At 38.0% G+C, this 490,532-nt stretch overlaps 2 protein-coding genes across 4 annotated transcripts; one reads left to right on the top strand and one right to left on the bottom strand.

The window, feature by feature from the left end:
• Positions 1–27,222: 27,222 nt before the first annotated feature.
• VPS41 (VPS41 subunit of HOPS complex) lies at positions 27,223–136,407 on the bottom strand. 3 transcript variants are annotated; one of them, XM_084208422.1, is made up of 29 exons: positions 136,376–136,407; positions 132,609–132,647; positions 115,222–115,329; positions 112,121–112,198; positions 92,339–92,413; positions 86,727–86,789; positions 85,538–85,603; positions 76,284–76,403; positions 72,682–72,828; positions 71,423–71,489; positions 64,829–64,926; positions 62,323–62,452; positions 60,476–60,591; positions 59,004–59,060; positions 56,737–56,798; positions 55,800–55,881; positions 50,617–50,709; positions 49,985–50,112; positions 48,930–49,074; positions 47,619–47,660; positions 47,460–47,510; positions 46,105–46,242; positions 43,193–43,247; positions 42,023–42,163; positions 40,400–40,536; positions 33,673–33,772; positions 32,836–32,880; positions 31,426–31,505; positions 27,223–29,852 (listed from the first exon to the last, which is right to left on the bottom strand). In XM_084208422.1, exons 1-29 carry the CDS (start codon positions 136,394–136,396, stop codon positions 29,772–29,774), a joined length of 2,565 nt encoding a protein of 854 aa, XP_084064548.1. In that variant the 5' UTR covers positions 136,397–136,407; the 3' UTR covers positions 27,223–29,771. The 3 variants fall into 3 exon arrangements, with proteins under 3 accessions (XP_084064548.1, XP_084064549.1, XP_084064550.1); XM_084208423.1 differs by lacking the exon at positions 115,222–115,329 and having other exon boundaries at positions 136,376–136,406; XM_084208424.1 differs by lacking the exon at positions 132,609–132,647 and having other exon boundaries at positions 136,376–136,386.
• Positions 136,408–180,536: 44,129 nt separating this feature from the next.
• On the top strand, positions 180,537–489,720 carry POU6F2 (POU class 6 homeobox 2; the record flags this gene model as incomplete). The annotated part of the gene is made up of 10 exons (XM_084212470.1): positions 180,537–180,641; positions 241,796–241,967; positions 314,029–314,120; positions 315,067–315,295; positions 394,455–394,759; positions 436,447–436,593; positions 464,897–465,103; positions 476,703–476,871; positions 485,202–485,370; positions 488,555–489,720. The coding sequence occupies 10 exons, from the start codon at positions 180,537–180,539 to the stop codon at positions 489,057–489,059; spliced, it is 2,100 nt and encodes a 699-aa protein (XP_084068596.1). The 3' UTR covers positions 489,060–489,720.
• Positions 489,721–490,532: the final 812 nt, after the last annotated feature.

Raw genomic sequence — 490,532 nt, 5'->3', positions numbered from 1 at the left:
ATCCCCGTGCTGCTGAATGTGGTACACTTGACTTGCCATTCTCCTACTCTCGACATCCTCCTCCCATCCATTCCTCTCTCCTGTCTCAGTGTAGCAACCAACAGCAGTAAACTGGTTCCAGACTGGTTTCGTGGTTTTGGTCTTATTTCTGAAATTACATCTTCAAGTCAAAACTTGCTGGCAGTCATAACAAAAATCTCTGTCCTCCCCTGACACTCAAGCACCCCAAAGTCTTGTAGGGATCATGCAGAACCAGTCACTCAAGGTTGACTAAGTCATCCTTCCTAGATACCAAGCCCCAAATTCACTCCTGGCATTTATTTCTGTTGTTTGCCCAAGTGTGGAGTTCCCTGAGAGGGAGAGTAGAAATCCAGCAGCAAACATAGCAAAGCAAGACAAAGCAAAGCACTGGAACTCAGCTTTCTTACCTTGAGCCTGTATCCTTCTATAGGGAACTGTCCTATTTTCATAATACTTTTCATTGATTTTTCAAAACACAGATCAGAAGATCTTCTACTGCCAAAAAAAAATGTCTCATACATTTAGTAAGTCCAGCTGTGTTTCCTGAGACTATGTATTTCTGACAAGTGCTCAGTCCCACATGTGCCTGGCACATTTTCCTGTACTATTAAGAAGTTGATTTAACATGCCAACTGCAGCAGTAGTAATGTTTAGTAAGAGCAGGTACTTACTTACTTCTCATGTAAATATTATTTAGAAAGAAAAAAGTAATCAAAGAAAACATAACACAGCAACCAAGGAAATTATTTTGTCTAAAAGATTACGATAGTGTCTTACAATGCTGTTGAACTGGTGAAAGATCAAAACAAAATCTCAGTGTGCGTAGGGCTCCCAAATTCTTTGAAGTATTTTTTCCACATCTCCAGAGCATCTCTTTTGGACAGTTTGGCTTCTGATTCCATCACTTTAAGAGTGATTAAAAAAAAAACCAATGAAAAGAGGCGTTCTTAACTGATTACTCATGCCTTTTCTTCACCAAAGAGTGACAAAGGTAGGAAGTATTGGCAGAACAGAGTGCATTTGGTTTCCTTTGGGTTAGGAGAAGGAGGGAGGAAACTCTCTTGTGCCTTTTAGATCCCTGTTGTCTGATAGAGTAGTACAAGCCTCATCACCAAGCCCAAAAATGCTTTTTCATGCCAATGGGTGAGGAAAATGTAGATGTGTACTTAGTCAGACAGCCAGTCTCTTCCTCCTCAGTCAGTTGACCTGCACTGGCTTTGCCCCATTTAATGGCCTCTGACAAGAGCCAGTGCTTTTCCATTGGCTGGTTTATCAATGTGTGTGTTGGTCTCCATCAACTAGATTTTGGAAAGTAATTATCAGCAAATGATCAGGCTGTTCTCTCTATGCTCTCTGTCTGTTGCATATAACATTTATTGTAATTAATACTTCAGAGAAAATTTCTCCATTAAGATGTGTTTCAAAGCAAATTTTTCTCGGTGTATTGCTCATGCTTTAATCTGAAATAGATGATATTTAAAAATGAATAGTCCTTTACTACAATTTACCCCATTTTCTCTCTATTTTCTTGTTATTGTTTATTTGGTGCTATTTTAAAATGAGATTTCACTTTAGTTTCCCTCCTGAATAGCAGTCATTCATAGAAAAATGCTCCTAAGGGAGTGGTGATTTTTCAAAATAAAATCTTTAAAAGAGAAGGGAGAAAGTAAATATAAGTAGAACTGCTATGTCAGCACTTTTTCCAGCTGTTGATTCCTGTTCAACCAAAATGCTAGTCAGAAAAAGAAGAAATCTGGATAATTTCTGACTCATCAACAACATGGTTTCTCATCACACGTTTTGTCACTATAGACCTCACACTGGAGATAGAAATGAGATGGGACACTTGTTTCTTCAAGTGTCGTGTCCCTTCTGCAACCACCTGACCCTTCCTCACAGCACAGCCAGCAGACTCTTACCAGCAGACACTGACTGTCCTCACAACAAACCCTCCTCTCACCTGGCTAACCCACTCTTGTATAACACCCATCCATACTGGATGTAGCTGTGACCCGTTAAGGGCAAGGCTGTTCCTCCTCTTTGGTAATTTGTACATCTGCAACTCCTCAGGGGCAAAGTTGCTTGCAATCCATTCTCCTGCAACATTTCTGCTATTCTGATCACTCTTCATTTGTGTAAAGCAGTAAAATTAAAAGATACTGCTCCATAGGAGTCCATTTTACAATAGTGATGATAGAAAAAATGGGCAGGTATCTTGCAGCTGTCTCCATTGCAATAATAATTAAAATACTTATCAACTGCTGCAAAGTAACAAGAGTCTTGCACCTTTACAAATAACAGCATATGGACACTCACAATTCACACTACAGACATGGCATATAGAAGACATCCCCATTATAAGCACACCACTTTAATATTCAGTGAAGTGGAAAATTGGAGTGGGAAATGAAACTGCAGGGCAGGCTGGGGGTTGAAGTCACGCTGTAGTATGGATTTGGGGAGGCAGAATGTTTGGACAAAAATACAAGGCGAGATGGGACTAATAGAATAACAAACATGGGAAAACAATATGAGAAAATGAAAGGTTTTGGTGTACAGGACTTGAATGTTAAATCTTCTTTTACATGTGACAACTTGGTACTATACTTGCAGTTTAGGTCAGCATGTAATGGGCAGCAAAAGACTGTCTAAATTATCTGGGCAGTTTCTGTAGGACTTGCTGACTTTTGGATGTGAGTCAGAGAGGGCAGAGCTGTCTGTCTCACTGAAAAGGAAAGTAAGGAACACATGCATCAAAAGAAAAATGTTTTCATAAAATAAATGTAGTTCTAAATCCTGTAAAAATCTATGAAAATTTTAATAACCATCCTAAATTAAAACCCATACATGTTCTATATTTTAATATTTAGACCCTTATTTTTAATTAAAACTCTTCTTATTGAAGACAATTTTTTAAAAAAATTATTGAAGACAGATTTTATTTTTTTTTTACATTTTCCTTCATTACCATACCTTCAGATCAATGCCTCTCATCCATTAAAGTGCTAACATATGTTGAACTGGTGCTTACATTCTGGCACAGAACACCAGTTCCATCATGGGAAAGCATTTTATCTGAAAGGTGCCCTTTGCTTTCAGCTTCATTATTTGAATCTGTATCTGGCTTCACAGAGCTACATACAGGTAGGTGGTGTTTGGCAATGGCCTCACTTTGTTACCCTGGAAAGTCTGTCCTGCTGACTTCAATCAGCAAATTTCTGGGTTGACACCCCAGGCTCCGAAATTACATAAAATGAGCTTTACATGGGAAAGTATGACTAAGGAAGGGCTGCAGAGCTCGCTCACAGAACAAGCACCAGTGATGTTTCCATAAGAAATTAATTCCATGATATGGGTGTCCATGCTGGACATCTGGGGGAAGAGGTTATGTTCCTTCCCTACTCCAAGTCCTCTTCCCTGAAATCACAGGAATGAGATAAATTTACTTCAAATAGAAAAAAAAAAAATCTGGAGAGAGAATTCCTGGAATTACTGCTGCCTTCAGGTGAATCTTTTCAGGTATGAGGCAGCGCAAGTAGATAAGACATGACAAGAAATCCAAAATCCTTTAGGATTGGCAGGTGGGGTTGGGAGGAGTGAATAACTAAATATACTTAGTTAATACCAGCCTATTTCACTTTTTACACAGTTGGTGTGACATCAATAAAATACAAACTTAAGGAAAAGACTAGGGTGATAAGAAGGACAAGATTCCTTGAGATCCAAGAGTGAGTTTCAGCATGGACAGAGCTGCAAGGACCCACAGTTCCCTCCCTCCCTCCCTCCCTCCCTCAGTGAGGTTAGCTGGCAATTTGGACCTGTTGCAAAGGGGCCTATGCCAAGAAATTGGCTTTCTGTTCGTCATTTAGATGGCAACAGTGCCTTGATAGGCTGTGTATGCAGTACTGATCCCAGCACTAGCAATGAATGATGATTGAGATACTTGCGCTCTGGTTGTCCTCCTCTTGATGCTCTTTGTGATTAAAAGTATAGTGAGCTGCACAGAAGATGAATTTTGGAGCATTATACTGATAACATGAGCTGTTCCACCTAAATAGGAAAGACACCCACCACACAATAAGTACCAATCACTTTTAGCCAAAATTCAAGCTCCCTTAGTCTGTCTGAGGTCAGCATCAAAAGATCATTGAAAATTGCTTCTGAAAAATTGGAACTTAAATGTGCTTGGCACATTTTATCTTCTCAGTCAGAAGAACACAGGCCAGAACCCAAAATATCTTCCTTTTTAACTGTCAGGTAAAAGGGACAGACTTTGTGTAGAGCATCCTTTGGATCTTTCCTGAAAGAAAAGTCAGTCTTAGTAAAAAGTTTATTTGTCACCGTGCAGTTTTCCATACCCCTCTTTTTATCTTTCCCATCAAGTACATTAACAAAATTCCTAGTATTTACAGTATTATCTAGAAACGCACACCTCTTGGTTTGCATAACAATAAAAATGAATATTGTGACAGTTAGTGTCTCTCTTTTTTCATTTTTCTTTAAAGCCATTCCAGCACAGTCTTGCTTTTTTGGGGGGGAATGCCTCACCAGTGGTGAGTTTCTCTCTCAGGTTAGGTGCTTGTGAAGGGTTTTGGCATGCATGGCATCAATATGATTCCCTAAGCTACTCTTTGCTCATGAATTGGCTGCTAATGGCATCATGCAAACACCATATAGCATAATCTAGCCTCTATGCTTTTATTCCTAGTGCTAATACACATTTACGAAGTGCTATTGCTTCTACCACTTCTATGGGCTAGAAGGAGGGATGTAGCAAAAATATGTGCAGTCCTAATCCTGAAATTTTTAAAATTTGGAGAAAAGTGACTAGCTGTATCTATTCTGTGTGTGTCCCTAATTTAGAAAGGCCATGAAAAGATAATATATACATGCAAAATAATGAATACATTTATGTCATCATGAAGGTCATGCAATTTTTTTTGTTCTTCAAGAAGATAGATGCATGCAAACCACTGTGAGTTGATTGTGCTGGTTTAGTATCTCACATGTCATTTTCTAAGTATCAGGAAATTTTTCTTCCTAGTCAGTTGAAGCTAGACTGTGGAAGTTGGAGGCCTCCCTTCCTGCAGCAGTTCTTCTTGCCTTGACACTCACTGCTTTCAAGGAAGCAATAGCTATTTAGAGCAACCAGGGACCTGCTTGCATGGATACAGAAGATGGCTTGCAAAAGCAGCACTGCCCAACTCTTGCTACTAGTCCTAGATGCATCAGGCATGTCCCAAAAAGCCATGATCTGTAGGGAATAATGTGGCTTCTGGCTACAGGAAAGGTACTTTCATCATGAGTACCACCTAACATAGCAAAGAGTAATCCAAACTTTAGAAAGGCATACCTGGATTGCCTGTCTGGATACTCTGTCAAGTTGTAGGTTCTCTGCTTTAAATCATGTAGTCAAAAGTCAGATTTTAAACCTATGCATTCTCCATAGATGATCCCAGGTGTTGATTATCAAGGATACTTAATCAGCTATCCCCACTCTTCTTTCTCAGTACATTATTTGCTCCTGATTGAGTTAGATTTGTCCTGACTTCTCTTACAATAATCCATAAATTTTTTTGAAGGAATCCCAAACCGAATTTGATGCCTGTCCTCCATCAGGACTTTGGGAATCCCAGCAATTCCCTTATCAAAATTAGGAAGAGCATAAAGAAACATAAAGAAAATCTTTCATTTACAATGGCTCCAGCCATATCATTATTATTCATTCCAGTGGTGTCCTAGACAGATGCTGGAATCCTCGACAGTCCCTGGAATCAGATAAAATAGTAAGTGGCCTGACTTGCTTAAGAGATTCTTATATAGCTTTAGCTAGTATATTCCTCAGCATATATGAAAAGTTGTGTTCCACATCTGTCTTGTTCTGGTGGGGTTTTTTGTGTGGGGGTTTTTTGTTGATTTTTTTTTTAATTCTTTGTTTTGTTTTGTTCTTTTTCCCTAGAAATGTTTCTGCAGCATTTAAAAGAACTACAAACAAACAGCAGGCATTGGAGGTAAAATAGTGTTTGCATCGAGATTACAGCAGAAATTTCTTTGGTCCTCCCCCAGTCTCCATTTCTGATCTGTTTCACCTTATTGTAAATGTATGCGTGACAATAAACACTCCACTCATCCAGCAACTGTCTCTAGAAAGAAAATGGAACTATTTCTGTCATTAGATGAAGAGACACTCTGGATGCTAACAGTTGCTATAACAGTCACTATAGGAACCAAACTCTTCCTAGTCCTTGGCATGCAAGACTGATTTTTCTCACACTGTGGGGAAAAGAAGTCTTTAGCTAATAATTTTATGCCAGTCTTTTTTTAGAGGCATCTTTTTTGCAGCTTCTTGCAGCTTTTATCAGACAGCCTTGGTAAAAATGAAAATTGAATTTCAACACCTTCTCTCTTCCTTTTCCCCTCTTCAAAGCAGTGTTGAGAAATGTTTTCACACATTGCTACTCTGCTCTCTGTTGTATCTCAGAAATGACATGCAGAAGATGACAGAGCTAACTACACAATAATATCTCCAAAGGAAATCCTTCGGTAAATCTTAACTACCAATGAATTAATAACTTTAACATATAAATTATTTTTTTAAACTGCAAATGCCTTTAGATGAATGCATCTTATATAATTATAATGAATTCATTGCTGGGTAGAGAGAGGTCATGGACTTTGTATACTACTCTGTAGTCCCTGAACACCTGTAAAACAGGGAAACTAAAATAAAATCTGTCATGCCAAGGAAAATGAGGATCGAGGTTAGAAAGCAGACTGAAGGTTTAGGCAGCTCTTCTTGGTGCTGTTCTAGAAGAAGGGTTTTCTGTAGATGGGGTAAGGATTTGCAGAAAATACATGAGCAGAACCTGCTGGAATAGTTTTCACTGTGCCCAGCTTTCTCTTCCCCTCAGTGTAGCTTTGTTCAAACCCCATATTTTCAAGTACCATCCTACTTTTCTTCTAAAGCCAAAGATCTAATCATGTCAAGGGAATGTCAAGGGAAGAATTTTTGATCAAGGTTAGTGGAATAGTAGATGAGCAATAAATAAATTTAAGAGTGTTAGTAGATTGTCAGTAGTTACTACATCAGAGCTGACATGCACCTGTTGACATGCACCTTAACAAGGAGAACAAAAGGACTGCTGAGAAATGGTGCAGAGGCATGAGTCAAAGCACTGATACACACAAAGCTAACAGTTGCAATATAGTTTATATTCTATCCATGAAAAAGTCTTTGAAGCCTTCATCTATTCTGTATATCAAGGGAGAAACAAGTTTCTTCTGATTTTTTTCCATGTCTGCGAAAAAAACCCCTTCCTCCTGTTAGCTAGCATCTGCTAAAATAAAATCCAAAAGCAAGCTTAAAAGTTAAGGGTATTTTTGCAAAGGAAAAAGTCTTCTTGGGAAATCTATTTTCTCATTACATCACCTCAGACTGGTGTAAAGTTGACTTTGTGTTACTCCACCTTGCTGGCAGCAGAGAGAACTGAACTGGACTGTCTGGAGTTCCATTTTACAGGTAGAAGTCAAGTGCCTGAACCTGCCATGAGACCCATGTTGAGGTGCTCATGGGAAGAAATCCATAGCATGACCAGGCACTTCTGTCCCTTCAGTTTAAACCCTGGGGCAGAAATAGGATTAAAAACTTGGAGGAAATATTTTAAGAATGTCTTAAGAATTCATGGGAAGGTTAGGGATACCAATTTTCTTCATGAGGACTTGAGCTGTTAACTGTTCATATTGAGTTTCCCCCAAAATGATCTGTCCAACCTTTGTCAAATAGACTTGGAAGGCCAACATACTCAGATTTCTGAGTATGTAAAACTTAAACTGTAAAACTCAAGAAATTCCAGCCTGATTGCATATTTTTGGTCTATTTGTAGGATTTCCCTGGGACCGTGGGGAAGTTAGATCTGCCGAATGCCAGGAGGCTCTGCCATAGTCTTCACCATAGCCCTGTAGAGAGCCATACTGGGACATGGGTTGTTTCAAAGCTGTTTATGAGCTCTGTCAGGGCAGCCTTATGTGCACAGGTACCTGCTGAAAATCCAGGAATGGCTGTTGCCACAGACTGCAGAATATCTGCCCTCCAGACTGCCGCTTACAGCACTCTCATGGGATTTGAGAGACAAGGCTTTAAGCAAGTCCCAGACCTCATACCACCCTTCGCAGGGTAGATGCTCCAAATGCTAGACTATTACTAGACAAGTGGGTGGTAGCAATCTCACCTCCTGCTCTTCCCATCCAGAGAAGAAAAATCATGATTTAAGGCATCAGGTGCTGAGTCCTGGTTTCACAAAGACGCCTACCTACGCCCATGTTCACATGAGAAAAACATCCCGGTCCTCAGAATTTCTTAGCAACTGGCAGAAGCATGTCCACATTCAGAGCTTCTCTGAGGAGCCTGCTTTCCATCCTCATTCCCAGGCTGGGGCCTTGCATGACCTGAAGGCTGAATATGGTGAAGTCCAGCTGCACAATCTGGGCTCAGGCTCTTGAGATGTGAAGAGACATTGTGAGAAAGCACACTGGCTAGAGATATGCAAGAGAAAACATCAAGCAAAGACAACTTCTTTGAGCCTAGGGTAAGCAGCAAATAAGGAAATTTCACTGGAAAAACTGTGACCTGGAAAGATATTAAATGGAAGGGGAAAACAAGGACTCAGAAAAGCAAAGTGAAGGTTCAGCCCCCCACAAGGTGGAATGGAGGCCTGTCCTTGCCTGCTGAGATTAATCCAGGGCTTTATTGGGGTGTGGCTCAGCAACTCCTCAGTGAATTAGACCATAGTGAACTGTTTTGCTATTTGTCCTCTGTGTGGGGGATATTCTGTGTAAACCCTGCTATTAGTTTCCATCTGCTTACGGTAAAAGCTGCCTGAACAAAGTGAGGAAGTCTGAGCTGCATAATTCTTGGGTCATTTCTCCCTTTTCCACACATCAGGGTTCAGGAAATTTCAGAAACTGTCTCAGTCTCTCTGGACCCAACTTTGCAATGCAGTGTTGGATTTGCTGGACTGAGCTGCTGAGGTTTTATTTGCATCTGGGCCTAATGAAAGGTGAGGGCAACATCTGGAGATGCAGGATTTTTCTGGGAGAAATGGAACATGATAAAGATGAGCAGATGTAGACTGAACCAGATTGGTGTAATGTAGATTTGAAAAGATATTTTAAGTCATGCTTTATATTATATCAATATATTGCTCAACATGTAGAATTTACATGACACGTTTCCACATGCTTTGAGATATAACTCAAACCTTGATCCAAAAATGTTACCAATTCCAAGGCTCTAAATTTAGCCTGTGGATGTCAGAAGGGCAGTAAGATGGTATCATTTATCATTTAGCACAAACCAACAAAACCTCTCTGCTGACATAATCTTTTGCAACGTCATTACTTTGGAAAATCTCCCCTACGTAAAGAGTTTGGAGAAGGTTAACAGCACTCAAGCAGAGAGGGGGAAAAGTTGTCTATGCTATTAGTGAAGCATATCACAATGCAATTGAACATGATCTGCTTTCTATATTGACTATAATTTTTCTAAACAGGATACACAGCTTCGGCACAGTATGAATATTGTTTTAGAAAACATTAAAATGAGAGGAAAATAACTTTCCCAGGGAATGAAAATTACGGGATCACATGAATGAGCATTAAGAGTGCACAACCTACTGCATGATTCCCAAAACCAAATCAATGCCCTGTTAATGTTGGTCTCTTTTGTAATCTGAAATGATCAAGAGGCAGCCCTTGGTAGAGGACCAGGTGGAATTGCTTACACTTTTCATGGTTTTTTAATTTCAGTCATAGGGAACTACAAAACTTCTTTGGAGTTCTGGGGCTTGAAGGCCTGTCCCAGTTGCTATCAAAGTAAATTAAAACTTCTGTTTATCTTGAATATGCTTTGGTTTAGGATCTCATTCTCTGAGGCAGAGGATGCATCTATCCATGTGTCACTGCAGGCCCCCAGCGGGGTAATGATTAGCATTGACTCCATGATTGCAGAAGGCTGATCCATTGCTTTATTATACTTTATTATACTATACTTATAATAAACTCATCGCCCTTACAGACAGTCCGATACAGCCGGATCCAACTGGTCAATCAACCAAAACACCACCGGCAGTGCCCAATTAAGAAATCACCTTTTAGCAAACAAACCTCCATAACACATTCCACATGCGGGCAACAACAGGTGCAGCAAGTGGAGATAAGAATTGTTTCTCATTCTTTTCTCTGATCTTCTTACAGCCTCCCCCAGGAAAATGCCTGGGAAAGTCTGTGCCTGCTCTCTGTGGCCAGAGAGCTGCTGCCACATCCATGTGTTTTGGCTCTGTGCAACACAACTCCACTTCATTTTAACATAGGCTTTGGTACTACCCAACAGTAATGCAGTGCCTTTGCAAATACGATGAACAGCTTTGCTTTGAAGTTTCTCTGCAGTTGGTACTTTTAATTTGTCTTTAATGTGAGTTTAAAGACACATCTTAGTGAAACAGTGTCACCTAGTAGAAGTGAAACATGCTCCTTTTGAAATGGAATACGTACAAACCTCATCCCTCTAATGGTATCACATCTAGAGGGAACAAAATTAAAGCACAAGGCCAGGGTTTAAGATTGTTGAGAAAATCAAATTTCTTTTGTAAGCCTTTACACAAATTGTTAAGGGTTGGTCTCATCTCCCCTCCCTGCAGCCCTCTGAATAAAATTCGACTCTATTTAGACAATGGATGGGTGGACACTCCTAAAGCAAATGACAGCAATTGCCTATGGCATATGTGCTGTGAACTTTAAAGCTAACATTATCAAATGGTGAGTGAAAGTCATCGCCAAGAAAAGTCACCAATTCAAAGTAAAAGGCAGGTAGATGCTGCTTAGTGCCCGAGAGACCAGAGGATGAAAGGGAAGAAAGAGGAGAGGTTGGGATGCATATCAGATGAGGCTATGGTATCTAGTTCAGTCAGCACAGTTCAGGTAGATGGCCACAATGAATATTTAAAGAGATGTAGCAGGTGAACTGTAATGGAAGCAGAAGAAACGCTGATGTCGACTTGAAACCATAGAGATTTTGTAGAAGACCAGCAGTTCAGAAGTTTTAAATTTTAATTTTTTAAAATATCTCCAACATAGTTTTGATGCCATGATTTTTACATTGGTGATCCATCACATGTGTTACACCATGCCTTTATAAATTCCAGATACTTTATGCATCCCTTTGTAAGGTAGTCATTGAAGCAGTCCCAATATATTACTGTAATATCTTAATAAATCAGGTCATAACTATATATTAATCAGATTATGACTGTACTGGAACATCAGAAATGAGAGGAACATACTAGGAACAGCTGTGATTAATCCTGAGAGATGCTGTGCATGACTTATCACAGGAAAAGGAAAGGCAGCTGACTGAGAGCTGGTACGACGTCAGAATAGACAAGACAACAAAAGGCAGCAAGCTGATCAGTATTAGTCTTCCTATCCCTACAGAGATCCTTCTAAAGAGCATAATTAACTTCATTAGGAAAATCTTCTTACCAGTCTTTGGTAATTCATCTGCCTATGGAAAAATTGAAAAGTTGAATGATCAGAAAGATTTTATTAGTTATCTAAAATTGAGCGAATTTGATCTGAGGTCTACTGACTGAGGTTTACTGGCAGTGAGACTCTTGGAACTACCTTGTCAATAATCCAGTGATTTTTTTGAGTATTGTGCAAATGAGAAACAAGGCATGTGCTGATAAGAGCTACTGATGTCAATAGTGCATTGTAGCACTGGTCAGCAGATAACAGAGGAGAGGATTCGAATGACGGGATAAACTAGAGAAAACAAGTTCACTTTGGAACATACCCTTTGCTCTGAAAAGAGCACATTATGCATTCATCAATGCTAGTAGCTGAAACTGCAGAAGTCAGAAGTATCATTTGAGGGAGGATCTCCAGATCTGAACATTTGGTTTCAACCTGAATTGTACTGAGCATTGAGAAATATAAGATAAAACTAAAACCCTAGAAACAATGACAGTGCCTGTACAATGCTATTTCCTTGCCCATTTCTGCTTTAATTGAGAAGCTAAAAGGAAACTAAATGAAAAATGGATTTATGTGCAAATAAAAACATATCATATGAAAGATGCATCCCGAGAATATTTTTACACATTTTTATTTTTATTTTCTCGAACGTGCTCTCTAAGATATTCAAGTGAAACTGATTTAATTTGCAAATCAGGGCTAATTTTGCACTCTGGCAGAATACTCACCGGCAGCTTGAGGTGTAAGTGTATTGCAGACACAAGGAGGCAATCTTATAAACAGATTAACATTAAGAGGAGGTGCTATAGCTGGTTATGCACCACCCTTTTGCTTCTTAAAATACATAACTGAGAAAAACAATCAAATATATTTTGAGTAAGACAGTATAGGTTTTTTTTCTGTTGATTTTCACAGCTAAATTAGGCTTAAATATGTATTGAAAATAAGGATGAAAGCTTGAATATGAAAATTACTGCAGTGAATTTAACTATTGCCTTATTGAGGTTCTGCTTTCAAAATTCTTGCTTTACACAGTCCATCCAAATGGAGTCCAGAAAAACAAAAAATTGCAGATGTAAAACTGAATACATCTGAGGGATCACATCTATAAAAACAAAATGAACCTTACCATATAAGGTATGAATCTGCCCTTACCATTTTTTCCTAAAAAAAAGTTACAAATCAGCCAAACCAAGTTTCCACACAGTTCTGGCTGAGTTTTGTTATCTTGTCCTCATAGGTGGAGAATTCAACCACAGATTGTCACTCATCTGTGTTAGTCTTGTGGCTTAGGTTATTCTTCAATCATGCCTATTCACAATGCTTCAGTTCATGCCTCTAGCAGTCACAACATGCAAACTGGATTCCTTTTGTATGTAACTAATCCAGAAAATGTGCTTCCAGAGTTGACTTTTTTTCTCCATTTTGCTCCATGCACAGCCCAAATGACCAAACTAGACTGATTCTAAAGCAAGACAGGTAAGACAGCATCTGTAGGGTAGACACTGAATCGTCAGTTCTACTTGCTTTGCTCCACTCACACTATGCTGCTCTCTGATTCCAGCCTACCTGTTCTCTGTTTTTCAGTAATAAGAAATCTCTCCAAAATATGGATTTCTGCCACCTCGCTCTGGTATGGTTGCTCCAAGGTCAGAGTGCAAGACAGATTTTGCTTTCACCCTAGTAAGGGTCTGTGTTACGTATTTTTCCTGCATTTTTCCAAAATTTAAAAAAATTATTTTTAATTGATTCCTGATTTTAGATTTACAGTTGAGTCGCATGATAGAAAGAAACTGAACATATAAACAAGGTTGCAAAGAGTTATATTAACTTTGAAAAAAAGCACATGAAGAGGACCAAAGGCCTATGTACTGGCTGGACCCTCTACACTTTTCATGCATTTATTTTAATCCAAAGAGCAAGCCATCATTTATGAGGTCATCTTGGCCTTATGTGTGTATCAAGCTGATGCCAAATTGTTTTTTGCCTTTTTTGCTTTTATATATTCTCTATATGCTTTACACATACATTTGTAGCTCTGTAGGCTATTATTGTAGTCATACCTAGCCCCAGTACTTTTCCCTATCCTGATAGGCAGAAAGACAAAATACGCTTTAGAGGGTCCAAGCTGGGAGTTCCAAGGCCCCTATCCTATCTTGGTTCTTACTGGGAGCCAAGGTTGAAAACAGCTCTTTGAGACACATTTTTATAAACTAAGTTTAGTTCCTATCCAATGGGGGAGGATTTAGAAAAGGGTTGAACCGTATGGGAATTGCCTCACCACTTATGTCTCTAATTGGGGATTTTTGCTAATTATGCAAATTTGATAAGCTTTTAAAACTATGTTCATCCCACACAGGTGTGGACATTTTCTGTATTTTCCCCTGGAAGCCTCCAATTATAAAAGTCTTTATATTACCTCCTACATTAATATTATCTCAAAAGTGTGTTGTTTCATTTCTAGGTCTCTAAGGCATCAAAACTGGTTTTGGTGTCCAGGGTTCTCAGAATTAGCATCAGCTAATTTTCCTTTCACCATCCTTCTGAAAACTAACCATCTATCATTTAATGAGTTTTATTGGCCATTTGAAATGAAGCAGAAGTTGAACAGCTGACTTCTCAGGATTGCAGCTATATTAGGTACGGGCTCCTGTTGTACCACCCAGTAGTCTGAGGAGGTGAAAGTGTTGCAGTGACATTCTCAATGAGAGATTTTGGCTGAATGAAATTATTAATTCTGTTTGCTCCCAATTCAATGACATTTCTCATGCCAATGAAAGATTAAAAACAGTGGAGCAATGATGGCTCTCAGAAGGACTGCAGTGCTCTCTTCTAGTGCATCATCCCCACCCTCCATGCCTAAAACCAAGTAGCAGCCAGCCAGATGCCTGCTACAGTGAGATGCAGTGGGAGGGTAGAAAAGAAACAAACACAGGGACAAATCTTGGCATGAGAGAAATAAGGATCCTAATTTTCTACACTGAGTAAATGAAACAAGGATTTTGCCACTTCTCCTTCATGCTTAGAGTAACAATGCTAAATTGCTTTTACTGGCTCCTTCATTGGTGAGAGTTTAGCATCCTGGCACAGCTGGTACCAAATGAAGCAGATCAAACAGCTCAAGGTAAGGGACCTTGTGCACAGGCAAGGCTGGCATGTGTCCCTTAAGCAAGCTGTCATTGCAGTAAATGGGGCAGAATCTGACATCATGGGGAGGGAAGGGGAGCCTGCTGCCATGAGCTCATGTAGAGCATATCAGAGACACACACAAATGCTGGTTTTCTGCTGACACACCAGCCTGCACCAGTCACTACCACAGAGTTCCTGTGAACTTTCATGCCTTAACACAGGACACTCACCCCCATGTAGAAATCACTGAGGTTCCACTGAGGAGTTATTTCAGATCACCTTGCTGCTTCTTCAAAGCATTTTAACTGGCATCAAATCAACATCAAAATAGATCTGCTACCTTAGAACAAATTTGAATGAAAAATGTTTCCTCTGATAAATTAACCCCAAACACTCTTTCATTACAGGGACTATGGAAAAAATGACTGTACCTGATGAGCACTTATCAAAAGAAAAGAGTCATAAATGCAACTTTGAATGGAGCCTATATAATCCCAGTCTAATTTCTCTTTTGGTTATGAAATTTGTCTTCAAGTTAGCTGCACATTATTTGTGTGAAGTAGTAGTGGAGATAAACACTAGCAAAAAAAAGGGCTTCCGTTTGAGGAACTAAATACTGTAGCTGTCTTGTGCCCACAGCAATTTCAGCTGCACAGCTCAGCCTTTTCTGGAACAAACCTGTATCATATATATGAGACAAAAGAGATGAAAGACATTCACATGCTCAGAGTAAGTTTTAAGGTGTGATCTATTGGACTTTATATGTAGAGCTTCAAGGAACCTGTAAAATGCAGCTTGGAAATATCTAAAAGAAGATTCTGGACTTCTAGTCAACATGGTAGCCCATATTATGCTATTTCAAGTGATTTTGGAGCTGAAAACCTCCGTCACCTATAACAGTCTCATCATTATTCAACTCGTGATAAGCACAGGGAAGAGAATAGAATAGAATAGAATAGAATAGAATAGAATAGAATAGAATAGAATAGAATAGAATAGAATAGTTCAGATATAATGACCATCAAGTCTGACTGCCTGTTATTTCAGGGCTGACCAAAGTTAAAGCGTGGCTTTAAAGGCTCTGTCCAAATGCCTCTTCAACACTGACAGGCATGGCTGGGGGAGACCTTGACCACCTCTCCAGGAAGCCTATTCCATGTTTTGCCCACCCTCTGGGTAAAAAAGTGTTTCCTCATGTTAAGGCCAAATCTCCCATGACAGACACAGTTTGAGTTACTCCTGCATGTTCTGGTGCTGTGTGCCAGGGAGAAGAGCTCAGTACCTCCCTCTCTACTTCTCCTCCCAAGGAAGCTGTAGGGAGCAGTGAGGTCACCCCTCAGCCTCCTCCTCTCCAAACCAGACAAGCCCAGTGTCCTCAGTGCTCCCCAGAGCACATTCCTGCTAGCCCTTTGCCCTGCTTTGGTGCCCTTCTCAGGACATGCTCAAGGACCTTTTTTAATCCTTTTTTAATAGAGGGGCCCAGACCTGCACGCAGTACTGGAGGTGAGGCTGCACCAGCGCTGAATTCAGCGGCATAATCAGCTCTCTTGGCTGGCTGGTGATGCTGTGTTTGATGCATCCCAGGATGAGGTTTGCCCCCTTGGCTGCCAGGGCACACACACTGCTGATCCCGTTGAGCTTCCTGCCAACCAGCACCCCCAAACCCCCTTCTGCAGGGCTGCTCTCCAGCCACTCCTCCCCCAGTTCAGACTTACTCCATGCAGGTGCAGAGTCCAGCATTTGGTTGGTCTTGCTCAGCCTCATATCACTGGTGACTGCTCAATACTCCAATCAATCCAGATCCCTCTGCAAGGCAAAGCCTCTTGTCCCATGGGAAAGTCAGCAGCACTTCCCAGTTTGGGACCATCACCCAACTTATTTACAATGCATCACGTCCTGCCTCCAGGTCCTTGATTTTTTAAAATCTTGTTGAAGAATTTTAGCATGAGCTTCTAGATTTTTTTCAAGTGTAGTGTAAAAAAAATATATCATCTGAACTAGTCACTGACAGATTCATCAATTCCGAGAAACTTCGATTAATGGGAGGCATAACTTCCTTCTCCATTATCCACGTTCACTTTTCTCCAATGTAAGATATAAAATAGATGTATCTTTGTGTTCTTTTGTAAAAGTAGAACTTCTATGTATTCATCTAGAAATGCTGGTGGGCACAAGAGGGATTCAGCTCCGGTATCCTGACCCTTTGAAGGCACCTGCATCTCCTGACTGCCCTGCAATTCTGGTTCCAGCTGCACTGCTGGAAGAGGAAGAAAAATTTTGGCACAGACAGATATGGAATACTATTATATTTTGGGTTAGCCAGGACAATTCTACAAGGACTTTGAATTTGATCACATAAAAGACTGTCTTACTAAATGCCCTTCAGTTGTAGCATTCAGGTTCTGCGCAGATCCCTGGGCAGAAGTCAAGGACTCCTCCTCCTCCTTTTGTGTTCCTTGATGAGGTGCTTTGAGGGAGTGTTTTGTAGCACTGCAAATGGGGTTTTCTTATGATGCTCCACTGTGATTTACACAACCATGGCTGAAGGCTGACAGTGTTACTGCATTTTCTGTCCCTGACTCCTTGCACTCTGTGCTACCATATGGGTCAAGTTTCTCAAATCAAAATCCCTACTATTATCATGCTTCATACTCAGGTATAATCTCCTTTGATTCTAATTTTCCCTAAACAGCACCTGCCTTTTGCTCACAAGGTTTTCTCTGATATTTCTACATAATTTTAATGTTGGTACCATGGTGTCCTAGTGATACCTCCTTCTCAGCAAAGCCTCAAGCCTGAACTAGATGACATTCAGAAATCCCTTCCATACAGCACTTCTATGAACACACTACATTTTACTCTGTATCTTATGTTGCCAAATTACAGATTTTACGTTTTGTTTGTTTGTTTTTTAATATTCCCTGTGTAAAATTTACCAAAAATTGTGTTTTTGCTTTACAGAGATTTTGCAGCTTCACCCTTTGAGTCTTCTGGGTAAAGATTAACAAAATTCCTTGCTAGTTTTTGGTTTAAAACACCTTTAACTTACTTCAGTGCTAGAAACTTAATTCCATTCCAGCTTAGGTGGGACCTAAGGTGGAACACTGCCTCATAATCACAGAATCCCTTTTTGCCACACTGTTTTCTCAAGAATCTTTTGAGACTTTGCCTTTCTAATTTTTATGCTGCATCTACTGGGAATATTCAGAAGTGTTAGACCTAAGTGTTCAATATTTCAAACTCCATTTAGGTTATTTATCACATGATCATGTTCTGGCAAGTTACTGAGACTACTCTTGAGACAACAATGCCACCATCACAATAGATAAATAGGGAAATAGAAATTGTTTTTAAGTTTGCTTTTCTTCCCACCCCCCCACCCCCCCAAAGATATAGAGAATTTTGCTGTACACCAGAATCAAATTATAAGAATATCACCCCAGAAATTAGTGACCAGTTTTGGATTTCATTTGCTGGGATTCATCCCTGTTGGGGGTTGACGCTGGCCAAACATCAGTGCTGTAGTTGAGCAGAGGAGGGGGAAAGAACAATTAAAAAGTTCATGGGGTGAGATAAGGATTAGGAGAAAAACATCTTAGGGGCAAAACAAGCTCAAAAATTTAAAAGGCATACAGAAAAATTTATAAACAGAATTAAAGAGGATGAGAACTAAAAATTTTTGTTTTCATTTCCTTCCCATGCCCCTAGGCCTTCTTTCTTTCCACCAACACCACAGGGAGACAGAAACATGGGGTTTTTAGTCAGTTTGTAATTTCTAAAAATTCTTCTTTAGTTCACTTTTGCTATGCCATGGGGTCCTTCCCATGGGAGACAGTTCTCTGTGAACTTTTCCTACGTGGTTCTAATTTTCACAAGTAGCAGTCCTGCCCAAATCTGCTGCAACGTGAAGTCCCTCCCATGGGCAAAGCAGTCTTCCCACAACTGCTTTTTTTTTTTGTGGGCCATTTAGTTAATGGTGTTGTAAATAACAAATATAGTTATTGGCTTTTGCATTAATGTATTAACTTTTATTTTGCAAGTGATTATTGATCACAAAAGTTCTGATGTAGTACAATTTGTAATTACTGCTTTTGATATAGTATAATCTGTCAGTTTATGTATGCACCATATAGCTTTTATAAATAGCAGTGTAATATATAGTATTTTAGACCATAGCATAATGGTCTTTGTGAAATGCTGAAATGCTTTTTTGTGTAACTAACTCAGAAAATAGTATAAAATAATTAGGTGATTTCCCACATTCGGGGACTATCATATCTGAAAGACAAGATAACAGAAACAGAAACCAGAGCACCAAAAACAAACAAACAAACAAAAAAAAACAAAAAAAGAGAGAGAAAAAAATTTATTAACCCTTGTTATAAGGGAGTGAAAATACAATGGGTTTTTTTAAATAAGGATGAGCTGTTCTAGTATAAAAGCAAGGGTCTTCCTCTATCTCTAGAAGCAAGGGTTCTCTCTCTGTTCAAGCCTCCCACCTGATCACAGCTTTTCCTTTTTCTCATGGGCTGTGGGTGAATGCTGCATCCCCTCATGCACTTCTTGAATTACAGGGAAACAGTTCGTTGTATTATATCCTTACTATGGCTTGCAGAATGTGAGAAATGGCTACTCACTTTTCATAATTTTAGAACAGTTTATTAAACCTTATCAAAAATACAACAGAAGACTGAACAGAGAAACTGTTATGGCACCAGGAGCAAAGGATTTTTCCCACCATGTGCTCACCCACACAATGGAGGTTTCACCTTTTAACCCTTTAACTCCTCCCAAAGTTCTGTCCATCGACCCCTTCTTCACTGTCCAGTGGGGGAGATCACTTCCTCAAATCCTGATTGGAGGTCAGATGTCGCCATAGTGACAAGCCAACACTCCCAGATGTCTGAACTCCAGCTGTCTCTTGGTAACAACATGAGGGAGTAAAACATAACTATAAACCTATAAAACTTAACCTACATACATGATATTTGTCCATTATGTGAGAGTCAATCATCACATTACTAATCTATCACAATCCCCCCTTTTCCTTTTCTACAGATAATTTGGCTCGAACAATTTAACTCAATGAGTCATACTAGCATCTGTTGATGTGGGCAAGGACAGAGAACCAAAAGAAAAAGAAACAGAAACTTCCTTAGACCCCCTTATCCAGAATGAACAAAAGGACATTACTGAAGTCTGGTGTGGCTTTCACCCCCATCTACCTTGTCTATGAGGTTGCTACCCATAGGAGGTGTACCTTAGTGGTGAGTACAGAGGCCAACTTGGTCTTGCCCTCCAGTCCCTTTTGTATTAAAAGACAATTGAGGAATTATAGAGGTCCAGTATGGCCTTTTTGTCCCTACCTTACCATGAATATGGGGTTGCTACCCGCAGCAGAGCTATGGGATCTTCTTCGTAGTGAACAAAGGGGCCAACCTGGTCTTGCCCCCCATTCCTTGTCTTACTTTACTTGTGGCTCTTAAGGATGCTGTCCCACTACCTCTTAGAGTCCCTTGTGTACTTCCCCTCAACAGATGCTGGTAATTCTCATACATTAAAACAGGGAAACAGTTCTTGGGCTGGCTGGTGGAAGCTTGACTCTACTTTTTGGGTGTCTTGTTATTTTTCTGGTTTTCTCTCATTCTCTGCTTGAGAGTCAATCTCGTTTCACCCAGCCTGGATGTTATAGTCCATTCTTTGGGCTCTTTCCCTGGGCCTTTAACTCTGTTGGCATGAGTCCATCCCTGCTCTGCAGTTCACACTGCTGATTCGGTAGTGAGCAGTCCCTGAAAGGGACCTTCCCACTGAGGAGTTAGAGGCTGATCTCTCCATGACTTAATCATCACCCAATCCCCAGGTTAATATTAGGGATTCTGAAATCCAGGGTGGTCGTTTGAGGAATTGTCCCTTTATGTCTTAGCCCTTCTAAGGTTCGTGCTATAGACATAATATATTTCTTGGCATTGGCTTCCCCCTACTCATAGGTGGCAACCTTCTGGGGTGAGGTCAAGAACCCAAACAACATCTCATAGGGTGCCACCCTCAAATCTGACCAGGGTTGGGTTCTAATTCTTAATAAGGCCAAAGGGAGACATTTTATCCAGGGCATTTGAGTTGTAATCATTAGCTTAACTAGAACTCTTTTAAGAGTTTGATTCATCCTCTCAACCCAACCAGAACTCTGTGGATGCTATGGAGTGTGTAATTCCCATTAAACTCCCAGGGCTTCAACAACTTTCTGCAATATCTTCGATGTGAAATTAGTTCCCTAGACTGAATCAATCCTGTTTACCATCCCATATTGGGGAATGATTGATTCTAGGAGTGTTTAACTCACAACATTGGCATAGGCTTTCCCAGTGGGTACTGCCTCTGTCCAGTGAGTCAAGTGATCTTCCATCACTAGCAAAAGCTCCCACTGTTGTATCTGGGGAAGCTCAGTAAAATCTACTTGGATGTTTTGAAAGGGCCTTAAGGCTAGTTCTTGCCCTCCCCTGGGTGTTTTCCTCATTATTTTCTTATTCACTTGTTGACATATCACACACTGTTCAGTCATCTGCTTAGCTATCCCAAAAGTTTCTATGCATCCCCACTCCCTTAGAAATGGATCACTTATCACTTGTGTACCCCAATGTGCTGTCCCATGTATGCCTTCCAGCATTTTCCTGGTAAGTGGCTTATTCAACATTTGCCTCCTATCTGCTAATCTCCATTTCCCTTCGTTATCTTTTTTGGTTCCTATTTTAAAGAAGCTCCTCTGCCCCACTAGACACTGGGAATTCTTGTATTTTTCCCACAGGGGTTAACACCATCAGTAGTTTTTCTGTTCCTGATTTTACTGCATTTTTAGCTTCCAAATCCACTAAATTGTTGCCTTGTGCCTCTTGAGTCACCCCTTTTTGATGCCCTTTAACATATACCACTGCTACTTCCTCTGGTAATTATAAGGTTTCTAACACTTCTAAAACAAGTTTTACATCAATCAGTCCCTTTCCCTTTGAATTTAATAGCCCCCTCTCTTCCCAAATTTTTCCAAAGGTATGCACTAAAAGCATATTTTGAGTCTGTATATATTGTTCCCCTTTCCTGTGCTAATATTTCCAGAACTCATTTTAGGCATATAACTCACATGCTTGGGCTGACCAGCTGGAAGGTAACTTTCCCTTTTCTATGGCTACCAACCCACCATCCACTATAGCGTACCCCGATACCTGGTGCCCCTGGATTACCTGTGAAGATCCATTGATATACAAGTGTTTTCCACCTTGGAGTGGTTGATCTGTTGGGTCCTCTCTTACTTTAGTTTGATAGGCAATTATGTACTAATTCCTCACCTCGTTCTCCATACAAAAACTGGGCAGGGTTGAGTTGGTTACTCACGATCAGCTCTAAATCAGTATTTATTAAGATGGCTTCATATTTTAGCACTTGGGAATCAGTGAGTCACTTCTCAGCATTAGGATACTTCTAACTGAGTGAGAAGTATATACTTTCAATTTTTTGGTTTCCTCTATGAGTACGGCAGTTGCTGCCATCTCCTGAATGCAGGTTGGCCACCCCCAGCTGACAGGCTCTAGTAGTTTCGATAAATAGGCCACTGGTTTCCTGGATCCTCCCCAGTCCTGGGCTAGTACTCCATGAGCTACTCCTCTTTGTACATCTACAAACGGGTAGAAGGGTTTATCTAAGGCAGGAAGACTCAGTGCTGGTGCACTGACTAATTTTTGCTTTAAAGCTTCAAACTTTTGTTCATCATCTTCTTCCCACCTAATCTCTTCTTCTAGAAGAACTTGACGGCCTGCATGTATCCTTCAATCCATAGCCTACAATATCCCAACAAGCCTAGAAACCTTCTAACTTCCCTCTAAGTTTCTGGCCGTGGGAGAGACGCTATCCCTGCGATTCTCTCAGGGTTCAGCCACCGGCTCCCTTAACATCACATGTCCTAGGTATTTTATGTCCCTCTCTACAAATTGGAGTTACCCTTTTGATACTCAAAGTCCTTGGTTCCCCAGAAAATGTAACAATGCTATGGTGCAATGCTATGGTACCCCTCTCAAAGTTCTGTCCATGGACCCCCTCTTCACTGTCCAGTAGTGGAGAACTCTTCCTCAAATCCTGATTGGAGGTCAGATGTCACCACAGTGACAAGCTGACACTCCCAGATGTCCCAGCCCTGGCTGTCTCTTGGTAACAATGTGAGGGGGTAAAACATAACTATAAATCTATAAAACTTTTCTTAACCTATATACATGATATTTGTCTGTTAATTGTGAGAGTCAATCATCACATTACTCATCTATCAGAATAAGAATCTCAGCTCCGACACTCAGAGCACTTCCTCCTCCCCCTCCCTCCTTTTGCACTGGCCTTAGTGTTGCCATATAGTTCTTCTCATGTGTCTTCACTTTTTCTCTGACTAGGGAGGCAAGTGGTGTACATGGGTTCATTTGTTCTCAAGTTCTATTAATTGAAAAGATGTTACAGAGTTCTGCAACACTGAAAGATCGATCCTGAAATAGCTGCAGCCATGTGTTGCTGCCCCAGCCTCCCCGATCTCGGCCGCGTGGTCTTGGCCATGTGGCCACTCTTGGACCAAGATGGCAGTGGTCGCTGCATTTTTACCACTGCTAAGGAACTCAGTGCTGCTTCTTTGAATAACACTTCTACCCAAGACAAGCATTTAGGAGTATCTCCTCTTTGGCTGGGGAACATGATTTAGCCCAACTGTAGTTTATACCAGCTTCATTTCCGGACTGACTGCAACACTATAACATACCCAGGCACAAAGCCTACAGCATGAAAAAGATGTTTTTGATTATCTTTGAAAGACCACGTCAATCAGAAGAGGTTTCTGAAGACTGGAAAAAAGTAAATCTTACTCTTCAAAGTTCTAGTTCTCATTTTAACCATATAATAAACTTTAGAGAGCAAGAAGTAGGATCAGGAAAACCGCGGGCTTATTAGATTCAATCAGTCCCTGGGATGGTGATGGAGCAACCAGTGCTGGAGCAGGGGAACTGGATGAGATGATCTGAAAGGTCCCTTCCTATCTCCACTGAAAATGTTGTCCCAGAAAGTCTGCCTCTGAAGGAAAATGTTTTCCTTAGCTTGACACCAGATAATGAACTCCCCTAGGAACAAAGGATGAACAAAGACCTGAGTAGCTTCCACAGAATATACAAAGTACGTACTTTAACACACAGCACAGCATGTTTGCAGATAATGACTGAAAATCACTACACAATTCAAAAATAGGCACCCACTCCAATGCATATATTCAGACAGGAGTCGTGAGTGGTGAAGGGGAGAAAGAGAAAAGAGAGAAAGAATGATTATGAAATAATGTAAATGGAACATACTTCTCTTAGCACATCACTGGAAAGTCTTTTGATACTGCAGAGAGAATGAAAGTCTGCAGAGCACAGAACTAAGTTCTGCCAGAAATATATTCTTGGCTGAAATGTTCAAGGAAACACAGGGAAAATGCTTCCCAGCTTTGGCTTTGCTTAACTAAAGATCTTCATGATTTTGAAAAAATTCCAGATGAAGTCTCAATAGAGACACTAGAGTTGGACACACTGAAAAGTGCTTCGGTGTTTCTTGTGCCAGCACATGCAAAAATAGCTGCTACTGAATGGGTCCTACACAATAAAAACACTGTTGTCATCTGCAGCTTTCCATGCTACTACTTTATTGCAAGCACAACATGATTAAATGTGAGACAATTACTCAAATTACTGATTTTAAAAAAATTCACAACTTATTTATTGTGGCTCACATCCATCATTCTCACCAGAAACAGATAAGTCTCTATCCTATGTGAACACTATTCGGAATATGTCATCCAGTGAACATCTTGCTAAATGTGATTTTATGGCTATCAGACACCAAGAGATCATTACCTTGTCAATCTAACTGGATTTAAATTCTACTGGGATCTGACTAAAAGCAAGGGCAGAAAAACTCTACCAACAATTCAAGTGCCCTCTGCAGCTCCTGCCACTTCCTAGCCCTTAATTATACTACTACACCTCCATCTCTGACAGCTCCTTCAGGCTGGAGGGGTATCAGCCTCCACTCAGCACATTTCTGACTCCTGCACCATGACTGGTCCTAAGCACAGTCCAGGAGCAGACGCCACTGGCAGCCTTGTCCATTCACATTACAGACTCCTGGGTGAATGTTGCAGTCAGAACTTATCAGACTCCTCTACTGCAAAAACATATTATGATCCCCATTTATGGAAGGCTTTAAAGGCTAAATTTAGGTCATTCCCACTATGAGTCATTAACTTCTCTTAGAAGTTCTCACACACTCTATTCTCTTCTACATTTTATGCCTCAGACACTTCAAATGCCCCGTTTTCTGCATAATTTAATATCTGATTACAGTAAAAGAAAGCACACATTGTCTTAAAGAACGGAAAAAACATAATCTATGGATATTTCTAATTCCAAAAGTAAATTAATCTTTCATGGCACAGGAGAATAAGTAGACAGTCCCAAAAGTAAATAATGAAAGAGTCATTCTCTACATGAGGTACTTATTTTCTTACTAGTCTTGTTTAAGTTATTTTGAAAGTACAGCAAGTATTTAGCAAAGATGCACTTGAGAGGGAAGCTTTCCAGAGAGGAAGAGACCCTGATATTATGTCTAGCATTTACAAACAGGGGTAAAAGTTATACTGCCTGAATAGGAGGCCAGAACTGTACAACAGGAGACAGCTTCTCAGGGAGATTTTTTCTTATTCAGATAATCACTCTTGCTCAGCATTAGGTAAGAATTTTTCTGCAAGTGGTTTTCCAAACTGCTGTTAAATAGCATAAGCAAGGACCAGCGCAACCAACCTGCGGAGATGGCACTGTATGTCCAAGGTGACTGGAGACATACAGTACTTGAATGTTAAATTCCATCATTTTAGAAGCAGGAAATCCATTGTGATGTTTTTATTCAAGAGATTATTTGCACTTCCAGCTTCCTTGAATTACAGTCAGGAACTCTACTCAGCAAGCAGAAAACCATGGTGGTAGTCCACTCAATAGCAAAAAAACCAGAACAGTGCTTGCTTAAAAGACTCCAGCTGAATAAACATTAAGCCTAAGATGGAAAGTGATTAAATTTCCTACTATGAAAATTTGCTAGACCAACCTGTGCATTCTACACAGAATACAACCTCCACCCAATTATCAGCCAAAACGTATGGAATATGATACCATATGGAATATGATATGCATCCAAAAATGAGAAAGCAACTCCATTTTGTCTTTGCTCTTTCTCTGTAACACAAGATCAGTGTCAGAAACTGAACTTACCTTCCAACACACAATACCCAATGTGTTCAAGGCTTCCTGTAGTGCAGCTTTAGAAAACATACCTTTGTCTATAGAACAACTTCTTGGAGTATTAACTGACCCACTGAATCATGTCATGGTGGACAGCAGGCTCTTGCCCAGCTGCCACACACAGCTGATTCAATACATTACTGATCCAGAAGAGCAATTAACTCCTTTTGCAGAAGTCAGCCTTTATCATGATGCTATCCACTTTAACTGAGCTCTCAGCAGGACTAAATAAATAGCCTCAGGTTTAGCAGGCACCTCCAGCTCCCCACTCTCTTGGGCTCCCCAAAATCTTCAGTGTAGCCCAACATTTTCACCAAGCCTATCCCACAGCATTGGGGATTTAAAATAATAAAACAAGGACAGATGAGAAAAATTATCTGAAGAATCACTTTAGCCTGTCACAGGACAAGTGGGAGCTTTAAACAAGCCCAGCCTTAGGCAAAGACTTTGACAACTGTTTATATTTAAGAAATCACTTTGGCATGTTCTAAGGATCGCAGATCAAGGTCTATTTATAAAAATTAATTATTTATTAAACAGAAAAGAGATAACACATAAAAATTTTAATCAGAATTACTTACTACAAAGTATAAAAGTAAAGAACTACTAGTAGATTAGAGCATAACATATAACGCTGCCCTATATCAAGCTACTAAAAGAAATAGTATCGATTAGGAATCAAATGTAACTTACAGCCAAAATGACAGTAATGTACACAGATTCCTTCACTTAACCCCTGGAAAATAACTGCAAAGCAGACATCCCTACTCATGGGGAAAGCTCCCTACATTTCCAGGAAAACGTATAGAAGATTTCTGTTCTGCGAAAGTTTAGCATGGCTTTTATAGCTAGTAAAGTGAGTGTCTGTCAGTCAGAAATCCAACCTGCCTTGGTTGGATTTCTTCAACAGCAAGATGGTTTTTGGTAGTTGGGACATCAGTATCAACCCCAAAGCATGAAAATAACTGTACAAGACAGCTTGTCCTTTTAAAGTCTGATAACTGGTTAATAACATAAGTTCTTGTGACGGGGGGGGGGGGGGGGGGGGGGGGGGTGAGATGCCTTGCTTACAAGTCAAAATAGTTTTCTCTCTTTTGATATGACAAACCAATTTATTACTTGATCCATCACAAATCCTTTCAGTTAATCCTTTATCGGTCAAGAACTCACACAGAACTGGATGTATCAGAGAAAAAATTAGCTTTTAAGTTTATTTTAGGTTTACCTTAGAAGAACAAGAACTTTGGCATCTGAAACAAGTGCAGTTGAAACTGATTAAGTGCTACTCTATACTTTTCTGATAGGCTCTGCAACTTTACAGTTAATTCTTACACAAAATTCTTCTTCAGAAGAAAAGCTCTTGGGTAGCTGAATATTTTAGACTCTAATAGAAGATGTTTTCTATGATGTAAAGGCTTCTTAGGAAGAAGAGCGTATCAAAGTCAAGTCTGCACATTTCCTGCTGAATCTTAATGAGCAAATTTAGACTTCAGTAACATGAAAAGGGTAGTCCCTGAAGCCCAGATGAAAGAAGCTTTGGATTTAGAGAAGATTTTGATTAGATTTTCATACAGTGATTTAAAATTACTTGCATAATGCAAAGAATATGCCAGGCTATAATGCAGTATGACTGCTGATGATGGCAGACTAGCAAACTGAGTCACAGAATGCTCAAATGCTCTAGGGAATTTAAGGCCAAGCTGAAGTAAAAAAAAATTCCTTCTTGAAATTATACAACTTTAATCTACAGGACACTTTTCCATATACAGCTATAGAAGTAGTTTGACTTTTTCCTCCTGTAAGGTGACAGCTTATTGCATTCTTAGGAATACAATTGTTATAGAATATAGAATGCATATAGAATAGAACAATTAGAATAGAACAACAGAACACATAGAATAGAGCAATTCTTATAGAACATAGAAAAGCTGTTTAAAGCTACTGAAGAAAAGGGGTTTAAAAAAGTTTTAAAACTTTTACATGGCATGCAATAACTCAAACATCATGGTGAAACAACCCTTGAGGTCACTGGAACATTTAATTGACTAGGAATCAGAGCAGCTTTCCTGATCAGCATAGTGAAGAATGGATAAAGGAACAATATACCTGAGAATATGTACTAGCCACTGAAAATGAACAGCTGCAAAGCCAGGCACAAATTCTTATGGGTGAAGCTTAATGTATGCAGACTATTCTCTGCACTACAAACTTCCTACCCTTCTGTTATTCCACCTTATTTACATTCATTAATAATTTGTACAATTTTTTATTTTTTTCCTCAACTGTCTATGTTAACACAAAAGATTAGTATGCTTTTGAAAAGATCTATTCTTTTAATGATTGTTTTGCCTATGTAATCATGCAGAGTAAATTCTAGCATTTCTAAACACATACATTTTTATTCCAGTATTATACAGATCTGCACAGTGGACAACACAAAATCATTCTTCAGATTGCTAGACTAATTGCCCAGAGGATTTTAAATGTATATTATGAATATACATAAACTAGAAATCCAAGTTTCCACAGTAGAAATTATTTAAAGGTGCACCTACAGGGGAATAAGGTATAGAAGAAGGTGTTATATTAGAGGTACTGTATTTTTCAGTTTTACAGATAGACTGCAGTATATACCATTGGTTTAGAACTTAGTATATTACTATGTTAGCTTGTTCAAACAGTACAATTTGATGGCAAAACAATATATTTTTACTTTCAAAGTCAAGTCATTAAAAAGCAGAAAAATAACTTGGGAGATCTGATAACTTTTCTTACGGAAAAGATGCTTATATTGAATTTAGTCAGCATATATTATAAACAGATTACATTACTGTGAAGATATTCTCAAAGATCATTTCCTTTTGATCAACAAAACAGCATGCAGTTCAAATGAAAAATATAGTTTTGTTAACATCAAATTGACTTATTTAACTTAGCTGTTAAATTGCTAAGGCCAGAAGAAACTTCTAGAGATCTTACCTTTGAAAAGTCAGATACATTTTTTCCCTTGCACTTAAATGAAAGCATGCACTTCAACCACAACATAAAATAAGCATAAAGACCTACTGCTGACTTTAAAAATAAAGTTTCTGGAAGAGTTGAACATGAGAAAAGCTCACTTTAAACTACTGCATTGTGAAGATTAATTGAGAAATTAACCGGTTTCTAATGAACTATGTGTAACCAAGGCAAATTGCCCATGTAAGGAATTCACAGTTAACAAATTTTTTAACTGAAGATACGAGTTGGCACACAACTTCAAGTTCTAAAGCAATTCCACTGAAAGGAGTCAAACTTATGTGGGTCTCAAGTTAAACAGGTTGCTAATGGACTAAATCAGGACTGAAGTAGTCTGGTGAGCTGAATTCATAGCATTACATTTTTCTTTACAATATCCAACCATAAACCTGATGTGGTTCCAGACTGTAAAGCACATTAACTGATAGCAAACACAAATCTCTAAATCACATGGGTTTTTTCTTCCTGTTTTATTTTTTTTTTCTGTTCCAGAATGAAGTAACAAGCTGAGCAAAGGAACCATGACATATGAATTGCATAACATAGACTTACCAGACAAAGATTTTCAGATTTTCTCATTACCCAAAATATTCAATAAACAGGATAAACTACAGGAACCACTTTAACATCACAATCAAAATTATATACAGAAATGGAAAATTACAGTGGCTCTGCATGGTCCTAACAGATTTGGTGTCACTGACTGACACGGAGAACTAGCCACTGCTATTTCTTCATCTCCAGGACTGCACTTCCCGGCCCCCTGTGTTTGGCACTGCATATATTGCAGAACTGGACAGAAGATACCTAAATCAAAAAAGAAAACAGGTATCTCTCAGAGAAATGTAGTCACATCAGAATGTGTGAAGATGAATGAAAAGTGCTAATGCCCTTTTCAACATTACTGCTCACAGTCAGACTGTTCCCAATCAACATAGTCATGGATAGGTGAGGGAAGACAATATAAAAAATATAGTAAGGCTGTTCTGGAGTCAGAGGGCAGCACAACTCACCTCTCACTCCAAGGGTATTACCAACACCTGCCAGAAGAGTAATGTCAAACTTCCTCCCCACCAAAAATGAAAAGTACACAGTGAAAAGCATCACTGATTATCTTCATATATAAAGATGAGAGTAAAGTCACTTGGTGAGCTCCAATAATCACTGGATGCCTTAGTCACAACTCTCTCTTTGGGTAGTGCTCCACAGATTTCCAACATTTGAGATCAGGGCCCAAATACTGTCATTTGACATCAAAGATGTGTTTATTGTTACTCAGTGTTTAGCTCTGTGTGCATTTTGTGCATGCACTATTTACATTTCAGTGTGTCACTGATAATAAAAATGTCAGTAGCATGATGGATCACTTAAGGCCACATAATACAGGGTAACAGGAGAAATTTGGCTCTGTTACATGCATACACGCCTGTATTTCTACATACTGACTATGAATATATATCATATAATACCTTTGTAATATTTAAAAATCCCACCTAATCAGTCACCTGCCCCAGAAAACTAAGAATGCTAGACAAATTTTAGATTATTTCTCACAGTAAAATTTGTTGTAAATATTGAAGAAATATTTACTAGTTGTTGGACTTTCTTGTACAAATGATCCAATACATTCAGCTTTTCCTAACATATTTAAGTATCCATGCTGTACCGTATGGCTGCAAGCACTTTGTTTACTTACAGATGAAGTGATTCACTCAAGCTATTTTTTCACTACATGTTAATGTTCAGAGATAGATACAGAATCTTAAAGACTTACATTTAACTTTCTATGTAATTTTGTTACCATTCGAATGCTTTCATTCCTAAATTTAAAACCTGTTATATCTAGAAGTTATTTTTTGCTTTGTGTTAATTGAACAAACAAACCAACCCCCCAAACAACTTACAAAGAAAAAAATGTTTTGACCATAAGGATGATTACAAAGATATTTAAATATTAATTCTGAAATGACTGATTTTTGTCTTCCAGGTCAGAATCATTTAATATGGTTCACTTGAGAAAATACCTTTATTCTTGTCTTTTGAGTATGTTTAGTTAAAGTAAAAGTTGGAATGGAAAATAACTTAAAAATTAGAGAGACTGTATTCTCTGTACGTCTCAGAGTTGCACTGCATATTCTGATAGCAGAAAGATAAAATACTGTTCAAACAGTAGTGATTTCTTTCTACATTGGATGAGCTTTAGTTGCGGTATCTTTAAACACCCTTTTCTTGGTCACATACTACTATGGGGTATCATCACAAGTTACTACTATAAACATATAATTCCTCATTAACCCATGCCCTCCTCCACAGCTGACAAAATAAAAGGTGCCACTTTATCTTTGGCAAAGGTGTCAGACATATTAAGCAAATTCCTTACTGTGTTAGATACAGGTAGGCACTCTCTGTGGAACATGTGTCTGCAGTGGAACACTACCACACTGAAGGACTTGGATGCATCTGGGAAACAGAAAAATAAATTCACTTCAACAGGGCAATGAAACAAATTATTTAGTGGCTACAGCAATATATGCCCACATTCTGTCATACACACTGTATACCTTCCTATCGGGAATTTTTCATCCCAATATATGCTACATGCTAAATTTTGGCAGGGAGAAGAGCAAACTACCACCAAATAATGCAGCTGCTTTGAAGAAAAATTAGCAGAAAAATTCTTGCACTAGTGTGAAGAGAACCAGAACACTGAGCAGTTCTAGAGCCTGCACTGCACACCATGATCCTGAATTTCAGCAACAAGCTGCCTAGGTGCATGATGTGAGTTCTCATTCCCACATGAATATTTAGCCAAATTAGAACCCTAAATACAACATCCACATATCTAAAGAATAACCATCTCACTCACAAGCATCATTCTATTTTGGCTCTTTTTTCCTCAACACACATACTTCAAAGCACTAGCACATTCAATTCTGCCAGATTCGCCTTGTCTGTATATTGCTGCACATGATCCCAGTATAGTTGTTTTTATTTATTTAAGTGAAAAATGGTAGAAACCAGATAAACTGTCAGTCAATGAGGCTTTTAACACCTAGAAAAGAAACAAATATTTGGACATATGCTTCATCTTATATATTCTTGCTTTAACAGGCCACGACAGATATTCTCTTAGTAATTCTACTTCTTTTTAAGACACCCAACAACTACATTGATATTTCTGGACTATAGTTGCCTTGAAGAATGTACATCTCTGAAATAACATCCTGAATTTCTATTTTCACAACTAACTTTAGAAGGTCTTCTAAAGCTAGTCGGTTTTAAGATGTTGCAAACATGGCACCCATGACAGAAGCCAAGAACTCACCACCATTCAAAAAATTGATAAGAAATACATTCAAATGACAATAAATGCATTCAAAAAAATGTTACAATCTACAAGTTTAGTGTGAATAATCCAACGGATGTGGACAAGATTTGTTGGCTTAGGTTCTAATAATCTTTGAGAATAAGTATGTTGATAGAATTAAAAGTTATTAAAAACTTATTATATAAAGTTAAGAATTCCATGTATTCAAAACAGAAAATAAGGAAGTCAAAGTTGAATAAGAAACACGATCTGGGTTTACTGCAACAAAAAATGTTTAATTAGACTCCACTCCCAAGTCAGAATTCAAAAGCAAGCTTTGCATAGGAGATCAAAATTTATACAGTGATCACCAAAGGAGATTACACATTTTTATTAGTAATTTCTCTTAAAATACTACTAAAAAAAGGTACAAAAAAAAAATTTACAACCTCTTTTTTTTTTCTTCCTAGAAAAGCATCCTACCTGAAGGAAGTATTGGAGACAGACATGATTCACAGATATTCTCCTCTGAAAAACAAAGCAAAAGAAAATCAAGTTTTGTTAATAAACTCCATGTTTACTTTTTTATAAAGCAGGCATGAACATACTGCTATTACAGAAATGGAGCTGGGTTCTAAAGCATTTACTTAAGATGCTTAACAGAATCTATTAAAAATTGAAGAGCAATACTTAAGAAGCATTTCTAATAACAGCACAATAAATATTTAGATCTGATGATGGTAAAACAGCAGGATTGAGGCTGTTTAGGATCAGCGCTGCAGAGACAAAAGGCAAACTGAAACAAGGAGCATGGGATGAATGGCTGTTAACTCTCCAACATTTTGGAGCAGAAGCTCTGGTACTCTGTCCGGTCAGCTTTTGTATCTTGCTAATAACACTCAGCTGGTGTGAATTACAGAGCTATTCACATGCATCATTAGCACCCTGCAAAATATTTTCAACCGTTTCTGACCATCTTCTTGTATCTTTTGCTTTGGTTGCAGATTATTACCATCTGACTGTCCATGTTGGTACTAAACATTTTCACCTTTCCAGAGAAACTGCAGGACACAATACATTACTGGCTATGCAGAGATTGATCAAGAGAAACAGCTGCATGCTGGGTCTTACAGTTTTTGAGATACAAGTAATTCCTTTGCAAAGGGGAAAAGCATCTAGTATCCTACTATACTCTACAGATAAAGTAAGAAATCCAGGCTTTTGGGCATCTTCCAAAGCACACAGTCAGGAGGTATATCAACAGTCTATATAAAATAGTCTCTAAAATACTGGAAGTCATCATGTTTCCTCTGTACCCACCATCCACTAGAACACCCTTCATCTGTGTTCGATGCATTTTCTTCAATAAAGAAAGAGAATCAGCAACAAGAATCTTTTTGCAGCCTTCCCGCAGCAAGATCTGTTGGTGCAAAGAACATAAAAGACAGCGGTTATTGGACAAATGGGCATATCAACTATCTTGACAAGCCACCACTCTGGTTTGCTGCCAAAGTGAGTGCAAGGAATGTTTAAAACTTCAAGGTATTATAAAGGAGGCAAAGGAGGAACCTTTTGTGGCTATCACCTGTACCTAAATGAAAAGCCCATAAAAAAACACCAAAACCCCACGAAACAAAAACAATCAAGAAATAGAACTCTTTACAAAGATACTGTTCCCATAATTATGAGCATCTTTCTATGAGATAGTGTTAACAAAATAACAACCGAGAGGAATTTTTACAGTTCCCCTCAGAATTAATTTCCAAACCATTTCAAAATTCTTCTTCCTCTATCTTTCCTGTCTTCTTCAGAAATATTTGATAATCATAAGACCTTCATAAACACTGCACTTCAAAATACATTTTGTCCAAACATATATCCTGCTGAGGAGTCATTCAATAAGCAGTATTAAATGTCCATACAACTAACCAGAGGTCCCTAGTTCATTCCTCTTCAGCAAAAGTCTCAGCTCCCTTTTGACTAATTTGGTATTTTTCATTAGACTGACATGTCATTGCCTGAAATGGTTTTGAAACACAAAAGAAGCAAGGCCATAACAATTATACAGAACCTAATTTCACAATACTTAATGGAGCAACTATGGAAAGACAACAAACCCGCGTAAGTATTTTGGAATTTTTTCTTCCTCCTCCCAAACTGATGTTTGGAAATTTGTTTTTCAAGACAACAATTCCTTTGGAAACTGCTTCCCAAGATATTGACAGTCAATTATAATTGACCAACCCTACTAAAAGAGAGGTATAAAGAAGCAATGTTCATTCCTTTCTTCTGATCATGTGCATTACAGAGGCACTGAGCATTCTAAGACAGTGCAAAATACAGCTAATGCAAATACCTAAGAAGAAATACAATAATAGATTTTACAGCCCGGTGGACACTGTCCAAAACTCTACCTTTTCACATACACATTCTGAAGTAATAAGGACACACTGCTAAGAATGATATGCAGATAAGACTGCAAATCCAAAGTACATTAAAAAAAATTAACACTGAGTAACATTGTGAGCATTTCAAATTGGGCATATCAATGGGTGAATGACAATTCTTCCAGTATTGGAGACATTGAGCTATAAAACACTTCAGAGCACCAGCAACTAAATGCAGATCTACAAGGCAAACACTTAGAAAATGAATAATTTTTATCTGTTAATAATCTCAGGAACGATCTGGCTATGTCTTTCCCTTGCCAACTTTATCCAAAGGCAACAAAGAATGTAAAATTTTATTCTAAATAAAGAAAAATGTTGCTAGGTTTGAAAAAAATACAAGACACTTTTAGCAAGGATGACTGAACGAGACTGTATCAAGTCCAACTCCTGGCCCTGCAGAGGACAGCAGTAAGAATCACACCAAGTGCCTCTGAACATTGTCCAAATGTTTCTTGAACTCTGACAACCTTGGTGCTGTGACCATGTTCAATGAAAGAAGCAGAACAAAGATACAATGGGAAGATGGAAGTGTGTCCTAGCATTTCTTAAATAAAATACAGTGTGCTAATAGAAAAAAATCATTGAAAAGAAAGAACAAGGAAGAGGGAAACAACAGACATCACCAGCTCACTGGAAAACCTCAATACTGTTTGATGCCTTAAAACCCAAGAGTAACAGAAATATCTGATAAAACATATATTTTAAGAAATACGTACTTTTTCCTGCTATTTAAACAGTGCTAAGATATTTCCATACCCCATTTATTGACTGACAGACCTTATTTTGCTAGAAATGGAATACAGTAGGGAGCCATTATTATATAAAAGGAAAAATTGCAGTGCAGAATGTAAAATATCTATTCTCAAGGTAACAAATTCTCAACACTTCTGTAGAAATTTATTTGAAGACCTCAAAAATGGGCAATTTAAGAGTTACAGAAAGCAAAGGAAAGGGAATTTGAGTCCAGAGAGAGAGAGCTTCATTAAAGGGGAGAGAAATAGGTAACCATAGGTGCACCCTATGGTTAAGTTGAACTAGTTAAAACTGATGTTGGGCACAAATCTGTGATGAAACCACTTTCCAAGAAGAAATAGACCTGAGGATGAAACTGAATTTTATTTATCCTTTAAAAGCATGTAATTGTGAGCACAAGCATGACAGTATCATGCACCTACAGAAAGAAGTTTTAGGCAGAAATAATGCTTTTCATTAAATTAATAAAAACTGTTATTGTGAAAAAAGTTTGTTTTCTGGCTATATTAGGGAAGATATTAGGCATAAACCATTCTATTTGATTAGAACAGTCTTGATCTACATTTGTAAATCAAACCTAACATTATCTTTAAAGAAAAACACTGCAATATGGAGTTATTTTGAAAGGGTATACTCAAAACTATGGGAATTAATTCAGGCCTTAACTCACAAACAAGTCCAAGTTTCTCAAGGCCAGTTAACCAAATTCTTTCAAATAGCATCACTGCCACAATTAAAACCACATTATTTTTAGTCTTTACAGCCAAAAGGCACATGTCCCCCTGTGCAAGCTGTCACCTATCCTCTAGAGCCTCCAAGGTGTCTGAACAGCATTTTTAGTTATGTTCAGGAACATAACCTAACAATTTTTCCAGGTGCTGTTTCAAGCAGCAGTCATTGTATTATCATTGTGTTCTGCTAGTTTATAAACTCTATTATGAATGGATAGATGGGAATTCTGTGAATGGATCAATGTCTGTTACCCATCGGAGTTCCTGCAGGTTCAATCAAAGTGCAAACTAGTAAGTCAATGTTTGAGTAAAATGGCTAATCCACAAATTTCAAAGAACTACATCTAAAGAAATTGCTTATGCATTTTAAAGCTAGGGGAAAAGGAGTCTTAGAAAACCAACATCTTTCAAATATTTGTTTTAACAAATGACATAGAAAGGGTGAAAAATGAAGCATGTCTTTCTAAAACAAGGGAGGTATTTAAGCCTCTTCCAATACCACAAGCAGTTCCTACATTCCATTCAGACACAAACCAAGGATGAAAAGACACCTATTTTATACATTTGGAAAGCATATCAGGATTATAATTAACTCAGCAGTCTACAAACAAGGAGATTTTACCATCAGCCTTCTTTGGGAGATGTGTGATAAGATGCTTTAGAAACCTGGAGAATGGTGATTCATTTGCACTTAAAAAGCGCACTAGGAATGTGTAATTTCTAATAAGTCAGGAGGTTTCTCTTTAAGACAACCTGTCTAATTTATCTATAAATTTATAATAGCAACAAAGTAGATTTCAGAAGCAGTAAAAAAGCTTCAGACTGCACTTTATTTTTATTTTTTTAATTTAAATTTTTATTTATTTATCATATTTGATAAATGCTCCTGTTAAAATTCAAAGAACTATAACTTTGCCCTTGTCTCCGTAACTCTGTTGTTTGTGAATGTTACTGTATATAAACACTAAAATCAGCATTATTTCAGCAGTAAATAAACTTTCATCATTACAATCAGCATCATTTGATTGTGTACTATGGTTTTAATACAATAACTCAAACAATGTCAAAGACAAAACACCAAAATAAATTATCTTCATGGATTAAAAAAACAACAACAAAAAAATCACTTCAAGGTTTAATCCCAATTCAAAAAAACACTTCAACATTTCTTTGCTTAGGGGAATAATTAGGAGTGTGATCAGTTTTAAGCTCATGGCAGAATTGCAGAAAAAAGTCATACATGATCTGTGTTTTATTTTTGCCCAAAACAATATCTAATTCTGCTTTAGTGGTATGCTTGGTGGGTTGGTTGTGATCAGATTTTAAAGGTTAACCACAAAGCTAGGTGAGCTTAGAGTAGCATATAGAGCAGTGGCAGCATTTCATCTAGTGGGTGGCAATTTTTTAAAGTGAAGCCACGAGTCTGCTATCTGCCAATATTATTAAAAATTATTCAAGGAAGAGTCCATATTAAAAAAAAATTGCAATAGAATTTGCATGAGTAGACTTCCTTGTTGGATTCTCTAATGCATACGATGAGTCACATATACTTTAGTAGCCACTCAGTTTGATTTACTTGGTTTTGCTGAGATAGAAAGGACTGTTCTCAAAAAGACAAAGTCTGTCAAAGGCACTGCTTTTAACTCCTACCCATATTTCACATCACACCTAAGTTTACTGGTATGGAAACTCAAGAGCATAATACGAAATTTGCATTTGCATGCTAACATAGGCATAAAACAATCTTATCAAGGCTTGCAAAAGGAGCCCACAATTAAACAACATAATGGCACAGTGGTAACATCTTCTGGGAAGCCTTTATTATGAAAAGACCAGCACAGTTTTGTGTTAGGCAGTGACTTGCAAGTCAAGCAGCAGGCTCTCTTTCCACCTGCGCTCCTCCTTTGCGGATCCTAGCACAAGATTCTTTCTGCCTTTGAAAATGAGAACAATAAAACACATGAGTATAGAGCTCAAGATCCAAAAAGATGAAGATGAGAAAATCCTAGCCAATCAAATTTGTATTTCTGAGTTCAAAATGTCTGGTATATGCTCCGTGCTACACATCAAGAGGTTTCTACCAAAACCCAGAGTTGTGCCAGGCCAGAATAAAGGCCAGGGACTTCTCAGCATGAACCTACACAACATGTGCAGAGGTATGACCTAGCATCACACAAACACACTGAAGACTAGCTGTAAAACAGCTAATGAGGCAACAATAACAAAAATAGTCCCTCTATAAAATTGGCTACTTTGGTGAGTGTGCAAGACCAGCAGTAAGATCTCTAAATTTCAATGTAGATATGCCATCTGCTCATGAACAGTGCCCTTCATGTTGCCAGTAACACTTAAGGAACTTAAACTATAACTTACATTTCTCTAATGAATTATTACCTTTTTTTGGGCTATACTATTTTCTATCATATAAGAAAGCCAAGCACAAATTACATTAAGCTTCCCTAATTTCTATTATCCCCATGAAATGTAAATTTTAGTCCTCGAGCTATTCAACTCTACTTCAAAATTTGAAATCCATGAATCATTTCAATGCTAACAGTAAATTATCATTCTCAAGATTAAATACATGCTTTTAATCCAAAAGGAATTCTGTTAAAAGGTATTGTATTTCCATCTCTAAAATATGACCATATTGATGTCATCAACTTTGTCTGAAGCCATGCAATGTACTCTGTATATGTGTAAAGTTGAAGCAATGCTTGCAGCACTTTCTCAGTCTGCCTGCAAACACAACAAATACTACTTTTTGATTTCATGAGAATCCAGGAACAGGAGGATCAATGGTGATACTGACAGCAGCAAGATTCACATGCAACTGTTGAAATGCAGCATGGTATTTAGCTATCCTCCATTTTGGAAGGATACTAGCTTTGGATTTCACCCGATGATGTCAAAACTAAAGTAATGTTAAAACATGCATTATATGCAAACATGTATCTATTTACAAGTGTTGGGAGATGAAGAAATGTAAAATGCTTCTTTGAAATAGCCAAAGTCATAAGCTGAAGTTCACATAAAAATAAAATAATGAAAAAGCCTTAGAAAGGCTTAAACCCTACCCTGAAGGGAGATACGGGTTTTTGTTGGCCTAGCAAGATACCAGCCATGACCTTAATGTAACCATTGAGTCCATCTATTTGCTCAAAATGTTGAAAGACTAATAGCAGATGGGGAACAAATGTTTGAGGCTCAGAAAATCGGAATTTCAGTTGCCTACTGAGCAATGTTTTCTTGGACTCTGCATAGTCACACCAGAGGCATCTGTATTTTTCAGTAGAACGATGCAGAACAGCATAGCAGAGAATTCAAGTTTGTGACTCCTTTTGTAGCAGGGAGATTTAAAATATGCAATGCAACACAATCTGCTGGCTACTTACAGGGAACACTGAAAGGTATGCTTCTTATAAGTTCCTACAAACATGTCTCAGAACCAACCACGCAGGGGACTGCACATATCTGTCTAATTATGCTGGGGTAAGAACTTCCATAATCCAGTGAACAGTCCATTTTTTAAAAAATGCATTAACAGCAACACAGGCACAGAATATTCTGAGTTGGAAGCAGCATTGAGTTCAACTCTAAAGTGAATGGTACATAATACAGGAATTGAACCTACAACCTTGGCATTATTAGAATCATGCATCATTGACATGAATTTGATTTTATAAGTTCATCCTGCTTCAGTTAGCATGACAACATATGACTCTAACACCTGATCAATGTTTCAGTGAGGGCATGTTGCATTCTGCCTCCATTCTGCTTCTGATTCGTGTGAAACAGAATGAGAAGTACTGGTCATGAAACTTTCCAATACTGGACAGTTAGGCTGCATAAAACAGGCTGAATCACTCAAGATGCTTCCAGTTCTACTTACCTACCAGACTTATGACAGTATGGAAGTCATTTAGAAGGGCTAGAAGCCATCAAGAAATCTTAGCACATTTCCACTATTTCTGTCATAGTTTTGTGTGGGCCCACAGTGTCCATGACCAACGACTGAACAAATCACGATAGCAATTTCTTGTGCTGTTCAGTGACAAAGATGGTTTGCTGTCTCTCTGAAAATTAGTATCCCATGAAGAATGCAACATCTACCTGCAAGTTGTAGTCCTGAAGAATTTTCACTAGTGAGTCTCTCAAATTAGGAATCTCCATGCCTTCCTTAATGCGGTGGATCAAAAGAATAGGATCAACATGGGTTCCAATATTGTTCAACAAACCAGTAATAAAAGCTGTGAAAACCAAGAGGCAAAGAAATTAAGAAAAACAATCCAGCAAAATACCTGATTAAAGGATACTTTGATGACAAGCTCCTTGACAGTTCTCTACTAAGTGAAAACACTAAGTCTCCTTTACAGTCTTTGTATGTTTCTTGCAGCTGTATTTACTTGAATACAAGCCTTCGGGAAAGTGAGGAAGATACAGTGTGGCAACTTACAGAACTTCCAGCATATTCAGCTAAGTGGTAAATGAGTCTCCAGCACAAACTCACAAGTAAATAATTCATTTTGATTAAATAAAAAGAGCACTCAAACAAATAGTGTTTAACTACTAACTAATAACTACTTTATGTGGTAATTCCATTCCCAGTTCCAGGGTTTAAAAACAAACTTTCAAGCACCTAACCTGATTTCAATGTGTTTCTAAACATTGGTGAGAGTGACATGATAGAAGTCTTTTGCTCTTTGAAGAAGCATCTGGCGAAAAAACCCATTAGAATGATGACTCAAGGCTGTGTTTTTCCTTCAACCCCCACAACTGAGGAATATCAGTAAAGCTGCTCTGCATATAGGCAGAAACTGTTACACAGAGTTACTGAGAGAATTCTATATGCTTTGAATCCCTTTTGCTCTAAAGGTGTTACTGACTGTAGCATCACTTTTAGTGATGCATTCAAGTATGGGTAATTTGAGAATGCCATTCTTTTTGAGGTTTAACAGATTCTGGTTACTTCTTCCTTTCAAAATTAGCAACCAAGGGATGAAAAGATGCATATTCTTACACTAATTCTACAAGACTCTCAATTCCCCAGAAAAGAGGTTCCAAGAGAGACTTTACAGTCTTGATTTAAAGCCCCAGAAGAGGTTGCAAAAAACAGTGAAGTAGATAATTAAGAAAATTCTCTGTTTTCTTAAGTCATTTCAACTTCTTTGAATCTGCGTCCTTGACAACACTGATGGTTATGTTTCTGAGTCCACCTAACCTTTTAACTTGGAGTAGCTATTCATATAATGAATGAAAGACAAAATGCACTCATTTTTACCAGTCTTACCTTTGTAACACAGAAAAAAAATAAATTAGTTGTTTTACTGAGGAAAGAAAGGTGTAGGCTTTTCATTTTCAGAATCTCGAAGGGAAGCAGTTGTAATAACATAGTATGCAAAATCCTCATCAAACCTGCAGAATGGGTTTTGAAGCTGTCTAAAAATGAAGTCTCATTCTGCTAAACTAACAGCACTACTGTCCCCTTGATTTGTCATTAAGGACATAACTATGCAGAGCTGATTCAATGTTAAGCCTCCAAGTATTCATTGTGTAGCATACCCTCCACACTGCCTTACTGCAAGTTTTTATGCACAGTTTGTGTTGTCCTTCACAAACTAGAACACCTCCCTGACCATACAAAAACATCTTCTCTAACATACATGTGAATAATTCAATCCTCTATTTGCAAAAGCATTCCACATATGCAAGCTTCCCAGAAACCATCCCACTTACGTGGTTTGTCAATAGAATATAAAATGAGATCTTCCCAAAGTTCTCCATCATCTTGTTCCTTGGCAAATTCAATAGCTTTATCTACATCTTGCAATTCTTCCATTATCATCTTCAAGGCACTGCGGCTGTTACCCATTCTGCCTGGAAGGAAAAATAAGAGATTATAATTACTAATTGCTCATCAGTGTTCAGTGCTCTTTCAGTAAGAATTTTCTAAGTGTGAAGCTGACTCAGACTAATTCAACTAAGACCCAATCTAGTCTATTAGGATGCAGGAATTCAAATCAGTATAATATGAATAAGTTCTTGGAGCAGTTTGCTGGACTGGGAACTGGAGGCTTTCTCAAGGATGTGTTGGGTCATATTTGGGGTTCTGAACTGCAGCAATATCTAAGAGAAAGGGGAGTGTGTGTATGTGTACAGATGTAAACTATAACATGAAATACCAGCTTCAAGGGCCCACATGAGCCCTCTTAATTTGCAGTAAGTATAGTGCAGCTAACACCGATGAAAAATAAGAGGAAACAGGAAGAAGTAGCAGAAATTAAGAACTATTTTTTAAATGAATTCATTAGTAAATCCTACTCTCCACTGGACTGAAATGGTCCACAACCATCTTCTTACTGAACCAGAGATTGTTTAAAAAAATATTTACTATTCTGTTCATGACTAATACATAAACATACATATAAGTCTTCCAATGACTCTCATTCAGAGGTAGATTTCTTGGCCAGCTGAAGGAGTTAATTTACAACTAATTTTATGGAAAAAAAAGATAGAAATCAATATAAACAAATCTTTCATCTCAGCAAAAAATAATACCAAGCTTCTAAGATGTATTCAGAATAAAACATTTGTTTAATTTATCCTCTCTTTTCAAAACCAACAGTATTACTCTTCTCTTGGAGATTGTATCAGAAATACCTCCCCACCCAACTTGCTCCCCATAGCCTCTGCAACACTTTCAGAACCCGAAAAGAAAACCAAGTAAAAAACATAACAACACAATATATATGAAGTTAAGACACCATGTCCATCCAATGCTTTGTTTTATTTTCTAAATCAAGTTATTTGATTTAGATATTAGATGATATATCTTCACACCATAAACTTTATTACAAGTTTAAAAGTGTTGTAATTGATCACAGTTATTTATTCTGAGTTACTTACTCAGAAGATAGACGGTCTCTTCTACAAAGTTCCTCTGCTGGCAGATCTCAAGAGCCTTGAATGTAAGGGAAGAGAAGAGAGAAGAGAATATGTGGAAACCATGCAACATGAAATTTTATTGATCACAAATGCTACAAGAAGCTTGATTTTTCCATGAAGTTACATTATTCATTTTGACAGGAATGCAGCTCCCTTAATAAGCACTGCAAGTACTCTGGCCTTAACTACGAAGAGAAATTCTGTGACTTCCATGACTGTCATTAAAATTCTTCTCTGAGACTGAATAAATCTGGGGACAGAACAGGTATTTCAGTCTTGAACTATGTCAATCTGTGCCTTTAATTCTACTGGCAACTTCTTTATTCTGCCTCCAAAAATTGGTTAATACAAAACATTAAGGTTACCCGCTATCAAGACTTGCTTCCTGTGGGTGGACTTACATAGTCTCACTAGTGATGGAAGTCTGCTTGACATTCATTAATAACACAAGGCTGAAAATCTCCGTAGGGTAACCAGAATGGTTTCAGGAGAGAGAGTGCCCTCCAAATTTTGTACCAAGACAACACAAAATAACAAATATGAAAGAATATGGAGGAAGCATTTCTTGTAAATTTGGTTTAAAGATCTGAGGGCTAAGTATCTTCAGCAGCTACAGAATCTTTGAGAAGTTGGAAACCAGCATAATTATAAAAACTACCAAACTGATTACCAACGAGTTTGTAGTAACAGGAAATCAGCAGGGCTGGTATGCCATAAACAAAGTCATGTCTGTTTCCAATTTGGAAACAGAAAGCAAACTCAAGATTCATAGCATTCCTGTAAAGACAACTGTTCACCAACCTTCACACCTGGAAATCAAAATTTTAAATACATAAAGTATAGGTATAATCAAAGATGAGGTAGGAATTTACTTTTCCTTCCAATTCTCATTATTTCAGAATGGTTATTATGAAGATTAGAGGTATGGACAACAAATTTTGGGCTAGGGGTAAGTGAATTACCAACTAGATACTTCAGGTGAATGAAGGTATGAATAATAGTAATAAGTTATATACACAGCTGACACCCCTCTTTTTCCTCTCCACTTAAAAGGTAAATTACAAAGCACCAGGTATTCAGTAGTTCTAGATACATCCATTTCCTGACTGTCATGCTCCCTCTAGAGGAAAACAGGGAACATTCCTACTTCTCTTCCAGCTCATTTTTAAAATGTTTGCTAAACTGCACTTGACTAGAAGTGACTTACTTCTAGAGACCACACATTTTTTCTTCTTGATGAGTTTATAATTTATTAGAGCAATAATAAGAGTGGATTTTTTTCAAACAGAAATTGCTTTTTGGAATTTATACACTATGTTGGAACTTGCTTAACAGGAACTGAAAACAGCGGTAATTGGGAAATTCTTAGTCCCCTTTTCAATTTCTTAGAACAAAGATCTGTATGTCACAAGAAGTGTTATTATACAGCATGCACGGTAAGAAGTATAATTACAGAATTAATAGTATCTTTTTGTCTCTTCCTTAGCTTCTTACTGAAATATGTTAACATTTTAAGATTAAGGTTAAAATTACACATTTTTTCTGACATTCTTCTCTCTTGACTTTGGTGATTACTGTACCACACCTTCCAGAAGCTGATGGGTCTCTGACCTATTCTTGCTCATAGCCTGTATCTTCAGCAAAGCAATGCCAGCAATGAGCATCAGTTTCATATAGCACTTTTCTGCACCACCTGCCACTACAGATAGGAAGCTGGATGTGCAATAATGAAAACTGATTTCCTCAAAATTAAAGAAAAATGCAGGTAAGGTTTTATACATAAAACCATGATCATATGAATAACACATAAGGCAGAATCTAAGAATCATGAAGTTAAAAACAAGTAAGCCAATATTGTAGACCAAAGTCTCTGGCTGGAAACCTTTCAGGCTCACTGCCTAAGCTAGTCAATCTAGTTTCAGGTAATGGTTTCAACAAATCCCAATTCTCCAATAAGAACGTATAATAATATAAGAATGTATTTTCCAGTAGACAAAAGCATGCAAAACAGGAGAGGTACCAGGAACAGTACTAGTTTTCTCTGGAATGTTAACCATGTAAAATATAACATTCAACATTATGCTTGAAAACTACTCCACTGTGTCATCATTATAGCTGCATGTGGATAGGCATCCTTTCACAAGGTCTGCTCTGCTCAGCCATTAACAGCAACAAATACAAATAATAAAATACTGACCCATCTAAACTGGAAAACGAAGAATTTCCATTTGTTTCACATTAATTCATGCAGGGGAAACAACTCAAGATTGGCCTTACCTTTATGCATTTTGGAATTTGACAAGAAAGAGCAAGGAATGAAAATGGGAAAAAAATATTAGAAGATGGAAACCTGGTACTCTATAAAACCCCAAGTGTATTAGCCAAATTACAAAGACAAAATACGTTTCGGCCTGTTAGTTCAGTGATGTATATTGTGTATATTATTCAACAGAAACTTATGGCCTTACAATAAAAAGATAGAATAACTACAGTTACAACTACTGGTTTTTCAAGATCTAACACAGACCGCTCCTAGATTTGGCAAAATGACTGTCAATTTCTTGAACCCATAACCTACTGTTCAGTCAGGCTAGGCACTGATGAGTAGATATGTTGTAGCTAGAACTGTAGTCAGAACTGGAGTCTGCATTAAAAATACCCATCAATTCCTGCCCTGTGAGCTGAGAGAGGAAAGTCTCAGGTGTCATCAGCTCTGCAAACCAAACTGAAGGTGATGGTCACAAACTTAAAGGATCCCTCATATTGGCAGTAGAGGGCAGTACTAGACACGGCTTGAAATTCACAAGACTACAAGCTACAGACCAGGACCTTAATAAAAATTAAGGACCTATGCTTAGATTTTTGGGGCTTACCTTCTCCAGTGGGCAGTGTGTGCTGTCTCTGAGAAATGGAAGTAAGTTTGGTCGATCATATTCAGCATAAAGACTGATCTGTTTCTCATGATATCGTTGGCCTTTATGATGGTCTCTCTTGAAAAGCTTGTGTAAATACTAGGAATCAAAAAAGAATCAGAATTCAAACTCACTTATTCAATATTATTAATGGAATAACAGAAACTCCTGAGTTGGAAGGGAACCACATAGATAATCAAATTCCAACTCCTGGTCCTGCACAGGACAGCCCCAGGAACCACACCACGTTCCTGAGAGCATTGTCCAAATGCGTCTTGAACTCAGATAGGCTTCATGCTGTGACCACTTCCCCAAAGTGGAAGCCTGTTCCAGTTCCCAGCCACTATAGCAGGCAAAGCTTTTCCTAATATCTAACCTAAACCTCCCCTGACACAGCTTCATGCTGCTCCCTTGGGTCCTGTCACAGGTCAACAGAGTGCCTACTGATGCTTTCCTGGTGAAGAAGGTGTAAATAGCTACAAGGATTCCCCTCAGTCTCCTCCAGGCTGAACAACTTCAGCTGCTCTTTGTGCGGCTTCTCCTCTAGACCATTCACCATCTTGGTTGCCTTCCTCTGGATGCATCCCTTCTGTAAAACTGACAGTCTGTCAGCTGCCTTTGCAAAGCTCTTGGGCTGTGGACTGCACTTTTCATAGATCTGCTTCCCATAATCAGATCTCTAACCCATGAATCACCTCTTCACCAGATGAACACCTGAGCCCTATCTGTAACCAGCAGCAAGTTAAACTTCCCTCTCCAATACAGCCCAAACCCACAGTCACATATTATGTACTTCACTGACACGAGGTTCAAACCAAAGAGGAGCTTTTGGAACAGCAGTGTGGAGCCACAGCCTTACAGTGATACTGTAATTCTGTACAAACAAGAACAATTTGACAGTGTATGGAAGCTACAGCTCCAGAAAGACAAGCAATTCACTTTCTTTATGGATCAGCAAAACATATTTTAGAGCTCCACCCACCAATCAATCCCATTTTTGGGTACGGAAAAAGGAGGAATAAAACCAAGAAGTAATTGACCAGAAAAGACAAGTGCCTACAAAGCTATAAGGAGATGTTAAAATAAGACTGCATTATGTTATCAAATTCTCACAGGTACACATTTTAAGATCATTTAACTACTGTGAAGATGCTATGGCCATGCTAAAGAGGAAATTGGCAGAAGTAGCCACTTTGATGATTTATGACATTTCAGTGTCAGGTGCACTTTGACAAGATAAACACACCTGTAAAAGGTATGTCCAGCCAAGAGTTTACTCGCTCAATTTCAAATCAACAGAATACAGGAATACTTACCACATGCTGTAACTCAGGCCTGTTTTCTAATTCTTCAACAACTCTGTCAATCTGAAACAAAACAAACCTGTGATAAACATCACATTTTACAAGACTGGAAAAAGGACAGGTAATAAAAGCTAGCATTGGACTGCCATGCCATGAACTTGTTATACTCACGGAAATTTTATCTTCATTATCCAAAAGCATGTCTACCGCTTTCTACAACAGAGAAACAGAACTCAAGTAGGCAAAAGGCACACATATTTTCTTACACTCTGTATTGTACTATGCTTATTCACTGATGGGTGTAAGATGGACAGACCTACTCTTTTCAGCAACAGAAATTCAGAGAGCAATTTACATAACACCAGCATATCCTGACAGCACAGCATTGCAGCATTCTTCCAGAATACTTCTCCTAAGTTCCCTCATTAATAGCAGTAAATGCTGTGCAGGTGAAGTATACCCACTGAATCCCCATCAGTTGCAAAAAGCTACTGCCAAACAATGTAGAAATACCATTTGTACCATCTAAAAAGGGAACTGCAGGGTGATGACTATGTAAGAAACACACAATTCAACCTGCCTCACAACGGGATTCCTCCAAACTACCTGGAGACCAATACCATTAATCAAGCAGACAAGACCATGGAAGCCAACTGGACACCAGGATTCAGGTTCTGCTTCCTCTTTCATGAGCAAACTTTTGCTTCACTTTCAAAAAATACCAAACCACAGATTCTCAATAAAACTTATTCTATTGAATTAAAAAAAATCTATACTTTTTTTTTCTCCATGAATGGAGAAAAATGGGCATCCTAAAGATGATCATCAACAGTAGAGATCCATATTTTAGCTACAGTGCTTGAACAACTATTACACTGAAAAAAGAGATCTACTTGGTTATCTTCCCAGTGATCACACCAAAATTCATTTGCTCAGGTTTTACAGCCAGCTGGAAAGAAAGAAGATAGAATTCAGCATGGAATAAACACTTTCTGATTTTTGGAATTTAGGTTAATAATCTTGTAAACTTTCAGAAGCAGATTAATTTTCTGTGGTGAAAGGAACATTTAATATGTGCTTAAACAAATTCACTATCTCCTTTCTTTGGCTTATTAATACCATTATTTAATTGAAAATACAGAAAGAATAACATGGTGAAATGATACTCTGTGTGAAATGATATTCAATGTTGTGACTTGAGAATCACAACAATGTTCTCAAATAACGTGGACACTCATTTTTCTCACTGAGAGTGACAAATGGAAATGGAAAGGAAACACCAACGGAAATATGAAAGAAAAAAATAATCAATCCTTGGGTCAATTATTTTGCAATCTAAGCAAACAATCTTTCTTATCTCAGAAAGTATCCAGATGTAGCAAATACACTCTCTGCCTCAATATCATGTATAGATAATTTATTTTTAATCTGTTAAATTGTATTTAGAGGAAAGTGAATATAAAATCATTAGGATCACTATACCTCTGAATCAAAATCCATGAGCAGAACAATTTTGTCTCTGATAGAACTGAAGAGATTGTGCTTGTGGATCAACTGGAAGACGTCTTTGTGCCTCAGAGTTAGGTAGATTTCTAGGGCTCTGCCATAGCGCTGATCGTAAGTGTACCTGATAAAAACAGGATTATAATACATGTAATGTTACATGCTTAAGTGCAGGAAAATCACTTATGAGAGAAAGTATAAACATACTCTAGTATGTAAAATGTTAGGATACTACTTGATTTTATAAATATCTAAAGAGACCTGTGATTCATTTTTGTAAGGGGAAATAAACCTCAGGCAACATTAATTTCACCTCTGTTTATATTGGTCTTCATTTGTGTTTGGACCTGCAGTTTTCCGCAGTTTCATTCTCCATTTTCATCTCACAGGGAAAGACACACAAAATGCTAGCCTTTCAGTTCTTGGAAAACAACTGGAACATTCTTCAGAGCTAAAAAAACATTGTTCTCTTAAAACTTTTGGACAGATTGTGCCATAGCAATAGACAGTAACTCTTCTTACTGTCTTACATAGCAGTGAGAAAATAACACAGTGATCAGGCTGAGAAAATCAAAGGGCTTTATCCTTGTAAGAAGTGACCAAGAACCAGATCAGTTTTGGCACATTTTCCAGTCACATATTTCCATCCATGCAGTAAACCTAAATACACTACTTCTTAAATAGTAGGCAAAATCTCCCACCATTTTATTCTTACATGGGTAATTCTGAAATGCACACTTCAGAAAAGAGGTTTCCTCTGACAGTATGAAGAGAAATGTTAGTTATTTACTTTGGAAAGAAGAGTTGGAAATCCAATCTCATGCTTAGCAATTTGCTTTCATACTTGATGTGAACATTACAAGGAAGGGTAAAGAATTGCTAAGCTGTGCAATCAGCAGAGTGGAGAGGAGAAAAAGCCAACGCTCTGTAGACGCAGCAAAGATTTCTGTTAAGAGAGCTAAACAAATACGAATAAACTGCAGTACACTATTTTAAGTGTACTTTTTGTAACAGAAATTTAAAACTGTACTCACAATTCTGCAAGTGTTCGTAGCAAAGTCCTGTTCTGTGGATCTTTCTTCAGGTGATCCACTACAGCTTGAACTATGATTGTGTTGTTGTAAAGATCTCCAGGCCACTCTTTTATTAGGGTTGCAAACCCCTAAAAGTATAAGAGATTGTAACAGAAATAGAAAGAATGGCCTAAGGAGCATTTCAAAACATCAAAGCTTCAGCTAAGCCTCTGAGATGATACCTGCTGTCCTTAACCTTTAAGGAACTTTCATGTGCCCACAGACATGTACAGTGCAGAACACATATTTTTCCTTCTTAGGACAATGTTATTATGATTCATGAGGCTGAGTCTCTTTCAGATGCTGTAGGCTTTGTTCACCACCTCAACTACTTATGCTACATTAAAAAAATCTAAAAATATCAGTCTAATAAATAATCAGTCCTACAGTATTTGCATGCTTTGAAGAACATTCTATTTATTCTCTTAAAATTAAAATCCAACTTTTAAATATTGTCATTATTGTGGAACTGTCCACTGATAATCTGTTTGAATACATCAGAGATTTTGATGTCAGAATTCTTCACTGCTAAGGGTATTTGGGTGGCAATAACTATGGGACACATTGATGTGGAATGTATCAGGCTGCAGTACCTCATAGTCACTTTCCAAAAATTCATGCAGGACCATTTCATAGATCAGAGGTTTCAAAATTGGATCTCGTCTTGGCAAGTAAGGACTAATTGCCTATGGGAACAAAGAGAACAAAGTGTTAGATGGTGTAACATCCTGGTACACTGATAGGAAAAAAAAATGTTGCAAAACAAAAGAACAAGGCTATATGCAAAACATGGCCCCTGGTAATCACTGGAAACCTTATAAACTCATACTTGTAAGCAGCACCCAGAAGTTATTTACTTTAGGATTATACACACTAGAATTTTATAACTCGCTTGAAAGAACTATCATTTGAGAGACAGGTGGCAAGATACTAATTAGAATAGGAGAATCAGCCATTGTCCTTAAGAGATCGGTAGTCATTTTGAAAACAAAACCCATAAAAGACCCCTAAAACAAAAATGTGAAAATCCATTTTGTTAAGTCTTGGCCTTGTAAAAAGGTATAAGGATTCATTAGCTGAAAAACGTGTTGTAGTGGATTGACCTGACTGGACACCAAGTACCCAACAAAGCCACTTTCTCACTTCCCTCCACAACTGGAAGAGGAGAAAAAATATAATGAAGGTTTCGTGGGTTAAGATAAGACCCAGGGATCACTCACCAAATACTATCATAGCAAAACAGACTCACATTTGGGATAGTAATTGAATTTTTTAATAACCAAACCAGAGCAGGAAAATGAGAAGTGAAATAATCTCATAAACACGTCCCCCATCCATTCCTCCTTCCTGGGCTCTACCTCCTTCACCCCAGAAACACAGGGAGATAGGGAATGGGGATTGATTGACAGGGAATGATTGTCAGCTCATCACACGTTTCTTCTCTTGCTGCTCAGGTAGAGGAGTCCTTCTCCTCCTCCAGTGTGGGGTTCCTTCCACAGGAGACAGCTCTCTACAAACTTCTTTAACATGAATCCATCCCATGGGCAACAGTTCCCCATGAATTGCTGCAATGTGGGTCACTCTTCCATTGGATGCAGTCCTTCAGGTGCAGTCCACTCCAGCATGGGCTCCTGCATGGGCTGCAGGTGGATCTCTGCATCCCCTTTGCCCTCCCTCCTGCAGGGACACAGCTGCTTCTGGTCTTCACCATGGCCTGCAGAGGAATCTCAGCTCTGGTGCCTGGATCTCCTCCTCCTCCTCCTTCTCCACTGACCTTGGTGTCTGCAGAGTTGTTTCCTCTCTCATATTATCACTCAGTTCTTCTCTGGTCACAGTTACAACTGTGCAATAACTTTTTTCCGTTGTTTTTAAATCTGCTATCGCAGAGGTGATTCCTATCATTCCTGACTGGCTTGATCTTGGCCAGCAGTAGGTCCATCCTGGAGCTGGCTGGCATTGACTTTGATGGACATGGGGAAAGCTTCTGCCAGCTTCTCACAGAAGCCACTACTGCAGCACTCCCCTGATCATGCAAGCACAATATACGTGTAATTTTGAATTATGACTTACTTTGGGGTCATCACATTCTATGAAGGGCTATTTTTACATACCAAATTGAAAATTAATTTGAAAATATACCTCTTCATGAAAAGGATGAAGGCATGTGATCTGTTACTGTATAGAAGGTGTTAAGGAATTGCATTCCAGCAAGAAAGAGATGAGAAGCAACTAGAGGCCAAGATTATTTCCACCTGCCAAAATAAATCCCACTGCTACCAGCTGTATGGGGATTGCAGGGTTTGTAGCTGAGGGACCAACACCAGTGAAATTCCTCCAAACACTCACTCCTCCAAAATGCACACAGTACAATAGCATTTTGTTACTGAAGTTGCTTGAACAACGCAGGAGAAAAAAAATCTTAATACATTTTAGACCTCTCCTCTCTCTTTGCTGTTTGGACTTGGCCAGTTTTTGAAATGTAGTGCTGCCGATATCAGCTCCCACCAGGTGTAACAGGATTTATCAGTTAACTCAGGGTAAAGTCTTGATGGCTGCTCTGGGGTATATTCCTGACCCCTTCATAAAAAGTCTCTTTTGACCACAGAGAAAGCAAGTTAGACATTAACTGGAGACTCAAAGGCAGAAGACAATCTCCAATGGCTGTTTTCACTCCCACTCTCTACCTTCCTGCTACCTCCTAAATAAACAACCTCCCCCAACAGATTGTTGCAACTCTTGGCTGCAGTTTGGCCATACAGCAAGCTCTGGAGAGGTGTAGTTTCCTTGTGTGTGAGCCAGGCTGCTTCATGAAGGAAATGTCTCCTGCCCCATGTCCCACTGCTTTGAAGAAAAAACACAGACACCTCCTGCAGTTTGACCACCATGCTCAGGAAAGCATACAAGAAGCACGTAAGAAGCATACAAGGTATTTTTAAGCCTTGGCCCAAAGGTGACCCATGGAGGTTACAAACTCTTCCTATTCTATTTTTAAGCTACAGTTAGGGAGCAAGGTCAGACAAAAAAGCTTCTGAATCAGACTGCCTTTGTACCAATTCTTGAACTATGTGGTAAAGTAACTTTAAACAAAAAAGGGATACTACACAGAGAAATATTTTCTTCCATTGTTTCTTTCAAGATCTGCTTTCAGACTTTTCATCAATAAATGTAAGGATGAGGTATATACAAGAAAACCCATATAAAAGTTGACATGAGATAGCCTAAACCATCTCACCAATAAGGCACAACAACAATTAATTATTCCTCAAAGACTAGCTAAGCGATGCAAGAGCCTGTTAGGATAGTGCTTCTCTCTGCTATGCCCACTACAGTCCAGTGAAGTCTTTCAAATGTCTTCCAACAAGTGTTTTGGTTAAAGCACTGCTGCTGCTAGCTGATCATCCTGCACCACTGCTCAAAGTCACTGCTGCCACAGCAAACAGAGTGGAGGGTATCCCTCAGGCCACAATAGCCACCAGTCACTCACCAAGACTGAAACCTTCCTTTGAATCCATCTGCCTCCCTCAGCTGCTTGAGCTGAGCCATTAGATTTTACACTGAAGTGACCTGAGCACAAGTGATGCCATTTGGGTTTTGCCGTTTCAAATTTTATATGTTGTCTGTATTCTTCACATGTATATTTGTAACTCTGTCACCTATTGTATTAGTGACTAGTTTTGGCGTACTTTTCCACGGCATTTCCTTAAGCAAAAAGACAAAACAAATTCCAGAGCTCCAAGCCCCAGGAGGTACAAGGCCCTCTTGGTTCTTCCTGGGAGCCAAGGCCGAGAACAACTCTCCAAGATACATTTCACAGACAGAGCACAGCGCAGTGCTGAAGGGGGGGCTACACAGAAGAGGCTTGACCTGGGGGGGGAATTGCATCACCACTTTTCCTCCTAATTGGTGCTCTTTATCAATTATGCTAATTTCCTAAAACCTATAAATGTGTACTCATCCCTGTAGGGGTGGATACCTTTCCATAACTGCTCCTGAAGGCCTTCAAATAAAAATTCTCTTTCATATTACCTCCTTACTAAAATTATGTTGAGCTTCATTTCCAGGTTGGGCATGAGGCAACACAAGCACATAAGTCACTCAAGCCACCACTGCTGGAGCAGGAGAGGAACAGATCACTTCAAGGCTCTAGAATCTTGAAACTGACACAACTAGGTTTCATAGAGGACATTAATTGAAGACAAGAGACATCAAGATATCAAAATGCAACCTTTGGTAGCCAAACAGGACCGCTTTTGAGAACACTCAAAAAGCCCCTAAAATCACACACAGTAGTCTCCTCATCAGGGCTGAAAGCCATTACAGGCCAGTTACAATATGGTGTTTAATATCTGCTAGTCACTGTTTACCTACTGTTTAGTAGGTAAAAATTCCACACAAGTAATCCCAAGCATTACAAGGACCCTTTCTTTCAGATCTGGCTTAATTTAGTTCATCCTTTATGATACTCAGACATCTTTAGGAATCTAGGAAAAGTTATATGCAACTGAAATAGTGAAATAAGGCAGGCATTTTATAGAACTGCAACTTGAAGTTGAATAACGTAATGGACTGCATCTCATGTATTTCTGAGAGTTCCTGGGCCTGGGCTCTAAGAAGAAAAGAGATATTCTAAAGGCTGCAAACAGCCAACTTAGAGAGGTGGTAATTGAGGCGAGATGTTTTTGCAACAAACCTGCAAATATTCTTGTATTTTACAGTCTGCTGGATGATGTAAGTGGAGACAAGACAAACATCCCTTCTAGACATTCGCAGCTAAAAAACAAGATGAACCCAAAAGAAGCAGCAGTGTATCAAAAATTCACCTGTACCTGCATTTGAGTTCTTTACTGGACTGAAATAAAAGAACAGAAACACAGGATTTCATCTTCCAAAGCAGTAAAGAGCGCACCAAACCACAAAGAAGTCATACTAAAGGCAAGGCTGTTTTTGCACTGGAGTGGCCCTGAAACTGAAGTCAGACATTTCTGAAATTTGTAATGCTGAAACACTTTTGGTCTTTGAACAGAATTAAATAGCTCAAAACCAGCAAGGGACTGCATGCTGTGAGATCTTAATAGTATGTCCTTTTTGGCTCATTGAGTTTGAATAGGAAGACATAAAATTCAGAAGTAAATGTACACATGTTACCAAAGGGAGTGTGCATAAAGTTTTCAATTGGTTTAGCAGTGACAGTACTAGGTTTTATGTCCTGTGCAATTTATTAACTGAGATTCTCACATTAAATGTGTACTGTTGTAGTAGCTGGCTTGTGACTAGGGAAAACACCAGGCAGCGCAGACTGCTCCTCTTTCTCACCACCATTTCTAGCACACAGCATAAGTCTTCACTGCTGCTTTGGCAATTCTTTAACACTTAAAGCTGTGTAACTGTTGCAATGGACCTGGATTTGCCAGAACAACTGGCATCCACATAGTCTATTTTCTTTAATATCTGGGGTAGTATTTTTAGGACATACTGGAAATGAATGAAAAGTAAATGGGAAAGATGTATTTAACTGTGAGCACCTTAGCAAGTAAAAGCTTTGGGAGTGGGTCTTTCACATTGGAGACTGCCAACAAGGAAAATATGTAGCGCTATGCCTCCAATCTTGTTTTAAGTAATTTACACATCAATTGGAAAGACAGCTGTCTAGAAACAGAGATCTGGGGCATCAATACCAGAACAGGGCCATTTAATGTGATGCTTTAGATACTTGGTCAATACAATCAGTAAGTACAACATCCAAATTACTTGAGTACAGACACAGAAATTGACTTACTTTAAGCTGACCTATTTCTTTAAACTTGTAAACTTCAAATTCCCAGAGTTCTGTGTTTTTGCCAAGGATTTTCTGGCACTTTCTGCAAGGAAAATGAAAGAGATGTGAACAAAAGTAGGTACAGAAAGTAATAAAAATGTGACAGCATTACTGCAAGGATTCCTTCCTTCTTCTCCCAATCATGATGCTTGTCAAAGTGACTTATTTTGGCAACCACCACTTTAAGTAGAGTATGCCAGGTTCTCCCCCTTTCAAACCTTAAAATTTTGTTGCATCCAAGAGGACTAACTGCTTATTATGCATTCACCCTTAGTGATTAGGGCCCTATTAGCTTTCATAGAATCATGGCATGGCTTGGATTGGAAGTGATCTTAAACATCATCTAGTTGAAATACACACACCACAGGCAGAGATGCCACCATCTTGGTCAGCTTTATGAGTGAAGTCTTTAAATCTCAGCTGAGAAAAACTGAACACCTAAAAAGATATGCTTACACTTACATGTACATGAAAACAAAAACCTTGGGTAACTTCTGATCCTTACTTTAGATTCTCATATTTGACATTTTCATTTATACCTATGCAAAATCAAATTATTTTCTGATGTTCTTATGTGCAACGACACACTAATAAACTGAATTTATCGAAGTCCAAAGAAAACCTTAGTTTTGACTATCTAGTGTGACTTTGAAAAATCAAGGCTTACTTTCAAAAAATACGTGCCCCAATTCCAGTTAAAATTTACAGCAACTTTTAGGTCACTACAGGCAAAAACATATATGGCACTGCAATACACCTCTATGTTTTGAAACTTCAGAAATTCCAGAACACACAGAAAATCAACATCCACAAATACTACAAATCAATAATTTGTTCTTGCTTTTTCCCTACACAGACACACTTCAGCCAGCAAAAAAGATCTTTAATACTAGGTTACCGAGCAGCCAGGTCATACTCTCCTTTCTCCATCAGGTGATTTATATAGGCTAAGCCAATGTCCTAGAGGGAATAAAACCAGAGAATTAGTTATAAAAGTTTGGAAGTGAACTACCTGACAACTGTACAGAACTACTGTAACAGTAGTGCACACAGCTGGAAATTCAAGGCTCTAAGTGCATCCCCTGATTCTCCTTTACAAGTAGGGCCCACAGAAGAGTCAATACAAAATACTTGCACAGACTGCTCACACGTTCAACTAAAGTTGCTCTTTTAAATAATTTTCATAACCTCACTGATGCTGAGAAGACTACCACCTCTAATTATTAAGGATTGTTTGAAACACATAGCTGATCTTGCTGTGCTTGAATTAGTTCAAAAAGAAAACCACCAGTCATTGTGTAAGACGTGCTCATTGTGAACACAGTTTGCAGAGGAGGGCAAAAAGTTGGTTGAGAATATAAATCCTAATACTGCTCAATAAAGTGCAGGAATTACTGAGATTTTAATAAGATTATTAGTTATTACATATCAAATTTTCTTTCTCAAAGTTCATCACACAGGTCAGTTGTAAAATGTTTCTGATATGCATTTAATATACATTAAAATTTTGGCATGAGCCTCCTAATGTAATCTCAACACTCATATCCATTTTGACATAAGCCAGTGTACTCATTGCATAACTTAAGAATCACATCACTAAAAAAAAATATTGTTTCTAGAAAGAAAAAAAAAAGGAGAAAAGAAAAAACCAAAGCTGTACAATGAAAAAGAAGTCCTTGTTTCTTAAAAAAAAATTAAACAACTGCATCTTCTGAGGCACAATATTTCTTTGATCAGCATCAAGGACAGTATCATTGACCATAGCAGAATATGAATAGGGGTATACAACAACTTCAACTGGTCAATCTAGTACGAAGTTAGAAAAAAAAATGCACATACACAAGATTTTAGGATTTCATTATGCTATAGGAACCACCTTCGTATTTTCAACTTCACCATTCTCAAGAAAGAGGCTAACAGAAAACTTCATTTTCCTGTGGACCAGCTTCCTAGTGAGCAGAGAAGATGTATAAGGAAAAGAGATGCAGATCTGGTTGTTTTAGGATCTCTGTGCTCTGCTCAAGAGGTACAGAGGAGCAGTGATAATTACTTCCATCTAAAAAATCCCCAAGGCTACCAGACTTGTCAGGTATCCTGAGTGTGATGTCACTAGGCAGTGAAAGCATGAATTGTTTCAAATCAGTGTAACACTAATCCTTCACTTAGGGCTTGATGTCAACATTTTGTTTCAATACATTCTGCTGGCTTTTGCTTTGGAGACCAAACTCAAAAACTGCTTGTATTTCACTGAATTTAATAATTTATTGCAGAGCAAATTTCTGCAAAGCAAAAGAAAAGCTGTGGGATTTCTTTATTTAGTTTGGTGTTTGTTTGGCATTCTTTTTTTCCTCCTAATGCATTGCCAGGACCTTCTTTAACAATTCTTTACATCTTTTGCAAGGGTCATAGAGTAGTTTTGTTAAATGCAAACTCTGTGATAGGTAATGGCATGCGATTTAAATCTTGATTCAACTTCTGGACTACACAAGAATAAAACTTTTTAAGACATACTGATATACAGCGTGCTTCTAACACCAGTAAACTGCCCAAAAAATTAAACACATCTTGAACACTTTGTACAGATCTCAACTTAAAGCAGCATCAGTATTAGTGAATTTAAACAAAAACAAACAAACAAAAGATAAAATTCATGACACTTTTGTGTCTATTACACCATTTCCCCTTTTGTTTTAAACATTGATACCCTTTGTTGCTCTGTGAAAGGGACTAAAAACATAGGAAATAACTATATGTGAGAAAAGAAGCATCCCTTAAACTTTTTACAAAATCCTGTCATATTTATGAGGTATAAGTTAAGGAGAAATTTGTCACTCCTGCCTGGAATCTCTAATACTGAAATAACGTGTGTTACTTCAAACAACAATAATTTTAATACAAAAGTAAAAGCAAATAAAAATCCCCATCAGCAGTCAGAGAAATGGAATTCTCTTCCTTTCAATGCCAATGGCACCTTCATAAAATGCAGATCCTTTCATGTTTCATGGACTAACACTCCTGCTCTGCAGCTGAAACCAAGAAATCAGTTGGAGTATGCCTAACAGTTATTTCCTGGTGTTATAAAAAACAGGGAATATATTTGTGGCATCTTATGGCATTCTAAAAGAAAGAAGATATTATATTTTGAATAGAAGTTTTGAAACTTACCAAAATCTTGTGTTTTTTTATGGTTTTCTGACTGATCTCAGCTGCCATCAAAGCTTCCTATATTCAAAAAGGAGAAAACAGAGATACCAGTCAAATACACAAACTTTCAATACAGAAAGCTCTAGAACTGTATAAATCAACTCTTTTTCAGAGTAGGGTGTTAGAAGCACTAGAATTTTTAATGCCATGGTTGGATGAACAGCTTTGAATTCATACTCAAACAAAAGCAGTCAAGCAAAGAGCAAACTACTTTTGTTTCCATCTGGGTTCACTCCATATTATTATATTAAGATCAAATCACAACAAAACACACAATGCAATCACATTTGATCATTTTCAAAAGAAGCCACTTCACTACCAAAGCCTGTGAAAAAATCAACAGGAAAGGGGTGAATATGGGGGAAAGCTACCTTCCAGTTTCCCAGCCCAAATTACTTCTTCAGTCAGAATGATTTACATTTAAGTGCCATTTGCTGTTCTCCTACTTCTTCTATTTTTTTCAAACGTATAGAAAAAAAGCTGGCACTTTTACAAATAAAAATGAAACCTTTAAGATACATCATAACAGGCCTGTCTACTAACTTGAATTGCTTTCATAAAGGCACACACACACTTGCAAATTACTGGAGTCTTCAGGGACCAAATGCTGTGATTTACATATACTGCAAAACTACACTCATCATACAAGTTTGTTATTCCAATGCAAAAGCATCCACAAGGATTTAAACAAATCTGCATGAGAAATATCATGATTATATTAGCAAAAGCAATACATGCTGAATGGTTTTTCCACATTTTTTTTCTTATAATGGGCACACAACAAACATAAATTAGAGTTTGCAAGTTAACTTTGTGCATCATAACAAATAGTCTAAGTCAATAAATGCAGGATATTAGAATTCAGACCACTGTGTGCGTGTTCATATGGTATGAAAGAACTCATTATTATTGTTTTAGGTGTTTAGATATACATACTCAAACATGAGTATTTATGCAACCAAATGGTGAGCTGTTTTTTTTCCAAGAGCGCTGTATACCCTTGTCTTTTAATATTGGATGAGCTTTATTGTGAGCAACACTACTTTCAGCAAGTGCAGGTACAGTTTAAGACCATAGTATTTTACTTTTAAAAGCACAGCTCATTAGTTAACTCTTCTGCTATTCTAAAGCCAAAACCCAGCTTTAATAATTTTCAGTGTCAGCTAATACATTTCATAACTGATGATGACAGCAGTATTTTCAGCATCTAATTCAGCTACCTCACTTAGGTGAAATTCCGATTAGTTGTTTCAGTAGTGAGACTAAGTCTTAAGAGATGGAGTAATGTATAGTTAACTCCCATCCTTTACAAGCATTTACTCAATGACTATAGGAACAGAAATGTTCCAATCCAAATGACCTAGCAAAGTCCATCATCCTACTCCAATTTTCAAACAAGGAAAGTCTAAAGGAAAGAATGATGTAAAAATTACTTCATATTTCTTCTTTTCAAGAAGCCAGTCAATGTGATCATCTTGATCCCGCTCTTTGGCCACAACCACATCTCTTGGGCTGATGATATAAAAAAGTGATTCACCTTCCGAATACTCTGCAAATGCATACACAGTTTCAATATTATTATTATTATATTTTATTATTTATATTATTATTATTATACAGAAATATTATTATATTTTCTTTCTGGTTTTTAGCATACCCTTGAGAGGAATTTACAAAGAGGAAGACAGCAAGGCTACTCCTGCAGGACACACTAGTTTGGATGCTGTATTCTCCAATAAATTAAAACTGGTTTAAATGGCTAAATATATTTTAAAAAAACACTACAACTTATTGCAAATTCTGATTCACCCACTATGTGTAAACTTTATGATGTTTAAGAACCCATTATTGTACTTTTAGAGGACTATTACACTACACAGCCTGCAATAAACCTATCCTTCCCATCAAGGTCAAGGCCATCAAAAGCATAAATGATAGATGCCATAACCCCTGGGGACACAGTACATCATTACAGCAATGCATTTACAATGCTGAAGTTAAGGCTATATGTATAATGCATTTTCTTACACCACAAGCCCTTATTTTTGAGTAAGCTGAAAAAAAAAATACTAAAAGGTCAAATCAAATGCAGAAGATGACTGCTCTGAATAGTTCTCATTTGACAGAACCATGAAGAAACATGAATACTTTGTAGGTACAGAATAGAAAACCACTCACTGTCCAGATCAGTTTCTATAAACACATACAAATACACTCCTGAAGCAGTAAGCAATTCACAAACTAATGCTTGTCTTAAAACCATACATAACTTTTAGATTTTTCAGGTAAACTAGAATATTCATAAAGCATAAAAGTACAGCTGTGGACATCAGTGTTCTGCTTTGGAAGATGTATAAAGAAACCCCAATTCTACTGATAGCAACATTGATGTTTTTGAGGTCACGAGGAGATATACTATATTTCTAGTGGCTTAAGGGCACAGATGTACACAAAGAGGTTTGCCAAGCCTATGATTTGAAGCATGCTGCCAGAGGAGATACTTAAAATTCAGATTAATGGATTTTAAAAGCCAGAAGAAATGCTTCTGTATAAGACAGGCTACATAATCTTCACCAAGGAATTCTGCATCAGCTTTGCCATGCATTTTTCTGAGCTACAACATAAAGATCAGAAAACTATCCCATCTTTAAAAGACAGCATATATTGTGCCAGGGCTTAATGTCCCTTCCTGTTACACAATTAAACCTATCTTCTAGGTGGAGCTTGCCAAAACCCAGCTCCTATTAATTCCATTTTACCATTTGAGGTCTGTAATACAACTGGCAGCTTTGTCAGTACAGAGAAGCTAAATATCAGTGGGCCCCTTTTAAGTTGACCCATGTACATCTTATGGTTGAAATTATAATTATTCAATCTTTCCCTCTAAAGCAGCTTTTCCAGACATTGTGACATTCACTTCATTATTCCTGAGGCCCTTTGTGTAAAAAGAGCCCCTATGGATCACATGTTGAATAAATCTCCTTCAAAGATATTGCCTTTGACAATACTGGACGTTACATGAGGTATATACTTCTGCCTTCTCCAGTATGTCTGACCTAATAGATGGCATTAAAAATCATGATGTTTAAATACATTTGTTTTCTTTCATACGACTGGTTCTTGTGGATTTCCCCTCTACACTTCAGTGTCATAAGCAGTTACAGCTATTCAAGGAGATGACAAAAAAATGACATAAAAATGAAAAAGGAGGCTAAGTACACCCAAATATTTTTTCAAGAAAGGTATGAAAACAAAACAAAACAATATTGAGAACACCTACCTAAATGATAATCACGACATTCATTTTCCTGAAATCCTCGTACTGTTAGTGCATCAGAAGAGATCTCTTCACAGGACTCGGGCAGGGGTTGTACAATATCAAGTCTAGGCCTTGCACAACACTCCACTTCCTAGAAAAACAACAGCTTAGTCACTTCCTACATGATTTACCTTAGCAATACCAACTGGTGGTCATCTACAAGCAAGGCTGAAATTCAACACCTGCAAACATTCCCAGAGGTGCAGTACTTGGCACTACCTACTCAGCTGCAAATCATACAAGTTGCAAAGCTGTGCTCCACAGAGTAATTGCATCTGGAACTCATAGGAAAGTTACTCCAAGTAACCCAAGTTATTCTTTGATTGCTTTCCTTGAAAGAGATCAGTCTGAGGAGGAGGTATAGATAAGACATAGGCCCAATCCTACCCCTGAATTTGCTCACTGCTTTTCTGCTCTTGGTTACAGAAGTTTTCTGGGCTATTAGAGATGACTATTAACTGCTTCATTCAACAAGCAACAGAACAATTTAGAACCCATACCCAGCTGGGCTCATGCCCTGAAGGACAGAGCTCTATGAGCCTGGTACGCTGGTATTAAAATATTTTTTTTTTTTAAGCTGGTGTTTGATTTTAGGCAGCCAGCAGCAGCCAGGAAAAATTAATCTGAGAATAATACAAAAACTTTGCTGTTCTGATGAACTTAGAGTAAAATGAACTTTCAAGTGCAATGTAGGTGGTTACGGTAAGATGACATAATGGATTTTCACCTTCTGTCCAAGTGAAACTGCTGTCTTCAACTAGCTGCATTTTTAATTAAGTCAAGGTCCAAGACAATGCTATATTTTCTACTTCAGGCTGTGAATTATAGCAAAATATAGAATAAAAGAGCAAGAACATATAGAAAGTGGATTTAAACAGCTCTAACCCAGTCATTTGGAAGTAGCACCAATTGGATCTTTTCTCAATTTAACTGTTCCAGGAAAAAAAATACCCAAACCAAAAAAACTTTCAAAGCAAGTTCAATTGTAATCTAATTTGTAGTAAGTAAGAAGCCGTAATTTGCAAGCTGTGAAATCAAGTGTAGGAAGACAAGTGCTCCTTGCAACTAAAGGACATTTTTGTAGTAAGCAGCAATTCTGCTGCAAGCTCGGGCAGTCTGGGCTCCACACTAACAAGACAAATGAACCAAGACACTAACAAAGAAGTTCCCATCACAACAGGACACAGATGCATCATCAGGGACAACTGTTCTTCTGTTCCTTCTACAGCTACCCAGAGAACTGAGAAGTTAGTGAAGTCCAGCATTTGAAGTTTGTTTAAAAGGCTAATTAAAAGCAAATACATGAGAAAAACTTTTTCCATGTTCAATTACCATTATATCACCTGAAATTCCCTTTTCATCTTTCTTTCCTGAAGCAATTAAAATGACTTTAACCTTTACCTTGTTTGCACTAGCTCCTTTCCAGTACTACTTTTTCATTAACAGTAGTGTCCCAATTTCCTTGCTCCCTAGCATTTCAACCACCTCTTCCTCCCCCTTCCTTATCCCATCTGTCTGCTTTCTTGTCTTTCACCAACTCTCCTACACTGTGCTGTCTCTTTTGGGAAACATTGCTGTGACATTATTTTTCTCCTTAATAAATATAAAGAAATAATAATCTGACATCCTGAAGTAGAACTAGAAGCTAACCCCACTGATTTCAGAAGGCTTGTGCATCTGTTTGAACCTACAGCATTTCATTGCCTAGCAACTTGTGCACCCAGTTTCTTAAGGTTACTATGGTGATGGCTGTCTAACGCAGACATGCTTATCAAAGAGATGATCAAGAGCATCTGCCATTCTCACACTGCAGCTTCAAGGAATTCCTCCACTGCCTTGCCTTTTATTTGGCAATATGAAATCAATGTCGAAGACAGACATGGCACTTGTCCATGCACAGTAAAAATGGCAGACAAGAATTCTAATTTCTACCTCTCCACACATGGATCTGGGTGTACGCAACTAAAGATATTAGAAGAACGGGAGACAATGATGCCCCTCACTCACAATCATTCATTCCACCTCACAGTCACTCTTTTGCTCGAGTTGATCAACTTCACTACTCTCATTTCTTTTGAGATGCAGTGTCAGCAAGCTCCTCTTATGGCCAAACAAGATTCTTTATCTCTTCTGATGCAGAAACATCAGGAAAAAAGAGAGAAAAGGAGAGAAAAGGGGCAGGAGGGAAGAAAGGAAGGAAAAAAGAGCAAGAAGGACTAGCTAGAGACCTTCTCTGCATTCTGCAAGAAAAAAATGAACCCAAACATGATTTCTGAAAAGTAAGCACATTAGTCTTCAACATCACCTCCACTAACCTTGTTTTATGGATCAGAGATGTTTCAAGCAGTGTTCACTACCAGAAGACTACAATTTTTTTCCCAGATAATCACATTTGTATGACTAATTTAAGGCCCAACTCACAGGCCAAATTAATGTTGTGAGGAAACTCAGAGATAAAAAATACTACCGTTTTTTCAGAGATCTCCTTTACATATGAAAGTATAACAAGCTGGTCACAGAGAGGTGCAAGTCCGCTGACGTAGAATTCGGTGTCAAATTGGAAAACTGAAATACAGGAAAGAAAAACTGGTTCAAAAACATGAATGTGTATGAACTACTACCTAAGAAAAACTCACTGATTTCAGAGACAATCAACAGCATACAGCACCACTTCAGAGAACTGAAGACTCAACACATATAACAAACCCAGAGATTTCCCAGTTGGATCAGACAAAGATCTACAATTAACAGATTAAATTACATTAAAGCTTGCAAAAGGAAATGTTTGTGCTCCAGGATATATTAGAGATGAAACACTTGAAATGAAGGTGCAGTCTGATTTTCAGTAATGACATTGAAAAAGGAAGCAAAACAAAAATCAAACTCAATAAAACAAGCAATAAGATTCATTGGTTTGCACATTCACAGGATGTTCATGCGGCCATAAGAAAAACACACCTGCTACATCTATTGGTATACAGGAGAACACGAAGATCATTATTTATCTATCATCACTTTAAACATCACAGAATAATTTACAGATACACTCATTACAAAGAAAACACAGTTCATAGTATGTTTTCTTGTTCATAAAACTGAAAACATAATTTTCTGAAATTGGTCTTAAAATTGAGATAGTTACATGAGATTATTTCAAGAAAGAGAAAGAAAAACAGAGTGCTGAACTGTATTTACAAAAAGACTTAATAAATGAGACCTCTGCCACAAACAGCTCTTTGTTTTTATTCTGCTGGATTTACAATGCACCACTTTTTGTGAACTCCTCTCTCATGGGGACAAAAACAAGAATCATCCAAGTGCTTAGATTAGCAAGCCTTGTAACTATAAGCTTTTAAAAAAGCATCAGATACTTCATTATTTTCTCCCAAAACATGGTTTTAGAAGAATCTAAGAATAAGTAAGAAACAAAAAGATTCCTTCCTTACTGTTTAACACATTACACAACTACTATATATATATTTACTCAAATTTTCTAGCAAGACAAACAGAAAATACAGCATAATGACATTAAAATAAAGCTAATTTTCTTTAGCTAAGATAATAAGAAGAAACAGGAGAAATAATTGTCCTCCCACAAAAGGAGAAAAAATACAATGAAACTGAGTATATATTTGATACCTGTCTCTCTATGAATAACCAAGCACTGTTTTTCTTTTAATGACTGCTGACACTTTGGCATCACTGAAGGACCACACTACAGCACAAGGGGAGAGCACTCAATCCATTCACAGAGAAGAGGTTCACACGTGTAACCATGTTCATAATTATCTTGTTCTAGCCTACAAGGCTGATGTGATTCCTTTGACTGTGTCACATGTTGCTCTCAGTGATGATTTTAAACTAATCAGTTCAAAACCAACTACATACCCTATTCTCAGTTTAAAATTTAGTATTTAGCATTTTAAAATAATATGGAAGGCAGGAGAAAAAACATGGAAAACAAAAAACAAAGTGAAATCCAAAATACTATCAAAGAAAGTTTAAATTCATCTTTATAGAAGGGCTAGGACAATGCTCTCAAAGGCAGGTAAAATACTGTGGTTTGTATTTGAAGAGGAAAAAGCAAGATGAATTATCATTTATAATTATTATAGAAACAGCTTTAAAATCCATGTGTGTTTCTTTGTCTTATACTAGAACTTAAGTCCCTTTTGCCAGTGAAAACGCTTGTAATACCCAATGTAATGGTATATTTAAAATCAAGTAGAAGCACTGATCTTTGAAACATAAACAAACAAACAAAAATCACCACTTCAAGTTTTGTTTTTGAACAGAATATCGTTTCCTTGGTTTCACTACCAGCTTTCTCTTAGCTCATCTTTCTCAAGAGGCATTGTTGAAACACAATGCTCTACCTCTGCAGCTACAGCCTTGAACAAAGAATAACTGGCATAGACAGTGCTTCTTGACCTGATAAAAACCTTTGATGCTGCTAATCAAAAAAGTCTTACTGAAAAAAGAAGATGGAAGTAACAGCTGCACAGAACAATAATAGGTTAAATTGACTTACTCTCTGGACACTGTGTTGTGATCAAGGAGGAAAAGAAATCCAACATAAAGACAGTGCAGAAATGCTGTTAATTTGAAAAGGATCCAAAATGATTAAAACAAATGTAGTATTGAAGTAAATGGAAATGACTGAGGTATGGCCATGTGTCATACATGTTTATGCCTGTCATAAGAGAAGATAGAAGATAGGCTGACAGTGGATCTACTCCATGTTCAGCATCTATGTACAGATGTCAAATGAATTACCTGGAAGCAAAATGAAGAAACCTGTAAATCTTTTTTGCTGCTCATTATATGAAATGTATGAAATACACCAAAATACAGAAATGAAACTATATATGCTACAATATTTACCTAAACTACATAAAGCTACTTTCTCTGGGATTTAAAGATCCACGTGTATGTAACACTGAAACAAACCTCTAAAAGCAGCCCCTGCTGTACCACAGCAGATTTTGAAGAGTAAGACTTTGGTTACAGTCAGAGTGTTTTACCTCTGATTCCACTTAAAAGCACTGGTGGTGGAAATACAATCTTGAGAACTCTTAAGGGTACGGTGCACTGCGACCTATAACTATGAATACGAATTTTGCAGATGTTTTTAGTGAGCTAGGTAATTTATGCAAACCAAAACAGAATAGAAAATGGAGTGATTTGATTAGCTATTATCTTGTGCATGGAGTTGCACTTGATGTAAAATACAACTTTTTTTTTTCCCCAACAGTATGTGAATTCAGTTCCAACTAGAGGACAAGAAAAGGCCCCACATAAGTATCACTTAAGCTACAAAGCCGATTTTCTGAAAAACTCTTTTTTTCCATTGAATCAAGAACATTTTGTTAACCAACAGGAAAAACATTATCTTGAAGAATTTTGGGGCTTAGAAATTCTGAGGTTTGATGAATAAGAAGTCAAAATCTTGAAGAATTTTTACTCATTTTATGAAGCAATTTATAAATTATAGGTTTGGCTTGTGGCAAAACAAATGAACAAAAGTCTAAGTAGAATCAACTATATGACTAGGTTTGGGTTTTTTCTTCTTTTTTTTGGCTTCTCAGAGTATAGGAGACTTGCTTCAATGAAATGCTTGTATAAATCACCTTATGAAGTAAACTTCCTGATCATCACATTCATCAATTAAGCCTTACATGCCGTCTACATAAAGAGAAATATGTTGGTACATTAGATCTGATTAATCTCACTTTACAAACAAGAAAATAAATATTCCCATGTATTCAGATTGAAATGTGCAATTTCAATGCATGATGCTAACTTGCCATGCAGGTGTGAAGCTACTCACTTGTAAAACATACAGATGTGTTGTTACAAGCATAGCCTTGAAACAGAAAACTGCTTTGTGGGAAATTTGGTAGAATGCAAAGGGACACAAGTATTCAAGAGACATTGCTGCCTGGCTGGTACGTGGAATTAATATCTGAGATTCCTCAGATAAAATCTGGACAAAAGTAAATTGAATAGAAATTCCCTAATCAACTTGAAGTCTTTTACATACTTCTGGTGTTAATCACTATTTTCTGCTATCATTAACAACCTGAGTAACTGAGGCAGAGATAAAAGTACTTCTCCATAAAAGTATATAAAATCCTGACAAGGCCAAGTAAGACTAGATTACCTATTTTCCTTTGAAAAGGCACTATATTAAGTGGAAAGTCTAATTAGCTATTTAGCAACGAGCCTTCTCATGGGTTCCAGTTGAGGAAGGGTTCCCTGTTCAGACCAGAAGCTGTGCAGCATTACAGCTTTTGTACATGCTTCAGGAGTGAGCACAGAGGTCAAGCACTCTTTAAGAAGGATCACAATGGCATTTAGTCTACATTAAGCCTGTAATTCAATACCAATACTTTCTAATCAATACACTACTTCACAGCAGTTGCTGACAGAGCTAAACTGATAGGATCTGCTCAGCTAACATATGTTTAAACCTATATAGAAACACCCACTTGGAGTTTATCTCTGACACCGAATGAAGACTCACAGAGGTAATGAACTGTAGCAAAAACAATAGCAAGGTTACTGAAGAAAAGCACCACTAATATACTGAAAGATGTAAATTGAATTAGCAATGCCACATGGATCTCAGCGCATGAGACCTGTATAATTCATCTATTTTCTCTTACAGATAATCACAGCATTATCTTCTTTAAGATAAAACAGCTAGAACAGTTCAGTAGTGCAACTTTCACACATTGTGGGGTTTAGCATCACAGCCGATATTGAAATTATTTCCCACCTCAGAGTAAGTATAGCTAATTCTTGAGACAGAAACAGAAGATGAGGAGGTACTTTGTTAAACAGGATCCTATGCACCTAAATTGCAATGCAGGAAATACTGTTTCCTGTTTCACTGGGCTGCAAGGTACTGAAAAAAACATTTATTATCTACTAATGCCATCACAGCTTTCTATGATACGCCCATGAAACTCAGAGGCCCTCAGAATGGCTTTAAAACAGCATAAACCTGAAACAGTTGACACGTAACAGGAAACTGTTTTATCATAGACTCCATATGTATTACCCTGATGACCAAAGAAGCAACTATGAAGTTTTCTGTTCCACTTCTGGTTTTCTTTCCAGGTGAAAAATTTTAAAAGAAGGGAGAAAAAAAATTTTAAAACCCCACACCACTAAACATGACAAAAGTAATACTGTGTTAAGGGTTTCGCTTCTCGTAAGTCTGTCGACAAGATCATATGAGTCAAAATATCTGAGGATACTCAATTGTCCTTGCATTGAAAGATTATATTCTTGCCTTGTAAAAATTCTTTACTTTATGCAGATATATCAATTTATACATTCACTTTGGATATTAGTTGTCTTGCAAAAAACCTTTACTATTTGCAGGTCTGATGTAAGATCAGATTTTCTGGCTATACCTTTGAAAAGTAATGATGAAATAAAATCAAAATAGATATTATGGCATGACATACTGCAGTCAAGAAGACTTTCAATGTGACTATATGAAAGACTATTAATTTATACTGAGACTTGAACAAACAATGTCTCTCTCTTTTCTGTCACAATCCTCCCAGGTCCTAGAGTGCCGTGGATGGCATTTAGCAAAGCAATTTCAGTGCTTTGACTTGAAACCAGAAAATAAAATCTCAAGCACATCATTAACAGGTTGAGTGAGATAAAATACCAGTCCTCTAGATTACAGAGAAAACCACAGGCCAGAAATTTTCAGATGAAAAAGTTACTACCACACAAATCTTTATTCTTCATGTCTGCACCTAAACAGCCAAATGACAACTTTTTATGTTTTTTAATCAAGTTCCAATAGACAGTCATCTAAAACTAGCACCATCCATATAAGCACATTACAGCTGAAATAGAAGTTACCTCTGTTCACTTGTCAGTATGTGACCAAACCCATTTAATTATTTTCTAAAATCTACTTACAGGTACAGAAAATATAATAAACAAGATCTGAGGCTAAAACTCATGACCAAACTTTTCCTTGATAAAATTATTGTGAATATCCTAGAATTATGCAGTTAAATAGTCTGTTTGCACTCTGTAATCCTGAACATCAAATAGCTTTCAGGTCTTAGTTACTCCTCAGGCACACCACGAATCTCTCAGTATTCAGACTCCCTGCAGAGCTCAACAAGTCTCCTAGCTGATTTTCAGAAGCCATTTTAGAGCAGTCCTTTCCTGAAATCAGAAAATAAAGCATACACACACATATGCCATACACCATTCCAAACTGACATGATTCAGGATCTTGCTTGAACACCCTATTTACAATCTCATGTTACTACAGTCAAGGGAGCATCAAAGCCTACAAACTGTTGCCCACTCTGGTCTGCAGAGTCAGAGGGCTTGCTTATCTTCCCAGCACTTTATGTTCCTAGATACGTCTTTTCCCCAGCAGACACTTCTGGGGCCAGTTGTGACTTTTTGTTTACATCCCCACTTCCCTTCCAAATTTTCTTTGAATTCCACTTTACTTTGTTAAGAAAGTTTCCCAATAATCAGTAATAATAAAAATTTATTATCAGATTAGCTAGAAAAATAAGAAAGCAAATGAAAATATGAAATTCAGAAGCCAAGAAAGGAAACAAAAATAAATGAAAATCAATTTCCTAGCACTACACCAGAGATTTTTAGGGGGGAAAGAAAAAAGAGAAAATGTTATGAGTAGTGTAGTCAAACAACATATAATCAAATAAAGTAGTATCTATTTTCTCTTTACTGCTACACTGACCATCAATCATTTAGCCAAGACGTAAACTCAACTTCTCAAAAGGAATCTGTATGAATGGAAAGTTAAGGTATCCACTGTTCACACAAGTATCTCTGATATTACATGATCACAGAACTTTAGGTTCTCTAGAAAAAAACCCTCACACCTAGGCAAGAGGGCATTATGACAACCTCAGGAACTAAAAATGAGGAGACATTTATGTTACAACTGCATGTTGCCTCCAAAGTGTAACAGTTTTGTTCTGGCTAGAATGTAGAAGACTTTTAAAGCTTTTTGAAAAGGAGTGAATTCATACAACCATACCTATTTCCACATAGCGGTTTGGTAGGTCACGCATTTCACTGGCATGCCGTTCTTTTACTGAGCAAATCTAGGAAACAAGAGATTTGAATTGTTACAATAAGGAAGCTGTAATTCCTAAAATGACACTAACTTTGCCTCAATAAGAAAAGCAATTTCTGGGAATTCTCTGACATGGATTTCTTTATTTTGAAAAACACAAGTTGTGAAACAGTAATGATGCATCAGTAAAGAAAACCACACAGAAAAGTGGTGGCTGTAGTTCACAGCCTTATAAATATGCTGGGAGAGAAGAGAACCACATAAAAGAAATGTGACAATACACGCCCACTGTGGTTTCTTCACAGAAGCATTTATTTATGAGTTTGGTTTTGGTGTCTTCTCACACTTTGTGTCTCATTACCTTTCAATGTACCTGATTCCTATTCAGTAACTTTGCTATTGCTCCTCCCAGTTACAAGAGGGGTGTATGTATATACAAAGAAATGCAAATAACCAAATGTTGTGAAGCACAGGCAAATAGAAAGGGGAAGACAGATGCTAAACTTAGGACAAACCTCCTCATTTGTAAAACTCTAAGCTAAACACTCCAAAAGCTTTTTACATGTCACCTACCTCACTCCACCCTCCATTTCCATCTATTCCTATCAGGCACCTTTAATTTCTCACTGTGCAGTGATGCAGCAATCTATTATTATAAAACAGCTAACAGGCTTGTAACAAACTCATGTCATATACTGGTCTGAGCAAATGATAATCAGTCTGCACCACACAAGTCTGAAATGCCAGTTTCCTGCTGAAAGACAACAAAACCCTAAGCAGCCTGTCTTTCCACCCACCCTTTTTTTTTCCCCATGGTTGACCAAAATCATGTGGCTGTTTTAGCAGCTGCAATCTCCTCAGCCCCCATACCAATCCCCTCCAAAAATACCTCATGGTAAGTTGTTCTTCCTTAATGCTAGTCCAAAGAAATGAATTCAACAGCATACTAAAAGCTTTTCCAAGGGGAAATCTCTCCAAGGAGTGAAATGTCCCTGAGGATTACATTCACTGCATGCTCTCACACAGAGATCTGTCTGACCGCTGGGTGCCTATCACTCCTCCCTCTCATGAGGGTCAGTCCAATGACATTTCTAAGGCAAGAGCTCTGAACACTGGTCAAACCAAATTCTATTTTTTTCGATTGTCTTTACTTTTCAGAAAAAATCCTCTGTTTGTCTGTTATAACAGCAAGCATTTATTACAAAGACAGGTAATTGTACCTTTACTGAATTTCCCCAGCCAATAATCAGCGTTAAATTATCCTTCCAGCAAAGGCTGCAGGGATACATATCTGGGCGAAGGCTTATGTCATCTCGAGGCACATTGGTAATTCTTTGCTTGGAGATCATATCAAGTATCTTCACGCCCTGAAAGTTTAAAACCAAGAGAACTTTATTCAGTATGACAAACTCCTACTCCCCATTTTGTACGCTAAGGCAGTCAGAGCAGTTTATGGCATAAATTTCAGAGCAGGGCTGAGAAAAAACTGTTGATACAAAAACCCATCTAACCCAGGAGGTGACAAAAGGAGTGATCAGAGTCATTTAGATGTTTTAAATTCACATGCCAAATAAAAAGACATAACGAGTGAATGAGTGACAGACTAGCAATTCCAGTCATGAACCAGTTTGGCTTATTAGGCTAGTGCTACTCCTGGAGAAATAAAAAGAATCTCAGCTTTTTCACAGCAGTCCCTGTAGAGAAACAGAAATTTCCACCCTGGAAAAAGAAAAGTAACAGCTCATTAAGATAAACTAATTCAGTCTCAAGATAGGCATTTCAACTCTTATATTAAAACAGAAAAGTGAGCATATTTTAAAAATGCTTGGTTTTTGTATGCTGTCATTTTTTTTACTCCCTCCTCAGGAAATCTCTTAAACTAATAGAACAAGAAGTTAAAAACCAGGAAGATTAAAGTAATTCAGGAGACAGAGGAAAAAAAGAACCGATAATTAGATTTTTCTGTATCATTTAGACAAGGTAAGCTATAGCCTTTCCAATAGCAAAATGGATGTTACTTTCATATTAAGTAATGACTTTTTCTTAGTAATTTAAAACATAAGTCTCTAAAATAAAATATTTTAATAGGGACTTCTTTTCTGCTCCTACATCTTAGAGAGTGAGTCTTCAAATCACAGAAAAGGGGGATGAAAAGACCTTAAAAGGTCAGCAACCAGGATGCCATGCCATGTTAAGATCTTCCTAGTGGCAAAACTGATTTAAAAGATTCCCCTGCCTATTGCTGTTCCCCATATTGTGAGTTTCTATGTCCTCAGCTGTACAAATACACAGATACAACTGTTTAAAAGTCATGGGGGGTCATGGCCTAAGCCAGGTTTTGCCTTTTATTTCAACCACAAGGTAAGAGACATGATGGTGTGTAGGGATTTTTTTTCAGTGATCTTTGTCACTAAAGATTGTGAGCATGGAACACACTTCCACTAGCATCTCATCAGCAAGCAGACATTAAGGTTTCAAAACCAACCAACCAAACAAATAAACAACAATTTACCAAAACATCTGCCATGTACAGAGCCCAGATCTCTAGGTAACATAAACAATCTTATCCTTTGTGTTTTCTAAGCTCATCTGGTAAAACTTTTAATCTTGCTTGAATTGCATTTTAATAAAGTTGCTTTTAATAAATCTTACTACTTTGTCTCTAAGAATGATTTTCAGCGACCTATACCATACCTTCTGTTTTTCTACATGGCAGCAAATCTTATATGGGATAGACCAGCTCCTGTTCAAGCAACTTTCAGACTAACAGTGTAGGATCTTCTTTGGTTTTAAGTGTTGAGAGACAGCTGTTTAATATCATAAGTTTTACATAAGAGTAAGTTATTTAGAGTTATAATATTGTGTGATATAATATGTTGCTTGCTTAGGTTTACTTGCTTAGCATAAGTAGCTGGATTCTTTTGAAGTCTTGGGTGGTAAGCTCTGAACTTACACCTAGATATGCTTTTGGCTGCTAATTAATTATTAATTAATTTTTTTTTTAGTAGCTGGTACAGTGCTGAGTTACGGATTTACTGTAAGAATAATGTTGATGACTCACTGATGTTTTAGTTGTTCCTATGTAATTTCCCATGCTCTGCCTATGAGCCCGTGTGCAAGAAGTGAGCAAGGAATCAAAAGGGCCCCTGTTGGCTCTTTGGAACTGCCCACTGAAAAAGGACTCCAGTCCTTGAAGTTAAAGTGTGGGGTAGTGTGTATGTGACTCCTTGAATAGTGTGAGAAAGCTTGAGCAGTGGCTTCTCCTCTAAAAGGTATGCCATTTGCATCATGAACTGAGAGGCCTTCCACAGTCAACTTCCCATCATGAATGAGCTAAAACCTGTCCAAACGGGAGTCCAGCAGACATATGTCTCTAAGGATTTGTCCCTCAGTGTCTCAGTTTGTAAAACGTGCACTATTAGCCATGGAGGAAAGAGAAGAGGGAAGGAGAAGCAGAAAACATGAGTTACCTATGCATTGGAAAAGCAGAATTAGACCTTGCCTAAATATGACAACGAGGTAGCCATACACACAGAGTAAGAAGCAAGGCTATAAACATTTTCTCTGAATTTGGAAAAAAGAAGTGTAACACAAAACCTTGCTAGAGAATGGAGTTAAAAAAATTAAAGGGGAAGGGAAAGGGCAATAACCAAATATATTAATCTTTTGGAGGGCAAGTGTCATTTCATTTTTCTTTGAAAGACAGGCCCTGATCATGGCTTTTTGTCTCTGACAGATGGCTCTCAATGTTTTATTAGTACTTTTGTGCTCTGTTGTGGCACATCATCTCTAGGGATAGCTCTTGTCCTATCCATTCCAGCAGATACCTAGAATATGTATTTTAATTGTATGGATCTGAAAAGAACAAAATCTTCAAATAACCTTATGTTATGTCAGTCAAGTCCTCAGTGAAGCTTCCATTCTAACAGAGTTATTAAAGGGAAGCAAATAAACAAAGGTCCACCTTTAATAATTTCATAGCAAACTGGCTTTGAAATATAAAAAAGAACAATGGCTTTAAAATATTTTAATAAATGCCTCCCTTTAGGATGGGAAAGCAAAGAAAAAAAAAGCTAATGTTTCAGAAGTACTTTTAACACATTTTTAAAAATACTTTGGAATTTAGACATGATGCACATTAAAAACATATCCCTCACTGCTGAGCTGCAAAACATAGAGCTTGACCCATCAATTAGATATACAGTGATAGGTGAAATGTAACACTCAGAATGAATGCAATAGTTTCCTTTAAAATTACACTTAAAACAAAAGGGGCCTATTTTCTTCTAAGTCTAACTTTCTTCTAGTGGCCTAACAAAATGAGAAATTATTACTGTATTTTTTTTATAATCTGCAACACTGAAAATGCATATGACAATGTCATTTCAGTACAAATTACAAAATCCAGACAGTTAATTTTTTTCAGGGGGTGGAAGGGAGTGGAGATGTTCTATTATTTATATAGAGAAGAATTACATAGGCATTCCTTCCCCAGTTTGCTTCAATAAATTGCACTAATCAAAATTCTAATTAATAATAGTGTACATTAATGACCACCACAGTGGTATGTAGGGCTACTCTCCTAATTTCTTCAGAAGTGGCAATCATATTGGAGAACCCTGACTAACCAGCAGAAAACAACACATGAAATTTCCAGAAAGAAATGACATATAAACCACTATCCTTCAATACCTTTTATACTCAATTCTACAAATTCACAGTTTTTCAAATGAATATTCTGGAAATTAGCATTGAAAAATGTCAATAATCAATGTAATGCAGAGATTTTTTTGTACATGTAATGGAGGTGAAAAATACTTACCATATTATTAGCCCAAGCAATTAAGTGCCCTCTCCATTTTATATTTCTTATATTTCCTTCCCCTTCATGTAAAACTGAAGGCTTCCATCTATTCATCCAACCTCTTTCATATAACAGCAACTATGAAGAAATGCAACAATAAATATTTCTTTGACACAGTACTGTATGCAGACATTGAAGTTACTTTTTTCTTCATTATCCCTTACTCTGTTTGGATTTAAGAGCAATGAAAAATACACACCTATCACAAAACAAAAACTATCAAACATTTTGCTATAATATATTTACATCAAACATCTTGTATATTACAGAATTCCTGTTAAATTTTAAAAATATTAATAAGAAGGCCTTTCATCAAATTTCTCCAAAGAACAGTAAGTATAAATACTTACCTTTTAAAGAGAAAGAAATTAGGGTATTTCCGAACCTAAGTCTACAGCACTAGTGACAACACTTCAGAAAATTGTTAAAGAAACCAGGTCACCTCACTGATCTCGATATTCACCGATCTCGTTATAGGCTCCTTCCCTCCAAAAAAACCAAGCAGTGAAAGAAAATGAAAAGATCCCCAAGCCTGTGACCTTTTGCTAGGCTCCATGTGGAACTACACAGCCTTCCACAGGGGTCTAGAGATGCCATGGTTTAGTCCCACATGCGCAAACTGCACTATACCACAAGTGCTGCTGACTGTAAAACTTGTGTGACTGGTAAACGTTCTGCAACGAAGGAAGGTATTTTAGAATATAAGAGATGTTATGGAATGCTTTACAGTGGCAAAGAAAAACCCAACTACATGAAGAAAGTCTGCACAGAAGGACAGCCTATATCTGTTAGCTGAAGCATTGTGCTAACAATGCCAAGGTTACAGGTTCAAGTAGGTATGGGACATTCACTCAAGAGCTGGATTCGATGATCCTTGGATGTCTCATTAAGTTATTTAATGGGATTACAGGGAATTGCTCTGAGAGAAGCAAACTGCAGCACTTGGATGGATACCTAGGTAAGAAGCTGAAGCATCGACTGAGATCACACTCTAAGGTATCACTCCTGCTAACTTTTGCATGAGTATACCCACATACGAACACATGCACAATCTGCTCCCGAGCTCACACCTCACACTGGAAGGTGTGAAATAGCTGTCTGCAAGGACTTCTACCATGCTAAAACCCAAATGGACTACTCTTCTTGCTAATATTTACTATCTAAGATCCAGCTGTATGCACTTTTTTACATATGGTTTCCTGCCACTTTTATTTGGATAAATACATCAAGTGTTAAGACACTAATTGTTTAAAATAAGATCTTTAAACAAAATACGAGGTTTTAACAGTAATTATCAGACTGTCTGTCTCCTAAAGCCACCAGATGGCACCAGAAGACAAGTATTTTCTCCAAGAGTTTAAAGCAAGCACTAGGTAGGGTAGTCTATTGAGAAATTTTTGCATGAATTGCATTGCAGACATCAAACTTTTAATCCAAGCAAAGATATTTTGTGTCCTTCACACAGGTCACAGGAAGGCCCAACTTTTAGACAGTATAGTTTTTTTCCCACATATGAATAGGCTACTGAGTAACTCTCACAGAACAAGTTATTTTACAGCTACCAGGGCAAGCCACTGAAAGCAGCGTAACATCTACACCCACAGCTCAGTGCAATATGAAGGGGTTTCCATTAGAAGACTGGTAGGTAGATGCTGAGCACAGGAGCAGCCCTCAGCCCAAATGAATGATCTCCACTCAGATGCTAAAGATGCCATAAAAACGAAGTGCTGTTCTGATCCAGACTTGAAAATTACTGTTTTCCTAAGGAGAAGTTGGACAGAAGAACTGCTGCTTGGATGCTTCTTTCAGTACCATCCAATAAAGACAACAGCAAAATACATGGTATTTGCATTGAGACTTACTGGACAAAGCTCCAAAATCTGATGTGGATGATGTGAAAAGTTAAACCTAGCTGATGTCAATTATATTAATTGTACTTGGAATTTTTTCTGCTTGTGACTGAAATGTGATTTAAATTCATTTATTATACTCAAAATCCAGAGCAAACTTGGTATGACACTTTGCATCTTTTTTGTTATTCATGGTTTGTGAACATCATGCTTTTTCATGACTCTGAGTAACAAACTGCAAGGAAAAGTAAGTGGTCTGAGAAAGAACTGGTGAAGAGAGAAGATAATTTGAAAAATCCTGCTTCTGTCTATGCTCAACCCTAAGAACACAACCTTTCAGAGCAAGGCAGTAGAAGACAACAGGATAGTATCAGCTATAATAAGGATGGAAATTGAATCACTGAAACACCCTATCATTCCCCTCTTCAGATCAGCAACTGAAATAGGTCAAAAACTGAGGCCAAAGGGCACTTCACAATGTGGCTTAAAAAAAGATCAAAATCAAAACATGCTTAACTAAATTATTTCCAGTGCAATTATCTGCATGCTGTTGATATACAAACTGTGATTTATTTATTATTTCTTAGAGCAATGACACCTGGAAATTGAATTTGTGAACCCAGAATTTTCCTATGTGTTTTGGAACTGCTGTCTACTGAAAGCATCTCTCTCAAAATAAACAGCCTAATTTCTTTCTTAGTCTTCCTTTCTGTCTCCACATTGAAATGCTGATTATACCAGAAGGTAATTTAAAACTTCAAAAGACTTGTAAGAAGAAATCCATGGTTTCTGGAGGGGCTCTTCCTACCACCTCCCTCTCTTTTTGGTAGGAGAGAAATATTTTAAGACTTTATTTGCCATAAATCCTAAATTATGGTAGTCAGCATCCACAGTACTTGTATTTCAACAGCAGCCAAAATCCCACTTTCTTGGCTTCTCTGCAATAGAGTTTGCTCTCCCTGTTTTTCATTTGCTCTCATAAAACTTTCTAATCCTTTGTTACATACAATACAGTTGTGCTTAGAACACTCTTCCAGTGTATCTTGCATGCACCACAATTTGATAATACAGCTAAAATAAAATAACCTTCAGCATCAAGGTCCCCACCCACACCATTTCACAGCACATTGCAATTTTCTGTTAGCTCACTAATTATTTTGCGAGTCAAGAACTGCTTATGATTGTCCACCAGATCATTAAGAAAAATGACAAAATGAAATGTATGAGACAAGAGGATGGAGCAGGACACTTTTTGGTTTAAAAAAAAAGTTGGATTAATGAATACATGAATACACATTTTGGATTAGTAAATACATCTCTCCATATCTTTTATTAACAGGAGATTAATCTACACCAAAAAGAGCTCAACACTCTATTTTAGAGTGCATTCAAGAAAGGGAATAGATGAGTGCTTGGACTTAATGGAGCCTGTCATGCAATTAGCATTAACACTAACTACATGTAATCCTGGTCTTAAACTATGTACAGGAATTCCCAATCCTCTGAACAAAGAGGTGAATGATTGCAACTTTGGAAGTATCAACTTGGTGAAATAATTCAATTTAATTTATTCTCACTACCAATTACTAGCTTCAATATACTGAAATAAAAGATGTCTGTTCTCACAGAAATTTCAAAGGAAACACGCTTTTAATGATGCCTAGCATCACTACTTTGTTTCAACACAATGACTTCTGTGTAAAGATTTGAAGAAGTTTAAGTGAAGAAAAAAAGGCTTAAGTCTTCAATTTGTAACTGAAGAGCCACTTTTTCATTCCCTACTGCAGAACTGTTGGATCAGTTTTTATCTCACAAAATGAAAATTAGGGAAAAAGTCTCTGTAATTTCCTTGCCCTGTTCTTTGTGTAAGTGTGAAGGTGAGCCTACCTTCGGAATTTGTCCTGTGTTTTGGTGCCTCTGTCACCACTTTCACCTCAGCCAGACAAGACCACAAAAATCTAAAATGCTATTTCCATGGTCGCAGGTGATCACTACAGCTATTTATTGTTTTCAGCATAAAACAAATATTTACAGGCACAGTCAAGATTAACAGATACCAGAGAGTAACACAGAACATCATGCCTCATGAAGACTTACTGTTTCATAGTTCATCCCTAGGAAAACATACAGCAACAATAAAAAATTATACTTTGTATTTGAAACAGATGGTGGGACTGGAATGAGCTCAAACAAGGCAGAGAATAATGTAAGCCTCAAGCTTTTGGCTGAAGATGAGCTTTCAAGATTTCATCATAAAATGTTGTGTAGGGAGCTGGGGTGTGAACAGAGAGGAGGGCAGCAAGTGCAGTCAAGGGAAATCAAGCAAGGAGGCAGAGGCACACAGCAGCATCGGGAGGTATGTGATGGCAACAGCGAGAGATGAAACAGGAGCTACTGCTGTACTTCATGGACAGAGGAGCTAGAAATTTTGAGATGTTTAATACAAACAAATGCCACAGGACTTTTATTAGGCTTTACTTTTAATAACTCAACTGCCACATTCCAGCTGTTGCCTATTCACAAAAAGCTACAGAATTAACACCTTGAAAAGCAAATCCTGCCGTCTTGCAGGCAGAGACACATTTCATACACTTAGATCCTCTTCGCTTGCCACCTCAGGCAATGAAAATAAGGGTTCTACACAGACATGTATAAAACACACAACTATAGATTACATGCACATAGGACTATGATCCATTTGCCGTACACAAACCAAATTTATTACAGCACAAGGAGAATTTTTGTTTTGGTGGTAAAGAAGAAACGCTTATCCAATTATCCATAAAGAAAAATGTATGCAAAAAAAATGCTTATTAAGCAAACAGGACATACTACATATCAAAGTCTCATCTGATTAATAATATGGGATACATCTGGGCATTATGCATTGCAGCAAGGAAATAACAGACCAGTAGTATTGTGGTTTGCTTGCTGCTACTGTTTGCTTCCTTTTTATGGTAAATTATCCAATGCATGGTCAGAAATCGCCACAGTATTTACTCCTTCACTTAAATAAGACATTTGAGTATTTACTGAGTGACATTTTATAGCTTACAAAGCAATCTGCCTTTCTTGTCTGGTACTCTTCTACCCAACATAATGCCAAACAGCTGACTATCTGCTTTCTAAAAATGGACTGTGCTGCAAACAGCATCCTGACAATTTAATAATTTGTCAAAGTACTTCAGTTATTATGAAGTACATATCATAGGGTTCAGAGGTAAGGTCATCTACTTACTCACCACACAAAGTGCATCTGCTGACACTAAAAAGCAAAAATTAAAAAAAAAAATCTGAAACACTCCTTGGCAGACTTGACTTTTAACACAGAAATTCCACTACCATTAACAGCAGTCACAGATCCCCAACAATGCTTTTCTCTTTCCATTTGTACTCTGTTTGCAATCACCATGCTTTCTCTGTCTATGTTGTTGCTCCACCTGGAATGGAAAGGAATTTAGATTGCCTTGTGTTGCATTTCAGGCAAGAGTTACCATGGGTCCAGAATTCTGACACTGAAATAGTTTTTTTGTTTGGTTGTTTTTTTGTTTGCTTTTTCTTTAATAAGAAATTTCCCCCAGGTAACACTAAGTTATCTCTGCTTTTATAAAAGAAAAAAGAACCTAATGTTTAAACACAAGCATTGATATGTTTAAATGTTAATTCTGGGAGGATAAATGGGACAAACATGATCAGATACATCTGTATTTGAAAACCAGTTCTTGTAGTATATCTTCTGCAATAAAAGAAACACAAATGTTATTAAAAAGGTTTTAATATATATTTCCAACAAATATATACATAAAACCCAATAATACATTGTGTAGATATATACACAGATAGATATAGAGAGATGATACTGTTGGCAGTCACAGGGTAAATCAGTTTTATTTTGGTTCTCTAACCCTTAAAATGTTTCAGACTGGATATGCAAATCAATACTTCTTATACAAAATGTATGTCCTAGGCAAATGAGGAGACCCAGTCCTTTATGATATAGAATATTCTACTCCTATACTTCAGAATACATTTGCTTAATTTATGCTGGGTCCCCACTACCAGGCTAAGTTGAGAAGACTCAAAAAACGCCTTCATTAGCACACATTCAGTGGAGTGCTTCAATCACTTCTGAGGACTCATTCTCCTAAGAGTTTCACTACAAAAAACCTTTGTATCTAGTTATTGATATTAATAGAGATGATGTCTCTGCCAAGAGAGGAATCTTAACTTGCCCTGCTCTCCTTACGTCATCTTTACATAAGTCACAGTAGCTGATACCTTGACTTCGCATCTGAAATAATCTTCAGGCTTCTTTCTTTGTTAGTTCTGTTTGTTTAACCCTCATGACGTAACAGATAATCACAAAAACATTTATTTAGTTGGTGTATTGGGAAAGACCAGCACTTTAGGAGTTAAATCAAGAAGACCTTTTTTTCAGCTTTACCACCCTCATTTAGTTGGCTTTTACCCTGTTATTTTTTGAGATTAGAGCCTTTTTTTAAAAGGTAGAAGGTTATGGCCTTCAATAGCACAGTATTTGTCTTTTCCCTTGCTTTGAAGCTCTGTTGTCTGCTCTGGACAGAAATGCTCTATTATTTACAATATACAGTATTATTATTTCAGGGTTACCATCATCTGCCAAATCAGCACAACAGTGCTGTGGTTAATTGCAGAGATGAGGAGGGGAATAGGGAAGCACCTCCTTTTAGTATGGCACCTATTGCTTCTCACTGCAGTAGTGTCAATTTCCACAGTACCTGTCTTATTTCTAGGCACAGATAATATTAATTCACTTAGGAAAATGGGTGAAATAAGCTTTACCAACCCAAATATTATCTCAAGTCTAACAGAAGCTCTTTTCTTTTAAAAACTAATGCTTTAATAAGCAAGTAATTTAATTAGTTCATAATATGTTTTAGAGAAAAGCTTCTCTATATGCCTACTTAAGCAAAGTTTATCAACCATATAAACATACACACAGTAGAGTTAAGCTTACAACAACTCACAATGATTACCCCAGTTACCCCAGGGAGCACTGCTCTTAAGTCAGCTTTAGGTCAGGCTGAGCTTCTAAGACACAGCAAATCCCAGCATTACACAGCAATTCGCCCAAGTTCCAGACATCCACCTGTGTAGGGAATTGAGGACCTGCACTGTGCATCCCTGAAGCTAGGGTCTTTTTCCCCCTTCCGTCTCTTGAACATTTTCAGGATGCCCTGAGTGGATCTTTGAATTGAAAAATGTATTTTTTACACATTTTATATTGTTATGAAGAATATTTTTCTAAAAAAAATAAAGGCAAAGTAAAGAAAAATTCCACCCCACTTTAAAAATGCTTATATACATTATGTCACCATTCCCAGAAAGCAAAAACAAAAATGGACAAATGGAGCCAGCAAGCCATTGGATTAAGAGTTCACATAATACATACTATGTTTTTTAATGCAGCTCAGGCAAGGAGCACAGCATTAGAGCTTTAAGCAAAGCTCTTCTCTTATGTTCACTCCAAAATGAAGATACTGTTACTCTTACCTTGGTGTGGATAAGGACAACAAGCAACATGATTCCCACCACTGCCAGCTATCAGGGATGAAGTCACATTATACATGCAAAGGCTAAAAGTGCACAGAGCCACAGGAGGACCTGTCCCCCTCCCTGAAGGAGCTCACCTTGATTGCTTAACTTTGCTTAAGCAGGCACAATCCCCCAGACACAAGGGAGAGAGTGGTGAGGTCCACAGCCTGAGGCTGTAAGCTTCAGCCTGCTTCTCCTCACTCCTGTGTTCAGCTCCTGTTGCCTGCTGCCTCCATACTACACTTTGGCTTTAGAGTTAAGGAGAGGTGTAAATGTTCAGAAAAAGCAAGAAAGTACCTCTCTTAGTAGGTGGAATTTAGCTTCCTGAATTTTCAAAAAGCATTTTGTGGTTGCTTTTATAGAAGTAGGTATGTACCTTCTGGAGGAAAGGAGAGAAGGGGAAAGGCTTCTACTGCAAGGGTAAAGGCTTTATTTGTTGGTTTTCTGTACCAATAAAATCAAATTACAGGTGTCAAGTGACATTTGCTTCAATGCTAAATATCTTATGTTAAGATGTCAATTAAAGTTTTTCTGAGGAGGAAAGTTCCTCAGCAAAGCATGAATGTATTAAGAATGAGTATACCATTCCCCAGAGGACAGAATATAAAACAACCTGTCAAGTAATCAAAGATAACCAAAGAGAATGTGTTAACTCCCTGATGTTTTTTTCTGTTCGGCATCAGGTGAATGCAAGATCTTTTACCACCTGACGGAGCCCTGTTCTATTAATTCTTTGCTTTTCTCCTTCCATGCCCCTTTTATCAGCGCTAAAAAGCTTCACAAACTGGTGGCTGACACAGACACACACTGACTGAGCATTATTTTAAGGACAACACCAACTTCTACCAGCTAGAAAAATCTGTCAAGCACACACATCACTTAAATAAATAAAGCACAGCTATGCTTTGAAACATATTACTGAACTGTTAATGAAAATTAAGATGTATTCAGCACTGGAAGCCTGTAGTTTTTACATGCTGGTAAGAGAGACCAATGGCATTTGGTTTGACACATCCGCGAGGATTTTTCATCCTTAATTCTTAACAGAAGGCAACAGAAAATTCCATGAATTCAAGAAACTGTTCCAAATAAAGCTTTTCATATTTTGACTGAAAATATGCAATGTGATATAAGATCACATTGTAGGACCTGGAAACACCTGCAATCTGGAAGTCAGAATTGTATCCTAAACTAATAAGACACTTAATGTACACCAACTGAATCCAAATAGACTACTACCTGGAGATGTAAGTGCTTGGAATGGGGTGAGCTCTACTATACCAAGAACTCTCCTTAGTTCATTCTAAAAAAAACAACAAAATCCCTCACCATGGACAAGAGCTGATGAAGATACTTGGGTTTATTTCCTTAAAATAAAACCCCAAACAAACAAACAAAAGCCCATCCCAAAAAATCACCCACAGGTAACCCATGATCAACATGCTTTGTAAAAGATCAGTTTTACGGTCTAACTTCTGCTCCCACTTCAACAAATTAAAATGGAGAAAATCTGGCCTAGGACACATAAATTACTTTTTTCCCAGGCTATCTAGACAGAACAGTATTTCTACTCTGAATCTCAACTTGTTGCAACACATTTTTAACATAAAAATTGCACTTTCTCTCCCCCTGAAATCACTTTTAATTAACAATGCTTTAGAATACAATGCATAAAGAGAAGGGAAAAGCAGAAGTCTTTGTTTTAGGTGTTAAAAGTCACATGCATAGCCTTCTGAGCTCTATTAAAGGGCTATTTAGAGGTAGTCAAAGTTCATTATGAATGCTTACCTTTTTTCCTCCTGTTACAAATTGCTTGAAGTGGGATCTTACAAATTGAGGATGAACAGCAACAATCTGAGGATGATGGAGGAAGAGGGAAAGAGGATTGTGGCTTAAATAAGACTTTACATGAAGCACCACATCACTTCTTAAATTAGATAACCCTTTGTCAATTATCAAGTATTACAGCTGCGTTCTTTCTCTGAAGTAAAGCCTAGTTGTTTCAGACACTTGGTTGTTTTTCTTAGAAGATAATTCTTCATATTATATGATGTATGACAAGCGTGACACTGAGCGCCATGTTGCACTGAACAGTTACTTTTCTTTATAGCAGGCTGCAGAATTAGGGCCAATCAGAACAGGACTGCTGTGAGCAAGAGTTACCCCAATTAAATCTGGTCTGGGGCCTGCCTGAAGGGCACGCATACCTCAGCCCTGTCAGAGGACAACACTGTGTAGCATCTTACACAGTCTCTTTGCCTTATGTGTTACAATGCCAAGTGTGGAGATCCAGCTGTATGAGCAGTAAAGGCCCTAGGAGGCGAGTGAGTCACATCTGGCATGAGTGAAAACTTAATGATCTCATTCCTTTCCCCTGTCACACCCTGAAGAGCAACAGCACCATGGAAGACCCCAAGCAGAAAAATGCAAACATTTGCCCACACCGCCTTTCCTCTTGCAAGAAATGTTTCTTGTTAAAAAGTACTGGATTTTCCCATATGCCTAGTAGATGTCCTTTTTTCAACAGCCAGGCAGACACACTTCTTTAAAGCAGAGTTATACTCAAGTCTTCCCTTCTGATTGGGCACATCAGTATCACTGCCCATTGCCTTATTTTGAGGCAGGTTTATTGAATATGAACTGGGTTGACCTCCCATTTAGTAGAATCCTCAGAATTTGTATCACAAATCTACAACGAAATATGTTGAGATGGGTAACACCTGAAACAGGACAATTTCTCTTCCACTTTCTTTTTGTATTTGAAAAACTCAGTAATACTTTTTACAAAACCAAGATTGGCTTTCTTCCTACCTAACCAGATCAAAAGCTTTTATATTGAGATAGAAAACTATTTCCTAGTTACTTCAATAACATTGTAAGGAAGTGCTATTCTTCTCTTTCATTTATATTGAATGTGACCTTTCTGTTATTAAAGACAACACCATCACAATTACTAAAGATTAAAACAAGCACTTACTTTAATAGGACAGTCAAATGTTTCATGAAATTCTTCTGCTGAATATAATCCAAACACTTGTACCTGAAAAGGTATATTGAAAATCCAAAATTATTTACCTGATTTACACTGAACAATTAACACTGAAAGTAAAAACCTAACAACTAGAAGATCAATTTGAATGCTAACAGTGACATCTTTTTTCGTAAAGGAAGACACAATTAACAATTCAGAGCTAATTGATACAGCTTGGTCTTCTACAGTGACATATCTCTAATATTTGCAGCAGTACGGAAGTACTTTTATGAATATTTTTCCTCTTTTTTTTTTTTTTTTTGTTACAGTCACAGTAAAAACAGTAAGTTCCTTTTGCTTTAGGCTGATCAAATCTGTTTAACAGATAGCAACCTAAATATGGTAAGAGCAACAGAATAACATTCAGGAGAAAATAAATTAAAAATTCTTCCTTTCTGAGAAAGAATGGTAGGATTTTTTCCCTCCAAGCAATACAGGGTTTACATAAGAAAAGAAACTTGTGACAATAAAGCAAAACCCGCCTGAAATCCAGGTTCCATATATTTCTAGGCATCCTTTCCTCCTCCCAAGTGCATACAGTGCAATTTTGTTTTATTCCATGATCACTGGAAACTTCTTTCTCTGAAGATTCCTCCCTTCTCATTTATGTTGAGGTATCAGTACATTTAAGAGTCAGCAAAGGAGTTGCAACCATAGACAATCATATCTATCAGAATCAATCCATCTGAAGAAGGGTCAATATTGAATTAAAAAAAAAGTTTTACTGTCAAGAGAATTAACAGATTTTTAAAATGTTTCCTCGCCTTTAATTCAGAACAAGTACAGAGATATCAAGTGTTAATGAAATATTATTAGATGATATGACTTCAGAATAAGGTACCTTCAGATTGTTTTAAGTACAGCCCTCTTTTGGACTCATGTCTCCTCATTCAATAAACAATATTCCCTCTCCTTACTGTCAGATGAGACAGTTGACTGCCTAGTTCCTGCAGAATTTAGGAATAAAATGGGGCAGAAGACTTATGGCCAGGAATTAGTAACTGATTTACTAACTATGCTTTCCAGAAAGAATAATAAATGGTTTGCTTTTTCATTGTTTTTAAGAGGCTTTCACCCACTGTCAGAAGGTGTTGAAACAAACTCATCCAAGGAGAGATGAACAGCACTGGGGGAAGGGAGAAAAAAAGAGCATCCCATGGAATGATCAGTGAGGAAATGTATCTGACAGCAAATCTACTTAAGAATGCTCTCAGATAGGCTCTCATTATTTTCTGGAAAATTTTCTGGAAAAGGTAATCCCTTCAGTAACTGTTCTGCATGTTCAGCATTGGACTCAAAAGTTCTAAAACATCTTTTAACCTTATTTCTTTCTTCCCATCGTGACTCCTTCAGACGGGAAAAAAAAATAATAGTAATGAGAAAACATAAATCCCTTTAGAGAAAGACCTGAAGAATAAAGTCAGTAAATATCAGTAATGGTCCACAAAATGTGAGGTTTAATTGCTCTAAAAAGATCAATTCAGAGCCCTAGAACAACCAAAATTCCTGCAGATGGTCAAGAAGACAAAGTAAAAACACTAAACTTCAGGGAAACTACAAGAGGAACTAAGCCATCTGCAAGGAACTAGGACATCCTTGGAGTGGCTCAAAGTTCAGCAGTCTCAGCGAAGTAAAAAACATCTCCAACCACCTCACTTTCCTTTCAAGCTTGTCTCCTGGATACATCTCCTAAGCATTATCAGCTCAGTCCTTTACTCATTAGCAAATATACTCCCTCTAACAACACACTTTAAAAATACTTCTGCATGCACTGTGTAGGGCTGAGCTACTGCTCCAATGGATTAGAAAAATCAATATTTGGAGACTGTGAGATGTATCACAAAGCTGTGATTATGTAAGCCAGCCAAAGGGTTGTATTTGAATTGGACCTGGCTGTAAGCCTAGAAAACCTTTGGGCTGATGTTTAGAGGATTTTGCTTTCTGGGTTTTTGTTTTTATCAGCTGGCACATCATATTCAGTACAACAGCCTACACAAAGTAAGAAACAGAGGAGAGAGAAAATTAGACAGAAAAAAAAAGGAGAAGAAAAAAGAACATACACTGTTAAAACATAACACTGCAAATTCTGTGAAAGCAGAATCCTCAAAAATTACAAAACAGCCCTCTCAAATTACAAATAATTAATCAAAATTGGCAACAGTGCCTTCAACATTTTCCTAATATATCACTGAATACGGCAATATGATATTTCTTTTGGAGTATTACAGCAACATGGAGTGAGGTAAGAGGAAAAAACAATTCTGCAAAAAATACATGCTATCATGTTTACTCTAGAGACATCATCTAACAGTTTATTACTTCTTAATGTCTCATATTCTTCAGAAAGAAAGTGATCCTTTTGCTATTACAAGCCTATATTGGATTTATCTATTTCTACTTTCCATGCTCACTCTGTTCACGATGCTCTTAGGCAGCTGGAAAAAGGATTTTATGATTCCCCTACGTTTTGCGAGTCCTGTCTGATTTTAAATATCTAGAACCCACCACCCCAGTGCATCCAGACTTAGCTGCCTCTTTGCTTCCACATGTGGAATATCTAAGCAACCTTGAGTGACCAAAAGGCAGGAAAACAAGTCACGTTTCTTGAAAAATTATCCATGTAATATCAATGTAAGTCACAGATATTCTTAACATCAATGTTGTTACAGGCATTAGAGATGACACTAAAACACACAAGCACATGGGTTTTCAATATAATTTATATTTCTTCATATAAAAAAAGTTACAAGCCAGAATAAGAGTGCCAATTACACTCTTATATAATGACATGGAAGCTTTAGCAAAATTGGGAGTCATATCCAGGTTTTTCAAGACAGTATACAATTAACTACATACAAAACTAACACAAAAAACCAATCTAAAAATCTCCACAATTCTGAGGATGCCAGCCTGCTTCCTGTTCTATGTATCTGAGCACCAAAATTCTCTTATACCCTAACATTTCAATACCCACCATCCAGAGTAGAGGGCTGGTGTTGGTTATGATTTCTGCTCCTTTCCATGACAGTGGTGATGTGCTGCAGCTGACTTCATTAGAAAGGAAGATTTTCAAAGAACCAAATGTGTAGTACAGGAAAGCTGCAAGTGGCTCCCAGAGCATTTACTGGACATGTATGACATACATGCAAAAGGTTTTGACATTGGGTCTGGATGCTGATTGTCAAGAAGAGGGTTAGAAAATTGTACTGTGCTTCTGTGCTCTCCCCCCAGTGTATACAGCTAGATCAAATCTAGTTTGAGAGTCAGAAAAAAAAGTAGTAAAATAAAATATATCAGCAGAACAGATATGAGGAGGAGGTTCTCATCATAAGGCCTTCCTGCAAGAAAATAAATTGTTTCCATCTCTATCATATTGGATCCACTTCGATATGTGAAAATACACTCTGCTTATAGCAAAAGAGAATGTATCTTCATTAACTGGTAGAATATACTTGGAGCTGACTCAAAATTCCCAGGCCTCATCTTTACACCTGCTTTTTTGTTTAAAACTGATTTAAGAAAATGAAACTGTTTTACTGTACTGCTTTACTGTTATTTTCCCCCTTGTTTTTTTTAAAGGATTTCAACATTTTTACATATTTAATCAAGTTCATAAAGACTTTGTAACTACTTGTACAAGTATTTTAACTGTTCACAATATCAATGCTCCCACTGTAGTAAGGTAAGAGCTATAAGGAACAAAAGTTACACTTTTGTTATGACCAGAATCTATAAATGCTATATTATCTGGCTGGGAATCTGCAATCTGCCATTTTCTTATACAGTAGCACAACATAAAACTATTTATTTTAATCAATTTCAGGGGTGGATCATTTCACAGACAGGAGCCTTTCTGGATCATGTGGAAAATCTAACTTCTCAAATACCTACATCTTTCAAATCTCCAGATGAGTTTTTCACAAGTGTTGAATATGGTGAAGCATCAATGTCCCTGGACTCTATGAATGCAAATATGCTGAATATTGTCCCTGTGATACTACATCCCTGTGGCTGTGGGACTGTATTTCAGACTGCCTTGTATAGTATGTAATGCCATACACTGGATCTACAACTGCTATTTCACTAAATGAAGACGGAGTCACCATTTAAAGTATTGAAGCCTTTTCAAATAGAACTACACCAGAGTAGAGATTATGGGTTTTTCAGTATTTCTGAAATGAAATAAGTATATTTAATATTAGCTTAGTATACAAAAAAATGTGTATGGCTTGCAGTCTCACCACAGCACAGTGGATTACTGACAGTCATCCACAGTCACATCTGAGGAGCCCTTACAGTAAATGCTTGCTCCCCAACACTATAGGAAAGCCCAAACCAACAATGCTAGCTCAACATTTTTATTAGCTTGCACAGTTACTGACCCTTGCCTTATCTTGCTTAGACAAATAGGATACTCTTGTGGTGTTTCACACAGGATGTAAAATTCTATAACCACTTTGATAGCCACTAGTATCCTAATTACTGGGCCAAGATACTGATATCAAGATATCTCTCAGAAATAAAAGGCTGGATACACAAACTGGCTGCCTACCTGTTGAGGGACTAAAACCTCTATTTGGAATGAAAAAATGCAAATGCACACAGCCTAAAGGGGTTGTTTCCCCATTTTTCCCATTGCAAATCCCAGCTATATTTTAATTTAAAGAAGTTCAACTGAATGCAACATTAGGATTACCAACACTCCTCCTCCCCCAAGTCTACTGTGTAAGTTGGATATTGAGAAATTATTTAAATTACTTTTAATGCACTGCATTTGTATATGGGCACTATATTAAAAAATAAGCTTAAATACACACTGTGCATTAGAATTTTATCATTGCAAACCAACTTTAGAAAATACTGTCATCCACTGAAAAAACAAAAATACATTCTTATAACTGGAAAATCAATCACCAAAACCACTAAATGTCACAGCTCAACATTCCAGAGAAGCACTGATAATTGCTACTTATACACTACACAAATGATATATGTCCTCAGTCAAGGAAGCAGGTTTTTTAGGAAACTGTACATACATTGATTTTACATTTATTTAATGTGGCTGTTGTAAGACACTTTGTTCTTCTGATAAACTATGATTGTTTATCAAAAGATTCTGTAATTCAAGACAAACATTCATAAAGTGTGTGAGAATGAAAACCACCAGCCCACAGAAATCATGTCCACAAAATCCAATTTTGTGGATTTATAGCAGAAAGGCATTAAACTACTGTCTTGCAGGAACAGCAGAGTAGTCACTGAAGTATAACTGGCACAGTAGTAATGATTAAGTTGACATGTCCTCCTGTCACAGCTGTTAATCAGCTTAATAGCAGTTACATTATTGACATTCTTGTAATTACTTTTCCTACAGCATATTTGTGCAAAATATATTTGACTTTAATTTTGAGTATTCAAAGATGAGTTCAGTTCTCAAAATGTATGGTCAAAGTAGTGGTGCTCAATGCAGGAATCAACTCCAGAGGTTATCACAATTATCCTAGTATAATACTAGGACTACCTGCTACCTCAACAAAGTATAAAAAGATTTGTTGTACCTTCCCATCTTCTGAGCAAACACCCATGTGTTCTCCACTTTCATCCAGGCTGATCTGATTTATCTTCACTGGGCTCTAGAGAAAGAAAACAAGGAAAAAATACTTTTAAACTTATATCACCAATGACATGCTTTAACATTCCTTGCACTTTGAAAGATTTACGACTGAGTAATGTTTAGTTGCATGAATCAAAAGATCCTCACAGAAAAGGTATTTCTAAGACAAAGCCAAAAGACAGTCTTCTTTCCAGCCTTCTGCCCAACTCCAAAATTTTGACTTTCCTTTTGCAGTTACCTGCCTCAGGGCCCTGGAACTCCCATGAAGTGCCAGGCTCCCAGACCTTAAGCATCAGTGCCTCAGCACCAGGGCTATTAGTTCCTGCTATCAAAACTTTGGATTAAATTTGATGACTGCACAGGCATCAGGACAACAGCAAACTTTTCTATTTTGGTCTGATGGCTAGGCTTGTAATTATTTGTTTTTCAAATTCCTTCTCTTACTTTCATTTTTGGCTCTAATACTGTTCTCAGAAGTGAGTATTATAAGGTACTGAAGTGCAACATAGGTTTACTTGTTCTTAGACAAATACAGAGAAAAGCCTGAAACCATTCCAATTTAATAAATCTTCCCTTCCCTACCCAAATATACTTTTGGTTCTAACCTACAGGGTTAGACAGCATATGCTACTGTTCACTTAGCTTAAACAGCTCTTCATACCTGAGGTATGGAGGGCTAGCTCATAACATCATTTGGATAAACTGATGCACATCCTCTTGCATACAAAAACCAATTCAATTATATTCAGGTACCAAGAAACGTCTTATGTACCATGATCCTGATTTCACCCTCTGTGACAAATAGCTCATCATTTCAAGAATCACTGAAGGATCTTCCCACAGGCAAGTCCCTCACACTTTTAAGAACCACTTTTCTTATTTTCATAAAACATTGAATGGATTGAACCACAACTTCGACCACTCCTGTGGTTCTGAGCATGATAAAAGAAATCCATCATACATTTGTGTAAAAACAAAGTGTCACTGGAAGAACACTGGAGTTGTGGGATCACATTAGATGCTACACAACTGTGTCTGAAGTATCACAGGTCCTTATATATGCTATGGCAGTTGGAATTGCATTAAAAGTTTATAATAAATATATAAAAACACACTCTCCACATGGGCTATTCTACAGCAGATAAATTGAGGTGTTTTCACACCCTCTGGAAAGTTTTTCCCCCCATAATCTTTCACACACACAACAAATTCCAACTCAGAGAAAGGGAAGCTTTCCTCTCATCCACTTTGAAAACAGTATATGCCCAAATCATATTTTCTAGAAGCTTTTTTATAATCAAGGTTGATTGAACAACTGAACACTGCACTGCCATTGTTGCCTGATGAGTTGAATATTACACTGGCCTTTTGCCTTCCCAATTCCTTGTGTGCAGAATATATAATTCTTGGTGTCACCACAAAATGGCACCTGGAAATATTGCAATTAATGCTTATCACAAAGTGGTCTTTCCACAGTGTGTTCTTTGCAAAGGAGTTCACTGGGAATTTAAACAAATTTTCCTTATACTTATGTGCTCCAGAAGTATTTTTGTTTGCCACAGACTGGTTATGCTGAGTTGCTACATTTCAAGGTCAGACACCAGTGCATGACTAGCAGTGCAGGCAGCTGGTGCACATTCCACAGCTGTGTTCCTCCGGTCCCATTTAGGGGGTATAAGCCGAAGAGCACAGCTCAAGCCCATCAACCTAATAGTGTGGCCAACATCCTTGGAAAAGCTCTATTGTCAGATATTACACACAGAATTGGCTAATTCCAAGACTGGAGGATGCTAAGTAAGGCAGGATGTATCAGTTGTCAGTCCGACTTTCTAGAATCTTCATAAACAGCATGTACTTTTATTCCTGCCTTGCCTTGAAAAATGCCTTTCTAAATTTCTGTTTTGCTCATCAAGGTGCAAGAGAAGACTTTGCCTCTGTCTAGGGGCGGGCATAGGGAAAAAGTCTGCATTTCTGTACCATTCCCTCTACTACCAGGAGCCCCTCTGGCCTTCTGAAAGGACATGCATAGAAAGTTTTACTGAGTTTATCACAGAAGTGTCAGGGGATTTTTGTTCTGGGCTGCATCTAAGTTGCCATTACAACTTTCCCACTAAGTTTCTTCTCTTCATTTTGCAATTGCTAAGACAAAACGTCTGTCTTCAGTAGTACTGTCTAGGCACAGGGTGATACACTAAGGTACGCTGTTCAACCGGTCATGTTCTTCTCATTACTCCTGCACCTACATCCACCATCAGGCTGACATCCCAGCAACAGCAGATCTGGCAGCGCTCCAGTGTGATGGGCCTCGTTGGAGGCACTACTGCAACAAAACCTAAGACAAAATTACACAAACCAGGACACACCAGAGGAGCTGACAGCTCCATCCTACAGTCCACACTACTCCTATTTTCCTGTCATATGGCTTTGATAAAGCTTGATTCTGAAAAAATGAAGTGTAGAAAATAGGCAAAGCGGACTACAGAAGATATCTTCACATAAACACTGAAGCCGAGGATCAGGATGATGGAATTTATCTGTTGTAATGTGAAAGCCATATGGCAATGCTTTGGAGATTAAATGTGTGATTGTACTCAGGTAATTAACAGTGCTCAGTAAGGCAAAACCTCTCCTGCAGGATACTAAGGATACCAGGAAGGGCTTCTACAGGTATGCGGCAAGCAAAAGACAGACTAGGGACAGAAAAGATGTGGGAAGAAAATAGAAGACTTGGCTACCCTGGATGAGGAGGAGGCTGGGGCTCTCAAGGACTTCTGTGCCTCTGTCTTCACTGGCAAGTGCTCCAGCCATGCCACCCAAGTCAAGAAAGGCAGATGCAGGGACTGTGAGGATAAAGATCCTGAGCCCCCTGTACGAGAGGATCAGGTTAAAGATCATCTAAGGAACCTGAATGTGCACAAGTCCATGGGACCCAATGAGGTTCATATGTGGGTCCTGAGGGAGCTGGAGAAGAAGTTGCTGAGCCACTATCCATCATTTTTGAAAAATTGTGTCAGGTGAAGTCCTTGATAACCGGAAAAAGGGAAATAAAATCCTCATTTTTAAAAAGGGAAAAGTGGAAGATATGGGGAACTACTGACCAGTCAGTTTCAGCTCTGTGCCAGGCAAGGTCACACAGCAGATTCTACGGGAAACTATGCTAAGGTACCAACAAAGAGATGACTAGTAACAGCTAAAACGGTTTTACAAGGAGAAAATCATGCCTAAAAAATCTGGTGACCTTCTATGACAGGGCTACAGTGTTAGTGAACAGGGGCAGAGCAACTGACATTGTCTACCTGGACTACATTGTCTACCTGGACTAAATGCAAAGTACTTCACACTCCTGCATGACATCCTTGTCTCCAGATTGGAGAGACAGGGATTTGATGGATGAACCACTCAGTGGATACAGAACTGGCTGGATGGCCACACACACAGAGTTTGGGTTAATGGCACATTGTCCACATGGACACCAGTGACTGGTGTCCCTCAGGGGTCCATACTGGGCCTGATACTGTTCAACATCTTTGTTGGTGACATGGATAGCGGGACCAAGCGCACCCTCAGCAAGTTCACTGATGACACCAGTCTGTGTGGTGTAGTTGACACGATGAAGGGAAGGGATAATGGCATCCAGAGGGGCCTTGACAGATGTGGGCTGAAGCAAATCTCATGAAGTTCAACAAAGCAAAGCACAAGTTCCTACACTATTGGGGCACACAAGACAGGTGATGGACTTTGGACCTGGTTAGCATAAGAGATTTGATAACAGGATGCCTTGGCAATAGCAAACAGAACTTTGAGGATTAAATCAAGATTGCAAGAAGATTAAATCAGACGGACTTACTGGAAAAAGAAAATTACATCAAACTCTTCAAGCACGAGATGCTAAATGCAAGAGATGTTGTAAAATGCATGTTTGTTTATGTGATAATTAACCCAATCCTGGTAGTAAAACATTAGTTACCTTCCTAGAATAAGTATATAAGCAGTTGTACTTCACAATAAATTTGGATTCTTTGACCATTTAATGGAGTCCCCATCTCTCTTCATTGCCGACACTACACCTGGGTCACTGCAATCCTGGATACACCAATGGTTTGGGCAGAGAAGTGACTGAGAGCAGCCCTGCTAAGAAAGACTTGCGGCAGATAGGCGATGAAAAACTCCACATGAGCCTGCTGTGTGTGCTCATAGCTCAGAAAGCCAATCAAGTCCTGGGCTGCATCACAAGGAATGTGGCCAGGAGGTCAAAGGAGGCGATAGTGCCCCTCTACTCTACTCATGTGAGATCCTAATTGGAGTGCTGCATTCAGTTCTGGCGTCTCCAATATCAGGAGGAAACAGTTGGAGGAAGTCCAGAGGAGTCATGACGTTTGTAAGAAGACTGAAGTACCTCCTTTATGGAGACAGGCTGAGAAAGCTGAGGGTGTTTAGCCTGGAGAAAAGAAGGTTGCATGGAGACCTCATGGCCAACTTCCAGTACCTGAAAGGGACCTACAAGAAAGTTAGGAGAGGGACTCTTCATCAGGAACTGTAATGATAAGACAAGGAGTAATGAGTACAAATGAGAAAGAGGAAATTTAAGTTCGATATTAGGAAGAAATTATATACTGTGAGTGTGGTGAGACACTGAAGAAGTTACCCAGAGAGGTTGTAGATATCCCAAACCTGATACTGTTCAAAGCTAGGCTGAATAAGGCCTTGAGCAACTTTGTCTAGGGGAAGGCGTCCCTGCCCATGGCAGGGGAGATTAGAACTATGTAATCTTTACATTCTAATCACTTAACATTCTGTGATTCTAAGATTCTAGAATGTTGTCAGTGGAAAAAAAGGGTGATTCCAGAGCATTTGCATTTTTCCCACATTCAAAATAGCACACAATACTTCCATACTTGTTCTATTTCTAAACAGAAATTCCATGATACAGTGCTTCATAACAGTATATATATTATAAGTAGCAATTCGGTACAAGCCTTCTGCATGCCCAACACCTCCATCAGTTGCTATTAACTTTTTCTTTCTCCTATTATTTTTTCCTTTTTGCCTGCACCATACACAGATGACAATCAGGGAAAACAACTAAATTCAGCTAAAAGAGATCTGCTCATTTACACAAACCTCTAGCTAAGTTTTGACAGGAAATGACACACACAAGGCAAAGCAAACACAGAGTAAAGTTTTTTCTGTACTCAAGTCAAACTAGTACATTGACTATTAGCCTACTCACTGACATTACAAGTCAGAACTTTCTGTGGAGCTCAGAAAGTGACGGTAGTCTAGGCGGAATATCACATGCATTTTAAAATAAAGCTTCAGGAAGAACTCTTATACCAGACTCTTCTTGTTCGGAGTTAAAAAAGTCAAGCCTATGATTTCCAGAACTATGTTCCACTGGAAAGCTGTTTGAGAATCAAGATATCAACCCATCCAGGAAATCAGAAAGAAAAGACCACAGATAAAATTGGTACATATATTATCTAAACCAAAGTGTTTCTTCCAGAATCAGTTCCAATTCTTCTTTTCATAACCATCATTTGTTTAAATATACTTCTGTGCCAGCCAGAAAAGCTACTTACTATTTCAAATTTAATTGCATTAAATTAATTAAATTAAATAGCATTAAAATTAATTGCATTCAATTGCATCCAATACCCTGTGAATAATTTTGATATTTTAGAAAGGAGGAACACAAATAATATTGTGGGTCACCCCCTCCCACCTTGCTTTTATTTTTCATTTTTTAATTAAAAGTTATAAACTCCTAAGTTTATAACATAAAGTTACAACCGCCTTTCCCTTGAGGTTTTTTTTAAAGCTTTGTCCAGCTAACCCACTGATGAGTTTATTTGTCTGATAAAAGAAAACAGGCTTTGGATTTTACAGTAAAGGAATAAATGCCCCCCCTGCACAATCTACCTTTACATGTCTACAAAAGATGAAGAATCACTCAAGGTTAGAGAAGACAAAAGTAGTCACTAACTCATCATAATCTGAAGGACTGATTAATTTAATACAATTGGAACCATGATATGCACTGGGGTTTGGTCACTTGACTGTTGTAAAGGTATTTTAAATGTGTGTTGGAAAAAAACTGTAAGATGTAAAAGAACCTAAAATTTAAAACACATGATAGAGATGATCTAATCTTAAACCTCATGTCATAAAACCAGAGGCATCTGTATATAAAATGTTGAAAAAATGATTATTTATTATTTTATTAGCACTACATTGGATAACCTTTTTTGTACTTAATCAGGACCCCTACCATTAGGCAATCAAGTAAAAATACACAACAACTTTGTGATCAGAATGATACTTCCAGTATTTTATAAGTGATAATAATACACATTGAATTTCTTAAGCAACATAATTCAAATTTGGCAATAAGTTTGATCCTGTTAGTTAGGAATGGAAATACACTTAAATTATTTACCTGGAAATAGCTTCAGAATTTCATACACTTTTGAAGTACCAGCAAAGAAGGAAGAAATACCTTCAGCTGAATTTCCATTAGCTGCAGTTTTCTTCCTGATGGAGACATGTTTGGAATTCTGGACAACATAAGTAAGTTTGACTGTTCAAAATCAATAATGTCAAGCTGACACTATAGAACAAAAAAAAATGTTACCTTAATGGACGAAAGAGAAGTTTAGGTAGCAGGAGAGAAAGCTAGCAGACACCTTGCACATAAAGATCTAAATGCAGACTTTTGCAAAATCCTAAATTTAAAGGAAAGGAAAATCAAATATCTAGCAGCAAATGTACCTCATGTGATAATCAATTACCTAATGTAAAATGCTTGAAATAAATGCTCTTACTATGGATTAAGTCAGCTCTTCAATTAGGAGTAAATTCATGGCCACTCAGAAAGCTTCTTTTAATTGTCTTCTTTGTGGCAACTCCTTCTCCCCTGACACTCATCATCAACCCACCTTATACAATCAGTCCCCCAATGGTGAACCTGAGAAATCAATCCGCTAATGTATAATTTGTAAAGCTCCCCCGACTAACAAATGGATAATTGATTCTTTCACAAATGCTGCATCCCAATGGATTTGAAGTGGATGAACATGAAACATAAGACTGGATTTCACTCCAATTCTGTGAGAAATGCAATATTTACAAGCTAGGAATCTAAACATTTTAATAGTTGTCTGTGACTTCATGCCTTTTAGCCATGGTTTGCAGGCAAACCACATGCACATTAGGAGTGTGAAAAGCAAAGCACTGTTCAATCATACTTACAGCAAAGTAAGTATTGCAAAGTAACCTCATTTTACTTCATGAGGTTCCAATCACTTCTACAACCCCCTTAATCAGTGCTTTCATCCACTCTTTTAAAAGAATTTTCATAAACTTTTCCTAAATTAATTTAAACATAATTATTTATCTGTGTGTGAGGAACCAATTTAGCTTTGATTTATCTAAACGCTGATTGTCAGGGGCACATGGGGGAGGGGTTGCACATCTGCCACATGCAGGAGGCAACTTGAAGAAGCCTTGTCTCTGGAAGGACTTCACCTTAGCAACATGGGACTTCACCTCCTCCCATGGGACAGCCAGTAGGAGACACTGAACTCCCAGCAGGCAGACTTTGGGAAGAGCCAGAGAGCATAAAAAGTAACCGCACCACTAGCAGTGGGGGGCTTTGGAGACTATGCTTTTTGCATTGGGGGCTTTTGGGTTTTAGGCTTTTAGTGTCTTTCTGGGGACTTGTCTTTTGGCCGGGGGCTTTTGAGACTTGCTTTTTACCTCTGTCTTCAGCCGGCTGAGGGGCCCGACGCTGCTCGCTGCTGTGCCCTTGCGGGCTTGCTCGCTCCCTCCTCTGCCCTGATCCCAGCCTGCCTTTTGGCTCTTCTGCCTTCGCTGGCTCTTGCTCGCCCTCGTGCCTGTCCTGCCTCCCTGGGTCCCTGACCATCGCCCTGCCGCTTCACCCGCGCATCCTTGCCTGAGCTACTTGCGTTCAACCCGGCTGCTCCGATCGAGCCCCGCACTGCGACGCTCGCCCCGACCCTGTCCAGGGTCCTGAAGCTCCGGTCGGAGCGCCTACTCCGCCCGTCTGGTGCCGTCGCTGCGGGAGCCGCGCCTGCGAAGCCGCGCCTCTTCGCGAGCCGCGCCGGCTCCTTAGGAGCCAGCCCGTGCACAGGCAGGCAGCGTGCGCACCGCCCGCCGCCCGGACACCGGCGGCACTTCCCCCTGCCTCGCAGGTGGCAACGCCCTCTTTTCCTCTCCCCTCTCTCCCTCCTCTTTTCCCCACTCCTTTTCCATTTTCGATCCTTCTTTTCCAGCCCTCTTTCGTTTGGGCAACTCCTTTTTCTTTTTGCTTTTTTCATTACCAATAAACAGTTCTCAGATACAACGTCTGCCTTATTTGGCTAAATTTAGTTCCTGACCATCCATTTCTAAAAGAACTCCTTGCAGTTTCCCTCAGGGGGATGCGACACCGTGCATACACATACACATATATACTGAAAGAAGAAAAATACCCAAGGGTCTTTTCTGCTATGTGAATATGTCTGGACCTGCATAATGATTATGTAGCTATTCTCCATACTAAGGCAAATTGTATGTACACAGTTGCATTGTAATAAAAAAAACCTGTCTCTTAAATGAGCCTACTTTTCATTTATTCATGTTTCATCTGTATGCCATTCACATAAACAAGCATGTAAAGCTCCAATGTACAGCAACATGATCAATCAACCCATGGTTGTATATGTTAGCCTACTGGAGTATGGACTACCATCATTATGTTTGTATTATTTCCACCATGGCGGAGGTATCCAAGTGTAAAATACTGATTTGCAAACAGAAACCACCTCAGTTATTGTCATAACTAAGCTAATGTTTGTATTTTGTCATAACAAAATACAAACCTTGCTCCATGCAGGACAAGTACCTTGCTTTGAAAAGCACCCCAAATCCTCAGCAACAGCTAAGCACAACTGTATTATATGTTGTGTGTCCCATCACATATCCAGAGATCTCCTGTAGTGAGGAACTGTCTTTAAAAAGAAACTAAATCCATGCACTTCTCTTGCCCCAAATGCTGCAGTGTCGCACTGACATATATTTCTTGTATTAGTAGAATTTCATTGATACAATACAGGCAAAAGCAACTTGAAACCCAAATTCTGATGCTGTACCATGATTTACCCATAAAAAGGTAGAAGTACACACATACCTTACATATTTACACATAGCTGAGAAACAGAGCACAATAACACAAAAGTCTAAATTGAAAGTGCAGCTGTAGGAATTAAAGAAAAAGATGTTCACCACTGCCTGCAATGAAGTAGCATACTCTATATTTACAACATCTAAAGTTACATTTGCTGAAAATTTACTAATATCGACACCACCATTTACTAATATCCACACCAAGGTTCAGTTCAACAATATTAGCAGTGAAATTCTGGTAAGTGAGAACCCTTGCTCCATTGCATTTCCTATAACACTCTTGAATCTGTCATTCTCCAAATGAAAAATGGGCGATTATGTTGGTTAGAAGAAAACGGAGGGGGGAAGGCTCAGGGGAGTGACAAGGTCTGGGACACAGAATAACAACAACATTAACTTTTATCTTGTCTGCAGGAAGGCAGACCTTAGCTACAAAAACCAAAGACCTCAAAAGCTTGTCTAAAACGAAGGGAATATGAGGACAAGAAGTCTCTCATATATATAGTCTAAGACAGTGAGAAAGAACAAAAAGCCTACAGTGATTTCAATATTTTCCACATCAGTGAATCCCTTAACCTTGTTTATCAACTGCAGGGACTAAGAAAAAAAATCCAAGGGGAAAAGAAAATATTAACAAGCAATCTCCCTAAATCTCTACTAGTTACTAGATAATCAGAATGCTTGTTTAGGATTGATGGAACTATTACCAAAACCAAATCTATACTGAAAGCTTAGACTACTTCCTAGCAGAATCGAACTGTTAGCTAATTCCTGACGGATCCAAAGAAAAATCTCTTTTCTATTAAAACACTGCTGTGTAAGGAGATATCCTCCTGGGAACTCTGTGCCAAAGTAAGCAAACTACTCCCATTTCCTTCTCCCCCCAGGTGCCCTTTGCCATCCTCTGTGTAACTGTAGGGCTCTTCAACAATGTTATGTCCTAAGCCTTCCCCTACTTCTTTGTTGCTATCTGTGTATTAAAGCCATCTGAGAATATGAAGCAATATTCCCAATCACACAGCCATGGAGAAGGCTGAAATACGGGGGGAGGGCTGAGGAAAGTTGGCTGGTGATAGATATATCTTCCTTGGAAAACCCAACACCCCCTGGGGAGAAAGACTATTCCAGGCAATGTAGAGGTTCACCTCACCAGTTTCTGTAACTGCTTTCTTCTCAGAATAATTTGCCAAACACAATGAACTTGTGAGAATTCATCTTTAAATATAAACTTGCAAGAGAGGCTACTGAATTATTAAAATGAGCTTTGAAGAACAGTCCCCAAAACATATCTAAAACTCTGAGGATGTAACTAAGGGGCACTTTCACTGCTTGTTTCTAATGGAATACCACCAGCACTGTCATTAATGTATTTAAGAGAATTCTGTAGAATTCCATCCTTGAAGTGGAAAGTATGAGATTTTACTCCATTTCTTGATAAGCCACATTTCAGAAACGTGGCTAATGAAAAAGGCCAAGCAGGTCATACAGTGAAAATTCTTGTCAGGAGAGGTTTTATTTTTAGACATTATTTTATTGGTACATCCGCCAAACAACTTTTGAAGAAGCAAAGGGGCTGTTGACTATTCTGCTCAGGATGTACTTTTCCCAATTATTTTAGCTTGTCAACCACTCTGCTACAGAAAATGATCCAAACCCAGTGGCTACTGAAATCAGTGAAAAGATCTCCATTGATGGAATCAGAGAGATGCAGAAATATTATAAGGAAATTAATTCCCTTTCCTGGCTGAAAACAACATAAGTAGTCATATTCCTGGCATAGTTAAATATTACACTGGGTTATCAATGCTCAGGCTCAGCCAACACCTACACCAGTGTCATTTTCCATGTAAATTTTCAGTTATCAACACTAATACAGATTGGCATAAGTCAGAGCTACATACAATAATAAACACATTTTCTGATTACTGAAAGCATTGTATTCTCTTTGGACACCAACTCTGCAACTTCCTTTATTTGCAATTATAAACATCTGGCAAAATCTCACAAGTCCACCAGAGATACTCAGTCAATACTGGATGTCTTGTCAGGATCCCAAAAACAGATGCAAACCAACAAGATGGAGGGAGATAGAGAGTACTCACACAAGTAGAAACGGTGTATTATGAAGTGCACTGTAATTTACTGTTAGCAGTATATCACATCCCATATCCTCATTGGGACAGTATGATAGGGAAGGCTAAATATGAAGATTAATTGATCCTGTGCAAGTTCCTCAATGCATTTACATACAAAGAGGCTCTATTTTAATACCAGTGAAGTGTACATTTGATTGCATATCATAAACTTTATTTAAAGTACATAAAAAAAGCAAACAGATTCATTCCCTCCATCTTTACATTGCTCACATTTCAAAGCTATCACTATCCATAAAACTGCCAAGACCTTCAACAACTAGACCTCAATTAGCAGCCAGTTTAGGATTGCAGTGGTGAACCTTCCAACACCAAAATACCAATTTCTGACATTTCTTATACCTTTATTTCTCTGTGTCAGAGGACACTGAATAAAACTAACTTCTTCAACAATGAAGACCACCACAGTGGAGATCTACTTGACGGTAGATACTTTTATCAGCAGCCATTCTGAGAGTATTAACACCATACACTGGTCAAATCTGGACTGTACATGTTTAATATTCCATCACAAGTGCAATAAAGTACTATACACACTGGCATGTCTTTTAAAACAAGTAAGTCTCATCCTTCAGAAAGGAATCTTTATTAGAATTTTTAAGTTCATTATCAATGTCTTCCCCATAGAAAAAACTACTTGGTTTTGCCTTCATGTTTTGCTCATCATATTATGCCCCTGTTATGTCATTATCTATTTTTAACAGTGCTGTATTTTTATTGTTAATGGAAAGAAAGGGCTGTAGTTCTATCATTAATGTCAACTTGTGTAAAAAACATTGCCCTCCAGAATTCAGTCTTTCTAACCAGGAAAACATTTTCTAATGTAAATAATATTTTATTAATGCCTGAACTCTTAATAATTCTGACAGGCAAACTACTACTATTTTATATATGCACATAAGTGCCTGCATTCCCTGTGGACAAAAATACCATCTAGGTTTAATACCCCATTTGAAAGGAAAACAGCCCTAGGAACCAGCAATACACTATCTTTTTACAATCAAACCTCTCCAAATCCTCCCTATGCTTTTAAGTGTAATAAGGTTCTAGAAAATGCACATCTGAGTTACCAGTCTTCTATGAAAACACTTAATTAGTGCTACCCAAAACTAGCTGTTTCACTGGTGCCAATAAAGCTCTAGAGCAATTTGGCACAGTGGTCAACTTTCTACATAGTCTTGAGATGTGATACACATTCAAACAGCAAATATTACTACACCTAGATGGTGAAAGAGTTAAAAGGAAAAAAACTGTTTTGATGATTTTGATGTATCTTAATAATATCACAAATAATTTTGCTCAAAACTGTTTGAAAATGACATATGTAAATTCACTTAGAAAAATTACAGTAAGGTCCTCTGTTTCATCCTCCATGAAATAAGAGGGAACAAGGTCTGGTGAAAAAGAAAACAAATCGGAAACTTTGCCCTTTCATTGATCAACAATGCTGTATTAAATACTACAGTAGTAATGTCCTTAATGTCCTTTATGGTTTGCATTCTCCCCTTTTAAAATGTCTTCACCCTAGATTATTCAATGCTTCAGGTTTTTTTTTTGAAAAAACATGCTGAATACGACAGCATCCTACCAACTCAAGTGAACTATTTCCTATGTCTAGATGCTTGTGACAGAACAGTATGCAATCACTGTCCTTTACCTCATTAAAAGGTGACATAACAGATTTCTACTGAAGTGAGTGACACTAAAGAGGGCTGCTAAGGTACCTGAAATGTGATACATTTAGAGCTGGTCATGAAACACAACTGAAAAACAACAGGATACCCAGTCTGAGGTAAAGTGATTGATACTGGAGAACAAAAAAGGAGACTTCTTCCAATGTTTCTATGTTAAAAAAAAAGAGAAAAACAATATGCATTTGAATGGTAATTAAGTTGTAGAAGGGCCATCTGGTCTAAAGATGGGGCTGTAATCCTTCTCAAAAAAGGGACATGGGCAACATATTTGTTAGTCAAGAGTTCAAAAGAGAAGGCAGAAACAATTGGTATTCCAGAATCAGCTGATAAAGTACATGGGCTTTATACTTGAACTGAAATTAATTAGATGGACAGCATACATGTTACTGTTTGCTGCAGTAAAAGCACACATCTGACTTGTATGAGTTAACAACATTCAAGAAATAAATGACTGTATCATACAAGACTTTCTGTAGCAGAACTCATACCTCCAGCTAAACTTTTTACATTATTTTGCACTAAGCTATGGTTATTGAAACTACAATCTTGAAAGAATTATTGAATGAAACAGTGACACTTGCCTCAGTTTTGAGCTATAAAAATTAATTATAAGTGATTCTAAAATTGTTTAGAACTCCCACTTTTCATCCATATTCCAAGCAACACTTCTATTAATAACAAATACCTTCTATACCCCTTTGATAATTTGGTTAACTAAAAATTTAAGCAATACTCCTTTCAAAGGAAAGTCAGATACAATGGTACAAAAATGATGGGCAAAACATGTACAATAGGTTGTTTTTTTCTTATTTCAGTTTTGTCAAACAAGAAGCTTTTCTAGATCTATGGAATAATGGTTCTAACACATTCTGCCACAATTCAACCACAATTTCTGCCAATCTGTGCAAGATATCAGAGGTACACCATGATTCCTGCCAAAGATGGTTCTGAATCATCAATAGCTCCACAGTTCCCATTGGAAATAGTTTATGTCACAAGCAACCTAATAAGCACAGTACCAGAATAAACATATAAAACATACTTTTTCAAGCCTTTATACCAAAAAGCCAGACTCAAAAGCCATCTGAATTATTCCCACAACTACTGTAAAAACCTTTGGATTTCCAAATCCTTTGCAGTTAAAATAAAAAGACAGATAGAGAGAAGCAGAAGTGATATTAAATTGGGTGTAGACACTCAAGACTTAAGACAAAAATCCCAAAAGATGACATTTGTATCAATTTTTTTCCATTTGAAAGAGTTAGCGGTTGGCATAAAGCATTTAAGACATAAAAATGCAACCCCCATTTGGTTGGGAGGTCCCAGGGTTGAGAAGGAAACTTGTTCCATTGCATAGACACTTGTTTCTATCAAAACCATAATTTTTATTTTAATTTTTGGAACAATAACTTAAAATAGACCACTTGGTTTTGTAAACAAAACAGGATTTCAGCTTCAAATTTAACAGGCACAGTAACACCATGCAAATCCTAACACAGAGCTACCCAAATCTTTAAATTTTGCTGCTTCACTTCCTAAGTTTTCCTACATAGTCTGACACTAACAACTAAAATGATGTAGTTAAAGGTAATAAACAGGGACTTTTAAGTAGCTTGTCAAAGTAAGTCTCAAACTCTCATGCAAAGTTCCATCCAAAGCAACTTCATTATACAATGAAAAGCTAAGTTACCTTCCCACTGTAAGACGTTGCTTCATCTCCTACTGCAGTTAGTAGGTTTTGCATCATTGCTAGCAGCAGCACTTAGAGTTTAAGAACAGCTGTTTCTTTGTTAGAAATATCTTTCTGTTGTTAACAATTAAACTCTTGCCAAGACACAACAAGTCAACTGAAACCTCTGGTTTTCTTTGCAACCTGCTGAGTTATCAGCAAAACCAATAGGCCATGCACTGACCTTCAAGCAAGGTCTTGCTCCAGAGATTGGTGAGTGCTGTAACTTCAATACACCCAAGGGCAATAATACCACCACAGAAGGGACTCCTTTTCAAGCCTTCATGGTAGCAGAGATGACGCAGTGGTTTTGGACTACTATCACTCCAATAAAAAAATGCTAAGTAAATAGTTCATGCTACACAATGCGAGACAATCACAAAAATAACCACAAAGCAAGGAAAGAAATACATTGTAAAAAGATATGCTGTGAGGAGGTTTCTTTCTGAAACTCTAGCAGTCTTGAATAACTCACAATAGCTGTTGAATGCTAAAAGACTTCAATTTCTTTGTATTAAGAGAAGTTTTAAAACACTATTTACATCATTTTCTAGACTCATGCATCACTACTGAAACACCTTCAATGCATTAAACATTTAAATCCTCATTACTTATAAAATAGGCAACCTCCCCTCTTCTAAAGGACTATCACTGGCACCATCCAAGATTTCTCACCACTTTTGCTTTAAGCTTCATGTTTATGAGAAGACCAGAATGGGGACAGGTTTTCTTGCCCTTTGAAAGCTTTTTGATTTGTTATGTAACTAAACACATTTGTACAGCTTTCCTCATATCTACAAATCCTTAATCCACAGGATGTCAGTTCAGGCAATAATTATATGAATAAATTGTAGACAGTCTAAGAAGGAAAGAAAGATGGAGAGACATTTGGAATTAACGTGCTGTGAATCAGTCCTGCATCATCCTTTGTCAGTGGAATTAGCAGGCTTTTCTTCCCTCTTCTTGTTGCCTTTTAGTAATAATTTTCAGTGTATTTGACACATTTCATCTCACTCAATGCACTGAACCCTAATACAAGAGAATACCAGTTTGTCAAACATACATTATTGAGGATGCATACCAGTTAATCTTAGGCAACTGACATTGTCAAAGACAAGCCACCCTGGCAAGAGCTACAGAAATGCTAGGCAAAGAGGAGAGAGGTATAACAAGTGCACAAACACAACTGCTGAGATACCAAGCAACACAAAAGGCCAAAGCCTCCCAATTCCTGTCTTAATTCCCTCCAAACCACAAATATCTTACAACAGTTTCAAAGCACACATTTCCACTGCTGTTGACAAGAGGAGCTGCAAGCCTGAAAAGACTAGTCATCCACTTGGCATAGGATTCAGCATCAGATACTTGAAGAGCTGGATGAGAGCAAGACTTTATTCTGAAAATAATTTTTAGTTTTTTACATGAGTTTCACAGAAGCCTCTCTGAATATTTATGGGTCAAAGTAGAGTAGACACTACAGTATTTGTAATTCAGGATAACCATATTGATTTGCTACTATGAACATCAAGAAGTGCAGTCGTAATAGGTTTTTTAAACAATAAACAAAAAAGTGTGCTGCAATAGCAGAACTTCTAGGCATGCCAAGCTTTATATTTTAGTATTTCTTACAGCTGTTTTTAGTTCAAATTAAAATGATAAATGCATTTGGTCTTGAAAAGGAGTGCTGCCATTCAAAATTTGGCCATTCTGGAGATAATGCAACACACTGGTGAATTTTCTCTCTCATTTTGCTGCAAATCCTCTGAGTACCTTTTAATTTTTTACAACTTGGCTCAAATGCAGATGCAAGTCATTATGGAAAATGAAGGACTTATTATAAAAGCGAAATTCTTATTTCTTCAATTTCCAAGCCCATTTATATTTTTTTAACATGGCTTCCTGAAATTAAGAAAGAAAAAACCAGAAATCAAGAGGACTATGAGAGCAGTAATGGTATTCTCTAAGCATATTTATTATGAACTTGACATTAAAATAAATTTTTTAAAAATCCTTTAAAAAAGCCCTCTTGCATAATTTTGCTTTATTTTACATACTAACAGTGTTTGGATCTAGTAGCTTTTAAAGTTTCCAATGTATGATTTCGTTTTGCTAATTACACATTTAACAGATGTATAGAAAAATAATTAATTTTTTCATGTCCCAGCTTTTCTTTAAAAAAAAACCCCAAAACCAAAACAAATCCCTGAAAAACAGAGATAAGGACTCAAATGAAGTACAGTTCCTTGAATCATGTAGCTGTTTTCTTTCACACAAAGGGCATTGCATTGCTATGCCTACTATTAATTTTTGCAATGTCACAAGACAGAAAACATCTGCTAAAAAGATTGTTTCAAAAAGAAAAATACATAAAAGACTCCCCAGGTACACTGTCTACTGCAAACAATTAAAATATTTCAGTGGTAACACTGCTATTTTACTGAGAAAAAATTCTATAAAATATTAATTTCCAATAATCAGTAACAACAGGTACTTCCCCTATTAACAACTTCAAGATAGAGCTGTATTTGCCATTTCACCAATGAAAAAGGTACTGAGAAGGAATTGTTCTTTTTGGATCAGAGAACAAGAATCAGAAAAAACACCACTAGTGAGAACAGTCTTCGCCAGCACATTTACAAGAAATGCTTTGTCCCTCTGTGACTTCAGGAAGTAATTCCCTTTTTTTTTCCTGAAAGGGTTAGGTTTTATTTGGGATTTATAACACGGCAATACTTTAACACAAATTCCCCAGGAGAGACAATAAAGAGGAATTAGTAGGAGAGAACTGAATGAAGACTCCCACTGAATGTTTGGTAGTGACGTCTCTAGTATGAAATTCAACATCTTGAAAAGTTCAGGTTAGAAGGAAAATATTTTGGCATACAGCAGCCAGTTCAGAATAAACTGTCTATGGGTTCAGAAGCTGACATTAATAATTCAGAAAACTTCTCAGCTTAAGCAGCCATGTACATTTTAGAGCTGCTTTCTTCTCACATAGGCAGCCTGTTCTGTTCTACAACAGTTAGCAGTTCATCAAGAAACTTTTCTTTTAAAGATAAATGGTGCTAGAGAAAAATAATTCTTCTTCAAACTAGAAAAAAGAGGAAAAAAACAAAAAAGAAGCACAATTTCCAACTAATCCATGATATAATCTATTGCCCTGGAGACCTGTACATTACAAAAAGAGATATAAATATTAAGAATAGAATCCAAGAAACATTTTTTTTTTTCTTATTCTCCAGCTCAAAATGCAGTTTGTACTCCAACAACAGTTAAAAAAAAAATCATTGCCATCTTTACAAGAGACATAGCATAAAAAGCATCCTGAAGCAGGCTAAGTTGAAAAGTAACATCTTTGAGCAGAAAATAACTTTGTAGTCCAACACTAACTTCATAAGAAACCACCCTCCCAGCAGGCACTGGTAGGATTTTTAGTAAAGAAAAACAAAGAAAATAACAGCAAATTTGAGAAGGTGTGTATAAGAGAATGCAGGGATTTTGTTTAATAGACTTCAGCAGGTAACAGATCCCCTTGCTCCCTGCTCTACAACAAGGCAGTTCCCTAAATCTTCACAGAAGGATGATTTCATCTCTTGGAACCAGTGTGAGAGAACAAGGCATTGGTGGTGGACAGAAGAAGACTGTTTGTTCTACAACTAAAAATTTCCAAGCACCTTATACTGAATGGAACAAATACAAGTTTAGGACAATTACTGCCACAGTCAATACAAAATCTTCACTTCATTTAAGTGAGTCTCTGACTCTCTCTCCTACTGCTGCAATGGAAGAGAACAATTCAGGTACATTTAATCTGACCTGCCCCAAATAAAAAAGTTTCTCCTACTTCCCAGAGAAACTCTATCAAGAAGCATGCATTTAAAGTAATCAGAACTGCAAGGGAGACACCAAAAGTTTTTCCTCTTCTGAAATGCAGTCACCATTTTCAGCTGCAGGACTGATGAACACACAAAATTAAAAGAAATAGAAGCTCATAATTAGTTTGACTTTGAATCTCCTGTAAGGTCATTGTCAATCTGACTAAAATGAAATCTAAAAGTTCCTTCAAGAGCTGTGCCTTAAGTTTATACTTAAGTTGATGCTCTACTCCCTTGCACAATTCATAATTAGAGTTTTCAAAAATATAAACAAATGCTTGACCCCTTCCATGCAGCTGTGTCAGCTTTAGAATGTATATTCTCTTTGCAAACATGTCCATATCTTGTGATGGTTTCTATGGCTAGTGCTTACACTGCTATGAAAAAACAGTGCTTGGCTACCAGAATTTTTGAAGACCTGAGGAGAAAAAAAATTCTAATTCTTTTCCTTCCACTCCCCAAGAAAGACAGGGAATTTTAAACTAATTAACTAATATCCACAATAAAAAGGAACATTTAATACTCTAGAACAGAGCTTTGAATTTAGCATTTTATTCATCTCATACCACAAAGGACAATAAGGAAAAAGGCTGCTTCTTTTCCTTCAATCAATACAATCCCTTAATAATTCAAATGTCAAAACATTTACATAAAATATTAGCATTATATATTTGTAATTGATAAACTGAGCCAGCAAGGTCATCACTTTTCAATTACTTGTAGCAACTAGATAAGGTGATAGTGCACAAACTAATAACTGACAGTAGTCAGCTAATGAACAGGTTCATGCCTTATAGAAGTAATGAGCTTCTGGGTTCCATTTTTAATAGCCACTTGCAATCATAAATATGTATTTGCTCTTCCGTTACATGACGAAGTTTGCTATATATAAACTGAGATGTGCTCACCACAAAGACATCCAGCATAACTTCTTTTTGCAAGGACCATACACTGTTTTTTATGTTATGGAATGCGTTGGTGTAGTTGCAAGTGTAACTGACTTATCGAAGCAAGAGTGTTACTAGTGTGTAACTGGTACATCATAGCAGTTTTACATGCCTGTAAATAGGTTCTGGGTAATATCATACTTACAACATCAAACTTCTGGGTGATGTTCCCCTGGACATCAAGTAAATAAACTTTGCCATAATGTGTTCCCAGTGCCAAAAACTGTGAAAGAAAGAGATTGATTACATAAACACAAAGACACCACAAGAAATACTACAATGCTAAATGAACTCCAGGATTAGCAACATTGGGGAAAAGAAAAAAGCCCACCACTTTCTATAGAGAAAGGTTATTTTATCTGTACCCAAAGAATAAAACAGGGCTTCAAGCCCATATTACTGTGATAGTGCAAGTTAGCTGTCAGAAAGAGCCATGAGGACCCTCATCCACTGACAGCTAATGGTGGGTGTGCAGTCTGTATACACCAGCTGATGGACTGTGGCAGCAAATTAAAAATGCAGCGTGAGAGCAAGAACCAACAGAGATCTGAAATAGCTCCTAGATCCTTTCTGCAGTTTTGTTTCAATCCTCATGTTTCCTTTGAGCTTTATTTTTAATACTCCTTCGTTATTAAAACAAAAACAGAGTGTCCAAACACAGCAAAATGCCAACTGTAAGCCACTGGTAAAATACAGTTGAATTATGGAAGGCCTATAACAGTGCACTGGGTTTGCTTTCCTTCTCACAGTAACATTCCTAAATAGAATACTCCCAAGACAAATACACTTCCTTGGAAATCTCAGGAGTTTCATTCTAAAAAATAGCAGCCAAATAAAGAAATCTTGCCATAAAACCATACTATCACAAACTTATTTTGATACAAACAAGAAGGAAATTGATTCTGAGAGATCTGCTGTTAATTGAATCATGTGAACTACACCTAAACAGAAAAGATAGAATTTCAGTACTACTTGATTTATGACAGAGGTTTCTTTTATTTGCCCCCTCCCCCACCCTCCCACTTTCAGCATTACTGAAATAGTCTAGGCTACTCAATTCTCTGTATTTCACTGCATGTGAGCATGCTTCATTGCAACCTATAATGAAATGCTCAAATTTACAGGCACTGCTAAGCGTGTCAGTCAGGCAGCACAATCTTTAAAAAATAACCTTACAGAAAGTCAAGGTTTAAAAGGATTTATCAAAATGGAATTGCTTAAAATGAAATTTCTGTTCAGGCACTTAAAATATGAAGCTACATTAAAAGGAGGCAAGAAAGGGAAAGAAGGGGTTCATTAGAAATTCATTCCCTGCAATGCCTTTCACTCTTGCAAGGTTGCCTTTTTTCAGGAAGAAAAAAGTCCCCCGGGTAAAAAAATCAATACTGGTTAATAAAACATCAGGTGTGCAGACATAACTAGGTATGACTATTCCACTGCACAGGCCTGCTTGAATGCACCAGGTGCCATGACGATTAGTCATCCAGTGCAGACAGCAAGCCTGGTGAAAATATGATGCTTTAGCAGCAAAAATGAAAAAAAAAAATAAATTCTGGGGGGAAATTAGTCGGAATGCAGAAGCCAGATCTCAGGATTCCCAGCAAAGTTAAACTGCTTTAATCCAAGTCATATTTTACATATTACTGTATGTATGATAATGTAATGCTAATGATAGCATTTAGCAGGGCTTTTCATGTTCGTTCAGGAAAAAAAATCCCAAAAAAAACCAACCAGAATGAAACAGAAATATCCTTGCAAAACCTATAACCCAGCTTCATTTTTAAGCTCTCTGTTGCAAGAGACCTATCCCTAAAAGACTGCAGTACCTGACTTCTAACATTATTGATCCTTCTCATAAGCAGTGTATCTAGTTTGCTGGAAAACTGAAAGTGCTGGGATACTTCAACAGTTTTCCTGTATTGTCACGCTTTGTGACACTATAGCAAAAGCTGTATCTGTGCACATCCTGACAGAAAAATCCTGTTAAACTTTTGGCTTTCAAAATTTACCTGAGATGCAGGAATAAAAGGTAACAGAAACAGGCCGCAGACAAAGAGGAAATGCTTGCCAATTTTCCAAATATCTGTGTAATTCTAAGTTGTCAAAAACATTTTAAAAAGACTTATTGTTTTCATTCACACAGTTAAAATACAAGCTTCATCTTAAGAGCCTCTTGAGCCATAGCAACAGTCCTCTGAGGAAAAGAAACACAGCACAAGTCAATCTAAAAATATAGCCAAATAATAAAGATAGATCCCTCAACAATAACTGTTAAGGAGATACTACTGGCTATGAAAAATTATATATTCAGAAGATAGCTACTATGTTTTACATACAAATCGTTAACTCACACTTTCAGCTGCATTTCAGTATGCCTCAATATTCTAAAATGCTTTTCAGTACGTATAAAAGAGAAGAAAACTCAGAAACCGCAAAAGCAATTGTTTAAGTCACTAAAGAAGCATATGAAGTTTATTTCTTTTAAAAACAAAATATTAATTACTTTTAAAATTTCTTTCCTTTGCATTCTCCATTACTTTATCCTTATCATCCCTCTGGTACATCAAAATCTCTAGCATGTGCAGTTCCTCTCTTTTTAACACACTGAATCAGTGAAGGGGGACAGGGAAGTGTTAGTGTGACACCCCCCAAAAGTAAAGCCTAAGCAAACAAAAAAATACAATAATTATTTTCTTCTACACTGTATTAACAGTCTTCCACAGCCAAATACATGAAATGTTCCTGGCAAGATCAAGTGGGTCTTCATTGACACGGCTGTACAAATAAGCACAGTATATACCAACTTCCTTTCTGAATAAAGAAAAGTTAGGACTGTATTCTGATTGCAGTTCTTAATACTGTTTATAATTAAATCTGAGTGAGCATTTTTCTAGTAGCTTATGTAAACATCTCATCTAACAAATCACTGCATCTAAAATTCTCACTTCATTTCCACATTGAGAAAATGTGTTTCCCACTGAAAAAATGCTTGATACAAACAAGAAGGGAATTGATTCTAAGAGGTCTGCTGTTAATTGAACCATGTGAACTACTTGTTTTATCACTGAGAAAATGTGGATTTCCCAACACAGGTTAATGGTGAATTTTGTTTATGTTACTGTTGCCTTGCAGTGCAACTCTAGATTTGGCATCACTTCTACACATAAATATACTGATGCATTATGAGCACAGATAAATATATAAAACCAGCAGAAGTGCTATCTCAGTCATAAAGTCACATAATACCTTTTCATGCACTGTCATACAGCTGGCTGCATCCTTCTGGAGAATTTCAGTCACTCCATTAGAAAGCCGTTCATACTTGAGCTTAGGTTCTTCTTCACTCTCATCTTCCTAAATTTTAGGAGTGTAAGGAAAAGGGAGCAAGAGAGAAAAAACAACAAAAATACTTAGAAGTTTATTTTAGATAAAAACAAAAGATACCCCAAAACTATCACACAGCAACAGGCGAAGATGAATCACTGCGATCTCTTCACAACAGCCATTACAATCAAAAGCCAAACTTTCACAGTTTAATCATCTGAAGTGGTTTGGGCTGTGCTTTTTTGTTACTGGTTTTTCTTTTTACTCCAAAGTTCCGAGTGCAAAGTCTGTATAGCAGCATGTCAATTTAGCTGTAGGAGGCACTTACTTGATATCTAAAAAGCAGGAAAAAATGTGCATGTGTACTTTGTTACATAAAGTTAGTAATTTGCAATTTAGAAGTAAAATACAAAAAGGATGGATATGATAATGAATGATAATAAAATAAAGTGTGCCACTGTAGCCACAATGAACTGAAAGCTGAAGCATGCACTTTACAAGAAACTTCATGACCTTTACAAGATGCTGCACCTCTGTAGGAAGGATAGAGGCAAAATGCTGTGAACAAAAATAAGAAGAATCCGCTAGGAATAAGTTAATTGTATAAAATCCACCAATGGGCTTATGTCAAAAAAAACCCTAAAATATGTTTTCTGGGAAGAGGATCTGGACACATTATATTCCTATGAATCACCTTTATCTTCTGCATGTTGGGATCTTTTTCTGGTAAATACTGACATGTTCTTCTCTTTTCAAGCATGTTAGGTATTATCACCCAATCATTACTTAAATGCGAGGAAGGATCATGGGGGAAAGAGTGAAGAGAAAGGAATCCAAGTTAAAAAAAAAAAAACCCAAACAACCAAAAAAAAAACCCAAGCAGCAAATTTATTGCTCAAAGAAGACCCAACATACTTATCTTTTAGGAAAAGAAAATCCTAGTTGCAAAATAGCTCTTTGGTCATAGGCATCTATCTGTAACAGACAGTCTACAGAAGTACAATGCCAGAGAGATTCCACAGGCTTTAGTAAGTCTCAGTTAATCTTATACATGCACAGACATACACAAACCCTTATATATCCCTTGGTCCTCACTGGGAAACAGTATACCTGCAATAATATTCTCCTACACTTGCTATTGACTGTAATGAATATATCAAAACTGAGTATGTTTCCTACATAAAACATCTTTCATTCTTAAGCAACCAGAATATACCAGCGCAGTGCTCTAGCTAAAGGAGTGCTTTGACTTCCCACAAACCATTGCCTTCCAATTCCTAAAAATGCATAGTGTCAGCCTACAGCAGAACTGTATTTGTGCAACACCTTCTTGTAGACACAATCCAAAAAACAAATTTGGAAGAGAGACATGTTAACAGGTTAATAATATGGATTTTGTTTAAATTGCTTTTGCAGTACTAAAGCCATTCTTTTTCCAAGTTAAACAGTATGGCCATGTGTGCTACCATCATATATGGTAACATGTACATAACCTCATACAAAACACAAGAAAGCCATATACACCTATGGAAACATCCAACATTTAGTCCCATGCTTATAAAAATATGCTGCAAAGAGAGTCTGTTTTAAAATGTGTGAGTTTTATGACAGAATACATATGAGATTAATACAGGGATATCAGCAGTGCATGACGTAGGAGTATGAAGTGGGATGTCAAAATGTCCGCTGAGAAACAATTTTATTCAGTAAATCTAACACTGAACAAAGTTGTTACTAGACAGAATGACAATGTCAAATTACAGGTCTGTATATAAATCAGTCAAATTCCTCATGCCTACATATCGTTAATAAATGGCTACAAGGTAGAGGGAGGAGGTAAAGTCAAAGTAAAAAGCATACATTTGATGGAAGGAGAGTGTAAGGAAGTATGTGTCCATTTTATAACAATTAACATATTACTGCATTTAATACATTGCTTACAAAGATTACACTTGAAATGCATGGGCAATCATTGAATAAATTCATAAAAGTAAAAATTGAACTCCAGTCATCTACTTTTTATAAGATCACACATGTTGCTGGAGCCAGGACATCCAATGTGCAACCAACATGAAAAGTTAATTCTAGTCTCTGGAGTAGTTTGCATAAAATCATTCATCCATGGACCATTAAATAAAGTTACTGTAAATAAGTTTTACCTGTCTTATTTATGAGTGAAAACTAAGTAATTTTTTCTGCACATGCATATACAAAAAATATATACTTTCAGAAGTCAGTGCACCAGAGCGTTCTGCCAGGCTTCAAAGTAAGTAAATAAAATGAAAACTCCCAAATATTAGACATGATGATGTACCTATTTCACGCTTTCTTGACAGGTATCTTCTATGTTAAATAAAAGTCAAGCTAAAAGGTGAATTGAAATGAGGCTGGAGCACTTTACTGTAAACAAAATGAAATAAAAAGGTGATTTTCAAAAATTCAAGATTACTGCTTCAGACTCTGATATAGTAAATGCATTTGATGATCTCTTATTTAGAGTATCAGAGTTTAATAATTTTAAAGGTATTTTTCTACCAGGAAAAGCTTTTATGCAGTTTGAACTTCTAAAGTAAACACAAGCCAGTGTTAATAAAAGCAAATCAATAATTTTTGTTAAATTTTAATAATCCTGAAAACCCACAAATTAAACCATGAGCAGCCTGAGTTGAGATGTCAGTTAGCTGTGTTTCTATGACAACCTAAAGGAATAGTACAAGTCCTGACTTGCAGCAAAGCTAAGATATAAAGAGAGTGAAATTCACCCCATACAAGAGAACTCACAGCTTTCCTTTTTTAAGGGAAAAAATAATTAAAAAATCAATTGCTGAACTTACACATATTTTTACTAACTGTATGACACTTTTAATTAAGCCCTCCTAGAGGATTCTAAAAATTTGAAAATAAATTTTGTAACACTGCTTTTTGTACCACCACTTAATACTACTTCAATATTTAATGCCTAAAATTATCTGAAATAACAATACTAAATTTTGAGATTCTTGACAAATGTTTTAAGAGAAAAAGAAATATTTACTGCACAAAATGTGTAAAGCACATTTTGTAAAGCACACATGGCAGCCTTAAATTCTGAAAGGCAAGGAGACCCTCAGAGCTGTCAGGAGGAAGGCACCTTTGTGATGTAATAAAATAAATAATGACCATTTTTCAACAACTGGAATGCTAACTTGAAACTCATACTCCATTTGATTTTCCACTTGCCTTTAAAAGGTAAATCTAGCAGTCATATCGCTAAAATATGCTGTAAAGAACAGGCATCCATAAACATTTCCCACTGAAAGCACACTTCCAACTGAATGAAATACTCTGATTAGCTCCTAAGACTAATACAAACTCCTTCCTACTGAGAGATCTTCCAGTTGTCATTGCTGAACATTCCTGAACTGAAAACAAATTCCTTCTAATTCACCCAGCACCTATGGAATACCAACTCTTCTTCTGGAATGGATTTACAAAACTAACAAGAGCTACACATGTGCAACAAGCTCTCAACAGGCCAGTACCACTGCAAGGGATTCTCACCAGCCTTTCTGAACTCAGATTCACAACCTTCTTCAGATATTCTGCCCCATCTTTCCTAGCTTTGCCTCCGGGAACTGCTGTGCTGGAACCATGGGTAGGGAAAAAAAAATCTGAAATCAGTCCTTTTGAAGAAAATTTCCAGAACGAACCTGTGGGCAGTTCCCAGAGTTATTCCATTAGCCCACATTTGCTCCTGCAGCAGATGATCTGCCCACAGGACAGCCTGCCACATGAACATTGCTCTATTGATTACAGATACTCTAATTATGTTACAGGTACTGATAGCAAAAGTGTCATCCTTACCACACAATTTGCCCTCAAAGTTTTTCAAAGCCTTTATGGAAATAAACATTGCATACATTATAAGGCAAGCGTCCTTCTCCTTTGCTGTACATCTTCTGTCTGGTCCCAGATAAAATTGCAATTACTCTAAATGTCCATTCCAACCTTGTTTATGCCTGCAAGTTTTGATCCTGCAAAGCATTTAAACTCCAATACAAAGATAGCTGAAGTCCATCACTGAAGCAATTTAAAAAGCACACACTTACACCCTACTCCAACAAGGCCCTAGTGTCACAGGCCTTCTTAAAAGGCTATGTCTGAAAAAGAAAAAAAGACAAAATAAACAAAACCTCTACAGTTAATTTTCTTTTTTTACATGCTGTCTATCAAGTTTACATAGATTTCAGAGATTATGGTGAAGAAAAATGGTGAATTACTTCATTTCCTCCTGGCCAGGACAGGGTTAATTTTTTTGCAGTAGCCAGGGGAGGCATGGCTAGGACAGAGAGGCTATCCTACACACCAGCTCATGCTGTTGCCAGGTGTGGGGATGACCCGCACTGAGGAGGAGGAACCCCTTCTCTGAGGAGAAGAGATACTCGGTTGGAAGGGGTTCCTTCTGGTTGATCAGAGGACACGTTGGGTAATGCTGGTTCCCACCCAGAGTAGCAGGTGTGTATGGGTGAGTATTTTTGCATGTGAATCACCCTCTCTCTTTTGTACACTTTAGTTATTAGTACTGTCACTGTTACTGTTAATTTTCTTATCTCATTGTCGTTTCCAGTAAATTGTTCTTATCTCAACCCATCATCTTTCCTTTTTGTGCCTCCTACTCTCCTCTCCAGCCCACCACAGGGGAAGGGGAGGAGGGGAGCAAGCAAGAAGCATGTGGTTTGTAAAGTCTCAGATGGGAGCACTGAAGTGAGGAGTACCATTCCTAAACTGCAACACCCCCTAGCTCACTGGGCCATTCAAATGCTATGTCTCTGTGTCTGAATACTTAATGTTTAGGACATTATAATATCTTATTAAAAAAACCAAAAACCAAACCAAAAAGCCTCATTCTGCTGCAAAGTGCAACCCCAGTACTGCAAAAAGGTGAGAAGAGACTACTACTGGGCAATTTGTGGGAGTAACTTTTCTTGACATTTACTACAGGTCAGACCTTGAGAAACCATATCAGCACTTTTATTTGTTTAAATAGTCATCACTATCACACAGAAGAAAAAAATATTAAACCAACTAGTTAGAGCTCCAGAATTACTAGTTTACACACTATATGAAAATCTCCAGTAGAACCAAAGAAACCAACTCAAATTTATTTTTGAATTAATATAAAATTTCATAGAACATTTTAAGTCATGCAAAAATGAATAAACACATCCTTAGTGCTCCACTGGGGGCATCTCCACTTCTTACAGAAATTCAATGACAAATATAAAAACAAAAAGAAACCAACATAAAAAGACCTCAAAAAAGAAAGCCCCAAAATGAAGTGTCCAGGGATAGTTCCTTATTTCTCTTGTATATGTGCAGAAGCTCAAAGTGCAGCAAAATACCCAGCAGAACACAGTTGCCAACATCATTCATTACTTTCCTTGGTTTCGACATTTTGACTTGATCCAAGGTATAACCATCTCCAACTCCTAATTTTTTAAATAGAAATAATGTCTTAATCAGGGCATTGACTGATTGTCCCAGCTTTCATTTTGAGGCCTGTGAGGTTGGCTGGAAATGATCTTTCATCTATAAATCCTCTATTTGATATGGAAGCAATGAGTACTTAGCCAAGTGCCTGGTGTGTGGCTGAGAAGCAGAATGGATGACTTCTAGCCAGACCGCTATGAAAGGAACATCATCAGTGGGGTTTTACACCAACATCTGACCCCCTGGATCTCTACAAACCCTTTTCATCACAAGAATAGCTTGGAAGGGCAGGATTGCACCCAGGATGGCTGTGCAAACCTTACTTTGGACACGGCAGCCCAACAAGAACCTTACAAACGTAAGGTTAACTACAACAAGACAAGTGCTACCCAACGAAAGGGTAGGATAAGATTCTTATTTAAACCTTCACAGCATTTCTATATTTGGGAGCTGCACCAAATGGGTCATAATGCTTCCTTTGGCCCAATAAAGACATGATGACTATTTTCAGCCTCAGACCTTTGTTAGGACCCAACTAATCTCCATTCATTCAAGGTAAAGAGATACAGATTTTCAGCTGAACCTGATTTTACACTTGATGAACCCCATTCCCCAAAATCTTCAGGGAAAATACCTAACAACAAGTCCCTCAAACAAGCAGGTTCACTTACGTGTCATCTCTAGTTTTCTCTACCCACATTATATTCAAGCTAAATGTGGCTCAGACAATCTGGTAATCCAGATAATCAGACAGAAGCCTCTATATTCTCAGTATCACCCTGTGAATATCCATGTGCATCATTTCTCACTTCCTTCTTTACTGTATTTTACAGTAAAACATTTTCTAATAGCTGTATGCTAAAAAACTGAGACTTACCATACTTTTCTTGTATCTAATGGCAGTAATTAAGCTTGACAAACCATACAGTTTCTTTACCCTGGAAATAATGCTTCCGTTTTAGACACCCTCAGTCAGCTAGGATAATGAGCAAATTCTTCAACTTTGCTGATTTGGACAACAAGGCCAGATGCATGCAGAGCAACTCTCCGCTACAGCTCTGTAGGACTAGCTCTGCTGACAGGGTTACTCTCAGTTTTGGGACGCAAATGGAAAAGGAAAACAGTGACTCTGCCCCACCACAATATTATGAAGGCTAAAGGATTGCCCTCACAGTCAAACTAACCCACCTATAATCCAATTATCCAAAACACATAAAGGGCCTGGCTCCCACTCTAACACAAACCTCCACTTTCAAGACTGCAGTCTTGAAGGCTCACAAGTCTTCCCCAAGCCTCCCTCTTACAAACCTCCCCTGCTCCATCCCCTTGTAATCCTCAGATGGACCTTTGCTGATACCCTAACTTCCCTCAAACGCTTAATCAAGCCCTCTCAACCTAGACTACAAGTCCAATTTCAACACTTTTCAGTGTGCCTGCCAGGAACTTCATCTTCTTCCTCTCCAAAACAACCATGTCCTCAGTCAGAAGCTCACTTCCAGCCAGTCAACCATCATGGCACAGCTTCCCAACACAGGTTTTTTAATGACAGCTTATAGCCTGACATGAATCAGCTGCTCACAGGACACCAGAATTCAGCATGAACAGCTCACCAAATATAGTATAGGTGGTTCTTGGAAAAGGCAGGCCACAGCTCCCATCTCAGCAGCACACCCACAGAGCTCAGAGACATTCAGAGGACAGAGAGCAAGACTGACCACTCAGTAAATGGATTTGGCAATGTAGACAATTACCATCCCGTATTTCTATGACCTCTTTCCATATCTTAAAAGCACAGATGTTCTTATAATACATGGAAGGAAAAAGGAATTTTATTTACTAATTCAAGGTTGACATATGCAAATGAACACACTGCTCATTTGCAATACAAGAGAATATGGCAAATGAATAAAAATATCTAGCAAAAAAACCTACTGCAAGTGAAAATATCACATGGTAGCAACACATGACTTAACACATGCAGGAGGGTTAATAAAAGTTGAAAATATTAAGCAGCAAGCTGTAACAAACTGCTAACATCTGTTGATGAATTTAAGGAAATAACATCATCATGTCACAATACAGTTGGGAGATCCCTTTGACTTCCACCCCTGACCATGTCAAAGTCCCTGTACTATCTGGCAAAACCAATGACTATTGGTTGTTATTTTGTTTGTTTTTTGAAAACATGAAGATGAAGAAAAACTCCTAATCTTTACCTACTAAATGCTTACCCTGCTCTGAATACACATGTTAAAGACTAAAAAATCCCAGGAAGTTCTCTTTTGCTCCTGGCCCTGAGCAGGTAGCAAGGCTGGCCCAGACCGGCTGGGCTCCACCCAGCCCATCCCCGCCCAGCCACAAGCTACCAAGCCTGGCTAGGGTCACCATCTGCAGGCCCCAGGCAAAATATCAGCTCTTTTCAGAGCACAGCTAAGACTTGCAGACCTTCAATCCTCCCTCAAGCAAGAAAAAAGGACAGAGTGAGAACACACAGAAGAACAACATGAAGACACCAAGGTCGGTGAAGAAAGAGTCAAGTCCCAGATGGGAGGGATGAAAAAATGCCATGATCTTGAGGCTGAAATCGTCTTGCAAAGCTACAGAGCAGAATGTATTGACACATCAGACTTTTTCCCTGTAAGTCATTGAAAGTATGGGAAGATTAAGTGTTCAAATTGTAGATATGAACAAAGGCCTCTATGCTAAAGTAAGCAAATGTTGAAGTAGCTGTGATCCCACAAGAAGTTTGAACAGAGAGAAAGAAAAAAGTGATGAAGACTCTGCCCCAGGGAAAGAAGACGACCTCTGTTCTCAGAGATGAAGATGATCTCAAAGATAGATAAAGAGAACATTTGCTCTTAAACAGCTCATCCTTAAAATAGTACCTCATAAGTTGACATGGCCCATAAATGCAGCTGTGGGGAAAGCTGTGAAAAATGGGAGGGACTTCATGATGGCAGATTTAGAGGCGGCTGCTATTTGTGGAAATTAAAAGCCACGAGAGAACTGTTTTCTTGCAGAAAAGTCTACATAAATCAACAAGAGGGACGTCTCTCCCTAAGTGAACTGAAGAAAGACTATTCTAGAAGTGATAAACTGATTAAATTGTTTCTGTATGTTGTTAGTGAGAAAGAAAAGGTTGTGGGGGGAGGAGAAGTGTTCTAAAAATTTTATTCTGATTCTTATTATTCTTTCTTTTCATTACTGTTAGTAAAGTTTTCTTTATACCCTTTTCAAGCTTTGAGCCTACTTTGCCTTCCTCCTAATCCTATCTCAGAACAAGAAATAAGTAAGTATATTCTAGTGAGTGCAATGGTATTTAACCAGCGATAAAACCCACCACACCTACAAATATTAATTCTTTCCTGAGTCAGAGAAAAAGTAAAGACACATGAGAACAGTATGAGAACGCTAAGGTAGGTGAAAAAGAGAGAGGGACAGGAGGAGGTGCTCCAAGCGTTGGAACTAAGATTCTTCTGCAGGCTGTGGTGAGGACTACAGTTTCCCTCTAATTCATGAAGTGCATGGGAGGAAAGGTGTTCTAAAAGTTTATTTTAGTCCTCATTATCCTCTTTTAATTCTGTTAATGAATTTTTCTTCCTTTATACCTTTTAGAATTTTGAGGTTTTTAAAGTGTTTTCTCCTAATCCTTATCTCACCCCATGAGTTTTCTTTTCCCCTCCTCTGCTTAACTACAGCAGAAGAAAATGAATAAATGATTTTCATAGGTGCACTGGTGTTTGGCCAGCGTCAACCCAACCCACACCTCAAACTCATTTGCTAAAGCTCCTCAAGTAGATGTCCCCATATTTGTTTTTTAAAAAGAAAAAACAAATGTTCTCTGCTCTAAAGTGATGCAAACACAGCTTCCCTGATTGGCCATTTCTAGGTCTTACCTGGCCTTCCTTCAGAAGAAAAAAAATCCAGAACCAAGCAGAAGAAAGCACTCCATCCCCCACTATTTTGGATGACATATCCACTTCTGCTGAAGAATCAAGAGCCACAGAGCAAACAAGGAGAATTATTGTTACAGGCTGTGCAACTATTATGAAGTGCAGCTTCATCATTACCGTGTCTCCATCCCTAGGATACAGTTTCCAGACTTCTGCTCCTAGCCCCTATATAAAGGGACTATCTATGCTATTTTCAGAATTAGGATCCTAACTCAATTTCTCTCAATGAAATGAAATCTCTAACATTAATGGAATACCAAGAAAAACTCAGACTAAGGCCTTTAACCAGGCTGCTTGATAGTACCAAAAGCGGAATACAGTTTTATTGCATGTTGTTGTTTTATTTACTGTGCTGAATTTAAATCCTGAGCACTTTACCAGACCCTTTGGAAGCTCACTGAGAGAACACAAGCCTCTTTTCCTCCATAATTTTCATTAAAAAAAGTTGTTCCTACAGGAAAATTTTAACAAAGCAGAAAAAAAACCAAACTTGTTTAAGAATGAGAATAGCAAAGAGCATTTCATCATGAAGTCACTGGTTCAAAAGCAGGTAGTAGTGAATAAAAGCTAGAAACCCATTAAAGTTTTCAACTTCTACAAGAATTAATTTTAGTTCTGCAACTATTGGTACACAAGAAAACAAAAGGCACGAAGACTGAAATTTCTAAACTATGACAGCATGTTTGTGACTTATGCTGCTAAAAATATTTTCCCTAATTCTATGGTGAAAATACAGTAATGTTAGTTCTGTGAAAAACATTAATAACCTCTGATCTCATTCCTTTACAACTGTTCATAAGGCACATCACCAACACTTTTCCAGTACCTAGCTGTAAAATTGGTAAATATGGATTAGGATGGTAAAATTTCACACAGCAGCTTTCTGTTCTCCCCATGCATTTGCCACAGGGATTTATTTAATACCCTGGGAAAATGCAGATATACGCCGGGGCATGGAATTAAGATGATATGGCTGCCTGTGAATATGTCTCAAAATGGGCTGCATTTACAGTATGAAATGACACAGATGAAAGACAAAACAGAGCATTTTAAGTCTTCACAAAACTATTGTAACATATAGAATAATAGACTATTTTTGCACAACACCAACTGAAGATTTACTCCTAAAGGTTTAAAGGAGCTGGGCACCAGCCAAGTTTTGAAGCATAAGTAACACAAACATGACATACTTGCACGTGGCCAATCCTCATAAATGGCATGTTAAAAAAAAATAGTAGTAGAAAGTTCATATAATACAATTTGGTTTCATTTCAACTACCTCAGTTTATTTTGCTGATAGTTTTGTGCATGACAAAGAACACCTGAAACTTCCAAATCCACTTGAGTGTTCAAAAACATAAGTCTATCCACACCAAGTGCACAATACAGAGGCAACACAGGATAGGCTGTTTTATCTTCCATGTCGAAATCCAATTCCAGCACAGAAAAATCCAAACTCAGTTCAAATATCAATGAAGCTACACATTTCTACTTTTATTGTCCTTTTGCTGAGTAAGGAACTTGGGCAAACATTTGTTTCCCCTGTGAACACTACTCAAGCAACCCAGTTGCCACCTTGTGATCTACTGTATATGAAAAGCTGACAGTGCAGTTTTGAGAATAGCAGATTTTGAGGCTCACCTACCCACCACTGGGAAAGAGCTAAATTTCACCATGACTTTCTTTTTGCAGCCAGGAGTGTTATTCCGTACAGAGAAATACATTTAATATTTTGGGAAAGCCAGGTCTACATACTCTGCTAACACAGTAGCTTTGCAATTGCATTTAATTTATGTAGGAAGCACTGCAGCACTTTTACTTTTTATGTATTCCAAAACACACAAATAGAACAGGCACTTCTGGTTAATATTTATAGCTCATTAAATTAAGTATTTAATTTTCACTCAAAACCAGAACATCTTAAAAGAATATTGCAATAATCCATTTCTTTCCTGAAAGTCAATCCTCTAATAATGTTTATTATAATGTTAAGTTACTACTCACTGCAAACTTGTTTTTTAAATTGATGTAGGAAAAGATTCCATTTAAACTTCAATAAATATTTTACTATGCTCATCCTACTGACTCAAATTGATAAATTATTTGCATGATACATTTCCTCATCAATAAGGAGAACTTAGTACTTGGAATTTATGTAACTTTTCCTTCCATTCTCCCCAAAAGGCCAATTTAATTTAAAACCATACAGAGAGAAGCAATCTCTCTTCAGATGTCTGATATGTGAAACAGAATATATTTTTTGAGCATTTTTCTCCCATTTTACATTTTTTAAAATGATCTAGTGTACAACTATTCAGTAATAAGAAAAAACGTGGCATGATTAAAATAATTCCTTTGGAAAAGGTCAGATAGTAGACAAAAAAAGGCAACTCAGACTAAGGTACAGTAGCCACATCCATTTTTCTTGCAACAGTGATGCCCCTTCAAATGCTGCTGTCCACAGAACAGCTTACCTCTTCCAGCCCAGTGCTCCACACCCCATGTTAAGAGAACATTTTGATGGAAACACAATATGACAAGGAGTCTTTTTCACCAGATGCTATATTTACTTGAAATTATTTAATTGCTTTGACCTAATCCAGACCCAACCTACAAGACTAAAACTTAGAGTGCAGTGAAAACAGAAAGAAAATATTGAGGTTTTTCAGTTGCCTTTTTTTAAGGATTACATTTTTTTCCTAGCTGTGTTCCTGTTCTAATCAGTTTTCAAAACCCTAAAGAACAAAACCACTACTAGTTTCAGTGGTAAAAGTGTATCAGAGAGGGATATTTCTAAAACACCAGAAATAGTCTGAGCACTGGATTAACCAGGAATTTCAACAATACCTATCTCTCTACAAACTCTCATGAAATTTATTAATATAGCATTTAAATAACTTATGAAGAAACTAAATGAACAAACATGTCCCTTTTTACAGGGTAACCGTGAACAAACAGCAAAAAATTATAAGAAGGGGACATATAAAAATAGAAGTGCTAAAATGAAAATAGATGCAATACTGATGACTGACATATTCATGTATCTAAAAAAAACAAGAATACAGGTATCAGTGTACCTTCTTTAAAAAATACTATTCTAATACCTCTTTGCAGAACATGAACATCTGCATCCGCATGGCTTTTTTTTTTGTAATTTAATAAGCAAACAATTGCAAAACAAAAAACTTCTGCTGTACTGCAGTGTCAAAAAAAGAAACAAAACCGCAGTGACTTATGCCTTACATAATCAAGGATCTTTTCTTGGGACATAGCACTCATTTATAATTCCAGGGACATTTGTTCTTGAAAGTGTGCTTCCTGTAAAAAAGTCACATGCTGGATCAGCACAATCTGCTCATAACCCCTGTAATAAATTCGAAGGGAGAAGAAAATTTTCAGCCTTTTATTCTTTGCTAATTAGCTGGCAAAACATAACTATCTGTCTGACAGAAAACAGCTCAACTGAGAAAAGTAAGATTTTACAGCAACAGATGCATTGCAAGGAAGAAAAATAATTTGAAAATAAATTCAGATCCAGGCTGTACATAATTTATGGAGATTTTTTTTTTCCTCCACAGTTTCCAAATAGCCAAAAGTCTGATTACTTTGCTATCTACTTTTTAGATCTCATCAAATGTGACAGTCCAAATATTTAGCTTCAGGTGCTATAAAATAAAATTAAATAACCCAAAGAAACCACATTGAAACTAGGACTTTTCAGTCAAACAAACCTGCTCAGAAGATCCACCCTCAAATCTGGCTGCATATTTGATGATTAGACAAGGTTGGGATAAGTAATGCAGATATACTTCAAAAAAAGAATTTAAAACCCAAAAAACCAAAAACCCATCAAGAAACACCAAAACCAAATGTCTAAAGCCAGACATACAAAAAGAGAATACTTGTGTTTCAAGACCGAGTAAAATTACTTCACAAAATAAGGAGGTTTTTCCCTAAGAATTAAAGGGCTATTAGATATACAGCTTCCCCATCATAGCCTGGCATATAATATACTGCAGTCTGACTACCGGAAAAGAAAAAGCGTGTAATACCTCAAATCAAATATAAGAACATGATAGGAAAGTACCAACTGTACTGTAGTTACCAGGAAAGATCTAGAAGTGTGTGCCAACTGTACTGTAGTTACCAGGAAAGAAATGTAATGACTCTTCTACAAGTGCTACAAGTTCTACAAATTTTACTAGTAACTACAGCTATTTCTATATTGAAAGAAAGGCCTACTTAACATCTGAACAAATGCACCATCTTTGCTCATTGATACCTTTGCACTTGACACACTCTCACTTAAATAGCTGAGAAGTATTTTACACCAGGGCAGCCTTAGGAACTCAATTTCCTGTGGAGCCATTGCTGGAACCAAAATTACACTGATGAGCTTCAGATGACATACATCGAAGACAGTCAATTTTTGCAGATTCCCACATTTGAGGCCTACTATTGAGTTCTACCACCAAGTCTGTGCAAATAAGCATCCAGGCAATTGTAAAGAGCCTGTCCTTCAAAACAAACCAAGCGGGTAGCAAAACAGCACTAGAATCTTATTTGCTAGAAGATGCTAAAGGAATGATAGTAAGAGACTTGCTGCATGAGACAAAATTAATGTACATTTGACTCTTTGCTAAAATAATGGCACAGAAGGGTAAAAATATCAGAAAAAAAAATCCATACTTTGTTTACACATCCAATTCAGACAGGGGCATAATTTACTCAAAATCAGAAAATTTAATATTGCATTCCTCCATAACAGAAAACACATCTATAATGTAAGTTGGATATGTGTCATGTGCCCTCTGGAATAATTAGTAACAATATTCAATCTTATATGAAAAATTAAAATTAAATTAATTGCAAGAGTAACTATATATGTAAAAATTTTTAGTACTACGGTAAGACGTCTATGAAGTCCATGTCAAAAATATATTTTTAATGGCTAAAACTAAACACAGTCTGCAAGAATCAGTCTCTGATTCTAGAACCACCACCATAAAATACATCCCTGATTATTCAAACTATAGGCCATTCAAAAGAAATAATTACAATTTTATGATCACAAGAGCTAGGAGTGAAGACATCAGTTTGATCTAAGCTCTGACCATACTTCAAGTAATATAAGCAAGCACTGAGAACATTTTTACTCTTTGTGCTTTTACCATTTTGGTTTTATCTGAACAATCTTTAGAAATAGTCTAATCAGTTTCATTCCATTAACTATTTTCTGATTATTATAGATGAGCAATGTGATGGCTGGCTCTCACAATAAAGGGATGACTATTATGTGTATGATAAGAGAAGTTTTATTGATGGATATTTTTGTTATTGTGATTTGTTTAGACGTCCTCTGTTCTCCCCATAGTCCCCTTTTTCTCCCGGTACTGTTGCCAAAGGACGGCATTGAGAGTCGGGACATGGGGAAGGAAGGCGTTTACCTGTGCCCCTTGCATGGGGCATTTGGGAGGAGGGAAGGCTTGTTACTAGGAGGCACGGCATGACAACACCTGATCTCCAATCAAGTTGCAAGAAAGTGATCTCCACCAATACATGGCAAAGAAGAGTTGACTGACAGACCTTAAGAGGGGACAGGTTGCCTAATGCCACCCCAGGGGTGTAAAATGCAAAGCAGCCATTTTGTAGGCCAGCTTGTGGCTGCTGGGTCTCCTACTCCCAGCGTGCTGTCCTTCTTCCTTATTCACTCATTTGTTGTATTTTGTTAAGGTTTTAATAAATCTTTGAAATTCTTAAAAGTGAGGAGTCATTTCTCATACTGATGATCAAGATACTTAAGACTGGACTTAATACTCAAAGATGGCTAATGCAAAGCGTTTTCACAGACATTAGAATGACAATTGTTCTTTAGATCCAATATCTACATTCTCAATACATAAATTTCCTTATAACTTCTCTCTGCATGTGAAATTAACATTAAGAATAGATATCAACTTTGTTATGAGTAAAAAAAGAGTTACCCATTTTTTCAAAAAGGGTTGCAGCTGGGAGCTGATTGCTGGCAGAGGAGAATTCTTTGTTAGCTTCATGTTGTAATCATCTGTTAAGAGTCGGTCCTTAACTCTCTATTGTTGAGAATTCCCCTTTTTTGTCAGTACCACCTTGCCTGCAGCCAGGTGGGTGGATGGCCCTTCTTGGACGGGTAAAGTAGAGGACATCGGAGGACACAGGACACGCAAAATAACCTCAGACCCAGAATGCAACGAGAGAGGACCCCCACCAAACCCAAGAAAAGACCCCTAGAGCAACGAGCCAGCCCAGAGTTGGGAGATCGTGGTGATGTCTGGACATCAGGGAACAAAGTCCAGAGCCTGCAGAGATGCTGAGAACCTTTGTTGCCCCTCGCCCTGGCCACAGAGGACCTTGGCTGGAGCCAGGGACTCTGAAGGGCAAACCAAAAAAGTGAACAAGGGGTATACCCCCATTGCTCTCATGAGGATGGGACCCCCAGCTCTGCCTCCTCATGGACAGAGCTGCACTTTCCTCCTCCCAAGTCACTCCTGGGAGCAGTGGCGGGGTGACTGCGGACCTGTCCGGCCTTCCCACCTGAGCTGATCACTTTCAATAAAGGCATTAAAAAGGAGAAAGGTCTCCTGCCCTATTTATTTCAAACTTTAGCACAGGTCTAGTTCAAATTTAGGACTTTAAATTTTGTTAAAGGTGCATGATGCCTATTTTTCTTAAGGGAAAAAACAGTAAACACCCACCAACCTAGCAACCCATTTATGATTAATTCTTCTGTAAATACTGATTTGCTAAAGCTGAAATCTTGAAAAGCCAGTAAAAGTGCCATTTTTTCATTGCAACAAAATTAAGAAAAAAAAATTAAGAAAAAAAAAAAAAGCGCCTCAGGAGGTGAGTGTCTGTGTTCACTATCCTGTGAATGGGAATGTCAAGCCTTGAGAGGATTACTATTGTACTAAACACTGAGTCATTGTCCAGTGATTGTTTATCTCCACATCACAAAGCAGTATTCAGAATTAAGGTATTTCAAACTGGAGAAAAAAAGTCTGGCCCGGGCAGCTGTTCCACAGAGCAATGTTAAAGGGCCAAAAACCCCTGCTTCTCACCAGTATTGCCATTCAGTGCCACTGAAGATCAAGTAACTCAATGGCCAGAAGAAAAAAATATCTCACAAGAAACAAAGCCACCTTCCACTGCAAAAAGATTTTTTTAGAATCCACCAGTGCAGTCTCTGCACTATTCACTGTCAGAGAAATTAGGATTTCTGTCTGCTTAGTGCTTAAACCCAGCATGGAGATTTGTCCCTTGGTAAAAAACAAAATCTTTCTAAAAGCTTTATTTATAACACTACTGTTCAGACACAAACTCTTGAACTCTCTCTAGCTTCCTTCTTCTCTTCACCCCCAGCCCCCTTTTCCCACCACCTACAGCAGTGTAGGCAGACCTCTCCAGAAAATGAGACAATTGTTGACAAAACATCATCTCAAGAATAGAGAGTCTACAGGACATGATTAATTTGAGAGTGTGAAGCTATTAAAACAACAAAGTAACTACCTGAATGTAGTATTACTGCATATATAATTATACTTACAAATTTTCATTTTATCAAAACAGAAGCAAATGTACTTCAATCAATCTCTCAACAAAATTCATTTTACAATAATGGGGTGATTATGTTGTTTTTTTTTTTATTATAAAGAAGCTTCTAATAGCAATTCACAGCTTCTTTTTAATAATTTAAATAAGACCAGATTAACAATCCTTGGTACATAATACTGGCCAAACTTCTAAAAACAACCTGTGAAATAGTATTTTTCACTCCATATTGACAAAAAAACTAGCACGGACCACAGTGACTTAAATTTAAATTTCAGTGTAAAACATTTTAAGAAGGGTTACCTCAGATTCATCTGTTGATTCCTCATAAGACCTGGTTTCCTGAAAAGGACACAAAAAAACAGAGGTAAATACCTAAGTATATACATAACCAGGCAGTATTTCCCTTTAAGAAGTACTTTTAAACCCTTACTAAGAAATGAAAGACAAAGCAGAAGCAACTCAATGTTCAGAATTTCCATCCTTGTCCTTCATACTTGATTTGTGCTTGCACTTGCATTTGAGTGTCACAGTGAGACTCAGGTGCAGCAGGGACTCTGTTGTTAGTTACCCTAAAAGGGAGAGTGATTGGGTGATCTGAGAATCTGTCCCTGTGATTATCTTCCCCTCTTCCAGAAGCAGTAGCAAATTTTGCAAAGAAACTGCCCATATCTTGACTTCCATGGCAGAACAGCATCAAGTTGTTCTCAAGTTATCCACAAGCCAGCTTTGTTATTCAACTGTTTAGCTGTTAATAAGCCTATTTTAAACCTAAATAATTTCAAATCATTCTCCATAGAAATCCAGCATTCAATGACTTTCTCTTTCCTATCTGATGTTAATGTAAGACATGGCTTTCTCCTGCCTTTGAAACAACTGTACCTTTAAAACATCTCTCTGGCAAGATGATTCTTTCTACCCTAGAAAAAAAAATTTTTAAGTCAACTCCTACTCATCTCTCGTCTGCCCACTGAGAAAATCTGCTGATGCAATGCCTCCTCAAAGAAGTCAGCAAAACGAAGATTTACTTAACGTATTTATCTTTATCAATAGCAATAAAGGATTACAACTAATACACCGGCTGTGAATGTAAGCATTTTAACAATAAAATATGATATAAAGAAAGAACAAGTAAGAAAGAAAGCAGCATTTCAAATCTCATGAAAGGAGTCTTTGAAGAGTAAGATGAATAGGTACAGAATTCCACCAGACAAGACAAAAAAAAAAAAAATTACACCCTTACCAACAGCTTAGAGAAAAATGGAAAAGGGAGAAAATTTAATGCACTGACAAGAAGTGTAATTTTTTGTTTCTTACATTTATTTCTTTTCTGTATTTATATAATGATTGTGACCTGTACACCAAAAGCAAAGGCTTCCTTTTCATTAGTGGAGGCTCACATTGATGCCCATAATGACCATCACAGCAGATGGGACAGAAGCAAAGCAGCACTTCTACCTGCTACTGGAAGCTTCATGCAAGATGTTACCACAGTTAATGACACCCATTTCCTCCATTTTACTCACTACAGATAGACCCACCTCTAAAATACACATCCCATAGAAGGGTTATCAGCCTAGTCTACACTTACGTCACGAACTGGGAAATTGCAAGTAAAAAGTACATGGGAATCAAGGGAAGATGGAGTAAAATCCTGGCATCCTTTGAAGTTTAGGTTCAACTTTGCAAGCCCAACTGTTTGTCTGTCAGTCTCACCATCTCTAATCACAAGCTGCTGTAACTTTTCAGGAAATTACAATTTTGTTACTTACAATCTCTGTGCATCTTAACAATAACCAAGTGAGAACTGAACTAAAACAGTGTGGTGTAATATGGCCAGCTGATTGGATGAGCCAGAACAACACACAAAGTTCAACACAAAGTATCCTCAGATTCCTAATAAAAAAACCACAATTTTCACTTCTGAATACCAAGAGCTACCTACTCAAATCCTTAATAAATCAAAATTAATAGCACTACCATTGTGGTATTTTTGTATAATTCACATAGTGTGGGGGAAAAAAAAAACAAGCTCTCCCAAACAAAGGAATTACAGCAAGTGACATTTTTGCTAGTGCAGTTACACCAACTATATCTGCCCCTTATGGTTCCAATTGTTTTGGTTCAACACACGTGCAGGATGGAGTTAAGAGCTCACTTACTGAGACAGCAGCTGGTCCTCACACCCACCTGAGCCGCTTAACTGAGCCACAAGTTATGTGCAAAGGCATGCCTAGAGTATATTGACATATAAAATTAGGGCATGCCAGAAGTTGATTCCATTAATCAGTCCATGTGAACTAAGAAAATACCAATCTATTCTTACTTAGGACATCTACCCTGGTATCCCTACTGTATTCACAAGGCACTAAAGTCTCAGATACTGCATTTCATAAATGGCATACAAATAAAGGTAAATGCTTCATGGCCTTTATGTTTTAATGCAGAAAATAGCATAGCAGAAAATCAGAGGGAGCCTTGGCTTAGGAAAACAACGCAAAAATTGTATTTGTTCTCTGACAAGAACTTAGCTGAAGGTGCTTAGAATTGATACTTACCTACAAACTCACTTTGGTAGCAACTTACTATGAAAAGCTTTTTCCCTGGGTTTTCCCACTTGCTGAGGCAAACTTGAACAGTAAACTGTAGTTATGATTGCCCTGGGGCTTTGTTTTGTTCCTTTGCCTTCCCTCCAAATGCATGAACTGAAAGGATTATCCTCCACTTCCACTTTTTAGTAGCCTTGTAACTGCAGAAAGGAAATCCCTAAAAAGGGATTTGTAGACAACCAGAATACAAAATCATGTAGGAATAGCAGTCTTTAGCAATCTCAGACTCTAGGGGAAAATCAGCAGTACACTTCAGCCAATTGACAAACACTGTTGCTTAAGTAGCCTAAGAATGCAGTAAGGGAACACAGATCTGGAAACCACAGAAATGTGAAGTAATCTCTCACCATTATAATCTTTCACTTAACAGATCCAACATAAGTTCTCAAAATATTTTAAAGTGGGCTTTCCAGTATGATGGTTATAGGGTTTTCCCTTCCCCTGGTTTTACAAACATCATATGTAATCCACTATGTGTTTAGGTCCATAACGTAAACCTGACAGAGGGTGAAAGACACAAAACTTGAGTTTTACAGAAAAACATGCACAACACACACACAGCCCTTTCAGTAGAGATGTGCTTGCTACCCACAAGAAATAAACTGAAATGAATAAAGTAACTCTCCTATCATAGTCCAAAGAGAACAAAACACAGGCTAGTTTAATCTGTTGTATTGTAAGAGAAGACTTGTCCAAGTTTGTTTCATCCTTACAAAGGCTGCCACAGTTAAAAACTCATCAATCCTGGGGCAAAAAAAGTCTCCCCCAAGGAAGCCAAGCCCTCCCAACAAAACTCTGTCAGCAGGGAAGGTTGAAACCAGATGCCAGTCTCTAACTTTGGCCGGTTACCTTGAGGTAATTCTAAGACTCTCTCACTTTTAGGAATCCATGACTGACAAATATTGCACAGCTCAGCTGTCTATTCAAGTAGTGGCTCAGCAAAGAAGCATTTAGAAAGTACATGAAAGGGCCAGGAACTGCACTTTTTCCTTTTTTTTTATTTTTTTCCTTGGGAAAGAGCAACCTAGGGACGGGGAGCTTTAGGAGAACATCCGATGAAGGGAACAGCACCAAAATCCTCAGGTTTTGTCTCAGGAAAAAATTCCGTTGTTGAAATGAACTTGGTCATGTCTCCCATGTCCCTCGGTAGACAGACAGCTCTTGGCTCCACAGCGGCGTCAGACGCACTTCCAAACCCACCCTCCCGGCCAGACCCAGGTTCCGCCGCCTCCATCTTCCCTGCTCCGCCCCGGTGCAGCGAGGCTGCACCCGAGAGCCCCGCACCCCGCAGGGCTGGCTGCCGGCCTCTGCCCCGGCACAGGCACTGTCCCACTGTCCCACTGTCCCACTGTCCCTCCGCCCCTCCACTCCCACGTCCCCCGCCCCGGCCCCGCGCTTCCGCCATCCCGCTCTAAGCCCCTCTGCTCGGCGCTGCCGCCACAGTGCGCTGACAGTCTCTACCTTCTCCCCGGCTTCCGCCATGGCGCAGCCAGGCAGCTGTCATGTGAGGGAAAGGAAGCCAGGCGGAGGCACTCTGGGAAATGCAGTTTCTTTCCTTCCCTCCCCCCCGCTTTTTCGCCTCCTCAGCCCAGCTGAGGTGCGGTGGCGATGCCGTACAAAACGGAGGCCGCACCCCGGCCAAGTTTCCTCTCCACCCTCCTTAGCCGCGAGACGCTTTCTTAAGCTGAATCCATCGATTCTCTGAGGGAGACCAGCATGGTCTCCCAGCTCCATGGTACACCCTGCTGTGATGAGAGTGAAGGGAGCCGCCGCCGTGCTTGCTGAGCCGGCGCCTGATGAGCGAGGGTTCGGCTGTAGCTGAAGCCAGGAGCCATTGACCGCCCGCCTGCTGCCAGTGCTCCCGGACCCGGCCCTTTTCTTGTCATCCGTCTCAGCAGCACCTGGCCGAGCACCGCTCCGGTTGCCATTATATCCTCCGGTTTCCATTAGATCCTACATGTAGCAGCTTTGGTCCTCTTGGTACTTTTTTAAAACTTAATCATCAGTATTGAAATGGCCCATACTAGTGTCAGGAGAAGGATTTCAGAAAGCATAAATGTCTTCTACAATTCTAGAAGCTGCTGCATCTTGATTTTTAAAAGCATAAAATAAGTCTTGAATGTCTTGGTTGCACACAAGCAGCTTTTTTTTATGTGTTAAAAACATAATTAAAGCTAAAAAGCAATAGGCAGAACTTTTTACAGTTTGGGTTTTGCCTTTGGAGGTATTTAAAACCTAAGGTGGAGCTACAGTGTTATGCGTCCTTGGGTTCAAAGCCATGAATTTAAAAATGTGCAGTGCAGTTTACCTTTGGCAATAAAAGAGAAATCTTACAATACCACACTGCAAAACCTTAAGGCCAAAGAGTTAATTTGAAGAGACTATCACCTTGGCTATGAAAATAATGTATATCATTGCTCTACCTTTAGAAACTAATGGCTAGAATTTTGGCTGAGAAGAGCGAGAACTGTTCTTTAAAATCACACTGAGAGTGGTACACAGGGTTGAGAGAGAGTTATTAAAGTTACAGTTTCAGTGCAAGAACATATGAAAATAGCTATCCTGAATAAATTTATTTGAAAATGATAAAAGAAAGTATCTTTTTTCTGGTTTGTTATGGACTGTCAAGGTGCCAATGCAAAGAAGTGTATAAATGTCATCCAGGCCATATGAACCATGGGATATCTACAAAGAGATGTTTGCTTGGCATTGTACAAAATATTGTTGAGACCACACCTGGATATAATTGTAAATTTGGAGTCACCTTTGTTACAAAAAAAAATTGATTGAAACTGGAAGGGACCAAAGGACCATCTTTAGGGTCTGATCTGTTGGAGAAGACTGATAAAAAGGAAGGGCTTAGCAACTTCAGTCTAGCAATAAAAGAGATCTGAAGAGGAAGAGCAACTAAAGTAAAAGGTATGAGATCAAATCAGCTATTTTCAGCGCATTTAGGCTGGAAATGAGAAATAGATTCCCATGTGTCAGACATGCATGGTCCTCAGAAGAATCTTGGTGGCAAGAAATTTAACTGATTTCAAGATGAAACTTAATAAACTTAAATAAGAGACTGTAAGAGGTGTTTGCTGACAGCTGTGTGGCTTACCCAGAATGCTGCCCATTATAGGCCCATTCAGTCCTTCTTGAATCTTAGTTCTGTATAGATCAAGTGAAAGAATATATTATTGCTGTCAATGGAGCCAGGATTTGTCCTTTAATATGTCATACACAAGCAATATTTTCTGTTACTTGAAACTGTGTATATCTTGTAAAAGGAAATTTTGCCAATGAAGTTTTTCCCCTACTTTTAGGGGAAAAAACCAAAACCCCTCAATAGGGGTTTTGGGCTACAGGGTTTATTTTCTTCTTTTCTTACTCCCCCCACCCCCACTTTTTTCTTTTTTTCTACATCAACAGGTATTTTGTGGTGCTTTTTTAACTGGAAAGAACATTAGTAACTGACATTTTAAGTGCCAAGAAAGACAGAATGTAAGGGAAAGGATGGCACATCTTGTAAACTTTGCTATTATAACAGCTAACAGTGCACATTTGCTCATTTTTCACAAACTGAGCCATCAAGGAACAGCTGTTCTTGTTTTCATTGCACACAGAGTAAGTAGTATAAACAATGTGATTTACTTATAGTGTGCTGCTTATTTCTGGCAGAATGGTGCAAAACTAATTCTTTTGTTGTTTAGACTTATGGTATTAATTCAATCTGCCATGATTATAGGTTTTTATTGTGTCAGGAAAATTTAATATGTTTGCATCTGATTCTGCCACCCCTTCCACATCTGCTCTCCAGAAGAGCACAAAGTCATCTAGAAGCAATGCCATTAATAGGTTTTAAATTTTTCAGCCCCTCCCACAAAGTATTCAGCATCCTTCAGATTTGGGCCTGAGAACAGCTAACCTTTGGAGATAAAATGCTTAAGCATAGTTCAGCATAAGTGGGAAATATAGCGCTGCCTAAGGGAAGTAAATGTTCTGTCCTAACCTTAAAACCTACTCTCACTCTGTCTGCCAGCATAGAACTGAAGTCAGGGCTAAATTAGTTGTACTAGAGGTAGAGATTTGAGATGTCTGGTGAGATTATAGATACTTTGAGGTAGAGCATTTTGGCTCAGATTCATCTCGCGATAGGTGGCTGTACTTTATAGCTTAGTTTTAACTTAATTCACCCAGAATAGCACTCTTCATAAGTATCTAAATAAATATTTTAGCCATACCATAATGCCTTTAATGTTCTTAGTACCTATTTTAATGCAGAGCTTCCAGTGGATGGGAGTTCTGCAGGACATTTCTAACTAGATGCTGACATACCAGCCAATTTGAATTTTAAAAATTTAAGTCTGTCAGGAGTTTCAGAATTATTTTTTTGCCACAGAAATCAGAATTGAAACTTAGACCTTGACGAACATTCAGAGTTCAAATAGTATTAAAGTTTTTCTGTCTTGCTTTAACACACTTTTTCTCTGTGAAAGTGAAGCAGAGACTACTGTGAAACATAACAATTAGCAAGTATCCTTTGGTATATTACTGTATTTCAGTCTCCAAGAGCTCTCAGTTGCGTTCAAGTAAGACTGATTAATCCAAAAAAATGTTCAGCTGGATTATCTCTCACCCCTCTCACCCCCACTTCTTTCGTTAAAAGAAAAAAATGGTGGTGTTGTCTGTTAGTTAATAGAGTTTAAAAACACTATGCTGTATAAAACATAGATAATGTTGTCAATACAATGGAAGTTCAAAGATTTTCCTCTTTCTGTTGGTTTGTTTGTAGAAATAAACTTGCAAGGACTTTTTTTTATCCTTGCAATCAAATTATTTCTGCGAGACACTTTCAATTTATACCATAATTATAATCTTGAATATGTTCAGGAACTTTGTACTTTAATAACAATCCTGTTTGACTTGCTAGCATTATATTGTTGTGCAGTTGCTTGTTTTTTTCTTCTAAATCCATATCGAAAATTTATTTACAACATTTCTTCCTGAAGTAAGTATCATAACAGTGACTATTAAAAAAAATCAGTTATAAATTTAAAACATAGTAGTACCATATGGCCATCATAGTAACTGCCTTCTTCAACTACACACATTGTGTAATTTACAATATCATCAAGAAGGCAAGGTAAGAAATGAAAGTATGCATTGCCACTATGTTCCACCACTGCAGTGTATTTAAATCAAGTTTAAGTTTAAATGATCACCTATTTTTATAAAATAAGAGTGGTAACAACATCAGAAAGATTATTACAAATTCTTTAAAATAGTTGATCTTTATTCCCTGACATTTAAAGACTTTCTCGAATTACAGTAAATTATTTTCAAATCCTTCAGGAATAACATTCTCCTCAGTCTTTTCTTTCTTCCTCCGACCCTCCCATCCCATCTGTCTTTCTTTTGCTCACTTACCTTGTCTTTGCTCTCAGGCAGTCTTTATGGAAGATACCTACTTGTGCTGTGTAGAACAGACAAAGAAGATGAAAAAATGTGAAGCACAGTAAACAACAGTAAACCATTTATTCAAGATAAACAAGGGCTATTATAAAGGGAGAGGTAGCAAGGGATCCTACTAAAAAACTTAAAGTTGAATACAAAAAGGATCTTGTAGAGAAGGATCAAGTCCGAAATTGAAAATTTATTATGCTGTGAGAAAATGTCATAGATCTGTAGATTATGAAGCCAGATGGGAATAATGCTATTATTTAATCTGAGCTCCTCCCTAACATGGGCCATGAGATTTACCTTAATTAATTCTTCTTTGTACCATTTTTTAAAACAGAAAATGTACTGTGACATATTTCCAACTACATAAAACTCCCTGCACTTCTGGTAAGTAATTTCAAGAGCAGTTATGCTCACTGCTAGAAAAATCAAGAATACAAAAGAAATAAAGCAGTGGTCTATCTATCTTGTCTTCCCCACTGGTGATAGGATGCAGTGTGGAGAGGGCATATACCTCTGAGCTTCACTCCTTTGTCTTATCCTAGCATCTACTGGCATGGAATTAGAGGTGGTAGAAGACACATCCCTGACGGCTTCTTTTCATATCTGTTAACAAACCTGCTGTTGATGAATTTATCTCTTTTTGACTTGCTAATACTATGTACCTCCAAAATCTTTTGAGACAACGAAACCCAAAAGCTGTCTGCCTTCTGCTTAAAGAAGTTTTTTTTTCCTGTTTTAAACTGCTCTACTATGGATCTCTACCAGTTTTGGTAAGCATGCTTTCAGTCTAATAATGCAGGACTTGGTACATACTGGGTTTTTCTTATCCCTATGGCAAATTTAAATGTTTCTTACTTCACCTTTGAACTCCTCCATTATGTCCACCATGGAATCATCTGTCACCAAGTTCTGAAAGTTCTGTATTTAAAGATTTCTGTTCCCCATGTAACTACTTCTAGTCTAACATGAAATAGTTTCTTAGTATTTGTTAAGTTTAATAGAAAGATGCATTGATTGTTTTATGTTCTACAAATAGTTTTTGTTGTGACAACAGCTATGACTGTTGTTTGCTATACCACAAATTTGTTACCATCTCTGTTAACTTGTGCTTGGTGGGACATGGCCCTGTCAGTTTAAACTAATGAAACATACTCACTCCTTTTATATTTATGTTATTATTGTGAACAACTCTACTATTTTCAGCTGGCATTCCACTTAAAGGGTTCTTTCTCCTTCCTGATAATTAAAATATTCCTTGTCTTTAATTCCTCTAGCACTGACCTCTTTTTTTTTCTTTTTTTTTCTTTTTTGTGATCCCTCTGGTTTTTTTCTTATGATTCATTTAAGTTACTGCCACTGATTTTTTTCTCTTTGAAACAAAATATAAAGATGAAAGTCTATAGGTTATATAAACCTAAAATGGATGGTTGCATGTTTTCCTCAACGATATTTTATGTTTTGTTGTCTTGTTGTAGAGTCCTTAATTTTTTAAGAGTTCCCACTTCCCATTTATATGCTCCTCCCAGCAGGTATTCCTTAGTTTCATCCTTTTAAAGTAGCATTAGCTTTTTTTTCAGTTAGCGTCACATTCCATTGTGAAACATAAATGTAATTTGAGGAATTAGCATTCTCATCAAAGAAAGCACTCAGATTGGATCTAATTTAAAACTGACACATAATGATTAGAGCAGTCTTAGGATATTGTTTGGTCAAGAGTTTGAAGACCAATCTTAAATTCAATCTCCATGTTCAAATTAAGAGGTGTTGGTTTTTAGCAATTTTATTTCCTTCCTGTGTATTAAGAACTTCTGTCTATAAGTGAGACCGGTTCTTAAAAGAAAAGAGATACTAGGTAGGACCCCAAATCTTGACTCTAGGATTTTATAGTTTTATCAACATTTCTGCAATTTGAAGTTGAAAATCCAGTATCCTAACTTCTAGAACTTCAGTCTAGGTTTTGGTAATTCTTATACATTATCTGTCTTATGATGGGACATTAATAGAACTGTTTTTCATGGTCTTTAAGATCAACTGGCATAATGGAGTCCTTGTCATTACTGAACTATCAAAATATTTCCATCAATATTCTTTGTTACAGGTTGCCCCAGCAAAAGTTTCTCCATTCCCAAGATGATTACTTCAGACTGTCTTGAGGCATTATCTTATTCTGAATTTACAATTTTAAGTACCTGAAATGATGTGAAGATTGTTGTTCTGTCTACCAGGTGTGTGTTTTGCGTTATGCAGAGATTTTTCATGTCCAGGGAGGAGACACAATGAAGCATGCAAAGGCACAAAGCCTTCTGGTGTAGCACCAGAGACGTGTGTCTGATAATGTATTAGCATATTTGAGCAAATTCAGATGTCAGGCTATTGAATTATGTTATCCCAAGGCTCTGAATTTAAAAAATGCTGTACAATCCACCAACCTCTGACACGGAAACAAAACTAATGAGTTTTAACAGTCCTGCTAAAGTCCCTAGTAAAGAAGTGATTCACCTCCAGATGTTTTAAAATATCATTTCATAAAAAATAGGCCACATAGCTTTTAAGAGTGTTCCTACACAGCATTCTTACACCATGTGATTATAGTATAAAAATGTTAATAAGATAATCACTCTCAACAATGGATGTGGATAAGTACAGCTGCCACATGGCAATAATAGGATATCCTTCCAAAAAGCTATTGGTTTTGAATTTTAAATAAGTATTTTTCTATTTTTCTCATACTTCAGCTCCCAAGGAGGTATTTTGTGGGTAGTAATGCTTTTATGTGGTGTTGGGTTGGATATCAAAGGGCTCTCTACCCATCACACGCTAAGTGTGCATTGCAGCAGCAGAATGCCATTCCTCACCTTTCCACTCTATTTAAGTAGATTTTTATAGTATAGTGATAAGAAGTAGCCTCAGTTTCATCTTTGTCTGGATTGCTGTCAGTAGTGATAGTGACAGGTCACCAGCAACAGCATTCTCCACAGTGTTCACTGACAAGCGAGGAAATGCCCATAGTGCTTGAAAACTGTTATCTGTTTCGTTCATGGAGCCTCCATGTGGACCAATTCCCATTTTTCAAGTGAAAAAACTGAAGCAATTTATGCAATTTTAAAAGAAAATATCTGTTGTGGGAGTTGGCTAACCTGAGACAACCATTGAGTTAAAGCCATGGGAGAAACCTTTTTAGTTCAGGTGAGAAGAACAGAATTTTAAGAATTGTTATGTTAATAAGGTTATTCAATATATGGCTGTGTTTCTAGTTCCTGTTCTTGGTTGGTTGTTAGTATGTTGCATATAAGATAATGTTCTTGGCTCTTGTTCATGACTGGTCCCCTGCCCTCAAATAGTTTCCTATATATTGTGTGAGATTCTGCAGCACTATGCACGCTCCCCGCCTTCTGTGTGATTTTAAAAATGTTGAAAACAGAAAAAAGTGCCATGACCCCAGCTCTAACACCACCTCCGAACCTGAGGCTGTTTCCAAACCCTCTAACCCTGGGAGTGGGACACAAAATCAGAGCCTGTCACAGACACGGGAGCCCGTGCAGACTACAACTCCTGCCATTTCGTGTCCTCCTTCTTCTCACCCCTTGGATTGCCCTGGAGTGGGATACGGAGTAGAAAACACCAGTGCGCGGGGATGAAGCTTCAGTAATTCCAGTTACTCTGCTACCCTGCTTCCCCCTCCACCTCCTCCACTCAGGGCTCAAGATAGTGATGGCCATGCCATCTTGGACTCCTTTCACTCCGTCCTACCTGTTCCTGCCCTTTTTCCTTGTCCCTCCTTCTCTACAGTACCAACTAACTGCCATTTTAACATCCACCACCCTTGTGTAACGCCGTCCGCTAACTGCCATCTTGCTGCGCCACCTAATCAAGTTGTCAGTCTTCCCCTCAATCCCACCCCTTCCTCTCCAGACCACACCCTTTCCACCTTGGGCCCCACCCCTTCTGGGGGAACTGCAGCCACGTTCTCCGTGGTTCCAGAAGTACCACCTACCAACGTGGTGGTGCCCATATAGTCTGCGCCGAGGCCCGTACCAGAGGCCAAGACCACTACCACCGCTCCATCTAGAATAAAAATGTTGTGCTCATATTTGGTTATTCCACCTCCTCTTCCGAGGAAAATCTCAGCCCTTCCAGATCCACTGACACCAAGAATCCATGGGAGAGGATCCAGAAGGCTGTGGTAAAGGAGGGGGATAAGGATGTAGTCTCCAAATTTATTTTTGCTTTGGTACACTACTGAAGGAGGGCAGATGTGAACGCAATATAGGAGCCATTGGCCTATGGGGAGGTGAAAGAAGTGTGTAAGGCCGCTAGAGAGTATGGGAAGGCATCACCTTACTTCAACACGATAACTTGGGCTACTTTCACCACACATGGCCTAACGCCCCCTGATATGTGGTACATAAGGACCATGCTGTTATCTCCTACTGAATACACCCTTTGGGAAGGAGAGTGGGCTATGCTAGGGACCAAGCGTGGACAAATTAAACTTTAGATCACCTCGCAGGAGAAAGGGCACACACCCAACCCAATGACCAAGCTGCGTGCCTCCCTAGACCTGTCCTAAATGATATCAAGGAAGTGGCTAGAAAGGCCCTTATGCAGGTGCTCAATAACAGTACCCCGAACCTGGACTTAGTGGATGTCAGACAAAGGCCTAATAAGCCCTATGTGAAATGCATTGATAGACTCAAAGTCACACTTGTAAGACAAATTTTGCTAGAAAGGTACCCAGAAAGCTACTCAGAAGGCTAGCTGTCTCCAATGCCAACCCAGAGTACAAAAGGGTTCTACATTCTTTACCACCTGAGCCAGAACCTACTTTGACACAAATGATAGAGGCTTGCGATTGCCTCAGAACGCTCAGTCACTTTACAGGCACAGGTGGTAGGACAAGGAATTGCAGAAGCTTTAGCCACAATGCGAGTTATCCCTCAAAGGCAACAGCAACAGAACCCAAAGACTTGCTTTTGATGCGGCAAAAAGGGATATTTCATAAAGGACTACCCCCAGTGAGGAGTGAAACTTGCTCCTAGGACCTGTAGATGCCGAAGAAATCATCAAAACACTAACCAATTCCGCACCAAACAGGGAAGTTGTAGGAGGCCGCCCGCCACCAGGAAACTTTCCGCAGAGCGCAGGATGATCCTGCACAAGGACACAAATAACCCAGCTATCAACGCCTGCCATTATGGAAGGGAAAGTAACCCAAAGCTTCAGTGCACCATTTTAGGACTTCCAGTAGCCTTGCCTATAGGTGCTAGGCTGGGTTTGGGAAGCGCCAAGCCAGTAAAGTTGACAGATTACTCAGCACATTCCATCTCTACTAGACAGCTTGAGCCTAAAGATCAACCACAGGAACTGTTAATGTGGGGAACTACAGGTCAAAGACTGAGAGATTGTTTTTGTTTTACCATCGGTACTATCAGTAATATCACAACAGGAGATTACAGTATTAGCTATGTATCTTAATCCACCTTGTTTTATTCCCCAGGGACTACTAATCGCACAAGCAATCTTACTCCCTAAACAAAACATCAACAGCATGCCAAAATCCCTAGTAATGTGGACTCAAGTAATAGGACACGGCAGACCTCAATCAACTTGCACTTTAGAATTTAACAACAAGAAAATTATATTAACAAGGCTAGTAAACACCAGTGCGGAGATGGCAGTAATCTCATGATCCAAATGTCCCCTGGAGTGGACTCTCATGAAACCGCACTCCAGCAATACCACTAGACCACAAAGTATGAAGAATTCTCCAACCATGTCCACAGTGGTTTGTGTCAAAGTGTTAGATCCATTCCACAAGAAACACCCACAGACCATCATCTACCATTATATAAAAGACATCCTCATTACTACAAAAACCAGTTCAGCCCTAGACATCGTACCAAGAGCTACCACCACAGCTTTCCAATGGGTAGGGCTCACCATCACTGAGGAAAAAATACAGCAAATGGCCCCTTGGAAGTACTTGAGATTTCAAATTCTTTCCCAGACAATGCGATCACAACTGCTACAAATGAATGAAAATCCACAGGCACTCCATGACTTACAAAAACTACTTGGAACCAACAGATGGGTTAAATCTCTGCTTAGAATTACTAATGAAGATTTGGCTCTACTGTTTGTCCTACAGAAAGGAGATCAAGCACTGAATTCACTCAGACATCTAACTGATGAGGCAAAAAATGCCTTAGGCAAAGTGTCTCAAGCCATTCAAATGCGGCAAGCACATCAAATGAATCCTGATTTACCATTTTTGTTAGCTATTCTGGGGAAAGGACCTCAACTTCATGCTCTAATTTTTCAGTGAGATTCTAAATCACCTGATTCTGTTAATTTTAGAATGGGTTTTCCTACCCCATCAGCCGGGGAAACTATAACGACAAAACCAGAAATGATGGCTCAGCTTGTCATAAGAGCGAGGTCACGCTTAAATTCCCTTTCAGGGAAAGGCTTTTCCATGATATTTTTACCAGTAACTACTCTATGTTTGGAATAGTTATTACAGCAATCAGAACATTTACAAATCACACTCAAAGATTTCACCAGAGAAATTTCAATTCAGTACCCTAAGCACAAATTTTTGCATTCCTCATTTAACTTAATTCCCAAACTGCTAAAAAGTGATATACCTCTCAGTGCAATTACCCTCTTCACAGATGGACCTAGACGGTCTCATAAATTAGTTATAGTATGACAAGATCTGGTAACACATAATTAGAAGTCAGATATTGAGACCGTGGGGGGGTCACCACAAATAGTTGAACTGGCAGCTGTTGTCAGAGCCTTGTCTAAATTCTCAGATCCTTTTCATTTAATTACTGATTCTGCTTATATTTCAGGAGTTGTCAAAAGAGCTAAAAATTAATTTCTGAAGTCAGTTAGTAATGGTATTCTTTACTTAAAAATTTAATTCTCATTTTTTCCGGGAGACAGCATCCTTATTTTGTCATGCGCATATGTTCACACACCTCATTACCAAGATTCCCAGCAGAAAGAAACAGACAAGCTGAAACCCTTACAATGACTATTCTAACCATACTTCCAAACATCTTTAAACAGGCACGACTCAGTCACTCATTCTTCCATCAAAATGCTCCTACACTAACACGCATGTTTAACATCACCAAAGATCAAGCCAAAGCAATTATCACCATATGCCCCAATTGTCAAAAGTATTCCCTACCATCTGTCAGGGTAGGAGTAAATCCTCAAGAGCTACACAGTCTCCAAATTTAGCAGAGTGATGTTACACACTACACATCTTTTGGCCATTTTAAATATTTACATGTTTCAACTCACACCTTCTCAGGAGCAATTTTTACCTCTGCTCATGTTGGAGAAACAGCCAAAGATACCATCAAACACTTTTTATGGGCCTTTTCAACTTAAGGCATCCCACAAGAAATTAAAGCACATAACAGACCTGCCTATATTTCTCAGAAAACACAACAATTTTTTAAGCTGTAGAGAATCAAACATGCTACAGGCATTTCACACTCCTTCACAGGCCAATCAATTATCGAGAAAGCCCATAGATTGCTCAAGCACCTACTGAACAACAGAAAGGGGAAATAGAGACATTATCCACTGTAGAGAAGCTTACTAAAGGTATGTATATTTAACTTTCTAAACAACTCTTTTATAAAACCAAATGCACCAATTGTCAAATATTTTTCCAACACGATACTAGTGCTATTAAAAGAAAAAGCCCCAATTTTAATTAAAGACCTAGAAACAAGCCAAATTTTGAGACGATCTCCAATGATTACTTGGGAGAAGAGGTATACTTATGTTTCCACAGATAAAAATCCTCAGTAGATTCTGACTAAAAACATCAAACTGTACCTACAGCCACTGCAAAAACACTAAGTTGACAAGCAAAAAGTTTCCCAGAGATCACACAAAGAGAAACAAAACCCCAACAACCTACAAATTGTAACCCTTAATCCCTAATGGTCTACTATTACTAAAATTCTTAGTATTACCAAATTTCTTAGGCTCGTTCACAGATCGCTCTATCAGACATGACCTGCAAAAGACTCCTACTCGCTATATCCATCGTAGTCAATGCCATGTTACTCACTAAGACCTAAGAAGTCCCACAGCCATAGCAAAATGTTTAGGTAATGCTAACCAATGTCACACAACAAAAAAAAGTATGCCTATCAATAACCACTCCAGACAACCCTTTTTCCACCTGGTTAGTAAAGTTGCTGGAAGATGAGTAGCCATTAACTAAGGATGCCATCTGCAAAGCGCATCTCCACAATGCACTGTTAATAACTGGGATTACTACGCCTAGGACCTGCCGCATGCACCACTAGAACCCCAAAAATTAGAAATTTTCAGTTCTGTTAAAATAGATTGTTGTGTTAAGTTTCATGACGTTGATAATACAGATGCAATACAGAAAATGCAGAGTGGCACTGACATCCAACAAATAAGAAATGAGCAAAAAAAATATGGTGGGATATTTCCCCCCCATCATCCTATCTACAAAAATGAAAGCATGTGGTGTAATTACACCTCATCCATCCTCTCTTGATCCAGTGATTCCCCATTACAATTACCATCTGAAACATTTCTCATCTGTGGAGACAGAGCATGGCCCGCCATTTCATCATACGTCAAGAGCAGACCATGTAGCTTAGGGAAGCTTACTCTACTGACACCCAACCTCACGATGATTCGTAACAAAAAGATTAGGCAAAAAAAATTTGTTGAGCAATTTAAAGCAGATTACAAAGACAAAATTAACTTTTTGGTCTTAAGACAGAGAATAGCAGCATCGGCATTAGTCCCTTGGAGTGCTGCAGCAAGAGCTTTGAAAATGTTAGACACTCTTAGATGTTAGCTGAATAAGCAGACCAACACTACATCCAAAGCATTAAATGAGCTACTAACTAATATTGATAGCATCAAGCACACCACCCTGCAAAATAAGGCCGCCATAGACTTCCTGCTGCTAGCTCAAGGACACAGCTGCAAGGACTTCGAGGGCATGTGCTGCATAAATCTGAAAGACCACAGCAAGTTAATTCACAAAAGCATCCAAATATTAAAAGAGTCAAGAAAGTACAAGTCAAAGACAATAACAACTTTTATATTGACTATTTAAAAGTTGGGGTTTATTGTGCTAGTTGTTGCCTGTGGTCGAAGTTGCAATGTTAGTTATTGCAGTTGTTGTTATTGTGTTAATGTTGTTACCATGTATAATAAGCTATTTGTTGAATGGTTTTAGGAAGTCTTTATGTTCATTATTTTTAATAGAATAGAAAGGGGGAGATATGGGAGTCAGCCAACCTGAGACAGCCATTAACTTAAAGCCAAGGGAGAAATCTTTTAGTTCAGGTGAGAAGAATGGGATTCTGGGAATTGTTGTGTTAATAAGGTTACTCCTTATGTTTTTAGTTCCCATTCCTGGTTGGTTGTTAGTATGTTGCATATAAGGTAATGTTCTTGGCTCTTGTTCATGACTGGTCCCCGGCCCACAAATCATTCCCTATATGTTGTGTTTCTCCCATTTTCGGGTCATTTAGAAATAACCCCATACTGTGTGCGCCTTCTGTTAGTTATTATTTTATCCATTAAAGTTCTTTTGGTTTTGGGCAACCCAAAAGAATTTCTTTTATCACACTATTCCTGGGCTGTCCAGTTCCGATGTCGCAGCTGCCGGACCATGACAATCTGTCTCCTGATTCCCAGCATTATGTTTTCGCTACAGGACAGCTTTTCCACCTTTGATGTCCTGATTCAAATATATCTTTTTTTCATTAAGCAAATACTGATTTTCTTTCCTGTTTGCAAGCAGACTAGAAATTAATCTGGCTCTTTTTGGTTGCCTCATTGTTTGTGAATCACTTGAGAATAGAATTTATTAATTACCTGCTATTGCTCATCTAATGGGCAATCACAAGTGTCTTTTCTCATGACATGTGTTAAGTGGCACCTATTAAGTATGCTTCTCCATGACAAAGTGTCAGGCTTTCCCCTTAAGTATTTAATATCATGCAGATAGTTCAGCCCCCAACATTTAATGCAGATTATATGATTTAGAAGAAACAGGACAGGAGCAGTCATAACTCTTGTTATTTATTTTATAGGCATCCAGCTCCTTATTATAATTAGTAATTTATATTATAAATTAATTAGTCATTTATATATAGTGATGACAACAGCATACTACTTATTTTTGAACATAGTTGAGAAGATACAATTTCTAGTGAAAAAACACACTTATAAATCAACACAAGATCTTCTTTGAATTCTGTCTAACCCTTGAAGTAGTTGGTATTAGTAAGAGATGGGGAGGATCAAAAGGTTATAGGAAAAGATGGAAGTGAACTGCCATGATGAGAGTTGGTGGTGGCAGGTACAGCATACAGGGGTTTTGGAGGTTTGCTAATACATCTAGCTCTGCTTCTGAAAAATCAGTATACAGATCTCCTCTGTCAAGTGATACATAACATGTTAATTAAGACTGTAGTCATTTGGGGAGCAGAATTACTGGAGTATTAAGCCTAAGTATTATTTTCTAAGGCCATCTCTGTGAGAAAATTTGATTGAGACGGCAGAATGGGAAAGTAATGGGAGCTGGCTGTTATCCTGGAATATGCCACAAGTTCACTAAATAGGAAGAGAATTGTTTCACTGTTTATATATCACTTTTCCCATCAATAAAATAGAAGTCATGAAATGTGCTGATTGTTGTGAGGTTTTTTTGATATCTATGATGAAATGTCCTAAAAATCTGAAGCTTGTTCCAAAGCCCTTTGAAGTCCTCAAAAGGCCCTTGATTCAGCTGTCTTAATTTGAATTTACCTTAGTCTACAAGTCCCCCACCACACTCCTGAAATTTGGAAATGTACTGCCAAATTCATTTCTCAAAGATGGAAAAATATATTCTCAAGTAATCATTATCATTATCTTTGACTATTTGACTATTCAGTTTGAATTTAGAAAACAGCAGAATGATATATGCATTTGGATTATTTGTAATATTTTACAAGATCAAGGTGAAAACTTAGAAGACGGAGGAGGAAAAGCCCCAGCATGTTTCCCTGACACCAAAGAAAGAACTCTGACAGAAACAAGCTCTGGGGTTTTTTTATCTTTCTTTTCTGAAGGTAGATGAAAAAGATCAGGAGAAACTATGTCTCATTAGAAGTGAATAAGTCTGTGGTAATCCATACTAAATTTACCAGGACTTATCTTCTAAGAAGGTATTAGATACCAAAGGGCAGGTAGTTACATTGAAAAAAAAAAAGTTGATGTTTAATTTTTTTCCATGTAATAAATGAAATGGCACAGACTTTCCAGAAGAATTTTAAGTCTTTTAGTGAGATAAGTAAGGTGAGAGAAGGTTGTAAGATGAATGCTCATTATTCAACAAAGCTCACAACAAATGAAATGTGTGCTGTAAGAACATACTTTGTTTTCTTTTTTTCCTGCAGACTAAATAGCTTCTTTTTGTTAAAATGGAAACATTGCCTTTATGAAGAAAACATTTTTTCCTAATCAATATTTTTTTAACCTCTGGGTTATTACTTCCTCAAATGTATTTTTTTTTCTTCAAGATTGGTCTGTGTACTTTAATGAAAAATCTGCAGAACAGATACATGCTATTGTTCACATTAAAACTTTCAGAGGGTATTATCTGTGATAGGGCATTACTTGTCTTCAGTACATTTTTTTTGTGATGTATCACGTTCTTGGGATGTATGTCTGTGTGTATATACACATAATTGGGACTAAAAAGAACTGGCTGTTGGCATAGCATAAATATCCACAACCTGGTTAAAGACCCAGGAAACAGACATTCTGTTCTTGCTATGCCATATATTTTAGATCTTCTATATGCCACTTGACTTCTTTAAACTTCAGTTTAGGTAGCTGATAAATGAGGTTAATACCATAGGGGCATTTATCTATCTTTCTTGACCACTTCAGAAGACTGGTGATTGCTGGAAACATCAACATTTATTTTTATTAAACTCCAGGTAATGTAAAATATTTTAACTTTTCAATTTTTTGTTTTTCTTCATTTTTAGAATAGAAAATATGCAAATAATATGAAAAATTATTTATATCTAAAAACCCTTATGCCAGCTGGTAATTCTCCAGAAGGCTTTTCTCTGCCAGATCATTATTTTGTATCACAAAGCAGCTTAAATTCTCAGGAGTCCAAAACTGTGGTTAGTCTCCATCAGGACTTTGACTGTTGGATATCTGTTGGAATTAGCTCAATGCTATTTTTTTTGGAGCCTGGATCTAATACGAGTCAACAGGTTTGAATGTATGCCTTCAAACCAGATGCAGACCATACATCAAAATAGAGCCTTAGATATTTTATTTTTTTCTTGAGCTTTGGCCAGAGCAGGATGATGAACACTGTGTTTGAAACTGCTGATGCTATTGAAAAACCCTACAATAAAATATCTGTTGCTATCTTTTTTCCTTGATTACCAAGCTGAAAGCAAGATTTTATAATAAATGGCAAATCATGATTGCTTCCTTTTCTATGTCTGTCACCTATCTTATTTGGAGAAACTTGGACAACTGTTGCCTAATTATTGGACTAAATTCCAGTATGCCTGTAAAGTGTCAGTGTTCTCTCTCATCCTGCTTCCACATTATCAGAAGTTCTTTGTGAACTCTGCCTTTCAGTCCTCTTACACAGTGCACTCTATCCCACATGAGTTTGGGTGCACCATTTTAACTGAGCCCATATCACAAACTTACCACTCATGTAAAAGTAGAAGCCCAGTCCCCACCTCATTCATAAATACTTTTAAATAGGAGCCATATTCTTAACTGCACTGGACCCATTTATAATTAGTGATCAAGATAAATCAAGAAAGCTGATTGTAGTAAAATAAAGATGAATAAATAAGTAGGAATACATGATATAGTAATATGAAATATTATGAGACTGGATTTGACCCTGGGTGTCCTTTCCTACCATACCTAATGTTTTTCTCCCATTTAATTTTCTTAAAAAAAAAAATTACAAATTTGGGAACTTTTCCAAATGAAACAATCTTGCTTTAAAACATATGCCTAAATGACACATTATTTTTTGTGAGATCTGAGTTGATGGGGGAAGTCACTGTCACTGGCAGGGAAGAATGTGTCATTCCAACTTTATATCTAAATTCCTGAACAAGTTGAGGCTGTTCAGACTAGGGACTAACCCTGTCTACTTCAAATTTTTGTTCTTCTGTAAGATTTTGGCACTTTTTCCTATGTTTATGAACATTATCCAATGCTAGTTAAAAGTACTAGAAACATTTCTATAAATTTCAACCAATGTTGCATCAGAACAAAAGAGAATAAAATATTCAGCGGATTAATTTTTCATTCTACAAGTCCTTAAAATTACTTATTTTTTTAGAATTTGAATAAATAATCTGGGAGGAAGAACGTATCTCTAGTGTTAATGTCAGGGGCAGAACAACTTTGTTAGCTAAATGTACAGTATCATTCTTGTTCATGGTGTGTTGAACACTTCATTGGATTAACAGAAGAAAACTGGTAATGACAGATCTTCTTTCCAAAATATATAATTAAATCTCTAGACAGGTAAATGGATGACAAAACATTTCATGTGATGTCAACAGATATCTTAGTGAACCTTATCCTCTTAAAATTTACAAAACAGTGATAGTTTCAGAATCCTTCTTACCATGCTTTGCATGTCATGTGCCAGATTCACTTCTCTGCAATAATGACAACACATACTATGCACATCATTAGTAATAGCTCAAAACTTAGATTTCTGATCTTGTAATAAATATGAGTTGCAATGGAGCATTATGAAGATTTAAGGATCCCAGGGCACTGTGCAGCACTACCCCAGCAAGTCCTGGCTTTTAATTAGCTGTGACACATTCTTCCACTTGTACTGCATCTGCTGAATACACATGTTTATGTTAGGTGGGCACTGGTTCCATTGTAGCTATAGTCATGATGATTAACAGATAATGTAAAGATTGCTCTTTTTTTCCCCTGTTTTTCTGCTGCATCCTTCTTGCTGCTATTTCTAGTATCTAACTGATCACAGTAATGCATAATAAACACCAGTATGATCTTTTGAAAGTTTTATTAAAAGCACAAAATAATGTCTGCTAGTGAATGAATACCTAAGATACAAGCTTACTGAGATAGCATCTGTTTTCTTCTAAGACCTTTCTTCCAAGCAAAACAATGTACAAAGTACCTTCCAAGGTCAAGTTTAATAGCAGGAAATCTCCAGATAACAGAGGTATGTAGGATAACTGATACAGGCACATGCTGAAGAATGGGAATCTGCAATGAGTGAACATCCACCTGCAGATTTTTCCACTGAAGCATGAATACATGACCATAGGAAGCATCTGTTCTTTCAGATTCTCAGGAATTTTAGGCTGTTACTGTGTCTTGGTGGTACATTAACTGGAGCAATGCAGATGCATATGAAGAGCCTCCTTTTGACATGCTGAGCAGTTAAGGAACATTGATACCTCAAAGAGTCAGGCCTCACAGGGAGATGTCCTCATGGTTTTTCTAAATTTAGGTATTTTCTGAAATAGGTGTTATGGAGTAGATATTCTAAAAAGCTCTATACCAATATTCTTTTCTCCCCAGAACAAAATTGTATATGCAGAGAAGGTTGAAGAAAGAGCATGAGGAGGCTTTCTAGCCCAAGAAAATCTTTGTGCTATAACCAAATATTCAGTATTTATGTTCTGGTTTAAAAATCCTAAGACAATTCCACAGGTGAGTAGAGCTTCCAGATGTTTCTCTTTGCCTTCCTCAGAGCTGAAGGCAGAAAGATCCTCCATCTACTGGTTGTCTGGAGTGCTCAGTCTGCCTTTTTCTCACCTGAACTTCTGACACTTCAGACCCCTTTCCTCCACCCGCTTCTAACTAAGTGCAGGAAGGACTAGGCTCCAGAGTGAAATGCATCACGTGTATCTTGGAGAACAGAGAAAGTCAGATGCAAAACGCTGTGAGGGTTTGTGCTTTTGCTGATCAAAGACCAGAATTTCTACCCTGTTTCTTGTATCATGCTGTAGTATTCTTTTTTCTACTTCTTAGTCATGTGGGACTGGCAAGATGGGTCTTTTCTTTGTGTCTCATTTAAAGTCCATTAAAGTCAATTGAAAGAATTTCTATCTAGTTTCACTCTGACTAATGTTTTACCTCATTAGGTTTTTGACCTAAGTAAAACAAACTCTGAAAACAACTAAATTATTATTAATTTTCTGTGTTTGCACGACTCCCTTCTGCTCTTCTACTCAAAAATTCCAGATGCAGTGGGATGAGGTAAATCGTGAGAATTAAATCTTAGAATTACATTCTTTTCTTGTCAGAATTTTGGGGGACACAAGACAGACAATGGACTTTGGACCTGGTTGACATAAGAGATTTGATAACAGGATGCCTTGGCAAAAGCAAATGGCACTTGGAAAATTATACCTAGATTGCAGGAAGATTCAATCAGACAGGTTTACTGGGAAAAGAAAATCCCATTAAGCTCTGCAAGTGAGAGATGTTGTTATATTCATAAGTTTGTGTATATGATTTTAACCTAATCATTTAGTACACATTACCTGTCTCCCTAAAATAGTATATAAGTGTTTGTATCCCACAGTAAAATCGGATTCTGATCACCGAGTCAGTCTCCCTGTCTCTCTCCATCACTGACATTTTCTCCACCATTACAAAATGCAACTTAAACTTTCATGCGTAGAAGTAGTACTACAGTTTACAGAAAGACATTTAGACATTTTTTAGATGTATGCCTCATTAGTTAATTTATAATAAATTTTTTTTTCTGATGCCATTTCATGTTGGTCTTTTGATATTTTAGATTGGACAGAAGGAGCAGCTCTGCAGCAATACTGACCAGCAGAGTCTCACTAGAGAAGCATTGTGGTGTAGATGAATTATGTAAAGAGATGGTAGCTAGTGGCAATTGAATTAAAATAACACTATTCTAAATCTAGAGGCATTTCTACAGAACTCTTTACTCATAGATCTCAGCAATTTATAGATAGATTCTTAAACAGAGAACTCTATTTTGCTGTTCAGTCACAACAAAACCAGACCACAGTCCTGGCAACTGTAGGCAGCAGCAGTCTGTGCTCCATCTGTTGTACTCTACATCAAGCCAGCTCTGTTGGCTTTTGTCAGCCAGTGAGGTGATGGCATCATATGTTGAATAAAGTATGCTTTGCTGAAACATAAGCCCTTACCACATTGCTCAGGAAGCAGAAGGACTCTGTGAAATATTGTTCCCATAAGCCAGAGAAATGCTTTCTCTTCAGAAGAGTGGGAAATCCATATTCTTTCCCTGCAAGAATTTTTCAGCAAGCTTCACGAAGATAGGAACAAGGAGATCACATATGAGTGGAAAAAAAGAGTAAAGCCAAATTTTTGATTTTGAAAATGAGAAGTGATTAAATCAAATTCACTATTATGTTATGGAAGAAACCTTGGTAGCCACTACAACGAAGGCATTTCTAGAATTAAAACATGGTTATTGTTCACACAACAGAAAAGAATAATTTTCTGAAGTGGCAATAGTAAATATTGAACGATTGGCAATTTGACTTCAGGTATCCATTTTATAATCCTTTTTTCACCTTGGAATACTCAATACTAATTGCACAACTGGAGCAGTGTTGATAATGGTGATTTCTGCAACTTCTAACTTGATTCTAGAATGTGTAAAAAACTAAAATAAGTTTGAAAGTTGCTGTTAAACTGTTACAGAAATAAGAAGCAATTATATGAGATAGTTGTTCTGCCTGGAAAAAGTGAATATTTAGATTTTTCTTTTGTCATTTACCTTATTCTTGATAAAAATAATGATCTTGGAAACATAGAAGGTTGTCAGTTACAGATTGTTAAAAAAATTCAATTAAAAGAAAAAATGTTCAACAAATAAATGCATTCAAATAGATTTTACACTCAGTAAAGTTAAAATCTTGGAATTGAAGATTAATATATTTCACTAATGCTATTAAGAATTAAAAAACAGAAGTTCTAATGTTTTCACTTCAAGACTTTCGTGCTTTTAATTTCATTACTGCTTTTGGCTTTTTAATTGTTACTTTAGCTGACTTTTTGCTAATGCTTAAGTACTGCAGACAAGGAAGCAATACAAATTCAAAAGACATTATTCTACTGTCCTTGTTCTGTTGTGTTTTTGTATTAGCAAAATCTTCTCCAAACAACTGACATGAATAGATTCAAAGCTTTTAACTGGTTCAACATTGATTGTGATCACAAATACCACCTTTAAGTCCAGGTGTCTTGGACTGCATAGCTGCCATTTCATTTAACCCTTTGGTGACAGTACTGGAACAAAAAATTTAGACAAGATCATCTGTGTATCATCCAATGACAAGATCATCTCCTTTATTTACTACATTATCAAAGGTTGAGGTTTATTTTTTTATATCACCCATAAAATAGTTTGAAGGTGGGCCACATCTTCTTGTTGCTTAAGTGATGCTGATGCTTCAATGCTTTCTTCTTTGTCTTCCAAAGCATTTAATATTGCAAACAAAAAAACATGCAGTTTACCTAGTCAACAATTTTTCTAAGCCAGAGCAGTTCATTTCTACTTCAGGAGAAGCTGAAGTGTTTGAAAATCTGTCATTAGCAGCCCATCTTTCAGAGGACTAATATTAGCAGTGGTGTCAACACAGGTTACAGAACCTGTAAATGAAAGAGATCCCTCTCCCTGCCCCTTGGCCTACCTGTGAGTTTACCAGGCCATTACAAGTTCTAAATGAACAGTTCTGTGCTTTTGTTCAAACCCTGAATATCTGTGTGTTTCTTGGCTTGCTATAAGATTGTTGGTATTCAAGGTACACAGTAACATGAGAATGGTTATACACAAGGATTTTCATGAGGAGATCCTAGACCAGACTTTTATAGAATTTGCAAGCACTCAAGTGAATTCAATTTCACTTACTTGAAGATCTGAAAGGAAAGGCACAATATTTTATATAACCAGTTTCTAGAAATATGTGTTTTATTTTTTTCTGATGATGTTCTGCCTAACAATATATTTATTGTACTGGTAAGTCTGAAGCACAAACAAAACTGCAATTCCTAACTGTTCAAAATCATGAGTCAGGAATAAAAGACTAGTTTAAATTAAAAAATGGTATGTCCATATGATTATTTTCTCTCATTTTTTCAGACCATGCAGAAGAGTAAGGTCATAGTTTCTAGATTTCTCTTCACATACCATATTTGAAGTTTAGGTTTTAAGAGGAAATTTTAGTTTTTCGATGCAATAAAGTATCATGGAACTGAAATTATGAAAAAGAAACTGAAAAGAAAGCAATGACTACAAGGCTTCACAATTACCTTTCTCTGAAGGCCAGTCTGCCTTCCTGAAGAATATAATAAATGCTGTATTACTCCACACCACAGGTGTTTTCAGAAGTGATTGCTCCTGGGTGTTTAGCAAAGTAAAATGACATAAGGTAAATGTAAAGTGATACTCTTGACTTCTGTCATGGTTTGACACTGGCTAAAACCCAGGCACCCATGAAAAAAACTATCCACTAATTATCCTTTGCTATAGTTGAGCAGAGGAGAGGGAAAGAAAAACGGAAGGGCTCATGAGTTGATATAAGGATTAGAAGAAAACACTAAAGGCAAAACAGGCTTAAACTTAAAGGGTATAAAGAAAAAAAAATTGTTAACAGAATTAAAGAGGATAATGAGAATTAAATAAAACCTTTGGAACACCATTTCATCCCCCTCCAGCCCCTCCCTCTTTCCCATTGACAGGGCAGGGAGACAGGGTGTGGGAATTTTAGTCAGTTTTTCATTCAAAATCTTTCTTCAGTTTGCTTAGGGAGAGTAGTCTCTTCTGTTATGCCATGGGGTCTTTCCCACAGGAGACAGTTCTCGGTGAACTTCCCCAGTGGGGTTTTAATTTTTCATGACTAGCAGTCCTGCCTGACCTGCTGTAGCATGAGTCCCTCCCATGGGCAAAAGAGTCTTCCCAAAACTGCACGGTGTGGATCATTTTTGTTCATGGTGTGTCGTTTATTTAAGGATAAGCTGCTCTAGTTTGGAAGCAAGGGCTCTCTATCTCTGGAAGCGGGGGTCTTCTTTCTCTGTTTGAGTTTCCCACTAGATTACAGCTTTTCAGTATCCACCCACTCCAGCACCTTTTCTCACGCGCTGTGAGTGGATCTCTGCATCCCCCCCATGCACTCTGTGTTCAAGTTGCCTCTGTTATGCGTGGTTTTGGTCTTCCCTTCTTAGTTTTGACAGGCCTAACTCATTCCTTCTGCTTTAACTCATACCTCTGGAATCTGATCCTTAAGACTCCCTTACTCTGTGAAAGCATTAATGTTTATTGGCAGTCAGTTGTATCCAGCATAATTCCTCAAAAATCAATCACCCCAAAACCACAGATGTTGCAACTTCAATCCCCTGTAAAGAATGTGATGAGTTGTGAAGGTATGATAGCCAGAAAACTGTATTTTTTCACTAGAAAGTGGCTGCAGTTGCCTGCACATAGATTCTGAAGTGACCCTATTCTGTTATTTTTATACTCCCTCTTTTCCTTGTCCTCCAAAAATAGTTGGAAATAGTGTCAGCTACCAAGGCAGTAGAAAACATCAATAATTACTTTACCTATCTCCTTGTCTCAGTGACTTGTGACAGAGGACTTGGGAGCCACTTAGTCGATACCCTAATGGAGATGCCTGTTAAAAATACAGTGTCATCTAGTTGGTAGATAAAGAAGATAAAAAAGGAAGGTACAATGGAAAATATTACAGAAATCAAAACGCCTCCAAGAATACACATGAACTGAGGCAATAAGGGATGAAACTGAAAATTTTCAGCAAGTCCTAGGCAGTTAGAGACTTGAATGCTTGACTGCAGTGCTGGTGCCACAGTTCTTCCAATTCTTTTTTCTGTTTTCATTCAGCTTACAAGTGAACTTCTGATAGTGTTCTTCCTCTCATTCATCTCTTTTTTTATTAGACTGGAAAAATATACGCAAAAATAGGGGAAAAGAGAAGTTAATTCTGCTAGTTTTAAACATGACATTTTAAGGGAGAGCTACATGAAGGAGACAGAGGTAGCTGGGAGGTGATGTTACTGTTACATTAGTCAGGGTCTCCAGAGTGTGAATGACTCTGCTTTCTCCTCATCAGGCTCTCGAAGCTGGGAGCATTATTTTGAGGAAATAATGTAAGGGAAATAACACACATTCCTGTCCCAAATATCTACCATTCAGTTTTCAAGAGTAAGGCCTTTGTGTTGCTTGCTGGTCCTCTTGTCTGAACTGGACCTACACAGACATAAGATCCAGCAGACTCATTATTTTCTACACAGAAGTTCTGAAAGAAACCGAGGAATTTTCTTAAGATGATAATCTGTTAGCTCTGAAAATTGGACAGTTTCTCTCGGTCTCCAAGCTCTTGTCTTTTATTGCCAATGATGGCTGTTGTCCCTTTTCCTCCTGTTCAGCTCTCATTCCTTCAATTTTTCTGCTGTCCATCTCCTATTTCTTTGCTTTCCTGCCTTTTCATGCCATTCTGCCAAAGTTTATATTTCATTTTTTTCTTCTCCCTCCTCTCAGTTTCCTATTCCCCACTTGTCTTTTTTCTGAAACTCTTTCATTTAAAGAGCTTTTAAAGAAAGTTTAAATAAAGTATGATATAAACTAAATAAAATGTATGTAGATACAACAAATAGGATATTCTCACAGCTGCCTCCATTTAATTTGGATTAATGTATTTTCTTTTTTTCCACTGTTTAGTTAAATCATGATCAATCTGGATCTGAAATTCTATCTCAGAATTTGAGTCTGAAATCAGTGATATAAGGAGGTCAAAGTTCAAAATTGTGTGCAGTGCTGATCTAAATGATGTTAAAATTCAAGATTCCTGTTTTCAATGACTGACAGCTGACATAGATTTGGTATGGGATTATTGTGTCAAACATGCTAGGCTTTTGCAGTTCTCCATGAGGCTTCCAGCACAACTAGGGGTCTGGCTGAATCCAGGGTAATATCAGCCATGGGGCAGTGCAGTTACACTCCTGCCTTTACATTTGGGTACCTTACTTTTATTAGATGTGGTTGAAAAATGGAACATTTTCTCAAGGGATTTATTTTACTTCTTTTATTATTTCCTTTTTTTAGATGTTAAAGTTCTAGAAGTGAGAATTTGAGAGAAAATAAAAGAAAGCTGAGCAGTTATTTGAGAAATTGAATTAAAGGTAAATGCAGTTTTTCAGATCTTGCCACATGAGAAAGGGTTGAGGTCTTGTCTGTTTTTAGAGTAGCTGCAATAGTGGCCAGCAACAAGTGCACAAGAAATTTTTGTAGGAAATTTCCGTTCAAGTGTACAAACTGGATCAGACATGGTACAGTAGTATTAGCATAACATTTAGAAGTTTTTTTTTATTTGTACTTTGCTATTTTTTCTAATTATGGGCACTTATTTAGGTAATGAACAAATGAAGCTGCATACAAAAAATCGGCCTGTTCTAATTTTGCTGATATGATGCACATTTTACTGCTATATTTCTTGACTACAGCAAAACTGGTGCATGTATTGTATCTATTTGATTACCAAATCCCAGTCAGGCAGAGTCAGGTCGCAAACCTCCAATGGACAGATATGTGTGAGTTTTTCAATCAAATCTGATGGAAATTAATTTGAGGCTAACATTTCCCTTTGAGATGCTTCCTATGTGTGCTTGTGCCCACGATACAAGCTTTTTCATGCTGGAAGCTCTTAAAGAGTATCTTGATTTTAAGGGAATAGCTTTTCCCCTGCTGAATAGTAATAGGATTTGATATTATATAGGACAAGATCTTTGAAACTTTGGTTATCAGACCAGAGAAAATACTTTCATGTAAACAAGTTAAAGACATAACTTTTTTTTTCTGACTTTGAAAACATATATCTTGTGGCTTTATCCTGCTTCAAATATTTAATTTTAGTTCTGTAGCATCAAATGCAAGGGTTATTGCTATTGTTTTCTTTGATGTCTTGATAATAAGTGCTTATTGGATTGGGCCAAACCAGAAATAAGGACACATGCTGATCAAGGGCAAGGCTCTGAGTCCTCAGGATGTGATACTGCTAAGGGAACAGCTCTGCAAATGAGTGAGAAGGCAGCCCCTCTGTGAAAAAATGTGGCACAGAAGATGGCTCTGTGAAACCTGGGAGCAGAATACTATCCCATCTACAGAGATTCCTAGAGGGTGGAGCTTGGGGCATCTCTTTTCAGCTCTACAAAGGGTTCTCCACTGGAACCTAGAGAAACTATTATGTTAGATATTTTCTATGTGAGGAGTGGAAGGGGAATGGGGAAAAGACATCCAAGAAACAACCTGCAAGGAATTTAAGTAAATAATTTTGTATGTTTTTAACTGCAAGGGTGTAAAATCTGGTCTTAGTCTCAAGTTGTTGCATATGGAATAAATACTAGTTTAAGTATTCAGTCAGTGTCTGAAATTGTCCCAAATGTCCCTTTGAAGGCTTATAATGCTTTTACCATGGCTCAGAGAAGCATCTCTAACAACTGGTAAAATCTTCCTGAAATAAACACAGAAGGCTGTTAATGCTAGCTCAGGGAATCTACACTCTTTAAGTGATCTGCTGCCCTTGATCTGTGAGGGAAGTTGTAGTGATATTATGGGGCATTGGAAAAATTGCAATTCCTGTAAGATTGATGAGAGGTAGTTTAGGTTCTGAATGTTTAGAAAGGGAATGAATGCATTTTTATATCACATATATTTTATATTCTTATAAACCCTAATGATTTTATGTAATGGTAATTCCATGGTGTGAATTCTTATAATTCTTCTTTTAGTATTTTCATGTCAAGTAATGAAGAACTGTACATTAAAATTGACACAAAAACTTATTGAAAATAAGAGTAGTGTATCTTAAAAATCATAGTCTATAAACTGGAAGCAAAAAAAGAGAACTACTCTGAATTTTTGGATTCTTCCAATTTTACTATGCTATGGCTAGCAGCATCAACTGCTTGTACTCTTCTATTTCCACCCAAATACACCTCTTGAGTTCACAGAACCCCAGTCTTCAGAAATAGTTGCATTTTGTGTATAAAGCGGCTTGAGGCAATTAAGTTGCAGAGCAAGGACATAAAGGTCTTCCAGGAGCAGGAACATGTGAAGATAGAACTCATTAAAATCACAGCATGATATGGCTTATATGAGTCACACAAATAAATAATCTAGAAGTGTATGGACTTTATACATGTTTTACTTTATCTTGAAAACCAATGTAGTTTAAGCACCCAGGGACACCATAGACATTTGCTCCACTAAAAATGCTGAAAGCACTAAACAAGTACTGACCTGCACAAAACCATTTACATTTGATACGTCGATATAGCCTGTGGTATACAATATTAATAATAGTTCTTATTTTTACACTCTGTCCAACTTAATCCAGATCATTTGAAACATTTTGAATCCAAAATGCTTTGCGCATGCCCATGTCCCATGAACATGGGACTTAGTCTGTTTCGTTGTAGTCTCAGTAGATGGAAGTCACTATAGCCTTATTATACTTTGAGAACACTTTCCTGATTCACGCTGGTTCAGTATTTTGTTGAAAATTACTTCCATTTACTCAATATTCAGTTTTAAATACTTTCTATAGCTTCGTATGTTGATACTATGTACTTTCAGCCTAGTCCATCTTTTTCAGAAGTGTTTTTTGTCATCCTTTCCCTCTTCTTAAAGGCTTTTACCCATTCACTGGCTAAATCCGTTCATCCTTGAAAATTAGCAGTGTTCTCCCTATCCAGAGGACTACACTCTCCACCTCTTCATTACTGAACTGCATTGTACATTATCTTAACTTGTTCTCTTCAGGGCTGCTGGCACCTGTTTTATTTGATGCAGTGAATCGCTCATTATAGGCTTATTAGCATCCATGTCAAGACAATGTGAAAAGTCCTCCTCTTTCAATACTGATGAATACAAACAAGTAGAGAATAGAAGACATGAGCAATCTTTATCGTTTCACTGCCACATTAATACCTCTAACTCTAATTGACAGGGTAATTAAACCCCAAAGATATCCCAAGAAAGCAGCCTGGGTAGCTGTGATCATGGCATGTAAGTGACATAGAACACATTCTGTGAAATAGGATCAAAATGGTTTCTGTGCATTTTGTGTCACCAAAGCAGCTGTCCTGATGATTCACATCCTATTAAATCCTATTTAATATGCTTTGAGTATGTCACAATCAATTAAAAATAGTTTTCATTTCAGATAACAGTTCTGGAATTTTGAAACTGGGAATAGTTTCCTTTGGAAAAAGACTCCTAAGGACTCTCCTCTGTAGGACCCCTGTCATTCATTCACCTCTCACTCCTCAGGTTTGCCACAATTCAGGGTCAGGCCTCTGTGGAGACCCTGGGGGGCGTCCCCTGAGTTGGGGAGGCACAAGAAGCTTCCTTCAAAAAACTGGTAAGTCCCCATTAGCTCCTTCCCCTGTTCCTATGTCTATTCCTGTGTCCCTGAGCCACTGCGTCCCTATTCCCTGGTTGCCCCTTATCTCTGTACTGCCTGGAGACCAGGGTCACCCCCTGGCCCCTCGGGAGAGAGAAAGCGAGACCCTCTGTGTGTGTGTGCCTTGGAGCTGAACATCTTACTGGGCGGCAGAATTAAACACCTGTGGCTGTTATGGAAAGGCCCTGTTTGCCTCTTTACCCTGGACTTTACTAGCAGCAATTCAGGCTGCAATAAATGGCACACCTAACAGAGACCTCTTCCCCTGGAAAACATCTGCATGAGATTAGCCTGAGAATTTGAGGGATTTTACCCCAGTGTGGTGAGCTGAAATTTTGATTCTTTCCCCTTTTTACTCAAGTGTTTGGAAGAGACTGGGTTAAGATGGAAATAACATTCACCCACACAGAACAAGAAGTTTACCTCCACCTTAAAAAAGTCTTTTCTTCAAGAAAATTTTGTTTTTCATGAAAGAGGGGGAATTGAAGTGTTTTGTACCCTGGTTATTTAAGCATTTTCCTTGTATTTCGCAGACCTCATTTCTAACCGATGAATGTTTGAAAGTACCTTGGGGAAAAATTAACAACCAATAAAGAATTCCACAAAGAATTGTATCCTTTTTTAATATAATGATGAAATGCGTTCTGAATCTTGGGGATGGTGAACCCCAGCTGAAAACCCCTCCTCCGTGTTTCCCTCTTTGTGCCCCTCCACCCTGTCGCAAGGAAAGACTCCTCCAGGTTCTCCCATCTTCGCTCCTGCTGCCCAGGGTGGCCCTCACCCACCGCCGCTGCAGGAGAAGCCCGGTGCCGGTAGTGCCCGTGGGCACCAGCCAGGAGAGACCCACGGGAAGGGGCTGAGCTCCAGCATGGCCACCAATGCCGGGCGTGGGACGAACTATGCACAGCAGTGCTCGACACCAGCACCAGTGCCAGCAACATGTCCAGCCCCACAAACACAAACCCATTAGCAGAGGTAAAAAAGTCCTTGTCATGAAGGTTTTGGGGATCATGAAATGGTTCAATGTCAAACACAGATATGGTTTGATCACCCAGAAAGATAATAAAGAAGATGTGTTTGTTCATTAGATTGCTGTAAAAAAGAAAAACCCCAGAAAATACCTCCACAGCTTAGGAGATGGAGAAATTGTGGAATTTATTATAATACAAGGAGTAAAAGGCCCCCAAGCAGCCAATGTGATGACCGGGTAGAATTCCAGTGCAAGGTAGTAAACATGCACCAAACTGCAAACCTGTGAAATATTATCGACATCAGAGAAGTCCTCCACACACCTTCCAAGGAAATAGAACACAAACCCAACTACCATCAAGCCCCAGCAACAGCCTAAAAACTGAAAGGCCACAGAACACCAGAAGTCCACCTCCATAATGATTGAACCTTCCAATCGGAGAAGTCCCACTTCTAATACCCTTCCCCAATTCCTGTGGCCTCCCTGCCCCCCTCCCACTTTCCCCTTTTCCTTTCCATTGTCCTATTACCCCATTTTTATGTTCCCACAAATTCCTGCCTCCTTTTCCCTCTTTCCATGGCCTCCCTCCACTAAACCCTTCCCCCAGAGTTCCTTCATAATACCAGAGGGAGTGTGATTGGGAGGGAAAGAAAGGAAAGTTTCCCTAAAGTAACCATCTTTTTCTTAAGGGTTAATGATTTCTATTTGGAGTTTCCAACAGGCACACCACCTCCTACACTACCTTATTCAGAGCCAGTCACAACCAACAACACTGCCCAACAACACTGGGAGTCTAGGGAGTGTGGGAACTCAGCACATCGCTCCAGATGTCCAGAGCTACTGAGAGAACCCCTGAGGGGGCTCGGAGGTCTTGGAATGTTGCCAAAAGCGCCTGGTGGCTTGACTTTGATCCCTCTAGGGATGTGCCACCTGCGTGTGGGAATATGAGAATCACTGGGGTTTGAATGATATAGAGATAGTATGTCTGCAGGGTGAAGCACAGGTTTTGGGGTTTTGGTACAGGGGGATTGTGGAGACGGGATGGAGGAATTTGGGCCTGTCTAGTGGTTCTTCTTCTTCATGTCTTCCATTTTCTGTGTGATGCAGATGTTTTTGGATGGGTTCCCAGTGAAGGTGCACTTGCCAATAAGGGTGGGAAGTATTGGGGACAAAAGGTAAATAAGATTTACGTAGGTTTTGTTATAAAAAAACATGACTGCCCCGTGGGCGGTCAGAGTGCCTTTGGCTGCCTTGCTGGTCAGACCCTGGCTGGGCAGAGAGAAAACTTTGTAGATAAGAAATAATAAACAACCTTGAAGACCAAAAACCTGAGAGTCCAGCCTCGTCCTTTGAAGCCTGATCGTAACGAGCCATCCTACACATGTCTGGGCAGAGACAGACAACAGCCAGCCTGGAGAAGGGAGGACCCCAGTGACTGGTAGCTAACAAACACTACTCCAGTTTACAAGTCCTGGCGGAGTCCTGGTGTGCTCACAGGCCTCAGTGGATGGCACTTGCCTCTCCCCACTTCCTCCACCTCCTGCCAAGGGCTCAGGGACGTGTCCCACCTCTGCCTGGGACCTTCAGTCCCTGCCTGAGCCCTGCTGTAGCTTAGCCTGTCTCTGCCCCTGTCTGCTGGGCAGGTCTGGGACCTGCACTGCAGAGCTGCTCTCTGGGCTGGAGCCCTCAGACCTGGATTGTAGCTTGCTATGCAAAACTCTGGGTTTAACGTGGTATAACTGCTCTGTTCTATTTCCTGTGCTCATCATGAGTCAAGTAACAATGATCATTATTTTCCAGAAATGTCAGAGCCTTTTCATCTCCAAAGACACATTCAAGGACACATAACACACAGGTTATAACTGGAAACAGGATATTATTTTAATTTTTATTTTTCTCCATTTGTTTTGGAACTGATGCTCACAACCATTACCACAATGTGCATGTGTAGCCAGGATCAGCCTGATATGTTCTTCAGTTTAGCTTTAAAATCCATCCTTTGTAGTCTGGAAAAAGCAAGTGACAGAGCTACAGAATATAGCAGTAGGAATACAGGCCCAGCAGTGCTTGTTTCCTGAAGGGTGAGAACACAAAGACTGAGGATCTGTACCAACCCCACACAAGAAAGAAGGCATATGTCTTACTGCGGGGTATTTCACAAATTATAACACATATTGATGATGAGCACAATTTTTGCCTTCCAAGACTTCCTTTGTTGCTGTCCTTCCTGGCCAGGGATACATGTCCTGTGCTTGTGTTGCAGGCAGGAGAACTGAGAAGTGGCTGCTCTGGATGTATGCAAGAATCCCACAGAGAATGGAGCCAAGGGAAGAGCAGAGCTCAGCCCCACTCCAAGCTTGCAAGGGGCAAGAGGGCCAGAGAGAGCCGTGGTGCCTCGGAGGTGTGAGGGCAGCAGGCAAGAATGAGCCGCAGAGGAGAAGCCCTGACAGGGGGCTGTGCCCAGTGCTACAGGAGGACAAGAAGCAACCCCCAGGCCACCCTTGGGGCCCACCCTGGGAGTCTGGAAAGCTTCCTTTCCTCACATGAGGGTCATGAGGAATAACTTCAAGGAGCAAGAACACCTGGCACCTGCCAAAATGGCCCAAACCATCCTGGGCAAGAGGTTGCGCTCAGTGTGGCAGAGGAAAGCAAAGAAACCCCAGAGACACTTGCAGCCCACTGTAGGGTAAAAAAAGTCTTCCTTCCCCCAGATGCAGGTCATGACAGGCCACCTTCATGTAGCATGAGCAGCAGAGACTGCCAGGGGGACCAAAAATGTACAAGAAGGGGATCACATGAGCTCTCAGCAGTGATCCTGCTCAATGCTTCAGAAGCATACAAAACTGCCTCGGAGGAAAATTCCTCCCTGACCCCAGCACTGGCCATCAGCTATTTTCAGAAAATGTGAGAAAGACCTGTCTCTCCTCCCACCTTCCAAAAGATGCCCAAGCCCTGTTCTGCCCTACCTGGAGTCATCTCCAGGGCTTCTGAGACTGGACACATGCCACCAGTCTGATCAACTTCAGGGACACAAATCTTTGTGTGCCTGGCAGGGCACCAGTGGGTATTCCAAAGCACTGGGATCCTGTCAACATCTCAGCATTGCATTTCTTACTGCTGCTGCCCCTGGATTCACAGGGGATGAAGACAGAGTGCTCTGCAGTGCTCCTCAAGTGTTCTTCCAGAAGGCATTTCCTTGGTCTTACAACTTGGCTTGGTGCTCCTTCTCATCTTCTGAGAAGCTGAGGTCTGTTCCCTGAAGTCTGAAGCAGGATTTCCATCTATCCACTGGGCTTTGAGCATGGCCCTGCTAGGAGCTGGCCTTGCAGCAGAGAACCATCAGCAACCTCCTCCAGCCTCCCTCGGCCCCCACCAGGTAATTACAGTAGCTCCTTAGGGACTTTCTCTTGGATGTCTTCAAGCTGACCCTGTGCCAGCTCTGTGAGGGGAACATTGGAGTCCCCGTGCACAACCCCACTCACTGCAGCCCTGCCCACCACACCTCTCTCCAGTGTTCTTCATAGAATCATTGAACCATAGAATAGTTAAGGTTGGAAAAGACCTTTAAGATCATTAGGTCTGGCCATCAACGCAGTGCCACCACCATGTTCCCCATTAAACCATGTCCTCATGTGTCATATCCACATGTTTGAGCACTTCCAGGGATGGTGTCATCTCCACTCTCTTGGGCAATCTGTTCCAATGTTTTAAAACCCTTTCAGTGCAAAAAAGTTTCCTAATATCTAATCTAAACCTCCCCTAGTGCAACTTGAGGTGATTTTCTCTCATCCTGTTACTTGTTAATTGGGAGAAGAGACTGATCCTCACCCATGACCGACCTCCTTTCAGGTAGTTGTAGAGAGGGATGAGGTCTCCCTGAACTTCCTTACTCCAGGCTAAGCCGCCCCAGCTCCCTCAGTTGCTCCTCATAAGACTTGTGTTCCAAACCCTTCACCAGCTTTGTTGACCTTCTCTGGACTTGCTCCAGTGCCTCAATATCTTGTAGTGAGAGGCCCAAAACTGAACACAGTATTAGGCATTCAGAGGAAGGCATTTGGAGTGCTGCCCCGGAGCTGTCCCTGTGTCCGTGAGCTGGCCCCTGCCCTTGGTGGCTATATACTAGACACAGCTTCCAGGTACTCAAGACATGTCCTCCTCTGCTTGGCTTCTAAGGACCAATCTTGTGCTGTTACTCCTCTCTCGGGCCATGGGAGAATTCAACCCTGCAGCCCAGAGACCACCCCTTCTGCCATTCCCTGCCATCAGCCATTCCCTTCTGTGCCAGAGCTAATGTTGTTGAAGTCCCACAGTAAGGAAGACCAGGGACTTGATCTGTCTGGTTACAAGCTCTTTTCCTGGTGCATGAGTGGGCTGATTTCAGCAGCTGCAGGCCAGGGGAAAGCCAAAGTGTATCCAGAGCCATAGACTGAGATGGGCAGTGCCATAGGACCGCCAGGGAAACAGACACTTTGAAAAACAAGTGAACAGAGGTGACTGGTGTGATGAAAAGGTTGGTCATTTTTAGACCTCGAACATTTTGATCTCTTCCCAAAGCACAGTCAGGCAAACATGGCTTCCAAACTGTGAGAATGGCTCCTTGCTATTGCAGCCACATCTGCTTGTCTCACGGAAACTGAAATGTGCAACTCTTATCAAACACTGTAGCAGGGCATCTCACATGCCCCCTCCCCCCTTCCCACCCCCCCCCCCCGTTCCCGTGCCCTGCCCCCCTCTCCCGCTCCTCCTCGCCTCCATCCTCGCAAGAGCTTATCTGTTGCTTCTTCACTGGTGAAATAACTCAGGGCATCTTGCCCCTCACATAAGCTTCACATGAGCTTGCTAATTGGTGAAATAATCAGGAGAGCTGATTGAGTTATTACTATTAACTTATAGTGAGTTATTTTGGCACCATGGGAGTAATGCTTTCATCTCATCTTGCTGTGGGAGTGAGATGTGGAGAGATAAGCTGGAATTTTTGACTGACAGACACTTCATTTTAAAAATTATAAAAGCTACATCAAACTTTCACAAAGCAGGTCTTCTGCACGTTTCCTGGAAATGTGTGGGGCTTTCTCCCCAAAGCTGGGATGTGCACTGTGTGGTACTCTGTTGAGGGTTCAGTGAAAGGATTCTGTGTATGCTCTTGTCAATTTGGTGGTAAGTTACATTGAGTTTCTTTGCTAGCTTTAATATCAGTACCTTAATGTCATGCACGGGCACGGTTTTATGTAATCTGCTAGTATTTATTTTGGTTTATAATGTGTAGTAAGTAACTCTGTTTAAAGCCTTTTGTCTGCTATCTCCTGTTTATTCAATAAATAACTCGTTTTATAATAGACCTGGTTTGCCATCCTTAGAACGTGTGGTCTGAGGCAATTTTAGGTGTGGGCCACCTAAATTTAAGCTGCTGCCAAAAATCTGAGGCTAAGGCAGGGCTTGTCTGAAACTCCCATTTGATCAATACCAACACCTCCATTGGCTGGGTTTATATGGGATACAAAGCACACTTCAGTAATGGTGTAAAACTTTCAGAGCATCATTTCTCATGATGCCTAAAGAATTGTTTTCTTATCTTACCACTCTTAATATTGTTTGGAATGTTTTTGTTTTTTGATTCTAGGCGACATTCACTTCAGTCTTTCTGAGAGATACTTGCCTATGTCTATATGTGGGAAGATGTTCTTACCTAAAGCACTGTCAAGTCTCCTTTTTCTTTAAGATTTAGTAGTTGGAGTACTAAAAGATTAAGAGAGGTACTATTATTGTAATTTTGTATTGTAATTTTGTTGGTGCCAAAATTGGTGTATACCTTCAGACTATGTGAATAAAGGCATTTATACCAAACACAGTGTTTTGGTTGTGGTGATGCCAGAGATGAAAGAGAGAGTTTTTGTTTCCTCTGCATGAACTTTGCAGGGATGTAAAGAACATGTGTAGTTTCACCACCATTCACCATCAATGTATCAAGGGACACTTGCTAGTGCACTGTTTATGATGAGGTTGCCTTTTTAGAAAAAGGTCCCAAATGTTTTTGTGTTCTTTTTTTCCTTGCACTTCAATAACACTTTTCCTCCTTTGGCCTTCATTCTTGATCCCTTTCTTGAAGATGGTGATAACCCTATCTGTCTTTGTATTGCTCCTCCCAGTCATCATTTTTCTTCTTTAGGCACTCCATGCCCAGAAATAACCTTCTTAATCTTTGTATGCATCATTACAGATGGAATTTGTCTCTTTAGAACATGAAGAATGTGAAATGTCCATTGTGGTACAGGTGAGCTCTCACCAGGGCTTTACACAATGGTTGCTTTTCTTGCCTGACACACAGGAATGCTTTTTCCTGTATCCCATTCATGGCTTATAGTCACCCATGATCTACTCATGCCTCCCGGAGTGTTTGCCTCCTTCAGTGTCTTCAGAGCAGAAACTTCTGTCACTCCACCTGACATGGTGGTACCTATCTCTACCCTGCAGTTCCTCATGCAGGGAGAGTTTATTGATGTAGGGAATGTGTCTTCTGTCAGAGCTTCAGCTGGTGGGGAGGATGGAGGCTGTGGAACTACACCGTGAGATAGAACTTTTCTTCCTCATGACTGCCATGAAATCCAGAATATGAGGTGGACAAGGAAACCTAAATTCTTGAACAGTGTTCTTTTGCAATCTGAATTCGAAAGATCTGACCATGAACTTCCCTTTTCCTACACTTGACAGCAAAGTGTGAAGAGTGGAGCCCCCTAAATGCATCTCTCAGGCTCCCCCCATGAGCAACCTGCTGGAGCCCAGCTCCACGCAGTCACAGCCAGATCCAGCCTCCGCCGGCCAGCTGAGCCATGGGCGAGGTGTGTGGGTGGGCTCTGAACAGTCCAGCTCCTTTCAGAACTGTGTCTGCCTCTTAAAAGGAGAAAAGATCCATGGCTGGCATTAACTGAGCTTCCATTGGGAAGTTTCATGGGAGAAAGTGCCCAGTCCAGGCACTACAAGAGACCAAACCTTGGTGAGTCAGTGAGATGCAGTTCATGTCCCTGCTGTCTGTGGGGATACACTTTACTCTCCTGGAGCATGAATAAAGCTTGCTGATGAACTTTTAAATGAATTCTGCAGCCATGTAGTGAAAAGGAAGGTTGTTGCTGACATGGATAAGGAGGTGGCTGGATAGGTGGGCATCCAGTACTAAAAGGCAGCTGCCTCTCTAGAGGCCGTAAATGCCTGGAGGAGAGATGTCAAGAAGGAAGGAAGAGTTTGCATTTTATATGCCCACTTGAGACCATCTGTGATTGTCAGTGTGGTGAAATGACTAATGATATCATTCAGACACAAAGAAACTTATTTTCCTTTTTAATTATTGAATGAAAATATGAAAAACAGTCTTCTAGTAAACACATGGTTATGAGTTTGCAAAACTGGTGCAGTGAGTGCAGAAAGTTGCCAGAACATATCTATTCACTTGAAGAATCTTTAAATATAGCTGGAGAGAGCTGCCATCCTGGATGGACCACTCAGACCTAAGTCATAGCTTGTCTCCAGCCCTGACTCCTGGATGACCCTGGGACCCATGATACAGCCCTTTTTCCAGCTGTATCTCTTGCTAGTCTCCCCGACAAGCCCCTGGATCTGGCTCATTTCCTCTATGTATCAGGAGGTCTTTTTGTAACAGAGCTGCTGGCTCTGCCTGTCTGGACCAGGGCCTATGGGAGGGTGCCCTGTTGACGAGGGCATGGGCCAGGGTCAGCCCAGTTCCCTGCCTGTGCCAGAGTCTGCAGCAGCTCCTGCCTTGCCTGCCTTCAGCAGGCACTTGATGCTCCCTGGCAGTCTCCTTGCATAACTTCATCCTCACACACTTTGCAATTGAGGCATTTCCTAAGCCAAAGGGTATCAAAGTATTCATCAACCCATCAGCTGATTGCCCTCCATGAACTTATCCTTCCTCACCATGTAAGCTTCTGCTTAACATATGGCCAAACTGTAGACCAAACTGATCCTCAGCAGGTGTCTGAGCATAAAAGTCTGGCAAAGAGTCATAAACATCTTAAAGGAAAAATTATGAGCAAAAGTTAAATATAGGTTTTTCTATTAACTGCATTTCTAATAAATGTCGTCACTTATTGACTTTCCCCACGAATAAGCAAATAGCACAATTTACTGATAAATGAAACAAACTCAGGAACAACTAGTACACAGTGCCTCTTTCAGTAGCTCAAACCTATCACGTTTTCTGTCCTGATCCTGTGTAATATACAGCGGGATATAAAGTCTGTAACCAAATTTGGTGAACTGACAATCAGAAGATCAAACTTTTCTCACTGAGACATGTCCTAATGTAATGCCAGGAAGAACATCTCTGTATATAGTGTACCTTTATATGATACAGGAAATATTCAAACATCATTTACAGTGCTTGGAGGAAGAGAAGCAGAGGTATATCGGTACATAATTTTATTTGGACTTTTTCATTTTTTTTTCATGGAAGAGAGGCATCTACTTAGGAGCTGGGAATCTGAAGCATATGTAGTGTGTAGGAAATGTGTGCTTTCACTGTCACTACACACCCCTTCTGTCACATCCACCTCCACTCATTTTCTTGTCTCTTTTGATGCTGTCACTTTGTTGTGTTGTGTTGAAGTGGAAGCAGCACCTATGCAAGATGAGCGATTTACAGCTCAAGTAAATGAAAGCAAATATACCAGTGAACAAGAAGTTAATCATCATCACACACACTGTGAAACCATCTGGTTTTCCCTGTTGGTGTGTGTGCTGGTTTAAAACCCAGCAGGAAAATTAAACCCACTCAAGCTGTTCCCTTTTCCTCATCCTATTTCAACAGTGGAAAAAACACTAGGTGACATTTTAAGATGAAATCACAATTTACTGAAAAATTGCTATAACCACAACAATATTGATAAAAGAGTGTACTCAGCTGGACTCTGTGCCACCACTGTTCTCTCCCTTTTCTTTTTCTTGGAGCAGCATCTCAGGCTTGCTGGTGCTGTCTTTCAGCACCAAACCAGAAAACTTGCCCCTCAGAGGAACAGGAAAGGGACTGCTGGCGGCAGAAAGGGGCCAGTTCTGCCAGGTTGACCCTGAAACCTGCACATCTTCTCCCCTGAGCTCAGTGAAAGATGACAATCCTTCAATTTCTGACCTTGGTTTCCTCCTGCTGAAACCATGCCTCTGCCATGATGTGGGTGGTATGGAATCAAACACTGCTAGAAGCTCCACCCCTTTGCTCTGTGACAGCATGGTATGAGCATTAATTCTGAAGAGTCACACAGTTATTGATATGACTCATAAATGAATTCCTATTACTCAATGAATGGTAAAGTATGCCTTTTTTTTTTAATGTTTCTGATGTCCTTGACATGTTCTATATCCTGCCAAAGATTTTGGAAAAGTTTTGTAAAAGATTTTTCCATTCACAGTAAGGATCCTCTTTTTGCCAATTCAGATTTCTCACTTGAATGATGTTAGTTCGTCCAAATATGGTCTGTTCGTCACATGGTGAAAATCTCCATTATTGGATACGCTACACCCACATGGTGATAATCACCATTATTATCCATGGTATATCCAATAAGGAGAGGTCTTAAAAAAGCCCATTGCACCAGATACTGCAGAAGACACCATGAGACATGAAGAATGTGGTTTTATTAGAATGCTGGAGTTGGAAATGTACCTGGGAAGTATGTTCTTAAACCTCACCCAGTCAATATCACCCTTTCTTGCTAATCCCTCCTCCCTCTCAACATGTTTTTCCTCCACAATTCAATTTCACCTGAGAGGTAAGAGTCCTCTGATTAACCAGATTCCCTCATCATTGGTGTAATCACCTCCCATCACTTAGCGTAGATGTAGAGGAGGAAGGTGCTGTCTCTTCATGTAGTTTACGATGGAGAAAGAATCCCATTCCCATTTCCTAGATTTTTAATTTTATATAAATTCCAGTTGAATCAGAAAACTGAAAGATCTGTTGAACATTTTTCCTTCCTGAAACACAAAAATAAATTTTCAATCAAACCAGCTTCTTAGATCTAGGAGAGGGGAAGAATTTATTTCTATCTTTCCAAAGATACAAAGTGTTATAGCAAGTCCCTTTTCTCTAAAATAACAAGAGGAAGAAAGATTTTTGTAGATGTTTTCTTTAGAGAGTGAAGGATAAGGACTGAGGGAAAGCCATTCCACTGGCTGTACATAAAGGAGTATAATGTACATTATGCCTTGTTCTAGCAATTTAGGCACAGAAACAGCTTTTCCTGAATTTCCTTTACATGATACAGGAAGAGAAGGAAGTGTCAGCCTTGAAGTGTGTATATGCCAGTAGCTTGGGTTTTGAAAAATGGAGCTCTGGGGCAGTGGGAGGAAACCCAGAAATTATACATTAATGAAATCTGGAGGAGGAGAAATTAGAAATGACAGAGGTTTTCTTAATAGCAGAATTCCCTCTGAAATATAAAAGTGATTGGCCAAAGTGGGCTTGCAGAGGCAGGAACTGTAATCCATTGCTGTTTTTTAATACAAAACAATTATTTTGGAATTAGCAAAATTCAGCAGAAGTTTAGTCATACAGAAATCTCACTCACATATCCATGAATTTCAAGAAGCAGAATGCCATATAGTGTCTGTTTGGCAGAGATGGATAGAGAGAGAGAGAGAAGGAGGAAGAGTCATTGACAGTTTAGAATTTGATTTGTTAATTTTCGAAGAGGGCAAGACTGGGTCCTGTGTGTTTAAGGGGCGAGTAAAGGTCCTGTAATGTGGGTATGACAGCTTGCTCTGACAGTGCCCTGCATCTGTCACTCGAGAAAAGAGGAAAGAGTCCCCCTAGTGTACCAATGCTGTAAGCAGGAGTGTCTTGCTCATTCCACTAAATCTGCTGCAAGTTCTGCTATGGCATGTAATCAAGTGCCTAAAGGTATTTTAGTAAACCCCAGGGCTCTGTTGATCACAAGACTTCTAGTTCAGGAAGGAAAGAACAATAGACAATCATAAATAATGAGCATTTTAAAATGACCATGTGTTTTAACACATTTTAGCTCTGAAGGAATTGGGTTTTGCATTGCTGTATAATTCTAAATACTAGGTTTTGCCACCCAGGAAACATATATTCTCCTGGAAAACAGGAGAGAAATTATTTTATACAGTAATACTCTTTTCACAAGTTCTTAGCTGTGTATCTGTGAGCCAAAATCAAGCATATTATTCTATTCAAAAGTTATAATTTTTGTTTCAATTAAACAGGGAAAGTTTACTGCAGTTAAAGATATTCAGTTTTACACTTTCCTTGGCTGCCAGAAATCTGATGTGCAACTCAAAACGCGGGGATTTTACCACTTTGAATTTGCACTGTCAAAGATTAAGTGATAAATCAGCCTCCTCCCTGTGTAAGCTCTCTGTCAATGATTTTAGGTACAGTAATGCAAACCTGGTCCTTCATGACAGGAGCTGAAGGGGCATGCACGTAGGAAGGCATAGCTGCCATAGATAGCTGGGACTCCATAACTATTTTCCTCTCAGGTATGCTGAAGTAGAGCCATGGATTAAAAGTTTCAAAGGAGACCAGAAGGTCTCTGTTGGAAAAACAGCACAGCTGGTTGGTAAGCATTATTTGTCATTCTGTCTTTCAATAATTTTCCTCAAGATGCTCATGCTAGAGCAAACCTGGCAAGTTAAGTTCCCCTTTGCACCCTGCTCTCCATCTGAGTCTGCCCTGTGGCAAATTAGGCACTATCTTGCTCTCTCACCTTTTTGACTGCTGACAGGAGAGCTAAATCACCTTTCCAGCAGCAAAGGAAGTGTATGTTTTCAGTGGAGGGAGTGAGTAGGGGGAGTGGGAGATGTTAGGGAGATAATTCCTCAGTAAGTAAAAAGACAAAGTGGGACCAACACCTTCCAGGAGATGGCCAGTGGAAGGCCTGAAGGATGAGAAGCAAAGATGAAACAGTGCTCAGGGTTCAGTTGTGCAGCCTCTACAGACATGATCAGGTAGATTTGGCTGAGGGAAAACATCTCCAGCTCCTCAGAGGTAAGGGCAGCTCCAGCAGTAGCAGAGGAGGCTCTTGCAGCTGTTCAGATTAACAATGGTGCTGTAAATTATGCAGAGGCATTAGCTGCAGGGATGTTGTTTTACATTTTAGATAGTAGATTGGCATTTCCCAGAAGTGTAGGTTAATTATGGTAAAATGAGAAGTAGCATATATCTCACTTTGGGAGGAGGGAGCTCTTGCAGCTCTGCTGGTGTTGTGTGCAAGCCACTGGCTGGTTTATTGGTATGTAAGGGTGCAGCAGACTTGTGTGCATACAACACTGTGCTTATTTGTGTTCTGCAACAAATGTCTGTGTCAGTGTCTCTGCTAATAAAAACCCCACAGTGCTAATTGCCAGGTTTAGTTAAATGAGTTAAAGGAATTTGAAAGGTGTTTGTGCATACCCCCTGCAGAAAGGCTTCTCCTGAAGAAAAACTGTAAAATGGACATGCTTAACTTTCCTTTCAAATTCATGTGCAGTATTTGATTTTAGCATGTCTGTTTTCCTGGAGACAGGTGAGGCAATCTCCTCTACTCACTTGCCCACTTACCAGTTGTACTTTGAATTGCTTGTGATGATATGGATGTTGATTATGGCCTTCACAATACTGCCTGGTTTTTCCATAGAATTGTCCTGGACGAAGAGACTGCAGCAAATTCTCAGCTGACCAGAAAGCAGCCCAAGGTATTAGTTCAGTGTACTTTCTTTCATGAGTAAGACGCAGATAAGATTTCAGCTTAAATGGTGTATTTTATGTATGTTTATAAATGAAATGCATAGCAGATGTTAGAAACAACAGTTTAGGTACTCCTTCCTCCTCCTCCCAGAGGCAATGTTTCATTGTTAATATTGTATATCTTTCTAAAAATGCTTGATTTGAAAAATTTGTTATGCTAAAATATTTCGTTGTCCTAGGAACACTTCTGGGTCCTCATGCTTCTACATATGAATTGTTCTTATTTCTAATTTTTAAAAAATGTATCAGAATTTCCTTTTTAAAGTTTTTTCTTAACATTTAAAAAAATAATTGTATTATAAAAACTCAAAGAATGCAAAGTAAGCTGGATATTCCCTGCTTATCTCACTCCCTCAACATGCGTTTCATTTGTTCTATACTTCAATGCCTATGCACATACATACACGTATACACACATACACATATATACGCACATATACTTGTGCTCCATCACATTCCAAACACTTCTGGATGTTGAATCTTGAAATTCTGTAGTAGGAGACTGGCAAGTGCCTACAATTAGAATATTGTTGATATTCTCACATTTCATTGACCATAAAAGCTAAGATCAATATTTTCAATGGCTTTAAAAATGAAATAATAATGTCAAAATATTGCCAGAAACTTACTGAAATGAAAAGGGTGTGTTAGGTTAAGCATCGAGACTAGACTGGGGTTTTTTCTGCATTTTTGCTTCTGACATTCTTTGGAAAGTGGGTTGTTTGCTCTAGTAACTGAAATGCAATTAGAGGAAGATAGAAAGATGCACTAATATTTATATGAAGCTGTAATACAGCAAAAAGTACATGGGCTGTTATTCTACTATATTGCCAGAGGACTGTATTGATCTTCAAAGGGTTAAAGTGCTACGAGGTTACATTAATGTCACCCTTCAGCAATCACTGGCCAATAACGTATCAGCAATCAATGCTGCGGCATGTCGTTCAGGGCACTCAGGTTTTGGAGACAAGTGGCTGATATATTTTGACAAGAATAAAAAATAGTCATGAAAATTCTTGCAAATCTTAACTCAGAGGGGGAGATACATGAAACAAACTGCTTTCATTAAAAAAAAAAATGGTAATATTTGCCTTCCTAAGTAACAACATTTTATGTCAGTTCAGTGGAGCAGTGAATGAACCAAAATTCTGCTAACCTTCAAAATGGAAAGGATTCTGTAAGTAGGATTTACATAGTCTGAATATTTAATATTTTGAGTGCTCATCACAGCTCACATAAACTAATACTTAAATATATATTTCCAGTAAAGAAAACATTTGACTTCTGGTGGAGTAAAGCAGTGAGATGTTTTGACTTGTGAGTATAGACACAGCTTTCTCAGCCCCTGCTTCTTTTTTTCCTGTTAGAATTTTTTTTCCATTGAGTTCTCATAATCTCTGCAAATCCAAAGACAGCAACACAAGCCATTTCACTTTGGCACAGAAGAAACTTAAAGAAAAAAAAAATCAAGAACTCAAAAAGCTATAAAGTAGAAGTATAAAGGGGGGGAACAAAATTGGAGGCTGCAAGAGGACGCAAGGGGTTAAAGTTCTGACCACAGTCTGCATATATAAAATCATATCACCTTATCTGAAAAGTTTAGGCTCTAAAGAAAACACTCAGTTTAAAATACCTTTTAGGTATATTAAATCTTTAGGCTGAAGATTACAGCAAGTGTTTTCTCTTTGGTGAGTAGCTGTTTGTCTCACTTTATTTACTTGGTATTGGGTATTTGTCAATGTCATTTCATATCTGCAGAAAATTCATACGTTCTATGGAAGTATGTATGTGTGTGAGAGTGCTGAAGGTCACATGACTATTTCATCCTATTTGGTGGAGCAGCTTGACTTTTTTCCCTTGCTTTTGGTGATGGTTGTGAGTGCAGAAGTTGATTGACAGATGCATGCCAGAAACCCCCATTCTCCTTTTCAAAGACTACATATGATGGATTGCGATCTTTCAGCTCAGCAGGACACAGGGACCATGCAAGCTGTAATTGGTCAGGTATGGAGTCAGCCATTTCTCAACTCCCCTTTTATTTTTTTTTTTTCACAAGGGTCTAACCATATGATTCACATAATTCATATTTACAGTACCATCTTTCTATCTGTATCTTCAGCTACCAGCGAGTGTAGTACTGAAAGTGAGAAAGGCAAAAGAAACACAATAATCTGGCCAGGGAATCACTAGAAAAAACTAAATTACCATCCTTTTCTTCTAATAAACCCTGTTTCAGTCTGAGCTTTATCAAATCAATGTATTTATTAATTTGCTGTTTTATTTTGTTTAAATATGCTGAAGTAGAGGAACCGAGGAGTGAAAGTGTTATGTTTGCTGGGGAGTTGCTTTCTATTTGTAATGCTGTTTATTATTTTTATATTGACTGTATTCCTGTACTAGATTCTGTGGCTTTTATTTTTTATTTTTATTTTTTCTTCTTATACTCCTAATCCAGATAATGTGTGATTGAGCCTGGTAAATGTAGTAGTCTTTGCTGCTGCAGAGGGGCAGCCTGCAAATTAAACACTGCCACAATCTGAAAGGTCCAGGTGGTCTGCTCGTGCTTCCTAATGCAATCCAGCACAACAGCTTTAATAAACAGCTCTATTTAGTTCTCCCTCCCTGTATCCAGGGAAGTGAACTGGGGCTGCTGTGATGAAATGCCAGAAGAATATCTCTCAAAGGCCTCACAAGCTGATTTTTAGAGCTTTTCCGTTTTGTCGTCTTTGTCTTCCAAATGGGTCAGTGAGTCCTTCTCTTTCTGTTTTGTGATTTCTGATAAGTCTGTAGTTTTATATGTGTGATTTAACCATGCTGTTTTGAGCTTTAGCCAGAAGAGAGAAAAATCATTGTCTTTTCATTTGCTTCAAATAATAACCTGAAGTGGGGAAAGAAATTATTTTGTTCTGATGAACAGGGAGGGCTGTTTTCCTGTGAAAGCAGTCAGAGTCAGATGAGGATGCCTGTTTTTCTTTTTCTAACAAAATTTTAAGTGCTCAACACTTTCTCATTAACCACTGACTTGTAAATCATTCTCTGGTAAAGGGTATTTTTTGAACTCTCAAAAGTTTGTGTTTTTTTGCATATGTTTCCAGTGTAGTGAACGCATGCTGCTGAGATGATGACATAGTATTTGTTTTCTATATGTTGATATAATGGTAGAAAAATACGCATTCTATACATTGTTTTCATCTAAATTATGGCAAAGCACTGAAGTCCCTCAAAGCACATGGTTTATTAATACCATCGTACATAGTAATGCATTTTTGGGCGGAAATGTCAAATATGTAATGCCATGTTTACCACAGACTTTTATTGCTTTAAATATTTTAAAAATAGAAGATACATTTTTTATTAAAAATCCTCCAAACATTCACAGCTTTCTATTAGGCTAGCTTATACCTAAAAAGTGGGGCATGCTTGCCAGTACTACATTGTGCAAAAAGATGTATTTTAGACTGTGTTAATTACCTTTTTGTTTAACTTGTTTAGTCTTACAGAAATATATATAATTATTCTAGGGCAGATACAATGGCAAGGTTTTGAGCAAGTGCTCTTGACAGAAAATGTACCCTGAAATCTTTATAAATCTAAAAGCTTGTAATATCTCTTTAATGTAAATTTTGTTTTCACATGTATGAAAGTGTAAGTATTTTATGTTTAAGGCTTGCCAACTCTCATAAAGTGGTTTTGAGGCTGGAAATGGTAGAAGGATTTTTATTTTCTGTGTGTAAAATTCCATATTTCATTAATTAAAAAAAGTTCAGTGAATGTCTGGAAAAATGTTTCTATTATGTGGTTGTGTATTTCATTTCCTAAAATTAATAGCAAGAGCATGTACTTAAAAGAAAAATAAATATAGGCATTTTAAGTGACTAACTGCTGTAGGTTTTCTGTGTTAGACTTTATAGATGTTATTTTTCTGAAACTTACTGTCTTAGGTGCTACAAACATTTTTTTCAGATCAGCATGTGTGCATATTTACATTTCATATATGTAAGTGTGCACATCATAATGGGTTCATAAATCCACAAAATTTTCAAGTATGTTTTTGTTTTGATTAATTGTCCAATGTTTGGTTGTTATTAGCTACGTGTTAAGATAGAATAAAAAGTTTAATTTTTTTTTATGATAAAAAATTATGCATTTTCTGGTTGTATAATAAAGGAGTTAGTTAAAATGTGGAAATCTCAGGGCAATCAGTATAATTACCACACTTTGCTGAAAATACACATAGACTTTCTGTAAGTACTTTACGAGAAAATAACTATCAAAAGGCAAGCCCTCTGGCAGTAAATCTTTCCATATTTTAAGTCTCTATTTTTATTGATAAATAGTTAAGGTTTGCATATTTAGTAGTTGCATAGTTTTCTTTAGAAGAGGCATTTATTTCCTGACACTATTAGAAAAAGTTCTTAAAAGTCCTTGTTAACTTTCAAACCTCCAAACCCAAAAAATTGGATAAATGTTTATAATTTGGTCTTTTTGTATCAGCATTGTATTTTTTTTCTGCCATGAGAATAATTGTTTTTTCTAAAAAGATAGCTAATCCTGCAGATACAGCTCTAAATTCAGTCTTGTTCACTGCTAATGGAATGTGAACTCGCCTAATTAAAAATCCAAACTACACATGTATAGCTGATGCAAGGGAGATCAGACACACTAGCAGTTTTTTGTAGTTCAAGCATTAGTCTGTGTATGACACAAATGGAATAGCAGGAGCATTCTGATTTAAAGGCATTTTCAACACCAAGTACTTGTTCATCATTAAATGCATTTTTTACTTTTTTTAAAAAAAATCTGGGTTTCAACTGTCTTTAACCATCAGTCCACAATGATTCCCACTGGTGATGGCAATGGTGTGCAGAGTGCTACAACTCGACTGTTACCCAGCACCTGGGTGTACTGGGTCCAGGGTGCAGAATTGCTTGTGAGCCTTCCCTCTGGATTTTTCCTCCCCCAAGCAAGCAATAAAACAGCCAAGTACTCTGAAGAACAACCTCCTTGCCTTGTGTGTCAAGATCTAGAAGCTCATTGCTCATTGTGATTTTGATTCATAACTGGAGTGTTTGGCATGAAACCCTGATCCCTGCCAGCAATAGTCTGTAGCATCCTTCCTTGCATGCCAAACCACAATATCCATTATTTCTTCAATTGTGTTTTGCTCTTATAGAAACTATTAGCTGGATTTTTATGCCATATTCACTGTATATCCTGAGCCCATCTGAATGAACAGATAATTAAATGTAATCTAATTATTCCAATGACGACGTAATTTTTCTGCCTTGTATGCTTTCTAAAACCTCTAGCATATCTTTTTTGTATTCTTTTTTCTCTCCATCTTTTTTTTTTCCCCTCAGACCTGAGCTTGTGAGTGACAGGTTAGTTCATCAGCATTACAGCCCTCCTGTTTTTGTCTCATCTCATGCAGACAGGTCACTGTGTCCAATCACCCTTCTGGCTCTGCTGTCCCCAGGGGAGCCCAGGCCAGCGTGCCATCTTGATCCACCGGCCTGAGGGCCCGGGCTGGCTGCACATTTCTGTGTTCACTGGTTCCTGCAAATATACTAAAGTGGGAAAGGGGAGGGCAGCAGCTTAAATTAGATCTCTGTATATTTAGAGGAAGCGAATTAGGTAACATTCTTCTTCGAATAAGCATGTGTTTGCAGTTATTACTGCTATGTCTGAGTTCTCTTTCTACAAGTTTAGCATGTTTATTTCTGTATTTCAGTGGTATCCTCCATATGATCTCACCATTAGTAAATGCTATTTATGCAAGGGTAAACATGCTCTTTTCCCACAGAGAGTTCTCTGAAGCCCAGTTTATGAATCTGATACATTGCTTCAGCCAGTGTGGGTCTTTCTGTTCTGTTTAATTTTGTTGCCATTTTAAATTTTTTTTTGTATTCTTCCTCATGATTAACCACAATACAACATGTTTCAGAGAAGCCATTCCTTTTGCAACTTTTGGTCACTTTTCAGAAGTTTAATCTGTTGTCAGTGTCGTTTTTATAATGCAGACTAATATGTATCCAGGAGTTTAATTTTTTCCAAATGAAGGTCAGATCTATAACGTTTTTTTGTCTTGAGCAATCTCTACATGATTTTTCTTATAGAAGTAGAGAAGTTCTTTTTCTCTTGGAATATCTGTTTCCAGCTCTAATCTAATATAAAGAATTGCCTATAACATATGCAAACAGAAAATAACCATATGTAAAATTAGGACCCACTTTTGTAAGACAGCAAGAAATTGTGCCATTTTGTCTGCAGTTTGGCACAAATCCTGTTCTTTCAAGTAAGAATTAGACCCATCACTGTAAGAATGGCTACTTGCATAAGTAAGGCCAGACTACATGTCCCCTTGGCTGCTCCCTGTATATCCAGAACAAACATTGTAGTCCTTTGCAGTCACCAACAGTGGTTTCCTGGAGTTCAGGACTGTGAGGGAGAGACTTATGGACAGGTACCCATTGGTTGGTTTTTTCATTATTAGAGAGACAATGTAAACAGTAAGAAATATGTTTGAAAAACTTCATACTTTTTAATATTTATGAACAAGCTGGTACTCTGATAATGAAGCATTCCATCTTTGCAGAAACCCACTGTTGTATATACTCTGTAGAATATTGTGTCCCTTAGAATTATTATTGTAAAGAGATGCAGGAATGTGGCTGCAATATTTTATAGTATAAATATTTGTTGTAGAGGACTTTGGATCTTGTTAATTTAATATATGTAAATTCTTTGGTCCTAGGCCTGGATTCCAGCAAAAGAATGCATTTTTCTGTTGACTTCTGTTTTTACAGCAGAAAAGATGATTTTTTATCATTTTGATTCATACTTTAAAGGATTTTTCTTCTTTTCACACAAAAATTGGATTTTAATTGAAATCAGCTTTCTAAAAAGATCTTTAGTAATTTTCTCTGATTTTCTTTTTTCTGTTCTATACTACTGTGCGATTTCATCTGTGGGCCAGGGCAGCCAATTAAGAGGTCAAATTTAAAAAAAAGCTGTGATTTGTACTCTGTGTATATTCACTATATTCTAATTGTAAGAGAAAAATGAAGTATGTCAGATGACCTTTAAATTGCTGGACAAGTGACACTCCTCCAGTGATGTAGATTATTATCTTTTGACAATGCATTTACATTCAAGTACCTCTGTTATGTTTCCTAGATTCTAGACTGATAAACTAAATATCAGTCTGGCCCACTTTTGTGTGTACAGTGCATAGAAGTGACTGCTGAGCCTCTTATCTTACAGTGACCTGTAGCTGTAACAGGACTTTTATTTTTCTTCTCTGATCTTAACTGCAACTCAAATGGAAGAAAATAAAAGGACAATCAAAGAGCAATTGTATACAGCACTTTCAACATTAGAAGAAGATATGGCAAAATATTATTTTTCCTGTGATTTACATCATTCTGCAAGCTACATTAATAATGTAGCCTTTCATTCTGAAATTCTGAAGATGGAAGAACCTCAGATCAGGCAATTTTGAATATGTGCATGTTTATCTCTCACTAAACTTAACTAGACTTAAGCATGTATTTAAAAGTTGGTCAGCAAATCACTTAAGCCCATAAGAAGTCTGCAATTGCTAAAGCTTCAAGTGCAGAGAATGATACTGAATTCAATGGGACTCCTCATATATATAACAATTTGCAGGATCTTGTCCAACAAGCCTATTGTGTTACTGCTAAGAAATATAACAGTCTGGCTTAAGTGCTAACTAAATAATTGTTATGCAAACTGTTTTACAATTAGAACTGGCAATTAGGAATAAAGACAGTAACCCAAGGGTCTTGAACACTTACTTTTTGAGGATATCAGGGCTACAGGTAAACAGACTATCACTTCAGGGGTTTTGTTTCAATGCTGGCTTCAAAACCTCTGTGATGTGTAGTACTTCCTCTTCAAAAGAGAAATATTAGTTGATGTTTGCTGCTGATTCTCTGTTGACTGGTAGTGCTGTTCTATGGTAGTGCTTTATCTAACTGTTAGATCAAAAGAAAATTTTGAAGATCAAGGGACTGTTCAAAATTTCTAGCCATTCTTAAAAGAGGTAGTGGGAGAAATCTTCATAAAAAAATGTTGGGGGAGAAAGATGGGATGCAAAAATCTTTATTTCAAGCAATCTTTACATGGTGTACTATATAAATTAAATTTTCTTGAATTGTTTAGAATAGTTTTTGTAGTTACTGATAAGCCTGTTTTTCTATCTATATTTGTATATGCCATACTATATATAGCAAAACTATCTCAAACAAACTTTTACTCATATGAGTAATAGCAAGTGATACTGTTTAATGACTTAAAGTTTAACAAATTATTTTCAGAGATGAGGGCCTCATAAATTCATCTCGCTCTCTGCTGTAGATAGCTGTCCCCTGTCCTTTGCACATGTGAATGAGGATTTACAGGGCGAAACTCTGATAGTTGTTCTTGTCAAAACACATAGGTCTTGTCTTGGTGGGCTTTCCTGTGCCACCTTACTCTGAAAGAAATCCAATCATTTGACAAGCAGTGCTACAAAATCACACTTGAGAGAGTAATTTTTGACCCCGTGCTATATCTAGTGAGTGGTATCTTAAGTGCTTGCTAAATATGACCTATTCCCAAAGGTGGCTCATTCCAGGATGGGGTTCTGAATCCACAAATGGGGAAGGGCATTGTAAAGGGAAATAGGACCTTAAGCAAAAGGAAAAAAAAGTTAAATGGAACTTAGTGCTATTTCATGGAGTAGATTTTATTTTGTAAGTTGTAACATTTTCAGGGAACTTGGACTCATGCATGTTTGGAAGACACAATCCAGCTATGGAATGGCACTTCCAAAAAGGAACAAGTATACATATAATTACAGGGACAAGTATAGGACAAAAGTAGTTTTTAACTACCCCCTGCTATGGAAACAAGTTTCAAGAAACAGAAAAGACAGAACATGAGTTTTTTGCAAGCAGATTAGTGAAAGTCATGTTAATAGTATTACACAACTGCTGTTAGACATATTGTAAGGGATACTTCTGTATCAGAGTGGTGTACTTTTCACTAAACTCTTTATATGTCTAACTGCTATTTCACTTACAAATCCAACTTATGGAGCTCTAACACAGGTTTTACTTGAGCTTTTCTTATGTTTCAAGTGCAATGAAGTTTCACTGGAATAAAAAGCTGATGGCTTTAGCCCATTCCTAGAAGGCATCCTTTTTGGGGGGGTAAATAAATAGCTAAATATAGATTTGCAGCACAGACTAAGACTTAAACAACAATATCAATGACTAGAGTGTTTCATATCCTTGCTTCAAGCTTATGAATTAAAATCACATTGTGTCCCATCAGTGGCAAATTAGCATCCACTTTCATTTTTCATAGTATATCACATTAAAGACTGTCATTGTTTTGGGGTTTTTAAATTATAACAATGGAGAAATGTGCCTGATTATTACTGAATTTGCCTTTAAAAATGCAAAAAAAAAAAAAAGAGCTAAAGATGCAAATAATTCTGATAATGGTTAAGGCTGGTATTTCCAAGATACTGTCACTAGGTCTATAACTTTTGCTACTAGAACCAGATGCTGCCAAGTGCTGAGTGTGTCTGGAGTCTGGGACCTCCCCCTGGCTTTGTTAGCAGGACACTGTTCCAATGAAATAAAATAATCTGGAATAAAGAAGAATTATGCTGCTATATGAAAACAACAGTTATTGCAAGATTGCTGGCCATTAAATCTTACCTTCTCTTCATTGCACCCATCCCTTTCTGTGTACAAAATGTGCTTCACATTTTTCAAATGGATTATACGAAGCAGAAATAATACCTGATTTGTATAATTCTAATCTTTTGGAAGAAAGGTTAAAAGTTGTGGCAAATGTAAAAGTGGCTTCTAATGTGGAAGGATAAAGCAGAAAATATCAAACTCATTTTGCTTAGTGTCAGTCATAATGATTTATCATTATAGTCAGGGCAAACTATGGTCTTGGAGCAGAAACAATTTTGTCCATTAAAAGGGGAAAAAAACAACTCCAAAACCCAGAATGTTCCAGTTTGATTCTTATGTCCTTAGGGTTGCAATATTGAATTCAGAATTGGGGAAGCTTAATCTTGCAGCCAGAGTTGACAAGATGCTGGTCAAGCAGTAGGCAGAAGTGATGGCTTGTGTGTTGTAATGCCCATGGTGGGAAATAAAGAAAGATAAGATTTTTCCAGAAGTCTGTGTGCAGTATTCACCACCTGCTCCAGCTTGTCACCAAAGTAGGCAAGAAAACTTTTTGTGTGCAAGTTGGTGAGCAACGCTTGCAATTTCAAAGCCTGACATATGAAAAATTTGGAGTGCTCTAAAACAGCATATGAAGGGTTCACAATAGCTCTGAACACAGCTGTTTGTTTGTTTTGGTGCTACTGCTTATTTAAAGGATGATCATGGAACCATTTGTTCACATCCATAAGTATTCCCACAACTTACTGGGAAAACTCACATGAGCAGCACATTGTGCATTAGACAATGTAATGCTACAGCCTTGGATCTCCTCTGGTTGCAAGAGGATATAACCATGCACTGCTGGAAAAAAATAAGCCAGTTCTCCATCTCCACTCAGTTAATCCTGGGGAGTAGAAATCCATGTGTGTGTGTGTGTGTGTGTGTATTAGGGAGGCGTAGCCAAAAACCTGGAGGCTGAAACTGAAATTGGCAGGTGTTTGGAAAATAAGAGCTGAATTTTGAATAGTCAAGCAACAACACAAAAGAAGCTGAAGATTGGAGTTTCTTCCCCTAAATATATTGCTTTCAGTTAATTTTTGTAGTTCATGCTGGATTTTAGCAAGAAGAGAAATTTAGAATTGCCCCCTGACTAGGGATTTAGAGTGACTCTGTAATGAATTTTAACCCAAGAGCACTGTGGATATTCAGCAAACCTTTGTTCTACTCTGCTCATGTCCTTATGCTAGACCCATCACTGTAGTTATTAGATCTCAAAGATTACATTCTTTGATCTAGTGCTTTCTAAATCCTTAAACCACGGTTTATTTATTTAAAAGGTTATATCCAGCATTGGATTGGATTGTAAAGTACCCTTTGACTCTCATGAAGGACACAGAAGAAACAGATGCTTCTGAGGGCATATTTCCTTCTGATCATGAAGTACCACAGCATTTTATTGAATTAAGAACTGCACAAAGATCTGTGCTTTTAATCTGGTCAGTGTGTTGAGAATTTTTTTATCTCCATGATATCATGATGTCAATAATTTCTGATACAACAAACATTAAGGTATATAGGTGAATTTCAGTTACTCTTTTAATTTAAAAAAAAGCTGCAAAGTCGCCTCATATTTCCCTAAGAATATAAATAAAAGCACACTAAACTTTAAACAGATGTTTAACATGAGCATGTTCCGGATGGGTTCTTGGGGGTTTCTTTTCTATCTGATATTTACCAGGATTCATCAGAACTAAATCTGTGGAGCTAAACAGAGTTACATTTGGACAAACAGGATCACCAGCAGCCTCTAAGTTTCTTCTGTCAAATTCAGAAGCCCTTACATGAGCAAATTTATGAGTGTAGTCTACAATGTTTGAATAATTAGTGATTCCTAAGATAACCAGAAAGAAGGCACAGAAAGGAAAAGAACACTAAAATTAAACCCAGTGTGCTCCATCCTGTCTGATATTAATTATACTCTCTCCAAACTGATATTTTTATTTTTTTTCCTAATCAGTGCTGAAAGGCAAACGGTAAAAAATATTTATGTATTTTCCCTTAATTTTGGGAAAACAAGACTGAAATTGGCATTTGAAAATAAAAAATTCACTAAAAAAATGGTGGTTATTTTTTTTGCTTTTATAATGCTTGTGTTTGGTTAGTTAGCTATCTTTTTTTGAGAAGTTCAACTGCTGGAGATAGTAGCTTAATTCTGCTTTATACTGGGATCTCTTTATACCATCTGGAAGTAAAAAACAGCTGTAATGTGGGTTGTAAGAGTAATTTATTTGTGTGTACTTTAAAGTTCTTTTATATTTCCATGAATGGTAGAAACCCACCTTGAGTTAAGTAGGGATAGAGTCCAAACAAATGGATTAGAATTTCCATTTTTTTTCAGATGGAAATGAAAAAGGGATAGGCAGAAATCAGACTGGGAAAAAGAGGAAGGAGAAAGCCTTATTTCGAAACAGATATCCATTAACAGACAAGGTGAAAGATCCAAATCCTGTTTTATTGGTCTCCATCTATATCTTTGCTGGCAGTGATAAAAACATGAAAGGGAGGGAAGAGAGCTCTACTCAAACCATAGTAGTCAGAGATGCTTTCTCAGTCAATTTGGTTTTAAAATGAGTATGCTTAAAACAAAAGGTTTAATCTAGTTCTCCTTTTTTTTTTTTTTTTTTTTTAAACCCTGTGGGCTGCAGTGTTGCTTGCTGTGACTTTTGACAAAGATTTGTCTTTCCAGAGCATTATTCAGTTAGTGTACCTGGATTAGTGAAAAAGAAAAGAAGTTAAATTCACAGGAATTAATGTCAATTAAATTCCCTCTCTCTATACTTTGTATTGCAAGTTGTGTTCTTCAACTCCAAGTCAAGGGGTGAATAAAAACAGCAAAGAGAAAAAAACAAAGACAAGAATGACAGTTATGCTAATGAGGAATACCTTAAAATTAGTCTGATATGGGAAAAAATATTAAAATAGCAATTTTGGCATTGACACAAGAGTTTCCTTTGAAATTTTGAGGTGCTTCCTACTCCATTTTATTTCATAATCCCTTTTAAATGGGAACATAGGAGGCTTAAGGGATTCTGTGAAGTTGTGAGATATTTCTCTCTTTGCTTCCCCATTTTGTGAGAGCCTAGGGGAAAAATATTGGCAGAACTTGTAGAACCTTCTATAATTGAAGTAGCCCAGTATTTCCTATTTTAGGACCTTTGCTGCTGTTCTTAGTATTTCCACCTGGTTGGTTATCTCTTCCTAAATACTTTTAAAGGAAACTTCTGCTAAAATACTTCAGTGGTTCCCAAGGAAGATAAGGAAATATGGTGTTTTTCCCACTTTAAAAATACGTCATAATTAAGAGCAAAACTCTGAATGTGGTGAGGAGTAGGAACATGGGGCTTGACATGTCTCTTCAGATATCCTGCGACAAGCCATGCTTGATTAAATTCCAAGCCTTTGAGAAATGTAGTTGGCATATGTTTACTATGGAACTCTAAATAGCTACATCCCCTAAAAATTCACAGAAAAAGGAACCTCAGAAAGGAACCTCTGAAAATCACCTGCACATGGACAGGATCAGCTTATCTGAGTCACATCTGACAGGTATTTGTATAAGTGCTTCCTGAAAAGCTCCATCCAATTCCAAACTCCATGAGCACCAATTCCTTAGTATCTTTGTCCTATTCATTGCATCAAGTAAAGCCCAAATCTTCTTGCCTCTTTTAGGAGTATCAGATTATTTCTGTCCCCCTTGAAATACTAGCTTCCCACTATACCTGTTGTGGGAAATGGCAGAGGTGACACCAGGGACCCTTTACTTTTCTATGTACTCATATTCATGGGGAATGGAAAAAAGAGAATGTGTGATTCAAATGAAGACAGGACAAGAGCCAGGGAAGATGAAAGATATGGAGTGAAACAATAAATGCTGAAGTAGTCAACCAGGACTAGAGAGTGACAAGGCATGGAGAAGTAGGAGCCTGAAGAGTGGATCCAAGAGAGGTTTGGAACTTTGAGGGACAGTAGGGAAGAGGACTTGCCTACTGTGTGGGGGCAAACTTAGATGAAAGGGGACTGGACCTGGTTAGGGATAAAGATAGAAGTGGAAAACCCATGGGGCAGGTTCCCTTGCTTCTCAGAAATTTCTGCTGGCAAATCTCACTGGCAAAATTTCTCAGTTCTTTAAAATATATAAATCTACACATACAAAATGTGGAAAACAGTATTTGTACTGTTAAGCAACATAATTAAAATAATTTATTTTGCTTTTAAATATATATAATAATGACCCTTTAATTACATAAACAACCATTTTGTTTATATAACACCTTCACAGATTAGGTTCTTTTAGTGTGATTCTTTCTTAATATTATAGTTGATATATACTGTTATTTTGCTCCCTAGAAATTGTAGGAAGTGTATGTATGTATGTATGCATGTATGTGTATGAATATACATACACATATATACATATGTATATATTTATTCTGGGCAAAATGCCAAATATGACTAAAAAAGTCTTATTCTATTTTAAAGGGAGGGTTGTTGTCTTTGCACGATTTAAAAAGATTAGAGAAGATAATTTTTAAAGAAAAAGTAACTTAGACTAAAGAACTAAAACTGTCCTGCTTATAAAATGTCAGACTGGAACATATGGGCTTTTATTCCTCTTTCATATGAATGGTAGGGTTAAAGGTTCTAACACAGCTGAATTTTCATTTTGAATGAAAAATTTCCCACAGATCTTGCCATTACTATTTCCAACAGGCAAGATCTATCAATTTACCCAGTAGTTTTTCTAGACTAGTGACTGACATCTAGATTTTTGAATATATATAGACACTGGTCTTTGCATAAAGTAGACGCATTAAGCCCCCATAATAGGCGATACTTGGCTCTTGATTCTCCACTGACTCAACTACTTATTTACAATGTTAAAAATGGAAGCATTGCAAAGCGAAGTGCTTGTTTCCACTGTAAGTGTTAAATACAGTCCCTTTACTGCAAAGTAAAAGCTCCAGGTTCCTATGGAGAAACAACACTGGATTATCATTTGAACAGATATAATTACTGCTATCAGCACCTTGAATTCCTATACTACACCAATTTTATCACTGACAGGAGGGATAATTTTCTGAAACTTATTTAGCTTCTCTTGAGCATTATTTACAATTGTGACTATAATCTCATGATTTAGTAAGAGAATTCCACCATGCTGAAGGAGAACTGGGAACAGATATCTAATACACACCGGGGTGATGTGCAAAGGGGAAACAGTAACTGCCAACATAGGGGTGTGAAAAAGGTGGGGCTAGAAGAAAGCCAGAGACCCAGTGTGGAAGGAGGGCATGGCATTAGAGAATAGGTGTTTCGGTAAGGTTGAAAAATTGAGTTATTTTTTGAATAAGTTTTTTTAGGGTTTTATATATTGAACTAATTGTAATAATGACTCAGAAAGGTGAAAAGATTAGGGCTAGCAGCCAGGATTACATGGTGGCAGAGAGCTGTGTGAAACAGTTGTGTACAAGAAAACTGAGGATAATAAAACTATATCCATATTATATTCTTTCTCTTCACCTTTATCCATTTAGCATCTGCTCAGATACAAGTTCAGGGGCCCATCTTACAAAGCATCAGCAAACCAGGCTTGTGGTAATGGTGCAGCAAGAACTGAGAAAAGCATAAAACCGGGGCTCAATTGCATCAGCCTCCTATTCCCTATCAGTACATTACAAAGCTTTTAGCTGTTGCAAAATTAATGTTAATCCCCTTAATTCCATTTTTATTCCTCAACTGAAGCAGACTGGCACAGAAATCTGGGCCCAGAGTGTTTCAGATAAAGTTTACAAAACCAAGAACAAGTCTATGAAGCTGTCTCTAGATGTGACTTACATCCAGACCTGTTCTGTTAGCAGAGGTATTGCTGGCCAAGGTATCAATTCCTCCCTCAATGTGATTAAATTTTTTTTTTGAAGTTGCTTTTCTAAAAGACAGTTTGTTTCTTGGTCAGTATCTTTCTGCTTCAAATCAGCTTCAGCTTGGTTAATGCCACCTTGGACACTCACTGTATCTGCAGCTGTCTCCGGTGTGAGCAAAGAAGGATAAAGCATAGGAGGGTAAAGTATATATTTTATCCCCACCTTTTATTATTTCATCTCTTCCCTTCAGGCTAGAGAAAGAAAAGAATAATTATTAAGTTTTACTAAAATAATGCTTTTTTCTCCCTCACAAATGATCTGATAAGAATAGGATTTGTGGGCAAGCTCACATCAGTATCTGAGGTGTGTAGGTGTGTAACTGAGTCCCTTTATGCTTCAGTCCCGTGTCAGAAAATATTTGGGTAACCATTGTTAAAAGATTGTGATTTCTTTCTGAATTGGTTCCTAAATCAGAGTTATGAAATACAGATCAAAGATCCATGAAAAAGAGATGGCCTCTTCTCCAGCATGTGGAAAGACTGTGGTCAGCAGGTTGAGGGAGGTGATCTTTCCCCTCTGTTCCCTCTGATGAAGCCACATCTGGAGTGCTGTATCCAGTACAAGAAAGACAAGGAGAGGGTCCAGCAGAGGGCCAGAAAGATAATTAAAAGGTCTGGAGCATCTCTCTTGTGAGGAGAGACTGTGGAAGCTGGGCCTGATGCATAGAAATATCTCAAAGGAAGTTGCCAAGAGAATAGTGCCAGACTCTTCCATGGTGTTCAGTGGCAGGACAAAGAGTGATGGCCATAAACTAAAGCACAGAAAGTTCTCCCTCGCTATGAAAAGAACTTCTTTATATTGAGGGTGGCAGAGCACTGGAACAAGCTGTCCAGGGAGATTGTGGACTCTCTCTCCCACTTCGATGCATTTCTGTGTAAGCTGTATTGGCAGAGTGCTGGACTGGATGATCTACAGAGGCTCCTTCCAAACGTAACAATTCTGTGGTTCCTTGTGTAGTTCAAGCTTAGAAAAAGTGTGTGATTCATTTGTCTTAGTTTTGGTAGTGTCTTTCTCATGGATTATGGTTTAAAGGCTGAACTTCAACCACAACAATCCCCTTGCAACAAACCAACTGGTTTTTGATAGGTGGAACACTTTTCTTCAAAGAGAAAAGACAGTTAACACGTGAAAAAGTAGGACATTAATGGAGAACTTTGAAAGCTGTTTCTAAACGAAGGAACAAAGAAATAATTATTCTGCCAGTGCATATAGGTATGAGTGTAATCTTTTTCATATTGGGTTTTTTTTTCCCAACAGACTGAGGAAGGTTTTGACATTTAAGCTGCAAAGATGAGAAAGCTTTCTCAAATGCATTCTCAAACCTCAGCTTTCATACTACAGCTTCATACTATGAGATTCCTTTTAGGCTAAATAAATGACAGGCAAAAACTGGATTAATTTGAGAGTCTATCCTTTGCTGTGGTTAATCAAGTATTGCATTACAGTATTGCTAACAAGCTTTCTTCTCAACAGAATGTGTATTGGTCTTACTACAATGCTCTCCACTTGTAGATTTCTGTATAGACGAGGCTTATGCTTGAATAGTATTATGTCAATGTGTATTTCTTAAAGAATCTGCACCAGTCTTGCCTCACCTTGAGTTGTGTATGCAGTTTAGATTACCACAATATAAAAAGGACATGAAGCTATTAGAGAGCATCCAGAGGAGGGTATATTGGGTTTACATGGCCAAGCTTTGGTTGTGGGGAGGCTACAGGGGTGGCTTCTGTGAGGAGCTGCTAGAAGCTTCTTCCATGTCTGGCAGAGCCAATCCCTGGGATCTCCAAAGATGGACCTGCACTAGTTAAGGCTGGGCTAATTCGAGATGATGGGAACACAGGACACCTCTGTGATAACAGATTTAATAGAAAAGGAAAAAAAAAAAGAGTTATTATGCAGAAGTAATTGCAGCCACAGAAGACTGGAGTGAGAATATGAGAGGAGGACAAATTTGCAGACACCGAGGTCCGTGGAGAAGGAGGAGGAGAAGGTGCTCCAGGCACTGGAGCTAGGATTCCCCTGCTGCCTGTGGTGCAGACCATGGTGAAACAGCCATGCCCCTGCAGCCCATGGAGGACCAAGGGAATGCAGAGATCCCCGTGCAAGCCATGGAGGAACCCATGCCAGAGCAGGTGGATGCCCATGAGGAGACTGTGACCCTGTGGGAGGCCCATGGGAGGGAGAAGCCCACTCTGGAGTAGCCTGTCACTGCACCCTGTGGAAGAGTGACCCACGCTGCAGCAGTTTGAGGAGGACTGTGGGATAGGCTCACATTACAGCAGTTCGCAGGGAGCTGCTGCCCATGAGATAGATGTATGTTGGAGAAGATAATGGAGAACTATTTCCCATGGGAGGAACCCCATGCTGGAGCAGAGGGAGGACTCCTCTCCCTAAGCAGCAGAAACAACAGAGGAACTAACCGTAACCCCCATTCCCTGTCTCTCTATGCCGCTGGGGAAGGAGGTAGAAGAGCTGGGCAGGAGGGAGGGGTGAGGGAAAGGTGTTTGTAAGGTTTTATTTTATTTCCAATTGTTCTGCTCTGATCTTCTTAATAATAAATTCAGTGTTTATCTTTAATTATAGGCTGTGGTGGTATTTAGTGATGGATATCTCACACTCCTTGTCTCAACTCATGAACCCTTCATTTTATTTTCTCTCATCTGTCCAGCTGCAGAGGGGTGTGAGAGAGTGGCTTTGGTGGGTGCCTGGCATTCAGCTATCATCAAACCACCACAGAGGGCCATGAGAATGGTGAAGGACCTTGAGGGAAAGCCATATGAGGAGTGGCTGAGGTCACTTGGTCTGTTCATCCTGGAGAAGAGGAGAATGAGGGGAGACCTCATTGCACTCTTCAACATCCTCACAAGGGGAAGTGGAGGGGCAGGAACTGATCTCTTCGCACTCATGAACAGTGAGAGGACTTGAGGAAATTGCCTAAAGCTGAGCAAGAGGCAATTTATGTTAGATATCAGGAAAGGATTCTTCACCCAGAGGATGGTTGGGCACTGGAACAGGCTCCCCAGGGAAGTGGTCACAGCACGAAGCCTGACACATCTCAGGAAGCATTTGGGCAACACTTTCAGGCAAGTGGTGTGACTCTTGGGGCTGTTCTGTACAGGGCCAGGAGATGGACTTGATGATCCCAATGGGTCCCTTACAACTCATCTTATTTTATTATTAATCTCTCTTCAGTGTACTTATATGTTCTGAAGTGTTTTACAAATGCAATATTCTTCTGCTTCTGACCCCTTCAGTTACCTGTAAGATGAAATGGAAAAATATGGAGTTGAGCCTAGCAATTCTATGTGGCAGTGTAAATATGGAAGTAAAGAACCTGTTGCCAGTGGAGTTTAAAGGATTGCATCAATTCTAGTGTGGACCTTGGGCAGGATATCAGAAGTGCTTGGAGACTTCCGTTGTCCTCTGATAGCCTAAAAGGTGAAAAATCGTAGCTCTGTAGATGCAAGTGTGCAGGCTGCTTTTTCACTGTGTTTCTCATTTAGAGAATTGAACACAGATACTAATGTGTGCTTGCAAGCATAGCTTCTGAAACCCCTAATCTCTTCCACATTTTTGTTTTTCTGCCAAGTGCTGTTTCCAGTCTAGAAGATTGTCCTCTTTCAGGTGTTTTTCCAGTATTACCCCTTTGCAGGGGTAACAGTATCAAGAGATGGAGTTCAGGACATTAATTCATTATGTATTTACTGTTTTCTAGCAAAACCCAGTAAAATAGCCCACTTCACAGAATCATGAAATCACAGAATCCACTAGGTTGGAAAAGACCTTTGAGATCATCAAGTCCAACTTATGACCTAACACCACCTTATCAACTAGACCATGGCACTAAGTGCCACATTCAGTCTTTTCTTAAACACCTCCAGAGATGGTAACCCCACCACCTCACCAATTCCAATGCCCAATCACTCCTTCTGTGCAAAAATTCTTCCTAATGTCCAGTCTAAACTTCCCCTGCCACAGTTTAAGACTGTGTCTTCTTGTCCTGCCACTGGTTGCCTCAGAATAAGACACTAACCCCAAACTGGCTACAACATCCTTTCAGGTAGTTGTAGACAGTGGTAAGGTCTCCCCTAAGCCTCCTTTTCTCCAGGCTAAACAACCCCAGCTCCCTCATTCGTTCCTACAGGCCTTTTCTTCCAGACCCTTCACCAGCCTTGTCACCCTTCTCTGGACATGCTCCAGCATCTCAACGTCCTTCCTAAATTGAGGGGCCCAGACCTGAACACAGCACTCAAGCTGTGACCTCACCAGTGCCGAGTCTAGGGGAAGAATCACTTCCCTGGTCCTGCTGGCCAACTATTACTGGTACAGGCCAGGATGCCATTGGCTTTCTTGGCCATTTGGACACACTGCTGCATCACCTTCAGTCTGCCATCAGTCAGTGCCCCCAGGTCCCTTTCTGCCTGGCCTCTGTCCAGCCTCTCTGTCCTCAGCCTGTAGTGCTGCAGGGGGTTGTTGTGGCCAAAGTGCAGGACCTGACACTTGTCTTGTTAAACCTGATATCGTTGCATTTGTCTAATCAATACAGCCTGTCCCAGTTGCTCTGCAGAGCTCTCCTACCCTCCAGCAGATTGAGATTCACACCCAACTTGGTGTCATCTGCAAATTTGCTAATGGTAGACTCAATCCCCTCATCAGATCATCAGTAAAGATATTAAACAGGACTAGGTCCATACACAGATCCCTGAGGGACACCACTGGTGACTGACCACCAGCTGGATGCAACACCGTTCACCACCACTCTCTGGGCCTGGCCATCCAGCCAGCTCTTAAGCCAGCAAAGAGTGCTCCTGTCCAAGCTCTGAGCTGCCCACTTCTGCAGGATTATGCTAAAGGATACTTCAGTCTGTACCAAGGGAGACAAGACCTAGAATGTAGAACACCATAGTCCCATCGACTAATACAGAACCTTGTTCAAAACGTGGGCTGTATGCATGGACATGGTGCGGATTTTGTTGCTAAACATGCCATAATCAATATTACTCAACAAACCTTTATCATGAGACAGTCAAACCAACTGTAAATACTAATTAAATACTAATCTAAAAATCTATTGAAGTTTGTGGCAAGATTCAGTGTGCTTTGAATGTGTCCCAAGGTAAAGAAATAATCACTATTTTAGCAGGGTTCTGCCTCTACAGTTGAGAAAATTTCTTTGCTAATGAGAGACTGTTTTTGTTTACCTGAATCCTCCCATGTTCCAAAGCTCTCCTGTTTTTAGCTTGGTAGAAATAATGTTTACATAACAAGTATGAACGCACTGCAGAGAAGTAGAAGCAGAAAACCCTATCTTGCTGCGTAAGAAATGCCAGAATAGAAACTTACTTGTTCAAATAAAACACAGGGCAATTATCCAGCTATACTATATTGTCAAGCTCCAAATCTGTTACACTTGTTTACAAATGTCTGTGGAAAAAGGATGAAAATCCTGGCTGTACTGAAGTCAGCAGGGATATTTTCATTAACTGATATTGCTTAGAGAGTTTATGGTAGTTATAGGTACAGAAAGTCAGTGCCGAAGACAGAACAATTCCAAATCTGCTCTGAATGATCATGACAAACAAAGATTAAGGAAAAATTTCTAACTTCCAAAAGCTGTGTATTGACTAATATCCAGCGTACCATGGAGGAAGTTAAAAAACGCCAACAGCTCCAAAACCTACATGCTCATTCTCAGTGGTTTAAAGAACCCCATCTTCTGAGGATGAACATCTTTTTATTGCTTCCTTTTGCTTTCTGGTAATACCTACATTTTGGTGTAACCATTCACTGCTTCAGGAGCAACAAGATACTTGCTAGTTAAATATTTGTGACAATATTCAATACAACATTTTTATGCTTTACGTAATACTTTAGTATCACTACATACAGTTTCTTGAAATGTGTACATTAGGACCCTCTGATACTTTAAAATCACTATGGCAGCAATCTTCAAATTATATACTGTCAGGATCAAATGAATCTGTCACAATAGTTTTAAGCCTTGCTTGTAAGGGAAAAGCCCTGCTGAAGTCAGTTATGCCCTTGAAGTTCAGAGTATGCTGCAATCCTTTGCTGGAGCATGGCCTAACCTCTGAATGGTAAATGAGGTCAGTGTGGGATTCTTCCACAGTAGTCTTCTCTTCCTGCTCCTCAGGCCGTGGGTATGCAATTGTCCTTATCAACTTGAATATACCTTTTTGGTTAGTGTTGAGTCATCCAAATGTCATCTGATTAGCTTAAACAGCTAATATAATAATAATAAATAAATAAATAAATAAATAAATAAATAAAGCTAATATATTAGCTTTATAAGCCTCCAGTCAGACACATGGATTTCAGGATGCTTACAATCCTTGCTTAAGTATAACATAACTGGACATTAATATGTTGATTCAGTTCCTCTGAAGAGAAAGATTTAACACATTTTGCCTTTTTTTTTCTCCTCAGAAATTAGCAGTTTTCATCTGATAAAATATTGTTGCTGTACAAATGGGAAATATCGCTTATCCCAGTTTTTTAAGTATTAGAATTTATGTTACCTGAAAGGATTTTAAATTGTTACAAGTATTTCCTAAATTTAAATTGTTACAAGTATCTCATAAATGAGTGTTGGAGGTTAGGATTTTTCCTTTTGTTTCTTTCCCTCATGGAATTTTGTCCCATATGTTGCTAGGAAACAATAACTACCGATACTTAAGAAAACAAAAGATGTAGCTGGGTGTCACAGCATTCCATTGAAATGGCCCTGAATGGGAGCAGGTTGCAAGTGATAACGGGAGAGAAAAGGTGAAGTGGTTACTCTGGAGGCTTGGGGCTGGGTTTTTGGTCAGTCAGGTTTCTAAGTTTGGGGGAGGAAGGAGCTGTTTTCTGTTTTCCCTGCCACCTGACTGCTCGGAGCTCAGAACCAGTGCATGTGGTGCCAAAAGATCGGGGTGGCTCCCGCTGGACCCTCTACCCGTAGCATGTTGTCACGGCCACTCCTGTGTCTTGGACTCCAAGATCCTGGTCTGCTGTGATTTTCGTGCACTGCAAGTCTGCTTAATTACTTTTTTTTGTTTCCCAGACGTTTTGGGGGGAGTGGGGGGGGTGTGTCCCCACATGGGCCACTTCTGCGCCGTAGCTCGGCAATCACGACCAGCTGCCGCCCGTGACTTTCCCAGCTCGGCCAAGCCGCCATTAACGGCATGGTTTTCAACTCGCACTAGAGCGCCCCCTGCAGCCACAGGGGAATCATTGCACCTGCTCTGCCCACCGGGAGCCACCAGCGCCCCTGCCGGCTGTGAGCGGCACTGCACCGAGCGGGGAGCGCTGCAGGAGCGGGAAGAGACTCCAGCGGGGTTTCTGTTCTTGTTTGTCGCTGCTACCATTGCGTTGTTTGTTTGCCTTGTTATACATGCATATACTAGTAAAGAACTATTCCCATACCTTTGCCTGAAAGCCTGAACCAACGGGTCACGCTCACACCACTGCTGCTGTGGCAGAGAGGAGAAGGAAAAGCACAGCTTTGTGCGCTCACGCTGCCACTGCTCCCAGGGGCGGCGCAAAGGAGAAAGAAAAGCCCAGCTTTGGAAACAGCGGCAGGGAGAAGGAAAAAAAGTGCAACTTTGTCCTGACCTGCAGGCTGATCTGCAGGCAGAGCCCAACACACCAGGAGATTCCTGCTTTTTCAGTTTGACATTCAAGATTCTCTTTCTAGCCAACATAGGTTAGGGTGAAAGGTAAAAAGGGTCTCAGCGGACACTAGATTCTGTTCCTCACGTCTAGACATCACTTCGATCTCTTAATTCCATGTTGGCTCATTGTTTTTAGGGGTTTTTCCTGCTAGGTTTGGTGAGGGGTTTCCACATTTGCATACCAGCCCTGATGTAACTTCCTCCTCACAGTCCCAGGTGCCATTTCCCAGGAAGCAGCAGGGTGGTACTCCATGGAGAGAGGATTTCTAACCAGCAAGAGCAGGTAATTAAAGAAAAATTATTGACATCAGGTGATTACAACATGAAATTATTAACAACAAATAGTTAAAGCCCCAACTCAGCAGCAATTGGTTTAACCTGTTAACTCTGCAACTTTTTTTTTTTTTTTAATGGACAACTTTTCTACTCGTAACATTTTCCATTCCAAGGGAGGTTCCTGCCTTCCTTGGCAGACCCCTGTCTTTCAAACCAAGACAAACTGAATTAACTTCTAGATTCTTGGATTTGGAGAGCAATGCAAAACTGCGTTTGGTAACTGGAGGGATCTTGTACCTTGTACAGTTATATATTTTAATGGAAGAATTGCCTGGCACACCTCCATCCACATAATTTAGGCAACTTTTAAAGAATTTTCAGATGTACTTGAATGCTTTATGAATGTCATAATTGTCAGTCTGTGGGTTCCTTCCTCCTGGTTAAACTTTTAAAATTTGTCTGTGTCTCTTCTGATGCTTGATTTCTCATTTGGCATATACTTGCTCTGACTTAGGCATTTAAAAATTATATGTCAAAGTCTGAGGCAGCCAAGCTAAAGCCTGTATTCTCTCTTAGGTGCAATAAAAGAAGGCAAGTACTGTGAGCTACAGTGGAAGGCCTTACTAAACTCATGTAAATAATTCTGAAGTAAGGAAATATGAACCGTGCATTTAATTATACAGCAATTAAAAGCAAATATTTTCTTTTAAATGCTTTTAAAAAAATTCTTGCTGGAGGTTAACTCTGGAAAATGAACTCTAAATTGCAAATGAAAAAGCCTGCAATTTTGGCTTGCTAAAAAATGTATTCTAAGCAATGTCCCAAGGCTGAGGGTTGGAAATACTCCAGCTGTCCTCCAACAGAGGAAGAGGAGGAGGATATGTCTAATAGCACAGCTCATTTCTATAAAATAGTCAAGGAGGTTTCTTCTGCATAGGAAATATTATCTTGATTTTTTTTTCCCCCATATCATCTGGTATGTGAGGATATATGTTTTCTGCAAAAAAGTTTTTAAAAATACTATTAAATTAGAACAAATACTGACACTCATATAATTCTTATGCGAGTTGAATAATAGCTGGGAAGAAACAAGCATCTTGCGATGCAAAAAAACTTCAATTTTTATAGAGCTTTTGCCCTCAAATATTACCTCATAATAATATACAATCACAGCTGTTTGGTTTAATACAATATAGAAGAGGACATTCTAAAATGGGTTATCTCGCATTGGTTTTAACCAATCCTTTTCCACCAATAAGAAGACACAGATATTAGTAGATTGAAATGAAAAAATAGCAGTTTGCTAAAAAATGAAACAGCAACAGGTAAAAAATAACAGTTAATTATCAGTAACTACAAAACTGCTAAATCTCTCAGTCGCCACGAACAAAGAGAAAACTAAAATTGCAGAGAACCCCCACCCCAAGATGGCACCCTCCACAGACAATTGTGTCTGGGCAGACAAGTGGAAAGACAGCAGCAGGTTTTCTACCTCTCCTGACTGTATGTGGAGGGAGAGAACAAAGAGAAGAGCAACACAGAAACTGAAACTCCTTGATGACAAAAACTCCCTCTTCCCCATCCAACAATCATCAGGAAACAAGGACAAAACAAAAGGAAAACTTGAAGTCCAGCCTCCAAACCACTGGTGTCAGTGCTGCTGCTTCAGGTCCCTTTTATGATGAGGGTGAGGAAGAAAGAAAGAAAGACTCCTGAGCACTGAAGGATGGTGGCCCAACCATGGTCGGCTCTGACATCATACTGTGGACAGATGTTGCAAAATTCACTCTGAAACTTTTGAACTGTGAAATGCAGCTTCTCAGGTTGCTACTGTAGCCATGTGGAAACGCATCTGAAGCTCCCCCCTCCAGAAGCCAGAGAGGAACAAAAGAGAAAAATTCTTCAAATTAAAAATTATGAACCCTAAGCAGTCTTTTTTATAGACAGCACTTGGTTTGATAAACTTCACAGTAAAAAGTTTAAATTCTTTGTTGTTCCTCACCTTTCCAGATACTGTCCATGGAAAATTTACCAGGACAGGGCCTGGATGTGCTGATATGTTTGTACATAGCTATTGTAGGCACACAGTTTGTGGTAATTGGGAGTGGGGCTGTGTCTGAGCCTCATCCCTGATGGGCTACAGCCCTGCAGGGCAGGTGAGCAGCATTGAAGGTAATGAGGCACAGAGTGCCCAGGTGCACTGACCAGTCACCAAAGGGACACACAGGTGTAAGGCATGAGTGATGAGCAGTGTGGAAGGTTGGGCTGAAGGACAAGGTGAGCAGAGGCTTGCAGCCTTCTGAAGTGATGTTACTGTGTATGGGCAGGTGCTTGAAGCCTTCTGAAGTGGTACAGTGTTACTCTGTATGGGCAAATGCTTAAAGCGTTCTGAAATTGTAGGGTGATACTCTGTTTGTCATGGCTGTCTCGGCTGTGGCATATGCTGTGACAGCTCTGATCCCTTACAGCTACTGTCTTTGTTCTCCACTGGCTGTCCAGTGCCACACTTTAAATAGCTGGAGAAGCTGTGAGTTTCAAAGGGAACCAGTGTAGCATCAGTTCTATGCCAGAAGAGTTGGAGATGGAAGCTCATAGGAAAACCAATGTGTACCCAGCTGGGACTCTGAGCGGTAGTTCCAATATCAATTGCCATGATGTATATATGAAAGTTGTGCCTGTGTAAGTGGCTTAATGTTGGAAGCATGTCTCCAACCCAGGTTCCACAGGAGAAGGTGATGTTTCTGCTGTGTGGAGAAAGATGCTTGGCTGTCTTCTTCCCTTCATTCACTCACCCCAGTGCTGCTCACACTGGTGTTACGTTCTGGGGTACGTCTCTAGTGTCAATCTTCTTGCTACGTAATGGGGGTTTACACAAACGACAAAAATGCAGCTATTAGTGAGCTGTGATTTTGCTATGTTATTTCTAATGGTCTAGCTATAAGCAAAATTTAGGGTCCTACTTGCATGTACTGTGAAGTAGCCATATTTAACTGAAAATTGTTTGGTTTAGTTTATGAAGCTGAAACTAATTGGTGTGCAGAAGAGTCTTCTCTCTGTTTAAATACCTCCTTATGTCGCTGTGCAGGGTTATGTGGAATATGCAGTCTATGCAGACTTTGTAGTCATTCTTCATATAAGAATGAGTTAAACTCCAGGCCTTTTTGTAAGACATGTATTCAAGTCTGGTGCTTAGCAGGATAAAACTGAAGTAAATGAGCGCCTCTTTAGTTGTCAACTGATAGTAATTACAAGTTCTCAGTGATTTTTACAGTATTGACACTATATATTGGTTTCCAAAGTTCTTCAAAGCCAAACAAAAATCCATCTAACCAAGAGGTTCAGTTCAAGTCTGTTGCCTACATGTTACATTATATGTTTAAAAGATGGTTGCTGCCGAGATGAGCACAAAACAACAGACAGACCCTTCTGTCCAAAGCCCAAGCAACTCAGTTCAAGTAAGGAACTTCTCTCTTGACCTGAGGTGGGATTAATTAAAACCTTGCATTAATTAAAACCTTGCAAATACTGTGTCATAATGTCATACTGTCAGTGTGACGCAGACAATACTCTCTGATTAGGAAGAATACTGTCAGGTGACAGACTCATCTGAAGAGAGTTCCCTTGCCAAAAGAAAAGCCTTCAATATGGGTCTGAATACTTTCATTTTTTTTGTCTCCTGTTGGGATCTTGATGGCCTCTTATGGCCAAATGTTGCTTAAAGTCTCATATTTAGAAAAAAAACAAAGCAGACTTCCTGAGTGTTTTCCTATAACTGATTTTGTGAAGTGCCTGCCTGCATAGAACATAGTCTGGGGCAGCTGGGGCTGCACAGTGTGGAAGCAGAAAGTGTTCAGGTCTGGGAAGGGGGACACTGAGTGCATTTTATTAAGCAAAGCTATTGGGAAGTGGATCTAAGAGGTACTGTTGGGAAACATGAAATGCTGTTTGCTGGGTTACAGAAGAAAAGAAGGGATAAGAGTCTGTGCTACAAAATGGGGAGATCTTCCAGCCCATGTTGTAGTTGTGTGGCTGCTACAAGATGCCCTGTTTGCCTATGTAGTGCCACATGTCATGTCCTTGGTGCTTGGCCAGCCATCTCTGGGACCTCCAGGCTGCTTGCTGTGGTCACTCTGGGGCTGTGCCTTCCCATCTAGGTGGGTTCCTTGATGCAGCCCCTTAGTGCTCCCTGTGCCATCTCTCCTATCATCACTTTATTAAAAGGTTTTAAACAAAAAATAAAAGCCCTTTTCTATTCATTCTTCTGTCTGCTTCCACTAGGCAGCTCTCTCGGAGGGCAAAGGGTCCAAATTTTTCAGCTCCTGCTCATATTGTGTTTGAGATGATGGAACCAGGCTAAAATGTGATGATGGTTACTGGAGGAACCGTCTTTTATTGGCTGGTAACTTGTGTTTTCTTCTGCATCTGAACTGGGAAAGTTTTCTCTTTAGGCATGAAGAATTATAGAAAGCCATACTTGTATGCACAGCACAAGTAGTGGTGCTATAACCATTTGTAAACAAAAGATCTGCAGTGGGGATAATTCCATTATTGCTAAATAGTGCTGACTGCATCAGCCCATGCCATGGGTCTAGGGATCCGTATCCATATTGGAGTGTTGCAGTGACCTTAAGCCTATGTAACCTTCAGTTGATAGTTTACTTTTGCTGTAGAGCGCTTAAAGAACTGTAAAAAATTCATGTCCATTTCCTATCTTTTTATTACATTAAAATATAAATGTGGATTGACTGGATCCCAACAATATTCTGTCTGCTGCATGTTAATAATTTCCAAATATGTTTTTCTCCTGGGATTCTTTTGTGCATAAGTGGAAAGAACAGACACTGGCATTAACTAGGCCTTCTCTTATTCCCTTTGAGCTGTTGCTGTTTCTTTCCATCTTTTCTCACATGACTGCAGTAAGCTTGAGCTAAATGTCTTCATAAACTGGTGGTGGAATAGAGTAGGAGAACAGAATTGTAACTACATTAGGGGACTTTAAATCACATTTTCTATCACAAACTCTCTAACAAGAGCTGTGCTGTATTAAGATTGTTAGGGTTACTTTAAAAATTACTTATTACTATGATACCTGAACAACTGAAAGCCATTAAGGTCTTAATAACACGGCAGCAAAAGTGTCCTGTGCAGTGGCATGTTAATCAGGACTGGTGTCTGAAGAGCTCTCCCATTATGCACCAGTTCAAAGAGAGCAGGGCTTGTTCTAAAGATGATGGTTGCTATCAGAAGAGCTTGAGCAGGGATGCCTGCAGATAGCACAGGCAGGGCTGAGGTGAAATGATTAAAGGAGAATGCTTGAATTTTATTTCACCACAAACTTTTTCTCACCATGCATGCTAATTATACTTGAGAGAAAAGTTTTCTTTAGTGCTGTCTCTATTGCACTCAGACAACGAAAAAGATATCTGCTGGCAAGATCTTCTTTCTTGTTCTATATGTTGGGCAGAATGCTCCAAAGTGCAGAATGCTGTCTGTGCTCATGCCACACAGTCTCTCCATCATTTCTGTCCCCTTTCAGAGAAAGAATTGGAATATTTGTCCATCTTTGTTTGCAGAAAAGACTCAAGGTGAGTGAAAGAACAAATCCTGTAAGGCAATTCTGTCACTCACCTCATCTTCATAATCTTTCCTTAGCTCCCTCTGCCTTCTAACCCTGCTATTGATCGTGTCATAGGCTACAGTAGTCCAAGGCAGGGGGCTGAAAACCTTTCCGAACAGCAGTTGCCAGTCTGCCTGTTGCAGCTTGAAGAAGAAAAGCATGCTGTGAAAACAATCAGTGCATTTGCTTTAGATCTAAGTGATTCCAACTAGGTCGATGCTTCATGCTGATGTGTTGAAAACATTTAAAAAATTTCTCAGAGTTTGATTTCAACTGGAACATTTCAGCCTGTGTCTGACTCTCTGAAGTTGTTATTTCCCACTAATGTAGCAGACAACAGGTTTTCTTCCACCCTAGCACAAAGCAGTAGGGAAACTGGGCCTTTATTTGAATGATTTTATGGGAGGGGGAGGTTGGTTGGGTTTTTTTTATAAGCTAAGGCTCTTGCAAATTGATTTCGGAGGAGTACCAGTTTATTTCAGGAAAGGAAAAAGAGGTAATCAGTTTTATAGAATGCAAATGAGAGTATAGCTTTATTTAAACCTCTTCTCCCCCCACCACCCCGTACTTGAATTTTCCTTTAAAAGCAGGATAGTTAATTCATAAATACATGCAGAATATTTTATTTTCTTTAAAGCACATGATGGTTCTTTGTAATGAGTTTGCCTTCAATATAATTGGCCTGATTCTCTCTTGGTTTGAGATCACAGGAAATGAAACATTGCAAAAGGAAACTATTCTTATCCAAATTAGCATTCATTCTGCTTCCAGGAGTGGCGTGAATCCAGGACAACATTTTTCTATGGCAGATGGTGGCACAATTGGTTTCCTAACTTACTGGAAAAGAACACAGAAAACCAGAATTTGCTGTGGACTAGCTTACTGTTTTGGTTTGGTTTGCACATGGTCAGCAGCCACTAGAGTCTATAGGAAGCTAAACTGAGCCAAACTGCAGTCCTGGATTGGAGCTGGCTGTTCAGTGGTTTTGCGTGGGAGCCCATCAGTAGGACCTCGCCTCTGATTCTCTCCACTGCACTTTCAAGCATGCTCCTCTTGTTTTATGTGCCCTTTTCAATAACAGGCACTTATCAGTGCCTGTTGATCTCTTTGGGATACCTTTTTACAGCATATAAATATATATTAAATATATCTTGGAATTTTTCTTTCCTGAAGGAAGTGAAGCCACCTCTTTGCTGTTGCCATGTTTGCTGCTTGCTTCAAATAACACAAAGAACATTTTTGTGCTGCTTCAACAGGAAATAGGGAGCAAGTACTTGCCTTGAGGTATTTCACTGAACTTCAGAATACCAGCAGATAGAGATGTTAAAAAAAATGTTGGAAGAAAATAATAATAATAGTAATAATAATAAAAACCTTTGAAAGCTGTATTTATCTGTGGAGAGGAATTTCCCCCTGAACTGAGCCTTTGCAAATGCAGTGTGTGGTATATATGGCACTAATGGATTTCATACTTCAGCATTTATTTCACCAAATATCGTGCAGGGAAAACTAGTTGTCATTTAAGCAGCTGTAGCTTGCAACTGTGTAAGCCCTAGACATTAAAACTAGATAAGCCAGTGTAGAGGTGTGTGTGAGAAATCCTGTAGTCTTAGTGGCATTCATTCATTCATTCATTCATTCATTCATTCATTCATTCATTCATTCATTCATTCATTTTTAAAATTATCCATGGGGTGTCGCAGAAGTGCGAGTTATGATTTAAATGTACTGCTAGGAATCCTGTTTATATAAGGTATATACACTCAATTTATGTATGCAAGGTGATGGTTTAATTAGATAATTGATTTTGTTTTCTCCAGAAGAATGGGTAGAATCTAGAGAAAGACAAACTTCAGTTTGGTTTAAGGTGCTTATGACTGACAGGAATGTAGTTAGATCTGACTCTTCTGCTGTGATCTACCATGGCTGCTGAGCAATGATGAAAAGTTTCTTTCCAATAATACTATATATGTGGAAGCAGGGAGGAAGGTAGTTTGAATAATGAGTCCTCAGTGGTCCAAATGAGTTGCCTTCTATTGGCATGGATTTATATTTTTAAGTTGCAGTGATTCCTGTAACATTGGAACTGGTTAGGAATTTATTACAGTGCCAGTTTGTAAATATAAGGTCTGTTAAAGCAGAAGCCATTCTGCTGAAATGCTCAATTCCTCCACAGAATTCAAAGAACGTGAATTAACTTGTGCTTGGGTGCACTCTTTGGTGGATTAGTGAGGAAGTAGTTAAGGGTGATTTAAAAATTATTTTATATATTCTACTGTTCGTCTGCCTCTTAAAACCCTTTTTCAAACCACTTTCAGTGTAACCTTTTCAACCTCCCTCAACTGTAAACAAAAATAGCATTCAGAATCTCTGCCCCCAAAGGAATTCAACCCAAAATCATGGTACTTCCCATATGCATTCTAACCTTCACCCTACTTTTCTTGATGTAGCTTTTTAAGTCTAGAGTTTTACGCAGTATTAGCCATAATTGGAATTGACAACAGAAAACTACAGAAGGCAATTCACCTAATCTAAGTTTGGTGTGAAACTGAAAACAGAGTTCTGCCTGAATTCTCTGTAGACTTCCTGGCAGGAAGCATTCTGTAATTTTCAGGTGAAATTTGTTCACAAGCACCTTAAAGAAAAGGTCTTGCTTTTATCTGACTCTTACAGAAGTCAATGAAAGAGACTCCACTGATTATAAAAACCATTGGGAAACTGTCCTATCCAGAGCTGCATTGTAGACTTCTGTTTCTGGACAATTGCTTTTCCTCAGTAACAGTCCAAGAAGAGATTCATGTAACTACACTGGGAAGACAGTGGTGAGTAGGAGGGAGCTCATCCCAAAGAGCAACTGAACAAAGAGGGAGTGGAACGTGAGAATTGTTGAGCTTTGTTACTGCTCATGTGCTGAACTGATAGCTTCAAGTAAGTCAGCTGTATACTGCTTTAGAAGAAAGAGGCAAATGGAGAATCAGACCTGTTTAGATACTGTTAGCTGTAGGGCTCATCTTTCTGTAATACTTTTAACTTTGTCTTCAAATGCTGTTTGTGCTTAGATCCTTTTACTACTATAAAAATAGTACATCAATTTTTCCAGGAGAGACAAAAAACTTGCATATCACAGTCCAACAACTACCTGTACCTCTACCTTCTTTTATTTTTCTTCAAATAGTCTACTTTGTGTGAAGGTAATATGGTTTGAATTGCTTCAAATCTTTTATGTACCAAGGTCAAAATACTAATGACATGTAAATTGTAAATTATTTCAACAGGGTTGTCTAGCTACATTGTCAGCCAAACCATGTACCTATGTCAGTTTCTCCATTACAGAAAATCCACAGTGCAGCCCTAAGTGATAATTGAACCAGATGGATGATAAATGAGAAGAGGAACCTATATTTTAGATTTGGCTCCACTACCTTTCAGATTTAAATATGTTGCTTGCAACTATCATGAGGGCTAATACCCCAGTCAAGGACATTGCACCCAAAATGGTAGCTACCTGTCCTTCAAAACCCTAGGCTAGCAAGTGCATGGGGCTTCTGTGATCTCTAAATAAGAAAATAAAAATGTGACAGGAACCTGTGGTTAAGAGGCTGTTCCAATTGTGGGTGTGGGGGTAGTAGAGAAATGGGAAGGAAGGCATTGGTAGAGTTGTTTTACACTTGCCACACATGCAGACACCAATTGATAAGCTCTGACTTGGGTGTCTGACAGTGAAATACTCTCTTGGGAAATAATCCGTTCTTCCCATGGACTTAAGATACATACTGAGACCTTTAACTCCAGTGACTCCAGGTTACCAAGCTGACTAGTTAGTGCATGGTCAAAAAGTTTGTGTGTCCCCAATACACTAGTCAATACTGCAAACCTGCCTTAGCAGGATTAGCAGCTACACTCTACTTCCCACTCCTCCCAACCCCCAGCTTGTCTCTGCTTTTCTTTTGCCACCCAGCCTGCCAAGCTGCAGGTTTCTTTTTCTGAAACATATATTTCTTCAGAAAAAGTAGATATAAAGGGAGAAAATAATTTTCTTTATCCTTTAATCCTTTATTCTCTTTGCTTTTAAAAGTTTATTTGCTTCCTACGGCTGGCCATCTTGAGCTTCTGCTTCTCTGCTGTGTCAAGACTTGCTTAAGCTTGAAGGTTTTTTAGGCTTGACCAAGCATTGACAGCGCTATCACAGGAGCTAATGCTAGAGACTGCCAGTTTGATGGATTAAGTAAACTTATTGAAATCTTTTTTCTTTAACACTAAAAGATGCCAAGGGCTGTTTCTGTTCTTGTACTTTGTGTGAAACACCCACTGACATTAATGGAAGTCCCATGTGTAGAACTAGAGTAGAACGTAGCTCTTAATATTTAAAAGACTTGTCAACGATGTGCATGAAGTAATCAGGAGGTGTGTTGTGATGCTTTTTTGCTCTGCAAAGGCTGTTCTCCTTACACATTCCCTGCCTTTGTGAAGTGAAGACACTTGCATGAACAGGAGGGCTGATAGCACCAGCTTTACATAACTTTTTCCCTTTCTAAAAATATTTTGAAACAGGAAGTTCCCTTTAGATGTGATCTGTCTGCTTTGCTTGGTCAACAAAATATGCTTGATGTCTTTCAGTATGGTTCACAGTCTTGTTGCCTGATTTTGCCATGCTGTTACTCTCTGAAGGAAGAGGAGGAAAGGAAATCTTAACAGAGAAGCTCTTTCCAGTGACCTATACATTCTTTTTAGTGTTTGTAAAAATGCCTAATCTTTCATTCTCTGTTTGTTCTTGAGTAACTTGCTCTAATGCAGTGGTGGTATGCAAGGTAGGTAAGGAAAGTTAAATTATTTATGTTACCAAAAAGAGTTCAACACCAGTCTCATTCCTATTTCAAATGCACACCATGCTTATTTTGTTAGAACTCGGACTGCAGCTCTGTAGGGCCACCAGATTGTTACAGAGAGCCTTGGTAGGTTAAAGCTTTCTGCTTAGAGAGACAGCTGCAAAGGTGATTTCTTTGTCTTCCCATAAAGACTTTGTCTCACCAACCTCTTGCTCTTCCTCAGTCATGGATCTTGAAATTCTTCATATTTACTTGGGAATGACTTGTACCCACAAAGGTTTTTGGTGGCTTTTTGGCAGGAAGAGTAGAGCTGGTGACATAATTACAAACACTTTCTGAAGATTTTGGTTATAATTCTAGAAGGCTAGGGAAGAAATGAAGGGAGATAGGGAAAGAAGGGACTAGGTAACTCCTTCTGTGTTTTGAAGATAATTTGGATAATTGAACAAGACAAAGATGGTGACTTCCCATATAAAATGCTTATGAATATGGTATTTATTTGCCATCATATGACTACACAAATGTGACTAGCAAGTTTTCTTATTGTGAAGTATTGTGGAAGCTGTGACAGTATTTTTACTAACATATGAATATTACTTCTTGTGAGAAAATCTTAAGGATGATGTTCAAATCTGCATACAGGATACAGTAAAATTACTTCTACTTGTGTCAGTGATATGGATCATGACCTAGGTGTTCACATGCAGTCCACACAAGATCTGAGCATGTTTATGCAGAAGTCTACTGAAATTAATATGAATTTATTTTGTGCTTTACAGTGCTGTGGCCTGCTTTGCTAAAATGCACTGGCATCTACAGTTCCAAGGGATTTTTAAAGGTATTTTGCCAGAGGACCTGCCTCCTGTGCTATTTCTTAAATTTTGACATTTCTGGTATTTCTAAACTAGATCACCTGTGTAAGCAACTGAGAGAAGGGTGCAGTGCATTCACTTAAAAGTGGTACATGGTTCTGAAAGCATATATGGGCTTCATTATTATGACATTTTCTTGGTATGCTTACTGGTTTACTATGTTAATGGTTAGTTAACCAACCCCGAGGGTGACCACAGAAGACAGATGATATAAACAAGTGACAGCAGCATTAGCATTTCCATCAATTTCTGGCAGCACAGAATTGCCAAGAAACTGATGGAAACCTAAGTCTCCTTCCCAGACTCTTCACCTTAAAACTGTTCTTCACATTTACAGAAATTACTGTAGAGTTTCAGTGTGACAGTAACACTGCAGTGGAAACTGTTTGGTAATTTTAATTTTTTCTTTATTATGAATAAAAGTATTGAAGGCTTGCTAGGTCATCCAAACCAGACTTTGTCCTGCAGATTTCAAGATGTCCATTTGCAAAATTTATAATGAAAGAACATGGAAGTGACATTTCTCTGTTCTGCTTCACTGTGCTCACAACTGAAATTAGTTGTCTCCAAGACAGGTCCTCTCTTTTCCTCTGTTCTTCCTTCTGTGCCCTCCTAAACACATTTAAGCTGTGTGAGGCTTATTTTCCTTATCTGTTGCCCTTTTTTGTTCCCCCATGCAGCATTTTTAGTTTCCTTTTCTATTAGATAAGGCGCAGGAAACTTGAAGCCCAACAAAATAAGCTAAATTTTCTTTACTAGTCTTTAGGTAGGTAAAGGTGGTTCTTTCTACTGTTCTTTCCTTCCCTTGCTACTGTCCAATGGGGAAGACAAATATTAAAAATTCACAAAATCAGAGGGGCTGAGGCTGGAAGGGCTGGAAGGGACCTCTGGAGGTCACCTATTACATACCTCCTGCTCAAGGAGGACCACCTAGACTTGGTTGCCTAGGACCATGTCTGGATGGCTCCTGAATATCTCCAAGGAAAGAGGCTGCACAGCTTTTTTGGGCAATCTGTGCCAGCGCTTGGTCATTGAAAAAATATTTCCTGATGTTCAGACAAACCCTCCTGTATTTCAGTGCCTGGTCCTTGCCCCGTCACTGGACACTGCTGAAAGGAGCCTGGCTCTGCCTTCTTTGCTGCAAGGACACATTGCTTGCTCACATTCAGCTCTATGTACATCAGAACTCCCAGTCCTTTTCTGCCAATTTGCTTTCTAGGTGACTGTCCACCAGCAAATAGTCATTCACAGAATTGTTACTTCCCAGGTGCAAGACTTTGCATTTCTCCTTGTTGAACTTCATGAATCAGCCCATCTCTCCATCTTTTCAAGCTAACTTTTTTCTACAGGGCAGAAAAAACAGGTTAGAATAGGTTTATTTTCAAAACAATTTTAATGATATTTTTTAGTCTTCTCAGAAAAAGCTTTACTCGGTGATGAGCTGTGTTTCTTTGTGAAATCAGGTGAAATTTTTTGGTAGTAAGAGGAAAAGTTAGTTTCAGCCTTTTCTACAGGGTCACTCAATAATTTAATTTGAAAATTCACCCTGTCTAGTTGTATGAGAGTAATATGTCTTTGAATAGAAATGCAAATTTTAGCCTGTGACATAGAAAAGCTCCTTTTCAAAAATTTTTAAGAGTACGTTATAGAATTATATTCTGGAATTTTGCACTTGCTGCACATTTTGCAGATATGTGTGCATATACCATTCATATAAGGGTTCAGAAAGTATAATTCAATTAATGTATCTCTTTAACATAATTTGTTTGGGACAATGAGTCAAAAAATGCTACTTTAAAATGTAGTTGGAAGAAGCTTTTCTGTATTCTAAAAAGCACATCTTAAAGCACGTAGGGTGAGATTAATTTTGTTGTGTTGCTTCACTAGTGTAATTTAGTCTGGGCATTGATCATCTAAAACAAGCTTGACTCTCAGATGCAATGTTTCCATGGGCCTCTCCTTGATGAAAGCCCACATGGATTTCCTGGATGGATTCTCCCCTCTGTGAAAACATTGAGAATTTTGTATTTTGGTGGATGCAGGATTTGGTCCTTTGTGCAAATTACAAGTACTGGTCTTTGAAGATGTGTATGTCCTTTGGTGTCTGGGCACTTTAGCCAATATCTTTAAAAGAGGTCCATGCTATTTAACATCTGTTTTTCTTAGTGCAGATCAGAAATAGATCGGTAGTCTCAAATGGGTGAGTATAGATACAGATGATTTGTCTTGGTTATAATCATGCAGACATGCACAGAAGTTGTGGGCAGCGTCCATTCCAGGAACAGGGATGTTGTATTCATGTCTGAATATGAGACAAATAAAGGAGATGAAAAACCAAGCGTACCAGACAAACCAACCTACCAAAAATTTATTAATCCCTTTCCTGGCCCAAATAGCTCTTGTCCAGCAACAACAAATCCAGCTTGGGTAGGCAGACAGTGAGCTTTATGTGTTGCTCCCTTTTGAGGAAACTATTATCAAATTTCAGATATAGTATTTAATCCTAAATTCAATGTTCTTTTAATCTGTGATATTAGAAAACATTCGGAAATAAAAAGTGGGTTTGCTTGTTTGGTTGGTTGGGGTTTTTTTCAATTTGGTTGATTGGTTTTTGGTTTTATTTTTCCTAAGCAAATGATATTACCTGCAGTCCAGGAAAATCATGTCCCTGAGCAAAACACAAGAAAGCAACCTTTATGTAAATAACAGAGGAAGCCAAACACCTAGAGATGCTGGATGTGCAGGCTAGAGAGGGGTCTGAATAAATGCTTACATAGTAAACCAGATGATTTGTGCTACTCTGGCTTAGTTGATTGCTGCACACAAGTATGAACTGTGTCATCAGGAGGGGCTATCCTCAGAAGTTGCAAGATTCATAGTGGTATAAAAGAGAATGGGATTTATTCAGTATCATGTAAAACCTGGAGTGGCAGGTCATGAGCTCTGACCTTAGCAAGACACGTTCTTCTTTTATGGGTGGGGCAAAAGCATGTTTCTTTGCAAGTAGTATTAGGCCCTTGGCATTTTTTGTTTCTTACTCATGATGCTGCAGGGATATTGAATATTCTTTTGTTTCAATTAAGATAGCCTTTTCCAAAACCTATGGTAAAAGAAGACAACTGCATATTTATCTGAGATACCCAAAATTGTTTGGGGATTCTGTGATGGAAGAGAGCATGTATAGTATTGTTTTTGTATATTATTGTATCTATATGGGTCAGAGTTCCCCTCTGATGGATACTGGTCATGGGCTGCCACTGACAAGCTATGTCTTTCTGACTTCCTAGTGTTTCTGTGAGTTCCCAGTAAGAGGGGAGGACTAATCTGACTAATCTCTTTTCAGCTGGGTCAAATGCTCAGACTAGTGCAGATAAGGCACCTAGCTTTAAAATGTTGATGCTGCCTTACTGTGATACCCCAGTGTGTGCACATGCACACCTATGGGCCTTATTTCTTTTCTTTGAAATGCAGCGAGGAGGTGTTGTGATTATGGGTTCATCATCTGAACTTAACAAGTGCTTTGAGATACTCCTCCGAAGCTGTCCAAAATACACAGGTTTGAGGAGAAGCTGCAGCAATCTCCTGGTGATACTTTACTATGGTGTCCAAGGTAAAAATCAGATTTGGCAGTCCAAGACTACTTAATTTTTTCCTTTCATCCCTCATGGCAATGATACAAGATGACTTTATTGGGAATTGATTGTATCACATTTGTTGTTCTCCTTTATGTTTTTTTGTCATAGTAAGTCTGCTTACTTAAGTCTCATTAGTTCTGGTGGACTCAAGGATAGTAGAGATAATGGGGGGAAAAGACACAACTTTTAACTTTTCTCCCATGTTTCATGTTCTCCCATCAAACAGTGCCATTGCTGAGCCTGTTTAAGTATGTTCTGATCAGCTCCTACTCAGCGAGGTCCTTGGGACCTAGAACCTGTTCTCAAGCACTCTTGTTTATGTTGCCCTGTTTATAAAACAAAACAACCCCACAAAAAACCAAAAAGCCAAGCTTAAATTATTTAGGAAATTGTGTGCAGGTTCCTTGAACTGTGGAAGTATACAAAGCATTGGGTCTTCTGGCTACAAAATTGATGGCTTCTGTCCTCATTCCATGATCTGAAAAAGGCCAGAGAAACTTTTTCAGGTGCATTGGTTTTCAGGATGAAATTAGCTTTGTTAGTTCTGCATCTTAAAACATTCAGAACTACAAATGGTCTTGAAACACCCTGTCCTTTGTGGGTGCTCTGTCAAGCATGAGGCAGTTGGAGTGATGAACTCAAAATTTTTCCTGCCTGTGTCTTCCTATCATATTTAGTTTCTCATGTTATTCTGTTTTTTTAGACTTGATCTTCTGTGTTTGTACCAAAGCCTACTTGCAAGAGAGAGCCTGTTCTCCAGACTGTAGATTTCTCTGGGCAGCAGAGGCTGCCTCCTCTCCTTTCAGGTTTCACAGCATTAGGGAGAGGGACAAAGCTCTTTTTTCCTCTCCTCAGCATGCATCCCCTCAAAGATTACCACCCAGAATACTTGTGTGCTGGGAGCACCAGGAATAGAAATGCAGCCCAGCATGTTAAGTTTCATACCGGCACTGGCATTTAGAATTGGAATGGACGTTTAAGTGCCCACACTGTGCATATTACCACTGCTGCAAAAACAACACTACAGACACTTCTCGGAGGATTCTCTTAGTCTCTGCAGCAGGAAAAAGAGATTGTGTAAAAAGGACAAATAAATTCCTCTGCTTGCGTGCATAGCCCACTTCTGACTTGGCAATATATTTTGACTGCTCTCTGTAAACTGTATTATCATGCTGTCTTCAGGCAAATGCTACGTTGCTTCTATGTAAAAATCACGTATTTAGGTGCAATGTGACTATATGATTTGATAGTGTAAATGCCAGATGGCATGTGCTACTGCAGTAACTGGATGGACACCTTTCAGGTCTGTGAAGCACCTGGTAGAGTTTCAGTTGCTATATATGTTATAATTAACTCTCAGTGCCTGAAAATGTACCTGTATATGTTGCATGTATGCATTTGCACATGTACAAAAAATCATATAGATATACACAATGTACTACATATTAGCATATTAGTGTGTGCGTGTAGATATATACATACAGAGTACAGAATATTTGTGTAGGTGCAGAGAGATATAGTAACAAACTATATGTGTGCATGGTTGTAATGACATTTCCTTGTATCACATCTATCAGGTTACAAGCAGCTAATAATTTTCTTCTTCTACTCACAGCCGAGCATAATGGCATACACTCATAAATCAACATCAACATGGAACATTGCTTAGCAAATATAAATGTATGTGCATTGCAGAATGATCAGAGATTACGAAAATATATCAGAAGTCAAAAGTAGCTGCTGGAGAAATGCTATGTCTTTAGTTTATTGAGATTGTTTGGAGGATCCTAATGTACTGTCACTGAAAGAATAATTTTTCCTTTACAATCTACTTAGCAAAGATTTATTGATCCTTTTCCCCTTCATAGAGAATTACTGATCCATTTTAGAAAATCAGATTTTCACACCTTTCACGAGAATGTGCAGAGCACAGTTCTCTAGGGATTGCCAAGGAAGTTGACTTTGACATGAAATCCCTAGGTACTGGCGCACAACTGCCTATAGTCTCATCACTGATTTGTTGCACAGGGTGGTAAAATACTTTTATACATTTATAGAGAAATGATTGCACTGCAAGGACTTATTTTTCCATGCTAGTGGATGTATTCAAGGTCCTGTTATTTGTGTAAACAGCATTTTTCAGGGGGTTTGGTTCGTCTCATCTCTGATGTTCTGAACAGTAAGGTAAGATAAAAGTTGTTGAAATTCATGTTGCAAAGCAGTACGGTGCTGTAGAATTTTTCAGTGTGTGTAAATAACTTTCTTCAATATGTCTACTCTCTGTCCTCATTATTGTAGTATCCCAGGTAGCTAAGCATTAGGCATGTTATATTGAAGTATGCATCATAATGAAGGTGATTTATTATAATTAAAACAGCATGGAGAGCAGCTTTTATTAGACATATTGTTTCACAGGAGGGCTTAATAAAGAGCATTATTATTAGTTATAGATCTGTGTGAAGGATGTTGTTTACTGAGAGTTATGTGAATATTAGTCAAAGTCTGAAGTTGCTCATTTGAGCTGTCCACTGGACGGGGAAAAAAAACCCAAAAAACATTCAGCACAGCAAAGAGAAGAATTTTAAGATTGGAGGGGAGAGACAGAGACGGAGAAAAGGAAATGCCGAGTGCATGAAGTGTTCTCTGCAGGAGCAGTTCTAGAATACTTTATTACATATCTACGGAGACAATGGCATGGACTGTAAGTAGCTCCTGTCTCTCAATATAATAATGCACATAAAGTCGGGGTCAGATTGGGTTCGCTCTGGGCTTTGATGCTGTAGAAGGTCACCAAGGGGATCGATGGACAAAAATGAGACCCGAGTTTCGTGCAATCAATGAGATTTTTCTATTTAAAGTGGACACTGTGTGTGAGTCTCGGAGCTTCAAATGTGCTTTTGCTCAGCTTGAGCAGATTGAGAGAAAGATGTACTGTAAATGTGTTGTTTGTTTTAATAGCTGCTGGCACAAATACTGCATATCTAAACAGTTTAGTCTGACGAACTCTATTATGAAGTTGCACGAGCTGCGAATAAATGGACAAATTAGCAGCTACTTTGAATGTTAATTACACTGAGTTTTTATTCTGTTTCTGTCTAGTTGTAATTGCCTGGCATTTAGATAACGCTTAAAAGATGATTAGAGAACTACTTAATCATTTGGTTCAAAATCATGTGGGATTTATCTGTTCTATAAAAAAAAATACTTTCTACCGTTAATTTCTTAGTCCTCTATACTCATTATAGTCAATTCCTTAATTTCTTTAGAAATTGTTCACATTTCCACAGATTAAAACAAGTTCTTACCTGCCTTTGGTGAAGAAGCTTCATTTTTCTGAGTAGTAAATGGATAATTGATACACAATTGCTTTGATAATTTTATCCTTAAAGTTTCCAGGCAGGTGAAAGATCATACATGGTTTTGCCTTTATTGTAAACAGTTATCTGTGTAGGAATAGGGAAGCAATCAGGAGGAATGCGATCAGTGAGTCTGACATAGCTGTGACATTAGTGACAGTAAATAATTGACTGATATGAAGGAGGTTTATCTCTGTCTTGAAACAGTTAAGGAATTAAAGCAAATTATAGGCCAATTTCTAATCACCAATGTATACAATTTTAACTACTTTGAAGTTGATGGAGTTGTTCCAAATTTACACTGCTCTAACAGATCCATGTCCTGACACTGTTTTCAATTTCAAAGCAAGTCAGCTGTCGGACTGCGCTTTGTAAATGAGAAAGCCACTTGAATGTGGGATTTAAATGATCTGATTGTATGGTTTTAAAAGCTAAAATAGATAAATATGCTTCTGCCCCACTCCCACAGCTGTGCTCTTTCAGTAGATTTCTGAGAAATAAAGTATCCTGTGTTTTCTGAGATTCTATTTCACAAATTGAAGTGTTCAGATATTAAAGACTGTTTATCCCATATTGCTGCATAAGTAAATGCCTACCAGTGTCTATGAGGGAGGAAAGGGTGAAGCAGCAAACCCAACCCTCTGCATTTTTCAATCTATTATTAAAAATGTCCTTTTAATGACAGTAATACATTAATGTAGTCTATCAACACAATCCCCAAACAATCTCAAACCAAAGAAATAAACCAAGACTTTTACAGAATTTTTCACATAAATATGTTAAATACAGAGTAATTGCAGTTTTGTGGGAAGATCATTAGAAATAGTAGTTTTTTTACAGTTCAGGTCTAAATTTGTTTGCTGGATTCTGAAAAATGCTGCAAAGAAGAGTAGGTGTACAGAAGATAACTTAAGCTTCTGCCTTAATCTGATTTCTTCTGGAAGAAGAATTTACAATTCATGCAGAATTTATGTTTACCTGAAATTTTTTTGGTATTTTTATATGTGCCTTGAGTAAGGACACTTCAGTTTCTATTATTCTCATTAAAATGAATAGCTAAACATCCTCCACCTCAGCTCCTTCTCTTAATGGTCCTTAGTGTTGCATTCTAGGATGTGTTAAACATTTTCTAGTTGTCTCTTTGATAAAATATAGAAGTTAATTAATTACTTGAATTTCTAAAATAAATTATTGACAAGAAAAGCCCATTGCAGTAAGCACATTGCACTGGAAAACACGTCTCTAGCAGTTAATGGAAAGAGTAAGCAATTGCAGGTAGCTTATATAAAACTCAAACAATAGCACAGCCTGTGATAAATTGGAAGATCATATGAAAAAGAGTAGAAAGAAAGTACCACAACATCTGTAAAATTTTTCTGTGGACACACTTGAGTAAAGTATTCCTCTCTTTGCTTTGGCTGCAAATACAGGAAGGTGAAAAACAATGGCACATAAAAATTCAATTGTTAATTTGTAGAACAACTACCTTTATTTAGCCCCTGTTGAGGTGTGTACCTTTACTGGAAAAGAGGTCTGGCATGATTCTCACTGACGAGCCACTGGGAGTTAAATTATGTGTTTTGCAGTAGACCCAATGACTGCTGCCCTTTAGAGTACTTTCTTTGAGTTAAGCCTATGCAGCCTCTTTTGACCTCCTCAGAGACATCAGCTGATTTTTACAGCCACCCCCAACTGGGTTAAGTTTTCAAATGTTCACTCATGAAAATGTTTTTGAGGTTTATAGTAAAATTCCTGCTTGCAAAAGAAGGAGCAGAGGCAACTGGGTTTCTATGCAAAGATTTTTGCAGAATTAGGTGGTGAATTAAGGCATGCTTCCCTGATAAGGCCCTACATATGAAGCTAATAAAAAGATGGTTTTTCAATTCTCTGGTTTAAATGTACTGTATATTTCATTTTACTTTATCTTTCTGAGTGAGGAAGGTCGGAAGATGAACTGCCCATAGAACAGCAGGAGCATATGGACCACAAGGAGAAGAAATACTAATGATCCAAAACTGAGGAAACCGATTAATTCAAATGAAAATTTTGCACGCTGGGAAAATATTGAATATAATTTATAAGGACTTCACCTTAATATTCACATTTAATATACTTTCTTTTTCATACTAACTAATGAATGGTCCTAAAAAGGAATTTTTACACTTTTCTCTCCAACCCATTTTAAAATACTGGAAAGCAGACATGTAAATTAAAGCTTCCCATGGATATTTTTAACCTCTGCAACCTGCTTATTCAACATATCATCCTAGGTCTCGCTGATCTTAGCAGCATTACAAGGACCATATTTTCACACAGATGAGCCATTCATGGCAATTTCTCCAATAGATTTGACACAAACATTCTTTTCTTTGATATTGGAGATACAAGCTTTCTATTTTTGACCTATTTTTTTTCTCCTGACCGACATATTTATTGAGGCTATTGCGAGGAAAATCCCACTTTCCATTAATATTTCACTTCTCTGTTTCTTTCTCTTGCAGAATTTCAGGTTGATAGAGCAGTAAGAGGGTCTTGGTCAATGTCAGCTTATGTATGGGTATGCATCAATAAAAACAAAACTCAAAGTTTTATTTAGAATTGCTATTTGAATAAATATACATGTGCAGTAGTTAATGGGTATATATGTATCATTTTGATGCTGTCTTCATGATTCTACTGATTTAGATCAACATGTAGCATTTATTGATCTGTTCTGAAGGCATATCTAGTTTCAGAGAAGATTTTGATTGATTGTCCTCATCCAGAGTGAATTCTTTCTCCGTCTCTCTAGAGTCTTCAGTGGCATTGGCTGTGGATAACAAGCAGACAAAAGATTTCTTTTTGAGGAAAAGATGTAATTGTATACATGTATTATTGTGTTTGAATTCCAAATGATTATTCAGTGCCCTTTGCTTTTTCCAGTTGACCAACTTGATACACTTATGCTGAGTCTATAAACTATTGGTGGTAGTATAGATATCTATATGTCAGTCCTCCATTCTACGGAATGAGATGATTGAAACTAAAGCACTGCATGGCATAGGAATGACTTCTGTGACTTGTGTTGTTTGTTTCATCAGTCAAAGATTCATCTCCTATTACCCTTTAAATTAAATGTTTCAGTTTTAAGAATTCCCTGCATGCAAATCTATGTTAAGAAGGTAGTCAAATTATTGAATACTTTGCATTTCTTGATTGTTAATGTACAATTTTTAATGTAAAAATGTCTTGATTTTCAGTGTAAAAGTGTAAGATACCTTACTGCATATTTCAACAATAGATGTTTATTGCAATGACTCAGTTCTCAGTTTAGGTCAATAGGTAAGAATGCACTTGTATTCATCTGGATAAATAAGCTATATATCCACCCCTTAATCACTGGTGCCAGATCCAAACATCAAATACATTGTGCAGGTCAGGTTTAGGACCACAGTCAAGAACTGGACATCAGCTTACTTTCTTATGCTGTCTAATTTCTACCTCCTCCTATGGTCTAAATGATCTCTGCCATTTTATCTCTAAGTTCCTTCTACTTGCTGAGTGTGATAAAAAGTAAGGGATGTAGTCCTCCACCTTTTGTCTTCCCTTTATAAAATGAAATATTCACCACAGAAGCCCAATCTTACTTCCTGAAATTCTCCATTAACTTGATCTCTTGGTTAGACTCAGTAACATGCCCATGTCTCTCAGGTTACCATCCAAAAAAAATCTCAGACTGTCTTGAACACTTTAATAAAAGCCATGTCCCCACTTCTTTCCATGCTATTAATTGGTTTGGGGTTTTTGTAGACCAACAGTAATTCTCCTCCACAAAGCTTTGTGTGCATGCTTTTAGCCATCCTGAATAATGAGACTGCTGGTATGGAGTTAATTCCCTTTTTTTGAAAATCTAAATTAAAAAAAAACATGCTTGAAAGCAATTCTGCCAAAAATGCATGCTTGGAACAGTGGATAAACCTCAGGACATTGCAGAATTCAACTGCCACATGACTTGTATGGCTCCCTGAGAACTGGAGTCTGCAATGTTGACTAAAGGGAGGTCTTTGCTTCAGGCCATTTCAAGACACCTTCCCTTAGTTTTAAGCTGCAGTCTACCTCTGGATGGCAGTACGGTCTCTGTGAACAGCTCAGAGCTCCTCCAGTTTTCTCTTGGGAACTACATAACTGGCACATTTATTTAGTCTTCACTCACACTGATGGTGTTTGCCTTTACCTCCAGCTTTCAAAATTTGACATAAGGAGTGAAGTCTCTAGGCTGAAGTCTATTGTTTTTAAGGTTTTCAGCCCCTTTTTCCAAGTCAGTGATCCATTATAGTTGTTCAGCATTTTGAGAAGCTCCTCCTTTTTAATTGGGTTTTATTACAGTACCTGATCTGAATGCTCTCCAGAAGTTGTTGAGAATGTAGAGTAGTAACTCCTCTCAGACTGGCTATATTTAGTTATAATGTTATTTGCTCACAGTTTATTTCTTTTGGTAGACTTAAGCTCTAGCATGTTTAATATTTTCACATTATATGAGGTTTTTCAGTGTTGGTAATAAGTTTTCTTGAGCTACAAGGAAACTGGAGGTATATTAGTCATAAGTTTTTACCCCTGCCCTTGTGAGCTGCAAACAGGAATTGCCTGACAAATTTTCCCAAAGTTTAGTGTTTTTCTCTTTGGTATTTAGAATGTATCTGGTTTGTTCGTTTTTTTCCTTGCAAATAAATGGTGCAAGCCAAAGCAATGGGATTTGAAGCAGCACAGGAAGATAAAAATGTGACTTTGCTGTGAAATTATGATTTTTGTGCTCCAAGTTGAAATTGTTTTCTAGGTAATATCTGTGTACCTTATTGTCCTTTGTTAAAAGTGTCATACAAGTGTATACCTGTGCAGAGCGTGCATACTACACAAAGTCAGATTTTACCATTGCATCCATGACTCCAACTGGGATACTAAAAGGGACTCAGCTGTGCATTGTCATCAACAATGTTACAAACTGTGTTCCACTTTCTAGTCTGCCTTTTCAATCTCATTGCCTTAAATGAAGTGCTGAATTACACTTGAAGAATCCTGGTGAAGGCAAAAGGTTTAGAATAGGTGTTACTGAGATCATAACTTGCTAATGATGTTAATATCATATTCAAGGTAGGAGAGAACCCCCTTTGATAGTGAGATCCTAGGTTAAGTCTGTAGAGACATTTAGAGGTAAACTCAGCAACTTTTAAAATTACTTTTGGAGAGGAATATAAGCACAAACCAATATGTTATTTAACTTTTACATTCATTTTCAGTGCAGTGTTTTAAAATTTTCCACTAGATTATAGTGCAAAAAGTATTTACCTGATTCAGAGCAAGTTTGAGGTGAAAGACTTCTGGTGATATAGATTAGAAGACGCCACAACTGTGCACAGCTGTGCATTCCTGTGTTACATGTTTCTCTGTCCAGTAGACCTTTAAATGTCACAAACAGAAGAGCTTTTTCTACTTATCTTGATTTCATTATGTGTGATTAGTCTAGGGATACATGCTTGAAGGACCAGTTTATACCTTTCAGATATAGAGAACTGACTACAATATCTTAAAGCCATAATTTAACCACAGTATAAAGATGGCTTTGTGTTCATCACAGCACTTCAATTACTCTGTCACAACAAATTTAAGATATCTGGTTGGGCTTCTCTTAGGGCTTTTCAGTATGTTGTCATCTTTTCTTAAAAGACTGCTAGGGATGTATACAGACACTAGTTCCTGTAGGAGAAAGAAACTATAGATGGAGTGACACAAGTCACATGGAGTGATAGCTAAACATTGGGGTTGGAAGCCCAGCATAAATGTTCACTTGTGTCATCACTTCTCCATAACTCTTCTTTTTTTGTGGTTTTCCAGATGCCTTTGATATTAAAGGAAATGTGTGTCTTTCCAAAGCTTTACCTTACTTGTGGTAGTAGTTGTGAGAGAGAGGTGGCACCCAATGCATTTTCATTTAACAATTTCTCTACGTAAGTGCACATTCTCTTCATAAGTGCACATTCCCTTGTTGTTTTCTCTTCTTGTTTGTAATAACATAATAAAAAATAGTGGAAGTCTGCAACTAGAACTTTTCTTCAGAAAACCAGCCCAGTTGAACAATTTGTTCAGCTGTTTGTATGGTTAGATAGTGTGTCCTCCTCCTATTACTCAGTGGCTCTGCTGGAATCAGACCGGTTGGGAAATGACGTAGAGTTGGGAACAGCTCCCTGAGCGAAGCTTTGTACATCTGGCTGTGTGAGACTTCTAAAATTATAAATGCTTTAAACTACTAGATAAGGCAGATTTTGATGTGATGAAGTCCAGGGAATTGCTATTTAAGCATGCAATTCATGTTAATGCACCCCAATCCCTGGTGAGTTGCTGATTAATCTGAGTGGGTTATAGCATAGCGTCTCAGTAGCTTTTCTTTAACTGATACATGGAACAGAATTCAATGTTTCTTCACACTGAATATATGACCTTAGAAAACCAAAAAGGAGTCCATGTGTGACTTTTTTTGTTTAGTTTTTTATTTGTTTTGTTTTGGTTCGGTTTATTGTGGCTTCCTTATTTTTCCTTCCTTTATTAACTTCTGTTCCATACAACACTTGGACTTGAAATAGAATGAGATTGGTATTCCATGCTTAATACTCACAGTCCTCTAAAACTGGGATTTCTACCCTTTCCCCTTGCCCCCCAGAATATTCCCTTTGAGTTCAAAGCTTATGAATTTCTAGGCTTCCCACATGAAGAGGCAGTTTTGAGCCCAACAGTGTTACTTACGTGGAGATTACAGTTTGTCTTTTCTGCTGTACTTTGGTGAGTTACATAGGTAATATTTGTGGGCATATCTTGGTGCTACAAAACTGATCTCATATCCTAGCTAAGTATCAATTCTAAGAACATTTAATGTTTTTGCTATTTTGACTGCACAAGTGAATCAATTTTGTGTAGAAGTGTTTTGATTCCATGTAGGAGTTGCTGGTTATCTTTTGCTAGTAATCCTCTGTGTAGTCCTGTGGGTGTACTACTTTACATTCTCCTGGAAACAAGCAAATACTTTGTGATAGTCACTTAAGTGGCCTTATTGTGCTCCCTAGGAAGATGCCCTACTTGTGAGCACAAAATTGGTAGCACATGCTTATTGGGGAAAAAAAGCTTTTTCCAAAACCATTGCTGCTGTTATTGCAGTAATGGGATATCAAACAGGCAAAATTGTATGTGTTGTCAATGTCTGCAATATAATTTCATTGACTTACAATGTTTAAAGTGAAGGCATGATGGTAAGCTTATATAAGATGTCACATTGAAGTAATCACCTACCAACTTGGTTTTATGGCAAAAGAGAACATTTTAATATCCCCATGAATTCTGGGGACACTCCAGCTTGCATGAAAACACAGAGATCAAAGTATATGATTAAGCATTCCGACACTGTAGTGCTGAGAAATACTTAAATAACCAAATAAATAAATTAAGGAAGTAAATATGAAAGCTGAATTTAATCTCTGAATAAGAGTTTGGTCTAAAACCAAAAGAGAAAAGGGCAAAAAAGGGGGATGGTTTATTTTTTCTTACCCCACATATAGCCACTTGTATTTATTTGGTGCTTGCCTAATTCTCTTTGCTTATGCTTTTATTTTGCCAAGATTCTTTCCAGCAATCTTCAAAGTAGTGTTTTAGGTTGGAATCAGATGATAACAAGGATACATGAGCTGGGACTGTCAGGCCTGTGGGTTGAGCAGAGCTACCTGTCTGCATGAAAAGGGAGCTCAAGCAATGTCACAGCTGTGTGGGTCCTCCGCTCATTTTCCTAAGTTGTAGATCTGAATCATAGTACTGGGGCTGGCTGGCTGGAGGCAAATTGCTTTGTAGCAGCACATATGATGCTGTGTTTGGATTTGTGACTAAAACAATACTGATGACACCCCAGTGTTTTGGCTATCACAGAAGAGTGCTTGCACAGTGTCTGTGGTAGAGGCAGGCAAGGGAAAGGAACAGTCTCTGGGAAAGGACAGTCTCTCTGTAAAGCCTCCCTGGAGAAAGACAATTTACAAGAGTTTGTAGTGATAGGAGAAGGGAAAAATGGCTTCAAACTGAAAGAGAATAGACTTAGATCAGATAGTAGGAAAAAATTCTTTACCATGGGAGTGGTGAAGCATCGGAACAGGTTGCACAGAGAAGTTGTGGATACCCTGTGTCTGGAAATGTTTATGGCCAGGTTATCTGGAGCTCTGAGCAATCTGATCTAGATGATCTTAGTGTCTCTTCAAACCCAACTGTTCAATTCTATGATACTGTTGGGATATCTGACCCCAATTGACCAAAGGGATATTCCATACTTATGATGTAGTGTTCAGCATTAAAAGCAGGGAGAAAGAAGGAGGAATTTGGGTTATTTGTGTCTATGGTGTTTATCTTTTCAGGTAGCTCTTATGCATAAGCTGTAATGAGGCTTCACTGCCCTAGAATTGGCTTGTCAATGGGAAGTAATGCTAAAAATCCCTTATTTTGGTTTGCTTGCATATGCATCTTTTGTTTCCCTTATCAAACTGTCTTTATATTGATCCATAAGCAATGTCTCCCTCTGTTTTCTCCTCATCCTGTGGGAGAGGGGAGTGAGTGAGTAGTTGTATGGGTGCTTGGCTGCTAGATGTAATAGCTCACCAAAACAGTGCAAATCTCCAAGAGGGAACAACTGGTGTAACCACAAGCAGAAATAAATGTGTTGGAAGAACATTTCAATAGGTTTAAAAAATAAGAACCACCTACTGTGACTTTAAGAGAAGTCATATTGCTAACTGTTTGGAAAGAAAATATTCCCGAGGAAAGTGCAGTGGTAGGAAGAAAAGAAAAAGTAATATAACAGGATAGGGTCTGATCACAGCAGACATGAACTCCTGTCTTATTTTCTTGCTTTCGTTCTCTGCAATGAAGATCTGCTTTCCTAATTTTTCTTGAGCTCCTTAGGCTGGGAGAGTGGAGGGCTCGCAATGTAGCAGTCTGAGTAACAAGAGAGCAAGGTGAAAGTATCTTTTACTCCTAGAAGATCCTTTGAAGATGTACCAGTGTTGAGTTTGACAGGTGCAATCAAGACCTGCAGCAGCTCTGTGAAATGTATCAGAAGTGCCATCAGGTTAAGAAATGAGAGATGGATTTTTCTTGATGTAAGGCATAAAATGGTTTAGTATGCATTGCTAGATTATTTGTTCAACACATGAGAAAACGGATATCTGTAGGTATTGAAAGCAGGTAAATTACTAAAGGAGTAGGTTAACAAAAGGAATAAATTGTTGAAATTATTAATGATCCACTTAAATATAGTGGAAATTGTCCTAGCAGTAAATAGAATTAAAAGTTTTGAGTGTAGTTTGAGGAAAGTTAGTTTTCATGAAACTCTAAGTTAGATATTATTAAGCCTTAGAAAAGCATAGAGCAAGAAAGAATTCAGTAAAGACTATGTGGGCATATGCAAATTTTTTACAGAAAGGCTTTAAAGTCAAAATAGATACCCTTGCCCTGTTCTCTCCTTTGCAAACTGGTTAAAAAATCTGTAGGGATTAGGTGACTTGCCTGGCAAGGCTTCAGTGGACAAACTGAGCCTCCAAGAGGCCAGCCCTCCTACTGTAAGCATCCCATGGCAAACTTCCTCTCCCACAAAGGAAAGACTATTTTTTGTTATAAGAGAAGTAACAGAAAGGTCAAAGGTGGTTTGAACCCTGAATGATCAAGCACTGAATGTGCTAGTATACTCAGGCTTTCTGCAGGAATCCCAAGTGGCTCTTTGGTTTTGCTGGTTTTGCATATTGCAAACTATAAATACATGTAGTCTGTAGATTCAGAAAACTAATGATAAATATGGACATAGGAATTAACTTTTAAGTACAAAGCAAGGATACTTTCTTCAAATACAAATTCCAAACACATAGCATCAATTTCCATTTGGACTGACATGTGAAAATAGTTTATAATGAACAAAAATTGTGAGATTGTGATCAAAACTCATATTCTGCATTTTATTGCACTTTTTTGGTATTTTTAATCACTCTGAAGTTATTAATGGCTTAATAATACTCATTTTTGGGATGCTAATGTTACCAAAGCAGTTATAGTAATGATCTGCATATTTATGCATGGGTTGTGCCTATAAACAAAAGAAAAAAAATGCAAATTATGCCATGTTTAAATAATAATTTAAGGAAACTTTTATTTTCAAAAATGATATTTATTAGTTGTTTTTAAAAAACCATAAAGTTTGTAATAGGTTAAAAAGTAATTTGAGACAAATAGTATCATGAGATTATATTGTCCTATTTCTTTTTTAAATAACTAAACTACATTTAGGGATACCTGTTGATATCTTGTTATGGATTTCAATGATGTGAAAATCAGTGCCCTGAAATAGTTCTCAGTGATCTTTCACTAGAAGAATTGAGTATGTGTTTGTCCCTGTTGAAGTAGGTGGCAACAATTCAAAAGGCTTAATTGGGAAGGAATCAGGCCTGTTAAAAACTTTTTATATATGTAATATTTATATGCATGTACATTGATGTATTAGACTTACATATCATAAACAATAATAGGATCTTTGGAAATATTTTTCTCCTGTTAAAATAGAAGGAAATTAACAGCACTTGTGACTTCTCTGATCAGAGCATTTAGCATTAAACAGATAATTACTGTTTTAGGGTGAAACTGAGCAGCCCAATGATGTTGGCCAGTTTGCAAAAATCAAGTATTAGCAGCAAAGTGTTGCTATAGTTGCATGTTTTGATTTATTCTCTGATCTGATTTTTCCTTCCTTAAAATATTATTTGTTTCAGAGGAGTTTCCTTGAGAAACAATAGGGAGCCAATGGCAAATCATTGTATGGCAAATTTTTTTTGTTAAATGAACAACAAACCCTCCAAAAATCCCCCCAGCCAAACAGTATCTAATAAAGAACAGGACTGTTCATGTAAGAAAATATCAGCAATTCTGGGAAATGCTTCATTCATTGTTTATTGATAATCCAGTTACGTAGTTGCAGCTAAAATGATTGGTAAATGTTCTGCTGTTGTAAAGCTGTTGTAAATGTTTTCCTGTTGTAAAGCATTAAACAGAAAAACTGCTTTGTATTGAAGAGGTCCTCCCATACGTCCAACACATGATACTGTCACTGTGTGTGGTGTGTGACACATCCTTCCTACCTTAGGTGACACTCCCTGCCTTGGGGAGTTTTTAAGTATACCTGCAACTTCCAGCACATTAAGACTAGTGATAAAAAGGTGAAGCACTCTTTGGGCTTCAAGTTCTTTAAGTCTCTATGCAAATTGCATTATAAATGTGAAGCTGTGTGATAGTTGAAGGCATGTTAAATTAGTAATACATTTAATTAGAAATTAATATGTTTTGGACTATAATATGAAAAGAAATATATGGTACCCAGGTGTTGATGAAGACCTGGTATGAACAAAAGTAACCCTGAAGATCTTTTTAATGATTAAAAAAACAATTGCACTCATTCATCAATGAGAAAGGCTTGGGAAATATAAAAAGCATTGCATTATTGATCTGCAGTATTTGTGGCATTATTAAGTATGTTTAGCAGCTGTAGCAGCAGGTTTTGTTGTCATATTATTTCAACATAGAAGAATGATAGGAAAACTATTTGGGATTCTTCCTCCTAACCTGGAAGCTGCAGTGCATTTTCTAGTATCTGGAAACGAGAAAACATTTTAGTCTGTGAGCCTCAGATCAGGAGAGGCTTTCAGTTGCTTCAAAAGATGGGCATCATTGCTTTTCTATTCTATGTTCAGAGTAGATAAAAGAAAATCTGCAGCTCCACCTCTAGAAAGTATGATATGAGTAGAAATGCCAGAAAAGAAATAATTTCCCATACTTGTCACTGAAATTCAAATGTGCTGTATTATGAAAAGATCCATGGAGAGCAGACCAACTTATTAACCACATAATATATATAATTGAGGTTGAGCTATCCTAAGTTTGGATTCAGATTTGGGAAGATGTTGGTCTTGTTTAGCAAGTAGAAGTTAAAGCAGACTTGCTTCAAGAGAGAAAGGAACAATTTTAGATTGAAGAATTTTCATCAATTTTTGATTGGGACATTCTGGTGAAATCACAATTTGCTTGATATTATTTGTTTCAGTGTTTTAACTGTATTTGTAAAGGATTTTAAAAGATTTGCAAAAAATACTGAAATTCCAAACTGGTGTAGGTTATTACCATGTATTGTATTATAAATTATAACAATTTTAAAAGTAGCATTTAATTAAAAACATGGATGAAACTGGGGCTCAAGTAATACTTTAAAAATCTTCAGGAAAAAAAGAGTTCTCACTGGAAAATGTTGCTTGGTTGTGTTTCAACAAAGTTACTTTTGAAGGTGTTACATTGTGGATGTTTGATAGAATTTCTGGTGAGAGCTAAGGAACAGATCCATACTGAAATAGGAAGTCACTTTCCTCGTGTAGTCAAGTCCAGGGCTGACTACAGATGAATCTTGATTTGGGTCTTCCTAGACCAAATGCAAGTAATTGAATTAACCACTGAGCTGGGTTACTGTCTAACCTGTGCTCTGATTGTCAAAAATTCAAGTTAATGGTTTGTTTGTTTTACATCATGAAAATCCTGACATATTATGTACAATTAAGTTTTTGTTTAACTAAGAGGAGAGCTTCTTTCAATCACTCTGAGTGCCTTCTATGCAGCCTGGTCAAGTTTCTCTCTCATACCCGATCAATCAAAACCTATTGTAAGTTTGGTTTTGGTGTGGTTCTGGATGTGCTGATCTCTAAAAGAAAGCAATTTTAGCTGAATTTTGGCTTTGATTTTTTTCACCCAAAGTAATTTCTAGTCTGTGCATGGTTGAAAAAGCCTGAAAAATGAAAATATAGACAAACTGCATATAATACCATATCTAAATTTCTGGTTAGGCCAAACTATTATCATTTGACTGCTTTTGGTAGAAATCCTAGTAAGAAATTTTACACCTTGGAAAGAGTAACTCAAGTATGCCACGGAGTATTTTATTGTGTTAATTTCAAAGAGGTTATGGCCTCTTCTCATGGAGAGCAGAAGGATTATGCTGATAAGAGCATACTGTAGGTTCTAGAAGGATCTTTTAACGCATGTAGCATTATCATCTGGAAAGAGAGGCCTTGTCTTTAAGGGCTATTCAAAATAGAAACTGAGCAAATATTAAACAAGAAAAAAGACAAGTTATGAAACTGGCAGGCTTATGAAAGAGCACTTGAAATTTGGCAAACAGGTTCATGTCTTCTTGTGTGGTCAGTGTGGAGACTAAAACACCACCACACGAAATAATTTTCAGGGTGAACAAGAAGGTTGGGGTTTTTTTAATAGCAGGGATCAGTTAGACACCTAATGTATTACATTAAAGTAGAATGGTATTTTTTCCATAAAAGTAATGAATTAATACTTTTATACAAATTTTTTGTTTTGTTTTGTTTTGCCTTTTTTTTTTTAATGGAAGACGATGCTTTCCTCTTCATATTAGATTTTTTCCAAGTCTTCTGGTAAGTTGGCCCCACAGTATAAAAATTTTAGTTATTCTTTCAGGCTTGAAATTTTTTGGATGTTTTCTTATGCTTTAATGTCTCCTTCAGAATAGAATTGACAGAGCATTGGGAATCATCCATTACTCGCATGAAGAATGAGTCAAAGTCTTTTCTCCTGATAGGACCATCTTCTAATTTGAGATTTAATTGCTCTCCTTCAGCATCATGTTCTTTCAGGAAACTAGATGAAAGAAGAGTAGAAAATCTCTTGGTTTGATGATCTTAAAGGTCCTTTCCAACCTAAATGATTCTATGAAATGAGTGGGAAAATCTCTTGAAGGCTTATCCCACCATGTTGTTCCCAGTCAAAATTGCCTGTTTTGCCTTTGCCCCATTCTGATCTCTAGGGCCTGATTGTCTGCTTTTGCAAAAATGGGTCAGGTTTTGTGTTACTCCAATAATCTTTAACTAGAAGAAAGCTGATTTCTCTCACCACTCTCAGGACTTGTTATTTCTACTAGTGACTGTGTGCTATTGTCTATCATGTGTTTTGAGGAGTGTGGTAGCTTCCCAGAATAGTAGCTTCTCTTGTCTCCTGACCTGTGTATGCATACAAACTTTTCCTACATGTCCACAGATAGACAAGCTGCTTTCCAGTGAGGCAGTATGTCATTTAGATGCAGAATCATTATAATTAGGATAAGGCCAAAATTAAAACTCTTGTTATCTAATTAATAGAGGAAAGTTTTTAATAGCTTCACCCTGGTACAAAACTCTAAACAAGAGTTCTTTTAACAGGAAGAGCGCTATGATCCTCAAATCAGATTATTCATTGTATCAGAAGCATTAAGGTTGACTTTTAAGACTTTAAAGCAACATTTAGAGTAAAGCTTCTGTGTGGTGTGTACTCTGGCATAGCGATCCCTAAGAGCCATGTGTGTCAGGAAAAACACAAGGTATGGATTCATTAGTGCACATTGCTTTGCCAGCAGAATTAAGAAATGGCTTTTCTGGACTAGAGGTGCAGATGTCTCCTACAATGAATTATTGTTCCTTACTTTTTCTATGGTGAAACCAACATTCTTTGCCTTTCTTTCCTCTTTTGGAGATTGCAGCATGATTGCTGGGGTACATTTAGAGCAATAAACCCAACTGATTGTAAAATAAATGTTCATCTAGCTATTTACTATGGGGCAGCTTCTGTGTGCCTATTCCCTGCAGCCTCTAGCTAGCCTGATTACCAAATTGAAATTCTCTTGTGAACCTTTCAGCTTGATCTTAGTAGATGTAAGAAATATGTGCAATAGTATCATTAGGGAAAATAGTGAAATAGGGGAAAAAAAAGTTTAGTGAGGGATTGTTTTGGTATGATTTGAAAACACATTGTAGTACCTCAATCTCAAGGCACAGCAAATCAAGGGACATTGCCACCTAAAATTTAATTTAAAAAAGAAATAAAATTAATTCCATTTTAAGATTCCTGAAGCTACAATTAAAAGCTTCATGAGTTTCTGTAAACCTTGTTTTTTCAGTCAGATGTGTGTTATTCTAATTAGCAGTAACCATTTCCATTTCCTAAGAACTTAAAATTAAGTAAATAAATGAAGGAGACAGTCTTAAAATTTCTGCTTAACTTGAAAAGAATATTTCTGTGAAAGAAAGCACCATAGGGCAGTGATAGTTTTTCTGACTTTCCAAATTAAATTTTTATAGTTCAGTTTTATTAATAAAATGTGTATAACTAAGTACTGATTTATTAATTACTGATTAAGTTTTATTATGAACATGTGAGAATGAATATCATTGGAAAAACAAAATGTCCAAAGCCACACTAGTATTGAGAAAAGAGAGAAAAGAAGAACTTTTTTTTTTCTACAGAGAATTTAATGAGGAGAATAAATACAATTCTAGCTGGAAAAAAACCCCGAGACTGTTTTAGGGGATAATATTCATATTGAGTGAGATGAGCTGATGACATTTCAGCTTTTTGGTGTAAGAGAAAGGAGAGGTAACCCAGAAGATTTTAGTAAGCTGAACATGAATAATATAGGTAAGAGACGTACATACGTAAATAGAAGTTCAAGATCAAAGTAGTGATGAGAGATCAATGATCATGTATCAGCTTGTTTGTTTTGCTTATAAACATCCATCCAAAGGTGGTGGTACAAGTGGCTGTGAAGAAAATGAGTTTTTTCCCTGTAACTTTTCCAGGGAAATAAGAGCCAGCAGGTAGAAATGGTCAGAGGCTAGCAGGGGACAAAAGGTTGATTCAAAGTAGTTTGCATAAACCAGTCTGTGGATAGATTGGAATGGAAATATCAGCACATTAGTGACAGCAGATAAAACAATGTTAAAAGAAGAAGGAATCAAAGAAGGCTGTCTGTAAGAGATCTTCATTTATGGAAAAAAAAATTAATACCTCTAGAAGCAATAAGATGAAGGAAGAAAAGTTTTTCATAAGAAGACCAAGGAAGAAGGTAATCCTAAATTTCACTGACATTTACCAAAAAAAGAAATCCAGTCCTTTTCCAGTAGAGTCTTGTTAATGTATTCCTCGCACAAAAAGCTAAGGTACATCTTAGAACACCTTTCTAAATTTGTAATTGTGCTCTATCTTGATTAAAAAAATTTAAAAGCTACAATTTGAATTAATTTTTAGAGCAGTCATTGGAGTTACAAGTAATTACAAAGTGTAAATTTTATGTTTATTTGCAGAATTTTTGTGTTTGCTCTCAAACAAATTCCCAAACTGAAGTCTGTGCAATATCATGATTGGGGGTGGGGGTTTGGGCAGGATTTATTTCATGTTTTGAAGAAAAGCAGAAAATTGATTTCTAATAATTCTACGGTAGGGGGAAAAAAAGTCTGTGCAAATTAACTTCAAACTAAGGGCAAAATAAAAAGCAAAATAGAGGATCTTACTTTTTCTCTGAACTAGAATTTAGAAAGTAATTACATTCAGAGCAACAATGTTTATGGCGCAGTAAGTACAAAATTTAGACCAGTGGCTAAATCAGTACATGAAGCCTTTATGAAGCTCTATTATCACCCAAGTCCTACATTAAGGAAGAAAGTAATTCATTTTTAGACTTCTGCCTAGGGCATGTTTGACACAAACCCTATACAGTTTCTTTTAAAAGCTGTCTTTGATTATTAAATAGTTTTGCTAAGAAACTGCACCTTTACCCTTTAAGTGCAAAAGCAAAGCTTTTAACACAGTGATAAATGTTGTCCTGTACTTCATACAGTCCTTTAGATAAGAAAAAAGTAAAGGTTTTTAGCTTGTAGAGAAGAGAGTGTGTTACCAGAACTGTAATTTGCATTTGCAAATTCACAGGAATTTTACTATTAAATTAAGCCCAACAGCCAGTTTAAACCATCAGGGAGTGGTAGAGCTGAAAGTGGTGTAGCAGATACTGTAAGTGAATTACAGGAGGTATAAGCCACCCCTTAAGGGAGACACACAGCAGGGAGGACCACTTGCAGCACAAAGCTGTCAGGGAGATCTCATAGGAAACAGGCAAGTCTGGAAGTGCTAGTGCTAGTTGGACAAGAAATAGATGACAAGTTATATGAGTATCTGCAAGAGAAGTGTGTATAATTTGTCACTACATGTGTGGTATATACGGTTGTCTTTTGAATAAGAGGATTGTGATTCCTTAGTTCTCTCAAAACTTGAACCCTGAAATTCTGAAGCATCATGTGCCTTTGCCTCTTACTTAAAGCATATAAACCCTTTCGACAAAGTTCATCTTGCTGCTTTTAAGCATTCTTAGACTTTTCAGTTTTGCATATGAAAAGCTGAAACTTTTGTGTGGCTGTCAGTGAACAGAAGAGCCTGTGTTACAGTGCAAAGTGTAATCTGACCTATGGCACCTTCCAAAAAGCAAATGCTCTGTCGAGCCCACAGACATCCAGTGCAGAACAGGTCCTGACAGTATTAGCTACTAAAGATGCATACACAATCCTTGCCTCAGTGCATCCTCTCCAGTGCTCTGAGTCCTCTCTGGGATGGACTTGCAGGTGAGCAAAAGAAGAGGAGAGGGCTGCTGGGCCTGCAGCTGTCATAGCAACTACTCCAGTTTTTTTTTTAGGGAGGCCATTAGGAAATACAGGAAAAACCCCTTTGATACTGAGGGATTTTGCAGACTAGGCCACTTGCTGTGCTCTAGAATTACAATTTATTATGTGTTTTGCAAAAACAATAGTCTTTAATCATGCATAATTCACTGCAGAACAGAATGTTTTTAAGCACAGAAAGCAATTGAAGGCCTGGAGATAACCTGAAGTTTAAAAATGCCCAATTTTTAATATGTTTTTCAAGGAAACATACCTTTCCTTAAGTCATTGTTTAAGTGATTTATTTAGTCTTCTTGTAGACTAAAGAAATTTGGAGAGTGTCTAATCCATCTGCTTATAGAGAAAGTTGTCGTTCATTTACCCCTGACAGAGAGAGCTACCCCGGGGGCTAACTACAGGTTCTTGTGCTGCCAGAGGGAGGGGGCAGCAGTTTATGTTAATTCAGTTTTATAGTCCTTGCCTATGTGTTTGCAAAGCTGTTTTAAATTCCCTGCTAAGAGTATGCCCAGCCATATGAGTGGCTATGTTGATGTTTACTGCAGTGCAGGTCTCAGGGATACCTTGCAGCAATGAGTTCAACAGATTTTCCACCGCCCACTGTTTGGGAAAATACAATTTATTATTATTAGATTTATGACTTTTTCCCATTTCAGCGGAGACACCTTTTGTCCTCAGATGAGTTAGGGTGAATAGTTTCTGATCTACATTTTCTCTCTGCTGTTTATTTTCTTGTATCCTTTGATCATGCTCATTCTTAGTCACACTTTTCTGTAAGCACTTCCAGTCCTTTCAATCAGTTTATCATTCCTACTGCACCTTTTTCTGATGTATCTTTCTTAGATGGGCTAACCAGAAATGAACAAAGTACTCCAGATGAGGCCGAATTATTGATAAACATAACAAATAAAATCCTGGCTCTGTGGAAGTTGCTGTGAATTCACTGTCATCGAAGGGCTGAGGTTTCTTCCAGTGCTGTCACACTTCCCACATTATTCTTCCTCCCATTTTTCATACATTCAATTTCAGAATCTGGCAACTTAGACTTAATTTAGAATCCTACAGATTCCGTTAAATCCATTAAATTGTTGTTAGTCCTCAGATCAGGAGTTTTTCTCTGTGGACATGATTAGTTCCCTCCCCAAACTTTGATGAAAAAGGTCAAATCTTGTCCTGATTCACATTTGTTATGGATGTTAGTAACTAATCTTGATGTTAGTTTTGAGTAGCTGAAACGGAGAGAAGCAGCACAGACTGAAACAATGCTGTTTGTGTTCACAATGACCTTTAGCTGCAAAACCCGCTAAAATACATTATTTAGTATATGAAAGCAAACAAATTTTTTGCCTCAGTAAATGACTGTCCGTAGTGCACTATGAGTATGAGGCAAAACAACTCAGAGTTTTTTACAGTGTCTGCAATAGAAATCTGTTGGTTTTTGTTTCCTCTCCAGAAACATCTAAGAAATGTTCAAGTTGTTGCTGCCTAATAAATACAGTAAATGAAATGTTAATAAATTGCCAGCAATTTAGCCTGACAATAACATGGATTGACCAAATTGATTAAATTGATTATGTTTCATGTATTTACAATATGTAGACACAAGCCTAATTTATTTTCTGAAGAGTTCAAGGTAGGTATCACTGGTATAAAAAAAGGCAAAAACAAAACAATGGAGTAATGTTTGTGGTTGCTATCTGCAATAATCTAATGCTGACAGAGAGCAGTATTTTATTTAGTAATTAACAGTGTAAAGGGAAGAGAAGCTGTCATGTTGGTTCTTAAGCTGGGGAATGTGATGAAAGATGATATCTGCGATCTCATCCTTTCCACTTGTTTAGGATTGTCAGAATGAGAAATGTCAGCATTATGAAAGCTCAGCTCTGCTCTTGATATGATAAAACCCTTCAAAAGCCAGTCTTTCTTTCCCTCTCCCCCTCCTTTCTCCCTCTCCTGCTTGCACTTGCTTTTTTTATTTATCCTGTTTTGTTAGATGGCAGAAATATAATTCTTTTCTTTCTTCCTATTATAAGCCTCCATTTTTGTTTTATTATATGTTTCACAACCCCTAATGCCCCACTGAAAATTACCTTGTTAAATGACAGTGTTTCAAAGCCATGAATCCTTTCCACCATTCCCTCAGAGGTTTGAAACAGTCAACAGACTGTAAAGAATAAATAATAAAAAAGTATTGATTATTTTGATGACTGTGAGATTCAATTAAGTATTAATTTTGCCCTCCAGTGGACCTATCAAGGTATTCAAAAGGGAGGATTCGGCTCAACTAAATGCGTGCTGAGTGCTTCAGCCTTAAATAGGGAGAAAATGTGTTTACCTACAGTATTTGAAGAGGAGTGCATTGATGCACAGAGTCCAATATTTAAGTGCTGTGCAAATTGAGCCCTGGTGACAGTGACATTGTTTTCGGCAGTATGAGTATTGACTAAAGAAGAGCATTTGATGACAGCTTAAACTATTTGTATTGATTAACATTTTCATAGATTATCATGTGTCATATCAAATTCACTTTTCAGACATGAATACATTAAAAACCCACAGGCGAACATCGACCAATGTGAGGACGGGACAGAGGGAACATGCTAGCCAACCTACTTGCTCGCTGGTCACCTGTTCTCTGCATAAGAACCATTTAGGCATGAACTTTGCAATAAATAGCTGCTAGAGAGATCAACAAGGTCACTTGCTCTTTTTCTTAGTTTTTTTTTACTCTGCTTTCTGTGCTGTCGTGATATTATGCTTGTTATTTTGCAAACGGAATAACTGAGTGTGCTTGGAAATAATGCCTGACCCCCAAACATCCTCAATGAGCAGAAGATAAAACAGATTCTGATCATCAAGAAAAAATTTAGATGTGTACATATGTGTAATGTTTTATGGGGGCATATAATGGTGCAAACACAAGAATAATTGCAAACTGTATGTGTAAGTATCTTCCCTAATTTTATCTTCTAGAAAATGTTTTCTGTGGTTTTTATTTTCAAAAGAAACATCCGTGTTTGTGTCTTTATGGACTTTTGGAGCATAGTATCCCAACGACAGGAAGAGTTAGAAAGAAAATTGTATCTCTTTTAAAAGTATGCAATGAAATGGCTATTTGATGCTGTGTATTTTCATAGAAATGCTGTAATGCTAGAAACTGTGCATTTGGTTTTGTTAATGTTATACAGCTGAGGATGCCTCTTTAAATCACTATGAAGCACTCGCAGGGGGCTCCTCTTCTGTGGTATCGGAGCATATAGGAATTTCTCCTCTTACTATGCTAAGGACAGGGTGAGGTGTAAAAACATACACACAAAAAAAAGCACATCCCACAATTAAAGCTGTGTTGGTTATGTTGCTTTCATAGAAGTTTTTCTCCAAAGCATCCTGAATCTCTCACATGCTAGTTGAGCTTTAATAGGGTGGGGAGTAATGGAAAACTCATTGGATCTGTAATAGCTCTTCACTTGACTGCAGCCAGCAATAACAGCAGGAGCAGCCAGAGATAAGAGAGAGAGAGAGAGAGAGAGTGTGTGTGTATGTGTGTGTGTGAGAGAGAGAGGGAGTGGAAGAGAGAGTATACGCACACCAAAGCTGCCACTTTTTTTCCCCCTCACTCTTTTTTTCCCCCCATCCTAGGATCCAATGATAGCTGGACAAGTCAGTAAGCCCTTGCTGTCACTGCGGAGTGAAATGAATGCAGAGTTGAGAGGTGAGGACAAGGCAGCTACTTCAGACAACGAGCTGAATGAGCCCTTGCTTGCGCCTGTGGAATCAAATGACAGCGAGGACACTCCCAGCAAGCTCTTCGGTAAGTCTGTCTAGGTATTTCATTTCACTGCTACCATGTTGTCCGGAAGAGCAATCTTCCCCCGTTCCTTTTTTTTTTTTTTTTTTTTTCTCTCAATTTTCTTGTAAGTAGGAAAGAGTAGCTTGGAGCATGCAGGCACAGAGTCCTCTGCTCCTATTGCAACTGGTTACCAGGATGACAGCATCAGTCCTGAAAACTTTTGTTAACAATGGACGTATTTAGTGCAAGTTGCAGGTGTTTTATGAATTTTTTTGAGCCATGGACTCGAACGTAAAATTGTGTGTGCGTGTGTGTGCGTGTGTGGGATTTTCTTGGAGTACTTTAACAACTATTGTGGTGTGTTGCACATGCTACCAGCTTTTTCCGAGGTTTGATTAAACTGAAAAGTTAAAATTTTTTTATGGTAAAAATAAATCTGGCCGAAGAGAACAGAAAGATTCTTGTAGAAAACACTTCATACTGAGTAAACAAAGCCTAGCAAGGGTATTGCACATGGAGCTAATGTTTTTGGAATTTACATTAGAAATTAAATATTCCTCCTCAAGCCTGTGGAAAGAGAGATTACCTTTGACTTTTTATTCATTTTGGAATAGTCTAAATTGTGCCAGATAAGTGTAACATTTCACAATCAAAACAAAAGCAGTGAGAGTGGCACTCCAACACAGACATCTGTCATTCAAACGGATGACACCCTGTAAGCCAACTCAAGCAACTCTGATCTCTAATCAGAAAAGGGAGCAGAGCTGTTGAGGCGCGTGCTTGAGTGATAGATGTTGATAGGTGTCTGAGCTGTGGCAGCACTGTATGGTACCTTGTGACATTTGGGGTTTAGAAGGACTACACTCCTGAAGTCCCTTTTAATTATTTCTGTTTGTGACCTGAGACAAACCTTAATAAAAATGGAGCACTTACTTATTTTTTATTATTCTATCAGTGGAAGTCAAAGGGAAAAAGGTCTTGTTTAAAGGGAATGCAGCTCTGAGGGAGAGGGGGCAAGAGCCCATTTTCTAAGATTCAACTTTTGATTTCATAATCTGTAAAGAAATCTGTAGCAGTGTTCAGATTTCAGTATTCTACCTATGATAAGAGATGCAAGATTTTTTAAAAACAAAAGAACATGTGCAACTGTGTATTGTAATATTCTTTACACATTACTGAAACATACAGGACAGAATGTTTCAATAAATAACTTCACTACAGATGCAGGAAAAATAATAGTTAAACACCCCTAAAATTTAATTTCTGGATTGCAGTAATGACTGTTACTGAATATCACATCCATTTTTAAGCACCCTCTTAGTAATCTTTGTTTCCATGGAAAACATAATTTCCATTAGCAGTTTGAATGTTCAAAAACCATATAATAATTATTTTAGCCCATTTTATCCAGCAAAGAATTATAATGTCTAGAATTCAAAAGGCTACCAGTTATCTAGAATAATATAAATATCTTCAGCTGTGTTTATATGTTTTATTTGCTCAAATGTTTAGGCTCCCTCTGTTAAATACAGCCAAGCATATAGAAAGCAAAAAATGAGCTTTTAATTTCAGGCTAGTGAAATGTCTGTTTGTTTTTCGATCAGGCAAGTATTCTAATAAAAGGCAGGATATTTTTTGAGCCCTTGTCATTTGGATGTTCTACAGTGGTAGTGAAATATACACAGACACTTTCATTAGAGTTGTCGTGTCTGATATAGAAATGACGTGTAACCATATCTGCTCCTTTCTGGGCTGAAAATATAATTTATCTCACTAAAAGTGCAAGTGAAAAAGCTAAAAATTCATATATTGTGCTTTTTCTATTGGTGAGTGTAAGATATTTGCTAGTCTGATTCCTACACTGCTAAAAAGATGTTCCCAAGAAAACAAAAGTAGGTGAAATAGTCCAGCTGTCTCGGTATGAACTTATGTACCATTTAGTGAGGTTTTGTTAGAATTATGACAGATGCTACAGATCTATTAGCAACAGCCCTTGTCAATTAATTTTAGTAACTTTTATAACAAAATAAAAAAGGATAGTGGGGCAATTTTGATACATTTGAGGATCAAATTGAGACAATGTAAAATAAAGATGGTTAGTTGTTATATCACAGTGTATCCCTTAAGATAGATTTGCAGTAAACACTAAAAATTATCAAGTGCAGTTGTGTTTAAAGCTCTGATACATAAATATGGAATATCACCACCCTATAGTTTTATTTTTGTTTTTATTTAATGTTATGAATAGCATGTTAGGAATGCATACTTTGTACTTTTCTTTGCAGTGTCTGAAGTTAAATTATTGTAAACATATTGACAGGTGTTGGCATAGAGAATGACAACTTTCTCCTTCAACCTTCTTTCATATAATCAGAGATAATAAATATCTTTTTAAAATATAACAATTGATACATGCTGTGTGAAAATTTTCCCCAAATTTCTTAAGCAGGTGAGGGAGGAGCATTTTAGAAAGTCAAGAGGAGACAGGTCCCTAGAGAACAAAGTTTTTCTACACTGCTGCTTTTCATATTTTTTAAGGATTTGGGAAAATCATATACTGATTTAGTTGGAATGAATGACCAGCATTTGTGTGTCTTGTTGATGTTAGCAATATTTCATGAGTCTTATTTTCATATAGATGAACAGAACTGAACGATGAGATGTGAAGAGCTTTCTTTTCTTTTACCAGACACATTCTGCTTAGCTTCTTTTGATGGATGAGTGTATTTCTGCAAAGGCCTGCCTTCCTCACCTTTACTTTTTTCCTAAAATTTACCTGCTTATTCTCAAATTTCCTTGTTCTGGTATTTCACTGCATGGCATAGAAACAGTGGGTATTTGTTACCAGTCAAAATGGTACCTTTTCAGGAACAGTCCCTGCGGCCAGTGAGGAGAGGGCAGGAGCACAACTAATTATATTTATTTTTTAAGGAAGGCACTAAGCATTTGTTTCTCTTATGGGTGCTTTGCTATCAGTAACAAAGTGGATGAATGCTGCAGCATTTTAAGTCTCAGAAATACCAGCATTAAGTTCCTGACGATTTAAAATAGCTTCCACCTGGAACTGGTGTACAGGTGTCTGGGAAGATGCACTTTGTCACTGTGTTGCAGCTGTTCCCTGTGGGTGAGGACAGGAGAAGCTGTGATTAGAGGGGTTGTTGTTGTTTGCTGGCTTGTTTTCTCCTGGTGGTGGTGGTGGTTTTTTTTTTTGTCTTTAAAATTTGTTTCTCTTTGAAAGAAAATGCTGTCCCATAGTCCAGGAGTCTGTAATCCTCTACTTGTGCTTTTATACCAGTGGAATCTTTTGAATTTGCATACTTCATGCTAAAGACTTTTGATACTGAAACCAGAAAAAACATAGAGAAAGTCATCAAAAATTAGGTGCAAAATGTTGGTAAAGGAATCTGTCCTGAAACTCATGGCCTCAAAAATACAGTTTTGAAACGTGGGTTAGCACAGTTACACTGTTTTGGTTACAGAAATCCCAGTATGGGGTTTGTAAGAGATATTGTGGTGAGTTATTTATTTAAAAAAATATTTGTGAGTATCTCCTATTTTAACCATAGAATCTAATTAAGTAACATAGAAACTGAGTATGGCTCTTGACTTTTCTGGCAGTGGCATTTTCAAATCAACTTGTCTTACTCTGCAATATCCTTCAAAATACTAGCCCAGGCCAAACGCCACCGGTCTTACTAGAGAAAGCTTTTGTTCATGTTAAGTAGCAGTTTCACTGGAATAAACATATTGGTATCTGATCCTAACTTAACTAATCCTACTTGTCATTTTTCACTGTATTTTCAAACAATTCTAGTATAAATTATGAAGACTGCCCTGAAAAAAAATTCTTAGAAGTAAAAAAGCACCCATCATGTTTAGCTGTGTGATAAATTGTTGAGATTCAGAAGTTGGTATAGACACCAAGGGTATGTTGCATATAAAATTCTCAGTAGGGTAAAAAAATCCCAAGAATGAAGTGGCTGATCCAAGCATCAAAACCCCCTGTGGACTGAGGCTGACTTTGCTGGAGTTAGATCTAGTCCTTAATTAATGCTTAATTGAAGGCAATTTGTGACATAATTATATGACTGGGGGGAGGCGGGGGAGGAGCTGGGAGTGCATGCACTTGCATATTAAGGTAATTTTATTGTATGATAAAAGGTTATTCTTTGAGATTCAGTCTATAGTTCTATGAATCAAAAAATAAATAAAGCTGTAAGTATATAGTGAGGGCAATACTAAGCCTCTAATTTTGGAGCAGAAGTGTTTCCTATTTAATTATTGCAGAACAGAAAAAAAAAATTGACTGCTAACCTTTTTTTTTTTTTCCCTTTGCTGGCAAGGTTTTGTTCCAGTGAAATTAAATCTTAAGTTTCTTGTGCTGGATCTGATGACTGTGGCTTTCTTTGGTTCATTAGTGGGCTTTTGATCTTTTCATAATGCTGTGTATGCTTGAATATGGAGTGGGGATATGGGAGTTAAATGAATCTGCACGCATTTAAATAAACAAGTTTTTATTTTCAAACCTCTGCATTGGCTTTGGGATTTTATTTTCCCTTCCCACATTGTTACCCATGTTTCAGAACTGTGTAGCATCCTGCTATATAACCATACATGTATGTGCTGCATGAAACAAAGTAGAAGTTGTTTCTGGCTGATTATGTTTTGCAAGTAGATCTCTTGTACTAGTCTTTAAAGAAACATATGTTATATATATATATATGTTTTTTTAATTGCAGTTGCCTTGATTAGAATTTATGGGACTGGAATAATTTCAGTTACAAAGAATAAAGGACTAAATTGTCTTTTACCTCTTGAGACAGTGGTCTCTGCAGGTCAGAGCAGAGGTCATTGCCAGGTTGCTGTGAGGAAGCTGACATTATCATCCTTAACAGCATATCTAGCCTGTGGGGGCCTTCAGACTATGAGCTTTCCTTTCATCAGTGTATTTAAGGATGATTCTCAGTGGTTTGGTTATATCCTCAAATTTTAAAGGCCTATAAGATCTCTGCCCATCAGGAACGCTTTGCTAAGGTTTGGTAATTTCAATGGAAGAAGGCAATGTGTATTTGTTGCTCTTGATGCATTTTAAAGTGCCAGTGAATATTTCTGTTCGGATGGGAAGGTTTATGGCCCAAATGGTCTCTATATTGAAATCAAAGCCTTCTTTTAGAGGCCACAGACATAACATCTGAAATATGCTTGATCTGCATATAAAGATTTTTGTCTCTTCACATAATTTTATTCCTTAATTTCCACATTGTGGATGTGTTGTTCTAAGACACTATCAGTTATCCATGCCATAGAACTGATCCTGTTAGTGCTTGAATGTGTGATACTTTCCTTAAAGCAAATAATCTGTGGATTAGGAGCCCTATTTAATTACAAAGACTGTGTCAATGAGAAACATTAATGGGTGGAATGTTTACAGGACTGAGTCATCATACAGTCTTGTAAATTCATTTTCTAAAATGTATTGATGTCTTGCTTAAATAACGAGTAAGTTCTTAAAGAACCCTGAGATCTGACTCTGTGATCGATTGTTATTTCTGAAGGATATATTTTACATGAGCATTTTTAAATAGGTATTTGCAAACAGGGGCTTGAATTACTCTGAGTAGTGCTGTTGTCCGATTTCTTGGCAGAATTCTTACTCTGTCAGTGGGACATGTACTTGTGAATGGGGAGTAAATGCCCATTAAAACCAAAACAGATGTTACAACTATTTAAATACAAAGCATGATGGAATGGTAAGATAGAAAATCCATCCTCAGCTTAGCTTTCCTGCTGTGCTTAGGTATTGCAGGTAGCTCAGGCTGTGGTGGTAGTGGCGCTAGCACATATGTTCCAGCTCTGAGGAGACCAGAGTTTTAGTCACTTAGCCTTTGATGAAAGCAATATTGGGCTGATGAAGGACAGGTATTGCAGCCCCACTAATAAATTGTCCTGCTTGTATGGAAATAAAGAGGAGTCTTGTAGCCATCCCTGAATTGTGACAAAGACAGACCATTTAAAAAAAACAAAGAAAAAACGAAAGTTGGTTTGAGTATAAGTTAATAGTGTTTTTCTTAAAAGCGTATGCTATGTGTTTTTTAAATGAGTCTTGAAGTCTCATTTTCTGTATTTATACATAGAACAACTAACATTAGAGAGAGAAGGAAAAACCAATTACATCCTAGTATGTAATTGGTATGACTGAATGACAAAAGGTTCATTTTTAATTAATCTTTCTTCTCTCTGAAGTTATAAAAATAGCAACAAACTTGTTTAAAAGCGACATAAATGTCTGGCTGTTTCAAAGGGGACGTGCTGGCTACTAGACAGTAAACAGGTAATTTGTGAAAGAGCTGTTCGATTCTTTGATTGAGATCCTTGCCAGTTTGTGTTTTGAGATTAATAATAGATCAGACACTTGCACATTTAAAAAGAAGCAAATGTAAAAAGGAAGGATGATGGTATGTTTCGATTGGACTTCACATGATTAATCAAGTTCTCCATAGGAATGTGCAGGTGAGGCAGATGGCAGCAAAGTTAGATTTGCCCAAATGTACACATGGCACCACTTAACACCTCTCTGGATTTCCTTATGCTAAACAAAGAGGCGGCAAGTGCTTATACCAAGCTGGCACCCTGTCAGGGCAATCTGTATAAAGTTTCCTGCTGTCAGGTTAATAAATTTTTTAAAAATATCTAAAGGCAGAGGTAGCTGTAGGAAGCTCATAGTAACAGTTGCCATTCTCCTGTGGATCATTTTTCTCTTTAATATCCTGTGTAGCACTTGGTTTTCCTTGTGTTGTCTTCCTAGGTTTTTTTTTTTCCTTGTCATTTGTAGGTTCTTCTTTGTTTTAATTCTTTTTCCTTGTGAAACTGTTTCTTCTGTTGCATCCGTCGTCTACGGTCCCTTTTTGGGGGGAGAGATAGTCAAAGGATGGGAACATCAGCTTTATGGATTTTTCTGCTTTGATTTGATCGCATATTAATTATATTAAGGTTTCTTCCACAAATGGTTTATTTTCTCACTTTTTACATGACTATCACTAGTAGTACCATTAGTAGTTGCAAAATAACATTATTTTGTGAGTTACAAAAATATTTCTGACAAACTTAGAGGTAGCAGCTACATTCAAATGTTGAAATGAGAAAATTAATGCTAAACAGGGACAAAACCAGTATAACATTAAATATGTCATAATTTGCAGGTTTCAACAGGAATATTGTTTTTCCGTGTAAATAGCTTGATATTTTTAAACCATAAAGTCTTGCTTTTCTCTTTTTCCACCGTCTAAAAATCAAAATCAATATCAGTATGAAACAAAGAAAGATTTGTATTGTGACATGTCCTGCTTTATGTTGTGATACTGCTTTGATGCTCTCAGAAGCCCTTTTACTTTGAAAGCAGATGTATTCTAAAGAAGAATAGTACCTCATCCTGTCTGGCTAGGTAGAATCTGCTGTTTTCAGAGAGATTAAAATTGGGTTTGTTCTCTAGATTTCAGGGATATCTATATCTACCAAATCAATGAACAATGCACACCCCTGCGCTCTAAAGCAAGTTTTTTAAACACTAAGCTACTGCTTGTCTATGCCTAAAAGAAATTTGGATTTCTGGTTTTATTTTGGAATATACAAGAAAGAAGAATATACAATATTAGGAAATAAATATATAAATATACAGGAAAGAATATACAATATTAGGAAAGTAGGAGTTTAAATTTTTTTTCTCAGATGTCCTTTTTTTCAGAAAGGTAAACCATCATTTTAATTTCTGGACAGTTTGACGTTTTCTTACAGAAATGTTACCTTTCACAAAACGGAGTAATCACCCTACTTGAAATGGATTACAAAAGTTAAATATATATATTTGTTTTATATATATATATATATATATATATATATATATATAAAACAAATGTTATATATATAAATTAACAACTAGTGTGACTGAAATGTGACATTCATTATTTTAATGCAATAAAAAAACTCAGAGTCCTAAAACAATTTCATGTTACACTGAAGATTTGAATGTTACATAAATAAGCAATAAAGAATTTTTTGCATTGGGAACAGCATTTTCTACAGCTGTCTATCATTAGATTCCTTCTTTCAAAACTAGCATGGAGTTTACGGATGACAGTAACACTAACTTTTAAAATATTGGCTTTTAGGAACATTTTTGTGCTTTTCAGTTCAGATGGTGGCAGTATGGTTTGGTGACCATTAGAGATTCTATTAAATCATTTTCATTTTCTAGTTCAGTCTCCTACCTGACATAGTCCTACATTTTAAAATCTTGGTTTTAAGTTGTTGAATATAGAATTACTAGCAGTCTGTTGCTTTCCAGAAGGCTTTAGAGAAGTCCTCTCCCAGAGCACATTGAACACACAGCCCAGCCTGTTATTCTCACCACAAGCACCAAGGCTTGTAAGTAGAACATTGGTAAAAACAAAAGTGCCATCCTTCCTGTCTTCCCTTCTTCCTTACAGCTAGGCTTGGAGCTGTTCTCCTCTCTTCTGCTCCTTGGTGTGTGTGCACAGCTGGAAACACATCCAGCTGTGTCATGGGCAGTTGCAAAACGCGTTTTGCTTAATTCTGTCATGATCTTTAGGCTTCTGTGATTTGTTTGAAGCTTACTGTTTGGGGGAGTTTGTTCTTTGAAGAGGATGATAGAAAACCTCTGTTTAATCAAGGAGCCAGAATTGCTTTTCAGTTAACATACCTTAAGGCATACTTTAATATATTGTACTATTAAGCATGTGTAATTATTTCTCGAGATAGAACAATGTTCACTGGAGAGGAAGAAAAATCATTTGAATTGGGTCTAATCTCTTGAGCAAATACTATATGGAGTAGTTTTTGTATTTTCTTTTGCATACAGTTAGGATTTATTCACATGATGTAGAGGTGTTATGTTTCCTCAGTGATTTGAATAAACATGAGGCCAGATGCTGACAGGTCTTGGGTGACTGTCCAACACAGAAGACCATAGATTTCAACAGGATATTCATCCTATCAATACCTGCAAGCCAGTTTGGGGCCTCCACTTGTTTCAATCACTCCTCTACAGCGGTTTCTTATGCTGTGGAGTTAAATCAGCCAAGGAAACGTACTGACAGGAAGGAGCAACCACTCTATAATCATGCTGCATTCATATTTAACAAATGATGAATTATGGAACCAGTCCTGGGGTTACTTTAGGTTTCTGCTTTGCTGTGCAGGTGTATTCCATGAGTATGGAGTATGAGCCAGTATAAGGCTCTGCAACTCCACCTCTGCTGTCATGGGGAGGTCAGTGGTGGAATGTATGTTAATCTTCCATCAAAGTGGGAAAGGTCTTAAGTAGAGTGGATTATCATAATTAAAAAAAAAAAAGGAACATAAATGGTAATTATTGCTAAAAGAAAAACAACTAGAGAAATCAGCAGAGATTAAAGGTAGGGGAAGGAAATTAGGTAGATATATTTGGGCTCAACTGTGATTTATATTTCTCCTCCTTTCTTGTACTTCCTTGCCTGAAGTCATAAATATTTGGACTGCGAGTCACAAATATTGATGAAGGAAAAATGGAATTTGTAGCTAAAAGAAAAAAGGAAATGAAAACATATAAAAAATTTTTTGCTACTAATTGAATATACTTTAATGTCATAAGCACAATAAATAGTGATAATATCCAGAAGAAAAGCATCTGCATAAGTTGTTTGAGTTGATGTGTTTTTTTCTTCCTGGTATGAAGACTGTGAGGTGAAACTCTCGCGTGGCTGGCTTGCTGGGATTTGATGCATTGTTTGCAGAGTCTTCTCATTTTAACTGTGTGGATATAGCACAGTGAACCTTCTCATAACAGTTGCTGACAAGAAAAAAAAAATCTTTCAATCAGCTGGTCCAGCTTGCTCCCACTCTCCCCAGCCCCCACACCGCTTTGCTTTTATGAAGCAATGAATAAAAGAGGGACCAGATGATGCAAAGGTTTGCTCAGATGAGATGTGCTAGTCACTGAGCAACTTTGGATTTGCAGGACTCTGGCTTTTGACCGTGGACTTCAAAGGGATTGAGTTTGGGGGTCAAGCCTTTCTCACATTGCCATTGTCTCATTTGTGTAAAATGATGCTGGTGTATTTTGAATAGCACTTAAAAAATTTCAGGCTTGCTCGTGTCAGCAGACCCTGACGGGTGTAAAGGCTGATGTGCTAGAGTACAGGGTGCATTCTCCCAGCTATGGTAGTTGGGCTGTCTGGGGCTCTATTGGAAGGGAGATGAAGGAGGGTTTTACTTTATGCTCTATCTGAAAACTCAGGCGTGAAACATTCATCATAAGGAGAAAAATCAGGTCCGTTCTAGCAAAAGGAAAAAGTATCTCTAGGGTCTGGCCAGGTTTTTGGTTATTTATTTTTAATAAAACATTCTTCTGGTTTTGTATTCTTTTCTGGGTTCATATAACTGTGGTATTTCAAACCAGCTTAAAACAGTAAAAAAAAAAAAAAAGCATTCCCTAAAAGACAGTGTACTGCTGACTGTTTTATTTTGTTTATATCTGATATTTCTTATGGTATTCAGATGGTTGTAATAGACTAGCACAAGAGCTGCATGTCTTGTCATCTGTACTATATCAATACATTTTTATAATGATACAATAACCTGAACCCTGTAACAGTTTATGATCCATTTGAGAATTCTTATGGATTCTCAGAGTGACGGAGGCCTGAAAAAAGAACTTGACTGCTTTCACAAAACTGGTGCTGTGACAGGAAAAACTAGTGTGCCTGTGATTTAGTTGCTAAGGAATCATATTGATCTGATTCGTCATTAAACTTTTAAGTTGGAAAAAAAAAAGAAAAAAGTCAAGCTGCTTGAAGGTGGAAAAACAGTGATGTGATTGTGAGGATCTGCAATACAGGTGAACTGTGCCATACTGCTACTAATATTGATTTGTTATGATTAATAAATATGGTTTTATGCATTACCCATGTACTTTATCTATAATACTTCTTTTTTTAGAGCAGAAGAAAATTGCCTCTTGCTCTTTATTTTTCATTGACTATTTTTAGTCAATGATAAATAAAGAAAGAACTTTAACAGCAGTCTGATTACAGGAAAGACAGGACTTTAAAACAGAAACGTAGAATTAATGAATAACCATGCAGCACGCTACACACATGCAGCCATTTTAATATTTGTAATAGTGCTAATTTCCTGGCTTTTTAAAATATGCTTCCACATGAGCTCTCAAAAGGCATAAAAGCTTGGCATGTAAAGTAAATTGTTTGTCACTTGCTGACGACCTGCCATATTTATTGTCAGGAGAAATGGACATTAGTTGGAAAAGCAGTTGTTAAAGGCCAAACAATTTTTAAAGATGGCAAAGATGTGCAAGGGCTTTCCTTTTTCTAACAATGAGCCACCCCTTCAGACATCAAAAGACAAGATAATAAGACACTTCAAGCACAATTCAAGATTATATTCAACATCTAAAGGCTCATCTCCTGTCAGTTTGCATTTACTCTCCCAGGGATGTGATGCTTCTATCATCATTCTGTCAAGAGGAGTCTGGCAGAAACGATGAGGGCCCCTCATTTCACACACTTAGTGTTTTTTATCAAATAGCCCATGCTCATTCTCATTCAGCCAAAATGGAGGGATAATTTGAAGAAGGTCATGCACAAGTACAAAAATCTTGTGCTGATTTGTGTGATTAGAAGGCATTAAAATTGCACGTTTATGTTAGGTTCTGAGATGTTTTGTCAGTTTATTTAGTAATACACTGTTGAAGTATTAAAAATATTTTTTAAAGCAAAAAAGGAGGTTTGCTTAAAACAACACACACTCTATTATTTAGCAAATATTTTCAAGAGGGATCTGTTCTAAATGGCATTATTTTAATATACCTTCAAATCCATCCACCTCCCCTTTCCTCTTCGAGAGTGGAATATTCAGGAGCTCTAGGGGTAAAACATTGGCCCACTCATACTCATTAGGATTTCACTCACTGTCACTTAATTCTTGGAATTTTTATTTGCATAAAGATTTAGGATGCTGAATTCAGCATATCAATATAAAGAGAATAATTTTAACACCTCTATCTAAGCCCCTCTCATCTTGGCATTACACACTTCTTTTTGTTAACAAGTAATGGAAGGACCTGACCAGTTACAGGAATGGAGGATGGCGTAAAACAGTTTTCCTCATTTCTGAATTCTTTGATTTAAGCACTGAAAATAAAAAGACCGGACAGTGCTGTCAGTGGACCTTGTACATGAAACTGGCTCCAATACACAATCCATAGATGGGCCATGTAACACAGAGGAGCCAGGCCTCTCTGTCTCCCATTGAAACCAGTGGGATATGAGGCAGTTTAACCCCTCTTAGAGTGGAGCCGCAGCTGAGGGACTTGGCTGGAACTGCTCTCAGTCTTGAATCAGGAATTTATCAGCTCTGATAGGAAGGAACTGTGAAGGAATGTGCATTTGGCCTTGTGGAAAAAAAACCCTCTGCTCTGTAGCTTGCCTTTGCACAACACAGGAAAAAAAAGGAAACTTGCACTCACGGTGCATTCTAAGGGGTTTTCACCGGACAAGAAACCGCAAGGGAATTAGGAAGCTGTGAACAAATTGTCAAAAAGACAGATGGAACTGCTGACTGACCTACTGGTAAGAAACACTAACAACTTCCACCTCAGTGGTATGGTATTTATGCTGCAATGGAGAGTGACTTCTCAAAGGAATTTGCTCTTCTACACATGTAAATGCCTTCATGTATATATCAATGTAGTGTGCAGTATTTCTAGGGAAATTATAAGGTGCATTTAAACAGCTGTGGATGTTTAAACTGTTATGCCCAGAATAAAAAGCATTTTTTACTCTCACTGAAATACTTTCCTGCTTTATTCATATGGCACATCTATATTCAGAAGTTTGTATTCTTTCTGCTGAATTAATCTGGAGGAGAAGTTCTGGCTGTTTCCACATCAGTGTGATCCTCTGTGCATCCAAGTTTTGGTCTGTTCCACACTGTCCAGTGGAAAACCAGCATCCTCTGAAACTGTGCGAGCAGACAAGGAGATTCATTCTCAAAATATTAAAGAGTGACTAAGATTGAAGGACAAATAAGACCAAAAGCCAGCATGAATGCAGTTGTGCAAGACCCATAGTACCACCAGAGAGAGCAAGTGGTCACTCTAAAGGACTTGTATTCTGAATAGAATTTGGTTTCTAATAGGACAGGATTTATTTGATAAGTTTTTATCATGTCTGTGGACCAGCTCAGAGCTGTTTCATTATCATCTTTTTCCACAGAAGCAAATGGGCTTGTATCAGCTGTGGTTGCTGGGTGTGTATCACTACCTTAGTGAAGTTGTTCTCCAGTATTTATATTCACTGAAGGTCAAATCCTGAAATACTGTAGTATGTGAGGAGGAGAGAAGACAGCGGCTGCAAATAGAAATTCAGCTATGCTTGAATCTCTCCTGGCTTGCTTGTCTATCTTTCTTACTCAGTCCCTTCCTAGCTGCTCTAGGAGGCTTTCTTCCCTGTGCCTGGAGATGTTCTCCTGGCAGTCCACTTCTCAAGCAGGAGTGTGCAGAAGAGAGACACTAATAACAAGTGCTGTTAAAGGTCTGTAAATTGTTTTCCATCTGCTCTTAGATCCAAAACTGTGGAAGGGATACATTCAGGGAAGCTAATGCAGGTGCTCAGTGCCAGGGAATAAGCCAAGTATCCCCACACTGAGCAAAAACTCTGTTTAAGAAATATTTAAACTGAAGCTATTGTGCAGTCCAGTGGAAGCATTCCAAGTAGGATCCAGGAAATGAAAATTAATACCCATAAATGAAGATAGAAGAGCCACTATATTTAAGGCATTATGGATCTGTTTTGTCTTTTTACTTATCCTTCTGTAAGTTACTGGGATAGGTAGCAGCTTCTGCTAAAGTTAATGTATTGATTTGCTCTGTGCTGTGCACCTGACTGCTTTCTGTACCACTATCTAAGCTGTTCTGGCAAGAATTGCCTGGTGCTTTAGAGAAAGCATCATTGTGATAAAAAGTTCTCATGTAAAGTTGTGACAAGCAGGACTGCAGTTGCTGAGCATGAGTATTGCTGTTTCTGAAGCACAAGTATTACAAACAGAAGGTTTGTTAATTTCAAAGACAAACTGAAAAAGCTGGTGTGGCAATTTTGACATCATTTGTACATTGAAAATGTGCATGAAAGGTGTTCCCCATAGCTTGCACTAACATGCAGAGAGGCTGGGAGGAGCATGCATTTATGTAAAGCATAACTTATGTAAAGCATAAGTGTCTATTTAGGCTCTTGCACAATGTCACTGAGCAATTCTGTATGCTTTGGGGTTAACTCTCACATGAATTAGCTGTGCATTGTTTCGTGGGTAAGTGGAAGTGAACAAGCATGTATAAATGTGTTTTTGAAGATACTATTCAACCTTTTTGTGTTACCATTCAACAGTTTTGCTTTTAAACTGTGTCTTTGACTGTGGCATTTTCTCTTAGAAAATCCCTACTTAACAAACAGCTCATTAAATCATTGATAAGATTCTGTTAAACAAACACTGGATAACACAAGGTATCAGTCCCTGACAAGCACATGCACAAAACGTTGCACTTACTGGTTTTCGGAATGCTTTTGTGGGTTTTCTTTTGAAGTGGAGCTGTTGTTCGGGGCTAGAAGAATTATTGGATGAGCTACTAAATAAATAATGAAACCTATAGCTATGAAAGAATTTTTTTTCATTTTTAAAAATCATTACCATATGTAAGTGTATCTCACTCTCCCCCAAAAAGATTTTCACCAGCTCTTCTCTTAGAGGCAGTAACACACAGCTAAAAAAGAAACAGAGTTATTTTTGCAAATCCTTGTGCCATTGCATCGTTTGCTTGCTGAAAGCCAGGCTCTGACACCACAATTTAAGCCCTAAAATCCTGAAAAATACAGGCCCTGAACTGGTCCATTTTCCTGAGGAAGCTTAACAGCTCTGAATGCAGAAAAAGTGCTGATATTAGTCAGGCAAATGCAAATAGTGAATAATTTCAGTGAATACTGGAATTAATAATATTGCATTTACTTAATAATATTGCATTTCTCCTGCACTCTTGAAGGAAGTAATATCACAATTTCTAGAAGATGGGAAAGATGCTTTTTTGGTGGTGTTCAATATGATAGAGCCTACAGATTTGAAGTGTGTAATCTAATACAGAAGTGACTTCAGAGAGCATCCTACCCCCTTAAATGTTTCAGAATATGCTAAAATAAAGTCAATTAAAATTCAATAAAAACAAGGGACACCAGGTAGAGCTTAAAAAAAAGTCAGTCTATAGGAAGTAAAGGATTATGAGGCTGGAATTGGTGAGACAAAATAAAGTTATTTAACATGGTTGCAACTGTTACTCCAACTGTTTTTGAATAGTCTTTTTTGTTCCAACATGAATTAGAGGGAAACACGATAGCCTAGAGACTTGCTGTCTCTCACCTGCAGTGAAGCTCAGGTCCTGGTATAAAATAATGGGATAATGAAATTTGTAGATCTTTGAATGCAGGTATTTCTCAAGTCAGGTGTAGGGAGGAGGAGGTTTTAGTATTGGTCTGTTTTAGTCCTTTAATTGCAAAGCAAATTGTGTATAAAGGCAGAAACAGCAAACCCTGGCTATTTGTCAATTGCCCAGAAAGACAAATTGGTTGAACTACTTGGTATGTTATAAAATACACAGAATATATGGGGAAATCTGTTGCAACACCTGGAAACGTGCAGTAGCCTGTCTTATTCATTTGCTGTGGATTGGATCTCTAATCACTTTCCAATCTTTTCAGTCAAACCTGCCTTTTCTTAGAGACAAATGTCATGTAATTCAGGTAAGAGCCAAGTTTGCTTGTTTAATGAGAAGTGACAAATGACAGTGCATTCTGATAGAACATATCTAACTTATAAATGTAATACTCTGAAACAATTAATGGTCATTTATTAATAATTTTTGCAATTTTTTTACTGGAATGCTGTTGTTCAAAGAGGAGACTTCTGAGATGCATCTTAGCTGCTGCCAATGTGCCGTGTTTTGACCACAAGAAGCATGCTGGTTTGCATGAACCATGCTTGCTTACTGTGCTTTATTTTTCTATAATGTAATTTTAATTGAAGTAATGTTCATTCATTTTAGACAAAGCAAAGAGAAAAATACATCAACTTAATCATCATACCAATGCCATGCTTCATTACATAAAAATCTTAAACAGAATCTTAAGCAATAAAATCAAACCTAAGTAACATGAAATGCTAGAACACTTGCATTTCAACCGTGGAAACTTCTAGTCCAAGCTGTATGATGAGGAGTACAAAAAGCCTGCAAGTTGATAGAGAGGAATTTTGCTGTCAGGACATGATGAACTGTCAAGGGAAATTAAGGGAGGCTTGCCTAGGACTGTGGCAATATGTAATGTCTCCAGGAGAAGTGTTGTGATAATCCTTTCAGGCCTTTTTCTGGATACCAAGCAGCCCCTTCAGATATGCTGGGATGACAGAGCTGAATGAAACCCACATAAGGGTTTGCATATCTGGAGACTGTGTGTCTAGTAAAGCACAGTGACTGTACAGCAGAAGTATTTACAACTTTTAAAGACATTAATTTCTTTGGGATGTGATCCTTCCCTTCTTGGGGAAGACTGGGATAGAGAGGATTCCAAAGTAAACATGGGGGGCGATTCCTCTCTGCTGTTAAATCACTTTCTCATGATTGATAGAATTAGCTCCTATTTACATAAGAAATATTTATTTTATTAATTTAATAAAGACCATGTATGTACGACCTGTATTCCTATGGCACAAGACCTGATTACTACCTAACCTAATTAAGGTCATTTACACCCAAACTCAGTACATGTAAAATGCTGTGTTGGCAGAATGGGAATGTATTATGCCTGTTCAACACAGATCTACCCATGGTGCAAGGCAGGAAAAACTTTTCTACTTTTGGATTATATTTTTATCTGAAATCCAACACAGAAATATAAAACCCATAAAGCCATTTTGTTTTTATAATGATGTATTGCTGTAAGTCACAGTTTCAGCTGACAGTCTTTACTCTCAATTGACCTGTTTTGTGAGATTTTGTAAACTAGATAATAAACCTTTGCTCTTGCTACTGTTGAGTTTAATACAGTTCTTTACATTCACTGCTGAAAGAAAAACTATGGTTTAGTAAATTAAAAATTGTTTCAAATGTCTTAATAATAAGCATGTTGATATTTGTTCACAAATACACTTTCATTTCACATGCTACTCAGCACAGAAAATTTCCACTGATTCATCTTCCAAGTCACCTTTTAAAGAATGTATCCCTGAGTTTGGATTTAATGTATATGCTTCAAGAAGGATCAAATGCATAACAAGAGGTAAAAAGCATATGTCAGTCTCTAGGAACTTGGTCTCTAGGAGCTTTATTGGAGTTTAGGGCAGAGGGGGCTGCTTGGGGAAGTAGAGTGCAGTAGATGCCATTGTCCTACTTGTTTGTTGTCTCTGGAGTGTAAGTAGGCAATTTAGAAGGTGGATGTTAGACTTGGTAGCATTATAAGACTTTTTGTTAGCCCAGACAGTGGCATGACTCTGCTGGTGATGTTCAGGCCAATGCAGATCAGTGAAAGGTTCTGTCCACCACTTTGCTGGCTATTTGTTGGATGAGAAAAGCCTCTGCTGTGGATGGATGAATGCTCTCATGTTTGGAGTAATGGTATGAGATGTCTATTGATGGTGGGATGGTTGGACGGAGTGCAACAATGGGATACAGCTGTTATTCAGTATTAAGATAAGTTTTAGGCTTGCTGCTGGAGCCTTCTACTACAGACAGGCTAGAAAGAATTGGTGAGGACAAGAGATCTGTCACAGGACTATTCAGTGTCTGTCTTCCTTCAGGGGGCAGTGAGGCTGGCTCTTTCCTAAGAGGAGATGAGCCAGAAGTGGAAGATGACCTCCAGTGATGGAAAGGGGGTACGGAGGGGTCTGAAGCAAGATCCAATTCTTACCCAGGGATCTCAAATGGGAATATCTGGAAATGATGTCAAAGACAGGACTAGAGACAAGCCTACAACATACATACAAGAGTTTGGCTCAGGAGACGAGCTATCCACAGTGTAAGTCCAAGCACATCCAGGAGGCAGGGCAAGAGACAAGGAATGGAGGCTGGTGTGCCTGAAATGTAAGTTAAGTGAGGTTTGAATCCTAAGGACCCCCTGTCCCATGGGCAGGGCTTGTAGGAGAAAGCCCCAGATCATCAGATTCAGCAGATGCTAATACCTGTTGGTGCACTCATGCCTCTCTACAGAACTGAACTCTCGTTGGCAGCTGGAGCTGAATTCTGAAGCGTATTTGTAACCCAGCAAAAAGCACCTTAACAGGAGCCCTGTAATTAAGTGTATGTGGTGCCACCAGTGTGGCAGGTTCTATTGGTCTACTCAGACCAGTGATTCTCAGTAACAGAAGTATATGTAAAGTTTATTCCAGCCAGGGATGATGCTATTTTCACAGTATGTGTGACCAAGATTTAAGGGAAGATGCCCTGTGAACTTCTCCACACTAGCTGATTCTATGAAGTTTGATGAGTGGGAGGGTTTTTCTCCCCACAACCTTACTCAGTGGGAAAAGCCATGTTCTCAGATCCTGCTTCCTCAGCTTCACAAACCTGTGAAGACTGATTGCTTATATGTGCTGGAACCTTTTCAGAAAGGTCCAAAAAGGTCAAAAAAACAGGTCTTATAGATTTAAATGAAAGCTTCTTAGCATCTGTAATTAGCAGGGTTTTATTCTGCCGAAACTTTCTAATGTTTATTTTCAATGAAATAAGAAAGACCTGCAAACAGGAGTACACTTTCCCTCACAAAATTTAATGATGATCTTCATACTCTAGGAGTTGTCCATGGAGTTTTTTGGGAAGGCCGTTCAAGCTTATCTTAAGAGAAGATTTTCAATACACAGCTTTGAAATGCAGGTCCAACTCTCCAAGAATCTTTGCTGGTGGTGGCTGTGGGACACCACCCTGCTACTTTTGATTGCTTCTGTGCATTAAACCCAGGTTGTCTTGTACAGCTTATATCCTTCAAACTAAGGTAGTTAGGAAAACATGTTCCATTTGCAGCATGTACAGGTTGATACCACCCTGGTGATAGCTGACTACAGTGAGTTAGTGGTGACTGTCAAAGGAATGAATTTTAAGCCAGAGGAATATTAATGTGAGGTGCTCATGCATAAAAAAGAAGTTAGTTGAAATTTGCATAATACTTCCTGCACCTGCTTGAATGAACTGTTAGATTATTGTACCAGGCTGCCTCAGTTCAAACACTTCAGCTTTGCCATTCTCAATGGATTAGTAAAAATAATTGTGTGGTTTAACAGAGGAATTTATATTGTGTTTGAGAGTCTTTGAGCAAACACCAGAGAGTGAAAAATACATTATAGACCTAGTGAGCCATGCTGTGGGAAATGTAAACTAAAGCAGTGATATATCTTTTGGAGTTGCATCTCTTTTGCTGCTTGTGAAAAACCTTCTATTTTAATAAATTGTGAATGAATAAGATCAGTGGTATAAACTGATGAATGAAGTTTATTAAACTGTAACTATGATGCAATATTTACAGAAGAATAAGGGAAATAATTGCATTTTCCAGGGGCAGAGGTAAATTTGATCTCTGAAGACATGCCTAAAAGACAGCTTCTGACTCAAATGCTTGGGTTTTAAAGAAGAGTGCACTGTTTTCCTTGTGGATGTCTTTACATGGCTCCTCTCCCTTTGTGAGGAGAGAGAAAAGTTGCCTTTATTTATTGAGATGCAGATAGTAAAGTATACTAGTCTCCTCATGTATTTATCTCCTTGGGCTTCTTCCTTCTGATTAAGAAAGCAGTAGGTATTGATATCATAGGTGTTGACTGCTAGATTCCCACAGCTGCACTAAGGGTAATAGAAGTGGAAACAGAGTTATAACATATACACTCATGGGTCATATGGAAGAGAGAACAAAATGAGATGGTAAGGGTAAAACAGTAAATGTACTCTAGATTTTCTATATTTGAACAAAGAAAAACAAAAAGTGTCACACAGCATGGAGGTCAAATCAAGGTAGTACTCAGAAGAGAAAAACAGAGAAAACAGATTGTGATTGAAAGTGTAGCTGTAAATGTACTAGCTGAAGTTATCACAGAGGGTTATCTGCTCCAACCTCCCTGCGCAGAGTCATCCTAGAGCACATGACACAGGATTGTGTCCAGGTGGTTCTTGATCATCTCCAGTGAGGGAGACTCCACAACTTCTCCAGTGCTCGATCATCCTCACAGTAAAGAAATTCTTATATTCAGGTGGAACTTTCTTGCATCAATCTCTGCCTGTTGCCTCATGTATTGCTTGGCACCATTGAGAAGAGCCTGGCCCCATCCCCTTGGCAGCCCCATTTAGATATTTATACACATTAATGAGGTCACCTCTCAGTCGTCTCTTCTCAAGGCTGAGCAGAGCCAACTCTCTCTTTCCTTGTAAGAGATACTCCAGTCCCCCGATCATCCCGCTCCAGGAGCTCCATGTCTCTCTTGTGCTGAGGAGCCCAGAGCTGGACACAGCACTCCAGATGTGGCCTCACCTGGGCTGAGGAGAGGGGCAGGATCCCTTTCCCCAAGTCACTGATGAACAAATTAAACAATACTGGACCCAATATTGACCTCTGGGTAACACCACTAGTGACAAGCCTCCAGCTAGACCCTCTTCAGTTGATTTCATCCCTCTGTCGTGTGCCATTCAGCCAGCTCTCAATCACCTTGCTATCTACCTATCCAGTCCACACTTCCTGACTTTGCATATGGGGACATTGTGAGAGGCGGTGTCAAAAGCCTTGTTGAAGTTGAGGTAGACAATACACACTGCTCTCCCCTCATCCATCCAGGTAGTTGTCTCATCATAGAAGGCCATCAGGTTGGTCAAGCATGATTTGTCCTTAGTGAATCCATGCTGACTACTCCTGATCCTCTTCTTGTCATCCATGTGGATAGTGATGGCCTTCAGAATGAGGCACTCCATCACCTTTCCAGCAATTGAGTTAGGCTGACTGGCTGGTATTTCCCTGGGTCCTCCCTGCCCTTTTTGGAGACTGAGGTGATAACTTCCAGTGCTTGGGTACCTCTCCTGATCTCTGCAACATTTCAAAGACGACCATTAAAGGCCCTGCTGGGGTGTCCACCAACTCTCTCAGCACTGGTGGGTTCATCCCATCAGGACCCATGGACCACACATTAAATCTGCCTAGGTGTTCTCTAAAAGAATCCTCCTTGAGCAAGGGAAAATTTTCTAGCCAATATTCCTTGACCCTGGTCTCTTGGGTCAAAGATTCCCAAGGGTTGGCCATGTCAGTGAAGACTGATGCAAGGAAATAATTCAGTTACTCTGCCTTCTCTGCATCCTTTTTCTTCACAGAGTCCCCCCTCCATCTAGTAATGGGCCCATATTTTCCTTTGTTTTCCTTTTGATATTAATATATTTGAAGAAACTCTTCTTGTTGTCCTTGATATTTTTGGCCAGATTTAATTCTAGATGGGTTTTGACCTTCCTTGTCTAATTTCTACTCATACTGACAACCTTTCTATATTCAGTCCACCCTGTTTCCATCTCCTGTGTATTTTCCACTTCTGCTTGAGTATTGACTGGAGTCCTTCATTTACACATGAAGATCTCTCTTTAACCTCTTTGCCCAATTTCTTGCTCCTTGGGATGCACTATTCTGGATGCACTATTGAGCGTGGAGGATGTGATCCTTGAACATCAACCAGCTCTTAGATTTCTCTTCCCTCAGGACCTGTTCCCATTGGACTTTTCCAAGAAGATCCCTAAAGAGGCTAAAATTAGCTCTCCTGCAGTCTATGGTTACAATCTTATTTGCTGCCCTGCTTCTTCCTTGCCTCCTTCCTTGAAACTGAACTCCACAGGCTTATAGTCACTAGAGCCAAGGCTGCTCACAACCTTCACGTCTCCAGCACGGCTTTCCCTGTTAGTATGAGGTCAGGAAGTACATCATTCCCGCTGGGGCTCTCACTACCTGTGTCAGGAAGCTGTCATCACTGCTTTCCAGGAACCTTCTGGGCTATTTATACTTCAGTGTGTTGTTTCTCCAGCAGATGTCAGGGTAGTTAAAGGCCCCCACAGGAACTGTGACTTTGAGACTGCTTCAGGCTGTCTGTCGGTGTCATGCACTTACTCCTCCTGCTCAGGCCACCTGTAGCAAACACCCACAACAATTTCACACTTACTAGTCTGCTGTTTTATCCTAACTCAAAAGCACTTGACTTGCTTGTCCTCCACCCCAAGAGTGAGCCTAATACATTTCAGGTGTTGCCTCACATAGAGAGCAACTCTACCACTGCACTTTCCTGGTCTGTCTTTCCTACACTATGTAGCCCTTCAGAACTATCTCATCTTGAGACAAACTGTTTTTTTTTTTTTTTTTTAATTCTTAAACCAATATATATACATATACATATTGTATATGTATAACCTGCTGATCCTACTGGAAACCTCATTCCAAACCTTCTACTGTGGTAGTGAGGAAACCGTCTATTTATCAGACAGAAATACTCATATCCAGTTTGTACCTATCTGTTTTTATTTCAGTATCATCCCAAATTATCAGGGGAAAAAGTTATACTTGGACTGAGCAATCACATCTTCCCTAGGTCCTTGCTTTAAGAGGAACTTCACTTCCCCAGTCTCCATCCTGCTCTCCATCCTCTTGAGAGGTATGGAAAGAGAGGTTGTCATTAAAGAATAAGGCAAAAAAGTAGCTGAGTACCTCAACTTTCTCCTCATCCTTTGTTAGCAGTTTTCCAGTGCAAGATCACTGCAGCCCAGGCCTCTTCAAATTTTAACATCCCCAATAAGCTCACTTGTGATGGTGACCAACAGATCCAGTAACTCATCTCTTCTTGTAGGGCTTTCTATTATCTGGGTCAAGAAGTTATACTCCGTGCATTCTAGGAGTCTCCTGGATTGCCTACACCTTGCTGTGCTTCTTTTCCAGCAGATATCAGGGTGGTTGAAGTCTTCCAGAAGTGCAAGTGCCTCCAGTAGCTAGAGCAAGAAGGCTCCATCAAGAGGATCCTCTTGATCAGGACAGTAGAAACCAACCGTAAGCTTCCCTTTGTTTCCTCTGTTTCTGATTCTTACCCACAGGCTTGCAACCTGCTTGTGGCTATTCTTCAAAGACAGCTCTTCACACTCATTCTACCTCTTGTGGTAGATGCCTCCACCTCTCCTTTCTCCCCTCTCTCTTCTGAACATCAAAGGCACACTCAGTCATGACTGCAATGGCCCTGTGTGTCCCTTCCAGCTCAGGATATTCTGTAATTCTATGATGCCAGTCATGCAGACTATCCTACCATGTCTTTTACTGCAATGAGATCAAAGCCCTGGGAGCACACACAAACCTCTAGTTCCTCCTGTTTTTTCCCCATCCTGCATGTGTTTATCTGCAGGCATTTTATGATTGAGTCAATATCCAAGTGGGAATGAGAAGGACTGCCCCATAGTCCTGTCTTGTGGTTATTTCTTCGGATGTTTGTTCTTGCTGGAGATATCCCTTTTTGAGCCTTCTTTTGCTATTTGGGTGGTTGCAATAGTCCTCCCTATAACACACCTTGTCTTTGTCGACCCTGGCAACATCCATATTCCTCTTCAACTCTAGTGTAAAGCTCCCTCAAAAAGCCCTGCTAAATCCTGAGCTAAGATTCTTTTCCCACTTTGAGACAGGTGGACCCTGTTTATTGCCAGTGGGCTCTCTGTCATGTAAACTTATCAGTCACCAAATACCCTAAAATTCTGCTGGTAGTCTCAAAGCCAAGTGTTCATCTGCATGATTTTCATGTTTCTTGTCCCAACATTCCCTGTGACTGGCAGGACAGAACAGAAAACCACTTGTGTTCCAAATCTCTTGATCAATTGTCCCTAGGTCTGGAGGTCCTTCTAGGTCATTCACAGCCTTCCTGTTGGGACTTCATCAGTATCCGCTTGGAAAACCAGTAGTGGATAATAATCAGTGGGCAGTGCTGGGAAGTTTATTGGTAGTGTCCCTGACCCAGGTCACAGGGAGGCAATGCACCTCCCTGCAGGTCCAGTAGGCCCTCCATTCCTTCTAAAATGGAGTCACCAGTGACTACTCTTCTTTTTCTCTTAATTGAGGGTGCTGTGATGTGGGGAATAGGCTATGAAACTCTAGCATTTTCAATTTTAAAACAGGCAATGCTTTAGTCTTAAATTTTATTTGAATTTACTTGATATTGTGCTCATTGTGAATCACTCTGGACTTAGACCAGTATCTTAGATTTAAATAAAGTGAACATTTTCTCATTTGTAGTACATTCTAAATTTTTAAGTTCTTTTTAAAAAAGAAGCTTCAGAACCTCATTATCATTTTACTTTACAAAGTTGGAGAGATGGGCCTTGATGACCAAGAAAACTAGTAAAAAGTTTTCACATGTGGCCTGAGTGTGCTCACACCCTTGTTGCTTGAGTGTAAGATTTAATTACTCTGATTATTTTTATTACACTTCACAAAAAATTCCCCTAGTATTACATGAGGGAATTAAATTAGATTTAAACCCTTTTGGTGACTTTGGGAGATATTGCAAGCATTGCAGAGAGCAAGCAGGACTTGAAAATGATGTGTCTGGGAGTTGTCTACTCTCACTTATTAGATTGTAGTTACTTCTTTATGCTGCTAATGAACTTTGTGCTTTTGAAATATGTACCAGGAGCAGGCATAGATTTATCAAACAACTGTGGTTCTCATTCTGGTTCTTTCTAGGACAGTAGAAACATGATATGGCCTGTATTTCTAATAGGGTATCAACTTTTAATACCGAGGCTTAAATACTGTAGTTGCATGGTTTAAATCTCTCACAAAACCTTGAAAATCCAACCAAACAAAACCATAGCAAACAAACAAAAAAACCCAAACAAACAACACAAATCCACAAAAATCCCCCCCACCCCTCTCCGATCCATACCAGCATTGTTTCCAGTTTTTCAAGATGCAGGCTACCTCACTAGAAAAATGTGGTCTATGATGTCAGGGCAGCCTATTGAAGCAGTGGTCCCAGAAGTTCAAAATTTGGGGTTGTTGACCTCTGAAAGATGCCTAGTGTTCAAAGCAGCAAGAGAGGGACAGTCCTATAACTAGTGCAGCCCACAGTACCAATCATACTGAAATGATAGACTTAGGAAATGATAGCTTCTGGAGCAAGAGAACATTTGTTTAGATAAGCTTTGTGTGGGTTCTTCTCCCATGTCTGAGGAACATCCTTTGTACCTAGTGTTGTCATTGGTCCAGGAAGCATGTGCTTGAGTTCTGAGCCTCAAATACTGAATGCAGTGTTGGGCTTGAGGAGTACAGTTCATGAACTGTGACCCACAAGCTTGGTAAATATTCACCAAGTAACTCTGTTCTGCACTATTCTGAGCTTCTTATGAGGCAAGGGTGGTGGAAGGAAGGTGATGTATTTTAATTTTTTTTTCAGGTAGGACAGATCATGCTGATACACGGTTCTTGGTTCCAGCCAAATTCAGTGTCAGTATCTGGTCTTTTTTGTAGACAGCTGACAGATAGAGCCAGAGGCTAACATGCGATTTTGCCTGGATCTTGTGCTTCTGAGATGTAGTAGCCTTTGGCTCCCAGTTTCCCTCTGAGCATGAATGCAGGAGAACTCGACTGTGTGGTTTCCTTTGTCCTGGTGGGTTCTGTACCCTCTACCCTGACAACCCCTATGGCAAAGTTACAATGCACTAAGGATTAGTCTCTGAGCTCCTTCATGTTCAAGTGAAGCTCCAAATGTTGCGAGGACTCTCTGTTTGTGGAGTTCAAGTCCCTGGACTAGATCCTGAGATCAAAATTCTCACCAGTCTTCTGTGATACCTGCAGGTATTTAGCCACGTGCTGCTGGGGCCAAGTCCAGATACCATGTGCTGCAGAACTGTCACTGGCTGAGCTTAAGGAAACTCATTGTTTAGCCTTTAGTGGGTCTTCAAAAGGCCTCATGCTGCGAAGTGTGCACAGTTGCTGCTTTAATAAATTCTTCCCTGGTTCAAGATTAGGGGTTTATAAATTATTAGATTATGTTGCCTTCTTAAAAAATGAGATTGTTTAATAAAAGTCTACTTTCCAGTTCCCTCTGCAGTATCTGAAATTTACCTTTTTATGAGAGCAGTGTTATAAAAATGTACAGGGAGACACACAGAGAGAGTGAAATACTATAGCAGTTTTATGGCTATGTAAACAAACCACCTTTGTAGGAATTCAGTCATCTTTAACAGCTAGGAGGTGATGCTTCTAGTGATGGTGATCACCTTCCAGGTGATAGTGAGTACTTATCCATCTCACAGTAATTTAAAGAGGAGTCACAGCTCATCTGTCTTTTTCTAAGAGTTACAATGAATATATTTTGACTGTAAGAATTTAGCATTTACCCTTCATGGGTCAGTGGATGGGTTAGTCTTAAAGCATCTTTAGGGAGAGATTATTCTAATAAAGCCTCTCTACCCAATATACTGTATTAGTATTTCATGCTTCTTTTTTAAAAAAATAAACCAAGCAGCAGGCTACATTTCCTAATCAACTGTGTTTCAGACATAACATCCCCTTATGCTGGGGGTGATGTGGACTTTCAGACAGAATAGATTAATGGCAATATTTCATTTAAATCCTTTTTGGGGAACTAGATATCCTTAACAGGCTAACCAGAAGGCACTTTGATTATTGTTTTGAGACAGTGTTCTAGGAGCATCTTAAAAGCAACCTTGTTATATTCCTTTTATTGCTGCCTGCTCACTTAATCTCAATTTCATTAATTTATAAATTGGGTGCAGAATGTTTCACCTTAAAATTTGCAAGCCATGCAAGCATAAAGTGAGATCTTAATTTAATGTTTCTTATTTTCAATGTCAGTCATATTTTACAGACATTGGATTTTTCACCATGAAGTACAATCATTATACATTTTCAAGTAGGTTGCATACTTTTCTTGCCTGATTTACATCTGCAACACTCACTGTGCTCAGTAGCTTACAATTTTAGAAAGTAGCTCGGGACAGGGACTGAAAAACATCATGTTTAGTTAGAAGTGGAAAGGGATTTTAGTTGACAGTGTAAATATGAGGGCAACTTTTCTTATCACATTTCCTTTCTCTGTCATTAGAAAGAAAAGCATCCTTTCTTCCCTATGTTAAGAAACCAGTGGAAAATCTACATTTAAAATTCTATGCATCTACATTTGAAAATACTATGGTAAGCACTGAGGAAGGGCTTGGGGTTTTTTCCTTGACTTTTAATACTTACTACTAAAATTGCCATGTTGTTAGGAGCCTTTGGCCTCCTATTAGTGTTTTTCTCAGTGAATAAGGTCTGAGGTTCTATAAAATATCAAAAAGTGAAAGACCTTAACCTCTACAAGACGTAAAGCAAACCTTTAATCTAAACAGGGAATAAAGCAATGCACTGACACCTACCTCAGGTCTGCGAATCTGCATAGCCTCAACTAGAGGATGTGGAATTGGCTCACTTTTAGATAATCTTTGAATCTTGATGATGATACTGAAATAATAACAGAACCAGCAAGCATATTTTTGGGGATTTTTGGCACTTCCTTGGGATTACAGCAGAGTTGAGACTCCTGCTTCAGAACTGGCACAAAGCAAACTCAACTAGGGAGGAAGTCATATTATCTAAGGTAAAACATCAAGTTCTTTACATAAACAAGATATAAGTTAGTAATTTTTAATATAGGAAAAATCATGATTTTACATGAATGCAAAGTAAATTTCCAGAGACAGTAGCAATCAGCTAACCAGAAATAAGTACATAGAGTGGTTTTGGCAGAGGAATGGATGTGTGAGCTCCAAGATTTTGGGAGTTGCTTTGGTGAAGAGAATTAATTTGTGTCAGATAACAGAGAAAAAAGATGGTGCCTCGAAGATGGTCTCTCTGAAGGATTCAAGGATGAATGGTTCAAGCTGCAGCTTCTCCTTACTTTTCATACTTCCTGTGATAACACTGGGTACAGCCCAAATTTTACAGGTGTTAAAGCAGTGCCCTTTTAGGCATGGTAAGATCTCAGGTGGTTTTTTGGGAGTGCCTTGGGTCTAAGATATTCAAGTGTGAGAGCAAGGTATTTAAACATCTTTAAATGATCTGGTTCATAGAATTTTAAAGATGAGCTTGCCTTCATTTCCAGTCTTACAGGCGCTGTCTATGGGAGTCACTTTTGAAAATGCCTATAGAGCAAGGGACTCTCAGAATAGCTCAGGAGGATCAAATAAAAGAGGAGGGACATAAATTAAGGCAGTTTGATGTGTTTATAGGGACTTTCTCCTAAGGGTTTCCAAGCACCTTAACTTAATGCTAGACTCTGCACACTTGAAAAATGTGCCTTACCTTTGCTTCACCCAGGTTCCCTCTGTATAAAGTAGGATAATAGCTTGGCCCTGTCTCACAGTGATAAAAACATTAAAAGATTGCAAGATCTTTTTGCAGTACCATAGTAATGGGGGTTATATAAACATCTTAGATAGTCGAATGGTAAGTTGAATTGGCAAAGCAGAGGTCATGAGCAACTAGAGATGAGATGTAGGAGGGGGCAAAGTTGTGCAAGGCCTGGAAGGCCTGGTAATAACTTTATATACTATATTATGTCTAGGAGGGAGACTTTCAGCTTTCACTGACCTTTATTTTGAGCTTTTTTTGTCTGTATTTTATTTACAGTTACATGTACTGACATTTGTACAATTTCACATTTGTCAAAGACCAAAATCTGACAATTTTCTCTTTCAGACTTTGTTTTAAATTGTGAATGTGGGTGCATGTATGAAATTAGCCTCCCATTAACTACTATGGAATGCAATTAGAATTTGCAGCATGGGTACAGAATTCTTATTATAGTAATGGATGTAGAGGTACCCTTGTGTTTGATCTGAGTGGAAAATTTAGATCAGATATGTCATGAAACATTTTTTGTGATAAGAACTGGAAGAAACTCATATAGCTAGGCTTGCCTCATATTTTCCAGTGCCTTTGCAGAAATGTATGATTTTATTAAGCTCCAGTCTTAAGTTTTTAAACTTCAAAAAAATTTTTTTGTGTTATATGATTTCTGAGCTTAAGTTTTGCCTGCAACAGTGATGAATCATCGTGAAGTAACAGTAGGGAAATACCTGTTGCCCAGCATTATTAGTGCTTTGTCTTGTATATACTGGAACAAAATTTAGCAGTTCTCTCAAAGCCTCCAAATTTGGTTCTTCTATCATTATTAAGAAATCACCTTTTTTCACACTCAGCCTTGTTAATCACTGGCAGCCAAATTACTGGAGGAGTCCAGCTTGTAACTGCTTGTGGGACTCATCTCAGATGTACCAAAACTCAAGAGGACAATTGCCACTGCTCACCCACAGTTCTGGATCTAGACTTTTGCAAAAAAGTGCTGTGTCTAAAGAGCAAGTTTGGAGAGGGATTTGGGTTGAGACAAGAAGTTACTGAGCCAAAAGCAACAGAGCAAGAAATGCACAGTAGCAGCAGCAATATTAATAACAAGAGTATATAAAAAGAGAAGCTGCTTTACACACAAAAATGTGTTCACCATTTCACTTAGTTCTGTGTGGCCACCAGGACAAAGACAAGATGGCAGATGCTCCCCACAGTGCTCTCCCTGTCCCCAAGCCTGAGATAATGGAAAAAACTGATGGACAAACTCCCAAAAGCTAGACTGTCAGTGTTGTGCCATGCTGCCACTTGGCTCCCTGTGTCTGCTTCCTGCACTGGTGCCACCACTGTTGACCACTCCACTCCTCTGGGGCTTGGCTCCATACTGCATCCCCACTTTTAACCAGCCTGCTCCTCTCCACTGGGCTGAGCTGTGTTCTCTGCCCAGAGCCACGCTGTCCCAAGGGATGAGAAGGGATAGGCAGTGACAAGAGAAGGCATTGTCCGCACAGCTGGCCCCAGCAGCCTCTCCATGGAAGAGAGGGAAACAAAACTGGCTTCCTTCTGGGATGCAGTCACCTTCTCGTGCTGCCAAAGCTGTCAGTGCTATGGAATAGCAGTCTTGCCTTGCCCACAAAGATCTGAGTTCTGCCCCTTCCCTCTGCCCTTTCCCTGCTCCCAGGACACCACTGAAGAAAATTACTTCTTCCTTCAGTTCAGGAACTACTCTGCCGAATTAATAATTTCAAAATCCACTAGAAAAATGTATCTTGCCCACGCAGTAGTGACTGGCTGCTCAGACGATCCCTGCTGCCTTCTCACTTGACCTGCATGTGTAAGAATCCCAGTCTATTAGACCTTAGTCTATTTTAGTTGTTTTATTGTGTTAGGACATTAAAATTCCAGCCTTGATCTCTTCTAGGTTATGAGACAGCACCCCTAAGACCGAGACAAACTTAATGTTACTAAGTCCTTATTTCCATATGCTTGACTAGAAGCTAATTTTTCTTTTGACCAAGTGAACTGCGAGAGATTGTGGCTCTTCACATTGCTTGAGCACATGAAACACTAAACATATTTTCATGAGATATCTGAAGTAGGAAAATCACCTTTGCCACAGGGTTGTCTGTAAATTTCACCAATTCATCTCCTGCAATCAGTGGTTGTCTTTAGGAAAGTGTATACTTGGGATAAACAGATGGCCTGATCCTGCTCCTGGTGGAATACTGGGGTTTTCCATTACTGAGACACATACAGGGGATAGGCCTAGAAACATCTGAACTAAGAGGCTGGAAGAAATTGTCTTTTGGACCTTTTCATAATTTTAAAGGTGTTTATGGAGTGATTTACTTCTTTCTTGCCTCATTTTTGCATTGAGTTATCTGGCTAAAAACCTGTCTTGGAAAAGACCCTTCCAATGCTGGTCCTACCAGACGGTATCTGCTTCTTTACCAGTGCAGAGTGGTCTCACCACCAGGAAAAAGGATTGTGTATTGAAGATATTTGCCTCTCAGCACCTTGCCGCGTTTCACCTGGTATGCCTCATCTTGCAAGTATGTCACTATCACTGTCATGAAACATGTCTGCAGGATTAGACCCAACTTTTGCACTTTAAAACCAGTTCTCTAGCAATGACAACAATTTGTGCATGTATGTGTAGGTGGTGTATATGTAATATTTATATCTATATACATATATTTGCATATGTACACACGTGTGTAATGTGTATATATGTAATATATGCATATATGCATAAATAAACACAAACCAGGTATGTATAGGCTGACTGTCTTCTATTTTACATTAGAGAGCAATGCAATTTACTGTTTTCTGCTTAGCATGAAACTTTCAAGGAATGCATATGGACTGAAAGTATATATGCATACATGTATACATACATATAGATGCATGCATACAAACATTCCCATTATCTATGGTGCATTAAAAAGCAAGAAATTTTAGTTTGTTCTCCTGATGGAACTGGTAAAAAACATGTGTTAGTGCATCAGTTCCTGTATTTCAGAAGAGAGCAGTGCAGAGACATTCAATCTGAAGTTGCTTGGTATTTTTAAGCTGAAATTAGATTCATTGCTTTGATTATTCCATTGTGGGTCTCAAGTTATATTTTAGTGTCCTTCACCCTTTTCTCCTTTATTATTTATAACCCACACTCTTTGAGCAATGACCAGGACTAATCTGTAACCTTCTGTCCTTCTGCCTGATTCATTCTCTTTTGAAACACAAAGATTGAAGCAAATATTCTCAGACTCTGTTAAAATATAGATAGGTAGCTGGATAGATATTTCTCTCGTATGTCTTATACTGAAATAAGACTTAATGGAGGTTTTGCTTTTCTAATTCAGTCTCAGTGGACCTGCTTCAAAGGAAAATAGTAAAGGACTGGGAAATACATATTTGGTATTCATTGTATTATAATGTATCTACTGCACACGCATCTACATAGGTACTCTATAGGCCTCTACCAAATCACTTGTGTGGCCATCTTGATTGTTAGATCAAGGCATCCATGTTTTGTGGGCTTTTCCTCCCCTGGATGTTTTTTTGTTTCCCCTGCAATGTTAGCTGCACCTAAATAAATAAATTAAATAGTAATTCATTTGTGCTCACTCTGCATCACAAAGAAGTGGGGCATAAAACAGCATTAGCAGAGAATCCCCCGAGGACCAAAGAATCTCACAGGGGGCTGGTCCTCTGAATGGTCTCTGTCACTCCCTAGTAGCTAATGACTGAAACAGGATCCATTGCCACTGGGAGCTTTTAATTTCCTTACATTGTACAGACTGCCCTGATCCAATGCAAAGTGACAGCTACCATTTTGGTACAGCTCATTAACAGCTTGTGCAAAAGCCAGCATGCACCACGTCTTCACGTCTGCTATATTGCCATGATCTGTGTTCATGCAAGCTAGAATTCAGCCTTTGGAGAAGTTCTGAAATAAAATAGTTGCAGGCATAATAAATGCAGTGTCTTAGATGCCTGGGGAAAACAGGCAGTATATTTAAACTTACCTTGGGGCAGAATGATTCATGCCTATATTTCAGAATAACTTGAGAAAACACAAGGATTTATTTCCTTCGTGAAAGCCCAGCAATAATTAATTCAAGAGCAGGAAGCACATAACAAGGAAAGTTTCCCAGGAAATTTAGGAAATATCAGGATTGCTAACAGGGGAACAGAAGGGTGAAAATTTAATAAAATAATTGGAAAATTAAGGGAAAGTTCTCAAATTCCTTAAGATGTGTGGGACAACAAGTTATGTCTGTCAAACACAGGCAACAAAACTAGAATAACTTTAGTTGTGTTCGGTTGGGTTTGTGTATGTGTAGTTTTGTAAGCGCTACTAAATTGTAGCCAGCTGCAATATCTCCAAAATCAGTGGAAAAGTCTTGCTTTAATTTGTACAGGTGTATTTATTTTTCCAGCATGGGTTAGCAGTCCTGAAAGCCGAACTTTTTTTTTTTTTAAATAATTTTTGTTAGAAAAATAAATCCACTGAAAAAACCGCAAAAGCTTGGATTTTCCATTTCCAGATGGAGCATTTGTATTGAATGGGAGAACAGTAGAACAGGTCTAGAGCATACTGGTGTTTCTCATGACTCCAACCTTTGAGAAGGGCAAGAACTAGAACTGTTCAAATGTGGTCTAGTAATTCTAACATAGTTGATGAACCTGCAAGGGTGTCCCAAACCAGAAGCAATGTTGATATCTGTGTTGTGATGAGTTTGTGTGCTCCCATCTCTTCCATATCTTCCATCTTGGATCTGAGCATATCAGGGTAGGTCCAAAGACTATGAAAATATGAAATATGAAAATGAAAATATGAAATATGAAAATGAAAATGTACCATTACATAGATTCAGAAGCTATCTCTGAGTAATTTGTAAGGGTGTTTTTATCTACCCTCGTTCAGCTCAGTGAAACTGAAAGTATTCAACACCTTCAGTGGTTATAAAGAAGAGGTTCTCTTGGAACTGACAGTATATAATATTCTGTAGGTATTTGCTGAAGGCAGAATGAAAAGTTTGGAAAGTCCAATGGGAAACAGGTCACCCTTCAGTATAAAGTCCTGGTTCTGAAAGAAGCAAAACCTCAGAGATGGAGTGTTAAGTGTGTCTTTCTCAGTAAAGGCAGCGAAGGTGCAAATAGTTATCATTTAAGTTTTTTCCCTAGTTTTGCTTCTGACTATTTGTAAGACTCATTTGAGTGCAATTGCCATGGGAAGTTTTTATCAGTACGTGAATGAAATAGCATCAGATATGGGTAACATAATGAGAAAAACTGTGATACATTTAGACTTTATAGTCTAAGCACATGAATTAATGAAAAGGTGTAAGATTTGGCACAGTTATTTTAAGATGCAAGCTTTCATTTTGATGAACTTTCTCAATTCTTTTTTTCTCTTTTTAATGTGGAAGTTGAGACGAGTGCAAATCCTGGGCCTTTAAAGCAGATGAATTGAAACAATGTCACTGGCAGCTTAGCAGCATAGAGCTGGTGACTTGTAGGGACAAGTAGTAGTGTCTAGCAGCCAGAGAGACAGACCCGGGGTCTTGTGGGTTTAGGGCAGTACAGAATGGGATCACTGAGGAAGTATTGAGGTGTGTGTGGGTTCTCCTATTCACATAGCAATATATGGCTTGTGTTCTATAAAAAGAGCCAATATATTGTCAGTATTACAACGTACTTTAGAAGAAAACTGTATTTAGAAACGTAAAACATTATGCAAAACACCTTGTTGGTTCTATTTGCAGTGCTCCTTTGGCACCTATTGCTCCTCACTCATTTTTCTATCATTACGGAACATGTCAACATGTAAAAAGAATGCGCAGACATACGTTAAATAAATAATGGAAGCATTGTTTATAGAACAAAAGGAGATATAGGTCCATAATAATAAGCTTAGGGAAACAGACAGGATTATATATAATTATCAATATGATCACATGGTGAAAAGATTGACTATATATAAACCAGTGTATCAGTAACAGTGTGTTTTAAAAAGAATTTTGCATAAAATGTGTATATAATTTCAATAAATGTGTCTGTATCAGAAATATGTTGTGTTAAGATGGAATACAGAAATATGTTGTGTTAAGATGGAATACGAGTAAGTTGATGCATTCAGTGGACAGAAGATGTGGTGGATCCTCATCAATCCAATCACTTTGAAAGGCTGTACCTTAGTAAAAATATGTATTTCTAAAGGGAGCAAGCTTCTAACGTGAGAACATAGACTTGGATTAAACGTTGCCACAAAGAATTAGTGTTTTGTAAAAGTGTCACACTAAACATAGTGATCTCTCTGAAAACAACAATGGGTGGAGTAGGAGAAGGGCTCAGCATTAGCTGAGGCAGCTATTTCACAGAGCTCCAGAGTAGCCAGTGTCTTCTCTGGATAACAACTTGACACCGATGGTTTTTGGAACTCCCTGCTTTGAGAAAGTCCTTATTGCAGTCACTGACCTCTTGCCAGGGAGCTGCTGCCTCCTAATAGCAACTTGCTTCAGGGCTTGCCTGAGTGTGGGATTATGCATGTCCCACTTCTAGCAGAGCTTTGAAAAGTCTCTGAAGCTGAACTAGTGCAAACGGCCAAATTAACCCTTTGGGTGGGGGTTATTCAGCATTATTTGGCCATATCCACCCATCAACAATGGAGAAAACTTTAAACAAGCCAGCTAAATCAGCTATGGTTAAAGAAGCTAGAATTGCATGTGTATGCAGAGTGCATTTGTATGCATTTTAGAATGCAGCTAGTATCACATATACTCCCCACCCATCACACGTTGGTTCAATCAGGCACATCTCTAGTAGTAGGAGAAGTACACCAGCACTGTGTTTTGTGATATACCTCTAATCATTATTTTCCACTGTTTGGTTGGAAAAACTCAGTTTTACACCGCTGCATGGTATGTTGTGCTCAGGGGTAAGGCAAGAAAGCACTCAGCCACGTGTCTTGCATCCCTGATTGAATGCATAGGCAGCCCAAGTACTTAAGCTCTAAACTCCACATTGTGCTGTCTGTCTGTGACCCTCAGAAAAAAACTACCAATCAGATATCTCAAAATTAATTAGAATTATAGACAAATATTATTAGGAATTCTTTTTTCACCTCTGACTTTGCTGTAAAGTGGGAAAGTTAACTGTCTACTAAGAACCTACCAAAAATCTTGTCCTGTAGCTTTTTTTGTACATTGTTCCCCCAAAACGCAATTGTAGTTTTTCAAGTGGAAAGGTTACATGTATGAGTTAAATTGCAGGATCTGATACTGCTCTTGGATGTGCATGAAGAATCCAGTTGATGATGATAAATGAATCAGGCCTTAGGTGGTGAAATTGGGGTATTTTGCTCCTTAAGTTGAACTAGAAAATGTGTGACCATGTTTTCAGAAATACATAATGACTATGCACCCTCAAGAAAATATTCCAAAATAACTGTATTTGTTCTCATGAGCTGGGTGTTTACAGTTGAATCACTTTGGGAACATCAGCTCCCAAAATCATGAATATAAAAATCATAAGGTTTTGATTTTTTAAACAGTATTTTCCTGCTTCTTGGTGTATTTGTTGGGTTTTGAGGCTTCATGGTCCTTGTATTCATGTTTCTATTCTTGAAAAGCATCAAAAGATGAAATTTTTTTTCTTTTTGTTTGGTGTGGATGAAGTTGGGAAATCTGTATTCACTTAAATGCCACAAACAGACCTTTAGAAAAGCATTAAATACCTAAAGTCTCAGTCAAGCAAAGTGACTGTTAAGGATACATGTGATCACTAAACAGAGGACCTTGTAAAAAAATTATCAGATATGTTGGTTCCTTTTTTGTTATTGGGGCTATAACTTATAGGACTATTAAAGAAGCAGATTTGTGAGTCCTTAAGAAGTGTAAGGCTTGTGACGAAAGGTGTATCCTGGGATGGGACATAGTGATGTATTTCCATTTTGAGTTGAGCTCTTTGCTGTCCTGTGTCAGGAGAGAGGTAAAAGGTGAGCTTTGGGGAGCTATTTAGCTTGGCACCAGGAACTGCAGAAGGATGGCTGTGGTGAGCCTGTGCAGTGAGTGTACTTCAGCTGGGCTGAACTCCCAGAAAATAGTGGGCAGTGACAATTTTTAACCCTGCAAACAAAGGGGATGTTGCTGCATGGGATCATCCCACTTGGTTTCCTTTTACAAACAGCACAGGGGAATGGGGGTAAAAAACCATTTTGACAGAGAGAAAATGAAACAGAAAACCTTTCAACTGAATAAAAGGCAAATTTCTTTATTAAGCTGCAGGTTTGACCTCTTTTTATTTCTGTTTTTCAGAGAGTGAACTTGGTTGGTTTTACAAGTCTAAATCTTTATCTTAGCTGGTGTCCCCCCACCTCACATTTGAAGGACTTGGGTGTAGGCAAAGGAGTGTATGTGTCTGGGAACAAGTTATTCTAGCTGCAAGAAAGAGGAAATGGTATTTAAAAAACCCATTTAATTAAATGACAGCACTTGGGATTTCATTTAATTCACATTACAGGAGGAATTTAGACTTCCACTGCCACCACCTGCTGCCAGGCTGAGCTGTGAGCGTTGTTCCTGCGTCTCACTGATGCAGGTGAACTTACTGCCGAACCACTTTCACAGTCCAGAAAGCATGACATTCCTTGTTACCAGTGGGAGGAAAGGCTAATTGAGAAGTGTGTATAAAAGCTGTAATGAGTAGCATTTACATGTATTGATTAGAAGTAGGGCCACAGTCTCTCATTTATCACCACCAGCAGCTGTGAAATTTTCCCCACGTCGATTGGCACGGCTCATATTCCTGCTCCTCTGGTTCTTTATTGCTTTTTTCTTCCCCCCACCCGCCCTGAACCAGAGTGCTGATCCACCAGCTGGAATGGGCTGGTAATTACTCCAGCTTCTCCACCAGCTGCCACAATTGCCAAACCGCTGGAGTGAAAAATTCCATCCTGCATTTCCGATTTTTTACATTACCACTGCATAATCATATTTGACGAATAATTAACCCGGGTTAATACTTCAGGGAGCCATTTGCAAGTAAATTGATAAGTTGGATGCTGTAAAGGCGCACAAGGGCTAAAGGCTTTAGGAAGCCGCTCAAAACAGCCCACTCACTGTGCTGTTTTGATACGCACACACCTCTCGACCATCTTAATTAAGAGTGGACGGTAGGTGCTGTCCTCCAGCCTCCTTTAACAGTGTGGATAAGGGGGAGGGAGAGGATGGGAAACACACTCAAACTGTCCACTGTATCTCTCTCATGGCAGTGGTGCAATGGATGTGAATAAGTGCACTTTCCCTCCCTTCTAGATTTAGAAACAGACACTGTTAGATCAGGAACTGCTTAAACAGGGTTGAAATCAATGAAAACTTTCCCTGCCAACTCGTTGGAGAGTTAGTTTGGAGAGCTGTTGCCACTAACAATAGCATGCAGAGTCCTTTTTGGAATCATACGTATTTGTATTTTGTTTTCAATTAAGGCAGCTGCACTGTGTTTTAAATGCATCCTGTTTTTTGGGATTGATCCTGGATTTCTGAGATAATGAAAAACCTGTCTATGTGAATTCTGTGGTTTAAAAATCTCCTCTTTCTTCATCAGTTTTTAGAGTGTTTGGCATAATCTTGGAGCAGGACTGCAGCAAATAATAGGTGATTGGAATAAATATTTTTAGTTTGTTCTGCACAAAACAAAAATACACATACCAAAGTCCACAACCCCAATGAATTTCTGTTGTGTTGATTTTTCTGGCACAGTTACAATTACCCAGGCAAATATTTCTTCCTCAAGATGGCCAGTAAATGCCATATAGGTGTTCTGTAGCATAGTTTTAGACACAGCAAGATACAGTACTTAGAGTTAAATGAGAGTCACGTTATTGCAGATCTTCACTGGGGTTTGCTTTCATTTTGTTTTTGCTATATAGCTGCATTCCTTAGATTCGGAAAAAAACTCATAAGGAATATTGCAGTATGTTTCCATTTCTGGGGAGACATGACAGAAAACAGTGACTAAATTATGTGAAAAAATAAAATAATCATTTAGTATTTTCATATTAACTGTGTAATTTGTTATCTCTCCAAGATTTCCAGTCTAACTCCTGGTCTTTGGGAACATCTGTTTTGACAGTCTTGGTGGCAGCTCTAAGAGGCGCCATGCACATGCGAAGCTGTAAATCAAGAGAACAATTAATGGATTTGTATATCACACGCTTGGTGGCATTCCCTAAGCAGAATACCATCAAGACACAGTTAGCAGTCACAGAGCAGCCTCCAGCCCAGCACCCTGCCTGGCTGAAATCTCTGTGCAAAGCCCTGTGAGCTCCTCATGAAGCCTCAGCGTGTCCTATCACTAGGCTACCAGGAACACCTCTGAAAATGGTGAACAGGCATGTGGAAGTTACAAAATCAATTTAAGTTATTTTATCTCTCCATGGAGAAAGAAAAATAGTTAAATAAAAAACATAGGTATTAGGGTTTAAGAGTTCAAAGCAGTTTTATTAGTCACTAAGATGACTCAGGAGAGAGAAGCAGGTGGCATCATTTAAAATTAGGCATTGTCACTATGTTCCTATGAAGAGGAAGGTTTTCTCTTACACAGCTCCCTCTTACAAGTGTGCTGATCATGGGAGCAGGTTTGAGTAGGCTGCCATGAAGTTATAAGCTGGGTACCTGAAGGCAACGTAATTTTTTCTTGAAAGGAGCAATATTTCTTTAAGAAGCATAAGTCTTAACCATGTGGACTATTATTTTTCTATTATGTAATTTGCTTTAGATAATAGGGGTTTATAAAAATAACTTAAGAATTGTCTTACCTTACATGTAGTGGTTTTTGCCCTCTTGTTAGTGAGAACCTGAGGATTTCTGGGTTGTCATTTGAAATCTCTGTAGTTTCAGAGAATTTCAAGAGGAAGAATAACACTTCAAACTATGAGAGTTTTATGATTTTTAGTGATTTTATTATTTTTTGCAAATAAACTTAGTTTAATAAATATTTTATAAATAACTTATTCATTGTCAGGAGAAAGGATAGCCAATCTTGAATTTCTTCTTTACACCACAGTCTGAAAGCTGCATCTCTTGTGGTGGATGTCTGAACCCTGTATAAATCCCTGCTCGAAATTTGGTGCAGAGGGTTTTAATTGCAAACATGATACACTGAAGACCACTGTTGGTAGATCACTGCTGTTTAAAACTCACGCACGGTGTGCATTTGCCTTAGCAAATGTTTCTGGATACTGGGCAGGCATTTCAGGGTGTGGCCCAGTCGTAGTAAATATGAAAGGAATTAGTCTTTTCAGTTTTGTTTTCCTTCACTATGCAGCTTTCCAGGTCTGCCTTATCGTTTTCATGTGGACAAATTGTCATCTGTCTTATTGTCTACTCAGCTGTTTCTGTAAACAACCTCTTTCAAACCTAAATAGAATTGCATAGCATGGCCTGACAATTTGGAAAATAAATAAAGAATAACACTTATATGACGATCCTGCTGTATTCCCCCAGCATTTAAGTGGTCAGAGCTTCTGTGCATGCCGTACAGAAAGTCAGCGCTGGGCATTTGTCACCATGTGTGGTAATGCAGGGGAAAGCAGTTCCTTTCAGAGCTCAAATGTAGCACTGAGTGAAATCAATGGCCAAACAATCTAACACAATTGGTCACATATTGATAGAATTAAACACCGCTGTTAACGTGACTTGTCATTGATCTGACAAAAACAGAGTCCAGGGTAAAAGTCGCCTGAAGCCTTTTGAGTGTGTTTACATAGCTAAGGTTGGGAAATTTTTCGCTCCATCTGCTTCTAACATTTTTTTTTATTATTTTTGCCCACAATTCTGTTCACTCCCGAAAACACTTGCAGAACTTTAACCTCTTCCTTGTCAGAAACCTGACACATAGACACACACATAGCCCCACCCACTGTGCCTTTTCTCTCTTGGATCGGCCGCTGAGTCTCTTTTCCCAATCCATACACAGGGGAATGTTTGCAAAAGTTACTCCAAGAACTGGGAAGCTTCTACAGGTCGGGGACAAGGTCATATGGATCAGCTGCAGGCAGTGTTGCCAGCAGGCAGACACAAATGGTGGAATAAAGAACATAACTGCTTTTAAAACAGGGTATGTATCTGGAAAGCAGAATTAGGTCCATCTCTTCTGGTGCACAATACATCTGGATTGTGCAGGGTATAGCCTGTACTCAGGTTCAGAGGGTAAAAATACTGATAAAGACAGAAATTAGGAGGTTCTTTGCTAATACCACTTGAAACTAGTGTGCATTTCAGGAATCAGTTTTATTGAGCTCAAGCTTTGCATCTGTAGTTTAGCTGTTGGCCTATTCTTGGTGTGTTAGAAACCAAAAGATTTTGCATTATGAAATCTTCAGCTAGCTGGAATAATTGCCATACACGCTGGAAACAAATTTCTAATGAGCACCTGAAAGATCTGAGCAAATTGCTCCAGAGTATTTGCAGGGGAAACATGTTCCTGTAATGCTCCTGAGTTGTCCGATCTGACCTCCAGTCATGCTTTGCTTTTAGGCTGATTGCAAACCTGATAATGTTTTCTAAAGTACCTCAAGAGAAAGGAGCCTGGGTTTGTAAAAGCATGTCTTAATGGTAACTCGTAGTCACAACGCGTCAGCCCTGCGTTTCTGCATCACTCGCCGTGTCAGGATAGGCATTCTCACCTGCTCCATTCTCACAATCACTGCTCTCCTCCTCTCCTACGGCTCCTTGCCTCTTAGACGTCTCTTTTGTTTGCTGTAATCTTTGTGCTGTGCTAGAGGTTATAGATACTTGACACTTTGATAGTGGGTATTGCTTCTTTGTTTATCTGCCGGCTGCGGAGCCCATGCTTTGCCGGCGATGGTGTTGGCAGGCTGCGCTCCTGCACACGCCGTCCTGGCATGTGGTGTTCCCGGACAGCCCGAGCACCCCAGGGTGACCAGCAGCAAAAGTCTGCCTCACATCTCAATTCTGGGGGAGACAAAGAAGTAGCTGTGTTTGCGGGGCTTTTGTTCACTTTTTTTCCCTGATGTTACAATTGTATAATAAAGCTTTCCAGCCAAGTTCTGTGTAGATATTGCTGGTGGATTGTTGTTGCCTGTGGCAGCCGTGATGGCAAGATTTGCTGTGCTGTATGCAGCCTAGGGACTCTGAGGCAGGTTATCACACCTCCACGGCTCCTTCCTTTAATTCACAAGCCTTACAAAGATGTAGTGAGTGAGGGAAGGGGAAAAAACTTTAATGTACACAGTAACATAGTCACAGGGGGAAGAGAGTCAGAAAATACTTGGGCTGCTTACTTGCACTTCTTGCAGCATTACAGAAGCAGACAGGTTTCTTCTGAGTGAAATACGATTTTTTCCCAAGATTATTAGCAGAAAGATATTCTCCCAGCAGAAAAGGAGCAGCGATTCCTGTGCACAGGATTTGCGTTCTTGCAGTCTGAAGCTTTGTGAAACGTGGTGGTGCTAACCAACCTTCCCCATATCCTAATCATGAAACACTAGTGCATATATCAGTAGTATACACATCTGAACTGGAAATGTGAAATGCTTGGAAAATATTACCCTGCACTGAAGTGAAAGCTAATTGCTTATCATGACCATTCCTGTTAGACTCATACATTTGAAGTCTCAGTGTGAAGACTAAAAGCTCATTCCAGGGGTTAAAGAACCCTACTGACAGATGGGATGTCAGGAGGGAGACATAATTGCACTACAGAAGTGGTAACCTGTATGTCTTGGGAAAAGAATAGGACACAGCTCCTGTAGCTTGAAAGAAATAGCTGTGGCTAGATCTTTGAACTCTATCAAGAAAGATCACACTTCCAAGAAGGCAGCAATGTGATGTGGCCTTCCTTCGTGTAAATGCTGTCTTCATCCTTCTCTCTCAGTTGTACCCCTTCCCTTTTCTTAAAGTGATCTAAAAGACCTACAGCTCGGTGATGGTTTCATGAAATGCCCTGATGAAGGATGTAAAGAATGTGTCAATGTCAAACATCATACTGTACTATGATGGTGACATAAAGAGAGTGCACGCACAAAGACTTTCTTCCTCTCATCTTTCTAGGCAGTGGTTTGAGTAACTTTTATGAAAGTTCTTCAGCAATTGTGCATGGTTGGTTTGGATGCTTATAGAACCTTCAAAATCTGTTGAAACAAGAATAAATTATGTGAAATTAATTTCCATCATTTCAGACTGGATCCACATCTGAATAGTGCCTGTAATTTTAGAGAGACTGCACTTACCTGAAGTAGGGAATTTGAATTTTTTTATCAAACATTGAGTTGCATTTTTTTTAAGAAGCCTTACCTCTAATATGATTTTTAACAAAAAGAAATTAAAAACTATTTCAGGTGAGTAGACTACATGTCTTTATCTCAGTATAATTTTCATACTGCCTTATTAGAGAAAACTCAGAAATGCTAATGTTATTTCATCATTCAAAAGAAATAAAGTGGATAAAAAAATATGAATCTCTTAATGTTTATTTGACACCCCTTTGCGTTTAGAAGATAAAGTTTAAGGACTTCAGTTACCTTTTAGCTTCTAAATTCCAAAGGAGCAGAGATTTTTGTTGAACTCTCCAAGTCTAGTCCTTAGAAATGCAAGTCTGTATTTGCCATGCTTCATTTTGAAATTTTATTCATCAGCAAATAGAAATTCTCTCTAACAGCTGATCAAAATTTGTGTCAATTAACTTCTTTTAAGCTTCATAGGATGCAGAAACAATGACAAACTATACCCTGAATGTATTTCTATTCACTAGAACATAGTACTTAATTTTAAATGAGGAGCTAGTTAAATAAACACATGTAACTTTCACATTAAGATTATTTCATCACTTTTGTTATTGTTCAACACTCTAACAGAGCATCAAAACTAAATATCCTCAATGGAATTGCAGTGATGTTGTTGTGGTCACTGGAGAGATTTTAAACAGTGCAGCCAGCTGCGTGAGATTTCTGTGCTGTCTTTATCTCTTTGTGTCCATGAAGTGTTCAGTTCTTATTACAGCTTACTTAGGCAACATAGGATTGAATTTTTTCCCTTAACTTAGACAATTGGCTGGTCAAGGACAGCTCTTGAAGTGGGATTGAGGTATCTGTAATAAATTATCAAAGACCTGTGAAGTCAGTTTCATAATAAATTAAGCCAAGTCCCATGCAGACTCTAGCATGCAGTTGGAATTCATGGGTGCCTAGCTTGACATGTCTCAGGGAAAAGTCTTAATCCTTCTAGTGGAAGTCTGAGGAGCTTGGCCTGACAGACTGTGTAAGATAAAGCTATGATGATCTGCCAAGACTAGTTAAGAAATATTGTGCTTAATCGTCGCAGCTGTATTTCTCACTCATATTGTTCTTTGTCCAGTGGGTCTTTAAATCTATTGGCATAGTAAAATTGGGATGGGCCAATTGGACTGGTGGAGTTTTAATTATCCACGTGCCACAGTGTTTGTGCAGTGAATGTGCATGTTTGTGCCATGGCTTCTTGGTTTGATAAATATTTCTTGAAATAAATAGGGGTTTTATTCAAAATGCATTTAAAATGTCTGTATTAAAAATCAGCTTGGCTGAGGAGAACCGGCGGGTCACGCTCACGCACGCAGGAGGAGAAAGAGTGCAGCTGTGCCTGCCGGTCTGCAGGCAGAACTGGGATGTCCATCCTTAAAGGAACACCAGAAAATTCCACTTTTACAGTTTGATATGTGCAGTCCTCTTTCTGACATTCTTTAGGTTAGGGTGAAAGGTAAAAAGGATCTCAACAGACACTGGATTCAGTTCCTCACCTCCAGGCATCACTTTGGTCTCCTAATTCCAGGGTGGCTTGTTGTTTTAGGGTTTTTTTCTGCTAGATTTGGTGAAGGGTTTCCACATTTGCATGCCAGCCCTGATGTCACTTCCCCCTCACAGTCCCAGGTGCCATTTCCCAGGAAGCAGTAGGGTGGTACTCGACAAAGAAAGGATTTCTAGCCATCAAGAACAGGTAATTAAAGAAAAATTATTAACATCAGGTGATTACAACATGAAATTATTAACAACAAATAGTTAAAACTCCAACTTAGCAGCAACTAGTTTAACCTGTTAACTCTGCAACTTTTTAAAAAAATGGACAACTTTTCTACTCATAACTTTTCTGTGCATCCATAACCTTACTGATGTAATTTCCCTGATGGGAGGAGAGCTCCCCTGCCCTGGTTCATGGAAGTGCAGGGACAGAGCAGGCATGGGAAGTGAAGTTTTCCTGGCACTTGCATCATGGAAGGAGTGAACAATCCCTCGTTGGGCTGGTGCCTCCTTTGCGCTGTGCAATTCCTCCACCCACGGTATCAGTTCCAGGATAAAAGAGTACATGCAAATGTACCTTCAGAATTAGAACTGATGGCTACTCAGTATTTGTTTTGCTGCAGTTGAGTTTTTGATTCTCAGGTGTATTAGGATCAAGCTGAACTGAACAAGGATTAGAGAGATCCATAATATCTTCTGGAAAAAATTAAGAAAGCCACTACATAAAATTGTAATGACATGGAAGTGTTTTCAGTGGAGACATTCTAAGGTAGAAAATGTGCTGCTTTGGGAAGCCAAGACTTTCCCTTTTAGAGTAACATTCTGTAATTTTTTATATAAGAATGTGGTGAAAGGCTTTCACCTTAAGCCTACCATTAAATCAAGATACTCGTTCTATATCCTGAGCTAATTTAATTTTTGATAGAAGCTTCATGTTTTTGCAGAGTGATAAAAGAGAACATGTTGCTAGAGCTGAGAGACTGGAATCAAATAATTACCCATTGAGTCAGTCAGCTAATCGGGGTATTAAAGGTTAAAAAAATCCATGTGAGATGCATTAATGAGATATTTCTATGTGACACGGCAAGTTTTGAATGACAGATGCATGTCATGCTTTGCAATATCACATGGATAAAGTATCCACCTAGATTTTGTAGTTCTATATTATTTGTAATGCAATATTTTCTAAAAAAACCCAAGAAGGATTGCTTATTGTTTTACAGTGTGTTCATAAGCACTGAAAACTGGTCAGAAGAGTGAAGAAAATATGTATCATGATGACTGCAATAAATCCAAGGAAAGAATAATGAAAGCAAACTTAGGGAAATGTCTGTTGGCAGATGATATGATGTGTATTGCATGGTCTACCCATGGGATGTGTGACTTCATAGAGGAGTGTCAGCAGCTATGTCTGCATGTGCAGCATTAAATAGAGAATTCATGAGCTGAATAAATATATTTTGGTTTGTGTCCATGAGCCAGTCTGCCCAGTGATTAATATTAGTGTTATTCTTCCCTTTTGATTGAAATCTCTTTGGAGGGGAAGGCAACCTTCAGCATCAAACTGTTAATTTTGTTAACAGAGGAACTGTACCCAGGTTCCAAGGTTTAACCAAATAGGTAACCACAGTATATTGTTCCTCCAGAAAGATATTCAGAACCCCACACAGTAGTGTGTTCCCTGGCTGTGCACCTGCAAGGCTCTTATGTCCAGTTTTAAGAGCAGGGATGATGCACTGGATCAGTCCTAGAGGCCACATGATCAGTCATCCCTGCAGCAGCTCTGTGCTGCCCTCTGACAGCTTGGGAGGCAGTGGACAAAGAATTAGGTTTACTTCTGCTGAAGAAGAAGTAAAGAAAGAGGAAGTAAAGTGGGAAAGATCCCTTTCTTGAAGTAAACATTTTACAGAACTACATAACTGCTGATGAAAGAAATTTCTTTATGTAAAAATAATATTTCTCTAAAATAGTTACACATCTACTCAATTTTTTGGATGCATGGTGTAAAATCAATAGTTTTTGAAGAACTACCATGTAGATGCTTGACAGTATTAATAGCATTGAAAGCTTACATATTTCTCAATTTCTTGCATTTTCTGAGTAAAGCTAATGCAAATTATTTTCATAATTAGATGCTACTTTTTGATTGCTTGGGTGGGTTTTTTAAAATAGAAGCAATAAGGGATGGTGATCCTGGTTCATCTTTGTCCTGTTTTGTCTACATGTGAACCACATCTAGCCTCACATGAGACCTAGCAAGCAGCTCCTTTCTACTGCAGCTGAGAATTGGGTCTGAATTTCTGAGTTATGCAAGTATGTGCCTTGTGCACTGACACTATGTTCAAGATGCTGAAACACAGATAGATCAAGCCTGTATGGGCTGGCACCAGGCTCTGGGAGGGCTGAAGGCTACTGGCTGACCCAGATGTAAATCCTGCTGTACTAAAACAACAAATGTTTGTGCCTGGCTTTCTTCCAGTTGTGGAAAAGCAATGGAGCTATTTCACTAGAAGAAGATAAAGAGGAACATGTGTCTTAGAGAACATAAGGGTGCAGTGCTGTAGGGTGTTATCTTGGGAGAGACTCAGTTTTGTGTCCTGAATCAGATCTTAGTGCCCCCAGACTTGATCAAGTATGGAAAGCACTTGGGTGCTGTCTGTTCTTAGGAAGCCTGGTCCTTTCTTTCCACCTCCAGCTCTGGTTGCAGTCTGAAACTGCATGTTAGAAATGAGTTTTCTGCTATAAATTAGGTGTACTCTTCCTCTTCTGAAAACGGAGTTTTGTTGAAGTTCAGTTGACTGGTTTTAGCTATCTTGACATTTTCCAGTAAAAATAAAATAGCATAGAATAAGAAATTTTCTACCTGGGTCTAAAGGAAAAAATTATTCCCATCCTGAAGCATAGGCTTTTCAGCAGTCCCTGTTGCCAAGCAGGGAAAATTAAATAAGCAAAATTCTGATGCCTTAAAAAAACAAATAAGTTTGTAAATTTAACTTTAATTAGTTTATACACTATTGGGAATTAACATAAGAGGATGATTTTTTTTTTAAATAGAATAACAATTACATATTGCTAGTTTACTCTTTTTGGTCAAATTGGAATGATGATTGTTGTATTATCTCTTTGTAATTCCTTGTTTTGTTCAAGGGATTTCATGGCATTAGGTGCTGTATAAATACAGGACAAAAGGATAGAGCTATGCCCAGAAATTACAGAAGTTTTGGGAATTAGGGGAAAATATAAAGATGCTGAGAATATTAAATTAAATTGTGGAAATAAAAGGTAAACAATTTTGGGCACTTGTTTCTACAAGACCCTAATTAATTCCAAGATGTGCCAAAATGTTCCCGATTTTCCTAAACTACAATATAGCTCAGTGTCTGGTGGGATGGAACCCTATAACGCTGAAGCAACCCTGATAAGGATGAGCAGAAGTGTTGTTGAAGCCTTTTCTTCATTTTATTTATTCTTACAGAAAGGAGAAGAGCAGAGTACACAACAGCAAGAAACACAATGTGTGTTTTGCATACACAGGAAAACAAACAAAATAGAAATAGCAAGGCATTGATACACATGAGAAATATTGTATCAGTACTTTAGTCATCCGTGAGCTTATAAGTACTGTATTGATCTGTTTTTCTTCTAACATCAAAATAAGATTAGTGTTACATGCATGGAGCTTCCTTAGCTGTTGGAGGCAAGGATTAGTGACTGGAGCATAGACACTGGTAGTCAAGAAATCCCAGTTCAAGAGATAGACAAAGCACTCCTGACTTTCTTTTCTTGCTTTCCCCACCTGACACTGTAACCAGATACTTTGCACTTTACCTATATTGCAGATCTGATGTCATGTACCTACTGGACAATTTGAGTGGTTTTAAAATTTTGTATGTGCAGAAAAGCTGCAGTCCTGGTTATTCTGGTCCATGAGTGTCCCGTTCAGATTGTTGTATTTTTTTGCTTTGTGGTATTTGTACCATTGTGGTAGCTGGAGGCCAAAGCTGGATGTTGTTTCAGACACTGCATAAGCGTGTCACAGGCGACAGTGCCGATGGTGCCTGCTCTGTGCATTGAGCCTGGGTGCCACTGCTTGCAGGGGGCTCCTTTCCCATCCCCAGGTGCCTCATGTCTCCTCCTGACAGAGACAGCCTTGTGTCCTCTTCCTCTCTGCCAAATAATGTGCCCTCTCATTCAGAGCTTGCTGCATCTCGGGGATCTGAGAGACACTTCTGGTGCTGTATCTTATTAAAGACAATAGTGGAAATAGTAATAAAAGTAATAAAAGTTCCTTAGGAAAATGCAGTTTCCCATGTATCAAGTCCTGATCCAAGCTTCCTCTCTCCTTCTTTGGGTTTTTTGTAGGAGAGTGAATAGGAAAAACAGGTCCTGTAGCTGCACATCGTGACAATAGATATTAGTAAGAAGTTTTAGTGGCCTTTCCTGCCACAAATCCATCACTAAAGACCTAGGTGTGTGCTAGCATGGGGCTTGACCAAACCTTGATAGAAAGTTACGCTATCGTATTGGAATAATATTACCGGATGGAACGTGCCTAGGCTCATCTGGCCCTTGCTGTTTGACCAGAGGCAGCAGCTGTGGTATTTCACCACAGAGATACCTCTGGCTGTCTGGATGTTGCAGCTGGGCACTTGGGACAAGTCCAGGCTGGTAAGAACTCAGGTTTACCTCTGGTGAAAGTCCTTAGGCTAGGTGAAGAGAAAAGGAGAGGATTCTACCTCAGGGTTTAATCCAGAGCTTTATTCCAGGGTCTCAGATCTCTGAACACGGTAACAGCCACAGTAGAATCCCGGCCACATGGTCCCAGGTCCTTTTAAGCCCAGGGGGAAGGGGAAGGGAGAGGATAGGAGAGCTACCAACCAGGTGGGAGAGGGCGAGTCTCAGGGGACAATGACACTTAGACAGGCCAATGGCCCAGGGCTGAGAAGCATCTATTGAACTTCTGCCAATCACACCATGCCCTTGCTGGAATGTTAAGCTCGATGGACATCACTTAGGAAGAGGCAAGGGGAGGGGAACAGAGAAGGTATTGCTACCTGGGAAAGGACTGGGAAGTCTAAAACAGGAAATTGCAACGCCCTGCAACACTATTGAAAGCCAAAGAAGTAGCCATAGAACTCTTACATGTTTTATGAGCTCCTGAAGTCTGTCTGATAATCTCAGGTTTGCCTTCCACCTTGAAATATCCTTTTTTTGTTTGGGGCTGGGAGGAAGTGGGAGAGAAAGAAATATGAAGAAATCAGACAGGTAAACAGGCTTTGCACAGGGATTTTTAACACGCCACTGCTTTTATTTAAAGCATGCTGTTGGTTCTATTTAGCAACTCTGCTGCCAAGCTCCAAACCCAATCTAGTTCAAGCTTCCCTTGGGAGTTGCATTTACTGAATCTGTGGTGAGTCAGAAAGCATTACTACCTGCCTCATTGTGCTCCTGGGAAAAGAGGAGCTGAAGAGAAGAAGCTCTTTTGCCTTTTTGTATTCGGTTCTGATTTGATTTGCTCCCATCAGCCGAACAGATACTCTTTGGGGGGTGACTTCCTTCTGTGGCTGCCTCCATGCCAAGATGGTATTCCTCAACCAGAGCCAATTGCCTGTTTGTTTCATAGCAAATAGGTCAAAGACTTTCTTTTCCAGGCTCAGGTTTGTGTGCTTTCAGTCTGCAGCTGAATACACAATTCCTCATGCCCCTAAACCAGGGCTTTGTGACTGCTTGCTGGCCGCTTCTCCAAGCTCTGTGAGTCCATACTTGCTGTGTAATGTGGTGCAAAAAAAGATTGCAGATTCTTTCCTGAAAGCTGCATGTAATATTAAATGGTAATTTTTCAATGACAAAAGAGAGTGCAGTGCTATTTGATAAGAATTTCATTTTTTTATAGGCTTTCCATGCCATGGCAAAATCAACCCATGTGCATTTCACCTCTTTATATAAGTGATAGATGTGATTCTCCTTATGCTAAATATTCTTTCTCTGCATCTCATCCCTCCAGAACATGTATATTGAAAATGCATTCATTTGGGGTGAAATTCTGAAAATCTTTTCTCTTCCCACCCCAGATATGGATCTATTTTAGCACTAGATTTTAAAGGATGGGGTGGAAAATGATGGATACACCAAAATAAAAGGAAACAGGGTTGCTACTCAGCCCTTTTCCGTATTTATCAGATGGTAGAAAAAAATCATTCAAGTAATATTACTGCAACTCCATCATCAATTTATTTCTTGGAACTGATTTGATCCTGCAAATGTTTCATGTTCTTGAGGTGACTGATGTAGATGAATGTAAAAATAATGTAAATAGGTATTTAAAACAAACTCTTGATGTGTTTTAAGTTCTTCAACTTACCTTTACTACTGCAAATTTCAGATGCAAAATTTTGCTTAACGATGAGACAGTGGAGGGGGACAGACTTTCAGAGGAATATTTATTTTGTAATTCTTCGTCATTCAGAATGTTGCTGAAAAATAAACTAATATTAAAGGAAGAAGGAGGGAAGTTGTATTTTTACTTGTGTAGACATCAACCTGCTTGTATTTATGTGAGGTGATCTGAGGATAGTTCTGCACAAAAAGGAAAGGAGGGGTAAATATATATGTTCACACACTTATGTAGTACAATAAATTATTTTTAAAAATATTGAATAATGAAAAGTTTATCGAATGAGACTTGTTAAAAGCATCCAACTTCTTCCAGTGGTTTGCATTGAACAACAAAATTACAAAATTCTTTTTGCATTAAGTTTGCATTAATGTGTTGTTTTCTTCTGATATTTTGATTATCACATCCATTTTAGTTTGCTTCTTTCTCTGATTGTTTTGAGAGGGTTTTCAGCTGGTGCAAATGTGCAGTGCTTCCCCACTGTTCGTGTTTTAGCTGAGTATGGACCTTTTGAGGAGAAAGTGTAGTTAAATATGGCTGACTGCATTTTCCCCTTATTTTTCAATTTCTGATTATTTTTTATCATGCTAATGTTTTAAAGGTGGCAGGTAAATCTTTTTGTTATGGAACAGTACTTCACATATAGCCAAAAGGTGCTTGTCCAGCAATCATCTTTCAAATCAATGGGAATCTTCCTGCTCACCATGCCAAGCTCTCCTGTCACGGGGGGTTTATGTCTGTTTATGTTTTTCAAGTGCTTTGCTGGACTGAGGTTTCAGCAATCAAAGAAGCACACCAAGGGCAAGACATTGTGCCATTTCATGCCTTCTGCAGCCAGTCTTGTCAAGTCTGTTTCCTCCTGTTCTTCCCAAAATGGTCTCATAGGTTGTGCTGACCCCAGAAAATACTGAGTGATGTAGGACTGGGCTTCCTATGTTTAAAATTATCTTCAATTTATTCTGTCATTGCATTTCTTAGGACACTAACCAGACATCTTCTTGGCCTGTGAGGTGATGTCCACTTGGTAAAAGCAAGTTACTGTGAGGCTTTGTTCAAGGATGAAGCTGGCTCCAAATGATCTCTTTGAAACCTTACACAGCTTGCTAAAGTTGTTATGTTCTTTAAATTTTAAAGTAATGTTGCAAAGTTCTGTGCTCGCCTCTGGAGTCCCCTGTCCTGAAAGAGAGCCAGTGCTTCTGATAGCTGGCTTTGGTTGGGAAGTCCTGTACTGGTTTTGACACCACAGTATTATGCACCATCAGTGCTGAATGTAGGGAAAGGCTACAAGGGAACTGAAAAATCCCAATATCTAATAGCCCTTATCTTAATTTTTCAGTGTCTTATAAAACTTTATGAAGATGAGGTGACTGAGAGCCACATTTTAAGACATGGACGTGCCATTGTTGGCGCATGGTGATAGAACTATAGAGAAGAAGAAACAACTTTCTCAATTCCTTTTTTGAAACTAGAAATTATTTCAGGTCCTCTTTAATTGAGATGCTGAACATGTGTTTGTTAAAGACTTTTCCAAATATGCTGTTTGAAGCACCTAAACAAAGATCTTCTCAAAACCCAGCAACCAGGGTTTCCCCTCTCTCACCACACCAAACTTTTCTTGATTTTTAAAAAGGACAAAAACCTTTTAAATACTATTATTACCTATTTATTGTTCGTAATAATAAAACCTTAGCATTTTTTAGATTTGCTGTTGAAAATGAGAACAAATAAAGGTACACATTTTTATTGGTTTTGATTTCTTTGTGTGGATGGAATATTGACTTGAAAATGTGCAGGTGAATGTTTATTAGTCATATCATTAATTGCTACCATGCTAATCCTGCAAACCAAAATGCAAACCTTTTTTTCAGAGATAAATCCTGTTGATATGGGGATGCACTGGATGAAAAATATTTTTGTTTGTATGAATGGACCTATTCACAAGAGTAAAGTTCCCTTGTAAAGTAGGAGTAGGTTGGATCAGGTTTGTGGTATCAGCCTAGTTATTTGCAGAGGCACAGGGACACAGTGGAAGCAGAAGCAATTTCTTTTATATTGTGCATGAAAATCCATTCAGATTTCTAGAAGGGTCTGCTTTATTTCCACTTTATTAAATGTAGTCTTGCTTATCCTTATACCAATTGTGTGTGTGTGTGTCTGTTTTTTGAATGTATCTTCGTTTCTTTATTGTAATATGGGAATATTGTATTTTGCAGTCTGTAAATTAGATATTTGATTCAATAGAGTGGCAGAACACAAGAGTGTTAAAAATGTCCAATTCCAGCAGGCGAAGCCAAGGGATGTTTAAAGCTTGGTGCATATAATGTTTATATTACATTAAGTACTGTGTTATTGCACAGGATGCTTATTGTTAGTGTCTGTGGGGAGACTCAGTTCCAAAGATTTCAATTTCAATAAACTGATTATGCAGTTCCACCACATGCAATTAGGATGGTAGTAATGAAATGGTTATGAAGTCCCTTGGCATTCTGTACTTATTTTTTCTTAATTTTGTGAATAACATCAGGAGAATTCTAAAGGGAAGTGTTTATGTATTTATTTGTTATTGATCTAAAAAATACATTTAACATTACTAGTTATTACAACTCCAGTCTCAACAACAGGAAAGAGATAAGCTGTTTCCACATTATTAAATGCAGGATGCCTTGGGAATCAAGAAGATTTATCCTTTATATAAATATATTAAATATTAATGAATAGTAATTACAGAAATTAATTTATAGCTGCATTTATTTTCTAGTAACCTCTCATTGCTTTATTCTTTTGTTGCAAACAATGGATATTTAAATACAGAATCTTAACAAATACCTTGGATGACAGAATGGTCTTGTCTACTGATCAGAGTGCTTCGTGTACTTCACTGGATGATACAGAGAAAGGATAAAGCAAAAAGAATATGAATCCAATCAATGCTCTTTGGCTAAAGAAAAGAGGCATCTCACATCTTCTGAGGGGAGAAACAAGGGCAACACAGGGAGAATCAAAAAACTTAAAAAGATTGCAGTCTTTTACTACAGGTTATGCTCAGCCCTTCTGGAATACACTATAAATATCACGTCTTTTAAAAAGCCTAAAAATATCTTGTTTGTAGTTTATCATCATTTTGTGTGCAATTTTTGAGTTTTTGCAGTTTGAAATTCTTTAGGTTCTTGGGAAGAATGCTTGCATTTACCTCATGTGCAGCTTTTTGTCCCCACAGTTTTCTACCTTTCCAGATGCCAAAAACATTTATTGTTGTTTTGTGGTTGATTTTTCCTTTCATTTGAGCCCAGGTCTGGGCACAACAGGTCCAGAGGAAAGGTCAGTTCCAATTCTGGCATGGATTTGTAGTAGTATCTTGGTCAGGTCAATTTTGGGCAAGATCACAGTCAATCTACTACCTGTGCCTGAATTTCTCCATCATTGAAGTAAGTGAGGGACATGTTTTCTTCTCCTTTTTACTGGTCTAAACAATTAGATGCAGGGAGAGAAACTTTTCTGTTGTTTCAGGTTGCTAGAACTAGGTATTTGGAAAATAAGTTGGATATGAACTGTAACTTATTCTGACTGCAGAGCTTCTAGACTTCCAAAATGTTTATGGACCTCCTTTTTTTGCTTTCTTTTTTTTTCCTCTTTTTCAATGTAGATTACAGGGGGAAGAAACATACATATGAAAGATAAAGGAGAGGAAACAGTTCTTGCCTTTCTTCCGTTCAAACTTTGCCGGGCTTCTCTTGGGAATAAGACAAATGGATGAGTCTAAATATGAGGGACACCAGAGATCTATAAGGAATTTCCACAGTTCTTATATAGACAAAGAAAAATAAGGATTTGTGTCCTTTTCTTTCCCTGATCATAGCTAGAGTTGGGTTACTACTATCTAGCAGGAGGACTTTCAACATTCAGGAAGTGGGTTTCAGTGATTAGCTAGATTTGCAAGATTAAGTGTCTCTGAAAACTTCACAAACAATAAATGCCTCCTCCTATTAGCAAGATATTTGAGGGAGATTTGGGGAAGAAGGCAGAGGGGGGGAAAAGACAGCCCTGGATTTTTGCCTTCAGAAGACATGAGTACCAATTCCCACCAGCTCAGGCATGCAACAGAAGTCACAATAAATTTTCCAAACAGAATGTCACAGAATGGTGTTTTACATATTCCAGCATGGATCTGTACAGTTTGATAATACCAATCACTTGAGTTACTTTGTTGAGTTATTCTCACTGCAGCTAATGGTGGAGGAGAAATTCATTATCTTCTTCATGTTATCTTGATTGCATGTAAACAGTGGTGGTTTCTCTCAATTGAATTGTCTGCTAGTGCCTGGTACAGATCTGACAAACAAGACGCTTTTAAATGCACGATAAATGTATGATAAGAGGATTTGCTGGGTTCCAAGGATGATGAGACCATGCCTAAAGAAATATTTAAGTCAGATGTGGGACTCAGATCCCTCTTGGGGGAGACAAAGGGAGTGGTTCAGCATTTTCTGGGACCTTGGCAAACAGCAGTTTTCAAATGTTCCTCCTCATCTTTATTAGAAGGTGTCATGATGTTGACATGCTGTATCAAACCTACAGAAATCGATAGATTTCTTTTTATTGGAATCAGTTAAGTTTGTGTTATACCATGTAAAAGTAAGCTCACTGCCCATATAGAGCATCCCTGGCTACCAGGATGGATCAAATCTCTAGAGAGGGCAATTTCCCTTTACAGAGTAGATGTGTCTAATTCAGGATCAAAACTGCAATTTGACCAAACAGGCATGTATTCAATCATCTAGATCCTTTTGTAATAATTAATTAATTATTTCATTAAATAATCCATTCATTTTTAATCAGCAGAAGCGAGTTTGAAATGTCTAAAAATTTTTAAGCACTCAGAGCCAGGAAAACTTCCCTGGGAATCCACCCTGAGAGCAGTGAATGTGTTGGCCAACACAGAGTTGAGCAACATGACAACAAGCAGAGGGCCAGGAAGGACTGCAGGGAGTCTGTTATTTTGAGCATCAATTCAGACATGGTTTAGTATACAAAATGCTACCATGGATCTTATCTCCTGGCCTTCTGCCAGGTTAATTTCCAAGCTCAATATTTCATGCTGCCAGCCTGAGTAATCCATGTTTTTGTGCGTCTGATTATACCAGCTCTGCTTGCTGTTGGTGCAAGGCATGCTCTCCTCCACGTGAAAAGTCATACAATCCCTCTGTACAAATTGCTGTGCGATTTTGAGGCAAGCAATAGTCCATGAGAAGAGGAGTTTTTGACACTTAGTCAAGCTGTCCTACTTTCTGGAGTGACTATATGAGAAACCAAAGGTGTTGGACAATGGTGTTTCAACTGTATTATATGGTGCCTGTCAGAAAATTTGAAAACAAGGTCTTTGATATGGTTTGCTGCTTGACATTTTTTCCAGTTCCTTCTAAGAGCGCACAGTTTCACAGAATTGAGTTTTGGGGTCAGGATCGTAGGAATGACCGGTCCAATATATTATAAGTCACTTTATGTGTTTGAACCGTTCACAGGAGTAGATGCCCAAAGATGAATGCTTTTTGAAGCAGCCATTAATACCTTCAGTTCAAGCTGAAGTTGAGCTGTTTCTCTCTGCACTGACCCTTCTCTGCCCTCTGCACTGAACTATATGGTGACCCAGATTAGGGAGCCCATCCTGCTGATAAGAATATTTTTCTTGTGTTCTCCCTACCAGCTGTTAATGGTCACCCCATCTGAGGCACTGCACAGCTGCAGTGAAAGGGATGCCAGCACATCATGATGCAGTAGATGCATAACCACATGCAGAAATAAGGGCTGTTGTATCTTCATGTTCTTTGGACATGAAGTTTAAGCACAAAAGCATGCAGAAGGGATTTGGTTTAGCTTAATCCCTGTTCCTGTACATGTTGGCAGGGTCGCTGGTTATATGAAAATTAAACAGAAATGTATATACTTAAAATTGATCACTAAAAGGTGTTGATTCATCCCTGCCTAATATAATGCGTGTCAAAATGACATCTATAAACTCCCAGCAGACCTGGAGGACAGTTAGGTCTTCACAGGATTTATCTTTTTGAGTGATCCACTGGAACTCTTCTGTATTCAGCTGAACTGCATGAATGTCAGAGGGTGGAATCTGGCTGAGTGGATGTAAATTTGGGAAGAAATCTCCTACCCCTGGACTTGGTCTTTAAAAAAGAAAAAAATTAAAAAACCTCAAATATTTACTGAGAACTTCAATGAGAGAAAAACTAGTTGTAGGGTTTTTTTGCCTATTCTGTAACACAGACTAATATAGTCAGGTAATAATTATGTACTGTTTACAGGTGAAACAGCTACATAAAGTTCTCAAAGAATTTAGACCATAGTGAGTAAATAACTGGGAAGTCTTCGCTGAGCACTATAATTGCTGCTGAAATGACTAACAGCTATAATCATATTTTGCTGGTCATATTTGTTCTAATAAATGTTTGGTTTTGTCATTCTTATTCATGACTTACTGGGCAGAAAATAATTCAAGCCTGTGACTCTAAGGGTATCCAGACCCAACAACCTTGTGTCTGCTGTGCAAATGGGCCCTTACATCCTGACAGAGTGATGAACTTTTAAGTGAAAATAGATAGTTGCCTGGTGACATGGGGATTGGCTCAAACAGTTGTGAGTCTGTATAAATGGTAGTGAATGCCAAAGAAATGAATTTAGGGAAAAGGCTATGCAAAGTAGTTTTGTGGAAGCTTTTGAGCCTAAGGGATTATAGTGATGCTTAAGCATTTTGCACTTTTGAAGTGTACTTACTATGATGACAATGGGATCTTAAAAATTCCCTCCATCACCTGGGAGCATTGCTACAGTCCTGCCAGATGAGGGCATGGACTATGAAAAATCCTTGCCAGAAGGTTGCTTTGGTGCAACCCTTGTTCAGTAGTCACTGCTCTTGTCTAATCTGTAGAGGACAGGGGTTTGATACAAAGCTGACTGTGGAGCTGTCGTGTTTAAAACAGTTCTTGTTAGTTGGAAAGATGATGGCTGTCATTACTGGTGTGTTCTCAGGTGTTTGCAGTAGCACATGGGAAGGAGAAGACTGTACAGGTCTGTCAGATAAATGAGTCCTCTTCAAATATCCTGAACTACTTAGTTTGGGATGTGAATTCACTCCTGGCCTTTATTATCTCTGGGAAATTGCTCCTGAAGATAATAGAGAAGAAAAAATCTCATGCTAATAATGCTGTCAGCTGCTATTACATCATTAGTATTTCTTGCCATTTATTTAAAGAGAGTGATAATTTCTTTGTGTTTGTTGGCATTACAGTAGTAATTTTGTTCCATCAGTATTTTTTGTGTTACATCATCAGTAAAATCTATCTAATAACTTCAGGAAAATGACTGGACCCAGAACCTGTGAATTTTCTAAAGGAGGTAGGAAAGGGGTGTTACTCTCCAGTTCATGTGTCTGAGAATCCATGAAAAACAAGTTATTATACTTAGCCTGAAATTATATAAATGAATCCACATCTGCTCCAGAAAAGTCTGGGGATTCAGAAACCAAAAGCCTCTGGTACATGAGGACTGAGAGCTGATTAAGCATGCTCTGATATATGTCTTGCTTTATGGCACTGCTCTCCTGACATTTTGGCACTTTCAAGCATACCCCCTTGAAAGGGTAACACCAAACTGGCACATATTAAAGAAACAGAGAGTTGTTTGAATTCAGGTGTTGGTTTGGAATCAAGATGTCAGTTAAACTGTGGGGTAGAAATATGGTGGAAAACTCTATTTGGTTTTTGGTGGAGAGCAATTCAGTGATATCTGGCTTCCAATACAAACCCTCTGTTTTGGCTTCTCTTCTCTTCTCTTCTCTTCTCTTCTCTTCTCTTCTCTTCTCTTCTCTTCTCTTCTCTTCTCTTCTCTTCTCTTCTCTTCTCTTCTCTTCTCTTCTCTTCTCTTCTCTTCTCTTCTCTTCTCTTCCACCCTGCATTTAAAAACATAAGGAATTAACCCATATATTTTTAATATTCTTGAAGGCACTCTTTCAAGGGTTTTGTCCAAGGGTCCTCCCAAAGAGGAGGAAACAGCACAGAAAAGAAGGAAACAGAGCAGGAAAGAGAAGCCAACCCTTTGGAGCTCTGTACTTCAAAAGGAAATGAATGAAAGTTAGAACAGCACACCCTTTACCTAGATACAAGACATAAATGTCAGTATTCTTTGCAGTGACTAAACCACTTCTTTTTTCTACTCCCTGAGTTGTGTCTGCCTTGGTGGGTCTGTCTGAAGTTCTATCTGAACTTATTTCAAAGCCTGGAGCTCAAGAAAAGGGGCACACTCCTCATGGTGCCCAATGTTGTAGGTTGCCAGTGCCATGCCTTCACTCTATGAAGGATGGGCCCTGCTCCTGCGGGTACCATGCTCAAACAAGTCAGCTCTGACTCTGCCTTACTTGATGGTGGCCTAATATTTTGGGGAGCTATCCCTCGAAAGCTTGATGCAGAAGCATCAATTCCTGCTAAAAAGAGCAAGCACTGACTGGCATGCTGCTAGATGAACTCACATTCACCATGTCATTCTCCATCTGACTTCTGAGTCTGCTGCTTGTGGCTTAGGAGAACTGATATTTGTGCTGCTTGATCCCTTGCCTGGCACTTTGCAGCTGCAGAGCAGCACCACAGCACTCTCTGGTATTGCACTGCAGCCAAACTGCCAGAGCTGTTGCTGAAGTGTCCCAGCATGGAACTGTAAGGTAAGGACTGTTCTTTGAGACCCCAGCTGCAGTGCGGGCTCCCCTAAGAACACACAGCATTCCTGCTTGCAGACAGCCCCAGCATATGACATGATGCGACCATTATGCCATTCTGAAAGATCAGGACACATGCACTCTCATATAACCCAGTGCTTAATATCTCAGACTTTGTAAAAGAATACTTTAAGGAAACCTTCTTTAATACAAACCAGCAGGCCTGTACCTTACTGCCACAATTTGTCTCAGTGTTGCTGTATGACATCAAATGAAACTTATGGAAAAGAAAGTAAGTGACATGAAAGGAGTTTTCATGCTGTTCACAATAGATATCACTTGGTATTAACTATCTCCTTGCAGCTGTGCAGCTGCCAAGCCAGGTTTTTCAATACCAAACAAAGTTGTGTAAACTAAAAGAAAATATTTAAATTCTTATGAAGCCTTGCAAAGTCTTGCAACCTCTCTAACTAGTACCACACTACTATCCACAGGGGTGTCTTACCCAGAAGCATAAAGAAGTGTCATTAGTGCTTCATGCTCAAGTTTATTTCAGTAGACTGCTCACAAGTGTAAGTTAACAAAAAGTAGGATTGTATTGCTATTCTCCGCTGTTTTGGGCAAACCTAGTCTGTGGTCATTTTTCAAAAAGAAAGGATTCAGAGGATGCTGTTGTAAAACATGCACCTCCTGTGTTTCTCTGAAGGTAATCTATAGGCTGCTGGAGCCATGGGGAAAGGGTTTGCATTTGTCCTGCATCCAGTGCTTCACAGAAATCTCATCCAGAAGCCAAATGAAGAGTTGGGATATATTTCAGCAGTGAACTAAGAGAGCAGCATCAGACCAGGAAAATTTTGTTGATAACAGAGCATGTGCTCAGCTAGCTAAGGAGAATGAAAGAAAAAGATATTGTATCTATAAGTCTAAGTAAGCCTGTGGGTGTGCATTAAGGACTTAACTCAATTTGAAAAATGCTGCCCAAATTTGTTTCTACTGTGCGTAAAGTGTTTCTAAGCCTCAGATGAGCCATTATATTTATCCAGCATGACATCTGTTAAAATATTTTTGAATAAGGAGCCTGTATGGAGCATACATAATAAGATAGCTTTTGTGAGCACGTTTGTATTCCTGATAGATGAGAATGGCTCATTTGGAGCCTTCCCAGTTTTACACTGTTTAGGAGGTATGCTAGATCCCAGATGAAAACCCACAAGAAAATGTAATTAGTGGAACAAAATTTAGTGCATTTGCCTCACGGCTACTTTTTACATTGCAGCAATTTTGCTGTTAATTTTCCTTCTTCTTCGAAGTACTAAAAACAAGGGATTTTTGAGCTGGGGACCTAATCACATTACAAAATCAAGCCTTGTTTCCCAGTCTTTTCATACAATTTTTTTCTTCAAAGAAAGAAACCCAATCTGCTTTTCATTAAGAAAATAAAACAGCCAGACTCATAAACCTTGACCTTGGCTTGTAATCTGGCAGAACCCAGCTAATGGAAACACTGACTGAAATAGAATGGACAACTTTCTTGAGTAAAGATTTGTAGAATTGTACTTCTGGTTCACCAAGTTTCAGGCCAAAGCAGATTTTACAGCCAAGTTATAAATATTTGAAAAATGTAAAGCATAATGGAAATGCTGACACAACCACATAGGCATAAGCAGCTCACTGGTATAATCTGGCAGTGCTGTTTTGAAAATGGTTATATGAAAATGTAATTCAGGCCTGGAGAACTTTTAGCTAAATGTATCAATATGAACCTAATTTACTTAGACAGTAATACAATCATTCGCATTCAAAATCTGTAGTACTCTGATGTATAGATCAAGACCGTTTCTTTCTTCCTGATTTGTATCAGTGAGATATATGTTACAGTACGCCATAAATAGGACGAGTATCAAATCACTAAGGTGGTGTTTTTTCTTCCGATCACTATTTACTGAACAGTATCACAAGAGCTATACCCTTCAGTGTGTTAATATGTAACCAGAACAAACAGAGAACATAGGAAAGGTGGAGAAAAGTTAGATATATAAGCAAGAAAAAGTGAGTTATTGATTTTATTGACTGGTTTGTTAACTCCTGACATTGCAATAAAGCCTTATTTATTTGTATACAGAAGACTCAATTACATAGATACATATTATTTAAACAACTGGGTTATTTACAGGAGAATTGCAGTTTCATAAATAATATAGACCTGCATTTCTCAAGCTGATGTTTATCCATTGTTACCACTTAGGGAGTTGTGGTATCCACAAATACTCTTTGGAGGAAACTCATTAGAATAATGTTAGGTAAAACCCCTGCTATTTTAACAACACATGCCCAAGGTACACATTAGCACATTCAGGCTGTGTTCTTCACAATAATTGAAATACAAATTATTGCACCTTGCTTTCTATGACTGAAGGAAGCAGCATGCTGGCAATGCTTGCCACTCCAATTGACATGCCCCTTTGGTCCAGGATTTCTCCATGCTCTGACAGCCCAACAACACTCTGCACATGGGATAAGAGGTGGTGAACGTCCCACAGGAAATGGCTGGGCATGAGCCTAAGTCTTCCTTTTGCCAGTTTAACACCTGATTCTTTTCCTTTATGACAGCTGTGAGGAACAGACAGTGGATGTGTTGGCTATTTCAAACCAGCCCTGGCTATCTTCATGAGACAGCTTCTCTGGGCAGAGAAGCAACACAGAGAAGCTGTGTTAGAAAGGCACGCAGCTTGCACTTGTAGAGCACCATGTGAGCTCTACATTGTGTGTCTTCGACATCAAGACTGGCTTCTGTTTGCTCATTTGGGAGTATGGACACAGAAGTTAAAATCTGTTCATCTATATGTACCTTTAAATGTTATCTTTATATTTTGTAAATATAGCTAGGTTCTTCTAAAGGGCTGGATGTGTCTAAGATGCCAGAGTTCTCAAAGAACTCTGTAATAGTTCTGAAACTATTTTAGAATCTTTTCTTTAAAAGAATCTTTTCAGAAAGAATCTTTTCTTTAAAACCATTTTTAGAAGGAATCAGTGATTACTTTTTGCCCAACTCCAAATTATGTTTAGTTGGCATGTACACGTAGTCTGAGGTCTGACATAATCCTCAAAGTAAGTAATATGACAAATGGAAGCTGATGCTGGTTTTGTGTTGTTGTGTAATGGAGTTAGAATAATGACAGGACAATAATATAATAGAATTCTGCAAAGCCCTCACTTGACTTTAAGTGGAAGCAAAATCATGGAAATTAGGAGGACAATAAAATAATGCTTTGCAAAAAGGATAAAGAATTAGTGTTACCCAAGTCTATTAGTGACATAACACAGTATGAATGCACTTAAATTAATAGCATCTTTTACCAGTAGTTATTTTTCAGTTACTGTAATACTGAAAAAATAAACAGAAAAATAATATAAAAAATGAAAGTTATATAGGAAACTGCTTTGTTTAAATTAATGTATCTATATTTAGAGAGGCATATGAATATATGTGAAGACAAGTATTTGCGGATTATAAACATTTTATTCCATAAAATTTCATTCTGTTAGGATGTGTTGCAGTTCCCTATTTGAAGCAAGTTGCCTGCCACTTGCTATTTTGGCAAAGCTAAGTTATATGGCTTCTTTTGGCTTTTTTGCTTCTTTGTGGCATGTTGTTACAAAGAGGTCTTGTCATGGCAAGACATTTCTAACCAAGAGATCTTTTAATGAAATTCAGCTGTCCTGGGATGAATGCATTTTACCTGGAAAGCTTTTTTAACCTGTGCTATATTCTCAAATCTTTCCTAGGAAACTAATCCAACACATTTATAATCCAGTGGGAGTTTGACTCACATAAAGGCAAGATTAACATGTTACAGAACAGTGTCCAAATGTTTGTCAATCACTTGGTTATATCTATGGAGATCTATTTTGAGGTATTTTCAGTGTAGAAAAGACTATTTTAATGGCTGCTGCCGAGTGGTTTATTATCACTGATAGGCAAATAGCTCCTCAGAACCAGACACTATGATGATGTTGGCTGCTAGTCTTTTTGCTGCCTTTTGTATTTTTAGCTTTTGATCTATGGAGGAGGGAAGTACTGAAGGGGTGGGGAGGGGTACAAACCAAGAGCTCTTGCTGTGTGGTGCAAACTTGGTTTAGTGATGGTAAGGCTTTTGACATACTTTGCAAGACCTGGTTGTAAGACAGAATGCTCTTTAAAAACATAGATATAAAGTGCCAAAAGCTCCTGGCAAAAATTGTAAACGGCCACTACAACCGATTTCATACAATAATAAAGAGAAGAAAGTTGATTCACTTCAGGATTTATGTGATCTGAAGGTGTGCATACCATAAGTTTCTGCAGCTTCCAGCCAACATTTTCATTTGAAATAATGTCTCACCCTGCTGAGCCACACCATGAGAACTTACTGCAGATATCAAATGGTGCCAGTTGCTTTTGAAAGGCTGTTGTATTTTTGTAGCTGGGACTTTCTGAAGATACTTGTGCAGCTAAATAGATTTATAATGAAGACCTACCAATTTTGTGATGTGGTTGGATCAGGAGTGTGAAATCTCCTGCGTACGGAGTTGCTGTCACTATTAAGGTTTTCTCCTGGATCTCAACTGAACTTCTACACTATGCCACTCTCTGGGATGGCTCTTTCAAGAGTCTCAGTAAAGTCTGAACAGCTGAACAACCTGTGATGAGTCAATGGAGCTGCCCCACAGGGCTGTGTAAAGACCACAGCAGAGAGTGTAAAATTGTTAAAGACACTGCTGGGTGAAACCAGTGAACTCAGTAGCAATGGTGATAAACCACTGTTGTTTTACCATACTTGCTGGTCAGATTGCTCCAGTAGAAGTTAACATATACTATGGGGTGCACTTTGCTGAAAAGTAACTCTTCTGTGAGGTGCTTTTACTAGGTTTAATTGAATACTTCCTTCCTTACCTGGATGTTCTCCTCTCACCAAACTGGGTGATTTGAATTTTTAAACAGGTTCTCATTGGACTAATAAAATACTAGGTTCATCTGCTTCCCACCTTACAGCTTTTTCTTTCCAGTCCCTTGTCAAAGTTGTAAGTTGAATTACTGTCACTAGATGCCTACCTGTGCCCTCTCTGTTGAAATTAGTCTATCAATAGCTTGTAAAAAGCAAAATATGTCAGACACACTATGCTTTTCTTCCACCCAGCAGCCTGAATTACTGTGCACCAGAGATCGTCCGCATGTATTGCCTGGCTTTCAGTAGGCTGTAGTGCCAGCAGCCAAACACTTACTAACTGTGCTGGATTCCTCAGGCAAACAGCATTATAAGATATCTTCATAGTCTGGCTTATCTGGGGGAGGGGTACAGAAGTCAGGTGGGGAGGGTGAGTGTTGGCAAGTTGGGCTTTTGATGGAAAGCTTGCCCTCTTCCCTATTAGGAATGAAACCAATATGCATAGGTAAACACTGTAAAAAATCCTAAAAATATCTAAGGTAGCTATAAAGATGGAAAACTGTAACAGTTTTTCCAAAATTGATGTTCTTTAATGTGCTCACTCTTTGGCGTTTAGTAAACTTACTGGGATGGAAAGAAAGGAAAGTTCAATTTAGAGAAGCCTCCTGGCCTTCTTAGCTAGGGATCAGCTGCCCAACATGAAATAGTAATGCATTCAACTGTCCATCTTCTGGTGAGCCACCTTTATCATCACTGCATTCACCAGCACCAACAGCAAACAGTGAGTATGAAATAGAGTATGAATTCAGAGACTGATAGGGTCTTTGTGGCCTTAATATTTGTGCTAATGCATACAGTATAAAAGGAACTAGAACTCTCAATATGAAGGGTCCAACTCATAAAAAATGTATGTACCACTAACAAGGGATTTTTTATGCACTGTACTTAGTGGGTGAAGAAAAGTAGAATGAGTCTATTTTGAATAAAGAACATAGTTTTCCAATTATATCCCTTCACCTCTTCTGCAGTAGCAACACTTCTTTTCTTACATGAAGTATTTGAAGTGGAAGAATATTCATATAGACACCAATAAGAAAAAAAATTCACAAATGGTGAAGAGAAAAAGGAAAAGATGAGACAGTGAAAGAGGAGCAAAAATACAGATGGGAAAGAAGAAAATTTAAGGCCCTTGGGAGGACTGAGATTTTGAGTTATTTGTGATTTTGTGCCTTGGTATGGTAGATTCTTTTTGGGCGGTAATTATAATTTGTGTTTGCCCAAAAAAAGTCCTCTGTAACACGAATCACTTTAATAGTCTGATTTTCATTATAAAGAGTCATGGAGTTTTAATGTTATCACTCCTAATCCAGAAGGATGTTGGTGCATTAGTACAAACCAAGCTCTGTGCATAGGGGTAATGAGGGCAGTGATTTCAGCTACTGCGTGTGCCTTGTGGGAGAAGATCCTTTGGGAGGAAATATCTCCAGGGACCAGGCAAAGACAGTATTCTATGCTCTGCTGGCAGAATGACTGAGCTCTCCAGATGATTTTAGTAGCTTTGCAGTAGCAACTTTGAGGCAATTTCAGGTAAGTATAAAACTGTGGTGTTTTACTTAAGTACTGAATGATACACTGAGTAAAGCAAATCTGCTCTCTTCATACTGCTGTCTAATTCAATGCATTTTCAATGCAGGATTTTTAGCTCTTCTGTATAGGATATTGCATTGACATATATGTCAATATGGTAAATCAATATACCATTCCCTTATCACACCACAAACATTTTCAAAGGTAAACTAGAAGGGCTTTGTACATAGGAAAGAGAAAATTAAGAATGAGAGCTATGTACGTTGACACAATCTGACATTGTAGAAGATGTGCACAGCATTTGTATGTTGTGCTGAAATGATTGAACAGTAAAATCATAACATCAACATTGCAATCAATTTTATTAGGGTTCTGAGTTAACAAGTGCTTGTAGTAATTCTGCACACATCCAGAATTCTACACACTTGTTTATGTCTCTTTGTGAGGGTGAAATTACTGCCTAAAAATAAAAAATTAAAATCTGAAGTACAGGTCAGCAGAAAAAGATTCATTGCTTAATCATCTCTTTGATAACCTGATACCTAGGGAAATTTTATACAATCCAAAGGAGTGAATTTTGTGCCACATCTTGGTCATGGGCTGGAAAGAGACAACCATCTAACAAACTAAATATGGAAGGTCTAAGCTTAAATTCATATCTTTCCATGGTAGAATCATTATTCTAATATAATTTATGAGATTGATTTTCTTTGATGAGGTAGCAGGAATATCTCCTCTGATAACTATAGGAAAATATCAGTGTATTGGTACCAATGTAAAATGGAATCAGCATACAATCTCAATTTTGTCTCCTGCAAGTATTGTAAAATTTAAGTGTGTTTGTGAAATTCTGTGTAACAAACTTATTAGGGTTTTACAATGTGGTAGTTTGTGCATGCTTCCTCTTGACATGTCCAAGCTCTAATGCAATAGAAAAATGAAAATAGTGAAATTAAGAGCCAAAATGTGGTGATTTGTGGCAGAATGAAGAGGAAATGTTATATTTTTTTATCTTTATCAGTTGAATCTTTTTCTTTCAGCTATTAAATTTTGTTCAGCAAGATTGCTCTTGGTATAATTGCTGGGAGTTAAGGTTTCATTTAGTGAAGAGCTGAGTTGCTTTAATCAGAGATGATGGACTTTCACACACCATACCTGATAATTTGAATCATATTAGTTGGCCTATTTAATTTCCTTAAAAAGTTGTTTTTTTCTCTTGATTATGATCTAAATCCAGCAATGTTTTGCTCAGATTGTTTTGTTTATTATTTTTTTATTTTTAAAAATGTAAGATTTTTTTCTCACAGGCATTATTTTTACTTTAATGATTTAATTCTTAAAACTGTATCTTTAATGTGAGTTGTCTGAGTGAGTAAAAAAAAGTCTACTTTTGATTTCTTATTGTTATGGTTACTGAGAGATAAATACAGGTAATTTAATGTCGCATTGTGGAACTAGCTAAAGATTTAATATCAACTGTTGCTAGAAATGTGTTCTTTTATTAATGTTAATGCATTTGAAATATTTTCTTATATCTCAGAAGGAATTATATATTCTTTTGATCTCTGAAAATCTAGTATTATTGAGTTTGATCCAGCTCATTTTTCAAAGCATTGAGTGCTAAGGAGAGGTGGTCCAGCATATCCCTGGTTTTGATACAAATGTGAGACATATTGAATTCATTCATGAAGACCATGAGGAAGTTGTTCATATCCAGGTCATCTGCTGAGATTAGTGCTATGCTTTGGTATGAGCATTGGTTTTGAGTGAGCTTTGGTGCACAGTTTGAGAAGAGATGCCAGGGTGCATCATGCCTTTGAGCAGGCACAAGCACACATGCACGGAAGGGCCAGGGTAGAGCTGGATGTACGAGCTTAATGCCCTCCATGCTGTGATGCTGTTCTGTACCATTTTTCAGTCAGCTGCAGGTTCCTTGCAAGCATCAGAGACCAGGTGAGACAAAGGCAGCTGGGACAGGCATTGCATCCCAGTGAGGATGCTGGGGAGCATCTGCAGGTTCACCTTGTCAGAACTGCTGTACCCCTGGAGCAGCCAAGGAGTCGCAGAGCAGTTTTGTGTTTTGATCCATGCCTTCCTGAACAGTGGATCTAGAGCTGAGGAGATCAGCTAAATCGTGCTTATTTGAGAATCCATATTGGAGTCTCTCTTCCCCGTTAGTTTTAAAGTGGGGCATTGGAGCATTCTCACCTTCACAGGGCAATGGGAGACACTAAGAACAGAGTTACGTGTCGTGTTGCTGAAAATGTGTAAGAAACGAAATGGAAGCAAATGATGGAAAGCCTTTTATAAGCAGTACATTTACAGCTGTTATTTTGTATGAAGCTTGGTGGCCTTGAGATGTGGATTTTTTTTTTCTTCTGATGTTTCTCATGTTGTTTTCTCTTTTCTAAACCAGATATTGTGCAACATGGCTTTTCACTTGGTTTGTGGAATTTTTTTCTCATTTTGATAAGGGGAGAAGAAGGTTGCCTTTGTTTTACTTAGCTTTATTTTAAATGATATTTTATTTTGAGAAGGCTATTTTAGAGTGTTTACAGTGCACTTCAATTTTTTTATTGTGTCATGCCCTTCCAGTCCCTTGGTGAGATGAGAGGTATGTATTATATAATTTATAATTAATTTATGATGAATCACATATGATGAATACTCTTCATTAAATATTAAAGCCTTGTCTACAGTCGTGGCAGTACCATGGCAATGGCACTCCTGTCTGTTCATATGGTACTCTTGAGCAAACTCGTTGACTTAGGCTGTGTTGTCAGGGCTCAGTTATTATATGAGCCCTGCCTAGGCAAACAATGTTAAGGAGAATTGGCTCTCTTTTCAGAGCAGCAGCCCTGCTACTGCCTTCCCCTTGCCCCTTGTGCACCAGCAGTCAGGGTTGTAATGGGGGTAGAATTTCTGCAAAAGATAGTTGCAAGCAGAGATGGTACTGCTGGTAGGGGTTGTTGTAAGTCCTGGTTCCTTGCTGACAGACCCCTCACTGACAGAAGGCTGAGCCAAGTTGGAGAATAACCCAACAGGAGGGCCTGGATCAGAGAAGTGGAAAATCTAGGCTAGATTTTGACAGTCCATTTTTATTAGTGAGGACTGGAATTTGGACAAAGGAATAATTTACCTGCAGAGGTCGTTCCAGCATCTGGAATTAACCAACTCCCAAATGAATTGAGCAAAACATTGGCAAGAAACAGTGTAGGGGATTGTGTGCTGCCAGTTTAGGGCAGTTGGTCTTAATGAAGGCAGTTTTCCAAATTCATAGCAATGAATCTCTGAAGCAGAAATAGTAGAGAAATCAGAAATCAGAGCTCCCTAACTCCTCTGAAATCAGGGGAATCCCCCCAGTCAGGGAAGAAAAAGTAGCCTTCTAGTGATGTTTTGTGCTCTGCCTGGCCTTCTTCAGAGTGTTGACCTATGTGTGTCAGTGAATGCAGCATACAGCAAGGAAAAAATGCTGTCATTGTGTGACGCAACAGACATCACCCTGAAATTCTTGCTTCACTGTATTTAGTGCCAGCCCAGCAGGCAGATTTTCTTGTACATTTTCTTGAAGATTAGAAGGGGCAGGAGACATCTGAGAATTTCAGTCAGAGAATACAGGATTGATTATTTCATATAGGATACCATATAAGACACCATGAAAGTGTGTGCTGTTTTCCTGAGATTGCTTTTTCCAATGGGAACTGAATTAGGAGCAGCAGGCAGAGCATTTAAGGACTGAAATAAAAAAAAAAACCCAAAACAATCATCTGTGGTGAGTAACTCTGTGACAGGAAGGTAATTCTATGTGATTTCAATTAGTACAATGAAAAAGGAAAGCACTGTAATTAATTTTGGCTTGATGGTCCAATATAACCAACTTGTGTTACATAAAGATTGTGTGATCAAATATTGAAAAATCCTTTTAGTACAGATAATGGAAATCATTGGTTCTTTAGATGGGCACCACCGAAAAAAGAATACTAAAACACAGGCATATTACTTCAGAATTTCTTACATGTTTTCTGAGAGCTCAAGGAATAAAAATTGCAATAAAATCTAATTCTAATGGCTTTGGTTTTGCTCTTTTCCCAAAGATTTAATTGGATTATTTAATGATAGGATAGATTATCAGGAGCTTGTTTTAATATTGATTAAATCACACACATAGACAAAACTCACAGCCCTTAAAATTACATAAGCAAAAATGACTTATAAGATTTGATCTTAATGGGGAGTGATATCTTCATTGGTATTGAGCCTTGGATCTAACATCACTTTATACATACAGCTGTGAAGATTAAAAAAGAAAGACCATAACAGTATGTGGAAATTACCAAAGGAAAATTTATGTTTAGTAACATAGCAGTTTATTTTGTGTAGGAGGAAGTCATACTGGGGAAACCCTGGTTTTGGTCTTAGGGGTGGCATCAGCACTAGAATTGTTATGCATTTGAAAGAAACAGTTTTCACTGAATTGCACATACCTAGTTACATTTTTTTCTTTTCATTTAACTTGAATGAGTAAATTGCAGATAAAAAATTTAGTGACTGTGTCTCTTTTTGCATGTTACTGGGCAATTGTTGGAATCCTCACTGATTATAGTAGGTCAGCTTATTCTCATTATTAAATGACAATGGTCATTAAAATGGCAAACATATTTCTGTAGAATTCCCTTTATAAAATGCCAGCAAGTTTGTATGTTTTTATTAGTTCCAAATCAGATATTTCAATAGACCATTTGTAAGTATTTCTGGAGCAATGCCCATTTCTGAATTTTTGAGACCACACTAAGATATTACAAATTAATCAGATTTTCAGATTTCTGCATAATAAGTCTGCACATTTATTGTTTAATCCAGTTCTAAAATGCTGTTATGATTGACAGCTTGCTGTAGAGATGGAAGTCAATTGAATAATATGTAGCAGTCAATTTTATTTGAACCTTAATGTGGTGAAGGTGGTTTTTTTTCCACATTTCCATTATTTATAAGTTGTTCTCCTTGGAGAATATATAAAAGAATTTGTTTTAAATGAGCTGATAATACCCTCTTTAAAATTTATGACAGAATCGTATCCTTTTTCCTTACAGCACAAGGGTGTGCCAAGAAACTGTTTCTGAATTATCTTGCTATTTATAGGACAAACATTAGAAAAGAGCATCTTGTTAAAGTTTACTCAGAATGGAATTTCAACCACTCATCAGAAAAAAAAAAAAAACCAAACCAAAAAAAACCAAAACAGAAGATACTGTACCAATCAGAAACTGATCCCATTGCCAAGGTTTTTTTTATAAGAGACCACAGTACTCTTGCAGCTACATTTGATACTTGCTGTCATTCTTACAAGCTCAAAAATCAATGTGGGCCTGATCATCACCACTGAAAAGGTGGGAATCAGTTGAGCCTTTCACCCAGAGGAAATGGAGGATTGGGATGTAGTTTTGAAAACATTTTGGTACTTTCTTACAACTGATAGGATGGTTTTATTTTTCTTCCTCCCTTTCAAATCTGTATTGCAGATTTCAGCAAAATTCAGCAGGGCTGGGCTGTTTTCTATACTTAGCAAGTCATTAGCGCCCAGCATATAGTTCGATTGTTGGATATTGATCGTCTCAATAAATGCTGGAAATCCTTGGTTTTGCAGAATTTTTCTAATCCTCCACATGCAATTTAAAAAACAAGCTGTCATATGGAAGCATACTAGTTTTCATAGTGCCTTTTTATTGTGCATAGTACAGCCTTTGCTGCCTCAGTAACTGACAAAAGAAAATACTTTATTAAGATAGAAAGTAGATGTGACTTGATTGTTTTTCAGATAATTTTTGCTTTCAGAAATTGCAATGGCTGATGCTCACCTAAGCGTAAAAAAATGCAGTTCCTACACACACGGAGTGCTCATGTGCTGTATGTAAATTGATGTATAATGCAACCCACATTAGCTGGTTTGATGATAGCTTCAGTTTCACTGCTGTCAGATTTCTGTAACTCTTTGAATGAGCTGGCTGGTCTGAATGAACGTTAGCATAATTTATGCATCTGATAAGCGATTTGAGTGCTTGAGTTATTGATAAAGCACTTTAACATATCATTTTCAGCTTCATGTTATGTGACATCAGAGTAGAAGGTAATGTGGCAGTCCCCAGGCTTGATATTAAAGTCAATCTGTTCTCTGAATTTCAGAGGCCAGAGGAAACACAGTGCTGCCTGATACAAGCCCAGCAGACCAGCACCAACCCAGTCAGTCCCATCCTGCATTCCCTGTTGGGCCTCAGGTCAGTATCTTTCCTTTTAACTAATCATGATGTGCAATTTGATGAACAGTAAATAACTGTGATTGATCATCTTTGATGTGTGTAATGTAGAAAATGTGAATCTCTTTGGCTGCATTCAGTGGTACAAAAAGGGAATATGTATCATGTATATTTTAAAAGTCAAGTTTGACAGGATTAGATTTTGTATACTTTTCTAAAATAAAACCTAAGAAGTTTTCCATATTTAGGAAGTTTAAATATTGTAATTTCTTATGTAAATTGCTTCTGAAATTAATATAATAATTTAATATGAAAATCTTGTGCAATTTTAATGCAGAATTATTGTCTCTGACAGTTATGTCTGTCACACAGAGCTCCTGTATTAGTAAAGGTATTTCATTATCTTTTATTCCAAATATTTATTTTCTTTAGAGCAAAGTGTAGACATAGTAGTATTGCACTTTATAAGACTTAAAAATATTTCCCATCTCACGTCATGATTTTATCCAAGTTCAGCTATACTCTAAGAAGATACTCAATGTTCTTCCACTTCCCAGGACAGTCTTGGTCCACAAAGCTTCTGGTAGTTGTTACTAGTGTTTTCTGCTATTATCAATCAGTATACAACCAGGAATTTTGGGAAATATTGGCATATAGGTACTTGTAGACTAAGTTGAGTTATGTCTTCTTTCGCTCATAAATTATCTTTCATGTATATGTAAAGAATTTCCCATATAGATTCCATAGATTCAGCTGGGATTGCTACTATGCTGTTTGACTGAGGCTTACGGTTTCAGACTGTCATATTTGTCAAACTTTTCTGTGTTGGTGAAAATGTATGCTTTAAGATACTGGAAGCAGTGCATGTCTGTAATGGAACACGAAAAGATCTCAAACCAGAAGGTTGGAAGTGTGTAATACTGAGCTATACACACTAAAATAGGTTTGTATCTGTGGTTTCTTACAGCCACTCCTGACAGCCCAACAGTTAGCCTCAGCAGTAGCAGGGGTGATGCCAGGAGGCACTCCAGCCCTGAATCAGCCAATCCTTATTCCTTTCAACATGGCTGGGCAGCTGGGGGGCCAACAAGGGCTCGTCCTAACTCTACCTACAGCAAATCTCACCAACATCCAAGGACTGGTAGCAGCAGCTGCAGCAGGAGGCATCATGACTTTGCCATTGCAAAATCTACAAGGTAAGTCATGTTCGTAGTTTTTCTAACAGGTTTTTTCACGTGTTTTGTGCCCTCTCTTTCTTTCAACTGTGTGATATCTTTTTCAAATTAAATGTTGCTCTCCATGAATATTGAAAAGTAATACTTGGATTGTTTTTGAATGCTTGAGAGACGCTTAAGGGCTATTTTCCTTTTTATAGAAACATATTGGAGGTTGGGTCTTACATTCTGTGGGTCAGTAATGCAAACCAGTTGAATGACTCATTAAGTTTTTCTGTCATCAGTGATCAATGTTCTCTACTCACAGATCACTTGGTGATTTCAAACTATAGAATAACAGAATCATAGAATATCAAGGGTTTGGAATGGACTTTAAGACTCTAGTCTCAACCCCACCTGCCATGGGCAGGGACACCTCCCCCTAGACCAGGTTGCTCAATATCTTACCCAACCTGTCAAGGTTGGGACATCCCCAGCCTCCCTGAGCAACCTGTTCTACTGTCTTATCAACCTCCCAGCGAAAAATTTTTTCCTAATATCTAATCTAAATCTTCCATCTTTCAATTTGTATCTATTATTCCTTGTCCTATCACTACAGTTCCTGATGAGGAGTCCCTCTCCAGCTTTCTTGTAGAACCCCTTCATATACTGGAAATTTGCCATAAGGTCCCCGTGTGATCTTCTCCAGGCTGAACAGCCCCTGCTTTCTCAGCCTGTGCTCATAAGGGAGGTGCTCCAGTCCTCTTACAAACTTCATGGCCCTCCTCTGGACTTGCTCCAACAATTTCACGCGATTCTTATGTCGGGGACACCACACCTGTGCACAATACTCCAGGTGGGATCACATGTGAGCAGAGCAGAAGGGCAGAATCACCTCCTCTGACCTGCTGGCCACGCTCCTTGTGATGCAGCCCAGGACTTGATTGGCTTTCTGATCTGTGAGCACACACAGCTGGCTCGTGTGGTTTTTCATCACCTGTCACCCCCAGGTCTTTCCTAGCAGGGCTGCTCTCAATCACTTCTCTGCCCAAGCCATCGGTGTGTCTGGGATTGCAGTGACCCAGGTGTAGGACCTTGCACTTTGCTTTGCTGAACTTCATGAGGTTTGCTTCGGCCCATATCTCAGGGCTGTCAAGGTCCCTCTGGATGCCATTATTCCTTCCTTCCAAGCAAGTTGACTGCAACACACAACTTGCTTCACCACTGTTGATTAAAGCAGCTGTATGAATAGAGGCAACTAAAAATACAGTATTGCATGAAAATAACTTTTTATAAAATTTGCAATAAAATCAGAGTTTTCGGATCCATCATCTATGACCCAGATCTATGTTTTTGTTCTTGCTGTGGGAGGTCTGCTTTATCAATAAGGATCTGCCATCCTCTTTCAAGTTGTTGAAAGAGCTGCATGGGAGTTTCCAAAGTAATTAGGAAAAAGTTAATCTCTGTATGTAGCCTCTCTATTGTCTGAGCTGTACCATCCTTGCAATGGTTCTACCCTGAGGGATCTGCTACATTTTCCCTGTGGTCTAAAATCAGACTGGAAGCAGTTATGTAAGATCCCTTTTTTCCCCTGTTCAATGTCTAACAGTACTCAAAACAGTACTCAGTCCAAGTACATATAATATAAAATACAGATGTATTTATTTACTATTCCTAACTATGTTGATACCTCTCAGAATGCAGTTGCTGCTGAATGGAATGGAACAAAATATAGCAAGATAAGTGTTAGCCAATATCCTACAACAGAATTGTATAGTTTTAATGGAAGAGGACAGTAAAGGAAGTGGTAGTCCAGTGTGAAAGTGATAAAGGTGTGAGCAGGAACTGAAAAAGAAAGCTTTAACTCATCAGAGTTATTTATTTATTTATTGTTATTTCTTTCCAATGTAAATGGTACAAAGTATTTTCCTCCAACAAAATGGTAATTTTTAAAAAGTAACACTCTTTACTGTGCCCTAAATACCTTTTAGTCATTAAACTCTGGTGGCTACTGATTACCAGATGCATTATTTGAAGCAGCAGATCCTACAGGTTGTCAAACAGAGAAAACAAAGAGACAGCTCTTGTGTTGAACAAACTCCCTTACAAAGCACATGTATAGTACTCTCACCTGTTGGGAGCAACTACTTGCCTTTACCTTGTGCATGTTTTAAAGTTTAATGTCAACAGACCTGTCTTATCATAGTTGTAAATGGTTTTCACTTTAATGTTTAAAATAATGTCTCTCTCATACCATTAAGCTGCACCAAAGAACCTGTCATTCATAAATGATAGATGAAAAGGACACACTAATGCACAAATTTTGCTTGTTTAAAATTTGAGAGTGCATGTAAAGTAGGAATGGGAGATTAAAAAAATAATGCAAGAACAGGAGCGGGTAAAAGCAGATATAACAAAGTGAAGGGGAAGTAGCTTTTTAGCGTAGGTGGATGATGAAATCTTAATGAAGAAACAGGCATTATAAAAATGTATCCTTCCACTCTGGAATGCTCCAGGTTAGAGTTGCTGGGTATGTAGTATTATAAATAAACATAAGCTTGTGCAGTTCTTACGTCATTTATTCACCCCATGTTGCAAAGCTGGAGGGTAGGGATTAAGCCAGGCAACCTTTGCTCTTTAGTTTAGCCATGGATGTCTAATTGCTAGCTAAGAGGTGTAACTTTGCTGCCAAATAAATTTTGCAAGCAATGACCTTAGAAGATGAAAAGGTTTCCTTTATAATCATTACAGGTAGATAGAAGCCTGGGATCAAATAAGGACTTGCAGGAGCAGCAGGTTCAGTTCCCTGTCTATGAGCACAATCACACCTTCCATAATGTATCTGAAAGGAACAGATGTCATGAATTTATTTTGTTGTGTTGCTGTTTGTTGTCTTCCCTACCTTTCCTTCCCGATCTTCCAAGAAAGTGCTACTGCCTGCCCTCAGTTTTTGGAAGTGAAACTGAAACACAAGGCAGCAAAGTAAGCTGGTCAAGATAACTCCTACTATCCCGAGTCATAGCTGAAAACTGCCATTGCTTGCTCTGTAGCCCACTGTCTAATGCATGCATGAATGAAGATGGGAATCAGGTGAGAGTGTTGTGTGGTATCATCAGTTCCACTGTATCTGACTGACTTCAGGTCCCTGGTTTTTTGGGGGGTTTTCTTGGTGGTTCTTTGGGTGTTTTTTGTTGTTGTTGTTGTTTGGGGGATTTTTTGTGGTTGGTTGAAAATAATCATAGAATGTGTGTTCTGTTTTGTAGACATTTTTTAGGTATACTCATAAAAGCCCATGCTTGAACATAGTTTGGTAATTCTTGTTCTTTTGGCGTAATCAGACCATAATCATCAGTTTCTGTCTCTTAACCTCACTGTAGCATGGCCAGCTTAGATAATGGGATGACATGTTTTCATGCTGTTTTCCAACCTGTCTTAATACTTCTGTTGTCACATCTGCTGTCCCTGAATTTTCAATGAGGTCAAGCATAGGTGTCCACAGCTCCTGTGAGCTGGGTCTTCTACTGTCTTTCTTCTCTTGTAAGTAAACTTCTAAAACTCTTCAGTAAGTAAACTTCTAAAATTCTTCATGGCAAACTACCCCAGCTAGGTAACTCAAAAGATACCCTTAAAGCTTTTTGAATAATGTATGAATTCAGAAAAGGTCTGATCTGACAGAGTACTTGAATTCATACTGAATGTTGATCAAGGGAGTAATTCTACTATATTTTTTGTGCTCCACATACACTTAAATGATTTTCTTCTGAGGAACTTTCAGGTCTGGTTCAGGTTGGTAAGTATGAAACCCCAGAGTTTCATACTTACCACCCTAGATAACACAATGAAAATTCCTGTTTGTGAAAAGAGAAAAGAGTACTCAGTGATAGGAATCACAGAGGAGATATATTAAGTACATAAAATGAGAAATCAAGAGTTTATTTTAAAATGGGGCAATTAATGATTGCTTACACAATATAACTTAGTGATACTGCCTATTCTTCACTCGCCAGTTACCTATAAAAAATATTTTTCTCCCAAAGGTGTTTGTGTTAACTTGTTTGGTTGCTATACGGTCCTGATCCACCAATAAGTTGATAGGAATTTCATTGCTGTAAGTGCAAAGAGGTTTAGACCCAACCTCTTCCAAAATGTCTTTTCTTCTTCTACATACTTGATTATTTTCTGTTCATTTCATCCTGGCATTTGCCATACACACCACTGTACTGTATCTTTTCCCTGAGCAAATACATCAAATGTAGGCAAACAGAAGGAACTGAGGCGAATGTGTAAATTCTTGCTGTGAAACTTAGGAAAATATGTTTTCCCTGGCTTCAAGTAAGCAAATTTCATATGCACAACTAATATGCAAATAATACAATTCACTGAGGTGGAAGAGGGTGGCAGAATCAAAGTATCTGCCTTAGTGGAAACAGAAATCCCTGAACATAACACCTGTGGAATTTTGAGTTTCCACTTACAGTTCTTTGAAGAAAACAGTAAAATCAGGAACAATAACTTTTTAGTGTAATCCACTAAAAGCACTAAAGATAAAAGTTTAAAAACTATCCATAAAATATGTCATCCCAAGAAACCTATACACCTGTTTTCCACCCATTATTTCTTAGAAATGGAATATAGGTGGAATATAGCCACGCTTTCCTAAAATTTTGCAGGCGTCACAATAACAATTTTGACATTGTGAGAAGGGAAAAGTTAGGCAGGTGCTCCACAAGACCAAGTGTGTTTCATGTCTTCTGCTCTTAGTTCATTGCTTCTTGGCCTGTGTTTATTGACTTAATGCAGAAAGCAGTCTGACAGCTACCCTCTTAATCATCCAAAGTGGTGGTTGTAAGCACTCATCTTCCTGCCTTCAAGAAACTTTTCTATGAGCTGAACAGTTTCAGTTTTTGCATCTCTTTTGCCTGGTCAGATTTCTTTCGTTTTTGGGAAGACTATGTTCTTTTTTTTTAAATTTAGTTATCCTTCTCAAGAGACTCTCCAAGGGACTAGTAGTTGCTTAATCTCAGAGTATTCAGTAATGCCTGGGAGCTGATATGCATGAAAAGACATTCTCTCCTTAAGCCCATCTGATTTTATGTCTCAGTGTAATATTTCTGTATAGCTGAACAAGAAACCTTTTGGGTGGGGGAGCTGAGTTTGTTTTGACTTCTTTATGTTATTTTAACCTTGTGAATTTCCTGTTGACATAGCTGAAAAATGGGAAGGCATTCCAATCCTGGGGAGTTGCTAACCACTGTCCTCTCTTTTTAGTCTTTTTTCCATGACAACCAAAGCAGTTTTAGCAAAAAGGTTAACATATTTTAGCTATTCTTTTAGTATAGCAATTAGAAATGAAATTAGAAAATGCCAGTGTGTTGGTTTTGCATCATGGAAGTGATGTTTTGGGAGAGGCTGTTGGTAGTTTCCTCCATGTCTGATAGGAAACCAGTCAATGGCTGGCTTTGGGACCTGACAAGCTGTTGAACCACTGGAGAGCTGTACACACTTCTGAAAAAAACACATGTTAAAGACGAAAGGAAGTGCTTTGTCTTTCTCCTAATCCTGTCTCACAGAAGATTAATAAGTACATTCTAATGAGTACACTAGTGATTGACCAGCACTAAACCCACCATAGGCAGTGGTTTTTGTCAGCTCACTGCTGGGTGCTCACTCACCATGGATAACAATCTGGGAGTCTCTCTGCAAAGGGCTGGTCTAAATATGTTTTATCACACAGCAATGGCACACGAGTGTTTTAGATATATGTGCCAATACGGAGAGAGGATGACACTGGAAGCTTGAAAGAAATCAACAAGCTGGAGACTGTAGCCTCATGGCACTGAAACTTTGTGTATTCTATTTCCACTACCCATTGTACTGCTCCGTGAGTTGATGTCAATAATTTATTTACAAGTCAAACTTTCTCAGTCTTGAGTCATGAAAGAAATGAGAACAAACTATCTCTCTAAATCACTAGTGAAAGGCTTCAGTGCTGAAAGGAAGTCTTGCATAGCTGAAAATGTGAAATCGTTAAATTACATTATTTAAACAGCAGCAGGTCATATTTTAGCAGCAATACAATAGAAGGGGAAATGTATTAAACACCTTGAGAGATAAGAGGCAGCCATTAAAATGCACTGATATGGGTTACAGTTGACACAGATAATGGTAAAAAAAAATGAAGGCTTTTTTTTATATGGAGATCAGTCAAAAAGAATGTTAGGTAAAGACAATAGTAACAAAAATAAAAAACCCTATTGTTTACATTTATTAGGTCTTGTTTCCTCTGAACAGAGATTTGTATTATTAATTGTACGACAGATAAAGTAAATATGCTCTGTCTCCATTCCTCCATGTACACACACCTTAAAAATCAGAAATCAGAGAGAGATGAAAAACAAAAAAGAGACAGAAAAGAAGTAAACTACAAGCTTCAATTTCTTACTGATCTAGAGTCCAAATTCCAGTTTCTTAGAACATTTTTTCCTTTTAACTAAAGTGATGCAGTCCCTATTCATTTGTATTCCCCTTCAAGTAACATGAAATAGCTTTCAGAGTCTACAGAAAGGCAGTGTTTCACTTATGTATTTTAATGAGCACCAATGTCAGTAATAATCAAAATGATGTTTCACTTAGAGGAATAGTTTATTCCCAGGTACTTTTGCAGTGTACTAACATAACCAGAACAAGAATGACAAGAACCAAGAAGAAGTGCTGCACTCATAGCAATTTCTCTGAAGCCCTCAAACCAAATATACCTCCCCTCTCACTGTATAAATGCTGCACAAAATGCAGTCACTGTGAAGGGCTCACTTACACAAAGAAGGGGATAGCCAACCCTCAAGACAAACCTCCCTAGAACAGTACATGGAAAGAAATAAAACAAATGTGAGCATCCGTAAGCACACAGTGGCATGCACAGAGTGTCTATGGATTAGCAGCTGCTACAGCAGGTTTCCTCAGGCTGTCAGCTGTATCCCATCCAAACTGTTGTAGGATAACTGAACTAATATGCAGAGATCCCTGAAGATGGGATGAGCTGTCTCTGCTGGGTCTCCCAGGAAATATACTTTTTTAGAAGGCCTAACATTTGCTTTTGGAAGAAAGGACAAAATCTGTTTTTCTGACAGTAGTATAGTAAGAATCTTACTGGGTTGTTTGTTTATTTGTTTGGGTTTTTTCCCCATAACACAAGGCTTCTCCTGTGCGAATGCATTGGCCCCATGTTAATTGCTCATCTTGTTCAGTGGCAAATTGCTGCCTTCAGAGAGCAAATGTAAAAGGTTCAAGTCTTTATTAGTTACTAGCTGTTTATTGATCAGTCCCTGAGTGTTAGCTATTTGTTGTCTGGTTTCTCTGTCCCATAAGTTAAAAGCTTACCACTGGAGGCATTAAAATGCAGTATTCTTAATGCTTTGTTGACCTCCACCCAAAACAGGTCACAGACATGCCTTTTTTTGGCTACTGATGGTTATGGAACATTGGTGAGAAGTAATGATGTGATGTAGATCAAATTATGAAATCAAAGTGTTTGCATCTACTTAAACATTGCAGGCCAAGTACTGGCAAAGTCTGAATTTCCAGAGTTTTATGCCAAGAAGCAGATGGGAAAGATGGAAGTAGTCTGCACCTCCCCAGCCTCCTTGAAGTTTTCACCAAAAACCCATTGGTTAGTTATCCTTTGCCAGGCATGACCATTAAGCTAGGAGTTGTGGCATGATTGGTATGCAAGACCTGGTCATTTTGGGGAATGTACACCTTTATTGAGCTCTGACTCAGGCTGATACTACTCCTGGCAAGAATATTCTGTGAGCAGGATTGTAAATGAAATTTCCATCAACCAGAACATGGGTGCATTTTAATGCTGCGTTTAAAGTATATCTTTGCACCTGTTTTGAGAAGCCTTTAATCTTCTCTTGAATTTAGACCGTGACAATTTAAATTAATGTAGAGAAAGCTCATTCCAATAACGTGAAGCGCTCAACTTACTGTAATCCTACAAAAGTTAAGAAATTTCAAAAGCTAGTGAAAAACCTAGCTAGTGTTAGTCATTATGTTCTTCACCTCTGCATTTTTGCACATGTGCTACATGGAGTAGTGAATCACATGCAAATAGTCTAGATCACATAAAAACACATGGGCACATCTATACGCACATAGGATTCTTATGCTGGTCCAAGACTCTCTACTTCAATGGAGAGATGTAGAAAGATTACCATGATGGATTTGCAACCTTCACTCTTAATTTCCTGGCCCTAGTGGATTTAAGTCAGACATTTATAGTATTTGTGGTTTAATTTCCTTTGTTTTTCCATGGTCTTCGTATTAACAAAATCACTATGATTCATGTTTTAAAAACTCCCTGGACACAGATTTGTGTTTCTGATTCACCAGTGAGATTTTAATCAAGCACATTTACATTGAGAGACTCATAAAAACAATAAAGTCTTTATTGACCAACTGGGTAGTGTGAATTTTAAGTGCATGGAACATGCTAATTAAATGCCTGAGAACCAATTTTTTAAAATGAAATTCCTTTAATGTCTATGTGGTTCTGTACCAGAGAACCATACACTCCCTCTTTATGGAGACCTCCTATTCTTTTTTGTCATGGAAAGTTCTGAAGGCATATTATGACTTTCTAATTAAAATCTTAAAGGTTATGCATCTTTAAACTTTTTTTTTTTTAATTTGAGAAAAAAATCTGTCTGCCACTGAGATTTCCTTATAAATGGGAACAGAATCTACTGGGTAACGTCAGAAATTATAAAAGGGAAACTTCCTTCCATTTTCTTGTCCTGAAACCTCTATGGAATCTTATGTCCTTCGAGTAGAAAGTTGTACTCTTGGAAATCTTCAGGCCTCAATTTCATTTTCCTGAAGCTGCCTTTATTCCTTGAATGTTCCATTTTTGCAAGCTTGTTACTCTGACAGATGTAGCAGAGAGCACAGACTTGAGACCCGTATTCTTGCTCTGCACTTTGGCCCAGGTGTTCCATATGATGGAGGACAAGTCAAGCACATTTTTTGCAAGTCTTCCCATCTGTAAACAAATGTGTAGACAGTAAGCAGTTATGCTTTCCTACAGAGTGCCTTAAGTCACTACTGTTAGATGCCAGGAGTTCCTCACACACAGCTAGATTTAAATGTCCTTAACTCCTAAGTCTTATTCTGGTCCATAGACATAAAAGACCTAGGCTCTTTATTCAGTAGCTGTAAAAATAAGGCAAATTTTCCTTATTTTTTGGACCTAAAGTAATATTTTCCAGCTCATAGAAGTACTGGAGTTTTCCACTCAGGTCAGTAAGTTCCAGCACCATACAGGCTCTTTGATGATTGCCTGCTATAGTTTTTTGTTTATTTGTTTGCTTTTAGCATAAATATTGCTTTTGAACTTAACCATCAGTATACTTGACATATCTTAGAGACTCTTTTTTCATTTATTTGTGTTTTAATATGATGAATTATGCAATCTTAAAAATAAATCTTCATCATAAAGAATAGAATAAATAATTTCCAATTATTTAGTCTATTCAAGTAAATGATGATTTACAGATTTACAGTGTCTTTTCCTTTCTGTTTCTCAGATCCCATTTCAATCTTTTGTGCCTTTCCTCATCCAGAGCTGGCTCTGTCCATCCTTTAAGTTTCAGCTTATTTTCTCAAGCTATTCGCAACCCAAGTATTCCTGAATGTATTCTGTGCTGTGTGCCTGATTTCCTGTTGCATCAGCAGTAATAATTGAAGAAGAGGTGATAAAACTGTTGTAATTTTACTGTTATACTGGGCCCCTTTATTTTAGAAGATGTGGTTGTAACAGAACATGAATCCTATCTAAAAAGCCAAGAAATAATAGAGGAACATTTTGAGGAAATTCACTTATTGGCACCCTGAAAGTTGTTTCGTTTATCTTTGTTATTTTTAAAAGGATAAAACCTCTCAAGAACAAATTTTGAACCTGTTTTCTGAAAACTGCAAAGTCTAACATCTGAATAGAATAATCACTTTCAGCTTCTCTGTTCAAGATTCTAGCTTTTCTTTTCCCAAAGCAGTGCTTGTGAATTGTAAAATAAGAATGTGGTGCCCCCCACTCCCCCTTTCCCAGCACTGCAGCATCTTGAAAAAATACTCAGTTCCCCAACTCCACACCTTTCATTTTACTGGTAACCAAATCAGTTCTTTGCATATTTGTTTTACTCAGCTTTAGCAACTGTGGTTGTCCATGTTATGTTTATCTAATATGAGTGCCTTTGCCGGTTGTAAACAAAACTTAAAACATATGCATATACTATTTTATCAATTTCTCAAAATAATATAGTTGGTTCTAAATGTAAGAATTATTAAGTGTATCTTTATGCATTTGTGTTCCTATGGGTGCTATTATTTTAAATTTTTTTAGCAATATTTATATATATTCAATGTTCAACATCAGGTAATTTGAGTTTGCTGTGTTTGTAAGATAACTCACAAGGGAGAAAGTTGTATTAAATAAATAATACAGATAAATTTTATACTCCCATATATTTCAAAGCTAATGCAGCTAACTTTCAGTGGAATGGTAACATAAGACACAGTGCTATAATATGATTGATTTGTTTTGACAGCAGCCAAATAATTGAGAGTGAAAGGTGTCAGCACAGATGAAATATTGTGTAAGCCACATTCAGAAGGCAACCCCAGCAGCAATAGCAACTAGAGTTTTATTTCCTTTGATATCGCACTGTTACTCACTTCCAGTTTATTATAAAACCATGAAAGGTATGCAACTTTACGTATGATGGAGGCTTTTATGGAAAGGATAGAAACAAAGGTTTGTCAGGTACTTGAGCAATAGATACTGACAATGGGATTTATGATGGATACCATATACCAGGATAAATTATCTTAATCTTTCCCATTTCTCTCATATTTTAAACAGTTTTTGCAGGCTACTGCTTATCTGGCATCTTAGCTCTAGCACGGAGGTAAGTGATTCCCTCCAGAGCAGCCAGTCTATGGATTGCTTGGCAGGGGATTGCTGCAAAAACAGTGTTGCAGTTACCCTCCTCAGCAGTGAAACTTAGTTTTAGTTTACCTCTTTTGCACAGCAAACTGTATAACTGTACACTTTCTGGCTAAGTGAGACACAGGGTATGGCTTGTTTGTTTGCATCATGGCATCCAGCTGCGCTGCAAGGGTTACAAAGAACTGTAGCATCTTTTGAGTCCAGGAGACTGCAAGTGTACAAGTAACCTATTACAGAAAGTAGCCAAATAGAGGAGCTGGAATAATGCCTGAACATGTAACATGAAAAAACCTCAAAATTCCACTACAAGGGCATACATACTACATTCCAGAACCACGTGGAGAATCACTTTTGAAAGTGAAAAACACTTTTGGGCTTTCTTAAAAGTACATTGAACAAGTGACTACGGCGTGCTTGTAAAAACCCAAGTTGTAAAGCTTTCTTTGTCCTGAAGAGTGATTGATTTTAGAGAGAGCAAGACTCCAAAGTACAGTTTGAATTGAAATTTATATGTCCTGCCTTTCATTTCAGCAATGTTCCACTAAGACACAATCTGACGTGAATGACAAGGGTTCTCAGTAATGACCTCTTGCTCATGCAAAACAAAACAAACTATGACAACCATCATGTTAACAAGATCAGGAACCCTTGTGGCTTTGTAATGTAGCATCTAATCTATATCTATACCTATACCTATACAAATATAATTATTTTACTTGGAAAAAAGTAAATAACAGAATGGAATGAGATTTCCAATACAGATCAATTTAGACACAGTCCCAGTCCACTTGCATTCTTTTTGTATCCTGATCTGGTAATTTCATAATGGCATGGTGGAGATTGGAAACCGAGGCTAAGAAACCAAGACCTACTGTTATTAATACAGGAAAAGTTTTCATTGAAGTAGTGTAGGAAGGCAGGAAGTAAACCACTGTTCATAGAATATATCTTACTGTAGAGCCAGCTGTATCTACTGAAGTATTTTGTTTAAAACAGGTACAGCAGACTCGAAAATAATCCTTGTGTTTTCACCATTTTCCTCATGTTTAACCTGTGCAGACAAGATTTCTTCTGGACAAAACTAAACTCAGAATTCCACTACAAGTGCATACCTCCTACATTCCAGAACCAAGAGGAGATACAAAGGACCAAACCAACAACTGGCCCTTTGGACAGCTTCAAGGCCAACACATTCAGTGTAAACCAGAGCAAATACTGTCCAAAGAATAAACTCTCAATTGCAAGTTGAGGGAGTGAGAGGGACTTACAACCAATTGCTTCCATCCAGTCATCTTCTCATACTGCAGGAAATTACTTGCTAACATTGATGCTTTGGGAAGAAGTAATTTGTGACTGCTGTACATGCAATGAAAACAAAACCTCATTGCTTATGATTCAGAGCAATATAATTTAGGTAGAGGCTTCTCTTAGAGCACTGAGTGCCCAAGGGGCAGGACTGTGTGGCTTACGTAATAATTAGGTCTCTGCCATCAGAACCTGCAGTTAAAATTAGCTTGGTTGCATTATAGCAGCAGCTATAATGTTCTCTTCAGTAACTGGAGACAGAATGCTGAATGTGGGATGCCTGCATGTTTGTGTGTGCATAAATCTATTGATAGGCATTGAAATGGGAACAATGACAGAATAGGCTTTTCAGGTGCCTTGTTTTCTCTACAGATGTTAGTCTCCTCATCCAGTAGAACTACAGGACTTCATAAAGACAGGGATGGGTAAAAAGAATGTCAGGAGAGTGCATAGTACTCATGAAAAGTCCTTTCCCTTTCCCTTTCCCTTTCCCTTTCCCTTTCCCTTTCCCTTTCCCTTTCCCTTTCCCTTTCCCTTTCCCTTTCCCTTTCCCTTTCCCTTTCCCTTTTCCTTCCTGGAACTTCTCTTCCTGGAACTTCCCTTACTGGAACTTCTCTTTTCTTCTCCATGTTCCAGCTTGTACCAATGAGCATATATATTTGTACTTCTACCATTCCTTTTAGGCTTCAACTAGCTCCTTCATTCAGGACCCTCTGTCCAGTAGGCTGAGGAGTACAAATTCTTCCTGAGAAGAATTTCACAAAGTAGCATATAGAGGCAAAGGATCTTGTTAATAGAAAGATCCTCAAGCACCTGCATGTTTCCTGACCACCATATTTGGGATTCCTCTTTGTCTGTTCACATCTTGACTATTAGAGGCATTTGTCAATCTATTGCTGATGGAACAAAAAGCTGCTGAAAGAACTAGGAGTGAAAAATCAAAAAATACACAATTGAGGTAAAACCCAAAAAACACAGCCTTCTGGTCCTTAGCTGGCCAGGCAAATGGAAAAGAGAAAAAATAAGTAAGCTAGCCACTCAAATGAACCAACATGCAAGCATTTCCTACATGTTTTTGTGGCCCTTTTACTGATTGGTGAGATAACCCAAACAACTGCTTGTTTATTTAGTTGAAGATAAGTAGTTAGCTTTGAAAGTTAAAAGACCAGACTGGTTGTCTTCATAGTAATCCCTACTCTTAAAGATCCCAGTGACTTTTAATAAATAGAGTTTTGCAGACTTCAGCGTTGTGAATAGTTTCCTTCTTAGATGATGGGTTTTCGCTAACCAGGAAGTAAACATTTTTCCATGCACCTCTTCTTCTGAAGTGGTTCCACATCATTGTTACAAGTGGTCAGCTCTAAGTGGTAATTGTGATATGCCAGCACAGAGCCAAATCCAGGGGCCTTCAACTCTCAGTTTTAGTGTGGCAGATTCATTTTAGTTGTGATGCTTGAGGCCCTGTTGACATTTGGGGGTTTGGGTTTTAAAAAACCCTATGTGCAAACCCTCAAGGTTTGGCTGACTATAACCCGCAAATGGTTTGACAGGACCCTATTTACAGAGACTGCTCAAGAGCCTTTCCCTTCCCCCATTTGAGTGGTCAGCACTGACATACTCCATTATGAGAAAGCCCCACTTAACACAGAACTACTTTCAATTGTCATGAGCACTCAGCTTTATTTAAACTGACACCCTTTCCATCACCCCCAAGCTAGAATCCCAATGTCAGACTGCTTCAAGACTTCATATTCAAAGCCATACAGTCTGGCAAAGAGCTGTGATAGAGTGGTTCAAAACTGCAAAGAAGTGAACTTCTGAAATGGAAGGACAATCCCAAAGGTGAAGGGAGACATGGTAAATATGGATCTTCTGGCAAGCAGAGGAAAGCAGAGTGAATGGAAGGCTTGCCTGTGCGTTCAGATTGGGAAAGAAACTTGGAAGACACACATTTCTCTGTTCTCTTGCTCTTACTCAATTCATTAAACTTCTGGGGTCATGCTATTAGAAAGGGTTACAATTCCTTTGTGTTCCAAGAGCTTCCTTCTCCCACCACAGCAGGTTGCTCAAGTACCAAGAACAAGTGTAAATAACCTGAGATTAAACAGTGTGGAAATATTCATGCTTTGTTCCTACAGAGGAAATGTAGTCTATCTGTAAAAAAAGAGTTAAGTGGCTACTAGATCACTCCTGTTTCTTAATAGTAAGCAAATGCTAATGAATGGGCCAGCTCACTGAATGGTCCTGTTTAATATGAAAAAAAAAAAAGTCATTGTAATGATCCTCTGTTCCTCTGTTTACAAATGGAGAAACTAAGGCACAGAGTAATAAAGTGACTGCCCTATGTTTCTCAGGAGAACAATAGCAAAACTAGCCATAGAAACCATGTTTACAAAGTCCATTAATATGCATATTTCCAAAGTCCTGCAAATGTATATTTACAAGTTTGTAATTTTAAATTAGTCTAAGAAAAGACTATTTAAAGAGAATACTGTTACAGGATATTTTCTGGGTGTTCAATAAAACATTTATAGATTGTTTTAAAGGCTGAATCGTGGTTATCTCACAGGTATATCCCATTGGCTTTAGGGTGGCTGCTTCCATTAGTAAAATTAACAACATTCAGTGGCATATTTTAGCTCAAACAAAGAGAAAAAAAGAGAAAAAAGAAGGGCTGAAATAAAACACAGCCAATGTCTGAACTGTGAATGGTTTCTTCCTTTTCTCTCTTCTTTCCACTAGAGAAGTACGCAATCACAGTAATGGTTTGGGATTAAGTAATCATCTCAGCTTTCTGCAAAACTAGAGCAGTTTATGGTTTTGTCTGAGTTTTTGTTTTAAGATCAAACGTCATTGTCATGAAAGACTTTTTTCTCTACATATAGTTACATTTCAAAAATATACCTGCATTTTAGAGGTGGAGGGGAGGAGAGGGAAGGGAGGAATACCACTACCTGAGTTTCATGCCAGAATTTAATGTAAAATTAATTCCTTTAAAAAGATTTTTAAAAAACCACAACATTTTTCTAATGTGCATTAAGAATGTTGGAGAGCTCACTGAAGCATATACGTTGAGCTTTCAGGAGCAATCTGTAGTCAGGCATTTTAAATGAAAATTGATTTGTGATTTACATGGTCAGTGGAAAGAAAATTAACTTATGGAAGGTTGTAATGAAATATTAGACAAGTAAAAAAAGTAGATGGTGATCTAGTGGAACTAAAAGTCCCATCTGGAAGAATTCTGTGACATTTTTACATTTATCTGTGTTCTGCATGAGTTGTAATGTTAGTGGTAATTTTATGGGACTGAACTGAAATGAAAAGGGTGTTATCACAGATTGCCTACAATATAGGATTGTGTTCAGTGGAGAGTCCTGTATCCTTTTCTCCATTTTCCTGTAATATGACTCATTGCACTTTTTTCAGCTACTGTTGTTGAATTCATTCAGCCTTTTACTTGAGGCTATTAAAGAAGAACATCAAATGCGCACAAAAACAATCTAGCAGCACATTAAAAATCAACACGGCTGCTTCCACTTACTCCTGTATAGTTGAGGCACTGTCCAGGAGACCCTTTAAAACATATGCTCAAATTGCACTTTATCATTCCTAAACACAGGCTATTAACACAGATTTAAAAATACATTCTCTTTCAATCTATGACTCATCGGCATAGCAAGAGTAAAGAATTAAAGCTTTTCCAGAAAACATACTGCCCTACTTCTGTTCCCCTGTTCATTTTGAACTCGGGTATTCACTGTATTACATCCTTGATTGCTCTTGCTGTCAGTTTCTTGGAGAATGAAGACAGAGAGACATGTCAGAATAACACGATGCCATACTTGCTGCATTCTTCTCCTGCTTTTGTACTAGAAAATCTTTCTCATATTTCAACAATCCAGACTTTACTGGTAATGGAAATAGGAATTCTTGTACTACCTTCTACCAGATAATCTTCTTTCTTCTGTAGACTCCATGTATGCTAAGCTCTAGTTTATCATACCTTACACAGTTTGAAATATAAGACTCTAACTTGGCAGAAGATTAATATTCTTTGGAATTAGTAAGATTTATTAATGCCTTTGTCAAAATTCTCAAATTTTTAAAATCTAGAGAAAAATCTTCCCATCAAAGTCTTAATTCATTCTATTATTAAATTAATTATGTCCTATCAGTCTTGTTTGTTGAGGACATATAATCTTCCTTTTCATAGGAGACATGAAAATATGTTTATGCCACTTCTTTCTCTCTGTTCCTTTAAGAAATACATAGGTGTCATTTGAATGCATGCTAAGCGTTCTAGTTGCTTTGTGCTGCACAGGTTTTCAATATGGCTCAGCAGCATGTAGGGTTTGGATACTGTTAAGCAAACACAGGCTGTAAACTTGTCCCTTTTCTCATTGTTATTTTTTTTCTAATCACAGTTGGAGAATCAGGTTTGAAATTACACTAAGTCCATATTACTGTTAGCTGAAGTAGAATTAAAATCAGATGGTACAACTAATATATGCAGGGTTGTAGCTCAAACAAATGCATTATGGAAGAGTATAGTTTGAAACATACCATGTTATTTCTCCAGGAAATTTATTTTATAAGCATATTTGAAAGAGGAGAAATATCACAAATCCCTCACAAATAGTATATAGGATTTTCAAGAGAATGGTGTGGCTAATCATGGTAGGAACAGCCTTTCTAATCACAGGATACCGCAGAGGTCAATATTAGGTATTGGCTTTCCAACCTATCCATCTGAAACAATATACCATGGTGAATGTAATCAGTTAATGGTGGCAAATGAACCTATTAGAAACATTAGCATTGCAAAATGACAAGTTCTGAGAAATAGATGTTAAGTGGATTCTGCAGCTGGTAATTGTCATCCTGGGAATAATTACACTCATTAATAGTTGCTAACCCCAGACCCTTGTGTCTGTGACTTTGAATGAGTTAATGATTGCTGCTTTTGGGACTCTATTGCTGGTAGATTTTCACTAAATGTCAGCACAGTAAAAAGGCCCCAAGGGAGAAACTGATTCTGATGATCTTTAGGGTCCCCATTTTTACAAACCACAAGTACATCTCTGAATGATCAGATAGCATCTCCACAGACCACAAAGTAGTTGGGGATTGTCTAATGAAGAGATCCATTTCATTATAAAGTTCCTGATTTGTAAAGTTAGTATTAAGTTCATGTAACCTCAGATCCATAGCACTTGCCATCAGAAGGTTTTACTTTTGAGGCTGTGTTTAAATGACCCACAAACCCCAATTTTTTCTGTTGTCTTTCCTCTTGACCTTAGTTATGTGAAATCTATTTCTCCTGAAATTAATTCAAAATGCTACCAGATCTTTATTGGCAAAATTTAATTTCTGCAGGCTTTTAAAGACTGGGAAGCTTATTTTACAAAGGCAAGTGGGTCTAAATCCTTTTACTATTCTGTCCTCTTTCTCTGTCTCTCTTTCATCCCTCCTACCCCCAAACAAATAACTATATGAGTCGTGTAATATCCATAAATTTGGAACATATAATCTAGCTGTCTTCTAAGGGTGAATATTAGGGATAATTTTGTATTGTTAAAATCAATAGTTGACTGATGTCACAATGGCAAGAGAAGAATTCCAGTAAAATCAAGATTATGTTCATCAAACACAAGGGAAAATGTAAAGAGAGCTGTATTTCTCTTGGTCTTGCAGTCTGTGAATAAAAGGGTTATTAATATACTTTTGGAAATTAGTCCATGGTCTTTAATCAGATGGAATAATAAAAGAGATTGAGTGCTGCCCCATGCTGGAGCCTATTTTGGTTTAAACAAAGAAACAACTATGTGATACTACAATATCATAAGGTTACTTATAGTAGTACACTATTAGCTGATGATTCATCATAATATCTTCAGGGAGTTAGAAGACATTATAAAAATAGAACTTTTCTTAACTGCATTTGCTGCTTCTGATATTTTCCTATGGTTCTCCACGCAGGCAAGAGAGCTCCTTAAGTTCAGTGTGAGTTGTCTGGTCCTGAGTAATAAAGCTGTTAGTTGACAAAGATCCTACCCATCTTTTGTTCTGCAGAAAGGAGAACTGCTTATAGAAAAATCTATGAAAGTTTCAAAAAATTGGAAATGTTGGCACTTCAGTGTTGCTTTGAATGTAGAACCTGGAATATGAACCTACTATCTGTACAGCATGTAGAAGCAGGATTAAATATGGCAGTTGTATGGGCAGCTTATTAATTTCTACAGTCTGCAACAGAGAATTGTTTTGTAAACTTTTTTGCAGCACTTATTTCTCATAGGCATGTGGCATTTTTTATTTGCTTGGTTTTTTTTTTACCAATTATGCCCATAAAACAAGTGTACATAGCACCAAAAGTAAGATAAGAATGGTGGCTGACGTTTTTAAGGAAGAAAGCAGTATGAATTTTAGGAGCCACATAAGTACTAAGTGACTCCTGTAGAGACATCAGTAGACTAAGAGGAAAGTGTCCCCAAGCTTTTGAAACCAGATATAGAAGTTAAATTGTTGCTATTTCCTTTAATGAAGATCCTTTGTTTCTCCACATGACAATTTAAGGAACACTATGTTTTATAGTGGTAAGTATATTATTTGTCTCAGAAGGAACAATTTTTTAGAAAGATATTTAAGTAGCAGAGCAAATGGTATAAAATAAAGTTTGTCAACTATCCTCCACAGTCCTTACAGTTCTTCCAAAATATTTGATACCTTACATTATGTTAAAAAAATTGAAATATTTTAAGTAGTTCATGTTGCATTTTGCCATGGCATCAGACAAGGGTGTCAAGTAGAAAGATGATATTAGGTTAACTGCTGGTCTGTTTATACTCTGTAAAACAAAAAGAAAATGAATGAGATCTACTTTTTCTATATTTATTCACAATGTTTCAAGGATACTAATGTTAATTTTGTAAGTTAAACAAAAGAATACCAGAATGTTATGGAAGAAGAAAGCAATCACGAGAAAAAGAGGAAGGAACAGAAACTGCATGGAAGATAATGTTCATGGAAGCTGAAATCCATCCAACAACGCAAGGAGAAACAAATGGCACTGAAAACATGCCAGTTGTCTGAAAAGGCAGATATTATATGCAGCAAGATATGAATAGAGAAATAATGGTAAAGAAACTACTCTTTGAATAAATGCAAGGGCCTGGCTTTCAGAACCAGAGAGTGGCTTTCAGGCACTACAGTGCCTCAATTTTTGAACTTGGACAGTGGCAAAACCAGCTGGCACTCTGAAAATGGTCACAGAGCCCATGGAGACTCTTTATGTCAGAGATGAGAGTGAGCCTGCCCCTGGAAGACAAGAGTCAATGCCTACTGACTAAGTTAACCAGACAGTGCATAAACCCTTGTAATCAACCATGCAGATTAGGTGTTTTGTTCCAGACATACTGCAAAGATCATGAGACCTCTGAGAGAGAGGAAAGGATACAACTGCAGGCTTGCAGCGAGGCTCTTTGCAGGGTCTCATTTTCCTCTGAGTTGCAAAACTAATTAATTTTACTTTGAGAGTTAGTCCTTAGACTGCTGTTGCTGAAACTGGTAATCTGGTGCTAAATTTCCAGAGGTCTATGGCTAGACAGAGTCTAGTCTTATGTACTAGAAAGAGCATGTACTTCATTGAATTCTGCCTATTTAAACCACAAATAGCTCTTGTGGCCTTTTTTATTTGTGCTGTTAGACTGCTTCACTGTGCTGCAAAAAACAGCAATCTGTCTAAGCAGGAAAATTTTGATTCTGAGTTAGTATTCTAAAGACAAAAGGTTAGAGAAAATCACAAAAAGAAAAATAAATCTTGATTTGAGATGACCAGAGAAGCATTAAATCCAGTAGGGTGTGAGGCACAATAGGCAATGAGGCACAAAAATATTAATCATAAAGCCAAAGAACATAAATTATTAGAAGCTGGAATTAAGCGAAAATTATGTGAAGATCTGTCCTGCGCCTATTGGGTGGAATAGAATTTCCTTTGATACCAGTCTGGTCAAAATTTTGCCACTGTGGTGATAAAACAGAAGGCCTAAACACAGGGAGTGAAAAATGAAGCCAGTCTGGGAATGTGAGACATATTGTCTCTGGAGGCATGGTGTATCATAGAGTCTGTTTTGTTCTCCAGTTAAAATCCATGGTTAAATTGCATCAGTCTGCCACTAGGAAAGGCTGTATAGCTTAGAGAGTGAACACAGCAAATTTATGTCCAGAAGAGGGGATGATTCTTGTTTGTTAAAGAAATGTTCCTTTTTGTGTTTCTCTTTGTGACTTTTAGTCACCAATATCTTTGGAATAGTGTGGTGATAGTTCAGCTCATGGAAACAAGACATCCATCCCAAAATTCACTGGCAAGGAATACAACATCTATGAAATAAATATTTGAATGTAACTATAAATGCATTTTACTGTTGTTTTCAGTGGGGTGTTGGAGAAAGGCTGCTAATTGGAAGCAAGATGAAGAAAGATGTAAGAGAGAGGGACTTTTCTGGTTAAAAAAAAAGAGCGATTGAAAGACATTATGGCCCAAACTATATAATCCTAGTTTTAAAATTATGGTGCAGAGTGAAACTAAATCAGCCAAATCTCTCCAGAGGTGTACTTTATCTGGTAAGGGTGTAAAGAGCGGGATCTACAACTCAGTTTACAAAATTGTTTCAGCATATAAATACAGCCGCTACCATAATACATAGACACAAGCAATGTCATTATGCTAGATTTCTTGAACTGCAGCAATTAAATTTCAAGACATTTCAGAACCCTCTTTAAGACAGAATTGCAGAACCTGACCACATTTTCCAAGGCTCATCTCTCCTCAGTGAGGCTGTACAGCTGGTAACCATAAAAACGGACACTTTCAATATATTTTTAGCCATGTTTCCACCTACTACCAGCATGCCAAGAAGTTTCTCCTTTGTATTTGGTGTAGCTTTTTGCAAGAAGACAGGAGCATTTATAGTTTTTTAGGATTCAGTGGTTATATGTCAGAAATTCTTATTATGAAATGTTTTTGTAAACAAACTAAATTCCACTGGGAAATATATAGACACTGTTGCTTTTATTTCCTGGGTTTTTTATTATTATTTTTAATTAGTGCTCTCCACAGAGTGTTGCAGGTTATGATAAATGTTTCCTGGAGCAGATTTTCAGCCTGTAACTCTGAGGAAGAAATATGCATTTAAAGATGCTTTATATTTTGACTCTGAAGGGGATTAAAAAACTACTCTCAGTAGATTACTCTCTTTATAGTTTCTTTTCTCAAAAGAAGTTATAGGATATCTAATGAAGGAAATTTATCCTAGCATTAAAACTGAGCTAAATTTATGTGTATGTTTTTTATTATTTTCTAAAATACATGAAACAGTTAAAGCACCATGCTCAGCCCATATGGAAATACAGCTGAATTTGAAATTTACTATATGCTGTTTCTGCTTTTCATTTTTTGCCATTTCACACCTTGTCCGCATCTCGAGCAAGCTTGTAAGTTTCCAGCGCATACATTTCTTGTGATGATATATTGTCCTGGTGGAAAATTTCATTTACTGGCTGTGCCCTTTGCTGAACCTGTTGCTAGTCAAGGAACATGATAAGCGTATAAGTAGCATGCTACTTCATTTATCATACATCGTTTTAGACACTCAAATATCTCATATACAATTCTGCATTCTGCACCAAGGGAAACTACTAAACTTGCAGGAAAAAAAATCTACAAATAAATCATCAGTTTATTATATATAAATGTATCATCCTAATAAAAATTAAACATAGTTTATACTAAGACTGTAAGTGCCCTTTATTTTTTTTCTGGCCTCAGTAGCCACATGCTATCAAACACTAATAGAAAATATCTGGCTTTTGTGATTTTGTGTACAGCAGAATTGAAAGATATAAAATACTGTCTATTTTTTAATAATTGAATTACATTGCAAATAAATGACAGTCTTGAAAGATCCAGCATTGCTAAGAACCTTCTGCTCTTCTAACATTTGTCTTTGGTTTAAATTTTCATCATATCTTGTATAAAACAAAATCTAATCTAAAAAACAGCCAGAACAGCAACACCAATAAAATCCTCTAACATTTAAGGAATTTAGAAATCACCAGAAAGAAAACAATTACAATAAATTTAAGGTAAAATAAAACCAAGTCTATCTGATGTACTAGCTGTTCCTAGAAGAGCAGGTCAAGCCTCCCTAACTTCAATAATGTATCATCTATTGATTTCAAAGCTTCTTCAGACCATCATCACAATATTTCACTACAAGCAGCTTTTTATTTCAACATAAAATAATCTACATCTTGTCAAGATGTTGCATGTAAAATGCTTAATTCAAAGCTCTTTTTTATGTTAACCCATGCTTACACTAATTACAACCTTTCCCTAAAATACTGGACTACAAAAATGTATGGCTTACGTTTATATAGAACTTTTAATCCTGCATCTTTTAACAAGTATACATGGAAGAGTTACTTCAACCACTTCTCATGTATATCCATTTCTAGGGAGGGGGTTGAAGTGTTTAATGGCTCATTGTGTTCTAGCTTTGAACTACAACTGAAGAAGAATTTGTTAAATAGAGTTTAATTACACAATCTTTAAATTGACTAGGCTATCAGAGGTTATAGAGATCTGTCTGGGGAGAACAGAGGAGGGAGGTGGAGAAGAATGAAAAAGCAAAAGAAACCTAGATGTCATCCCATTTCATTGGGGATAGAGAAGAAATCTGCATAGAGGGGTTAGGGGTTTTTTTACTTTTTGAGAACATCATCTTTAGAAAATACACCAGGTAAGGTGGTAGAATGGAATCTCCAAAATAGCTTTCCTTCAGCTGAGAGGTTTTCCACCATAGTCCCCATTTGACCTCACTGTCATGGTGAATGAAATACAAAGTGTTGATATATAAGTGATCTGAATAGGAAATGTGTGTTTCTGTTGCAGTCATAATTCCCCTAGATGAAGAGAATTAAAACATCTGAAACCAAGTAATTTCCTCTTATAGTCAGCACATACTGTAAACAACAGATGGAAAAGGAAGGGAGTAGAACTGGTGCTGCACAAATGATGTAGCTAGTATAAAACTTCATGTCAAGATGGTTTTTACTATCATCCACATCTATATCTTTTCATAGCATCAAATAGGTCACAGTCAATTTCAGTATGACCCACCAGCTCTACATTTGAAACTAATAGCTGTGATTGGTTTATAAGAAGTTTGGAAAGTTTATTTAAAAACATATCAGTATTTTTTCCCATTTAAAACTCAGTTATAAAGAGATTGAGACTCAGAGTTAGGACTTGCAAATTGCTCTCTAGAATTGTATGTGGAGGTCCATTTACAGTTGCCAGCGTACTGCAGGGGCAGGTGCCCTGAAGTTTCTGGTATAGAACTGGATGATTTGCTGAGGCTCAATGGAATGCTGAAATCAAAACTTTTAAAGTAGTTTAAGGTTATCTTTATAAGCAAGTTGCATATACTATGTTAGCTGTTGTTTATGATCACATTTTGTTCTTTCAGCTCATGGATGAAAAAAATTCTGGATAAAGGGGTCATTATATATTGGTATTTCTCTAGAGTTTTATGACGTATATCTCTAGTGTTTTAATGATGGAATTTGGAGATGGAATCCATTTTATACAAGAGCTTTGCACAAGAACAGGTAGCTTTACAATTAAAAATTTTCACTTGGGTTTCTTCATGACGAGGTACTTCAGGTCAATGTAAGAAGACAAATATTTGCTACATTTAGTTTTCAGGAAGCAAAGTGATTAATAAAAAAAGTTCAGGTCATGCTGGAACCAACTACAGTGAAGGACATATGTACTGCTTTAGAATTATTTGAAATGGAAACAGCCATGGGTTTTCCAATACCAAACAGATGAGTTGAGCACAGTGAGGGATCAACAGCGAATAGAAATAATTTCTTCTCATGTTGAACATACCTCACTTTCTTCGCCTTGCCAACTTTTTCCATGTGCTGTTAAAGTGGTAAAAGATGCTCATTCACTTTGCTTTTTTCAAGCTGCTGATAAAACACATTGTATTTAATATGAGTATAGAAGACAGGAATAAACTCATATCTTTTATGGGGGAAAGAATGGTGAGATACTTTAGTCAGTGTTCTCATTTGTTCTCCCGAAAGGTAGCCAAGCCTAGTTAATAGAACAGTTGATTTTATTGTGGTGAGTTTGTAGATTTAAATATAGTCTTTGAAGAAAATCTGTGCATAGCTACATTAAGAAGAAAAAAAGTAGGAAAAAAAAGCAGGGAACCATAGCTTTATTGTGTAGAAATAGTTGCTATGGTTTGTATCTTGCCATCTAAACATGCACTAACACCAGTAATATCAATATTATGTAAGGTTATATGTATTTCATTGCTGAGGAAGTTAAGATGCTGAGAATTCAGGGAGCAAGAGAACCCAAGATCTACCTCCAAACCTTTTCCTCTGAAGTGATCCCCTTCCTTTCCACGCAATATTTTCCTCCCTTTTTCACTTGGAGTATAAAAACATTCAGAGAAAAGAAACATCCAGGGAAACAATGGAGATCACAGGGTCAACAGTTGTTTCTTAAAAAAAAAATAGACATTCATTAAAGAAGACATGGACCTCTCATTCTGTGCCATGTATTCCTTAGCACCACCTTAAGTTTAGTTTCTGTACCCTTGATTTATGTTTCTGGTAACAAACATTTTGTATTGGTGCTCTAGATTTGAAGTACTTCAAGTTCAGAGACAGTTCTGAACAAGGAGGAAGACAGAAAGGACTCTGTAATACTCTTACTGCCGAGCTCCTTGCCAAAAGCAGAGCTACAGGTTGCAGTCCCAGCAGAAGTGTTCAGGGGGAGAACCACCCTTGGTTACAGGCAGTTGTGTTTACTTGGGCTTTTCTGTGAAGCTGAGTACAAAAAAAAAAGAGAAACATGGTGCACCAACAGTCCTAGCTTTACATGGTTCAACAGAATTTATAGCATTTTTACTTAAGGTTTTTGTCCAGGGTAAAGGTTTCACTTTGACTTCTGAAAGCAGCTATTAAACTTAAAAGGTAAGGTATTAAATTTACTTGTTAAATAGCCGCCTTAAAATGTAGCTATTGAACTTATCAAGCCATTAAAGAGTTTTCAACCTCTATTATTCTGTTTCCACAAAGCAGTGAGGCAGAGCTCACCCTCAACTTGTTCTGGTCAAAGTAGACTTCCTAGATAGAAGTGTCTCTGCAAAAAAAAAAGTTTATTTTTGTTTGCTTGGTCATTTATAATTTGTTTTATAGGTGCCTAATGAACAAACTGAGATCCCATCATTCTTGGTATCCCATCCCATTTCTCCACAAAAATACAGAACTAGAAGTCCTCCCAAAGCTGCTTGTAATGCAGAAGACCACAGATTAATGTGGTCAGATACAGAATACAAAAATCAGTAAAGCAGTAGTGGTCAGTGTAGCCTTAATATGTGCTGTCTGTCCTTGAAAAGTAAATGAGAAATAATGGGAGAAGAGGAAGGGCAGAGGTGGGCAATACAAATCCTTGAAAATGAAAAAGGTAGCTTCTATTTGATGTGATGAAAAGAGGATAAGTGAATTAATTATATGAAGAGACATCTCAAATAGCCTTGGAGAACCAGCAACAACTCTAAAAGAGTAAAAGGAGAGCAAGTTCTTTTCCTGTGGCAAAAAAAAAGGATATTGGCAGAAGAGTTTGGACAAGAGTTTCAGTTGTGAAAGTAGTTAGGGAGAATCTTAAAATAGGCTATGTGTAAAGAAAGTGGCTGACATGCAGATTTGTTTGCTGTCAGCATATAGAAAGAATTGATGTCTTTGAGATTAATCAGATAAAATATTATGAGGGCCAGGAATGGGATCTGAAGAAACTGTTACAGAAAGCTGGAAGAGAAATTAGAAGCATCTTCTGCAAGGCATGTCAATGAAGCATTTAGAAACGGGATACATGAAGTGCTGTGAGATGGAGCACTGAATCTGAACAAGTTCTGCTGAGTGCTAATGATGGGTTGTAAAGGTATATGGTGAAATTAGTAAACAGTTTTAGGCTGTGATTGTGAGTACATGTTTAATCATTAATTAATTGAAGAAGACAGCTGGAGCAGTACTTATAGTGCCATGTGAGGATGAAGATTAAGTTAAGGCTAATGTATTTATTTTTATTTTTATAAAAATAAAGCAAATGAGTATTTTAAAAAGGAAGAGCTATCAGAACATGAAAGGTGATGAACAAATGGCAGTGAAGATATCTCTGATGAGGAGAGAGGATCTAGTTAATGGTACAATGGCACAACAAATAAGAAACTGATGGTCGGAAAGTTGTAACTTTCTGTACATTCATAGAATAGAATATACATTCTATTTTGTCAGCTTTCTCTTGGAGCGCATCAGAGCAATACTATGTGTAAAGAGGAGTCAAGAAAGTGGAATATGAAGATGAAGCTAGGGTCTTCCTCATAAAGAAGTATTTGGGATAGTGTGATACATCAACAATACAGTAGAAGGGAGAGAAGACTAAGATTCAGGATTGTTGAAAGAAAAAGCACGAGCTAAAAATGGTGCAGTGGTTTGAAATATCCCCCCATTCTGCTCACAAGCAAACTTGGGTTAGGCAATTACTGGATAGGAGAGACTTCCACATGGGAGGGTTTTCAAAGTGGCAGTAGCACAGTGGCACGTGACTGCCAACAAATCACAAATCCTTCTGATCACCTCAGAAATGCCCTATAAACTCCAGAAAGGGTTGAAGACAGGAGGCAAAGAGAATAATCACTCTAATTTTCTCTCTGAAATGTAGAACTTTGAATTATGCTTTTGAAAAAATGCTCAGCATTAAGTTATCAAATTACTGTACTGCTGAATGCAAATCTGAAAAAAAAAGCCCTACAGCTTTAGGTTTTTAGCCCTCTTATTTATAACTTATCTCTGGGAGAAAACACTTTGAAACTTGTTGAGATATATTGATTTTAAAAAGCAAATCGCTTTTCAGGAGTGTCACAGTAGCTCATCTCTGCTGTCACTGTCTCTTCCAACTACAAAAGAAGTGAAAGTTACATGGATAATGACTTTCCACATCTGTTGACGTCTTTAAATTCTTGATTCAAGTAATTATCAGTGCATTTTATTGTATAGCCATTCAAACTTGTTTCCACTTGTTCATGCTCAATCCATTAGATCAGTAAACATACATCCCTGTAAATATGTGTATTATATTTCAGAATTATGTATTTAACAGAAAAAATGCCATTAGTTTTGTGAATATTCAACAATTATTTCAGATGCATGGGTGCATAATTCAGAAGGTGATGTCTTTAAATTAGGGGGGAAGTCCAACTTGTCCTCCAGCTGCAAGATCCTTGTTTTTATAAAAGTATGTTTTTCTCCTTTTCCAGTTAATCTTGTAATGTATTATATTAGTTAACAGGTATTGAGGTTAGAAAAGCTTTTTTATGCCTCTATTACCTGTTGAGTATTCCTGCTCTAGAATACATTGTGTTTACTATATGGAGTTTTATTTAAATGTATAATGTTATTATCCCCCTGATTTTTGTGTGGTACTGCTCAGCATAATTAAGGCTGGCAGTCTAATAGGACTCCACACAAGAAATTTACATGAGAGAACCATGTTGGAAGATATGTTTTCTAGCTGAGTACTTTGTCAGCAGCTATTATCAAGTAACCTTTTTTTTCAATTAAGTTCTTAAGCAAGAGAGCAAGACAAAATAAACCCATGGTATGCTCATGCAGAATAAGGTGGTCACATTCACTCAGTAGAAACAGAATTACTGCATAGGGAATAGCTAAACAGGTGAGAAAGTCAAAAGAAGCCCTCTTTCACATCCCTGATTAGTCCCGCACACACACATCCCTTTCTAACTGTACAAAATATATTTGTACTTATAGTGGCATAGCCTGTTCAACTGTTTCTCATTGAATTTCCTTCAAACCAGATGTTAAAACAATAAATATACTACATTTTTTCTGGGGAAAATCTCAACATAAAAACTGTGCTTCTTTGAGGTAATGAAACTGTTCTTCTTACACAGATCACACAAAATTAATTATTAAACTCCTTAATTATCAAATTTATTTATTTGTTTATTTTTATTTGAAATCTATGCTGATTTCGACATATCTTTGACATAGTGTTGTGGTTTAGGGCAAATTTTGGGAGTAAACTTCTGAAGTGGACTCCTCTAGAAAGCAAATTCAAGTTGCCTCTCCCCCAACCTGTTTGGGAGAAAAATCTCTTTCGAGAGAAGTGGAAAAAAACTATTTATTTAACAAGCAAAGTACTCACAAACATGAAAAATGAATAGTATTAAACAATGAAACCTCTTGTTGTTCTGAAGAGATGGCAAATTCGGAAAGTTCTTGTGGGGATTGGAGAGAGAGACTTTTCTGTCAGTGTGTCCTTGGCTCTCTCTTGGTCTCTCTGGGGCTCGGGCCCGGTGTCCCGGCTGCAGTGCAGTGAAGGGGGCCCTTGGATGATAATCCTGGTGTTCCTGGTCTGAACAATAGCTGAACAGCTCCAAAAAACTTCTGGCCTCAGCTAACCAAAAAAAAAAAGCTAACTAAAAGCAAAGAGAGCTCCCTCCTGCTGTCCCTCCTGCTGTCTGTGTGCAGCAGACAACACAGTCTGTGAGAAGGAATGTGGGGGAGCAAGTTTCTGATAACAAACTCTGTGCTTCTTCTCCCCTTCACTCTTGGAACCAGTCTTAAAGGTGCAAAAACTATTATCCAGCATAAACAGATGACTGGGGATGCAATCATCATGAAGTCACCCTAGGACAATAGCTTCACTTAGAGTCTCTACAGTGGTGTCCTATGGGCGTATCCATCCTCCCCTGACTTCTCCAAAGCTGTTTTGGATTGTCTTTCTGACTTTTTTTTTTCCCAGAGATGCCTCAGCTTTCTCTACCGTCTGTCACTTCTGACAATATCCCCTTCATTAGTCTGTTATTTAACCTCTCTTTGACTTCCCTATTTCTTCCCTTGTACATACAAGCTTTACCCAAAACTTGCCATTGTTGCTCTCTAGCATTAGTAAAAGTCTTTTGCATCATCTCCCTTATTTTGGTCATTTTCCTTCTCCCTTTCCTAACACACCCTGGTAAAGCTCCATGTCCTTTCTGAGATCAGTTGCTAGGATATATACTTTTCATTCTGGTCTCCTGAGAAGCCTTGCACTGCTACCAATATTTTGCAAGTGTTTCTGTTCCATATCATTAATAGTCTGCTCATTCCCTATAAGTTTGCTCATATCTTCTCCCTTCTTTTGGTTAATCTGCTGATAAAGAATGAAAATACCTCTGTAAATGTATTGAGCATCTTCTGAATTAGCAGTCACTTATGAATGGATGTACTATTCTTGCCTTCACTCTCAGGTCACTCATATCTATTCTAGGAACATATTAGCAATGATTATTGATAGTGGCAGATATGCATATTAGCCTCAGCTATCTTTAAATTCCGTGTGTGTATATGCATATATTTGAATATTTTCCAAAATTTTCTGGTTTTTCATTTAACAGGCTTAAATACACCGTGTGTGTAATTTACTGTTTTCTTTCTATATGCTCTCTTCCTGCTACAGTTCTGCACTTTCACAGTTTATATGTGTTGGTTTTTTTCTTTGCATTTTTATAGTACCTTACACATTAGGTAATGTTTAGCTGTTTGAGTAGATCTGGCAGCACTAGGGTTTATTTTTACCCCAATAACACTTAGGGGCACAGATCAAAGACCTCAAAAGCTAGTACCTTCACAAATGGGCATTAAAACAATTGTTCTTGTCTTAGGCAGCTCCCAGTTATAGCTGAGAGCAGCTCACAATGGAAGAAAAGCAAGCTGCCCTGTAATAAGCCAAGTTTTCAGTTTCCGTCTACATGGCCAAAGTTTGCTACTAAAACATTATAAATGGGAGGACAATGGAATATGTTTGTGGATACCAGCATACACTTTTTCCATGTCTATGGATGAGGAGATACTTTCTTAGTAAACTGTAAGATGCTTGGAGAAAAACCTGTGCAATTGTGATATATTGAACACATTAGTACTTAAAAAGTAACCTTTACCTTGTTTCTGTTACTTTTCAGTATTCAAATGCTAAAACATTTCTTGTAGTATGGTTTTAACGTGGCATTTTTGTAAGGTCATTTGTTTTGAGGAGAGAAAGTCTAGGAGAGAGAACTTCTGGGTTTTAGCAGAGATAATCATAGCTATTTCTTTATTGGGGATAGTGAATGGGTTTCATTACAGAACAAATGAAGAAATGACCACACTGTAGAAACAGCCAGCCATGTCTTCTCCTCAGTTACGTTGGACCCAGAAGTCTGGACTCCCTTCAAGGGGACTTTTTGCTCGTTTTGTTTTGTCATCTTCCTTAAGTCAAATCTTGTAAGTTCGTAAGGAATCTTCAGGTGAAGAAACTGCAGCCAGAGGAGTAGTTTCTGTAGGAGAGGGTGAAAACAGAGCTCTTGGTTTTCATCTCAGCATCTGTCTGATGGTGGGACACCTTCACCTTATGAGAATGTTCTGTACACAGACTTTGTTCATTAATTTTACATGCCTGATGAGGCATGAAAACTAACAAAAATGAACATACTAATCTGTAAATAGGAGGGTGTTGATTCCTTCCAGCAACAGTCATCTGTGAGTCTGAAATCAGACTTCTTCCTCAGTCCTCTCATTACTCCACTCAGAACTAAAATGGCTGTTTTCACAGTTGTCATGCTGTTTTCTTTCTAGAGAAGATTACCAATCCACACTGTTAATCATTTAGGCTAAGTGAAAAGATGCATCAAAGGAAACAGTATATTTTATCCTTTTATCGGTGATCTTTTCTCTTCTTTTTGTTTCTTCTTTTAAATAATTTGCTGGAGAGGTGTATCATTACTCAGGAAAAAAAAAGGCCCAAAAAAGAGACAAAACCAGAGAAACCTAAGTTTACTAGAAGAATCCTCCTTTCCTCAGACTCTGAGGCCTTATGCTATGCTGTTGTTTACAACTTCTGTAGGTGGAAGAAATGCATTGCCCCACATATTTATCTGTCCTGCTAGACGTGTGCATAACCTCTCCTCGTGGTGGTACAAGAAAATGGGCAAGCTAGGGACTTAGATGACAGCATCCATACTCTAAGGCATATTGTCAGTGTCTGTGTTCCCTGCAGGGTTTTTTTCCCAATAAGCAGGGAGAAGTTGGTTTCAGCATTTGTTCAGAGACGCTGTAGGCTTGACAGTCTCCCATAGAGCTACGACGTGACTCTACACTGACTAATTCCTACCAGGTGTCAATCAGCTATCTGCTCTTGGAGTCAGCCTTCTTCTTCCTTCCATCTTCTCACAGCAAGAGGAGGAAAATTCATCCTCTCACCAAAATGTGCTCACTGACTCTCCACTGCCCACGTAGGTTTGTTGCAGTTACATGAGTAGCCCAGGACTTGTCCCTTCTGAGCTCCAGGAGGGCCCAAATCGGTGCAGTCATTCCACAGACAAACTTTCTACTCATTTCATGTAGAGGACTAGTGTGAGCAAAAAACAGAATGGGGGACCTTGATCTGGTGGAAGTTGGTCACTCCAGCATTTTTAATGGTCACTGAAAGCAGATGCTCTCATGTCCTGGAAGTGGTGCCTGGATGGCACATATTGAATGGGGTTTCAGAGCTGGTTCATAACTGTGCCAGTCCAACTTCTGTGGGTGTTAGATGTTTCTTAGGGTTTCTGAATTCAAAAGGGTGATACAGCCCCATGACATACGTGTGCACAAAAATAGAGAAACTCGATGACAAATTTTATTTTAAATTCACAAGCCCTGTAACAGAAATTTTTGCTTTAGAAGAGGGGTAATCAGGATACTCAGTTACATGGCATTAATTAGCTATTAGACATAACTTTGTGAAACTTTTTGGGGTGAAAATAATCTGTACTTAGCTGCTTGCAGGTGGCATTAGCTCTGCTACAGGAGCTGCAGAGGTAGTAATTTTTAATTCGTAAGAATTCATCTAGTTATTATAAACTGTATTTCTATAGCATAAAAACACCAGTGCATTGCAAGAGAGCTGGTGTGGTTTATTATCATAAATTTGTCTTTTGTTTATTGTTAGAAAGGCTATATTTTTTACCCAATTCTGTGCATAGATATCAAAAAGCTAAATATGGGAGTGAAGTGTATTTTGTAATAATATCATGACTATTGCTATGGAATTCAGGGATTTCTAAACCTACTAGTAATGTATTTCTCAATCCTTTCTTATAGTCTGTATTAATCATTTTGCTCATTATTTATGACTTATAATAAAAGTAGAAGACATTGCTGACCAGCTTGTAATGCCATCCCTTAAAATATTTCTGTATATTTATAGTGACAAAATTGTTGTACCTTCCTGTTCTGACCAGAGGTAATTTTGGTGGAGGGAATACATGTAATTTAAGTAGATTACAAGAGTTTGGTTTTTATTTCAAACATTAATTTTGTTCATTTTCTGATATCCACTTCTATGTCTAATTCCTTTAGTCATTGTGGCAGGATGTTCACTCTAACATGAAACTGCATCTTGAAAATGCTTTTCTAAAAAGCCTCTGAGTGGATAGATTTTGTTTCTTTTCTTTTGTTATACTCCATCTTTGTCGACCATATCCATCCATGTTTAATAGGCAGTATTAGCATTTTGAGCTACAACAGTCTGCACAATCTGTGCAATATCCCTGGCTTGTGTTGTGCTTCCATATAAAAACCAGCTCCTGTGTATGTCTTTTTTAAGACTTACAACACACATTGCATTTTACTCTTTTTAAAATAACATCAGGGAAACTGTGAAGCTTCTTTTGAAGGATTACATTACAGTTTGATTTTTATTTATAAAACATAAAGGACTAATATATATCAGTTAGGACATTTTGCTTCCAAAGTGCATTGTAACAAAATAATTGGAAGGCAGTTGTGGTGTGAAATATATGACAGCTTTACAGGACATAAAAAGCAGCTTTTTCTTTGTAATAGTGTAATTGCCTTAAACCCCCCAATCATAATTGTTATCAAAAAATAATCCCAAGGAAAGGCTAATATAAGGTGAGCAGACTATTATAAGAGCTCTAATACACTCAATTCCTTGAACGGCAAATGCAGCCCCTCAATCTCCCAGTGCTTTTAGTGTCAGTCAGAGAGCACTCAGTCATTTCTGTGCATCAAGCCTGCAGTATTGATTTTTCCACTGACTGAAACAGCCATATAAGCATAAATTTTGCATGAGGCTTTCACTTTGTAGACTCTCCTTTGGTCAGATGACACATGATGTGAACATGAAGACTGTATAATAACAATGCACGGTCAACCTGCAGGCATTAAAGCGTGGTCTCTCACAGCTTTGAAGGACAAAAGCTGGAATGGTGCATCTCTGGTGTGATAGAAAACAAATATCATTTCCATCCTGGCAGCCTGCATTCAATTTTATACCCTCTCTCCCCGTCTCTCACCCCCCCCTACACTTTCATGGTCCCCTTTTAGGGAGGAAATGCACACGCTCACACAAACATGTATAGACATAAAGTATACTTATCAGTGATATCCAGTACAGATAAAAATCAGCTCTGTGGGAAAGCAGAGCTGTGATAATAACTGTGCATCAAACTTGAACCCTTTGCTGCACTTGCTTTCCACTTTTCTTTGGTGGCAGTGTGTTGTTTTGTTTTATAGTTGATGCCATTTCTTTTAAGTCAGCCCTTGAGACTAAATATTGTACAACAGCATTTGATAACATCTTGTATCATGCTGAAAAACCCTTATCTAAAGATTTGGCCTTGTGATAGACAGGCAGGAGTGAAAACATTCCTTAATAGCAGCGTTGTTTCATCTCATTGCAGTCCTTGTGAAGTTCCTCTGCTCATTAATATTCCCACACTCTTTCTCTTTCTCTTTCTCTTTCTCTTTCTCTTTCTCTTTCTCTTTCTCTTTCTCTTTCTCTTTCTCTTTCTCTTTCTCTTTCTCTTTCTCTTTCTCTTTCTCTTTCTCTTTCTCTTTCTCTTTCTCTTTCTCTTTCTCTTTCTTTCTCTTCTCTTTCTCTCTCTCTCTCTCTTTCTCTCTCTCCCTCTCTCCATTTATTGTTTAAATGTTTAGTGTAAAATGCATTTATCCTGTTATGGGATCATGTCAATGGGAGGAGACAGAGGAGTAATCCTAACCCGTGTGAGTCTGAAATAATAGCACAGGAGTAATTTGTCACTAAGACCTACAGCAGTGCATTAACTATTCCTTAAAGTGCATTAAACTGCAGGCAGTTAATGTAATTAATTTATAATATAATGCAATGCAACCACTTAAAATTAAGTTGGACTGACCCAGAGGAAAAGATATCAGTAAGCAAAAAGCTCTCTGATAAGCCAGTTTTAGTCAGTGACAACGAGAGAGCTGTTTTGTCTTAAATAACAATCACAGGAGGAGAACGGGCCTTACTGTAATGAATAATTGGGAATGAATGCTGTTTTCATTTTGTAAAAGGATCCCAACATAATAATTGCACAGCAGCATGATTATTCCAGCAATGACAGATGTTAGAGGCACTGCTTTGGCTTCTATTTATGCAGGACACAAATAAATGTTGAATGTTTATATAGAAGGAGATACACTGTTGTACAGGCAGATTAGTGTTCAGTGCATTAAGAGAAGAGACTCACATTTTTTCATTTAAAAATGCTCTGCTGGGAATAAAAGAGCTCTGACCTCCCTGGTCAAGGGAGTATTTTAGATCTTTTTTCTTCTTCCTCACCCAAATTTGCCTGTCTCCTCTCTTGAGGGTATAATAACGTATTGATCTGAATACAGTGACTGTGTCAGTGCTACCTTTCCCTCATAGTTGTGAAATTTTATTTCAATTTTGGCATATCTTAGAATAAGAGGAAGGGCTGCACTTTTGTCCTAGGTTGTTTTTTGGTTTGGATTCTTGGGTTTTTTAGTTAGTTTGTTTGTTTTTTAATCAAAGGAATTACAGTATCCTAGCAAATATTTTTCTTTGAAATGAGATATTTTTTCTAGAATGGCAATGAGCATGACACTTGCATACATGGGCTTCACTACAGAAATCGTAATAATAATTCATCTGTTTTAAAATAGTGAACAATGGCATATCCATTTTTAAATTTGTAATATTAATCACTAGCTAAAATAGGTAAATATAAGGGCTACTTCCTAGGTTCATTTAATACAAATATTTTTATGATTTAAAAATATTTATACCTATATCTATTTCTTTACCTGTACTTAGAGAGTTATGTCTCTCTGTCCTCACGCACTCTTAATGATGCATACACTTCCATAACTGCCTAATATTAAGGACAGAGACATTTCTATTGAGTCACACTGAGAAAACCTATTTATAGGGTCTGAGATAAAACTGTCGAGTCAGTGGTTTTCTGAATTACCTAAATACAGTTAAATAGTAATGGGGGATGGAGAATTACATGTCAGTGACTGACATTAGGATAGTCAAAAAGCCCAAAGCCTATTGCTGAACTGTTGCAGAAACAAAGAGTCATTGCTGAAGTAGTGTAACTATTTCCTCCTTTTTTTCTCCCACTTGATGTGAAATTACTAATTAATTTACAGGAACCTTATATATATGCCATGTGTTTCTATGCATTATTAATTTTTATAAACTTTTCATTTTGATGTAGTGGAAGTAGACTGCAGCCCTCAAAGGAGATGATTCTTTGAAATTAAATCTTTACAACTTGTAAAATGAAAAAAAATACTGTGTAAAATTGTCCTGCTGAGGAGTAACAGCAAGTGTCATGGGTTCTCTGAAAATATAAGTGATAGGATATGTGAAAAAAAAATCAAATTCTTTTCAATAATAAATTTTGTCAGGAAAATACTCTGTATGAGTATGATGAAAAGCTCCTTAGGAAATGAAGGAAAAATGTATAGGGGTGGCAATGAGAAGAAGACATGATTGTTATGTGTTTTAGAAACACAGCAAGGAGCAACAAAAATCACTTTTAAGAAAGTGGTTCAAGTTGAAGTGCACCTATATACCTTTACCCTGCTTTGCATTTTCTGAAGAAAGATCTTTCCCATCTTGCTGCACAGAAGTGGTAGCAGATATGGCAGAGTACTTTGGGATAATTTATACATACAATATTTGAACATGAGAATAATTTGTACTTCCGCTCAACAGTTTACAGTTTATAAACATGAAAGTAGTATACCTAATTCATTAATTTATTTTTTCCAATGCTAAGAAACTGTATTTTAGCATTTCGCTGCTTCTGTTTGAGTAGCTAGTTTAAAGGTGATCCTTAGAATGGTGGCAAACACAGAAATCAACCAAATCTTTGAAATAAAAGTAGAGGGAGCAGGTTTCAGAAAAGGTAGGCTGGAGGAATGCAGTAAGACCTAATCAAAGCCTATTGAATCAAAGAGAAATTAAATCAGATTTGTTATTTGGAGGGTAGAACCTCATCTCATAATAATTGGTTTTTTGTAACAACTGAAAGCCTCATATGCAGATATTTGGTATTAAGAAAAATCTATAGATTAATTTATATATGATGAATTTCATCATTTGATCCAAACCATAATTATATCCTCAAGAATACCTATATAAAGATATAGGCAAGATTGTGCTCAAGAGTGTAAATCCTCCACAGTTCCATTGATTTTAGCAGCACTCCTGTGCCTGGGAGCAATGTGAGTGAGAAGAGATTTTAGCCAGTACCTGAGCAAATAAGCAGAGAGGTCATAGCACTCATCTCCTAGCCACAGAAAATGTTATAAAGTTCACAAATAGTCAGGAATTTATGTCATAGGCATAATTTTACTGAAACAGGAATCAGGACATTCCAGGTATACAGGTATAGCTAGTACCTGAGAAGTCTAATAAATCACCAACCTCAAAACTCAAATGTACTGTCAAAACAGAATAAACAGTGTTATATTTCTTACTAGGCACTGTAAGATAAGGACCTCTTTAGAATTATGTATTTTATGAAGCTCAATGAAAGTAAAGAAGGGTGAAAGGTGATAGAGGGAGATGCAATTAAATTAAAAGTCTGGAATTATAGAATTCCTCATCAAATCTCCTTCTAACTCTAATGAATCATTCAATTTCTTTTCATTCGTCTTTTCAAGTTCTCTCCTCTGGGCATTTAAAATTGCTTTGCATCGTCACAGTCATAAAAAAGAAATTTATGTCCCTCAGAAAGGATATGCAGTTTTGCAGGAAGTAATATAGACATGTCCAATTTCAGATCAGCATAGTCTACCTTCAAAGAAATAAGTCTTTTCCAGGAAGCATGAGTGGCTTCAGCAATATCTGGGTGAGTAGTTATATGCTCAGACACAACCTCTTTCCCTTGTGCCAGGTTTAAAATTCATATTCTCACCTCACATGAGAGGGAATACCTGACTGAGGTGCAAGAGTGAATTCTCGAGGTACTTTTCTCATTTGTTAGGAGTTCTCAGGACAGAGAAATGCCAGATCTAAAACTGGAGGTGATCACATTTAGTCTCTAGTAAAACCTTGACTCAGGATAACCTGTAGACAGCTCCTCCAGAAAAGCTCATAACCCCAAAGCTGGCATCACTGGAGCCAGTTCCCAGGTTGAAAAGTGTAACAGCCTTGCACTGTCTGTTGAAAGAGAGGTGGAATTTCCAAGTGAGTTTACAGGATACAAACACCTCGGTTCTTCCCAATTACCTTACCTGGGACATGTACTTTGGCAACATGATTCCTCTAAGTGCCAGTGCCATTTGGAGTTAGTACTCATGGAGAGGAACCCGCAGCAATGGCATAAGCTGATTGAGGTGTCAGCAATTTGTAAGAAATGCCTGTCATTTCCTGCTGGCTACCAGTGGTGAATGTGGCCTCAAGTGTCAACACATATTTTAGAAATATTTTTACAGAGCACAAAGATAGCCACTCCTTTAATGCAAAAGATTTTCCTCCCAAAACTCTCAGAGGTCTTTGCATATAGGAAAACAAAGATGCTGAAGTGAAAGCCGCTGATTTCAAATGTGTCAAGTTTAGGTGACCAGTCTGTGATATGCCTCAATTTGCAAGTTCATCTAAAATATCTGTGGTCATAGATGTGGTCATATACTCTCCTTAAGCTGAAAGTATAATTTCAGGTCCAAATTCCATGCTCTAATCTGGACCACTGGTACTTCTTTTAATGGGTTATTTTTCTATTTTAAGTAAGCAGCAGGGAGGGCTATACAATTAAACTATGTGTGTATTTACATATATATGCTTCTGAGTGCTTAGAAGCCCACAAGAAAGTCGCCCCGTAAGAAGTAATGTGATTGGGGTAATTTCACCACTGGATCCTGATTTTCAAGGAATTGGATGTTGTTGTATAGGGTCCTGTGCCACCATGAGTTTATGTCTCCTTGACAAAGGCAGTGAGCTGCCTTCACACATCTTAACTAAGTCTTGGTTTTCATCAGTGTCACTTCAGGCAAATGTGTAGAGGTCTCTGTACTTATTGCTGATACTGATTTTTATCTCCTGCTTCTCCTGCTTACCCCAGCCACCTGCTGCTTCACAGCAGTTTCCTTGAGTTAGCTTTGTTCAGTGTGTCTTCTTGGAGAGGAAAAACATCATTGCTTCTCACATTGAAATAACAAGATATCCCTAAGCAGAGAACACATGGTACAGGACTGCCTTAATGTGCATAGACCGGTATGCACAACAATAATTTTCTTGCTTTCAATCTTTTAATTTCTCATAGCTAATTTATCACCAGACAGCCTGTAAATAATGCAGAAAATTGTACACAATCCAAAAGCCTATTGATACTGGGGTTTTTTGACTCTTCAGCAGAGTTGTAACATAACTGAGATATGGTCATCTGATTAAAATACATCCAGTCACATACATGGAAAAAAGCCCAATCTCACATGCATATTAGTGCCTCAAGAAGTCCAGTGAATGCAATTTTAATGAAAGATTTATTTGGTTTTCAGGACGGGGGAAAATATGATTTTCATCTACATGAAATAATAGTTACTCTTTATTCAAAATTATGTTTAATCTTTAACATTTATTTTCACTTGAGCACATTGCTAATGACCACTCATTTCTTCATAAAAAATTACTCCACTACATCCTACAAAATCTGTATTTAAAAAGGCATTGATGAATTGAAGGAAGTTCAAGGAAGGGAATCAAAAATGATTAAGTGCTGCAAGTATTGACTTATGACTCAAGATTAAAATAATTGAATGTGTGTGTGTGGGCTTGCTAAACATTTCTTACAACTTTGTTCTCAAAAAGGTAGGCGTTTGATTCTTTTCAATTCAAGTTTGAAAATTGAGAATATTCTCAGGAAGAATGATCTAATTGTAAAGTAGATCAACTTAAAGACTCCAAGTTTGTTGCATAGCTACCTATCTTGAAAAATTCTTACTTTCTAAATTCATTGCTATCAATGAAGTATTTTCAGAATAAAAATCTACATAACTTTAGTAAGCATGAGAGGACTTAATATATTAAAGGTAAGCTTTGAAGAAATTTACTGAATTCCCCAGTTTTTGTGTATGAAAATAAAGATTCAGTTCATCAGATTAAGACAGCAATTTGTACTGACAAATAGGTCATGTTTGGATGTTTGGTTCTGAATTTGTTACATTGTTGGTAAAAAAAACAAGGAAAGGAAAAAGAAATCATACTATGCTGCTGTAGGTCTAACAGAAAAAAGTAGAAAAGAGCACAGCATCTGCAAACACAATCCTGTTTATTTTTTCCCTATTTTGCTCCTTCAGTTCTCTGTCATGAAGCCACTATCATGTGAGGAGCAAGAAGAAATCTCAGGAAAGAGATTTTTAGGTTTCAGCCCTGAGTAAGAGCCCTGTTTGACTGTTCATAACATTTCTGGAGATGCTTCTTAAGGTAGTAGCAAAGACACCCAAAATTACCTCAATTGCTTTAGTAATCCTTCATCTCACCACATCCCAGGGTATGGAAAAGTTAAATAAGTAGAAGATTTGTTATGGCCAAGATGTGTTTTGTAGTGAGATGGGATATCAGACGCAGTTTGTTAAGACTGACCATTAAATTATATCAATTATTAGAAAGAAATGGAGAGAGCAAAAGCAAAAAGCATCATATTGCTACTTTTCACATACTGCTTGCTCATATGCTGTGTTTCCCCAGTTTTGGATACTAATGCAGACATAGGATGTAATAGAACTAGGAAGACCCAGAGAAGCATGCCCAAGATGTTCACAAGTGAATGTCAGGCTTTAGACAAGGGGTAAATATAACAGATAAATCTTTTTTGCTTTTAAAAGAACAAAGAAAGAGTAGGATGTAGAAGTTTGTAAGTCATGAATTGCACAGTGCAACAAAACAAGTGACATGGACTGCCCCTTGAAATTGTTTGAAAATATGTTCAAAACCAGCAAAAGAACATACTTTTGCTCATAGTGTGTAATTCAGTTGTGGAACTTGTAGCCACAGGGGAGCTTGGAAGCAAAAAGTATAAATGAGTTCAAAACGGACTAGATAAATTAATTTAAGGATTGGCCTAGTGTTGTTTCATAATAGTTAAATTCAATGGTTTACATGTCACCTCAGGCTGAGGAAGTCCCTTGACTGTTGATTTCTGAATCCTGGGATGATGCACTGAGGGAAGAATCACTCTAACAGTGCCCTTAAACATTGCAAAATTCTGGCTGGAGCCAAGGTTGGAGACTGTATGGCATGTTAAATAGGTCCCATGCCATACAATTAAACTTAGAGTCTTATCAAATAAAGACCCTAACTCCTTTTTCTTGACTCCCATCCACACATGGTATATTCCTTACATGAACATCCAGAGGGGCCCAGGTTCGGTGCAACATCTTAGAGAGGTAATTTTGTATCATCAATAGTGATGTAAATATGTGTACATTTAATATAGACTCCAAGCACCTCAGGGCAGGGTCTTGTCATTCTAGGTCTCTGTATAGCACCAAGTTCACCTGTGATGATGTATAAATAATAAAAAATGTTGAACCACATCCTTCAAATGGGAAAGATGTCAAAATGGATGTAAGAAAGGACTTTTTGATTAATAAAGCACATCTCTTATTTGCATTCCTGCTAACTTAGTGGAAAAAAGATGCATACCTTAAAAAACAGAAATATTTTGTTGGGGCTTGGTTTTGCTTTGTTTTTTTTTTTATTTTTTAATTTGTTTTGATTTTAAGACACAATAATTGATGTGTTTGGGAAAATTTCAGAGCCTGAGGCTTCTTACTGTAGGACAAAATTGTCCTATTTATCCATCAGATGTTATCATGGATAAAATAATAGAAAGTCAATACTGTAAACAACTGAAGCATGGGAACTAATTTTTTTTGAACCGGCAGTTTTTTAGTGGAAGATAGATCTCTGGTACTTTGATGAACTTTAGTCAACAGAAAGAATATGTCAATGGGATAGGTGTGGATGTCTTGCTGGAAAAGGTGCATTTTCATTAGTGAGACCACAAAGATGCAGTGACTGATGCTCTGTAATGTCCTGGTGGACAGCAGACTCTGTGTGTTATGTCACCTCCCTGAGCCAGGTCATACATGGCTGGGGAGTACTGGGTTCACTTGCTGTCAGCACAATAAAGATTGTCTGCACAAAAATGGAGCTGTTAATGCATATTAGTGCTCTAACAGTAAAACAGACACACAAACAAACAACATCCCCTCCCAAAAAAACCCCACAACAAAACACCTAAGAACAAAACCACAGTTTCATATTTTTGTTGTAGCACTTAAATTTGCCTTGTGCAACATTATTGTTCAAATGATTAACACTGCCCAAGATCAAGGCTAAGCATGTGTCATAATGAATGGTGAAACATGAACTATAAAAGCTTATTGGGAACTGCTAAATTAACATAAACCATTTTTACTGCCTTAAAACTGATGAGTGGAATTATTTCTATGTGCAGACAGAAGAAGGGAGTTTGTTTTAATGTTTGTAGCACTACTAGGTTCCTTACAAAAACAGTTTCACACATCTGATATCATCAGAAATGGTTTCACTGGCAAAGATGTAGGAGAGTGGTTGAGAAATGGTTGGAGAGCTGAAAAGTTTGTTTTACATCTGGAAACTTGAAAAGTCGAATAGTTCCTAGCTGTAAAAAGGGAAAATTTACCACAACCTACAATTGCCTAATGAAGAAAACTTTTGTGCCTACAGTAAACCAGTTTAAGAGACGCACCTATAGTTTTGGATGACACATAGCTGAGGTTACATGGTGAAAAGATGCATTTAGTTAAAGGCCATGGAAATTAACCATTGAATGATCAATAACCATCACATGGTAAACTTCTCTGAAGTTTTTTAAAAAATACTTTGACACCTAAAGGGTTATCTCATGCATCTGGAAATTGGGCCGTTCAGGTGAGTAACAAAATGCCTGTTGTGTAGGTAAGGGTAGTGCCTTTGTGCTCACAAGGGTTATTCAAGGCCTTTCAACTAAAGACATGCTGGAATATTTGCTGGGTCAATATTAAGTGCTGGATGTTTCCTCCTCCCTGCCCCAGTTATCTTTTGTGAGTGTTTTGTAAGCTGAAGCCCCACCTCGCACAGTACAAGTTTGATTAGCTTCTTCAATGCTCCCTCTTGTCTCTAGCAGAGCTGCATGTCTCTTGTTATTTATTTTATGCATTAAATGCTTACAGTGTGCTTGGGGCTGTACAAGACATAAATATAAAGGGAGTCCATGCCCTGTAGGACTTACTGTGTGGAAGGCAGAGGGGAGCAATAGCTTGGGTGCTGGTACTGGCTGTTGTTTAGAAATAATGCATTATTGTTTCAGGAATAGGTTGATGCTTCAGTCCGACAACATGGATCTAGGGAATGGGCTGGGATGAAGATGAGGTAACTGAGGCTTGAACAACGGATGATGTGTTGGGGACAGGATGTAGAAAGTTAGGGAGCAGAAGTCAGAAGATTAAAGGGAGATAAAGTGTCACAGATTGACAAGAATTAAGACGTGAATTGCCTCAAAGACACCGTTATACAGAACCTGAAAGTGAAGGAGTTGCTTAAGCTTGAAGCAAGCATGAGAGAACCACAAAATGCTAAATTCAGCAGAGAGGAGAAGGCAAGAACAAGTGTCTCCTGGTAGAAGATTCCCAATCTTTAGTCTGTTTTGTAGAGGAAGTTGACTAAAAGATCTTAAATAGACTAATAGATCTTAAATTACTACATATGAATGGCATCAAGAGATAGTTGAAGAGGGACTAGCCATCGAAATTTTTATTTCTGATTTCATTGATGACCTAGGATGTCTGTTGTCTGACTGTTGCAAATACCTCCTCTCTTCAGGATAATCATGTTTGTACTATAGTAAATCTTTTCCCTTCGTTAGTGAATTGTACATAATAAACACCACCATCAGTTTATTTAGTGGTCATTTCATCCAGTGAAAGTATTTTGTATTATAGGCCACCCTGAATTCCCACATAATCTGAATCAGCAGCACTCTGACTGATTGTTAATTGCTTCATCTCAGCTTTAGGATTACAAGGAGGCCCTGAGCTCAAATTATGTTTAACAGCTTTTGACATTTTGGATGTAAAAGTTGTGAATAGCTGTAAATTGATTTCTAAACAATTTGTGTGTCTGTACTTTGGGTAGAGAAGAAGAAATCTTTATTGTCATAAAATAGCCCAGGTTTGCAGAAAGCCACAGTGACAGGTGTAACAACCTTGCTATGGATTTCACACGCATCATGAAACAACATACCAAAGAAAGGGAGTGAAAAAGTTCTGCTGCTTAAATCATTATTCATAGGAAAGTAGTTTGTAGTATTTGTAGCTATTCAGAAAATACAAACTTATTTCTCCTTGACCTAATTCCAACATGCTGCTCAAACCCCAATTTTTTTTATATATTTTCATACTATTGTAGGAGAAACTCATTCCTCGCATAAAGTGCTTCAAGACTCACATAACTTTTAATCATCATAGTCACTTGATACTATTATCTAGTAATCACTTTATCAAACTCTGATGATTACCCACGAGCAGTTTTAAGCAGGATTGTTAAGAAGAGTATGGGTTGATGAAGACTGAACTGTTTGATATTACTCACTGGCTTGTGGGCAGTAAATGCCACTGCTTTTCACATTTTAAATGTAAAAGATATATTCCCTTCAGTATAACACTGTGCTACATCTTCTGAGAAGGGAAACTTTCTTGCAGTCCATAACTCCTCTTGTTCTCTGAAATAAAAAGTACAGATATTTTGCACTTATTTCAGTGATGTGATGTGTAGTTATAACTGGAGCTTGCATTGTATCACAAACCTGTCACGTTGGGAAGAAGCGGTACATTTTCTGTTAGGAATCAGTGGCTTTCAGTATCATGCAAAAATGTCACCTTATTTCACATGAACATAAGCTCTGTGAGTAAATTTGGATATAAACTAAGATATTCAGCACAACTATAGGTACAGAAATAGAGTAGGAGTGTGATACAATAGGATTTAATCCCAAAAGTCTGCCTAAATAAATGCAGATTAATTCACTGAAGTTGGAAGCTTATCTATATTCTTACAAGTGTCCTGAGAATGACAAGCAGGGATTTCACTTAGCTAATGTTTTTAATGCTGCCAGACCAGACATTCAGGGCTCTCAGAACAAATTTCCAGTATAGGTGCAAACTGTATACACCTGGAATGCTTCCATTAGGAGCCCTTTGAGGGGAGTGTGTGCGCAGTAACTGAATGCAGCAATATATTGGTTACTGAGGGCCTGAAAGGTTTGGAAGAACTTCAGTCTCAGAGTGTTCTTTGGTGTGGCCCTACAGCAAATGCATGTGGCCCTGGGAGCTAACCAGACACCAGGTCAATGTGGAGCCCTTGGAGTGCTTCATAAACAAAAGATACCAATGCTTCCCCAGTGGTCCTGCAAGATGGGCTAAGGTCCATGTGCCATCTGCTGCCCTTGAAAGCTCCTTCCTCACAGAGGCTTGGATTTTCCTCACAGAGGCTTGGATTTTCCTTGTCCTGGTCCCATGGTGTAACAGTGTGGGAACATTGCTCACAGTACAGGGGAACTGAGCACAGGGAACAAGTATGGGGAAACTGCACCAACCATCTGACCTAATGGAAACTGCATCCACTAAAACTGTCTTTTTGGAAGGCAAATTGGTTTTGATATTCAAAATATTCTTGCATCCTTAAAATAATTCCACACCAGTGGAAGAGAAGCCTGCTGTTTGCAGTAAGGCCCCAAATGGACAGGTCAGAAATTATGTAATCTCCAGTGCTGCCAGTAGAGCACAGTGAATAATTACACCAAATTCAACAAGCAGAAAAAAACCCCATAAATTGTTAATGATAATTGTTAATTAACACCTGTGTGACCTTTTGAGGAATTGCCATTTCATGTCAGTACGTGAAAATATTGATTGTGATCAAATTCCTGATAAACATGTTAGATATGGTGGCATATCTTAGAAAAATAAAAAAGGTAAATACAGAAAGTGCAGGTGATGTCCTTCTTATATTTTGCAACTTCTTGCTTGTGTCTTTCTTGTAGATTCTTTCCTGTCTTGGAGAATCAAACAGCTTTCTGGAAGGGTTTTTTTTGTGCATTATAAGCTGCAGTGAATAACATATACTTAACAAAATTACACACTGCATTTGCTGTGAGCAGCACCCCAGTTCCTTTTCACTCCTGACAAGAACACCATCACCAAGAAAATCACCGACCTCCATTTCCACCTCACTTTTATTTGGCAGCAAACAGTCGAGTTTGTCACTGGCTTCCTCTAGTATTGTTCAGCTCATGCGGTATGAGATCACATTAAAGAAGATTGTTGCAATTTGTCTCATCTTGTGAAAGCACATGCTGTCCCTATGCACTCAAGCCATACTTTAAGTATGAGTGATTGAGTGGACCTAAGGAATGCTGAGTAAATATGTTGCTGCAATTAGGGCTTGAGGAAAGAAAAAAAAAAAAAAAGATGCATCCAGTATTTTCCACTCCTTTACCATTTGTGTATAAAAGGTATACACGATCTTTCCCCTATACTCACAATATTTAGCAGATAAAATAGCCTGGAAAAATTTATCATTTTGATCCTGTACTGTTTACCTGCAGAGCAACTGCTGCCTGTAAAACAAAAGAGAATCTGGCCTTGTAAATATTAAGACTGTTGTTTCTAAAGTAAACTAGTAAAACTCATTTTTCTTTGTGTTTTGTGCACAACACAGGGAGGTCTGAAACACATTATTCTAGAAAAGGGTGCTGCAAGATAGGAATCTCTTTCCTGTGGCATGCAGTGGTTTGATTTACCATTTAAATAACATCTTTCACCCAAGATCTTGCAAGTTTTTAAAGCTATTAATTTAGCCTCACAACAGCCTGTAAAGAAGTTACAAATGAACAGTAGATACCAGTAGATGTAATAGTGGATAACTTAATAATAGGTTTATCTTTCTTCTGTGGTCACAGAGACCAACACAAAGCCCTGTTTTATGTTCTGTATGAATATTAGTTTGTGATGCTTGTGGTTTTTGAATGGAAAACTAAGAGACCTTGGGTTTCATGTTCAGAGAAAGTGAACATCTAAAATTGCTCCTCATTGCCGCTAAAATTCCGAGTGCTTAGAGAGAAAGTCAAGTCAGTGTAGACTCAAATTATTTTCCCATAAACAGGGACTCTGTGGTCAATGAGCTACTTCAAAAAACATTACCTGAGGTGATTTGTCTTATGTTGCACAGTTTGTGTTTAGCCACATAGATAGGATAGACCCAAGCTCCTCTGTCTTTGCTTCAAAATGACCAGGTATGAGATAGTCCAAGTGTGGAAGCAGAATGCATAAAGTTAATGGCCTGCAGAGGATTGGCTGAATTTCCAGTCTTTGCTGGAAATATAATAAATGTCGCTCTTTCTTCTTACATGGCTTCAAAGGTGACTCCAGGCTGTATATTTTTGACCAGACTCTGTATTTTGTTTTAAATGCCATTATTATAACTGTTTGTATGCAGAAGACAGACATTAAAGTCATGCTATTTAAGCATCAGTAACACCATTATCTTCCTGATGCTTTAATTGCTGAACAGCAATTGAAGAAAGCAGTCCATGTCTAGCTGCTCCAGTATTTTAGGAATAGCTTCTTGCAACTATGTTGCACTTGACAAGTACATCCAGTGTGCTGGCTGCATTGAGATTTTAATGGAGAAAACATTGCTCTTTACATTCACCCAAGCCATGAAGCCAACAGCAGCTTTGTTGGCTGAATTCAGGATCAAGTCCTAATACCTTACAAATATGTATGTTACTGCATATTGAAATCTACTTTAGATTTGTTTCCAGGGCACCAGCAGTCAGGAGGACCAAAAACTATTTTTAAAATGCCAAGCCTAGGTTGGTGATTAATGAGGAATTTATTTTATTTTGCAGTGTCTCTTATTTAACTGGATGCCTCTGGAGACGTGCTTTAAACAGCCAGGCACTATCTTAGGCTAGTATGGTAGATTTTCATCTCACGTTGACTCCATTAAAGTAAGCTTCTATAAACAGACATCAATTACAACCAGTTTAAAGGGTTTTAAAATGTAATCCAGCAGTGCTGCTTAACTAAATGAATCCTGAGAACTGATCTCCAGTGAATTAATAGAGTAGTGTGTGGAGAGCTCACTATGAATCTGAGTTAATGACTGGAGAAGATCAAATTAATTACAACTGTCTCTGAGGACATGCAGGGAAGAAGTCCCTCATATCAGCTAAGGTTTGATTAACTCTTCAGGAACCAAATAAAGATTTTCTACAAGTTATTTTTTAAGTAATTGCTAGCAAGACAATGGAGTAAGTCAGCTTGGCATTTCTCAGGTGGCATGCAACTACTGTGAGAAGTGAGTGCTGAATTTTCCTGCAAATTCCAATTTTATTTTTTAAAGTCTCTGTTTAATTGAGGATCTTTTAATATAAGATGAATGCTACTATCATATTAAGGTGATATCACAGTTATTACATAGCCTTTTCTCTGCATGTTTATACAGAAAGCATTGGGATGATAGGTTCACATTTTGGATAAACATCCAAGACTATGCCACTTAAGTTCCCTCTGATTTTTTACACTTATTATTATTCTTACTACTACTCCTACTACTACTACTCCTATTCTCTACACAATTTTATTTGATCTAATAGTGTCAAAGAAGGTGTGATTACAAAATAAGAATAACCCTACTGGTTTAATGTGAAGCTATCCTGATAGAGTTATGAGGCCAGGAAGGCATGCTGTACTGAAGCTACAAAAATAAAAGAATGCAAGTCATAACTGAAGAAGCATGTATGGCCATTGATCTAAACTTCCATCTTCTCAGAAAAAGACTCCTTTTACTTCTTATCCCCACACTTGGTACAACAAACATTTCACTTTGTAGAACTGTAAGGTCAGCATTCTTTGTGAAGTGCAGACCAATCCAAAGTGTCACCAGAGTTGGCCAGGCACTGTAATCACAGAATTACTGAATGAGTGAGGTTCGATGGCATCACAGTTGGTAATCTGGTCCAGCCTGTCTGCTCAAACAGGGTCATCCTAGAGCATATTCCACAGAATTGCATCCAGACAGTTGGTAGAAAGACTTACCATAGAGTTTTCCCCACCTAGGCTGAAGGAGAAGACTTCCCCAGACTTGCACAACACCATGAACTATTCCTGTTCCCTTCCCCATATGTTCCAAATTCTAGTGATTTCTTGTTTCCCAGTTTTCTCATTGGTTGTATCCCTGGTGGCTCTCCCCATCTTCCCTCTAGGCCAATGGCCTTTGTCCTGCCCTTTGTACCGCCCCCATGCCATCCCATACTTAACCTTGTGCAGACCACATGGTCTCGTCCTTTGTCCCTGGTTTCCCTTTGGCGTGCTGGAATAAACCTTTGCTGGAGCAGAATCCTACAAAAGGCCCTTCTGCCCCTCTTTGCTGAGCTAGCCGTGGTGAGTGTGGTGTGTGGACTTGACTGCTTTGCCTGAATGCTTACCCAAGCAGCTTTTCCACAGCAGATCCTTACTGGGAATAGCTAGAGGTAGCAGCATTCACCATCTAAACCAGGATTGCTACAGTGTGACTATTCGGTTCTTGTGTTTTTTTCCCACAAAACTCCCAACAATAAAATCCTGCAATGCTTTCACCTTTACAGTACATTAGGAGGGTAATGGGGTTCTGTCAAGCAGGAGAGCAAGGAAGACTAAAGAACACATAATTATCATGAGCCTACAGAGAAGAAGATACCTTCACTAAGAAGGGAAGGTGCTAAATAGCTCCTAAAATGTTGAGTAGCATTTAGAGTAGGAATAAGCAATGGAAGCAGTCCTTTCTTCCTCTATCCAATAACTGCCTCTATCCAATAACTGAAACTCCAGAAGGAATTCAGAGAGAAAGAAGTGATGTGCTAGGTTTCAGCAATTTTCAAAGCACTTTATAAGCATGGCAAATTAGGCATATGATAACATGATGGTTACGCTGAAATCACTGGAAAAACCTCTTTCCTATGAAGTGAATATAGTGATTCAGCAACAAGAACTGCAAAACAGCCTCAGCACCCTGATTTTCACAGACTGACATAAATATTCTTCCCATTGTATTCAACTTCTTCCACAAAACCTATGCAGCAAAGAGAAAATCCCTAACGTTAGGGTTTGGGGATATTTTTTTTCTACTCTGAAGTGTTGCTTGTAATGCATTTTGTCATTGTGTGTGTATAACATATACTTTCTTGTCCACAAAATATATTTACACTCTGGTTTGTTTTATAATTTCAGGTGTTTTGAACTGTAGAGCCTTTTTTTTTTTTTTTTTTTTTTTTTTTTTTTTTTTTTTTTTTTTGTCCTAAGTATTATTTCTTATCTAGCAGACTGTGGAGTTAAGGTGGCGTATTCTTCCAGAAAGGTGTAAAATCATGCACTTGAACCACTGTTTTCCAGCAATATTTTGGGAGATGTTACCTTTATTACTTAAAATCTTCTTTATTTCCTGTCTGTTTATTCATGGAATTTGGCTTCTCATGCCTACTTCAAGGAATTTTTTAGTGAAGTACAATGATCTCACTCACTGGTTGCTTGATTTTGTTCCAAATTAAAGTCGAAGTGTGCTTTCTGTAACAATTTTAAAAATTCTTTCTCACATTTCTTCACATTTTCAAGAACTTTTTAAAAACTTCTTTTTTTTTGGTCACTGGAACTTAATACAGTGCTCCAGTACCTGTCTCATCAGTGACTTCAGCACAACAATAATGTTACTCTTCTCCTCTTGCGCACGATGTTTCTGCTTCCAGCAGTACTTTGGGAAACAGCTGTGCTCTGGGGTTATGAAGCAGAGCGATGCAGACTCTGCAGACAGGAACAAAAGAGAACTCCTTTATTGCAAAAAACAGGCCTCTTAAAGCAGTTGGGCTTTCATCAGTTTCATACTTTTAAAATATGACAAACATAACTCAACCAACCACTATGCAACACAATGGGAACATACCATGATTACGATGATTACGTAACTTGGTTTTCCTACCTCTAATTCGGCAGTCATTCCTAGAGTCCTTTTCTACTTAGCCAAAGTAACAGAAGTGAGCCATGATTTTACAAGGGTAACAAGGCCTTCGTTTTATAAAGTTGTACCTCTCTGCAACACTATGGAAGCTCTGTGACGCAGCAAAATAACCAGCTTTAGCCTGCAAGAGGCAGTTGTTCTTTTGGAGATACAGGCTCTTCTTCATTGGTATGTCAATGTATATTTTATGCCATGTTAAAATGGTTTTAAACCCAGCTTATTTGCTGAGTCAGGGCACCTTTTATTACTGCCCAATATTTGCCATTATGATGTTGTTCTTATATATTTTCTTGTTAGATAGCAATATGAATTATGAGAGAAAATGGGCATTGCAGTGGTCGTATTCTTCTGTGTCTATTTTGATCCAGGCAGAGACTGTTAAAAATACTCCTTTCAGAGAATTATGCCTAAGTGTCAAACTGTCAGTTAGCTAGTTCTTAAGCCATTTGACATATACTATATTGTTATGGTATATGCCTGATTTTCTAAAAAGAAATCTGAGGAGTTCATGTCATCACAATTTCTTTGTACAACAGACTGGTAGTTCTCTTGAAGACTGTAGTCAGACTTGAAGACTCTAGTCAGACTTGTCCATTTAAGCCTCTTTTTCATAAAGCCACATTGATTGGTGCTATTAAGAGAATCCAATGCCTTGTTTTTCATTACTTGAAATACTTTTTCATTACTTCAGACTTGAAGTCTGTTTAGCGTCTTATTTACAGAAAAATTCTTAATTATGCCTTTTTGCTGACAAATTATGATTTTCCTTGTATTTTTCCTCATGTTTTTCTCTCCTAGATTCAGGGTTTGTTCTTATTTCAGCTTTTGTAATTTCTCTTTTGAATCCTCAGATGCAGATATTAGTATGAGTTCAGCTCTTTATACAACATCAGGAACCTGGTGAACCTAATCTGGTCATGATCTCTGGTTCCTCATCACTTCCTAGCATGATGTTCAGGTGTTAACTCATCTTCACCAGTTATTGGGAGGTCCAAATTAGGGTTACTGCTTTTTATATACAATATATTTTTAATTTTAAGGAACTGTAGTCATGTTTAGAAACTCTGATCGATTGTGATTGTTTTGTTGTGCATTGTTTTTTCTTTTTCACTACTTAACTATAAAAATTTATCTCGTAATTTGTCACCTCTTCCATCTGTCCCCTCCCCCACTTCATATATTAGATGCAAATATGTCTGACAAAAGCATTCTGCCCTGACTGGTTAGTTTTTAATAGACTCCTACCAAGGCTTTTATAATGAGCAAATAATCCACATTTTACAGAAATCAAAGATACACGGGAATTGGCACTGAAATTGACAACTTTCTGAAGCACTTTACCATTTATGTTGCATCCTCTGATGTAATTCAGCACTTCCTGATGTCTGACTGGGATTTAGCTTCCAGTATGCCTTGACAATGGATTTAGTTATGTGTTTCTTTAATAACAGCTGTAATGAAGACTACTAATGTTTAAATATTAACTTCCACAATGAGTTTTTCCCAAGTCCAAGTACCTTGCTTACCTTTTGCGTGTCATTATTGGTTGTGTTACACTGTATTGTTATGTAAAACACTTTGCAACCTTTACCCTGCCCCAAAGAGCAGGGATTGTGATTCCATAAACTGAAAGGAAGAAGGATCCTAACTGTTCTGAAACCATAGCAACTTTAGCAGCCTCAGAAAAAATCCCTCAAATGCATACAATACAATTCATATGGCAGTTGCAGTAAGTGGTTGACCTTTGCAGAGAATTAAAGGAAGGACCCTGCTTGAGATATGGACCATCTGAGTGAGGAGTATTTAGGAGTTCCAGACTGAGAACAGGAATCTTAGTGGACATGACTGGGTAACTGATCCAATACCAGGGTAGGTCACCAGAAGGTGAGAGGCCAGAACTAGGATGAGAAAAGGGCTAAAAAAAAGAGATTTTCAGATGGCAAGAGTTGAATAGAGGATATTTGAGAAAATTAAATTTAATATTATAGCAAAGAACAATGAGATTTGGAAAGTAATGAGAGACTTGCTTGGTGTAGAAGTAGACAGGTGAAGTGAGATTATTCATGCAATGGAAGAGTAATAATTGCAGATTTTAGAGCATCCTTCTGGAATGCAGGGAAAAGAAAGAGGCTGAAGCAGTCCCACAAATAGCTATGAAAAGTCAGAAAGGCAGAGACGAGAAAGGTGGTTTGTTTAGTGAGGAAAAAAGCAAATTATGAAGGTTAGTCATAAACAAAGTCTTCTTGTCAGAGCAAAATATCAATTAGAGATTACCTTGGAGGCCTGAGAAGAAGGGGATTGAGGTGATATTTTCATTCTTGACAGAAAGAGGGGAGAATTAGGGAAGAGAAAAAAGTAATTTTTTACAATGTAAATTCCTCATGGCAGAAATCTGTCTGTTTTATTTGTCTGCAAAACATCATGCATGTTTGTGACTCTGAATCAATCATGTTCTGTGGATAGAAAGCCATTAGTTGCAAATGTAGTTCAAAAAGTAAGGAAGATGAAACAGATAGAATGGGACAGTGGGGTAGGAAAATCTTCTTTGGGACTATAGCTGAAAGTGTAACAGCAAATGCAAATAACCTGAAAGGGCTTGGTAAAAAAAACAAAAACAAACCAAATCAAAACAACAACAACAAAAAACCAAAAAACAAAACAAACCGTTAGGAGAAGAAAGAAAAACAATAAGAATGTATGGAAAGCAGCAAGTAATTAAGTTGATATTTCTGTGCCACAAATTCAAGAATGCAGTATTCTCACACAGGACAATTAACATAGATCTCTAACCACATCTCTGACTTCTGCCAAGGAAGGAGACTGGAAACAGAAAGTGATGGAAAGACAAAGAAGGTTGCGTGGAAAAAGAGAAAATTAGCTATATCAAATAGGTGTAGTAGATCAAGATCTCTGAGTTTTTGTTTTAATACAAGTCTGAGCCACAATACAGCAGCCATCAGGCATCCACCATCTGTTAGCACACAGAAATATGATTGATGTAGCAAGCGCTACCACAAGTCATTACTTCATTACTAGGTTGGGTTGTAACCAAAAGACCAAATAGTTTCAGACTTTGAAGGGTCAGTTCAATGTGGTATGCAAAACAACATCCCATGTTCCACCTGCCAAGCCCCTAATGTGTCCCAGTGTGATGGATCATTTGTGTTAGTCTGTACAGACAGGTCAGAGGGAATGCACCCACCTGGACTGAAGAGCTAGGATCATTTGCTTTGTGTTCAGCGGGTGCCATGAATATTTTCCTTTATCCAGGGAATGATTTCGTAGACGTGAAATTATATGAAAAGCAACAGTTCTTAATATTCTGCCAGCAAAGTGAATACTACAGGTGCAGCTCCATAGGTGACTCTGAATTATCACAGTTGCTTGATCACTGCACTCTTTTCATGCTGAGAACCATTCCTCAATATAATATCTGTGTTCTCAGTGAGAACAATACTGCACTGGGATGTATTCACATGGGGAGTAATTTTCCCATGGGATAATTTTCAGTTAATACTGGAAGGAAGGTATCAACTGCATGTTACTGGGCTTTTCTTGGAATGTAACTATCCTCCAATATGCTAGAAATGTGCTGTTGTTACTTTTAAGCTGAAAAGGGATAACTAAACTGAATGCTCCTTAACCTGAAGTTGTTCTGTACCAGAAAAGGGAGTCATAAAGCCTTTTAATGGCTATATAGCTGACCAAGTCAATGTACCCTAACTATGCCTACATATTATCTCTCTAATTCCTATTGTTTGAGTTGTCAGAACCATAGGGTATATTTTGGGACAAAAGAGAAAGAAGTCCCAAATGCCCATCTGGCACAGCTTCCTTGCTGTCCTTTTTATATCAGCAACCAAGAACTGATGAGGCAGGGACCAGGCCTGCCGTAACTCTCATTAAGAACACACCAAAGAATGTTAGGTATACTAAAGTAATATAAGTGGTAAAGTAAAGTGGTATACTGAAGTAATTTCAGTCACATGCAAAAAGGCAACTTCCATAAGTTCAGTTGGGCAGACTGCTGTGGCAGTTAAGCACCATTCCAGCTGGAAGTGAATCATTTTGTGAATCTAAGGATACAGAAATTGCCATATTGCATTGGTTCAGGAATCCATCTACTGTAATGTCCAGTCTCCAGCATTGACCTCCTTCAGAAAATGATGTCTGACAGTAATCTCACTGATAAATTTTTCATGCAAGAACTGGCTGCCAGATAAGGCCCTAAACACAGAATGTACAAATGGATGAAGCTGTGTAAATGTATGTAATGGAGAAAAATAGTGGAGTTGCTCAAGGATGTCTTGTCGTCATAAGTGGACAAGCTTTGCTTCAAGATGTATCTTTATTAGTGAATTCTTTGTGTTTCTGATGTACATCATCCACCTAGAACATTCAATAATGGAGGAACGCTGCAGAGGCAGAATCAGGAATAGGTTTCATAGCAAAGTCAGTTTCACAGCTGAGGGTGTAGAGAAGAGACCAGGAAGGAAAAATCACAGTAACCAGTAAGTGCTCTAAACAGAAAGAGCATAAGCAAGACAAAACCAAAAATCTGAGATACACAAGTCTGTTGCTCCAATATGCAGACAGCAATATCAGATCCTGCAGATAGCCCCTGGGTTACTGTTTAAGTAGAAGCATCAGTTGCATTGCAATAATTTGCAACCTCTTTTTAAGTTGTTTTGTAGGCTGTAACCCTCTCCCCAGCTGCCACAGGAGTGGGCAGTTCTTTTCATTGAGTTTAGATAAGTCAGCTTTCCATTTAATGCAGTGGCTATACCAAGAAGAACAAAATATTAAAAAGCAAGACAAAGCATTTGTTTTATGAATGTTTGATGTCTGCCCTTCAGTCTAGAGTAGCAGCAGCAGGCTAAATGAGTTCATGGTTTGGATAACACATGAGATGCACAATACAGTGAATACTGTAACATAAGAAGGCTAGAAAACTCATCAAAACCAAGTATCCTGTAGCCTGCTAAAATAATTAACACTCCACTTTGTCCTAATCGTAGATGAACCATTGATAATTATTCTTTTTAATTATGAAAGCATTTTATTTCACTGTCTCTTGCTATGGCCTGTCTAGTATTGTTCTGATCGCTGTCTTGCATATATAGATATCATTCTGATCAACAGGTACATGCTCTACAGAAATCTGTGTGCCACCAACTATATCTAATTGGAGAACACCCTTAATTAAAAGTTTTATATTGAATAAGGTCAGTTCTGAAAAGAACAAACCAAACTTAAACCATATTAAAATTTTTCTAAACTGTTGCATTAAACCTGCTATTTTTTGCTAATGTTTAATCAAGTGTTTTTATTCTTACTGAATATGCTGAGGAGTTTATATTTACATCATTGTGAAGATTATATTAACAGGTATATTTCAGAGGTTTGCATTCAGACTATACTCAAAGCAAGTAATTGTTGCAAGAGGTTTTTTTTCTTATTCCTTGCCCCATCCCTGCCCAGAACCAAATAACTGAGCACTTCACCAGAGGATAAAATTTGTTGTAGTTAAATACAAGATAATAAGATATAAAACCCTTAACTATATACAAAGGATAAAACATTCTAAATTAAATGTAACATGAAAATGTTTAGAAAACACCCCATGTAAATTAAATAATATGTACTTAAAGCACAGTACAGGAAAAAAAAAAGGAATAAAAGAAGGACCATTTAAGCAAATAAAAAGGAATTTTTATATAACATGTTGAGAATGAAGTTTGGCTACAGTGCAAAGAGCATTTTTTTTTCTTCATAATTGAAGTCTTTAGGGATCCATCCGGAATGTTGCTTAACATCCATAATTTAGAAGTAGTCTATTTAAACTCAGTGGAGATGTGGGGGGTTTGTATGTTCTTATATCCAGGACATGAGTTTAATAACTTTGCCAATAATCTGAGCAAATTAGAGACAGAGTAGCCAAATTTGTACTTGGCAATGTGGATTGATGTAACTGATGTCCTGAAAAAACAGAGGTCTTAATTCTGGAGGCATTAAATATGGGGCGGGAATCAAGAACAGTCTTTTTTTCCCCCAACATTATAAACTTCCATCTGAAGTTAGAGAGAAGTATCCTCACCTGAACTTGGCTTCATGTAAGTGTCCATGCACATTTAGGTGGTTTTCTAACTGTCTTCAATGGGTCTCCATCAGTGGCTGTTTCAAGCTGGATTTGTTTGGGATTTTTAAAGCAAGGCATTTACAAAGGAAAGCACTCAGCCATAAACGTCTAAATGCTGTTTAAATACTTGTTGACTGTTGCAGAGGCAGTGCCCAGGCAAAATTAAGTTCACCTCATTTTTGTTGAATTGGAAGCAAATAATCTTTAATTTGCTAGTATCAGAGAGGATGCTTGTTAGGCAGGGATACAGGGGTCGCCTTCTTTGGGCTTGCCTTGACCATAAATACTGCTTTTGAAATAAGGCATCAGCAAACCTGCTGTGTGATTTTTTTTAATCCACTTTCTGTAATGGTCTGGGTAAACTGAGGCAATTCTTCCTCTCAAAGGTAAGCATAAATCTTATTAATTAGCTGGTGAGAAAAGTATGCTTTTCTAATGTCTCAGCAAGTGACATCTCGCTGCAGAATGGTCTAAGTGTTCAAAGCTGAATGCTTTCACTCCCATTTGCTGTATTTCTCAAGCCAGTGAGAGGGCAAGGCTCTGTTTTAGTGAGTGAACATTGTACTTTAGATTGTTGCTGACCTTGCTGGTGCTGTGACCCTGCCAGGAGGGACAAGTAGCAGTAGGAATGACTGACTGATGGATAATATCTGAGATTTCAGTGCTCTGCTAGGTGACATCACGGGAGGACTCAGGCCTGAAAACCATTAAACAGCAAGAGCAGTGTGGTGGGTCTGATCCTGCAAAAAGGAACTTACTGCAGCAGGCGGGAGAGTAGATCTGAAGGGGAGATGAGAACACGGGGGTGTACAAATCCTGAGGAAGTTTAGCTACAGTGACAGTGCACACTGACTGGCAGGTTTTAGGTTGTTGAATCCTGTCCCCAAAAGTGTTTGGAAAGCCTCTCACTTTCTGCACACTGCTGAGTTTAGGTAATTCATAGTAACTCCTATGTCAAAGATGAGTAGTTGCTTTTTTCTCTAGGGGAGAGATCTAAGGGCAACAGCAGGCAATTTTCTAATCAATGACTGTATGTGAAGAGTGGTATTTGGTGAATTCTGAAAAGGAATTCTGTAAATTAAAAAAAAAAATTCTTAAAAATCTCAGCACATCAGCTCAAAATGAAATTGTTTTTTGGAGATGTTAGCCATACCACTTAATGGGAGAAACTACTCTGCTAGTACATAAGTGAGCTGCTGAACTTGCAAACATTTTTTTCCTATGAATGGGCTACAGGAGATTTTTACTGACAGGTTATTATGACTACTTTAATGCACATATGACCCATTGTCTAAGGGACAGTTAATATTATGAACTGTTCATAAATTTAGTGACATTTTTGGCAGCACTGTCACAGGAGTAAACATTTAATTTGATCCTCATTTCTTAAAATAGCAGAATTGCTACTACCACAAAAATGCAAAGTTTCCTGTTGAAGAAATCTATTTCAGGTCTCTGCATATTAGTCGTTCAGCCTTGCTTATGTGCATTTGTGACAAATGAAAGTAGTCATATTAATTCTCCATTTAGTGTGAAAATGAAAGCAACAAATTCATACAATGGATTTGTGATTAAAGTTTTTTCTGATTGAAGTTCTTATAAAGCCCTACATCCCAATTCTAAGAAATCATATCTGTCCACGATCTTTTTTTAAATGGTTTTTTTATGTAGTTGTCTGCCCCAGCTATTCATGATACATGTGATGCATAAAAAATAATCTTGTAACAAGGAAACCTTATAAGTTCTTACAGTCCTTACTCAGGCAAATTTCCCTTAGTGAATAGGAATTATGCTCAAGTGATATTTGCATCATCTGGCTCACAGTTTGAGTATTTAGAGACCTTTCAATTCAGTGCTAAAAATGATGTTAGAATGCAATGAAGCGATATTCACAGTCTTCTGCCCTGTTGTTCACTTCCTCCCATTCTGCTTGTTCTCACACATAGGTAGCAGTCATGTAATGACAGAAAAAATCTTACGGGCAGCAGTAAGTTGTAGTGGGATCCCTTGTGATCTTTTAATTTTTACAGGCTGATTTTTTGCTCTGAAGCAGGTGGAAGAACTCTGAGTTCATCAGTTGTTGGTTATATGTACAGAGTTTTTTCTGAAGTAAATTTTAGAATGAATCTGTTATACACCTCATTTTCAGGGACAATATTGCCATCAAGGTTCATTTTGTTGGGTTTGCCTAACTCTGGCCTCTTCTGATGCTGTCCTAGGGTGACTTTATGATGCTTGTATCCCAAATCATCTGTCCTGTTTATGCTGGGTAATGAGTTCTGCACCCTTAAGACTTGTTCTGAGAGCGAAGGGGGTAGAGAAGAAGCGTGGAGTTTGTTATCAGAAACTGCACTTGCTCCCCCACACTCCTGCTCCTGGACTGTGTTGTCTGCAGCACAGACAGACAGCGGGACAGAGCTCTCTTTTGCTTTTAGTTAGTTTTTTTAATGAGCTGAGGCAGAGAAGTTCCCTAGACTGTAATTTTTCTTTTTCTTGGAACTGATCAGCCCTGCTCTGGACTGAAAATCCAGAAAAACCCCAGGAGCTCACCCCTGTGACCCACCAGGGCCTGGGCCACAGCATTTTCCAGCTCAGGAGGGACTGATACGAGCAAGACAAGCTACACCCCATGGCAAGGACTTTCAGAATTTGTCATCTCTTCAGAACTTTATTAAACAATATTATAAACAACATTATAAACAATATTATAAACAACTTTATAAACAATATTATAAACAATATTAATATTAAACAATAAAGTGAGAGCTTTATTGTTTAATATTATTCATTCTTTATGCTTGTGAATACTTTGTTAAATAAACAGGGTTTTTTCCACTTTTCTCCAAGGAAATCTTTTCCCAAACCAGGAGGGAGAGGGGCCACTTGAATCTTCTTTTAAGAGGGATCCCCTTGGCAGTTTCCTCTCAAATTTGCCCTAAACCAGATGAATAGATGCCAAATTAATAATACCCCTATATGGTTTGTTGCTCACAGCACATGTTTTTTTTAATGATTCTCACTATCGCCTTCTAGACCCTTCCATTATGTCTTGCAAAGTCCATGTTTCTTGGTTCCTTGATTCTTTAGAAAATCCAGTTTAGGATTTATTTGTAGAATTCATGGTTTTGACATTGTCTTGAGGACTCCAAAAGTACAGCCACGGAAGGAAGGGAGGTATTAAAAAAGATAAATCATCATGATCAGAACACGTCTGTCATTTCATGCTGTTTTGCCATACACCTGGAGTTCATCATGGAAGATTAGAGGGGGACATACAGGTAGTATCAGGGCCAAGTAATGACTGGAGAGAGCTGTAAGATTGCTGGAGTAGCAGGTTAATGTAAATTTCATTAAGAAAATGTCAACGTTAAGCAATTGAATACAGTTTAGTTCAGTCAATATATTAAGCTTCAAAACCTCAAAAAATTCTGAAAGCAGAAATCTACATCATGTATGAAGTATGAAGCAGGATTGGAGATGAGGTGGGATGGCATATGCAGATGGGGGGAAAAGGTACCCAACCACTTAGGAAACGGGTTTGGCATAAGACTCTGATGACAGAGAAAAGTGATGGTATCTTGTGTCACATGGATCTGCGAACTGTAGAGTTGACACAGAGCTAAGCAGAAGAACTAATTCAGTCAGAGAATTGTTGTTCCTATCACAATAGATAAGCTATTATCATGGTCATAATACCACAGAAAACAGCAAAAGAAAGAAATTGGAGATGAGAGGACAAATTTCTGTGAGGAAAAGTTGGTGTAGAAATGGGTTTAAGTTACAGGAGCATCAGTATTAGAAATAACATGTAAGAACCAGGCAGGCAAGGAAGGCTGTAGTGGAAATGCAATTAGTGTCTGATTAAAGCAATAGTGAGAAAAAAGTTTTTCTAATATCCTATATAAGGATAGAGCAGCTTACTACTGTTTCTCCTTCAGTATATAATTATACACCAACTGAAAGACCAAAACTCATGGAAGAGTCCTCAAGCAGATGAGAATAAAATTTAGTTCTTTGTCTCCTTGTAAAACTGAAACATTCACTAACACAGAAAAGAGAGTAGATTTTTAAAAAAATTTATTTTAAGTTCAACTCAGTGGACAGCTTTCAAACTGCTGTTGCCAAAATTGAGAGGATGCTTTTCATTTAGTTCAGTTTCATGCAATGAGAGTTGTAAAGGTGCTGTCTGATGGTTGCCAGAAAATCCACACAGGGATCCCTGAGGAACCAGAGAATGAAAGGAAAAAGGAAGGGGGGGGGGGGGTGGAATATAAACAAAAGAAAATTTAAAAGGTAATTTTTAGTGAAAGGAAGGAAAAAAGGAGCAAGTTCAGGGTGTGAAGAAAGAAGTAAGTGGAAGTGCCATAGATGAACTAACTGACCTTCAGTAGGTATGAAGGCTCACATAGCATCTTGTCTTCATCACAAAATATGTAGCATTTGTTATTATGTTCTGTGCAATTAACAAATGTTCCTTAGCTCATTGAGGGGAGCCATGCACTTATGGAGCTGAAATATTGTGTTTCACCACACCTGGAAGCAGCGCTTGACAATCTGTGTTGCTTGCAGACTATTGAAGAGAGCAGCTGCCTGTGTGATACCCACAGGGATCTAACCATGCTCTCTGCTCCTGCCTGAGAGATAAAAGACTCACTGCCTCCTCAGTTTCTGTGCTAGATGTAGCAAAAAGAAAAAAAAAAAAAAAAGAAATTGTGTCATACCTAAGAGCTGTGGGTAGTAAAGAAGTGTGTTACTTCTCAGCTGAAAGCATGGCAGTTTGGTAACAACCTGCATGAATTTGTATTTATTGGAGGAAGTGTGTTTATGGTTTATGGACAGTTCCCAGCACATTATCAGGGTTCTATTGTACTTTTTAGCTGAATGTCACCTATCAATATTTCAGTGAACAAGGGCCCATGCAAAACCCAGCTGGCTTAATATAATCAGTCATTTTACATGATAAACACAGGCTCTCCTAGACACAGCCCAACTCTGTTTTACAAATACTTTTATCTGCATACTGGGACTGATGTTTTAGTTCTGCTTCCCACATTAGTGATGTAGTGTGCTCCATATTTTAAACTGATACACTGCAGCATGCATGCAAAAATATGTCCATGTTGCAGTATGGCTAGACAAGCAACGTACAGTCAAACACAGTGCTCTGAGCAAAATTATTTTAATGACAAGCCTTCTATTCAAATTCTAATTATTGCCATTCTCATCTGACCTCAAACTTCAAAAGTTAAATTTTGTTGCTACTGGAACTTTGGAGTGAAAAAGCATCCTGAGGGAAAACTTAGCTTTGTTTATGAATGTTTTTTCTCTTTATTTTCCTTCTTTTATCTTGTTGAATTGTCCTCTGGTTTTATCAAAACTGAGTTATTTTGGCTAACGTTTTGAAAGCACATCATATTTTGCATGCCCTGAAAACTCAGTCGGGTCAAAAAATACCAGAAGTTCCTAAAATTGATCTGTTTCAAACATCACCATTGGGTTTTGAATCACAGGAGAGCCAGGTGCTCTCAGGGTTTGGATTAAGTAATTCCTTTCAACTTGTAAACCTCTCATGCTATTTTAATTAATTATGTGATTCACTACTCTGTGAGTTGAATTCTGTACACTTAAAATGGGTATTATCCTCTGTCTGTGGCTGGAAGCAAGCTAGCATGTGTTCTTGCAGCAGCCGGGCATGGAAATAGCTCTCTCAAGTAGCAGATGGAGAGTACACAAAGCATTTTGAAACCTTTTATTTTGTCGTGAGCCACCATTTATTTTTATCTACTCTTCACAGTTAAAACTGATCTTTTTCATGAAACATTTTGAATTCCCTGTCTGAGATGCCATTCGAGCAGATAGTTTCACAGAAGTTCATTTGCTTGTGCCAGGAAATTAGACTGTATGAAATGTTGCTCTATGCCAATTTAGCACAGAATTTCAGGATGTTTTTGCTCAAGAGTGATTATAAATATTTTAAAAGGTCGTTTTTCTAGATAAAAGGAGGTATTGTGTCAATCAGTTAACATATTTAAACCACCCTACTCAGCAATGTGTTTAATGAAGACTAATTTAGTAAATCCTCTCATTCTGTCACCAAATGGTTCCTAATTCTGTTCCTATAAACACAGAGATAGTTCTCGTAGGGATAGTCTTTAGAGGAGGTTTAATTATTTGTGTGATTGACCCTGAGATCCATTTGTGAAAAGCACCGAATAAACACATGAGTATTGTCTTTATCTAAATTCAGAAGCAGATAACTTCACCTAAAATTACCTTTGACACAAAATGGTTTAATTTGATGAAGCATCCTTTGGGTGGCATCCCATTTCAAGCCGGCTGAAACTTTACAGCATAGGTATAATTTAACTTCAATTAATTTAGATGTTTAATTTTTAAGGGAATTATTTGCTATATTTTTACCTGAATCAGGCACATATAAATCATATTCACAGTAAATTGATGGATAATTTCAGTATTAACATTATTCCAGTTGTGTATAGCTAGTAATTATAACAAAAAGTGTCTGGTGGGGTTTTCATAAATTATTTCAAAATGTTGTATCATTTTGTTTTTTAAGGATTCCATGAGTTGCAGAGATTTAACCATGATTCAGTTACTTCATTGTGTAGGCTCCAGACTTGCTATGATTTAGTTACACTTTAGTTTATTCAGACATTTATATGGCATGTATGTTTTTAAACCATCCTCACTGTAGCAGCAGTTTTCCAACTACTCAGTGTGAGAAAGCAATCTTTAAAATTTTCCTCAGTCTGTAGTACTTAAGAAAGGGAAGAATTATATGAAGAAGAGCCTCAAAGATGAAGGCCAGGTTTGAAGCACTGTTTCATTAATACTGGATGGCAGGAAGGGACTCAAGTCCTAGATAATGAGGAAGGAGGTGCAATTTTTTTAAAGCTATCTGGCGACAGGGAAAACAAAAATGACATTTAGCTGACGAATGAGCAGAGTTTGACCTAGCCTTTTGACCCTTGGTGATCAATCTTACCTGCTGCTTCATAAAGAGTTATAGCTGTGCCACTCACATTTGACTCTGGATCTTTACTATCCTTCCTTCCTTCCTTCCTTCCTTCCTTCCTTCCTTCCTTCCTTCCTTCCTTCCTTCCTTCCTTCCTTCCTTCCTTCCTTCCTTCCTTCCTTCCTTCCTTCCTTCCTTCCTTCCTTCCTTCCTTCCTTCCTTCCTTCCTTCCTTCCTTCCTTCCTTCCTTCCTTCCTTCCTTCCTTCCTTCCTTCCTTCCTTCCTTCCTTCCTTCCTTCCTTCCTTCCTTCCTTCCTTCCTTCCTTCCTTCCTTCCTTCCTTCCTTCCTTCCTTCCTTCCTTCCTTCCTTCCTTCCTTCCTTCCTTCCTTCCTTCCTTCCTTCCTTCCTTCCTTCCTTCCTTCCTTCCTTCCTTCCTTCCTTCCTTCCTTCCCTCCTTCCTTCCCTCCTTCCTTCCCTCCTTCCTTCCCTCCTTCCTTCCCATATTCCCAGCCTGTGCACCTTCCCCCTGTAAGTGTTCTGCACGCTGTGCAGTGTCCCTATCAGTCAAGTTGGGCACTGGGCTGTGCAAGGCAGAACAGATTGGGTCTGTCTGAGAACACTTAGCAGGCTCCTAATGCCATTTTATGTCCTGTAGAAAAGAAAAGAAGGAAATTGTTAAAAATAAGCTGGCTTTGCTTAATAACAGTGACAACACAATAAAGATGATATTTGATCCCATGTAGGAGCTATGAAAAAAGCAGGAAGAAAATAGGATTTTTTGATTTGTTATAGCATTTAATTTTGGTTTGGTTTGGTTTTGACTGTTTTATTTGAAGTTTTATTGTTGTGTACTCTACTAAGAATTTGCATACCTTCCTTATGGGAAAGGACAGAAAGTCTAGACAGTGGATGACGGCTGTGTTATCTATTCAGGGTGGCAAAGCAAGTGCTGAGCTGCATTAGTGGCACAACTGAAGCAAAGAGAAAGTCATATCCAAAAGACATAGAGCTCTTAGAACTGTGTAAGTAAAGTCTGCATTTTTCCTCATTGTTTCAGAAATGCAAATTCTCTTACACTGTCCTCGTTGCTCTGTGAAACCTGAAGAAGAGTTTGGTCTTGCTGTCCTCGTCAACTGTGTTGATTTGTATATTTTTATTTGTAGCATTTTTGTTTTGAGATACTAAAGGTAAGGCCACTCAGCAAGGACATCTCTAATATTATCTACCAGCTGCAAGAAGTAACCAATGGAGGTTTTTAACTTTTAAGGGTAAGAGGATGTCTGTGGGAAAAAAGGCATCTTAGGGTTTGGGGGTTTTTTTCCCAGTGCCAGTGGTTTTTGTGGAGGTACTATAAGGAAATCATGGTTGATCTTTTGGGTTTTTTTTTAAAGTTGCATACTGTAAAATTTTAAAGGCACATCCTTGGTACATACTTATATTACTGAACACTCAAAGCTTTAGGTAGCTGATGGACAAGCCTCTCCTTTTTTTTTATGGTGTCAATGCATTTTTGCCCTATCATGTGTGAATGAATCATTGATTTGTCTTGTGCCTTTTTAGACTGGGAAGAAAATCATGCAAAATATGGAAAAGGGCAAGCCACAGGCCTGCTTTTCACTGGATTTTTCATGATCATGTGGCTGTAGCCAGCTGGGCTGGACATTGTCTCAGCTGCCTCTGTATATTTTGCTCTTTAAAAGAAGTGTTAAGAAGAGTAGTTGTTTTCTCCTGTTTTGAGCTCCAAGGAGGAGAACTTTTGCGTACATAGCCTATGTAGTCTTTGTGTTTAGAGAGTATTTCCAAAACACCTTTGTGGCTGCTCTCTCTTTGGCCTTTTGGCACTTGCTATGTGTTGTCTTACAACAAAATGTCTGAATATTCCCTGAACATGCTTTATAATGCATGAAGGTCTTTCAGGCATGTATAAATGTCATACCTATATGTGAACATCATAAAATCTACTCAGATTTCTTGGTTTATTACTGTGATTACTTGTACTATATTTGGAAACCAAGCAAGTGTTAGCATCACTGGTCCTGAGAGCCTAAAAAATATTTTAGAAGTGTTTAGGAAGAGGGAAAGAAGGGACTGCTGCACAAAAGAGGGAGAGAAGTCTCCAATTCCCATTTGTCTTTCTGTAATTTGGGAGGCATCATTGATGTATGAAGGAAGGAGGCTCACACAATTGCTCAAATTTCATAAGCATCATGAAAGTCTAGGCACAAAGCAGCACAGTCTTATTAGCAGAGGAAGTGAGGTCAGTAGTCTTCAGCTTCTTAACAAGATGATAGATTTTATGAAGCATCACAGCAGCAGGATGTGGTTGCCTGCAGACTATTCATATAACAAGCCTGCTGGGGTCCTATAGTTATCGCCCTTGAATTTGTTTTCCTTTCTTTATTTTCTTTTTGTAATCCTCCTGCTTCTCTGGCCTAGGTTCCTGCACTGGAGGAATCGCTTTATTATTACTTCATTATTTTTGATGCCTTGTTGGTGACATTTTATTTTGGATTTTTTTTTTGTCATTATCATTAACTAGTTTAGTTTAGATAGTTCCACTGGTGTGTCTTTGATTATAGAGTTGCTTGTAGAGGTGTGTAATGAAATCTAAGTATTAATATTCCAGAAAATCTGGGACTGGTGTTCAGTCTGAGGTATCCTTTCAATCCAGTGTGAAATAAATGCCAAAAATGTGCCTAAGCTGAGAGTTCAGCTTAAAAGACATCCTGCTTGTTGCAGATTTCAAAAAGTTCTATGAGCTTCTGGGAGTGAAAGCATTACCCAGACATTATCAAAAAGTAAGAACAAACAATGGGCGCTTTTAAATCATTTATCTCTTATTAACACCATGTAGGCAGTAGTTCTACAACAATCTTTTCCATAGGGAAATAAAATTTTGTGTGTCTTTGACCCCCTTCTTTTTGAGGATTTTAGTGCACATTGCTATACTTCACTTATTTACCTTCCTGTGGTGAGGGATGTGAAGTTTATTATCCCTCTTTTTCTTTTTATAGAGCAGGAAAGTGAGGCAGTGAGATTAACTGCTGTGCCTAAGGTGGTGCAGGTCTGGTAGGTTCAGAAATAGGAGGTGGATTCCCAGGTGCTGATCTTTATGTATAAGACAGTCAGCCCTAAATCCCTGTTTCTGATCTGACTTGTTCTGTCATATACGGTGTTTTTAATTTTTTTTTCCTAATTAGGAGAGCTGTGCTTTATATCATGGAAGCACAGCATCCAGATGGGAATAGTACGTGTCAGAACAGCATATTTAATTATTTATAACTGCTTTCTTTGTTTGATGGTTTGATTGTTATTTATTTTATTTTTCTACCCAAAGGTTTGATCACTTAAACAGCCTGGAATCAAACATTTGGCAGTGTTTACAAATTATGAAAGTGGTTTCTGATTAAAGTGTTCTGTGGGAAAATTAAAGTTGCAGATCAGTACATAAGCCAATGGCATTCTTCCGAATTTCAGCAGGAGAGATCTGCTCTGTGGCATGTGCTCTGCATTCGTACCCACGCTGGCACAAGATGCAGGTGATGCCTTGCACATTTTCCCTGTGGTCTTCTCTGGGCTGTTGACAGAGGGAATACCGAGTCCTCTCAGTCAGTTGGGACGCGGGTCTGCAAAGCACCCATTAGACAGCACACGGCAAAAAGGCCACTCCCCATTGCAGCTGAAGAAAGTGACAGAATCATGCAGGCATCTAAAGCTTATCTATTTTGCAGATATATTGTGACAAAGTCTGAAAATCATTGTTATATCAGTTAAACCAGCAAAGTTCCTGGCTGAAGCTATTTTGCATGAAGTCAGATGTCATTTCACTGTCAGATGTGATTAAGAGGTGCTAGAATTAATCTATTTAAGAATACTGCCACATTAAAAAAAAAGGAAATTACTTCTGCTTTTGTCTGTACTGGTCTGTTGGACCAGTGTTGATTCATAAATATCAGAGGTCTTATGTTCTTGGCTTCCACTCTTAATTTTCCTGTGTAAAACTTTAAAGCATAGGATGCTTTCCTAGCATTAGCTTCTTTATGAGTTGAAAATCCATGTGATCCACAATCCAGATACATAAAACAGTCACCAGTGTATGCTGCAAACCTCTTAATGAAATTTTTTGCACTGGATGATTGCTTAGAGAACACTAGCCTTCACTTATGGGTCTAATCTTTTTAGCTATTTCCTGGTACAGTTCTCAAAAGCTCTACTGATTGAGTAGAGATTGCCAAAAAAACATCCCTATACATTCCTGAAAAAATAAAGGCAGGAATTTACACATCTTTTGCACACCTTTTTATCACAATTGCATTTATAATGTTATTTTCTGACAATAATGTTTAGCCAGATTTGCATTTGCTTCAGTTCCCTGTTCAAAGGTGAAGATTGCTGGAGTGCCATCAAAATTCCATAAGCTATAGAGAAGTAAATGTGTCTACAGCTGGTAGAGAGGAGAAGCTGTTGGGGCCTTATGTGCACAAAGAAAAGGTTCTGCATGAGAGCAACAGTGGTTGAACCACTGGAGATGATGGCCATAGGAGTTGCCATAGCCTATAGAAGGCTGGTCCTCTGTAGAGCTGGTCTTTCCAGACAGACTTTAGACAAACAGGAGTCCAAAACTGGCCATATTTTTGAAGACTGTGGGAGAGAGGGGAGAAAAGGGGTAGTGTTGTGGTCATGTTATGCTGGACCTAGCTCTGCCTTAAGGATGGAGGTGAAAAATTAGTTTTCCCCATGCTCCCTGGCACTTGGGTGGAAAATCAAAGGGACCCATATTCATTTCACTGTCATTGAAAACACACAGTAGAATAAAAATTCATAGTTGGCAAATGGAAAAGTTTTAAATTCATGATGGAAGAAACATTCATTTCCAAGCTTCTGAGCGAGCTATTAAAATCAACAGAGTAAAGACAAAATCCCTGGCACTGAAAATGAAAGGAACAGTCATTGTATCTACTTAGTTAAAAGTTGGCAAAACAAATCTAAAGTAGTGGTTTCAGATTTCCATGTGCACTAACTGTGCCAACTTTTGTTCTCAGCGTTGCCATGACAGAAAGTTCATCCCACTTGCTCAGTGCTTTTTCCACTAACTTTTAAAATTAGTAGTTAATTTAAGCAAAAAGCTAGATCCTGTATCGGCACTGACATGTATTTCTTTGTTTTGTACTGTTGAATGGTCCAGGCTTTTCATTAAAATACACTTTTTTGAAATAAGCTCATCTCCATTTAATTGGCATTGGAGTTAGTACAGTAAATATAGTAGTGATGTTTTAGTGCAGTAAATATTGTAGTAATGATAACTACACTAACTACTAAGTAGTGTAGTATTTCGACCTACACTAGTAAGGGGGCTTTTGCAAGAGGATGGGGAATTCACTAATTTCAAAAACAAGCGAATTTGTGAACAGCAAATTCTCTCCTCTTGCCCTCCAACCCCCAAACATCATTACCTATAGCAATGCATTAGGAATCAATTTCACATTATGACCAGTATTTTCATTATCATAAAAAATTTCTTAATTCTCTACAGTTTGAGGTAGCTTTTGCATTATTTTATGAAAAGGTGAAATATAACAGAAGAAAATTTTAAAAGAGACTTGTAGTTGTTTGGAAACGTCACACAATCCAGATGCATCACTGCCAGTATGTATTTATAGGGTGAATAAAATATGTCTGTTAGGATACATTCTCTTATGAATTTTCTGTATTTTTAGAGCAAATTCTGGAGGATTCGTTTTTAATTCTTAAAAGGATGCTAATAATAGAAGGTGTATTTAATATGTGTAATAGCCTTAATGCATTGGTAATGTTTTGTAGTGTCATTGAGATTTGATATAATTAACACAGCTGATGACACACAAACTCTTATTTTAAATATTTAATTATTCTGAATATTAAAATTGGGGCAATGTTGCCTTAAGGAAGGCAAAGACTAGCTTCTTGTTAGTTTTTTCAGAGAATGACAGGTTAGCAACCAAATTCAGCTTTTTTTCCATTAGCTGGTCTGGAAAAAGTATTTTCATTGATAATGGTGATAAAGTATTAGTTACTGCATCAAAAGGGTGCCAATATTCTGTTCAGAATGAATATATGTACATAAACAGTGAATCATTTTTGAATATATTTTTTGCCAATCCAAAATTCTTCCTTTACATCCTTTTGATTTTGTTCTCCTTCTATAACTAGGGACTCCGACTCTGTGTAAATAAATATATTATTTAAGTGGAAGTTCTTTTATTAATGTCTATGTCTTCCTTTCAAATTAAAAATAATTAACCTTGAAGAAGCAACTTAAGAGCCAAAGTAAGATCTAGATAGAGTTTGTTTAAAGGACTGCTCTTAACTGCTACTTTTCAGTGTTCAGAAATGTACAAATGACCAAACAGCTCGGGGTTTCCTACGTGCTTTTGGAAGCCACGAAGTGTACAGTGCATCGACTGGGCGGTGCAATGCACCTGCTCTTCGGGACTCCCCAGTCCTTCTCTCCAGCTCTGCATGGGTCTCATCCTAACAGAAGTGTGACTGACTTCACAGCCTGTGAATGAGGATTGACTATAAAATCTTCTCCCTAAGTCTCCCACCCAAATTCTTTACTGATGAGTAGTGGAATATGTAGCAGTATGTGAATAACCAGGTTGTTTATTCCATTGCTGAGCAGGAAATTAGGTGGACGGGAGCACATAAGCACCCAAAGAGCATCTAATTCACTGTTGCTGCACAAAGGTGATAGATGTCAAGCACAGCCAAACTAGGAGTAGCATCTGAAGCAGCGAGATGTTTGGCTGATGAACTGCAGAGACTGGAAAGAAATACCATATGCAGCCACTATGATTTTACTGCAAACTAAAACTGAGCAGTCAATCTGTGCCAAATACCAACTGCACAGTCTAGAACCATTGCTTCCCTACTGTTTATCTTTGTTTTGAATCTCTCTGCAAGTAAACAAACTAGAAAAAGGGATATAGGCAGATTGCCTCAAACTGACTTGAAGGCAGCTTAAATAGCACAAAAAGAAAGCAGCTACAGATACTATGGTATGTTTTGAAATGCACATAACTAAATGCAGTGTTTTTAATTATGCATGGCATATACTAAAATCATGGAAGATTCTTAAAAACAGCAGAATAGAGCTATTGAGAGTCAACAGTAGGCAAACAGCAGGTACCTTGCTGGTGGTACATACATTCCAGAATAGCTTGTGGTATGGCAGATTACCAAATTAAAGTTTGCCTCCCAGCGCTTCTATAATTTCTGGTGTGGAGGTAGTTGCATAGTGTGGAGAAACACTGGTCCCTCTTATCAGGAAAGAACACCTCTATCTTCTGCTCACATAGTGATTTACAGCATCTAGCACGGCACCTCTTCACCAACCTGTGCTTGAGATTGTTTCTGGACCACAGCTAATAAAGCAATGCCCCTTGTGACACAGACAAAGCTTTTTAGTCCATTTTTGTTCTTCTGTGCCTGGTGAAGAATACCACATTCAACGTGGTACTGCATTTGTGTCTCATCTGTTGATGAGTAGCGTTCAGTCCCTACACAGGGATAGGGAGCATTGCATCCATGTGTTTTCTTTTGCTTTGTGTTCTTCCCCACCTTTTTTACCCTGTTACTGCTATTTTAAATTTTTCATGTCTTGGTAAAAGCAGACGTTCAAGGCCATATTGAGAAAAACAGGGCCTGTTAACAAGGTTGAAGCTCAAGTCACTGCTCCGGCAGAGAATTTGTGTGCAGCAAGGTAGAACTGCCATTTTTGCACCTGGTTCTTGTAGTTGCTATTGTAGTTTTATTGATTGTAAAGAAAAGAAGAGGACTGTACTGCAAAGAAGAGGACTGTACTGCTTTTTTTCCCTTTCTCCTTATAGTGTATATGTTGCTGTTTTCTGAGTCATTCCATGGTCTCTTCTCACTGCTGTTCAGCTAACTGCTTTGGCTGGAATTCATACACAGAAACAGAATTTCCAGGTGCTTGACTCTTAGAGTTCTTAATAGAAAACAGAGTTTCAAGTCTGTTTCCTTCAGAAAAGACTGGAAGTGAAAATTGATAGAAACATGGTTACAATGAGCATCTGAGACATGAAAGCAAACACACATGCCAAGTCACCTGCTGGATACTGTAGCCTCTATTGCTTCCCAAGGTTGAGGCTGGGTTAATGTGACATTTATCCTATGCCATTCCCAGGATACTTTCACAAACTCAGCATAAGGACCAGCCTTTTAAACCACAAATATTTTGTTCCGTTATTTGATCATGTTATTAAAAAAAATTCCCTGCAAACACACACGTACAAAATACCCAGTACATTTCACTTACATAATTTTATTTTTAGTTAAGGAAACATCACTCATTTCAAAGACTCCTTGAAGAGATTTCTTGTAATTCCTGATCTTCAAAGAACCATTGCTGAAGCTACAGCTGGATAAATATTTCTTTGTCCAAAGAGCCATTTACCATAAACAATTATAGAAGATGCAATTGGAGATCTGTTACTCGAAAGAATACAAAATCACTATGAAGCCATCAAGCAGTTCAACAAGCTCCTCTTGATGAGACTTTGCCCCAAAGCCTCTCATAGGCGCACTGTCAGGACAAGTGGCAGGATACCTGGTGGGCTGGGGACTCTCTGAACTGTAGGGCAGGATTCTGCACAACCTCTTCCAAGGCTTCTGAGGCTGTATGTTGTTGCACTGCTTTTTCTGCAAGTATTGCTACTTTGAGTACATCAAACACTTAGTCTGCATAAGTTCCATTGAAATTATGATTCCCATCAATGTTAGAGCATCTGAAAAGTAAAGGAGAGCAAAAATAAGCTGCAGTTTCACTCATTAAAGGTTGTATATGCTGAGAACACCCAGATTTTGTCTTTTGTCCATTATAAATCATGGTCATTGTTCTCTGAGTCAGCAGACTGTTGTTTCAAAGTTAATTTTTTTGTGTCATTCATTCATTCCCAGTCATATCCCTTCAGCTGTGAAATCTTACATTGGGTTCTGTTGGCCTTTAAATGATAATCTTTTCACTGTCAATTAGTTTCTTGCTATGGAGTCCTGAAGATTTTTTTCCCATGAATTGGGGGGTTATCTTAAATTCTGGTTCACAGGAACATTGTTATGGGCTCAATATGGTCTGGAAATCCGCTGTGTAGGAATACCATGCCACTTAAATTGATTTTTCTATTCTGTTCTTAGACAATCTGGGACTGGTTCTGCACTCTGTAATTAGAAAACTGCTTTTATCTGGGATAAGGACTTAATTGGAAGATCCTACCCCCAATCACAAAAAAAAAAAAAAAAAAAAAAAAGGTAAAATTTAGAAATTTAGTATATCTAGTTTACTTGTTTGACACACAGACTTTGGCATTCAAACACTTATAGTGTTGTCATACTATGCTTAATTGCCTGTCTTTGAATGAGAATCCCAAGACAAGTCATCCTGATTGATCTCCTGTGTCTTGATGATACCCTGACTCCAGTTAACGCTTCAACCATTTGTACAATGTGAGACCTAAGGTCCCATTTGAACTGAGAAAGTAAATGGCTTATTAAAGTCTAATTTCTCCAGCTTGTTCTTGTCTTTGGGCATTTTAAATAGGTTAATGCAATTTTTACAATACACTCAGGGAACTTTACTCACAGACTACTGCCATAAAATAGAGGAAAATAGCCCCTAGATTATCTTAAAATGGAAATTATTCCAAATATACTTGTCCTGATACTTAGTCAAGCTCTCCACCATAGAACTTTTTCTTCTTCTTTTTTTTTTTCCCCTCAAGATTTTAGTGGATTATTGTACATTTCAAAGTTTGATAGGGAAGAAAAAAAGTCAGATTTATTTAATGCTGCAGATCATTTTTCAGGGAAGCTCCAGCATTCATCAAAACGTAGAGACACCACAGGCACCATATAAATTATGATGGTTTTCTTCTTAATACTTCCTTTTTATTGCCTACATTCTTTAAAGTGAATTTAGTGCTCATGAACGATGCTGGATACGACGACACTAGAAAGTGAAGTCCTCTGTTTATGTGCAGAATTGGTGCAGAGGACTATTGGCAATACAAGTTTCTCCCTATAACCCCATCTGTGTTTTGCAGCTGTAACCTTGAGGGATCACCTTTAGGAGCAAGGAGATGACTTGATCCGTGTACTCGTTCTATTCTTAGGCTCTCTGCTGAAAGTGCAAATAAAGATGCCAATTGATGCCATTCAAGACCATAGTCTTCCTCATTAGATGTTGTGAGACCATCAATTTATTACCTTGACTGTGTGGCAAACTTTTTCTAATGCAGGCAGGCTCTCTGTGGACATCTGTGTATGAATAAGACTTCTATACATTGAATACATCTTCTGTATGTTAGAAACCATGGAAAAGCACCATTAAAGTGCGATGACTTTTGTTCCCTATATTGACCTAGGCTGAATTTGAGCTAGTGATTTAGAAAGAATATGCTCTGTATCCCATTACTAATCTCTTCAGCCACAATTCCAACCCTTCAGGGATTTTTATTTTTTTTTTTCACAAAGAGGATGCTAACATATTTAAAAGAACTCACATTTTACTCTCAAAAGGAAAATCTGAGCATATGGAAAAACACGGGTATATGGCTAACCTAGCCCTCATTACCCAGGGGGGAGAGAATGTAAATGCTGGCTTGCATTAGATTGTTCAGTGTGTGTATTCAGTCTTTAGAAATCTGTTTCATAGAAAAGAAAGGCATAAACCTCATTAGAAGAGAAACAACAGGGTGGAAAAAAAAGCGAGCCATGTCAGTTCAAACGCAAGTCCAGATGCTAAAGTTAGTTACACTTTTCAGTTTAAGGCAATGCAAATCCATTCTCCATTACAGGGGAAGTGGAAAAAGGCATTAAGCCCTTGAAATGGCAGGAGTCAAGTTCTGTGCTCAGTCAAATAGGAAAAGGTTTAATGTATGATTTTCTTCTTTTTAGTCCATTGTACATTGTATCAAGGCACTGAAGAACAACTATGCAATTATGTAAATAGGAGGAGAGAAGCTAGAGTAACACAATTCTTTGTAAGCTAAAATTGTTTCTTATTCCTGCTACCCCTCCTTCCTCTTTGCACAGAAACAAACATACACAAAACATTAACAAAATAAATCAGAATTTATATGAAGGTTATCCACAAGAGCAGATTCTAGATACAATTTGAATCACTGAATATTAATTTGATCTTCTGCCAAGTGCTGTAGAGGTCTTAAGAATCCGAGTTTATATTGTGAAGGAAAGGTTTAAAAGGAGTCCTAATTTTAAATTGTTTTCATTATATAAACATTTGTGAGCACACTTATGTTCCTTGCTTTTTGGAGAATCATGATTAAACTTTAAAATGTATGTTTTAACCTAAAATAAAGCCAGGGATATTCCCCTACTTATGTCACAATATGTTAGCCAGAGGCAGCAGACAATTGCTACTATTTTCCTTTAATCAGGCTTGGGAAATGAAGACAGAGCCTCTTCAGTTTGCCCACTACAACAAAGCTTCACTCATCCCCCTGTCATGGATCAGACTGCTTCTTTCAGCATGGTTGCCTCAGAGGTGAATTTTCCCCATTGTAACACTCTATTTGGCAGAAGGGCATTTTCATTTCATTTTAGTTTCCTGTGTAGGTAACCAGCAGAGGAATAGAATATGAAATGACACATTTTGTGTGAATATTGTAAATGCATGGCAACACTATGCCTGAGGTATCCCCAGAGAAAGTCAAGGAGGAGTATATACCTTAGGTCATAACTTTGTCTAATCCACAAAGTAGCCTGAGATCTGTGACAAGTATTGCAGTAGATGACCTAGGAAATCAGAAAGCTTGCTTTCACTGCCTCTTGACCATTGATTTCCACCACTTAACTCCATGCCTCTCATTCTGATGCAAATGCTTTGGTACCATGAATAAGTATAGTCTGCTTAAAGTAGGATCATAAACCATGGGGTGATCTCATGGAAAGTCTGCCACAACACCACAGCAAGCCAGAAGTTTGTTGAACCACAGGTTTTGAAACCCTATGTGCCATTGTTTCTTCATAGATATCAGTTATATTTACCAGCATCTTGGATACCTGGAATATATCCAACACGTATTTTTTTAGGGAGAGTTGAAATGTCACACAGCTTTTGTGGATTTTCCTCACAGTTTTTTATTGCTTGCATACATTTTTAGTTGTGCATCTCTTTTAAAGTGATGTACTTTATGTTGAACTTTTTACCGTAAAAAGAACTTTCTGCAATTCTTTGCAAGCCTTTTTAATTCTTGAATGCAATTGTGAAAGTAGCACTTTTCACTAAAATATGTCAAAGTTTTACCCAGCTGTTAGCCAGTAAGTCATAAAAAGATTCCTGTGAGGTAGGCAGTGCATGTTATCTTTTATACATGCAGACATAGCACTGTTGTACCACCTGAAATTCCATCAGGCTCCAAGCTCTGCAGAAAGTGACAAATGCTAGACAGGTATACTATTTATAATGGATGAGCTATGCAGGCAAGTTCTGGGAGTTGGATTGGATTGGATTTGATTGCAAACAATAATATGACACAACCCCTGCTGTGGATAGTACACACATCGTGAGAGGCAGTGCAATCTGGCAGCATGAACACCAGACTACAGGCATCATCCCAAGCCCTAAATCCAGCTTCATGGTACACCTACTGTGTGGCTTCCGGAACACCTTTTCGGATCTAACCATCCTTCCAATTCCTTATCTGTTTGTTTAGCAGCAGCATGTTAAACAATCATACCTCTCTAAGCCACTTCAACACAATTTATAGTGCAGCATGATGATGGGCTTCAGAGAGGCTTTTTAAAGGAATGACATGAAAACACAAGAATTTATTTGAATAATTTTGTGCAGTTGCTGGCAATAAACTTGGAAAATTTTCCATGAAGTAATTAATCAGATTGTCCTTCAGGGAATATCTCCTACCCCAGCAGGAATGTTTTAATTTCCAGTACAAAAGTGAATGGTAGAATATCAGTCTTCCTGCTTTCACCAATATTCAAGTATTGAGCAGTACTGAAGGCAAAGCTTTTCTAGTCCTAGATGAGGAGGTTTTGTCTCCTCCTGTCCAGTGTGCACACACAATATAAAACGGTCCCTCATGTCTCTTCATGAGCCATGTGGATTAGAATTTATGCTTCTGTGGGATGTCATTTAATTCATTTCTGTGTTGGAATCTGTGGATGCAGTAAGGTCAGTTTGAAGTCTTGGTTCTGGTTATCAGTGGTTCATCCAGTCTGCTGAGCTATAATAGGTGAAGAAATGGCCCGCACAATAGAAAGAGCTGGTCTAGATTACTTATTTCCTTGTGGGAATGGTAAGGGTCTTTCTGCCTCTACAGATAGAATTGGTAAATGGTTTTCCTTGCCATCTGAGATGATTCATGCTATGAATCATTAATTAATCTATGCCATTGCTTTCTTATATACACACCTTCTTTGTTCTCACATGCCTTGGATTATATTTCCACTCACTACCCTGTTAGCTTTGGGGCATTTAGGTACAAATTCTCATTGGAAAATTGAGGGCAGTGTTCCCTTACTTCTCAAGGGTGATTTCTTTTGCATGAGATACCATGCCTGTTTTTAATCTGGTCACTCTGCCTTGTGTTGAAACACAAAACTTCCATGAGTAATTTTCTTGATATAAATATATTGGTATTATCAGTCCTCCTCTATATTATTAGGATTCTTGGTTAAAGTCACGTACACATGGCTATAATTCTTGTTAAAGCATATTTCTAGTTTGTTTCCTGCATCTGATGAAAGAAAATTTAGAGCAGCTATGAGAATGGGAATGGAGAGCCAACAGCTCTTCCTATCAGCTCTTCCTATCTAGTCTTATACTCTTCCTTCTTACAGCCTTTTCTGGTTTACCCTTTCTGCCTCATCTTTCTCCATTGTCTTTTCTTTTTTCTTTTTCTTATTCCAGTTTATGGCTCATTGATTTCTTAAGTTCCACCAAGACCTCAGGTTCAGCCTCAGGGCACAGACATCTAGAAAGCTGAAATAGGGATGTTGGCATGAAAAGAAAGTGGAGATGACGTGGCTTTATCTGCCAGTCTACAAATAGCTTGGTCAACAGAGTTTCTGGCCATGAAATCTGAGTGCCATTTTAAAAAGAAATTTAATTCATTCCCAATTTACTTTTGCTTCTCTGGATAGAAATTAGAATACAGGGTGGTTCTGGCAAAGCAGTATACAGAGTGAAAAATATCATAATGACCTTGCAAGTTGTTTCTCTTGGGATCTTATAGCTAACTAATTCAACCCTTAAGATGTTGATTAACATCTCTGTGGCTGGAGACCCAGGTGCATTCAGGGCATAATCCCAGAAAGCATCCGTTTTCTGTGTTGCTCTTGCTACAGCTTAAAGCTGTTCTTCCTTAGTGACATCCCTATGACACACTTCCTGTCTTTCTGAATTTAATGAAACTCTTAGTCAGTTTGAAATTGTCTCTGGGAAATTAAGTTTGCCCTTTGTGCCAGCAGGTTGATGTGAGCCATGCACTTCCAAACATCATGTTTGAAGCATATGCTAGCAAAGCACAACAGATCTTAACTATCAGGAGTAAGTGAGCAGTGCAAGTTACAAGAAGGAATTTATAGCTTTTAGATGTGAATTATAAGAAGCAGTCCTTATTTCAGAGAGACACACATTTTATTAGGTATTTTTTGCTCCCTAGGCATCGCACAAGAAATTTCACAGCTGAATGTTTTATTTCCTGATACCTACTGCATAATGACATGGCAAAGTTCTTTTTAGAGTATCCTTTATTTTATGACTATGGCTTTCTCCTCCTTTACATAACAGCACTGCTTCATGTTATGAGTTCTTGCTATACTTACAAGTACAGTGACAATGTGTTCCTCTGTTCTATAGGCAGAGAATATTCCCATTGGCTTCACTGGTAAGCTTGTCTGAGCCCCTCTTGGTCAGCTCTGAGCCCCATCCTGTGGGCAGATCTCTAGCCCTTTCCCTTTCAAAGGTTTGCTTTCATTGCCCCCAGGGAAGTCTGGCTCTTTACCACAGAATTACACAGCCAGAACCACAGGCTATTATTGATGGCAGCAATTTCCTCCCACATCCTGAAGTCTAGGGCCAACTGTCCTCTAAGGAGTGTGCCCCTCAAAGTAACAGAACCAGAATTTTATCCAGAATACTTTTAAAGTAGTAGGTATTTACTGAAACTTGTATAATTCCCTTCCCTCTCTTCAATTCACAGCTACCTCATCCCTGAACTCCCAGCTTCAACAGCTTCAGCATCTTCAGCAGCTCCAGCATCAACAGCAGCAGCAGCAGCAAAGCCAGCAGCAGCAGCAAGCTCAGCAGGCACAGACTCCACAGCCAACCCAGCAGAGCCAGCAATCACAGCCACAGCCATCAGCACCACCACAGCAGAACCAAACACAGTCCCAGAGCCAGAGCCAACCACCTGCAGCCTCACAGTCCTCCAGCTCCCCTCAGAAACCCAGCCAGTCACCAGGGCATGGCCTTCCATCTCCTCTCACTTCACCAAATCCATTGCAGGTAGGACACTACATACAATTCCCTAAAGGTCTTAAAACAGCATGTGCATTCTCTCTCACTGTAAGGGGAAACAGAGCAAAGGCTATACCCTCTGACCACACAGGATGAGAAATTCCACCTTGTATTACTCAATCCTTTTGGGCATTCAGCTTAGAACAGCTACAAGGCCTAATGAACCAGAAAAACATACCTAATGATGGTTCTAGGATGCTGCTTCCTCAAGAGTAAATGTCTTTTGCTTTTAAAGTCTCAAGCTGTAAAACCTATAGAAAACTCTTTAATTTTTTTCCACAGATTCATCATGTGACATTCGCAAAAGACATTTGCCCATCAGTCACCCGTTAGGATAATTAGGAGGGTAACAATATTAGCAGTTCATTAGGAGGTGATCCTGAGTGTCAGCTTCTGCTGATGGACATGTGCAAGGCGTGGATGTGTTACCTCTCCTCTGGAAATTACAGTCCGAATTTTTATCCTGCTAATAGGTTCCAAAGCTAAGGATGCCAGTTAATGCCATTCATTGATGCTCACTCAACATCATGGTTATTTTTTAACAGATCAGCAGCTACCATATCCATACTGATGCTCAGCTCTGCCCAACTTAGAAGTTCTGGGCAGAAACAGGAGAGGTCTGGTCCAGTGGTCCCATTTTCTTAGAGCTGGGTGTTCTTGCTCTACATGTGTCGTGCTACATTCACACTGTGCAAGAACAGCTTTGACTGTACCTGTAAGTAGTGTGATTCTGAACACCAGGGTAGTCTGTGAAGTGAGTGGAGTCTTATTCACCAGGCAGTGAAACTGCACTTAGAAACCAGAAAAGTCTCTATCAACTTTAGTCTTTAAATTCTGAGACACCGCTTAAAATATTTTATCCCCACTGATGGATTTGGATCCATTTCCTGCAGAAATAAAACTGCATTAGCTTAATAATTAAACAATCCTTTTTTAGACAATTAAGGGAATTGGTTTACAAGAAGCTTTTCTTGTATGTGGCCAGTTAAACCTGCATTAATCTGAGCTTCAACTAAATTGCATCAAATCTGATTTTTTAAAATGGTTTAGATAATAGACTTAAAAGTCTGCAGGAGATGTGTCCTTGCTTGCTGAACTTTTTCTTAGTGTAGAGAATAATGCTTCTAAAGCCTCTTCTCTGTATTGTCTTAAAGACTACATATGCATCACTTAATGCCCCATCTATCATGTTAGTGAGTGCTTTGGGGATTTTTTGTATGCAGATTATTGACATTCAGAGACACAGATATTTTCAGGGGAGCTTCTGTTACATTTTATTGCCTTGGTACAGCTGTAATGTATGCACACTAACTGTACACATGATATTTTGCTAAAACTGCCTGCTAAATATTGTGTTTCAAAAGTCATTAAGTTCTACAAACAAAGCAAATGCACACATAAATTAGAGTTGGAGTTGGGAAGAAGTTGGATTATCTCAGACAACATACCTCGAGAGGGTTGTACCAACTGAATCTGAGGTCTTAACTTGTATACAGCCTTTGGTCCCAATGTAAATCTCAGATGAATGTTGGTATTTTCAGTCCCATCTGTGATCTTTCAGGTGCTTTTAACTGTTAGCTTCCCTAGATCACCTCTCATTTTCAGAAGTACAATAAAAGTAAGTAAAAGCTTTCCTGTTAGATGCCAATGACAATACTTACACATGATTCCTTGGCATATCTCTCTAGCATCCTCATGCTCACAACTACCTGTGTGAGGGCAGTCTGGTACGGGCAGACAGCAGAAGTGAAAGAAGGGAACCAAGTACTGTGAGGTGGTTTTAGTTCAAATACTATCCCTTGAATGTTTTAGGAATTGGGATTAAACTTAATGAAATACACCAGTGTGAGAGATCTGGCATTTCCCCTGGGCTGAGCTCAGCCGGTGCTGCCAAGCCAGTTGCATGTCTGGTTCACTTTCAGAACAGTAATGAAGGAATTAGAAGTCATTAGGTGTTAGTTCTGGCTCAGCATTAAAAACTTGCTAATAAATTGTTGGATAAGTAGTTTTAATGGTCTTTTCTCTCTGATCCTCACCATTTAAATAGCCATGAAATCACAAAGTTTATTTGCAGATACAAATACGCTGTGTACTGGCAATCACAAGAGAAGCCAGAATTGAGCCCTCTGTATATAGGGTCTTCTAGCCATCTCTACAGCATTTCTACAGCAAGTTCAATACAGCTTAAGCTTCCCGAGAAGTGATTAAAACTTGAAGCATGCTCTGTCATATTACCAGGAATTCTGAGACACTTTTATATGCAAACAAGTGACACAGAAATATTTCCAGAGGAACTGATGTTTTACTTTGTATATGGTTGTTTGGGTGCTTTTCTAAATCAAAGCAGTGGTAACATCTCCTCCATGAAATTTGTCATTCCATTCTAAATCCTGCAGAGAAAGGCTGCCTTATCCTTGTACATCCATCTTGAGTGTTGGATCTGAAATTATTTTCTTTTACACAGGCAGTTTTAAAAAAAACAAATAAACAAAAGGAGGTAGCGCATGTTTGGGAGCAGTTCCTCATAATAGCTGCTTAGAATGTGGATTTTTTAATGTTCAGTGCTCCAATGAAAATCAACCTGAAACAAAAGTCAGAGGTAGTATGTCCTCTAGGGTAATGTTCTTTATGACTAGAGTGAGATGGATTTTGTTTGAAGAATATTAAGGGAATAAAGAACAACTAAGTTAAAGTTTGACAGCTAAAATTTCATTTCTGAATTCTTGACTTTTTTCATGTGGGCTTTATCCTCTTACATTATTCAAGATCTGTCTGAAAGATATTAGTTTAAAAAAATGCAACCTCAAAAAATTGTCACGGAAAGTCAGTAATTCAGGAGGATGATTGTGTTTGTTTCAAAAAACTGAAGGATAACAGCAATTACATCTCAAAAGGTACAGATGCTGTCATGTCCTTCAGAAGGTAAATTAAATGAAAGTGACTTGCTTAGGTATATCTGTGTGAGGTACTTTGCTAGGTGATCAGAAATTAATAATGCCGGTGCAGTGTATACCAGCTAAAAGTCTCAGAATTATTCTTATCAGATTATTCTGTAATAATTTTATCACTATGCTTTAAAGCATTCAGTGGGCTGGACTGTAGTTACAAAACTGCTTTGATGGGGTCTTTTAATGATTGTGTAGAAACATGTAAAGCCTCCCTTTAGGTTCCAGGATATGAATTTTTTGCTAACATTAATGAAGATGCTCCAGATTTACACTGATAAAAGCCAAACACTGCAGAACCAGGGTCATTGTTGATTTGCAAGAGACAACAACCAGAGAAGAATTTTTAAAAACTGAGCTCTCTTTCAGGAAGTGGTGGGTTAGGCAGATGACAGAAGGCTTTCATACCTCCCTTCTAAAATGGTGAAATTCCTCATAAAGATAATCACAGTCTGATGTTTATTTTCATTTTGGCAATTGATTGAGACAAAGCAATCCAGAGGCAAAAGACAACCTATCTCACATTGTAAGTTGAGGACTTCAAAACCTTTACATCTGGGAAAATATACCTCTCCAAATATGCTTATCCTGTGAATGTTTAGTGTTATTACATGCAAAATTTATGAGTTCTTGAATGGTCATCATGTTGCAACTTCAAAGCATAGATATCTCTGTAAGATAGAACATCTTACAGAGTTTCCATGCAATTAAAATTTTGGAGTCATAAGAACTTGATTATATGCAATATAAAATCAGATTATCATAGTACTAAGTAGCTAATTATTCTACTTGACTATCAGAATAAGGTACTTTCAACCAGCAAAATATATTTCGATGGCTCCAAAAAAAAATTGTTAGCTTCTGGTGCTGACTCTCGCTGTATGTTTTTGAGAAATGGATAAGATGAATGTACACATAGCCAGACCTGCAAAGGGAGTGCTACACTATGGGAATAGAAGAATTCTCAATGATTTCTACTGTTCTGTTTGTGTGTGAGTAGAAACAGACAAACAGGAAATCCCCCAGAGATTTTCTTACTGTAAAATTATTCTGACCATTTTCAGAACTCTTTCCTGAAGATTCTCTTTTTGTCACAGAAGTCTGCCTACAATAACTGCAGCTGTTGGAAGATGATGAGTGAGAAAAAATAACAATAAAAATAAGGAAGAAGGGAAGTGAGGAGATGACAACAGCACAAAAATCTTCCAAGTAATAGCAAACTTTAGGATACCAAAACCAGAACCTCCTTCAGATTAAATTTTCATACTAATCTTAAATAATGTATTTGGAAACTCAACACTTTTATAACAAAGGAACAAAGAAAAGCAGAAAGGCTGAAATACTCAGCTGCAAATGAGGGAGAATATATACACAGATGACTGAGGCTCCAGTAGTCACACAAAACAAACTCCCCCTTCCCTTTCCACCTACCCTCATTCACTGGTTAGCTTCTCATTAAGGCAAAATCAGCTTTGAAGAAATCTCAATATTTTCTGAGACTTGGGCATATTTGCATTAAGATACAGAAGTCACAAGTCTGTCAGCTTGATAAAGGCCAGTTTTTCAAGGATTATCTTCATGGTCTGTCTTTATGATTGTGTTTGCATCAAAGACTTGTTATGTTTTTCACATGTTTATTGACTCCTGAGATTAAGAAAATTTGATTGAAATTATGACACCAGTAATCCCACTGAGTCTGGTGGGTTGCTTTGTTTTGCAAAAATTATCTAACTTCCTCTGCATAAGATACTCTGCAATGTATGACTGATTGAATCTGTTCCCAAGTTGCTTAGTAATCAATTTGACAAAAATGTATTTTATGAATGGTGAGTAAATGCAGTGCTTCACATCCATTGTCCAAAATCTCCTAATTTTTGGTATCAATAGGGAGTGAGATAACCCACATCACAAGGCGATAGGTGATATAGACAAGAAGACATTTATTTGATAAGGTTCATGCCCATCACCTGATGAGAGTGAGCCAGTTGAAGTGCTGATCTTGGGTGGATCTCCAGGAGATACTGACAAGACCTAGGTCTCAGCTCTAAACTGATGGCATGGAAAGTCCCCTGCAGTCAGCTAAATTGAGTTAAGCTTGGTGATCTGTTGAAAATACTTTGTTTCTTTCATCCGTTGTTCATTTCAAACTGAAAGAGTTGAACACCTTGTCGACAGTTTGGATTTCTGTGTATTGCTATAGTATTGTAAAGACTTTTGTGGGTTGATAAATGTGATTTCATGGGCAGAACAAGCAAGTACTTGTGTAAAAAACTGGCGAGGAAGTCATGGTACTCATGTTCCACACACACATGCTTATTACCCACTGCAAATGCCGTTGTGGCTCAGGCACTCTCCTTTTGGTTTAGTGCTCTTCTTTTTGCCAGTGCACACAGACATTACAGTTCACAAAGCTGAGCTCTGTTGAGAAATTGTTGGGCTTGAGTTTCAGTGCCACCAGAGCCTCCTTTCTTCTTTTCCTCTTACCTCTTCTGGCACATCTATGGCCATACTCATCCTTTCTGGGTCTTCCACCAGCTGGCCTGCCCTGATATGACAACATGGCACTTTATCCTGGCTGGACACTCCTCTGCACTGCGCTGTACCCTGGTCCTAGTGCACAGTGCAGAGACATGCCAGCTGGTTTCCTGCTAGAGCCAGCTTGTTTGAGGGCTGCTAGTACTCATGTCTCCCTGGAGACTCATGAGTGTCTTTTCCACAGAAAATCTAGTTTCAGTTGTGTGTAAGACTTGTGTCCATCCACACAGTGAGCAGGATTCTAGATGTTATTCTCCACAACAGTCTTTCTTCTTCCAGTAGTTCACTGCTTTTTGGGGTCTTTAAGGCATTGGGAGTTCCCCCTGTAAAGCTGTTTAATACTGCATTTAAAAAGAGCAGTGATGTTTAAACACTCTCAAACAGACTTTATAAGCACATCTTCTCATTTCCTGAGGAAACCTTCTCTGAGATAGAGCACTGGCTGGCTGGTCCGTCCAAATATACTCTGCAGCTGTTTCTATTTCAGAAGCACAAGGAGGACTGGTGTCTGACTCACATTCAAAGCAAAGGAAATTAATCTTTGAGCAAAACAACTGGCATTATTAGCACCCAAGGGGCAGATGCTGAGGCTAATAACGGAAACCATTTGCTAGAGAATTCTCTGAAGTAGAGGAGAGTGGAGCTGTTTGCCCAGCAAACAGCTTGCTCTGGCTTCTGAAATGGGAGCATTTAATAAACTCCCTAAAGCAACTGAAGTATTTAATACATGGGAAAATAAATAAATAACATCATCCTAGAACAAATTTGGGAAAGGGTACATATCCCATTAGGTCTTCTATTTACATAGCCTTTCTAGGTAGAGAGTAGGACCCTTGGGGATCTTAAGGACAGAAAAAGTTGACACAGCCTCTCAGATACCCTTATAAATCAAGTTGATCTGTTCTGTTAGCATTGACTTCTCCTAATTTTTTTTCAGTCATATTTCCAAAAACTTTTAAAGAAAGTAGAGAATATCCTAAAGCATTACTTTATTTTCCCCTATATTTCATATCCCCCATCTCTTTGTATTAAAAAAATGCAGGTCACCACAGGTTTCTAGTCTTGCAGGAAAATAATTTTTCTACTTGGAAGCAAGTGGACTGAGTGAACACTGAGAACCTGGTGGGCTTGGGTCTAATTGAATCTGAGGAGTAAGGTATTGTAAGTGGTATAGCCCTGATGTTATATCATTAAGGCTCATTGCGCAAAAAAGCACCTAAAAGAGGTTGCTCAGGTCCTACATACTGCCACGGGAAAAAAGAAAAAAGCCTCTCTAGATTGTGTTTTAAATTTTAAAATTAAGCATTTTTGGCAGTATTGTTGAGATCTATTGGAGTGTCCACTTCTGGATACTGCTGGTGGTTTTAGCAGATGCAGGTGTTTAAGAAGAGTAATATTTTTTCCTTTTTATTGGTAGCCAGAATGTTTTGAGAGAGTAACTAAGCACAGGCCTGGAGATTATGAAATTTGCTTAAGTGTTAATGGGTTGATTGCTGAGTTACAGTCTGCCGTCTTTACTGGAAATTGATTGACTAGTGCTGCAGGTCTTCACACTTGACGCTCGGATTTGACTCGAAAATTCTGCCAAGTCTTTTACTCTGAAATTTATCTTAATTAGATCTGAAAGACCTGCCACAGCAGAATAGTCACACCGATTAAAATGAAAAACAGGAGAAATTACTGATCAAATTAATCATAATGTCGGGTTACAGCTGTAGGTCTGATGTAATTTGCCACTCCAGTGAGTTACATCGGCCCAGGCAGAGGAAAGAGAGCTGGTTTTACGCTGATCCGTAACACCAGGCAGCTTCAGGCAGCCCATCAGGATGCTTGTTCCTTTCATTCTCTTGGCTTATTCTGACCTTAGAGCTGCAACTAGAAACAATTTAGGCAAAAGAAAAAATATCCTTTTATTGAAGCGGTTAGACTGGAAACATGAGCTTTCCAATCCTTCATTTTTTGCCCTTCTCCACCAACTTTCTACTTTTGTTTGAAGTAATTAACAATTATGTGAAAACTGGAAAACTAATAAGTCAGAGGTCACCACCTCAGACACAGTCAGAAAATGTGTCTTTCTAAGAACTCTTTGTGGGTTAGGACATGAGAAAATTAGGATCATTTAAACAAATGGGCATTTAGCAGTACATGTCCTTCTGTCATGGTTTGACACTGGCCAAACTCCAGACACCCACAAAAGCCACTCACTCACCCTCCCTTGCCACAGCTGGACAGAGGAGAGAAAAAAAGTTCAGCAAAGGGTTCATGAGATAAGGACCAGAGGAAACACTGCATGGGCAATGCAGGTTCAACTTAGAAGTACAAAGTGAATTTGTTACTAACAAAGTCAGAGATGGATAATGAGAAGTAAAATCAACCCTTAAAAACACCTTTTTCCCCAGCCCCTCCCTCCTTCCCACCGACAGCGCAGGGAGACAGGGGGCTGAGGGTTTTGGTCAGTTTGTCACCTGAGGTTTTGTTCTGCTGCTCAGGGAAGGGAATCATTCCCCTGCTATGCCGTGGGGTCCCTTCCCACAGGAGACAACTCTCCATTAACTTCTCCAACCTGGTTCCAATCTCATGAGCAGCAGTCCTGCCAAAACTGCTGCAGTGTGAGTGCCTCCACAGGGAACAGTCCCCCCAAAACTGCTGCAGTAAGGGTCACTCTTCCATGGAGGGCAGTTCTCCAAGGACAGGCTGTTCCAGCCTGGAATCAGGGCCCCCCTCTCTCCACCGTGTCTCCCACTGGATCACAGCCTCCTCCAGGCATCCACCTGCTCCAGTGTGAGCGCCTCCCCCACGGGCTGTGGGTGGATCTCTGCACCCCCCATGGACCCCCATGGGCTGCAGGGGCACGGCTGCTTCACCATGTCTTCACCGTGGCCTGCAGAGGAATCTCAGCTCCAGCGTCTGGAGCACCTTCTGCCCCTCCTTCTCCACTGACTTTGGTGTCTCCATGTTGTTTCCCTCACATGTTCTCACCTCTTCTCTGGCTAGAAAAAACTGTGCCCCGCTTTCTTTTGATTTCTTCTTAAATATGTTATCACAGAGGTGTTACCATCATCTCTCATTGGGCCAGCTTTGGCCAGCAGCATGTCCATCCTCAGAGCCACCAGGAATTGGCTCTGCTGGACATGGTGGAAACTTCCAGCAGCTTCTCACAGAAACCACCTCTGTGGCCACCTCACTACTAAAAACCAGGCCATGCAAAACCAACCCATCTTCTTAGCAAGTAGGAAATCAATAATGAGACTTGATATTTTGTAGATACAATGATCCTAAAATTTATTTTTAAATTTTGTATTTATCATATATACTACAATGTATTATTTTTTCTTTTTAGTATACAAATTACCAATTGAATCCATGTTGATAGGATGGGCTGTGGGTCTTAAGGGGCCCCAGCATAACATTTTCATCTGGAAGAGATGTCTTCTACAATTCCAGCATTTGTTCCACCAGCAAGGTTTGAAAGATTTTTAGGACAACTTTTATTGTAGCACCACTGTATTTTTTGCTGCTGATCCGGGACAAAGTCAAGAAATAAAGAAGTTTGCCACCAGATGAGAAAGGAAATGAAGTAAAGGAATGAGATCAAGAAAGGACAGATGGGCACTATGAGTCTCAAGAAAAAAAAGCAGTCTTACCTCTGAAATACACACCATTTTTGTTATGACACTGTAATATCTTAGACTACTCATGAAATTTCTAAGTGTTTTTTCTTTCCAACAATGATGCAATTCTATAAAGTTGGTTTCTCCCTTGCCCAAAATTGCCTTTTAATTTTCTATTTTAGGCCTGGTAAATTGAAAGGACTAAGTATACCTTTTGTTTAAAATCAGCTTAATACATTTATTAAAAATTATTATACTGAATAGTCTAAAAAATATTGGCTTAACAAAAGAATTTGAAAATAATTTAAATTATAGTGATGATTTGAAATCTGCTAGAATACTTGATCATTTTAAAATGCAAGGTTTTTTTAATATATTCAATTTTCCCTTTTCATTTGCATCAGAAATATCATGATAAATTAGGATAATTTCAGATGATTTCCCACAGGACAGAAACTTGACTTATTTTGGATAGCTTAGACATGACCTAACATCCTGTGGGGATTCCAGTTGGAGAACCAAGTTAGGTTATGTTTGTGAAAGAAACTGGAAGGCAAAGCTGAACTCAGCTCCAGAAGACAAAAACTGACATATGGAAACAGCACTTTATATATTGCTAGGATTCTCCTTTTACTAAAGGAATCATGATGCTGCATTCTGGTTCTTAAAGGAGATGAGATTTTTTTAAAGCAGCAATCACCCTTGCAATGTCTTTGTATAACTATAAAGAAATATTTACATGCTTGTAAAAAGGATTGGGGAAGCACTCAGATTTGGAAGGATCCTAGTCTTTGAGGAGAAATACTGATGCTACAAAGAAAACCCTAAAATACAGGCCCAGTCACATTTCAGAAGGATGCTCCTTGCTAGAGATGGCCAGTAAATTGGTATCAAAAGATGATGCTGAATTAATGTGATAGTAAGTGATAAAAAAATGTTAGTTTTTAATACAGTCATGATTTTCACCACACTAACCCTATAACTCTCTTTTCAGCCTTCTAGAGAGCGAAATCCAGCTGAAGTGCTTTGTCTCTTAATGCTCTTGTCCCCGTTTGGGTATCCTTGTGGAATGGTGGCTCCAGCTGGAGCAGGACAGAAAATGGTAGAGGGCTGATCTCCTTTTGGCCTTTCCCCAGGAACCTGGGGACACCTCACAGAGTGACAAGTAGAGCTGCCAGGGAGGGTGCTCCATGGGCCATGGGGCAGGTGATGAGGACTAGGGATCTAGGACTGGGATCAAGATCTAGGAAGGGGCAAGTAAGGTGAAGTCAGTCTCATTCCCAGGATTCATCTGAGGGTGCAGTTTCCATCCAGGACAGGGCCTGATCTCAGGGAAGAAAAGGAAAATGTTGGGAGGGGGAGAAGGGAGAAAAAAAAGTTCTTTGTTATTCACAGTGCCTTTATTCCTACTGGCCTATTATAGTGGGAAAGAGAGAGGAGAAGAAACAGCATTGGTGTTGTAAAAGACTGAAATTTTATCACTGATCACCATTCTGCAATAAGATGCTGTGTGCATTTCCATCCTACCCCTGTGTCTGCAGCTTTGTAACAAGACGTAACTCTGCTAGGAGGGAAGTAAGGCAGAAGGTTTCTCACAGCACTCAAATGAGACAGGAGCAAGCTCAGCGTGCTGTTACAGAGGTTTCCTGCTCTTCTCCCTCCCCAACTCTATAGAAATGCAGCTGCCTTGTTTGGGATTTTTTAGCTGTCTTCTGACTCTGAAACATGTTCTCCATGCAATCAAAATGTGTCTGACAGAATTTTCAGTTCGTGTGAAACAAATATAAAAATAAACAGATCTTGAGAAAACCAAGCCATTCTAAAAATCCTTGATGTTTTCCCCATAGACATTCAAAGACTATGTCTAGGGGGAAATCACTGGCACTTCAAATGTAAAAGCAGGTATAGAGATAACATATGTCAGTCCTGTAGACCCAAACTTGGCATTCCATGCTCCCATGAGTGAAAACTGCAGGAAAAGAAGAGACAATTCTTTTACTGCCATAATTAATCTGCATATTTAGCTCTAATCTCATAATCAAATTATGCCTTTGCTTTCTGAATTAATTTTGACAAATAATTTCCATCAGGAAACAAAGTGGTATAGTAAATATGTTGTTGGAGTCAGGAGCATGAGACTGCAGTCGCATCTCACTGTCTGAGATGTCACTTTGCCTTTCTGTTCCTTTCTTGATTCTCCCACCATTGTTTGATCACCACTTTATACTGGAAACCTTTAAAATTTTTGGAATAATGCAATGAGGCCTTGATCTTGCATTGGGCTTCTAAGTACTGCTGGAACACTGATACTACAAAAGCAAGGAATATTCAAGGGAGGAATCGCATAGCCCCCATCACTCTCTTGCTGAGTGGTGAATTCAGAGTAGCATTGCTGTTCACTTCAGAGTACATAGAATTGGTATCCATTTTGTTTTCAAATATACTGAATATTTTGAAATTTCTGTCAGCTGCTCAGTGTGCTGTCAAATGCACTAATGAAAGGTTTTCCTAAAGTTAATTTTCCTACTCGTAATACAATACCCAAATTTGCTTTAACACTTGAAAAAATCCATCCATACTAAAGAGAATCAGTTGCTTAATCCTAAAATTAAAGGTTATTGCATGCAAGAGAAAATAATTACATGCTCAAAGTATGGAAAAAAGAAAACTTTTTTAATATGTAGGTATTTGTATAATTAAAGACTAATCAAGCATGAAGGCTGCTGACTAAACCAGAAAATGAGATTGTTGGCAAGCAATATTGTAATGTAAATGCCATTTTTGTTTAAGTACTAAGGAGCTGGAGGAATGATATCCTGAACAGATTAAAAGCAAACAGCATTGATAATAAATATTTATCAGATTTCAAATGAAACACACAGAGATTTTTATATTTTACATGCAAAATATATTGGCATTGAAGTATTCAGTCACTTTTCAAAGGTTTGTTCACATCTTCTCTTTAAAATGTTGATAACAAGCCCTCACTAGTGATAGAAACAGCTTTAAAACTCAGTCTTAATCTGTAGCAACATCAATAATGTGTAGGCAATGGAAAACAGGTAAGACATTCTTACACAGTTAACTACAGATGTATAAGAACAACTCCTGGGGCTGGAGAGTCAGAATTTGAGTGGTCTAGATGTGCTTTATTTTCTTTTTCTTTTTTCCAAAATGTTCTCATTAATTTTTCAAAAACAGAGGGAAGCTTCTGAAGCTTAAATCCATGTCATGAAACAAATATTTAGTATTTATGGAGGGCTTTTGTATATACAGAAATTAACCCAATATAACCACTATTTTGTTGTAGAGGACTTATTTAATTAAAGGTCTGTATCATCTTGAGGCAGTGTTTTAAGTTTGTGGTAAACTATTGCACTGGTCAAATATGTTCATCATACACCTTTGTGTTAAGTTTTTGCGGCCTTAATCTTGTTTAGAAGTGGATATAAAGGTGTTTGGATACAACAGGGGTTCAGAAGAATGAGGAAATGCTAGGACACCGAATGTGCTCCTATTCCCATTCCTATTCTTTTCATTACACTGTTCCCAAAGTTGGCCCTACTCAGCATGAAACAGAAACCATCTCTTAATAAAGTCTGATCATACAACAGTTTAAGCTAATTTTAAAAATCCTTTGAAATCTGTGAAAAGAGGCTAAACCCAGTGGTTATGATAGTGAGCCAATGAATACTTTTGCTTTAGTACATGCGTTGTGGCCCATTGCATCCTTTGTGTTGATGTGTACCTCCTGTTGTTTCCTCACAAATTTACTTTTTGGAATAATCTTCATCTCACTTAATTATGACTGAGACATACAATAGTGTGTCACTGACAGAGTTATTGAGGGAAAGTGACAAAAGGGATTTTTGAATGTAAGGCTGCCTGCAACCTTATCTAATTTTTCCTATCCTGGTGTAATTATATTCTATTTGCCTTTGGACTAAAGGAGTGTAGACAAGTTAAAATTAAATAATACTGTGAAAAAGTCAAATGCTAGTCTCTTGAATAAGCATTGATCAAATTTTCAGAAGGGCTATGTCACTACCACTGAGATGAACTGTAGAAATTATTATTTAGCTTTCAGAAGAATAAAGATACAGATTTCAACCTCTGCTTAGAAAGGCCTTGCTTGTGTCTGTATGTTTTATCACAGGAAACTGACAGTTTGAAAATGCCAAAATTCAGACTGAGGCCAGCCCAAGCCAACCTGGCTCGTACAATATCCTGTGTTTATCTGAATTACTGATCTCTTAAATGTATAACTTCACAGATAGGCATATTAATATATTGACATTAAGGAACTTTATAATAAGTAGTTTGTAAGTCCTCTAGGGATTCATATTTACATTAGTTTAATGATACAAACACACTAAGTGTTTCCTTAGTGTGTGGTAAAAACACACTAAGGAAAATAGTAGGAAAAGTACAAAATTTTGTTTGTAGACAGTCAATCAACAGTGGTCCAACAAAAGGAAAGTAGCAGAGACAGTAAAGCAAATTTAGATCAAAACTATGCAACAGATGGAATAGCAGCCAGGTCTGACCCATAGGAAGTATCTATCAAGATACCAGGTGAGCAACTAAAAGAAAAATTAAAGACTTTGAAGGCAATTGCACATTTGCTTTACCCTGGCATGTGTCATTGCTTGTGGGTCATGAGAGCAGTCCAAATACCTAAGAGAGCTGAGCAGGTGAAAAATCTGCCTTTTTATATTTGTTCGTTTGTTTGCTTTTCATGCACAGATGACTGAACAATAGTAGTAAATTTTAGCTTGCCCGTTAGCAAAAGAGGCTGATTCTTTTCTTCTACAGAGGTAACTGTGTCTCCCAAAGATTAGTGATCCTATCAAGCAGGTGGTAATTCCTTTTCTGTTTGTTTATTTTCAAATGTAGTATAGTATAGTATAAAGTGTAAGTTACAAGAATAGTTTATCTGTTGTTTCTAGAAGGGACATTTGCCACAGTTTTCTGATGAAAACACAGAATGGTGTAAATTATTTAAAGGCTGAAACAGACACTTTCACAAATCATTAAACTACCTTGTGTCTAGAACATGGAGAGGATATTTCTTGGATATTTATCTGAGGGCTCTTCAGGTTGAGAGTCAGCAGAAAAAAAAAACAGACCCATGCAGAAAGAGCAATAATTCACAAAATAAAATTTAGGATAATGGTTAGACATGTCAGCATATATATATTTGAAATGCCTTTGGTGTGGCTATTACTTATGAAAAAGTTATTACTGCCATTTTGCACTAAGTAGTTATTCCTACTACCACTCAGTTATTTCATTGTAACCCTGACTCGTATAGCATTCATATACATGGAAAACATACAAAGAAACCTCAAACCACCTAGGGAAATACAGCATGTCTCCCAGCTCTCTGGCTTTATATTCCTTGACAACCATCAACATAAACAGGGTTTAAAAATGCTCAACACTAATGTACATCATCTCCATTTACCTTCTTGAAACAATAAGGACATGGAAACCTCATCTTCAGTGTGTGGTTTTGAAAGTCTTAATCTGATTCTGTAGACTAACAATATCCTTTACTCCAAGACAAAGTGTAGGATCACAGTCCAGGGTATAGCCACACATGGAGGTCTGAAGGTCAACCAGATGCTGCTCTAGTTTCCAGGGCTGTCCAAAAAAGTTGCCTTCTTTTCAAAGAGAATCTACCCCTCATCTGAGGAACAGATACTGAATTTTTTGGTTGTTTTTCTAGGCATGCTTAATTTTATTTTGTAATTTTGTCAAAGGAGAAAGTCCTATTACAGAGATTAGGCAAAAATCAGACCCAAGGATATTCCATCATCTCTACAAACACTTGACTTCAAACCAGTAAAAGAAAACAATAAAAACTGAGAGAACTGCATGAATAAAATAAAATTCTTAAATCTGATTTCTTACATTTTACTTTATCATATGTACATGAACCCCATGCAATTTGAGAAATTTGACTCAAAATGAAGCTCTTGAAACTGGGAAATTTCAGTCCTACCAAAACACTTTCTTTGGGAACTTATGGAAGCAGACACTTGATAAACACAATCAAAGTGCCTAAAAAGTTTCAGTTCCAATGGAAAGAATAATAGTGCAATAAAGTTTTCCACCACATATTTTAAAGCCTGTTTGAAAAAAAGCAATTGTAAGAAAATATTGGAAATTAATCCAAGTACGGAATATAAACTTCACATTAGGGTGCTGTTTTTAAATTTCCGTGGGGTGCTTCAGCACTTCAGGAAATGGCATAGTGTCCTGAGGAGGAGAAAGAAAAGATCAGAACACTTCCCACTTCTCACAGATTCAGGTTTTCACTAGGAAATAAAGTCACTCATACCAGTAAAATGGTCCAGAACTGAGGAAATGTGATTTACCTAAAGAACTGAGGTTTATAATTATCAAGAAAATAACCACTCTCATTTTCCTATAACTTGTTCCTTTGGAAAATTCCTGACATTCTTTTAGTAGCAGGACAACTCAAGACCTTTTTTCATTATTTTTTGTTCAGAACTGTAGATTCACTGAAAAGCAAATCTATTCATGGCATCTAGTTAAATCATCTCATAAAATAGTATCTTAGCCTCAGGTTCAAGCTTTTCACCGCACCTGATTCAGATATGAGGCTTCAACCAGGGTCTCCACATGCTTGTGAATGCCTTGATTTGGCAGAATAATACATGCTTGAGGGCTTTTACTTTTCCATCTTGAAATATAAATAGTTCACTGTTCATCAGGCCAGAAAGAGAACTTATCCTCCTATTTGTCCCAGTGTGCATGGTGACTTTTACTAGGGAAACAATTCTAACAATGGCAGAGAAATGTTACAAGACTGTAACTTACCATGCATAAGTACATCTTTTCTGTTTGAGAATTGTCTGCTGCAAATTTTAATGAAAAATTTCTCAAAGTGCTAGGCAAGCCCTAGGAGCTCCGTAAATACTCCAGATGAAAACTAGGACTGGTTTGTCTTTGTTCTCTCTTGGGAGAAGAGGGGCTGGTTGTATAGGTTACAGGATATTTTATCAGCTGTTTGGGTAGGAGAGTTGCCACTTTCATATAACATGAGATTACTTTTCCTGTGATGTCTTCCTGGTATTTGGACTGTATCTGGCTGGTTTTCATTCTATAATCACGAAAACTGAAAAGATACTTCCTAAGCTACTTTAAAGGGGAAAGATGATTGATTCAGAAAGATAAGATACATAGAAAGCATAGGTATGATTCAGATTGATCAGATTTTTTTAAAAATAAATGGTATCACCCAAGCAAAAGAAATAATCTTCAATGTAGGTAATAAGTGACTTTCTATCACTCAACACTAATTCAAATATAAGGAAATGTTGAAATTCTTCCAGAAAGTACAGCTAAAATAAATTGCTAAATAACAAAATGTTAGCTCCAGTAGGATTGAAAATTTATGAGAAAAATTTGACTTTTAATTATATTGGGTCAACACAGACTTTAAAATAAGAGGAATTACAGGTTCTGAAAATAAATTTTTAGCCTTATTGTTTTGATAAAGCTCTGTGACCCCTGGCCCTTTAAAAATTGAACTTAGGCTGTAAAAATATCACTTCTTATTGATCACATGGTTATTAAAGTCAGTCAAATGCTCAATTTATATGTCAAACATTTGTCAAATTTCCTGTAAATATTAGAAAAAGAGAAGACCGTGATAATATTTCCTTCAGTTGCATTAGATTTATTCACCTTTTCATCAGTGAGAAATAATAAAAGTGGCACTAAATAGTTCATTAAATATGCCAAGCATTTATCAAAGCTAAATTAATTTCCATCTGCATCATGTATGTGGTGTTTGCATGCAATAGTTCATGTATATGAAGGCCGGAACACACCCATCCATGTAACTGAGTGTGAAGATATAAATAGACCGTGGGTTCTCACTCAGTGCGCCTTCCTACTCCCTGCCACATCCTTGCAACCTTTGGAAGGTGTGGCTTATTTGTTGAACCTCAAGGAGAATGAGGAATCATGGTAAGTCAACAGCTGTTAATTAAATGTTAAAGGCAGGTTTTAAAGTACCTTCAATATATGCTGCTTCTAATGACATTCAAGTGCGCTTACAAGGGAGGTCGGGGGGGATCTTTAGATCCCCCAGGCTCCCCCAAGATGCCTTTCCATAACCAAATGCTTTCATATGGGTAATCGAAAGAAACCTTTACTCAACCACTGGGGAGTCTTTACAGCCTGGCTTTGATTGGAGTCTGAGTGGAGGCCTGTGAGCAGGACGGGTTTGTAAGCATTTCTAATGGCATTTTGATGTACATGTACAAAATTGATGTCGGAAGGATCATTGTAAACTCCCAAACAGTGGAATATTGAGGACATTTTCAGGTGGCAGTCAGATTCTGGCTGGGTGAGCCCAGTATATTTTCTCATGTCACAGTTGATTAGGTTCACAGGGAAGTGGAAAGAGTAAAAAATTCTCTTATTACTGCAGCAATGCCATATCAGCCTCTTTTCCTTTTGAATGCAACATTAGTTTTTGTCCAGAACTCTAACTGCTTTCTACAGTTTGGGGAATTGTAAAGCAGAAACAATTTTCCCAGCTAGGCTGACCTTCACAGTAATGAGAAATGACTGGAATTTCTCTCTATTTCTCTAACATTTGGTGAGGGGGGATAGGAGGTATGTGTTTGTTTTACCTGATATTATGTTGTGGGCGTCTATTTGGCACTTTGAGCCTAATTTTTTTCCATTCAGGAGATTACATGGACTGCTGCACCATCTGACCCAGTAGCCAGCCCTCAAGTGTACAGAGAAGTGACTGTAATGCACTTTAAACCTTCTGTTATCACAGCAGTGATGGCATTTTGTTTCAGACATTAAATGATTTTTTTTTTCAATGGATGGCTATTTTCATTTACTCTTCAGTACTTGTTCAGGTGATGAGCAATGATCTCAAGAAAATTTAAGATTCATTACCAGCCAGGTAGATAGGGAATTCTCAAAGTGAACCTACATCTGCAGAGTATTTTCATTGTGAGTCTGGTGCTACAGCACTGCAATGCTGATCATCTCTTGGGGATGGGATAAGAAAATTCTGCAGTTATGTGCAAAGCGAGTATGTCTGAAGAGTTTTTACCAGCAGCACATTTGTCTAGAAATATGAGTTGCTTCCTTGTTCTTTCCAGGTGTTTGAGAACAAACCTCTTTCCCTGCAAAATCTGAGACCTCTAGCAGCGCGTGGTGGTCCAGGCTAGGTCTGTCCTGCAGATGCAGAAGTAGAACTGTGGAGGTGTCAGTATGATGAGGCAGGGGTTCATAGAGCCAGATTCAGTGCCAGGAAGAGCAAAGGCACTACGACAGGGCATTGAAAGCAATTAGCCACTCAAGTAAACATGCAGAATCCCAGGCACAGCTTACTGGAGCCCATAATGCTGTATCCTCATGGTGGCATCAGCACGACCTAGATGGGCTTGGATAGGACTACACCTGCTCCTGATTGCAGTGTAGACCTCTCCACCACTGGCATCTGTGCTAGTAAAATATCTAGAATTCCTGGAAATGGGCAGAGTGAAAGCATTTCAAGCAGAAGAAAAATTGAATCAAATCTATGGCTGCAAATCATTCACATATGAGAGCTGAGTGGTAGTTTCAGGGAATCCATAAGTTTCAAGTGTTTTACCTTAATTCTGGCTTTATTATAGCTAGAACAGGCAATGGAAATGTGAAAATATCATGGAGGAGGCAGGTTTTAACCTCCTTTTACTGTGGAGGAATAAATGCTTTAATGGTATTTCTAGAAGAAGGTTGAATAATTCTCTGTAAAGAGTTTGACTGTACTCCTGCACTCTTACTGTATCTGAAAGGCCTGAAATGTTGAACGTATTCCATTAGGTTGGAGTGTCGTGTTCCTAGGTAATATTTGTGTGTTATGGCCATGATGTTAGGACATTGCTTTGATTCCCATACTATGGGGAGCAAAGTCAAGGAATTTTAAATTCCATGATCACTCTCTAACACTGTGAGTGCAATATCTCATTGATTGCAATTATTGAGGCCAAAAGAGCCTTCACTTTAATTTTTTAAGCCATCAATGTTAGTGGCATGCTAACAGGAGATTTTTTCTGATCTACTTCATTGCTCAGAAATACCTGTATGTCTGCAACTCATCAATTATGAACGAGGTCAATAGGGGGGAAAATCCTTGAAATTGCAAGGAACATTTCCTTTGTATTGATACAGAGCATTACAGTAAGCTTAATTTAGATGCTTTTTTTCTAATTTTCTAATTTTATATTAAACTCTCTGGTACTCATGCTTGCATTTCTCTTCTGATCTTTTAAAGCAGATATTTCTTTAAGCTCTTGGCAGACTATTTCTTAGACAGTGGTGCTTTCTCTATGTATCCCCTTGGCTCTGTACATGATTATCATGAGTAAGAAAGATTAGACTCATGTGGCCACCAAAATTAATAGAACTAAACTGAAGAAAAATCTGAGTGGATCAAGACAGATCTGCTGTCACTTACTTTTTAGGAAAGGAGAGCAGAGGAGGAAGGAGCCAAGTGTCAAGACTGTCTGCACACTTCGATTTAAGTTTTTTACACTAAACCCTCTTTCTTAGTCTTCATATGAGACTGGACAGATATTTTTTATCCTAGGAACACTATAAGATCAACAATGAGGTTATAGAGTATTATGACAGAGAAAACCAGGGGTGTCAACACTCGAGAAAACAGAGCTCAGATAATGTCTTTGCTTAAATTAGTTGCTGGAAATAGATTGATAGTCTGAAACACTGCTTTCCTTTTGTGATAATTAGCAATGCCCAGCTTTATTCAAATAGATTAATAGTGTGAAGCACTTCTTTCTTTTCATAATAATTAGCAATGCCCTGCTTTGTTCACTGTTTGCAGTGTCCCGATGTTTAATTCATGCTTCCATTTATACCTAACTTTTATAAAGGCCTCATAAAAGGACAGCAAATTAATTAAATATGTTCAATATTCATCAGTATTTTTTGCAAAGTGATTGCAAACATTCCATTTTCTACTGGTAACATTAGACATTTTTGTCTAGTCCAGAAGCAAACACTAAGGCTAAAACATTGTGCTGGGGTAAATCAGATCCTACTCTGTAGAATGTCAAGTGCAATGCCTAGTATGAAAGTGGTATAAAGAGATTGATCTTAGAGATTGATCTTAGTGACTGGGAAGTTCGGTAAGTTTGTCTTCATAGCACAACTAGAACTTTATGACTGTGACTTGTTTTCATCCTTGAGTTTCCCTTAAACAGTCTGCACATGAGAAACATCAGCGCAGCTCTTGGCACAGCATCATTTTCAGAGCCTTCCCTGCCAGGTGACATTGAGAAGCCTTTCACAGATTAAGGCAAGATTTGACCCTCAAAACACAGAAGAATTAGTCTGCTTCCATGACTGGTAAATCAGTGTCTGGCACTGGCAGGCTCCTGAAAGAGGCACTCCCTCAAGCAATTCTTTTTTGACCAGAGAGGAAAAGTGTAGATTTGTGTTAAATTGGGCACGCAAGACAAGATACACTCCAATCTAAAAATAGCATTAGTGTCTCCACATCAAGTGCTTTGGGATTTGGATTATACACTTGGCAGTTTTGTGTTTGTTTTTCTCTCCTAGCTAGCAGTGACAAATCACTGGGTGAACACACCCAAGTAAGAATGAAAGTTTTTCTACCTCATGATGTCTCTCCTGTGTATTATGAAGGAACATTGGTACTTCTGTATGTAACAGTCTAAATGTGTGAAAACTGATCAGCCAGTCTCAAAGCAGTGGGCTTACTAAGGAAGGGACAAAAGCATCTAAGATGTGTGGAGAAGTTGCCTGCAAGTACTGGGGTACATTAATTATCAATGTCATGGTCAACTTGAGGCCGTCTTCTTCCAAATGGAAAAGCTTATGGATGGGATGCTGTAATGAGAAGAGTGAATGTGGGATCCCAAATACATGAATGGCACAAAAGGACTGTGGTTGTCCTGTCTGCCACTGGCAAGTGGTGGAAGCTGAATGTCACCAGGCTGCCAAACTGAGGAGGAGTATTGTATCCTGCATCCCACTGGGCCCCACAGACTGAGTCCACACACTCCCTGTGGCTGTTAGGAATTAATTCAAACTCTAGAAATTGGCTGCAGGAGCAGTTAGTGACACTAAAACCAGTATCTATTATTTCTATATAGGAGAAATAAAATAATTATATAAATATTGAAAACAGTGCTCATTCCTGGTTCTAGCCTGCCAGAAGCAGTTGAGTGTTGCCACTAACTGTGGAAAGCCAGGACTTTACTGCTTTTGCTCTACTTGTCTAGAGGAAACCTCAGCATTATCATGTGATCTTATAAATGCAAATGACGTTCATAACAATTACCCTCAGCATTATCATGTGATCTTATAAATGCAAATGACGTTCATAACAATTTTTAAGGGTTTTTTCTCTCCCTCCTACTGCTGGCCAGAATTAATGACACAGCAGCAGAACAAGCAAGTACTACAGAGAAGTGCCCAGGCCTGAGTGTGATAGATGTAAGCACCAGCTTGCACCTCCCCCTGCCATAACTTTGCAAACAGAATGCCCTTGTACAGCTAAACCCGACCCCTCACCTTTTTGTTAAGAGTGTCCCATTCTCAGTACATTTCCTCCACCCCAATTTCCTTTACATCCTCCCAAGCTGTATGGAGGTCCAGTCTTCCAGCCTCTGGACTCTCATACTGGGCCCAGCTGCTATTCCAGTAATTCTCCTTGCTTTTTCTTCATGAATTCCTCCCAGAGAGCCCAGGACCATGAAGCCACTGGGCCTAAGCAGCAAGAGGAGAGAAAGTCTTTCCAGAAAACAGCAGGATGTCAGTCTGCTGAAATGGGGATTTATGGGGTCCTTAGCTTTGGTGAAAAGGAGTAAAGTATAAAGCATGGGGTAGTATTACTTGCCAGTGTTCATCAACAGCCAGACTTACTGTCAGTCCCCCACTCAACTTCTTGTGTCATTTGGAGATTTCTGAATCTCTAATGAAACCGCAGCCCTTATTCCTCTTCCGGCTGCCAAGGAAGCTTTATTGTTTGCTGCCTTTTCCATTCTGCTGTTAATTTAACCTTTTTGAAAGATGCATATTTCCTTTTTACCAATATAGACAACACTGAAAATAAAAATATACTAAATTAATCTATTAAGCATGAATTATTGTTCCAACTTGGCTGAGTATGCTTTCAAGTAATACTGCTTAAAAAAACTAAGCAAAGCACAGCTTTAAAAACTACCTGTGTGAAGGATGTTTCCTTATCCAGGCTTCTCTTACACCTTAGGCAGTCTGTATTTTAGCACGGTAATTTTGCCTACCCTCCATGACACAGTGCCTGACTGGAGTGCCAGAATCAAATCACCGTGATCAGCAGTCAGACTGGCTGTTCACTTTTACCATCCTAGAGCAGTTCAGAGCTCCCTCTGCTCCTGCAAAACAAAGATGGAATTGATAAAAAGATGGGAGTGGGTCTTAGGAAAGGATCTAGAAGAACAGGCCACTGAGCTGCATGAAGTATGAGCACAGTCTGTAACATTTCCTATTCCCAAACACATTGTTTTAGCAGACAAGCAAGACAAAGGAATTATGATTATCTCCCCTTTACAGATGGAGAAATGAGTTAGTAAGAGATTAACTAGCTTGTCCAGGGTCACTTAGAGAGCCTGACAGGCACAGAACTAGGACCAAGATTTTCTAAGGAGGGATCAATCTCTGAGAAATAGTGTCCTAATATATGTTTCTTAATAGAAGAATCTGGTATTAAAACATTAAAAAACTAAAAATGCAATTTCTTTACCTTTCAGTTTGATTAATGGATTTCTCACATTACAATAAAGTAAATTCCTTTTATAATATAGAGTATTTGAGTCTTTTTTTTTTTTTTTGAAAGTAAGTAATAATGGGGGGAAAAAAAATCCCCTTTTTTGATTAATTGCAGGTGGATGTTGTTTTCTCTTCTTTTCTGACCAATAATTTCTAGCTATCAAATAGATTTACTTTGAAGTGCTTGGATTTGGCACGATGATGAGCCAACTAGCAAGAGACCACCTTCTATAGATAATATATTAGTTGAAAAAATAGAGTTTCTGGACCTTAATCCTCTAAGAAATCTGAAACCTTAGGGAAAAACTTCTACTGTGTTACTCAGTTGGTTCATCCTATTTGATTGCTGGTTAGTACATGAGCCCTATTTTAGAAGTGATGTGATTTCTGTCTAAAATAAGCTGTTTACAATGTTCTACAGGCTATTTTGGTTCAAATGTTAGTTTCTAAAACAGCATTCAAAAGATTGTAGGATTATTTTGTATTCTCTCTGAAGTGGAATGTGATTTGATCTTCATCAGCTGATTTATATGAATTAATTTTTTGTTTGCTTTTGAGAATTTAATGAACTCACAGAGAGATTATTGACCTTTCTTTAAAATTTCATTTTTTTTTTTTTCAGATGTAAAACTTAAATGCAGAGGCAGACTGAGTTAGGTGGTGTGCACATCAAGGTTTTTTGTGACTTCCCCTGAAGTGCAGTATTCCAAAGTACAACAGTTGCAGGAAACAGGATGTTGTGATTTAACCCCAGCCCCACACAGCTCCTCACTCAAACCCAGCCGTGGAATGGGGGAAATGAACGAAGAGTAAAAGTGAAAAATCTTGTGGGTTGAAATAAAGACTTTAATAGGTAAAGCAAAAGCTGCGAGCACAAGCAAAGGAAAAAACAATTATTTCACAGCTTTTCATGGGCAGGGAGGTGCTCAGCCATCCCCAGGAAAGCAGGGCTCCGTCACATGTAACAGTGACTTGGGAAGACAAACATCATCCCCTCTTCCTCCTTCTTCCCACAACTTTTATTGTTTAGCACGATGCCATAGGGCACTGGGATATCCCTTTGGTCAGTTGCAGTCCCGGCTGCCCCCCCAACTTCTTATGCACCCCCAGTCTCCTCCCTGGTGAGACAGTGTGAGACACACAAAAAGCCTTGGCTCTGTGAAAATGCTGCTCAGCAAAAACTAAAACACCCCAGTGTTATCAACACTGCTTTCAGCACAAATCCAAAACACAATCCCACGCTATCTAGTGTGAAGAAAATTAACTTCACCCCAGACAAAACTTGAAGACAGGATCCCACCCAACTGGAGATGCTCAGTGAAAAATAATGACTTAGGAATAACCTAAGGGTCAATTTTTAATTATTTTGTTAGAGGTTGGTGCACTCTTTCGTTAAAAGCAGTTAAAATTTTGTTAAAATTGCTAACACTTTCCTTATAAATTGTATTACTTTTGGGACAGCACCTTTATTGTTCATGAGAAGTGAGCATGTGGTTAAAGGGAAGCATAATTCAAGCAGAACAGCACATTTTCTGTACCTTGACTCTTGGGCTTCCCCTGTGTAATACAGAATTGTGTGGTAGTACTGAAGATGGGGCAGGGGTCTGTGTTCCTTATTGCTGTACTCAGGATAATTAGAGTGAATTAAAACTAGGGAGAAGGGGTTAGCACAGGCAATTGGTTTTGTAGCTGGGAGAGCATTTCTGCATTGCTGCTCTTTACAGTTTGCTTTCATTACAAGAAGTCAGTGTACATGCTCAGAGACTTGTCACAGGTTCCCAAAGATAAGAGCTGCAAGGTCCTGAATCTATCAGTTTGCTTAAGATGCAGAGATAGTTATGCTGTCATTTCACTTAATGATCACTTCACTTAAAAGTGTCATTTGGGACTAGACTCTACAGTCCCCTAAAGTTAGCATTCAGAGGTAGGCCCTTAATGCAGGTTTTTTCTTACTCTCTGTTCAAATCTAAGTTCCTAAGTAATGCATACTCATACCCAAAGACAGGCAGTGGGATTTGCTGTGCAGTGTGTCCAAAAATTAGGAAAGCTGCAAAACTCCATTGGCAATGTGTCCTCATACAAGATGCATGCCCTTGTTGCCTGCCTTTGGTACATGCCACCCAACCAAGCCACTTAGACATAGGTTTAGGTGCCTCCCATGGTCAGTGAAAGAAGAGTCTTCACTGGAAGACAGCTCAGGAAAGGGTCTTCTCTTGTGAGATCTGGATTACCCCCAAGACCATCTGTTTCCCGTATAGCCTTTGTCATTTCAGTGTCAGCTTGTGTATTTGTGTATTCCCCAAACAGACAGAAAGACAGAAGTGTGGCTGCAGCATGGGCTAACTGCATTATGGCACAGGTTATTTTTACAGCTCTGTGTCAGAATATGGACATGAGAGGAGCATTACTTCAAATCTTATTCACCTAAACTAATATAAGTTATATCAGAATAGTTGTGACACTGTTTTGTAAACTAAAAAGAACACTAGTCAAAAAAACTGCATGTTTTGAAGATCGTCACAAGCAGATTAAAGTCTCATCTCTCATGCAGTGACTTATATATGTCTATCATCTCTTCTCCTAGATCTTCCGCACAGCAGGACTGCTGTATAGGCTTCATGAGATGCAGAAAAGATGACAGAAATACATAAGTGTTTTGATTTACCTATAGTCTTCTCTCTTCTATTCCTAATCTACAATTTAGTAGATTTATGATGTGTTATATGTCATTATCTGATTTAATATAATTATTTCAGTAGTCATTCTTTTTTTCAATTTTTTCAAATTTTTCTTTTATTACCTCAACAATGCTTTGCTTCCATAAATAAAATTAAAGACTTTTAATTTTCTTTATCTTTGGTGAGATTAACCTCTATACACATTTTTTAATAGTGTTCTGCTTGGGGAATGAGAACATTCCAAAATATATACATGGCATATTTCTTGGTTTTGTTTTGATATAGCCTATCACCTTAATTAGTGAGTAGTTCATAGTAGGATGCTATTTGTTCATTAAAATTCATGGAGCAATCTTGTGTTTCATGCATTTTCTCTTGCATAATTGTCATATACAGCATATATTTCTATATGTACAGCATACACACACACTCAGAGTCACAGACTTCCAGGTCTCTGAAAAGCACAGCAAACACAACCAACTCACCTGTGGTTGCTTTTCAGTTTCTTCTTTTATTCTTTTTTTTGCCTTTATGCCTGTTTTCTTTCGTAATTTGACATCAGGGAGGTTTTTCATACTGATTTGGCAAATATGGGTGTTCAATGTGTTATATTGCCATGGCATTCCTTTCTTTTTATTACTGCATTTTTGTTCTGTAGTACTGTAATTTGATTATTTGTCCATCTATTTTTATTTTAAGAGTCCAAATTTATAGTATTAGTGTTTGACTTTTGTGTTTCTTATATTGATGTAAGCAAAGACCAGGCTTCCAGCTCTGCCAGGTTTTTCCAAATTTTTACCTCCTTTTTGAGGTGAAGGGTAGCCCAAGAATAATTTGATTAGGCACATTTTTCCCACCACCTTTATTTTTACACGTCCAGTGCAGGACAGTTTGAAAGAATAGATAGTAAGCAGTAGACATTAAGCTCATCTGAGAGAGAGGATTCTTAACTTGAGTTGCCCTTGTATCATCTGTTGTGTTCCCCTGAGTAAGGCACCCCCTCCAGTTTTGGTCCTGACTAAGCAATGTATTTTGAAGATTCAAAGGCATTCTGCAGTGCTCAGACTGTGGGATAGCATGCACTTGTATATAGTTTCTATTGACTCTCCAGCTTCTTTCCCTGAGCAAAGCACAAGCTGTTGCAAGGAAGCAAAACTAGATCTTGGGTAAGGAGAGTACCCTGAAGAGGTGTCGGATTGCAGATTGTAGTGTCTGCTCAGAAGATGCACAAAAAACCCTGCCAAAGCCAAACCTCAAACAAGAAACAAATTAGGCCAGTTAGGGCCATCCCTCCTGGGACAGGAACCATCCCTACAACACTGCCAGTGAATTTAGGGAGCTGGCTGCCGTGGAGGCAGCTCCAACTGAGGGCAAAACCATCTGGGTCCCAAGTGAGATGCAGGACAAGAGCTCCAAGGTGCCGCCCGCCGTGTGACCACCCCTTCTGTGCCGCAGCAGCGACAGATGAGTGGATGAGGCCGTGCATCCATGGCCACTCATCTCTCACCACCAGCTGGGGACCAGTTAGTGCTCTAAGGATAACCAAGGGGCCTGCAGTGCTCTGTAGTGCAGCTCTCATAGTTCGACACACGGCTTTCTTCCCAGATTTTGTTCTGTTTAACGGCTACAGATGAGGGTAATTTGTACAAGTGAGTCATCTTTTCTGCTTAACAAGGTAGACTGTTAGGTCTAGAGCTCCATTCAGCATTATTTGAGTCATTGCCATTAGCTTTAAAACAGGACTTGATAAAAAAAATTTCATATGTGAAATTTATTACGAGTGTGAATGAATAGAAAACCAGAAGGAATGCTAGGATGCATTGGGAATTTCCCCACTTCTGCAGTGTTAAACTGTGTAATTAGTCAATCTTACAAAAAGTGTCTAGAACATTAATGATTAAGTTAGTGTTTTCTAAACAATACATGTTATCAGATCACAACTTCAGAGCTAAAACAAGACTTTCTTTTATGCAGGGCGATCTGATAATGTAAAACAACAAACTTTAACCTGTTAACTTATAAAGAGCAGCAAATCCAGACTTATGTAGAATGCTCTCCTGGATTTACTCTTAACCTATGTAAAGTCTGTCTTCACTTTGAAATAGCCTCTTGTAGTTATTTGTACCATTTGCTTGACTCTTAGCCAAAACCCTACATTTTTTCAACAGCTTTGCTAGTGAGTTAGGTGTTCGTTCATTTCTGTACCTCAGAGGAATTTTTTTTGGCCTCCATTAATATTACCTGGATATATATTATGGCAGTGGCTAAAAATACCAGGTAAATACATAAATCAATGCATACTGTGTAGTAAACAGAAAAATGCATTCCATATGCAGATTTAACCTGAAATAAGAAAATCTGTTTTATCTTTGATCTTGCTGGTGTTTGGTGCATGTGCCCACGTAATCCAGTCTTGATGGGCTTGCAGATGTATTATCTAATGAGAAAACAAGCAAACAATGAGAAAGAAAGAGAATTTTATTATTTATTTTATTTTTCAGACAGGAAATTAAAGAAATGGAAATATATGGAAGAATTGGACCCCTGGTGAGGTTTTTAGATCTCTACTCAGTGACCCTAATCACAAGACTTCCTTCCCTTGCAGATATAATTATTACTATTTCCATCACATATACTTTGGAAAGTTTTTCTTGTTTCCACATGAAATACTTATTTTCTAACCCTGAACTTTCCTTTTAAGCAAAATCAATGTAAAGCTATTGTTGGTTTTACAAATGCCAGGGAGAATTATTACCATCATAGACAGCAATAAAAGATATACCTTTGCCCTTGGTAGATGGTATTACTGAGAAATAACCGTATAATTACTGTATAAAACTCCCTGTTTTAACACTGTTTTTAATATCCATAAAGTTTCTGATTTATTTTTCACATGCCAGCATCAATGCACTAAATTTTTCATTGGTCTAAACTGGTGCAATTACACTGACTGCTGTGGGACTCCACCTGTTGCATTGATGGCTCTTAAGAGTAATGTTATTTTTGGGTGAATATTAGGAACAAAGAGAGGGAAAGAGGTCTGGTTTCATGGGCATTCATTTAAATAAGAAATGTAATTTTCTTGAAATCAAAGGAAATGTTTTGGTATGGTAGCTGTATATCACTTAAATCTGCTTTAAATTAGGTCTTTGTCAGTGGGGAAAATAAGCCTTCTGATATTCCCTAGTATGGGATTCACAACTGGACATGCCAGGGAAACCTTGAGTATAGATGAACATGGCAAATGGACCTTCATCCCTCCCTCCATGAAGATCTTAATTCAGATGTCTTAGCAACCTGCAATGCTCAGCAGTCTCGTAGTCTTCAGGAAAAAGAAAGGAAAACCCCTTTTAGCACACTCAGGTTGCTCTCTTGCTGGTACAACTGAAAAACTGGTTCCTTGACCCATGCAAAAGTAGCAATTTCTGGTTTAGCTTAGACTGTTGAGCTTGTTTGCCTCTTCTAGCTGGCTGGTGATCACCAGGTCTTCTGCAGGTCATAGTCCTTGTCTGTTCCCTCTGAGGTGAAACCAGGATTGTTACCTGCCTCCTAATTCCCATTGTTGAAAGAGGACACAATTCAACAGAGAATAACTGCACCCTTGTTTTGTGTGCAGTTAATACATACTTAAAACTAGGCCAAGCCTTTTCTGCTCATCTTTCTTCTCCTGACATGGTTTCTAATATGAGTGCCTTCTTTGAAATTTCTTTTTCAAGGGAATGGATTCAGCTTTAAGTTTGGAAAGCAAACAACACATACCTCGTATCTTAGAGGTAGAATTTGCTTTATTGCCTGTACAAGTATCAGGAATGTGATAGGCATATTGAAAGAGTTCTGCCTCACTTGCACTCAGGCTGAGTTCATCCTAGTTTTGACGTGTTGGAGGTACATTAGAACAGCTGTGCTGTCTGACTAGGTTTTCTGCAAAAACATTCCTGACCCTCGACTTATCCCTTTTACTGACACTATTGCCAATAGCACCTTCCACTGCTGGTGACTGCAAAGAGATCTGCGTACTTCACCATTTCCAAAGGTATATTTTGGCAAATAGTTAGGTAGATGTATATGTTCCTCCCAACCCAAAATGAATGAGATTAAGAAAAGACATATAAGAAAGAGTTTCTGAAGTCAAGTATGTCCATTCAATATATGTAACACCCATCTGTGAGGGTGATCCATTTTACATTTCCTTTCAAGAAACCATTTTGGTCTGAACTGAATGTTTCAAGTGACCTGAATTGTATTTATTTTCAAATTTTTCCCACTCCAGGTCTGCCCGGACCGTGTTTGGTTACTGGGGTTTTCTGTTTGTTTGTTTTTAAGGGAGTGAATAGGGCATTTCAGGGAAATTTCTCAGACCACAAAATGAAAATCCATTCGTTTCACAGCTGTAGGTGTAAATGTTCTGACCTCTGACTTCAATGCTTCTCTAGTTTATAGAGGCATAAATCCAAAAAACCAAAACAAAATAAAAAATAAAAAATAAAAATAAAAAATAACCAAAGCAACAAACAAAAACCCACAAAAAACCACCCAGACCATTGGTGAGACTATTTTATTTAAATAAAATATCAGTGTAATTAGCTAACTCTAGTATTTCAAGTGAGAAAATAATTTCCCCTCCCCCTTCCTGCATATTTGAATCCCATAAGAAATTGAAGGGACTGATTCTAACAATAGTTTCTCTGTTTTAACTAATTGCAACTCTGCTGACCTCATTAGAATTAGACCAGATTTATATTCAGGCAGAGAGAAATCAGAATCAGGGCAAGAACTTGGAACTTATGTTATTTTTAGCACCAAAATAGTCCCTTGTTTTGTAAAGCACAAGAATTGCTACAGGGCCCATAAATATTTTGTGAATCTGGTCAACAGATAAAAGTAGAAAATACTTATAACATGAAATTCATCTGTCTGTCTATTGACAGTGCCTTATGGAAGAACAAGAGTCTAGGTACAATAAGGCAATAATGAATTTAATGAAAAAGCTACAGACATTCAGGTTGTAAGCTGAGCTGCAGTTGAAAGATAGTACATATTTTTGCCTGTATAGCAGAATTCTTTGGCTGAATGTCTATGAGTAGATTTCCATTGATAATAAATATGGAGGAAATTATTTATTGTAAATGGTAATTAGACTTTCCTCAGGCTATGAGTTCAGCCAGTAGCAGATATTGAGTAATAACATAGGCATTATTTTTGACATTCTGTCTCCATGCAAAAAAATATAAGAGAGGATGATAGGAGCTAAACTTTCTTATGTCTTTTGTTTAAAGTGCAGCAATATCACCATAGGCATAAATTAATATTGGTGTGTGATTTTATGTAATAACATGTATAAGATGGAGTATAAGGTCACACAACAACTTTATCTATGAAATAGAAAAATGAGTCACAAAAACTAGCACAAACTCTCTCAAATTTACCCAGGGCTGCATTAGGTTTACATGCAGGCTAACTAAGCAGTTTTTGTAGGAATCCACCATCAGTTTTTAACAAATTGGGAACTGATCCTAGCAGGAAAAAAAATTATACAGTTTATACTTGCAGTCATCACTCACATTCATCTGTGAGTTCTTCTGTTACCTCAAGCAATATGGAACTATGCTTTTGTTATAAGAGGATCTCAGTTTCATATACCCTCTTGCTATGAAATTATAGTGCCTAGCACAGTGACAATTGCAAAGACCTGAGAAAAAATACATTTCTAGCCCACATGTTTTTAATTATTTTTAAGTTTCATTTGCTGTTGGCAACTTGAAGTTATTCTGATTTTGCTGAGGTGAAATATATGTTTCAAATATGGCTTTGAAATTGATTAGGAATTAATATGGCAACATTACAGATACAGTAGATTAACTGCTTCTTTTGTGGTTCAGTGTGAACTCCCACACAGAAAACCTATTGTGACCAGACTCAGACTGACATGAGCAAAGCAGCTGATACTGGAGATAAGAGATCAGAGAAAAGGAGTCAAATAGGTAAAAGCAGAAAGGGGTTCTATCACAGCAAAAAAAATTTATACCCACTCCAAAAAGGAAAAACTCCAGGAGTCACACAAAAGGTGAGATGGGGATGGATTATGAAAATAACAAAAAAAACCCTCATAAAAAACAAAAAAAAAAACAAAAACAAAAACAGAAACAAAAAACAAACAAAGGGAAAAAAACACCAAAAACCAAAAGCCAACCAAACAAATTAAAAAAGCTTTAAAGGCAGTTGGAACATTTAAAATATTCTCTATATCTCTTATAAGAACATTAACAAAATTAAATTTGGAATTGCCCAGCTGATGTCGAGCACAACCGAGCCCCACACTGCAGGGACACGCTGCTTCTGGGGCAGGACTTACACTTCATTTTTGGGAGCAGGTTTCCTGATGACAGTAAATGGGACAGAAGGGCCTGGGAGGAGAGGATGTTCTCTGCAGAAAAGTTACACAGGTGGCTGCAAATGTAACCTATGTTAGATATGTGCCTGCATATTAACCCTTCCTGCCTTTCTCCTTCTATAGGAGCTGCATTGAGGACACAATTTCTGTCAAGTTAAACACACAACTATTACCAATTTACATGTAACTTTATCTACAGAGCGGGACTGCTGGTGAAAAAGAAAATACTGGGTGTATGTATTATAAACAGGGGCTTTAAATTGCAGTAGTCAGTCTTGTGCTATCTAGTGTCTTCCACTATGTTTATCCTCAATGTAAGCTATCTAAATATGAATGTGGCAGAGGGTTGCTACCATCTGACATGCAATATGCTCACATAGTGGTCATGCAAGGAGGTTCGGAGGTGTTTATTGCTCTATCTTTAGAAAAGGAGTAGCAGCAGTAACCTTCCCATTGACAGACAGAAAAGAGTGGAACAAAATCACACTTCCAGTCCACCACTGGGCATTCAGAACTGTACTAAAGTAAAAAAAGAGTGCCCGGGGAAAATATTAACAGTATTCTGCTGAGGGATCTTCAACATTCTTTTTTGCATGCTTACTTCCCTTTTGTAGATTGTGACTCAGCTTACTTGTTTCAGTGGCTATCATTCACGTCTCATACTTATTTAATTGGAAATGTTGTTTGACATCAAGGTTTTCAAACTGAATATTTTCTTCAACTTTATCCATACTTCCAAATCTCCTTTTATATACTGAGACTTCAGCAAAACTCAAATGTCTTATTAAAAATCAGTGTCACAATGGATTTTGTATCTCTTACATTCTCCACAAAACCTGGAAACCAGAGCACTTCTCAAACACATTGTATCAGTTATGGTGTTTATGTCATTTTGACTTTGGGGTGAACTGATGTAAATACAGAGAATTAAATCCTTCCAGCTTTCTATGGATACCTGTATTAAGAACCAGATTCATATTTTGGACTGACTTCTATCTTTGACAGCAATCTTCCTACTGTACTCAGGAGCCATTTATATTGTCCTTCAACTTTGTATCATATATCAGTGCATCGAGTAAAGTCCAGTTTGGACCTGAAGGTAGTGAATGGAAAAGTATTCCACATAGTTACAGTTTTAGATCTGATCTTGTTAACATTCAAGTCAACAAAAATTCAAGGTAAGCACTTAGCTTTCATGAAAGCAAAACTATTTGGTGATGCTATTACATTACAAATAAACCAAAGTATCCAGATGTATTTCCAGCTTCAAAAATTAGGATCTTTGCAGAGCAGCTGACACAGAATTTTAAAAGAAGCTTTATATATATTCTCAGTTAACGATATGTCCCCAAGTATTAAGTAGGATTTATTGTTCAAAGGGCAAAAGACAAGGTCTGTGCCTCAAAGTTTGTTTTTTAATATGACTATTTGAATAAACAGTTCCAGGCATACATATAAAGACTGCATTTTGTATTGTAGAACAAGATTTCAGAAATACTTTCTCAAATACTTAACATGAAGTGTCATATTAACATTGTGTGACCTCACATTGCATTTTTAACATTTATATATGCAAATGGTCATATTTACATGTGCACATGCCATTCACAAATTCAAATTAAAGGCAAATAAATGCTTTAGATTAAGGAGATTAATTTGGTGTGTCTCATGGTTGACACACTTTCTACAGAGATCACTGAGACCCAAGTGCTGGGCTGTTATCCGAAAAGACAGATGGCAATTTCCTTTTGATAAGAGTCCAGGTTTTTAGCAGTGAGAGAACCCTGAAGTAACCATTTTTCTTGTAGGGAAAGCATCTTTCAGAAGCCAGATAAATCATTCTAAAATAGACAAACACAGGAACCAAGAAACTAATCAATGTGAAATGAACTGTGTTGTAGCCCCTTTCAAAAAGTTTAGAAAGTGCCTTTTTGCTTTCATTCTTGCAACACACAGGAACTACTTCAGAAAACTAGAGAATACAGATAACTTTTTCAGTACTCGTTCCTCTTTTATAAGTACTGATACAATTTATGATTATTAGAGATGCCAAATGTAATTTAGATATTGTTTCTTTAGAGTACATATGCATCATGCATGAAAGAAACCATTTCAGATATTTTAAAAACTATGTAAACACAAAAGTAACTCAGAAAAAAACAGATAAAACCAAGTAAATCAGACAAAAGCAAGATGCTTCTGTTTAATTGAAGTTGTGTTCAGTGGGTGCCATCCTAAAAGGATCTGGAACATTTCAAACTTGTAAGTTATAAATGTGGACAGTCAGGAACCTACAGGACAGGGGTCTAGGGTCAGTCTGTAAGTACTGGCCTGCTGCTGAGCGGCCAGTCATCTGCATTTTGTAGGTTTTTGCATTTAAAGACATTAAATATATTTAAATATATTCACTCTCTCTTTATGTAAACATATAAGATGCAGCCTCAGACATGCTGACACCTTCAGTTTAGTTTTTCTTGTAGGATTAGACCCAATGAGGATCGATTTCTTCTAATTTCCTCTCCTCTCTTTTCTATCTGTGACTAATAGAGAAGAAACTAAAGTGGCTGGGGTGGTGTCTGCTCACTCTTAGCCTGATGTGTTCTTCATTATTCATGTCTCCATTAGTTTGGTCTGAGAGACCTGGGAATGATGTTCATTCTTTTATTTGCTTTGCCACGGCTCTATAAGAAATATATGCTTTTAATTTTGCAAATTGTTATTGCAGTTTGCAGACTGGTTCAAATTTGACCAGCATCACCTTGTTTACAAAGATATTTCAAGAAATTTTGTCCATCCTCTTCTATCTATGTCATATCAAGGCTCACATGAGCACTGCGTACTTCCAATCACCTCAGGTCGCGTCGCTTTGCATTGAATCAAGTCATGTCGCATCAGTGATACCACTATCAGTGCTTATTTCTGATAGAAAATTCAGCATAGATTTAGACAGCAAATAGCTCAACCACAATAAATGCATATAATGAGCAGACTAAGTATCTGTGAGAACCAGATATTTTAAGTGTCTCTGTCAAGTCAGTGCTTTCAGATACTTCAATATCCTTGTCTCTACACTGTATGCTCTACATAAATTTATGATCCATGTGCATATACTAAAATGTCTGTCTAAGCAGCCTATTTGGAACTCTTACCATCTACAACCATTTGCAAGTACAGATCTGTGCAGTTTTGAAACAAGCAGACATTGTTAGATGGGTCTGGATAGTATAACTAAATTGTGCATTTTGTAGGTTGATCATGTCACAACAGCGTACAAAAACTAAATGTTGACAGATTTAATTTTTTTTTCCATAATTTGGGATTTGCCTGCTGGGCGTATTTTCAAATAGTTATGCATGATTAGGCTCTGTGACAGCCATTTTATCAGACATTTTACCCTGATGTTCATTTACAAAAGTTAAATGTTGTAATTATCCTATTATGTAAACAGAAAAAGGAGGGAAGGAGGGAAAGAACAACATTAAAAAAAAAATCTAACTGATAAGTACAAAATCAGACAGTTTCCAAAATGTTTGCTCATGCATCTCTTTGGATGAAATTAACCTCTTTTTGTTTATGTTGCCTGTGTATTCTCTCTTGACTTTCTTGGGATCTGCATGTTCACAGGAATTTTCAAAATTTGACTTAATTTTACTTAAAGTCCTAAAAATAAATTAAATTGACAGAGCTCACTCACCCACAATTCTGTACAAGTGCTAAGTAATGATCATGTTGATTATTATGATCAATTTGTTTTGTACTTATTGCTGTCATATCTAGGTGGTTTCCAAGGATTCAATTGAAGCAGTCTTTCAGTGTGTTTTTTTAATTCCTTCAGGGACCCTGAGATTTTAAGTTCAGGGAGCTATTGACTGATACCAGGTGTATGTACATATTGAAAACAATTAGGAATATAAGCATTTACACTAGGTAAAGAAATTGCCTGAAGAGCTGATGGGGAGGGGACTTTCAGGGAAACTGCACTTCTCTCTCAATTCACTCATGTTTAGAAGCCAAGCATAGGGGTATCTAGGTTGAAATGCTCTGCTTCTATGTCATTAAGGTATTGAAAATACTTGAGTATTGTTGTTGCAAGATATGGTTTCCAGTTTCTGCCGTGCAGTGGGGTGGTGGGTTAGCAGTGCCCACCAGGCCATTCACTCACTGCCTCAGTGGTATGAGTGAGGAAGCAGGGTGAGGAAGCTCGTGGGTCAAGATGGACTGCTTGCCAATCAGTGTTGAGGGCAAAACGCATTCAACTTGAGGATAATCAACTTATAGTGGTGCCAATTAAATGAGAAACAAAGACAAGTATTAAAACTACTTTCTCCCCACTCTCCCAGACCACTCTTTCACTCCTGACTTCTCTACCCACTCTCAATGGGGAGCCATAGTCAGACCTTTGTAGTTCCCCTCTCTCGCTCCTTTCTCTTCACACTTTCCCCCTGCTCCTGCATGGGTGCTCCAGGGATAACAGGAAATATCAGCAGAAAATATCCATTTGCCTACTCTAGAGTCCTCCAAGGGCTACAGTGGGGACTCTTTCACTGCTGTGGGACAACTCCTTCTCCTTTCTCTGACCTTGCTGTTCCCTTTGTTTTGTTCACTGTGGTTTTTTTAATCCTCCTCCTCTGCAGCTGCTCCACTACCAAAACCTTTCCATCTACACCCAATATAGATGATAATGCTAGTCACTGTAACAAAGAAGGTATCAGGACATCCTCAGGAGTGTGTGCTCAGTATGAAACAGTCTTTTCCCTTAAGGTCCAGTGACTACTACCCAGAATTTGTCTCACAAGCCACGAGAAAAAATGGGAATAAATCCCACTATATTTTAACCTGTAATTCTTTCATCAGCTAAACACAATAAAATTCAGATAGTTTCTCGTCTAAAAATTCCTACAAAAGCACATGTGTGATGGTATCACAAGGGTCTCAGGATGAGGGAAGAGATAAGAAAGTTGACTCCATGTTTCAGAAGGCTTGATTTATTATTTTATTATATATATTATGTTAAAAACTGTACTAAAAGAACAGAAGAAAGGGTTTCATCAGAAGGCTTGCTAAGAATAGAAAAAGAATTAATAACAAAGGCTTGTCACTGAAAGAATTAATAACAAAGGCTTGTCACTGACTGAGACAGTCTGAACAGCTGGACTGTGATTGGCCATTAATTAGAAACCACCACATGAGACCATTCACAGATCCACCTGTTGCATTCCACAGCAGCAGATAATCATTGTTTACATTTTGTTCCTGAGGCCTCTCAGCTTCTCAGGAGAAAAAATCCTAAGGAAAGGATTTTTCATAAAACATGTTGATGACGCATATGCTATGCTGATAAAAAAAAATTCATTTCTGTGAATAAAATTTTCACTCATTATGGGTAGAAAAGAAAAATGTCATGTGTTTCTGACTGAGAGCCATTGCTGAATTCTTCTCAACTGTTATATTTGTTGTCCCTTGAAAAGCATTGGTTTAAGCAAATAATCTCAGAAGCTAATCTAGTAGTGTGATGCTCCCTACAGAAGAGTTTGTCAGAGAACATAAGAGACTGAGGATCTGTTGGTCCCTAATCAAATATAGTGCTTTTTTACACTAATTCCATCTCTAGGAGATATCCAGAAATGTGATTTTTAACAGTCTTTCTGAAAAACACTAATACTATTTTATAAAATGAAGTTATGCCTGAAATTACTCTGCAGTATGTCCTTCAAATTCTCCATTGCTGCATTCAGATAGCAGCATGTCTTTACACAGCCTCCTCCACAAGTGCTTTAGAAAACACACGAGATCCATATACTGGCACAGCATAAAGTGACTTTACCTTTCGGGTTATATGCCCATTTTTTCATGTGATGCCCTGGCATCCTGAAATGTCTTGACTTTTCACTAGTAAAACTGTTTGTTTTTTTCTTGGTATTTGTTCACTAAATTATATTGTAATGACTAAAACTGGCTCTTTGATTTCCAGACAAGGAGACTGAAAGTTCAGTAGAACATGCCTTTTATAAAGGAACAAACCTACCTACTCTGTAGGTTATCAAATCTGATCTTGCATTTAACAATAGATGAATGCTTGGTCAGTTTCTCGCAGCAACTCCAATGAAATACTTAGTTTTCAAAATAAAGAGGAAGATGGCATTATTAAAAAAAAATATTTATGGCTCTCAAGAAGGCTGCTTGTAGCATTGACTCTTAACACACTTTTCTTCAAATTGCTTCTTTTGAAGACTATGTGTTAACCCTAGAATCATTCACTTCACATGGCACAGTTTTAGGATCTTGTTAGTGCCTCTTTCATTCACCAGAATTTCTCAGATTTGTTTTATTTGTGTGAATTCTGTTTGCTGCACTGGAATGTCTTCTGTATTTACTGACTTAAAGTAGACAATTTTCATGTGCTTTACCTTTATTAGTTCAGCTTTGGAAAATCAGAAAAATGTACTAAACCTACTCAGCTATTGAAGATTCTTCCTCATAAAATTTGCTTCCTCGTATAATCATGTTATTAGCAGAGGTGTCATTAAGAGGTCTGGCCTGTCACTTTAAACAGAGATTACTATTATCTACTGTTATGGCTGGTAGTTTGAGTTGGGGAAGAGATTTGGGCACTGGAATCAACGGCTCCAAATATCTCAGCCTTCCAAATTAAGTCATTATTTAAATTCAGAAACAAAATAGGAAGAGCCCTTTGTGGAATTTTTCACAATATATTTCCAATATTTCCAACATGCATTCTTAGGGATCCAGCCTTCACTGAGAAATTGCATAAACCTCTCAAGTTAGAGATCTTATTTTTTGAATAAAAGAAAGATTCAATGTGTTATCTTGGTGTCCAGACATAATGAAATGAGATGTATTTCTTCATCCTCAGTTTGCACACAAAATAAAAGGGGTCAATTGAATAGAGCGTAGCTTGCAGTCAACAGCTCCCCAACGCACTCAAAGAAAAATGCTTCCTCTCCTTTTTAATCAGACTTATGAATAGATAGGGATGGTCTCATCTGCACTTTGAAATCTCTTACCCTGTGATTTGGCCCGTTCCCTGTGCTTTTTCCTGGAACATGGTACTGTGCAGGGTACCTATGCATATCACAGCCTCTGCCATCATTTTTAATAAGTAGCTTATCTCTGTGATGCAACTAAAAGCAATCCTGAGTGTCTCCAGGGTTTGTTGTAATTAAATTTTATTGTTGTATTTGAAAATGTACATTTTTTGAAAACTGGCGCAGGAAAAATGGAAAAGAGATCCTAGAAGGTGATAGTCTGATTTTTAGAAGGTTTTAATCCTTTGTAGTTTCCAGATTCACAAGGCTTATTTATGCTTCCCAAGCAGCTGTTCTTGCATACCTCTGAAGCCCTGAATATAGCAGCTAGTGTAGCTGAATTTGAGTAACTGTCAAAAGATTATAACTTATACCTGCAGTCAGATGCTCCAAGATCAGAGGTTCAGTAATTTGTGGGTTGCTAATAAGATTGTAGAAGGCCTTTTCTGAAAGTCTTACACTCTTTCTGCTGCACCTTTCTTCTCCAAGTATTTACAGCTATAAGATAATTTCTTCAAGTCCCAGTACTGCCAGCAAAGTGCTGTGAAAAAAAGGCAGCATTTGCTAACTTCTGATTTGGACAATAAAGAAATTACACTGTTTTGAGCAGAAAACTAAACAGTTTACTTATATTGTTCTCTGGCATTACACTGCCCTGCTCAGGGACCACCATCCAAATGACTAAAGAGTGCATCAGCTACCTTTGCTCTCACACCTTTGTGAAGTCAGTGGAATTTCTTGCAGTCTGTATTCAGGGACTGAGCTTCACTTTGGTCATTGTACTGGTTTCAGTTCTCTTCACAGGTCAGCTCATCAGGACTGCTAATCAAGCATGCATTGCAGTTTTCCTCTTTTGTGTTTTATTCCTGCTTGATTTTTGTGCCATGGGGTGCTGTGAACTGCTTTTAGAGATTCATATAACAATTTTTTCCAAATAAAATATTTCCTCCAAACAATGTCATCTTTTCTGTCTGGCATTGCTACTAATCTTTATTTAGTTATTTACTTTACAATTTCTAGAGGGATTGGATATGCCCAAGGCACCCCTTTAAGCCACACTTTATATCAAGGTTGCATTTATAAATACTTCATGAGAGGCTAATGAATGATTAATAGATGTTTTAATGTATGAGCAATCAATTGTAGATTTTGCAATGTCCAACAGACAAGTAGGTTTCTTATAAGCATAGATTATAACCATATCTGACATCTTCTATTGATGGGCTTCTAAACGTCTATAACATACACACTACTCATATCTGTAACATGCTTAAAACATCTACTAATCACTGATTAATTTTTTATAACCTATTTTGAAGCAGAGCCTGTCTATGGAGTATATCCCTCACCACTGCTTGTGACTCTCCATTTCTAAAAGATAGATCATTTACTGGTCATCTTAGGACTTAGAACTCCTACCAATTTCAGCTCAAACATAAAGCTTTTCTGAGTTAACTCTAGCTTTTCATCTCAGCCTAAGAAAAGATATCCCTAGACTGTTACGTCCCTCAGACTTCTGGTTGCTCTACCCCACTAATGCATATTTTGCAAGTTCTGCTATAATGCAATGATTCTTAGGAGGCAAAGCCACTCCAAAATGTATTTTCAGCCTCTTAAACTCAGTTTGATTGTTCTCAAGACAGCTGTACAAGTGATGATGGTTCCCAATGTTTTTAGGTTTTTTTACTGTCATCCCTGTCTGCTTGGTTCAATGTTTTTCCTTTCTCAGAAAAGGATAAGAAAATAGAAACTTCCCAATAATCCAGTGGAAAAGCCATGTCCAAGACAACTTTTGATTCTGACAGAGGAACACACATTTTGTATGCTTGATAAGCACAGGAGTTGATAGGACTGCTCCTCCATGGGATTCCCGTAGTCTTTAAGGTGGAAGCCATGACCATCCTCTATGTTTTCTATGGTGCATTCAGGTAGAATTGACTAAAGCGGGCAATACAAATTATTTCCTGAAAATGTATGAGTCCTGGACTAATCATTCATATTTGAGAAGCAGCATGTTGCTTAGTATTGTATTTTGCAAGTGAATTTTTAATTTTTAGCTGATATCTACTGACCTCACTAACAAGGTTGAGTCTTCTAATGTGATTTGTCTAGATATTGAGACCAATTATTTAATAATAAAAATTAAAGGATTTGTAGATTTTTCTTGGGTTTGGGGTCATCAGTAAAATAGTTTCTGTTCTGAATATCCTCAAGTAAACATTGCACTCCCAGTCAAGTCAAGTGCTAGTCTTTCACTGGTCGCTCCTTCCAACAGTACTAAGCTGCTACACCTGTGGGATTAGCAACTTGAGCTTAAAGAAACACATCAAGCATAACTAGATTTAAAAACATAGGAGAGAGAATATAAGGTTAAAAAAGGAAATTTTATTCTTTAACATCAACATGGAATTTTCTCTTCCGTTTTTAAAACTACTAATTTTCAAAACCCCAGAAGTAAGAACCTCTCAAACTTGAGCTCTTAGAGCAGACATGTTTTACACACAATTAAGTGGGTAAAAACCATTAAAATAACATAAAAGTTACTGTGCTATCAGTTTTATATTATCCAGTTAATATTGTATGTTTATCATGGGTTTTATCATTATATTTTATTTCTTTTTTTTCAGCTGGTTAATAATCCACTAGCAAGTCAAGCAGCAGCAGCTGCAGCAGCAGCAGCCATGGGCTCAATAGCAAACTCCCAGGCCTTTGGAAACGCCCTCTCCAGCCTTCAGGGAGTCACAGGCCAGCTCGTCACTAATGCACAAGGACAGGTGAGTAGAAGATGGAGCAAACTGTGAATTCTGATGGCAGGCTGATCTTGGGACAAAAATCAGTTCCGCCTGTATGACAGCAATTTAAAAGTGCACATGGTGAAGATAAATAAATATTGATTTGCCAGACAAGGTAAGAAATGGAAAGTCTGAGAAATAGGGGGAAGTTGGGCTCTCTTTAAGAGTGTTTTCAAGCTAGAAAAAGCTAAGGGTTTGTTTTATTTATCAGCCCTTTATTTATTTGTTTTATTTATCATCCCTTTAAAAATATTGCAGTAGTGCAATACCATGCACTAGTATTTTACCATTTTAAAAGTCCAGCAACCCTGTGATTTTTAACAAACATGCCATCTGTCTTCTTCCACTTACATATGCCTAATAACAGACACCTTTACTGAATTGGTACAGTGCTTCACTTTTTTGCATTTCTGTGGGATTTTTGTATTACGTCATTTCTTAAAAGGCATTAAGTGTTTCTAGTAAAGGAAAATAAATTGTAATGAAATATCAGGGATGGAGTTATCTGAGTGACTTCCTCATTTGGTTATTAACTGTGTTAAGCAATTTGCAATTACTATGCCAGCCTGTAAATGCAGATTTGGATGATTGCTTTGGTTAGATTATTATAAAGAAGGAAGATTATTTTGGAAGATTATTATAAGGAAAATTTTCCAAATAGGAACTTGAACATTGTTTAAGAGTTAGTGTGTCTAAGGGAGAGATTGGGCTTTACCTACATTATGGAGCTGTTTATTTGTTAAAACTGTTTCAGTCTCAGTCTTAGTATGATGCAGAAACAAATGCATCTGAATCCATATATATAAAAATAATTCCTTTGATTCACCATATTTAAGTGTCTTTCAGATTGTGACCACTTTCATTCTTTATTGAATTTATTAGGACTAAAATTAACACAATGCCTTGTTTCTCTGCAACAGATCTGTCAATATAACTGGTAACTGAGTAATTTGAATGTCATTATTCTAAATTCTACAAATTGGGCACACAGTGTTTTTGTGGATGTTGGGCCCTGAAAAGCATTTATTGAAATGATGCAGCTTGGATGATATGTGAATCTAAAATTTAGTTTCTACTCTTACTGTTTACTAGTAAGGAGGAAAAAAAAAGCAAGAGCAGTTCTTCTCCTGGCAATTTTCTGCTAGCTAATTGGAACAAGAGTGAGGATTTTTATTTTGGCCCATCAAAAAATAAAATTCAACACTTTATAGGACCGCCCCTGTTTTTTTTAAACAGGACACATAAACAAAGATGCTTCCTGAGCTTCACTATCACCATCCAAGTCCCAGGGAAAAAAAATGCTGACCTTGTTATATTTACTGGGTGGGTGCAGAATTGTTCCATCACTACCCCGAGGGTTGAACGATGGAGCTTGTCAAAGTGAGGCCTTATCTAATGAATCATCTTATCGCAGGTGCACACCACACATATTAAAGGAGGATTGTATGAACAATGTGCCCTCTACAATAACCTTTCAATGTCTACTTTAACCCTTGTTTCAATCCCTTTTCATCAAAGGATCATTTTATGCAGCCAGCTTTAAATGGAGGCTCTCAAAAGCCTATTAAGATTTCTGGAGGGATGGGGTATTGGTTTGGGAGAAAAGTTGGTTATAATACCTATAACTCATAGTCAGATCAGCTCCAACATAGAGGCTGCTTGTTTCTATCTCCTCTGTGCTCCAGAAATGGTTCACAGTCACCACTTACATATGAAGCACTTGACACCAAAGATGTTCCTCATAAAAGCTGAAGTTATAAATGTAGACTAATTTCTTTATAGCTTTTCCTTTACATATTCTCCCCAGAAAACATAATCTATGTGTGACCATTCATTGTATCCTTTAAAAAAACCCCACTACTAAGGAGATATCACTGAATGAAAGTTCCACTCAGGCTGAGTCTGTTTATTCTAGGCATAATGTAAAGTCCAATAATTCCACCGGTTGCAGAGAATGAGAAAGGAAAGGAATAATCTTCCCAATTGTGGGAATAAAATTACAGCATCTAGCTATCTGCCTAAGTCTTTTAAATAAGGGCTTTCTTTTTATTACTTGTTTTTGCAAATGTTCCTTGGTTTATAATCAGTACTATAGACCTTGCCACAATATAGATAAATGTTGATAGTAAGTGTGTAATATAGCATGCAGTTTTATAATATTCAGCATAAACTCATATTAGAGACCACTTCTCAGGCTGCCTTAAAACAGGACTATTCAGTATAATTTATCTACATTCCAGAAATTAAATTACATTCCCTTCAAATTAATAGAATTATAGCACCAAGAGCTACAAGATGTTTCTTCAAAATAAAGTAATAGTAATTTGAAACACTCCGTTTCTGAATAATCTGCCTGAAATCACTAAAGAGCCAGATTTGCACCACACGTTAAGAATTCTGCCCTTTGAAAATTGTCCCTTTCAAAGAATCACAAGCATGATACCCAAAACTCACTCCTGAAAATATAAAGCTGAACGAGTTACTAGGATGTTGATATGTGCAATCTTTGTAATTGCACTCTGTTTCTGTTACAGAAATTCAGGGCTTGTAAATGTCCATCTGTCTAGCTAAATATATGGTGATCAGTAATCCCTGGAGACATTAAGCTCTAGGTCAAATCCAAGATCCTATGCCAAATTTAAGGGAAATGATCCTTTAAATGACATATGGCATGGCCTTAATTCCCACTAGTCTAGGAGTTCTTACAATTACAGTAAAAAATCATATATATTAACAATAATTTATGTAACATGTTTTTATTTAATTAATCATTGAATTCAAAGTTATGGCATGTTTATATATTTTTCATTTTTTGCTTTGGATGGCAATATAAACTGTAACACCAGAGCTTCCCAAGACCAAGCCAAGAGATCTAATCCATTGAAACAATATGATTAGATCACCTGATTAATTTGATATAGTAAACGTAGAGGACTCTAAATCAAATTTTCATTTTCAGAGGCATATTATGAAGAGCTATTGGCCCATGTAACACTGCTTGCATTCTGTTTGCCCTCAGCACTTTCCAGGAAGTGTTTGCAGCACTGGGCTTTCATATCTTAAATTTAAAGGCCAGGGCAGCAGGTTTGCCAGATTGCACCCTGTCAGTAGATTTCAAAGAGAAACTATCTACCTTTTCAGCTTCAGCCTGCCTTACAGAAGGACCCTAATGCCATTGCTGCCCTTGGATTCTTCAGAGGTTTAACCCAATTTATCTCTTTTTTTATGCTGGTTTTGCAAATGAAATAAAAAATCAGGAGTTTTGTGTTGGTTTTGCTGTGTTTATTAAGTATGTGAAATGTGTGCTTTGGCGGTTGTCTTAATATTTGTAAGGAAATGAGCCACAGAAATATGAAAGCAAGATTGATGAATATGGTTTCTTAATTATCATCAGTTGCATTCATATATGCCTCTTGACTTCAGGATCAAATACATTTTAACTGTGGGTACTGAGTAAGTTTTTTCTCTTTTAAAAAGATGGGAGTTGTCTAACAGGAGAAAAATACCACTAAATTCAGCAGTTGCAAGATAACATTTTACCATAAAAGAGTAACATGATGAGAGTTGGCATGATGAACTGCCTTGTGGATAAAGAGGGCAATAGTCTGTTTCCTGGGAGACTAAAAGGAAAATCTAAGTATATATGGTGTAATTGTATTGTCCACACTTTAACTGAACAGGGAATTAATTGGGATTGTTTCATTATAATCTAAGAATGCCCCTGAAGTAACCCAGGCTTCAGCGTGCCCATGACTTGCTCTTTAGATATGAAAACCTTCTGTCTAAGAAAAATCTTAAGCACAGGTCCACCCTGGTACTTAACGAAAAAATAACTAATTTTTGAGTGTTGTAGTCCACGAGTAGCTCAGGAAAATAAATAGAGAGAGAGTCATTGTTGATCCAATTACATAATAGGAGTACTTTGGTTCTCATTATTCTGATGAGAGGGTACACATTTGCTCTTTGAGCTTCTTGATGGTAAACGGTGCTAATGAGGCCTGATGGATTCCCTGCTCCTAACAAGGCTCTCAGCAGTGCGAGTGATTACAATGGAGATAGATTTGATGGGATGCGCTCCCTTTTGTAGTGTCTCAGCTGCTGACACTCTGCGACATAATCAGGTCACAGAGCCGGTCACAGCCATCAGCAAAAGCCATAGCTCTATTCCTCATTATTAAAGTGCATTATTCTGTTCCAGGCCTTCACAATACTGCCAAGGGCCTTTTTTTTCTTCCTCTTTTTTTGTTAAGCATCAGTTCTCAAATACAAGAGTTAATAAAATCATCAGCTAAAGAACTAGTAAATTAAAGAAATGGAAATAAAGTGCTCCCTTTCAAATTCATTGAAGGATCACAGTTAAATAAGCAGGGAATTTCTCATCACCACACACTGTACAGTACAATGTAATATGTCATGTGCAATAACAACAGGGATAGGATTTTTTAAAATAACACTGTGCTCATTGTGGGCTGGCTTGGAAAGTGCTGAAGTATCTTTTATGGTAAAGGAAATTTCTGTCTTCCCAACTATTGCATGTCTACATGTAGGTACTATTATTTTCACTGTTTTCTTTAACTAATTTTTTTTCTGAAGTAAAAACAGTTATTTGCAAATTAAGTTCAAGATTCTAAGCAGAGTGGCTGTCTTGTCTTAGTTTAAGTGGCCAATGCCACAATCTGGAAAATATTCAATAGGCCACAGTACTAGAACCTCTTTGTTCCCATAGACAAGGCCATTGCCTTCTTTTGGGGAGTGAGATAATTATAAAATGGTGTGGAAAAAGGTGTTTATAGCATTTTCTTTCTATTCTGATGATGTTCAGTTGGGGCTATCCCCATTCCATAAGAGAATACTCTTTAAAAATCTAAGGCTCATTTTACTGCAGATTAGTTAAACATGTGAGAAAAAATTAGTGGAATGCCAGGATTAGTTAGTTAGTTAGTTAGTTAGTTAGTTAGTTAGTTAGTTAGTTAGTTAGTAACTTTTTGTTTCAGTTTTGTTTCAGCTAAATAGCAATAAGATATTCCAATACTGAAATGCATACCTTTCAGACAGGCATTTAAACCATTTCTTTAAATCCCTGTAGTATGTATTAAGTGACAATAGTATGATTTTGTGCATAGATAAAACTGAAGGATCTGATACATTGGATGAGTTTTTTCTTGCTGTTGGGGGGGTTTTGTTTAGTTTTTAGGGGGGGTTTTGCAGGTTTTTTGCTGTTGATCTTGTTCAACTCCAATTTTTCCTCTGTTTTCCTTCTGGTAGAGTATGCTATGATAAGCAAATGAGTAAGTATACTCACTTGTAAGACATTCAGTTCTCTAGAACCACAGATGTAAGAACTTTTCAATATCCACACTTCAAAGTTCAGAGCCATTAGCAGTCGTCTCCAAGAAATGTGTAGAGACTGTTATGTGACCTAGTTTTCTTTTCAACACTAGCTAAGAAAATTAGCAGCTACCACTGGGACAGCAAGTTGTAACTCCTCCTATACTTAAAAGGAGGATGTTGATCGTTTGTTGGGGGTTTTTTTTGTTGTTTTGGTTTTTTTCATTCTTCCAGGAGTTCTAGGAGGCACAAAGTCCTGTAATGTGTGAGAATCTTAGAGTCTTCCTGGATATGTGCAATTTATACTGTTCTTCAGGTGTTCAATGTCCATTAGCCTTTTCTCTTAACCTTCTTTTCTTTTTCTTGTTTTCACTTTCAGCTATGCAGCTTTAGTACACGGTAACCACTAATATTTTAGCCCTCACAACATCCAAATGTTCACAAAATTCTTAACAATAATTGTTTAAGTTGACTGCTAACAATATCTTCCTAGGGCTAAGGCCTATAGAAATCTGAGTAAGTGGTATCAGAATGGCATATATTAAGGATATTTCATTAGAAGCCTGAGACATTAAAAGAGACATATTTTGAGGGCAATGCTAGAGGGAGGGATTGTAACAGTCTGATAATACTAGCATTTAAGAACATTCCTTGGAAAACTCTTTACCAGGAGAATCTGTCTTGACAGACCTTCATATTAATGTATTAAATTTCTGCTGGGTGGAGTCTGACTCTCTGTTTTTCCCCTCAAAGTTTTACTGTGCTGAATGCATGCAGTTTTGGCATTTGCAGGAAGAAAAGTGAAAAGAAAAAAGGTCAGTTGTAAGGGAAGTTGTTTTTTTTCCACTGGTTTCCCTCCCCACAGCTATACATGGAGGAGGGTGTTTGTTTAATTACCTCCCATGTGAATTTGAATCAAAAGGCAAGTAATTCTTTTAACATATTTTTGCTGACTGTGTCTTTATTTTGCAGTACTATTTCTCTAATATCAGTAGTATCCACAGTGGCATAAATGTAAAAATGCATGGACCAAGCTCTCTGGTCATGCAAATTGGTAGTTTCATGAAAGGAGAAATGGATAAGGCAGAGTGAGTCTAACGTAAACCAAGAGCTGACTAGCCTTTTTTATCTATTTTAGGCAGTGATCACTGAAAAATGGAAAGGATAATTGTTTAATGAAACTTCTATCAGGCTTGGAAATTATCCACATCTATCCAGAAGAGCAACTGAAATTTCTTTTATCTAACTTGCAAGAAATCTTACTTTTGCTACTAAATTTCCCACTTCCAATTGTAGCCTCTTGCCCAGATTTCTGCCTAAGGTACTGTGTCTTGGACATAGATCTTTTCAGAGGTGCCCAAGTCTTTTTTTCAAAAGCAACTTTCATACCTGTAAAAGCCTGAGTTTCCTTCAATCAGAGTTATGAGGCTGAGTGCTTGAAGGCATGTCTATGCACTGTAACAGAGCATTGCAAGCAAATTGCTAGAGACAGTTCATTTATATGTGCATGTCTCAGTGCTGCACTAGCACAAATTGAAGAAGCCAAAACTCTCGGTAGTATGTTGTTATGGCTGGACTAATTAAGTCTACTTCTCAACAAGGTGACACGGGATCTAGTTCATTAGTTATTAGCTCTGGGGTCTTGCTAACACTCTGTATTATGTGGAGTAAATATACTTTGAAGAGACCCTTAAAAGCCCGCAGCATTTGGGCACTTTTGAAAATGTTACTATTCTGTATTAATTATTTCAAGTCAGAAGTACTGGACATAACTGTCCTTTTGTCATTGCCTTCTTAATTGCTTCTGCATGGAGGAGAAAACCAAACTTACTACTAGTTCAACCCTAATACCATTTTCATGAAAGCTGACCAATAAAAAAAAAGAAACTACCATTCCTATAATCTGTTCATCTTAGCATCATGAGGTGGTTATAAGCATGAAAATTTTTCGTTGTTATCACCAGTGACATACATCACAGTCAATGAAATCTTTCTGCTCTACAGAGGTTCTTACACTGCTCTCCTTATCATCATATCTTATCACCTTCCAGTAAAGCATTAAGAAACATGACTAGTGATAGTCACAAATTGGTCTTCCTCTCAGCAGAAACTTGTAGAACAGCACATTGCATGTTTGGTAAGGGCATTTGGCTTTGTCTGTCTTTGTTAGGAATTTTTTTTTTTGTTTGACTTTTAAAGTTATGGTTTTGTTTGGATTTTAAAACCTTTATGAAGGGATTTCTTAGAGATGCATATTGCTTATATTTGCATCAGAGAAAAGCAGACAACAAAAAATGTATTAGCTTTTGCAGCAAAATGTGGTGAAGCCAAAGATAATAAACACAGGTATGTTTCTCAATTGCTGTTGAAATCCATTCAAAGTCTTTGACTTTTCCCCTTAGAGTAAACTTTGCTGTGCACAGAGAAGGTCTAACTCTTGTTATCCTGAAAGACTGAATTTGGTAATTATAGATTTCATCCATGAACTTTAACTAGCCATTTAGATTCCAGGGAAACAGACCACAGAAGAACTTGAAGGCAAAGACTTAAGTTTTCGTAAGTACATTGAAAACTCTTTAACATGATGTAAGCAAAGCAGTGGACAAAATTGATTCATGTAGGAGGTACCAAGAATAGGGCTTTCTATGTTACTGATGTTTCCCAAACAGTGGAAGTGCTTGGGAATATTGCATCAGTTCAGGAGTTGACAAAGTTGAGCAAAAACTAAGGCCACATCATTGTCTGAAGAGAGATGATGGAAATCCTCCTGTATGAGACTTTGGTATCAGAGTGGAATCTAAGCTATTCTTAATTCTGGACTTCTTCTTATGAGGGAGTGCTGTGTAGGGTGGATTATAGAGAGACTGTAGGTGAGCAGAGGCAATAGTGGACCAATCTAAGAATCTGAGTTTTCTGTCTAAATGTGCCTCCTCATTTCTGAAAAAACTCAGGTCATAGTTCTTTGTGTAACATGGTGCTTAGTCTTATTTAGATTTTATCTAACTTATCCTATATATTGTATATGCTTTATCCTTGTGTCAGAATTTTACAATCCGCTGAATTGGCAGTGATAATCAGAATAAACAAAACCAAAAGTGCTTGTTTGGGCAAAGGCAAAAAAAGGCAGATCACTCTGTCAAAAGTGCAATTAATGCAAAATGCTAAATATTTTTGGTCCTTGATTCACTGATAGAGCACTTCAGGTCTTTTGGTGAGGTTTGGAATTTCTTAAAAGTTACAAGTCTTCATGCATAAATGAAGGCCATTGCCTTTCTTATTGAGCTGCAGTCCTGACAATTGTATGTGTGTCTTAGAGATACAGGTGAGGAAAGATTTGGCACTCCCATGTTTGCTCTGCAATCAGTATTTGTTTGAAATCTGGAAGGATGAGGAGTCCTGATATTTTACCAATATCTTCTGAAGAATCTGAAAATTAAGAAATAGGTCTTCCCCAAATAGTGTTCACATAATGAGGAGAATATTGGAGCAATGCTTGATTGACTCATTTGGTAGTAAGCCATCCACTGAAATGTATTAATGCAGCATTCATAGTAATAACCAGCCAGGTGCAGACCCCTAACTTCTGCATGCAGATCCACTAGCTTCCAAATAGCACAATGAGCTGGAATTTTCCTGTAAGAGGAAGTACTCTCTGTCTTCTGATTTGCATCTATATTATTGCAAAGAATTGTGTTATGCCATCTTCTATGGGTTGATCTGTGAACAGTGACAGAAAAAGTTCAAGCAGAAAAAAATCACCTAACAGTCCATGGACAGTTGATCTATTTTTCCCAAAGTATATCTCAGTTTGTCATTTTTTTTCAGATGCTGACAGTGGTAGGCTTCACTGTGTGTACATGCAAATGGCTCAGATATCAAAAGGGAAAAAAAGGGACTTTGAAATATCTATGCCAATGTATTAAATATATATGACTTTAAAAGTACGTTTTTCACTTAAACTTCCTTCTTTGCACATTAATTAAATATTATCTCTAGGATAAGTATCTTTCATAGAAGACTAATGTATTATTGTCACATAATAATGGACGAGAATGACAGAATCTCTTTCCTTAAGTGCAAAGGAGGATTTATTAATATTAAAAAAACACTCATAGCCCTTGAGCAACTCTTTTTCTGCTTCATAGAGAACCTTTGCTAGACTCCCTACATATCTAACTTCATGCTAGAGATTCAAGGAAGCAATACATAAATCCTGCCAGTTTAAAAATCAATCCTCTTTTCCGGGGATAATTTAATATCAAGACATGATGTACCCAATATCCAAATATACATTCATTTTCATGTTTGACGCATCAAATGCTCTGACATAGCCAAGTTTCAAAATAAATGGTTTGTTTTAGAGGTTGGATATGTCATATTAGCATTCACCCAGCAGATAGAAAGATAGATCAGAGAGTGATCAGGACATCAGGGAGACAGTTTAGAGAGAGATGAGAGAGGCCAGGTACACCTTGCAATGTTAAAAAAAGCTAGCTAGCTAGCAAGAAAGAAATTGTATAAATAGGTCACTGCAGCCCAACTGAAAAGAAGTTTAATTTTAACTTGTTAGTCATCATCTCCAGAGGCCTAATCCACTCCCTTCTTTGAGGGCTGTTCATTTAGCTATGTCTTACTTGATAGCACAAATAGACAGACTCCAAGAAAAAAACATGGCATCAGACTCATGCAGTGTACTAGCTTTGTGGGGGAATCAACACCACTTGCCCTGCTAAAATTTCCTTCTTCTTTCTTTCTCAGTTCTTCTTATTAGCCTTAATTTGTTCTCATTTGTCTGGTTTTGCTCTCCTGTTTTTTTCCATATGTGGAAGCATAAACCCCTGTAGAAAAAAGGTGTCTGGTGCCAGTGTCAGAGACACATCCTCAGACACCCCAAGGTATTCAGCTTTCTAGTTTCTGTTCTACTTCCTCTACCATTTTCTTTTCCTGACATTAGGAAATCCCTGTGTATCTGGGTTCAGTTAGTTAAACATAGGTGTTTACTCCCATTTCAGACATGGCACAGTACTACTCTAAGTATCCCATGGCTGATCCAGAAAAATGTTCTTCCCTCTGTGTCTTATTGCCATATTCTGACAAAATCCTAAAACATTTCAAATAGAGCAGATATCCTTTTCAACTGAATTGCTTTTCACTTATGTGAACACATGTATATAGCCTTACCTGGAAATTTATGCTCATCTCCTCAGAAGAGATACAAGTACCCATAGGGAAATGAGATTATAAATATTTTAGTTACCTCTTGAGTCATGCTTCTGTCTTTGGGGTCATTTGACACTTTATTCTGGTGACAAATGAAAATAAACTAAACCTTCTCCTCTTGGCATGGAAAACAATGTGCTGCTCTTTTTTAGCTCACATCTGTCTCAAGTGTAATTCTAGATGTGTGTAATCATGACTGTACAGAAGCCATAATTGTCTGCATTCTATTCATTTAGCCCCCATATTAATATATGAGGAGCAAAACTAAGCCTGTCATTTTCTAGGGGTTTGATTTCCCACAAAAAAATTAAGTATTGAATGACTTCAAAGTGAGAGTTAAAAGATACTGAATGTTAACACTCTACCCTTTCGCTACTAGCAGGTGCTATGTAGACAGGTACTACTGATAGCTCTGCACAAGAGATCAGAGTGATCTCTGAATTAGGAGTTCAAGAAAATTGAGGCTTGTTAATAGAATGGCAGGGAAAATATTTCCCAACATATGCCCACAGGATGGCATGGTCTGCATGTTTCGTGATGCCTGTTGTGTTGATGAACATCACCTCCACAGACCCCTCCAAAGTGCTGGGAGGTGGCTTCCATTTTTAGGTATATAAATACATCTTCTGGGATCTGCACTATATATCTGTACTATTTTAATAGTACAGATACTGATGTATGGGTTTTTTATTTACAGTCTCTTAAAATTAATATTAGCAACTACAGTGTATGTAAACATACAGTGTACACTCTGTATGTTTAAATCTATATGCTGCTCTCTTGGTTAGTCTGTTTATACCCAGGAGAATGTGTCTCATTTCTCTGATGCATCAAAATGTCCCAGCTGTTGCACCTATTTTTCAGGTACCTGTAGGAGACAGTCACCTATCTTTGATGTCAAGTATACATGAATTTGATGAGGGATTTGAAAACAGTTGTTGTTTATGTTCATTGTTGAAACACACTCCTTTAGCTAAAGCAGAAAGTTTAAGAACCAATGCGCAGAGAGGGTAGATAAATCATGATGTCATCACCTTTGAATAAGATTATTATGTAATTGATATTAGCAAAAAAGCACCACATTCTTCTCTACCACGTCTGAGAATTTTTGCCACAGCAGCCGAGACAAAAATCTGCTGGGAGACTAAGATTAAATATTTAATGACTGCTTAGAAAAAATAATTTTTGAATAAGTTTTGAATTTAATTTTTTGTTCACAAGGGTCCAAAGAGATTGATTCTCCATTCACCAGATACAGAAAGGCATAGGAAGCCCTGATGCTCATCTGGGAAGTCTAAGAACTGATTGAGTATGTTCTGAAATTGCAATCACAAACTATGTTTTTTGTAAGAGTGTAAGGGAGGTCTTGGAAATGAGTATAAAACAAATCTTGACAAGCTTTTTGCCAAATTCTCAGGGTAATTATTTAAAATATTAATATTAGACTACTGACCTAAAAGTACTGTTAGTAATATACAGAAGTGTTTGTCTGTTCAGATAGGTTCATGCTTCTGGATATACAATGATGGACACTTAAAGCTTTGCTTACATAGAAGTCCTTAACTAACAATGATATATGATGAGAAACACCCTGTATGAAGAGAAAAAAATATCACAAGTAAATATGCTACAACAAAAGACTTTTTTTCTGAATACAAATAAAAATGTATCTGTTAAATATTACTAAGTCGAGCTCAAATTCTCATAGCCTGATCCATCAATGGAAAGGGCCCCTCCTAAGGAGCACTTAATGCAGCAAGTTGTACCCTTGCCTTTTATTTCTCCTTAAAATCATATGCAGTGAAAAGAGGGAGCAAACATGAATGATGCATTCCTGATTCACTAAATCACTGTGGTCTCTGGCAAGAGCACAAATGTAAAAATGTTCAAATCGGCCTCATACTACCAAACAAATGATGCAAAAGGAGACCTCAAAGAACACAGAGTGAGGGGAGATAAATGAGTACCATGTCAAGAAAGCAATTTCTCACTGAGTTTGCACAGAATGGAAATTTTACTTCCAAGAGATGGTTAAGGAGTCTTTCTAATAAATCTTCAGTCCACAGTCATTGCTGAGTCTTTTTTTAAACTTACTTTTTAAGAGTGGTATAAGTTGTAGCCTCCCCAGTGAAATGTGTCAAGATATTTCCAGTCAAGTTGAAGGAATTTAAGTGAATCATCTCTATCTCTGTGTTTATATTTGTAATAGACTAGGATGGTCGAACAGATTTCATTTTGTGTATGTGCTGAACATCTTTTCAACCAGTGAGGTCTTCTTAAAACCTTGTCTTATTTTAATAGTATCTCAAAAAAGAAAAAATAAAGAAAAGTTGAGTCTCATTCTCAGAAAAAGTGTCAATGATTTTATTTTAATTTTAGGGATTTTTAGAAGTTATTTTACCCTCCTTTTATCTACAGCTGAGATTGAGATGGTCAGTAAAAAGGCAACTTGTTTTCCAAATTACCTAGAGACTGTAGGTCAATTTTAGAATTGACTGCTTAGCAGAGTACTCTGTCTCTGATTTGAATTCCTTTTCCCTAATTTTGACCACATGAAAGGCAACTTGGGCTAGTCAACAATCTAAGCTAGTTGTTTAGTGTTTTCTGCCATCACTGAAACAAATAGACACTCTCAAAAAATAAAACATAGGACCAATCTAAGGCAAGCATTTTAAGCGTCAATGAATTATCTTGCAGGGATTTTTCACTCTCTGAATAGAGAGAGTTGTGAATGACAGTCTACAACTGGATTTCTAATGCTAGGTGTCGAATATTATATCAATTCCATGCTTACAATATCACACAGTAGTTACTTTCAATGATACTTGAGTCCTTTTGGTCATGTTATCCTTAAGCTCACCATCGCAGCCACAGTATTTTAACTCAGATCCTGGGAGCAGCTGAGGATGGACATGCAAAACTTAGTACTGGCTGACCTGACTTATTTTTTTAATGACTCTAGAGGAAATCTTTTTTTCTTTTTTGTGCCTGTTTTGCTTGCCTGCTTCTTTGTGTTTCCCAAATAAATAGAGACCAAGGTAATGGTATCTCTCTGAATTATTTAAACCATACTTTACTGATACTTCAACTAAGTGATGGTTTGCAATGTGAAGGGGAGGATCTTTCTGTTGAGTATCTTTTCTTTCAAGTAAGATCAAGTATTCCATCTGCAGGATGATGTTATTTAAAAATCAGTTGTGCAGAAATGAAGTCATTACATCTCTGAGATTCTCCTAGTTTAAAAAAAACCCCTTTGAATCTGTAGAAGCAGGGAAGGTGTCTCTCCTTTTGACAGATTTCTTTTTACATTTCTCTGGCCATTTACCCTGCTGTTTTGGTTAGTACAGAAAAGGGATACACTAAATCTTCAGACTACAGACCAACGTGAATGTACTTCCAGCACAGCTCCAACCATTAGATGTCACAAATACCATGAAAGACTCTTATAGAGTAAGAATTTCTGTCCTAAAATGTAATCTAAACTACACCATCATAATAATTGCCAGTTTTACCAAATTACTTGGTATTTTGGTAAGTAGGGTTTACTCCTAGATATTGTGTATGCTCAGAAGGGGAGGCATGTCTTCTAACTTGAATTCAAATGCATTTGTTTAGAGATGCAACTTGAATGTTTTTCATGGAATTCTGATTTTTTACCATCAAAGGGGATGCATTATTCTATATTATGGATGGGGCCATTACTACCAAAGAAACCCCATAAAAAACAAGTGTACTTTCCACCCAGGACTAGACCCACTGCATTTCAACATCTTCTGTAGGACTTGCACTGAGCCTGTGGGACATGATATAAGTTTTTCCCTACAGTGTCACTTTAATAGCAACTCAGAGAAAGAACTTTCCACCTCTCCAGCCACTGTTTTGCATGACAGCTGTAGCACCTTGTGAATTAACTCTCTTAGTTGGTTTCTGTTTCTTCTCTATGACCTTTTGGTCTTGCCTGCTGCACAACACTGTTTATTCAAAGCACTGGGTTTATATGTACTTTCTATCAAAATCATCCCCTTGGAAGGGAAGATATGTGATAAGGAGTTTCAATACTTGAGCTTTTTTTTTTCTTTATTATCTCTTGTGGCTCACAGTAGAACCTGAATCATCATAAAATTGCACCATAAGTTTGTGTTTTATATGATGAACTTCTTTAAAAGAAGAAAAAATGACCAGACCACTCTCTACCTGACTGTATCTTAAAAAAAGTTGAAAACAAATGAAAAATAAACCCCAACAACCCAAAAAATATGGTTATCATGGATACGAACAAACTGTTAATCTCTTAAAAAAAAGGTGGTGCAACTTTTTTAGGTATAAACTCATCAACATAATTCTAAAGCATTATGGTCTTTGTTGTGAGAAATAAGAAATCCTGTGGTCTCCCTCTAAAGAACGTTAAAAAAACATTATGGACAGGAAATTGAAAAAGTAATATATGTCTGAATGAATAAGACAACTTTTTTCTGATAGAGCAGATAGATAAATGTCACATACAAGTTTCAAAATGCATTTAATTTTGCCACCACAATGGATATTCTCTTCATAAAGTATATATGAATAAGGTTTGAATCATAAAACTTGACTGTGATAAACAAATGCATATTTGATAACTTTTTTTTTTGAGATGCTAATTCCTTTTTTGAGGTTATTTGTTGTTTACACATCTTTACATTTTCATTTCTGAGTGAAGCAGCCTGGTTGACAAATCTTGTGAACATTCAGCCTGGATAAACTTTCTTTTGAATCTGATAAATGAATTTAAGGTTTGGGGGTTTTTTGTTTTGTTTTGGGGGGGGGGGGGGGCGAGAATGGGGTGGGATTTTTAGCTGGGTTTAGCTGAGTTCAGGTTTTTTGGTGTGGGGCGGCTTTTTTGGTTTTTTGTTGATTTTTTTTTACTGTTGTGATTTGGTTTGGGTGTTTTGTGAGGTGATGGCAGGGAGGGGGATATGAGGGAAGAAGGAGATAGTAGTATGTGTACCATCTCAACTATCATCACAGAGTCAGAGAATATGCTGAGTTGGATGGGACCCACAAATACTGATATTGTTTCAAGGGCGGTTAATATACTCAATTCTGTCTCAGCAATGAGCCCAATTCCTTGACTTGTAAAGTTAAAAATCTGTGATTACCTGCAATTAAACTATTCCATATATTAATTATAGTATCGCATTTTCTCTTCACTTATCTCTCAATTCTTCTGCTATAATTCCCATATGCCAGGAAATCTTCTCCCCTATTGCTCCAAGATTAAACAAGAAGTTCTTTTGGAGGTTTCACATTACTGAGACTGAGTTGCTTTTTTTTAAAAAAATGTATTACAAGAACATCTGTAACTACAGTATGCATTTTGACAATGTTTAGAACTAAGTTTCATTTTGCTGTTGCTTTTTTCTCTCGTTCACATCTACTATGTTCTCCTCTTGGAAGATTCCACCACTTTTAATTGTATTTAATATCTTTCTCTTCAGATTGTTAACAGGGAGACTACTTAAATTAAGGTAAAGCCTGAATGAAGGAGGCAACATCTGATGATCCTTGCACTTTCATATGCTAAACATATCTGTGGTTAGATTATCTAGTTCTTTAAAGCACTGAGTATAGTGCATCACTCCATGAGGAACCTTCTTCTTTCATTTCAGTATTTCCACATTAAGGCATTAAGGTTGAATTAGGTTGGTGGACTTGGCAGTGTTAGGTTTATGGCTGGATTTGATGATCTCAGAGGTCTTTTCTAACCAGTATGATTCTGTGACTTTAAGTGTCGATTGGCAAAGCCGAGCTGTGTAATTGCTATGAATGATCCTGTGGAGAACAGCTGAGGTTCCCACAGGAAGATTGTAGCTGTGATTGTGAATGATGTCTTCTGAACTTGCTAAGGATCTCTTTATTCAGTGCAAGCTGAGGTCCACTGACACCCCAGCAGCCACAGCTGCAAGAGTAATGAGGAAAACGATAGCTCTAGGGAAACATTAAAAGTAAATTGTAAATATGAGAGTCAGTCCTAGACTATCACTGTATTTTTCCCCAGCTTTTAGCTATAATTTTCAACATTTTATGCCATGTTTAAATGGCATTCTTATGTAAAGGAAGCATTTCAGTACTGATGAAGTTAAAGTAGCACCCCCTTTGTTCTTCTCTCGGGAACCTGTAATCCAGTAAAAATTATCAGAAAGTGCAGCAGTAGCATCCCACTTGAAAGTCTTGATAGAGTGCATCACAGTCTTCAGTCATCTTAACTAAGGAAATGTGAGACTATTATGTAATATAACAATTTAATTCTTTGATGACAAATAGGATTGATGTTATTTTTTTGTCTATGTAATCCCCATAATCATGAATGGAATACATAATCACACTGGAACACTGTGCTAAGGTCTTATTCTAACATACCAAAAAAACCCAATGTCCTGCCCAAAATAACTGAAAATGTTAAGTATGAGACATGTGACAACTACACAGATGGAGAAGGGATTCTGGAAACAACTAATTTTCTGTCCTTACCATTCCCTTTCTCTAGAGTCAAAAAAGTAAAGAAGCCCCTTATCTTTGGTGCCCTGCAGATCACAGTTGAAAAGGAAATATTTTTAGGACTGTTACAGAGAACACATGCAAGAATAGAAAATTGCCTGTGATTTGCCTTCCACAGAACAGGCCTCAGGGATAGAGGCTCTGCTGACAGCATAAGGGAAATATAAAGTAGTGTGAATTAATATAAAAATACATAAACTGATTTCGATTTGCCTGTCTGTATAAGGAACATGTTGCTTCCACAGAGTGGCAGTGTAGGAGCTGAAGATGGGATTACCTCCAGCCCACTGCTTCTTTTAATAAGGAAATCATAGTTATTTAACTCTTCCTTAAGCAGACCTACAGACCAGGCCTGTGTGAAACTGGTAATTAAGCTGCATGTTCTCCACACAGCCCCATAAACACAGTCTCTTGCTACGTCTTCCCTAAATTTGAGAATCATTGCAAGAAAACCAGATGAGTGTATTTCATCTTCAACATAAAACTACTCTACTTTTTTTATATCTTGTCTTTCTAACTCTTAGGTAGCCTTACAAAAGTTACTTAAAACTTGTAGGAATACTGGAAGGGAGGTAAATAGTATTTATACTAACATATTACACATGATTGAACAGAGACCTGGAATTTAACAAGCTTTTCAAAGGTAAACTGATGGGCAGAGCAGTGTTCTGGCAGGGACCAGAACAAATTTTGCGAGGTAAGAAGGACTATGGCCTGGCTTATATTTGGTTGGCAAATTTTCATTGGAACTAAAATGAGCAATCAACTCTGTGATGAATGCATGACAAAAGGAAGTTATATTTGATCTGAGGAAGGATTTTTATTCCTAGACATTCAGACCTAGAAACTTGGAGTCATGACCATTTTCCATTCAAGAATTTACATGCAATCTATCTAAGCCTTCTTTCAGTAAAATGAATTTTTTCTCTTTGTCTTCAACTCCCACAAAATTGGGGTGCATTGTAGCAAAATTCCACTTTATCGGTTTGAATACTGGTTTCCACAGTGATATCCATTATAGTAGAGAGATAATCCAGGATGCTTTGTTCCATCATAGTCATGCTATGCTGAGCATTGTGCCTTGCTCTCAGTACAGCAAGAAAAGTCCCTTGTGGAAGAAATGCATGTCCTGCAAAACTGGAAAGTATTTCAGTGGTTCATTTGTGTACCACTTCACAGTTATTCATCTCAGCCTTGCCCTGAGCTTTCATACATTATCACAGTAAAAATTACAGCTCTTAATTAGTAAGACCAACAGTTTGTATTTTTTTAGCTAAAGTCTAGATGATCTAAAATTGTAGAAACATCACCTAAGTAGGGCATGACTTTGTATTAGACAGATGTCATCTTGTACAGGTGCTGTGTTGAAATTATGGCTTGAGACAACTACCATATCATCCACAGTCATGGCATCTGTGCAGCAAGCTCAGGATTTATAACAGTATTTGGAGAAATGTAATTGTCTAACAACAATGCTGAGTATCACTGCTACTGATTGATTAGAATATGTATTAACCTTCTTGCAGTGAATTTTGTCTAACTCTGAAATTATTGAATGAATCAGCATACACAACTAATTTCACTTTTTAGAATTACAGGCAGAAATCTGGTGATCTCTGATAAATATTTTGTATAGTCTAGGTAATCTGATAGTCAGAAGATGTGAGAGGTTTCTTTGAGAATATGTTGATGGCCTAGAAATTCTTTGACCTATAATCTGATTAAAGAACTCTGGTCCTAAAGATTGCATCTGAAGATTATTTGATGTTTAGTGATTTCAGTCCAGTTTCTCATGGAGTACCTGAGAAAACATCCATTGGTATTCTAAACAGACAAGTCAAAGACAGAATAAAATATCATTAAGTTTTAAAGTAAGTTTCCCAAAAATTACTTTTGTTTCCTCAGAAAATTTCATCAATGAGAAATAAAAAGAAATCTGTCTTTGAGGTAGCCGCATTTGGCACACATTTGCAAAACCATAATACTTCTAGTGAAATAACTTTTCAGGAATGGTATCACAAGATAAACCAGTGACAGTGGTGACCCCCTGGTGAAGTCAGTGCCATCTTCTTAATTGTCTATGCAGAAAAAGTTTAAAGAAACAATCAAGAGAAAGAAATATAAGTATAATACCAGAAATAGTCCTGCTCATCCAGACACAGGCATTGCCAGTAGTGTGCCACACCCTTTTTAAAAAAAGAGTAAGATTACAATTTGAAAAATTAAACCCACACTATTTCAGTGAGAACTGTTTGGCAGTGGAAGATGCTATCTTGTTCATATCTGTGCAAGACTATGTCTCAATAGCAGTTCTTATTTAAAAACCACAGGATCCTAGAGCAGTTACTAAACCCTGCCTCATTCTGGCTCCTCACCTCTCCATGGCATCTCTGTAGTGGGCCAGTACAGTGCAATACAGCACCAAGTAGCAAAGGTATTTCCAAACAAGCTGATAATGTCACCATGGCATGGAAGCAAGCTCATCACATTGGCACACATTGTGCTGGGCCTAGGTAGGCATGCTGAGAAATGGGAATTTGTTTCCCGAGCTGTCCTTGAATGGCTCAGTGTGGCATGTAGTACGAAGTGTAGGGATGACTAAATTTTCTTGTGCTGTGTGTCCAGTATGTTAGATTCTGATGTGGCTAGAAGCAAGTCCACTCTTTATGCTCTGAAAGAGAAGTAGTAGGAAATAACGTTATTGCTCAAAGAGGCAATCCTTGTTCTAAAGGAATCTAAGTCCACTTTGTAGTCTAAAGATACAAATTGACGTTTGGGTTAGCAGCTGCAGCCCAAATACAAAGCTTGAAAAGGTTGAGAAATTTTATTTCAGAGCAGGGATTTCTTGTCTCTGAGATGTTTGATACTTAGTTGATATTGAAGTCTTTAGAGAAGCCAAAGAACAGTGGTACTTTTGTAGGTGACTACGAAAATCGCAGCTTGCATGAAAAGAAAGTAGGGATGAATTAATATTTCCAAAAATATTTTCATTGTAATTAATTCTAGAAGTTCACACTTCTGGCCCAGCTGGTTTGTATTTAATTCCTGAGAAAATAAATACTATTACTTTTGGTTATCAAAAGGATTTACCGAAAAAACCCCAAAACCCCATATACAGAAATGTGTTTGCTTATATACATCCTAAAAGGATCTGCACAGCAATCAGAAAAGCTGTTTGTAGCTTGGGAGACAAGCAGTAAAATGCTAAAAAACAGTTAGTTGTAAATTCTTTTAGTGATTATCAAATATTATTAGAAAATCTGGCTGTTTTTTCCATAACAAATATGATAGTATTGGCTGTCCTGTCATAACATATCGTGGATCTGTTGTCATAACAAACAAAAATATTGCTAACATATTTTATACTAGACATCCATCAAATAATTTTAAATAATAAATATTTTCATAAGAATCTCACTGACTGATTTTTAGAAATACTTAGGACCTGCAAATCTAATTAACATCAACAGCTGCTTTGCTCAACTCAGAGAACTATGACCTCTAAGGGTTGTCATGCCTGATTTAGGTCTTCTTTTTAAAAGGAAGTTAAATCTGATAAGCAGATTGCTTAAAAGGAACAATTCAGCAGACACTCAACATAATTTTTAGTCCTTAATTTGAAAATTACATATATTTAGATTTTTCTAGTGAGAAAATGTTGTGTTATTCAGAATGTTTGATAAAAAGACATTCTTTTTTATGGCAGTACACATGCTCTTACTAGGAGAATGTAACAGTATTTGCTTAAGAAAAATTTCACCACATAATTCCTACAGTGATGACAAATTCCTGTGTAGTTTGATGTTAATATACAAACATTATTTTCTAAAAAAAAACACTGAGAAAATCAGGCAGAATGTTGGACTCAATGTTCCATTATGATGCTTACAAACAATAATCTATTCAATATAGGATATAAGAACAATACTTAACCTGAATGTTACAATTCCTTACATAAAATGGTGACACAGGAGTACAGTTTCATAGGTGCCTATTTCCAGTATCACGGTTTGATGCCTTTTGTTGTGCTGTTTTTTTCACTTGTTTTTTGTGCTGTCTTTTTCACTTGTCATTAGGAAATACAATACAGCAAAAAAAAAAAAAAAAAAATTGCAAGCTTTGAATGAATTAGTAGCACTTCTAATTTGAAGGACACCAGCAGCCTTAGTTTCATCCTGTAGGAGGTTCAAGAATCATAGTGTCATTAGTCCAAAGAATGAGATGGAATAGCATTACTTTCAAAAGAAGTCTGCAAATTGTATTTCTTGTATTCATGATTCCAGTTTTTCAGTGTGTAGACTGGGAGTAGATTGCATGTATGTGTTATAGTGCATATAAATAGCTGGGGTTATTGATACTGGTAGAAAGTAAGTGATATGTATTTTTAAAAGTATCTGTGTCTCTGTGTTAACAATTTATATAGATATTGTATATATATACTTACACATGTATGGGATTAGGAATGGGACATCTGCACAGAGGCTAAAGGATCCTGTATATCTTTTCCTCAGTCATTTTCTCCTTAGATTGTCTCCATAAATAACTCATGCTAATAAAGTGACCATGCAACATATCTCTGAAGGGATGCAGCTTCCGAGTAAAATTTACAAAACTGTACAAAAGCATAGAATCATAGAATGATCTGGCTTGGAGGAGACCTTACAGATCATCTAGTTCCAGCCCCCTGCCATGGGCAGATACCCCTCTCACTAGACCCGGTTCCTCAAAGCCCCATCCATCCTGGCCTTGAACATTTCCTGGGATGGGGCATCCGCATCTTCCCTGGGTGACCTGTTCTCACCACTCTCATAGTAAAAAATTTCTTCCTAACATCTCATCTAAACCTCCCCTCCCTAGTTTGAAGCCATTACCTCTTGTCCTATCATGGATCCCTTGTCCTACATGCTCTTGTAAAACAGTCCCTATCCAGGGTTTAGGCCCCCTTTATATACTGGGAGGCTGCTGTAAATTCTTCCCAGAGCATTCTCTTTTCCAGACTGAACAGCCCCAACTCTTTCAGCCTGCCTCCATAGGAGAGATGCTCCAGCCCTCTGATCATCTTTCTGACCTCCTCTGGACCTGCGAGGTCCCTGTCTTTCTTGTGCTGAAGATTACAGAGCTGGAGGCAGCACTCCTCCGTGTGGGCTTGATGAGGGCAGAGGAGAAGGAGATGTACACTTCCCCTGAAATAATCTGATACAGCTCAGGATGCACTTGCCCTTTGGGGCTGCAAGAACACGTTGCCAAGTCTCATCCACCAACACCCTCGTGTCTGTGTGCATATGGTGGTTTGTCTTATTTTGCTGAACAATTTTTCTGTTGCTTCTTTCACTCTTCCCTATTTTTCTGTTTTCTTTTTATGTTGTTCTTCTGTTGTTCAAAACTGAATAATTAACTTTCAATATTTAAAGAGTTGTAACATTGATCAAATTGAAGAGACGTTTATTTTAATGATACTACTAAAAATACTTAATATTTCATTTTTATAGTTGAAGACATTTTTTAGATGAAATGTCACCATTTGCTTTATGTAAGCCCTGGCTGACAGTAGAAACAAACTAGTGTAGTTGGCCTTCGATTTTACTTACACTTCAGAGCAGAAACAAAGGCAGCTGTTCAACCACCCATTTGGCTACAGTTTGTAGTATTCCTTTGGTTGTGCTGGGAAAATGAAGCAGGACATCATCTCTGTTTCTGATAAGAGGAAAAGGAGAAGAAATTAATAAAAAAACGGTTGCATGCTTCATTTTAGAGTATCCTGGTAACTTCACCTAATGTCAAGACACAATGGTTTTATTAGGAGCCACATGGAAAGACTCACAACTGGGAAATCATCTTATTAGTCTGTCACACAGTTATGCAAATTCTGGTTTTGTATCTCCAGTGCTGCAATTAGACATTTATCCCCAGAAGTTATGAGAAATCACTCAACTTCTGTCCATGGTTTCCACCTGTGTGTTACAACAAAGTAAACCACAAAGGCAATTAAATATGAAGGAAGGATAAGAATGGACTTTTTAAATGTTATTCTTTCTTAAGAATTGCTTGTTCAAAGGATCAGATTTTCAAGAGATCATATGTTTCTATTTCATTTTTAGGAAGAAACTTTTACTGAGCAAGTCTGAAATCTCTTTGAAGGTACAATACTGACTAAACTTGAGTTAATCAGTGTTAGGACATTACCCTGCCATGGGGGGTAATATTCACAGAAATTATTGATATACTGAGGATTTGGGATTTCCCCCCTCCATGGTCAGTTCCATTACTTGGGATTTTACCTTCACTTTAATTGTGTGCTATTCTTTCATTGCAGTTTGCAGGACCATTGGGCCCATACCTGGTATGAAGGTGCAGGTTGACAAATTAATTTCATGTGCAAGCCAAGCCCTACAATTTTATTGCAGAAGTCATCTCTACAATAGTAGGTTCAAGTTGTAAGACCTAAGAGATCCAATGTCAGATATCTTGAAATCCTAGGGTGCTAAAATCACACTAAAAGATTAATCAGTAGAAAATATTCAGATGCTATTAAAAATCACCCCAAATTTCTTTTAAAATTAGAAACAAACAACTGACTTTTAAAATTTAGCTAATATTGGGAAGTATAAAAATAATAAATTGATTTCTGCAAAAATTGTTGTGTAAGCAGCTTGATACAATTGCTGTATCTATTAATCCATGAACAAAAAGGAAAGAAACATCCTGAATACTTGAAGTGATAATCTGACTCCACCAAGGATTCTGACAACACCCTTGTTGCTTGAAGAGGGTCAGAATTGCAGTCTGTGATTAGTAGAGGAGGACAAAAACATGTCTCTATAAAAAAAGTCTGAATTTACATTAAATATCTCAGTACAGTTTCCATCTGCACTGCATTTTGTACCTATATAAAGAACCTGTACCTCATAAATATACAACCTGCTGTAATTTATTTTAATCAACAGTGCTATGCAGATTACTGTGCCTAACTCCCTTAGAAAAGTATTGACAAGGGAGTTCCTTGAATTAACCCTTGGGCTTTCAAAACTGTCTGATTGCTGTTTTGCATATGACACCTGTTTCGCAGCTCCTTTGTGAACAGTGCTTGCTTTCAGTTGTGTGATGTATAAAAGGAATTGCAAAAGACACACAAAAAACTCTCAAAACATTTAAAATTACATTTTGTAGCATGAGAACTTTTAGGGATGTGGTTTTTTTTTCTTCAAGAACATCTTTGACAAGCAGGATTGTTTAAGAATTTGAGTCCAAGCATTGACAAAGTAAGAAGCCTATTCTGCTTTGTCTCAGAGAAGACATAGCGTTGCAGAATGTGTTCTCACTGCGGAAGTGTTGGATGGGGCTTTAAGCAACGTGGTCTAGTGAAATACATTACTGCCCATGGCTGGGGAATTGAACTATATGGTCTTTAAGAGGCCCTTTCCAAGTCAAACCATTCAGTGTGACTCTGTAAGTATCTTTTGGGATCAGTCCCTGTCACATGTTATTCCTGAACCATCTTTGAATATAATCTGAAGTAGCAGCATTTCCTAGAAAGGAGCAATGCCTCCCGACTAGGGAAATCACTGGCAATTAAATAGTCTGTACTATGGCACGCCAGTGCCTCAAGCCTGTGGCATGGCCTTGTTTTATTTCTTGACAAAATTCAAATGTATCAAAACCATAAATTGTCTTCAACTCGTACGATAATTTAAGAGGACAGATTAGCAGGGCCCAGGGTGAAATTTCATACCAAAATTATAGGGAAGAGGGATGTGGTTCAGCATCACGTCAGTCACACAAGGTTTAAGGAAGGGATCCAGTTGTAGTACTCCTTATGTGTGAATCAGTGAGCAATTAGGATATTTAGGAGAGGGTGCTTGAACAAGGGGGAACTTGAAAGGGGAAACCTGGATCCAATTTTAGCCATCTCAAAGCTGCGTGCAATAATGAGTAGCCCTGTTGTTTAAGTAGAGACAAGTGGATATCTTTTTCTTAACCAAACAAGAATTTACTTTGGTAAAAAAGGAAATAAAATCTTCCTAAACCTCACTAAGTTTCTGTTTCAAATTAAGATTTACCCTTGGGTCCTACGGTAACACCCCTGAGGACATTTGCTCATTTGCCCTTCTGAAACACTTCTTCCATCTGTGTTTTTCCTGCTCCATTTCTGTCTGTGTGCATGTACAGCACGCCATGTACAGTATGGTGTGTGACACACATTAATACATATAGATAGCCTTCTGCTTCTGACCTTACAAACTGTCCACTTCAGCATTGTCATTCTATGAAATGTCCAACTGTAGTCCAAGAAATGCATTTTAAATGTGAATGCAAACATTTCTATTACTGATAACACCAACGCAGCATTTTTTGCTTTGCTGGGATTAGGACCTTGATAGTTAAAGTTACATTGGAGTAATGACAGTCCAAGGTTGCGTCCTTTACAGACATGGCAAAGGAAGGGGAGGCCTTTGATATGTCTCTGCTGATAAAATTAAGAAGGATTATTTCTTGTGTTTGGTGAGATTATATTAAAAGTGAAAGAATATATTTGTTACCCATAAATATGTTAGGTCACAAAAACTGGGAGATATTTATGTGTTGCACTGCACTGCAGTTGTATTTCTTTCATGCTGAAAGTCTGATTTTAGAAAACAATTTGAAATCTGATAATGATGTAAATAAATGCCTCTCTCCTCAGTGAATAGCCATCTTCTCACATGAACAGGAAAGCAGTTTCCATTCAGCTAGGGACAAAAATAAAATAAAATAAAATAAAATAAAATAAAATAAAATAAAATAAAATAAAATAAAATAAAATAAAATAAAATAAAATAAAATAAAATAAAATAAAATAAAATAAAATAAAATAAAATAAAATAAAATAAAATAAAATAAAATCATTGTGATCTGAAAAGAGAAACTCTCAGGAAATTTCAGCTTAGAAGGCTAACTCTGAATATGCTTCACTGTGCTTCACTTTCATGCTCCATAAAATGGGGGTAATAATCTTTATTGATCTGTCTACCTTTTAGCAATGCATTAAGAACTTAAATTGTATCTTTACAGTCTTTTGAGCAGTCTTGATATATGCAGCTCTTACAATACAGCTTAGTAGCTGGGCTTGCCATTTTATCAGGTTCTCCCACAGGAGAGCTATCCTGCTTTACTTTATGGTTCTCTGGTCTTCCTATGCTAAGGCCTTCTAACTGGGCAAGTTTGGTAAACTGATGGCAACTTCAGCACCTGCTGCTTGTTTCCTGAGCTGCCATAGCCAACAGAGCACTCTTCTTGCTCCAGGAGTCAGTGTAGGTTGTCACCTGGTACTTCATGGTTGAGCCTACCTACAGGCACATCACAGGGTGTGACTGCTGAAGGAAAAGTCATTCATTAGGATGCTGTCACTCAATGGAGTCATATCTTAGCCTAATAATGGGAGAGGGTGATGACAGCCACCTGCCCCTCCAGCTATGCCTGAATTACTTGGATATCTTTGCATGGTGTATTTTAAGAATGGATCTTTTGGGGTTGTTGTGTGTCACCTCTGGTGATTTCAGCAGGCAGAGGTCTTCACATACCTCTGCTACTCTTTACCATGCATTTCACACCTGTATTCATTTAATATCCACAGCAAAAGATTCAGTGGTGTTCTACTTTTGCACTCTCATAAAGCAACTTGGTGGTTTGGCCAAAAAGCTAACTGATATTTTCACTTAACAGTTATTTTAGACCTAATTTTACACAGTATTGGATGGGTTCCATAGATATAATATATAAATTAATTGTTGAAATCAATGGGAATGTTATATGTTTTGTTTTATATATTTGTTTGGGGAATAAACTTGCTTTTGAATTTCATTAGGAATACTTCAGCCCATTTTCATGAGGAAACTTCTCTGTGTTAGTGCTATGTATATGTCTCTTTCTCTTCCCGTCCATTCAGCTCTCCATACCTACTTAATGGTTTGTGAATCAGCTGATTAATTTCTATAAAATTTGTCAGAAACAAAGAGATCTAAAAAGATGAATAAGCTCCCAAGTGGAATTAGAACCAGCAGATAAGACTGTGGAAAACTACAATATTTCTATCTCCACTGAGGAAAAAAATGGGATCATACTAGTGGGAGTCAAAATGGACAACACAGTGTGGTGAACGCTGAGGATAAAGAGGAAGAAGCAAGGTTTCTGGAAAGGGCAGACTGGAAGTCTTATGATGGAGTAGATGTTTTCAGCGAGGCTGTGATAAAGAGAGAGAAGAAGGTGAAGGAAATAGAGATGTGCTATGCTATTTTTATTTTTCCTGTTGCAACAATCCTATGACTCCAGCTTCATAGGTTGCTGCTTGAAAAAAAAAGGAAAAAGTTTGGGTTTAGGCCCAAGTTTCATCAGAAGTTCATTTCAGATTCTCTAATACCTGTAAAAAGACGCTTGCAACAGCATAACTTTTTCCAGCCTAGCAGCTTATTGACTGACAAGCTTTCTTACGACATCTGTTTGACATCTCATCCTAATATTAGTTTTACAGGCACATTCACATTTTAGGAAATCACTGTATTCTCAAATCTGAGATGTCACAAGTGTCTCTTTCTGCAACTACTTGCCCCAGAAATGTTAGCTAATATATTTTATCTAGCATCAGCCCTCCTGTTGTGTTGTACTTCATAGCTGTCATCCAAAACCAGCTGCATTTTTATGAACGTATCTTAATAAGGCATGCCGTGAAAGGTACCAGTATCCCTTTGTGTCTTCCTGAGATCACATGGGAGTAAAAGGTGGTCATCTAGAGTACCAGGTGTCAGAAAATCAAGTAAAATTACATAAGCCCTACTAGTAACCCATTATATGGATGATGTAGCGAGCAAGACAAAAAGATTGATACTTTTATCTATCTCACTCTGTGTTAAAATTAATAGTGGAAACAAACCATGATCCAGGGCCCAGAGTGTGGCCCTGGATTTGTTTTATACACTCCTAAGCCACAGCAGATTTGCTGCAGGTGACAGTGGACAGTGGTAAAATGTACAGGTGATATGTGATGTGACAAATGAATTGGAAAGTCCTCATCACCTGTGAAGGAATGACTGTTTCCCACTCTCAGCCTGTCTTACCAGTCTCTCTGTGCTTTTATCTCCTAAGTTTGATTCAACATGCAGAATATGAGGACTTACGTGTGGCAAGTATATGTGGCATGCGTGCATTCTCCCTGTGTTGTTTCTTCCAGATTATTGGAACAATCCCACTGATGCCTAATCCAGTCCCGTCCAGCCAGGCGGCAGGTGGAGCTCAGGGACTTCAGGTGCAGCCGATAACTCCACAGTTATTGACCAATGCCCAGGGTCAGATCATCGCCACTGTCATCGGCAACCAGATACTCCCAGTGATCAATACCCAGGGAATAACACTATCGCCGCTCAAACCAGGCCAGCAGGTAAATTGTCTGTAGCCTGAATGATTACCAAGACAGACACACAGAAATTTTCTGCTCCTTGTGGACACTCTCATGGCCTCTCTAAAAAACCCCGCTTCTTTACCATTTTTAATAACAAAAATTAATTCTGTCCTTCATAGTGTATTACTGCATACTGTATATGTAGTAATTAATAATGTCCTATTATATAATTTATTTATAAATTCAAGAATTATCCGTTTATTCTTTTTCTTTTCAAGGTTAGTATAGGACCAACTGAGATGTTTTCTGCTATGAAAATGCAATAGGAATATGAGACAGAGGAAATCCATCTGGCCTATAAAGTTCAGTTCCTTAGTTAGCGGTCACCTAGTAGGATGGGGCTTGAAATTATTTGGAACATGCCAGGAAAACAAGGGAAAATATAAAATCTTATTAGATTTTCTCACTGGAAAATCAGATATGAGTATGTATAATCGCATAGACAGAAAGTATTCTGTAGAAATTATTACTCAGTGTAAGGTTGCAGGTAGTTGACAGACTTAAGGATGGATCCAGTGACCACACTGAGGTCCAAAAACACTTCTGTAGCACTTCTTATAGCACTCTAGAGTCAAATCCATTAGATTTGCCTATATCTGTAGAACAAGGAATTGTAGTCCTGCCTTTTATCTCTGAAAGAGGGGAAATTGAGGACAGAAAACACATCAAATGTGATCACCAAAGAGGTGCTTAAAAAATGTCCCTCACTAAAATATTCAGCATAGCATTCCTACTACTGGTAGTGCTTGTTTGCCATTCCTGCTGACACCTCCAGGCACCAGGAGCAGCTTCTTGTATGCTGCTGAGTATCCCAGACCACCTGAATTCCAAACTGATGATTTTATCTTTTCTTTTTTTTTTTCAAATTTAGAAGCTGAGAACCAATGGGTCTCTAATGCCACTTTTTTGTTTGCTCTGAAATCATTTGACATCCCATTGGTTACCTGCTTTTTCCCATCCTATTCTCTGTAGTATGTAGCATGGGCATTTTTCAAAGCACTTGTCATTCATCTAACTCTATTTTCTTTTATGGGAGAGTACTTGCACTACTGGCAAATGCTTTTGCAATGGTTGCATATACACGGTTTCAAACAAAGCTGAATGGATCTGAGGGCAGGCTCCATGTTCTCCACCACTGGAAAGCCTGATATGAAACTCAGCAGTTCACATTTGGTTTCCTGGGGGTGTGTAGGATAGGCTTTTTGAGCCAGTCCCCTGAAGGGATTAGATCTTTTCCTCTGTTACGGGGGAAACACTCAAAAATCATAGAAATCCTGAGATCCCATTTGAAACTCATTAAATTTAGGTGTAAATAGGAGGATAAAGGACCTGCATTATTGCCTAAGACATTCTCACTTGCAGGGCAACTCACCTTCTGAGTCCTGCAGCAAAGCAACTTCTTCCAATGTCTGCCAGTAGTGTCAGTGGGCAGAGAGGGTACAGAGGTGTAACATTTTCTGCACAGCTCGTGGCACTGGGCTCACATAAAGGGATGAACTCTGAAAGCTGAAGCTTGCTGAATGAGCAGGGGTGCAAAGTAGACAGTGCTGTTTAGCCACATCATGCTGCACTGTACCTGTTCGCCCTACCCGTGTGCTCATGTGCAGGGATCAGCTGACAAAAATATCAGTCTGCAGAGAACAGATTGTGTCCCAGAGCCAAAGATGACCCCCATTGAGCTGGCCTGCCCAGAAGTGCTATGGAGGTAGAAAACATTATTTTGCCAATACTATTTTCACAGGGTTCAGCCTCTGCCTCTTTCTTACATGGTGTCCTGAGGTCCCAGGGGTTGCAAAAAGGGCCACCAAACAACAGTCTCCTTACCTTGAATCAGCCTTTCTTGAGTTTAATCAAGACAGTATCCTTTTTGATCAAGGATGGAAAAAAAATTAGTGTAAATTGTATATGAAAAAAATACATCGTTTTAGGTTATCGTTTTTATTTGGAACCACAGAAAATTATTTCTATGTATTTGTGCTCCCTCTACTGGCTCTTCTGGTTTTACTGAAAGAAGTCAAAGAAAATTTTGTCATGCATTTCAGTGGGAGCACAAAATATGCATGAGAGTTAGATTCCTCATAGGAATAATGGTGATGGACAGTGAAAAACAATTGAGCTAGTACTATACAAACTGTTGTATCATTTGGAAAGCAAATAGACTTGCTCAAAGTTTAAGGAGATCCTGGGTTTATTTTTTTGCCTGGGCAGAGATTTAGACTAACTGTAGTGTTTGGCCAATGATAGCATATTAAGTCATGAGGTTTAAAATATCATTTTCAAAAGAACTAAGTGAGTGCTTCAAATCAGAGGGCTCAGCAGGAATTCAAAATATTTTTGAAAATGGTGTCACACAGTATTTGGTGTCTTCTAACTTGATGAAGGAAGCTTCAGCAGGGGGAAAGATTACAACACAAGTTTGGGGAAAGTTTTTAGCATGTCTTGAAGGAAAAAAATGCAGGAAATAAATAATGTAGTAAAAATGTTCCAGTTACAGATAGTCCTAGTTTAGCTTTCAACTTGTCACTTCCTTGGAATCTTAAGAGCTGAAGGAGAAAAAGAGCAATACTGAGTTACAGCTTGTTAGCTGAGTCACAATAATTGAACCTTTGTAAACTGTTCCATTTGCTAAGTAATGCATGCTAGTACTTACTTTTTCCCTGATGACTGAAGACTTAAATGCCTCAGATATTGTTAGTCAGCTTTACTTAGGTAGACTATATGTGTTATTTATTCATACAACTTTTTCAGACTTGACAGACTAAAACCTGAATGTCTCCTAATGGAAATGAGTTCATAGAATACATACATGCAGTGTAAAGCAGTGCTTCTTTTTCTGTACTGTGAATAGGTGTTTTCAATGTACACAAGCAAGTCTGATGTAGTCCTGTTTTTCCTGTATTTAAGTATAAATAGATGGTTTTGATTTATGTTTTTTAAACTACCCAGAGTAGGCATTGTTCCTCTTCATATTACACCAAGTAGGTAAAACTTCAGATATTTTACTATTTTCCAACATTTTGCTAATCTAAGGAGCACCAAGAATTCTCTTAGAAATTGCAACAGTTTTCTAAAGCAGGCAGGTGTTTGCACTCCTGTTTTATTCAGTATCCTTTTTATCTCTGTTCTTAAACAAGGGGTTTTTTGCCTTTAATAATTTTTGCTTAGCCATTTCCACACTCTTCAAGATTTTTTGATCAGAACAGAATGCCATGGTCACAGGGAGAATGCATCCTTGTTTTACATAACATGATATTATTTTCAGCATTATTTTCTTTCATTATCTCAGTACAGCCTAACATCCTGCTTTTTTCTATCTCTGTTCATGGAACAGTTTTACTTAATAAGCAGATGTAGCCGTCATTATATATCTTTGCTTCCCTGATTATTATCATGTGTATCACTAAAAGGTTCCTTTTGATGTGAATCACTTTTCACTGATCCACTACCTGTCAAAATGCTCCCCTGGCATGCTCCAAACAGGATTTGTAAGTTCTTCATGATATTCTGTACTAACTGAAGAAATTATTGTGTTCTTCCTGCAGATGCCCCTTTACCATTATTCACCATATTTTCTTGCTGGCTGCTAAAATATTTCAAAAATTTGGTATAAATCCATTGTTTTCTACTTGTAGTCTTTTTTCTTGAAAAAGAAATAATAAAATTATTCTCTGATTTTATGTTTCTTGCTTTATAAGCTCTTCATGTCCCATAATAGAAGACTACCTTGTAACTTTAACTTCTGCACTTCCTCCATGCTTCTCAAGAGGAATTTTGTCAAAATATGGGTTGCATGGCTAAGGGCGCATTGGTTTTGAGAAAAGATGAATTTGTTGTTAAAATTTCTTTGGACTGTCATTCATTATCAGATTTGAGAAATTTGTTTCAGGGTGTTCTTTCATATCCCTAACAACACAACCTTGACACCAGCACAGGTGAACTTGAACCATGAACTGCAGTCTTATAAAATTTAGGAAAGTGTGCGCCTTGCTTAACTTAGTCATAGAGGAGTTAGGTACCTGGTGTAAGCTAGTTAACGGGATTTCCTGTGTAGACATAGACAAGGAGACATATGCATGTCCAGTGGGAAACTCAAGATACCAAAATAGAAAAGTTTTTTGATGGATTGAATCTCTAATAGGTATCTTAACATATTCATTGTTACCATTGACATGAGAGAGGGCTAGGGTAGCTCTTTGAGGATTTTCCAATGATTCTACGGTGAGCAAAATTGACTGAGAAAAATCCAGCTGCCAATGATCACTGGGGTTCAAACACATTCTTGTTTATGAATTTCCTAAACAGCTTTCCTAATAATTGGTGTTTTCATAACTATTTTCTTTCCCATACAGAAGCAACTTCTGGACATTCTCTTGTTCTCTGGTGTACCACATAATGCGGGTTCCCGTCTCACTTTTGCCTGGCTCTTTCTTTCTACATTAAAAAATCATTAAATCAGGACTTTAGTCCTAGTTGTCCTCAGTCGTGTAGTATCTACAATGCCTGATAGAATTTTTCATACTTCATCATGTCTTAGAGTACGACCAGCTTTGGGCTTCTGCCGATTCCAACACAGTAAAATGAGCTACTAGGTAGCATTTTCCTACATTTTCAGTTCCCCATCTTTGTTGTCATTGGCTATCATGCTCCACATTACCTGTTGAAAAGACATAGATGCCTCTCAGACGGGTCTGTGGTGATTCTTGTACATCTGCTTGCCAAATTTCCCGTTAGATATTCCCTTTCTGCAGTCTCAACCTGCCACAAACACCCTACCATCCTGTTATCACAACTCCATGCAATCCCTTGTTATTCACTCCCATTTAAATCTAACCAGCTCTCAATCATTTCCTCTCTGCAATGCTCCTATAGCTTTGATGCTGTCTTGTTTTATGAAAAATGCACTCTTTTTTCTCTGTTTCAATATAGTCACTAAACTGTGTTGTCTCAATCTGACTTTGTTTTTCTTTTGCTTCTTATATGACTTTCAGTGATGAGGGTGACAATTTTTCTTGCTTCATTCTCTTTTCCTTTACCATCAACATTGCATAATTCTATTTCATCTGTGGATAAATAGCTAGAATTTTGAAAGTCAAGATTACTAGACTACTTACTACTACAAGGGACTACATCAGACTTTCCATGCCATGGCATGACATTGACTTGTAGCTTCCATCTTTTCCTGACCAGTTTTCTTTGTGGCATCAGCACTTGTAGGAGAAGGATATCTCAAAAACAGTTGATATAACTGCACCAAACCATTTGGAACAGGATGATGTCGCTACATTAGCTGTCATTCTAAGCAACTGAGGCACAGAAAGCATGCAGTGCTGTTCACTGTAGGAATATGAGGGTTACCTTTGGGTTATGCACTTGCACATTTAAAACAGTTATTATAATACTATTGTAATATTTACATTATTAATTAATATTATTAAGTGATAAGTAATTTATAATTAGTGATTAAACTATTGTCAATAATATTGTTGTTATATTGACATTATATCCTTCCTGATAGGGGTAAAAAAATTACCTATGCACCTGATTTGCAAAATTAAATCTTCTACAGAAGCACAGCTATATTCCCAAACTCACTTAACAAGTTGAAAGACCCTCAATTACAGTGTGCTTTGAAAGTAGTTGTGATTCAATAGAAAGGCTTTGAAAGAACTTCAGCTGAAGTTCATGGTGTCAAAGTCCTGCCCCCAGTTATGTCCACAGCAGTCTTCATTTTGGGCAGAGTGTGTATGCAGCCAGTGTGAACCTAAGGATATTTTCTATATTAGTTTCCAAATCTAGCTATTCTGTCAGTCTAAGCAGTGTGTACAAACACCTTTTATACTATATGTACTATACTATATTGTACTATACTGGGAGAGAGGATCTTATTAGGTATCAAATATCTTTCATATTCAGATTCATATGTGCAGTTACTTGAATTTATTTGAGTAACCTAAATGAAGGTGAGGGGGTACAGTATTTGTGACATACTCTGGCACAGTTGACTATGAAAGGGATTTGGCATGAAGGATGAGGATATGTGTGTTAGCTTCTTCTTTCCAATTGCTGGAAGATTTAAGGAAACACCTTTGAAGCCCATGCCTGCTCATGCAGTATGAGTAGGTTTAAAACCAGACTTCATCTGCCATCGTGCTCCTGAATCATGCAGTGTCCTCAGCATGCCATTACTCTTTCTCAAAATCGAATGTATTTTAGGAAATGTATACAGAGCAGAGGACTCCATTTGCAAGAGAAATAGAATCATGAAACACTTAAACTACGACTACTACTGTAAGGCATTATCATGCAATTTCAAAGTGTATGGGAATGTCTTTTTATATCAAGATACTTATTTTTCAGACCTTCCATGGACTTTAGTTTTTACAAGAGCTAATGCCCATATTTCCGAGGATGAACTAGCTGACATCAGAAAAAACTGAAAATCTTTAACATGAAGGGGATTGCTTAAGACGCATTTCTTGCTCTTTGTACGTCTCCTTTTAGTTTCATCTCTTCTGCCCTTTTTGTTACATTTAGTCTATTTCACCTCTGTCTTCTCTAATTTGTTTTGTTTCTTCATCTCTCAAATTTCCTTTTCACTGAATCATAGAAAAATAGCACTGGAAAGGACCTGAAGAGGTCATGTAGTTTGTCTCCTCCCACTCGGCAGGATCCGTTGTCCCTATATAATCAGTTGTCCCTATATAATATAATATAATATAATATAACATTTGACAGATGTTTGTCTAGCTTGTTCTTAAAAATCTTCAGTGATGGAGGTTCCCTGACATCCCTAGGCAACCTAGGCACCTCTCCTTAGCACTCTAAAGGTCTTCCTGATGCCTGACCCTAGCTTCCCTTACTGCAATTTAAGTTTGTTATTTTCTTCTCCTTTCCATTAAGTCCATATTTCGCCCTTCCTGTTTGTCCAGACTCTGTAAAACCAAGCAGCAGCTCTGTTATGATACAGGGATATATTCTGTCAAAAATTTTCTAGATTTCCACTTAGTTTCTTTCTCTTTTCTTATTTTATGCTAACTACCTTGTTACCCTATCACTTCTATGAAGCTTTCTGGATGCAGAGAAAACATCCCTGATCTCATAAGGCTTTTGACACAGAACTCCAGTCAACCATCCCAGGCATAGGGATACCCTCCATGTGTAATTTAAGAACAAAATTCAGTCTTACAAACCTAACTAATTCTTTAGCTTTGCATTTATCAGTCAGTACTACCTTCACTGTTGAAGGCAGTGTTGACAGCAATCTGTAAAGCTTGTGTAAAAGAAATACAAATAAGGCCCTTTGCAGTTTTCAGTTTATTGTGATAAAGTATTATGATGCACTTTTCCCTTCTCATATTCACTTCATCCCTCTAGCTGTAGTGTGCATACGCATATTCCTGCCAGATACGGATCACAGTTCCATACAGGCATCATTCTGGCATGTCTGCTCTATCCACTTACAAAGAATGGCCCTTACAGAAACTCCTTCTCTAATTTCTGTGTCTCCTTCTGTCTTTGGATGGAAAATGCACAACAGTCATAAACATAATTCATATCATACATATGTGTCCAAAATTGAGAAAAGTCAGCTATTGCAAGTACAAATTGATTCTGTCATCTAGAATCTAATTCATAATCTAATCGTTGCCTCTCCTTAAGGCTATTTCTGGAGTGGAAATTATAGTGGATGAAAACAGAGAGTATTTTATTGCAATTTCATGCCATAGATAACAATCATTGTTTTGTAAGCAGGACATTTACAGCTTAACATCATCTGCTGTAAAGCAGAGGGTATGCTGGAAATTATGTAGAGAGTTAAAGATGGAATCCTCCCTCAGTCTTTGGTTAGGTCTTAAGGTTATTCTTCAGCCTCTTCAACCCCATTGCTCACTTCTCCCTCACAAGCAGTGAGTTAGAAAACAACCTCTAAATATCCCTTATATATTGCTGTTACCTTACCTATGGTTACTGTGAATCCAAACTTCACTAGCCATATTCCTTTATGCCCAGCTAAATTATGATAATTTCTTATATTTGTTTAAATATTTCTGGACCTTCAACAATAAAGTTGCCAAGATTCTGGGTATTCCAGTTACTTTAAAAATATATGGATAGTACAAAACATGTGCAGACTCAAACACTTTCTAGACTCAACCATCATATTGTGCATGTGCTACATAGTGACTCTGACTTTGTGCATGCCTTGCATGCAGAGCTGAAAAAATGCATAGTGCCCTCTCATTCTAGAGCTTCCTGGAGGCTTCAGTTTTACTGTGCAAGTGCTCAGTAGTTAACTGTTCAGTGACTGTATGTTGTAACATAGCTGGAAAATGTTGGATTTGCTTTCTCCTTGAGAAATACTGATGGGAAATGGTGTAGAATCATAAAAAAATTATGGGTGGAAGGTCCAGGTTCAAAAGATTATCCAGTCCAACCTGTTATTCTCAGGTAGAGTAGCTATTCCAGTTTTTAGTTAATTTGGCTTAACCACTGTCATAGAAACCCACAAATTCCACCAGAAATCTATGCCAGTGTTTCACTGCCACGTTAGATAGCTTTTCCCAAAACCTAATTTGAACCTTCCAGATAACTAGGCCCATTATAAAATGAATAAAGGACAGAATAATTATGTCATCTTTTCATTAGCTATGCCAGTATTCACAGCAGGCATCATACCCCCCTTGGTCTTCCCTCCTTCAGATTATTCGTGACCAGTTTATTGCAGGTGCCTTCATAAGCCTCAGTTAACTCCCAGGACTTCAGCCATTGTAATTATTTCACTCTAGTTGGTCCAGATTTTAAAGCAGTCTAGCACCTAGCTGTGGACATGGCATCCTCCTCTGCAGAGCTCTTTCCAGGGCTCAGTAGAAAAGATGCATTTCACATGCGCTGCAGACATCGCTCCCACTAACTTGGCTTGGTATGGGAAGTGCCTTTACTTCACTTTTGCAGCACTGCAGGTTTGCCAGCAGTATGTTCAAAGCACAGAAACATTTTGATTCCTAATCCTTTAATCTAGCCTGTCAAAATTTCCTCCCAGCATGTGAGCCGCATGTAAGTTTAGTAAAGGAATTCTCTGCTCCATCATCCAGGTCATTAAGAAAATACTGAGTAGTGTAGAATGAGGACAGGCTTCTGTGAAGCACCATGCATGCACACTTTTTTCCACAGATACTTCAGCCTCCAGTTTTGCTTTCCAAATACTTTGGCATTCATTCTGCAGCAATTTCACCTAAACTACGCTTCCTTAGATTATAAAGAATGTCACATGAGGGAGTTTCAAGACACTTGTAAAGTCAAACCACCTACTGCTTTTTCCCTGTCCACAAGGCCAATTACCCTGTCTTAGAGGGAGATCAGATTGGTTTGACACAGTTTGTTTCTAGCAATCCAGGTTGTCTGTAGCTACCTTGTTTTCTTGCAAGTGCTTACAATTTGTTTGATTATTTTCTTCAGTACTTTTCTATGGTTGAAGTTTAGTTGACTGGACTATAATTTTGCAGATCTTTCTCTTTAAAGATAGCTGCTGCATTTGTTCTTGCATCCTCACAGATAAGCACTAACATCTTTTAGACTGTTCCACATAGTGTGAAAGTGTCTAACTCATCTAAATACAGTACTTATCTTCCCTTGTCTGCCCTGAAATCTTTAGTTTTGCCAGAGATTCCCTCAGACAACAGACCCAGACACCAAACACCTGCCTGTTTCTGAAAGCTGCAGTCTGGATGTGATGTGGATATAATGCATGGGCAGGCAGTCCACTTCTTCAGTGTTCAAAAGAGGCCAGCCCTTCTAGTGGGATGTTTCCCTAAGACATTATAAAAGTACTATCTGAGGTGGGAGTTCTCTGTAGATAAAATCCAGTTGTTAGAGAATTTTTTCAGGTGCTCACTCCTTGCATGAGTCTGAAAATTGGAAGCCTTTTAATCAGCTTCTCAACTGTTACCCCTTGATAAAGTACCAGTTATATTTTTTTAAATGTACTTGAGAAAAAAAATCCTAGATATAACAAAATGCTTTTTTTATCAATCCAACCCTAAAACTGGACAGATAAATAATTATACTTAATAATATAAATTATAAGTATAAAATGATTAAACTTATGAAATATAGTATAAAATAATTATACTTAATTATAGAACTTTAATATTTATTAAAGGTTAAATCAAAGTTTCTTCCTTCATTTTCTGTTATATTATTTCATGTAGAAGGTAGAAAAAGAAGTTGCATTTTTTTCCATTCTTAACAGACTCTAACAGGAATATTGTCATTAAAAGAGTTCATATATATTCCACAGAAAATGTCATCTTGAATGTGAACAGATACCTTTATCTACAGTTTTATACAATTTGTTGTCTCCTTAGCATCAGACATTTCTGTGTGTGCTGGGAGGATAATACATCTAATTTGAGTGTTACTAATGAATGTAGCTCCTTTTCTAAAGTCATTTTTTCAGTTAGATATCAAAAGAGAAAACCTCATACTCCTTAGCATTCAAGAAATAGATTTTAATTACTGACTTCAAGCAAGGCCACATAGGCCTTTATCTTTTCCCTTGTAGAAAATGCAGATAACAGCTGCAGTGAAGTGAAGCCTTTTTAGAATATTTTTATGATCTTTTTTGATCAATATCAAGAATAACATAAAATAAAGGTATAATAAGTAGCAGTCACTAGAGTGTATCAGACCTCTATTACAGTATTCTTATGCTCTGAAAAGACTGTACTGGGCTACTAGAATCCAATTCAAAACTGTAAAGTCCATTGTGTGCCTTTATTTTGTACAGAGACTGCCCTACGAATTTTCTGAGAGTTTTATGTGAAAATCAGTACCAGAGAATGTTCCTAGATTTCAATGCCACATGAAGGCATATTATAGGCAGAATGGATTGATGGTTCTTTCCATTCCCCTAGTAAACAAACAAAGACTACACTCTTGTAATATTTGTTTTAAAAATTTAGAAAGTCAATTCATGTATCATTTGCATCTACCATACTTAGTAGACTTTTCACATGCATCTTACTGGATACAATCTTGATGTGGATGGAACTCAGAAGTTTTTGTGTGTGTTTTAGTCAAAGACAACTTATCTGTTCCCATGACTTTTGTTTGTTTGCCAGGGATCATGTCATAAAACAAATCACTGATTCCTGTAGGAAAGGGATTTTGGCTCAGTTTATATCCTCTTCCCCATTCCTATTTTTCTTGGCCCTGGTCCTGCAATATGAAAGGACCTCTGTGAAACAATCCTGATTTCTATGAGAATCCATGTAGGGAATAAAAGTTTGGCTTCATGAGTCAGAAAACAGGTAAGGATATGTATTGAATAAATCAGATTCCTGCTGTAAATGTTATAGGTCTCTTATCACCCATTACAAAAAAAGTATTTACCTTCTAATGAGACGATATTCTAAACAGCTCAGTTTGCTCCTGCAACATTGTCACCTGAATAAAGCCCATGGTGTTTAATGCTCCTATGTGATTTGTTCCCCAGAAGCAGATGGGTGAGGTGTTGCATTGCAAGTTTTCTATTATTGCTTCACTTTCTAAATACCTATTTTTACATTTTAACATGTAGCTCCATCAGCCTTCCCAGACGCAAGCGGGACATGCAGCTTCACAATCCAATCTCCTGCATTTGGCTCACAGTCAAGCATCTATGTCTCAAAGCCCAGTGCGTCAGGCTTCCTCTTCTTCCTCCTCATCCTCCTCCTCTTCAGCTTTGAGTGTTGGCCAGTTAGTCAGCAGTAAGTATTACTCCCTGGCTCTCCTTAATTCTCCCTTCTGTTTGTTCTCCTCGCTGCTGAGTTTTCCAATCTACTTTCCCTCCTTTGTTTTCTTCAAATATAGTAGATTGCATATCGCAAAATAGCTGACTTTCACCAGTGAGAACTACTAAGTGTTATCATGGATGGGGCTTAAGGTAAACATGCCTTGAGAAATTTAATCAGTGTTGAAAATGGTCATAAAAATGGTAGCAGCCATTAATTGACTCATGAGGACAATGGTTATAACAGAAATGTAGTTTATGTTTTTTGGAAGTTAGAAGTTTTTGAATCAGTTAATATAATGAAATACATTTCTTGGAATTTGGTTGCCAAACAAGTACTCCTACTTTTGGTTAAGCTGCTTGTTTCTTTGCTTAGTTGATATAACAAACCATTTTACAAACCCTAAGACTGCACAAATCCAGAGTGAGAGATTTTCTTGCCGGAAAAAGCTTGCAGCACTTAAACAAGAATGAACTGGAACACACTGGGGAGAAGGGAGAAGCACACTGCAGTGAAATAACTGAGTTCCAGTGTTAGAATTATAACAGCTGACCTGAACAGCACTTTATTCCACATTGCACAGTTGAGAGTCTTTGCTATTACCTTATCAGCATTAACTTGGTCTTTACATAGCAAAAACCACAGGTTGACAGTATACATAAGAAGCTCTAACAGTTTTTACACATCTGCAAAAATCTAATTGATTTGTATGATCTTGTTCTATGATACTCCATGTACATATTCTAGGTAATCAAACACTTCAAACACTATCACTTATGCCATATTGGTAGTGAAAAATATGTGACTGATACAAGCTTGTGAAGGGCTTGGAGAAACTGTCATGCAAAAGAAGATGTGAAAAAAATCTTGGTTAGGTTATTTCAGAGATCATTTACATGGGGAAATTACTAGTAGAGCTATAGGGGTAAAATTATGCTGATGTAACTCCCAGTGGTAATGCTTTTGTTCTGGAATGAAAATATCTGCATATAGATACAGATAAAATTATAATGCTATTGCACTGTCACTAGTAAATTTTCTCATGTGGACATGCTTGTAGAAGGAAGACAAAGAAGAGGGTTTACATTACAAATACCTAAAATTTACCTCTAGTCCATGTGGGCAAATTGAGTAAAATAGCTGGTGCAGAGTAAGTTATTTTTCAATAGCTAGTCTAGAATACCTCCTCTTTTGGACATTTTTATTTAAAATAAATGCAACATGGAAGAAGCCCTTTAAAGATTACAGGATAAATCCATCCAAAGTTAGAAAATACTTGAAAAATAGCTGTTTGTTCAATAGTATGGAATTCCTCTTAGAACATGTATTTCATTATAACAATACATTGTTACAATTAAAATCATGCAATCATGATTTTTTTTCTCATCCTTCTTTCAGTGCATTCCCAGTGGAATTGTCCTAGGGATGTATCAGAATTACTAACACAACAGGTGGGCTGCTGTCCCAGGGTTTACATGATTCACTGATCTGTTCCCAAGTTTGCATAACATTTGAGGAAGGAAGCTATAGAGGAGTGAAGGATGGTCTCACCTGAGGCAATAGAGGACTGACAAGCTGAAGCCTTCTGTCTGCTATGTAATTCCAGTGCAAGGCAGGCAAATCACTTAAAAGAAATTTTTCACAAGTGCTCCCTCAATATCCAGCTTGAGACTCCGGACTTTAATTTACAGAAGAACCCGATACTCATAGTTGCAATTTTAAGTGCACTTTCATAGTGGAACTGTATCAAGAACCATTTACAGACAGTCTAAAAAATCATTTCCTACTTGACCTAAACTGGGTACCCAAAACTGCTTCTTCTCTTAATATCTGTCCACTTCTCTGTGAATGAGAAGGGAAAGACCCTCATCTTGTAGAAACACAAGAAAATAAATTAAGATTTTAAAGAAACCAGAAGAGCTCAAGAGGAGATGTCTTTAGTGAAGAGCTTTAATAGAGGTCTGGGGCCACACACTGAACAAGTAAAAAGGCAATTCATCCATCAGTTCGTCTGTAATGAAGGACAGTTCATCCTGTGTGCTGAACGAGGCACATGAAATAGAACTGATAATCCAGGGCTCAAAGACTATGGTACACTGTGTTGTGGGCTGCTGTAACTCCAGCATTTTGTAACTTCTGAGTGTTAATTTGTGCAGCTCTAAGGATATTCTTTTAGCTTCATTTTTTGCATGGATAAATTTCAAGGTTGTTTCAAAAGCAGAATAGTAACATAAATCAGTCATATGGTGAGATGATCTTTATGTTTGTAGTTGGAAATAGGAGATGTGTTGAATGGATGGAAAAGCTGATAGTTCTGTCATCATCTTGTTGGTTCAGCTCTGAAGTGACTATGCTGTGCTTATGGATTTGGCTGAGAGTAGAGTATGAGGCACAGGAATATCAATTTGGGCACAACTGGGAGATGCATTAATGAACATAGAACTTTTACTTGATCTTCTCAGGCTTGACTCCGTCCACTACTTGTCTTGTTCTAGTCCTGTTAATTCTTCCCACTGTTCTCCACACAATCTACTCTCCCTTTGCCTCCATGCTTTTGTTCTTCTAGTCTTCTCCCTGCAGTCCTTTCCTCACAGTCCATCATTACCCATCTTCTCTTCCCATTTCATTTCCCACTCAGTCACTGCCTCCAGTCCATATCTGTACCCTTTTACCAACCTTTTTACTCGGTAGTTTCTGTCCTCCTTTATGTTGTTTTATCGCTAGTGCCACCTCTTTTTCCTTTTTTCCTTTCCTCTATCACAGTGAGTGGTACTCTGCACAGTCAGGCCCTCTCTCCTTCAGTCCAAATTCTAATCTCTGCTCTTTAATAGTCTTCAAGTCATTTTTTTTTCTTCTATCTTATCTTTTTCTTTGGCCTCAAGGTTAATTTTTGCCCCCTCTGCATCCAAATCCTGCTGATGCCACTCCCACCCTCCCTAGCAGCCATCAAAAGACTTTGAAAAGTGATCATAAAGAAGAGCATCAAGTCAGTCTCCATGTCTTTATTGTGGTCCTATTAAAAAGAGCCACAGGAATAGGAAACTTTTCATACAATGAGACTGATTGTTGAAGGAGTTGCACTTGGAAGTTAACTCAAATTTTTCAAAAGAAAGTGTTATTGATAGAGATCTCCTGGACAAAATTCCACGTTAAACATAAATAAAAAACTTGCGGAGCTGTTTTGAGTTTATGCTTCCAGCTTCAATCAATCTCTGCTGTTCAAGATTAACAGAAGGAATAGCGTTAGGGGCAGATCAACTCATTTCTGCCATTTACATAGTAACCTTACACAGTTAGAAGCAAACCAGTCATCTCAATTATCCCTAAAGGCTGTCCAGCGTACTCCTGAGAGCATGTAGCCACCACAAACTGGAGCTAGCCTAAGCCTGCTTGAGCTGCCACATCAGGGATGGTGTTGCCAGGCACAAGAGAGCTACCTACTGTATTCTAGTATAACATGGAAAGAGCCTACAAGAAAGAGGAATATATGGTCAGTTCAGTAAGGAAAGATCAAACTATCTGTGTAATGGAAGATGAAAAATCAGATGGGATCCATTATAGCTTTTCCTTCACAGTGATAAATACTGTTTGGACAAATAGTATTAAATGACCTTCATGAGTTTGAAAACTGTTTCATGTGACTGGAAAGCCATTAATACAAAACCGTGGCTGTGCAGGAGAATGTAGATAGAAAGTCATCCTTGTTTCACTTCTTTACAGAATCTGCTCAGTTTCCAGATGCAGATCACTGAAGGGCAGAAGCACCTCTCTCTGTCAAGCCTGTGACCTTCTTAGACTCCCAGCTCTCACACTGGCTGCAGAGCTTGTATGAAAGGCCTACAGTTGAAATGCAGTGTCTGAAAATCTCTTTAGGATCTTTTAGTGGGATGAGACAGGTAATGGGTAGGTGTTTCTGAGAGAAGTCCTTACGCATGAGGGCAGCAAGAAACAACTTGTGGTGTCATACATCTGTGATTCTTTATTCCTCCCGAGGTAGGAATATTGCTCTCTTTTCCTAATTCCTTACGAAACTGTAGCAGACATGTGGCAGATGTCCTGGAGCTGAGTACCTTGGCCGAGGTTTGCTGCATTCCAGAAATAGTTGCTAAATATAGCAAAGTTCATGTAAAACTAGTCACATTTAGCCACTTGTTCAGTTAATCAAATTGCATAGAGCATCCAAACTTCAGCAAATAATTATTTGGAGCAAGCTTCTGCACACTGGCTGCAAAGAGAGTAACTCTTTCACAAGACGTTGCTTCATATCAGAAATTATTGAAGTACAAGGAGAAATTCATAAGAACTCTATTAACTGTAGTGTTCCATGTTCCTTGGGTTTATTACTTTTACTTTTCATTCTAGTAATATTTTCTATATGATTGTACTTTTTTTCTTTAACATGTTTCTTAATTTCAAAGAAGTTTTCTTACCTTTTGTTTTTAGTTTCTCTTTCTTTTTTTATTTCTTTTCCCTTTTTTTCCTTTTATGTTGTCTTCTTTATAGATTTTCCCTTTTCTCTCATCATCACCCCTTCATCCCTAACCAGCAAGAAGTGATAATTATTTTGGAGACAAAGCATAACAGTTATTTCCCAATAAAAAAATATTTTAAAATAAGTTCTGTCTAAGCAAGGACTGCAAGATTCATCTCTACTCTTCCTGTCCCTTCTGTATGATTTCTTTGTATTGTCTAATCCTATTTGTAGTCTCTTTTATCTTCTTTATTTTCTCTTCATTCAATTCTACATCTTTATTCCTCCCTTTTTTCCATTTCATTTTCCTCTTCTGAAATGCATCCCTCTGCTCATTTCTTGAACTTTTCCACCATATGTTCTCTTTGTGGAAATCACTGGTTTCCCCTTGTGCTCTGAGATTTGTGTCTCCATGAAGTTCCTTACTTCCTCCCAAATTCATTTTACTGTCATCTGTTACTGTGAAATTAAAATGCCTCCCATAAACAAATTATTATTCTTTTTTTTTCCCTGAGCTCCACTCCATTTTCCATTGTCAATGTTTTGTCCTGCCTTTTTTATCCAATTTATTTTCCATTGGACCTCCTCAGCCAGCTATTTCTCCTCCTCTCTGACTGGGGAAATCATCCCCCTGTAATTCCTCCCGCGGCAGAACTCTGTGCAACAGAAATTTGGTTTCTCCTTAAGGGTGCACTGATTTCTCTGTAGCAGCTCTTTCCCCTAACTATTAAAATCACAGCATATTTTCACTCAACAGCAAACTCACACAGGATTTTCAGAAGAATTCAGAGGTGGGAGAAGTATTCCCTTCAGTTGGAAAAAACAGATTTCTATGCAGTAGAGCCTGTGAATTTAATTTCTTCCATACTGCTCATCTATCTTCCCCATCCACCAGGATGGCTGGTGGAATTTTAGCTGTCTTCCTTTTTGTTATATGCAACCATATCCTCTGAAATGGTCCAAGACAACCCTGTGACCTTTCTCTGGCACCCAGTAGTTTCATAGGCAGCCAGTGTTTTCTCAGGCAATAATGTAAACATGGGAGTCTTGAAGTCCATTACCGTAGATCCCAAACACTCAATGGGTTTGGCATTCTCTATTTTCCTGTTGTCACTGGGCAGCCTTCCCTGGGATATCCACTTAATTGAAAAAGAGCCAGTTTATTTACTGTCTTCAATAAGCTACTCTTCCTAAAATGTGAAGGGTGCTATATATTCAACTGTTTCTGTTCAAGCACAGAACTTGTTAAAACAAAGTCCATAATCTCTTTGAATATGTTTATGAATATGCAGATTTAGACCACACAGTCTAAGACTGTATTGATGACATTTTAATGCAATAGTGTAAAACAGACAAATGATGGTGCCAATAGAATGGTCTTCATAGCACTACTTGTGTTTTAGGGAGGTGACAGAAGACAAGATCTGTGGATTTCAAAGGGCTTTGAATCACACCCAAAGTAGAAGTGGTTCCAATTTCACACAAATGCTATTTTCCCTAGAGTTCAAGATAAAAGTGTTTCAGTCCATCTGTTAGTACTTTCCTGTCGCCAAAGATGCTATGAAAGAATGAAGCCTTTTTCTCAACAGATATTCTACTGTATACTATATTCTACTCCCATATTACTGAAGGGCATCACAGATTTTTTCTCATCTCAAGGAGAGCTCAGACCAATATTACCCTCATCCAAGTGCCGCAGGCAGGAACAGTCTTTCCATGATTCTCACTGTTGCAACAATGCCAGGTCATTCTAGATCCAGCAGAACTTGGCAGAATTTCTCTATAATTTCTCTACAGTTAGTTTTCTTTCTTCCCTTTTTATTCCTAACAGGAGTTGGGGAGGATTACAGGTGCCATAGTTTGCTACTTTGGAAGTTCTCTGGCAACACCTGAATTGTCCTTTGTTACATTCCTAACAGCCTTAGTCAGAGCCCTTAAATTAACAGAAGGAAACAGGTGAGGAAAGTCACCATTTTAGTGTACTTTGCTCAGGGGAGTTTTTGAGGCCAGTATCATTTATGATATTTAGTATTAAAAAGTCAGATGAGTCTGCAGCTCCATTCTGTGTCTCTGAAATTCAGAACTGATATACTAGACAGACGATATGGTGCAAGCAGGAAAATTGCATGCTTCTGAAGACAATTATATTGTAAACTTCAGTGGCCACTGTCACAGCATTTACTCCAAAATCAAACAGTATGCACCCTAGCCTTGTACCGAGTGAGTGCTTGGGTGTGCAGGTGACCACTAGTACAGCAGTGAGAACAGCAGAGATGATTTTGAGTGTGGAGTATCGTTGAAACAAGGTTCAGCCCATGTGCATCTTTATCTGTATGCATAGTTCATGTGGTCCCTGGTTGCATACACAAGAATTTTAAAAATATTTTTGCCATTTGTGCTTCTTACACTCAAGGAACAGAGCAAATTTATATATCAGAAAACCCTTTTCCCTCTGTCTATTATTGGATGAAAGGATTTTTTCATAGGATGTTTCCATCACTAGGAAATTTTACACCAGGTTTATAAAACCCTGAAAATAAAAGCGTTGCTACTGTAATGCTGATAAGCCCTCACTAGAGCCATACTAGCAGGAGCCATTCTCATAAAAGGTTCAGAATGGTAATGTAGTCTAGCACTGTCCTTGGACAACTGCTTGCATTTACAGAAATTGAGGGGTTATTGTGCTGCAAACTTTTCACCTCGGAGTCTGAGGAATGAGGTGAAGAACAATAGAGATGTCTCACTGGGAGAATGGCTTCACTACATGCAGGATTGCACAACACTTTGAAATCTTCTACCATCCCAGTCCCATGCTGTCTCTGACTTGGCAAACACTTTCATTTAGTCAGGGATCAGTAGCTTGGGAGGGGGTGGGGGGTGGAAGTTCCATTCTCCAGCTGTTGTGTCATTTCCCTTGATAAGTCCTAAATTGACCGAGTTATCCAGCTCCAAAGGAGCTTTTCTGTGGTAGACATGCTTTATTATGTGCCCTTTCGGGGACAAAGGCTTCTGTGTCAGTAAACTGCTATAGAAAGGAAGGACAGATTTATTCTCACAGCATCATAAGCATTATCTTCTGAGGGGCTAATGTAAAAGGGAAAAAACTGTGCAGCATTACCATCCAAAACCAGTGTTGCTGCTCCTTGATTATCAACCTGATGGGAGGCAGAAAAAAAAGCTTGAAAGGCTGCTTCTCAGAAGGGCATATTTTAAAAGGCAGTTATTAAATTAGGGAGGTTTTAAAGGCAGAATTTTTTTAGGCTTGTTCATTTGCTGGGTTATTTTGGACATTCATGTGGCAGTTTAGGTTGGGTATTGTGTAAAAGGGAAGAAATAGTTGTGAATCTCCTCATTTGGCATCAACTTTAGATAAAGTACAAAGACTTGATTTCAAGTTTAAAATCCAAGCAGCTCATATATATATATAGCCCTCCCCACAGACTGGAAATAAATTTATTAACACCAACCATCGTGCTATGTGATAAAAAAGGAAAACAGGGAACATGACTTCTCAATCCAGAGAAGACTTTGCAAGGCATAAATGGCAGCAAGGAGCCCAGGCACACCCTCCCTCAAAGGTGAGCTGGCCTTTGTCAGGAGTTCAGTAAAGGCATATCTTCGCAAATCTTCCACCTGCAGACAACTGCAGCCCAGTCAGCATCTTAGCAATCTGAACACACCCGACAAGGCAAGTCTGTTTCTCTTTGGGGAGGAAGAGAAAGGGGTCAGTATTAAAAAAATTGAACTTGAAAGTTTTGGCAATGAAAATGGCTGTAAGCCTGTCCCACTGATATGTGATGCAAAGAACTGACATGATTTAAAAATATCTCAACAGATCCTCAGACAGCCAGTGGAGAAGTGGATGGGGTAAATCTGGAAGAAATACGAGAATTTGCCAAAGCTTTCAAAATCCGGCGCCTATCCCTTGGCCTGACACAGACTCAAGTTGGCCAAGCCCTGAGCGCCACTGAAGGCCCAGCCTATAGCCAGTCTGCCATCTGCAGGTAACAAGTTACATCATAGCTCCTCTTCTTTCTTTGTCCTTAAAAATGATCCAGCTTATTGTGAGGAGCATGTTTGTGTTTGAGTCTCGTCACTTTAGAGTGTATTATTTAGCCTGATATTTAAATGTTGTTATCTGACGTATAAATTGTTCTTATTGTGTATCTTTAGAGTGATTTTGGGCTCTTTGTTTTCCCTCATTCTAAACAAGTGAGAAACAATGTTCCTGGCATAGAGACTTAATTCCATAGATGAGTTGGAGATCCTGCTGATGCTCGATAAGCGCCAGCTGACCCTCTTCATACTGTGCCATTTTCTACAGATAGGGTTACTGAACAAATATTTCATGGCTGCATCCCTGCTAAGTTAAACCTGTATTACTGTGGTTAGCACTTCACATAGAGGATGTTAATGATGATTTACCTAGGCAACACAGAAGGGGAAAAAATAGCTTTCCTGCTATCTTGCAAACCAGCAGCTATTCATCTTTTATCACCCAAATGTTTACTGAAAAAAAACAGACAAACCCATGTATGCAAAGCAAAAGCAGAAATCTGTCCTGATCATAAGAAATAATAATACAGTCTTGACAGAGTTAAAGTAGAAGCAAACACCTTATATGCATGTATGTCTATTACAGTAACCCTATGTTTATGCATGAGGTAACAAACACACTTAGGTAACAGCTTTTTCCTCTTGGGCAATGCCTTATAGTCCTCCATCAGTGAAAGCCAAGAAACCAACTCTAAGCTCATTTAAGTGGATTTTGTTCTTGGTGATCCATGAAATGCTCTGTCTTTTTATCTGCTCTTTATACTTTTAATGTATTCCCCATAGAATGGAAGTGTACTTTTCCTGCAGTTAAAGACTAAGGTTATAAATAACATCAGTATGGGGTAGTGTGCTTGCAGCTCACATTTTGCTCAATGATTTTCCATAAAACCCATTGATTGTTGTTAAATACAAAAAGCTCCATAGGATCCTCTCACTTCTATGGTCTCCCCTACTGTTTTTTCTTATAAGATACCTCCCTGTTGAAAATAACCTTTATTCAGTCTATACAAGGATACTACTGCTGGGAAGTTTGTTTCAAGACTTGTATGTCCTTATACCAAACATGTCCTGCAGTAACAACACTAACAAACAATACCAATGATATGAATGCTATTGCTAAGGATTAATTTTGATTTTGTTGTTTTGGGTTTTTTATTTCTTTGTGATCAGTTGGTAAAGAATGCCTAAAATTGGTGGAGTTTTTAGCAACAGGAAATTTTTTGTAGCCTTAAGTTGCTGTTTATCCTCGTATACTTTAAAGGAACACATTGCTGTTTCTTTTACTTTTGCCTAGTTTACTGTCTTCTGTCTTCTCATTTTCTCCACCTACCTGACACTTTGAGAAAGCACTGGGGATGGTGAGACCTTTTACAGAGGGCTCCTTGGAGGAGCAGGTTGCTCAGAACATGAGATTGGGTGCAAGAGCTTGTCCCAGATACTTGCAAGATTACAGGTTTTTTAAGTTTTCTTTGCCCGCCTCAGATGGACACTGTTTTGGGGTGTAATTACATACTATGACTGTGCATTTTTCATTAAGCTGCTTCAGTGGCACCGTGTGTTCCTCAGAAATAGTAGATTTCACTTTTTTTTTCAGTTGTAACAAAGGAGTTTCAGTATGAACTCCAGGTCAGTGGAAGGGGCAATAAGGCAAGCAGCTTGAACAACCAGCTAGCAGAGAAAAGTAGAATCTCCTGGTGGCCTATGCAGGTCATATGAGCAATAAAGCACCTTGATATGGTCTGCATGCAAATAGCAGCATTTTCTTTAATTTAAGACAATGCATTCTAAAATATATCCTTCAGCTTGAAATGTCACTGGACACCAAGGAATGACACCTTGCAGTCAACACCACATTAAGAAGTAGGCACCAGTTACAAAGGCTGTGGAGTATTGTAATCTGAAATTATTCTTTGTCTTATTCTTTGTTTGTGAGAAGTGCTTTGTTTCATGCTGGAATATTTTTTGCTGCCTCCACATGCTGAATGGAGGCACTAAAAATGTCCAGCTCCAGCCACCAAGTTTCTTGGCATAAAGGGCACTGGGCTCTCATCTCCAGAGCACTCTGTGGTGACTGCTGGTGGTGGTGCTTCAGCACCACCTGGGCTGGAGAGCACAGCAGCAAAGTCCAGAAATTGTTGCCTTTCTGCAGCATTAAATACCTCAACGTGCAGAGTGGACAGAGCAAAATGGGAAAATACAAATGGATGGCACCAATGAATTTGGGTTAAGACTTTTTTAATAGCAAAAGAGGATAAACTCAGTAAATGAAAGAAAAATACTTATAGGGCTTGAAATGTGAACTCTGCTCTTCTGCTTGTTTTTGAAAGGATTAAAGCTTTGTGTGGCTGCTTTTCCAGATGTTTCATAATACTTGTAAAATCTGGTTTGGCAAAAGGCTTTTGATGGCAAAATGATATATAGAAGACCTCATTTACAGGAAATGATATCATTCTGGTACAGTTTGCAGAAATCCCACAATAAACTCAGCTTGGTGCCACAGCATATTAGTGGACTGTTATGCTGGGTTTCATCTGGAAAACATGAGTCTGTCTTTGCACGTTGTGGGGACAGAAAGATAATTGCAAAGTGTCCAGCTGTTTCAGCTGAACACCACCGTGGCTATGGGAATTTTTTTTCCAACACAGAAAAGGGATATAGCATTAACTTGCAAACAGTGAAAATTGCTGAAAAATGGAAAGGCAACCTGATATTCAGAGACAAGTATTTGCCATTGGTTTTTATTATTAAAGCTGTGGTGTTTGGATAACATGGGATGGGAGAGATAACAAAAGGATTAAGCACAAAGACAAGATGTTAACTGCAATGCCTTTGATATCATTTCCTGTAATTAGACTTAGTCTCAAGGGTTTTGAAGGTCATCAGAAATATGAAAATGTGATTCTTAACCTGTATTATTTAGTGTACTTAGAATTTTGTTGTAGTGCTCATTTTGTCTTAGCTTAAATCTCTAGCTATATATATATATATCCATATCTATGTATAGATATACCTATCTGACAGTTTTCATAATCTACTGTAAATTACCTCTGCCAGTCAGTTAGTCAGGCAGGCAGGAAGTCCCACCCTGGCAGAGCATCAGTGTAAGACTCTTCTTTCTCAATTTTCCCTCAGACACACCATCCTGAGAAGCCACTTTTTCCTACCACAGGAAGCCCAAGAGAACACTATAGCTAGCAGTCTGACAGCCAAACTGAACCCTGGCCTTTTGTATCCTGCCAGGTTTGAAAAGCTGGACATCACCCCTAAAAGTGCCCAGAAGATAAAGCCGGTGCTTGAGCGGTGGATGGCTGAGGCTGAGGCCCGCCATCGAGCAGGGATGCAGAACCTTACCGAGTTTATTGGGAGCGAACCATCCAAAAAGCGCAAGAGGCGCACCTCATTCACGCCACAAGCCCTTGAAATCTTGAATGCCCACTTTGAGAAGAACACGCATCCCTCTGGGCAGGAAATGACAGAGATTGCAGAGAAACTGAACTATGACCGGGAAGTAGTTAGAGTTTGGTTCTGCAATAAGAGGCAAGCACTGAAGAACACAATTAAACGTTTGAAACAACACGAGCCTGCAACGGCAGTTCCTATGGAGCCTTTAACAGACTCTCTGGAAGAAAACTCCTAAAAGCAAAGCAAAAAAAAGCCAAATCACACAGAAAAAAAAAAAAAACCCACACCAACTGAAACGTGTCCATTTGAACTCTGTGAAAATACCTATTCATCACCCTTGTAAGTAAAAGACTGAGAAAACTGCAAGAAGGACAGAACAGTTTATAAATGTCCATGGGTTTTCCTATTAAAAAAAAAAAAACTTTAAACAAAAAAAATACACAACACTTAGAGTGTGTGTGGTAGAATTAGTTCCCAAAAAACCGAAAAAAGCCAGTTTTTTTAAATGGACTTAAAGTAAACCAAATAACTGCTTAATTTTTTCTGTATATTATGAAAATATTAACACATTTTAAGGAAAAACAAAACAAACAGCAACAAAAAAAAAAAAAAAAGAAAGAAAAAAAGAAAAAAAACTTTTATCTGTTTAAAAGAGAATACAAGCCTGCCACCTGGAGGAGTGATTGTAGCCTTTCAGGTATCAAGTGCTAATTCACTACGAAATCTATTAACCAAAGTCAGAAACATGGCATTGCAAACTAGATTGTTAGTCTACTCTTTTATGAGTGTAAAATTGTGTTACAAATTTTTACATTTGTATTTTGCAAAGAGGAATACAGGATTAATTTCTTCCATCCTTGTTTGTACCCCCTGCAGGTGTGTACAAAGCCGTTCCGTAGTAGTCACCTCACTTTCTTTTCTTTTAGTCAACAGTTTTGCAATCTCCTAATGTTTGGGTGCCAAAAATAAGTACTTTTTAATGTGATTTGTGGGGTTTGGTATTTCTCTTCTAAGGGTGTATGTCTTGCTTTGCATTTCTTTTTCTGTTTTGTTTTTTTTTCCTGATTCTATTTGCTGCCTCCTCCCTTCCAGCTCATTCCCCACCCCTTCCCCAAACCCCCCAAACCCAGTACTGTTTGAAGAATTTTAAAAAGAAAAGTGAAATCTGAACACTTTTATATGCTGGAATGCAATGAAGACAAAGAAAGATTAGGATTATATCTGATGGACTTTCAACCCCACAGTGAACATTGTGCTTTTTGTTGAATGTGTAGCTTGAGATTTCTCTGTCCTTTGGCCGTGAACCTGGAGAGGTTACCAAAACTCATTTTGTAGTATAAATATAAACTGCACACTTGGTACAGTACTGCATCTATATTATGGTTCCATTTGAAGCAATTTCTCTCCAAAGCCTGCTAGCCAAAGAAATTTCTTGAGGTTCTGATGAAAACTAATGGACAGGCTGAGAAGTGATGAGGATGTTTTGATCATTACATCACTATGGACAATTTTGATGGTAGTGTTTTGTTCCTTCTGGCTTTTTTTAATGCCATATTGATGCTTGCCCTGTTGACTTCTTTAGTAGGAGGATGTGCTTCTGCAGGTGTTTGCTGTGGCCACCGGGTAGACTAAGCAATTGGGGCATAGAGAAAAACACTGAATGTCTCTTGATAATGTAAGGTAGGTCACCTGCAATATGGTGCAGGTG

Source organism: Fringilla coelebs (assembly GCF_963513975.1).
Source record: "Fringilla coelebs genome assembly, chromosome: 1".
NCBI lineage: Eukaryota > Metazoa > Chordata > Aves > Passeriformes > Fringillidae > Fringilla > Fringilla coelebs.
The sequence above is the reverse complement of the archived record's forward strand: the minus strand, read 5'-3'. Positions and strand labels throughout refer to the sequence as shown.

Bases quoted from the DNA above. Each gene is read 5' to 3' on its own strand.
- VPS41 (XM_084208422.1), bottom strand. From the start codon at position 136,396: ATGGCGGAAGCCGGGGAGAAG. The intron at 49,075-49,984 runs GTGAGTACAGTT...TGTTTTTATCAG, and splicing joins CTACGAACACTTGCAGAATT to GTACACTTACGATCAGCGCT. The intron at 46,243-47,459 runs GTAAGTATTCCT...TTTGATTCCTAG, and splicing joins GGCCTGAGTTACAGCATGTG to TATTTACACAAGCTTTTCAA.